The sequence below is a fragment of the Balearica regulorum genome, chromosome Z (assembly GCF_011004875.1).
Source record: "Balearica regulorum gibbericeps isolate bBalReg1 chromosome Z, bBalReg1.pri, whole genome shotgun sequence".
In the NCBI taxonomy this organism is placed as follows: Eukaryota; Metazoa; Chordata; class Aves; order Gruiformes; family Gruidae; genus Balearica; species Balearica regulorum.
The window spans coordinates 48,780,641-49,357,356 of NC_046220.1; the positions used below are offsets into that span (position 1 = coordinate 48,780,641).

A 576,716-nucleotide genomic window follows, 5' to 3' on the forward strand; every position below is an offset into this window, starting at 1 on the left:
ACCCAACCGGACAATAGGCCCGGGAATATTAATCTTATGAAGTAAGTTGTAAGGGACAAGTGTATCCACAGCAAGGATACTGCGCATGCCTGCAAGAAGAGGGTCATCCAGCGGACACGGGTGCAAGACCACTGACGACCACCAGAGACCCCTGAGGACCACCAACTCAAATCACTGAGCATGCGTGATGGGGGGGAGAATATGGAAATGGATTCCAAGAAATTATTATCATAGGACTGCCTTTTCTCGGAAAAATAATGAATATGTATATTTTGATTCTATATAACCTGTATGTTGGTGATCACCTGGCATGCACGTTTGGTGGAGCTATTTCCCCCGTGCATCCAGCGCTGCAATAAAGCATACCTAGGGTAACTCACGTCTGGTAGAATTTTTCTTTAACAGATGGCGACCCAGATGGGACCCTAGGACGCAAGAGGAAGGAGCACCAGTTAATTCTCTGGACAAACCCGTGACCAACGCTCGTTGCCGGCAAAAATAGGTGAGTTCACCTAAGAGACTTGGACACGGGTCTTTCCAGACAATACTGGGAGTACTCTTGTGTTTAAACTTGCTAAAAGATTTGGTAAGAGGAAAAGAAGTAAATGGGAAATACACCCAGCGTTGAAAGGGGGACGCCCCTTGCTGAGGTTTTGGAAAATTGGAATAAGGTTTATGGGGCACAGACTTTGCAAAAGAAAAGACTGATTGTGTTGTGTCAGGAGGAATGGCCATTCCTAACTCGATCTCGAGGGGGAGGACCTATGGATATTTGGCCTCCCAAAGGAACATTTAAGCCCCATAAGTTAAAGTTTTTAAGGACTATTTTAGAAGATACTGCAAGTCAAAATATTGATTATTGGTATATTTGGTATGATTGGTCTTGTCAAAGACGTAAGCCATCTAAACCACGGGTAAGCCCACTTCCCTCTGCCCCTGAGGCCGAGGAAACTGACCTTCCCCAAGCAGGGATGTTTCCCATGAAATTGGATTACATCCCAAATCCCAGAGCAGGACCAGGAGCTCCTCCTGAAGTTCCTGCAGTGACTGCTGTGATGCGCTACAAACCTTGGAAACAAGGTGATTTGATTATGTGGCAAAGCAAAATGCCAAGATTAAGAGATGATGTAGAAAAATGTGCGCAAATGCTATCTGGAATAGTCACTGATTATACACCTAATTGGAGTGACATGAAAACTTTGTTAAGAGAACTATTCCAGATGGATGAGCGAGATAAAATTTTTCAAAAGGACCGAGAAATTGCTCAGAGGGGTCAAGGATTAAATCCCTGGCCCACTGAGGACCCTAATTGGAATTTAGCCACAACCGATGGAATGCAAGCTTATCGGGCAGCCATTGGACAATTATTGGAGGCCATACGGCAATGTGGCGAAAGAGTTACAAATTGGACAAAGGTCCTTGAATGCAGACAAAAACCTGATGAACACCCCAGCGATTATTGGATAAGATTGAAAACTACCTTGTTGAAATACGGGGGAATGACTAGAGAAAATTTTCAAGAACCATTGGCTATTAGTGTATTTGTGGAGCAGTGTTCTCCTGATATAAATAAGTATTTTAAAAAGCACATGCCTGGGTGGCAAGGGGAAACCCTGACTAAAATACTGAGTATTGCTGCATTTGTTTTTGATGGTAGAGATGAAGAAAAACAAAAGAGAGAGAACGAGAGAAATAAACAGGAAAGAAAACGAGAGCGACAGGAAAAAGAGAGAGAAATTAGTTTGTTGGCTGCAGCAATTACACAGAATTATCAATCAAGAGGAAGGGGCAGAGGAATTTCAAGGGGAACGCCAAGAGGAAGGGGACGTGGGGGAAGGGCTCCCTTTCTTTCTTCTCTTAACCAATCTAATCCTAATACTTTAGAGTGTTTTTATTGTGGGAATATAGGACATATCCAGCGAGAGTGCCCACTCCGCCCAGTAAGTGCTGGACGAGGATCAAATCCACCGTATCCACCACGCCCTCACTCACAATAGAAAATTAATGAGCTGAATTCCATGCTTACCGAAGGACTGCGAAAATGTCAAATGAAGGAGTGAAGGTAAATGAGTATGGACAAATTACTGCAAAGGTAAACGGACTTTTTGTTGAATTTTTAGTAGACACAGGAGCAACTTTGTCCCTTTTGAATTACGCACTCCCACAAACATTGATTTCTAAAGAGAAGGTACTTATAAGAGGGGTTGTTGGACAAGAAATAAAATATATTTCAACCCCACTTCCAATTATCAATGCAGAGAAAATGGTATGGGGAAGATTTGTGATATCTCCAAATTCACCTGTGTCTTTGCTAGGACGTGATCTTTTGCAGGAATTTGGTACTCAAATACTCCTTGCTCCAGCTGGAATCAAGTTAATAATCATGGGAGCAGAAATTGTGCAAATTCCACAAGAAGAAGAATCGGCTTTTAAAATTCCAAAAGGACTTGAAGCAGTTCCCTGGGAACTATGGAGCAGCTCTGGTGATGATATAGGATTATTGTTATCTGCAGAACCGGTAATAATTAAAACAAAAGGAGGGTCAGCTCCATCAATTAAACAGTACCCAATTGCAGATGAGGCTATCCCAAGTATTCAAAAACAGATTGCAGTTTTCTTAGAAAAAGGAATACTCAAGGAATGCCAAAGTCCATATAATACTCCAATCTTGCCAGTAAGTAAACATCGATTAGATAAGGATGGGGATCCAGAATATAGATTTGTTCAAGATCTCCGTGCAGTAAATGAGCATGTAATTTCCCCACACCCTGTTGTCCCTGACCCAAATTTAATTCTTACCCAAATACTTGTATGGGCACAATATTTTACTGTTTTGGATTTAACAGGAGCATTTTTCAGTATACCTATTGCTGAAGAAAGTCAATTGATTTTTGCCTTCACTTGGCAAGGAAAACAGTTGACTCGGACACGCTTGCCACAAGGGTTTACTAGTTCACCAACCATCTTTTCTCAAATTCTCAGAAACGATCTAAGAGACTTAAAATTTTCTGGGGGTTCTGTTTTGATTCAATATGTTGATGATTTGTTATTAGCAAGCCATACGGCTGAAGATTGTGCGCGGGATACTGAATATTTGTGCATCCAACTTGCAAAAAAGGGTCACCGTGCATCTCTATCCAAACTGCAACTCTGTCAACAACAGGTAAAGTATCTGGGGTTTATTCTTAAACCAGGGAGGAGAGAAGTAGATCCAGAACGGGTAAGAGCTATACAAGAAATTCCCAGACCAGTAACAAAGAAACAATTAAGGGGATTTTTAGGACGAGTAGGATATTGTAGGCCATGGATTCCTGGATTCAGTGAAATAGCGAAACCTCTTAATGAGGCAACGAAAAATGAGGAAGTGGAACCAATAGCTTGGGGTCCTGAACGAGAAAAAGCCTTTCATGCATTAAAGGAAGCATTAATGCAAGCTCCAGCTTTGGGGCTTCCAGACTATTCTAAACCCTTTAAACTTTATTGCATAGAAAACAAAGGAACAGCAAATGGAGTTTTAGTTCAAACTTTAGGGCCACATGAAAGACCTATAGCCTATTATTCTTGCACATTAGATTCAGTAGCAAGAGGAACTCCGTTTTGCATAAGAGCTGTGGCTACTGCTGCTGAGTTAGTGGAAAAAAGCCGGAACATAGTCTTGGGACATCCCCTAGTAGTCTGTGTGCCACATGAAGTTGAAATATTATTGAAACAATATGCCGAGAAAGCACTTTCTCCACAAAGAGCACATAAATATGAACTAATACTTTTGCTTGCTGACAATTTAAGATTGGAAAGATGTAACACTTTGAATCCTGCCACCTTAATGCCACTGCCCACGGATGGAGAAAAGGATGAACATGATTGTGAACAGGTGATCAAAATGACGAGCAAACCACGAGACGACCTACGAGATCAGCCTTTGGATAACCCAGATATGAACTTGTTTACCGACGGCTCCTCCTATTATGAAGAAGGATGGAAATGTACTGGGTTTGCTGTTACCACGGAAACTAAGGTATTGTTAGCAGGACCTTTGCCTCCCACTCTAGGTGCTCAAGGCGCAGAGATCGTCGCCCTCACGAAAGCTGCACAATATGCGATCGGCATACGGGTTAATTTGTATACTGACTCTAAGTATGCGTTTGGAGTTTGTCATGCTACAGGTATGCTGTGGAAAGAAAGGGGATTTCTCACATCAGCAGGTAAAAGGATCACCCATGGACAACAGATTAAAGAACTTTTGGAGGCGATCCAATTACCATCTGAACTAACAGTAATATATATTAAAGCACACACCAACCAAGAGAATCAATTGGCAAAAGGGAACGAGCTCGCGGACCAGGCTGCAAAAGCGGCAGCCCGACAAGTCACCTTTGCAATGACACTGACCCATCAAGGAGAGCTCGACCGGGAATTGCCAGACACGCAAAAGCTGTATGAGGAACTTCCTGAGGAAGAAAGACAGCTCTGGGAGAAGCTGGGAGCTGAACAGCAGAATGGACAATGGACTCTAGGGGGGAAACCATTACTCCCAAAAAGGTATTTAATACCAATCGCGCGATGGCACCATGAGAAAACCCATGGTGGACCTGAGAATATAGCTTTGAGAGTACAGAGACTGTGGGCAGCACCAGGGATTTATGCTGCTATTAAGAGAGTTTGCAAAGGGTGTCGACTGTGCAAACAGTATGCCTCTTTGAAAATCAAGGCACCAGCAGGAAAGCGACCTCCAGCAACATATCCTTTTCAAAAACTACAAATTGACTACGCGGAGATGCCTAGGGCTATGGGATATGCTTATTTACTTGTGATCATTGATCAGCTTTCGGGCTGGGTGGAGGCTTTCCCAACTCGAAAGAATGACTCAAAAGCAGTGGTTAAAGCTCTGTTAAAAGAGATAATACCTAGATATGGAGTTCCTGAAATAATTGACTCGGACAGGGGAGCACATTTCTCTGCCGCAATTTTAGTGCAAATTTATCATTCATTAAATATCAAGATGCAATTGCACACACCTTATCATCCACAATCGTCAGGACAAGTAGAAAGGATGAATAGGACGATCAAAGACAAATTAGTTAAGACTTGTAAACAAACTGGCTTGAAGTGGCCAGAAGCATTAAATTTAGTACTTTGGGACATTAGAAATACACCAAGGCAACCAGTAGGTGTATCTCCAGCAGAAGTTTTATTTGGGAGAATTTTAGCAGTACCTGGAACTTATATTCCAGCAAAAACAAGGCTTTTGGATGGAGATGAACAGGTAACTCAATATTTATTGTATTTGCAAAATTCTTTTATGCAATTATGAAATCATGCTTATTGGTATCAAGGGATAACACCTGAAATTCAGGTAGATAATATTCAACCAGGGGATAAAGTCTAGATAAAGAATTTTAAACGGAGAAATAGATTTGAGCCCAAATGGGAAGGACCTTACATGGTGTTATTAACCTCCTTTTATGCTGTAAAGGTACAAGGAAAAGAGACGTGGATCCATCACTCACATGTGCTTAAAGATTCCGCGACAGAATGAAAATCAACGCACTGCTGTATTTGCTGATTTGTTTTCTCTTGAGTAAGACTGATACCTTGTGGACAAAGTTCATCCTGCGATACCGAGATGCAATTACAAAAGGAACCATAATACAATATAGTAATACTAGTCTCTGGGAGCAAACCTTTTGTAAAGTTTGGGGAACTAAGAATGCAAAAGGGGAAAATATTGTAGCGGGTAGAAATACTGAGATTGTATGGAATCCTTTTTTTAATCCTAATGTTTTTCTAGAATTTTGTGTTGGATTTGTGATGGGAGATCCTGAGAATGGAACGGAATCATCAAGAAGTTATACATGGAAAATGTATCCATATCACCCATATATATATGAGCCGCAAACAGGAACAGGAACCTGGTGTGTCAACCATCACTTATGGGTAATGACAGAGGGTAAAAACAATGATTGGTGTTGTATCAATTTGAATCTGACGAGTCCATCCTTTTTTGTAATGTATTACATTATCAAAGATGGGTTTAAGAATTTTCCAGTAGCACATGATTATGAATTTCCATGGGGTTTTCAAACTGGCGTTTTTAATACTGACAAAATAATGACCAAATCTAGATTAAGTAAACGAAGTTTAGTTGGAAATGAAGAAGAAACTTTTTGGTTAAATAACACTCACGTTTCCTTAATGAAGTCCTTTGCGAAGAATTTGAATTATACTGAATGTTGGCTTTGTGCATCTTTACCGAAATCTGTAGGTCGAGGGTTTGATTTAATTGGTATTCCAATTCCGAAGGATTCAGTTTGGGAAAAGTTTTGGAGAAATACCTCTATAACGACTAAATATGAGGAGCAAATATTAACCATCAGAATTCCTCCTTTAGACGAATATCATAACGTCCTCTGTGTAGAGAGATGTTACCCCCCAGAGAACTGGACTTGGCAGTTTTGTCTTAATCACACTTTTGTGGGAAATTGGACTAAATGCAACACAACTAATCATATTAAATCTCGCTTGAGCTGGGCTTGGAGGGCACCAAAGGCACTAGGACTATTTTGGTTATGTGGTGACAAAGCTTATAAAGTACTCCCACCACGCTGGGGAGGAATTTGCACTCTAGGACTGGTAACTGTGGATTTACAAATTCTCCCTAAAACTATAAATGTTCCAATCTGGCATCGCACCTTTTTAACTCGTGTTAAAAGGACCAATAACCCACTAATAGAAAAACCCTCAGGATTTCACTCTTTTCTCCGATGGTTCATACCATCTTTAGGGGTGAGTGAACTGGAAAAAGCGATTTTAAACATATCGGGGGAAATTGAAAAATTGGCAAATTATACTGCTCATGGGTTAACAACCTTGCAAATTGAAATTGCAGAACTCTCAAAAATTACCCTACAAAATCTTATGGCCTTAGATGTGATGTTAGTATCACAAGGTGGAGTTTGTACAATGCTAAATGTGAGGTGTTGCATGTCTGTAGATCATTCAGGGGAATTACTGACTGACGTACATAAAATCTGGGAGATTAGTTCTCAAATGCGACAAGTACAAAAAGATGATACATCTTGGGGTTTTACTGATACTGTGTTGTGGTTGACTTCCTGGGCTCCTGGTTTATCTGTGTGGCTCAAAAAGGCGCTTGCTGTAGCAGCCTTAGTGATCATAGGGATTGTATGTATAATAGTGATTTTTCAATGTTGCATAACCTGTTTTTCTAGTATAGTAGCAAAATTACAAGGAGCTTGGAGATATAAATAATTGCAGGGATGCAATGAAAACAAAAGGAGGGAATTGTAAAAATATAGAAGCTTAGCTATAAGAAAACTTATATTAACTAGAAAGCTGCTTAAGGCCTAGAACTATTTTAAAGCCTATAATCGTGGGAAAGGGGTTTGTAATCAAGGTAATAGCTAACTGACCATGGCAATGTACAATGCTGCTACGTTCTTTGTACAGTCCCTACCCAACCGGACAATAGGCCCGGGAATATTAATCTTATGAAGTAAGTTGTAAGGGACAAGTGTATCCACAGCAAGGATACTGCGCATGCCTGCAAGAAGAGGGTCATCCAGCGGACACGGGTGCAAGACCACTGACGACCACCAGAGACCCCTGAGGACCACCAACTCAAATCACTGAGCATGCGTGATGGGGGGGAGAATATGGAAATGGATTCCAAGAAATTATTATCATAGGACTGCCTTTTCTCGGAAAAATAATGAATATGTATATTTTGATTCTATATAACCTGTATGTTGGTGATCACCTGGCATGCACGTTTGGTGGAGCTATTTCCCCCGTGCATCCAGCGCTGCAATAAAGCATACCTAGGGTAACTCACGTCTGGTAGAATTTTTGTTTAACAATAAGAGTAATCAGTAGCGCACTCACCTATTCTTCATAGAAGCCATGTACTGACCCATTTCCAGTGGCTCATGCATCTGCTTGCAACAAGAAAGATATCGGCTCATGCCAGACTGAAGATGCGGGGCCTGACCCTGCAGCAATTTTGCATCTGGAACTGTTTTGCAGTTATTTTACACGAGCCTAAAAAAGATACTGACACTAAAGTACTGTGGCATGAACAACATTAACCTTAGGGATGAGGATCAAGATGAAAAACATGAAGAAATCATTGTTAAAATTGCTAACCCCTAACTCAGGCCCTTTTGAAATTCTGTGAAAGATCCGCGCTGGCAGTAGGATCCTGTGAAGTTCATTAAATGAACATTGTTGACATTTTTTTAAAAGATTTCTTAAGTGAGATTGCTAATATCAGAGAAAATATTTAATCTACACTAATTCATTGATTTGTTGTTAACTTAGAAACAAGAGATAAACATTTCCTATTGAGAGTTGCATATGACCTTGAACGATTAGAGAAAAATCACTGTGGAACTATCTGGATAATACCAGAAAATATCTTCTGATGCTTTTATTATAGGGATGGCAAAGTATGCAAACAAGCACCATCTTTTACTAGATCAAATGCTATGTAAAAGAACAGGCATTCCTCCATTCTTCCAGCTGCTTTCTGCTCTCCCCAACAAGGTATAAAAACCGAATTGTTTGCTTTACTAATGTATTCTGTGGTCTGATAAAGGCTATTTCTCCATATGGGCTTTATCTCAGTACGTAGACCATTATAGCTGCAAAAACAACTAGTTTCTTTCAGAAGTGTTAAGAATGTGAGTTGGTCTTCAAGGAACTAAAAGATACTTGCTATCATCTGCTTGATGTAGAAAAACTTCCCTCACAAAATGCAGTAAGAACACAAACCCCTACACGGTCTGGTAACAAACACACAGGACTGCTGGAAAGAGACAAGAGGATGACTAAGCTAGATAATATGGTTTGGTACAGAGAACTCAATTACCACAGATGTCAAAGCTTCAGCTGACATTTGCACAACCAACTTGAATTGTCTGGGCTTTTGCCCCCTATGTGGTGGAAAATAATTTCAGCTTAAAGAAAGAAAATAATACAAATCTTGGTGAGAAACTTGACAGCTTATTCCCTAAAGCATTGCAAGATGCCAGCTGCTTGCTTGAGTGAGTTTTAGAAATGTAAAAATGCATCACACAGTAACCAGTGGTAAGCTTCTTAATACTTGTATGCTTTACATATTTATGATTTTACTTGCAACTGTTGCATCTTTCAGTCCTGTCCTAGGGAAGGATCTAAAAGGAAACTTGTGTTCCCAGAGAAAATGTTTTTTTAAGAAACTTTTTCATCAGAATTATTTCTTATCTCTCATTTCCCTGGTAAGCCTGTTTTATTTTTTCAGATTAAGTAACAATAAAAGATGTCTAGATGAGACTCTTGACATCTTCCTGTATCATTAATAATACAGCATCACCAGCATTTAAATAACTAAGTAGGAACTTGGCCAGTCGCTTACATAAATTCCCTTCTCTTTCTTCATTGCTTTTTGAAGCACACCATCAGAAGTTCTATCAAACATATGTCAGGTGTGATAAATGATGTGCTTTATTTTCCCTTTACTGGCTCAGGGTAACATTTTACCTACAGGCCGTAATGGATCAGAATACTTGCTGTCACAGAAAATACTGTCTAGAATGGGTCCCTTAGTGAATGCCGTATTCTGTAATAATGTACCTTTCCGAGGACTCAGGTATTCACACAGCCAAAATAGCTCCGGGTCAGACTGATGCTTGTCATCTCAAGTGGTCCATATTAGCTACTCACATCAGTGCAGTTAACTGGAATTGCAGTTAACAGAAATTAAAATCTGAACAGTTGTTTTGAGTGAGTTGCAGCTACTCCAGTTTGGGGTTGTGAATCCATTATCCAACCAGCCTGTTGTAAAGTTTGAACCCAAGATACTAGCCCTGGTCCTTGTCCCATTTCTCCCTCTTTGTAGTGCCAGCATGTCCTACAGTTCTTGTCCTAAATTGTCAAGAAAGGGGAATCCCTCTCTGTTATTGCTTAGGTCTGGAAAAGCTGTAGATACGTACTTTGAAAATTTGCCAGAGCATCATGGTTTAACCCCAGCCAGCAGCTAAGCCCTGTACAGCCGGTCTCTCACTCCCCCCACAGCGGGATGGGGGAAGAGAGTTGGAATAGTAAAAGTCAGAAAACACATGGCTTGCGGTAAGGACAGTTTAATGGGTAAAGCAAAAGCTACGCACACAAGCAGAGCAAGACAAGGAATTCCTTCACCACTTCTCATCGGCAGGCAGATGTTCAGCCATCTCCAGGACAGCAGGGCTCCATCACATGTAATAGTTATGTGGGGAGACAAATGCCATTACTCCGAATGTTCGCCCCTGCCTTCTTCTTCCCCTGGCTTTACATGCTGAGCATGACATCATATGGTATAGAATATCCCGTTGGTCAGTTGGGGTCAGCTGTCCCAGCTGTGTCCGCTCCCAGCTCCTTATGCACCCCCAGCCTACTCGCTGGTGAGGTGGGGTGAGAAGCAGAAAAGGCCTTGGCTCTGTGTAAGCACTGCTCAGCAGTAATGAAAACATCCCTGTGTTACCAACACTGTTTCCAGCACAAATCCAAAACATAGCCTCATACTGGGTACTACGAAGAAAATGAACTCTATCCCAGCCAAAACCAGCCCATTCTCCACCCCTTGTTCCACATCATTTATGCCGTGCTCGGGTCTCACACTATCCAATACAACCTCGTTACCCACCACCACCCTTCCCATCCTTTCATATAATCCACAGATATCATTCCCTTAGTCTATGAACCACCCCTGTGAAATGTCTGTAAAATGTCCATAAATGTCCACAAAATGTCCATTGAGTTCATTTAGTCCATGACGTTGGGCTCCATCTGTTACGGCGGTCACTCAGGACAGGAGAGGTTGTGTGTTGTGTGGAGTTACTGCGCACCAAAGCCAGCTACGGTCGGGTCACTGCTGCACTTGCACTGCTTCTTGTAAGGCTTGTCCTCCATTGGTTCGGGTGGTTCCTGCTATAATAATTCCTATCAGATGCAACTCAAATCCTGGATTACAACAATATAAAGGTATTTCCATTACAGTCTCTACCCTGGTCCCTTTGGACCAGAGCATCAGGTTTAACATTGCAATGAACTCCTCCCCTTGCCCCTGCTCCACCTTGGACTTATCCACAGACTGCAATCTCTCAGGGCTGTACCTGCTCCCAGTGGAGCCTTATCTATGAACCAGAGACTCTCCAGTGGTATACCTGCTGTGGCATACACTTATCCACAGCCACAGTCGTTTTGAGGTGCACCTGTTCCAGCGTGGCCTTCTCCATGGACCACAATGCCTTCAGAGATACACATGCTCCAGTGTGGTCTTGCCCACAGCCACAGTCCCTTTAGAAGTAAACCTGCTCCAACATGGCCTTAGCCATGGCTGCCGTCCCTCCAGGGGTGCACCTGCTCTGTCATGGGTTTATCCATGGCCACACGCTTTGAGGTACTCCAGCATGACGTCATGCACAGCTCCTGATGCTTCAAGGTGTACCTTCTGCAGCGTGGACTTATCCTTGGGCTACAATCCCTTCAGAGGCATACCTGCTGTGGCACATACATAACCACAACCACAGAGGCTTCAAAATGTACCTGCTTTCACATGCGCTTATCCACAGCCACAGATGCTTCAGAGTGTCCTGCTCCAACGTGGACTCATGCCCAGGTCACCGTCCCTTCAGCTCGAGTGTACACAGTAGTTCCAGCCTGTCCAGTACAGCAGCACAGAAACAGCAGTGATGCCCTGGCCATGTGCCAGTCCCAGGCACATCACCATTGCTGTTATCAAAACGTTCCAGGCACAGCACAGTAAGGCAATAAGCACCACAGCAGTACAGTGAGCAGCAAAGGCAGAAAGCAGCCACTAACGAGCACTAGACTCTACAGTGAGGCAAGCCAGTCCCATGGCAAGCACAGGAGCCTGCTGACTGATAGCTAAACAGCAATAACAGCTATAAATTCAATCTAGCACATTTCAATCACAGCTGTCGTTATCTTGAACCCTTTGAGCCCCATATTGGGCACCAAAAAGGACTGTTGTGGTCTAGCCCCAGCCAGCAGCTGAGCCCCATGCAGCTGCTCGCTCACTCCCCCCATAGTGGGATGCGGGAGAGAATCGAAACAGTAGAAGTGAGAAAACTCATGGGTTGAGGTAAGGACAGTTTAAAGGGTAAAGCAAAAGCCACATGTGTGCTTCCCATGGGCAGGCAGGTGTTCCGCCACCTCCAGGACAGCAGGGCTCCATCACGTGCAATGGCTACTTGGGAAGACAAATGCCGTGACTCTAAACGTCCCCACCTTCCTTCTTCTTCCCCTAGTTTTATATGCTGAGCATGATGTAATATGGTATAGAGTATCCCTTTGGTCAGTTGGGGTCAGCTGTCCCAGCTGTGTCCGCTCCCAGCTCCTTATGCACCCCCAGCCTACTAGCTGGCAGGGTGGTGTGAGAAGCAGAAAAGGCCTTGGCTCTGTGTAAGCACTGCTCAGCAGTAACGAAAACATCCCTGTGTTATCAACACTGTTTCCAGCACAAATCCAAAACATAGCCTCATACTAGCTACTGTGAAGAAAATTAACTCTATCCCAGCCAAAACCACTACACAAAGAGGCGGACAGAAACTGTTGAACAGCACCACTACAGGAACTGGATTCTTACCATGCAGTTTAGGATTGCAATACACTTTCAATTTAAAAGTGTTTTGCTTTGTAGCTCAGGCTGCTGAAATTAAACTGCTGTCAGCACTTGTGGTGTGTGGAAAACGCCTGTGTATTACAACTGCTAGTTCTTGCAAGGTAGAAGCAAACAACATCTTTCTCTTGCCCTGCTTGGCCACTTTTTTAAGCAGTGAAAGGAGGTGGGTACTGTAGCTTGTAATTTCTGTCCTTTTCAGGCTCCAGCTCCCTGTAAATTTACCCAGCAAGACAGCTTTGCCTAAACAGATACCTGCAGAGATTCACCCATGAGCAATTACTCCCTGGTCCGATAGTAGTATCTGAGGTGAAGCTGCACAGCAGGAGCAGTCCTGTTACCACGTCACTGTCTCAGCTACTTCTCTTTATGATACCAGTCACATCCGAGATCCCCGAGTGCTCACAAGTAAGCAGAGAAGTCTGAACAGTGCACCAGGACCCAGCACTAGTACAGCCTTGCCGCACGGCGTGTGCGTGGAAGGGTGCGTGTGCTGGGAGAAGGACACCCTCCCTCTACTGGCCTGACGGGGAAAGTACCACGTCCTGGAAAAGGCACGTCGGGAAGACCGTACTCGACTCCAATGCAGCTTTGTTGTCTCAGCAGCAAAACATTTGGATTTAATTTACTCCGGCTGTACTGCGGCTGCAGTCGGCAGGGACTGAGGCGGGGAGTGAAGTAGTACTCTGTTCTTCTCCTTCAGGCGCCCGCACACGGCTGCACGACACCGCCGCCACGCCGCCTTCTGGGCCATCCGCTTGTGTCCGCCGCCCGCCCTGCCGGCGGCTACGGACGCCCGCTCTCGGGACACCTTACCGGACACACTTACACAAGCGCAGGGTGCAGGGCCCAGCGAGCGGCGGGGGCCGGTGCCCCACAGCCTGTCCGCACGTGTGGTGCCCCTCGGAAACACCTCGCCAGCTCCCTGACCCGCCAAGGCCCGGGAAGGACAGGACCCGCCTGAGCGCTCCGCCTCCGGCCGGAAAGGGGAAAGCACTCTGCCGCCCACCGGAGGGGGGAGGGCGGGGCTGCTCCGCGCCCTGCCTGCCCCCGGGAACGGCACTCTGGCCCCAATTTGACAGGCCTGCTGGGCGCCTAGCATAGGCTTCGCCAGCGGCCGCCCAGCTCCCTCGTACTGAGGACTGGCCGAGGCCAGCCCCGAGGCGGTCTGGTCCGGTCCGGCCCGGGCCGGTATTGCTCTCCCCAGCGCCGACAGAGGGCGGTAGCGGCCGCGCCGCCTCTTGTTCGCCGCCGCCGCGGCGGGCTGGCTCCTCCCCGGCCGCTTCGGTAGCGGGCAGCGGCTACATGTGGAGGCCGGGGGCGGCCGCTGCGGTGCGCGCCGCTCGGCGGGCGGTGGCAGCGGCGCGGCGGCAGAGCGGAGGTCCTGGGGGCGCCCCGCTGGCGGGGACAGCTGCCGCTGGCCGCGGCCGGACGGTGAGCGTGAGGCGGGCGGCGAGGCGCGGCCTGCGCCGCCGGAGGGAGGAGGCTGCGGGCGGGCGTTGGGAGGCGTGGAGGGAAGGGCGGCTGGCGGGGTTTCCTCAGCCGGCCGTGGGCCAGCTGGGGCCCTCGCCGGGCCTTCTCTGTCTGCGGGAGGGCTGCGCCGCTCCCCTGCCGCGCCAGCCCCGTGCGAGCGGCCCTGAGGCAGGCGGCCAGGCTGAGCGCGGTGCGAGGGCTGAGCGGTGCCTCGGTAGCAGCTGTCCGTGCCGGAGCGCGCCTCGGCCTGCTGCCTACACCGAACAGGAGCGCCAAAGCCTTGGGCCGGTGGGTCCGTGGTTCCCAGCCCGTGCAAGTATAGCTGTGCTGCGCTGTAGGAGAGGGACTTTGCTGTGCTCCAAAGCCGTTTACTTGTTTGCTGCGCTTCTCCAATCGCAGAAGATCCGTGCTGGCCACCCTTAGCACTGGTTTGTTATGTGGAGGATACGAACTGTATGTTAGCACCCTGTTGGCGGCCTCAAGTCACAGTTTGAGTATGAGCACACTGATGGAAGTTACAGCCTCAATCAGACCTGCACCTGAACATATTTATGGTCTTGTAGCTTTTGGTCCTAAGTGTGTATTAAAGAGATGCTAAAGGGTATAGTCAAAAACATGCAGGCATCAGTGTGTATTTCATCAACCTGTATCATTGTGATGATACAAGGAGTTTGCTGTTCTCTGTTGTTTATGTCCATGTCTTGGCTTTGGACTGTAATGCCTGAGGATAGATGTTAAACCATACAGAGAGAGAGATGGTTTTGTGTTTTGCTCTCCTGTATACTTGAAGGGCTGTCATAGTTCCTTTTTAAATGTCACTTGCTTTTCAACTCAGTTTTCAAAACCTTGTGCTAGTGCACAAAAAGCAATCAGGAATGCTGTCTTACTGTTCACATAGAAATATAGACCTTCATAGCCCAGGTTAAGAAGAAAATGGCACACATGCTATCTTTCTTTTCTTGGTGGATAGCATAAGTGCTTTTGCTAGTATGTTAGACTAGGGGATCAACTTTATTTTCATCCATGTTGATGTATTGCTTCCCCTCAAAAGGGTTGCCCATTTTGCTGCCTTGTCTTATATTGCCAGCAGGTTGATACAGCTTCTCTGTAATTTTTATTTGTTTTTTAAAGCTTTTTTTTTAAATATAAGAGAAATTAGAAAGGAAGTGGCTTGTCTTACAGAAGAGGTCTGGAATGTGAAGTTTGATGTTAGCTCTTTTGTAAGTAAGGAGAATTCAAGGTTTCTGTGTATTTCAGTTGAATATATTCATGGCTTCTAACAGAGGGATACAAGTTGTTGTTAGTGAAGCACCTGAATAGTGGATACTCATCTGAAGTTCAGTAATTCAGTGGTAGACCACAGTTCACTATTCTGTGAATAAAATCCTTTTTTTTTTCCTTAGTTTGTCTCAGAAGACAAGGATATTCTAGATTGCCTCAATTATCCAAGGACTAAAGCTGCATAATTCTTTCCATATTAGCTCTGTGATACAGTATATGAATATTTTACTTGTGGGAGTGGAAAGGTCTTCAAGGATCTATTGAATTTATGTGACAGATACATAATTTATAATTCTTCGTGTTTTAATTTTTAATTCAACCTTACTTATGCTTATTTTCAACAGCAATTACAATATGCTTCAGAGATGAAGAGCAAGACTGTTCAGTTCATGAATTTAAGAAATGCAGGAACTCTGAATGACACAAGGTAAACTTTGTTTTGAGATATTCATATGAAAATATTGTCTCTGCTTTTAAAATTTCTAGACATGGTAAGACTATCAAACTAGTGTAATGTTGATATGATGATGTAAAGGAAGAGTGCAGTTTTAGTAAAAAAGCATTTTGAGTGAATTTGGGAAGTCACTTAGGAAATAATTCATATACCTAAACATAGGTGTCTAGCACCATTTCACATATGTCAGGGTACATAAAATTTCTGCTTGCACTGAGAGGATGTGACGCAGTACCTGTCAGAGACTTCTCCCCTTCTGATGCAGCACTTGGAGGTCCAATGAAGGATTGTGCAGATGTCTAAAACAGCTCTTACGGTTAAGTACCTGAACTGCACCCTGAAACAGTACATGAATCCTGCCTAATCATAGCACTTTCCATTCTCCACACCCCTAGGTATTTCTGTGGTATCTCTCACGTAAATGGCATAGAGTGTATTTCAGTAACTGGCTAGCAAGAAACTTTAAAAAAAAAATTATGTTCTGTATCATCAACTGAAAGATACTGAGTCACCATAGTTCATAGTAATTGTATTGCCATACCCATTAGCAAAAGCAGAAATGATTTCACTGAATTGTCTGTAGCTAGAGATACCCACCTAAATGCTCAGTTAAAAGTTGACACTGATATGGATGGAAAAAGTTATGTGATTTAATTACATTTGGTTAATTAAATTGAACTAGACTTTGTTCCCACTAACTCTTTCTACTTATTTAAAGAGGATAACAGAAGCAGTCTCACAAGTGCTGTAAGCCTTACATAATGGCTACGAGGGTGCTTTGAGACTCTTTGAAGAAGGTAATTGTATCTATTAGTGCATAAGCACACTTTAAATAATGTCTAATTACCGGGCTACATTGGTAATTCCAGTTGAGAAGTCAAATGTGCATCTGAACAGGAGGTGCTTTTCTCTCTTCCTGGAGTTCAAAACTAAGTAATTTGTGTGCAAAGTCCTTTTGTGAAAATTCCTTATTTTGAAATCTAACTATTTACTCTTAGTATACAAGAGTCAGTATATCTAAGGAAAGAGCTACATAGTCCTCAGTTAAAAGATCTCTACTACCAAAATTTTAAAATTCCACCTCCATTTATAAGGTGGATTGTTACCTACATTACCTTAAGAAAAATGACTACTTGTTTTATATGATCATTACATGCTCACTGTTTCCTCCAAGGTCATGGCCTTGGTCTGTGTTTATTATAGGGGAAAATACTGTCTTCCATGTTTTTCCTCGTAATTATGGGCCTGTATGTCATTTGTAGCTCTTTAGATGAGACCACTTACGAAAAACTAGCTGAAGAAACGCTGGACTCCTTAGCAGATTTCTTTGAGGACCTGACAGATAAGCCTTTTACCCCAGAAGATTATGATGTCTCTTTAGGGGTATGTTTGAAACATTCTGTTACCACTGTAATTATTGTAGATTTTTTTTTTTTCTTTGGAGGAGAATTTTAAATAATTTAAGATACAATGAGTTTTTACAGCCTTTTTGTTAAAATATGCCTGTTTATACTGACTGGAGCAATTATTCTGGTAAAAAGTAACACATGCTGTTGTATGATTTGATGACTTAAAATGTTTACTGTATAGAGAAAGACATAATACAGAATAATAAATGAGCACAAGAGGAGACAGAAGCTGGTTTCTAATTTCACAGTGGTCTATAAGTTTTTCTAAACACACAGACCTCTGACATCAGTAGTCACTTCCCTTCCAGTGAATACTAGGACAGACCTACGTGGCATAGTACATGTACATCATATGTAACTGGTAGAGCAGTTTCTTTGATTGCCCTGAATACTGAGAAGCAGTATTTGTCTTGACCAGATAATGTTTGTCCTGGCTTTAGTGATGACAGCCTGTGGTGGAAAGAAGCAACAAGAGGATGCAATGTTTGGATAGGTGATTGCGAAAGTGAGACCAGAGCATACACTGGGAGAAGGGTACTGTCACGGGAGGCATTGGGTTGCTGCCAGCCTGATAATTGGAGCCTTTAATAGGTCAGCCACTCAACTTCTTGTATAGGGGTGACAGATTCAGATTAAAAATGTCCATTCTATTTGTATTGGAAATTTACTAGTTTTTGTCATGATTTGACCCAGCCCACAGCTAAAACAACCACACAGCCGTTTGCTCATACACACTCCTCCTGGCAGGATGCGGGACAGAATCAAAAAAGGAAAACAAAACAACAAACTCATGGGTTGAGGTAGAGACAGTTTGATAGGACAGAAAAGGAAGATTGTGATGATAATAATAAACAGCACAATTTCTCACCACCTGAAGTCAATGCTCAGCAAGACTCCAAGCTGCTCCACCTCCCGGCCCACCACCCAGCTATGTACAGAGCATGGCGTCATACAGTATGGAATATCCAGTTGGCCAGTTAGGGTCAGCTGCCTTGGCTGTGTCCCCTCCCAGCTTCTTGGGCAGTCCTCACCTTCTCATTGGCAGGGCAGTATGAGAAGTTGAAAAGTCTTTGACTGCTTGGCAACAACTAAAACATCAGTGTGTTATCAACATTATTCTCATCCTAAATCCAAAACACAGCACAGCACCAGCTGCTAGGAAGAAAATCAACTCTATCCGAGTCAAAACCAGCACAATTCTATATACAATTCCTGAAGTGATTTGTGTATTACAGCCCACTACATGACATAGAGGAGAGCACGGTTTCTCCCTATACTGCTGTCTACAACACAGGTCTTTCACTACTGTGTTTTCCTGAGGTCACATAACTGCTGCTCCCTCTTCATGTCTTACCAGAAGGAAGTTGCTTTCTACTAGCCCGTTCAGTTAAGGTTTTATGCTCATGGACATAGATGCTTTGGGTTGCACTGTGAAAACAACAACAAAAAAACCCCAAAACTACCACCTGTAGTTTTTGGACTCATTTCTCTATAACTTTGTCATCATAATGTTCATTTTTTATTCCTTATAGCTAGGATAGAAAATAACATCTTGTTAGTAGGATTCTGTTGTTGCCCTTAACAAATACTGTTTAAGGCTTTAATTATGTAGTTAATGTTATAGCTAATTGCTTTTCTGGTGAAAAGCAAAGAATTGTTTAACTATTATTATTGAATATGTTTTAGCATATCAGTGCCTATTAGGCTGATTTAAAGAGCTTAGGACAAAAATTAGCAAAAAAGATTATAATTTACTTCTTTAGTATTCTTATTATGTGCAGGTGATAAGTCATCTTATGTTGGAATTTTATCTCCAGCCACTGTAGAGTGGATTGTGTTTGACTCACTGTGAGGCTCAAAAGGAGTTATTTTTGCATCCATCTTAATTTTTTACCAGTACTCCTTCGTTACATAGACGGTATGGTGACATAATAATATGTTGTCATTTCTGTTAAGAGTGAAAGGTTAAATAGTCCCAAGTTTGCCAAAGTTAATTGCAAAGAAACAAGGCTAGTGCGATAGTAAGCCACAAGGTGGCGAACGTGATAAAGGTCTGTTACGCCTATGAATTGTTCAGAACTTGATTTCTTCATGTAATTTATATCTTCATGTCCAGGGAAAAAAAATCTCTTTCGAAGAATATTTTTGTTACCAGGAGCTAACAAACATTCATCCAGTAGTACAAAACACATACAGTAACATTCCTTAAAATACGGTAAAAATATCTTATATTTTAATTCCTTAAAAACTCAAGTTATATTTTCTAGTATTTCAAAAGTATTGCAAAATGTATGGCAAAATGTTTTAAACACAGCATTAGAAGTTTACTTTTAATTTGCAGTGCAGAGCAACAACACTCCAACAGCTGACACTATGTAAGCAATAGTACAAAATTTTTGTTAACTCTTCAGAAACCTATTTACTTATAGTGTCTCTGTAGCATACAACATAACATCATGCAGAACACGTAATATGGCACTAAAGACCACATAGAAGAATAGTGAAACCTTTATATTGCTATTCCGGCCTAATCCCCCAACCTGCTCTTACTCTGCTGTATCTCTACAGATCTAAGACCCCTGAGAGATAGAGATACAGAAAGTTTGAATTCTGACAACTAGAGAACTAGCTTGTTCTGGTTTGCACTAAACCAATATCCAATTAACATAGCTGGCAGGACAACCTGATGGCAATATTAACCAGAGGAGCCTTTTATTTTTATTTTATTGGTCACAGATATAAATCCCTTATCAAGCACAGAACCAGCATGGAAACTAAGGTTAAAAAAAATCAGACCTTGAGAGTACTATTTCAATGCTGTTGATCCTTGAGATAAGTCAGAAACCAGTAACATTGAGATACTTTGTAGGGGAAGGAAGCTCCAAGCTGCTGCCTGTGCTACAGAGTAAATTTGCAGGCAGTAGGTACTTGTAAATGAAAGGGTATTTTTTTTCCCCACAGTAAGTATTTATACATAGTAAATAGCCCTAGCAATGCTGGTAATTCTCGTAGTGTCTTCTGACTAAAGCAAGAAAAGTATGAGTCCCTTAAAGAACCTTTATTGTGCAATAGGACATGAAGTATTTGAGAGTGAGTGCTTTGGTGAGGCTTTGGGCAACGTGGTCTAGTTGAGGGTGTCCCTGCCCACAGCAGGGGGCTTGGAACTAGATGATCTTTAAGGTGTCTTCCAACCCAAACCATTCTATGATTCTATGAAACTGGATTAAATATGACCAACCTATTACCTGAATCATCAAACTGTATTCTGTAGAGATACCCTTTTTAATTAGCATAATTCATATTATCTGTAGGTTAACTCTAGTCCAAGTAGTGGTGATGTTTTACTCTTAAAGTTAGGACAGAAATATTTTTGTCACAGTTAGGTATGCTTTTTAAATGCACTTATGAAGACATCAGAGAAAAGTGAATCATGTTGTCAGTAAGAAATGTGAGTAAGAGAAAATAAATGCTCACTATGATAATGGTCTAAAGCTGGCATAACTAAAATAAACCAGACCTCATGAAGTTTAGATGTGGAACATTTTTGAGGTATGATTCAAGATACAGGCACTTTATCAGAATTATTGGAGAAAGAATCATGTTTATTCACTGGGAAACTGTTACAGTTACTTAAGAAAAGTTAGGTAAAATTGCATGGCTCAGGAATCTAGCAATGACAAATAAAGCTTCTTCACTTTGACCCACACCAGTTCTGCATTGTTCATGAATAGAAAAAGTTGTTATTGGATGATGTTTTAATCATTGCAAAATGAATTAGCCGTCATTTCAAGATGATAGGTCAAAGCTCGAGAGTATTATTTAAGTAGTGCCATTGTGAATGGTGCAAACACACTAAATCAAACTCTGACCAGAAGGTTTAAAGTCTAGATCAGACTCAAAGATATGCAGCTTGTCCTAGATATTACCACAAGTTTTTGATACCTAATGATCATTCTTCCAAGCTATTATTGTTTGGGAAATAGTTGGAAATGTTATACAGATATGTAAGTTTCTGTTTATCTACTGCAGATGATGTAATTCTTGTCAAGTAACAGGATGCAAATTTATAATTTCTCATTTTCTTTGTGTTTTAAGAGTGGAGTTCTAACAGTTAAATTAGGTGGAGACATGGGAACATATGTAATCAATAAGCAGACACCAAACCGGCAGATTTGGCTGTCCTCACCCACTAGGTAAGTTATGTGTAAGTTAGTTATGTAATGTCTGCAGTCTGGGTGGAAGTGTACTTCCCCTTTTTTTATAGCACGACACATATTACACATATTACATGGTCATGTAATATCCTTTTCCTAAGCAACTGTTTTACTTAGTATATTCTCAAAACATGATATGATAAGTGTTCTATAATAATTTGTTGTAGAAGTTTGAGGCACAGTGCAATATACTGACATACCTAAATTAATCCAGGAAATGTGTAATAGAGAATTTTCCTACACTGTTCTGGTCCAAAACCACTGTCTACAGGAATATAGCCTACCCATAGAAAAAATAAACAGGCATGATTAAAAAAAAACAACCACCATGATCTAAACCTCTCTTTGTATTTAAACAGGGTGGCTCCTTCCCCTTTAAGCTTGTGGGATTTCCTGCTTTGTATGTTTATGTGCTGTCCCACTGGTTGTTTTTGTCAAGCATCTGCACTTTACCCAGAGCCTTGGCTAGCTCTTCCTTCTGCCCTCTCTATTGCTGTGTTTTGATCCATTCCAGGTTTTCTGGTTGGTTTCAGCAGGGAGGGCAGCCAGATAAGTGGGAAACTATTGTAACTGTCTCCCCCCCAAAAAATTGTATTCTCTGCCACTGTCCTCAGGAAAGAACTGAGGGAGTTGGTCAGGGTTACTAGTGAAGGAACCAGATAGCTGGAAAGTATGAGCACTCCCAGTAACTATGCAGGCATACCTCTTGAATGTTGTTCAGAAAAAAAGTGTATTGATTGCAAAACCGGGAATGGTTTTGCAGTAGTAGAATTCTGTAGTAGGGTTTATGTCAGTAGGGGGAAGCAAAATTGAATTTAAGATTTTAAGACATAAAATTTACCGAAAGAAAATTCTAACTTTGCTTTAGTGTACTTCTGTACTGGCTGGTGCACAGAATACTAGGTTAGTACTTCTTTTCTACTAACTTCTCTCCTATCCCAGAATCCTTTTATTAATTAAATAATTCCCTGAACAGGTACATGACTTGCTAAGGCACAGGCTTAGTGAGCTAATCAACCTTTTTGTTTAGACAGATGCAGGCTGTGTGTCAGTATTTATTTATTCTATATGTTTTCAACAAGCATAATTTCCAAAATTTGATTCTGCTTAAGATGACTATAAATTTTTTGTGTGTGTCACTGACACAAAGGTTTCATCTATTTATGAGAACTAAAATTCAGAGAATCTGTTTGGAGCCAACTCTAGTTAAGCTAAGACATACATGCTCCAGAATATTGAATTTTTTTTTTTTTATTGTTCCGGTAGTGAATAAACACAAGGAATGAGATGAACTTGAAAATTATCTGATGGTATTTGTCATCACCTGTGACGAAAAATTATTCACCTACAAACACTATGTTTTGTGCTTCCTTTACTGGCATTATCGTAAACAGTGGTATTTCCTGAAATATGATGCTACTCCAGCGAATACCGTATGATCTGGAGTGTTATACTTAAGTGCAATATACTAGGAAGTGAAAGAAACAAATATTACTGCCAGGACTTACATTGAATGTTATACTTGAGAAATTCGTACAGTAAATGTAGAATCTTGAATCTTTAAGAACATAACGTGAGGGAGACAAATTCTTAAGATTCAAGACAGACATTTTCTGAATTTTTTTTACCTTCTTTTTGCTATCTTGCATCTGTACACTGAAGTGAACTTAAGCTTGTGTTTGTAAAGCTTTAATTAGCTGACAATTTTAAAAAAGAGGGTGAGGGTGTGGGTGCAACCTGCCAGCAGTGTGATTGCAGTAATTTCCTGTAGCTCCTTTGACTGAAAAGAGTTTTCCACCTTACACAGCATCTTTTAATAATACCTTAATATGATATTTTAATTCTTCTCTTTTACTGTTTAAAAATGTATGCAGATTCCCTATGAGAAATATACTTAGTCTATATTTAACTTTGTAGGCATTGTATAGAATTCACAAGATCCTTGCTTAAATTATTAACTTAAATGAAAAAAAAATGACATTTGTACAGCATTTTGGAGATTGAGAACTATGGAGGTGTTTCATATGCTAACTGTGTCACTGATATTTACTATGTAACATTTAAAACCAGTTCAAATAACTTACACATCTCTTTTGTTTGTCCTTGTTGATTAAATGGCTTGTCCTAGCCTGATTTTCATGAATGGCTTCATCCCATTCTGTCATTGTCTAGGTGCAGGACAATGTAAACATAAGCTTGTGCTGCAAAGACAAAGAAGTGACTCCGGTAAAGTAACAGGAGCACTTAATCTCAATTCAAAATAGTTACCAGTTCACGTACAGGAAGTGAGATTTCAGTAGAAGTGACTTTGATTTGTGATTGCATTTGTGACTGCTCATAGTTTGGTTAGTGGTTGGAAAGTTCTTCACCTGAATATTGCGAGTAATTCAGGATATTCAAGGTTCAGATTAGTGTTTATGTTTGTAGAGAACCTGCATATTGTTCTTGTGTATATACAGGACAGTCTGTTTTCTAGCAGACTTTGTACATGGATTGTCTGAGTTCCAAGGCATTTTGTCCTACGAGTTCAAGGATAAGACTGATGGTTTGTGTGCCAAACAACTGTTGCATTCCTTTCTTTTTTCTTAGTTTCTCTAGCTAATGTTAGCAGTAGCAAGGTGCCTTTCAGTCATTCTCCTGTTTCAGATGTGGAGAATTGGGTGGATAGAAAGGTCTGTGATGGAACCAAAGTGTTCAAGTTTCTGTATTGATACTTAATGTAGGTCTGAAAAATCAAGGCAAGAATCATATGATAGCACAGAGGAAAACAGCATTTTGAATATAAATCTCCCACATGCCAATATATTTGGTTTCCCCAGCTAAGTTCTGTTGCATCTAAAAAGAGAGAATGGTGATCTGTGTTCTACTGTGCTTAGAATATCAGCACATGACTGCTGGAAGAACTAATCAAAAGCATTAATTCAGTGTTACACAAATATCCCTTGTAATATTTGTGTGCAAGAAAATTACATGGGTGACCAAAGAAGGGGGTAAGGGAAAAAACTGGGGAAATCAGTGCCAAAAGCAAGAAGGGAAGGAGCTTGTGTCTGCTGGAAGTGATTGATATGTCTTGCCATCTTTCAGATCTATCTCTTGGAAGGCTCAGCAGTTCCTGGCAGATCTGGCCTTTTCTGCTCCACTTCCCCTGACTACCCACCAGTCCTTCTCCACACTGTCTGTTCCTTTTCCTGAGCACTCTTTGGGGTACATTATAAATACAGGCTTCCAGCAGCTCGCCATGAATAATCTGTACTTACAGAGTGTGTGTTTTGTTTTCTAGTGGGCCCAAGCGCTATGACTGGACTGGACGGAATTGGGTATATTCTCATGACAGAGTATCCCTTCATGAACTACTAGCAAAAGAATTTTCAACAGCGTTAAAAACTAAATTGGATTTGTCCTGCTTAATATATTCTGGAAAAGAAGATACTTGATGATATTCTACCTCATGGAAGTTTAAGGACTTTAACCACAAGCCAAGCCCTTCCTTGGTTTCTGAAGTACCTGAGCTTAATTCTGTTGTTTTTCTTGGCATCACTGTGTTGTGCAACAAAAAAGAAAATAATATATTTTTCTCTAGCGCTCTGTCTTTGGGTTTCTGTGTCACTGCTTGAATCTGAGTCCACGTAGTACAGGTGGTTGAGGTTACCCTTCCTGTCACTGCACTTCTTTCTTACTGCAGAAGTAAGTCATGAATTCTTACTGTCTGTAGTCTTGGCTGGATCTAAGGGCTGACCCACCTGGTGACTTCTAACCAGCACACAGATGCTGAACTTCTTTAGGTGAGACATTCACCCAAAACAAGAAATGCCTGTGAATTGCATTGACATAAGATGTGGTACAGTGAATGCATTGTATTAAAATTTGTGGCTATTGTAAGTGAGTAATGCATCACAGTCAAATTAAACAGGTCAGGTAGAAACTTTTCATTTTGTGTAGTGCATGTAATAGCAGTTTTAGTATTGCAGCACTTGCTCTTTTCTCCAAATACTAAATTCTAGTTTCACATTAGTATTTTTTTTTGAGCTAAACTTTAAATTATTAGAGGTCTGTGTAGCTGTAAGCATCTTATGGAACTGGAAAAGCTGGTATGTCATGTTAAAGCTACGCAGCAGTATCTCTGCAAACACTTCATTCTGTCACTGTGGATTTCTCTTTCTGTTCACTTCTGTTCTTCAAAGAGTAAAAATACATAATTTATTGAGGGTGGTTTTTTTAGTTGAGCAAAATTAAGATCTTCTCATTGTAGCAAAATGTTGCACAAATTTTGCTCTGCTGCATTTCTTAAGTGTGCTTAGATTATCTTTTTTCACCATGATACAACAAGGCTCCCCTTAGTATCACGCTGATGCAGAAACTTTAGCCTTCTTCCTGCTTAGAATTGAGTATGGTACTTAGGCTGATGAAGCTGTCTTTTTCAGGCTGTTAAAAAATGAGAATGCAATAAATTATATATTTGGGATTTTAAACCAGAAAGCTTTAGAAGAAATTGTGAACTGCAAGAAGAACACTTAAACACTTGCAGTGTTGTATTATTACCGCCAGTGGCTTTTAATTGCCTATAAAATAGAAGCACAAAGTTGTTGACTAATTCTTGAGGAAACAGTTAAACCATGCTCTTATAAATTTTTTATCAATGTATGAAAAGATACTCAGTGCAAACTGTTTTTCTTCTTGGTTCCTTTGATGCTTGTGGTTAGTTTGGCATGATTCTCTAGCCAGCTAGAATTATTACAGATGTGATTAATTTTGTCTTTGAAAAACAATAGCTACACAGTATTGTTGCCCAGTATTTGCATTTAAAGTATAACTGTTGTTACCTGCTATTTCCCACCATTAAATAGAGAGTAACATTTCACTGGAAGCAGATCTTTGTTAATTGTGCACATTTTTTGCATGATTTTCAATCAAAATAAAAAATATGACAATTATCTGAAATGTCAGCTTTACTGGATGAGGTAAATGCGATGACTACTAACTCATGTGAGTACAAGAGTAAAAGATTTTTTTTTAACGAAGGAAAGCTAAAAATAGAACATTTCTTTACTGTTTTGAATTTAGAACACTGAAAATAATTTACAGCATATGGAAAATGATAGTATTTAGCGCAATCTCCTAATAGTTCAAATAGCTATTTAAACACATTTGTACAGCTGTTAATGACTTGATATTTGAATCAAGGATATTTCCTCCTGGTTCTTCTGTTGCCTATCATGTATAGTTTGTGTAATTATTTTTCTGATTGACTTTCCCCAAAATTATTTTCTTAAGTAATTTGCATACAATATATTCACTTCATCCATAATGCTACTACTATTTATGCAAACAATTTCCTGGTTTTAGGTACCTGAGTAACAAATGGATTTAATGTACCTGGTGAAGATAAAGAGCATCAGCAAGTTCGAATGAGTTTTATCTCTGTGTACAAAATGAATCATAGGACATGACTAATTTTTTCTGCTCTAATACTTGCATGAAATTGTAGTAAAGGCAAGGGCTCTGTCGGCCATCATGGTCGTTTAGTGGAGGCACAGGACGAGCTCTGAGCCTCATGTCAGACTTTGCTTATTGCCCCAAGACAAATAACTCTTCCATAATATTTTTTTACTTCTGTAACTTATTTGAATAAGCACCTGACATCATGTAAATAGTTTCTTGCTTCACCTCTCCCAAAAGAAATAGCCAAAAGAAAATCCTTTGATACATACTGCGAACAGTTAGTATCAATACAAACCATCACATTACTGACAGCATTTTTCCTGCAAGACAGTTGCTCCATCTGAAGATGAGCAACTTTCACTGAAAGTTTTTTCACTGAAGTGAAGAAAGAGTACTTTTGAAAGAGGAGTATTGGCATTTGTAGCTGTACTGGATGCTGACTCGGCAGAGAAAGTGGGGGGTGTTGAGTTTTTTTAGGTGTCTCAGAGTTTTCACCAATAGCTAATTGCTCTGATGTTTATATTTTTCTGCTTCGGGCCTACAGTCCGAAAGCCCTAGCGTGTCTAACATGGCTTAAGTTGTTTCCTGTGTGCCAGCGAGTTCTTCTGAAGTCTTGATTGATTCAGGTAGTCAAACTTACAGCAACTACTTGCAGTCTGTATTGGTCACAAACCGCTGCATTTGTTTGACATGAGTTCCGTGCATAAATGCTTGTCTGGTGTTTGTCGGTTCACTTTCCTTTCCACTTGGGATAATTCTTAAGAAACATTATCATTAATTCTTCCCTACAAGACTGTTCCATGTGATAAAATCATCCTGTCTTGTTTCCTTAAAATTCCCAAAGTCTTTTAGCTGCTTCAGTAAATGGGGTAAAGACCTGTCCTGAAGAGGTGGTAGCCGAATAAGGGAAAAGGTATTCACAGGGAGTTTCGTGTTCAATTACTTTTAGCTTCTGGTTAATGGTTGAACTCCATGATTGTGCTAACCAGCTCAGGAATGTGTGGGAGTCCGGGGAAGGAAGGCAGAGGCTTGCCAAAATACCTGGAAGAGCATTCAAAATAGAAAAGGAAGCATGGGAGGGGCAGAGGCAAAGGCTATCAGGAAGAGATTAACTTTTGCCCAACGGCTGATGTCGTTGGCAGTGCAAGGAAAGGCTAGAGACAAGCTGCATCATGTTGTGGCCCCTTAGGGGATGATATTTTAAATTTACTGCACACCACTATTTAGAATTGTAACCAATGAAACATGTTGCAGTCCACTTTACTACTGAGATTTAAAAAACCAAAACAAAAATCCTGTTTAAAGATAAGAAGTTCAGAGTTACAACTCCCTCTGTCCCAAATTGTCTTTTATGTAAATTGTACTGCCGGCAGCCGTAGAACAAAGACAAGATTCATGACCTCTACCAAAGGAGATAGCCAGCGGAGGCTGTTTCTCTAGGCATAGAACAAACAGCTATGAACAATAAGAAAGTTTTTGAAACAATTATTAATTACAAGCTTTTTTTGGAGTTCAGGTTAAGGAAAGCCAAGTTTAGATAAGGAAACAATAGATGTTTAAAAGAAGCCCTATAATGTTGTTGCTGCCCTCTCCAATTTGCTGAATTGTTTAAAAACTGTTTGTGTCATGGTAATTATGCTAAATGATCAGTATTACAATGAGTAATTTTGTAAGCATTGTTAGTTTCCAGATCTAGGCTCTTCTGCTAGCCATCAATGTTCTCCACTGTTCTACTGAAAAAAAAGTAGGAATACATTAAATATGTCAATAGTATTACTTCTCTTTACAGCATTTTAGAACCATTAACCAAGCACCTTAAGGACACTGTTACCAAAGTAGCTTCAGAAAACAGAAAAAGTTTAGAGAACTACCAGATTAAGTTTTTAAACATTCGTTAAGGAAACAGACACCCAGCACAGTGTAAACCAAATAATCTGACACATACCTGGAAGTAAGACTAAATTTCCACTGCTCATGCCTTGATTCTGCCTGAACAAAATACTGTATTATGTACTGATCACTGGGCCTATGTATAGCTGACAGAAAACATCAAGTTCCTGAATTAGTCTTTCCCCCCCCCCTCTGTTTTGCTGTTTGGGGCTTTTAAACTGCAATGGTCACTTGAAGACTACTGTATGCACATGTGTGTTAATTATTAACCATAGCTACAAGCAGGCTTTTTGAGTACAACGTCTGAATGCAGTTTCGTATTTGCTGTCAATAAAACAGGCTTTTCTGGTGCCTCCTTCCAAAGTCCAGCAGCTTCATGAAGAACACTGTTTGCCTTCTTTATCTTCATTTCTGTATGAGGCATACTGCACAAACATCATCTGCACCTAATGAGGAAGAAACCAGTGTGAATTAGGAATGCTGTGGGAATCTAGAATATTTAGCATCTGTTGAAAAATCATCTGCCCTTTCTCACCAGCAACTAACAGCAAACCAGAAAACTTTTAAGTAGATTTTGTTTCACACGCCTGATACAGGGTGAGTATACTGTTTCGGAGGGGCTTGCATGGGAAGAGAGCAGATAAGGAATCCTTGGTGACATTTAGTGCTTTACAATGCAGAAGAAATACGACTCCAAAGAATCCTGTCAGAGCTGTTTGGCCTTGCCTTTCTCATTTCAGCTGCGGGACATCAGTGATGTTGGAAAGCTGATACCCGTGGAATGCCAGCCTGAAGTGCAGTTCCCTTCTGCTAAGTTGAGGTTTCGGGAACAGTATTGGTACGACTTGCAGAGTAATGCTACACATTCTGCCGTGGAAATGGAGCTGCTCTGCCTTCTGTTAATCTTGGGTGTTTCAGCTATGAGTGATGATGTGAACACCCAGCTCCTCAGAGCTGCCAGAGCACACCAGAAGAGGAGGGAACTTGGCCTTGGCTCTTCTGTGATAAAAGGCAGGAAAGAAGCAGATTCAGAAGTACGCGTGGAACACTGCACAGCGGTTTTAAAAGCTGTTTCAGAGGTCTTCTAGTTACAAAAGTTTAGAGGGGCGATGATTCCAAGTTCCTAACAAAACGTTGATGTAAACGGGAAGACCACACAAGCGCAGGGCTGGGTGACTGTGCACCCCGAGAGCAGCAGCGGCGAAAGGGCTTCGCCAGCCCCGCCCCGGCCTTGCAGCAGCTGGCACCGGCCGCCGGAGCCGCTGCGGCCGCCAGCAGGTCGGCTCTCCACGCCGGCTCCGCTGCCGCCGCGGGGGCGCTTCGGGCAATGCCAGGCGGCCAAGGTAGGCCGGGGTGCAGAGTCGGGGCCCTTCTCCCGGGAGACAGAACGAGTCGAGGAAAGCTGGGGGGCGAGGTGGCCGGGGCAGCCCCGCCACGGTGACTCAGCGGCGCGGAGTACCGGCCTGCAACCGGTATTTCCTGTTCCCCCGCCCAGCGCCGCGTGTGTGAGAGAGTGTGTGTGATGGTGGGCCGAGGGGGAGCTGGGCGAAGCTACCCCTGAACTGCGGGTGTGGGGGAGCGGCAGCGGCTGCAGGTGGAGTCGCGCCTGCGGAGGGGGTCTGCTGCCCGCCGCCCTGCCCCGTCCGGCCGCCGCCCCTCCTCTTCCCTCCCCTCCGCCGCCTCCCCACCTGGGGGCGAGGCCGGCACCTGCGGCGGGAGCCCGCCCCGGCGCGGCCGCACCGCCCCCGCCCGCAGGAAATCGCCCGACTCGGCGGGAGCGGCCGCAGCGGACCCGGCCTCGGCGCTGCAGACTGCTCTGAAGTGGCGGGGCAGGGCTGGGGGCAGGGTAGGGCGCGCAGTCCCCGCAGTCCCCGCGCCGGGCCACCTCCTGGGACCTCTGGTCCCGCTGCCGGACGCCGCCGCACCGGGGCTGCCTCCGCGAGCAGGCGAGTATCCCCGCGGGGGGCGGGCTGGGCTGGGCTGCCCCCAGCTTCGTGCCTCCCCGCCGCTCCCCTCTCTTCGGGCAGGTGCGGCGCTCCGCCGCCCCTCGTCGTCTCCCGTCCGGCGCCGCCGCTGCCTCAGCTTCCCGCTCCAGGCGTCGTGCTGCGGAGAAGAGCTGCGCGACTTGTCCCTCTCCCTCCTTTGTGTGCTTTGGCTTTCACATACCCACCCCCCTTCACTCCTCGGGCGCACTTTCCCTTCTTTGTCCGGGGGAGCCGAGGCAGTGGCTGCGCTTCCGCCGTGCTCCCCGGCCCGGCCCCGCTCCCGCCGCCGCCACCGCGCACCTGGGGCGCGCGAGCTGCCGTGCTCGGGTCGAGGATCGGCTTTTCCCTAAAGGGATTAAGCGGCTCTCGGTGACTTTTTCCGTGCTAAGTACTTTCCGTGAGAGTGCGATACTACGTGGGAAGTGGGCGAGATGTCACCGCTGAATCAGGGTTTTTGTTTGCCGTGTTTTTTTCTCCTTAGGGGGGGCGGGTCCCCCGACAGGCGCACACCCCCGGCGGCGGGGGCTTGGGCTGCCTTTGTTACACACAGAATTCCTGAAATCTTTATGTTGGCACATACCGAGTGGATTCCAGCCGTGCCTTGCGCTTTCCTAACTGGGTCAGGGGAAGTTTCAAGTTAACAGGGAACTGTAAAGCAAAGGAACAGGCAGTTCCAGGAGCCAAATCCTTGATTGCCCTGTTGAAGTGCCATGGCAGTCGGCCTCGATTGCGGTGCTGCAGCTCAGGTACATTACACTTACATCGAGGAGTGTCAAGGCTGATCTACCAGAGGCATGCGCTTGCTTTATGAGACAACTCTGCCCTTACATTCCCCCTACTTGAAACCTGTTCCCTCTGCGTATTTTTTCAGGATGAGAAAGTACGTGCTGTCTGAACACACTTGTGTAAGGGTCATGTACTCATCTCTCAGGTTGCTTATCTGAAAACTTCCATACCTCCAATGTTGCTTTCTAATAGTTACTCACTTGAAACAGATGGAATTTCTGAATAATCTGCTCCCTAGCTTCGATTTATAAACTGGTATCAAATCCAACAGCTAGGACAGTATTTGAAAACTCTCAGCCCTACAGCTGTGCTCCAGCTGAGGCCACCAGCTTTGAGGTTTTAACTTTTGGGTGTAATTATCAAGTTGGGATGGTTCAAAGCAAATTACTTACCTTTTTTTTTGCTCACCGAAATTGTATTTTAAAGGTTTAGGACTGTGATTCAGCTGTAGGTCAGAGAAAAGAAAAGAAAAACAAACGTGTGCTATGACTGATGAAATTGCTTCTTTTATTTCTGAAGCATTCATAGTGTTAAGGATCCATCTGTAAACTCTTGCAAGCAATGACCCTTGTCAGGATCCATGAGGTCCACATGGCAAGGATCAGGTACTGGAAAGCATGGAAGTTTGCTTGTGTAAATTGATATTCATTGATAGATCATCAGGCTGCTTGAAGAGACTTTGAAATGCTTTGTAGTAGTAAGCCTGTGTGCACGCCATTTAGACATGGTAAGATTTATACTTAGTATAACCTGATGCTTATGAGGGCTTTCAGCAGGCATGTGAGGAAGCTTTCTGCATGTATTTGATTTTTTTAGATGAGTTTACAGTTATAATTGCTTCCAGACTGTTATATGCAAACATCTTCTTATGCCCTAAATATTATGTTCAGGCAGCGGTAGTGACTCCTCTTCCCTTTGTGAAAGAAAGTCACTACGGATTAATTGTATTCTGCAACTATGTAACTTGCATAACTGCTACTGTGCTCAGTGCTGCTATACTGGGCTTTTGGGAGAATAAAGATGAGTATAGGGAATTATGCAGTGGGGTTAAGATGATCCCAATACTTTGCATGAACTATAATCTCAACAGAGCTCTTCAGAATGAAGCATCAAAGTAATTAAGTGTCTGATACTTTTTTGATTGCTTAATCCCCCCTTTCCTGGTTCAGTGTCTTCTAAGGACAACTAGGAAATCTTTCTTAGTGATTAAAATAGTGTTTAGGCCCTGACATGGTTCAAAAAATGTGATGTGTTGTACCTTTATAAAACCTAGATGCTTAAAAGCATCAGAAAGTTCTTGGATCATAGTAATTCTCAACTGGGGAATGGCCTAATATTCTAGGACTACTTCAAAGCTGCATTTAACTTAGAGCAAATTTAGATGATTGCATATGTGTGTGTGTTTTAACAATTACCAACATTGTCTGTCTCCAGAACTTCCTTGTAGGGTAAAGGAAATCTCTTGTTACAAGACTGTTCTCTTTTAATTGCTGATATAACAGTATTTACGTTCTCAAGGACGGTGTAACTTTTGTCATGCTTGGCTGCATTAGTTTCATACTATTGTAGTAATCATGGAACCAGTCATTCTAATAATGGGAAAGAAAGCATTGACATGGTGTAATAGCTATAGTTTCTTGAGGTTAGAGACTTTCAAATCTGGTTTATTTTCAAACAGGTATGAAAATCTTCATTGCTGGGAAAAAATGAATTTATTAAATCTGACAATTGATCCTTGACATCAGCTGCATAAAGTCTGTGAAATTGCAGTGAATTTCTGTTACTTTCAGAAGATTTCTCAAAACTGAGATAATCTATTTGTAAAACAAACATTTGTGGCAATAAGGATATAGGGCATAATTTTTAGGCCTGTTTTCTAATATATGGATCTTGCCATAGTGAAGCATGTTTGCAAATGGCGAGATGCCTACAAAGGTTGCAGCACTGAAGTGGGTGTGACTGGTTTTGCATGGCCATGCTGACATATGCACACCAGTGCATGTCATCTTTCACAGTTAAAGGTTTGGTTTCGGTTCTATGACCAAGTACTCTTAAGTTGTTTGAAAACCCCGGAGAAGTACTCAGGTTTAATTCCTACACAGATTTCTCTCCCAGATGCTTTCGTCAAAATAGAGCTGTTCAACAACTGGGTGCTTTTCTTAACTATCTGAACCTATCCGTTCCTCAGAAAGAGCAGCATTGTGTTAGATCCCTGTCTGCTCCCTTGTAAAGTGTGCTTGCTTCTTGTCCCCAGAGTCTTTGGAGCCTTCTCTTGTCCTTTAATGGTCTTTTACGAGTACTGGGGTTATGCTAGTCCCACTTCAGAAAGTAACTTTTTTTTTCTTTTTCCTTTTCCGAATAGGTCAATTGTGATTTAGAACTTGCTGCAGTTTGTTTGTTTTTTTAGTAAACAAAACCTCCATTTAACAGTAGAGGGCTGAGGTTATTTTTTACTTAAATATTACATAATCAACACAGGTACTGACTGCAATAATAGGAATTAAACAGCTTCATGCAGCAGCAAAAACCATTTCAGGTCATTCTGCAACTTAAATTGTTAATGTTTGGGTTGTTTTTTAGTTTTGTTGTTCTTGCTTTTTGTTTTCTTTTAAATCAGATAATTGCTTTTTGAAAGTGCAGGTTGCTAGGGAATATTGTAGATTTCTGTTTCAAATGAGAATGCAGACTGTGGCAACTCCTTTCTGTCCATCTCTCCAGTGTTAGATGACCCTTGCAGTTGTGAACGTATTTAGGATGTTTATGATCCAAGGTTAGTAATGACGGTGAACTGTAGTAGCTCTGGTCTGATATCTTGTACAGCATCTCCCCTGGTGTGTATTCATCAGCTGCAGGCTTTGTTTTAGGAAACATGAGCTACCCAAGTCCTCCTGAATTTAGGTCAGCATTACCATTGTATATCTGAGTGTTGGAAGCGCAGATTGCCATTGTTCCTAATCTAAGAAGAAAATGAAGCTCATTAGTGATATGTTTTCACATGTATAACGTGAAAATGACAGACAATTTACCATGTGATGCAATAGAATGGCCAATAAGAAGGTGCAAGGAAAAATATTTCCCTTTTTGTTCTGATTTTTCCCAGTGTCTGGTTGCTTAAAAATAAATGTCTTTTTATTTCTTAAAGGTACATAGATTATCTTGGGTGTGGTCTAGATACATGTGAAATGTCAGATTTAGGATATCTAGTTAGGTGGGGTATGTTTTTATTAAGCTAAGCATGAGTTCAAATATTTTGGATCACTTTGGATTTTTCCTCAGATTGGATCAACAATACATTTCCACTAATTCTTTAACATCAGTCTGCATTGTATTGATAAAGTGGGCCTGAACTTAACAATGTTCAGCTTCATCTAAACCAAGGTTTCACATATTCGTTCAAGCTATTTGTTATTTACTTTGCATTGTTAGTTGTCTTTTTTTTTTTTAAGAGACATTAGAGAACACCCATAAATCTCTCCTGCACATCACTGCTAACAGCAAGGCTGTCTGTAGTCTGACTTGCTCTCTCTATTCTAACATCTGCTTCATCATCTAGCTCTGCTTAATAGCCAGCAGATTTGACTGCTGGTGTCTCTAGCCTCCTTAGCACAACTTTGTATAAGCTGATTCTGAGAATCTCCAGGAACATATGGACTGAGCAAGGGACAATCTCTAAGGAGGGGCCAAAAGCAACTGCAGTCCCTGAAGCTGTGTGAAAGAAGTTTCCAGGACCCCCTTGAAACCATTCCTGTCCCCATGCCTCCAGTCTGATCTTTGATGCTCCTTTGCCTCAAAACTGTTTCAACAAGCTTTACATATGATGATTGTTTTTCAAGCTATTTCTTAGCTATATGGCCCAAACAAAACACAGGTACGTTCTTGAAGTTAACAATTGTCACAGTTATTCTCATCACCTGAGAAAAAGCATGTAGGAAGAGACCTTTGTTTCTTTGCTGTCTCCATGAAAGGAGTCTTTGGTCTGTAGGTGTTAAAGAGATTTTTGTTGAGAGAGAAGAAAGAAAAGGATTTTGTATCTTGCCAAAGATAGAAAGTAATTTGTGGGTATGTTGAGCAATGCTTGTCTCCTTTGTAGTTGGGTCTGAAGTGACTGAAGATGTGATCATGCTTCTGTCATCAGTTTACATGAAGTATGTTCTACATCTAATTAAGGGAGTATGACTCTGTTTTCATCTGTCAAGGATTACAGCAAAATGAAGCTTTTGCTTTGATCTCATAAATGTTTCTGTCATTCTTTCCCCATTCCCAGGAATATGACTTACTTTCCAAACAGTGCAACGGCAACTGAGTCTACGAATTTTGCAGTGTGAATAAACATAAACCAACTTCAGAACTGCTTTTGCAAAAATCATCTGTGGAATTTCAGCCAGATTGAAATCACTGCCCCAAGACTGAAATGTTGGGCTTTTTTTCTGTTTCAGCTAACGAAGCACAGAAAAGAGTAGGGAGCTTTGGGACAGATAATGAAAAGCTGACAGTTTTCATGGAGTCCTCTTTTCCTGTAGCTTGATAAGGCTATGACAAGTGCTCCAATGCTGCCACAATGCACTGTATCAGTTTGATAGAAATCTGTGTTACTGGATTTTAATTTTTTTGTGAACTGATTAGTAATTAATGTGAGTGATCTGTAGGGACAAGGTTAGCATAGAATGCACATACAGGGAATAAGCAAAGAACCTTTTTAGCTGAACTGTTAGACAGTTTCTTACTGTTACCTTTTTTGGATTTGGCTGAGGAACATGCGTTCCTGAAATTGACACAAATATTTTTCTTAACAGCTTAATTCTTAGATTTATGTTTGTTCACTTGTGTGTTCCCAGTTAGGAAAATTGCACTGTGTTCTTTCCAATAAAACTTTGTGTTCGTTCTTCCGAAAAAATACAAAGCCAGAAGAAGGGGAGTGGATAATAAGTCCCTAACAGGAAACAATGGATGAAGGTATATTTTAGACCTTTTATTTTGCTCTGCAAAATCTATCCTTCACTAACAATGGATGTACTAGCAGCTTTGAATTTTTGTTTTCAAATAAAGTTGAAGGAAGTTGATAAAGTGTGAGTCAGTCTTACTCCCTCTAGATACCCAGAGATTTCATGAACTGTTTCGCCAAAACTAATTACTTGGGAGTAACTAGTGCTTATTGTGTGAGCTTGGCTTCTCTGTGTACAAGGTTAGTTGTGGCTTTGCCCAAAGAGACAAAAGATGGACCAAAGCTGCCCTAAATGCTTTTCAGACTTTGCATAGGACTCTGGCTTCGAAAAGTACTTTGGGGAAGTTTTTGTGAGAACTGTTTCTTAGACCTATAAGGGGAAAATTTAGGGTAAAAAAAAAAAAAAAAAAGGCGGGAGGAGGGGGAGGGGAAGAGGGGAACATGAGGACAGGATGAATAACCAAAATTTCATAGGAGAAATTGTGGTAATACTGATGTTACTAACAAAACTGACTTTGAGGGAAGACTGGATTTTATCAAAATGTTTCTGCATTTAAGTAAAATTGAATATTGTCATGGACTACTATAGTCAGAAGGTCCTTAAAAACTGGAATAGTCAAAAAACCTGTCCACTTCTTGTCTTTTCCTAGTAGGTACTGCCTTACAAGAGAGTTGTCAAAGCTATCAGAAGTCAGGATGCATGCAGGCTTAATGACATTAGCTGTGCCTGCAGACTTCTAGTAGTACTTTGCTTTCCTAAGCTTCTTAATACTTTGTATACAGGTGTTTGAAGTTGTGGTTAAATTCCTTTTTTTTTTTTTTTTTTTTGGACCTGGAGAAGTAATTACTTGCTTAATTTAATTTCTGGTTTTTTAATATGTTAATTGTCTTAACACATCACAAATTTTCAGACTGCATATTCCTTACACATCAGCATGCAACTAGGTAGATTAAAACTAAATTTTCCCTCAGATAGCTGTTTGTAGTGGTACTCCCTGAATCTAAAAGATGCTCAATTTTATTTTGCTCTTCTAAGATGAATCCCATGGATTACTATTTAGTAATAACTTGAGATAGTTCTAGGTGTGCATGTGTTTAACATAACCTACAAATGTGACTGAATATTAAACACCAAATACAGGTAACACAGGACTGGAAGTAATGTAACCTGGCAATAGTTATACAAATCTTCTTGTTAAGAGCTGAATATTTGACAGTGTAAGTAATGAAAACTGCTAGTTTTCATCTTAGCAGTTTCTAAATAAGTAGCATGCAATATGAAATCACCCCAACAGAAGTATAGACATGCCTAATAATACTAGGGAATAACTAAAATGCTCCGTTTACAGAGGGAGTGTTGTGGCTGAAGTCTTTGGTCCTCCTTTCCCATCTCTTCTTTTTACATTTTTATCTATATTACTGCATAAGTACATAGTGTTTCTATAATTATATATAAAGCATTCGTATCTTACAACCTTAGTATCTATGTAGCATTACAACAACATTACCTTAGCTAGTCTTTTTGCAATCAAGAGCATCTCTCTTAATACTGCAATTTGACAGTGCTGCAGCATTTCCAAAATGTCACTGTGACTTCAACATGTACCTTTGTCTCCACCTTTGTAGTTAGTACATGAGGTCTTTGGCACACACAGTTACTTACCTCATGGCTCCAGCAATTTTGACATAAAAAGTGGCTTCTGGCACAATGTGAGGCACATTTGAATGACTAATAGGTGTCATAATGGGAGTCTCTAGCTTTCTTAATTCCATACAAGCCACATAAGGAAATGTTTCTCCCTGCCTTTTCTGAACAGATCAGATAAATCCCTTGTAACGCTTCCAATGTACAGAGCTTTCTGGTGCTGAGGAGAAAAGTTCATGCAAAATCTATTTTTGTCTGTCATAGTGTGTAAAACAGTCTCAAGTTTTCTGTGCAGATCTCTTATTCGCTGGATTGATTTGACAGAGAAGTTACCTAGTGCTCCATTAGTACTTGAAAGATTATAGACAGCAGAGATTTAGCAAAGGATTAGTCAATTGGAGAGTGTGCATTATGCGGCTAGGCTTAGAACCATGATTGTCTCTTCAATCATTTTCATTAGTGTCTTATTCAAAGATCGAATTATGTAACAATGACGTTTCCGGGGAATCTGGTAGGAGTTTTTCTTTGGTTTCTCCCTCCTGCTAACTCGCCAAGCCTGGGAGAGGGGAAAAGCATTATTTTTATGCTTCAAACTCACAGCATGTTTTAAAAACCAGCAGCTCGGATAAGTGATGAGACATGACTTCAGCTGCAGCATCTGCATTTGGATGATAACTTAGCGTGGTGGAACTCTTGAGAGAGGCAGGATGCGGTACAAGAAATATGTAACTCTTTTAGAAGCAGCGATAGGTATTACTCCCCTTAACAAGAGGGAGCTGCTTCCTGAGGGTAGACATGCAAATCTGTGGCAACATCCAGGGTAAGTGCTAAAAAACTATCAGTGAGTAACTATGGGAAAACCTGGTCTCACTTTGAATCATGGAATACTAAAACTTGTTATCAGAAAAGAGGAGAGTAATTCATAAAACAGGTAATTTTTTTTTTTTTTGGTACAATCCAAATGGTATATCTTCTGCAGTTGTGGTTAAACTTTGTGGTTTCATTAGAGATTCCTGCGTACTTCTTGTCCTTGGCTAGTAGGATAAGTAGAAGGTGTTATTTCTAAATCAGGAGTTTGCTGGAGAACGGAAAGGATAAACAGGTGTATACTCATCAGAATGAAAATGAAATGGTTGTTTTGTGTTTATTGCTCACTACTAACCTGATGTGTATGCATGTGTTCCCCCTCCCTCGCATTTAAAAATACACATATTTTAATTTTATCCATGCGAGAACTATCAGCTTCTAGAAGTGGAAAAGAAAAACACTTTTCTCTGTGTATGCAACTTTCCTTCTCTGCTAGGAAGCAAGAGTTCATCTTCTTTAGGAATAATATTTTCCCTAAAGGAAAATTTTAGGTTTTGAAAGAGAAGCCAATTAAGGCTATTATAGTTCAAAATGTGAAACACTGAGCATTCTGGTCTTGTTAAAAACAATTCAGAGTGCTTTCTTGTACCACACAACTTGAGTATCAGGCTTCGGAAAATTCTTTCTGTTCACAACTGTTTCCCTCAAAAACTTATGGTGTGTGTGTGAAAGGGGATTGTCATTCTTTCCCACCTGCCCCTAAGGAGTAGCATTGATGGATGGGTGTATTCACAGCTCTTCTAGTCTGTTATATTTTTGGTAGGCATTAGAATGCTGTCACCTTGTTTCAGGCATTGCAGAGGAATGCAAAATGTGAGCGGCTTTTGTTCAAGAGTAATTAAGATGTTTCTACTGGTTTGGAATACTTTTGTGTAAGCAACACTTCAGAGAAAAGCTTGGAGTAAAACTGTGGCTGTTTCTCTATAACTGAACTCAGATTTATCCTGTAACTTTTCCAAAGGAACAGGTCATCTAATGGTGATAGCAACAGTAAAGGCAACTGAAATACAGTGCACCGTATTTTTTTTTTTTAAATTGTATCACCAAATCCACAAAAACTAGTCTAGAAAATACGGTGATGCCAACAGTTTCCAGCCTTTTATCAACACAAGTACTCTTCAAGCTGCTCCTAAATTTCTGGTACCATGTCAATGAGTGCCTGTAGGGCTTTTTGTTAAAAATCTGCCCAACAAAAGGGGTTCTCAGTACAATGTATTTGGACACAGGACAGTGGAGTGTCCTAGACAGATGCTTACATGATTGTTTCATGTAAGTTATCTACATGTTAATCTCTCTGAATTTTGCAGCCAGTCCTTACATGTTGATAAAACCCTAAGTGATTGCTCTTGACACCTTGAGGAACTGTGTTGGAAAGTAATGGTACATTCTTGCATAATTCCTCTTTGTTTTCAAGTAGGTTTGTTTGGCCAAAGTCACAGCTTGAAACAAGCCATCTAAAAATGAAACTTGCTAACTGTAGTATGCATTATTTTTTGTTTTGTAGCTGGGACTGCTTGGCTTTTATCTACTACTGAGTGTTAGTCAGTATCAAAGTGCAAAAGACACTACCCCATTAATATTTGTTTTTATTTCCAGCATTCTTAATCGGGCATCTCCCTTATTTCAGGGAGAGGTTTAATGTGATTGTTGCACACACTTGGAATTCCAAACTGGTTAAAATGTATTTGGATTATGTTTGGATTTGCCATTCCAACAGTTTCACAAAAGCAGAAATGCTGTTGTTATTGGACTGTAATAGGGATCCCTTTTGTTTTCATTAAAACTTTCAGGGAACTAAAGGTTGGTAACCAGCAATTGTGGCAAACTGAGTTGAAGAAAAAACCGTGTTCTTTTTGTAGCTGCAGACTTCTTACTCTATACAACTGGAATAAGCAAATTAATAACTCACTGTTGCTCAGCCTGGAACAAAAAAGCTTATGTTTGTTCACACATAGCTCTTGCTGTTCTTTGGTGATCATGGAAGCTCCTATTAAGCATCTTTTTGTTCTGTTACTTGCAAAATCATGTCTTGATTTAAAACAGTAGTTTATTACTTTTAGAAAGATGCTTTTTTTCTGGAAAAATCATCAGAGAGGGGCAAGAACCTTCTAGTTCACCATGCGATGTCTGGCAGATGCTGGCACTTTTGATGTTTTTAAGAAGTTAATCTGAGACCAAATATATTTTTAAAATATCTTTAGAAGTTTTAAGCTTGATTTTTTTGAATCTGGGACATCATTATGATTGTGCTCAGGAAAAAGTGGGTGCCACACATGAGACACATCAATAAAATGTGGCGTAGACTTGTAGATAATTGGGGAAGTACTGCAGAATTCTTTCAGTATCTTTTTCTTATGGCTCTCCTGCTATCTAGAAATTACTAAGGGAGTATTAACCAGAATAAAAAAATACATAGGAAAGAAAACAAAACAAGCAAACAAAAAATGCCAAACAAACCCAAACCTGTTACAAGTATGGATAAGATACTCTTCCAGGGAAGCATGGCTATATCCTTCTTTGAAGATGGAACACTTTGGAAATATGCTCTTTGAGAGGAATTAAGATGATCACGATGCGTGTGGGTTTTCTTCTAAAAACAAAACCCAACCAACAAACACTAACTGGCTTCTGTTTCTATTTCCGTCAGAAGTTCCTGCTTAATCTTAGTTAAACCATTCATTTTCTTTTTTCCTACACAGGGTAATCAAGGGCCTAGGACAAAGGGTGTGGGAGAGGAGGAGCCCTTCGACAAGGAACATACTGCTTGTGTAGAAGAGGGGTACCTGAGGCCTGTTGAGCAGGGGAAGGAGTAGAAAATCACATTGGGAATTGTTTCTTTTCTGTCATTTGGCAACTGGCATTAAGTTACCAATTGAAAACACTGAAGTGCATGTATCTCATTGTTTACTGAGGTTATGCTTAAGATACAATGCTCTTACTAGCTTAACTTTGTACAATCCTATGCAAGCTAAGCTATCGGACTAAGATTAAATTAAAACAGAAAGCCCAAACACCTTGTGGAGATGAACAGTGCAACAAAGGGAATATAAGCACGCTTCCTGTCTATACCCTATTTAGTTTGCAAAAATGCATTGTTGCTTTGTGTGCAGGCTTGAGTGGATGTCTGATGGGGGGACAGTGCTTGAACTGAAGTTTGCAATAGTGCTGCTAGTGTAAATATTGCCAAGTATCTCCTTTATTCAAGCACTGTTTCCACTTGATTGCCAGGGAAGCTAAAGCATGCCAAACTAACCAGAGAAATATATTTTATATCCTCTTTATCTCTAGGAGTTCAGTGTCCCAGGCTTCACAGTCACTCTTTTGTGATTATACATGACTTAAATGAAACTTTGTTTTTCAGGGAGCAAACTACTGCACTGCCATCTCCTTGTGAGTGGGACTGGGAGCACAGCTGTACATCAAGCCCAAAGCGTCTCACAGCAAGTAAACAGAGACACTCAAAAATCGTCATTCCTCACAAGGTACTAGTCAAACTGCATGTTTGAACTGGCCATCAGTTTAAAATGATGGATACTTGTCATGTGCTAGCTATAATGTTCATTCTTTTAGCTATGATTTTAAAAGGTTTTAAAAATTGTACTTAATAGAGTACTAAGTTGTATTCAGAACTAGTTTGGATTCCTGAAGCAACTTAGAATGAGCACACGCACATTTGCTGAAAGCTTGATGAAGTGCAACAGGCCTCCAAAAGAGGAAAGACTTCTGCAATGAACTCAATATTCTGCTAAAGTTATGCAAATAATAATGCACAAGCCTGTACTAGTTCATCTCTTAGCTAAACATTGGTAAAGAATGGATTTAATCTATGGTGATGTCTTCAGCAAATATAAATATTTAGCATGGATTTGGGGATAAATAAATTACTTTAAGCATGGAGGGTAATATTAATGGGAATTGCTTAGTGACTCAGTAGAGTCCTGGGAAACAGAATAGCCACACACAGGGAGAGCTGTTTTGCTGCATATTTTCTTATAGTACATCATTAAGGTAAATATAATCCTTCTGGCATCTTAACCTTGCTTTTGAAACCTTTTCTCAAGTGCTTCCACAGAGAATATAAAATGCGTCATTAGTTTTATGTGTTGATCAAACATGCTTGGCTTGTTTTTTGTAAGTCATTAACAGATGACAATTTTAAGGGAGCAAAAGGTTTTTATGCTGGTGTGTTGCAAAATTGTAATTAACTCATCTTTCATTCTTGAGAGATGAATAGCTATTGCTGCTTTAGTAATTTACTTGGAAATGTGGATATCAGTTGTCCTGTCCTTATAATTTGTGATATACTGAACCAAAACTACTCATCTGTTAGCTTAATGTTCTGGGAGTGAGAGCAGAGGGTGCTAGTTAATAAGACTCTAAAGACATGAAAGAAAAGTAAAGAAAAAAAAAGTTGTCATTATATAAAACAACAAATAAGCAAGCCCTGTTCACTTAGGGCACTGTATGATAGAAAATACGATACAAGAGTATCAGTGAAGTGTAGCTAGAGAGGAATGTCCCAGTTGAGGTTTCCAGCAGACTCTAGCATTTTCCTTAAACTAAAAACTTTCAAGGAGATGGTATAGTATGCAAACTTTACACCAGGGAACGGGGATACTTGCAAGCCCAACTCTTAGTGAAAGAAACTCGGGAACTAGTGTCCACTAGAGAAATGTGTCTTGGAAGCTGCATCCAGCCACCTTGCCTGTGGGCTCCCAGTAGCTGTGGAACTGGCAAGTGAATGATTAGGGTGGCTGTGTCTGTCTGCTTTCTTCCTGGTAATGGTTCTCACTATTCTCCCTTGAACTCTCACCAGCTCATTTCAATCCTGAAAAACAGCACCCAAAAGTGAGCATAGTACCCCAGCTGGGGCCTTGCTGTTTCTTAATGGGGCTGCAGAACTGCTTTGTTTCTTAATGAGCTCGTCAGCAGGAGGTTTGCCAGTATAAATAGGATGGGGAGAGGCAGAGCTTTGAAGCATAGTTTTGTGCTTTAAAGGACTAACTTGGCTGAAGAACTGCTGTCTGGAGCTTTGTTTTTTAAATTAACCTCTGTACTAGAAAAAAATTAACAAAGTTTTGTGTGTGATACATCTTGTGCGTTCTGCATATTCTTTTGCGTGTTCTTAATAAGTATAATGATCTCCATGAGAATGGGATCTTTGTTTTCTTCACTGTCTTGTCTTAATTAATTTGAGCTGTAACAGTTGATTACCATGGTAAAGTTTTTGATGTCGTAGGGCTTGAATTCTAGAGAAGCAAGACAGATAAATTGCTAAAAGCAGAAAATTGTTTCACAGCCTTGCAAGGAGTAGTCAAGAAGCATGGAGAAGAGAGGAAGGAAATGAGAAGTAAGCAAAATGAATGTTCAAACAGAACGTGCTCAGTGTGGTGCCTTCTGTTTAAAATGAACAAATTAGGGTTGGGGAAGAGATTTCCTTTCAAGTGTTGATACACACTTTTGTATGGTGTTCGAGGAGAAAAACAGTATACACTTGTGTGGTTTGGATCTGTTTAAACTACTTTGTTATTTCATTCTTTAGAATAACAGTACTAGCTTTTGTAGCTTCTTAAGTTAATAGAGGTCCAAGTGCGTATGCCAAAGAAAGTTGCTTCAATTTGCATAGTCTGTGGAGGAAGAGGGGGGTGTGTTCAGGTGAAGTCACCGTTAAGTCCGTTTCACTCCAACAATAGGTCACACTGTTTAATTTGCTTGCCTTACTGGTGTAATTTTTCAAGACACTGCAGTGTAGTTTTGAAACATTGCATAGATGAAAATTAAGAAATACAGTCTATTTATTCTAAACACATTCTCCCCACTATCATTTTTTTACTGATGATTATCAAACACTTCTGCATATTCTCATGCTGATATTTATCTATCCTGTGAAACATGCTATACATCTGTATTTTCTAATTCACATATCCTTTGCAAAGACATAGTAACAAACAAAACAAGCAGTCTTCTGGGTTTTAGCAGCATAAGCCTGTGATGTGTGAGATCTAGTAGAACTGATGACTAATATTTCGAAACTGTTGAGAAAAATATACCATATTAGTGTATTTCATACTGTTAGTATCTCTAGCGCTGTTCCTAGTTGTTCTGCGTATAACAGTGTTTGTCATAGTAATTTTTTCAGTATTATTTTCTGTGAACTTGAAATTGAGTCTAGAACAATGGGCTTAGAGCAGTGCTGCTTCTTGCTCTAAATCATTATCTATGTGTCTTAAACTTTGTTGATTTCAAGTGTCTAGGTAAATCTGTATGTCTAGGTTTAAAAGAAAAAATCCTTACCATGACAACGTCAAAATAGGTGGCCATGTGAACTACAGAGGATTTTGTACTGTTGATTACCCCAGAGAAAGTATGTATGAAGTGCAGGATACTGTTTATGTTGGGCTCTGTGTTTCTTCCAGGGGCATCTGTGCTTTCTAAAATAACAGCCTTAGAATTGCTGCTTTGAAACCTGGAAAGTGTGTATAGCTGTGCATCCTTAGACTAGACCAGAGATAGCCAACCGGACTCTGCAAGCTGCATGCCAAAAATCGCTATGCTGCATAATCACAAGCTGTACTTTGGAAGCGGAGACAAGGGGCAGGACAACGAATGTGTCATTCCGCTTTAAGCGGGCACTTGTGTCATGTAGTCGCTCAGGAATGATAGGCTAATTCAGGTGGAAGAGAACCTCAGGTTTCTAGCCCAACCTCTTGCCTAAAACAGGGTCAGCTGTGAGATCAGAACAGGTTGCTTGGGGCTTTACCCAGTTGGGGTTTGAAAACCTCTAAGGACAGAAATGGTGCAAGCTCTCTGTGCCCTGGGCCCATCGCTTGGTTGCCCTCATGGGAAAAAAAATTTCTCCTTCTATCTATTTGAACTTTTGCCCATTGTTTCCTATCATCCCACCACACACCACTGTTAAGAACATCACTGCATCTTCTCAATCTCTTCCATCAGCACCAATGGGCTGCTGTTAGGTGTCCCGAAGCCATCCTTCCTCCAGGTTGAACAAGCCCAGCTGCTACAGCCTCCTTCTGTAGGGCCAGTGCTTCAGCCCCCACCATCTTGGTTGCCCTCCATCAGATTCACTTCTACACATGGTAACAACTGCTGAGATAGTATTCGTGGCTTCTCTTCTCCATCACCCCCAAGACAGAGGTTAAGATTAATGTGCCATGCATGTGACTTAACCCCAGTGTAGAGCTGCATGTTTGAACCATACGTAGCTCCTGAGCAGCTCCAGAGTCAGAGGTCAGCTACCTACACATCCTCTAATCCTGAAGGTTGAATCTGTTAGGGCCTAGTTTACTATATAAAGAAGCAGACATAATTGGATTTATGAATCATTTAAGTAGGACTGGGCTGACTGATTTGTGTGATTTTGCAGGCTGATGACAAACAGCAGTCTAAAGAGATTGCCTGGAAGGGAAGAGGGAAAGGCTGTTTGGCAACATGGTATTTTTAGAAACTTCTGCAGTGCCTTTCATCAGAGGATTGTGAACACTTGCTTAAAAACAAAAACAAAATTGACATCTCTGTTCAGACAGTTCAACAACTGGACTAGCAGCCTATACTTCCAGTATCTCTTGCTGAAATTGGTTCCCAGTTCTTTAAGGAGGTTGCCTGTTTGCCATGCTTTTTAGCAGCACTACTAAGTGTTGAACTTTGACATTTAAAAAAAAAAAAACCAAGAACTGATTGTCAGATGGGCCAGTTAAAAGGCTTGATGATGGGGAGGAGATGGACAAAGCCTGAATCACAACCTGCTAACCAATCTTGGTTGCTGCAGGCAAGTTGCTTGTTTTAAATTTGCATCCCGTAGTGTTAAATGGGTGTTCCTTCTGCTGATGCTGGAAGCAGCACAACTGCTTCATTCACAGTAGCATTAGATAATTTATGGAATATGTCCTAGGTTTTGCATGACTCAAGCTAGAGCAAGTGATCTCTCTAAATTAGGGCTACCCAGACCACAGATTCAGTCTGATTGTAGGCAAACAACGTCTGCCTTGATTACTTAAACTGAAAATCTCAATGGGAAATGTGGTCACTGGAAGTTATTTGCATGTTTCTTATAGAGTTAATACCAATTAATGTTTCCATGGAAATTAATTTTAAAATCTCTACACACCTATATAACATTTCATGAAATCCCTTGCACATGATACTGCTTTGAACAGTTATTGTACATGCAGAATAGCTGGTCCTAAACACTGCAGATGACAAAGCTGCACGTTTGTAGCCCAATTTGTGTAATTTTGACATGGCGTTGGTACCTAGCCTTTATTCTTCATGATGTAGTATCCCTTCCAGGACTGACTAGAAACATACCTGCACCTCTCGTTTCAAAAGGAGACAATGAGTGAGAAATGCATGCAGCCATGCCTCCAAACACTCTGAAGTGCTCAGAGACCTGCATAGACAGACCATTTTGCTGAGTCTCCTGCTCCTCTTCTGCTTGTGCTGCTGTCCCAGGTCAGTTTTGGCTAGTTTGTAGGCATTCTGTGTAGTCACTTGTGATCCACAATGCAGAGACTTGTGGCATTTAAGAGAAGTTATATCCAATTACACACTTTAAGATGTGCTTCTTTGAACTGCAGTGTAGGGGTTTGATTTTGTTTTCCTTTGGCTTTCAAGGGAAGAGAATGGGGATGCTATCCCCTCATGGAATAGCTGTTAGGTGAATTGCGTGCTTTAAGTACCTTTTCTCCCTGCCACAGGTGGCAGGAACTTGTGATGCCAAAGGAGTTCCTGCAGCTCTTCTCATTGGTTACACTGCTTTCTTGTATTCTTCCATTTTTTTGTTTAGGTGGTTGTCCTGATCCGATATCGGGGAGGGTTCAATACGATCCCAAAAGCAAGATTAAGACACAAACGAGGTCAGATGTCGTACAACCTTTTAGCTTTATTTTTTTATGAACAGGGGGATAAGGACTGTATATGAAGAGACAACCGGGAGAGCAGGGAAGGGCAAAGAGACAGAGAGAGAGATAGGGAGGTAGAGAAATAGAGAGATAGTGAGATAGTGAGATAGAGAGGTAGAGAGATAGAGAAGGCAAGGGACCAAGTCGGGGATGAGTCTAATTACCACCACTCCGAGTCCAGTGATGTTCTGTTAGCTCCCTCTATGCTGTCCAAGCGTTGCAGGTTTTGTCGAAGCAAGTCCCAGAAGATGCACGAGGAGAAGAGGAAGAAGGAGAAAAGCCCCGCCACTTACTGGAGCACGTGCGCCCCTTTATATAGGGTCCCACACTCATGCGCAGATCGCAGCTGCGTACACGCCGTTCGTGCAGCATGTGCGGTACATGCTGCCTCCTCAGGAAGCCTTTTCGCGCCCTGGCTCTCGCACATGCGCATGGTGGCAGCGCTCGTCCGCAGACCGCGGGGGGGGGGGGCAGTGCCCTCCGAGGCTGGATGTCAACGCGGGGAAATGGTAGTGCAATGGCAATGTCGAGACAAACTACATACAGTAGCAGTCTGCTACAGTGGTATCATCTTCCCCTTGTAAGGCCTCCCTGTGTATCCACTTTGGAAGGATAGCTTGGTTAAAGGGCAGAACAGAAAGTACTTAGGAAGGTCTGAAAGTCTGTTCTCTGTGGTTGAATTGCTGGATAAGTAACTTGAAAATTTTGATTACGTTGATAGTTACATCAGTCTGTGCCATCAGTATGGGCATCTGGGCACTTGGCCAAGCTCTAGTGTGAGCATGAGCACTAGAGGTCACTTACTGCTCGCATTTGCAAGCTCGTATGGGATGATTTATCTGCTTATTGTGGCAGAGTAGCTGTTTGCTTTGAGAGAAGAAATAAAGCAGAAAAAGGTATGTGTCCTCTTTTACAAGTAAGAAATTTTATGAGCAAACATGGGAAATGTTTTGATATGCCCAAATGGATTGTTTTCCATCTGTTATTGCAGGAAACTGAATGGAGACAAACTGATAGGCCCTTTCCAGGTGATGACTCCTGGTAAGGAATTGAAAACCAGCCTATTTTGCTTGCATAACCGTGGTCAGTTCCTGCACCTGTGTTGCCCGCACCTCAGGCTGGCTAAATGTGTTTGCCTTGGTTGCTGTTCTATAGCTCAGGGAAGTACAGCCTGATAATTGTTAGCCATAACACCACGTGGCCTTGGTAAAATCACAGAATGTACTGGAAAGATGCTCTAGGCCAAGCCACAACTTTTGTCTGGAACAAGAAGTAATCCTCCTTGGTCTTGGATGGGATAGGCAGATCCTTACATTGCTCTGAGTGGCAATCCCCGTGCTTCTCAACAGGCTGTGTCTAGTGAGAGAATCACGTGCTAGCTCTTTGTTTCCTGCCAAAGCCTGTGGAGGAAGGCGGCTGCAGGAGACTGGTGCTCTACATTATGGTGCCATGAACATGATACGTGTGATAAGAGACTGCAGTTACAGGGATCTAGTGGATCTCCCTTCCTTGACCCACCTTATGTCTGACAACTGCTCTCTTTGAAAAAGTATATTACCATCTGGCTGAAAACAAAAATTCATCTTGCAGCTAAATCTACATAGTCATATGCAGCAAAATCCTACCATATCCTATCAAAGTGAAAACCAGCTCATGTTATTTTCATCATGTCTTGTCATTTCAAGGAGGTATATATTGGACAGTGGCTTTCTCTGCTGATGCTGTGGTGTAATAGCCTATGCTGATGTTGCAGCCAGTGCTAGCTCTTTGGAAAGTTACCTCCAGATCGCAGAGCTGTGCAGAAGCACTCAGCAGTGTGGAGCGTGGCAGCTGTTTTGCCTTGCTTTGCTGTGTATCATGGAGAAATTCTTGGTACCAGATGCTATTACAGAACCCCATGTATGTGACGAGCCTGGCCCCCTGTGCTTCATTTTTCTAGGTGATCTTGACTTTGGTCGTATACTGGACTGCTAGTGTTGCAACAAAAGTTGAATGGTATCACTCACTTGGAAAACTGAGCGGAAGGACCAGATGAAAGAAGAGCAAAGTTCATGCTTTGGCATTTTTCTGCTTTTTTCCCTCCAAATTTGAGGGTAGGCCATATAAAGTAACATGCTGTTTGCATTCTTTTTCTAAAGCTTTGGCTTAAGAAAGCTCTTCCCTTACAGTTTGTCCTCATTCTTAATTTCTTCCTTCTAAGAGTTGATTCACATATTGACTCATCCACCCAAAATAATATAACTCCAGGAAGACAGTAGCACTGGGAAAGAAATCTTTATTTCTGAATACAAGTGTGGTTGAACTTCTGCCAGTCTTTTCCTCTGTAGTGCTTTTAGTGACTGGTCATTTCTGCAAGCTCTTGAGAATAATGTTACCTCAAGAGCATGTTTTCTTAAAATATGTAAATACATTCTGAAAACCAAGCAGTTCAGCTTCTGAATTAATAGCAGCAGTGTTGACTTTGAGACTGATGTTGAAGGGACGTTAGGTGATGGAAACCCAACCAAGGCTGCAGACTTGGGGAAGCCATCAAGTGTGTGTGGGGGGGCTTTCAAATCAGTGTCCTCCTATAAACACACAAACAGAAAAGGTAGAAAGGACTGTTGCGATTCTGTCGGACACTATCCACAGCCTTATTTTGTCAGAAAGCCTCACATCAGAAACACTGCCTGGGCTTGGACCATGGGCCCCATCTCTCCCTTTTACCCTGTGACAGGCGTCGGCTACTGGCTGCTGCCAAGGGCAAGAATACAAGAAATATTTTTGTAAATGGAGAATAACAATTCTTTTCTTCCCAGGGAGAATGAAAATGTTTCTTTGCCTCCCCGGGGCGTTTGCAGGCTTGATTGGCTGGCAGCGGAGGGCGGCCGGGCCCCGGCAGTACAAAGTCGCTCTGTGGCGGGCTCCTCAGTGCTAGCTTTGTCCCGGTCAGGCTACGGCCGCCCCCGCCGCTCGGGCCTCCGGCGCAGCCCCTTGCCCGCGCCGCTCCCGCCAGCCGAAGCCTGACCGGTTTCCTCCGGCCCGAGGCGGACAGCGAGGCCGAGGCGGGGGTGAAGCATGCCCGAGTCTGGCGGATTTGACCGCTAACGCCCAGGGCCACGGGCGGCAGCAGCCGGCGGCGCAGCAGGGCCGGCGATGTTACTATGGGAGCAGCGCAGGGCTCCGCTGGGAGCGAACCACGGGAGCCCGCAGGGGGGGCGGAGCAGGTCGGTAGCCTCCCCGTCGCCCACCGCGCTCTTCCTCCTGCCGGGTTCGTCCGCTGGCAACCCCCGCCCTGGCCGTGGTAGTGGCTCCGCGGGTGGGCTGGCTCACGCCGCGGGGTGAGCGGTGTGTGCGTGCGTATAACACTTACCGGTGTTAACGGGTATTTCAAACCCGCTTAATGTACCTGTGGTCGCGGTGACGCTGCCTCCGAGCCAGGCCGGGAGTCCTTGCCCTTCAGGCAGAGAAGCCGCTTGTATGAGTGGGAGGACCTGGTTAGTGCGAGCTTCGGGTTTGCTCTGTTCTTCCCCAGAGCCCCCGGCTGGCCAGTGACACTGCTGGAGCCGAAGGACGCTGGAAATCCCGTCGGTTTTTTCAGTTAAATCGGAGCAGGGAGCTTCAGGTTGGCGGGCAGGAGCAGAGGCGCGTTCAGCTCTCGGATGCGTGAACTTGCCTCTGTGTCACGCTAGCCTGTTTCTTACATCTTGAATGCTGGAAGACAAAACATAATTTTATATTTTAAATGCTGGTTGTGCTCAGGATGCAGGTCTGTTTCAACTGAAAATACTCCTGTTTCTGTTGAGAAACGAACTCCCAAGTTTGAAAAAGAAAATCCTCTTCTCCCTCTCCATGGCCTCTGCTTGCCCTTTTTTTTTTTTTTTTTTTTTTAGGACTCTTCAGTTTTTGTGGGAAAACGTGTTTTCCTTCACCTATTGCTGAACTGCAGTAATTAATACAGCTATGAAGCACCTAGGAGTAGCAAGCAGCATCTGTCAGGACTGGAGACATCGTGTGCATGCCAGTGTGCAGGAAACTTAATTTATCTGTAGCCATCTCCCCCACCCCTGCTAAAATGTGGATGGAAGCCATAATCAGAACTTACTTATGCCTCATAGTTTTTGTGGCTTGTAGATTAATTAGTGCTGTAACTATCCTTTTTGTGTACAGACTCTGTGTGTGTTGGCCTATATCCCGTATTGCACATGTTACGGGCATTTACTGGCCATAAGTGAGCTACGTACCAGCTGATGCTTTCTTTTATGCAGTTATTTCCAGTGTGGTGTGGTTTTGGGTTGGTTGGGTTGGGTTTTTGCTCTTTGTTTGTTATGGGGTTGTGCAGGTGATCTGGGTACCTATCCCACTCTTACTCCACCCTTCTTGTTCTGTTATCTTCATCATCTCCTATACTTGTCTGTCTCATCTCTTCTGAATTCATCTGGTAAGGTCTGTGACACAGACCCCACTGTATTTGACGCATCTGTTGCTGCAGTACATTTAGTGAAGTGTAATGATTTGCTGATTGTTCTGGTGAGAGAAACATAAATATCCATGACAATGTGTTGGTGACTTGCCTTGCAGGGGTCCCTTGGGGATGAGGTTTAAATGGGTTGACCTGAGATGGCTGGAAGGCCTGACTCTGCATGCGTGAGCTATAGTAGTTACAGAGCTTGTATTTACAGATGTGCGCTTTAGATGTATGCTTACATGACTACTGCTTAAATTCTTCATTTAGACAAAATCATAGTGAGTATGGAATGGTTCCTGATGTAAGAGACCTTGCAGTATATTTCAGCAAATAGTGTACTGGTAGACCTGCTGTCAGTCTCCTCCCATTTGTCTCAAATAGCAACATTTTTTAGACCTGCTTTTATCAATATTGGCAGAATCCTTGCCCTTTTGAAGTTAATGACAACACTTCCATTGACTTAATAAAAAGTGTGCACTGTCAGGTCTCTACTGAGTGTACGGGGTTTCTTCAAACTGTATTAGGGTCTGCCTTTTGTGTAAAGAAATAGGAATTAAATGGTTTGGATGCAGCTTCTTTTTGTTTCACAGCTGTGAGTTCATCCAGTATGGAAGTAGGTTGTGTTGGCTATGAAGTCAGTGGCAGCTTCTCTGCCAGCAAAAAGGGAGTTTTGGCTGATTTTTTGATTCAGTTGCCAAGGTAAGCAGCTCTGGTGCTGGCAGGATCCATGGCGGAGCATTCTGGCAAGATGCACAGGGGGTTTCCTGAACCGGGGGAACCTCTGGAGGAGCCGAGAGAGCTGCCAGGACCCCGCTGCTCACACCACAGCGGCTGACGGGACCTGGGCAGGGCCAGCAGCAACGGTGGCCAAGCTGCCCACAGATATAGAAGAAGCCCTTAGGGAGCACGAGCAAGCAGGAGCGCCGCCAACAGGGTGGGCAAATAGGGCGTGGCATGGCAGTTTGTGCGGGAAGGGCGCTGTAGCTCTGCCGGCTCGACAAGGGAGCAATGGTATCCATGCGGCAGAAAGCCATGGCCTCTCTAAACTCTGTCCCCACCTCCACTGGCACAGCTTCCCAGACAGAGCTCCAGTGGGAAGATGCTGCCACCCAGGTGTCAGGCTGCAGGCTGTGCCCTACTCTTATGGCAGTACAGGACAGCAGTAGTGAGCGTGCCTGGGGGAATCTCCGCTCCACTTAATGGTAGAGCTCTGCAAGGAGAAGGCCTATCAGGGACTGCGTGAGAGAGAGACTGCTGGAGTCAGACCCTACCTTCCCTGGGATAGGCACAACAGGCAGACAGGACACATGGTACGGAGGATTTCCTGTCCTCTTTCCGCCTGGCTGAGCACAGTGACTTAAGGGATAGGGGACAATAGCGACAAGTTCATGCCTGGCACAGCAGACGCATCTGCCCCATGACTACTCCACCTTCCCAGGTGCCCTTGCATAACAGGTACGAGGCTCTGCAAGTGGAAACGAACCATAACAATGACAGTGGTTCATCTAGCTTGGAGATGTCGCCAAGGTCTAGTCTACGCCCTGCATCAAAACTGCTTCTATAAAGAAAAAAAGACAAGTCATTGTCGTAGGAGTCTCCCTTTTGAAAGGAACAGAAGACCCAATATGCAGACTAGACCCATTTCTTAGAGAAGTCTGCTGCCTCCCTGGGGCCTGGGTTAAAGATCTGAAGAGAAAGCTTCCCAAACTAGTACAGCCTTCAGGTTACTATCCATTATTGATTTTTCAGGTAGGCAGCGGGGTTTTTGATCATAGATCAGTCTACACAACACCAGGCAAGCTGGCGACAGGAGTACACCTGTCTGTGGTGGGTTGACCCTGGCTGAGGGCCAGGTGCCCACCAGAGCTGCTCTATCACTGTCCTCTTTCATTAGACAGGGGAGAAAAGGTACAATGAAAAAAAAAAAAAACAACTTACGGGTCGAGATAAGGACAGGGAGAGATCATTCTCTAATTATCATCACAAGCAAAACAGACCGAACTTAGAGAGGGAATTCATCTTATTTATTACTAAGCAAAACAGAGGAGAGGAATGAGAAATAAAACCAAATCTTAAAAACACCTCCCCCCACCCCTCCCATCTTCCCGGCCTCAACTTCACTCCCGGCTTCAACCTCCGCCCCCCCCAGCGGCACAGGGGGACGGGGAGTGGGGGTTACGGTCAGTTCATCACGCAGTGTTTCTGCTGCTTCTTCATCCTCAGGGGGAGGACTCATCGTTCCCCTGCTCCAGCGTGGGGTCCCTCTCACGGGAGACAGTCCTTCATGACCTTCTCCAACGTGAGTCTCCTCCACGGGGTGCAGACCTTCAGGAGCAAACTGCTCCAGCGTGGGTCCCCCACGGGGTCACAAGTCCTGTCAGCAAACCTGCTCTGGCGTGGGCTCCTCTCTCCACGGATCCACAGGTCCTGCCAGGAGCTTGCTCCAGTGCGGGCTTCCCACAGGGCCACAGCCTCCTTCAGGTGTCTCTACCTGCTCTGGCGTGGGGTCCTCCACGGGCTGCAGGTGGAATCTCTACACCCCCTCATCCTCCCTCCATGGGCTGCAGGGGGACAGCCTGCTTCACCATGGTCTTCACCACGGGCTGTAGGAGAATCTTGCTCCGGCGCCTGGAGCACCTCCTCCCCCTCCTTCTTCACTGACCTTGGTGTCTGCAGATGTTCTTACATCTTCTCACTCCTCTCTCTGGCTGCAAAAGCGCTCTCTAACTGTTTTTGTCTTTCTTAAATATATTATCACAGAGGCGCTGATTGGCTTGGCCTTGGCTAGCAGCGGGTCTGTCTTGGAGCCGGCTGGCATTGGCTCTATCAGACACAGGGGTAGCTTCTAGCAGCTTCTCACAGAAGCCACCCCTGTAGCCCCCCTGCTACCAAAACCTTGCCACGCAAAACCAACACATTCCACCCCTCGCCTCTGTGAATCACATATTTAAGAATTATCATTAAAATATACATTCAACACAAAACTTCACAAACACTAATCACATCAACAAAGAAAAAGAAAAAAGAATTCCCCACACCAAAATCAAAACAACACTATCACAACACCAAACAAGAGTGGACAATCTACACACAAAATCTACCTCTAGTCCCTTCGCCACTATATCACTCTCAAGTTACGTTCAATGTTTTGCCCGTTACTTCTTCCAATTACTATCCTTATTTCGATTTTTCTCGTGCCCCATGTTGGGCGCCAAAAAGGACTGTGATGGGTTGACCCTGGCTGGGGGCCAGGTGCCCACCAGAGCCGCTCTATCACTCGCCTCCTCAGCAAGGCAGGGAGGGGATAAAGGAAGGTAGAGAAAAACAACCCCAACCTCATGGGTCGAGATAAAGGCAGTTTAATGTAGCTAAAGCAAAAAGCCGCGCATGGAAGCAAAGCAAAAAGCAAAGATTATTCTGTACTTCCCATCAGCAGGCGATGTCCGGCCACTTCCTGGAAGTAGGGCTTCAGTATGTGTGCCCCTTACTCCAGAAGACAAACATTGTAAAAAAAAAAACAACGAATGCCCCCGCCCTGTTCCTCCCCCTATTCTCAGTTTCTTACTGCTGAGCATGACATCATATGGTATGGAATATCCCTTTGGTCAGTTTGGGTCAGCTGTCCTAGCTGTGTCCCCTCCCAAGATCTTGCCCACCCCCAGCCTGCTGCTGGGGAAAAAGAAATGTTGGAAAGACAGCCTTGATGTGTGCTGGCACTGCTCAGTAGTAGCCAAAACACTGGTGTGTTATCAACAGTTTGCTAGCTACCAATACACAGCACAGCACCATAAGGGCTGCTGTGGGGAGAATTAACTCCATCTCAGCCAGACCCAATACACTGTCTCAAAGAGGGAGAAGGATCTTTGCACAGGACTTAACAGGGCTCACTGAAAGAGCTTTAAACTAAATGGTGGAAGGTCTCACCAAACCACTTTCCATCATTTATCAGCAGTCCTGGCTAACTGGGGAGGTCCTAGTTGACTGGAGGTTAGCCAATGTGACGCCCATCTACAAGAAGGGCTAGAAGGAGGATCTGGGGAACTACAGGCCTGTCAGTCTGACCTCAGTGCTGGGTAATGTCATGGATCAGATAATTTTGAGTGCCATCACACGGCACATACAAGACAGCCAGGTGATCAAGCCCAGTCAGCACGGGTTTATGAAGGGCAGGTCCTGCTTGACTAATGATCTCCTTCTATGACAAGATGACCCGCTTAGTGGATGAGGGAAAGGCTGTAGATGTGGTCTATCTGGACTTTAATAAAGCCTTTGACACAGTTTGCTACAGCATTCTCCTAGAGAAACTGGCTGCTTATGGCTTGGACAGGCGTACTCTTTGATGGGTAAAAAACTGGCTGGATGGTTGGGCCCAAAGAGTTGTGGTGAATGGAGTTACATCCAGTTGGCGGCCGGTCAGAAGTGGTGTTCCCCAGGGCTCAGTCAGTACTGGGGCCAGTTCTGTTTAATATCTTTATCAATGATCTGAATGAGGGAATCGAGTGCACCCTCAGTAGGTTTGCAGACAACACCAAGTTGGGTGAGAGTGTTGATCTGCTTGAGGGCAGGAAGGCTCTGCAGAGGGATCTGGACAGGCTGGATTGATGGGCCAAAGCCAATTGTGTGCAGTTCAACAACGCTCAGTGCCAAGTCCTGCACTTGGGTCACAACAACCCCATGCAACACTACAGGCTTGGGGAAGAGTGGCTGCCTGGTGGAAAAGGACCTGGGGGTGCTGGTTGACAGTTGGCTGAACATGAGCCAGCAGCGTGCCCAGGTGGCCAAGAAGGCCAATAGCAGAAGTAGTATCAGAAATAGTGTGGCCAGCAGGAGTAGGGAAGCGATTGTCCCCCTGTACTCAGCACTGGTGAGGCCGCACCTTGAATTCTGTGTTCAGTTTTTGGCCCCTCATGACAAGACAGACATTGAGGTGCTGGAGCATGTCCAAAGAAGAGCAACGAGGCTGGTGAAGGGTCTAGAGCACAAGTCGTATGAGGAGGGAACTGGGGTTGTTTAGCCTGGAGAAGAGGAGGTTATTGCTCGCTACAACTACCTGACAGGAGGTTGTAGCTAGGTGGGTGTTGGTCATCTTCTCCCAAGTGAAAAGTGATAGGATGAGAGGAAACGTCCTCAAGTTGAGCCAGGGGAGGTTTAGATTGGATATTCGGGAAAATTTCTTCCAGGAAAGAGCTGTCCATCATTGGAACAGGCTGCCCAGGGAAGTGGTTGAGTTACCATCCCTGGAGGCATTTAAAAGACATGTAGAGGTGGCAGTTAGGGGCATGGTTTAGTGGTGGACTTGGCAGTGTTAGGTTAATGGTTGGACTTGATGATCTTAAAGGTCTTTTCCAACCTAAACGATTCTATGATCTTTTCTCCTGCCTATTTTTTGAGACTGTGAGAAAGCTCATGTTTCTTGCACTTACTGAACTTGAGTAGGGAGAAATTGTCAGTGTGGCTCCTGCAATGGTTATATTCCTTATATTACTATTATTATTAAGGCCACAATTCTGTTTCTTTTGTAAATAAAACAGTTTGTTCATTATTTTGTAGAAAAAGACAGAAAAATAATCTGGAGACATACTACAGCTATGATTTCTAGTTTCCTCTTTATTTTTCTTAATGAAGCTATACAAAGAATATAAAATTGAGAACTGTACAAGGAATTCTATTTTTTACACCTTGTGATTTTTTTAAGGCACATGAGCGTTCAACTGACATTGGAAACATTTTTGGAGTCTTTTGTGTAATTAGTGGAAATTTCCAGTGTTTTCTTAGGAAGCTTACGTCACTGATGCTGTAGGAATCTTGTTCAAATGACCTGAACTGTATATGATTTATGAGCCAGATAGTATATTGTAATTCATGACTGTGTTAAAATTGCAAATGAACTTAAAATCATTTTGTATTTCAAGATCATATTTGAAATGTATTTCTTACCATCAAAATTAAGAACTTGCCTAGATTTTTGTGGATCCGTGCTGATAAGAGAGACATGTACTGCAAATTCCAGCCTTAAGGCAGAATTATGTTCCTGAATGCATTTTAGCTGGAATGTACAGTGGAAGCGAATATATACATGCAATTATTCTTGATGCTATGTAAGAATAAAGCAACATCTAACTTACTAAACAGCAGGTGAGATGCCTTCATGAACCCTCCAGGCATGTCTATCCAGTAACTTAAAAACACAGACGAAAATGCTCCTCTAAGGCCTATAGTGATAGCAGTTAACTAAGCAGGCACGTGATTGTCAGCAGCTTTCTGGGTATTTGTGCCTTGTGTTGTGCCCTATTAAATAATCAGAGAGCAATATCTTTTTACATATTCTGCTACTTGAGTCTCTAGATCTGATTAACAATACTGCATTAGTGTTTCACAACTGAATTTTGGATAAATGATTCTTGTTAAAAAAACCACAATATCGAAAAAGAAAAAATGTTGCAAAAAACCAGTTGTGATCTAACAGCTTCCTTATACAGTTACAAGATATTATACACCTATCCATTATTTATTTATCTGTTACTTAATAATGTATGTACTCAGCCTGCCATATCTTTCCCTTGCACATGTATGCCTATTCTGTGATGGGAAAGCATTTCGTTCGCTCACCTCTTACGATTCTTAGTCAGTAAGAGCTTTTCAGAGAGAATGTAGGATGTTCAGCTAGATTGTCATTCCAGGCTCCACAAACAAAGCTGTGAGAGGCAAATTATTGGCCTTTGACTGAATTGAGGAGCTTGCTGCCAGGGTCAGTGCTTGGCACTAATTGCTCTTCTTTCTGTGTTCCAGCACTGCAAAAATCTGCTGGATAATGTGGGTTTCTTCCAGTGGCCAGGGCTGAGGATTCTTCAATCAGTGTTTCAGAAGCTTTTTGAAGAGTTACAGAACAGGATGAGAAAGAATTTACATTTTTGATTACTTTGTTTTCCTAAGTAGTTTTTATTCCAGAGATAGAAAGTCAATAGTTTTGGTTATTCTATTCATAGAGTTGATAGTTTTTTTTTAAAAAAAACAATTGAAGTGACAGTAGCATAGCATGTGTGTGTGCTCCTTAGATGAGGCCATCAGAAGTCCTGATTCTGTGTAGAATTGTACTTGCATTGTTTTGTCTGTGGACTACATAATGATTACAGTTTGACTGCAAATTTTTATTTTCCAAGACTTAAAGTTTCCTGAAAGTCTTGAAGTTTAGTGTCAAAGTAGGGATGTTGTTCCTGACGCAGTAATTTGGCAGAAACTCCCTTTCAGTTGCTCACAGTTGACAAATACTTGTATGTGCATTACCTTGTATGTGTATGATGTGATAAAGTACATCAGGTTGCAAAAATCCTGGGGTCAGACTTCTAAAGACATAGTGTTGATTATAGATGGATGCCTGCTGGCATTTCCTATAGCTGCTGTGCACTCAGTTCCACTTTGGCAATTGTGCTTCCCTAGCTATATCTGCACTAATAGTTTAAGGATGGGTTAAGATGAGGGAAGAAGGTGGGGAGATCTTCAGTCATGCTTCAGACACATTTGTCAAGCTATTGCTAAAATGTGAAAAGCCCCTTACCAGAGTACTGTTGGTACATCAGTCTTTGCTGTCCCTTTGGTCTATGTGAAATACTTAATCTAGTCTGACATACGGGGATCCCTTGAGTATCTTTTGTAGTTTTCTCTTTGACTTTTTGTTTGACAGGTTGGTTTTTTTTTTTACCTGCCACCTTATTTTAAACATTGCTATGGTGTTAAACTACAGATTTTCATTCATTAAATTTCATCCATTAACTTCTCTGTAATAATCTGACTTAATTTGCCATTCTTTTCCAAGCTTTCTTTTCCTGTTTTACCTTGTAGAAGCCAGTAGATATGTTCCTAATGTCTTCTGCAGCAATAAGGGTGGACTAAAACTCTTGGATCACAATGATTTGAAAAGAGATAAAATTTTTCTCACCTTTCTGTAAGGCTTGTTTGTCTATAGGGCAGGTACGTAACTTCTTTCTCTTTCTGATGGGGAAAAAAGTAGAGCACTTTGTCACGGTTTGCTTCTGCTTTGTGTGTCAGAAGGTCCTTGAAGTGTATAATGCTCTTTTATGTGGCTCAGACCACAAGAAGAAAACTTTGTGTTCCGAATCTCAGTTGAGAGTGAACTTGCAGTTGCAACCAAAATGAGGTTAATGGAAGCATTTTTAAACCTTAATCATTCCGAGATGTTTAATTTCCTTTTAGACACATATGCAAAAGGGTTCTCTTGTTTTTCTTTCCCAGTTCTTTTCAAAGCCTCGTGTGGTTTATGAAAGTGACTGATAGTCCTTTCCTTGCAAAAGGAGGAATAAAATTAGTTCTGTCACTCCCTGATCTTCTTCTGGTCAGTTTATTCTTTGCGTACTTCAGTTTGCAGTTCAGCGGAAATGGTACTGTTTCATATGGATGTGTCAGTTTGGTTTCATTTAATGGTTGGAGCAAAGCCTGAAGTTCCTTACATTGACATTACATGCATGTGAACTGTTGACTTGGTAGGCAGATTGCATCAAGGGTTCTAATTTCAAATTGTTCTGCAGACATCCTTTCAAGTGCAGCAAGAATGGCTGCAGATAAACTTGGATTAGTGCTTTGGGAATGAGTCAGCCGATTGAAAGTTACTGTCTTAATACTAAAGAAAAGGGAAGCTGAAAAGGAGGCTGACAGTGCACAAGAAGCTGTGAAGGAACATGGCCAGGACAGCTGACCCAAACTGGCCAAAGGGATATTCCATACCATATGAAGTCATGCTTCGTATACAATTTGGGAGAAGCTGACTAGCAGCTTCGGGAAGTAGCTGGGCATCAGTCAGCGGTTGGTGGGCAATTGTCACATCACTTGTTTTGTATATTTTTTTAATCGTCATCAATCATCCTCATCCTTTTCTGTCCTATTAAACTGTCTTTATCTCAGCCCACAAGTTTAACTCCCCCCCCCCCCCCCCCCCGATTCTCTCCCCCATTCCACTGAGGGGGGGTGGCGGGAGCAGTGAGTAAACAGCTGTGGCTGTTTTAGCTGCCTGCTGGGTTAAACCACAACAACATCCAACCTTGCAAAAGGATTGAGGAGAAGGAATGTAAAATACTTTAATTTTACTGCTCTCATCTGCTCTTCTGTTGTCTTCTTTCCTCAAAGTGTTTTATTAGTGTCATCAGGCACGTGGTGAGTTTCAGTGTAACAACTTTATAGTGGATAATAGGTTGCTGATGATGCTCTCCCAGAAAAATTCAGAGCTGTGGGGAGCATATACAGTTAGTTTTGTTGCTTGAAAAAGCAATTATAGTCCTTTGGAGGCCCTGAGGAGGAAACTTTGCTATGAACAAAGGGATTTTGAGTGTGTTCTACAGAAGCAGGTGCAGCTGGCTTAATCCACTATTTCATTGTAATTGAGATGTTGGGAGGGGCTTGGTGATTTTTTTTTAATTTGTTTGCTTGTTTCCTCTTCTTCCAAATGTACTGGAAGGAGTATCAGTATAAGACTTACAGACCTAAACCCTTCAAATGCAATCCTAAGATTTACATTTACATCCATGCATTCCACTGTGTGGATGACAGAGAAATTACTGAACTCCCTTTTGCAACAGATTTTGCTTTTGTTTTAGACAAGACATGTTAAATTTTAGGGGTGAACTTCAGCAATGCTTTGCAGGCTGTTGAGACATCTTGAAAGAGGGAGAGGTTAGTTGCTTAAAACCTTGAATGAGTATGGTAGAAGAAGGAAAGGAGTGTGGAGAGGTATGACTAGCATGAGTAGAAAACAGCTAAGAGTTGGGTAATAAATCAAGCTGTTTTGGCATGTATCTGAACGATGCTGAACATATGACTTCAAGCTCAAAATGGCTTAATTTGATAGACATTTGATATCTTTTGAATTGTCAATTTTTAAACTTGTTTTTTAACAGAAATTTGAATTAGGTTCTTACTTTTATGGATGTTTAAATGCATTTAAAGTTTTTATTTATCTACCTTGTGTGTCAGTGACCTTCTGTTTGACGTTTGTTTTGTGAGGTTTGTGATATCGCATTGATAGTTGTATGAAATGCATTGTATTGTGTGAATTTTGTGGAGTTTTAGTCTTGGATGTGGTCAAATGTACAATTACAATTTATGCATTATACAGAACCATATTCACATTTATTTCCATCAGCCAAGAAAAGAAAGCTAATGTGACAGTAAGTAATCTGACTGCCACAGGAATGCTCAAACAAAAATAACATGCTTCCAAGAACACAGCATATCGTTCTTCATAGAGTTAGAATGAAGGATATTAGAAACCTTAATCGGGAAAGAAAATCTGGTTTAGTTTGGAACTAAGCACGGAAACTAACAATTGTACCATTGTTTGAATTGTCTTGCGTTATGACTGGATGATTAAATATAAATGCTGGCCTGATTGGATTGTATTCCAGCAATGAATTGGCCTTTTAAAAAGCAGTTACAGGAAGCAGTAGACAGGTACCTAGCTTGTTTTTCTCAGATTCGGGAGCTATAGTTGTTGAATAACGAAGTTTATGTAATCAGAGTCCGTAAGGACCACAGAATAGCAGAAATGCAATTTCTCACTAGTAGTCACTTAATCTTCTGCTGCTTGTTTTGCTATTTGAATTAAGGGTGCAGGAAGCTGAAGCATTCAAAAACAGTAGCAGTAGAAGGTGTATTCAACTGAAGTTGAATAAAATTGTAATCAGTGCTTTGGACCATGTAATGCACATGGTGATTTGGGTTTTATTTTCAATTTTTTATTTTAAGATGCTACAAAAGAAAGCTATGCTTTGGCTGCAGACAATAACTGATTCTGAAATGAAACACTTAAGCAATGGTGGCTGCACTTAACATTTTTCAAAGTAAACTTAAGGGATTTTTAAATTAGTTTATCTAGCATAATGAAATTGATTATGCACATCTAGTGAGTTAAATTTACCTCCCCATCAAGTCCTGATACTGCAAGTACATGAGAACAAACTTTTTTTTTCACAATGCCAAGCAAAAAGTGGTCATCTTGAACTTACTTTATGAATAAACTGCTTGAGCACTTTGATTTTCAGACTTCATTTGCATGGGCATCTTAAGTAGCAGAAGGTACAGAAACAGTGAGACTGGAATGAAATATGTTGGTTTTTACAGTTAAAGTGAATGAGGGTGGTTAAGTCAGAGTGAGCCTTTAAAGCTGGTGTTGGTTAGGTGAACTGAAAGTTTAGTGTCCTTTCAGTAGTGTTACCTTCTTGTAGTGTATACAAAAAAACTTATCAGCACCTTAGTCTGTGTGCCAAGATGAAAATCTAGGAAAACTACTTTGAAAATGAAACAGCAAATAAACTCTCTTCACTTTCCAGTGTGTGTATACATAATGCTATATACACAAGTGTCATTGATGTGTTCAGCTGATCAGCCTTTTACCTAGATTAATTTTGATCTTCAACAGAAATTGCCTGGCTTCCAGGTTTTTATCTCCTGAAGCCTTGCTGTGTGAAAAAGAGGTGGCGGGAAAATCTACTTCATTGCAAGATTGGGCACCTGTAGTTCCCCAAGAGGTGAGGTTTGTTCTTTTCTTTGGAACCCTTTCAACAACGATGGGAGAGTAAATTAGCAGTTTCAAGGCTTCTCTGCTGGACATGTGCTGCACGTCCCAGAAAACCTGGAGAAAAACAGATTTCCTCTGTGAAGCAATGTGTGAAAAGGAAGAAAATTTTGATGAACAAAATGTTAGTTCCCAGAGTGTTATTTCTCAAGAGGTAGAAGTTGTTTTCTAAAAATGAAAATAATTTAAATCTTTGCTGCTTTTTTTTTTTGGGGGGGGGGAGGGAGGAGAGAGAACAGGATCTGTTTTCTTCTCAAAAATGGCAATTTGGTATTTCAATTGAAGCTGTTCTCTCACAAATTTTGAACAATTGGTTGCTTCCTGCTGGGGGAAGGACTGGAACAATTGCAACAGCATTTCACCAGGGTAATGATGGAACTGTTGTTGGGCAAAAGATAGCGAAGGGAACTTGCTCCTCAAAGAGAACTAAGCTTTATTTTAATAAGTTTTAGGTTTTCAGTAGGTAAGACCTGTGTATCTTGCAGCTGTGTTTTGAATACAATGAGTTTCTTTTTTTCTCCCCATCTTGAATAGGCTTTTGTTTAGTTTGTAATGGGATATTGTACTGGTTTTTGACGATGCATATGTATGCATCTAAGCTCAGTAGAATTCAGTGGTTACAAGTGTAAACTACTCCACTCATGTCTTCTACCCCATCCCAGAAAAGTTTAGAAGTTTTGCATGTACATTTTTAATTTGTATAGCATGGGAAGGTTGTAAATTTATGTTGAGTTTCATGTTCTGAATTTATTACACTCTGCTGGTTAAATACTGCTTTTTTGCCCTTCTCACTGTTCTTCTCTCCCCGCACTTGATAATGATAAATGAGGACCTGCTTCTACAGCATAACATCAAAGTAGTTCAGGTAGCTGTTTTTGCACTTACCTCCTTCCAATAGTTAGAGAGGGAACAGGCAGTTGTTAAGAAGGTAGGTGTTCAATAAGCATCATACTTTTAAAGAGGCACTACACAATCCTAAGTAATTTCTGGGTACTGAACTGAAGTGATTAACTATTGTTCTTACTGGCAGAGATCACAGGTACTGTGAAATACAGGTGAATGAATTTTAGAAAATTCCAGTGTGTGTGTGTGTGTCACGTGACTTTTTCTGGTGTAATGAGAAATTATGCCTCCCTGTCAGCAAAATCAGGATCTCATGGTACTTCTTGAAAGTGTAAACTTTTTATGCTCAGGTTAAAAGTAACCTGGAAGTAAAAGCTTCAGTCCAAAAGTGTAACTATAATTCTCCTTTTTATTGTTAGTGCTAAAATGTAGCATTTCTAACTTTTGGTGCAACTGCCATGCAGTATTGGTTCAAAATCTTGTTTAGAATTTTTCAGCTACCCATTTCCGTGGTGTCTTAGTGTGACTGATGCATAATATGCATAGTTTTTCTTTGGAGTACCAGATGTTTCTCTCTTTTCAGAACATAAAACTGCTTGGGGAATATGTTTATTCCCTTTGTATAAACAGTGCAATTAATTCTTTAAATAATTGTGGTGGAAAGGCACTTAAACTTCATAAAGCTGGAATTTAAAAACAAACAAAAAACAACCAACCGTCTGATGATAGGATTTGTACTTGAGATTAAAGAAACAAAACAAAAAACACCTAACACCATGTTTTAACATCACATTCCCTGTCATTTTTAGTCCAAAAAGAAAGTTTTGAAATAGGATTTTGGCGTAACAAGATGTTAGGCCTTTCTCAGAATTTTTTAACTTACACAAATTATATTTATGAAAATCACTCAAATGCCATCCTGCTTGTGAAATAAATAAAGATATTGCATAATATTGAGTTCTTCAGAGCAATAATACCATGCTGTGTGCCAAAGCAGTACCCTGAAGTTGTATTTCTAAAACTCAAAAGAAATGCCATATGTAACATCTTTTCATGGGGCAGGGAGATGGTGTGTGCCTCAATTGCAGCATCACTGCACCACCTAGTGTCTCTCTGGGTTAGTTGTGAGTTGTACATCTTGAATCTTGTCTCTGAGTTTTGCTGGCTTGCATGGATTATCTGCATTGTATAAAAATAATTTGTCAAAAACTTGGCTGGTTCATTCTGGAATATGAGGTTTCCTACCTATTTTGCTGGTCTGCTCTAAACTTCTGAGTGCCCTGCAAATTCAGTAGGAGATGGAAATACAGCTCCTGGTGCTTGTATGCCTTTTTAATATAGAGCATGAGGGGGAAAAAGAAGCAGGCTTTCTTTCTATTCATCTGTGCTACAGTGGCAGATATATTTAGTGTGTGTGTGTATATATATGTATATAAAAATATCTTTTTATTATTATATCTTAATTATATGTCAGATTATAGCCTAGTGTTACATTAATACCTGTAAAGCCTTCATAAAGGTTTCTTCTAGAATATGGGCAGACAAAATAGCCATTAACAGGCTGTATATCAGGATATGCTAGGGTAAAGTATATGCATAAGGATAGTAATCTGTTATTTTATCAAAGATGGCTTAAAAAGCAGGAGAGAATATATTTTCTCATTGTCTTAAGTACCCTCAAAGCCATTCAGGAACTTTAATTTTCCTGTCTTTGCCATTAAAAGGTTTTTTCTGTGTTGCTGTTATTTCCGTGCTCCTGGCTGGATGGCTGAGCCTGAAGAGTTGTGAGTGGAGTTACGTCCAGTTGGCAGCCGGTCAGAAGTGGTGTTCCCCAGGGCTCAGTCAGTACTGGGGCCAGTTCTGTTTAATATCTTTATCAATGATCTGAATGAGGGAATTGAGTGCACCCTCAGTAGGTTTGCAGACAACACCAAGTTGGGTGAGAGTGTTGATCTGCTTGAGGGCAGGAAGGCTCTGCAGAGGGATCTGGACAGGCTGGATTGATGGGCCAAAGCCAATTGTGTGCGGTTCAACAACGCTCAGTGCCAAGTCCTGCACTTGGGTCACAACAACCCCATGCAACACTACAGGCTTGGGGAAGAGTGGCTGCCTGGTGGAAAAGGACCTGGGGGTGCTGGTTGACAGTTGGCTGAACATGAGCCAGCAGCGTGCCCAGGTGGCCAAGAAGGCCAATAGCAGAAGTAGTATCAGAAATAGTGTGGCCAGCAGGAGTAGGGAAGCGATTGTCCCCCTGTACTCAGCACTGGTGAGGCCGCACCTTGAATTCTGTGTTCAGTTTTTGGCCCCTCATGACAAGACAGACATTGAGGTGCTGGAGCATGTCCAAAGAAGAGCAACGAGGCTGGTGAAGGGTCTAGAGCACAAGTCGTATGAGGAGGGAACTGGGGTTGTTTAGCCTGGAGAAGAGGAGGTTATTGCTCGCTACAACTACCTGACAGGAGGTTGTAGCTAGGTGGGTGTTGGTCATCTTCTCCCAAGTGAAAAGTGATAGGATGAGAGGAAACGTCCTCAAGTTGAGCCAGGGGAGGTTGTGGTGGGTTGACCCTGGCTGAGGGCCAGGTGCCCACCAGAGCCGCTCTATCACTGTCCTCTTTCATTAGACAGGGGAGAAAAGGTACAATGGAAAAAAAACTTACGGGTCGAGATAAGGACAGGGAGAGATCATTCTCTAATTATCATCACGAGCAAAACAGACCGAACTTAGAGAGGGAATTCATCTTATTTATTACTAAGCAAAACAGAGTAGAGGAATGAGAAATAAAACCAAATCTTAAAAACACCTCCCCCCACCCCTCCCATCTTCCCGGCCTCAACTTCACTCCCGGCTTCAACCTCCGCCCCCCCCAGCGGCACAGGGGGACGGGGAGTGGGGGTTACGGTCAGTTCCTCACGCGGTGTTTCTGCCGCTTCTTCCTCCTCAGGGGGAGGACTCATTGTTCCCCCGCTCCAGCGTGGGGTCCCTCTCACGGGAGACAGTCCTTCACGGCCTTCTCCAACGTGAGTCTCCTCCACGGGGTGCAGACCTTCAGGAGCAAACTGCTCCAGCGTGGGTCCCCCACGGGGTCACAAGTCCTGTCAGCAAACCTGCTCTGGCGTGGGCTCCTCTCTCCACGGATCCACAGGTCCTGCCAGGAGCTTGCTCCAGTGCGGGCTTCCCACAGGGCCACAGCCTCCTTCAGGTGCCTCTACCTGCTCTGGCGTGGGGTCTTCCACGGGCTGCAGTGGAATCGCTACACCCCCTCATCCTCCCTCCATGGGCTGCAGGGGGACAGCCTGCTTCACCATGGTCTTCACCACGGGCTTCAGGGGAATCTTGCTCTGGCGCCTGGAGCACCTCCTCCCCCTCCTTCTTCACTGACCTTGGTGTCTGCAGATGTTCTTACATCTTCTCACTCCTCTCTCTGGCTGCAAAAGCACTCTCTAACTGTTTTTTCTTTTTCTTAAATATATTATCACAGAGGCACTGATTGGCTTGGCCTTGGCCAGTGGCGGGTCTGTCTTGGAGCCGGCTGGCATTGGCTCTGTCAGACACAGGGGAAGCTTCTAGCAGCTTCTCACAGAAGCCACCCCTGTAGCCCCCCCGCTACCAAAACCTTGCCACGCAAAACCAACACAGAGGTTTAGATTGGATATTCGGGAAAATTTCTTCCAGGAAAGAGCTGTCCATCATTGGAACAGGCTGCCCAGGGAAGTGGTTGAGTTACCATCCCTGGAGGCATTTAAAAGACATGTAGAGGTGGCAGTTAGGGGCATGGTTTAGTGGTGGACTTGGCAGTGTTAGGTTAATGGTTGGACTTGATGATCTTAAAGGTCTTTTCCAACCTAAACGATTCTATGATTTAATCTGTCCCTTTAATAAATCCAGCTTTGCTACCCTGGTGCATCCTTGAAGGTGAAGCTTCATCTGATAGCTGAGCTCATCTTAGGTGCTGAGTTCTAACATTCCTTCTGCTTCATCTCCTGGTATTCGGCTGTTGTTGGCAAGCCAGTTCAGCTAACAGAAATTGCAGGAGTAATCCAGTTGGAAAAGATTAGCTGCTTTGGGGGGGTTTAGGAAGCTGTTTTGGCTTACTTTGAAGAGCCAAACAGCAGAATTCATGGAGTGAGTCAAAAGGCTGCATGTAAATGAGCAGGATGAGTATGGAAACTGTTATAGTCCAAAGGAAGTTGTTGTTTAGTTCACACGTTGTGCAACTGTACCCATCCTATGAGGTAAATGTTAGGGAAGAGAAGTCTGCATTGCCAAAGATGGAAAGGGGTGTTGGTCTTCTGTCACCTTTCCAAAGGTGCTTTATTCTAGAGGTGAGGAAACCTTAATGAGCCTGAGAAGAAGAAAGCATCTAGAAAGCAAGCAAGCAAAGAAAATCAAGCCCACCTTGCATTTTTATTAGCTATTTCTAAGGTAAATTGTGTCTGGAACTCAAAATGTTTTAAGAAAATCCTGATTCTCCTGTGTCTTTGTCCTGCTGTCTGAAAGTCTTCAACATAATTGGGAAAAGTTTGGCTTTAAATACATAGGAAACACAGTTTACCTAAGCAGTGTCTTACTGGCATGGACAGATAAAAATTTCCCTGGAAAACAGTTGAATTTTTTATTTCTCCCCAAAAGAGCCTAGTGCATGCATTACTTAGATACTTATACATACAGCCTCCTCAGTTTTATTTAGGTGTTTCTTTAATACAGAGTTAAAACAAATAAAACTATTCAGATATTACGTGCTTTACTCGATAATCTGGCAAAGGGATGCCTAATGCCACATTCTTTGCTGGCTTCTTTTCAGTGTCCAGGTTACTTGTTATTCCCTTTATTTTTTGGAATTGCAGAATAATTAAAATTTTCAAAATTCAAATCCCATGCCTCTATTTTGATATACTTTTTCCTGTGCTCTGGCAAATTTCTGCAAAAATTCTTCCGACTGGGAATGCTCTTCCATCACTGTGAACCATTCAAAGAATGCTAGTGCAGGGACTGCTATTACGGGCAGATTGTGTGATATCCTTCATTATCTTTAAGCATTGTCTGTCATTGGCATGCGGTGAGCTGGATTAAATTATATATTTTGAATTAAAAAGCACAAAACTTGTCACAGCTACAGATCAGAGATCTTCTGTACGTATGCAACTTTTTTCCCATCTCCTTTGACTTACTTTTTTAAACAATTTTTGTGCACCAGAAAATCTGGGGCGTTACACTGTGAATGTTAGTAATAGGGCTACAATGCAAATGAGACCTAGACATGTCTTTTGATTGATATTCTCAGTAGTCTAGTGAACAGCATTGTTGCCCTTCGTCTGTTCAGTTCTGCATAGGACTGGATTCTAGTTCAGTCTGCAGTCTGAAAGGTGTTTGGAGTGTCATAGTGCAACAAGAGGTAGAAATGAATGCAAGTTCTGCCACCCTGGAATTTTTCCCCATTAGGTGGCTAAAACTCCCACAATGGCAGAATGTTGCCCCCTGTTTTCCTATTACAGGGGCTGTTTTGGTGTGAGACTTTTGTTTGACAGAAATGGAGGAAATCTGTGTGTTTGCTTCCTTGCACAACACATTTCAGAGGATAGGCTACTTGACTTGAAATCACGAAGCCTGAATTATACTCTTGGCTCTGCACCTGACAGCTTTGGTACTGGGTATTTTTTAAGTAGTAGTTTTGCTGACTGGAGGCAAAATTCGAATAGTACTGAGCATAGTGTATAATAATGACTGTGGGAGACATTGTCATGCTGGATTCAAACTGTTCCTGAAAGAAGTAAACAAAAAAACCCCCAAAAAACTTATTGTCTAGTAAACAGTTCTCATTTGATGGTTTTAAATGTTTTCATGCAACTTAAGTAGTAAAGATTGGTCTTTGAATGCCTGAAATAGGCATGGTGTACTTACATAGTACTTGCCAGTGCTGTTGTAGATAGAATTTACAAATCATAGCAAGTGAATAGTGTGACTTTTAAGTGAAATATGATTAAGAAAAGTTTTGACTTCTTTTGCATTAAAAGCAGGTTTTTTTGTGTTTCTGTGTAATGATATTCAACTTATCAAATATATAAATAACAAATGACTAAAAACATTATGCTCAGTTTATGTTTTCTTTAAATAGGTCTTTTTAGACAATGCTTATCTTGAGATTACTGCTTCTAAGTGCATTTTGGAAAAAATGTTTCTCGTACAAAGTCTGATAATACATGATGAATGTGCTTGTTACAAGCAAAATACTTTTATGTTAGCAAGGTATTTGTTCTTGTCAAGTAATTTGGGATAAAGCAAAGGCTGTATCTAACTGATAATTCTCCATTGGAGGAAAGAGGAAGAAAGGATTGTCTGCACAGCTCATTTCTATAGTAACTTTCTTCCTTCAGAAGTTGTCATTCTAGTGCAGAGGTACACTTAGTTGTACAGTATGTGACTTTTTCTTAAACTTCCTGCATCCTGATAATAGAACCATCTTGATTTTACTTGGATGTGAAAGAAGAACTGATTATCTCTTAACATGGATCTGTCCCTTACGTGTGTGTCTTCTTCATGACCATAGGAGGGGAAAAAAAGGGGGGGTTCTGTCTTGTTAAAGAGCAGTTACATGTTATTCCTAGTGGATATCTTTTACAAACCATTTTGTATCAGTTCTCTTGCTTTAATGTGAGCCATTCATCCTTCTGGGAACCTGTTTCTTCAGGACGATCTGTTGCTCTTCTGGGGGTGGTTGTACAGGTGCAGGAGCTTACACAAAAGTAGGAAATGCTTCTCTGAATTAGAGCATTTATTGGTAGAAAACAAGAAAACCTCTTTTTTGTGAGATGTTGGCTCTATTGTAAAAGATCCATGGATAAATAGTTTTTCTTATCCTCCTAGATACTAATCAAAGATCTGCCTTACCGTATGCAGACACTTCATGAAAACACTTCAGTCGGAGCCTTCTTACTTAAAAGTGGCTTTAGCATTCTTCCTTACTGCAGGAGAAAGGCCTGATAAAGGTCTTGTTCCTCTCCAGTCACTTTTTACTACGTTAATTAAGAATACTTGGCAGACTCTGGATATGCAGCTTATGTTACATGATCGTCATTTCATAGTCACCTTTAATAGCCTATCAGGCCACAGCCTGCAGCTGAAAAAGGGTATGTGTGGACCTTCACACACTGATGTGCAGAGTGCTTCTCATTCCACTCAGCCTCCCCTGTCTATTGAGGGGATCTCTTGAGGATCCTCCAGAAATTGAAGTGGATCAGCATCTTTGAATGCCTATAAATCTAGGGTCATCCAATTTTATCTGTCATAATTGCCTTTAGGCAGGCAGGTGACATATGAGAGCAGTTTCTGAATCCTCTGATAATGTATCTGGTCTTTGAGACCAGGTATGCTGCTGACATCTTGATGCAGTTCTGGAGTCCCTTCACTTGGCTGTTCATATCAGTGACTAGAAGAGCCTCTGTCCCTGTCCTTTACAGGTGGCTGACTTTCAGTTAAACTTGAAGTTCTTGATCATCTTCAGTACGGGAGCCTGTCTTTAGGGAAAACCTGGGTTCAGTTTTCAAGGGTTTTATGCTTAAGTCCATGGAAGCAGATGAAAAGGGTGGCAGGGGGTGGGGAAAGACTTCTTTTTTTGTGTCACTTCCATAACAGAGCCAACAAGACCATTTCAGGTTTCGCTTCTGCTTACTTACACAGCCTTGTCTAGATTGCATGCGAGGAAACACCCTTTTTCTTCGCTGGCTAAGACAGGAAGAGATCAAAAGGTGACAGTACTAGGTATAAGACCGCTAGTAAGCTTTTCTGCTGGGGAGACCATGCCAAGGTAAGGAAGGTCCTTCTTCACCTGGGTGAATAGAGAGATGCTGCCTTCTGCTGTAAGGCTTTGTTGTGACATTCTGAGGTTGCACTGTTGAGTGTTCTGGGAACTCTGCTTTTCTTTTCACAGTCCCAGTTTATAGAACCAGATTATTATGCTTTGCTTTCAATTTATTTTTCCCCACATGAATCACAAACATTTTATTGTCTGGATAGACTCCCACAAAGGACCAAGGTGTGCATCTCTTGTTGGAGTTGAGCTTGCTTTCAAAAAGAGTTTCAGTTTTACATGTCTATGGATAACAGGTGTCAAATAAGTGTGAAATGTTAAAGGTTGTAGTCTGTGATCCTTGTGCTGGGGGTGAAGTTAGGTTTTAGTTTCCTTTACCCTTTGTAAAGAGGCATGCAGGTAAGGTCAAAAGACAGTATCTGGGACAATACTTGTCTGTTAGTTTAAAAAAAAGAAAAATACTTTCTTTCCATCTCATTTTAAAAAAATGAATACAGAAATTCCTATTCTGGAGAAATTGTTTTCCTCCAAAAATTAAATATCTAATTGCAAAAGCCTTCATCTTTCTATTAACTCATCAGTCTCTTCACAGCTCCTGTTCTGACTATGCAAGAAAATTTGCAGTAACATTCCTAGACTTCCTAATTTTTTTTTAAATTATTTTTTTTTAATTTCTTTTCGGGTCCCTTTTAAATTTTGATGCAGTGAATCCATCCATCTTTCTCCTTTTCCATTAGAAAAAAGGCAGTCCAAAATTAAGGAAGAAGAGTCTTTGCTGTTATAACCACTACCATTCATGGACGATGTTGTGCCATTTTTGTTCTCCGTGACATCATAGTCTTTTGGTGACACTCTTCGATTTGGAGTGCTGCTGAAGCTTTGTAAGGGTAAGGAGGAGGAGTGCAGGACAGCTTAGACAGGGCAAGAGAGGTCTGAAGTACGTCCTTACATTTGTTTCTGCTTCCTGCTAGTTTTGTAAACATAAATAAATAAATTTAAAATGCAGCTTTGGAAGCTGTGAATGTGAGCCTGTTCAGAGGAATGAGTTTTTTCTTTAGAAATGTTGATGGAGATTCTAAGCTATTTTGACCAAACTCTAATGACAGTCTTAAACCACTTACATCCACAGGTGTGCTCTGAAGTGGGAAGCTCCAGTCAGAGGCTGGTGTCAGTGCATTTCTCCTGGATACCCTCAGTGCAGGCTAAAGGGTGTTCACCCTCCACGGCTCAGCACTGAAGGTGCAAGCCTGTGTTCATCCTAGTTTTGCTGGCCAGTGCAGGGATGGGGTCACAGTTGAAACACAAGATGTTGAATTCAGTTTTGATTTACAATGGAAAAAAACTAAAGAACAAAACCAAAAAACACTCCACATTTTCCACTGCTGTCTGAATTCTTACTCTTAAGCACTAATGAAGAACTAATGTTCTACTAATGAAAAATACAATCTGCGGATGGACATCTCAGCATTGTGTAGTGAATTTGGCATGCGTTCCTATTTGTTCACTGCCTGTGAAACTTACTTAAAGTCTAGGGTAAAAGTTCACTTAAGGCTTAAATTTCACAGCATTCATGTGGCATAGATGGAACTGATAGCTTGACCTGTTTTCCAATTAAGTCATCTGTTTGGCTGTATGATTAGCTTATCATGCTTACAAATATCTTACTAAATATTTGAGGACAGAGGGAGTATCTCATTTGCAGCTATTATAATTTTGTTTCTGTTTCCTTTTTTGCTTGCTAGAGCCAAGTCCGCAGCTCTGCAAGTGTTTACGTGTAATTTTACATGTGCAGTTGAAGGGATTACTCTTATGTATACACTTATTTGTGCATAAAGACTTTCTAGATTCAGCAGTTAAATTGTTAAGATGTGATAGAGGCTGCTAAACCGTAGTGTCATTCACGTTAGTGGAGTCAAGCGGTAATTTTTACTATAAAATAGTCAGAATATTAATTTTCAAATAATCTGCACTGTGCTTCCTAAGCCTTTTTTCTTTGAAGTTTTAAGTAGGTTCCTGGTGGGATGAACCCATATGTGCATGGAAGAAGAATAACTTGCTATATAATGATCTGTTTCTGACGCTTAATTTTTTTTAAAAAAATGTAAGATTATAGTACTGCTTTTTCCTGGGGTCTCTTAAAGTGAAAGTTAGTTAAACTCCTGGTAGATTTCCCTACTGTGGTTTTGATGTGTTTCTGTGTGAAACTGACGGCAGGATTTGTTCGAGTATGTAGGCCACTATTGTATTAGAATTACATAACTGTTGAGTGGTGGAAACAGATGAAAAGACGGGGCTATACGGCGTCCCCTCACAGATTATATCCTGCAACAATGAAGACAGCTCAAGCTCTGCAGAGAATGTGGTCACATGCAGTCAAAAAGTTGGGGATTTTGAAAGGGCACGTGAGTTGCTTTTTGTTGCATCTTACTCCAAGTCTTTTCTACCTGCACTCCCCCCCCCCCCCATATATCCCTTCCTTCTCCAACCCATTTTCATAGCCAGATAACTGTTGTGGCAGATCTTCTGGTTTTGTTCTTCTTTTAATGTGAATGAAGTTGTGTTCAGGATCTCTCAGTAGCAAGTAATTACATAAATCTCTGATGACTGTCAGTGAGAGTTGCAACAGCTGCCTGTTTGTAGCACACAGACGATTTTAGCACTTTGACTAGTTTCCTGCCAAAGATTCTGTTAAGCAGTCTATTCTGGGTATGTAGAAAGCACCTGTCATTTTGGTATATGAGCATTAGGCAGATTTAAGCAAATCCTGACTACGGTGTTCTAATTAGAAATGGACTGCCTGTAGCGGCTGATGAATTTAGACTAGCTAATTACAGTAATTTGCATTTACTGCAGGTAACCTGCTATCTGTGTGAAACCTGGGTAGACTTGCAAAACAGTTGCTATTAGTAACTGGAGGTGGGATCCTTAACCATTTTGCCAGCCTTTCTCTCTCCAGTGTTGTGGTGTGCAATCTTGCAGTGAAGTTGCAATCCCGTAAGGGATGCACAGGCTGCTCAGGATCCCTTTGTGTTTATTTACAGATGAACTATGAAGAAATTGGCAAGGTGATGGAGGCTTTTTGTAACCCATCACTTGATGCGTTCAGAGAAGAGTCATATCACTAGACGTGGAATACGGGAATTTTACAATTGTGGTAGAGACTTCACTCTTAGTTTTGATCAAGTCTTCAACTGATGATTTATGACATTTGTAGTTTCTCCCTCCCTCTCAATCTTATCTTCTCCGTTAATCTGCCAGTATGGGTTAGTATCATGGCAATGGCAAGCACCAATATGTTTCATAATGTTAAAGAGATTATTGCTTAGAGATTTGAGGGAGTACAGATGTGTTCTGTGCCTTATGGGCTTCCAAGGTGACCATTCAGTTCTCTGAACTGTTACAGAGCCTGCATAGCTTTATCGGTATGGCACAACTAGTCCTGTTGTCTTGGTAATTATGTTGCACAAAATCAGCTTTGCCAGTACATAGTGTACTTTCCTTTGCTAATATACCATACAGCAAATGGGAGACGGTTTCCTAAGGAGCAGTTTCTAAAAATGTATTAATTTAACAAATACTTATGAAGTTAAAAGTGAATTATTTAATTAGGTTTTGTTTAATGTTCAGCAACAGTTTCAAGCCAAAAAATTTACACAGAAAGTACCTGAAACAGTCACTGATACTATAAGGAACTTTTCTTAGGCACAGGTGAGATGATACTATAGGCTCAAAATCTTGCAATCATAGTTAGTGTCTGTAGGCAGTAGTTTCTCTTCCATTCTTATTACTTATTTTTGTGACCATGTACCATGAGACTTATTTGTCAGAGCAAAATAAATTTATCTCTGTTGTTTACAGTGCTTTGATTTACTACACAATGCATCTCTCCAATTGTGCACAAGGTTTTACTTAAACCACTGCTCATGGGAGGCATAGTTTTCTGGAAGGAAATTCCTGTAAGCTTACCTGTTTCATACCCATAAATCCTTTCCCAATATCTTTACCGTGCTTTCCTCAGTCCTTTTTCTGCGGTGTTGTACTGAATAAACAGTCATTTCTCAGGCCCTCCTTTAGCAGGTAGTGTATTGAAAGACCTGGTGTGAGAGCTTCTGGAAGCATAAGGCAACTCTGCTACTCGTTGTCCCCACAGGTAGCAATCTCATCGATTGCATCCTGCCTGCCTTGGTATTTTGCACGTGCAGAGCTGGACTCAGTATTCTAGGCTGGGAGGTAGTGTTGGTAAGAACTGCATGCAGTGCAAACTGAAGTGATGTTCTTACACGTCTAAGTTGTTGAGGCTTTTATACAGTGAGAAGGATGGCTTCTACAAAATTTGAACCCACCTGCTTGTTCTTCAAATTTTACCCATCATTTGATACTGTTTTTCATTTCTAAAACTTTCTTCAGTGAACTCAACTGGAATTTAAATGACACTGAGGTCCTTCTATAGCACAGACTGGTTTTCTGCAGAGCTTAAAAATATCATATAGAAAAGCAGGACAGTGATGCTGTAGCCAGTAGTAGGTAAACTGTGTACATACTTTTATACATGCCAGACAAGCAACCCTAGTCACTTCTATTTACTGTAGCACCACAGCAGCTCAGAAAAAGTGCTTAGTTGAGGAGAAATTTTTTACTTATGGAAGGTTCTCTGTGTAAGGTAATATATGTAGTGAGACAGTTTGGTGTCAGCTAGTTGAAAGGTTACACATATCAGCTGGTTAAATGGGAATATCAGATAAAATAATTTCACCGTGTGCTTCAGCAGAATAATTCACTGACCCAAGACATATATGTTTTAATACTAACAGTTATAAATGCCATTTATTCTTGCCTGATCTAGATGAGCAGAAATCTAGGAATACTTACTTGTATTATTTTTAATATAAGCCATCCTCTCCTCCAACTATTTTAAATGAACTTTTTAATTAGACCCAAAAGATTCTGGAAACTGAGAGCATTGTTCCTTTTCTGGGAGAACAGTGGAAATTTAACACTGTTCAGTGTTGTAAAATTCCTGGTAAGAATGCTGAATGTTTTGCGTATTCTCTCAGGAACTCTGAGTAGGACTTAAATTTTAAGTTTGTCTTTCAATACAGTGAATGTGCAATGGAAAATATAAACCAAGTTCCTTTTTAGGGTGCTCTGAATCCGGTGGAAGGGTACATAGAATCATAGAATGGTTTGGGTTGGAAGGGACCTCAAAGATCATCTAGTTCCAACCCCCCTGCTACAGGCAGGGACACCCTCCACTAGACCAGGTTGCCCAAAGCCCCATCCAACCTGGTCTTAAACACTTGCAGGGATGGGGCCTCCACAGCCTCCCTGGGCAACCTGTTCCAGTGCCTCACTACTCTTAACAGTAAAGAATTTCTTTCTAACATCTAATCTAAATCGACTCTCCTTCAGCTTAAACCCATTACCCCTTGTCCTGTCACTACACTCCCTGATAAACAGTCCCTCACCAGCTTCCCTGTAGGCCCCTTTAGGTACTGGTAAGCCACAATTAGATCTCCCTGGAGCCTTCTCTTCTCCAGGCTGAACAGCCCCAACTCTGGGGTTTCTTTGCATTCCAGCAGCAGCATCCATAGCTTGTTAAACAGTTGTGTACTTCCAGAAGACTTTCACTCTGGAAATAGAGGGGATGCTTTAAAGTACAGGCATACCCTTCCAGTGTGACTTCTCTGTGACACTTCTCTGTGTATTGTTTTGGAGTTTAGTTGCCTGTAATCTCTTTAATGCCTTTAAAAAGACCATTAAGTCAAAACTGAGCTTCTGTCTGAACTTCAGTTTTCTGAGCAAACTCTTAGCTTCCCAAGAAAGAAGACCACTTTTAGCAGTAAAAACAAATGAACCTATGGCTTGAGTACATGTGTGCATGTACTCATGCAATGCCTGGATTTTTCTTCTGCAATGGATGCTTTGCATTTTGAAATATTTGCAGTGCCTCAAATATTGTGGCTCATTTTCCCCCTCATTTTACAGGGCAGGCACTGAAGGGGCTGTCTGTGTCCTATATGATGCATCACAGCTGGGTGATTATTCTGTATTATATTTTAAGCTGTGATGTTGGAAAGATTTCAGGTTATATTATGTAAGAAAAACTGATCAGTTCAGGATCAGTTTTAACTGGAAATGGGAAAAAATGTTTCTGAGAAGTGTCACAGAAATAGATATATCAGTGCTATAGAGTGATACACTGTGTTTTCCTGTAAAATTTAATTTTTTGAGGGGAACCTAAATACTCAATTACGTAATTCATAGTGGACAAAACATTTTGTTAAATCCACATGACCAAAAAGCAAAAGATCTGAAGGGTAGTTTGTTTGGAAAACCTCCGTTTCAACTGCTAATTGTATTGCATACTGGAATGGAGAGTTCTTCCTTAAGTATTTTGAGTGTTACTTGAATTGGAGCTATATAATGCTAGTGTGATCTGAATTAAATGCTTTTGCTGAATGAGACTTTTCCAGAAAATCCAAATGAGCTGTTAAATCAGTGAAATGTGAAGGGATTCTATCACCCTGGACCTATTAATATTTTTTGTCTTTTTAAAGAAAAATCATCATTAATTGAAATACATACATTCATACTAACTCTACCAAATCATTAGAATACACGCCTTATTTTTATTCCTGTGTTTTAATGGGGTATTTTATATTTTAATTTAGATAGTTGTATGCTTTGTGTTTTACTAATTGGTTTCTGTGTGCAACAGGCCCCAGGCATGGAAGAGCTGATATGGGAACAGTACACTGTGACCTTACAAAAGGTGAGTGAGTGCCTGTTATATTTTTAGTTTTCAAATATTCAAGCACTGGTTTAGTCTGAATATGTTTTACAATAGAAGTTATTAGCATATCTGAGTCTAGAATAGGATTAATTTGTTGTCCAAAGCAGATATGTTTTTCATTTTAAAGCTTAATTGCTAGTTACTGATACAATAATGTGACTCTCTGACGTTAAGAGTAAATTAAATTAACAATTTAAGTGCTATGTTTGCTACTGCTTGGTCTTTGCAATGACAGTGTAATATACCACATGCCAGCCACATAGCTAAATTCATCATTGAATAACCTTAAAAACAAAGCAGATGGTTCTATGAAGCGGTTGTGCCCAAACTTTATAGTAATCACTGAACATGATTACACTGATTTTTTTTGTTTGTTTGTTTATACTTTAATACCTACCAGTGTAGAATCTAGTGGAAAACTACTGTCATCAAAATTTCTAAAATATACAGACTATAGGTGTCACTTCTAACAATTCAACTAAGAAAAGTGGAAGTATCTCATTATGTAGAGTCCTTTTGAGTTAAAGAGAGTAGACCTCTTGTTTCTGAGTTCTTTAACGGCTAGGCTGCCACACCATGGTACAGGATGTGTGTTTTGGTGGTGGTGGTTTTCCCAGCTGTTCTGATGATCTGGGTTCAGTGAGCAGCATGTACTGTGCTGATTACAGGCTTTTTTATATGTTCTGCAATGAACTCAACTTGGTGACCCAAGGTAAACCAGCGATCTTTCCTACACAGCCTGTTTTATGTGCTGAGTTGTTGAGAAAGGATTGTTTTTCAGGTTACAGAAGTAGACAGGAGAGACATTGCAGAAGCAGACCTTGGTTCCTGTAATTGCCAGCTTTTCAGATCTTGAATATTGTGTAAATGAGCATTACTTCTTTGCTCAGAGACAGGCTTATACTACTCATGTGGCAAACGGCTGTTGGACTTGCTGCATCAGCCACTACCAATGACTTTTATCATTATTTTGAATTCTGTATTGTTTTGGCTTGAAGAATCAAACTGTTTCCCGTAAAACTAAGGTGCAGCGAGTGAAGTGCTATTTAAAAAAAAAATATTGCTTTTTTCCTCCTCAAAGAAATAACCGCTTAACATTGATGTTAGTGGAACAGGACCTGGCACGTGATGAACTCTCACATGCTGAGTGTGAGTTGAGGAGAAAAGCTCCACTTTAATTTGGTGTATTACTTTGCCACTATGTTAAAATATTTTGTTTAAATGTAGCATAATTTGTATTTTATAGTGATAGGAGTTGTAAGTTAAATAGCTGATAAAATTAAACCTGTGTGTTTAACAAAATGTATGGGTTTGTGTACACCTTCTTGTCTGCAGTTCAGTTACGCTAAGAGTTCTCAGGTTTGGTGTTATAGACCTGCTTCCTTCGCACCCTATTAAGTGTTTCCCTGATTTTATGAATGCTATCTTAGGGCTTTTATGGATCTGATATTTCTATGACAACAGGTTTGACATAAATTACATATTTAAAATAGTTGATTGTGAGAGAGAATACTTATAGGGAATTCACAATGTCACTGTTTACTTTTTGTAATCAGCCATGATCTTGTTTAGTTTGATTAAGGAGAAGTAGTTATTAGAAACTAGATAGCAATCATAATGAAGATGAGATCCTGGAAAAGCTGTTCCAGTTTCCCAAGCATCACTAACAAAATAGATTTATCTAATAATAAATTTGGTATTAATAACCAGGTGGATGATGGAGCAAAATGCAGGCTAAGTTAGTGAGTCCTTTGCTTAATTACTAACCATCACATGGCTGTAGACTGAGGTATTGGAACATGGGAACATGTCTTGTTACAGAGATTTGTAAACACATTCCTTTTTAAATCTAGAGGTGCTGTGTATTTCTGCAACTCTGCATGCAACCATCATACTTTAAATAAATCGAGGCAGAGTGCCATCACAAGAACATTTGTGTTACTCCTCTTTCTCCCTATCAAAATTCCTATGGATGGAATTTACTTTTGTTGTATTTGTCTTTGCTGTAAAGGATTCAAAACGAGGATTTGGGATTGCAGTTTCCGGCGGCAGAGATAACCCTCATTTTGAAAATGGCGAAACATCAATAGTCATTTCAGATGTTCTCCCAGGTGGTCCAGCAGATGGATTACTTCAGTAAGCAATTTCTTATTTCTCTGTCTGGCATATTTTGAGGGGCATGGTTGTAGAATACATAAAACCTTCAGACAGGCGTGGTTCAAATCCTGGTGATTTAATCCACTCAAGATTTGATGCCCTCTTGAAAACCTAGATGCCTGTTTTAAATTTGAAAAAAAAACCAAACCCACAAAACAAAACCTCCACTGGAGGTGTTTTTATTTTCTGTCTTGTAAGGAATTATATTTCAGTGGTGTTGAAAAGCTTTTATAGTTAAGTATGTTTCTGATAAGATTATCTTTCTTTTAAAGAAACTGTAGAAATACTTAGTATCTTAAAACATTCTCCCAGTTCTTCCTCTAGGAAACACAGTGATCAATCATTAGTATTCAAGAGAATGGCTTAAGTCAGCCCAAAAAGGGTCTTCACTCCTAAGATGTCAGGAGCAATAATGGAGGAAGGAAAAGAAACAAAAGTATTTGCTAAATATTTATATTTGAAAGAAAAAAATATGGAAATAACATGTTGCTGTAGTCCTCCTGGTAACATCATCCTTGGTGAGGCAGTATCTATCATGGACAAGCAATTTTAAATCTGTAGGCTGAGAAAAACAGATTCTAGCCCACTGCTGATCAGTTTTTCATCCTTTGACCTGGAATACCTGATGAGGACTAGACAATTTGGAAGAGTGCCGAAGTTGTGCAGTAATAGTAATTCAAAAGAGTGATTCGGGCTTTTTTGCCAAACATTTATTTTTGGTGAGGTAATTAAAAGGCTAACATGGGAGTAGTTATTGCAGGACTGGATAAAAGGATTATTGTGAAGCAGATAACAAATCATTCTCAACAGAAATGTACAAAGCCTTCATTTTATAGCGGTGATCCCTGCACACCACCAATATCCATCTATCCTGTTCCATAATCACCTGTAATTTGGGAATAGAATCACATCAATGAATTATATAAAATCCTAGGTAAATTGATGATGACAAGGCAATACCAAGCAATTTGGGCACATTCAGACAAAACATATTCTGAGGAAAACTGAATGCAAAGGCGTTTCTCCAACAAACCAAGGAATATAAGCCTAAGCTTCAGAGTGTGTGGGGAATTATAATTCTGCAGTCCTTTTTAGGGTAGAGTGAGCATTAATAGATGGGAGCTCTTGATGTAGTGTTACAACAATAAGTTTAATACTGTCTTTGGATGTATGGACTGTGAAGAGAGCTATTTTAACTCACATAAAGCCCAGATGAAACCAATACTGGAGTATAGCATGCTGTTCTGGCATATTCATTCAGTAGAAGGAATTGGAAGGGTATGAAAAGAGGCACAAAAATTATTCAGAAGTTACCAAAAGTACCTTACAAAAAGAGGCTTAAAGTATGTAATCTTCTTATTTAACAAGAAGATTGTGATGTGACTTTATTATAGTGAAGAGAAAATAATGGGTACTAAAGATTTCTTTTATCTAGCAGAAGATGGCACTGTAACCAGTAATTGATTGAGCTAATGCCTGACTGTAAGGTTAGTAACCAAGTAGTCACCAGAATAAACTGATACGAGGAGTGGTAGATTTTTTATTTATTTGTTTGTTGTTTTTTTTTTTTTATCTGCACTTTTTGCGCTGAAATACCTTTCTGGAAGATATGGGTTTTAATTAATAATGTGTTATGGGGCTGTCTCCTCGAAGTGACTGAGTTAAGTCTTAATGGTCTCTTTGACATGCAGGAAGTTTGAATAGACAAGTTAGTAATCTCTTTTGGCCTATGTTTTAGGGCAGGGAGGACTTTTTGTGTATTATAATTTGGTTGGGTTTTTCCTCCAAAATCATCCTTCTTCAGAGTAGATGGGACCGGAATACCAGTCTGTCAGAAAAGCATACTGGAGTGGTACTTGTGAAGATTTGTCTGAATACTGCTATAGCTGTAGCAATTTGAAGCTCTCTTGAAAGTCTTATGTTGGTATGAAAAAAATCTAGCACTAGATATGAAAGACTAGGAGTTCTGAAAGAACTAAAAAAAAAAAAAAGGACGATAAAAGCTTTAATGTTCATCACAAATACTCTTTGAAAAACAAAAATCTTCTTTGACATTATGGCAAGGTACTTAAACTGAACATAGTACATGTAAAAGATACACACTGCTACCCAAAGTCTAATTTTTAATCATACTGAAACCTGCTTCTAGTATTTTGGTATTGTAATGTTTGTATAATAAACACAGTTTTTAAGCAAAACTCCCTGTTAAAGTGAATGAAATCCATAGGTTTCCCATGGCGGGGGGGGGGGACGACGGACGACGGAAATTGTTCCTGTGTTTTTTCATGAAGACTCCCCTTAAATCTTTTTTTTTTTTTTTCTTCTTTTTCTTTCTTCTCCCCCTCCTCCCTCTTCTAGAGAAAATGACCGGGTGGTCATAGTTAATGGGACCCCAATGGAAAACGTTCCACATTCTTTTGCAGTCCAACAGCTTAGGAAAAGTGGAAAAGTGGCCACCATTGTAAGTAAATTACAAATGTATTCCCTCTACAGTGGTATGTACCTGTGCAACCAGTAAAGATTTTGGTTTTCTTTTATGAACTGTACTATAAATGCATAAAGTAAGCCTTTGCGCAATAAAATCTACAAAGTAAATAAAACAAAGCAAAGACATAGTTTTTACAGGTGAAACAAAAATTAAGCAAAGTGTCACAAAGTTATCCCATTGAAAAACTGGGAATCAAATGGATGTCCTCAATCTTTAATTTTACTGAATAATGAGTGGTAGTTTGAAAAAATGAAAGTTATGTGAGGCAGATGATGTCCTGCACACACAAACCTTGTCCAAGATTTTGCTGTCCAGATTCACCTTCATTAGTTGAAAGAGGCATCTACAGCTCTTCTGGAGGCTTGTTACATTTTTAGAAGTCATCTAGAAAAAGAAAAAAATTATTCATTACTCAGTGTTGCAAAGGTAAAAGGATGTCCTTGCTGATCTGATTTTTTTTTTTTTTTAAAATTCTCCTACTGTTCTTTGTCCTCCCAAATAGTAAGTATTTCTTCTGGACATCTAAATAATTTACTGTTTGTTCTATAAACAAAACATTGTGGGGGGGATGTGTTTGGTTTTGGGGTTTTTTTGTGGTTTTTCCCCCCAATGTCTATTTGAAGTGTGGAGAATATTAATCTGTTGAATTTCATGTTCTGACCATTGGAGGGTTTTTCCTTTGTTTCATATTGCACTGAACAGGTAGTGAAAAGACCAAGGAAAGTGCAGGCTGCTGCGTTGAAGAGAAGTCCCTCAACTGACTATGAGGACAGAGCTTTAGATGTAATGGATGACCATGCAGAATTTGATGGCAAAAGTGCTCGAAGTGGCTACAGTGATAGAAGCTGGCATAGTGGTAACGGAGGGCGCAGCCAAAGCTGGGGACACAGCCTGGATCAGAGCTATAGAGATGAACGAGACAGAGGGCGTAACCGAAGCAGAGACCACGACAGGGAATGCAGCTACAGCCGTGATCGAAGTCGTGGTAGGAGCGTTGACAGGAGCTTGGATCGAGACTATAGAAGAGATCGGAGCAGGGGAAGGAGCATTGACAGGGATGGTAGCTATGAACAGGACTACAGAGGAGACTACAGCCCACCCAGTTATAGTCACGGGTCTCAACCTGATCCTAGATACGGGAGGGAAGCAGGGAGTCGAAGTCGGGACAGACTTCATTCCCGAAGTCCTTCACCTGAAATACACCATCAGCATGAGTACCTAGGACCACAGGATCAGAATGGACCCATCGGTGTTCTCTTAACAAAAGGCAGACATAATGAAGGTAGGTATAGTAGGGGAGGAGAGGAATTGACTTCTAATGCAGCATGTTATTTTGGTGGGGGAGGGAGAGGAGCTGAATATTCTCTACTTTTACAGGTTAAATGTTGAGTTTTCTAACTGATTAAGTTCTTCTTTCATTCTTCCTGGCTGGTTTGGGGTGCTTTTCCCTCCAGCACCTTGAACTTTGAATAAAGAACTCTTCACCCACATCGTTTCAGTCTTTTCAAGCCACTGTGTCCTTTGGTTTTCCATTTTCTCTGCCCTATTTTTCTGGTTCTGGTGGGAAACACGGATTTAATCATGATTAGCATTACACTTGGCACATCTACAAAAGGGTCAGCTACAAAGGTTGAAGAGTAGACTCTGCTTTTAATAGTGTACTTACTTCTTCCCTCCACTATAAGTAAGTTAGTTCCAAGTATTGTTTGGTTCTGAGTACTTCAGAAAGTAGTTAAAGAATACTGAGGTAGCAACAGCTGAAACAGCTTTTCTTTGCTGAGTATCGGAGTGTGTAAATGAAAGCCAAAATCTTTCATGTGCTGTGAAATAGACTCCTGTGCTATAAAGCATATCTGAGATTAGGTTGTGCATTCTTTTCTGTTTTTTTTTTTTTTGGTTGGGTTTTTTGTTTTGGTTTGGGGTTTTTTTTGGGGGGAGGGGGTGGTGGTTTGTTTGGTGGGGTTTTGTGAGTGATTTTGTTTTTTTTTTCTAATCTGCCCTGTTGTGATTTGTGAGAACTTTCTGCTCATCTAAGCTTTGTGTGCAGGAGCTAACCTCTTTTTTCATTGACTTTGGCCAGGACCTCTTTCCCTCCTTCCTCTTCTTCCCTTGCCTATAATGTTTTCACTTGTAAAGATAATGCAGACAGGTATACAAATAAGGAGAAATTTAAGGTGTCTTTGCTAAGTTTTATATGTAGCTAGTAATTCCATAATAATTTCTGCCACACATATGGATACTCTGCAAACTCACTCAAATGTGGTGATTTTTTAAAGCAGATAACTGTTTCCTTCCTTTACTGTTGTTCTAGGATGTGCACGTTTTAAGAGTGTTGCCTTTCTTTTTAAGTAGCAAATATACTGATCCAAGTAACTTGGATCAAAGGGAAAAAAGGGGGGTGAGGGGAGGGAAGAAAAAAATCCTTTGTCTGAAAGAACTGAGACACTGGGATACAGATAGGAGAGGGTAAACATGCAGCAACTAGTGAAAAAAACAGCTCTTCTATTAGCGCTTTTTGACTCTTTTCCCTCTCTATGCCATGCAAAATATGATACAGAGAGAGAATCTAGTCCAGCGTGTCAGTAAGTACCTCCAGAATGACAGCATTGTTTTGCTGTTGAAGGTGCAGACTAATCATCCATCTGTGATTGGTTTTGGATTGTTGTTTGTTCTTATTGTGGTGACTGCACAGATATAGGAGTTAGCCTAGGGTTAAGTGGGTTTACTAGGTGCACATATTTTTTTCTTTTGTCGTTGTAATGGGGTGCGATGCATGTGCACTGTATAGTTTTTAAAAAAATGCATCCTTGCTCATCTTCTAAGCTACAGTGGATTATTTCCCCGATTTCAGAATATGGCCTCCGGCTTGGAAGTCAGATCTTCATAAAAGAAATGACCCGTACTGGCCTAGCAACCAAAGATGGCAACCTTCACGAAGGGGATATCATTCTCAAGGTCTGTTCTGGTTATATCGCTAGCAGTTTAGCAGGCACTTGTTATAGTGGTTACTCTGGAATAAGTCATTTTGTAGTCAAGTTCACTATTAAACTTGAGCACAATATAGACATGTTTGCTTACTTGTAGTGTTATTGTTGCCTTTTTAAATCCAGATCAATGGTACTGTGACAGAGAACATGTCTTTAGCTGATGCCCGAAAATTGATTGAGAAGTCACGGGGGAAGCTCCAGCTGGTTGTCCTCAGGGACAGAAAACAGACACTGCTCAACATTCCTTCACTGAACGACAGTGACTCTGAAATGGATGGTGAGGTTTAATGTGGATAAAAAGATCTGGACTCTGTGCAGGGACAGAATGGAACTTAGTGTTTTGCTGTGGTAGAGTGGTACTAGGTTCTTTTAAAAATAAATATAAAAAACAAAACCAAAAATAACCTAACACAAACAAACCTAAATAATATGCAAAGAAGCATCAAGCCCACTTCCTTTAGGTGAAAGACGAATTTTGTAGTAATCATATAATTACATTTTGGGCAGAGGCAGAGATAGAAGTAGCAACGTTTGTCTGGCATGATCAATCTTACTTCTCAGAACAAGCAAGTCAAGTCAGTTGCTTTAATAAAAGACTTCAGTTTCAAAAACAAGTGGATTGGACTGGTCTCTCCTCCTGACAGCATTAACATTCATGACAGCATTCAGCGGGAAGGAAAAAATGTCAGGGCAACAGGAAATTAAGTTCCCCTGGGCAACTGGTTTCTATTTCCAGTATCTATTCTGCACAAATGATCTCTCACAGTGTATGAGATATATCTCTCAACATAATCTTACTTTGGAAAGGGCTCAGGATGTTACAGGGGGGGGCAGGATGTTACATTATTTAGTGGAAGGTATTTCCTTCTCTGATGTCAGAATACTGGGTGCAATTTTTGTAAGTTTTACTGTGAAGATATGGTTCAAGTCTGAGGGCTACTCTATTTCTTTTGTCACTGAAAAGCAGTGATGTGAGGACAATGTGAAGGTGGTCTTCTGTTTGACCTCAAATAAAAGGCTGCTAACACTAGTTAATAAGTCTATGGTATGCTCAAAGTAGTTGTGTGATGCGAGTGTGGTTCCTAAAGGTTGTGTGAAACCTTCCTGAAATATTTTTGGAGGGTGGGGGGTGGAAGCACTAAAAAGTATACAGCACTTTTTGAATCCAAGTCAATCCAACTTGGAACAGGATTAGGCTTAAGGGTTCAGCATATTTTATCTGTGAAAGCTTTGTAAATAAATATGGTGATCAGATGTGCAGATAATTTAAATGTTGGATTTCTTGATTTGCTGCTCTCTTTGCAGACATTTCTGAAATAGAGTCAAACAGATCATTCTCCCCTCAAGATGACAGATTACATCATTCTGATCTAGATTCACATTCATCCAATGAAAAGCTGAAAGAGAAACCAAAGTAAGAAATGGTCTTTTCTAGTCTATTTTTCTAATGCTTGTCAAAGAAATACTTAAAATACGTGGTATTCTTATCTGATTTCACCACACTTTTTTTTCTTTTTCTTTCTTTCAGTGCAAAAGATGATCCATCTAGTAGGATGTCCAGGATGGGAGCAACACCTACACCATTCAAATCAAGTGGTGACATTGCTACTCCTGCTGTTACAGTTGTAGACACAAACAAAGAAGTGAATTACCAAGATGACTCAGCAGGTCAGAGTTTTGAAGTTTTTGGGGTTTTTTTCTCCCTGGCCACAGAATGTCTACTCTCCCAGTCATGTTGACCTATCTAATATACTCTTCATGTCAACCCCATCCTGACACACATCCTGAGATCTGTCTTTGCTTTGTGGTGCAGAGAGAGAAGGAACACCTGAGATTATTTGAAGTTGCTCATTAGAATTACCACCTCAAAAAACAAATACTCTCCTAGAGCATCTACTGTAGCCTGTTGCCCTAAGCAGCCAAATGAAGCTGTTCCTGAAGTATGATCTGGCGTGCCTGCAAGAATTGTGTATCCCTCCCTCAACCTTTTTGGTTTTTTTTCAAGAATTACCAAAAAAAGGGGCAGGGGGGGAAGCACATCAATTCTAGTCAGAGAGATGCTTGACATTTAAATCTGTATTAATCTTTGGCATGGAGGGGTTTCATTGCTATCTTATAGCTAAAAATTGCCTCCATTTATAACTTCTTTAATATCTTAGTAACTTTTATTGGCTTTTTTACATATAGTGTCTCAACCAAAAGCGGTTACAAGAACGATTCTTAAACCCAGCCCTGAAGATGAAGCAATATATGGGTAAGGCGGCACTTGCTGGGTTCTTTTGCACTCAGTGTTCTTCCAGTGACCTTTACCTGGTTCTTGGTTGCATGGGTTTTGAGGTTTTCGCCCATTTGGAGTGATACTCCCTTTGTAGCTTAATGCCAAGAAGAGATGACGTGGCTTCTAATTGACTGTATTTGAGTTAAACGTAGTTTTAGAAGCATCTGCCTGGAAGCTATAGACTTGCCTTCTACCTGGAATACCTCCTGTGCTTCTGGGCTTGCATAGGAACATATACAACGGTATATTTTTATACTTTTATTCTGCTCTATTTGGCACTTTGAGATAGAATTTGGAGTACTATGCCCATTTTGGGGCTCCCCAGGACAAGACAGACATTGTCACACTGGAGCCATTCTAGGGACTCAGTGGCTGCAGCATACGACATATGAGAAAAGACCAAGAAAACTGGGTTTGTTAAGCGTGGTGAGGACTGAAGGGACATCTTACTGCTGTCTGCAACAACCTAATGGGTAGTAGGCGTAGAAAAAATAGAGCCACACTCTTCTCAGAGGGGTACAGTGGTAGGACAAAGAGCAAGGGACACAAGCTGGAACACAGGAAATTCTGACTTTCATATAAAGAAGAAAATTTTTTATTATGAGGGTGGTTAATCACTGGAACAGCTTTCCCGTGTAGGTTGTGGTATCTCCACCACCAGAGATACTCAAAAACATAACTAGTGAAGGTCCTGAACAACTTGCTTTGAGCAGAGGACCATTCTAACCTGTGCAATTCTATAGAAATGTATTTTGCACCTCTTCTGTTATTTTATATATACACAAAAGACAAACCCTCCCCTTCCCCGCAACATTAAGATACAAAGAGAATGTCCTCTATTTAATTTGTTGCAAGACAAGGCCAAACATACCTGTGTTTCTGTACAAGCTGGAGACTTCTGTGCAGCAATTTGTGTCTTTTCTTCAAACCCAAGCCTGTGCAGTTCACATTGCAGTTCTAGTCTCAGCTTAGAAATTAACACAATATTGCTTCCAAAGTTTTATTGTTGTGGGAGTTTTTTTGATGATTTTTATAAGTGGCCAAATGGAACCTGGTAATGTTGATTGTTTAACAATTAAGATACTAAAAGTTGCAAACTTTATTAATAGGAAATCAACTTGCATGTTTTCTTTTGAGATTTCCAAATACAGAATTTGAAGGGAGAGGAGCACTGAGATTGTAGGGAGAAGCCTAAAGATAAGGTTTTGAAGATACTTTGTAGCTCAAGTATTTCTCAAATGGATTCTCTTCTCAGTTCTTTTCTGGGTTTGACCCTGTATATGTTGTCATTGATGTGAAATTAATCAAGTGATTATTTTGGTGAAGGGGAATTTATAATACAGGCTTAGGGTATTACTGAGAAAGGCTAACAGATAAGTACTGTCCTCTGTGTTGGAAGGTCACTCAGGCATAGAGCTTTTCTGACAGTAAAAAAGCTGAACCTAGACCAATAGCCTCTCCCACTGCAATATAAAAGGACTGATTGTTAACTTACCAGTAGATTATACTTGGAAATATTTCTTATTACAAAAAACTTGAAGACTTCTGTCTAACAAATATGTTACACTGCAAAGAAAATAGGTATCAATTTAATTAATATGACAGTTCTTAAGCATATAGAGGAAAAAACAATGAGTATGATTACTTGTAACTCAGGCTGTTTTCACAAAAAACCTAGCTGCTCACCTGAGAGAGGATCTACTAGGTAGAGAACTATTTTGAGACTTCAAGACATAGAGTTGTTTTCCTGCTCTGTCAAGTCTGTGTATGCCACTTAGTCACTCTTCCTAGTTCAGTTTCCATTCTGAAAAACACAAGCTCTTTGCTTTCTTCCCTCACTCAAGAGTTACCTGGGCAAATATAGCCTATAGAAAGGGGCTAAGAATATTATTAATACGATTTTGTTGAAAGGGTTGCAAATTTTTTCTCCTCACAACCTAGCCTTACTTCCTTTTTCTGCCTGTAAATGTTGTAGTCCTAATACGAAAATGGTGAGATTCAAGAAAGGGGACAGCGTGGGTCTACGGCTGGCTGGTGGAAATGATGTAGGCATTTTTATTGCTGGAATTCAAGAAGGCACCTCAGCTGATCAGGAGGGACTGCAGGAAGGCGATCAGATTCTTAAGGTATGAGTGTAACTATGTGTCCCAGAAATTGAAATCACTTTTTTATTTTTTTGATTGCTTCTTAGTAGGAAGAAATTATGATCTTAGGAATCATAGGATCTTGAGTTATTGGTTTGGAAGTGTGTATGTGTGGTGGAGGCATCTTACTGAAATGAGGTTTTGAAGGAGAATTGTATATCGAGCTTTAGGTTTTTTTAAGATTCTGTGTAAGGGGTAGGTAGGAGAAATATTAATCAAGAAAAATACCCCAAGATAGGAAAGTAAATTTTCTGTACAATGCTTATTCTTAGTCTTGGAGGGGGAAAAAAATTGGAAAAAATTTTTTTTTTCCTTTCATCTTTCTCTAATTTCCTTGGGTAACAGTGAGTGATGTTTCCAGTTTCTGAATTATATAATCTATGCCATTTTGCCCTCTTATATTCTTTTTTTTCCTGAAAGTTCAGATAGGAGGCTAATGTAATTTTCTCTTCTGCCTCTTCTCTCTTGTGATAGCCTTGATTTTCAAGGTCTTTTGGAGCCTGTTAAAGTAGAAGAAACAATCTAACTGTGTACATCCAGGAGCTTGTTATTTCAGAAAGATTACTGTTAATGCTTAAATAAAATATTCCTTACGGCAACAGACAGCCAAGTTGACTTTAAAAAAAAAGTTTAATAAGGGAAGAGAATATTGAACAAAAAAAATCTCTGGTTATTCCTTTTATTGTTGATTTTTCAAGTGTTGGGGTTTTGGGGGGTTTTTTTTTGTTTTGGTTTGGTTTTTTTTGGTACATAGGTAAACACTCAAGACTTCAGAGGCATTGTTCGGGAAGATGCTGTTTTGTATCTCTTAGAAATTCCCAAAGGTGAAACAGTGACAATTCTGGCTCAAAGCAAATATGAAGGTAGGTTCTTTGAACAAAGTGTGTGTATATCCATGAAGTTTTTAAGCTCTGTTTTGTCAGTAAAACCACAAATACTCTCTCTTGTGCTTATTCTTCACAGCATTTTAGTTACCCTCCTTTCCAGAAATTTAGAAGATTATACTATTACATACCAAAAGAGTCATACAGATGTGCATTTGTGATGTGTTTTTTGGAGCACTTCTCCATCTCTTTCATTACTAGCAAATAGCATCTCTTTTTAAACCTGAAGCGTGGTAATGGAACACTGCTTGTTCCTGGCCCAAAGTCTACTGTTAGCATTCCTTTTCTGGTGTGCCTTGGCATTCATAAGGCGTTCAGTCAGATAGCAGCAAATGGACAGTTTTATTGATGAACAGTTGAGGAGCAAACAAAGCCTCTTGCTTTCCTGTTGGAGACACAGCCTGCTGTAATATTGAAGTACCATAGCTGCCTTTAGCTTTGGGAAGGTGCAAGTAGTTCCTTCCCTCAGAGCTTTAAGGGGACTGCATGTGTAGAAGTACAGAACACTCTTGACAGTGTGTGTGTAGGGCAATGGATGTGAAAGCTGTTTTTTTGCATCATTTTCAGTGGAAGGAAAGAATTTCAAAACTATTCTCTAGAATGACAGCTTAATCTTTCTTTCAAGTGTAAAAGAATATAAACTAAAGGGGAGTTCCTGTTTTAGTCTACAGAGACATCATGGCCTGTGGCAGAGGAGATTCATTCTTCATCAGGAGCCACTTTGAGTGTGAAAAAGAGTCACCACAGAGCTTAGCATTCACCAGAGGGGAGATATTTAGAGTAGTTGATACACTGTATGATGGCAAACTGGGAAGCTGGCTGGCCGTGAGAATTGGAAATGAACTGGAAAAGGGCCTCATTCCAAATAAGAGCAGGTAAGGTGGCATCCTGTCTTCCTACCTGTTATTAGAAACAAGATTTTTTTTCTAAATGATTTTTGCTTCCCGTGTGATACCTTTCTTCATTCTACAAACACACCCCCCCCAATGAATAAATTGTTTTGTCTTTACTTTCACAACAACCATGACTGTAAAACTGTAGATTTTAGAACCACAGCATTATGGATGGTGTTACTTACATACTAGATCAGGTATTTGCAACACAGACCTAGAACTCCTGTCTCAGCAATCAGCGAAGCTTTGACCACTAGCTGCTTCAGTTCCTCTTCTAGAAAATGGGTGGAGGGTCCTATTTTTGCTTGTTTTTTAGCCTTATAAGGCCTAGTGGAGAAGAGAGTAGAGACAGTAACTTCTTAGGCCTTCAGTTCTGAGTTGCACTCTCACCACCTCTTTGCAGTTGCAGTCTTTTATTTATGCTTGTGTAAGTTATCAGTTTAAGACCTGAGGACTCATTCCTGCCCAGCAATCTTGTAGCTGTGGTGAGTTGGAGCATCATTCTGACACTGTGTTTGCTCCAAAACAAAAGAACCTGGACTTGTCTATTCTTTCCTCCACGAATGGCTGTCTAACTGGCAAATTACCTGTTGCAAATTCAAAATCCATTGTTCTTCAGTGAAAGCCCCTTTGCCCTCTTTGACTAGTTTTGTACAAATGAACTATGTGCTTTTTTGTCAGAGCTGAGCAGATGGCCAGTGTTCAAAATGCCCAAAAAGATGGCTCAAGTGATAGGGCAGACTTCTGGAGAACACGTGGCCAGCGATCTGGAGTAAAGAAGAATCTGAGGAAGAGTCGTGAAGATCTGACAGCTATTGTATCTGTGAGCACAAAATTCCCAGCTTATGAGCGAGTTCAGTTGCGTGAGGGTAAGTGAGACTGCTGTGAGCCAGCTGCCCATTTATTGCTGACTGGTTTACCATCCTAATGTTTGGTCAACTAAGTAAGGACTTTGACCAACTTGGGTTCAATGCTAAATTTGAGCAACAGGAAGTGATGATATTTTTCTCAGAGTGCAAATTTCTGGTTGCTATTAGCTACTCAGAGAAAAAAAGCTTTTTATGTTTTTAAACTGCTCTCCTTTGCCTCCAAATTACACATGCCAATTTCAAGGTTTAAAGTGAAAAAAGGAAGAAACAAACAGGGCTTTCTTGTTTCCTCAGCTTCCCCATGGCTAGCTCTAAAAGTACAATCCATATGCCCGAGATCAATCACAATCTTTAGGTTGCTTTTAAATACCACTTTAACATTAGTTTGAGAGCAAGTAAAACCCAAGTATTTTCAACAGATTGCCCAAATGTAATCAAGGTTGATGTGGTCCATCTCCGTGGCTCTAAACTAGTTATATTACTAGTGATGATGAGCAAGTCAAGGTAATTTTCTGGGTATTCACACATGACAGTATTGTGGAACAAAACAAATAGTAAAAAGTACTTTAAAGGAGCTCCCAGATGTCAAGATGAAGACTGAGCAATAGAATGGCATTCCCCCATTAACTCATGAGGACTGTGTTTGCACTTGTTTTGACATAAGCATAATAGAATTCTGCATTTCTTTGCTTCTTCAAGCTGCCCTGCAGCTGGTTTAGCATTTGTATCTTTATTCACACAAAACTCATTGAATCAAGGTCCATGCTATTTTGCTGGATGGAAAGATTACTGAAGATCTGCTGTACGTTTACAGAATGTAGAATACTCTTAATACATCTTCATTAGAAGGAATAGGGAAGTTGTTAAATTTAAACAATCTCTTTTGCTGTCTCAGCTGATAAAATAGATTTCTGTATGAGTTACGCTGTTGCACAAATTTTTGAGAAATAAAATTTTTAAAATATATATTTTAATATCTTCAATTTATTCATAACATGGCATAGTAATTGAGGATCTTGTCTATGTCACTTCAGTTACATATAAACCAAATAAGCCTTTATCAGACTTACCTTTTTTCCAAATATTTTTCTTTCAGCTGGTTTTAAGAGACCTGTGGTGATATTTGGCCCGATTGCAGATGTCGCTATGGAGAAGTTGTCAAATGATTTGCCTCACCTGTATCAGACAGCAAGTAAGTTATCCTCCTAACTTCTTTATCATCCTTAACTGGGAGAGTGGATAACTTAATAATCACAGCTGCCCAGCCACTCCAGATAAGCTAAAATGTTGTCTTTGCAGAGACAGAACCTAGAGATGCAGGTTCAGAGAAGTCAACTGGAGTAGTGCGCTTGAACACTGTGAGGCAAATCATTGAGCAGGTAGAGTATCTCTCTCAGAATTGCTTACACTCAAAGGTATGTTGTTTGATTTGTTTGCTTCTAAAACTTGCAGAGTCCTCAAATCTTCACTGCATCTATTTCTGCAATAAGTAAACTTGGTCTAATGATGGGCCTGTTTTGAAGTTGTTCAACAACAATTTTTATGATTTTGATAGCTGTCCTCCAAGTGGAAGGGTGGACATGATATTAGAAATTAAATTCTCCTTCCTTAATCCATTCCAAATTTGAACAGAGGGGCATCTGTGTTTTACTGTGTGCTTGCTGAATTTGCTGTGGAGGCTTTACTGTCATGCAGTGCTCTGTGTGCTCTTACTGTATCAGAAACTTAATGTTTTAGATTGCTTCAGAGTTACCACTATTGAACTAAACAAGAAGTGACTATGATAGCTAAGTGGCATCTACTGAGACTGCATTGATTCTTTCTATAATATGTTTAGAGATCAAGTAAATAGGTGGTAATGAAGAAGCCTAAAAAACTTAGGTAAAAAGAATGTACTCAGCAGCTTATTGCCCTGAGCCTGATAAAAATGATCCCAGATAGGTTAGAATGTCACAGACAAGTCTGTTCAGAGCTTAGGCCCCACTGAAGCACATGTTTGAAAATCCCATTCATCTTTGCACTAAGAGTAGCTAAGAAGGAATATATTAAGTGAAAAAAGTGAGATTTGTCTCAGCTAGTGAGTGTAGATAAAAGCTCACAGATAGCACCCAGAATAGTTGTGGTATTGGAAGCTGTGGTAGGGGTGGGTAGAGGAAAAAAGCTAGTTAACTTTCACTAGCTATTTAAAAAAAAAGGGGGGGGGGGGGGAGGAATAAGTGCATTTTACTTAATGTGTGAGTTAGTTAACAAAAGAATGTGGACATTCAGGCAAAAGCTGTTCAGAAAAATGGAGCTGAAAGAAAAAGGCTGCCTGCTGTGGCTTCTGAATGTGCTATAACTGTGGGGGAAAAAATCCAACAAGTTCTGGTCTTATTTGGAGAAACACATCCTGGTTTTCCTAGGATACCACGTTCCAACCACCTCCTCTTGTTCTCCACAAGCAGCACACTGACTGGGCTTTCTTGTTAACAGGATAAACATGCTCTGTTGGATGTGACTCCTAAAGCAGTGGACCTGCTAAATTATACCCAGTGGTTTCCAATTGTGGTCTTCTTTAACCCAGACAGTAAGCAGGGTGTGAAAACCATGAGACAAAGGCTATGTTCCACATCTAACAAGAGCTCGAGAAAACTTTATGAGCAAGCAAACAAACTGAAGAAAACTTGTTCCCACCTCTTTACAGGTAAGAGAGAATGTGTGTCTAACCTGCTTACCAAAAGAGTAGTGGATGTGAGCGTGTGAGCCTTGAAACATCCACTTACTACTCTGCATATTAACTCATGCAGGCTGGAACTAAAAGGGTGTGAAGGTGTGGTCATAAGCAATCCCTTCCTTGACATTTTTCAAAGTTCCTTATTCTGCCAAATTCTAATACAGAAGAAATTGTGAATTGATGTACTGTCATTAAAAGATAAGTGATTTAATAAGCTTAGGGAATGAACAAACAACAAAATAAAACACCATGCTTCTGTCAATGATCTAAATGAAATGGCAGTTTAACATTCTCACGTAACTAAAACAAAAAGTGTTAAACAGCAAAGACTGGATAAAGGATCACATTGCATTTGCTGTGTATCTATACTTTTTCTTTCAATTTTTTCAGCCACCATCAATTTGAATTCAGCCAACGATAGCTGGTATGGTAGTCTGAAAGACACAATTCAGCAGCAGCAAGGAGAAGCAGTATGGGTATCAGAAGGAAAGGTAAGCAGTCAGTCCATACTGTACTAAGCTATACGAATGTCTCAAGATATCTCTTGCCAGTAAAAATTGTTCAAAATTTTGTCAATGCTGCATAGGTGAGAGAACTAGTTAGTTGATGGATGTCTTGGTAACAAAAAATTACTTACTATTGTTCTTTCTGTTATACTTTGGAGCTTTCATCACTAATGTTGTGGCTAGAGGAGAATGGTGAGGAGGGATAAACTTTTACAAGACTTTCCTTTATGACTCTGCATTAGAGTTTCTTTCAGTTCTGCAAAGTCATTCTTAAGGAACTGTTTGGCATGATGTTGAGACCTAACTAGACTCTTCTTATATATTTAATTTTTGTTCCTTAATTCTTACTGATGTTTATCTAGATGGACGGCATGGAAGATGATGCAGATGATCGTATGTCTTACCTTACTGCAATGGGTGCTGACTATTTGAGTTGTGACAGTCGGCTGATCAGTGACCTAGAGGATACAGATGGAGAAGGAGGTGCCTACACTGACAATGAACTTGATGAGCCCTCAGACGAACCAAAGATTTCATCTGTTAGCCGCTCCTCTGAACCTGTGCATCATGAGGAGGTGAGATGATTGGATTTTCAGTAACACTGTACTTTGGACTTCCTGAAAGCCTGTAGGTATGGCTTAAAAATGAGAGTTTTTTAAACTGCAGCTTTGTCTTACTTCTGATAGTGTTTTAGAGCTACATTGTGTAGAGCAAAAATAATAATAGCTCTGCTTTTTTTGCCTAACTGTAGGTTTCCTGATGGTGTCTCATCACATTGAACTTTGCAATTTATATCTGCAGTGATGGTGGACAGGTTGCTGACAGTCATTTGACACCTGGTTACTGTTCCCAAAATAGTAAACTTGAGAGAGAAAAAATTATTGTATTACTGGATACTGCAGTGATTTTCTCTTGTTTTCTTCATAGAGTTTAAAAAAATTTAGTCCAGAACCAAGGGCTCATTTGAGAAAAGCTGGTAGCAGGGAGATTCTCAGAGAACCAAGTCCACCTCCAGCATTCAAGCCTGAACCACCCAAGGTAAACTTGTAGAAACAAATCAGAATACAAAGTTCCTCTTTCTGGAGAACTCTCCAGGGTGGCACATTAGGAAGAGCCATAGGAATGCTCAGAGACTAGAAAACATTCTACGTGAGAGAAGGAATGACTGAAGGTGTTGCAGGGTCAAGCAGAGAGAAACTTAAAAGGATAACAGTTCTCTTCAAATATGTGTGATCTCTATATGGAATAAGAAAGTAGACTCCTTTTTGTGTCTGCTAACAAATTGAAAGGCACTTTTTAATGTAGGCTAATCATCAGGAAAAGCGTATCTGATGGCTGTTATTGCAAAGCACAAAACCAGAATCTACCACCTCTGAAATCAGTCTCCATCACTAGAAATTGATGTTAACTGTTTATTCAAACCTTGCTCAAGAATGATGCAGGGGAAAAAAATACGATATTTGGTGTCCAAATATCGTATTTTAGCAATTCCTGATTTCCTCTTACCCCAAAGTCCTTTCTTTATGAGGATGGGTGCCCTCACATACTGCACGTATTCAAAATATATTCAGGTGTGCCTTGACAATGGAGATGGGGCAGAGTAGGACATGTAACAAAAATAAAGATGGAATAGAAAATAGACTTGACTCCTGTGCACTTCTAAACTCCTGGTAGCAATATTCTACATCAGATAGTGCTGACAAATCATTTGGGGGGGTCAGTTTTCTCTGTGCCATCCCCTAACACTCATTGTAGTTCTGGTAATCCTTAACAAATGGGACAAACAAGTCTAAATGTGCTAGTCTTCTATAGGTTGATGTGTAGTGTATGATTGTATGGCCAGAATGTTGCAGCAGCTCAAACACCTTTCACGTGTTACTTCGGATGAAGACTGACACTGTTAAATACATAGGCAAAATGATTAATTTCAGATTAAAGCCTTCATTTGAAATGAAAATCATGAAGTTGCTGATGTAAGCTTTGTTTGCATGTTTTATATTGATAGGGAAAGTTACAAAACAAAGAGGAACTATATGACTTCCCCAAGAACTATGACTCCAAATCAAGTAACATTGCTGTCAGCAGTGAGACTTCAACTGTATCAGCTAAAGCACCACCACCACCTGTTTCTGTGAAACCTGCCTTTGGGCGTCCCATCCTGAGAAACTCTCAGCCAGCAGTCCCACCTGCAGATGAGGAAGAGGAGACAAAGTTGGAAGAGGAAGGAAGCGAACAAGAAAATACTCCAAAATCTGTACTGAGGAAAGTAAAAATATTTGAAGAGATGGATCATAAGGCAAGGATACAAAGAATGCAAGAGCTACAGGAGGCCCAGAATGCCAGGGTATGAAGAGATGTAATTTCCCCCTGCTGTGCTTTCCAGCATATAGAACAGCCTGCATCCTGAAAATGAAAATCATGTCCTTGCATTGTATTGCTTCTGGAGGGAGAAGTTTGGGAAACCACACATACAGACATACCATTGTGTGGATTTGGATGTAAAAGGAGGACATATTTTAAGGCTTCATACTCTATAGAAAGTTGACTTCTAATAATCCTGTCGCTTTTGGCAAGCCATTGTTTTCACATGCACTTTGAATTGCTACTCTAGCAAAAGATTATATAATTGTAGGAATATGAACAAGTTCAGTTATCAATTTGTACTTTAATTATTTCAGATGCAGCTGTGACCTGCTAGATCTACAGTCTAGGATCCCTAATGTATAGACTTAAAAAAAACAGTTATTTTCTCCTACTTTCTTTTAAAGCTTGAAATAGCCCAGAAGCACCCAGATATTTATGCTGTCCCTGTCAAAACACAGAAGTCAGAACAGAACTGGCCCCAGCCTATGAGGTAAGGTGTATCCAGTTTAAAGCATTCTGTCTTGATTGTTTACTTCACCAGCAGCAGGGAAACTGATCTTGCCAGTTTTTATTCATACAAATAATCCTGCCTTGGTATATCACTTTGTTGTTGTGCCTCAAAGATTACTGTAAAGGTGGGGGGAAATTTCAGCGAACTCTTCTTGGTTTTCAGGATATTTTTTTCTTTTACTTCATTCATAGTATTTGAGTTACCTAGGAAGAAACACTATGTTCTTTTGCTGAAATATTTGCAGAGCCATTTTTTTGGCCCAGTCATTATTACTCAGAAGCTTTTCTGCATTCTCTGATGTCCATTCTTCCTGTGCTAGGTACTTGATGACTGTTAGTCTATCCTAACAAATAATTGCTGTTTTAATTACTTAATAACACTTAATTACTTAAATGTTTATTCCGTTACAGATGTATTGTGTGGGTATGGAAACTGAGGATGAAACTTGTGTAAGGTTACCCATCAAGTTTCATGATGAAAGTAATAGTCTTTCGTTAAAATTCAGTGAGTTCTGCACTGATTGACCATTGTGTCATCGTACCCTACACACTGCACGTTTTTACGACTTAAGCAGTCACCTATGCAAGAGCTAACACACTGTATGATGGATTTTGTTTTCTGCTCTGCAGGACTTCTAAGTTTTTCTTCCATCTTAGTAATAGCCAATAGAAATGGGACTTATTTTTCTAGTGAATCAATTCCTTTGATGTCATAGTATATAATCTAAAATGCAAAACTGGAAAACATGAAGTGTTTATTTTCAGGTTTTCTTGGGCTCAGAAGCATACTTTTTTTGTATAGCCTTGGAAGCTTTTTAGAAGTAGTGAAAAGTAATCTTCAATCACAAATGCAGAGTGTTTGCTTACACACACAAATCAGTGCTGTTGCCCTTTTACAGGAATGTTAGTGATTGGCCTAGAGGGAGTGTTTAAGCACTTGAGCAATATGGAAGGAGGATAACATCTGGTTTTTTTATACAGTGTGGGATTGCAAAAATCATGGCTTTTGAAACTGAAGAAATGCCCTTTCTTGGCAGACTTTATATATCTGCCTAGTGTCACAGTAAATGGGTAGCACCACAATGTATAAAAAGCAAATGTGTGTATTATTTCTGCCCACTTTTAAGGATAAGAGCTCTAGTGAGATACGTAAGTGAGGAGAGAAGGCTATCAATTTAAGAAATGTCACATAAGAAGCCTTCAGACTTTTAGACAGGAAAGTGGGGATGTAAAAGAAGCAGGAGGCATGGAAAGAATCTAGTGCAAAAATAATTGAGGAAAATGTCAGTTGGGGTAGCAGCAATGGCTGAAAACCTCTCTGCTCAGGGAGTAAAGTGCTGTAAAGCTCTTGATGTGTATGTGTGTGCAGAGGGGTTTAATAATTTTAAATTTGGCATTCTTTCAGGTAGGTTGAATAGATAAAATCTGAACATCAGCTTGATGGAAATAAGATGGCTCTCCAGATAGGCTTACCATGGCCTTGCAACTGTTCGTGGGCCAGAAGGGGTGTGCCTTTCTAGGTTGTACATGGCCATAAAGCCAATATTAAGTATAAATATTTTTCAGCTTTTCAGAATGGAAGTAAGTATTATCTCTCTCTTTCCCTGTCTCGCTGTGTTAGCTCCAGACCTCCAGAACCCCAGAAACCTCCTATTAGGCCATACCTAGACAACCGTGGCAGTTACGGCAGTGATGCAGAAGAGGAGGAGGAGTACCGTCGGCAGCTATCAGACCATTCCAAGAAGGGGTATTATGGACAGCCATCGAGATACAGAGACACAGAGTTGTAGGCTTGCTAGTATGTGCACGTATAATGCTCTTTTGAGGTTTCTTCCTTCACAGCCAAAGCGGAGCAGTAGTTAGTCCTGAAAAGCTATATTTTTACTGGGGGTGGTGTTAGAGGGTACGCTACTCAACCTAGACATATCTATACGCTGGAACTGGAAGAGTTCATTTTTGGGGATATTACTCTGTTAGCATCTAAGAAAAGAAATCACTATTGCCTGAATGATGTTGCCTGTTTTATAAGGACCAAATCCTGAAAGTTTATGTTAATTCTTGGTATTTTAATATTTTAACATAAAAGCCCTTTTTTCCCTTTTATTAATGCTGCCTTTTTGGACTGTTCTGCTGTGTTATGAAAGTATGATCCCAGAGATACACTTCTGAATGCAATAGAATTAAATTTGAAAGTGTATTTGAAGAACAGTAAGTGCCTTTAACAAGAAGCATCTTAAATGGTTTGTTTTGACATACGATACTTGGTGCAAAGCCATAACACACTAAAAGGGGATTGACTGTTTTACCTATCTTTTTCTTTTTATCGGTTTCATGGTAACAATTTACCTTGCATGTTATTTTTCTATGTTCATAGACGCATATGCAATATTTCATAAATACTGACTGTACATAATAAAGGTGCAATTGAATGGGTTGTTGGAAAAGACCAGGATGTGTTTAAACAGAGAAAGTGATACAGAAATTCAATCATGTACTAAAATTTACACAGACTGCAAATAGTAAAGGATATATTCTAGACAAACCTTGCGCATCTATCTTATTTTTCCTTTGAATGGTATTAGTCTTCTGGAGTCCCTGATATTCATGAGTATACTTACAGGAGTACACTGTTCAGTTCAGGGTCTCATCTCCTGCTATTGACGTAACTGGGAAACATCACTGTTGATATTGCTTCCCAGGATTCTGAACATTGTTTTAAAATTTGTAGTGATTTAACAGAAAACTGACGTGGAGCTATGGACTTCCTGCAAGAAACTTATCTTTTAGAGTATTAACTTCTGCCTCCCCGTTCCTGCTCTTTATCCTTAATTCTGCTATGTAGAATAAAAATTCTTGAAAGGGTCATAGATAAATCCATTTTTGCTCATGCAATAGAAAAGATAGTTTTCTAATGCTCTCTTAAAAAAAGTGGAATTTTCTTGTTGAAGCAAAGGAATAGATGTATCTCAGATGAGGAAATTTGTGCTGTTCACTGTAGGTTAGAATCATAGAATAGAATCTTTGAGGTTGGAAAAGACCTTTAAGATCAAGTCCAACCATTAACCTAGCACTGCCAAGTCCACCACTAAACCACGTCCCTGAGTACAGTATCTACATGTCTTTTAAATACCTCCAAGGATGGTAACTCTGCCACTTCCCTGGGCAGCCTGTTCCACTGCTTGACAACCCCTTCCTTGAAGGAATTTTTCTGAATATCCAATCTAAACCTCCCCTAGCACAACTTGAGGACATTTCCTCTTGTCCTGTTGTTACTTGAGAGAAGATGACCAACACTCACCTGACTACAACCTTCTTTCAGGTAGTTGTAGAGAGCGGTAAGGTCTCCCTTTAGCCTCCTTTTCTCCAGGCTAAACACCACCAGTTCTTACTTGGTGGGTAATTATTCCATGGTGGTTGGTTTGTGGGCTTTTTTCTCCTTGTTATGCAGTTGACGTGGTTTAGGCCCAGCCGGCAGCTGAGCGCCACGCGGCTGCTCACTCACTCCTTCCCCAGCATGATGGGGAGAAGTTAACAAAAGGCTCGGGTCGAGGTAAGGACAGGGAGAGCTAATTATCATCACGAGCAAAACAAACTGAACTTAGAAAAAGGGATTCATCTAATTTATTACTAAACAGAATAGAGCAATGAAAAAAAAAAATAACATCAAGCCTTAAAACACCTTCCCCCACCCCTCCCCCCTTCCCGGGCTCAACTTCACTCCCGGCTTCAACCTCCACCCCCCTCAGCGGCAGGGGGGGGGGGGGGGGGGGAATGGGGTTTGCGGTCAGTGCAGCCCACGTTGTTTCTGCCGCTTCGTTGTCCTCGGGGGGAGGACTCCTCTCATCGCTCCCCTGCTCCAAAATGGAGTCTCTCCCACGGGCTACAGTCCTTCCCAAACTGCTCCGGCGTGGTCTCTTCCATGGGGTGCTGACCTTTAGGAGAAAACTGTTCCAGCATGGGTCTCCCACGGGGTCACAAGTCCTGCCACCAAAACCTGCCCTGGCGTGGGCTCCCCTTTCCACGGGTCTGCCGGTCTGGCCAGGGACTTGCTTCAGCCCAGGCTTCCCACAGGCCACAGCCTCCTTCGGGTGCCTCCACCTGCTCCAGCGTAGGGTCCTCCACGGGCTGCAGGTGGAATCTCTACACCCCCTCATCCCTCCTCCACGGTCTGCAGGGGAACAGCCTGCTTCCCCATGGTTTTTACCACGGGCTGCAGGGGGATCTCTGCTCCCGTGTCGGGAGCGCCTCCTCCTCCTCCCCCCTCCTCCTGCACTGACCTTGATGTTACATCTCCACACTTCCCCCTCCAGCTGTAAAAAAACTTCCCCCCTTCTTAAATATGTTATCACAGAGGCGCTGATTGGCTTGGCCTTGGCCAGGGGCGGGCCCATCTTGGAGCTGGCTGGCATTGGCTCTACCAGACACTGTGGAAGCTTCTAGAAGCTCCTCACAGGAGCCACACCTATAGCCTATGCCCCCACCCACTACCAAAACCTTGCCACACAAACCCAACGCAGCAGTATGTGGACACCCTACCCTTTATCCCAGTCAGCAAATAGTATTTAAAAGTATACATTTGTTTATTTTCATAATTTCAGACAAAATCCTCAGTGTACTTGAATATCTCAGTTATCTCTGGAAATCTAGAGGGAAGCATCTGTTGAAATACAGTGCTTCCCCATCAAGCTGCTATGCCTTAATACCTGCTTGCCCTTGTGCAGCTCTACAAACATCAGGAAATACACTTTCAGAGCAACTCTGCAGCGTAGGTGACACACAAAACTTAAGTGTGGATGTGAATCATAGAATCATTAAGGTTGGAAAAGACCTCTAGGACCTCTAAGATGATCAAGTCCAACTGTCAACCCAACACCACTATGCCTACTAAAGCATGTTCCGAAGTGCCATGTCTACACCTTTTTTGAACACCTTCAGGGATGGTGACTCCACCACCTCTCTGGGCAGCCTGTTCCAATGCTTGACCACTCTTTTGGTGAAGAAATTTTTCCTAATATTCAATCTAAACCTCCCCAATGCAACGTGAAGCCATTTCCTCTTATCCTATTGCTTGTTACTTGGGAGCAGAGACCAACACCTACCTCACTACAACCCCCTTTGAGGTAGTTGTAGAGAGCAGTAAGGTCTTCCCTCAGCCTTCTCTTCTCCAGGCTAAACAATCCAAGTTCCCTCAGCTGCTCCTCATAAGACTTGTTCTCCAGACCCTTCAGCAGCTTTGTCGCCCTTCTCTGGACACAATCCAGCAGCTCAATGTCCTTCTTGTACTGAGGGGCCCAAAACTGAACCCAGTACTTGAGATGTGGCCTCACCAGTGCCCAGTACAGGGGCACGATCACATCCCTACTCCTGCTGGCCACGCTATTTCTGATACAAGCCAGGATGCTGGTGGCCTTCTTGGCCACCTGGGCACACTGCTGGCTCATGTTCAGCCAACTGTCAACCAGCACGCCCAGGTCCTTTTCCACTGGGCAGCTTTCCAGCCACTCTTCCCCAAGCCTGTAGTGTTGCATGGGGTTGTTGTGACCCAAGTGCAGGACCAGGCACTTGGCCTTGTTGAACCTCACTGAGTTGGCCTTGGCCCATTGATCCAGCCTGTCCAGATCCCTGAGTAGAGCCTTCCTGCCCTCAAGCAGATCAACATTCCCGCCCACCTTGGTGTCATCTGCAAACTTACTGAGGGTGCACTCAATCCCCTCATCCAGATCACTGATAAAGATATTAAAGAGAACTGACCCCAGTACTGACTGAGCCCTGGGGAACACTGCTTGTGACCGGCTGCCAACTGGATTTAACTCTATTCACTACAAGTCTTTGGGCCCAGCCATCCAGCTAGTTTTTTACCCAGTGAAGAGTATACCTGTTTGCTTTCTTTGGTGTAGGAGTGAGAGAAAATAATTTGGGATTGCATCTTTTTTCTTTGCATTCTTTCCCTACAGAGAAGGAGTGGTCCAGAGGGTTGGTAGTAGAGGGATGGGTTGACTCAAAGTTGATGAGGGAACAAATCAGAATCAAAGACTGAGCCATTTCTCCCAACCAGTTCCTGAGTCTGTAATCCAGTTTGTAAACAACTCTGGTACTGTGGTTTTATTTTGGTCAACCAAATTTTTAGGGGAGATGTTGATTCCCTCACTTTAGAAGACTTTTTAAGGTGTTGTTTAATGCAGAAAAATTACTACTCCTTCACAGTCTAAGGACTTTAAACAGAGAAATGTTCAACTTTCACTCTCTTTGCAGTATCAAGGTGTCTGAACTCTGGAAGAATGTTTCAGTATTCTTTAGGGTGCTAAAAGTCTATGCAATGTTGTTAATGTATCCTCCTTTTTTTCTGAATCCCAAGGGACACTTAAAGCTCAGCATCCATAGAGTAGACTTTGGTCTTGGAATGACCTGCTTTCTCTCTTCCCCCATATAATGCTGAACACAAAATAGGTCTTTTTTTATTGTGCTATTTTATTGGCTTTTGTACTAGTTACCAGTTAAAATTTCTGACTTGTGTTCAATAGAGTCAAACATTGTTTTATGAGCCTGCCCCATTCTTTGGCTGTTTGACATACGTAAGTTTACTGAGGCTATTAAAAACCAAAGAATGGAATTGCACTTCTTTAATCAGCACTGAATTTGCTTTGCTAGTTCCCCTTGAACATATTTGTAGGCATTAATTTTACCAGGGGATTTCAAACTTGTTTTAATTCCAGGATATGGAATTTAGTACAGAAGCATTATAATAAGATGCTGCCAATTTTGTCAGCCCAACTGTGCTCGGCTCGGGAAAAGTAGTAGCATTTTCACAATTATTGTCATTGATTTTATTATGGGACTTAGACTACAACAGTCTTGTAGTTAGGTACTTAAATTCTGTCTATCCTCACTATGCTTTGCTGTATCAAAATCTAGCCTAGAAAATCTAAGCCCTTTCAGAGTATACATACTTATTTTCAAGGACATTTTTCAAGGACAAAAGGGGTAAGAAAGGTCAGGTGATGAACGAGAACATGGTAAATCCTTCAAGATACAAAGCCAGCGACTTTAGAGAAACTTGACTTTGCTGGGCCATAATGCTTGACTCTATCCACCTTTCTACTAGTTAGGTTATCCGATTGCTGACATTCTTAAATGTTCCGTCTTTCTATGTGATTTAATGCTTGCATATTTGTGTCCTCTGTCATTGCTTACCCGCAACTACTGCCTGTAGAAGATTGTGTTAATTTCTGAGCATGACTACCATGGCTTACCATGAATAGTAGTCAGCAGCAGAAATATAAACTGTATGGATGCAGGGATTTTTCATCAAACAAGTTGCTGGATTGGTTTGGGGTTTTTTTTTGCTATGAGTCTTAACTACATGTACTTGTTCTAGGCATGTGTCAGCAGCATTTTATCTGTGGATTGATACTTCTTGTGGCTTCAAAAAATGATCACTTTTTAAAATATATATATATACAGTCTAATGCTGAGCTAAAAGACTGTATTCTAGCTGTGTGATCTCCACCAGATCCCAGTAAAGACCCCAAATCTTTCTGGAGCTCCTCAGCATACAACTCATTTACTTGGGCTAGCCAAACAGGTTAAGAAATCATAAACAATCTGAACTCACTATAGCAGTGTACTTCCAAAGGCCTCTGCTGTCTCAAAGACAGTAAAACATCCACCTACTTTTAAAGACAGTGGACAGTGGAATTTTATTTTATTAACTGCTCATACTATTTTGCAGATAAAATTAAGACACCTAAAACTTCCTTGGGCTTCTTGCATCACTTAAAAAGAGAGATGTGAGGTTTTAGTGTTAAAAAGAAAATAACATTTATCCGATGTGGCACTATTACAGGAAAACAAAAACTAAGTTTGCCCTATTTCAGTTTGACATGTTCGGTATAACTTGTCATTAAATAGCTGGTGCAACAATAGTCACCTGTAAACACTTAACTTCTGATTACCAGCCAAAGGTCAGAGGCTAGTCATGCAAACAGTATGCTTAGAAGGTCCAGATGCCAAGGTAAGACACATCACAGCAGGTAGTGTTTATTGATTTGTTAGGTACAGGGGTTTAGTACATACCATGTTCCCAAGCTCCACAAAGCTCTTCAAAATAAGGAAGGAGAAACCTTAGTAGGGAATAAATTCTGCTGTGTATGATTCTTACTTCTGATAAGAGCTTGCTCTTCCTGATAGAAAAACACATGGCACTTTATCCCTTCCAAAAGCTTTATAGTATCTTCAGATGTGTATTCTGATGAATTACATCTGATACGAATGTTAATTTCATAATGTCTAGACTGCATCTCAAGAACTTAAAACCAATCTTACTTTATTTTTCAGATGTGTACACTGCAGTAACTGAGGAAAACCATATGTACATTCATCTTAAGAATGTACTAGGCTTCTCTAGAAATTGCCTTGAAATCACTGTGGATGCTTATAAAAATTCAAGTTACGTGTATTGCAGTGAAATAGCTTGTTCAATGCAAAGAAGATTGCAAGAACATGGTCTGTGCTTTTTAAAGGCACACTCAAATAATGAAAATCCTAAAAAGTTATTATTTGAGATGGTTACAACTTTTAATTTAGTTGGTTATGGGAGCAGTTATCTTGTCCTTGGTTTCTTGATTCAAGATAGTGTCATCTGAAAATGAAGGACCCTTATGCTGTGTCTACAATAGCCAGTAATATGCTCCAACAGGAGCAGAAGCTATTACATGGAACTAAATAGTGAATGAAACAGCAGATTATGGGGACCTGATCATACTTGATGTATTTCAGCACCATTTTAACTACGGACTATCCTGAGTCTGGTCCCATGAACTGAGTGCCTGTTAGCAGTTGTAGCATTATCTTTGTATGATTTAGCTTCATCTGAAACTAAATGGAGTTCATACATTCTGAGATGCCTCTGTGACTCCAGTTGAGAAGAAGAATCTAGAAAGATGTTTCACTGGGGCACATCCATTTCTTTTGTTGCCATTGTTGGCACTCTGGAGATCTAGGAGAATCATTTGGTTAGTCAGTGAGCATCATGGTTTAACCCAGCAGGCAATTAAAACAACCACACAGCTGTTCACTCACTTCCCCCACCCCCCTAGTGGGATAGAGAAGAGAATCAAAAAGAGAAAAAAAAAAAAAAAGGTAAAAAGGTAAAACTTCTGGGTTGAGATAAAGATAGTTTAATAGGACAGAAGAAGAAGAAGAAGATTATGATAATAATAATATAATAATAATAAAACAAGTGATGCACAGCACAACTGCTCAGCAACAAAGCCAATACTCAGCTAGTTCTTGAGCAGAACTGCCTCCCAGCCCACCTCCCAGTTATATATGGAGCATGACATCATATAGTATGGAATATCTCTTTGGCCAATTTGGGTCAGCTGTCCTGACTGTGTCCCCTCCCAGCTTCTTGGGCGCCCCTCACCTTCTCATTGGCAGGGCAGTGTGAGAAGCTCAGAAGTCTTTGACTGCTTGGCAACAAGTAAAACCATCAGTGTGTTATCAACATTATTCTCATCCTAAATCCAAAACATGGCACTATACCAACTACTAGGAAGAAAATTAGTTCTATCTATCTCAGTCAAACCAGGACAGTGAGCTAGACTTCGAGGAGCCTGAATGCAGTTTCTTCAGACTAAGGGAACAGGTACGTATTCATAAAATGTGTCCCAGTGTATCTTGGGGTACAGAGCCTGTACGTATGGAGGACATAATTTTTGTAAATAGGAGTTTACATTCAGGACATCATTCACAATATGAATTTGAGAGAACTGCAGAACTTTTCATAGTGCTTACTGCTGCTATTGTGAAACAGCAAAAATGTGCATTAGTGCAATAGCAGAGACAGTGTTGTTTGTCAGAACCTCTAGGATATTTTTCACTTTTTACAAAGGCTGGATAGTTACTCTGAGAGTTTTAAGATGGTTCTAATGATAAGCAGCTTTAGCGATCACTTGCCTTTGTATGGTTTGGCTGCTAAGTTGTCCAAGCCTGACTGACATTCCAGACAACTTCCAACTTCAAGGTCTATGGTATTCAGAATTGCTCCTGCTTTTTCTACTGATCCCTATACAGTTCCAAGGTCCCTGATTTACTTCAAGGAAGTAGTGAGCTTGAATTTTTCCAAGCCAGTAAAACTGAATTTACCTACAGAGAGCACCATTGGTGTATTTTACAACCATGGTTATTTAATGGTTATGTTTGAGGGTAAGAATACAAATGCTTTGGGGGATTGTTTTCCCATTCCTGAAGGAGGGAGTTTACTAACTGTGGGATTTGCAGAAATCCAGGACAAGTATCCTCAGTTTCTGTACCCTAATCTCTGTCCTTTTCTTAATGTTGGAGCAGGGGTTTTACTAGATCAACAGAGGGACCACACATAAGATTCCAGGTAGCATAGGGTAAGGGGTTATATCCTGGTAGACAGCTAGGTTTCCAGTTATATTGTGCATAAATAAAAGTGAAAGCTATTTGGAGTCCCTCAATTACATTATGAATACATATCCCAATCGAAACAAATTTGGACTGGTTTCTTAAAAATGTTGTAAGGTTTCTCAATTTCTAAAATTATCATAGAATCATACAACGGTTTGGCTTGGAAAGAACCCTAAGGATCATCAAGTTCCAACACCCCTGCCATGGGCAGGGACATCCCCCACTAGACCAGGTTACCCAAAGCCCCATCCAACCTGGCCTTGGAACACTTCCAGGGAGGGGGCAGCCACAGCTTCTCTGGGCAACCTGTTCCAGTGCCTCACCACCCTCACTGTAAAGAATTTCTTCCTTGTCTCTGATCTAAGTCTACCCTCCTTCACCTTAAAGGCCATTACCCCTTGTCCTGTCACTACATGCCCTTGTCAACAATCCCTCTCCAGCTTTCATTTAATCAATTAGACTCAAATGGGTTCAAAATTAGGCAAAGATATACTACTAAAAAATGCTATTGTCAGATATCTGGTATAAGGATACTATGCTGCTGTTTTAACCACATAGAGGCTTCAGGCCCATCACTCCTGTAAGCCAGATGCCTAAGAGCACACTATGCTGATACTATCGTGCCTGACACAGTTTTTTCTGTCACATGAATTTTGGGTTACTGCTAGTTCAGAACCTGGGATGGTAATGAATGGGCTGCGCCAGGAAAACTGCAGGATCTCTCCCAATCTCCTGCCCACTTCTGACCCCAGCTGTGATGTTACAGCCATAATGTCACAACATGGTATACTATTTTTCAAGCTAAGATGCTGGATTTGGCACTGTCCCTGGGCATTCCATATGCACTGTTGCGGAAGCCCACATAGGACTGGCTCAGCTCTCCCCCTGCCACCATGCCCAACAGTGCGCCGGTGGCAGAGCGGACCCCTCAGGTTCATCCCAGTGCTGCCCTCGAGCCTCTCACAGGTGCCCCTGGCACGCCCCTGCTAGCATTTCTATGCTCTCCCTCTCCGCTGAGCTTTCCTGGGGACTGAAAAGCCAGTTGTCACACTGCCCTTGGCGCTGCAAGGAGTGGGGCCTCAGCTTGGGCCCCCTGCTCTTCTCATGGGGGCTTACAGTCTCCCAGCACCCACAGACCTTCTCTTTGTGCGGTTGTGAGAGAGATGCTGTCAATGGACACGGGGATCCCCTCCTTGCCCGTGTCCCCTCCAAGGGCACAGGGCTCGGCATGGGACTGGCAGGCAGCCTTAGAAATACCCTACAGCCACGGGGCCCTCCGAGCCTGGGGCCTCTGTCAGTCAGCTGCTCTCTTCTCCCTTCAGGGGTCACCATTGACCTGCAGAGATCACCCAGGAGCTATGTGTGGCCCTGCAGCATATTCTGGTTCCTTTGTGATCTCAACGCTCTGGATACTTTTGTGCAGGTATGGTAGCAAAAATCATTAGTGCTGGTTTTGTTCCCCTGGAAAGCTCGAGGGCAAGCCCTGCGTCGTCTGCCCTCAGGCCGGTGGTATTGCTGAAGCCCATGGCACTGGTCAGGTGCCAGACAGGCCTGCGGTCTCACACAGGGCTTGGCTCGCTAGAAACCAGCAGCTTCGCCCAGGAGCTGAGCTGAGCTGAGCTCTCCTCCGGGGGAACGCAGCGAATCCTCTTGCCCTGCCCGGGAAGACGTCTGGGCACTTCTGTCCATTTCCCAACATGCCACTCATTTTGAGCACAAATACAGCGTGCAGGCACTGTGCCGACAGTGCTGCTGGCTGCACTGGTGGCAGCACGGGCCACGTCACGTCCTTACCAACCGTTGCCGTTGCCCTCTGCTTTCAGCTGGACATCTCCCCGGGATACTGCTGGCCTTTCCGAGAGTCTTGGAGCCAGGTGGTCATTAGGTTGCCCGCACAAGTCCGACCAACCGCGATCACTCTGCAGCACCCGTTGAAGAAGTCCTCTGCGCTTGGGGACATGAGCAGCGCCCCCCGAGATTTCACCGTCTCGGTAAGTCTCTGCCAGGCACTTGGGGCTGGGACGTGGTGCTGCAGAAAAGCCGTAAGGGAGAAATGTGAGGGGAAGTGCAAGGTGGCGTCATCCCGCCTTAAGACTTGCCCAGTGCGTTTTGGCCCAACCGCTCAGCTGCACCGCATCCCGCGCCAGACTGCGCTGGGGCCGCGGGACAGGGGTCGGGTCACGGGCACGGATCCGGCATGCATGTTTTCTCATGGCTGAGTTGAGCCTGACCTGGTCCCCTGTGCTTTATCTCCAAGGGAGTGGATGAGGGAGGAGAAGAGGAAACTCTGCTCGGGACGTTCAGCTATGACATCGAGAAAGAGCCGACCCAGACCTTCCCTCTGCAGGTACGGGAAGCTTGTGTTGGCAAGAGGCCAGGGCAGAAACGCAGGTTTGCCAGCAAGTCAGTGGCAGGAGGAGCGTGGACGATCCCCACCCTGGCCGAGAGAGACGTGGCAGGGTTTGGAGGGCTGAGGCAGCACCCAGCGAGGGCAGCAAAAGTAGAGCGAGACCTAGGGTCCCCACAGCTTCCCGCCTACGCCTGCTGCTGCTTCTGGCAGAGCCAGCCAGAGCCTTGCCACCCCACGGGTGCAGCGCGCTGCCCTGAAACGCAAGTGTCAGGTGGCGACAGCCACCAGGCACCACCATGGGGATGCCCCGCAGCCAGCTGCAGGGTGGCCAGCATCCCCAGGCCTGGGCTCTGCTGGGGAGGCAGGTGGAGGAGCCGCTAGGTGCTGCCACACCCCATGCGTGGGAGCGCTCCTTGGCCACTCTGCCAGCACAGAGGCCACAGCGAAAGGAAGGGGTGGTGCGACAGGGACGGAGCCCCAGCTGGGCAGGCGGTGGCAGGGAGGACACCCAGCACCTTGCCCCAGCAGCAGGACTTTCCCCAGGCTCCATTTCCCCCCAGACCCAGCAAGGCTCAGGTTTCCACAGCGGCGCAGCCTACTCTCCGAGGCCGGGCCTTTGCTGTGCAGAGGCACAGGGACCCTGGGTGGGAGAAGGGAAGGAGAGAGAAGCTGTCCCCTCGGCCAGGGCGGGAGCTGCGCCTCCCGCAGCAAGGGTCAGGCTGTCAGAGGAAGACGCGGGGGGGCCTCCTGCCGCTCCTTACGCACCAGGAGCGACGTGTCTTTTTGCTGTGTTTTCTTTGCAGAAGAAGCTTCCCGGAGCCTTTCAGTTTATCAGGCTCGTCATACAGAGCAACTGGGGAAAGTCAGGCTACACCTGCATTTATCGAGTGCAGGTTCATGGGAAGATAACAGGAAGGAACGCCATGGGCCAGGCATGACGAGACTTCCTATCATAAAAATAAATAATGAAAAAAACCGCAACAAATCCCTGGGCAGAGGAATGTGGCTGTTAGTCTGGAGCAGAGCGACATCATTTCGCAGGCCCCCTCAAAGGCCACATTGGATCTAGACATAGCGGAGAACCTGGGTGGGCCTGAGAGGTGTGTGGAGGCCTGGGCAGGGGCGGTGTCCAACACATCGCCCAGGAGGAATCCCCCAGGGGGATCCTGGCTCAGCTTTCCCCGGCCACCGTGCCCACGGTGCCCCTCCAAGGCACAGACCTCTGGCCTGACAAGAACATGGCACCCCTGACGCTCCGGCCGAGCCGTGGGGCCTTGTAGAAAGGCACAGGTGCGTGGAGGCTTGTGCAATGCGTGACGGGCCGGGAGCAGCCATCACGAGAGTGCAGGTGCCTGGGAACGGGGCACCGGTGCCTCAAGGCAGCTGGAAGCAGACAGGGGAGCCAGGACAGGAGGGCTCTGGAGGTGTCAGGGGTCATCAGGGGGCTGGGGCAGTGGGAGTCTCAGCTTTGAGGAGCTGGGAAACCTCTGGGAGCCTCTGGGAACCTGTGGGATGAGGAGAAGGAAGTAAAGGCCAAGACAGCCATGGGGGTCTGGTTGCACCATGGGGGAACCTGACAGGCATGAGGGGTGTTGGGTGGTGCTGGTGGAATCACCCAAGGGGCGAAATACCTTGCCACAGGTGACACAGACCGTCCCGTGTCCGTCCCCCCCCCCCCAGATGGCCTGTGGACACAGGTATGTGTATGGAGAAAAAAATCCCAAGGCATGCAACAGCAGTCGCTCCACCACCTTCTGCAGGCAGGCTGATGCCCAGCCAGTCTCCAAGCAATGGCTGCTTTGCAAAGACCAGAGCCCCAGTCTTGATCGCTGAGCATGACGTTGAATGGCATGGAATAGACCTTTGGTCAATTTGGGTCAGCTGCCCTGGCTCCATCCCCTCCCAAGCTCTTGCCCACCCCCGGCCTCTTCCCTCGTGCGGCCAGAGGAAGAAACAGAGACAGCTTGATGCTCCGTGAGTGTAGTTTAGCAGCAGCTGAACGAGTGGTGTGTCATCCGCGCTCTTTTAGCTGGAGATGCAAAACACGGCACCGTAAGGCTGGGTCAGCATGGCTGGGAGAAAAACCTCTGCCCTACACAGAGACACCATTCCACCTCTGACAGCGCAAGGGAACGCTTACTTTCCCTTCTTCTCTGCAGAGGAGGAGATTCAAAGAGCAGAAGCACTGCCTGAAGCAGCTGTGGGATCAGGCGAGAGCAAAAAGCTCCATCCACCCTGCGTTCCCGATTCCTGCGGGCTCCGTAGGAGTGCTGAGCCCTGCCCAGGGGACACACAACATGTGGCACCCGGCGCAGAGCCCAACACGGCTCGGGAGCTCCCATGGGAGCGTAGGTGGCTGCGGATGGGTTGTGCCAGCAAAACTGCAAGGTCTCTCCCCACCTCCCGCTCCGTGAGACCCCCAACTGTGATGTCCCAATCATCACCTCAGACCATGCGGGCCCAGGGCTCTCTGAGGTCAGGGCTTTCCTCAGCAACGTGGTACTTTGGGACACGACTGCCGGGCAGGAAGCAGCTCGCGCTGTGTGCCTGTGACGGGAGCGCTTTGCACGGGAATCAGTTTGGAGCTTTTGCCCGAGTGGCCGTGCACTCGGCAGGCAAAACTCCTGACCGTGAAGGAGGGGCCGTAAGGTTGCCAGGGAGCTTGCTTTCTGCCCAATATGAGGCAGAGAAAGGCTCCCCGGAAAACACAAGGGGCACCGCGAGCCCCGTCAAGGACGAGAGCTGGCAGGAACATGGAGAATGGGTATGTGCGCACAGGGTTTGTTCCTTCTGGGGCCTCAGTTAAGCGGGGTAGCACAGGCAGGGTCTAACGCGGAGCTGGCGGGGGACACGTCGGGGCAGCTGACAAGGGCTATATGCCAAGCCGCAGGCATGGAGCTTGGGAAACTCGCTGAAAGCCCCTCTGACACCCCCCCCGGCCGCCCCCCGCCCCGGGGCCACCCCCTGCAGAGCTGCTGCTGGCCGGCTCAGGGTCATGGCTGGGGCATGCCAGGTATCCCTGCCGCCGTCCTGCACAAGCCGTCTCCGGGTGCCTGCCGCAGGCACTGCGCAGGTGTGTCTGGGCAGCCTCTAGCAGAGCCGCGGGAGAGCTCAGCCCTCTCCTCACCAGGTCTCAGCTGGGGAGAGCAGCCCCGGGGAGCTTTGGGGAGGGCTCTGGCCCTCCTGCTTCAGGGGCCTTCGGAAGAGGTGGGGGCTTCGGAGGAGGGCAGCCTGTGCCCTGTCCCCAAATGACACGGGGCCGCTGACGTGCCCACCCAAGGGCAGGCTGGTGCAGCAGGGCCCGGTGGGCAGAGGAGGACGGGGCGGAAGCAGCCGTGCCACCTCGCTGCCGCTTCCCTTTCCCGCCATGGCAGGTCCATCTCCCGGGAGCCTTCCCGAGGCCTGTCTTCTGGCCAGGGCCTCTGCGCTGGCACCTGCTGCCTGCCTCGGATCGCCTGGCACGGAGACCGTGCATAACAGGCCTCTGTCTTTTTCCTTCCCCAGGTTCACCCATTCGCAGGAGGTCCAGGGCATGACCCAGCAGGGGCCTGCATGCTGCGGGGCCTGCTCTCAAGAAAATGAGAGTAAGTTCAACACTGGTTTGCTCGGCAAAGTCCTCTGGGATGCACCCACAGAGCTCCTCTGCACCAGAGCTGGAGGAGATGGTGCTGGCACGACGCAGTGGAGAGGGGCCTGCAGGCTGCCCTGCTCTGGGCACAAGTCTGCCCAACAAGTTTTCGCCAGGAGCTTGACTCAAAAGGCGAGGGCAAACGCTCACAGGCTGCTAGCACCTGGCCACAGGGCAGACAGCTTTCTCAGGAAAGATGCCTGAGATCCTCCAGTGCCCTCCTGCCGCCCCCAGGTCCTAGTCCCCTGGGGCCTGGTGTTCAATGAGCTGGTGAGGGGTGAGGAGAAGAGGCTGCCTGCCACCCCGGCATGTTTGGGGCCGGGCCCGACAGCCCTGCTGAGCCAGCGTCATCCTGCTGCGCGGAAGGCCTGGGACCATCTCAGCTACGCGACTGCGACAGAGCTGGCTCCCATTTCCATGTCCTTGTGGGATCCTCTAGCAACCACGGGGTGCACCCATGTGGTGGGAGCCCGGAGGCCAAAGCCTTGCTCGTGCCGCCCTCCTTCCCTGGACGAGCCGTCAGTGCCCGCCCCTCAGTCCCTCACTCCCAGCTGCCCCCTCCCCAGGGCAAAACCCTGGCCCTGCTCTGGGGAGGGAGTGCGTGGGACCGGTGCCCACCTCCCCGTAGGGTCTGACATGCGTCCCAGCAGGTGTCCTCAAGAAGGGTCCTCAGGCTTTTCTCCTGTTTCGTTGGCAGACTTGGTCTTGATCGTTTCTGGCCGTCTGGCGCAGGCCCTGGTGTCCCTGCAGGGCTACCTGAGCACCTGCATCTGCACAGTGTGAGTACAGCACGTGTCTGATGTGGACACGGATCCGTGGGGGTGGTGGGAGGGGAGCAGTGAATGCCTGCTGCTCCGCCCAGTGCTGTGGAAACACCCCAACACAAGAGGGGTTTCATCTCAAGTGCAACCAGGCCTGCCGCCTTAGCGAAAGGGAAGAAGGCGAGCGCGCACAGCAGAGACTGCCAAAGAGCGGCTTTCCCTGGCTAGGTCTGCTCACTTCCTCGGATCATTGTAACTCCATGTCTGAAGGAGATCTTGGAGCACTTCCTTTGGCAAGCTTGGCCTGCACTGTTGAAGGATGCAGACAGAAACCGTGCTGCTTTTGAAAGGGGCTGGTCTGTCAGCTTTCCGTCAGCAGCTGACCTCCAGAATCAGTGCTGCTCAGCTTGCAAGTGAAAATGCCCCCATACAGGGCTCTGCCCCAGTCCCTGAGCACTGGTAACGCCAGGACTCCCTCTTTCTCAGGAAAGAGATCACCCAGAAGAGGAGCGGGCTCTCTCTCATCCTGTCCCTCATCTTCATGGCCGCTGTTGGTGAGTAATCGCCTGCTGCTCGCGGTAGCACAGACGTACGGGTTGCAAGTATCAGCGTGAGGGAGAGGTGCTGGAATGCCCGTGGGACTTTCCACCCTCCTGCTTCTGCAGCTCAGGGAGCTCCCTACATGCAGATCCCAGCCAGCCCAAGGGCCGCTGCAGACGCACCGGGCGTTAGGAAGCGCAGCCAGCAGGACCCTTTGAGACAGAGGTCCCTCCTCCTTTGCAGCTTTCCTTTGTGGACAGGCTGTGCAGAAGCTGCCACGGCGCAAGGGAATCCCTTGCTGCCTATGAGGGGAGGCTGAAAGTACAGCCTGCGTGTGAGAGAAGCAGATGGGCAGAGGCAGTGGGAGAGAACAGCCTGTGCGGCTGTGAAAGGGAGGTTGGAGGTGGTCTTTCTCTATCAGGGAAACGAGTGCCAGGTTGCAAGCTCACGCCGGGGACAGGCCCAGCTCCTGTGCTGCCGCTGTGCTGCGGCCGCTCCGGTAGCCCCCTGGTCGGAGGTGTGCTGGAGGAAGCGGAGACAGTGACAGCCAGGGCCAGAGCTGGGAATCGCTTGGGAACTGGAGCCCAGCTGAAGCGGGGCTCCGTGGCAGTGCCGTGCAGGGGGAGGGAGGGAGAGGTGGCTCTCTTGCAGGCCGTGGAGCCAGGTGTTGGTGCGCACCGCAGCAGGGAGCGAAGCTCTCAGCCAACCTCTTGCCACCCTGGTGTGGGAGGAGACAGCGTGACTACCGGGATCATTAGAAACAATAGTAAAATAACTGTCTGTTGGTGATGTGAATTACAGCTGGTGCCTACTGCGGGACTTCGCTGCCCATGTGGATGCTGTGGGCAAAGGAGGTGCCACAGGTCAGTGACTGTTGTGGGAGAGCAAAGTCCTGCAGAGGAGCACTGCTGACGGTGGTTGAGTAAATCACCAAATCCTCCGTCTCCAGGCCGTGACCCAAAGAAGCAGCAGCAGCTTCTGCGGTGCCTTTCTAGAGCTGCCGGCTCTGCTAAGCTCCAGCAGCTCTGGGACTCAAGCGTAGAGCCTTTCCCTTTCAGGTGCTGCAGGAGCAGCCTGTGGGCGAGCTGAAGTCTGTGTGGTAAGAGCCCTCTCCAGGCCCGCAGCTCATTCGCTGGGGTAGTGGGAGTCCTGCTTGTGCTGTTTGCACTCCCCTGTGTACTGCCCAGGGCTCGTGCCTTTCCCTCCCGCTTTGCCTTTTGCCTCAAGCTGGAGGTGAAGGGAAGCACTTGCAAAGCAGGGAAAGAAAAGCGGGGCTCGAGCACCTGTGTCTCTGCTCATCTCCAAGCCTGGAGGCTCTGGGAGGGGCTGGGCAGCTCTGACAAGATCCGCTTTCCCGGTGTCTGCAGGAACTCACTTGCTCTGCTGGGGCAACAAGTCCAGGAGGTGGCACAGCTGAGGAAGGAGGTTGCGCACATGGCTGAAGAGATGAGCCGTCTGAAGGAGGTGATCCTGTGCTTTGGGAAAGAGGGCAGGGCCCCACACAGGGTGCTTTCCTGGGGCTGCTGATGGGGTTTTCCTGCTCACTCTGCCCACCCATCCCTTACCGGGGCTTGCTGGCTGAGCTTCTCTGCTCTAAAGCCCCTTCCTCTGACCAAGCTAAACTGGGCCCCGGGCCACGCTGGCAGCGGAGGACTGGTGCCTCTGGTAGTTCTGGCCTGGCCCCAGAGAGCAGTGAAGCACGAGTGCCCTGCCAGAAGCATCCGGCCCTGGCGGAGCTGTGCCCATCTCCAGGCTGAGCTGGACAGCATGGAGGTGGAGATGAGGCTGTGGGCCCCAGACCCACGCCCACGCTATATGGTTGTAGACACAAATGCTCTTGCTGAGCCCTCGCCATTGCCATCAGGCAGCTTTGAGCACAGCAGCTGTTTGGACAAGGCTTGTCTTGCACTTTCTGACACGGGCTCCTTCCTTTGCTCTGTGCCAGGACTCCATGGTCACACTGAACGGCCCGCTGACGTGGTCGTCTCCCGTGTTCATTTCTGTCTTTCCCAGGAACTTCAGGACATGAGAATGGCAGTGTCCGCGATGCCTTTGGAAGAGAGCGTCCAGATGTCTGCCTGGACTCTGAAAAGTGCGGGTAGGGATGCGGGCAGGCAGGTCTGATTGATTGCGCTGGGCTCCTGCTTAGCACTCCCAAAAGGAGGCCGTGCTGCAGACTCTGCTCTCTGAGGTAGGGGGAGATGAGATGAAATCCCAGGGCCCAACAGTGCGCCGGTGGCAGAGCGGCCCCCTCAGGCTCCAAGGGCACGGGGCTCGGCGTGGGACTGGCAGGCAGCCTTAGAAATACCCTACAGCCACGGGGCCCTCTGAGCCCGGGGCCTCTGTCAGTCAGCTGCTCTCTTCTCCCTTCAGGGGTCACCATTGACCTGCAGAGATCACCCAGGAGCTATGTGTGGCCCTGCAGCGTATTCTGGTTCCTTTGTGATCTCAACGCTCTGGATACTTTTGTGCAGGTATGGTAGCAAAAATCATTAGTGCTGGTTTTGTTCCCCTGGAAAGCTCGAGGGCAAGCCCCGCGTCGTCTGCCCTCAGGCCGGTGGTATTGCTGAAGCCCATGGCACTGGTCAGGTGCCAGACAGGCCTGCGGTCTCACACAGGGCTTGGCTCGCTAGAAACCAGCAGCTTCGCCCAGGAGCTGAGCTGAGCTGAGCTCTCCTCCGGGGGAACGCAGCGAATCCTCTTGCCCTGCCCGGGAAGACGTCTGGGCACTTCTGTCCATTTCCCAACACGCCACTCATTTTGAGCACAAATACAGCGTGCAGGCACTGTGCCGACAGTGCTGCTGGCTGCACTGGTGGCAGCACGGGCCACGTCACGTCCTTACCAACCGTTGCCGTTGCCCTCTGCTTTCAGCTGGACATCTCCCCGGGATACTGCTGGCCTTTCCGAGAGTCTTGGAGCCAGGTGGTCATTAGGTTGCCCGCACAAGTCCGACCAACCGCGATCACTCTGCAGCACCCGTTGAAGAAGTCCTCTGCGCTTGGGGACATGAGCAGCGCCCCCCGAGATTTCACCGTCTCGGTAAGTCTCTGCCAGGCACTTGGGGCTGGGACGTGGTGCTGCAGAAAAGCCGTAAGGGAGAAATGTGAGGGGAAGTGCAAGGTGGCGTCATCCCGCCTTAAGACTTGCCCAGTGCGTTTTGGCCCAACCGCTCAGCTGCACCGCATCCCGCGCCAGACTGCGCTGGGGCCGCGGGACAGGGGTCGGGTCACGGGCACGGATCCGGCATGCATGTTTTCTCATGGCTGAGTTGAGCCTGACCTGGTCCCCTGTGCTTTATCTCCAAGGGAGTGGATGAGGGAGGAGAAGAGGAAACTCTGCTCGGGACGTTCAGCTATGACATCGAGAAAGAGCCGACCCAGACCTTCCCTCTGCAGGTACGGGAAGCTTGTGTTGGCAAGAGGCCAGGGCAGAAACGCAGGTTTGCCAGCAAGTCAGTGGCAGGAGGAGCGTGGACGATCCCCACCCTGGCCGAGAGAGACGTGGCAGGGTTTGGAGGGCTGAGGCAGCACCCAGCGAGGGCAGCAAAAGTAGAGCGAGACCTAGGGTCCCCACAGCTTCCCGCCTACGCCTGCTGCTGCTTCTGGCAGAGCCAGCCAGAGCCTTGCCACCCCACGGGTGCAGCGCGCTGCCCTGAAACGCAAGTGTCAGGTGGCGACAGCCACCAGGCACCACCATGGGGATGCCCCGCAGCCAGCTGCAGGGTGGCCAGCATCCCCAGGCCTGGGCTCTGCTGGGGAGGCAGGTGGAGGAGCCGCTAGGTGCTGCCACACCCCATGCGTGGGAGCGCTCCTTGGCCACTCTGCCAGCACAGAGGCCACAGCGAAAGGAAGGGGTGGTGGGACAGGGACGGAGCCCCAGCTGGGCAGGCGGTGGCAGGGAGGACACCCAGCACCTTGCCCCAGCAGCAGGACTTTCCCCAGGCTCCATTTCCCCCCAGACCCAGCAAGGCTCAGGTTTCCACAGCGGCGCAGCCTACTCTCCGAGGCCGGGCCTTTGCTGTGCAGAGGCACAGGGACCCTGGGTGGGAGAAGGGAAGGAGAGAGAAGCTGTCCCCTCGGCCAGGGCGGGAGCTGCGCCTCCCGCAGCAAGGGTCAGGCTGTCAGAGGAAGACGCGGGGGGGCCTCCTGCCGCTCCTTACGCACCAGGAGCGACGTGTCTTTTTGCTGTGTTTTCTTTGCAGAAGAAGCTTCCCGGAGCCTTTCAGTTTATCAGGCTCGTCATACAGAGCAACTGGGGAAAGTCAGGCTACACCTGCATTTATCGAGTGCAGGTTCATGGGAAGATAACAGGAAGGAACGCCATGGGCCAGGCATGACGAGACTTCCTATCATAAAAATAAATAATGAAAAAAACCGCAACAAATCCCTGGGCAGAGGAATGTGGCTGTTAGTCTGGAGCAGAGCGACATCATTTCGCAGGCCCCCTCAAAGGCCACATTGGATCTAGACATAGCGGAGAACCTGGGTGGGCCTGAGAGGTGTGTGGAGGCCTGGGCAGGGGCGGTGTCCAACACATCGCCCAGGAGGAATCCCCCAGGGGGATCCTGGCTCAGCTTTCCCCGGCCACCGTGCCCACGGTGCCCCTCCAAGGCACAGACCTCTGGCCTGACAAGAACATGGCACCCCTGACGCTCCGGCCGAGCCGTGGGGCCTTGTAGAAAGGCACAGGTGCGTGGAGGCTTGTGCAATGCGTGACGGGCCGGGAGCAGCCATCACGAGAGTGCAGGTGCCTGGGAACGGGGCACCGGTGCCTCAAGGCAGCTGGAAGCAGACAGGGGAGCCAGGACAGGAGGGCTCTGGAGGTGTCAGGGGTCATCAGGGGGCTGGGGCAGTGGGAGTCTCAGCTTTGAGGAGCTGGGAAACCTCTGGGAGCCTCTGGGAACCTGTGGGATGAGGAGAAGGAAGTAAAGGCCAAGACAGCCATGGGGGTCTGGTTGCACCATGGGGGAACCTGACAGGCATGAGGGGTGTTGGGTGGTGCTGGTGGAATCACCCAAGGGGCGAAATACCTTGCCACAGGTGACACAGACCGTCCCGTGTCCGTCCCCCCCCCCCCAGATGGCCTGTGGACACAGGTATGTGTATGGAGAAAAAAATCCCAAGGCATGCAACAGCAGTCGCTCCACCACCTTCTGCAGGCAGGCTGATGCCCAGCCAGTCTCCAAGCAATGGCTGCTTTGCAAAGACCAGAGCCCCAGTCTTGATCGCTGAGCATGACGTTGAATGGCATGGAATAGACCTTTGGTCAATTTGGGTCAGCTGCCCTGGCTCCATCCCCTCCCAAGCTCTTGCCCACCCCCGGCCTCTTCCCTCGTGCGGCCAGAGGAAGAAACAGAGACAGCTTGATGCTCCGTGAGTGTAGTTTAGCAGCAGCTGAACGAGTGGTGTGTCATCCGCGCTCTTTTAGCTGGAGATGCAAAACACGGCACCGTAAGGCTGGGTCAGCATGGCTGGGAGAAAAACCTCTGCCCTACACAGAGACACCATTCCACCTCTGACAGCGCAAGGGAACGCTTACTTTCCCTTCTTCTCTGCAGAGGAGGAGATTCAAAGAGCAGAAGCACTGCCTGAAGCAGCTGTGGGATCAGGCGAGAGCAAAAAGCTCCATCCACCCTGCGTTCCCGATTCCTGCGGGCTCCGTAGGAGTGCTGAGCCCTGCCCAGGGGACACACAACATGTGGCACCCGGCGCAGAGCCCAACACGGCTCGGGAGCTCCCATGGGAGCGTAGGTGGCTGCGGATGGGTTGTGCCAGCAAAACTGCAAGGTCTCTCCCCACCTCCCGCTCCGTGAGACCCCCAACTGTGATGTCACAATCATCACCTCAGACCATGCGGGCCCAGGGCTCTCTGAGGTCAGGGCTTTCCTCAGCAACGTGGTACTTTGGGACACGACTGCCGGGCAGGAAGCAGCTCGCGCTGTGTGCCTGTGACGGGAGCGCTTTGCACGGGAATCAGTTTGGAGCTTTTGCCCGAGTGGCCGTGCACTCGGCAGGCAAAACTCCTGACCGTGAAGGAGGGGCCGTAAGGTTGCCAGGGAGCTTGCTTTCTGCCCAATATGAGGCAGAGAAAGGCTCCCCGGAAAACACAAGGGGCACCGCGAGCCCCGTCAAGGACGAGAGCTGGCAGGAACATGGAGAATGGGTATGTGCGCACAGGGTTTGTTCCTTCTGGGGCCTCAGTTAAGCGGGGTAGCACAGGCAGGGTCTAACGCGGAGCTGGCGGGGGACACGTCGGGGCAGCTGACAAGGGCTATATGCCAAGCCGCAGGCATGGAGCTTGGGAAACTCGCTGAAAGCCCCTCTGACACCCCCCCCCGGCCGCCCCCCGCCCCGGGGCCACCCCCGGCGGAGCTGCTGCTGGCCGGCTCAGGGTCATGGCTGGGGCATGCCAGGTATCCCTGCCGCCGTCCTGCACAAGCCGTCTCCGGGTGCCTGCCGCAGGCACTGCGCAGGTGTGTCTGGGCAGCCTCTAGCAGAGCCGCGGGAGAGCTCAGCCCTCTCCTCACCAGGTCTCAGCTGGGGAGAGCAGCCCCGGGGAGCTTTGGGGAGGGCTCTGGCCCTCCTGCTTCAGGGGCCTTCGGAAGAGGTGGGCAGCCTGTGCCCTGTCCCCAAATGACACGGGGCCGCTGACGTGCCCACCCAAGGGCAGGCTGGTGCAGCAGGGCCCGGTGGGCAGAGGAGGACGGGGCGGAAGCAGCCGTGCCACCTCGCTGCCGCTTCCCTTTCCCGCCATGGCAGGTCCATCTCCCGGGAGCCTTCCCGAGGCCTGTCTTCTGGCCAGGGCCTCTGCGCTGGCACCTGCTGCCTGCCTCGGATCGCCTGGCACGGAGACCGTGCATAACAGGCCTCTGTCTTTTTCCTTCCCCAGGTTCACCCATTCGCAGGAGGTCCAGGGCATGACCCAGCAGGGGCCTGCATGCTGCGGGGCCTGCTCTCAAGAAAATGAGAGTAAGTTCAACACTGGTTTGCTCGGCAAAGTCCTCTGGGATGCACCCACAGAGCTCCTCTGCACCAGAGCTGGAGGAGATGGTGCTGGCACGACGCAGTGGAGAGGGGCCTGCAGGCTGCCCTGCTCTGGGCACAAGTCTGCCCAACAAGTTTTCGCCAGGAGCTTGACTCAAAAGGCGAGGGCAAACGCTCACAGGCTGCTAGCACCTGGCCACAGGGCAGACAGCTTTCTCAGGAAAGACGCCTGAGATCCTCCAGTGCCCTCCTGCCGCCCCCAGGTCCTAGTCCCCTGGGGCCTGGTGTTCAATGAGCTGGTGAGGGGTGAGGAGAAGAGGCTGCCTGCCACCCCGGCATGTTTGGGGCCGGGCCCGACAGCCCTGCTGAGCCAGCGTCATCCTGCTGCGCGGAAGGCCTGGGACCATCTCAGCTACGCGACTGCGACAGAGCTGGCTCCCATTTCCATGTCCTTGTGGGATCCTCTAGCAACCACGGGGTGCACCCATGTGGTGGGAGCCCGGAGGCCAAAGCCTTGCTCGTGCCGCCCTCCTTCCCTGGACGAGCCGTCAGTGCCCGCCCCTCAGTCCCTCACTCCCAGCTGCCCCCTCCCCAGGGCAAAACCCTGGCCCTGCTCTGGGGAGGGAGTGCGTGGGACCGGTGCCCACCTCCCCGTAGGGTCTGACATGCGTCCCAGCAGGTGTCCTCAAGAAGGGTCCTCAGGCTTTTCTCCTGTTTCGTTGGCAGACTTGGTCTTGATCGTTTCTGGCCGTCTGGCGCAGGCCCTGGTGTCCCTGCAGGGCTACCTGAGCACCTGCATCTGCACAGTGTGAGTACAGCACGTGTCTGATGTGGACACGGATCCGTGGGGGTGGTGGGAGGGGAGCAGTGAATGCCTGCTGCTCCGCCCAGTGCTGTGGAAACACCCCAACACAAGAGGGGTTTCATCTCAAGTGCAACCAGGCCTGCCGCCTTAGCGAAAGGGAAGAAGGCGAGCGCGCACAGCAGAGACTGCCAAAGAGCGGCTTTCCCTGGCTAGGTCTGCTCACTTCCTCGGATCATTGTAACTCCATGTCTGAAGGAGATCTTGGAGCACTTCCTTTGGCAAGCTTGGCCTGCACTGTTGAAGGATGCAGACAGAAACCGTGCTGCTTTTGAAAGGGGCTGGTCTGTCAGCTTTCCGTCAGCAGCTGACCTCCAGAATCAGTGCTGCTCAGCTTGCAAGTGAAAATGCCCCCATACAGGGCTCTGCCCCAGTCCCTGAGCACTGGTAACGCCAGGACTCCCTCTTTCTCAGGAAAGAGATCACCCAGAAGAGGAGCGGGCTCTCTCTCATCCTGTCCCTCATCTTCATGGCCGCTGTTGGTGAGTAATCGCCTGCTGCTCGCGGTAGCACAGACGTACGGGTTGCAAGTATCAGCGTGAGGGAGAGGTGCTGGAATGCCCGTGGGACTTTCCACCCTCCTGCTTCTGCAGCTCAGGGAGCTCCCTACATGCAGATCCCAGCCAGCCCAAGGGCCGCTGCAGACGCACCGGGCGTTAGGAAGCGCAGCCAGCAGGACCCTTTGAGACAGAGGTCCCTCCTCCTTTGCAGCTTTCCTTTGTGGACAGGCTGTGCAGAAGCTGCCACGGCGCAAGGGAATCCCTTGCTGCCTATGAGGGGAGGCTGAAAGTACAGCCTGCGTGTGAGAGAAGCAGATGGGCAGAGGCAGTGGGAGAGAACAGCCTGTGCGGCTGTGAAAGGGAGGTTGGAGGTGGTCTTTCTCTATCAGGGAAACGAGTGCCAGGTTGCAAGCTCACGCCGGGGACAGGCCCAGCTCCTGTGCTGCCGCTGTGCTGCGGCCGCTCCGGTAGCCCCCTGGTCGGAGGTGTGCTGGAGGAAGCGGAGACAGTGACAGCCAGGGCCAGAGCTGGGAATCGCTTGGGAACTGGAGCCCAGCTGAAGCGGGGCTCCGTGGCAGTGCCGTGCAGGGGGAGGGAGGGAGAGGTGGCTCTCTTGCAGGCCGTGGAGCCAGGTGTTGGTGCGCACCGCAGCAGGGAGCGAAGCTCTCAGCCAACCTCTTGCCACCCTGGTGTGGGAGGAGACAGCGTGACTACCGGGATCATTAGAAACAATAGTAAAATAACTGTCTGTTGGTGATGTGAATTACAGCTGGTGCCTACTGCGGGACTTCGCTGCCCATGTGGATGCTGTGGGCAAAGGAGGTGCCACAGGTCAGTGACTGTTGTGGGAGAGCAAAGTCCTGCAGAGGAGCACTGCTGACGGTGGTTGAGTAAATCACCAAATCCTCCGTCTCCAGGCCGTGACCCAAAGAAGCAGCAGCAGCTTCTGCGGTGCCTTTCTAGAGCTGCCGGCTCTGCTAAGCTCCAGCAGCTCTGGGACTCAAGCGTAGAGCCTTTCCCTTTCAGGTGCTGCAGGAGCAGCCTGTGGGCGAGCTGAAGTCTGTGTGGTAAGAGCCCTCTCCAGGCCCGCAGCTCATTCGCTGGGGTAGTGGGAGTCCTGCTTGTGCTGTTTGCACTCCCCTGTGTACTGCCCAGGGCTCGTGCCTTTCCCTCCCGCTTTGCCTTTTGCCTCAAGCTGGAGGTGAAGGGAAGCACTTGCAAAGCAGGGAAAGAAAAGCGGGGCTCGAGCACCTGTGTCTCTGCTCATCTCCAAGCCTGGAGGCTCTGGGAGGGGCTGGGCAGCTCTGACAAGATCCGCTTTCCCGGTGTCTGCAGGAACTCACTTGCTCTGCTGGGGCAACAAGTCCAGGAGGTGGCACAGCTGAGGAAGGAGGTTGCGCACATGGCTGAAGAGATGAGCCGTCTGAAGGAGGTGATCCTGTGCTTTGGGAAAGAGGGCAGGGCCCCACACAGGGTGCTTTCCTGGGGCTGCTGATGGGGTTTTCCTGCTCACTCTGCCCACCCATCCCTTACCGGGGCTTGCTGGCTGAGCTTCTCTGCTCTAAAGCCCCTTCCTCTGACCAAGCTAAACTGGGCCCCGGGCCACGCTGGCAGCGGAGGACTGGTGCCTCTGGTAGTTCTGGCCTGGCCCCAGAGAGCAGTGAAGCACGAGTGCCCTGCCAGAAGCATCCGGCCCTGGCGGAGCTGTGCCCATCTCCAGGCTGAGCTGGACAGCATGGAGGTGGAGATGAGGCTGTGGGCCCCAGACCCACGCCCACGCTATATGGTTGTAGACACAAATGCTCTTGCTGAGCCCTCGCCATTGCCATCAGGCAGCTTTGAGCACAGCAGCTGTTTGGACAAGGCTTGTCTTGCACTTTCTGACACGGGCTCCTCCCTTTGCTCTGTGCCAGGACTCCATGGTCACACTGAACGGCCCGCTGACGTGGTCGTCTCCCGTGTTCATTTCTGTCTTTCCCAGGAACTTCAGGACATGAGAATGGCAGTGTCCGCGATGCCTTTGGAAGAGAGCGTCCAGATGTCTGCCTGGACTCTGAAAAGTGCGGGTAGGGATGCGGGCAGGCAGGTCTGATTGATTGCGCTGGGCTCCTGCTTAGCACTCCCAAAAGGAGGCCGTGCTGCAGACTCTGCTCTCTGAGGTAGGGGGAGATGAGATGAAATCCCAGGGCCCAACAGTGCGCCGGTGGCAGAGCGGCCCCCTCAGGCTCCAAGGGCACGGGGCTCGGCGTGGGACTGGCAGGCAGCCTTAGAAATACCCTACAGCCACGGGGCCCTCTGAGCCCGGGGCCTCTGTCAGTCAGCTGCTCTCTTCTCCCTTCAGGGGTCACCATTGACCTGCAGAGATCACCCAGGAGCTATGTGTGGCCCTGCAGCGTATTCTGGTTCCTTTGTGATCTCAACGCTCTGGATACTTTTGTGCAGGTATGGTAGCAAAAATCATTAGTGCTGGTTTTGTTCCCCTGGAAAGCTCGAGGGCAAGCCCCGCGTCGTCTGCCCTCAGGCCGGTGGTATTGCTGAAGCCCATGGCACTGGTCAGGTGCCAGACAGGCCTGCGGTCTCACACAGGGCTTGGCTCGCTAGAAACCAGCAGCTTCGCCCAGGAGCTGAGCTGAGCTGAGCTCTCCTCCGGGGGAACGCAGCGAATCCTCTTGCCCTGCCCGGGAAGACGTCTGGGCACTTCTGTCCATTTCCCAACACGCCACTCATTTTGAGCACAAATACAGCGTGCAGGCACTGTGCCGACAGTGCTGCTGGCTGCACTGGTGGCAGCACGGGCCACGTCACGTCCTTACCAACCGTTGCCGTTGCCCTCTGCTTTCAGCTGGACATCTCCCCGGGATACTGCTGGCCTTTCCGAGAGTCTTGGAGCCAGGTGGTCATTAGGTTGCCCGCACAAGTCCGACCAACCGCGATCACTCTGCAGCACCCGTTGAAGAAGTCCTCTGCGCTTGGGGACATGAGCAGCGCCCCCCGAGATTTCACCGTCTCGGTAAGTCTCTGCCAGGCACTTGGGGCTGGGACGTGGTGCTGCAGAAAAGCCGTAAGGGAGAAATGTGAGGGGAAGTGCAAGGTGGCGTCATCCCGCCTTAAGACTTGCCCAGTGCGTTTTGGCCCAACCGCTCAGCTGCACCGCATCCCGCGCCAGACTGCGCTGGGGCCGCGGGACAGGGGTCGGGTCACGGGCACGGATCCGGCATGCATGTTTTCTCATGGCTGAGTTGAGCCTGACCTGGTCCCCTGTGCTTTATCTCCAAGGGAGTGGATGAGGGAGGAGAAGAGGAAACTCTGCTCGGGACGTTCAGCTATGACATCGAGAAAGAGCCGACCCAGACCTTCCCTCTGCAGGTACGGGAAGCTTGTGTTGGCAAGAGGCCAGGGCAGAAACGCAGGTTTGCCAGCAAGTCAGTGGCAGGAGGAGCGTGGACGATCCCCACCCTGGCCGAGAGAGACGTGGCAGGGTTTGGAGGGCTGAGGCAGCACCCAGCGAGGGCAGCAAAAGTAGAGCGAGACCTAGGGTCCCCACAGCTTCCCGCCTACGCCTGCTGCTGCTTCTGGCAGAGCCAGCCAGAGCCTTGCCACCCCACGGGTGCAGCGCGCTGCCCTGAAACGCAAGTGTCAGGTGGCGACAGCCACCAGGCACCACCATGGGGATGCCCCGCAGCCAGCTGCAGGGTGGCCAGCATCCCCAGGCCTGGGCTCTGCTGGGGAGGCAGGTGGAGGAGCCGCTAGGTGCTGCCACACCCCATGCGTGGGAGCGCTCCTTGGCCACTCTGCCAGCACAGAGGCCACAGCGAAAGGAAGGGGTGGTGGGACAGGGACGGAGCCCCAGCTGGGCAGGCGGTGGCAGGGAGGACACCCAGCACCTTGCCCCAGCAGCAGGACTTTCCCCAGGCTCCATTTCCCCCCAGACCCAGCAAGGCTCAGGTTTCCACAGCGGCGCAGCCTACTCTCCGAGGCCGGGCCTTTGCTGTGCAGAGGCACAGGGACCCTGGGTGGGAGAAGGGAAGGAGAGAGAAGCTGTCCCCTCGGCCAGGGCGGGAGCTGCGCCTCCCGCAGCAAGGGTCAGGCTGTCAGAGGAAGACGCGGGGGGGCCTCCTGCCGCTCCTTACGCACCAGGAGCGACGTGTCTTTTTGCTGTGTTTTCTTTGCAGAAGAAGCTTCCCGGAGCCTTTCAGTTTATCAGGCTCGTCATACAGAGCAACTGGGGAAAGTCAGGCTACACCTGCATTTATCGAGTGCAGGTTCATGGGAAGATAACAGGAAGGAACGCCATGGGCCAGGCATGACGAGACTTCCTATCATAAAAATAAATAATGAAAAAAACCGCAACAAATCCCTGGGCAGAGGAATGTGGCTGTTAGTCTGGAGCAGAGCGACATCATTTCGCAGGCCCCCTCAAAGGCCACATTGGATCTAGACATAGCGGAGAACCTGGGTGGGCCTGAGAGGTGTGTGGAGGCCTGGGCAGGGGCGGTGTCCAACACATCGCCCAGGAGGAATCCCCCAGGGGGATCCTGGCTCAGCTTTCCCCGGCCACCGTGCCCACGGTGCCCCTCCAAGGCACAGACCTCTGGCCTGACAAGAACATGGCACCCCTGACGCTCCGGCCGAGCCGTGGGGCCTTGTAGAAAGGCACAGGTGCGTGGAGGCTTGTGCAATGCGTGACGGGCCGGGAGCAGCCATCACGAGAGTGCAGGTGCCTGGGAACGGGGCACCGGTGCCTCAAGGCAGCTGGAAGCAGACAGGGGAGCCAGGACAGGAGGGCTCTGGAGGTGTCAGGGGTCATCAGGGGGCTGGGGCAGTGGGAGTCTCAGCTTTGAGGAGCTGGGAAACCTCTGGGAGCCTCTGGGAACCTGTGGGATGAGGAGAAGGAAGTAAAGGCCAAGACAGCCATGGGGGTCTGGTTGCACCATGGGGGAACCTGACAGGCATGAGGGGTGTTGGGTGGTGCTGGTGGAATCACCCAAGGGGCGAAATACCTTGCCACAGGTGACACAGACCGTCCCGTGTCCGTCCCCCCCCCCCCAGATGGCCTGTGGACACAGGTATGTGTATGGAGAAAAAAATCCCAAGGCATGCAACAGCAGTCGCTCCACCACCTTCTGCAGGCAGGCTGATGCCCAGCCAGTCTCCAAGCAATGGCTGCTTTGCAAAGACCAGAGCCCCAGTCTTGATCGCTGAGCATGACGTTGAATGGCATGGAATAGACCTTTGGTCAATTTGGGTCAGCTGCCCTGGCTCCATCCCCTCCCAAGCTCTTGCCCACCCCCGGCCTCTTCCCTCGTGCGGCCAGAGGAAGAAACAGAGACAGCTTGATGCTCCGTGAGTGTAGTTTAGCAGCAGCTGAACGAGTGGTGTGTCATCCGCGCTCTTTTAGCTGGAGATGCAAAACACGGCACCGTAAGGCTGGGTCAGCATGGCTGGGAGAAAAACCTCTGCCCTACACAGAGACACCATTCCACCTCTGACAGCGCAAGGGAACGCTTACTTTCCCTTCTTCTCTGCAGAGGAGGAGATTCAAAGAGCAGCAGCACTGCCTGAAGCAGCTGTGGGATCAGGCGAGAGCAAAAAGCTCCATCCACCCTGCGTTCCCGATTCCTGCGGGCTCCGTAGGAGTGCTGAGCCCTGCCCAGGGGACACACAACATGTGGCACCCGGCGCAGAGCCCAACACGGCTCGGGAGCTCCCATGGGAGCGTAGGTGGCTGCGGATGGGTTGTGCCAGCAAAACTGCAAGGTCTCTCCCCACCTCCCGCTCCGTGAGACCCCCAACTGTGATGTCACAATCATCACCTCAGACCATGCGGGCCCAGGGCTCTCTGAGGTCAGGGCTTTCCTCAGCAACGTGGTACTTTGGGACACGACTGCCGGGCAGGAAGCAGCTCGCGCTGTGTGCCTGTGACGGGAGCGCTTTGCACGGGAATCAGTTTGGAGCTTTTGCCCGAGTGGCCGTGCACTCGGCAGGCAAAACTCCTGACTGTGAAGGAGGGGCCGTAAGGTTGCCAGGGAGCTTGCTTTCTGCCCAATATGAGGCAGAGAAAGGCTCCCCGGAAAACACAAGGGGCACCGCGAGCCCCGTCAAGGACGAGAGCTGGCAGGAACATGGAGAATGGGTATGTGCGCACAGGGTTTGTTCCTTCTGGGGCCTCAGTTAAGCGGGGTAGCACAGGCAGGGTCTAACGCGGAGCTGGCGGGGGACACGTCGGGGCAGCTGACAAGGGCTATATGCCAAGCCGCAGGCATGGAGCTTGGGAAACTCGCTGAAAGCCCCTCTGACACCCCCCCCGGCCGCCCCCCGCCCCGGGGCCACCCCCTGCGGAGCTGCTGCTGGCCGGCTCAGGGTCATGGCTGGGGCATGCCAGGTATCCCTGCCGCCGTCCTGCACAAGCCGTCTCCGGGTGCCTGCCGCAGGCACTGCGCAGGTGTGTCTGGGCAGCCTCTAGCAGAGCCGCGGGAGAGCTCAGCCCTCTCCTCACCAGGTCTCAGCTGGGGAGAGCAGCCCCGGGGAGCTTTGGGGAGGGCTCTGGCCCTCCTGCTTCAGGGGCCTTCGGAAGAGGTGGGCAGCCTGTGCCCTGTCCCCAAATGACACGGGGCCGCTGACGTGCCCACCCAAGGGCAGGCTGGTGCAGCAGGGCCCGGTGGGCAGAGGAGGACGGGGCGGAAGCAGCCGTGCCACCTCGCTGCCGCTTCCCTTTCCCGCCATGGCAGGTCCATCTCCCGGGAGCCTTCCCGAGGCCTGTCTTCTGGCCAGGGCCTCTGCGCTGGCACCTGCTGCCTGCCTCGGATCGCCTGGCACGGAGACCGTGCATAACAGGCCTCTGTCTTTTTCCTTCCCCAGGTTCACCCATTCGCAGGAGGTCCAGGGCATGACCCAGCAGGGGCCTGCATGCTGCGGGGCCTGCTCTCAAGAAAATGAGAGTAAGTTCAACACTGGTTTGCTCGGCAAAGTCCTCTGGGATGCACCCACAGAGCTCCTCTGCACCAGAGCTGGAGGAGATGGTGCTGGCACGACGCAGTGGAGAGGGGCCTGCAGGCTGCCCTGCTCTGGGCACAAGTCTGCCCAACAAGTTTTCGCCAGGAGCTTGACTCAAAAGGCGAGGGCAAACGCTCACAGGCTGCTAGCACCTGGCCACAGGGCAGACAGCTTTCTCAGGAAAGATGCCTGAGATCCTCCAGTGCCCTCCTGCCTCCCCCAGGTCCTAGTCCCCTGGGGCCTGGTGTTCAATGAGCTGGCTATTTAAAATAATACAATAAATACTTATAACAGCTTTGTTTTAACACACTCGGGGCAGATCTGTTGTTCTCTCAACCCTTCGAGCCCCACGTTGGGTGCCAAAAAGGACTGTCGTGGTTTTACCCCAGCCGGTAGCTGAGCACCATGCAGCCGCTCGTTCACTCCCCCCCCCTGCCCCCAGTGGGATGGGGAGGAGAATGGGAAGGAAAAGACAAGACCTGGTGGGTTGGTGTAAGGACAGTTTACTAGGATAGCAAAGGGAGAGGGGAAGACAAAACAAAACAAAACAGTACTTAACCGAGTATACTAAACTGGTGATACAGAATGCAGTTTCTCACCCGAGGACCATACAACTCAGACTGCATGCTCAGACCTGTCCCGAAACCGGACTGTCCCCGAGCCACGCGTCCTGGAGCTGCTACTGCCCCTCCCCGGCTAGCCCCCTTTTATGCTGAGCATGATGTCACATGGTATGGAATACTCCCTTTGGCTAGTTTGGGTCACCTGTACTGTCTATGTCCCCTCCCAACTCCTTGTGCACCACCAGCCGTCCCGCTGGCAGGGCGGTGCGAGGAGCAGAAAAGGCCTTGGCCCCGCGTAAACACTGCTCAACAACAGGTCCATAGAACAAAAACATCTCTATATTATCAATGCTGTCTCCAGCACAAATCCAAAACGTATCCCCACACTAGCTACTATGAAGAAAAATCAATCCTCTCAGCTGAAACCAGGACAACCTGTTTGATTGTTTGCAAACAGTCACGTTCTATTTCCCCACTATCTTCTGAAAAGGTGGATAGAGATAATGGAGAATTAAGCATAGATGTTACCTTTAAGTTCACATCATCCTTCTCCAATAAGATGGCTTGATATTTCATCATTCTGCTCAGTGACAACCAGTGATTTCCTTTTGCTCCAGTACCACTGTCAGCATATGGGGCGCTTACACAGTCATGCATTGTCCCACAGTGAGCTTCCGGGTCTTTTGAATCAGTAATACCATTGCTGCTACAGCCCAGAGGCAGGACGGCCAGCCTTTACTCACGTTGTCCAGCTGTTTGGAAAAGTATCCCACTGGTCTCTTCCAGGATCCCAAACACTGGTTGAGGACTCCTGGAACCAGGTGAAACCTTTCGTGAATGAACAATTCAAAAGGTTTAGTAATACTTGTTGGTTTACTAGTTGAGCCTTCTTTTTAGACACTTGATATCCCGTTTGTCCCAAGAAATTTCAAGGCTTATAGTGATTTCCATACACTTACACTTATCAGGTGACTTGGCCGCAATTAACACAGCGTCCACATATTGCAGTAAAGTAGAATCTTCCATTCTTCTAACTCTTTGGCTAATTGATTCCCAAACAGAGTGGGGCTATTTTTAAACCCCTGGGGAAGACCTGTCCAAGTCAACTGAAAATTTTTTTTTCCACCCTGTCATGGGGCTTTTCCATTTGAAGGCAAACAGTTCCTGACTCCCCTCATCCAAGGGTATGCAAAAGAAAGCATCCTTTAAGTCCAGAACTGTAAACCATGTGTCCGTTTCTTTAATTGTCTACAATTTGATTGACAGCTCTCAGGTCTCGTACCAAATGGTAGTCATTTGAATGAGGTTTCTTTACCAGCAGGATTGGAGTGTTAAACACTGACTGGTATTCAACCAATAGCCCGAATGTTTTAAAATTATTTATTAACATCTCTAATCCTATTCTAGCCTCTAACTGTAAAAGGTATTGTTTCTGCCTTACCGATTTAGCTCCCGGCTTTAACCAAATCTTTAATAGTTCCATGACTCATGACCTTCCCAGAATTCCACTGGCCCATACCAATGGGACTACTGCGTTCTCTATTTCCTGCAGGATTTCTGGTTCCATTTGAACTGGGTCCTGTAATATATAAACTTGAGCATCTAAAGATTTAGATTCAGGTATTTTACACAGATCCTTCCTCTTTTGAAAGTTATTTGTGCTCTGACTTTGGTGAGGAGGTCTCATCCAGCAAGGAAACAGGGCACTCTGGCATATATAAAAACTGATGGGTTACTCACTGTTTCCCAATATTAAAACCTAGCTGTTGAAAGAATGGCCTCCTTTCCTTTTTCCCTGTAGCACCAAAACCCACCACATTCTCTTGACTTAGTTTCCCTTTACCAGTATTAATTACTGAGTAGGCCACTCCAGTATCTACCAGAAAGTCTATTTCCTCATTCCTCAACATTGTTGTGACCAGGGGTTCTGTTGGGGCTTCTTTCGAGACTTCGCCCAGTCCCCATCATTGATGAGTATCTTCGTCTAGGGTAAGAAGCCTCATGGCTATTTGAGCCTGTTCTGGCCTTAGTCCAGACTCTCCACCTCTCCCTTGGGGGCATTGCCTTTTCCAGTGTCCCTCCTGTCTGCAAAATGCTCACTAATTTGGACCCAACTGAGCAGACACTCCTCTTCCTATTCTCCCTCTACCTCTTCCCCTTTCTCCTTTACCTCTGGGAGCTCCTCTCCCAGGATTTGTCAATGCAACAGCTATTTTCCTTTCCCAATTCTCTTTAACCACTTCTTGGTTATTATACACTTTCTCAACCCTTTCCAACAACTTGTTCAAATTCCTCGAATCCTCTCCCTCTAGCTTTTGTAACTTTCTTTGAATATCTAGACATGCCTGTTCCACGAAAGATAAATGCTAACTGCAAGGCATCTCCCTCCTTTTCAGGATCTTCCCTATAAATACCTGCCAATTTTTTCCACAAGCATAAATCAGTCACTAAGAAAGGTACTTTAACGGTCACTGGTCCCTCTGCCCCTACTGCCTGTTGCAGCAGAGCTTGCACAACTCGACCTCCCAATCCTCCCCTTGTTCTCCCTGTAACAGCACTGAATTCCTCACTTCCAGCAAAAGATTCCCCTTCATCAGAAACATCCTCCTCCCCCCCTTTGATTCCTTCTATCCTTTCCCTGGGATGCAACCAACATTTCCACCTCCTCATCCAGTCCTCCATATTTGATGCACCATTTACTGATACTACACGCCCAACAACAACGCTTAAGAGAGTTTCTGATTATCTTTTTCCAAGGCCAGAACCAAAGGATGTCTCAGTATTGATTTACATTTCCTGCTCCATTCAGGATGATCTCGTAAAGCAAAGAATAAATCAACATAGGGAACTTCATCCCATTTCCCCTCCCTTCTGCAAAATAACATTAACTGAAGCATAGTATTACACATCAGACTGCCATCTCTAGGTCATTTTTCTCCACTTTCTAATTTATGCATCGACCACCAGTTTTGACAATATTCGAGAAGCTGCCTCTGAGTGAGAGGATCTCCCCTCACCTTCCTCCAATGTTTCAATATACATCCAAAAGGATATTTTTCAGAATCCCCCCTTCCACAGAGGGTTTATTACCCATTATAAAATAGTATGAAAAGCAACACAAAAACACAAAAGCAACGACTTAACACAAAATAACAAGATGAACACAAAATAACAAGATGAAAACACCAAAGCAACGACTTAACACTTTAACCCCTCAATAACAAGACATCGGGGACTCGAACCCCTCATACCAGTGGGACTCTCACCCACCGCTTCCAAACCTGGGTGTCCTACAGACTTTTGGCTGTTAGGATTGATTCCTTCCTTTATAGCCCAACCCTGCCAGGCTTTCGCTACACCTTACAGGCAGGCAACCTACCAAACCCTCCCCTTAGGTACCTTTGTAGCCCAACCCTGCGAGGCTTTCGCCACGCCTTATGGGCAGGCAACCTTTAATGTCCCTTACTTTAATGTTCCTTAAAGAAAAGAATTACTTTACTTTCCCAGGGGTCCTGCTCAGAGCTCTTCAGTCCGGGGATTGGAGGTTATCCCCGAGAATGGAGGTCCTACGATCCCATGGATCCATCAAGATTCAGAAGCAGTGTCCTATCTGGGTTGCCAGAAACTGTCACCAAATATGGGATAATAAACTCTCCAATACTCCGTTTCTAGTATTAGAGAGCAGGCATTCTTTATTATGGTGCCAGATGCACGGGAGAGAGCTCCGTCTATCATGTATTTACATAATGCTGGCATTGCAAAACTACACTACACATGCGCCGGGGTCTTGGGTGGTCGTCGGTGGTCATTTGGGGAGTTAGCCCCCCACTCCTTTTTCCTTTTCATGGTCTTGAGGACAGTTTCTTCTCCTTGGATGTTTCCCAACTCTGTTGTCTGCCCAAGCTGTTCTTCCTTATCAACCCTGTTTGGGCAATAGTGCCCGGATGTTTCTATTCTCAAGGTTAGGATATCTTCTCTGTACACATTAATTACTCATAAGCCTTGTTAAATTCAAAGCTAATCATTGTTTGGTAAAAGAATTTCTCAACACCCGGACCCAGCAAGGCTCAGGTTTCCACAGCGGCGCGGCCCACTATCCGAGGCCAGGCATTTGCTCTGCAGAGGCACAGGGACCCTGGGTGGGAGAAGGGAAGGAGAGAGAAGCTGTCCCCTCGGCCAGGGCGGGAGCTGCGCCTCCCACAGCAAGGGTCAGGCTGTCAGAGGAAGATGCGGGGGGCCTCCTGCCGCTCCTTACGCACCAGGAGCGACGTGTCTTTTTGCTGTGTTTTCTTTGCAGAAGAAGCTTCCCGGAGCCTTTCAGTTTATCAGGCTCGTCATACAGAGCAACTGGGGAAAGTCAGGCTACACCTGCATTTATCGAGTGCAGGTTCATGGGAAGATAACAGGAAGGAACTTCATCGGTCAGGCATGAGGAAACTTCCTACCGTAAAAATAAACAATGAAAAAAATGCAACAAATCCCTGGGCAAAGGAATGTGGCTGTTAGTCTGGAGCAGAGCGACGTCATTTCACAGGCCCCCTCAAAGGCCACATGGGATCTAGACATATTGGAGAACCTTGGCGGGCCTGAGTGGTGTGTGGAGACCTGGGTGGGAGGTTGTTGCCCAGGAGGAATTCCTTGCACAACCAGGGAGAAGCTCAACTCCTCTGATTGGTTCAGAGGTACAACAAGCTGCTTGGATTGGTTGTGTCTGGCGTGGTGGGCCGGTCTTGTCTGTTGCTGAGGCAACTGGATCCGGCTGTGACCACTTCAGGGCTGTGTCTGCCAGGCAGCCAGTCTGTGTGTGCTGGTGTGGCAGCCACATGTAGGATTGTGCCATGAGAAGCAGCCAGACCCCCAGGGGCATCCTGGCTCAGCTCCTGTTTCCCCTGGGGTATGCTGGAGCCTTGTGTTAAATGATGGGTGAGGAGAAGAGGCTGCCTGGTACCCCGTGTTAAGGCATGTTCAGCATGGTTGGGAAAAATTGCTTTGCATTACACAGAGACACCATTCTGCCTCTGACAGCAGAAGGGGCTGCTTAGTTTCCATTCAGGTCATTCAGTAAGAGTTCGAACAATATGTGTCTCTGTTATAGGTTGGGGGCAATAAAGAGCCAAGGTCTTTGCCAATTAAGTTAATTTGATTTATTAAAGCAAGCGACAGCAAGCAAAACAGTGCTGGGCGGCCGAGGAAGTCTCTGCTCCCACCAACGGCTCGCACCTTCCCTCCCAGACCCCAGAGTTCTTATAGTCTTCTTAGTTCCGGCTGGTTGCACTCTGCGTCTACGTGGCCTGTTGTTAGTATTGCCCTCCTGTTACTAGGTGGTTGTGATTTGCCCTCCGGTGGTCGGGGGGGGGGTGGGGTGGGGAAGGTGCTCCTCTTCCTAGCAACTGAGTCCTTGACCTAAAACTTCCATATTTGGTTATTACATTTGTTACATTTAAGGTAACTATACTGCTCAACAAAAGGCCTGCAAGCTAGGTATATTGCTGCAGTTTTGTTAGTTCTGCTTTATAAGTCCCCTTTATTTCTTCATTTTATGAACAAACCTATATATATGTTTATTACAACCCCCCCTTTTTCTTTTCCACATTTTGTTCATTAAAACGTAGTAGTTCTCGATGGCTTAAAGCGAGTGTTCCTCTTATCTCTGGGTCACTTGGGATTTGTTCAGATTTGGCTCTAACAAGCATGAGGTGGGCAGCCTCTAGTCTTCCCTTTACGATGTTTATTAATCTATTAAAAATACATGGTCCAAAGGTTAGTCCTAATATTAGAAATAATAAGGGTCCGGCAATTGTTGACAACAAGGTGGTAAGCCAGGGAGAGTTGTTAAACCAGGATTCATACCAAGGTTGTTGGGCCTCTCTTTCTCTTTTTCTTTGTTCTAATCCTTCTCTTAATTTAGTCATTGTGTCTCTAACAATTCCTGTGTGGTCAGCATAAACGCAGCATTCTTCCCTAAGTGCGGCACACAGTCCTTCTTGTTGCAAAAATATCAAGTCCAATCCCCTTCTGTTTTGTAACACTACCTCTGATAAGGACCTCACAGATTTTTCCAGAGCCGTGATAGACTGCTCAATCCGGGCTAGATCTTCATCTACGGCCACCCTTAATGAGCTAAATTCTTGATTTTGGTGTACCAGTGAGGCTACTCCAGTACCAACGCCTGTTCCCCCAATGATCATCAAGGTAGCTACTGTTAATGCTGTAAAAGGTTCCCTTTTTGCTAGGTGGTGCTCTGGAATAATCTGGGTCCTATAGACTTCTTCTTCGGAATGATAAAGGATTTTTGGAACTATTATCACTTGTACACAAAATTCAGAGGTCTCATTAAAGATGTCAATAAAAACACAGGGGATTAATCCGCTTTTGGAACATATCCATTTAGTATTGTTAGCGGGAATTAGCCACTTTGCAGGTTTCGTCTTGTTCTTTATCTGAACATAATTGTTACATAAATGTTGTTGGTGTGGGGGAACGGTTCCAATACATTTACCTTGTCCTGTAACCGATGTTAGGGTTATACCTGGGGTTTTAGATCCTTCCAGTTACATTCAGCTGGGTTACTTCCATTAACTCGTTTGGGGTTTTCTGATATCCCTACTGCTTCATAAAAAGGAGGTTTAATCGTAAAACAAAGCCAACAAGTGTTAGTCAGGTTAGGTTTGGTTACATTCAAAAGTTGATAAGTAGCCTTCATAAGCTTCCAAAGGGCATTTTGTGGAGGTTCAGGACTGGGGGGCATAAAAGTCTGGTTCCCAAAACCTAAAAAATCATTTTGAATCCCAAGAGTTACTTTTACTTCGGGTGTAACAGGAGTTACATTCACTTCAGGTATATCTTCCTCACTAGTTAAGACTTTGTTGGGGCCCACTGGCAGTGGATCATTCATAATCGATTGTTTTCTAATGAGTATTAGGCATCCGCTATCGGTTCCAGGTTGCCAATATCTTACCCCCCAGGTTCGTCCTATTAACCACCCAGGGTCTTGGGGTTCCAGAATTAAGACTCCTAGATATTTACAGTCTCCTCTTTTCCATACATTACCATATTGGGCATAACTGGGTGGGTTGCATCCATGTGGTTCCCAGGTAACCTTAAGATATTTATCTTTCTTTGGAGGTGTCCACCCCATCGCAATAGTTTCACACCCCCAATAAGCACAATAATAATCATAAGGGGAATTACAATATTCTCGCCCTGGATTTGAACTAGGGCACCAATAGGTAGCTTTAGAATTCCACCCGAAGCGGCGTAGGTTGTCTGGGCTACAGTCTTGACCCATTAGCTCACAATTAGTTATGTTAAAGAAAGGAGCTCCTGCAGTAACGTTGGTTTTAAGAATTTTAGAGTCTTCCCATTTACTTAAAGTCCAACTAAAAGGTTGATGTTCATATTCACAATTGGCAATAGAGCAAATGGTTAAAAGCACACAGCTAATAGTTTGCCAAAAAGGATAGGGTCCCCGCCAATTGGGTATCATGATGCTAATCCTTTGTATTTCCCAAGGGTGTCTGCCTTTTGTATCTTCTTGTGAGGATTTTCCGGATTTTACAGGGGAATTAGAATCCTTGGGGCAGTTCTTGCAGCATTGCTGCATTATCCCATTCGATTGGTTCCCGCCTCCACGATTTCTTACCTCTCTGCCTCGCCCGCCAACTCGGGTGCTTCGAGCCGCGGGGTGTACCATCTTCTCGGCAGCAGGGGTATTCTTCAGGAGGTCTGTCGATACGCCCCTTTTCTCGTTTGACATATGAGTTCCAGTTCCTATCTTTCACCAATGGTGAGTCACACCGGATTCCCTTCAGGGTTCTTCGGCAGCACCCTTTAATAATTTGGACTACCAGCAGAGCTGGTTCGTTTAGATGGTTACAGTAATTTTCAGGATTAATTCTTTTAATAAAGATTTCCCACCACTGATGGGATTCTTTTGACAATTCTCCAGTTTCTTCCCCAATTTTAGAGCTATTCTAGTACATTCCCTTTCAAAGTCATAACATGCATCACATATTCCTCTAGGAGGCCTCCCTCTATGGCAATGGGTCCACCACCATTCTTGGCAAACTTTACAAATAAAACATGCAAAAGAATAGCATTTACAATCTTGATTTCCACCCTGCTAATTTCCCATTATGGCTTTCTTGGATTACCTTCACAGAATTCATAGGTTCTCTACACGGGTTAAGGGTTGTTATTTCTTAAAGGTGACTTTTAAGTCTCCAGGTGTGCTGGTGATCTTCCAAGACCGGTTGTCTTGAGCTGGTATGGGTCCCTTTACGCGACTGGTATGAGTCCATCCGCGCTCAACAGTTCTTACAGCAGTGTCTGTGGTAAGCAAAACAAGGAAAGGTCCCTCCCATTTAGGTTTTAAAGAGGATTCTTTCCATGATTTTATCAAAACCAAGTCTCCAGGTTGGATATTATGGATGGGTGCCATCAGTGGGGATCGTTGGGTGATCAATCCCTTTTTCCGCAGCTCATTGCGTCTCTTCATCAGCCTGGTAATATATTCTGCAACATACTGGTTTTCTAATATAGGGTGATTAGTTGGTATTTCAATGTCATACGGCATCCCATATAACATTTCAAAAGGTGAGATTCCAGTATCACATCTGGGTTGAGTAGGGATGTTTAATAAGGCCAGGGGTAGACATTTGACCCATGATAATTTAGTTTCTAGCATTAATTTTGTCAATTGTTTCTTTATTTCCCCGTTCATCCTTTCAACCATTCCAGAGCTTTGGGGGTGATATGGGGTATGGTATTCCCACTTGGTTCCCATAGGGATTAGGGCTTCTTTGATAGCTTTAGAGGTAAAGTGTGGTCCCCTGTTGGAGTCAATTACCCCCACTATCCCATATCTAGGGATGATTTGTTCTAAAATGGCTTTTATCACCACTTGCGCAGTAGCCCTGGCAGTTGGGATGGCTTCTACATAGTGTGTGAGGTGGTCAACCATTACTAATAAATATCGATATCTTCCCTATCTACTTTAGGGAGTTCAGTAAAATCTGTTTGGACTTTTTGAAAGGGTCTAAGAGCTATTTCTCTTCCTCCAGGTACTTTTTCTCTTAATTGTTGATTGTTTACCTTTTGACAGTTCAGGCATGCACTCATTAGTTGCTTAGCCAAATTATAAATCCCCATGCATACATACTTGTTAGCAAAGTGGTCTACCATGGGTTGTACTCCCCAGTGAGAGTGGGTTTTATTATGTAATTCCTGCAATATTTTCCAGGCTAGCCCCTTTGGCAGGACTTCTCTGCCATCCGGTAAGAACCACTTATCTCCCTTTTGAGTTGCTCCTTCCTGTTTAAGTATTTCCTTTTCTTTATCTGTGAATGCCAATGGCATCCTTCCCGGGGGTTCAACTCCTTTGTTTACCACAGTGTCCCTTTGATAGAGAGTCAATAATGCTGCCCTTTTTGCCTCCTCGTCAGCTAGATTGTTTCCCCGTATTTGTGGTGTGGTTCCTCGCTGGTGCCCTTTAACGTATACTACTGCTATTTCTGTAGGTCCTCTTAAAGCTTCAAGAGTTTGTTTGATTAACTCCTCGTGGATCAATCCTTTTCCCTGTGAATTTATTAGTCCTCGTTCCTCCCAAATTTTTCCAAAGGTGTGTACCACCCCAAATGCGTATTTCGAATCAGTGTAAATAGTTCCCCGTTTTCCTTTAAGCAATTTCAAAGCTCTTAAAACAGCATATATTTCACATGCTTGAGCGGACCAAGATTTGTTCAGGGGCCCCGATTCAATGACCTCTAGAGTTTTCCCATCAACTAGAGCATATCCCGATTTTCGGGTTCCTTCTATTACTCGGGAGGACCCATCCACATATATCTTTTCACCTTCTTCCAATTCTTGGTCCTCTAAATCTTCTCTAATCTTAGTCTGCTGTTCTATGCACCGAATGCAATCATGTGTTAGGGTCTCTACCGGCTCTCCATACAAAAATTGGGCAGGGTTTTGGAGGGAAGTAGTTTCAATTTCCAGTTTTGGGGAATGTATTAAGATGCTTTCATATTTTAGTAATCGAGCATCTGTGATCCATTTCTCTGCCTTTTGTTGCAAGATTCCCCGAATGTTATGGGGGGTATATACTTTTAAATTCCCTCCAAAAGTGATTTTGCTTCCTCTACCAAGAGAGCGACAGCCACTATAGATTGTAAGCATGATGGCCATCCCCGACTAACGGGGTCTAATAATTTTGAAATATATCCCACAGGCTTTTTCTTCCCAGCCCATTCTTGGGTTAGTACCCCATAAGCTGTTCCCTCATGACTGTTCACGAACAGGTAAAAAGGTTTTCTTATATTGGGTAGACTTAACACAGGGGCATTTACTAGGTCTTCCTTTAAGTCTTCTAATCTTTTATCATCTTCCTCACTCCATTTGACTAATCCATCAGTCACCAACTTTTGATACAAGAATTTAACCTTATTGCTAAAATCCTCAATCCACTGCCGACAATACCCCAATAATCCCAAAATCTGCCTTATCTTTTGTTTCGGGGAGCTGTCAAGGATAAAATGCCATTCACTCTCTCTGGGTCCAATTTCTTACAACCCTTAGTGATCCAGTGTCCTAGGTATTTCACCTCCTCCTCAGTAAATTGCAGTTTAGATTTGGACACTTTCAGTCCCTGGAGACTGAGGAAATTCAGTAATTTAATACTCTCAGTTCTTACAGCTTCTTGATCAATTCCTGCTAATAACAGATCATCTACATATTGAATGAGGGTTACTCCTTCTCCCGGGTGGTAATTTCTTAATATTTGCTCCAAGGCTTGGCCAAATACATTAGGGGACTCCGTGAATCCTTGGGGAAGTACGGTCCATCTTAGCTGCTGTTTTCGATGGGTGTCTGGGTCTTCCCACTCAAAAGCAAAATAGTCCCGGCAATTTTCTTTTAATGGGCAGGCCCAAAAGGCGTCCTTTAAATCAATTACCGAGTACCATTGATATTCTGGGCTCAGTTGGCTCAACAATGTGTGTGGGTTGGCCACTACTGGGAACCGAGAGACGGTTCGCTTGTTGATTTCTCTTAAATTGTGTACCAACCTGAAGTTCCCATCTGGTTTTTTTACGGGTAAGATGGGAGTGTTGAATGGGGACATACAAGGTTCCAAGAGGCCTTTCCTTAGCAGTCTATCAATTTCAGGTTTTAGCCCCATCCTCCCCTCTTTTGATAGGGGATATTGTTTAATTCTTATGGGAATCTCAGGGTTTCTAATAGTTACCTCAAAGGGTTCAATGTTCAGCCTACCTACAGTATCAGGGGTATACCATACTTCAGGGTTTATTCTTTCCTCATCCTCTACTCGGAGAGGACACAACTTAACTCTTAATTTATTTTCTACCACTTCCAGATTAATCCCTAATTCAACCATTAAGTCTCGTCCTAGCAAGTTGTATTCCGCCTCAGAGACGAGTAATAAGGACCCCATTCCCATTTTGGAGTCCGTTTCAAACAATACATTTTTAATTACAGGTACTCCAAAGGGTTCTCCCTTGGCCCCAACTACCTGTACTTTTTCTCTTGAGATTGTGCACCCTTGGGGAAGGGCCTGGACGGTAGATCTTTCCGCCCCTGAGTCCACAAGGAACTCGATTTCTTGTTGCTGGGGACCTACTTTAAGCTTTACCAGGGGCTCTGTTTTTTCCTGTGTCCCCAGCAAATAGAGCCCCCAACCCCCCTAGTCTTCTTGGAATGCCTTCTCATCTGCTTTCCTCCTTCGACAATTCTTTTTCATGTGCCCTCTTTTCCCACAATAAAAGCACTCCACTCCCCCCTTCTCTGTCCTCCCTTCTCTGTCCCTTCTTGGTCTCTCTTCTTCAGAATCCCTTCCATTCCTCCTTGGGGGAGGTCTCCTTGAAGGAGGTCCCCCTTTTTGTCCCTCTCTAACTGCAGTTATCATCATTCTTACTTGCTTCTTATGAGATTCATCCTCCCTACGTACATACACCTTCTGGGCCTCCCTTAACAACTCATCCAAGCCTCTCCCTTGCCAATCCTCCAGCTTTTCTAACTTCTTTCGAATATCCATCCATGATTTGGCAACAAATTGGGTTTTTAAAAGCGCCTGCCCCACAGGTGAATCAGGATCTACTCCAGAGTAAAGTTGGAAGCTCTTTCTAAGGCGTTCTAGCCAATCTGTGGGGTCCTCATCCTTTCTTTGTTGTTCACAAAATGCTTTATTTATGTTCTGTCCTCTCGGGACAGATTCTCTGATCCCCTGGAGGATAATGGACCTTAAGTCCGCCATATGGTCTCGATGTTGGGGATTCTGATTGTCCCAATTGGGACGTTGCAGAGGCCATTTAACCTCTGCCATGGGACCTGCCTGATGTTCATTGTCGCAGATTCTCATACCAGCTGTTCTAATCATTCGCCTTTCTTCCGCCATAAACAAAATATTCAGGATGGATTGCATTTCATCCCACGTATAGATATTCGGTCCCAAAAATTGATCTACCCGTTCTGCCACACCCAAGGGGTCTTCTAAGAGATGTCCCATTTCTTTCTTAAATTCTCTGACATCCCCAGAATTTAAGGGGACTGCCATGAATCCTATGCCTGGGATTTGAAGTGGCTGTCCTGGCTGGTTAGCATTGGGATTAGGGAGCATTCCCATGCCTACTTCTCTAAGGGGAAAAAGGTTTGACTCCTCCTGCCTTCTTTTTGTCTGACTTCTGGTCGTTGGGCGGGCTGGTCCTGGAGTCTCAGAATCGGAGTCCGACTCCTCATAGTGGTCCCTTATAGGGGCCGTAGGATTAGGCGGTGGTAAAGGTGCTGGGGGTGGAGGAGGTGGGACATACGGCGGGGGTGTTCCTGATATCTCTTCTCCTGACCGGGTCTTTTTCTTTTTCTCTTTTGTATTAAGGGCGAATAACTTAACTCTGGTTTCGCCCACTATCCACAGTGCAGCATACTCACTTTCTTCCAAATTAAAAGGTTCTTTTGAGTTTACATAAATATTTAAGGCTTGACAGATCCAATCCTCAAAGGCCCCATACACAGGCCAATAGAGGTTGTCTCCTCTAATCTGCTTTCCACCCCATACTTCCATACAATAGTGAATCATTTTTACTTTGTCCTTTCCCTTCCTAGAGGGAAAATTATTCCAATAAGTTATCATTAGTCCTAACGGACTGTTGGGTGGAATCTGTGGGAGCTTTACCTGGGGCTCTCCCCCCATGGGATCACGGGGTTTGCTTTTCCTGTGTCCCATCTTCCAGAGTGCCTTCGTACACACACAGATGCGCTGCCCCCTGTTCCTGGCCCAGTCCCTTGCGGGATATGGGAACCGCAGTACTTAGGGGTCCACACTCACTTCGTCTGCAATTGGACGTCTCACACAGCACACTCCGGGAAACCCAACCCCAACCGAACGGTACTCCGGCCTATACTTACGCGTCCTGCGTCTTCGTTTGGGGCTTCGTGCACAAAGATTAAGGGGTTGCCGGCTTTCTTTTGCTTGCTGTCGAATTTAGGGTTCGTCGGTCGGGGTCCAAGTGAGTAGCTCGGAGCAGGGCCGCTTTGCAGCGGGGCGCCTCCCCACTACCGGGTTTCCCCACCAGATTTCCCGATCCGAGTCACGGCACCAAATTGTTATAGGTTGGGGGCAATAAAGAGCCAAGGTCTTTGCCAATTAAGTTAATTTGATTTATTAAAGCAAGCGACAGCAAGCAAAACAGCGCTGGGCGGCCGAGGAAGTCTCTGCTCCCACCAACGGCTCGCACCTTCCCTCCCAGACCCCAGAGTTCTTATAGTCTTCTTAGTTCCGGCTGGTTGCACTCTGCGTCTACGTGGCCTGTTGTTAGGTAGTCGTGATTTGCCCTCCTGTTACTAGGTGGTCGTAATTTGCCCTCCGGTGGTTGGGGGGGGGGGCGGGGAAGGTGCTCCTCTTCCTAGCAACTGAGTCCTTGACCTAAAACTTCCATATTTGGTTATTACATTTGTTACATTTAAGGTAACTATACTGCTCAACAAAAGGCCTGCAAGCTAGGTATATTGCTGCAGTTTTGTTAGTTCTGCTTTATAAGTCCCCTTTATTTCTTCGTTTTATGAACAAACCTATATATATGTTTATTACAGTCTCAGTATTAAGCATTGAGATAAAGCATCATTGACCACCCTCCAGCTGAACTGCTCCATTGATCACAACTTTCTGGGCCATTTTCTTCAGCCATTTTTGAATAGACTTTTCTGTTCACTTACCTAGCTCTGTGAGGATGTTATCGGAGACAATGTCAAAAGCCTTACTTAAGGTAAACAACATCAACTGTTGGACCCACTCTCCCCTTAGACATCAAGCAAGTGACCTGTACTGGGTATGCATGCAAGGTTTTGGTAGCGGGGGGGCTACACGGGTGGCTTCTGTTAGAAGCTGCTAGAAGCTTCTCCTATGTCTGACAGAGTCAATGCCGGCTGGCTCCAAGTCGGACCTGCTGTTGGCCAAGTTTGAGCCAATATCAGGGACAGTGGTAGCACCTCTGGATTAATATAGTTAAGAAGGGAAAAAAACCCAAGAAAGCATCAAATAGGATGTGCAGCCAGAGAAAGGAGTGAAAATATGTGAGGGGAACAACTCTGCAGACACCAAGGTCAGTGCAGAAGGATGGGCAGGAGGTGTTCCAGGCGCCAGAGCAGAGATTCCCCTGCAGCCCATGGAGAAAACCATGGTGAGACAGGCTGTCCCCCTCAGCCCATGGAGGTTGATGGTGGAGCAGATATCCACCTGCAGCCCATGGAGGACCTCACGCTGGAGCAGGTGGATACACCCGAAGCAGGCTGTGACCCCATCAGAAGCCTGCACTGGAGCAGGCTCCTGGCAGGACCTGCTGTGGCCCTGTGGAAGAGACCCGCTGCAACACTTCATGAACAACTGCAGCCTGTGGGAATGACTCATGTTGGAGAAGTTCATGGAGGACTGTCTCCCACTGGAGGGACCCCACGCTGGAGCAGGGGAAGAGTGTGAGGAGTCCTCCCCCTGAGGAGGAAGGAGCAGCAGAGACAATGTGTGATGAACTGACCGCAACCCCCATTTCCCGTCCCCCCTGTGCCACTGGAGAGGAGGAGGTGGAGAAATTGGGAGTGAAGTTAAGCCCAGGAAGAAGGGACAGTTGGGGGGAAAGTGTATTAAGATTTGGTTTTAGGTCCCAGGCACCAGTCAGCAGCATACCCATGTTTTTCCTAGCCTTTCTTTTGCTGTTTATACACTTTTAGAAACCTTTCATCCTGGTGGGATGGGGAGAAGAATTGGAAGAAAAAGGTAAAGCTCATGGGTTGGGATAAGGACAGTTTATTAGGACAGCAAAGGAAGAGAAAAATAACAACAGTACTCAGAATATACAAAATGGATGATACACAATGCAATTTGCTCACCCCATGACCTGACCAGACCACTGGACACTCAGCCCACCCCTAAGCCCTGGGTAGCCTCATTTATATGCTGAGCATGTCATATGGTATGGAATACCCCTTTGGATAGTTTGGGTCACCTGTCCTGGCTGTGTCTTCTCCCAGCTTCTTGTGAAAAGTAACTGTGCTAGCCCAAAACCACCCTGATTTCTGGCAAGCCCCAGGGAAACTCACTTCATGCTCTTCCCCAGCAGTCTCCTTAGGGAGGCATGATGAGATGAAGAGGGTGAAGAGAAGGCAGAGAAGAGCTGTGTTCTACCAGACTTACGCAAGTTTGCTTAGCATGTATCCCCGAAGCTTCTCTGGCAGGGTCAACGGAACCTGGATATCTGCAGCTGTTGGGAGGCCCAGGCACAGATAAGCACTGTTGGAAACACCACAGGTCTCTGGATTTTGTGGACAATCCAGCTCTTCCAGACCTGTCCTTGCCTGCTGTTCAGGAGGACTGAAGTGCTAACAGGGAGGGGGTGACAGATGTTTAACTGTTTGCCAAGTGAAAGCAGACACATAGCTTTTGGTGACCAAAAGGCATCACTTTGTCCAGAGGATGGAGGACACAGAAAAACTCCTCTTTTTTCCAAAGAAATAAACACTCCCACTAGATGAAAAGATTTGGTCACGTTATGCATTTTATATCCCGCTCTCATTGTTCCTGTTCTTTTTATTTAATACTGTCATAGGTGATAGGGGATTCATTTTTTTCCTCACACCAGCAGTACATCCAATCCAGGTTGCTTAAGCAACATCAGGGCATCGAAGGACTTTGCTCTTGTGAATAATTGTGCTCAGCTTAATTTATGACTTTTTAAAGCCTCCAAAATACCTATGTGCTGAACACAAAGGAAGCCTTAAAATAGTATCATAACTCTGCTCAGAGTGACTACCAGACTGGGAATGAAGCCAACCACGTAGCAATGGGTGCAACAAAACAAAAATACAGAGCCAGGTCTCAGAGTAAAAAAACAGTTTATCTATCTGACCATCAAGACATAATCACCTGCAGAGAACTGCCTTTGCAATGACATATCTTTGCACAGGAGGCTGGGTAGACAGCAAAATGATAGTTTAAGAATAGCTTTCATCAAATTAAAATCAAAGACGAGCCAGATTTCCCAAAGTACTGTGATAGTTCTAACCTCCTCTGTCATATGCTATGGAAAGCAAATGGCTGAATTTTAGAGTATTTTTTGTCTACTGTATTCATCCTCTTCCCATTTAACATCAGAATTCAGACCTGTGCTCTACTGGCATTGATATTAATTATTGCTCAGTTACTCACATGGGGGAAAAAAGAGTATTTTGTCCAAGTATCTAACCTGTTCCTGTGTGAGTATTTGTATTTGCATGGCACTTACTTACAGTCTCTAAGTGAGATCAAGTCTTCATTTAATTAGCAGTGTGTATGCATTCAATACACATAGGGGTGTGTGTGTATATATATACACATAGACATACACACATATTCTTATGATATGAGTCTAAATGGTCAAAAGAAATAAAGGTGAGGAGAAAGAAAATATTTTCCCTAAATGAAAATGGGTAGAGAAAGCTTAACTGAATTTTGGAAGTATACATAATGCCAAGAGACAGGATGGCAGTAGTATTCTGCAGGTCCCTGAACTACCATTGAGAGTGTTATTTTATTTCAACATGTACTTCCACAGCTGAAATATTAAGAAACTAAGGATATTTCTGTAACTTTTTCTTTTAAATTCTCATTATACTTCCTGTAGAATTTTTGAGGGAGAAGGAAAAGATAATATCTAAGTTATATATAACATTCTAATATCCAGCTGAAATAAAAAGAAAGTGGCAAAAAAAGACAATGAAGTCATAAAGCAGAAAATGAAAGTGGTAAGTGTCAAAATCATACACAAGGGGGAAAACCTTAAAAACCAAAAAATGATGAAAGAAAACTTCTCCTACAGAATAATTAAAGTTCAAGATTTTGAAGAAACAGGAGCCTACGAATGACCTTCAAAGCAGCCTGTCTCTCAGAATTTAAACACAGGAAAGGACGAACGTAAGAGCTTATCATTATCATGAATACTTTTGGCTTGATACAAATTGGCCTCATACTGTTGTGCACTACCACCATCTCCAGTCTTCAGTGTAATCACCTTCCTTTACAGCAAAGAAAAGTGATTGAGAACAGCCTGCAGCTTTTGGACAAAATGGGCGAAAAGTTTCCTCAACAATGTCTAAGAGAGAAAATCTCATTCAGATTTCCTGAGCAGGTTTTAAAGCCCAGACAGAAAGAGACTGTCAAAGTGGCCATTGAAGAGATCTTCCAACACATCTTCTATATCTTTAGCAAAAATCTGACTTTAGCTGCATGGAATGGGACAGCTTTAGAACAACTCCAAAATGTACTTTATCAGCAAATTGAGCAATTGGAGGCATGTGTAATCAAGAAGCAGATCCACTACTTTCGGAGTAAAGAAGTCAACAGGCTGAAACTGAAAAAGTACTTCCAAAAAATAGACTGTTTTCTTAAAGATAAACAACACAACCTGTGCTCCTGGGAGGTAAGCCGTGCAGAAATGAGAAGATGTCTTCAATTTATTGATAAAGTCATAAGGAAGCTTAACAACTAAGGTACAAGATTTTGACCTGAAATAACTTAGCGTTACAAATTTTTATGTTTATTATTTGTTCTGTGATCTATCTTGTGGAAGTGCTTCTAGTTCATTTTGATTGTATTTACATAATTATGTTGCTGAAATTTATTTTTGCAAATGTAATACATTATTCAATGTAAGTACATTTTTCCCTTGGTAAGCAAGGTGTCTACACTAGCTATAAATTAATCTATATGACTTTTCAGTGATGGTTACTCCATAGGAAGGGATTGTAATCTTATGACAAATAGTGTCATCCTATGGTGCTTTCTGCTGAGAAAATGTGCTGCTACTTTCCACTCTCTATTTCACCTACATATAGAGAATCATATATTTGTGAATGGACTAGACATCCCACACCTTACAGGAATTGCTAGATTTGTACTGATTGAAACTGCATCAAAAATAAAGTAGCATAGTTTTCGTTGAAGTGTTCCTGACTTAGGTTGAGACCATTCATTATTCTTTCAAAGTTTGTACAGTCTTTTCCAAGATTTTTTTTTTTTTTTTTTTTACATTTGAGTCATTCTAACATTTGCTTTGTCCAAAGAGATAAAGTAATTCTAGAAGGATTTGTCTACATAGGATATTGTTTGCAGTAGCTATGGCTTCTGCAATAACTTCTCAGTTGGACATTGTTACTTTAAATTGAAGTATCTTTGCCTCCTCTGTCTATCTGAGGGAAAGGATTTTTTTCTTCCTGCTGTGTTTCCACTTCACTTTAATTTTTTTCACAAGCTTATTTGAAATAACTTCTCTACATAAAAGTACCCTAAAGCCACATCTGGCTGTGGCACATCCTACTTGCTCATGGATGTATTCATCCTGGCTACTGCAATCTCAAACATCATCATTCAGTGCTGTGTTTTATTGCTGCATGAAATTTTCTGCCTCTTTGCCTTTGCTCACAAACTGATGCACAGAAACATATAGCCCTTGGTATTCCAATGAATTTCCCCTCCAAACCACATAGCCTTGAGTAATAATTGCAATATAATCAAATTCTTTAAAACAACTTGCAACAAACTGGGCAAAAATCCACTAATTTCTGTGAGGTCAAGCCCGGATTTTACCCTTGGGAAATTGTCCCTGGGTAACTCCATTTCAAATGGCTGTGTTTTCTGTAGTTATTTGCTGTATGTTAGTAAGGGGGAAAACAGAGTTATATCCAGGCTCTGTTACCTAATGAATATTGGTAAAAATCTGGTAAAACCCCCAACAACTTTTTTTTTTTTTTAAAAAGAAGCTATTTCCTGTGACCAAGGTTGATGTACTTTCAGCACAGGCTTCTGAGTTTGGGATAAAGAAGCAGAGGAGAGAGAGCATGGCTGTGACTCCCAAGAGAGAGTGATGTTAGTCCTAGAGGGCTGAAATTGCTAGAGGTTGGTTTAAGCATCAGGTGAGGAACTACTTTAAAGCTTTGTCCAGTCATTTGGGAGAGTATCATTCAACGGGATGATAATAAAAAGGTACATCTAAACAAAAAATTGACTGGTAATAACAATAGCAATGGTATACCAGATCTCAGGTACCATACCTATGACACAGGTCTCTTTTGCAGGTTGTACGTACTCTCCTCTCTACCACACACAGACGTGAGCTAAAGAAGTGACAAGAGACATGGGTATCAGTTCTGAAGCTGAAATACCAGAAATAAAACCAGCTAACAACTTCACCATGATCCAGAACAACAGAAAAGACCAAAGAAACACAGCAAGTTATCAGAGACATTTTTCTGCCTGGTGATACCCTGCCACAAATGTTACAATAAAATGTGTGGTTTTGGGATTTGTAACTAACAGCACTTGAAGTGGCCCCACTGCGAGACTGTTTCAAACCTTATTTCTGTGGCTTGCTTTTTGCACTTCTTCAAGCCTGTATAATATCAGGACATTCAGCCTACTTACCTTTTTGGTTCTGATATCCTAGGTGGCTTCTGCAATACAGTAAGCTGTTATTGAAATGGCCTCATTTTTTACTGAAACTTGGGAATAGCATGAAGTATTTTCAGCTACTCTATCATGAGGGACCCTGGTTTTTATTGCCTCACTTGCCTGCAGTGGGAATATGTTAATTCACGGCCCACTAATTGTTCAGAAACTTTCATACCATTAAGTAAGTTTTCATTTTAGTTCATAACTACCTTAAAAATCTCATCGACAAATAAAAATATGTTTTGACATATTTCAGTCAACAGGGTACTTTGCAGTGCAAGAAAAGAACCCAGGATGGGCACTAGAGGGCAAAGTGAGATTATAGACAAGTGTAACAATTGTAAGTGAATGTACACGTATTTTGGCAAGACAGTGTTTCAGCTCTTTATGAGCATGCTGCTTATCAATAAACTGCTGCTGGATTCACAGAAGGGAATTGAAAGAAAAGTTAACTATTCTTGATAGAAAGAAGAAGACTTCAGAGATGATGGACAGGAGCTCATAAACTAGCATTTGATTTCAATTACTTTGTGGCCAACTGTGAGCTAATAGAAATTATTTGTACTGAGACAATGTCTAGAAGACGCATTTAAAGATGAGGCCCCTGGAACAGACATAGTTGCTGAACAAATAAAAAGGAAGAAGAAAATAGCAAGCCAATGTATCTTTGTTTTATTCTTACATTTTAAAGAAAGGTAAAGGAGTTTTAAGGTAAAGGAAGAAAGATGAAGAGTTGGAGTATTGTCTTTCTTCTCTTTACCATTGTAACATTTTGGAGCATTCCATATTTTATCGCCATTGTGTTACCAATCAGCTGTATATTATACCCCTGGCTAAATGAAACCCTCTGGTATTTCTTCCAGTTACTATTTTTCTAGAAGTTAAACAAATATAGCAAAATACAGTTTTTAACACACATTATTTTCAAATTGAAATGAATAAAATCATGAATGTGAAATCTCAAACCTGGTCAAAAATTTAACATAGATGAAACAAAATTTTTCCAAGGATTTTGGCTTGTAGGCCAAACAGTTTAATAAATTTTCTCATAAGACTCATGAACCAGTGCTGTGCAGCACAGATCCCAGTCCCAGTTGTGACTGTTCTCATGGCTAGTCTGACAGCACCTCATTTACATGTGCTGTGCTGCACTTTTTAGGAAACTGCACCAGAAGTGATAGGGTTTCATCTATGCAGAGTCTGTTTTCTGGAGTAGATTTGTGGGACTGGGGTCAAACACCTTGTATCCCACATGCAACTTCAGAATAGCTACAGCAGAACTGAAGAATGCTTATTCTAGACTTAACTCTGGAAAAAATTATTCACAAGTCACAGTCAACTGCAGCTGTCCAAACCAATTGTTCCATGCATTTGGCCTGTTCTGTCAGCTCTGGCTTTACTTCATTTTTCACTTGCGGGGGGGGGGGGGGGAGCAAACCCAAAACAGATAAAAAACCCCAAAGCAAAACAGGACAAAAGCCTGTGGAAATAACTCTCCAAATAACTATCCAGGATTAGGCCTCATTGCCAGGAAGGACAGCTACGAACTCCTTCAGAGCATCCATATGGAATTTGCAGCAGTGGCTGTGATGGAGCAGGCAGACCGACACCAGGATTGAGGAGTGTGGGCTGGAGAGAGGATCAGGAACTGTTTGTGGGGAGACTGCACCCATGGACTGCTGCATCCTGCCGGTTCTCACCCCTTCCAACCCAGCCTGCCCCTTGTCAGGGGTAGCCCTAAACTGTTTTCTCCCTCCTAATTGTGGAGGAACACTGGGCCCTTCCAGGGAGCGACCAGAAGGGAGACCAAGAAATGAGGGTGAAAAGATACAGAATAAATCTTAAAGTGTCAGTCCTCAGAATTAATTTACTTTGCTTTAGAAATTTAATGCAAAGCAAAAAAAGGTGAACAAAGCACGTCAGACAGCATTAGATACTTTCCAATAAGATGACTGTGCTCTTTCATATCCAAAAATCTTTCTACTAATCCTCATATTAGCAAGGATAATTCATTTATATCAGTGCTTCCCACACTTCTACTGACATCAAGAAATTCTGGTAAGATGGAAGGGCTTCTTCAGTGCTGAAGAAGAAGCAAAGTCTGACAAGGAAAGCAAGGACAATCTTTCTTCTCAGCCTGCAGACACGCCAGTGCCACGGCCCATTCTTCAAACTGGAGGGCACCGCCAAGCCCACCTTGCTTCCAAACACTCTTCATCAGTTGTGTCCTGCATTAATTCCCTTTCTCTCTGCACAACATTAAAATTGAAATCCCCAGGTCACATGAACTGGCAACCCTCTGTTTTAATTTCCGGGGAGCTGAGGATGAAGTAACGGTAAGTGATGAGTATATGAGCACAGAGAAATTCATGTTCTGCCTCAGTTCTCTCCACAAGAAGCTGCAAGGTTGATTAATTTTCTAAGACCAATCTTCCTGACCCAAGTGCTTGCAATTAGGATCCTAACACCACGTTACCTTCAGCAATGAAGAATTCAATTTTCTAAGCAAATAATATAATCCGCTTTCGAAAGTGTGGAAGGAAACACATTTAACACTCTTCTCTACAAAATGATTGTTAAAACATGCTAATACATTTGCAAAGTCAAAATCCATGTTAAGGAGATTAAATACTGAGATTTCAAACAGTGTATCAGCCCCCTGCACACCAGTTACCACCGTGTCTCCTCACTGTAACTCTTATTGTTGGCTGTATTCCTCAAGTTTCTTATCTTGGTAGGCCAGAACCTACACAATTTCTTCTGGACTCAGCTGGAGTACTGTGTGTTACAGTTCATTTTCCCAGAAAGGAAATATCTTGACAGACATATTTATATAAACCAGAAAGCTTTTTTTCTTAAAAAAAAAAAAAAAAAAAAAAGCCTATTTGACTTCAAATGTTTTTAAAAATGCTCTCTCTTTAAGCAATTAATATACTTTCTCTTCAAATGTCTTTGGCTTTGAGGTGGACTCAGTTCTGGTCTTAGCTCACCTTGGCTGTATCAGACCTTTTCTTATGATTAAAATTTTATAATAGTCAGAAATAAGGTCCTGTTGCGTGTAGTAGAACTCATGCTGTTGTCCTTGGGACAAGCATTAAATCCTGTCACACCTATTCACATGTATTTAAAAAGGATTTGGGCTGAATGTGATTACTGCTCACTAGAAGTATTTAAAGATACTAAACCCTTCATTTTCTCCCTTTCATCTTTTCTGTTTTTTAAAAAGGAAAAATTGGGCACATCTCCCTTTCCTTCTGAGTTCCCCATAGCAGGGTAACGGTCACTATTTGTGCAAACCATTTATCTCCTAGAAAATGTCAGAACCTACTATCACAACTTCCATTATGAGTGACTTGGTAATGGCTAACACTTAAAAAAAAGGGAAATCTCCCAGCCCATCAAGCAGTAATTCCTCCTTATTATTGTGGTAGCATATTTGATGAGCCCATGGGTGTCATCCAGCAATGAAACTGAGTGCAGTGAACAGGGAGGCACAGAGAGTGTAGAAATATGACTCATTTCAGAACCGGGTATGCCTTTAACATCTAGTTAATCCTTTCACTGCCCGCCCCCCCCAGCGAAACCAGTGAATTTCCCAGTCTCTTGAAAAGAGGCTGGTTGGGAATGAGAAGGAAGGACAGGAACCACTACTAAAGGATAAAGAATTTATTTTTTTTAAATGTAAAATGAGTGATGCTATTTACAACACTCCCTATAAGAAAATTAAATTGTAAAAAAATGTTACCCTAAAAAAATAGATTATATTTTCCCTGAATATTCAGATTCAGATTCTTTAAGAATAGTAGAGGAAAAGGTCTCAGGTTGTGCCAGGGGAGGTTTAGATTGGATATTAGGAAAAATTTCTTCACCGAAAGGGTTGTCAACAGGCTGCCCAGGGCAGTGGTTGAGTCACCATCCCTGGGGGTATTGAAAAGATGTGTAGATGTGGTGCTTAGGGTCATGGTTTAGTGGTGGACTTGGCAGTGCTAGGTTTATGGTTGGACTCAATGATCTTAACGGTCTTTTCCAATCAAAATTATTCTATGATTCTATCATAGAAATAAGTTGCTTCCATGTAGAAATAGTTTTATGAAAAACAGGATTAAGGTGTATTACAGAAACAAATTGGTTTGCATTTTTACGCTATGCTGAGAGCACAGTCAGTAGTTTTCCATTGATTGCCTCTGCCTGGAGACTGGGGTAATATCATGTAGTCTGGGAGATCAATGCTTAAAAATAATGAATCCCAAAAATCAACATATTCCTGTGGAGCTGTAGGGCTGGCTGTGAGTATAAAGGTCAATCTAGAGGCCAATGACCTGCTCCCTCAAAGACTCCCAGGAAGAGACAAGTAAGCAGGGTAAGGCTGTCACATCTCCTCCAAGTGACATTTAGGGAGGTCTGGCCAGGAGCTGCCAAGAGGCTCTGCTCTAGCTTCTGTCATCCTTCCTCTTGTTCTGCTCCAGCTGCAGGCCAGTGGCAAGGAAATTCCACCAGTCTGCTTTTTCTGAAATACCCCTGCCTGCATTGGAGCCAAACTGTTCTGTAAGATGGTAAAGGCAAAAGATCACTCATAGATGGCCAATGCCAAACAGACTGGCTAGGATTTCTTTTTCCCTCCAAAAGCATTTCCAAACTTCATCCATTTTTCATGTGATGAAATTGTAAAGCTAAAACTCTGGCCAGCTCCGTATCTGTTTGGTGGACCCTTGTGGTACAACGCTTGCTCCCCCGGTACACCTTTCCTCATCCTAAAGCCGCCAGGAACTGTAGTGCAACTTTGTTAGACAACACCAGCAAGTCAGCTCTGGTTAGATGGGACCTGTTTGCAAGCCAAAGTCTCTGCTGAATTTACAAAATTGCCAGGGTGTGAGAGACACAAAGGTGGCACAGCTGCTGCTTCTGCTTTTGCCCGGTTTGAGAGGGTAGACCAAAACATTGACACTTTTCCCCGTTGCTTGCTTGCAGTGTGAAGATGACTTTGCTTCCTCTGCTGCTGCTGCTGCACAGCCTTCCTTCTCTCACTGGCAGTCTTGGTCACACGACATAAATACCAACCAGCACTGTGCAATGCTCTGCGTGCTACTGAGAAATAACAATGTCCAGTACTGCACCACATCACTGCACCACAGCCCCCGGACAGCCCAGGATTTACTCTTTTACTTTAAATGAAGTCAGTATTACTGGAGCATGTGCTTCCAATTAAGCATGTGTTTAAAAGCTGTGATTTATCAGTGCTTAAACTAGTCTAATACACTGGCTAAAACTTACACTTGAATTCAGGTAGCCAAAAAATTCAATCATGGGGTAAAGGAGACGTGAAGTTAATAGTTAGGAACATTGAAAATTAATATTAAGACTCATGGTTTCTTTTCTTAAAACATATCTGCATATTGCTTTTATAGCAAGGATTTGGAAACAAAAGCTATGCATAAAAGGAGCAGATGTTTTATCCTGGTGGTGTTTCCTGTTTGAAGAGATTGAGGTTCTTTCCATATCACATGAAACATTTCAGGGCTGCTGTTAACTTATGCATAAAGAACCTTCTTAAAATGGTTCCTGACACAAGCACTGTGCCCAGACAGATCATGTTTTTTCCCATCTCATGACGCAGGGAAACCAAACATGGTTACAATCTGTTTAGCTTTTGAGAGGAGACTCAGGCTTAACATGTGCTGAACAGTCATAAAGCTTGTTTTAAGAGATGCCAGCAGTTATATACAAGTAATTTTTTGATCCTGGTTAAGTAGTCTGTAGCCAGAAGTTTGTCAGCAAGAGAAGTAAATAGAGTGGAGAAGAAAGTTTGTTTTCCAAAAATAAAAGCTAGATTTTTTTCCAGGACTTATTCTAGTCTTCCCATATCCAGCTAACATATGTTCCAATAGTGTCATTTAGTATTTGCTTTCATCTGAATGTCTTTGCAGCTTACAAAACTGTTAAATGTTTTAAGCATAAAAGTGTTTCTCTGAATCCTGTGTGCCTGGAAGCTTTCCCACTTCCACCTAGTCTAATAAAGGCTGTTACGTCTTGTTACTGATCTTCCTTTCTCATACCCTTAGGCCATCACACTACAAAACCCACTCAAATTGCACAGATAGAGACCTTACATGCGTTTTCAACTGCAATCTGTATGCAGAAAAAACCTTGTATTTCCGAGAAATATTTTTGTGAAAAACAAATTCTAAGGGCTAAAATCAGGTCTAGTTGGCCAGATATTCTCCAACCCACTGGATAAATTGTATTCTACATCTCCCAAAGAAGAATTTGAATATCCATGTAATAGTGGATTTAGAAGCCCTGTACATTGGCTCCACCGCTGCAGTGCGTTGCCACTCAAATAGGTATATTTATAATAGCATTATAGTTCAGGTTAGAAGTACACCTTTGAAGCAAATTTTCTAGTCACTGCCTCTTGCAATGCCTCATTCGTCATCACAACACAGGCTTGGAGTGCACCAACATCATTCCTTTCGGAGGACAACATCACTCCTTTCACATGCCATCACACCAGGAGATTTTTTTTTTTTTTTCCAGCAAGCAAAGGGCATCCAGTCCACAGGGCCAAGCTGCTGTCAAAGGAAAGCCCTCACAATGCTCCGGTGGTGGGCACTGCCTCCTGAGCACCAGGTGCATTGCTCTAAATTGAGCAATTGACCTGCCTGGGTCAGGGTAGCACTCGCTGGTGCAGGAGACCCAGTATGGGGCAGAGCCCCACTGTGTAGGTGGCTGCAGGCTGCCACGACTGCCCCAGCTGCCCCTCCGCCTCCTGCCAGGCTGTACCATAGGGGTGGCCAGCACCACGGAAGGGAATTGGTGTCCGGCTTGCAAGTTCTTGCAGGTTCCTTTGTTACCTGCAGGAGCTTTAACTTGGCAGCTGCCCACAAGAGGGATTTTGCACATCACAAACTAGGTGAGCTTTTGTTGCTTTTACGTATTTGCCTGATGTTTGAAAAGAGCTGTTCTTCCTAGTGCTGGATCTTGTTACACTCGTGAGCTCAACTCCTGGCAGTATTAGTCACAGCACTTGTCCTCCCAGAGGCACGCAGTGCAGGAGCTGTTTTGCAAGAGCTATGGGCTGAGTCTTTCAATAGCCATTTGTTTAATTGTTTAACCCTTTATTTAACACTGATTTATTATTTCCTCCTGAGGAAAAAATATATTCTTTAGCCTGGAAAAGGATGGTGATTCTTGAGCAGTAAAAGTGAGCTGCCACACCAGCAGGAAAGCCAGGCATAACTGTATGAGCCTTCTCCTAATGTCCCAGGCAGGACATACCACCAGGAAAAACACAGTGTCCCACTGTGTTTGCCAGGAAATAATTTCTCACCTCTCGAGGACACCACAAGGAGTGGAGATGCTCTTGCCAGGAGCTCAGTACCACTCATACCAGGGATGAGACCCAGTAAGGCATATTTTAGTCTCCAGACTTTTTGAGCTTACACATAACAGCCTATGCTCATTATGTCCTCGGTGACTTCTTCAGTCACGACATCAAATTTCAAATCTCACTGTAGGATGGGATGCGTTTTCAACATGAGTGACTGCGGGAAAACTTACTTATTGGCAGAAGGGAGTTTATAAACATGTTTTGACATTCTTCTTCATCTGATTTATGCTGAGATATCCCAGACACTTAAGGGAGAAGTAAAACAGGATGCACACATACATTTCCCCTGCCAGCAGTGCCCATATTTCACAGCAGCATGAATAAATAGACATTCCTAGATAAGAAGTGGAAAATTTTTCCTCTGTCTGAAGTAATTTAAAGTGCTCCTTTTATGCTATGCTCCCAGACTTCCTTATCATTTGATACTGTTGTTAGCATTGTTGTAGTGCTGATGATTTAAACAGCAGAGAAAACCCATTTTTTAATTTTGCATTTCTTCTCTCCAGTAATCCTTCAAAATATTGCCCTGGGTTAAGAGACAAAGTTAGTGGGATTTACAGACTAGCTGACTGGTACAAGAGCAAGAAACCAATTTATGTGAGGTGATGTTAGGTTAGGCTAAGCTAGGCTAGGCTAGGCTGGGTGAGGAGCAGGGCAAATGGAGTGGAGATATTTGGGGTTAGAAACTCCTTTCTCAGGAAGTGTAGCGTTGTTCCTGCTTAGTGCTACATACCGTGACGTCGGGGGTGGGGGAAGAGGAAAGAGGAGGGGTGATCTCCTAACAAACAGCTGTTGCAGCTGTAGAGAGAAAAAAGGAGAAAGATCAGGAGCAGCAGCAGCAATCTGATCCCTGCAACAGGTAATGTCTCTTGAGTTCAAGTGACCTAGACTGCTCAAATGCGAAAAGGAAGGGGGGAAAAAAAAGGTGGGGTGGGATGTGCCTGTGAGAGAAAAGTACATTTTTTGTACCAGTTCTCTGCAGCTTTCTTTTTCCTGAGCTGTAGCTCTTGTAGCTAGTCACAAGGGTGGGAGGGGGAAGGGGTAGAAGTTCAGACCCATATGACTTAAAAGGAAAGCATGTCAGCAGAGGGGCTTTTCTAGTAGACCTTTCCTGAAAAAAAAAAAAAAAAGGAACTTTGCTCTCTGGTTTCAGCGCAAGGGTTGCTTCCTCATGTGCGGCCGGCCAGTATGGGTGCACGGGAAGGCAGCAGAATGCAACAGCTCTGAAGGCAAAGAAGTGCTCAGTTCATGCAGGCTTGGTTGGGACCCCCACCGAGAGGGACTTGAGTGTGACCTTCATCCTGGCACCCTTCCAGGAACAGCCAGCCGGCCAAGGGCTGCCCCGGGCTGGGTGCCACTGCTGTGCTGCCTGTCACCTAAGCTCAAGGGGCACATGGTCCTGGCTGCCCTTCAGACACTGAGGGCACCTACCTCCATGCTTACCTCAGGTGATAGCTACCACAGAGGTGCAGTGAAGACCTTTGTGCTAAAAATAATCAAATGCAACAATTATATGATTTTTCTGCCTGTGGAAATACATCAGGCTTTGCAAGCTAAAAATGTATCACTGGTAAATTCTCTGCTAGTGAATAAAAGGGAAAAAAGGATGTTTGGGACCATGCTGCTGTGTGCACTAGTTCTGAGCGGTCTTCGGTTTCAAGTAGTTTTCTAGGTTTTCAGCCCAGAGAGAAAGCAGATAAAGTTTTTCACTAAGCAAGGTTGATCCTAAATATGATAAATGCACCCCCAGCATATCAAAGTATTTGGTATAAAATCAGCCACACCAAGTAATGTGGAACTGCCAACTAACAACTAAATCAGACCGCCAGATCAGCCTTCTGAGGGTCTCTGCTGCAAGACTCATGTTTGTTTCTCTCTCCTGCCATCAATGCAGGCAGAGCACTGAAATGTGCAATTCTCCCCCAGTGCCTTCAAATGAAAGTAACTTTAAAATGTTAAAGCACCTCACACTACATGGAATAAATTCAGCAGCAAGTCCATTTTACATACCAGACACCAAGGAGGCTAAGTGAGGTTTCTAAGGTCAGCCAGAAAGTCTGGGGCAGGGGCAGGGACTGAACAGCTACCTGGTGGATTGCTAGTCTGTGTTTTGTCTGCAAGGGTGCTGCAGAAGCAGGCTCTGGGAGGAAATGTGGAATGATGCCTGCTGTGAACTGAGCGGAGCAGGAAATCTGATTAAAGCCCATCTCTTCTACCAGTGACCTTTCAAATAGAAGCAGCTGAATTTTGTGTTGTGACACAAAAGTGTCAGGACAGTAAAACAGGTTATCACAGAATCACAGAGCGGTAGGGGTTGGAAGGGACCTCTGGAGATGCTCTAGTCCAACCCCCCTGCTAGAGCAGGATCACCTAAAGCAGGTTGCACAGGATTGCATCCAGGCGGGTTTTGAGTATCTCCAGAGGAAGAGACTCCATAACCTCTCTGGGCAGCCTGTTCCAGTGCTCTGTCACCCTCAGAGTAAAGAAGTTTTTCATTAATATTATATATATTATTATTTCCTTATATGAGGTTTATCCTTCTGGCTCCTCTAGGTAGAGATCACCCTTTGGATGAGACAGACTTTAGACAACAGTTACATTTTAGTTTCCTTTGATTACACTGAAATCACCTTTTATTCTCTGCAGATTTCTTCACTTCTGTCAAAGGCTTCTGTTTGGTCTTAAATATCTTTTGTGTGGGGATAAACATAGTAGGACAAAACCCCATTTTGAGATCACGGCTGTTCCTTCAGGCAGTAGAGAGCATCATCAAGTGAGGGAGCTGTGCTGCTCGCAGCTTTGGGGATGGGATCGGTCCTCCAGGTAACACCAGCATGCTGCTCACCAGCACATCTCTACAGTTCATTTGGAATATTGGGCCCTCCATAAATGCCAACAGTATATATAACAGTGTATACATATCAGTAGTAGCCAGTACATTTTAAAGTTTGAGTTCTGACGTGCAATGGCTGCCGTATTGCCAAAACATTAGTGTGAAGCTGCATTTGCAAATGTCCTCTTGGTAGCCAAGATTAAGCAGCTTAAGAATTGTAAAGACAACAATTTTCTAGCCAGCCAATGGAGGAAGAGTTTGGAAAATAAGCCCAAATCTCTGAAATACAAGTTCTGAGGATCAGAGACAGATGTAGTGAACTAAACTTCAGAAGAAGAGAGAAACTATATGCTCAGCTTGCATCCTGTGCAAAGCCCACATGGCATTATCAGACCACAGAGATTGGTGGAGGTGCTGACTGGAAAGCCTCAAGATTTTTATAACTGTTCCTGTAACTTTCATACCCATTACAGTCATTCCTACCCATCCAGTAATAAGGCTGTTTCTTAAATCAGAACAATATTCTTATTTTTTTGCCTTTTTGTAATGTAGCGGTCCATCTATTTTCTTAGAACAAAAAGAGAATGAAGTGTCATTCAGTAATAAAGCAGATGAGATTTAGGGTCAATATTTATAGAGCTCACTGGACTTTAGTCCAATTCAGTTGTATCATACTTTTCCCAAAAGGAGTGTTTATGGAATACATTCCTTTGGGACCTCATATGTCTTATTTCCATATAATCGAAGGGCACTCATGTTTCTTGGGAGGTAAATTATGCCAACAAATCTTTCTGTGCTTATAGAAATGATCATATGAATAGTAGCCGCCCTGAATAATAGGAAGAGAGGAAGAAAGGTATTTTATATGACCTCCCTAGGATATACTTAGATAAAAAAATTAGAAGATCACTTTATCTAGATCAATTTATAGAAATGTGCATTGTTATGTATGGTCTCAATTCAATGCTGGGAATGAAGTATATGCATTCATCATATTTAGATATTTCTAAACACAGAAATTCACTGTGTTTGTTAATGTACAGATACAAATAAAGTTTGATGCCAGCGACATACCACATGAACACACTAGATCAAGGGGCAACTTAAAGAGATCTTACTACTTATTGGGGCAGGAAATTAATTGGTTAAACACAGGATATAAATTCCAGTACAAAATTAACAAATTCATTTCTGGAAAAGGTAGACAGTCCTTTTCATAGCTGAAGGACAGGCAAGCCCTTCTCTCTGGAATAAGTCAGAAGAAAATACATGTATGGGAAAGGGAAATTAAGTATCTCCAGAGCCTATGCAGTTTTGCAAAAAGTCAGATTACCTATGAAAATCAGGTTAGAATAGCTACAAAAGTTAGTCAGCTCCAACAGGAGAAGATTCACTTTATTAAATGCAGCTTGAAACACAGGCTGTGCAGAAAGACAAAGACCCTAATTTAATGTTTATCTAGAAAACTTATAGAGCAAGTTGGTTAAAAAAGAAAAAGACAGATATCCTTCAGACTGCATCAAATAAAAGATTGAAATGTGCCTTTCTTTTCCTTTTCTTCACTTACATTTTTATAAAAAACTTGCAACTATGCTGTCTGCTGGAGACAGGGCAAATTATTTGCATTGTACTTTAAGCTGTCTTGAGCACACGCTAGAGGCACGTCTTGTGGGAAGAACAGGATAAACCTCACCCAGGTGCAGAAATCCCGAGGCTGGTGTCTGCGGGAGTCCAAGGCCCTCAGTGGGGCTGCGGTGGGTGCGACCCCAGCAGTCCTTCGTGTCTGGTCGCACTGTCAAGGCAGAGCCAAGCCAAGGGGCTCAGGCTTGAATCCAGCTCTCAGTGGAGTGTCTTTGTTCAGTTACTTTTTCTTTGGAGGCACAAGTTTCACTGTGTGACCACAGATCACCCTGATCACTGGTAGAAACTCAGAAAAATTTTCTGGGCATATGTTAGGTATACCAACAAAGGGAGCCTTTGATCCATGAGGGAGAGTACTGCTCCGTGACCACTGACAGTCACAGGCAGTTTTCACTGATCTGTTTACATTTGAGCTGGTTTCCTTTGATTTCATAACATGTCCAAAGAGGCTGCAATTTCTACAGGTCAAAAAGCTTGAATGTTGCAGTGAGTCATACAGTTTGCTTTATCATTTTTGCCTCCACAGCTTTACAATGAACACCTACCTCTTTGTATATGACTTAATGCAATTCTGTGGACATTCCTGGATATTTACAAATATGATCATCAGGTTCATTTCATTTGGAAAAGGTAGGATTCCTTCTGTATTTTCGTTAAACATTTTAAGACACAGTGACACACAGAAGCATCAAGTTAAAGTTAGGATTCTGAATACATGTATGTCCAGTATCAGGGGCTGTAATTTCAGTTACAGAAAAGCATTGTTTCTTCCATTAAAAAGGATGAACAAATTACTGGTACCTAAGTTCTGCCTGTATCACATCAGGAATGAAGCTCTTGTTTTGCTAATGAGCTTTAATATTCAGCAGCATGCTGACATTTGACTTAGACATAGACCTAAATGTGACTAAGTCCAGTCATTATGATGAAGAGTAATCTTATTGAAGTCACTAGGAGGGAATATCTTTGTGGTATTGCACATGACTCTCTATCTCTAAAAACATTACAACATATTTCTTTTTCAGTTGCCTGAGGTTAAGACACAAAAATAGAAAACTAATGACTGGAAATTTAAAATTATTTATAATGGTGGACAGTTATACCTACTTAGTGGTCTGCTTGTTTTAGGAAGTGCCATGGGTACAGATACACACAGGAACTCAGCCTCTCCTCATGTTTAGACATTCCTCATATATTTCCTCGACATTTCCTCATACTTAGAAATAGCCCAGAGTGGTATCTCTAAACCGATACATGCTGCACAGTGTTTGCCAGTGCATCAAGTATAGGGGATCCCATTCTTTTCTCAGCTTCCAGCCTCTGTCTCAGAGCCACACACAGAGTGGACTGCCTCCTCCCTGCCCCCCAAGCTCTGCTTCTGCTACCCAGAAGTTCGATACTGTGTGAACTTTATTTCTTGTCATCTCCAGTGATCTCCAACAAACCCAGTGCGTGGTCCAGCCTTTGACTATATAACTACCCTCTAATTTCCCTCTTCACTTTGTAGATTCGTTGGCTGACACATTTTACTCCATAGGACTTGTAATGCGCCTTTGCCAGTTGATGTCTATACTGGAGATCCCACACATCCTCATTGGCATTGATAAAAGTCGTCTCTTCCCCAGGTTTTTGCAGGTAAAAGTCTATTTCTCAAGACCCTCCTTCCCTGACCTACACACTTCAGCCATGGCTGCCCCTGGGGACAAGCCCAGGCTGAACTACCATGAATGGTCCACCTGCACCCTTCCTCAGGGAGCTTGGTCTGCTAATGGTTTGCTAACTGCAGGAATTGAGCCCTCAGAACTGGGTTGGGAAAGAGCTCCTTGCTCTCTCAACTTTTTTCTTTTTGAGTGAAACTGAATAGTGACTGTGACTGCCTTGTGCCCAGCCCACAACACCAAGGACCTGGAAGATGTCCAGAGAAGTGGTCACCCACTGAAATGGGACAGGCCCTATTTCTGGGGCTCCGTAAGTGGCTGAGGATACTACCTCCCCAGCCAACTTGTTTACAGCCAGAAGACAACATTTCAGAGCCTAAGTTTCAGTAGCTAATTCTTTTTCATGCCACTTCCTCGCTGACAAGCGCACATGTATTTTGTAAACAAGCACAAGACAAGATTTTGTGGGGTAGGAAAGGGATAGCAGTGAGAAAACCACCAGCACATCAGGCCTTCTGAAACAGGGGTTGCTGGCGATCATGGAGTGTGGCAGGAAAAGAATTGATTAAGAAAAAGAAATTAAGAGACTGAGGAAGAATTAATGCTGCAGGAGAAAGAAAGGAGAATTGTCATTTTCTTGCTGTAAGGGTCTCTACCCTCTCAAACACAAACATGGGCAAACTGTGACAACATACAGAGGTTCTGACACTGTTAAGGGGTTTACAGGGCATATGTTCAGCTGTAGACAGAAAACCAGCCAAAAGATCACATGCTATAGCAGAAAACAAAATGATTCTCTGATGTTTTCCTTACCACATTCTTGCTTTCTGTTGCGAGTTAATCTCAGGTTTTGGTATTTTTCTTAATGCATTGGAAAAAGTAAAAATGTTGAGTTTACCTTCAAACCTTTCTAATCCTCAGTATTTGAATAATGGTGAAACTGCTATTGCTCTCAGCAGTCAGAAGGTAGAAGACTAAGAGTAGTTAGTTACGTTTTTAGTTTTCTGGATAGCCCATTTTTGTCAAATGACATAATTGCATGAGTGAAGATGTTCCTCTTTTTAAATCTTCATTAGAAATTGATTGACTAATACAGATCTCTGGTGTTTATGCTTCATACTAAGTATGGTAGCAAATTCGTCAAAATGCAATTAACTGTTTTTCCCTGCCTAAATCTACATGCTTTTACATCAATCTAGGGGGGAAAAAAAGTATCCTGTCCAATGTGTCCTATGCTCAAATCTCACGTCATCTCTTGGAGAGAAGAGCAGCCTGCTAATGCTAACAGTCATTAAAACAACGGTTTTCCTGGCAGAGTGTATGCATTCCCTAGCCCTGACACAGTCCATTCCTTTCCTACCCAGCCCTACAGAAGCAGAGATCAGGGAAGCCTGCACAAACACTGCTCTGTGTTGCCACAAGAGGCACTACATATTAAATGGATATTCTGAGCAAGAAAACTGTGACCCTTCTCCAGCATTGCCATTACTACAGTGCTTTCCAGGGCAGCATGGAGAAGGTGGGTCAGGGAACAATACGGCACTGTGACTCCAAACATTTGCCTCAGAACAAAGATAGCTTTGGATCCTTACCTGATTCTTTCTCCAAGTGTTCTCTCACTGGAAACACAACTCCCTTGCCTTGATGTTAGCAGTAGTCTCATGCTGTCCAAGCAAGGTGTCCAAGCTCTTTGGTGTAGACTCTGCATTCACTTGGGTTGCCCTGCTTTTGCTGTGAGAGTGCTGGTTAAATTTGTCTGCCAACAGGTCTCCCATGTGCCTTGCCACACTTTCCTCCCTGCTTCTTAGGAAAAAGTAATAAATACATATTTTCCACAATGAACTGGGGAAGGACACTAAGAGATGCTTACTGTACTGCAGCCTACTAGACTACTGCATATAGTCAGGGCAGTGGTAAAACTGCAAGAATTTGATAGTGGCTGCACTGTTCTGCATTCCCACCACTTGTTCTGACTGTAAGCTTAAAACATATCCCTAGATGCATCCCTCAGTCTATGCACATACATGAACACCCATAGCGTAGTTATATCAGGTGACCTACGATGAGAGAGAACGGCTCATCCTAGCTGTGAGAGGTGGCTATGGCAATGTCAGGGAAGCACATGGGTGTAGGCAATGCCACTTTGAAGAGAACAAGCTGTGAAAGCACCCCTGTGGTGGCTGGTTGTTTTGCAGGCATTATAGCACAGACAAGGTTTAAGCAGAGCTTGAAAGAAGGATTTCTGCCTAATATCCCATTTATTGTGGCTTAGTAGTTTTGTACAAGGAACACTTTGAGATACACATTACAGATGGTGGAAAAGCAAACTCAGTGGTGTCTTCTGGAAAAAAACATTCAGGATGGCCTCATTGAGGGACCAAGTCTCAGGCTACCAGGCACCTGAGAAGGGTTTGATAGGCCAAGGCAAAGTCATACCATGAAGGAAAGATGAGTCCTGTGTGATGGATGCTCTGGAAGAAGGGAAGACCAGGGATGGTCACAAGGTTGGTGCAAAGGGATGTGTCTCAGGGCATTTGCAGCTTGAATGATTAAGAGGAAGACAGGAGAACATGTCATATGTCACTGCAGTTGCCAAAACAGAGGATAATGAAATTTAATAGTCTGGTCAGGGAGTAAAGGCTGATGGGACTGCTAGTTTAGCAAGGGAGAGAGTAGGAAAGATACAAGAAAAGACTGGTGTTTTTGTGAACAAAACACCAGTTCTTCATCCTGTGCAAACAGGATTGGATTTACCAGACCAAAAGCAATGCACTGTGGCTTTGTGATAAAAACATTAACTTTAAACTTTATCTAAATATTTAGTAGCACTTTTTTTTAACAGTGACTAAACTGAAGAGATATGTAAGGGTTTCAGGTACCAAATACGGTAGTGCACAGTCACGGTTATTAAAAAATGGGAGTGAATGTGCTGCCTGCTCCTGCCCTAACCTCAGCTCGTCTCATTTGCTAAGTTTCACTTACTTGCTTCAAAGTCCCAGGCTGCCTTGCAGAAATTTATGCCATTCTACAGAACTTGCTGTATCCTGTGAGAGACCAGTGCTGGGAGAGGAAGGAAATTCCAGTTTGATTTTAACACAAAGAACAAGAAGGAATGAAAAGTGAAACAATTGTATTTATGCTTTGTGAGGTGTCAGCACATACTTCCGTTCTATGAACATGAAAACACAGGACTTCTAGTTTTGCCTTTTAAAAAAAAAAAAAAAGCAAAAGAGTAGCAACAGAGAATACTGTATTTTTCATTCATGCAAGGACAGATGATCCATAGAAGAAATGAGCTGTGGCTGGGCAGCGGCACGTGCTTTTTATATGTATGTGTATATATGTATGTGTGTATACACACATGTATACATAAGCATACACGTGTGCATATTTATATATATACATGATTCCATTGTATATATGCATACAGATGTGCGTGTAGGGGCACAATATCAATGGGCATTTACTAGAATCTTCTTCAAGTAGCACCCTGCTGTGTCACTTACCAAAAATGTCCCCATCCTCTGATGAACCCAATCTACCTTGGATTTGCATGGGTTACCTAAAGGTATGAGTGCTATGAAAGAAAAGAGCACAACATCTTGAAGGGGAGCAAAGGAAGGCAAGCATGCAGGCAACCTCCTGATTTACACAGAAAAGAGGTAGGATGTTGCTGCCAATCCTCAGGAGGACATCACAGCTGCCCTGAGCAGCCAGGCCCATGTCCTGCCCCACAGAGGTGCTCCAGAGCAAGGCCACAGGCGGTTTTCAGTTTCAGCCCCTGACAGCTGCTTTGCTTTGTGCATGCCATTGTCTGCTGGCTGAGACTGCAGTCTAACAGGAACAGAAGACCTACAGACGACCTGCTTTGTGTCAGGTCCAGCAAGCTCCCTGCTCTTGCAGGGCCTTTACCTACTTTACACAGTCTGATTACTGACTTCCATCATCTGCAACAAGCGAGGCTGAGTGCCTCCACTGCTCCCCTTCCCAAACATGAATCCTCTGACACAGGAAATTTGCTGAGCCCCAGCTAGGAGATGCTCACTGCCTCTTATGCATCTGCTTGTGCCCTGTGGAGAGAAGAAAATCCACAGCCTCTTCCACTCCCCGGCTATGAGGCTGAATTGTGAGTCTCCATGCCACTCTGCCGCACTGGCCAGTGCCAATCCTTTTGAAATTGGGAATGGCAGCTACCTGTCTACTGCTTGTCCTCTTATCTTACTGAAATGGGATCAGCTCCTGATCACTTGACCCATGCTGTTTTCTTTACCACCCAGCCACCTCTTGAAGAGCGAGTGGAAAACCTGCCAGCTCTCGCATCTAAAAACGCATCCACCTTTCATAACCATGACAAAGCTTTGGTCTCTAGGTGAGAATTCCCTGTGGTAATTCCCTGAAATATCTCTCATATTAACAATATTGCGGAACTCTCCACATCCCAGTCTGATTTTAGGGTTGGTAACAAAATGCTCGCACCACCAATGCTGCACTCCTGTACCAGAATTTAACTCAGGTTCTATTTTATTTATTTTCTCCAGCACACAATCCTGTTCTGTGGTCACAATGCTTTTACCTTTGTTTTGATTTCCCTCTTGTGATGGTTGTCCCACTATGCTTCTCCTATCGCTGTTTTATCTGGTTTCAAATCCTGCATCAATACTTCCAGTTCCCCCATTTTCTTGCCAGGTTCCTCAGCACCAGCATACAAACACAGTACTTATTACCTCTCACTGTTTCCTGGCCTGTCTACACAGAAGTCTGTCAACTTCTGACCTTCTTAGAAATCCTCAGTTAAGGACCAAGATGACAGGCAGCAAAACCGTTTTTATTTGTTCTGCCCCTCAGTGCTTTTTAAGATGAGGAACCAGATCCCTAGGGGATGGACAGGCTCTCTTTCTGTATGAAAAATTGCTTTCACGTAATTTTGCTGAATAGTGAAGTGATGGCTGCTTTATCTGAGAGATGCGGTTTGCAAAAGTCTGTAGCCAAAACGTTCCACTCAGGAACCATTAAGCATTATGTAGCAAAACCACAAATTTGCTGAGGCCAATTTCTTTGTCTAAAGTAGGAGTAAAGGGAGGGGGGAAATCAGTGAAGAAGAATGACTGCGCTTATAAAACCCACCTTGTTAATCCATTTTCATTTAATAGCTTTTCACTAATATTATTAAACCTAAGGTACCTTACAGAAGAGATGGCAGTGGGTATAAAACAACCCAGTGCAGCTATACTTATTCATACCAACTGAATACATGCATGTTTTCTCCTTCAACACTTTCAAATAGAGTGTAAATCAGAGTGAACCAGTACCGTTCTGGGAGAGTTTCACAAGCACCCATTAGCAGTACTGAATACTACAGTTATATTTATTTTATAGGGCAGTGCATGGATACTGATAGGAAACTTGTCCAAGAAAGCTGCAGAAAGACACACTTGGTTTTAATTTGAGCTTTACTATTGCCAAAGTTGTTTGTTTTTTTAAGCTGGAGACACTGCCTGTTTAATCCACTTTTGTAACTTTCATTTGTAAAGGCATACCTTGTGAGTCAGATACAGTTCAACCACTAGAAAAATGTTATGACATAAGTATTATGGTAATAGAACACATAAATGACAAGGTTAAATGCACTTCTCCTAGCCAAAAACAAGAAGAAAAGAAAAATAAGGAATTCAGCTTTTCCTCATTTCTGCAAATCTTACATGTGCCCTAGGGACAGAGATCTCCAGCTATGGACAGCAGAGCTGGGGCTGCGAGATTAGCACTGTCTGGCATCCAAGGGCCCTCCGTATCCCACGCCTCCCATGCAGCCTACAAGCAAGGAAGCTTACCGCCGCCGGCCCTCCAAGCACTGGGGCACAGTGGGAGAAGTCCTTGCTCCTCAGCCGGCTCATCCACAGGTTTCCTGGGCTACAAACCCAAGTCATCCCCACTGGCAAGCAAACCTCCACCCTTACTGTAGGAGATCTATGATGCTGCGGCCAACAATTTCCAGTTCCCTGAGCTGGAGGCCAATGGGGCTTTGAACAAAAGCAGGCCAAGAAGCTAAATGTTCACTGGAGCATTTGTGTAAAGCAAACTGGATTCACCTTTGGCCTCTTGTTTTGCCAAAATGGCACAGAAATTAGAGGTATAGAAGGTGCTACCTGAATTTACAATTCTTTTTTCTTTTCAGATCACCGAGAGAATAATTGTTTTATTTGTCGTGATCAACAGTCAGGAAGAAGTTCAAGGGAAATACATTGTGTGTGTTTTATTTTTCCTTTGGAATTTATTAGATGTGGTCAGGTAAGGAGTCAACAGTGAAACCACAAGGGGAACATGGGTCATTCTTGTGAGCAGAACCCTACCCCCACCATGCTACAGGCTCATTTCATTATTTTGAAATAGGTAGAAAAGCATATTATCCATTTCAAATAAAAGCTTGGACCGTGTAAGCTACTTCCACATTTTTACAAAAATCCGCATAGTTGAGAGGCAGAGTGATTTACAGAAGTAAATCGTTACATTAACATTTGTAGTTCAAAGGATTTGATGTTTTAAACACAAATTTAGAAGGAAATCACAACTACCTCCCAGGGAACAGCAATTTCTGAAACTGATTTACAATCCTCTTATTTTAATTTTTATTTCTTATTTAAAATCTCACTTCGATCCAAGATTGACAGCACAGTAAGGCAGCTCTGGCAGAACTTCTTACTAAGATGAAAAGTCTATTCTGGGTTAATTGCACTGTGTTTTCAAAAAGCCAAGAGCTCCTGCTGCAGAGACTGAGAATTTTCGTGTAGTAGGGCATATATCACACTGCAGGGGCAACACGCATGAGGCAAAATGGATAGGAGTACAATTCAGGATTTTTATCTCAAAAATTTTGTATAGTGGAAAGTTACCAGTACCTCCCTGTGGTAAAAGTATAATGGTGAAAATTCTACATTTCTGACTTTTGCATCGGTATCCGAAGTCAGTAAAATTTCTCAAATGTAACTTAAGCCTCTGTGAACCTCAGTTTGTAGACCTTCAGCAGGGAAGACACAGAATTAAGAAGCACTTAACAAGACATAGCCCTCACAGCAACATTTATGTGAGAGCAAAATTCTTTTATTTTTTTGCTTTCTGCTAAAATAGCTTTCTGCTATTTTAAATACATTGCTAGGGAATACGGATTTAGGCAGCAAAGGAAATGTATGTTATGAAAAAGATCTGAAAAAGGAAAGTGTCAGGATCGATAAGAAAGATTTTAAGTCGGCCTCAGAGTATTTGTACTACATGTGTTAATAAACTACTACTTGTAGTAGTTATTAGTTGTATTAATTAATTATTATTTACCTGGTTTAGTGGAGGGTGTCCCTGCCCATGGCAGGGAGGCTGGAGGACTTGATCTTTGAGGAATCTTCCAACCATTTTATGATTCTATTTGGACTACTGCTCCATCCTGTTTCCTTTTGAAGTTTGTAAAGCTAAAATAGTAGAACCTCATCTCAAATGAAGGTGTTTTGTGCAGCTGGAGAGAGGCCAAAAGTGTAAACAATATTGGCTGTAAAGTCCTGTCAGTGCATAACAGTCCCATCAATGCATCATTATTTTCTATCATTGCTAAAGAACACAGTCCAGCATCATAGCAGTAACAGCAGCCGTTAGGTAAGATACTGTCGTCTATAGCACCAAATGACCAATTCAAATAATAACACATAGTACAACTCATACGGATTCAGAATCCTTACCTGACTGATTTTACAGCATCTGTGCCATGTCCTAGCATCTCAAGAAAGTGGTCACATCTAAAGGTGTACAGGAATCTATCCCATCCCTTAGCCAACTAGTCTTGAAGTATTACAAGTTCTTCCACATAGTTCTTCAGGGACGTAAATATCCTGTGCGTTATGGCTAAAGATGTATTCAGAGCAAATTCTGCAAGGTTTTCACCACAGACAACCCCTCTGAAACAATGAACCATTTACTTTCAGACATCAATTAGAGCCGTTGCAGTATTGCTCTGAAATCTTCTCAGATAGGCAGCTCCAAGCTCTTCTGCAATTCCCTTGGATTTTTCAATAATGTATCTTTATTTTAAAGACAGGATAATTCCCTCTGAGCTCATCTGCTGTTCCTCTTGCTGCAGGTACACTTACAACATGTTAGCAAGGACAGGAATATACTACCTACCACTGACATGGCTCAACTTTTCACTGTGCATCCCGCTCTATCCCCTTTCAGTTCTGGCTAAAGGTAAGGAGATGGGAAAGATACCAACAACTTGCTTCCTTCATCTCCTTCAATAAAATATGATCAGTTCAATTGTCATTTGTGTTTAAGATATTTCTTTTTGTGTTGCCAAAGTAGTCATAAATGTTTATGTACTCATATTAACCGTATGTCACCTATATTTCTCTTTTCTGTATTTTTTTTCCTGAATAGGGGTTCTCTGGTGTTTGTGTGTCTGGTTTTTGTTTTGCTTTGTTTTTTAACAGTATGGTAAATGTTCATTTTTCTGGGTAAAGCAAAATATCCCCAGAAAAGACATGTGGATTCCCCAATTCCAGAGTGACCACATCAGACAGCAAGTCTCAAAGCCTCCTTCTCATCCACTGAGGCTGACCTTACAGGCTCAGGCCATACTTAGCAGCTTATCGTACTTACACCAGTAAATGCGCCCACTGAGGTCATATTGAAAGGAGTGCAACTACAGGAGCAACAGTACTTGTTACTGAATAAGAAATACTTGCTAATTCTAGTATGAAGAGCAATTAGCACCTCAGACCTACAAAACTGAACTCAAGGAGAAAACAACATGTGCATATGCATAAGAATGACATGGTGAATTCAGCATACAATATAGCTATCTGTGTCTTAAAGGTAACTCACTTTTACATGAAGTTTTTGATGATCTTCCACCTCCTTTTGACTAAAGATTTACCATGTTATTTTACAGCATTTGCAATTTGGGTATCACTGCCTTATTTTGAATCCTTTGGCACATACTCCATCAAGCTACCACTTCCAATCACCTTCTCAATCTACTTCCCCTATGTTCTGAAAATGTACCTGCTAGTGCTGTTTATAGGTAAGTATCTCATCTTCCAGAAAGCTGGGTCTCAACACAACTGGGATGCCTATGGCAACAAAAAATCAAATCAGCATAGCTGATTTCACAAACTCTAAATCTCTCTGCCATGTCTCCTGCAGACCACTGCAGAGTTCATCACCAGCTGTTCTGATTTCTGATGTCTTTCAAATACAAATAATTGAATTTGGAAGAGTTACTGTATGTGTGAGGCATAAAAATACAAAACACAAATATAAAAATTGCTTCAATGATCCTGGCCTTACAGCTACTTACCCGTTTGTTTTTTTTTTTTCTTTTAAAATAAATTTCCATTTGATCATACTCTCATTTTGTGCAAACCCCCTCACTCATTCCTCTTACCTGGTATGAGAAGTTACATCTAAATTAAGACTGTTACAGCTTGATTATCCAAAGAGATGAAAAAGAAGCCTACCCCAAAACCTGCATGTAAATAGACTCCTTCTCCTTCTCAACAAAATACTTCTGAAAAAATTAAACCGAATTTGGCTGTATTACAGTCAAGTCTGTTCTGTCATTGGCTTCAATACTAATTTGAAGGATCTCATCTTTGTGATGCAGTGTTCTGTTCCTAAGTTCATGGAAGTAACTGCAAGGTTGCCAGATAAAGGCTCATAGTGTGCCTTCTAAATGAAATGAAGACACTTTGGACTCCACTGCCTTGTTCTTACACCATTTTGTGTTTTGATTCAGGTATGTGCTTTATCATCCAGAACCTCCTCTCCGAAAGGAAGGCACACCTAGGGACAGGCAACATCAAAAAGAAAAGAAGCTAAGTTGATATTTTGTTTGGAAAAAATAAATATATTCCCAGTGGGCTGCTGCATATCATACGGTAAAAAGAAATTAGACAAAGATTTTCAATGCAAAACTCCTGTTTGCATTTACATTATCTGGCTATGTAGAATTTTCAGAAAAAGCAGGTCTCTCTCATGCACCTCAAAAATGGAGCAGCTCAAAGTACCTAGTTACTTTCGAAAGTTTTGACTTCAAATGGCAGGAGTTTTAAAAATGAATGCGTTTTTTCTAACATAGAGAACGCTGAAAAAAAATTGAAGAATGCCTCCACTCACAATCACACTAACAACCCTTATTTTGGTGTTACATCTTGCCTCATTAGTAACAGATATTCTGTAATGACCATACCATTTAATCTATAAGATTATTTTCTATTAGGCCAACATGTATGTGCCTCATATATATAAATGCTAAATTGGCTAGAACAGAATCTCTCCAGGAGCAGTAGCTGGAAACTTTGCACCCTATGAGAGTCACAGGCTGATTAGCCCCCGGCATTCACAAAGGATCCCTCACATTCTGGCCCAACCTTCACTTCTCCAAACAACATTCCAGAAAATGCAGCTAAACCACAAAGGCAAGTGATCAGGTGCTCATCTACTATATATTCAAGGGGATATTTAAGGGTCAGAAGTAAAAACTTATAATCATGTGTCTGGCAGACATGAAGAACCTCTTTCCCCACAATGATTTTATTCCATGCTGAACAGCAGACAGATATGCAAAAGAAGTGTGACTTAGGCGAAATACATGTTGTTCTTTAAGGGGAAGTGACTGACTGTCAAAAGCCATGTGCAAAATTCTAGCCATTCTACTCAAGTGCACTGTTCCTCATACTTCTGTAGAACTATCTGTGAGAATGCAACCAGAACATGGTCTCTTCAAAGGCTGGGAATGAAGAATACGGACAGCAACCTAGTGGAATGTACAGGCAAAAATGGACAAATAACTGATGAGAGGCTGGCAGGGGCTTTTCTGATGTTTCATCCATATTGATTATAACCTACATTTGAACTCAAGCAGGTGGGGGAGAAAAGGCTATTTTTTGAGCTTGACTGAAAACTGAGGGGAGGGAGGAAAGATAACACTGAATGGGAAAATGAACACTATCACAATATGAAGAGGCTTTTGCCTGTATAACTTTCTAAACCACGCAGCCTAAGAGGGTATATAAGAAAAGAGTGAAGCTGGCCTCGATGAACTCGGTTGTAAAGAAGGGTCACCTACTATCACTTTTATTTATTTAATATATGTGGTAGAAAATGCCTGCAGACTATTGTGATCAATGGAGTATTTGCAAATCATAAGCAACAAGGTCATGCATGCAATAGTATGGGGTCTACCCTGGATTTCTTTTTTGAAAGCACTGCAAATAAAGGTATGAATTTGGAACTTATTAAAGAAACCAAAGTACTTCCACATTGGACTCCTCTCTGACCCAAACCAACTCAAGTGTGGACAACGTGAAGAAATGTATAGATCAGCTGAGCAGGATGACAGCTTTGAAGAAGAGAGCCAGAATAAGAACAGTTCACATCAAACCAGTACATAGCACACTAAAGGTTAAAACATGGACATTTTTTTCCCTTGGAAATTCAATCTAACTGCCTGGAGTTAACGTACTCTGTAGGAGGAAACATGACATATGATATTGTATTTGGTCTATGTAGCAAAGCTTGGCAGTGGGGAACCTGCAGGGATGGCCTGTGTGAGAAGAAGCCGGGGCCTCCCCCCACGCCAGACACAGCTGGTTCCAGCCAGCTCTGAAACAGAGCCACGACGGGACAGTGCTGAGCCAAAGAGCAAAGCTGATGGTGCCTCTGTGAAAATGTATTTAAGAAAAGGTAAAAAATGCTATGCAACAGCTGTGAGAGGGAAGAAGAAGAAAGATGTGAGAGGAAACAACTCTACAGACACCAAGGTCAGTGAAGGAGGGGGAGGGGGTGCTCCAGGCACTGCAGCAGATTCCCCTATGGCCCATGGAGAAGACCGTGGTGGAGCAGGTTGTCCCTCTGCAGCTCATGGAGGACCAGGCCAGACAAGATATCCACACTGCAGCCTGTAGAAAACCCCACGCTGCAGCAGGTGGATGTGCCCTGAAGGGAGCTGCAGCCCATGGAGAGCCCACACAGGAGTAAGTTCCCGGCAGCAACTGTGGCCCATGAAGGACCCACACTGGAGCAACCTTTTCCAGCTGGACTGTACCTCAATGGAAAGGACCCGTGCTAGAGCAGTTCTTGAAGAGCTGCAGCCTCTGAGAAGGAACCATGTTAGAGCAGTACAAGAAGGACTGTATCCCATGGGAGGGCCCTCATGCTAGAGCAGGGGAATAGTGTGAAGAGGAACAAGCAGCAGAAATGAACGTTTATGAACTCCTATTCCCTACCCACCCTGCACCGCATGGGGATGAAGGAGGTAGAGTCAGGAATAAAGGAGTGAAGTTGAGCCTCAGAAGGGAGGGGTGGGGGGAAAGTGGTTTTGTCTTTGTTTCTTACCATCCTACTCTATTTTTAATTGGCAATAAATTACTCTTTGCCAAGTTGAATCTGTTTTTGTGACAGTAAATGATAAATGATTTCCCTGTCTTTATCCTGACGCACAAACTTTTCATCCTATTTTCTCCCAGTCCTGTTGAGGACGCAGAGTGACAGGAGTGGCTGAATGGGCATCTGGCAGCCGGCCAAGGTCAAACCTACCACAGATACTCATTCTAAGCCGTGTTTATTGTATTATGTTTAAAAAAATAATCAGGATGTGATACTTGCATTGATTCTTACAGCTGGCTAAAAGGCTGGAATAGGAGAAAGATTCTTTAAAATTCACTGTGGGGAAAACCCCCAAATCTAAATTGCAGGAGAAAGGCATGAAGTTAATGACAGAAGACTTCCCCGCCTCTTTCTGGTGCAGAGGTAACTTGAGGCAGGCAATCAGGGGATCCAGGGAATCAGCCTTCCATGTGTGACCACAGCAGGTCACTCTAACTTCAGCTCCAATGCCGTACTTTAGTTTCTGGAAAAGCTCAGGACTGGGCAGGCAAAAAGGTGCTTAAAAAGTTGCCTGCATCTTTCCACCTCTAGGAACTTAAATCTTTGTTCAAAAATTTCTATCAGTCTCGAGGTCCCAGCTCATCTGTATCTCCATTTACATTATCTGATACTGGAATAAAAATAATCAAAATTGCTCTTACATATCTACATAAACATAGGCAATATACTGTATAGATAAGAGTGAAGAAATATTATTAGGGAAGTGATATATAACTGAAAGTGGTTAAACAATCTCCTTAGGAACAGACTGGTATCTGACTACTACATTTGTCTGTCATTTAAAAAACCCACTAGTTTTTGTACAGTTTATGTATTGTGAGACTGAATTCATAAATATGTATATGAAACACATAGAGTGTAAAAAAGAAATTATACCTAAGTGCTAAAGACAGACAAATGCTAAAGATAGACAAGAAGATTTTACCCCTTCTGTTTGCCACAGAACAGCTATGCTGGAGTCACAAGAACTTGTCCTACCAATACCTTCACCACCAGCTTCCTTTGCTGTCTTCCCACACATCCAAAATACAGTAGCAACTAACTTGCACACCTCAGTCATTGAAAGTCATTGTCTCCAGAGCAACACACCATTTTGAAACAGATCACCTAGAAATAAAAATCATAGTAATTTCTCCAGCACTAGCACACAACAGGAGGAACAGTCTCTCCATCACAGGTTACGTGTATACTTGCAGGTACAGCAGCCCAATAGGAATGGAACTATAGAGTGAAAGGATTCACAGTGAGGACCCAATAGCCAACTTGTCTGCACTTGAGGGTTTTACTTCAAACCATCTCTAGTTTAGTCCTGTCGGCTGAACACACAGTGTTGTAGAGTACACTGGAGTATTTAGACCTACAACAATCATCCAGTCCAACTGCCTGACAAATTCAGGGATGACCAAAAGTTCTATTATTAATGGCACTGTTTGAATGCCACATAAACACTGACAGTCATGAGCATCAACCACCTCTCCAGGAAGTCTGTTCCATGGTTGGACCACCCTCAAAGAAATGCCTCCTAAGGTAAAGTCTGAACCTCCCCTAATGCAGCGTTGAGCTATTCCCGTGCATCCTGTTGCTGGAACCCAGGGAGAAGAGCTCAGCACCTCCCTTTCCACTTGCCCTCCTGAGGAAGCTGCAGAGAGCAATGAGGGCGCCCCTCACCCTTCTTTTCTCCAAACTAGACAAACCCAGAGTCCTGAGACGTTCCTCACAGGACGCACCTTCTGGCCCTTCCACCAGCTTTGTTGCCCTCCTCTGGACGCATTCAAGGGCCTTCACATCTTAAACTGTGGGGCTCAGAACTGCACACAGTACTCAAAGTAAAGCCACACCAACGCTGAATACAGTGGGATAATCCCCTCTTGTGACCAGCTGGTTATGCTGTGTTTGATGCACCCCAGGATGGGGTTTGCCGTCTTGGCTGCCAGGGCATACTGCTGACTCCTATTGTGCTCAATGCTGAGCAGCACCCCCAGACCCCTTCCTGCAGGGCTGCTCTCCAGCCACTCCTCTCCCAATTTAGACTTGTGACTGGCATTACTCCATCCTAGGTGCAGAACCTAGCGTTTGTGCTTGTTAAATTTAATGCCATTGATGTCTGCCCAATGCTGCAGTCTATCTAGATCCCTCTGCAAGGCCTCTTGTTTCTCCAAAGAGTCAACAGCACCTCCCAGTTTGGTATGATCAGCAATGCTGCTAATGGTGCATTCAACTCCTGCATCCAGATCATTGATAAAAATGTTGAACAGAACTGGCCCCAGAACTGAGCCCTGAGGAACACTGCTGGTGGTGGTGGCTGCCAGCCAGAGGTAGCCCATCCACTACAACTCTTTGAGCTCTGCCCTTCAGCCAGTTCTTCACCCAGCACACTGTGCACCTGCTCAATCTCACAGCTGGACAACTGGTCCAGAAGGATGCTGTGAGGGACAGCATCCAAAGGCGTACTAACATCCAGAAAAGCTGCATCCACCACCTTCCCTTCACCCACTAGGCGGGTGATCTTGTCGCGAAAGTGTTATCAGATTGGTCAAGACAGGATTTTCCCTTTGTAAACCCATGTTGACTGTGCCTGATGATTGCATTGTCCTTTAAATGCCTTTCAACAGCACCCAGTATTATCTTCTCCATAATTTTTCCTGGGCAATGAGGTTAGTCTAATAGGTCTGTAGTTCCCTGGGTCTTCCCTCACGCCCTTCTGGTAAATTAGAACAACGTTGGCTAGCTTCCAGTCAGCAGGGACCTCCTCAGACTTCCAAGACCTTTGGTAGATGATCGAGAAGGGTCCTGCTGTAACAGCCGCTACCTCCTCCAGTACTCCGGGATGAATCCCACCAGGGCCCATGGAGTTACAAAGATTCAACTGATGCAACTGGTCATTTAAAATTTCAGTGTTCACAAATGGAAAGTCACTGCTCCCACATGTCCTCCATGGTCCTCAGAGGACCAGGCAGCCCAAGGTCCATCACTATTAAAAACTGAGGCAAAAAAAAGTATTAAATACCCTGCCTCTTCTTCATCCCTATTTGTCAGGTGATTATCTTCATCAAGTATTGGTCCAGTATTTTCCTTAGATCTCCTCTTGCTCTTAACATACTCAAAATTTTAAGAATCTTTTGTTATCTAACCCAACATTGGCCAAGTTTCAACTCTAGTTGACCTTTGGCCTTTCATGTTTTCTCCCTACACATGTGAACGACAGTTCTATAATCTTCCTGCAATGCCTGACCTCCCTTCCAGAGATCATACAATTTCTTTTTCCACCTGATGTCCAAGAAAATTTCCGTGTTCAGCCAAGGTGGTCTTCTGCCCTGCTTGCTTGACTTTTGGCACAATGGGATTACCTACTCCCATGCTCTAAAATGTGGTTATTAAAAACTGACTAGCTCCCATGGTTACCTAAGCACTCAAAAGCAGATTCCCAGGGGACACTGCCAACTAGCTCCCTGAGCAGCTTCATGTTTGCACTTTTGTAATCCAGGGTAGCAACTCTGCTGACCTTTTTTCTCATTACACCAAAAAATTTAAACTTAAACATTTCATGATCACTGTGGCCAAAACAGTCACCTACCGTTACATCCCCCATGAGTCCTTCTCTATTCACCAACAAGTCTAGAAGGGCATTATTTCCTAGTTGGCTCACTGGGTACTTGTGACAAGAAATTATATTCAACATACCTCTGGAATTTCCAAACTTGTTTGTCACAGTGGTCTGGTATTCCCAGCTGCACTCTGGGAAGCTGGTATCTCCCATAAGGACAAGGGCTGCCAACCAGAGATTTTTCCTAATTGCCTAAAGAATAAATCATCAGTGCTATCATCCTAGCTGAATGAACAACAGTAGACACCTGCAACAACATCAGCTTTGTTTTCCATCCCCTTAATCCTCACCCAGAGGCTCTCAACCACATCATCCCTAACTGGAAGGGCTGTACAGTCAAACCTCTCCCTTACCTACAGTGCAACTCCTTCACCTTCCTATTGCTCTGCATCCCAGCAGTCCAGTTGTGGGACTCATTCCACTAAGTCTCACTAACACCAACAATATCGTAGCTCTGGGAACTGACTAACGCTTCCAGTTCATACTCTTTGTTTCTCATACTGCATGTGTTGGTGTACAAGCATTTCAGGTATCCAGTGCTCCCTGGAGTGGCGTTAACATTGCCACCCTCAGGCGGTGCTATGCCATCCCATGGCTTACCTCTTCTGCTGTATACCAATACAGTTTAATTCAGATGTTTATACACTGCTCCACTATGCAAACTAAAACACAGCATGTAGGCATTATCCAGATCCCCTTTACAAAAAGGCAAATTTTTCATCTGAATTAAAATGCTAATACACATGCAAACTCAGATAAGTAAAGGTGTAAGTTAGTTCGAAATGGTACGCTAGAGATGACAGCATTACAACATGTGACATATTTGATTTTGTTAAGACGTTACTTTGAAGTGCACACAAATGGAAATGTCCTGCACTGAGATACTGACTGGATGACAACTGCTTTCAGTGAGTCCTTCCGTACATTCACCTTTAGACTGTCTTCTCAGTATACAGCTGTACACAGAGAAGGAGATTACCATTAATATACACTATTTTTGAAATACAAACGAGTACTACCTTAATCCTCCACACACCTAATCACTTAAGAAATGTCTAATCTCTGTGGTAAGCTTACTGCCATCCCACAGTAACCTTGTTAGGTGAGAAAAGCCCATAAAGAACTCAGAGGAGAATTTCTTCTGCAGAGGAAATGTTATCAATCCTGAAATTAAGAGAATTCCTGTAATGGGATGTGGCTTCTAGATGTAGGGTGATAATATTTCATGCATGGTGGTCAAAATCAACAGTAGTCTCACTAGTACTGCTTTGGAAGACATTAGGGACCAGTTTCCAAGCAATTATATTCAGTTACTTTTTGTCTACTCTAGTGAGGAGGATTGCTAAATACAAAATGTCTTTCAAGGTCTGTCTTAGCAAAGACTGCAAAGTGGAGAAATTCTCTATTCCTTCAGAAAGAGAAGAGTATTAAATAAGGAAGATGGCAGGGGCTAATCTATTTAAAATGGCAAAGGTGGAAAAGAGTTGCAGTATTGTCCCTTTTGCCTAGATGCAAAGAAAAACTCTCTTTGTGGGCAAAGGAGGGTAAAGTAGCCAAAACCAGTTATAAGTGGAAAGAAAACTGCAACTGTCTTGGTGCTGGGGACATAACAGCCATTAGGATCATTGGCTTATTTCAATGATCTTGATAAAGCTGTTGCAAAATTGACAACCATACCACCCCTTTCAGAAATGCTGCTCACATTACATACCTTCAGTGTGTTGTCACTACTGCACAAGAGCATTGTGTTATTACTAAAAAAGGGTTATTGGTTAAAAAATAATGGTCATTCAGAAATCTGTTGCACTAAAACATATTTTAGTAAATAGGCTACATCCAAACAAATTTTACAAATTTTTTTCCCCCCTCACCCATTCCTACAAAGCTTCCATGAGTTAAAGGAATATTCCACTCCAGCTTTCGAGGCTCCCAGGTATCACTGAAATAACTCAATTGAAATAATTGAATGTGTATTTCTCATTCAGATTCAGTACAGCTCAAACCATGCTAAAAGAACACCTCCCTGTTAGTGAAAAACAAAATATTGTTTTTCATCTTTGTAAGTCTTTGGGAGGAGGTAAAAGGATAAAACAAATAATCCAAAACCTTCTGATAGGAAACCTCTTTGAAATTGGTCTTCTTGATGCCTGAATAGTGATATTATGCTTTCAAGTATGAACAATTTTCTTCAGTGGGTACGATATGGCACACAGCTACCACCCATAAGCTTTAGTCCACACTGCTTTCTTCTTGAACTCTGCAAGAGATCTCAAGGCCAGAAGTGTAACTGTGAAGACAAGGACAAATGACATTAATTTGTGCAGTCCAGACTGGAAAGGATGTGAGACTATTCCTAGTCATTTTACTAACACAGGTATAAATCCAGTTCTCCTTTTACTGACTCTTTTCATGACTTTTTCACTTCCTAGCTTGACAGTTTCTGATGCTACTTCTCCTGTTCATAAGACATGCTAGTCTCTACACCCCTCTGAAATGTGATATTGTACTAGGCCTTTCATCTGCTTTATGGCATGTGTCCTACTGAAATCGTATCACATTATCTGCTAATTAGACCATCACTTTGAAGTGGCATATAGATCAACCAACACTGCAGAAAGTTTGAAATCAATGAGCAGTCAGGCAAGAGGTGATATAGGAGGCACTGGAAAGGACAGAAGCACAAAGTACAATGTCTTCAGTCCTCTGTGCAATTCACTGATTGGAAATGCAATTCACTGATTCCTCAATTCAATTTGAAAGGATCATGCGTTTGGCCAAAATCCAGTAACCAAACCAGTCACATTCTGGTCATCCAGAAGGGACTTTGACATTCTAATACCTCAAAGCAAAAAAACAATGGAAAGCTCAAGGGAAATGACTTATCTCAATGAGGACATACTGAGAATATACTGTATATATTGGAATCCTCCTGATGTACAGAGGAGTTTCTCCAATAACCCTTAACATTTTTTCTGGTGGACATCAGCAGACACAACAGGGGAATTCTGAAATTTATCACAGAGTGACTAAAGATCGCAGACTCTCAAAACAAGACTAATTATTCTAGTAACGCAAGGAACTTATAACCAGATTTCAAAAAGCCATGTTCAGGTCCAACAAATCAAGTGATTCAAAGGAGGTGCCTTGTGTTAACAGAAAGAAGCACAAGCACACTCACTTCACTTGAGAGTGTTTGTGGTATCCTCTTAAAATTACTTGCATGGATTGTATTTACAATCCTACATCTGTGAGCAATAGGATGCATGCTAGGGCCACAGGCCATTACTGTAATTCAAAATATCATGTACTTCCCATCTTTTTTTTCATATTATCTTTTCAGCAACCCTCATTCCTCTATCCTTTCTTGTCAGACCACTCTACTAGGCTTTCACTGCCTGCCTCCTATCCCTTCCCCACATTTCAGTCCTCAGTTGTGCCTGAATAAATGGTAATGTGATTTCTATTCTAGTACCGGAGGGTTTCCAAATAGTACGTTGCATTTTATTTTTAAGGTGACTTCAAAAACAATTGACAGATCTATCACTGAAATACACTTGTAGGACCAGATGTACCTTTAGATCCTTAGATCCTCAGTGGTACATTGTAAGCATCAGCAGATGAGAGAGCAAATATAAGAAGGTGTTACAGACAGGAATGTTAACTTATCTGTGAAGGTTTCCTTAAAGACAAAATATAGCTCTCCTACATGTGCTAGCAGTAGAGGTTCATCTCACTTCTTTTAAAAACTGGATTTTGATCTGTACTGATAGTTATGGAAAAATAAGGACACAATTTAAAATATACTACCTTTCAGCAGGTCTGTGGAAGATTTTGATAATGCTTCCTTAGGACTTTCCATCATATTGATCAGCCAGTCAATAAACTAAAGATTGAAATATAAAGGAAAATCTGAATTAAAAGAGTGTCTGTATCAGAATACCACAAATTCTTTTCAGTTTGACAGGCAACATCTGATTGCTGCTAACCTCATAGTTATCTAATTAGAGGTAGTGGCCAATCAAGCTTCTGCCCAAACTATCCAAAAGCCCAAGAGTGCATCTCACTGTCAGTGCAGTTTCTCCCACAGCTGGATCTGAAACTCCCTTTGTTCCTTCTCACTACCTCCACAAGAATTCTTTTTAACGAAGAAGGCACAGTGAATAGTTTCCCTCCATCTTGCCTGTTCATGCCTTTTACCTATTACTATGATCCTTTCTTATCGGTCTCTTGTCCAAATGTTTTACTGGAAATCCTTCGGAACTCTTATTGCCTTTGTCCCTCTCCTGACCTTCCTCATTTTTCATTGTTTTTCTGGCAGCACAGGGTGCCTGGAGGACAATGTGGTATTTCAAACTTATCAAGATGATTTTCAGGGCATAGTCTCACATTCTTCCCTAAAGCCTGATTAGGTACTTGCATATTAACAGCCCACTCCTGCATTCCTCCCATATTCTGAGTTCTGACTTCAGTGGTAACTCTGAGCACAGGAGTATACAGGAGCCAGTCCTTAACAGATTCTGGTTTGCACAAAACAGCTAACTATTAATCTATAGGTTTATAACAATATTTCCATGTATCTCAACTACAAGCAGTCTACAGTAGGCTTGCCAAATTAGGCACAATTTTCCACACTTATTTTCAACTTACACTTGAAAATAAATAACACACACTACAAACTGCACAGAAGATCTCTGATTGCCCTAAATTTCCACTGTGGTGAAGTCTGACTGAGAGGATCTGTCTTTCAGTGTTTAAAAGACTGACTTGCTACCAGCAGCTGCCAACTCTCCCCTCCCAGCTGTACCCTCTTAAGAGTTTGACTCCCAACGTTGGAATTTTTTTTGTTCTTTGCAACTTTCACATTTTACTTGAGACATTACATTCAATCTTTTGAGACAAGTCATATCTGATTGCAAATAAAGAAAAACAAGATCACAAATCAGATGCAATAGATATAGAGGAAATAACTGCTTCACTTAAGACTTGAGCTGACTACTAAAAATGGGGTGCTTTCTGACTCTTGGAAAATGCTTACCACTACATGCAATTTTACCTTCTGTGTTTGTTCTTTCCAAGGCTCTTTAGCCAGCAAAAGGGAAATGCTGCTTGGAAGGAGAGTGAGAGTCTCTTGCACAGCAAGCTTGTCAGTGGGGTGCTTGCCAATGTGATCCTCAGATAATTCCGGTAATATTGTTTGGTGCTTCCATGGTGACCAGTTAGCACTGAGGCCAAGCAGTAATGGTGCATCATGGTCAGCCCAGGCCACTACAGAAGCTGCAAACAGCCACAGGAGAAAATCTATGCACTGAACAGGAAAAAGGCAAAAATGCACTTTATTAAATGAATAATACTGAAGGGAAAAAAGAAAAAAAAAAACCCAAACAAACCAAAAATCCAGATGGTGGCTTGCTCTTCAAAACATCTGAAAATTCAGCAAACATTCAAAGTTCAAGAACTAAAAAGTTCTTAGTATTCTCTTATGCTTTCAAGCAGCATAAGCCTTTTCTAAACTCCAAATCAAACTAAAATGTCTTCAGAAAGAAAAGCAAAACCACATTCTTCTAAAATAAGCCTTTAGATGAAGGCTGATCCACATTTCATTTAAAATGGGGAAATAACTTCTTTACAGCAAGCTGATTCTTGAGGGAAATCAGAGATGGTCACCCTTGTGGCACTCCATAGGCTGGGAAACACTGCAGCGATGTAATGAATGCCCTTCTGATCTACGCAGCAGCTTATTTTATGTCCTTAACCAAAGACTTAAACAGCTGAACAGATGTCACAATGTACAATATTATTTCCCTAAAACTGTACAAGCCCTCTTAGAAACAGCAATTGCACAGTTTTGACCTGCTTAGACAGTTGTACTGGTGAATTCAAATTTTTCCTTTAATTGTTCTAAATACAGTATATTTGAAGCAATGATTTCCTTTAGTTGCCTTTGGCTTCTATCAAAATTTAAATGTCATCATTATTTTATTAAAGTAAGAGTTTTAAATACACATAAATTCACAAAAATTGAGAAGAATTTCTTTATGGAGGTAAGATAACAATCTTCTAAAATACAAAATCATGGGGAATAATGGTTGTTGTTGAGGAAGAATGTGAAATACATCAAACCCTCCTTTTCTCCTGAAAGCTGCAATTATTTTCACAGCATGTACCTCTTTAAGATTGACGTTTTGTAAGGGTGTTGACTTGTATGCTAAATTTCTGATGTAGCCCATCAAGTCTAGCAGCCAGTCCATTCTTTTCAGCACTCCTAGAAAAAGAACAAGAACATTGAGTCCCATAAAATACTAGAATGCACCATTTTTCACTTAAAAGCAAGCATAGGGAATCACTATAGCAACGAAGCATTGACAATGAAGAACAACGACCGCGAATATCACCATCACATTTGATTCATGGTTGCCACTGACATAAGGCATACAAGCACTTAAACAGTACAAAAACTTTGCTTATAATGCAGGCAACAAACAGAAACAGGAATACAGAGTGTTATTTCACATAATGGCAGCCTGCAGGTCCCACTAACCCAGCCTGAATACATGACTGCTACAGAATCCTAAAGCCTCCCTGAAATTTTTGCGCCAGTATCATCTAAGTCTAGTGCTGATGTCACTGTGCATTCGGCAAGAACATGGGGAGTGCTGCGAAAATCCTCCTACAGTGCATACAGCATCAGTAAAATACAGTCAAGGCATGCAAATAGAATCAGCCCTCAACCCAAGGATGGAACATATTTCATTGATTCAAATTCTGCTGTCCAAAATCCGTTCTACCTCCTACAAACTAATAACCATCTTCACCTTCGAGATCATGTCATACATTACTATTTCCTTGTAGTCTTTACATGTGCCCTCTTTCATGTTGCCTCCTCTTTTACCCAGAGGAGCCTCACTTTACTCATTCAAAACTCTCTACTGTTTGAAGTTCTTCAACCACAGCTGGCAGTTAAGGTATCTAGCAACACAATGCTTTGAAGTTGTTCTGTGAACACAGGCAGACAAAGATCCTTCTGCCATGAAAATGGGAGACCTCACTCTTGCCTCCCCCTCTGTTCTTGTTTCTTCCTCCTTCATCTTCCTGTGTGATTCTGCTACTTCTCTTGCATCAGCTCCAGTGCTTTATCAGACACCCTTAGCTGAGCCAGCTCAACTCATTAACCCACCAGATAACTATCTGCTATGGTTATGAAGAGGCAGAGGGCAATTTGTTTCCTGTGTTAACTCAGTGCCAGTTCAGAAAAGCAAGCTAACTCCTTGGTTCAACCAGTCTCACGGGAACACACCTCTACCTACTCTGTCACACACCAGTAAGTCAGATATTCGATCTGAAGGTTAGCAGAGTTGCACTATTACTGGTCTCTGATGTGCTATGTACATTTCTAACACTACCTTACACTGAAAGTCTAAAAAGACTAGGACACACAGATCTAGACAAAACTCTGGTCTGCAAACCACCTGGCTGAGATAAATGACTTGTAGTTGATCCGCAGAAACATAAAGAATTGGAGAAATACATAAAAGCAGTATTTGATACAAGTATTTGAACAGCAGAACAATTCTTAAGACTGAGTAGATTCTAATATAGAGAAATTTGGAAACACTTGGGTTAAAGCATCTTAAAATTATTTTAAAGGAATCTACTCTGCTGTAATCTCTACTCCGCTCTTGTGAGACCCCACCTGGAGTACTGCATCCAGCTCTGGGGTCCCCATTACAAGAAAGACATTGAGCTGTTGGAGCGAGTCCAGAGGAGGGCCACGAAGCTGGTCAGAGGGCTGGAGCACCCCTCCTATGAGGACAAGCTGAGAGAATTGGGGCTGTTCAGCCTGCAGGAGAGAAGGCTATGGGACACCTTACAGCAGCCTTCCAGTACCTGAAGGGGGCCTACAGGAAAGCTGGAGAGGGGCTGTTTACAAGGCGTAGTGATAGGACAAGGGGTAATGGGTTTAAACTGAAAGACGGTAGATTTAGATTAGATGTGGGGAAGAAATTCTTCACTGCGAGGGTGGTGAAGCACTGGCACAGGTTGCCCAGAGAGGTTGTGGATGCCCTGGAAGTGTTCAAGGCCAGGTTGGATGGGGCTTTGGGCAACGTGGTCTAGTGAAGGGTGTCCCTGCCCATGGCAGGGGGGTTGGAACTAGATAACATTTAAGGTCGCTTCCAGCCCAAACCATTCTATGATGCTATGAATCAGTGTAGTTTCATTGACATCTGTTGATTTTGTTGTTGATTCTTCTTCAAGCCTGACCTTACCTGTGTTTTCATGGCTCACAATACGAGCATGATAGAAACTATGCAAAAACATCCATAAAATATTTTCTTTCTGGTGATATCCTGCCACAGTATCAATCACAGCATTCAAGTTCATCAGAGGCAGTCTCCCTTGAGAAATTAAATACACTTTCGTGAATGTGGCCTTCTCTATATTGTTCTGCAAATACAATTAAAAAACATGTTAAATTAAAACATACTTTTCTTGAGGGAACAGTAGATGCTGAATTCCTTTTTACAAAAAAGGGAAGAAATTCTTTGAATAGCCAGCAGGCTTATTTTTCTTCAAGACAAATTTTGAAACAGAAGACTGTACATATTTAATTTTACACACTTCTAAATAGTCTAAAAAACTGCAAATCAGTACAGTTTGACTGTTTTCATATTATTTTAAATTTTACATTGCCCTTTAAATTGAAATGAGCCAGCTTGACAGTTCTGGACACTCAAGTGTTCTTGCAAGACAGGTTCACTGCAGTGACAAAAAAGGTTTTCTTAAATGGCGTTTTCCAGTATAAAAATAAGAACTCAAAGATTTAAGCGAATGACAGTTCAACTTCCCTAATCTATTTAAATGCTTGATTCTTTAGTGAATCTGCCAGTAAACAGAACAACATGCTTTTATGTCATGGTTATTTATTACAATCTGAAATGATCAAGTCCTTCCAGACAGGTAATTTCCTTAGCATTTCAGCTGCTAAGTATTCCACTGCTAATTGATTCCACTGGTGAGCTAGGAGCTGAAAGCTCTTCTATTCCATTGTCATCCTTAGCCATCTTGTCCACTAGGAAACATTCTGAGTGTGAATGGAGATACAGCACATTAAGTCAAGAATGAAAGGTTGTTCAGTCAAAGTATTTCACGTTTTTAACAGAAGCAAGGATCCACCAGTTCAAGCACAGCTAGTCAGCGGGATGCATTTACCGTCCATTTCAAGAAGGTTAACTGAAGAGGACTATGTCTGCTGTTTGTATCTAACAACATTCTTGTTCTGCTAACAGAGCCCTGCCTGAACTTGACCAAGCTACTTAGACTCTCCAGCTCAAAGCTCCTAGGTGAAATCAGTGGTACTTCAGTTGCATTGAGAAAGTTTTGGATACAGGCTCTTATCACTTTTGCTTCTCACTGCTACCTGCAAATTAGAGCTGGAACACTCTTACTTGTGTGGCAGATAAAACAATCAATGGTCTCAATGAGCTAAAACACTCTGGTGACAAGAAAAATGGTAACATGTATTTGTTTCACACAATAAAAGATCAGAAATAAAACATCATTACCTTAGAGATCTGGACAATGTGATCAATCTCTGAATCAGCCATTTCTGAGATACATTTTACTACATTGATATACATCTCGAGTTCGCCTCTCTGGAAATAGAAAAGTAAATGCATGTTTAGAGGTATACTTCCAGGTGTCTTCACCATCCTGGTGAGTCCAGGAATTTTGTTAATGATCATGATGAATATTTAATCTAGTCTCTAGCCTCATTTTATTTATTCTATTTTAGAAATTCTGTATTTGCTGGGGACTTCAATGTACTTAATTATTAAAGAATAATGGTATCTGAAAACTTTCAAAGAGGGTTTTTTTTTTTTAATGGAAAAGTGCCTGTCCTTGGAGATATTTTCTGTAGCTAGATAGTTTCTTTAAATCACTGTGAGAGCTGAATCCTCTGTGGGGGGAAAAAAAACCCCACCTTCTGATTGTTCTCTGCTTCTGTTTCAATAACATTTATTTCAGTACTAATACTGTATTTTTCCATTACCAAATCATTTATGAGCGAAAAGTGTACATTAAATTGGTTTCACAATTTAGTCATACTCTAAAGAATATCTGAAAATAACTTAAATTGCAACAATACAGGCATGTTAACTACTATCACTAAAAATTTTACATCTACTTCACATTTCAAATCTGATGGGTCAGTGCAAAATGATGGGACTTACCATCAGTAAAAATACCCAGTTACAATGTTCACACACCTCATACTTATTCCTTACCTGAACCTCATTTGGAAGGAGCTCAAATATTTTCTCCACAGACTGGCAGAGAAAGCTCCAGCAGTACTGGGCAGGGTTTGGAAGTTTCATTGCCTGCATGAGCCCCTGTAAAACACACTGGCAGACATCTGGGTTTTTTGTGCGGTTCTTCACTTCAAATTGTTGTATCAGAAACACTTCTGTAAAAGACTGTAGTTTGTCTTCTGCAACGTGTTTCATCCACAGGGGCAGGGACATTAAAAGGTATTTCCGGGTTTTCATCTGAAAAGTAAAAACTTCTGCTTAGTTTCAGATTCTAGCTCTTCACTGACCTTCAACTATTGTTATCAAGGATGAAATTATAAAAAACTGGCTCAAACACCACATAAAAAAGCACTCAAAGTCATAAATACGTCTTAATTCTTCTTCCCTCTTTTGATGAATTGCTTGAATTAAAAAGAGTTCTAACATGTCAATATTACGTTTTCCTTAAAAATTGAGGAACTTTCTTTCTGTGAACCCTAGATATCATTGTACTGGCAGAACAACTGTGATTTCCCACATGGTGCCCACTGCATTCCTACATAAAGCATACAGACTCACTAGACAGCCAAGGACAGAAGTATGGTATTCCTAGCACCATTAGTATTACTAGCTAGTGAAGAAGAATTAATAATTACGTTCAAGGAACCCCAAGTTTACACAGTCTGTGGCTAAGCTCATTTTGTGATCTCAAATTCCCACTGCAGTGAGGAATTGGTGGACAGAAATAAAATCTCTTTTTTTTTCAGTACCTTACTAATTATGTATCTTAAAATTGCCAAGTGTTTATATATCTGTGAAGACTAATGAATTAAAAATTACAAGACAAAAATACCCCTTGAAGAAGTGGAAAAGATCACAGACATCCAGAATGGATTTTCTGAGAATTGTCATGAACCTGCTCCTCAACCTGTACAAACTGACAGAACTGCACAGTTAAGTGCACTGCAGGATTCAGGGAGTTCTACATACTGTATCATGGAGTCCATGTTGTACCTCTTTAAGAAGAGCTGGAGGATAAGCCCAAATTTGATTATACTATAGGTAAGTCTGTTGACTACAGAATTAAGGTAAAGTTTTCAAGAAGTAACATGGTTTACTAGATCAAGAGACATTGCTGGAAGAAGCAGCCAAGCTTTTGGACAGATAGGTGGGACTTTTTTCTAAGACTATCAGTTGGTATAATAAAAGATACTTTTTCTCCCTACATGCCATGCCTTCTGACATCTCTAGGTTATCAGAGCTATAGCACGAAATGAGAGAGAGGAAAAAGGTCTTAAGTAATTTAAGCAAAACCAATGTAGCAGATCTGAAGTCTGCCTTGAATTTTGAGTCCCCAGAATAGCCTTTCTCTCATGATAAATATTTGCTAAACAGCATTTCTGCAGAATTCTGAACCCAGTAATCCTTTTCTAGGAGAAACAGATGTCCCTCTCAGGAAGACATCCTAAACATCACTGAGGAATCTTATTGGAAAGAGGTGCTGACGTCCCACAAATTTTCTGACATACGTACACTGAGACTGTAGACAAGGGGAGGTGCCACCCACATCCCCAAAAGCATTGCTGCATTTTGAGATGACTGGGCTTGTGTCACAGCCAGTTGAAGGCAGAGATGTTTGACCTCATCACCTAAAGCAGAAGAAAACAAACAGAAGTTATGAAGAAATTATCTTTAAATTTGTTCTCAAGTCATAAAATAAAGGAGAGTTATTGTTCTATTAGAGCACTACATTAAAATTTGCTTTTCTAGACATGCTGCTTAAAGCTTTTAACACATACATGTTATAAGTATCCTTTTCCCAGTCATGCACTTTCAGCCAGAAATCTCAGGATTTGTTCAAGCTCATTTCAATTCATTCAAGAATAAAAATGTGGGAATGGTAAGAAAAGTAAGAATTAAAAAACTCCTTGCCAAATAAAGAGAAGATTTAATCTACATAAGGAGAAATGAGTCAATATTCCTTTCTGCTAAATGCATGAGTAATTATGTTCACATGTTTCTACTCTTCCATGTACCCCATGTTCAAATAGTATATCACAGAACAGAGGTTAGTCCCTGTTACTGCTGTGAGCGCTTGGTTGCAGCATTCCCCAGGTTAACATGTGGAAAGACCTTGCTGCCGACACGGCTTCACCAAGGGCAAATCGTGCCTGACAAACTTGGTGACCTTCTATGATGGGGTTACAGCGTTGGTGGATAAGGGAAGGGCAACTGATGTCATCTACCTGGACTTGTGCAAGGCATTTGACAGTGTCCCGCATGACATCCTTGTCTCTAAATTGGAGAGACATGGATTCAATGGATGGACCACTCGGTAGATAAGGAATTGGCTGGATGGTCACACTCAAAGAGTTGTGGTCAATGGCTCAATGTCCAAGTGGAGAACAGTGACGAGTGGTGTTCCTCAGGGGTCGGTACTGGCACCGGCACTGTTCAACATCTTTGTCGACGACATGGGCAGTGGGATCGAGTGCACCCTCAGCAAGGTTGCCGACAACAGCAAGCTGTGTGGTGCGGTCGACACGCTGGAGGGAAGGGATGCCATCCAGAGGGACCTTAACAGGATGGAGAGGTGGGCCCGTGCGAACCACATGAAGTTCAACAAGGCCAAGTGCAAGGTCCCGCACATGGGTCGGCGCAATCCCGAGCACAACTGTAGGCTGAGCGAGGACTGGATTGAAATCAGCCCTGAGGGGAAGGACTTGGGGGTATTCATTGATGAAGAGCTCAACATGAGCCGGCAGTGTGCGCTTGCAGCCCAGAAGGCCAACTGTGTCCTGGGCTGCATCAAAAGAAGTGTGACCAGCAGGTCGAGGGAGGTGATCCTGCCCCTCTACTCCGCTCTTCTGAGAGCTCACCTGGAGTACTGCATCCAGCTCTGGGGGCCCCAGTACAGGAGAGACATGGAGCTGTTGGAGCGAGTCCAGAGGAGGGCCACGAAGCTGATCAGAGGGCTGGAGCACCTCTCCTATGAGGACAGGCTGAGAGAGTTGGGATTGTTCAGCCGGGAGAAAAGAAGGCTCCAGGGAGATCTAATTGCAGCTTTCCAATACCTGAAGGGGGCCTACAGGAAAGCTGGTGAGGGGCTGTTTACAGGGCCATGTAGTGACAGGACAAGGGGTAATGAGTTTAAGCTGAAGGAGGATCGATTTAGATGTTAGAAAGAAATTCTTTACTGTGAGGGTGGTGAGGCACTGGCACAGGTTGCCCAGAGAGGGTGTGGATGCCCCATCCCTGGAAGTGTTTAAGACCAGGTTGGATGGGGCTTTGGGCAGCGTGGTCTAGTGGAGGGTGTCCCTGCCTGTAGCAGGGGGGTTGGAACTAGATGATCTTTGAGGTGCCTTCCAACCCAAACCATTCTATGATTCTATATAGAGGTTATAATGGTTATGGAAACCTTACTGGTTTCTCTTTCAAGTCCCCTTAATGACTGGCACAGCCTGTTTCTTAATAGAATATTTAGTCATAAATACGTTGAGGAGGTACTTTGAGCAATGGCATGGCTTCCATATAGTACATGACTGGTACGGAAACATCCAGACAAACAATTTAAGTATTATACTAGCATTTGACCCATTAGACAGAAGATACGTTACTGTTAAACGTTAGCATAAAACTTAAATATGTGCTTTGTAATTTAAAATGTTCTTTCAGTAATGAAGATCGCAATCTATATAGTATGACTTTTATAAAGTTCACTAACATTAGTGCATGAACAAAGCAAATATTTAAGAGTCTAGTATGAAGCTCTTTGAAATAAAATATCTTATATGAGAAGTTAAGTAAATTGCAGAACAGGGAGAGGGTGAAATGTAACAAGATACTTCGGTAACCCATTCAAAAATTCTCTCTCACTAGCTTGGACTGTGAAGACACAAGTTACTATTTGCCTATGACTGTTCACTGCAGAGCACTACTGAATAACAAATAATAAGGTACTATTTCAATCATGTCATATGGTTTCTGCTCAGCAACAACTGCAATAAACCTTGTAAGATGGGTAAGCAATCTGTTGCCTTCAAGATGTTTACAGATGAACAAATCTTCACAGCAGAATCTGTGAAACATTTAAGGTTCATAAAACCAGTCATGAATTCTCAGGCATGAATAACAGTGACCTAAAGAATCTGAGAGAATTGAGCATATAGTCTAATTTTCATTAAAATATTCATGATATAGCTGTTCCAGAAAAAGTGTGTTAGAGTGCTAGATTTCTAGGTGGACTATTAAGTAATAATACCTAAAATGTATAAAAATGTAGACTATGATGCTGTCTGAAGTCAATGAAAACATAGCCACAAAAAACGATGTACTGTTTCCTCTGGAATTCCCCTGATTTACAAAAGTAAGACTCCTAATTGAAAAACAGGAATAAAAAAATCCCCCATACATTTAACTAGTTTCAGCTATTCATAAGATTGCACACAAATTTGCATCAGCATGGACTGCAGAGCTCAGTATAGGAAATTCTTTCACTTATTCTGACAGAAGATGTTACAATCAATTGCAAGAATTCCAAGTAAAACAGAAATTACAGTTCAAGTATACACAAAAAATACTTAACATGTAGCCAAATCTTTCTGTATGTAGCAAGTAGTTGTTCCTCACAGGGCAGTTCAATGATTTCTAGTGCTTATATAAGCACTGTCTCAGTAAAATAAACACCAGAAAGAAATAAGAACAACCTTCCATGTTCTGGGCTCTACAGCACATCAATTTAAACACAACAGCACTTGCCCAACCCAGCTGTAAAAGAATCTGCAAGGCCAGTAGTAACAGTTACATAAATCAGGAGAAACAAAACTCAGTGGAATCAAACAAGGGAATACAGAACTTTGCATAGTAGTTTGTTGGGGTTTTTTAAAGGAAATGAGTCTGAAAGTCAGACACTTTTATCAACCAAAACAGGCACAGACAGATATCCTGAGTAGAAAAATATCATACAAGCTGTCCAACATAATACTTCAGGACCAAAGCTACTCTCCAGCGTGAAGAGAAAATGCTCTTAGAAGCACTGACAAAATCAGGATCATGATGTAAGAAAGGGATATGCTTTCCTCTGTCACCCAGTGTAATTTAGTAGAAAATGCGTTTCAAACTATTGATAGCTAAATGTGCTACAGAGCAGTTCAAACTTGTGATAAAGCTGCCTGCAGCCTCTGACACAGGCACTGAACCAGCATTTAGTGGATGCTGAAAATGAGATACAATTAGAGTTTCATGATGGGCTCTTCTTACTGTAAATAGTTCAAATGAAAAATTTGGTCCAATTTCACCAGTGTTTTAGGGAACTTCCAATACTGCTCCAAACTTCTCAGCTCTGATCTCCTCTAGTCTTGCGTTAAACTGTGTTAACGCAGTGATCACAAATACATGTTTGCAAACATTAAAAAGTTGGTCTTCAAAGCATAACAAACACTTCAATCCCTGGAATAACTTCAAGCCCCGAAGTATGCTTTAAAGTCTGTGAAAGCTGTGTTAGTAAAGAAGTTGTGTGACAAGTACAAAAATCTTAACAGAAAACTATTAATCTTACCAAAGTTTAGCCTCATCAAAGGAGAAAGAATGGATGCCCAGTTTACAGGTGGATACTGATGGCTTTCTCCAACTAATGCAATGGGTGCCAGTGCTACTTTCACCAGCTCAGTTGGGATGGATTCAGGGCCTACAACAGAAGATTCAGTCACAGTCTGAATTTTACACACACACATTTGGCTAGACAGCTCGGGAAAAAATGTGAACACTGCACAGAAGACGAATCTGTAGTGAAAAACTGAAAAGCATTACAAAATTACTATTATTTCTTTTTGATTCTGAGAATTAGTGATCCTTGTTTGTAATCCACAGTTGTATTTTTAACATTAATGTCCTATCAAAAAAGGCTTTTCATTACTGATAAACTTTCTGGTTCCTTCCTCTTGAACCAATTTATGAGTTAATTACAGATATTCCTCATCTCGTAGGGTAGGATTTTTGCATTTAGGAAGAGAATAGGAAAACAGTGAAGTTTTCTGACACTGCTCTCTTTCCCCATCCTGTAGGTGCAAGCCACAAAAATTGTCAGACAGGTGCTAACTTTTGTTACATTATATGTTACTTAAACACAGGGAGATAACTCAGTGAAAGTCCTCCTGAAGGCAAGGCATGGGCTATTTTTACCTCCACTGAAAGCAAAGCCTGCTTCACAGGACAGCAGTGAGCTCACTCAGCTCCACATAGGAATAATCTCCTCTGCTTCATCTCCCTTAAGACTGTACTCCAAGACATCTCTCTCTTCCTAGCACTCCTCATGCAAGAGCATAATTTCTTTAGGTTCCTCTGCATTTATCACACACAGAATCATAGAATGGTTTGGGCTGGAGGGGACCTCAAAGATCATCTAGTTTCAATTCCCCCTGCCATGGGCACAGACACCTTCCACTAGACCACGTTGCCCAAAGCCCCATCCAACCTGGCCTTGAACATGTTCAGGGATGGGGCATCCACAGCTTCTCTGGGCAACCTGTGCCAGTCCCTCACCACCCTCGCAGAGAAGAATTTCTTTCTAATATTTAATCTAAATCTACCTTCTTTCAGTTTAAACCCATTACCCCTTGTCCTACCACTACATGGCCCTGTAAACAGCCCCTCTCCAGCTTTCCTGTAGGCCCCCTTCAGGTACTGGAAGGCTGCTGTAAGGTGTCCCGTAGCCTTCTCTTCTGCAGGCTGAAAAATCCTAACTCTCTCAGACTGTCCTCATAGGAGAGGTGCTCCATCCCTCTGACCAGCTTCGTGGCCCTCCTCTGGACTCGCTCCAACTGCTCCATGTCTTTCTTGTAATGGGGACCCCAGAGCTGGATGCAGTACTCCAGGTGGGGTCTCACGAGAGTGGAGTAGAGGGACAGAATCATAGCAGTAATCCATTTGAATACTGTTACAGAGAATCTTCCTAGAATCACTGAAATAAGGGGCAACATAAAGTTTGCCTGATGATGGAGTATTCCTGTGGATACATGCTAATGCTCAAAATTATTTGACTTTCATTCCCACAGGGAAGATACATGATCTCACAGACAAAGAGGGAAGAGGAAAGGGAAAAGTATTTAAAAGTCGTAAAAATTCAGTGGAGAAAACTAAAGACCTAACCACACAATTCTACTTCATGTTTTCGAGTGTTATTAAATTTATTTTTTTTAGAAATTGAACATCCCACATTAGTGAAGTTTCAATTAGTATTAGAAAAGTCCTCTTAGGAAATTAAAGTGGGTTATTAGGGTAACCTTTTATAGTCATAACGAATTTCCCAAAGGGATACCGTAGTTTGATCCCTTCTTACCTTTCTTTCCACTTTCAATGGCAAAGTCAATAGCTGCCCTGATAAAGCTGTTTTCAGGCAAGTAACTAAAATCCGGAGGAACTGTGAAGACAAAAAAACATGTCAGCAGAAATTATAACTTACAGGTTCCATGTAAATTCAAAGGCCAAACTGAGCTATGTTTGAGCTAACTAATTATGTAGGTGACTCAAAGTATTTAGACCACAAGATTATTGATAGATGCACTGGCCTTTCCACTTTGAAGGCAAGCTAAACATTTGTGTTGGTGAAAGATGTCAGGTATGAAAAAACAAATTCATTGACCAACTGAAAAGCCATGGATAAGAATTTCCTTAAAATGTATCAGCCACTGCGAGGCAGGCTTTAAAAGGGAGAGCTTCAAAAGCTTACTAAGTTTAATACAACAGAGAAATTCCATATCTATCTAATCTGAGGCACATGTGCCAAGATTATACAAAAGTAGAAACTCCAAGAATCTTTTTTCTGTGATGAAGAAGTTTATCTGCACTTCATATTATTGGTTCCCAATTTTGTTCATACCGAAATGAACAGCTTCCACTTCATTAGTTCCCTCCAATTACTGGTATTTTATCAATGGTGTAATCCTACTTTTATTTTATCAATGAATATTGAAAAAACACCAGAACGTAATTATGCATTGTCAGAATATGAATATCTGTGGTAATTGCTATACTGAAAGGGCACAGAACACTAGGTTTTTTTACTTCAGCTAATGAGAGAAGATCTCTTCTGGAAAAATACTTTTGAAAAGTCTGCTTGCTCTTGTTATGATTCAGTTTTTAAGTGTTGACTTTTTTATACCATGGGAAGTGCTACAGCAGAGAGTAGATTCTCAGAGCATGGAGTGAATAATGTAGATGTCAAACGCATGTGCCATATGCAGTGTAAAACTTCTTTACAATTTATTCTATAAAAGAATAAAACCAGAAGCAATATACAAGTTTGACCAGAACAACTTAGAACCTTACTTTGATACTGCAAGTAAAAGTGGATGGGGGGATCCTCTTCAGCACACTGATTCCTGCTTCATGTTCCAACCTTTAGGTCTAGCACACACAGCACCGTGAGGTCTCTGATTCAAAGGCTGTCACATCATGTAATAGGGCTGCAATGTTTATCCTATTTTGTCTAATGTGTCCCTTGGTGCCGTTTTAGCTAGGTGCTACTTCTATGTGTTCTTTAAGCAGCAATAATAAAGCATCTTACCGGATGCCCTGTTCTGAGTAGAAGACAAACAGGACATATGAAGACGTCCCAAAAGTCCTGCTGCATTTGTCTGAAGGCCAACCTGCCCTGAAAAACTGATTATCTGTTGAGACACAATAAACTGCTAGTTAGACAAATTTCCCTACATTGCCTCATTCAAGCTGGACACAGACATTATGCAGTTTCTTTAAACAGATTTGGCCTGTCTGTGCAAGGTGTAACTGTACTCTAGCACTGCATTATCCAAAGCAGGAAACAGAGGCTACCTTCTTACCTGTGTAAGGGCTCTGATGACTTCATTCAGCTTACTTTGAAATTGGGAGGACTGGATGCTCTCAGATTTCAGCTGCCAAAGAAAAAATAAAAAACATGATGTGAATTTTATAAGGGGAAAAAAGGAATTAACAAAACAGAGGACAGGTGCTGAAAAGACAGATTACATCTGCACACATGCCTTTTTGTGGGGGAGTGGGTGAGAAAAGGAGAAAGCCTGCATGGCTTTCCTCTTCTCCAGTGGCACTGCACATCGACTATATGATGGGAAAATGGAACAGACCTCATTTTACACATTGTAACTCTATCCTACTTGGTTCATACCCAACATGACTCACAACTGCATAAATGGGATGCCCCGGTATATAACCACTGCTGTAAGGATGCGGAGGATGTTATTCCATCTTGCCTTCTAACCAAATTTCTAGAAGAGATAAAGGTACCATTTCCTTGCATGTTCTCACCTGTATCATGCCTCCTTCAGAGCCCACCAGTGCAACGAGCCCACTGACAGCAGCTAGACGCTGCATTGTTGGAGAGCCCTGGAAGTGTAATTCAGGATCAGTGAGTCAATGTGGTCACACAACGCTACTGTTTCTTCCAACTTAAAAACCATGACTGCTGTCACTTCTACACCTCTCATCCCACAACCTTTTCAGGTCAGCCTCCAACATCCTGGATAATTATTCATCCCCCTCTTGGTCAAAGACTTTATATGGACCTTTCCCCATTTGAAATCATCATGCATTTCTCCCTGACAAATCACTTTCTCCTAACACAGTTTATATTCCACAAAATATACCATTGCAATTCAACTCTGAAACACTGTTTCTTTATTGATGCTTACCTTCAGTGGCAATCTTAATGTGTAAGTTGAGAGTCTGATTTCAAACATGCAATTTTTGTTACAATGAAATAAATTAAAATTATCATAACAACTGAGGCACAATAATCACCATTCTGTTAGTCTAATTTTGATAAGTAGCACCTAATTTCACAAGGCATCTTCATTTAATAACCTACATTTTAGCCTTGGATATTGTTCCAAATTAGTAGAGATGTCCTAATTAAGATCTCATTATGATAAACATTTCCCATCAATCATATAAGCAGAAGAGAAATAGTTGGTTTTTTTCTTTAGCAAACAGTCCAAAGATGTATTTTTGCTTCCAAATATCAATCAAACAGCATGTTCAGATAGTCCTAACTTCTCCTAGCATGACAATTGCAGAAGCAAGGAAAATTATGCCCCTACTGTTCATTTAAAATTACACCTGCACCCCCACCCCCTCCTACAAAAAACAGGAATTAAGACTGCTTTACCTCTGCAAGCACAATTTTCATCCAGGCTGGCAGTAGTCTGTTACTCAGGTCTTCAGCTTTCCCATGACCACAAGCTGACAAGCCATGTACTATTGCACCTAGAGCTAAAGCAAAACTGTGGGTCTGTAAAGTGAAAAAGGCACATTAAAAACCAGATCTTTCAAAAGATTCTGTATTCTTTTTAATATTTATTATTGAAAGATTACTTAAGTATTTATTATTTCCCAATAATTAGAAGTAATGTCTTTGTCTAAAACACTGGATGCTTTCTTATTTCAAGTATTTTCTTATGTCAAGTGACATAGGATTTTCTAAGATTGAATACTAGCACATACACTGTTCTGCGATATTTTGCAGACTTTCTGATATGGAGATAAAAAACTGTAGCAAAGGTAGTTTGTTTTGACTTCCTATTTTCCAGATAACATTCTAAACAGTTGATTAGTGTAGTAGCAGGCTTTGATTTAAAATGGTTGCTTGGCAAGCATTTAACAAAAAAGAACAAGCACTGAAATATGGAGATTGTTTTTGGCATTTTTTGAGGGTAACCCTGGGACACTAGGGATGAAACAGACACCTGGAGGAAGCTGTGGCTATGATGCACTGTCTGGAGGCTAAGGGAAAGCAAAAATTCAGAAGAGCACAGTAGATGTATTTTCCTACCAAGAAAAAGAATCTGAAGAAACATGTTATAAAAGAGACAAAAATTGGCAGGACGCAAGGATTAAAGACATGAAGAACTCAAAAGTACCAACTTCCCTTCTAAATGCAATCAAACATATAAAATCTGTTTTTATTTCACTGTGTGGCAACTGCTATATGCTTGTAGACAATGCATCAATGGATCAGGTGGTAGTCTTGATAACTGCACGGTATGCACAACATGCTCAATGTTAATGCTGAAAGTAGATTAATATAATTGTCTTGTAGTTACAGTCTGGGTAAAGCAGTATTAAACAGGTAAGAGAAAACCAGAAGTGAAGTAAAGCCCAAACACTGCATTATGACCTGCTGATTATTTTCCACTAAGGTCCGTAGCTTGTTCATGGCCTCCTCAGCCTCAGCTGCTTCTATGATTCCAACACTGAAAGCAGAGACACAGGAACAGGCCACAGAATAGGCAAGTACCTAAAAAAAAAAAGTATTTAATTCTGTTAACCAGTGTCTGATCAAATTGATTGTAGCAATGTGCACATGGAGTAATGTGCCAGCATAATAAAAAAGCATTTTAGAATCACAGGATCATAGAATGGTTTGGGTTGGAAGGCACCTTTAAAGATCATCTAGTTCCAACCCCCCTACCATGGGCAGGGACACCCTCCACTAGACCAGGTTGCCCAAAGCCCCATCCAACCTGGCCTTGAACACTTCCAGGGAGGGGGCACCTGTAAGTTCTCTGGGCAATTTTCAATTTATACTTCCAGATGTTTATTCCCTCCCTGAAAGAATCTTCACTGATGCTAACGTTAAACAAATACAACTAATGCTGGGAAGTGCTTCTGGTTTTATGTAGGTAAAACTCCCCATCTTCCACACAAATGTAGTTACTCTTCTCAACACAAGTATCTGATCATTATTAACGTGAACATAACAGAGCATGCTGTGATCCCATCAGGGCTACAAGCAGGTCCGCAAGGCCGGAAGAGAAGCATGTACTAGAACTGTCTCCCACACACAGTGCATGACTGGCCTTGCGTCCTTGCAGAAGGATTCACAAGTGACACTGTTTTTCTGTTCTTTAGCCTTAGACATGGAGAATAAAGGAAGTTTGAACTTTCAACAAGGCAACTGTGCCAACTGTTTAACCTCCTTTGTACCAAAGATAAGCAATGGAACAACACACGACTATAATGGAAGTAGAGAGCACCTACCTACTGTGCAGGATTGGCCACAATTTTACTTGGAGCAAGTAATGCTCAGATTGTACCTCTTGCTGCAGCAGGCCAAAGTTACCTCTCAAGGACAGGATTATATCCCAGCCATTTACAGCTCTAAAAGAACCTCTGAGGCATCTCATAAATATAGTAGTATTCAGTAGTTTGCTGGCCAAATTTTACTCATATATAATTGTCTGTACAATTCCTTACAAAGATTTTAATTGAAAAGGGTAGATTTTGCTTCTCAGCCCAATCTATCTCATGATGTTAAACAGCTGCTGCCTTTCATCTCAGAAGTTGCTATATTGAACCTAGTTTAAGTTCAGTAAAGCACTTTGAGATCTCTGGGGAGAGATAAATGATTTCATAGCTCTGAGTTCATTTTAATGCATGAACCATAAACTGCAAAAGGCTAATCCCCAACACATATGTACTGCCAAAAAAATTAAACTCCATAAAAGATGACCTTTAATAAAGAGCTTTCAGAGCAGTACCAAGAGGGGAAAGAGAATAATACTACCAATCTCTGCTAATTCCCTTAGAAAAACCACAGGATTATGCAACTCAGCTGTTCAGCTGGTGCAGGCTTACATACATCAGGTACAGGGTTGCTTGTTTTTGTGCAAAACACCTGCTTATTCTGATTCTTGTTTTCCATTGTAAACTCCTCCAATTCCATGAGTTTTCCTTCTCAGGTTTTACCTCAATAAGATTATAGACTTAGTGCACGGACCACATCAAAACTTAAAAGACATGTTTTGGCAAAATAAATTGAAATGCATGCTCCAACTTAGCAGAGTTCAGTTTAAGTCTTCAAAACATAGTTATAAAGAGAACGCCAAATGGGGCCATAGCAGCATTCACAAGTGCAAGATTCACATTAGCTAGTTACAGCAGCTTTCAAAGAAGGAAACGGGAGGCATATTCAAGGAGGAAGCATTAGCATTAGGGTTCTCTCTGAAAGTAACTTGCTGTGTGCTTTCTAGTAGATCAGACGAACAGTAAAGAACTGTATATGAGAGACCCATATCCACAGCTAGTCAGGACCCAACTTTCAAAAATTTAATTTGAGGTTAAGGAATTAAAGAAGCACTTTAAAGAATGATGTCTGTTATCTTTTCAGGCAGTTTCTTAATGTTTGTGCAGCATTACAGATTATTCTATTATTATTATTATTGTTTTCTTTAGCAGATATAAAACCATATATTGTGAAATAAATGATAGAAACCAAGCATTCCAGTACTAAAGATACAAAGCTTCAGTAAAAAAGTGTACAGTTATTAAAGGGAGGCAACAAAGTAAAAGAAGATTTAGAATTTGCAATAAAATAGGTCATACCTCCTGGACCCATCTGCTTTGGTCCTCACTGCTGTCCAGGTATTTGCAGAGTTTTCGCAGTGAAGCAGAAACATGCACTCGTGATTCTGTTTGGCTACTGTGACTCATAAGTGAAAGAACAAGTCCTACTCCCAAAATACATCCAGTGCTTAAAGAGAAGACAAAAGAAAAAGGATTAAGTATGCTTTGGCAGCTCTGAACTCTCTTTTCACCCCAACATGGGTTGCTGAGCAAAAAGACCTCTTGGCCTGACCTAATAATTAGCCCTGTGGATAAATACTTAACACAGTCAATTTTACAAATGGTTTTTATTTCACACATAGATGATACTTTTTGGAAGACACAGGATGAAAGAAAAGTGTAAGAAGTAAATGTGCATTTAAATTAATAAATCCAACACATACAGCCTCATTATTCCTTACACCCCTGAAGAACCAATAGCCCCATCAACAAGCACATCAACTATTATGAAGGAAGTATGGATCCAAACTTCTACATCTGATTTATACTGATATCCCAAACTCTGAGACCCCAGTTAAACATACTAATTGCAGGTCCTGGCTGTATTAGGGTTTGTTGCTCTCAAATTCCTGCAAGACGTGTTCCAGTTTGCAAAAATAATTAAATTAGTGATTGAGCCAGAGGGCAGGTAAGATGGCTGCAGAGATTACAGTATTCACCTGCATTTCAGAATGTGAGTGTCAGGTATACATTCTAACCCATATGTATTAAAATATGCATATGCAACAGTGGACCAACTTCAACAGAGCAGACATATCCAGTACATATAACAGTTTGATGCTGAGGACACCTAAAATTGCAACAAGAACATAGCCTCAAAGTACATAATTTAATAGGGCAGCTGGCATGAACAACTTCACAGACTCTGCCTCTTTTTCGGATTTGACCAGAAATCACATTCTGGACCAGAGAACTCTTACTAAATTCAGCACCTGTGCTCCCGCAACAAGTTTCAGTTTCCCGAGGTTATCACTCACAATACTGCAGAGTTTTGTCAGAAAATTCCCAAACAGTTCTGGCTGCAGTCATGAGATACTAAAAGCACAGCAGGTACTCCCTGCTCTGAAGGTGGTCTCTCACTGGGACACATACACAGTAGCTTAAAGAAGCAGGTCTTACGTGAGGATGAAAATTTTTTTCCCCTTGCGCATCTCCCTGAGCATGCCAATGACAGACACTGCATGTAAGTGAGCAGTCAAATAAACGTGGCTAGGATCTTAGGTATTCTTCTAAGCTTCTGCTATCCAACTTAAAACCAGGAAGAGTTACTGCTTTTACTCAGCTAAGTAAAAAAGAAACTTCTGAGAATAACTTCAGTCATATTTATAAGGTAATTTTTTCAGTAACTGGGGGTGAAGATGATGAGCATGGCTAGAATACTTGGAGTGGTGTCCTGGCAGTGGTGTCTTCTTTTTCCAATGAAGAAAATGAAGCAACCCTTTGGAATCAATGTTTTTACGTGGCATATATGAATTCATGAACAGCCAACAAAATAAGTACATGGCTTATATGCAAGAGTTCTATACACAATTATATGCTATTGCTTGTTAACAAAAATAGAGAAAAAGAAGTCCCTAATTAGAACTACAATTTTTTAATGTTATCTCTTTGCAAAGACCCAAAACATAAGTGGTGACTAAAGTACGAGTAAAACCTCGTTCCCTCTGCCCCCTTTTTGTAACTAGCAATTGTGTTCACTTAGGTGCCTTGTCTGTGATCTACATAAAATTCATATTTAAGTGCACTTCATCCACATGGTATCTCAGATTTCCCAGCATGTTTTAAGTGTTTTACTGCCAATGCATAAGACATACTGCACTACTGTCATGACTCATTTTTGAATCTACTGTAATTTATCTCAGTAACGTAACTTGGCAGTGTACAGGGCAATACAGTTTATCACACACAGAATGAAAAACTTCATGAACAGATCATGAAACAAAATAAAAGGTTTGTATTTTAGGATGAAAGAAAACTGGTAATTTTTTACAGGCCAAATCCTGATAATACTGAGGTTAGTGGAGTTTGACAGGGTTCTTTAAAAATAATATAAAGTTTTTGATTGAAGATGCCTTAAAGTCAAATCAAACAGCTACTGACCTTGCAAAAAACTCCACAAAAAACCAAGTCATAGAATCATAGAATGGTTTGGGTTGGAAGGGACCTTAAAGATCACCTAGTTCCAACCCCCCTGCTACAGGCAGGGACACCCTCCACTAGACCACGTTGCCCAAAGCCCCATCCAACCTGGTCTTAAACACTTCCAGGGATGGGGCATCCACACCCTCTCTGGGCAACCTGTGCCAGTGCCTCACCACCCTCACAGTAAAGAATTTCTTTCTAACATCTAAATCGATCCTCCTTCAGCTTAAACTCATTACCCCTTGTCCTGTCACTACATGGCCCTGTAAACAGCCCCTCACCAGCTTTCCTGTAGGCCCCCTTCAGGTATTGGAAAGCTGCAATTAGATCTCCCTGGAGCCTTCTTTTCTCCCGGCTGAACAATCCCAACTCTCTCAGCCTGTCCTCATAGGAGAGGTGCTCCAGCCCTCTGATCAGCTTCGTGGCCCTCCTCTGGACTCGCTCCAACAGCTCCATGTCTCTCCTGTACTGGGGCCCCCAGAGCTGGATGCAGTACTCCAGGTGAGCTCTCAGAAGAGCGGAGTAGAGGGGCAGGATCACCTCCCTCGACCTGCTGGTCACACTTCTTTTGATGCAGCCCAGGACACAGTTGGCCTTCTGGGCTGCAAGCGCACACTGCCGGCTCATGTTGAGCTCTTCATCAATGAATACCCCCAAGTCCTTCCCCTCAGGGCTGATTTCAATCCAGTCCTCGCTCAGCCTACAGTTGTGCTCGGGATTGCGCCGACCCATGTGCGGGACCTTGCACTTGGCCTTGTTGAACTTCATGTGGTTCGCACGGGCCCACCTCTCCATCCTGTTAAGGTCCCTCTGGATGGCATCCCTTCCCTCCAGCGTGTCGACCGCACCACACAGCTTGCTGTTGTCGGCAACCTTGCTGAGGGTGCACTCGATCCCACTGCCCATGTCGTCGACAAAGATGTTGAACAGTGCCGGTGCCAGTACCGACCCCTGAGGAACACCACTCGTCACTGTTCTCCACTTGGACATTGAGCCATTGACCACAACTCTTTGAGTGCGACCATCCAGCCAATTCCTTATCTACCGAGTGGTCCATCCATTGAATCCATGTCTCTCCAATTTAGAGACAAGGATGTCATGCGGGACAGCGTCAAATGCCTTGCACTAGTCAGTTTAATGTTCCACACCGCAGCTTAAAGGAAGGCTACAGAGTATTTCAAGTTTCATAACAATTTGCTCCTTATCACTTCTTTACTCAACATGTATCAGTATTTATGATTTTCCCAATATTTATTCTTAGAGATGCAAGTTAGTTTTGCCATGCCGCAACTTTACACAGAAAGCCACATTTGCAAGGGTCTTGTAGACTTCATCCTCAATATGGGAAATATAACAATGCAAGCCAAAAAACTCTACTGCCCCTTGGTATTCTCAAAAACTTTTTACATGCAAACTTTTCAAAAGGTCAGAGTTATCCCAATCTGCAACATGTTTTCTTTGTCTGCAGGAAGGCGGGGGGGGGGGGGGAAGGGGCAAAGCAAAACCTTTCAATAGAGGGACCATATGTACAGCTGTTTGTTGCCCATATGCTGTACTGTTACAACTGAAACACTGATGGTTTTAAATTTATTTTTTCCCCAGTACACTGAAGTTGATCTGACAGAAATCTATAGAACATAATCTATATGAAAAGTTAACAGACATGAATGTACATGCTTGCTGAACCTATGCTCTATGTAAGTTAGGCTTGGGTGAAAAAAAATGAGCTGTTGTATAGCTTCTGTAACCAATAAGTCTGACAAAGCCTATTAGCATAAAGAACTGTCTGAATACACCTGTCATGCACATTTTCCATACATGTGTATATTGAAAAGTGGTAAATAAGGATATTTTAAAAATATACTTATTTCAGTTTCGGTCTAACATAAGGGCAGATTTAAGGTCCACTCACAGATCTCTTGATAACGTGTGAGTGCATGCCATTTAAAGTTAGGAGTAATTGCAAAGCTCCTAAGGCTCTGCAATCTATGAAACTCCGTTTCAGTTAAAAACTGAAGCAACATCATATTAACATCCTCAACCATCTGAAATGTTTTTCCTCCTTTAAAAGATTATAGTTTCACTTTTGGGTTTTTTTTTTTCCTGTGTGGTTTCAACAGATAAAAGAGTACTGATTTACGAGCATTATTCTCACAGTGACCTTTTCTGAGATGAAACTTTAAGTTCAGAGTATTTGATGCAACTTAAACAGATGTAGACATTCTTACGGAACGTAAGTGGACTGTCACCAAACTAAAGCACTGGCTCAGGGAAAGGTTCTTACTGCTTATTGAAAACAGCTCTGTTCTCTTCATTCCTCTTACCTCCTCTCCCAATTTTAAAATGAGAATTTTCCGAATTAAATGAAGAAAATGATATATAAAAACAATATTCCTATCAAGGCTGACATGATCAGTGAAATGTGGTCATGTGAGCTCCAGTTTGCACAGCACACAGATTAATAAACCACTTATCTAGACAAAAACAAAACAAAAACTTCAGCAAAAACCTCTCTTTCACAATAACTAAAGTCCTTCAGTGCATGAGATGTCTCACTTCACACCCTGCCGAAGCGTGTCACTGAGCAGAGGCATATTCTTCTAAAATAACCAGGAGCCATGCCACATCGCACAAGTTTACGGGTGGGGTGGAAGAGGAGGGGCAGGCTGCGGTGGAGGCCCCCGCATTCCGCTAGGGGGCAGCATGATGCCGGAGAGCTGCCGGCCTGCAGCGCTCCCGCGCCGCGCAGGGCCAGGGGCTGCTACCGGGAGCCCTCCCGGCCGCCGCTAACCTCAGGGCAGCCGCAGGAGAGGATATGATTACTGCTGGCATTCAGAAAAAAGGGAACTCCGCCCTCCCACATCTGTACCGCATAATACCTACTCTCAAAAAACTTGCAAAATTTCTTTTAACAGAAAAAGAGAATCGCCTGTTTGGCAGGGATGAAACACTGATGAAAAGGTCAGTGTTAATGCTTACGTCCCACAGTTGGCCATGCCCATCATACTGGATGAAAAGGCTGGAAAGGCCCTTGCTTTGGAATAGCAGTTTTAAAGTGGAGAAATGCCAAACTTGGACAAGTCTGCAACATTTACAGCTTTACATTACTACTTTGGTCACATTGTGCTCACAGTAAGCACCAAGGTACCATTAACCTTTAAAAGCTGTAGCAATTACGCCCAGCATAAGAAAGAAAAAAACCCACCCACCCTTCGATCTTCCCTCTCCTGCTTGCCATTGTTACATATTCTTCTGGCAACCTCTCACTGCCAGAGAAGTCTAGTTTGGCTTTTCTGTGACGCATTTATCTCCAGCGAATAGATTGCACAAACAAGCAGCAACAGGTATAACAAAGTGACACAACTGATGCAGCCCCCTGTGCACCATGGGTCTCACCCTGTGCCACTCAAGAGGCAATCCAAATCCTAATGAAGCTATATAGCCCAATGGTCTGCAACTGTGACCCCTCACAGCTTTTCAGAAGGTCCACTGGAGAAGGGGAGTTCAAACACCAATTATTGGTCTTTTTCCCTTGAACAGGGAAGACCTGGGCAGAATGATGTTCAAAATCATTCACATCTGAGGCACTACCCATCCACACTGAGGCACTCAAGATACTGCAGTTCCTTCCCTATATTAAAAGCAAAATGACTGGTGTGGAAGACATACTACTATGTTATGTTAGTTGTTTAATGGCAACTGACGTGTTTTATTGTTCAGTTATTCCAGGTTTGCCAATGCTAGTAATCGTGCTACACCTTTCAATAATTTCTTGCCCTTCTGGTGGGCTGCTCCTCTTTCTGGGACACCTGAGGCATAACTTCAGTTGGTTAAATTAAATATATTTGCTTTACCCTGCCTTCAACATGTCATCCACAGCTGTTGAATTAACAGCCTGGCTCTCCCAGATAAGTAAGCCACATGAGGCAGCTGCTCCCAGAGTTCACGCTGTGTTGTACACACATGCACATTCCAGTAAGAGGCTCCAACACAGAAGCAGCTGAACTTCATTGAACACCTTGGCAACCACCCAAGAGCACCAAGGAAGGACTTTCAGAAACATCTTTCATTAATGAACATGTGCAGCTAAGCAATCCTGTTCCTCGAATTGCTGGTATCTTCCCACTGCCTGTGAGTAAGACTGTGGGGTTCTCTATACGTGCCCAAGGTTTTTTTACTTGTGGGTTGGCAGGGATTAGCAGTGCTGGTCATTGCTTCCTTTCACCTCACAGTAAGGACTCTATAGAAAAAACTGTGTGTATCTGTCAGATATATGCACATATGCATACACTTATATATGTTCATATATAAAGTATTTTATATATATATTTATTTATGGACACACTCATTTAGAAGATGGTACACAGAGGAATAAACCAGCAGGAACATCTTAAAATTCAACAAGCTCCAACTCATAGTCCTGCACCTGGCAACAGACAGACTAGGACCAGAGGGTCTGGGCATCAGCTCCTATGGACAGCCTTGGGCATCGGTGGCAGCAAGCTGAGCTGGGGGCAGACATGCACCCAGACAGCGATGAGGGCCAGCAGTGCACCCACAGCATGAGCAGGATAGAGACATGACAGCCAGGGCAAGGATCACCCCTCCACTCTGCTCACTGACACGCCTGGAATACTGCTCTGAATGCAGGAAAGACACCAATAAAACAGGAACAAGTTAATGGGAGGCTACTGAGGCAAGGCTGGAGCCCTTGCCCTGAGAGAGAGGCTGTGAGACCATCGCCTCATGGTTGGTTCATCTGTGAGAAGGGATGGCTTTGAGGGCACCCAACAGCATCTCTCCATGACAGGAAAGGATTGAGGAGATGTAGCTGAGCTCTTGCATGGTGGGAGGCCAAGAGACAGTAGGCACAAACTGAAATATCAGACATTCACATGGAGATAAGGACAGCCCAAAGGTGGAGTTAGGAGCCAGAGAGACTGTGCAGTCTCCAGTTTTGAGGGTTTCAAATTCTGACTGTAAAGCCTCAGGCAATGTAGTCCAAGTCCGTGGCTGAGTCTGTTTTGGGGAGGGATGTGGATCTCCAAAGGTCTTGCCAGCCTGCATGAGTTGGTGATTCTATGGAAGTACAGAACACGCTGTGTCCTTATCCTATCTTTATACTCTTCTATGTAGAATTAAGCGATAAAAGCATGAATTAAAAAGGTGGAGCTCAAAATAAAACAACATATCATCAATAATGAAAGAAACTCACTTGTACTCCAGACTGGTGTCAAAGCAGCAGTCTTCCAGTGCATCCAGGGACTTCATTAGAACTAAGTTCATCTGTTGACTGGGTACATCACTACAAAACCAAAACAAGTATTAATCCCCTCTCACAGGATATTAAATCTCCTGCAAACACTAAGCATGCCAGTAAATACAGTTATTTTATTGCTGTAACAGGTTTTCATACTACTCTGTAAGCAATAACTATACGACTGGTCATTTGTGTCACATTCATATAAACATACTCATATAATAAAAACATATTCAGACCTTAACTGGCAATCACTATTGCTACAACACCCAGAAACCCAGCACCCAGGATTTTTAAAACATGCCTGACAGTAGGAAGGTACTGATAGAACATGATCTCAGCTACACCTGTAACTATTTATAAACTGAAAATTCATGACATTTTAAGATTTTAGCTCTGTAAATATCTCTCTCAATCTTTTTGCCTAATTTATTGATTAAAAAAAAAGGAAGCACTTACATCTCACTCCAAAGACATCATAGGGACTCCCCTCTTATAAAACCTGTACGCAGTTATCTTAATGAACAGGACAACCCTAATGCAACTAACTCTATGATTTGGTATTAGCTACAGCTACCTCCCTACAAGTTTTGCTGTTGTTGCAAGTCAATGCTTGGAAGAATGTGTGAGATTAAGCACCCAGGGCAGTGGAAGAGTAAAAACCTATCTAGTCCGTAAGAAAATTTTAGAAAAATTTATGAATTTCAACACCCCTCACCAAACGAACAAAAAACCTCCAAACCTCCAAAATAAAGATTCATATATTCCAAAACACCAAGCTGATCTAATTTAATCCTCTTTAAAAGCCTTTTAATGCTTGTGTGCAGCTCAGTTGTTACCACTGACTAAATATCCAGAGACAGTCCATCCCCCAAATTATGTGGCTGAGTCAGAGCCAGCAAGGCATCAAGACACCAAAGCATGAAGATTAGAACCCAGCACTGCTGCACAGTGTTTTAACAAAGGCAGGTGCATCAGAAACATTAGCTTCACTGAGCAAATTAACAACTGACAGCCAAATCTGTTTGATACCTGTGCCTGTGCACCAATTAAACATTTATTATGAGCATATAGGCAGACAGAATCCCTAGCAGTCAAGAAGCTTAAGGAGTATAAAGCCCGACCTACTTAATTTCACTAGAATCACTGGAAATTTGCAACTGAAGCCAACCCTTCTGTAAAGGAGGCATTTTCTACCAACTTCAGAGCGTCTCTCTTCTGCCAACATAGCCGTAACAGCACACCTTAAAGACAGCCCGTTACGCTACTTCTGTTGTAGCTCTATCCCCATATGTGTAACTCACATGGTATAAGTGAACACCATCCAGCGTCCACAGCACCACTTAGAAAGGAACCAATGGGAACTGTGAAATATTTTACAGTGAAGTCTCCTAGGGCAGCTAGGTCCCCTTTAAAAGCATCTGTGTGGCTCTCCTAGCTGACTGCTTTGCACATGTACCTTAGGATATTATGAAAATTAATCATTCACCCTGAAGGAATGTGGCAAAATATACAGGATAGCACTAGCGGGGTGGGTGGTGAAAACTGGTAACAAAAGACACTTTTTAAGAAATGTTGCAAAGCCCCTCAAGAGTCATTTGCCTATAACTTGTAAATACTTTAATTCCTCAGAACTTAAGGCCACATGCAGGAAAAAGAAGAAAGTTATTTGCACACCTACATTACATATGGTAACCCTTACCTAACTTTTTCTTCATGCAAACGTGAGATAAACATCCCCAAACCAAGGCCCATGTGGATTTGAACAGCTTGAGACTCATCAGCATTTGGTTTCCCAGGTAACCTGTCAGTCAGCATAATCAGGACCTCCTCAACCTTCTCCTTGCATGACAAAATGAAAACCGGCACCAGGAGAGACAATGCAGTGGCCGCGCAGGAACGAGCTATAATACTAGCAGTATTTTCACCCGAATAGGATTTCTAGAAAAATATTAAAAAGAATTATTTTTTTCTTTTACTCTTGGGGGAAGGAAATAAAATTCCTTTCCAGGTAGTAACACTCAGCACTTTAGGAAATTAAAAGAAATACCTATACAGCAGCAAATAGCAGCCACAGATGTACTGCAATCTGACAATAAACAGTTTTCATGGAATTGCCTATGGTAACTTTCCCATTTGCTTCACCTTGTAAACAGCTTAAAATTAGGGTAATTCAGAATATAATTTCAAAGTTTAAATAAAGATTGTTAAGTATGAAATTGTAAACAAAGGGTAACACAAGATGCAACCAGAATTCAACAGTTAGTTTGCACATAAATACATTGATCTATTTCAGTTTTCATCTTCCTTGTTAAAATATCCAGCAGCATGATCAGAAGGGCAAACAGAAACCAGTCATGACGTACTTCTGTCATTATAACACGTCGAGAATTTAGTGAGTTGGCAAAAGCACTGCCTTAAAAGCATCACACCTAGGATGACAAAACATCACGAAATCTTGAAAGATAACCAGTAGAGATATTTTCTAGAAGAAAGATCCCTTACAAAGGTTTTTCATTCCTTTCCATTTTGAAAGGTAAAAGCCATACAGCCACCTCTACTTCTAAAGCAATGGACTGGTTGTAAGCAATAGCCTAATGTGTATTTATCAACTTTCACGTGCAACTCTGTAAAGGAAAAGAAAAAAAACCCCACAAGGATAAAAGGCACTCTGCAAGACAGTGATTTCTATTGTGTGCCTCTGAATTTTACAAGCGTAAGACTTTTTAAAAAGTTGGGTTTTTTCCCTAAACAGAGTGGATTTTAGAAATGAAACTCTGTCACATTTTTTCATCTCAAACCCACCTTTTTTTAAACAGCATTATTTTCAAAGGCAGGAGTCACAAAACAATTTGGCAAGAACTGCTAGTGCCAACCAAGTAGTTGAATCTCCTCACGTCCAACTAGTCTAGCATTCATTCAGCACCACATTTGATTTGGTGATCTGTGTCCCCTGCGAGTGGTGACAGGGGGCACATGTCAGAGCTGACTTGGGTCCATCGGTATTCTTCAGCTTTTTGATGCTAACATCTCATCTACCAAACTAAACACAGTTCATGAACGCAGTTAATTAAGTTCTGGTTAGAAAACATTATGATATATTAGCAGTCTGGCATTTGGTCTTATAGGACCCAAGTTCGCTTCTGCATCTGCGGCACAAAATCTCCAACCTGGTCGTTTGTACCACAGATAGTCAAGAGTTAGCAATACCTATTCCTTAAGGTCTATACTAAGCTTTCAGTCTATCTCCAGGTGCTACTTAAGAACTGCTTGATATTTATATGGCTTAATAATTTCAGGTTGGTTATCACACTGCAAGCACATATGATACAACTTCTACTGGCCTACTTCAGGGGTTCAAGAGGTACTGTAAAATAAGAATCACTGGCTCCGTAACTGTTAAGATTTTGAGAAAGTATGCTTTTCAGAGTTCTAAGGAATGGTGTCAGAATCATTCAAAAGTTTGATAGTGTGGCCTGAGAAGAGTCTGTTCATGTTAGAACAGACATACATACACACCAAATATTCCAGGTTTTGAAGGTTTTTTTTAGTTTTTAAAATTTCCTCCATTCACGTATCCTCACATGTGGTTTTTACTATTTTGGTAATAAACAAAAACTCCAGGCAAACCCAAATATAAGCAGAAAACACAATGAAAGAAAAAGAATGAGATTCTCCTGTATTACAACTACTACAGGGCAAACAGAACCAGGAAACTCCACATTAAGAGCTCCAGGTATGAAATACAGATATATTCTCTTGCCTTTAACACCACAACATGTACCTGGTAGAACCATGGGAAAACTTGACCTTTAGGGCGATAGCGGCTATTCACAATACTAAAGAGGGTCTCTGTGACCATAGATATCCAGTGTTTCATGGGAAGAAAATCAGGTTCAGTCTGCAAAAATCAAACCAAAATATTCATTGTTATTTTTTCTTAAATCAGGTCCTACCTGAACAGAAGCTCAGCAGCTGATGTTCTAGCTATGATCCATCAGGAATGAGATTATTTTGTCACTCTTATGTACAGTAAGTAGCACAACTTACTTGCCAATGCTGACAGTACTTTTGGTCAGGTACTATTCAGTGAAAGCAAAAATTATAGTTGTAAGAGAGCCTCACAACAACAGCAGGGGAAAAACCAAAACACATTCACAGCTCTGAACTCTTGCAGCTCAGTCTAAGTTACTGAATCCTTTCAGCCCAAGGCATAAATTAAATGCAGCCACAAAAAAGGAGTATGACTATTTGAGTAGTTACACTATTTTGACTTAGTTATAAAGTACAAAACCCTCCAAAGATATCTAGGCTAAGCATTTTAGTCTCTTGAATTATGTCAGGAATACCTAAATTCTACTGAGGTAGCTACCCCATAGAGGCAAACAAAAGGCATTTAAAAATTAGGACTCTGTCTCCCCACACATTTATTTACAGGTTTGGCCAAAAATAAAAGGTATTACAAAAATGTACCATACAAGGCTCCTCACACATAAAAAAAAACCCCCAGCAATCTCAACTTGCCCTGTGACAAAAAAAAAAATTCATGTCATAAATAATCCATGTCATGAATAAGATACAGTTCAACTGCTGCTACCTAGAAATGGGTACCTTGAACTCTGATCCACTCGGTTGCTAACAAGCTGTGAGTTTCCCATTACATATGTGGCTCAAAAACCTTTTAGCTCTAAGTAGAATTCAAATAAACATGGGGGCAAGGATGGCAAGCCAATGCATTTTTCTCAGATTTAACGAGCAGTATATTAGCTAGTCTTAACAGAAGGAACAAAATAGCAGTGAATGACTACCCAAACAGTTTGCAACAAATATCTCAGTCTATCCAATGCTGAGCAATTATGGATGAATGTAGCTTTTCAGCATGGAAATGGGTTACTGACATGTTTTCACACCTGTGGAAAAAAAACCTCAACTAGAAAAAATTCTTCCCTCCCTCACTATTTTACATTTCTACATAAGTTGTTAAGCTTCCTTCTGTGAGCAACTCTTTATACACTTGTGTTCTGTCACACTATGACGCTCTTCCACCATTAGCCAGGTCAAAAAAGTTTCATTCAAAATGGTCTTCAAAGAGAATAGGTAAAAAAACCTGAATGAGTACACCCCACCCCCCAAAAAAAGATTTTCAGGCCACTAGAAAACACAACAATAACAAAAATGAATAAAAGGGCTCTCAGAGCATTACCCTCCTTTCCTTGCAAGCCTTATGCACCCTAAGCTTTCTGGATCCATTAGCAAAAGTTGTCCATATCAGTGTATGGGTTTGACCCAGCCTACAACAGATACCCATTGATCTGAGCTTTTCTTTGGCTGATTTGTTGGTTTTAAGATCTTTCTTATCCCTGCACAGAAAACTTGGACTATCACAGTTGGTGAAACATTACAAGGCGCTGTGCTGATGCCAAAATAGGATGTGTGTAGAGTATGCCACCTTAAAACACTCTGTTGTACCTAAGAGATGAGAAAAGAGGCTGGCTGGGTTTCAGTGTTCACTAGACCTCTATCTCATCTGTCAGAACCAACAAATAAATGTGTTAGTGTTTCAATGCGTTAGTATTTCTTGTGAGAAGGCACATACATGCCCTGGCTACTTTTGTATAGATCACACAGCAGCCACCAGATGGCATTCACTGAGCAGGGTGAAATTTGAACTTCAAAATGTGAAGTACTTCACATCCATTCACCAGCCTCCCCAAACACCTGGTCATATTGCTTCATTATATCCCACTAAGAGTAGAGAATCTCTTTCCCAGACTGACTCACCTCAGGCATCCCTTCAGTGTCTGAGGAAAGGCTGCTTTCATACTTGGCTACAGCAACCGCAAGACCAGTTAAGGCAAAAATAGAGTTTCCTTTCACCACTGGGCTGTCTCTGGACAGGAAAAGGCAAACAGTTAAAAAGCGTCATAGAGATGCAGGCAACAAAACGTGTCTCAATGCAGGAGTTATGCTACAGGTGGTCCAGGAGGGAAGGCCTTTGCACCTAGCAACTTTATTGGGCTGTCTTCTAGCTCAGCAAAAGTCTATTGCATATCATCTCCACAAATCAGAGAAAGAATGGGGCACAGAAGTGTTTCAATCTTTTTTCATGTTTGTCTTTTATGTGAAGCCTAGCACACACAAAGTTGTATAAAAACAGAATCCTGAAGTTTTTAAGAAGAACTGCCACCCTGCAGAGCAAGTTGCACTCACAGAAATGCACCAGTTACTCTTAGTTAGCACCATCTCTACACAGGACAACACAAAAAGCTCTTAAAATAGAGAATGCTAGACAGGCAAGTGGCCACTTCGCTGCAACAGCATCTGTTCAGGAGATTTAGCAGAGCAGCCATCACTGAATTCTCAGCTTAAGAAAAAAAGTTTTGAATTACTTCCCTATGCTATGAAAACATTAACATCATGGGAAATTACAGGTTTCAAAGAGTACTAACTTCTATCACAGTGCAAACCTTTACTTTTAAGGAACTCATGGAAAAAAATCTGCCACCTACAAATAAGAGAGAGAATATAATTGTGTTCAGTTTCATGAAAAGGTAGATGTTGATATCCCAGTCATTCCCAGAGAAAAACATTGCAATTTAATTCTGCAGGAACTCTCTTAGTTGTTTTACAATAGCAGCTGAAGAATACAAGTGTAATAGACCACTTACAGTCTTACACTAGCCAGTACACAGTGTACCACACTTTTTGCAAAATTCTTCCATTTCTAAAAACTTCCTCAACTGTTGTTGTAAAAATACACCCACACTGCAAATTTAGGCATTTGTTCCAGAGCCAAAGATCTCATTTTCACAATTAAAATATTTTCTGGATTTCTGGTTTGCTTTTTAAAATAACACACATAGGTCTTAGTGGAATGTCAATGACCTCTCCTGTTTGGAATACTGAAACTATTTCCTTTCAGATAAGAGATACCTACAAATAATTACAACTAGGTGTTTAGTTAAGTTCTTTGAAATCTCCCCTTATCTTTTCCCTTAAATAATTTCCTAATCTATGTATAGAACCTTTGTTGTTATTGATCACCAACTTCTAAAAGGTTACATTTCATGATGTACCTCAGAGAGAAACTTTAAATACACACTCATGAAAGCTGAATGCTTTAGATTTATTGAAGGTAAAGATCATCATCCTAACAAGCCCCAGGAGTAAGAAGAGCAGTGTCTTACTCTTTATTGAACAGATGGGGAAAAAACCTGAGTATTTTCTTAAAAGAAAGTCATAAACACAAGAAGTTCTAGAGATGTGATCTATGCACAGGAAATCCTTCTGCTGTTACCTAAAGAAAATTCAGCACTCCCTCCCAAATTAGGAAATGCTTCTACCTCAACTAGTTTTGCTAATGAACTTCTAGAACTAAAATCATAATTTTAATTCTGAGACAGAGAATATGATATATTTGAAGTTTATTATTTTGTTCCTCCTTTATTTATCTCTTTCTACTACCTTACCTTAACACAGGTATTTATTGAGTAGCTAAAATATCAAACATCTTCAAATTTCATCCCTCTAACTGACTCCTTCACTGACGTGCAAGGAAATGGAGCAGCTGGGATTATTTGAAATAACTGAACGACGATAAGTTTAAAAAAGAAAAAGTTCAAACCTTTATGGAAAGTCTTAATTAAAATCTCCAAAACTCTCAACTCACAAAAGTATTTCAAATTAGCCTTTTACATATTTACAAGAATATCAACGTTGAAGTGGTCTGTAATTCTTTCAAGGATGACATCTTTATGATTTAAGATTTTCTAAGTACTTGTTCTTACACAGATTCACTATTTGTGATGCTTTTTCTTAACATTGTGCAAGTGGCCAATTTCAGGTTAACCAAGGGCAAAGCATAATAGGAAGCTACCTGCCAGCAGGGAGCAAAAGGAAGATGTCAAACCACTTTCGCAGCCTGTGAAGGAAGGTTAGAATACTTATTGCTGCCTGAAAGCTGTGTGCCAATTCTAACAGCAAATAAACAAGCCTGTCACAATCTGAAAACATCTAATTTCCTGTCTTTGGGGGCATCTGGGCACAAGAAAGACACCTTAACAGAAAGTGGGACAGTTTTGAAGAGCCCATACTCCACTAAAGACCACCCAACTTCTAGATAAATGAAGCTACTCGAGGCAAACAGTCTACTAGTTAAAAAAAGAACAGACTTATCGTGCATGTAACACTACTCAGGCTTTACTCAAAGCATTAGGCATCAGCTTTTCTAATAGACACAGCCAGTGATAAAAATCTCAAAGCCACCACTCAAAGGTGCAAAAAAGTTCCCTTCCTGAACAGCAGTCACGTAAAATCATGAAACTGGCAGATAACCAATTGCAAAAATTATCCTACATCTTCTGCCACAAATGAGAACTCATTCTCATCTGTAATAAATCAGCAGTTCTTACTTGGAAGCACCTTTGATGACATCAGTCAACATATCTCTGACCCTGCAACAGAAACAGAAAGAATTTATACCATATTCATTATATTAGTGTGAACTCAGCTAATTTCCTCTTATGCCTTACACATGATCATTCTAGGTTAACAATTATCTCATCTAGCTATCAGAATACTTAGCACAAATTAATCACAAGCATTAAAACTGTACAAAAACCTGACATTTCTTCACGCCTATGTGCACTACCAATGTTCTAAAAAAGGCTCTTATCTGACTTCATACCGTTTTTTGTAAAATGTGGGTTCATGCAATAGCCATAAATGTGTTCTTTGAGATGTTACACATAAGTTCCTAGATCACCGTGCTATGCCTTAGCATAGTAAAATGAGAATGTTCTACAATGGACAACCATAACAATTTACTATACTCCTGGAAACTACTATGGGCAGTTATGTAATCTGAATCCATTCAAATGAAAGCCATAGGAGTAGTTACAATTTCTTACATATTACTGTAGTTAATTTATAATAGGCTACTTGTCTTCATGTGTTTAATTTTGCATTCATATCAAGACAGAAATAGAGACGCTGTGAATCTTATATATTGCCAGGTTTGGATGAAGGAAGAGATTCTCTATATGACAACATAAAATAACCATCCTGGCCATGACTGTCATTGTACAGAAAAAGATAACACTCCAATCACAGTTCCACATGTGATTAGAAGACTAAAAATGCATGCCTCATAAAACAGGGCTATATGTTATAAAACTGAGTTATACTCAGGCTTTAAAAGAAACCTACTCAGGGTTTCCTTCATAACCACACTGGTTTTACACACCGTTTCAAACCCACCTACACTAGAAACACACCAACTTCGCAACAGAAACACTTACACCAATGCAAAATTCCACAGTACTTATACAGTAAAGCATTAACACTGAAGTTTATATCAAGCTGTCCACAATAAGGTTAGACCCTGTGTGCAACGCAAAAGCTTAATGGATACTGAAGTTAAAGCCCTGAAGCACCAAGCAATCAAGGGGAAATGGGAAAAGACATGAAAGCTAATACCAGGCTCCTAGTTCATTTACTGCTTTGATTTCTCCACTGTTAAAGGGAATTCTGTTCATTTTTGACATAGCTTACATTAGCACTATTTAGGAAATAAAAAGCAGAAATTGGTTCAGGAGAAATCTACAAAAGCAGCATTGCTATAGGCATTCTTCTCATCTGGAAAATGTTTTTTCTTTATACCCTATCAGGAAAGGGATTGGGCAGAGCAACAACAGAAAATTTTGCCACTGCTACATAAAGAATCTCTTCTACAATACCATCATTTTGGATCTTACTATGAAACCCTCTAATCTAGACTTAGCTGGAATAAAAAAACAGACCCAGATTTTGTATTTCTGTTGAGTTGGACTTAGTAAATACCTTTTAGACTGAAATGGGCAAAGGGCATTTTGGTTTTGTTTGTACATACGTTGTTCCCAATGCACTTAGGACAAGCACAGAAACAGATACTTATACTCTCCATGGATAAATAATTATTTCTTTCTGTGAGGCCCCCCACTTCCCATCTCATCCCCCTGGCCATGCACATACATGGCTAAATACCAACAGACTGAGACACACTCCTCAGCTGACTGAAACAAGTAGTTAAGGACGTGGATCAGGGTGTGCACCAGGTGCTTGGTTTAAACAACATTCTCAGGCTCAACATGGCCAACTTACCATATGAACTGAGATGTGTCTCAGTTCACTACAACATACATCGTACCATGGCTTACATTTATTTTATCAAGCCCCTTTGAGTGAGACAGCTCACTTAGTCTCCACAAGTAAGTTTTGCTCTTTGCATAATCCTTCTGCTTCAACATGACAGAAAACAAATTCAGTTTTCCATTCCTTCCAGTTGCTTACCCTACAAAGTTTCAGACACTGTAGAGGGGAAGGTACATGCGAACCTGTGCATATGGGAACCCTTACAGATAGTTACCCATTAGTCTGTTTCTCCACACACCTCCGCCGTGATCACTGTACCTGGTGGGGTTTTTATGGTTGGGGGGTTTTTTTGTTTGTTTTTTAATTAGTGCTCATACAGTCTTTAAACTTGCAAAACCAAGTCTTGCCCTCCTCTGCCCCCTTCCTTGCCATTAGAAGTGATCAGGAGCAGACAGGCACTTCCTTACCAGAGCCAGGCTGTAAATTGTTTGTACTGCACCTCTTCAGGATCCTCTTTTCCATGTTTTAACTGCATCTCCAGCTCTGCCTGCCTCCCCTGCAGAATTACAGAATAAGTCAGAGGTGGATCTTACATAGCCAATCATCACAAGATTTCTTCAGAGAACACTTAGGTAATGGATGTAGCCTTTTAGTTGAGGACTACTTCACAAGTGAACTTAACTACTTTTGATATGGCATCCCATTGTAATACAGAATATATTAAAAGAAATTTTTTTTTTAAATTCTGAGTGAGGAAAACAAACTGCAGATGGCACAAATGGCCACAGATACTGAGACATCTCTCCTAGACAAGTTCCTCTGGGAAGACGTACAACAAGCAGGGAATGAAATTTAGAAGCCTGCTTGCTAAAATGGATTCTAACAGCAAAACATCACTTTCTTGATCCACTACTTAAAGCAGAATTCCTCATTTTTTTCCTTTCTATGACCCCAACCTCCCTTTGACCTCCTATAACAGTTCTTTAAAGGAGATGATATGGATTCTGGCCTCTAACAATTGTTATCTAAACACAGTAAGCAGCTTTGCTTTATGTTCAATCTCCAGCCATGAGACAACTACATGCCAACTTAACTTAGGTTGTTGGTTACTGCTCCTTAGTAGGTTATTAAGCCTTATGTGAAAAATATAAGCACACAGGTTTTTCAGGTTTCGAACACTTGCAGTTTGAGTCTGCATTCTCTGAGAATACAAGAGAGTCAACCCCGTAAATCCAGATGTCACTCAAAAGGTGACTCACAGAGATTAAAGGAGCAGACACAACACACCAACTAAAGAGAAGGCTGCATAAAAACTATGCAAAAACCTACAGCAATTTTCCCCAACACAAAAAACATTGACTGAAGTTCTGTCCTAAATCAATACCTGTAGGATCATCATGATGAATTTTATTTCAGTCTCAAAAACATGCTGAATGCACACACTGGCAGAAGTGCTTCAGTCCATGAGTAGACATAATAAAAGATAAGAGGACGTTCAGGTGTCCAAAGGGAAAAAAATCCTCACATAAGTGTTCTGACAAACTGTACTCTGTGAATGTCTGACTCCAAACTGTGGAAATGATTACTCTACTAGCTGTTCAGAAATACTGAATTATTTACTATCCAGACTACACATACTGTAGACTCTCGGCCATCTCAGATGAAATGTATGACAAGCATAAGGAGTAAGTAAGGTCTCAGAAAAAAAAAAGTCTCCAGTGAGGGACTTCAGAAGCAACAAAAATAGGTTCGATTGCCCTGTAAAATGGCACAAATCCTGGAGAGGCTTTCAGAAACAAGTCTGGTAAACACCAAGCTGCTTGGGAAATCTTGCCTCAGAGGGGAAGCAGAATAGGAAAGTACTTAAATGCAAGCAACAATGGCCCCCTCTGTAGTTACAAGCTAAAACTGCAATTTGAATAGCAGCTACCTGCTTTGTAATGGGACTGGTTAGGTTTAGAATCTGATATTTTGCTGATGGCCAAGATAAAATTTGTTTTGAAAATGTTAGAGAAGCGTATGTTTTGCTGCACAGCAAAAGCTTCTAGAATTCGCTCAGCAACCTGAGCTGCTCATGCTGAAAGCAGCTGATGTGGCCTGGAAATATACAACAAATAAGCACTTCTAGTAGCACAAATAGAGCCTTCTAGAAGGCAGCTATTTGTTAAATTTTTTTTCGATCAGTTCCCTGTTGAAACACTGAATGACACTACATTGCTCTAGATATGAGGTCAGCTAACCTAATGAAAGAGAGGTTTAAAGATATTTCCTAATCATTAGATAGGGTAGAAAAATGAAAAGACAAGTCCCTCACAGTGTGACAGCATTACATTCTGGTTAACGGAAGTTCTAGTTAATTAATCATTCCTCAGTAGCTTCTGTCTCCTTTGTGATACTATCATTACAAAATTCCTACCCAAAATAATAGGCTAGACCTCTAGTTAAAATTTCATATTCTAAAAATTCTAAGAACTGACACATTCTGCAACTTGACACAGGAATAAGACTGCAAGAACTTGAACTGTAAGCAGAAGTTATACTTCTCCAAAGTATCCCAGACTGTGCTGCCATCAACTGAAGACTCGCTTTCATTTCCTTTTCACAAATTTTATTATTAAACACCTCAAGCGTTATTTTTAAATTATTGTAACTTGCATGGATACTCTTGCTGGTAAAAATTAATGCTCATTCAAGTGGCATCAGTTTTATGTGCACAATATTATGCACCTTGAAATTACCTGCAGGACTGCACTGTAGGTTCGACTCATAAATCCTAACCAGGACTGTGGCAGCAGTATGGAGCGGTGCCATTCAGAAGGCTGAATGTTAACCTGTGCAACACACCAGAAAGGGTAGAAATAGTTACATGAAGTCTAGTATATGCAGAATGTATGTTCTCCAACCTGTGATTTGCAGGCAATCATTTGCTCACATGCATAGGACGTTACATATGGCTGTAGGAAACTAAAATGATAATGTACTTTGTTCTCCTTTCCGGTTTTACCCATAACAAATTACTTTCAACTTCATTAGCCAGGCCAGACAAAACCAGTTGCTTCAGGTCGTTCTAAAGATAATTGGTCTCAGAGAGAGCAGTGGAATTGCATGTGGCAATAAGCACAACACTTAGTAGCACTAGTAGACAAAAATATATACATAACAAAATATGTTAGTCCAGTTTATGTTTGTCATAGTTTTTGTAAATCTTAGGTGCTTCTAAAAGCTTTAGACACTCAAAATAAATATAAGTAGATGACAATCTAAATACAGGGGAGATTATTCAAAAGGATTTAGTATCCATGACTGGGCTATATATAACTATGTTCAAGTACATAGTTCAAACTTCCTTTAAGGAAAGGAATTTTTTAAAAAAGAATCACAAAGTTTCTTGCTAGGAAGCACCAGTACATAATTAACAGGAGGAAAACACCACCTCAGAGAGTTTAAAGAAATACGCAACAGCTCTCCCTGCCTGCCTCCAAATCTCACACAGGTATGACAGCCTCAACTTCACAACAAAAGAAAAACTCAGTCAACTACACGATCTGATGCATGTGCACAGACTTTCCTCAGGAGCCCAAAGTTTCTCTCTTCAGCAAGTACTACAGCAAACTGACTCAGACTTTTTCAGAGCGTGTTGAAAACCAAAAATGAAGTCAAGTGATCTCAGTAACAACCAATTTTCTACCCCTTGGTAGCTTAATGAAGTAATTACAGGGGTAGGTTAAACAAATGGGTCACAAATTCAAGGCCACCAAAAAAGGCTTTCCAGACATCAGAGTCCTGCATGATATATGTACCTCTCCCCCTCCACAATTTGCATCTTATGCAATTTATAAATCACAATGTATTAATGAACAAAAAATATGTATCACAACTAATGAGAAGAGTCTCTATTTCCCTCTCTCCATGACTGCCTTAATTGCAGCAACATTTTATTAAAGAAAGATAGGAGTTCAAGTGTTTTAAATTACTGTGTTTTCAGACTCACAAACAACAGAAGCTCCTTAATTAAAATGGTGGGTGTGCATTGTTCTATCTCTTCACACTCCATGGTAGGCATACAGAATTGACGTTTCTTGCTACCATCCAATTATTTGCACTGTCTGCCTCTACCAAAAAGATGAAAAAAATGCCATCACAGCCATTTGGATTCCACTGGAAATAAGTTATTCAATCTCAGCACTTTCCAGGGTAATCAGTTTTTAATAAAGGGAAGGCAAACATATCAGGTTGACGTGAGACGGGATATATCTCAGTATCTGCTGTTTAAGGCCTACACTTTCTAAATTAAAAGAACATGTCAGACTCCTCCAGTTATGGAACAAGCCTGTGAGCTGTGATCAAATTGTGCAAAGCCCACCTAGAGTAACTACTTTTGCCAGGCTTAATCCCAGACGTTTATTCTTCTTTTTTATTTCCCCTATTTTATTTTATTACAGACTAGTCACTGTTGACATGTAAAACACTTTATGCCTCAAGGTATGCAAACCCCTCCTTCCTCCATCATGTGCTCCACTGGCCTCCTCTGTACAGAATGGTTAACCAAGACAAACAACTGAACTCCCCTTGTCTGTTAATTATCTTCCTAAACCTCCCTGGTTCATCTCCTCTTTTTTTATGCCACTCATGATCTACATAAAGCAGTCAATATTCTTTCTTTACATGGATCTTATAACAAAAAAGGACCATGCTAAAGCTTCATGCCCACTGTCAGAGGTAAACTTAAACCTATTTTAAGTAAGTACTAATACATCTATACGAATAAATACAATCTAAAAGACAATCAATCAAAAGAGATGATCTTCTCTCCCCCATAGCCAATACAAATGCACCGTGCAGAAAAAAGAAATCTCATCTTTAAATAACCCTGTAACACTAGCCCTTCCTTTTTAGCCAAAATTTTATTAACATACCCTGTGTCATGTCTGCTCATCAATTCCTCCAAGCAGTCAAGGCCACAGAACGGTTTGCCTCAGGTTCCTGAGGCATCTGCAGCAACTCCAGTCTTCCCCTTTGCCTCTACTCTGAAACTATTTTAGACTTGTGCATTTAGATTTGTCTGGTGTGGTGGTTTAGCCCCAGATGGCAGCTAAGCAGCACGCAGCTGCTTGCTCACCCCTCCCCCCTAAGGGAATGGGAAGGAGAATGGAAAAAAAACTTGTGGGTTGAGGTAAAGGCAGTTTAGGATAACAAAGGAAGAGAATAATAACAGTAATAACAACAACAATAATAAAACAAGTTATGCACCAATGCAATTGCTCACCACATGTGGAAGGAAAATAAAACAACTCCGAGCTCAAGATCGGTGCATCCCAAAGAACAGGAAATCAAGCAAAGGAGGCAGGAGACCTGCATGGATGACCAAGAAGCTTCTGGAAAAACTCAAAGGGAAGAAGGAGGTTTACAGAATGTGGAAAAAGGGAGTGGACACTTGGGAGGAATATAGGGATGTTGTCAGAGAATGTAGGGATGCAACAAGGAAGGCTAAGGCCCATTTGGAATTAAAACTGGCAAGGGATGTCAAGGACAACAAGAAGGGCTTTTTCAAACACATCAGCAGCAAAAGGAAGACTAGGAAAAATACAAATGCTGATGAGGAGGGTGCCATGCTGACAGAGGATACAGAGGAGGTGGAGTTACCGAATGCCTTCTTTGCTAAAGTCTTTACTGCTAAGGCTGGCCCTCCAGGAAACCCAGACCCTGGAGGCAGGAAAGTCTAGAGAAAGGAAGACCTTCCCTTAGTCAAGGAGGATCGGTTAGAGAACATCTAGGCAATCTCGACATCCAGAAATCCATGCACCCTGATGGGATGCACCCAAGAGCGCTCAGGGAGCTGGCAGATGTTATTGCTAGGGTTCTCTCAGTCATCTTTGAAAGGTCATGGAGAACAGGAGAGGTGCCCGAGTACTGGAGGAAAGCCAGTGTCACTACGGTCTTCAAAAAGGGCAAGAAGGAGGACCTAGGAAACTACAGCCAGTCAGCCTCACCTCCATTCCCAGAGAGGTGATGGAGCAGCTTATTCTGGGGGTTACCAATAAGCATGTGGAGGAGAGGAAGGTTATTGGGAGTGGTTAACATGGATTCACCAAAGGGAAATCATGCCTGACCAATCTGATAGCCTTCTATGATGGCATGACTGGCTGAGGGGATGAAGAGAGAGCAGTGGATGTTGTCTACCTTGACTTCAGTAAGGCTTCTGACACCGTCTCTCATAACATCCTCATAAGCAAGATTAGGAAGCGTGGGTTGGATGATTAGTGAGGTGGGTAGAGAACTGGCTGAATGCAGAGCCCAGAGGGTTGTGATAAGTGGCCCAGAGTCTAGTTGGAGGTCTGTAGCTAGTGGTGTGCCCCAAGGGTCAGTGCTTGGTTCAGTCCTATTCAACATATTCATCAATGATCTGGATGAGGGGACAGAGTATACCCTCAGCAAATTTGCTGATGACAGAAAACTGGGAGGAGTGGCCGATACACTAGAAGGCTGCGCTGCCATTCAGTGAGATCCAGGCAGACTAGAGGACTGAGCAAAGACGAACCAAATGAAATTCAACAAGGGCAAGTGTAGGGTCCTGCACCTAGGGAGGAATTACCCCATGCACCAGTACAGGTTACAGGTTGACCTGCTGGGAAGTAGCTCTGCAGAGAAGAACCTGGGATTCCTGGTGGACAAGCAGCTCTCCATAAGCCAGCAATGCACCCCTGTGGCCAAGACGGCCACTGGGATCCTGGGGTGCATTAAGAAGAGTGTGGCCAGCAGGTCGAGGGAGGTTATCCTCCCCCTCTACTCTGCCCTGGTGAGGCCACATCTGGAGTCCTGTGTCCATTTCAAGAAAGACAAGGAACTACTGGACAGAGTCCAGTGGAGGGCTACGAGGATGATTAGGGGACTGGAGCATCTCTTGTATGAGGAGAGGCTGAGAGAGCTGGGTCTGCTTAGCCTGGAGAAGAGAAGACTGAGAGGGGATCTTATGAACATTTATAAATATCTAAAGAGTGGATGCCTAGAGGATGGGGCCAGAGTCTTCTCAATGGTGCCCAGTGACAGAACAAGGGGCAACAGGAACAAACAGGAAGTTCTGTCTCAATATAAGGAAAAACTTCTTTACTGTGAGGGTGACCGAGCACTAGAACAGGCTGCCCAAAGATGTTGTGGAGTGTCCTTCTCTGGAGATATTCAAAACCCACCTGGATGCAATCCTGTGCAATCTGCCCTGGGTGATCCTGCTTTAGCAGGGGGGTTGGACTAGGTGATTTCCAGAGGTCCCTTCCAACTCCTTCTGCTCTAAATAAAAAAACCAAAACAAACTAAAACAACCCAATGCCCAGTCTGTTTCCAAGCAGCGATCCCACCTCCTGCGTAGCTTCCCCAGTTCTATACAGAGCCTGACACAATACAGTAGGGAATGTCCCTTTGGCCAGTCTGGGTCAGCTGTCCTGTGCTCTCCCAGCTTCCTGTCCACCTGGCGGGTCATGAGAAATTGAGAAGTCCTTGACGTAGTGTAGACAAAACAACTACCTAGCAAGAACTACAACATCAGTGTGTTATCAAGGTTATTCTCATACTAAATCCAAAACACAGCACAATACCAGCTACTAGATAGAAAATGAACTCTATCTCAGCTGAAACCAGGACATCTGGTCTCATGGTGATTTTCAAAGTTCACCATGTAATCCACACTTGTGCACCAGAGCAAAAGCAGGCCTTCAAAATACTTCAGGTGCTTATGCAGACAATCTAAAGCTTTAGGTATAGTGTTACATTTAAAGCAACTAGACAGCACAATCTAATCAGGAATATATTATTAGCACCTTGCATGTCTTATCTAAAATTTGCAGATGTGCTTGATGACCAGCAGAACTGCTGAACACCTTTTGATTAACTTTCTTCCTGGCAGTAAACATTTTGCAGATACGTGGAATGAGAGAAAGACAAGAAGGTATAGAACAGCTTCAAGTAACACTAAAGTAAAACTCATCTACGACTGAAAATGATGACATAGTGCTGACCATTATTACATAACCAGTGCTGACACCCACTATTTCAGCACAAGAAACCAGCAGTCTTCTCCTCTATCACTGGATACACAATGATAACAACTACTACATTAAGTGCTGGTTAACTAATACTAGCAAGCATAGACAATGCTGACAATAAGCAAAGTTCAGATTCTTCTGAATGCACAATTTATGTGTAAGAAGATATTGGGGGGGGGCGGGGGGAGGCACAGGGAAGGAGGCTCATGGGACTTCTGAAGCAACAGCGAGTGGCTGTGAAACACTGATCCCACTGGTCCTGGGATGTTCTTAGGAGGCAGCCAGACCAGGCTGCCAGGTAGTTTTCAAGCAAGAGCTGCAGCCTGACATCTGAAACAATGAGAAACAGCATGAGCTAGGAGCTAGTAATCTGAGTCTGTTGATTGATGCTTAAGAAGGACATGTCTCCTTAAACAGTCACACAAGCAGAGACCGTGTTGGTCAAAGCCCAAGACAGAGAATTCTGTCAAACCACAGGATATATTACTCCTGTACCTCAACACCTCTGAATACACATAGCACAAGTTATGCACGCTTCTGCAAGACTGGAAAGTAATTTCAAATGACATCAGAAGCCCATTTCCCCTCTCCAGTGCATTCCCAATAGAAGTCAAACACCATGGCAAGATCTGGATGAGTTTTCTTTCAGCACTGGTGCCTTTGTGTTGCCACACATCTTTGTATATTTATTGCTGACTCGTTTTACACTGATACATATAGAGCCAGCAGAGGGCACACAAAACAAATTTAGGGAACAGTGAAATTAACTATCACTTCCCTGGGTATCTAATTGAGATAATACTGTTTAAAGAACCTAGAAACTGCAATATCATTAATATTTATGGCCCATCTTAAACTCTGCTGTAAAGCAGGGAGATTGGGTATCTCAATAAGTTTTTCTATTAAGTGCAACAGGTTTCCACTTTGATAGCCCTGCCAACTCATAAATTCATAAATTCATAAATTCAGCTCATCACTAACAAATATATGTCTCTGAAAGCATATTTTAGACAATACTCCTATGCCAGTGAAATGTTTAGGCATGTATTTAAATGCTTTTCTCACATATCTAAACTACAGCCTCAGTGATTTCATAAATAAGGCTAGGACACATACGCATATTGATGAAATAGTGAAGCAGCATCTCTTTTCATCTCAAATTTTGCTTAGAGGCTCTTTTTAACAAACTTGCATGCAGCCCTTTGTGAGGAAAAAAAAAAAAGTCTTTCTCCAAGGCACATTAGACTGAGGAGGAAAAAAGCAAAAATCTGTCAACAAATTTACTTCCTGAAAACTGATGCCTCACTGGGGCAGAGACATTCAGTAAATACAATAGTGGAAACTAGCACAAAGTACTCCATAATCTGAATTACAACCATTGGAATACCTAGGTACAGAAGAATCACTACAGTAAATTTTGTTCAGAAAATCTAATTATCATCTCAAGGTCCTTCAGGTTCAAGGTTTGAATAAGCACTTGAATCTCTTGATTATATCAAAATCAAACCAGGAAGGCAATGTACAGAAGGAGCTTTCCACTTTAGTGCTCAGAGATGCACGTCATCACAGCACATCTAATGAATGCGCTTAAAATAGAAGCAAATAATGCTTCTTCCACGAGTATACAGAGTGCCTAACGTGATTATTATTTGTAGGGCAGTATATTAAACTTACCACTGGCACCCAAGTTTGCAATTATGCCTGTAAATATTGCTAATTATTAGAGCAAAATAACTGCTATTTCCAACACAAAGAAAGCACTTGAATATTGAGAAACATGCAAAGGCAAGACCATCCTCCTTTATTTTAAAAACACCACACCAGTTCAAACTGTCAACACTACCATTACCTGCCAAAAGCAGGCTGCCTATGTGCTTTTTGCATGTACCATGAACTGTTCCCTTCACCTCCACTAAAGAAAGAAAAGATGGGTAGCTAGCTGAAAGCCTAATAACTTTAACCCAACCACACATTTACAGATACATCAAAACATATGGTACATGATGTGAGCATATGTGACTTCATTTTCCTTCACTTTCACAGAGATAAGTGAAGCTAGTAAGAGATTAGTGCCATAAACTCCTAGGAAGAATTATTCCAAAACCTGAAACAGTCACAGGTAATTATTAGCTAATCTAGCCCAGGTGTCCATGATAAACCTTACGGACTTTGTATGGTATGATCCAGGCAGCCATACAGAAAACAAAAAAACCCCACGGTCTATGTGATTTTTGATCACTGTGAGTAAAGTAACTTACATGTCCTCTCAAAGAGAGGTTAACAAGCTCTGTTTAATAATCAATCAAACAGCACATCCCCATTTCTGGGAGAAGGATGATCATCCTCTTTCAAGTCACCAGTGACCAGGTAAAGAGCATTTCAAACGCATCACTGTTTACTGAACATATGTTCTGTCTCCCGTGAGATATCAGTTCAAATAACATTAAAAACCGTGTCTGCACGGTTTGTCTCCAGTCATTGGTATGTATTCACTAACTCCATCCAGTTCACCCCATTCAATAAAAAACCCCATGCTTTCTCAAGCAATCCATTTTAAGGTTGTGTTTCTGTAATGCAAAAGGTAGCTTGTTAGCACAAGAAAGGTCAATTTTTGATGTGCTGCTGGATGTTAGAATCACTGCTAGTACATACAAATAAATAATTTAATATTTTTTTACCAGAGATTGTATTTGGTGCTCTGGTAGGGCAACAGGTGACTTAGTAGTTTAGAATTGATGATCATACTACTGTAATTCAGCTTACACAACACTTTATTTCATGCCTTTTATTATAATATAATTCAATATGTTTTTCTCCAGAACCTCTGATGCTGAACTCAGGTCCCACTGAATGAACTAACTACCTAGAAGGCAGAGCTTTTCTTTCTGGATGCTATGCAAGCCCACACTTTGTTCGTAACTTGTTACTCTAAATCTGCTCCTCTGCCATATTTTGCAGTATCCTTCTGGACTTCCCCTGGTGCTCTCCACTGGAGCATCCAAGCAGTTAGAAAACATTCATTTATTTACTTGCACACTCCTGTGATGATGCGGGGTATTATCTCCAGTTTCTTCTTTCATTCTTTAGCAGTAAAGTGGTCAAGATGGAAAATTTCTATTAAATTTACATACATGACTAGATACTTTGAGATCTGTGTTTAAGGGTGGTTTTTGTTTTTTAGTTTTACTAGTTTGAGAGAAGAACTTACCATCTGAATTACTTCACAACCTTGTTGACACTGCCTTCATAACAAAGCACTAGGGAGGGATTTCCACACTCCACTCCAACTGGTGCAAACTGGCTTCTTGTCCTTGTACCCCTTGGCCTAACTTCTACTGGGACCCAACTGGTGTGTCTGTGGCCACAAGACATGATTATTCCTTTTTGTGGCTTTTAAGTTCAGAAGGACCAAAGTAATAAGATGTTGTATCATAGGTATAAATTTTAGGTGTGAGCATGTGGAAGTGTTTGAGAGACAGGTACTGAGCCGGAAGACTGCACTAGATAGAAGCAGCCAATTTCAGCATGGTACACATTCACATTGCTTGTCTGGAAACTTCAGGCAAACTATGATGCAGACAGGATTGCTAGAGAGGGAGCTATTTTGTTTGCTCCAAAGAGACTGAGAGAGTGAACCAGTATGAATGCAGTGTGAACAAGTAGGACCCCAAGAGCTAAACCAGGAGGGAAGCCATGTGGATGCATCACAGGATCAGAATGTAGCCCCCATGTGTTTTCCACTGCAGACACCTGTGTTCTGCATCAGCCTCTCATTTTGTAAACAGAAAACTCTTCAAACTCTGTGCACACAATGTTCCCACTCAAACTCTGTGCTATACTTATTTCATAATACAAAGTGTTCAGTGTCAGTGATTTTGTTAGCATCATAAAGGAATTTTGCAGTGGGTAGGTTCCAGGTCTGTGAGGTGAAGAGTTACAAACCAAAATCAGGACCCAGACATGCTCCCACCTGCAACCCATATCTCATTCATTCTACCTCTTCCAACTTCTGCAACAAGTACAAACAGTCTTCTGCGACTGTTAGATAAAACACTTCATTTTATTACACAGTTATGGTTCACTGTCAACACAGGACCCATCCTGTGCTCTGAAGAAAAGGCTCCTCTGGACAAAACAGCATACAATCAAATTATCTTTCATAGCACCAAACTGCCTGTACCTAGGACAGGGAAAAGAGGATTAATGGGACCATTTAAGCTTTTCTATCCTTGAAAAGTAGAACAGGAATTGGTACTGCTGTGGGATGGAAAAAAAAAATCATATATTATTTTCATTCCTGGACATACTACCTAAGACTCAATCTAAATTTTATGGAAGGTTTTAATCATCATCACCTATGCTCTCTTGCTCATATCACACTGACTTAATTCATACATTCTTTTTTTATGTCCTCTGAGTAGAAACTTCACTCTCAGATGCATGTAATTAACCTCTGCAGCAATACAAAATGATCACATTAATAGAATTATTTTATGAACTTTTAAAAAGAGATTAATACACTTCTACTTGTGTTAGTAACTGCTCTCACTGGCATAAGAATTGGGGAAAGAACACTTACTTCCCTAGCTCCTGTTTTAACTACTTATTTCACTTTGCTGCTCTCCAAAATTTCCAAGGATTAACTTTCATACCAACCATAAAAGTACCATAATTCTGTACCCTCTGAAAGATTTCATTACAAGCACTCCACCTTCTGTAATGAAGTGTAATAACTGTAATAAGTGTGGGCTTATTTCGTGCCCTTTTTCCAAACCCACACCAAAGATAAGTGCATGGTTTCAGTGCTGTAAGCGTAATAGGTCAAGGAGCTGAAACATTTGCAAGAGAGAATAACATAGCAAGTCTTAGCAAGGTGCAGATGTCATTTCCCCACAAAGTGCCATCATTGTTCAGACCTGCTATTCACCTACAACCAGTTAGACGTGACATGTCTGCTAGGCAGAAAAAGGCAAAGGTCAGCTTCTGTTTGTTCTCATTTTTCAGAAAAGGTACTTCAGCAGTCAAGACTTAAAGTATTTACATGTTCAAGTTAGTTGTCCCTTCAAGCAACTTTTATTAATTATGATACATTCACACATGCCATTGCTAGCTGCTACTAATTCCTAATTAGCATAAACGAGGTGGTAAGGCAAGGAAGGAATCATACTACTACTGAAAAGGGAAGACAAGCCAGCAACTTACCTCATGAATGAGAGCTACCAACATTTGCTGGAAATTGCGCCCCCTGCTGGCCAGGAATCGTTTAATAGGCTTGCCATCTTTGCCCATATGGACCGGAAGGTCGTAACACAACAACATGCCAGCTTAAAGAGGGAAGGAAGGGGAAAAGAAAGGTCAATACCAACACTCATGCTAATAGTGCAGAAGTCTTGCATAAGTCAGTGGAGAACCCAAAGCAAAGTTAACTTAATAAAGCCAGTACTGAAAAGCACATGTAAGCATATGCAAGTGGCATAAGACATTGTTTCTTAAACTGATTCACTCTCAGATTCATAGAAATCTTTGGGTCAAAGCATGTATACTTGCCTAACTTCAAGAAAGTGACAGTTTACCTGCAAGGCCTGGTGTCATGCCTGGTTGTTTGTTCCTCTCATACATTTTCAGCAAGAAGTTTGGAACACCTGCCATGGTCTTTCCCTGATCTGAGCGTGTGGTCCCTCCTCTCAAGGCAGAATGATACACACCACGGGGCATGTTGGTCATCTCCTGTTTCACAAGTGATCCTGCAAACTCTTGGAATGCTGGATGAAGTGCAAGAAAATGAGGAGACAGCAAAGGGAACATCAGAGCCTGATGACTAGGGGACCAAACAAACCCTGGAAAACCCAAAATGACACTTGTGCTTCAGGGAAGATACGCTTAGAAAACCTAGTGATGATACCCTCAGATGAAAGCTCAAGGTCAAAGAACTGAGAACTCTTGCAGGTCTCTCCGATACCATACCTGCTGCCACTACAACTTCAAGAGGCTCAGAGCTAAGTCACACCAGATATATGGGTTGGGAAGAAAAATAACCTTAACCTTGAGCTGTTGGATTGCATTCTTTGATTGCTACACCAGTAACACTGGCACACGCTGACAGGAGGACAATGTGAAATAAAACTGATGTTTATGAACCCTGTGAAAAATATTGCCTTTAAAAACAGGTTGTTCTTAAAAGAGATTTAAGAGAAGCACAATACAAAGAGGCTAGATGTAGAGAGTTTATGCAAATGTGATACAGAAAGACAGAAGTATTACCTTGATTTCTGTTACCACAGCAGTGCAAATTGTTCATTAAGTTCTGTGCTTTCAAGCTATGTGTTTTATAGTCTAACCAGGTTTAAATTATACAGAATGAATATAAAGTCATTATAAAACCATAAAATGGATCCTATAATGGTATGGGTTGGAAGGGACCTAATATCTAATCTAAATCTACTGTCCTTCAGCTTAAAGCCATCACCCCTTGTCCTATCACTACATGACCTTATAAAAAGTTTGTTCCCATCTTTCTTGTAGGCCCCCTTCAGGTACTGGAAGGCTGCTTTACGGTCTCCTTAGAGCCTTCTCTTCTCCAGGTTGAATAATCCCAACTCTCTCAGCCTGTCCCTATAGGAGAGGTGCTCCAGCCCTCTGATCAGCTTCGTGGCCCTCCTCTGGATTTGCTCCAACAAGTCACCCAGTACTGGGGGGCCCAGAGCTGGATGCAGTACTCCAGGTGGGGTCTCACCAAAGCAAAGGGAGAGGATCACCTCCCTCAACCTGCTGGTCATGCTGTTTTCGATAAAGCTCAGGAAACAGTTGGCTTTCGGGCCAGTAAGCATATATTGCTGGCTCATGTTGAGCTTCTCATCCACCAACACTCCCAAGACCTTCTCCTCAGGGCTGCTCTCAATCCATTCTCTGTCCATCCTCTGTCCTGTAGCTGTACTCGGGATTGCCCTGACCCACATGTAGGACCTTGCACTTGGCCGTGTTGAACTTCATGTGGTTCACATGGGCCCACCTCTCCAGCCTGTCAAGATCGCCCTGGATGGCATCCCTTCCCTCCAGCGTGTCAACGGCACCACACAGCTTGGTATTGTCGGCAAACTTGCTAAGGGTGCACTCAATCCCACTGTCCACGTCGCTGATGAATATGTTAAACAGTGCCAAGCCCAATTCTGACCCCTGAGGAACAACACTTGTCACTGTTCTCCACTGGGACATCGAGCCATTGACTGCAACTCTTTAAGTGCAACCACCCAACCAATTCCTTAAACACCGAGTGCTCCATCCATTGAATCCATGCCTCTACAGTTTAGAGACAAGGATATCATGCAGGACGGTATTAAATGCTTTGCACGAGTCCAGGTAGATGGCATCAGTTGCGCTTCCCTTATTCACCAATGCTGTAAGCCCATTGTAGAAGGCCACCAAATTGGTCAGGCACAATTTGCAGTTAGTGAAGCCATGTTGGCTGTCACCAATCACCTTATTTTCCATGTGACTGAGCACACTTTCCAGCAGGATCTTGCCATGCACAGAGGTGAGACTGACTGGTCATCTTTTTTTTCCTTTTTAAAAATGGGGGTTGTTTCCCCTTTTCCAGTCAGTGGGAACTTCACCAGACTACCACGACTTCTCAAATATGGTGGAGAGTGGCTTAGCAACTTCATCCACCAGCTCCCTCAGGACCCGCAGATGCATCTCGTCAGGTCCCATGGACTTGTGCACCTTCAGGTTCCTTAGATGGTCTTGAACCTGATCTTCTCCTATAGTGGGTGCTGCTTCATTCTCCTAGTACCCTGCCTATGCCTTCTATGACTTGGCTGGTGTGACTAGAGCACTTGTTGGTGAAGACTGAGGCAAAGAAGTCGTTGAGTACCTCAGACTTCTCCATATCCTGGGTAACTGGGTCTCCCATTTCCTTCTGGAGAAGGCTCACATTTTCCCTAATCTTCCTTTTATCACTGATGTACCTATAGAAGCTTTTCTTGTTGCCCTTGATATCCCTTGCCAGATATAATTCTCTCAGGGGTTTAGCTTTCCTAACCTGATCCCTGGCTGCTTGGACAATTTCTCTGTATTCCTCCCAGGCTACCTGCCCTTGCTTCCATTTTTTGTAGCCTTCCTTTTGAATTTGTCCATGCAGGCCTCTGGGCACTTCTGTCTGTCTTCCTCTTTTTTGGGTTGAATTACTCCTGAGCTTGGAGGAGGTGATCCTTGAATAATAACCAGCTTTCTTGTGCCCCTCTTCCCTCCCAGACTTTGTGTCATGGTGCCCTTACCAAGTAGGTCCCTAAAGAGGCCAAAGTCTGCTCCCTTGAAGTTCAGGGTAGTGAGCTTGCTCTCTGCCCTCCTTGCTACCCTGAGGATGACACCTCTCCTGCATGACACCTCTCCTTGTTGGCTCCTCTTATCACTTGGAGAAGGAAGTTATCATCAATGCATTCCAGGAACCTGGATTGCTTATGCCCTCCTGCGTTGTCCCTCCAACAGATATCAGGGTGGTTTAAGTGCCCCATGAGGACTGGGGCTTGTGAATGTGAGGTTGCTCCTATCTGTATATAGAGCGCCTCATCTGCTTGGTCTTCCTGGTCAGGTGGCCTGTATCAGATCACCACTATAGTGTCACCTGTCCCTGCCCTCCCTTTAATCCTGACCCATAAGCTCTTAGTGGGGTCATCCATCCCCAGGCACAGCTTTAGCTGGTTACTAACATAGAGGGTGACACCCCCTCCTCGTCTCCCCTGTCTGTCCTTCCTAAAGAGCCTAATACTTCCATTCCAACACTCCAGGCATGGGAGTCATCCCACCATGTCTCCCTGATGCCAGTAAGATCACAGCCCTGCAGGCATGCACACATCTAACTCCTGTTGTTTATTCCCCATGCTATGTGCACTTGCATAAAGGCATTTGAGCGCTCCATGAAGCTGACTTACTGGCTGGAGTGGCTGGAATTCCTTTGTATTGTTCATTTGTGAAGTCAATCTGAAAAAGCTTTTACAGGCACACATTAGAGAAAAGGGTTGTGTTTCTGTATGTACATGTATGTACATATATATCACTGCATGGTGTTTGTTACCACATCACATCTGACAGTCAACATTGTACCAGCACGTTGCAAACCTGATCTGTTTAGAAGTCTGTTAGTGCTTGCTGTAAGAGAGTTTTAAGGGGATTTATAACAACTGTTTCACACTACACTTGAAATTGACATACAAGTTCTCAAACCACACACAGTCCTGCTTTGACTAAAGGACAAAGGAGACAAAAGGGCACTCACTCATCGTTTCTAGGCAAGAAATACCGATGACAGCTTAGAATGAAATAGTTTTATAATGTAACTTCCTCACATCTACTATTTTCAGCAAATTCTATAATATTAAGCAATGCACTTTTCCAATTCAACTTCATAGTACAGTAGCAGTCTAATCTGCTAATATCTGCTACTAAAATCTGATAGGTTTTTGTAGCATGGCAAGAAGGGTACCTGCATCTGTAAAATTTTTTTTCTGCACCTGTAATGCCAAGATTATTCAAACAAAACCCTAAGAAAGTAGTTAGGAATTTTCACTTCAGTGATTCAGACAGAAACTATAAAATCTTTGTCCTCAGCAATTCTCAACATTATATACTCTTCAACAAAACTAAATCTACCTACCTGCTCTAGACTTTTACAAGAGCTTTATTGTTTAACAGGGCTACAGCAACAGAGAAGAAATTCTCTGAAAGAGGACAGCTCGTTCTTTGGTGGTAACCATCATTATTGACAAGACACCCTAGCATAGGTAATACTGCTGTCATATTGCTGCACTTGCTGGTTATGTCAAAGGACTTAATACTTACAAGCCACTCAAAAGCAATTCTTCAGGCAAGAGATACCACCTAAGGACCTAGACTGCCAGACATAACTCGAAAATCTGGATAAATTTAATGAGACACCTAGATGTGCAGCAAATGTTAGAGTATCATAATTTAAAGCTTGCGATCAGTCTGAAAGAAAAAAAAAAGAGGTAACTAACATTACAGGAACAAAATTGTTATCATATTCCTGCAGAGATATAAATAATACAAACAGAATCAATAACAATAACAATAATAATAATGCTGTTGTCTGAAGTTTACAGTTTGTTATACGGGCTTATTTTTATTCTCTGACTACCAGGTTTCAGACAAGTCTCAGACATACAGAATGAAAAACTATTAAAATAAAAAATAACGAGGCTGTCATACCCTTTTTGATATCCTGTGGACTCTAATGCTCTTGTAATGGCAGGATTCCAGCAGATGATATGGCACAGATTCAGCTCCAATACAATAGAGAACTTGTGGTTCTTGGCTTATCTCGGACATTGTTTCACGAATGTAGTTTCATCCCCTTTCAGTGGAGCAATTAACTCACAACAACTACCCTTGCTGGTTACTAAAGCTTTTAGAATCATAGAATCATTTAGGCTGCAAAAGACCTTTAAGATCATCTGACCAGAAACCTCGCACTGCCAAGTCCACCATTAAACCGTGCCCCTAAGCACCACATCTACATGTCCTTTAAATCCCTCCAGGGATGGTCACTCAACTACTTCCCTGGGCAGCCTGTACCAGTGATTGACAACCCTTTCGGTGAATAAATTTTTCCTAATATCCAATCTAAACCTCCCCTAGCACAACTTGAGGGTGTTTCTTCTCATCCTATCACTTGTTACTTGGGACAAGAGACTAATACCGACCTGGCTACAACCTCCTGTCAGGTAGTTGTAGAGAGCGAGAAGGTCTCCCTTCAGTCTCCTTTTCTCCAGGCTAAACAACCCCAGTTCCCTCGGCCACTCCTCATAGGTCTTGTGCTCTAGACCCTTCACCAGCTTCGCTGACCTTCTTTGGACACGCTCCAGCACCTCAATGTCTGCCTTGTACTGAGGGGCCCAAAACTGAACCCAGTAGTCAAGGTATGGCCTCACCAGTGCCGAGTACAGGGGCATGATCACATCCCTAGTCCTGCTGGCCACGCCATTTCTGATACAAGCCAGGATGCTGTTGGCCTTCGTGGCCACCTGGGCACACTGCTGGCTCACGTTCAGCTGGCTGTCAACCAACACCCCCAGGTCCTTTTCCACCAGGCAGCTTTCCAGCCACTCTTCCCCAAGCCTGTAGTGTTGCGTGGGGTTGTTGTGACCCAAGTGCAGGACCTGGCACTTGGCCTTGTTAAACCTCACTGGTTTATCGATGGGCCTTGGCCCATCAATCCAGCCTGTCCAGATCCCTGAGTAGAGCCTTCCTGCCCTCAAGGAGATCAACACTCCCACCCAACTTGGTGTTGTCTGAGAACTTACTGAGGGCGCACTCGATCCCCTTGTCTGGATCATTGATAAAGATATTAAAAAAGACTGGCCCCAAAACTGAGCCCCGGGCAACACTGCTTGTGACTGGCCACCAATTGGATGTAATTCCAACTCAGCTGTTCTGTATTCTGTATTAGCTAACAGTGTTAAAAGATGAAGACTCCTCTGGGGGAAAATCTATTCAGTGAATGTTTGGGTTGGAAAAGTTATTTGCATGTGTTTCTGTATCAGTCTGTGGTCATTGCATCTTTTTATTCAACCTGTTCTGTCTGAAGTGCATTTTATTTTCTCATCTTCCTGATAAATTGCTTATCTGAGCATCTATTACGCAGCTCGAGTTTTCTGCTCAGATACATCACTCTCTCTCGTTGAAGTCTGTTATGTCAGTCTTCCCCACAAAGGTTCCAGAACCTGATAATTAGTGCATATAGACTCTTTCTCTAGGGGAGGTTGCACATACTCCAGACTCCAATGTATAGAGTATTTAATGAATGGATCTTTCTAGGAGCCTCCACTGGGGGAAAATACTACAAAATACTACTACTGTCTCAGGGAAATCTTTACAGATTGCAATCACACATCATGATCCCAGGCATTCTATAAACAGTGAAATAACAATGCCTGTGTCCAGGCACTAACGTCACAATCTTGTAACTGGAAGTACAGGATAGCATTAATGAGAGTAATCAAGTGAACATTAAAAATCCCAAACAGACCATCTGTTGAAGCATACTTCAGTATCAGTATGCATCACTAAAACTGAGCATTAAGCACAGCACTAATATCTTGATTGACTGATTAGATTTTGTATACAGCATTTTTTAAATACTATTACTACTCTCTTTTATAAAACACTATGATTTTGAGTTTCAGGGTTTTTTTCATTCTGTGTTGGGCAAAAATACAGAGCTGCCTTTAAAACTGCTTAGTCCTCCCCACTGAAGACGCACTGTGATAAAACAATGGGCACCTGAAGTAAATAATAAGCAACTATAGGAGAAAGAAGGATTTTTAAAATATGTTATAAGCATTTTTTCCACCATCAGCACCTCTGACCTGCTGTCTTCCTAAAAATGGGTTGAGGGTTTTGTTTTCCTCTGAACTTTTACTTCACAGCTTTTCCTGTAACAGGTAAGATATTTTCCCAAGGGAAGAAAAGGGTAATAAAATAAAAAAAAAAAAAAAAAAAAAAGGCTGCACTTTATTATAATGGAGTGTCACATTAAAGTCACATGTCTGTACAGTCACTGTGATTATAAATGTGCAAAGCAATCTCAGACACTGAATATATTATACCTCCTAAAACAGAAGCTGGCGTTAGAGTCAACAGCTTGATATATGAAGAACCCGGAACAACAAGATCCAGCTCCTTCTCCTCTTCTTCATTTTCTTTCATGTCTGCCTCCTCCAGTGGGTCAATCTCTGGTCGTGCCTGAAAGATTTAAAAAAAAAAAAAAAAAGGAAATGTCAACACAAAAATTCCAAATCCTCATTACCTTTCATGATTCCAAGTGTCAAAAACCCCAACTAAACAGGAAAAGTTCTCCATTTCATTAATTTCACTCCATTTCATTAATTTGAAGCTGAAAGAATAACAGCTTTTCTTCTACCCGAATGAAAAGCAAGACTGGTTAATAAAAAATCACGTGGGTATGTAAATTCATATCTGTAATAGTAAAATTCATCTTGACACTTATGGACTGAACTATTATCACTAAAACTTCATTTTCATGTGATTCTACTTCAATCACAGAGTAAAACAATGTTTTATATTGGCACTTTAATATATAGAGAGCATTTGTGTGTCCAAAGAGCAATGAAGCTGGTGAAGGGTCTAGAGCACAAGACCTATGAGGAGTGGCCGAGGGAACTGGGGTTGTTTAGCCTGGAGAAAAGGAGACTGAAGGGAGACCTTCTCGCTCTCTACAACTACCTGACAGGAGGTTGTAGCCAGGTCGGTATTAGTCTCTTGTCCCAAGTAACAAGTGATAGGATGAGAAGAAACACCCTCAAGTTGTGCTAGGGGAGGTTTAGATTGGATATTAGGAAAAATTTATTCACCGAAAGGGTTGTCAATCACTGGTACAGGCTGCCCAGGGAAGTAGTTGAGTGACCATCCCTGGAGGGATTTAAAGGACATGTAGATGTGGTGCTTAGGGGCACGGTTTAATGGTGGACTTGGCAGTGCGAGGTTTCTGGTCAGATGATCTTAAAGGTCTTTTGCAGCCTAAATGATTCTATGATTCCTGCTAGAAGTTATTTTTCCATCCTCATTTTCAGAATCTGAAAAACTGCAACATATTTGCAACACTTTCAATGAAAACGTATTTACTAATTTTCTAACGGCTGTAAAGTAACAGCATCAGTAATACAGAGCTACATACTACCGTGCAAGAGACTTAGTATTGCAGCAATGTTTAGAGAATTCCCTTATTCTATCTTATGCTCTTCTATGCAAAACACATTTTTCGTTTGTAAGTTTCCTGCTTCTCATCGATTTATATAAATCAAGTATGGTTTTTTTATTTTAAAGATACTTATTCTGACCTTTTCACAATAGCCAGTTACAACACGTAAATTGTAATAATGCAGGAAATAAAAACTTACAGCAGTATTTACTATGCCATAAAGTACCAATGGACTACTGATTATTGTCTAGTCTGTCTTACAAAGTTAATGTAAAAAAAATAAAAAAATCACATATGACCTTGTATTTTCATAAAGTTCAGAACAGAAACACAGGAAAAGTTTTCAGCTTAATTTCAAAAAAAGCACCTACTTTTCAAACTGACTTGTCAATTTCAGGGAAAAAAACACTAAGCATGAGTGTGACTGCAATGTATGAAGCACTAATCACAAGAGCTGCTTAGTGTCAAGACTCAACTGTAAGCATTAACAAAAGAGTATAAAATGCAAGTCAGGAGTGCAAAAAATAACCAGCTGATTTAACTAATGAAAGAAGAAAAACCACCTTTTGACTGCTTAGATCTTACACAGCCTCCATGTGTGCCTTTCCCCTCCCATCAGTCTTATTTATGCTAACAATACATATCATCCCATTTCAGCAGCAGCTTATATTCCTTCTAAGAGGCTCTGATGGTTGTCTGGTAGAGATGGCACAAGGTCTTACTTCCCTTCCAGGAAGATACAACCCATGTCAGGTGGAAGTGTCAGATATCCTTACTGTTAAGTGTACAACATTGCTACCTGTTCAGGAAGATGAAGAATTGTATGTTCTTCAGAGCCAAATGATGACAGTGATGTATAGGCTGAAATGGCTACAATGGCATCCTAGAAAATTGACAGGAAGAAAAAGAAAAATCATAAGCACAGCACATGGTACTGCTACCTACTGGAAACTCCATATGCAAAGAGCCTATCTACTAACCACTGAATGCTGAAAAAGACTTAAAAATAACAATGTTTTCCTAAGGTGCACTCTTAATTGCTTACTTTATATATACAAATGCAAACTACCAAGACCAATTGTGTAGGCTTGATAGTACACATTCTGATTGCTACACTCCATTATTACTGTGAGGGTAGTTTATGTAGAAATATCTGAGTTATATTTAAACTAAAATACTTTGATTCCACCAGACCCATGGTGGTGATTGTCCAACATTCCCACTGTGTTACAATACCCCACCAAAGAACTGAGTTGTCACAGCTGCAGCTTTGTCAAGAATGCTTCACCACGTCAAGGCTAAAGTCTACCAGAGGAGTCAAACTACATTGTGTCACAATGTCACAATTCTCCTTGGGAAGGAGGCAGACCTTAGGACCATCACTTACTTTTCATGTGCATTACATTGCTTCAAAAACAGTGTTAAATGGTCAATGACAAGAATAAAACTCTATTAGAAAATGAGATTGCTGACACTGATAACCTTTTCTCGACAAAAAGGTATAAAACTTAATACCCAGTTGCTGACAACAGGAATGAACATTTTCAGTTGTGTCACCTACCTTGTTTTGTGTGTTGTTCCAAAGGAAGCTGAGAGCTTGAGCTTTGAATTTCTATAAAAGCAAACAAAACATGCATTCAGATTTTCTTTAACCAGATAAGCAGTTGAAATAAAGGCAGCTACCTGAAACAAACTGCTGCCACATCAACATGCACTAAACTAGGAAAGTGGAAAGGGCGCGGGTCTGTACTGTAGATGCATTCACATGTCCTCATATTATGGGTGAGTGAAATCAACTTTGGACTGGAATTTCTCACCTATCTCCTAGGATGCACTAAGGCAAGCTAAAATTGTGAAATTATAGAAATGTGCATTATGATTAAGTTGAATTAGACAATGGGTGCAATTTAAAGATATTAAAAAACAAGCAGGCACATTTAAAACTCAGATACAAAGACACACTAAAAGAAGATACTCACCTTAGTCCATGAGTACATACCTCATATTCGTTTGTATTCACTGTTAACGAGGGAACCAGGGCAAACAATTCATTCAGTGTTTTTAAAATGAGGGGTCTTGTATCACAGCTCAGCTTGGGTGACAGAGCCTTCCATGTAGAACGGATGCAAACAACCTGGGGGGAAAGTGAGAGGCACCATTACTAACAGCAATCGCAACTTGGCTTAAACGACATTTGTTTCCAGCACTTGCATTCTTTCTTCCTACTTGGGAACAGGAATTAATTAATGTAGGGTTCACAAAAAGAAAAAAAAAAAAAAAAGCAAAAAGCAAGCATGTTAAAAATTCACTTAACAGTCCCACAATATATTAACTGACATCATACAGCGATACTGGACAACACTTCACCAAACAAAGCAGCTACCAGAAGGAATAAATAGGACAGTATAACAATACACGTAAAGCTCTAGATATATCTTCACATATCGCTACTGCTCTACTTCACTTGTTCAAAGTAACTTAAAAGCAAGCTGTCTTTGGGAGCTGAATGGGATGAAAGCACAGGAAGCTACAGAGGAAGCTGTGTTCCCTGGGAGCCCTCCAAAACAAAATGCCCTTAATCTTTAAACACAACCAAATCCAAACAAATTTGGGAACAGAAAATAATGTAAAACTGCACAAATACAGAAATCACTGGGAAAATGTCAGACTGAAATAAACCCTAATACCATGGCTTCATTAGCCCTATGCTAAGCAGGTGAGTTCTTACAATTTACAGTGAGAGAAATCACTTCAATGAACCAGAAACATAAAAAAATAATTCTGTTGGGAAACCACAGATGATAGTAACATCATGCTTCCAACTGTTAATTTACAAAAACTGTGAAACTGGTTTTAAAATCATAGATTTTATTTGTATTCTCTTAATAATGAGTTTGGAGTCTTGTCATTTGCTTTCCAAGTCCTTAGAACACAGTAACTTCATCCTTTTAAATCTCCCTTTGCAGTTATGCTAGAAACCAGAAAGTTACTGTGCATTAAATAGAAGTTGAAATCACTTTAGACATACTTCTGCAATCCCAGCTATTAGGTCCTCAAGAAAAAAAAAACCCCAACACAAACCAAATCAACCAAACAAAAAACCCCCCACCCCCCCTCCGACAAAAAAACCCAACTACAACAAAATATTGGCAATAGCAGGTAAAAACAGGAGTATCTATCTGCAGGCTTCCATACTACAAAGAATCCAGTATCAACTAGAAAAATCATGCTTTTTCTGTTTGTTTTGGTTTGGTTTTGTGTGTTCTTTTGTTGGAGTTGGGGTTTTTTGGTTGGGGTTTTTTTCCTCAACTAAGGAGGCCAATATTTGGTTACAGGACAAACATACCATGAAAAGCAAAGTAACTTGTTATTACAGATAATAAAATCAAACACGCAGAGCACCTTGTAGGGTATGGTTCTAAAGTTGGTATTTTTTCACAGATTAGAAATCACTGGGAAAAAACACCAACAAAAAGTTAACATTCTGCATAGAAAGAAGTCTAACTTGCTCTTTAATACCTCTAGAGGGTAGGGAAAACAAAATAATTAAGTTTCAAAATTTAATAGTACTAGACAGATGTACCCTGGTGGTTAGGTGGCAAAAAGACTGTCAGAAGGGAATTCTCATGCCAATCCAATATACACTGGGAAGTGTTACAGTATCAGTCAGCTCAACAGATCTGAGGTGTTTTTCTTATTATATAGACCAGTAGTCAAAGTCCATATGACACTATCAGGTGTTAAGGGGAAAAAGAAAGAGAAAAAAAACCAAAACCCAAGTTCTATACTTGTTTCTCAGCTGAATGGTTTCCTGAGCACCAAACAGTAAACCCTTTACCCACTCACATTTAGTATTTGATAAGCAACAGCAAATCTCTTGGCTTTTTTGCCCTACCCAACTTTGACTTCTGGGGTTCACACACATTACACTGAATAAAAACAAGAACCAAGTACATTATAAAACATATTTACAGCAACCTCTGTGTTATAGTGTTGTTTCAGAGAAAACATGAAAATATTGGTGCTATTTATCAAGGCAGGAGCTAGTTCAGTCTCATGGCAGCTGTCTGGAATAGGATTTTAGAGATGCGCTTCACTTTTCAGATCTCAATTCAAAAAGGCATTCCACTTTTAGCCTAGCTTTAAATATACGAACACTCCCACTGAATACAAGATCACTTTTTGTGTGTAAGTTCACGATTATTCTTAAGCACTTTAACAAACTATCCTTAATTCAAAGTCATGACTCTCTGAAATTGTTCAGCAACTTGTCATCAAGTCACTTGAGATATTGTGCCTGGAAATTCAGTGTCACACATAATTAGTAAAGAATTTTACAGTATATAGAGAAAAGAGCAATCTTTTGGGTCATATGAAAGGATGAGGAAGCAGACATTGGAGTATTATTTCAATGAAGCTTTGGAAGAAAGTGAAGGCTTTGATTTCTCCTGGCTGTAAAAAGGAATACTCACAGGAGAGCGTAGAGAATAATTGTTACAAAAGCATTCACTTCTTCAGACAGAAGGTCCTCCTGAAGCAAAGGGATTACTGCTGTGGAGCAGTACCAGAGGTGAAACGTGAGCTTTTATTTTTCACTTTTTTCTAGTGTTGCAAGTCAGCACAGCACAGCATGAGTATGATAAGTACAGAGGGATTTTTGGATGGCTGGAAGCAATAATGTCCAAATGGAAAAACTGGCACTGTTCCACTCAACCCAGAAGTTCCTGATATTCAGCTTTATCTCCAAGAAAATGTGATTCACCCCTCAGAGGACAACAACTGCTTTGTTCAGAGCAGTCACACCAAAAAAGGTCTCTCCATAAATTTCAATACTTTCGCTTATGGACGGTAAAAAAGTCCTTTCTGTCTACTGCTTGCTGTTCACTACAGTATTTTATGAAGAGTAACAGTAGCATACAGGAAGATTTCAAGTGTAGCTGTGGTGTCCTCTATAGGTCCTTCTTTAAGTCTGAAAGTGATTTGCATAATTTTATACACACTGGAAATTCTTCACACTGTTTCTCAAATTAATCCAGAACCTTTTAGAACTCTATAATAACTTCACCAGCCAAAGCAAACAGCCTTTCTTATCTTCCAAACTGATGAAAAATGTTCCAGAAATAAGCATCACTCTGGTCCTTTTGGAAAGAGAGGGGAATCCAATCAAACACTCTTCCTCAATTTCAAATTCATTCACAGCTAATACTCTCCATTATCCTCATTTCGTTTCTCCTTCAGTAGGAGAGGAACAACTTACAATGCAAAATCAGCTCATACTACCAGTTTAACTTCACAATTACTTCACTATTAACTTACTGATTCCTCTTTGCCATAAAAGCTAAAGTAACAGGCAGCTACTAGATTGATGATGCAAAAGATCTGTTCATCATGCAAGTCATCTTTTTCGTATGCTCATATGTTTGCATTCAGCTTCTAGAGCTTGGATTGAACCCTAAGATCTCCAGTGAAAAGACCAGCTTTTGTTCTGCAGGTAGGGCAAAATGATTTCAAAAGCTGATTTCACCAGCTGCTGCAGAGATTCTTTCCTGAGAAAAACAGGGATACTGCATGTGCCTGTTCCCTACCAACTCCTATTGGTCTAAAGCTAATCAATCTCTTTTTTTCTTTTTTAACCCTTCAACTATGCTCTTTATTAGGTATATCAAAGCAATGTCAAGATTTACCTCTAGGACTACGGCACATTTCAGATGAAAAAGGAGATGTCTAACTATCAATAAGCCTGTGTTTCAGACCATCCACATGCTCAGGAGGACATCGCTGTATCAGGTCACATTAAGAATATTTGGGGTTAGGTGTTTAAAATATTTCTAAGGATTAGAAATCATGATGCTGCCATCAGTGATGTCTTCTGTATTCATCCTACCTTCTATAAAGCTGAAAGACTGTTAGCCCATAATGACTACCTACCTATTCACCACAACTTAATTGACTTTGTACAGTGAAGAAAATAATGACTACAAGTTTACACTATTACTCTAACTACAGCACAGCAGTGAGCCCTAATTGGTCCTACTTAGCCCCTCCTGGACAAAAATAAGCCCCACCTGGCTTATTTTCACCTTTAAAGATCTGCATGACAGCTCAACATGCAGTCAGTACAATGTTTTGCATTTCTAGGCACTGAAAAGCATCAATGGTACAGTTCTAGCTGAAGAATTATACAAAAATCACAAGAAGCAGCAGTCAAGTTCCACAGGAAAACTTGACTAGATAGTATTATTGGTACTAAAACTTTCCCCTTTTTCCTTGTGAGATTTTTCTAGTTGCCCACACTCTCTCCCAGTAAGGAGCAATGTATTCTAATAAAAACAAAAAAATTTCCCTGCAGCATTTGGTCAAACCTCACATTGCTCCCTGTGGAGAATTTAACTTTTCAGATTTTGCCAGATTATAAAATAATTCTGTCTGGAAGTTACCAGTTGCTACCATTTGTCTTTCAGTCTCAGGCTCCACTGCAACAAAACAAGTGCAAAACAGGAACAGCCACAAAGAAAAAACAAGAAAACTAACAAACACCAACACCCCCACCCTGAAAACCACAACAACAAACCAAAGAAAAATACCAAACCCATAACAATGGAGGCTTAGAACCAAAGTCTGGACAAAAAAGAAAAAACAGCTATGGCAGAGCATATATATATACTCATCCTTTTAAAGGGGAAAACATACCAGAACTGCAAATCAAAACTCTTTAAACAATCTGAACAAGTGCCATGAAAATTTCTTCCAGGTCTAAATTAAAGCAAAGCAACAGAAGACTCAGTCAATGAAAAATACAAATCCATCCATGTAATGAAATAAAATGAAGGGATGCTTATTGTCCTGGTTCTGGCAAGGCTAGAGTTAATTTCCCAAGGAGCCAGGACAGGTGAGCCAAGCTGGCCGGGGGCTATTCCATACCATGTGATGTCATGCTCACCATAAAAGGGGGCTAGTCGGGCAGGGGCGGGCTCTGGGACAGGCTGAGTGTCAGGTCGGTGGTGGGATCGGTAAATCGTTCTCTGTTATCACCCATTGTTACTATCTGTTATCAGCACTGCTGCTGATTGTTTCCCTCTCCCTTGCTGTCCCAGTAACCTGCCCTTATCCCAACCCTCGAGGCTTTGCCCTTGTTTTTCCGTTCTCCTCCCCATCCCGCCGGGGGAGGGGTGAGCGAGTGGCCGCGTGGGGCTCAGCTGCCGGCTGGGGCTGAACCACGTCACTTATGAACTATTTATTTATGCTATTTCATAAACGCATTAAGAAAGATAGTTTTAGTGTTATTCTGCACTGAAAAAAACAGCATACTTGGTATCACTGAATTCAGGTAATTGCTGAATTAAGCAGTCACTTCAGTGACTGCAAACCACATTTTAGAGTGCAATTTAAAAAACTGAAGATGCCTTTTGAGTTGAATCCATTTCAGAAATAGCAAACCTATGAGTACCCTTCTATGGTAACTACCACTGATGGCTAGAAACACCTAATCTGGTAACATTCCAAGTGAAAATAATGCCTCTCCCATCCTTCAAAACACACTGTTTGCAAGAATAAGAAAATACCTCTTTCCAGTATTCAGAAAGACATATCTATCTATTAGCACTGCAAGTTCTTACTAAACTGAACTATTTAGAAATTTAAACTTTGTAATGAGCTAGTTGTCTGGAAACAGAAAATACACCTTACATTAATATACAGAAAAACAAATAAAGTTGTAGTCATTTTATATTGCCATTTAGGAAGACTACAAAATTATTAGCTAGCCAAGACTTTTCCTTTCATTCTTTCCTATAGTATCACACACATTCCCCAATTTCAGCTAATAGGTGAAAAAAAGGCCATTAAAAATAAGCGGCAATCTAACAGATGTTTCAGATTTAGCAGATATCCATACCATATCTAAGCAATGCCAAATTGCACTCTGTGATAATTGTTTGGAACAACTAGACTTACTAGCATTTTCAGTGTTAAACCCCACCACAGATGGAACTAAGTGAAATCTGCAAGAATTGCACTAAGTGAAATCTGCAGGAACATACACCAAATGTCTTTTATCAGCTACACTGAAACAACATACTGGTTTTGGACCACCTATATTTGGTATGCCAAAAACTTTGGCCCTCTAGTTAAGTTACACATAAACAATAGCAGTGTTACAAGAAACATACGGTATCTTATACAGTATTCCACTGATGATTGTTTTGCACACATATTCAAGTACATGTAAGCATCATATGCACTTACTGCACTATTACTGCCATACAGGATCTAGTACTTAGCAGACTGTACTAAATACAGTAACTCAGTAGTTCTGTCAACACCAAAATACTTTCACTTTAAACTCAATTTTAATAATTTTTTCCTTTCACAAAGGATTTACTTTTTTTTACTGTGTGTATAAAACATAGATACTAATGGCAGAGATTATATTAACATGCTACTGATTTGAAATCTATTCACATATGTCTATCTTGGGAAGTGGAAGTCCAGCAGAAATTCCATTTTTCTACTGGCCAAAAGAAACAGCCATGTTCCCAAATGCTAAACATTTGATTGAGGAATACAGACATCATATACTTGCAGAAAGATGCATTCTTCAGTACAGCAATATATATATGTCAGCATATGCAATTTTTGACCGTTCTGTTTTGGTAATGAATGACTTGCCAGTCTCCCGCATGCTCCACATGCACCGAAATGTCTTACTAGACTGCAATTGCTAACATGCTGTCTCAGTCAGGATCACAGCATACCAAACATAACACACAGTCCCAAAATACACCAAATCTAACAAGTTGTATTACTTGAGAGATTAACTCCTTAGGGAAAAAAAAAGCTGGATCATACTTAAAAAAAAAAGTTAAATGACATTCACAGTTTTTTGTGAGTCTTTTCAGCATTTCACAATCAAATGTTTCCATTTCCTCCCTCACCACTGCTGCTGTATTGTTCTGGAAGGCAAAAGGTAAAAACCCACTACTTTATTTGCTTTCCTGGTATTTGTATTTGGGGGGGTTTGGTTTTAAATAAAAGGAGTTTTAAACAAAAGAAAGTACTTTAGCTATCAAAAAATTTTGCCAGTGAAGTTTCAGACTTGATCCTTCATCATAAAACTGCCACTATCTGAAGCCCTAAAGTGTGTGTGTGTGTGTTTGTGAAATAATAAAAAAAAAAATCTTCACTTTGGATGAGGTCTTGAGGTGCTGGCCAGGCACTGAGACAAATATCCCAGATGCATTATATCAGTTAGTTTTCCGAAGTCCAAAGGTGTGCAAGCTCTCACCTTACACAGATTATAAACTCAAAGAACTGAAGGCTCAAGCCCTGCAGAACATTGAGATGCTGGCAGGACTGAACAGCATAAAAGGTCTTAACTGTATGAGAGAAGGAGGATGCTCTTGTCTAAGGCATTCTCCTGTCCTCTCAGTACGTGGCACTCTGGACCTCTACTGAACACAGAAACCATCTTCACCACAGTCCCATTAAACAGCTATGCATGAAGCTAAACAACAGTGAAGAAGCAGTGGAATTCTCCAAAGCCAGTGTTTTCTCAGATTAGAAAGGCACATATTATTCCGGTAGCTAGTTAAAAAGCTCTGTATTGAGGAACTGCTCACATTTCTAGGATCCATGACCACACTGGGAACACAGTGTTCTGAATTCAATCCCCACTTCACATTCAATTCAATACAGTGACAAAAATAAGCATCAGCCTATATCAAGCCCTTTATTCAATAAACCCACTAAACTACAAAGACATTATCAAAGTTTGAGTAATGGTATTTTCAGTTCAGTGGTGTTCAATTAGATAATCACAATTTAGAGCCATTGAGCAAGGTTCCTCTGGCATTTCTGACAAAACTAAAACTATCCTACTGTACATTTCCAATCTTTTAAGAGCATCTTGACAACATCCATGATGTTTCTGCTCTTGCAAAGAACACTTGCAACACAGTTCCCAGTATAAACCAGATGGTCCTTTAAGATGTCACTTTGACAGCTGCCAGATGACAGATGAAAACTTAATTCAATAATCCAACATTCAAGTGTCAGATCTAAGAAAGTCCCAACCAAATTCTGGTTCTCTGGAGTTAAGGTGGGAATGTTTGAAAAACTGCATTGCTGCATCCAGAAATGATAAAATACTGGCAATTTTGAAACTGTAGCTCTTTAAGAATGCAAAAAGGGAAAGTTTTCTAAATATCAAAGAATAACTTTAAAATAGATCAGGTGTACGTTCGTGTGTTTCACATCTCACTGGATGCCTTTAAAACAAACACACATCCTTCACATAGATTCACACATCCTTCAGTTCGCACTTGGTGAATTGATCTGAAGAAGGAACATGATTTAACGTGGCCAAACATCATCTGGTACACCATAAATACAGAAGCTGGAGCATATCAAAACTGAGCATAGCTGTGCATTCTGGCCTGTCATTAATGGACTTCATCCTCAGTTGCTGTAACACTAGATTTCCTTAAAAAATATTTTTTAACTCTTAAAAAGTTAAGACTGTAGAATTCTTTCGGCTCTTTTCTAGAATCATAACATAACGGTAGTCCTACAGAAAACCTCCTACCAAATGAAGTACTGTGAAGAAACCACTGGAGCCAGGAGGATGGGAACAGTGGGGAAAATAGGAGAGAGGTACTTTACACACTAAGTTTTTAAAAATAAACAAATGAAAAGGTTATAAAAGCAGTAATAACCTTGACATGATGTCTTTCTGGAGGAATAGATGACTGTGATAAATATCTTGTGATGAACTTTCTCTGCTAGTCATGAATTCCCAAGGAAAAGCCCGGTGATTCCAGAGTTACTGCTGAGCTGGACAACGCTGTTGTCTGAAAATGCAATACGCCCTAGAAAACTGGCAAGATAAGGGAACTTCATGACACTGATATGGCAATTACTATCTGCAGAAAAAGAATCAGTGCTAATCAGAAAATGTATGTTCACAGATCTAGACACACTAGTGTCACACTTTGGTAAAAATTCTTTTTAAGTCTGTTTTCATCTTGATGTTACCTGTTTGATGGTGGGTTTTTTTTTCATTTTGGGTTTGTTCAAATTGACAGATCACTGTCATCTTGAGACATTAAAACCCACACAATTAACAAGCTCTCAGTGCTTCTGGTACAGTGCATTTTATTTTAAATTTGCATTTTCTTGTTATTTTTAAAATTTCTTTTAAAACAGCAAGCAAACTGCTGGACAAAGCACTGACTGGACACATATTTGCTAGAGAGGAAAAACTAAAAGCTATGATTTACTTATGTCAAGGAGAGAAAAAGCAGTCTTGCTTCAGGTGACCTACTGCCCTAAGAGGGTGGGGAATCATGGGAAAAAATAGGGAACAACAACATTTAAATTAAATTTCATGTCTGATCTGGGGCAGGGGAGCAAGTCAGAGAAGCACATAATTTTACGCACTATTTCCTCTGAGACAAATATCCATTCATAGCAAATCCAGCAAGGCTGGTGCAGCAGGTCTAATCACAGAATCCTTGATTCAGAGAATAAGGTCACCTAGCCCAACCTACCCCACAAAGGAGGGACAACTGGATTAGGCTACGCAGGGACTATTTCCCTTGCTGCGTGTGGAGAACTGATGGCGTTAACAGTTGTAAAATAATAGGTATAAAAATTACTTGTAACATTTCTTAGCTCTTTATAGTTCTTTGGGTTCAGCCTTTCATATCTGCAGGTATCACAACCTCTGCCAATGAAAACGAGGTACAAGATTCCTCTCCTTTTGGGTGGATCATGGACCACAGCACTTGTGTCACAACAGCTCTCAAGCCTTTTGGTCGTGGTTGGCATAGCTGTTCCCTGTGATAACAGTGCTGCAGCCATCATCTTACAGTCCATGTGCCTTCTATCCTAAAACAACACATCAAATGAGAAATGAGTTTTTCTTCTTGATTTTTTTTTTAAATCAAGACATATTTATACTGCTCAAAATTGATGGTGTAAATGTTTCTCCCCAATTCCTTAAAAAAGTGTGAACATGTCTGAGTCAGTCAGACCAGCATATGGTGGAGTGAGTACGTGGCTCAGCCTAACATAATAAAAACTAGACAGATAACAAAAGAATTTCGAAGAGAGTAATGGGCTTGAGCTGGCTTCAATCTACATATTCCTTCCTGGTGACTGGGGATGCTCATCATTGCAGTGGTGAGCATATTATAGAGTCTGGTAAAGGGAATCACATTGGTATTGTGATTGAACTGTATATTGCAATTGCTATATTTTGCTAAATGTAATTTACATTTGTATTGTGATTTCAGTATATTTTGTATCACTCTACTGAATGAGAAATCCTGTGTAACAACAACTATGTCAAAAAGTAAATCTGATATTACACATTACATTCTTCATGCATGGAATATCTAAAAGAACCTGGTCAGAGAGTATTGGACTCTGATGCACACTGTGATAATGAAAAATGACTCTTGCTGCCCTGTGACATTTGTGGATGAATATGATCTAGGAATAAATTAGAGTAAATAAAACCATCTTCTTTTCAAAACACATTTTGCCCAATAGTCTAAAACTTGCTGACTTGACAACATGATGGTGCCGCAGAGACAGAAGCGCTACTATTAATCCTGAGGATTAACAGCCAGATCACTCCTCAATGCCATTTCCACAATAAAAAGTTTGGCTATGACTGTCCTGTCTATAGAGTATGTCCACATTCAAATGCAAAATGCTTACATTGAAATTTCAGCTACAAAAAGGGAATTCTTTTTGTGGACTACACGAGCAGTTTTCCAGTTTCTGCTAACAGATTATAAATACCTGGAGCACAAGTTTCCTTAATTGTGTCTGCAATGAATGCAACACGAAGTTGAAGACCAAACGGGAGAAGGAGCATGCAAGTTAAAAGCCACTGTTAGTGTTTTAAATTACAAAGTTTAAGACAACATTTATTAAAATTACAAGTCATGTTGTGTGTTCTGAAGAAAATAAGATTTTCCTAAGCTTAGAAAAAGTAGTAACTTCCCTACCTAAAATACACTGATGAATTTAGCCTTCCTGAAGCTATTCAGTGTTCCTCAAGCTATCACTATATACCATTTCTTATAAAAAGTGCAAGAGTACTAGCTATCTTATTAGCAAAACTGGAAGACGAGGTTAGAATTCTGTTCCAGCCTTGAGAAAAAAAAAGCAAATGAAGTATCAAAATACATAAAATGGCAAAGCCTGGGAAAGCAAAAATAGGGAGAGGAAGAGAAGAAAACAACATGGAAACACCAGGTAGACTACACTAGTATACCACACATCCTTATCAAGTGACAGAAAATGACGTTGCCACTGTAGTGAATGTTTCCAAGATGAAAAGAGGCTGGGTGCACAGGTAGCTGCAGAAGGATGAACTGTTTGTGACTATATAATGCATTCATAAAAAGAAAAATTAAGTTTACATTGCCACAAGATCTTTCACATTTCCAGCTTTCAAAAACCAGCAATTGCACCAGTGATAAAGATACACCAAAATGGATTTCCGTAGCTGACTTGAAAGTGAAGCTGGTAACACGATTTTCATTCAGTGAGGGCATAGATCACACCATTCAGATCAGGGCAGGGGGGGAAGCAGCAGCACTTTAGGAGCAGAAGCAGGTACTCGGGAAATTAAGTAAAATGACAAATATTCTGATGGTGGGTTTTCACCAGACTAGTCAGACTGAATGCAGGCCTATAATGCTCCTAGTCAATTTATTTAACTCATTCAGTATGTGGAAAAAACCTTAGCCATACAGAGTTCACCCTGGCAGCCTGGCAGCTCCCTTCAACAGCAGATCTGCACAGGTAAGGAATTGCACCCACACTACTGGCTAAAGAGTTCAAAGAGACATTATAATGTTAACTATGTACAAGGCGAAGGATATAAAATAGAGGAAAAAAAGAGAATGAGGAGTAAATCAGACCTGAGAAAGTGAAACTGGCAGAAACTTGAGCCCAAGAAGAATGTAATGATCCTGTGATAATATCTCAACGCAAACCCACCATTTTAAGAGTACAGTTTTTACTGTTTAAACAACATCCATCTGTGTAACTCCTATGAAATGTTAAAAATCAGTCAACATAATTTGTTCTCACACAGCTTTTCAGTTCATTATATTACTCTGCTATCCTGGTTTCTTTCTAATCAATAAAACAAATAAATGTGGAATGAAGAAATAAACAGCAAGAAACCACTTCCACAAAAAGCTTGGAAAGGAGTTTTAAATACTATGCTTAGCATCTTCATTCTTGAATGTTTCTTGGCTTGCATATAGTACTTGAGACATGAAATCAATTAGATGCCAGGATAGAGGGCCTCATAGGAAGTACTCTGGCTTCTGTTGAAATTGCTGGGAAAAAACTCCAAAATATTTGCCCAGAAATAGGAAGTGTGGCCTGGCAATAACTATTTTACATTGTTGACATGCAAGTCACTGTGCACTATTCATTAAAGGCCTTTTGTTATACTCTCCTACAAAAAAAAAAACCCACCCCAAAAACTTTTAAGTCCCTCAAAACCTAACCTAATACTCTTAAATGCTATTGACATAGTACGTATTTTGTGTGAAGACATTACATTTACACAAAACAATTACTGCAGTCAACAAAATGGAAAACTCTTCTTCCACAACATTCAACCAAAAAAAAAAAAACAACGATGTTGCAGCACGTTTTATTATAGCATTACTTTTACAAAGGAGCCTGAGACTCTCGGAATTCAGCTTTGACAAAACCATGTGGTGTAGAGGGTTCCATCATCAACTATGTCAACACTATACATATGAAAACATGGTTTGTTATAGTAGTGCAGAAGTTGACTGAAAATAAGGTGCTCACTAAAGTCCTGCACCGAAGCAGCTGCACATGGAAAAGCTCGAAGATATTAAATCCCTTTCCTGTGATTATCTATTGAGACAGTGGCAGAGAGAGAAAGCACCAAAACAAACCCTTCTGACCAACCTCTATGATTATGCCCTTTAAGATTTCTGCACTGCAAACTGAAGTCTAAATACTAAACAAAGGACAGACTGCGTTACTTAACCCAAACAGTTACTTGGTTTACCAAACCACAAGAGAATTCTCCATTAAAGTTTCCGTATACCTGAGGGCAGTTCTGGCCTCCCAGAACGTTACACTGGCATGAAATGCAGGAAACAAAGCAAGCTGATGAGGACTTGTAAGAATTAGTACAGGAAAAATTGGTACCTGTCTACAAAGTTATTATTTCCTTCCTTTCTTCCATCCAAAGTACCCGGAGTTGTCTCAGCGTTACACTTCTCAACAGCAGTACAGTACGTTGTTCTCAAATGACGTTTTTATCGCAGGATGCGAGATTTGTCATAGGCCTTCTTTGTAGGAAACAAAGTCTATCTATAATCCAGTCTGGGAGAACACTGCTTAAATAGCAAATGAGGCCAGCACTCAAAGAACCCTATGTGACCTTAAGAAGAGCCAAACTCCATACCAAAAGCAAATACTGAGTAAGTTGGTTCTTAGTGGCCATTGTCTGAAGCTTTTTAACTACACTGAATATCATGTCTGTGGACTGCTAACCGTTTATTATGTTGTTCTTGAACTGCTGACATGATCTCAGACTTATAATGTGGCAATGGCTGGAGACTTTTGTTGGACTGGCCTCACTACAGTAAACACTGCACTAAAAGTGAAAAAGTGGATAAACTTAAAATTGCTGTTTGTCAGAGAATGGATAATCAAATATTCCTGTAGGCTATCATTAGTCCACTAACTCAGATGGCCTGCATAGCTCACAGTTCATCTATACTGTGAGTCACACTATGTCTGTGCCTGCATCAGCATTTCTGGGATGTCACTGTGGAAATAAAGAGCCTTGGCTCCTAACTCAGGGATAGGATCACAGGACAATTTGGGCTGGAAGGTACCTCAGGATATTTCTAGTCCAACCTCCTGCTCAAGCAGGGTCACTATGAGATCACTCACTGCTCAGGTTTTTACCCAAAAGGAACAAGAAAACCTCCAAGGATGGAGAAAGCACAACTTCTCTGGACAGCATGTTCCAATGCTTACTTGTCCTCTTCATCAGTAAGTAATGAATACACTAGAGTAAATCAGAAGCCACCTCATTACAAGTGATTTCACTTCCTATCAGGTACACTAGGTGAATGATACCCAGCAGGGCAGGCCAGTAAAAAGTTATCAAAAATGAGATTATTTATATACTTTTCAGCCAGTGAGAAGTATGTGCCAAACAGCTGTTTTTTTCAAATCTCAAGTAAAAATACATGAAAGGATGTCTTTGAAACAAACTGTGAAGCTGACCTAAAATTCCAACCCACATGTGAAGGGCTGATCTGCTGCAGTAGAAGTTCACAGTACATTTTCCCAGGAACAATTAACTGATGTTGGAAGAGAGGAATTAAATTTGTCAGAAGAAAAAAAAAATCTGCAACAATCCAGTGTACTGTAAAAAAAAAAGCCAACTAGGAAAAAAGTCCATGATCCACAAGCAAAACAAAACACAGGGACAAGCCAGTTTAATCTTACCTCAGCCTCACAAAGTGCCTTAAGACCCTGTAACGCTAGGGCAGCAGGCGAAGCTTGATCAGGTTTTGTGCATTCATTTAGTATCTGGGAAATTGCAGCCAACATGTCCGCTCCATGCTGGTATGGTCTAAAGGAAGAAACATGAAGATACAAGGAAATATTCATGCATATACAAAAGTTCTATTCTATACATATAAAATTCATTAAGTATTGGTTTTGTTTAGGTGACAACTAAAACATACTAAAACTGGAAAAAAAAAGATACAAGGGAGGATATGATAGAGAGTTCTAAAGGCTGAGTGACATAGAGAGTTAAATCAGCAGGCATCAAATTCCAAATAAAAGATCACCAAGTGGTTAAGCTCTGGAAGTTTTTTGTCCAACGCTGTTGTGTATGCTAAAAGATTACATCATTCAAGAAGTGACTGAGAAGGAAAATCCATGTGTGCAATTAAAGACACTCTTCTTTGCTGCTGCTTTGTTGTAGTCTTCTGTAAGTACTCACTACAGTGTTTTGGGGGAGATTTTGGAAGCAAAAGACTTTTGACCCTCCTACATCAGATAAGAACATTTTTCCACATTTTTTGCTGCTGCAATATCATTTGTCTTTCCTTCAATGACTGCATGGGCTGCTTGTTGCTTTCCAGTCTTTTAGTATTCATTCAGTTTTACTGGGCAGTGATGGGGGAGGTGTCAACTTGCTGACTCAGCAGTTCATCATACTGTTTCTGTAAGAACTTGGGGTAAATAAGCACCAGGCTAGGTGATTCATATGCATGAAACACTCAGACTTCCTCTATTTGCTCTCACTTTCCTCCAAATAATTTCTAACTGCGTGAAGATCGTACATACACCTCAACTCTAACTACACCACTTACCTGGCAAAAAGAATATTATTGCTGCATTGAGATTTACCTCTTGCTTTTCAGTTTGTTTTTTTTTTTTAAATATTTCTTGAAGAATCCTTTTTGGCAAAATTAAAGAAGGTTGAAGAGGTAAAGGAAAGGGTATATTCTTTTTTTTTTAGTTAATCTTCCCAGCTGTTAAGTAACTCACCTTCCAGAAAGAAAGTGAAAAGTAGAACCCAAAAGATAGGTGGCAAAGACAAAAGATGGTACTGTGCACATAAAAACAGAAATAAATTGATAACGTGTTTAAAAATAATTGTTACAGGAACTGTAAATTATTATCAAGTACTGATATTCATGGATTGTTAGAGCTGGAAAGGATCAATATATCATCCAGTTAGACACGTATTCTGTGGTCAATATTATATCTGAATAAAGATCAGGAATTTACATGTGACAAAACACACTTTTCAGAAAGGCACTCAATCGTTCTTTGAATACATCAAAAGACACACAGATCATTAGTTGTTTCTTCTAATGTTTCATCACTCTTTTTTATAATTTGGAGGTGGCATGTTTTATGTTTCTACTCTGGATCAGTACAGGATGCATGTTTTGTTTCAGGATGAAGACAGTTTAGTTTTCACATTATTTATATGTGCTTTCTATTAGTTATAATATAAAACCTAAAATTTACTAGCTACTGAGACTACCAATGTCAGTATCTCATACAACTAGGAAAAGATCACCCACAATTAATGTAAGAGTACGTAAAAATAATTATGCATCTTTTCTGAGAAAAAAAGAAATGTTCCCCTTACAAAGACATAAGATGGATAACGCTTGCACTTACCTCTGCCTACATATATCTCTTATACAAGCAGCTTTAGCAATCATGTTTTCCCATTGAGCATCTTTGTCAACAGACAAAGAGGGCATATCGGACATTGCCAAGAACTTCTGCAATTCTGGGTAAATTCGATCCTAGAAAAGATTTAATTTAAAAACTATCATCACACCTTCAAAAGTTAGTGACAAGATTTTCAATTGCTACCACTTTTCCATGACTTCTAAATACCACTTTTATTGCATACCATACTTCTCTTTCTTTCATTACTGGAATCTAATGCTGCATTGATATCTAACTGGCTTGTGCAGACCAAATCTGTATTGTTACTTTATAAACAGAGAAGCAAATAATTGACATGTAACTAAGGTCTTGTTCTTACTGCACATTATGAAAAGCACAAAGCAGTCCTTCAAACATTTTCCCTAATTTCAGTCTGAGACCTGATGAAAAGTAGGTTTCATGAAAGACACACATATTGACATTTTTCACTAAAACAGAATCAATATAAGTACCACTTCCACCATTTATTTTATACTGCCGATACTGAGCTACTGGTGTAAGCAATGTTCCAAAATCAATTTCCTTCCTTGGTTAGATGTAATGAAGTTTTTCAACTACACTTATCCTAGTGACACTACAGGAATTTTCTAACCTGTCTTTCCCATAAGGATGTCATCAGCCGCAAAGTAATTGCTCTAAGCTTTGGTGTGCTCCCCAGCATGTGTATGGCGCGTAGAATCTGAGCTACACAAACCTGAAAGAATTTTTTTGAACAAATGTCACTTATTTTTTATGTCAAAGAACAAAGACAAATCTACAAATCATTATTTTACACCCAAGCACAACAAAGAGATAACTGTCCAACTGTGATGTCAGAAAGAAACTGGAAGTAATTTTCTGAAAAACTTTAGTTTATAACGAGTCCAAGAGCATCTTTTTATTTTGTATATATAATGATGATACAGTGCAGACAATAAAGCATAATGTACATGTCAATCCTTAAAATAAATGTCATATCCCACCCAAAATATTAGAATGTTAAGCTGAAGCTTACAAATCAGTTGTTTTAAGCAATCTATGCATTGCTCAGTCTAAACAGTTTTTTATAAATAAATGAGCTCTTATTGATACAGTTTTTGTTTTACTAAAAATTTTTCATTCTGACCTTGTGTACACCCAGTGTAGGCAACGTATACAATATATCCCTGTAAAGTGCAGGCTCCAAAGGTCTTCCCAATTTAAATATCAGAACTGGAATCAGATTTGGGACCTAATATAAAACAAAAGCAGGAAATAAACTTGGAACTAGGTTGCCAACACAGTATCTTATATAAAACAGTGAACTTCTCAGAACATAGTTAGAAATTGCTAACTTTTTCCATTATTTTTTCTGTTAATAGGAGAGAGGAAAATTCTAAAGTTTGTAATTTCATAAGACTTACAACTTATTTCTTTTTAAGTTATCATCTTAAAAGCACCTTGTTATGTGTGTTCAGCTGTAACCACTGCAATAATCTAATTTCCACAATAAATTAATTTTTACTTGAAATTCCATTCCAGGAACACTGAAAGGAACGTGTAATTGAAAATGGTACATTAACATACATACCAAATCAATGAAGAAACTATTGCAATTCAGTTCTGTCATATCATATCCCACAAATCTCTCATTGAATATTGCATAATTTTCTGCATTCTTTAATATATGGTACAAAACTTCCACAGACCTGCCCCTGAATTGACAACGAAGGAAAGGAGACTTATTTACCTCAATTCCCCTTTTATTTAGATCATCGGTGGTTTATAAGCACAGTGGTTCAAAAAACTATAAATTGGAAATTCTGTTACAACATTCTCTCAATATGCATTTCATATGAGATGATAAATCTTTTCACTGTACACAGGTCCATTTCATTCCACAGAAACTACAGAGCAAGAATAACGAATAAAAATCCAAGAACTCAGGGATTTTGCATAGTTATCTCTGTAATTATCGGTTTCAAATTACAGACCCCCAAAATTACTGTTTGTTCTAAAAGACATCACTACTTTTACAGCTGAGCAATCCAAATTCATGCTTCTACAAGCTTAAAACCTTTGTTCTGGAATCTATATTTAATACCTAAGGAGTTAACTACTATACATTCTTTTTTCTGGTTTTCCAAATACTTAAATAGAATAAATCCCTTTACAACCCAAAATTTCCCCACATTTTTGACTGACTAGTCTCCCTCCCTCTCTCTGTTTCCCAAGGTTGTTGAGGTAGTCATCATCACAGCAGCTGCCTAGACAAGAGTACTGTAAATCTTTCAAAGCAAAATCAATAAAAGTGGCTGAGAATTTAAGGTAGTATTCATTCCAGCAGATTTTCACACCCAGGAGCACTTTCCATACAAGTTTAACAGTGCCTTGCTTTTCCACCTGTTTATTCCAAACTGAAAGCATCTCCTTAGGTAGCACCCTCGCTTGCCTTTCTTTCACACCTTTGGATTGAAGACAAGTAGGGCAGTTTTCCAGCTTTTGTTGTTTACTGGCTTTGGCTGGGATAGAGTTAATCTTCTTTTCATATTTGCTTGTATGGGGCTGTGTTTTGGATTTGTGAACAAAACAGCATTGATAACACAGGGAAGTTTTAGCTATTGCTCAGTAGTATTCACACAGCATCAAGGCCTGCTCTGCTTCTCACAACACCCCACCAGTGAGTAGACTGGGAGTGTAGAAGAGGTTGGGAGGGGACACAGCCAGGGTAGCTAACCCCAACTGACCAAAGGCATATTTCATACCATATGACATCACACTCAGCAATAAAACTGGGAGAAGAAGGAGGAAGAGAGGACGTTCAGCGTTATGGCATTTGTTTTCCCAAGTATTCGTTATGTGCGATGGAGCCCTGCTTTTCTGCAGATGGCTAAACATCTCCCTGTTGATGGGAAGTGGTGAATGAATTCCTTGTCTTGCTTTGCTTGTGTGTGTGGCTTTTGCTTTACCTATTAAACTGTCAACCCATGAGTTTTCTCACTTTCACCCTTCCAATTCTCTCCCCATTCCCACCGGGAGGGGGAATTGAGCAAGTGGCTGCACGGGGCTCTGTTGCCCTCTAGGGTTAAACCGCAACATGTACAAATGATTTTTTTTTAAGTTACCTTTTACATAAAAACTGAATGGCAGATGAGCAAAATAGAAATAAGGTATCAGAGATACAGATGGGACAGGATCTTCATATGAAGCACAAATATTTCAAAGAGAACGTTCAATTCTCCAATTATACACACATAATGACTAGTTTTCTAAATAAAAGCTGTAGGACCAAGACTTCTTCCATTAGATGAATTAAAATATTTTATACACAGAAAATGTAAATTGCGAATGGGTTAATTAAACATCCTGCCTTACACATATCACAAGACTGTTAGATTTATGCAAGCAGAAGACTGGAAATCTGTATAGATGATTTAATAGGAATCTAGGCTGCAACTGTAGGTTTCAAAAGCCAGTATGTTATAAAATACATCAATCCATTTTCAGGATTTCAGAGATAATTAAGTGGAGATTATTTGTTTACCTAACTGTGTATATCTTATAGCATAAATCAGCATACAAGGTGGTGGTGAGAATAGCTCATCCGAATGTGCAAAGCTGTAAGTGACAAATTTAGCTTTTTATCTCCTTGTCTCAGCAGCCCAAACTGGCCCAAGGCAGTTGTAGACCGAGATAGTGTTGATGTATTTCTCAATATCTGAATTAACTGTATAAAGTCACACTAACTTTCCAACAATTCAAGGTAGGTTATGAGATGGATACCACTCCTCCTGTTTAAGTGGCCATAAACCTGACTTTCACCAGAAGAGTGGTGGTTCTTTGCACGTTGCTCTGAATTTATCATTCTGCTTTTCTTTCATCATAAACTTAACTCATCCAGAAGAAACAGTCCTGTAGAAGAATAAAACACAGTGAGAAGTAAGATACTTCTGAGAGTAACAGACTCCCTGAGAAGCAATGTGCCTCACGGTACTTAGATTCTCTCAGATTTTCTCTCGTATGACAAGACAAGAACGAACCTTTTAAACCCCAAACTCCTTTCAGACCTATCACATGGCTTTACCCAACAGAAGTCAAAGGAGTGAGCCCACATACAACCCACCTCAGAGCACCACCTTGGAACAGGGCTTTAAAGTAACTTGTGGAAGGGTGCTCCTCAGTAATTCTCTGAACTACCTTTTCTTCTCTGTTCAACGTTATTTATTTATTTATATTTGTTTCCTCCTCCCCACCTGACTTATCACAGTTCAACTGCTATTTCAGACACACACAGCAATTGGGATCTTTCTCTCCTATTCGACTCTCTGGGGGCTTCCCTGAATTCATTGCATCAGGTGCCTTAATAAGCACATTTCTGCTAGCTGAAATGCTTGGTCACACTTTCAAGACTATCATAATAATATTTTATAAATCCTGCATCATAAGGAGCATTCCTTGTTATCACAATATTCTTTAAAGTACAAAAGTAGGTGGGGGAAGCAAGTCATTCCAAACTCAAGAGCACATGGCAGAGTTTGATTAACATCAATTCTGGTCCTAGTCAAAATTCATTAATAAGACATCTGTATTAATATTGAAAAACAGAAAAATGAAACCTTCACTCACAATATGAGATTTAATTTGCTGCTCTACCTTTCCTTCCCACTCCCCAACTGTAATGATTTGTTTAGACTAACCTATTCACAATGATGTTGTATTCCCCACTTTACCAATGCCAAAGGGACAACAGCACTGCCTAAGAGAAAATTATGTTCATTAGTACACAGGAAGAAAAAGAAAATTAACTTCCTCATTAAATTAAATAGAACCCAAAAGAAGATTTGATTACAAAAGGCTCAACATCCTGAAAGCAAGAACTTATTTTGGTTAAATCAATACAGGAAGAAAAAAAATATTCCCTTGAAGCTAGGAGACTTGATGGATGGAAGCAGTTTTATTTCTGGACACCTGTTGTTCCTTGAGTTTTAAGAAAAAAAAAAATCACCTGATTCACTATTACCTAAATCTTTGAATGATACAAGGTAAATCACAGGGCAATTAGCAAGCAATGACCATTCCATACTTCGGGGGGGGCGGGGGGGCAATCATTAACACTAACACAGCAACCTGCATCACCATTTTAAGTCCCAAAAATATCAGGGAGGTTATGTATGCTCCTCCACTGAGATACATAAGTTTTCCAAACAACTGTTAACACAATGTGTGAACAGGGTAGAAATGTCTTCTAATAATATTATCCAGAAAGTTCTGTATGCAGAGAACGTTGGAAGGGTCTCAACTCTGAGGATAAGAGGGTTTTGTTAATTCTTTAAACGATACCCATCCCCAACAAATGCTGTCATTGTTTTACCTTGTGGTGGACAAAAAGGCTACATAAAACATCAGTAGAGATGTCAGATATATCATTACAATGCTCACACTTCTTACCTAAGTTCCTTCCTTCCAATCTCTCCCCATAGTGCCTCTTCCTTTTGCCAAAGGCAGAGCCTTATGCTACTGCATTTGGTCTTGAGCTAGTACTCTATTCAATAGGCTACTTCCTGCATTTTTCTCAGTAGTAGCTACATTGGACTATGCATATGACAATCAGACTAAATGACATTCAAAACAAATTGTAATAAATTATAATAAAAATGAATTATAAAATGAAATTATAATAAAAATAAATTATATTAATAATCCTTCGTTATAACAGCATTCAAACCCTTTAAGGTCAATCTGCTCTGGCCTAGCCTTCATCAGCTGTGATAAGAAGTTCATTCCAAGTTCTGTGTCCACATTGATTTTCTAGTTACAAAGTTTATTCTACACTAAACAGGTATCAAATGAAAAGTTCTACAAGGACTTTTACACCAACATCTAGTAAACGGATACTAAGTTTGAGTTACAAAATTGTCAGGAAAAGACTAAGAACATGCTACTATAAAGCCAGTTACATATTTCCTTAAAGGTATTGCTTTTTAAAGTGTACTTGTTTTGAACTGTATATTCAAGTTACAAGATTAGGGGAAAAAAACCAAAGTGTTCTAATACAGCAAAGCTGCTCCTCTCTCCATCTCCCTCATGTAATGGATAAACAATGTTGGGACTAATTCCAGTACTAAATTTATGCTATATCTTCATTAAGGGCTTAACAGCTCCAAAAAAGCTGACAGGGCGATTCATTAGCTCCCAGTACATAGGACACAGCTCCGGAGAGGGAGGCATGCTGCCTGGCAACACTGCCTTCTGCATGCCCCACACTCCTGGAGGATCCAGTAGTTAGGTCTGTCACTAAGGTTTCAAGATTATGGCTTTTGTTTTTAAAATTAATTTGCATCTCAAAAATGATGCTGAGGTGTGGCAGTAACTCGCCTTTTAAACTGAGGTTAAACATGCAAGACAAAATACTTTTATTGAATAAATAGTTCTGACAACTGTTCTCACTCTCTGCAGTTTGGTGCTCTGCTGTTTTTCTAAGCTATACAACAGTTATTCCTCTTCAAAAGCACAAGCTAAAGGAGGATAACAGGGGAAGAAGATAATCCTCCTCTTCTGTTCCTTCACATTTCCTTACATTTTACTGAAGGAAAATTGTCATCATGCAGCCCTTGTGTCAGAATAAAGAATAAGAGATAGCCAGAAAACAGTAAGCCAAGTAATGTTCAAAAGGAAAAACTCATTTCAAAAAAATATAATCCAAATGCATATTAACATATGCTGTCTCCATTTTAAATTCTAAACATAGGATATTGCTTTACCTTATTCCCACCACAATTTATTTGCTTGCATGCCTGTCCTGGAGGGTTCTTTTGGGTCAATTTTAACACAGAGATCATTCCAGGCCTCCCACAAAAAGTCAACCAAAAGGCAGGAAATAAATGCTACTGCAAAGTTCCAGGTTTTATTTCTGGGAAACACTGGGCTGAATTTTGGAAAAGAGGTTCTATCAATCTAGTTCTCCAGAAGGCAAGGCAGTGAAAAAGCCTTCAGCACTCTGACCTTTCTTGCTCCAGTGAGCAAAAGCACTGAACAGTTCACACAAATGAAGGAACCAGTTTTTCAGATAAGTACATAAATGAAGATGTTTCTAACAGCTATAAACTAAACCGCTCTCAAAAATCATAAGCACATTTTAGAGAGCAAAAGCTAGGTTTTCAAGTTTCACGCACTCCCGCCAATCCAAACCAACAAGCTTCAACCGTGAAGAATCGGTTCACAAGCTCTGTCCACAAGACTATAATATGATTGTTTCCCTGCAGCTACTCTCTAAAGTTCACGTAACCAAAAGTAGAACAATACCATCAGGCATCACCTGAGCGAGCCAAATCCAGTTCAACATATCCTTAAGCATGTTTTCTACCCAAATAAAAATGTTACCTTTTTTGTTTTCTCAAAATGCACTCCCAGCCCCCAAAGAACACAAAATAATATATCTTCAGATGGATTTCCCAGAAGAGTGTCATTTACCACTAAAATATCTCATTCCAGCAGCTGAAAGACCATAAAAGAACGGATGTCCTCTAGAGCCTCATAATCCTCTAATAATGGTAACAGATCTTGTGCTACTACTCACCAGTGACCTCTCAGTCAGACGATTTAATTTCTCCCCCTTGCAGCACAGCTGGTTTCACATAGAGTGTAATAACAGTTTTTGCACAACAAGAAAATTCATCCGATTAGAAGGACTGTATTAAGTCTTTCATGAACAGCATGTGTCAGTGCAGCCTCTGCAATGATTTGATTTAATAGAGCCTAAAAGGCCATGTACTACCCTTCATTCGTCAGCCTTTTAAAAAGATTTCTCAATTTTCTTCCACAGTGTTTCAGACCATTACTGCAAAATGCCTCAGCTAAACCCAGATCTAATATAATCACTAATCTTGCACCATAAAAAGCCTTTTACTCAGCAGGGAAGAAGGAGGTACTTACACAGAAGTCTTCTGTAGGCTCTCTTCATGTAAACGGCAAGAAAAGACAAAAATAAAGTATAACCAGAACAATGTCTGTAAAATCAATTATGTTAATTATTTTTAAACCTAGAAAGGTTTTTTAAATACTCCATTAATTTACTGCAGAGACAACAGACTCCTTATAAAAACAACATTCAGCGTAGAAATGGGAGATCCTGTTTTGTGAACTTGCCTTGTGGAGTTGTAATAAACATGAAAGCAATGAGGATTGCATTCTTGATGTGCATTCTCGCCTTCTGACCCTATTTTGTTTTGAAACACAATTCTTCAGATTTTGCATGGCAATCACCCATGGCTTTTCAATTCAATATCCACAGCTACAACCATTAAATATCTGAACTACAAAGTAACAGAATTTCACTAGCAGCAGAATTACTGATTATCTTGATCACAGTATTTGGTTCACATGGCAAGGTTTTGGTGGCAGGGGGGCTGCAGGGATGCCTTCTGTGAGAAGCTGCTAGAAGCTTCCCCTGTGTCCAACAGAGCCAAGGCCACCAAGATGGACCTGCCGCTGGCCAAGGCCGAGCGCATCAGTGACGGTGGTAGTGCATCTGGGATAACACATTTATGGAGGGAGGAAAAAACCCATGCAACCGCAAATGCAGCCAGAGAGAGGAGTGAGAACATGTGAGAGGAACAACTCTGCAGACACCCAGGTCAGTGAAGGAGGGGAAGGACATGCTCCAGGTGCCAGAGCCGAGATATTCCCCTGCAGCCTGTGCAGAAGACCACGGTGAGGCAGGCTGTCCCCCTGCAACCCATGGAGGTTCATGGTGGAGCAGAGATTCCACTTGCAGCCCATGGAGGACCATGGGTGCCTCCACCATGCTGGAGCAGGTGGAGGCACCCAAAGGAGGCTGTGACCTCGTGGAAAGAGAAGCCTGCGCTGGAGTGGGTTTGCTGGCAGGACTTGTGACCCTGTGGGGGACCCACGCTGGAGCAGTCTGTTCCTGAAGGACTGCACCCCATGGAAGGGACTCATGCTGGAGCAGGTTTGTGAAGAACTGCAGCCCGTGGGAAGGACTCACTTTGGAGAAGTTTGTGGAGGACGATTTCCTGTGGGAGGGACCCCATGCTGGAGCAGGGGAACAGTGTGAGGAGTCCTCCCCCTGAGGAGGAAGGAGCAGCAGAGACAATGTGTGATGAACTGACCACAACCCCCATTCCCTGTTCTCCTGTGCCACTGGGAGGGGAGGAGGTAGGGAAAATCAGGAGTAAAGTTGAGCCTAGGAAGAAGGGAGGGGTGGGGGGGGAAGGTTTTTTTAAGATTTGGGTTTATTTCACATTATCCTACTGTGATTTTATTGGTAATAAATCAAATTAATTTTCCCTAAGTTGAGTCTGTTTTGCCCATGACGGTAATTGGTGAGTGTCCTGGTTCTGGCTAGGATAGAGTTAATTTTCACAAGGAGCCAGGACAGGTGAGCCAAGCTGGCCGGGGGCTATTCTGTACCATGTGACATCATGCACATGATAAAAGGGGGCTAGTCGAGGAGGGGCGGCTCCAGGACAGTCTGAGTGTGAGCTGAGCACTGATCGGTAAACTGCTTTCTGTTATCACCCATTGTGAACATTCCGTTACCAGTACTGTTGTTGTGGTTTTCCTCTTCCTTTGCTGTCCCAGTAAACTGTCCTTATCCCAATCAATGAGGCTTTGCCTTTGTTTTTCCCATTCTCCTCCCCATCCCCCGGGGACTGGGGGGGGGGCGGTGAACGAGCAGCGTGTGGTGCTCAGCTGCTGGTGCTCAGCTGCCGTCTGGGGCTAAACCACGTCAATGCGTGATCTCTCTTATCTCGACCTTATCTTGACCCAGGAGCCTTTCGAGTCTTTCTTCGTATTTTCTCTCCCCTGCCCAGTTGAGGAGGGGCGTGATAGAGCGGCTTTGGGGGGGACCAAATCACTAAGACAAAAAAAGCACCAGAAAATTCATACAGAATCACAGAATACCAGGTTGGAAGGGTTGTCTTTACTCTGTGAAAATTGTTTTTATGCTGTGACCCTCACCATGACACCTCAGCACTTCCATATTTTCTGTTGTAGAGTACAGGTAGTCCAGAGTTTGGCTGCAAAGTTGACACTTTTTCATTTTGTCCTGTGGACATTTTATTTACCTTCCGCAATGCTAAGCTCTGAGGTCTGCTAGCCCAAGTTTACTTTGATTTGAATATGAATTGAAGACATGGAATTTGGAATGCACCTGTATTTACTTGGTTAGACTTTCTTTCCATTACAAACACCTGGATTTAAAATAAGTGTCGAAGTGCTGCTAACACCAAAGGAACAGGTTGAAGTTAATATAGGTGACTGTTTAAAAATAAGTTTGGGATTAACAGCCATATTTTGTTTGTTGTGATAAGCTTTCCACTTTCTTAACGTCAAGGACATTCTGATCACTGTTTTACCACTTACTTTCCTAATCTTTTTTAAAACACCATTTATTTATGTGGAACTGAATAAAACACAGAACCAAATAAAGCAATTCCTGAAGTGTAACTTTGCCATCAATATGTTAGCAATTGTTGCCATCACACTGCCCACTGAGTTTATTAAAGTAATTGGTTATCTGCCCTATCCATGAGCTTCAGTGCTTTCTCCCCCTGTATTAACTACTTTAATTGCAAGAGAAAGACAAGTCCTAGGTAATCTTCTTGCCTCAGAGACAGCATTGCACCTACAAGAAACAACATGGTAACTTCTGGTAAGTGCTGTGGCACACTATAATAATCTCTGTGGAGACATTAACAGACTCAGAAACAAAATAACTTGTCAGAGTCAAGATAGATGACAGGTGATCCCAAGCTCAAGGCCCAGTTTTAAAGCACTAAGATCTTCCAGAATAAAAAACGTAATTTAGAAGACAGCAATGCATTAGATATTGCTAACTGGAGAATATTCAGGTGCTCTTAGCTGCATTTAACTAAGGACTGAAAAGGGAAATATCACCCCAGTTAAGCGCAGTATTCTTCTCATGTCAAATTTCCAAATATTACCCAGCAGAACACCTTCTCTGTTACTAATTACACTGATTGCTTTATATGATACTACTAAAAAGGCACCCAAATACTTTACATATTCTGCAGAAAAGTATTTTAAAGCCCACAGTAATGTAAAAGACTAAAAGCTCACCATTTGCAGTCCCTGTTAGCAAATGAAATGTGAGCCAGTTAGACAATAACAACAAATAATGGTTTAAGTTCTACATTTTAAACATTTTCTAACTCACATGGACTTCTGCTGATCATTAGGGAAACAGAAAAAGATGCAGTTTGAACTTCACCTTCTCAATGCATTTGGGCATAAGCCATTTTTCCCAATGCCAAGAAGGACTTTTTCATCAGCCTGAAGGGCTTCTTAATTCTGAAGTAGCCAGACCACCGTAGTTAGCTCAAGAGGCTGTGTCCAATCTTATCTACTGTGTTGGTGAACAAAAGCTTTGGCTTAAAATAAGCAGAACAAACAAAGCAGGTAAACCCACCCATGTCATGCTAAACATCAATCACTTTGGGTTACAGTCCTTTCCTTGTATCTGTCTAAAGCTTTTATAGCTCTGCTGACTTGCATTTAAATGTCTCTAAAAGTGTTCATTTAAAGTCAGTGGAGCTGTTCCAAGTTACTCCAATAAATCATTCTCTACAGTCAGAGCTCAGATCACTCTGCTCAGGTGCCATATTACTTCAATAAATTTTTTTCAGCATAATATTGCTTTTTTTAATGACTATCAAATTGAATTTTGAACAACTATATCAAATAAGTAATAAACAAAGCATTATGCCTCTCGTCTTTCCATAATACGCCACTGACTCATCATACAACTCAAAGAGCTGTTTGCAGCAAACAGAGACAGTCTACAGACAAAACCAGGAAACCTACAATAAAAAGTCTGAAGTTACCTTTGTGGTTTTTTACACAGCTAGTTAGCTACAAGAAGAAAACTGCCTTACTTGCACCAGTTTGGATCAGAACTGAAGAAAACTTTCCCAGGATAGGGCAGATGTATGTCTACTGCAGGTGTCACAACATGTAGCCATAACTTACCTACCCTTTTCCTACAGGCTAAGTAATTTACAAAGCCTGGGGCCTGTATCCCTGGTTACAGACTACTTAGTGGACCTGCCAAACTACTCATAGTTGGGGTATACTACTCATACTAGTTTTGAATGCTGACATACAGAAAGAGATTTTCAAGAAGAATCTAAGGAAAGAGATGTACAGGTGGTTCCACATCAGCTCAGCTTTGCTTTTATACACAAGTGCAATTCACTTTGCTTTCTCCTGCCCTTTGAACACCATTAGGTGCTTCCCATTTAAAGTGTGAAAATGAAGTTTTAATAACAATCTTGCAAAAAAAAAAAAAAACTAGTTCAACTAAGCTGCTATAAGCTACCTTAAGCTTTTGTCTTCCCTCTAAAACCTGTCTCTTGAAGTTACAAGAGAAAATACATCTGGAATACTGATTTCTGACTGCTGGGTTCGGATTACATTGTCATGGTCAGATCATAATTCTTTCCCTTGTCATCCATCAGCTCCACACCCTTCCTCTCAACCGGAGCTTTAAATGGCATGTAAGAAATAAAAAGTGTTATTTTCCAGTAATACTATTCCTAACAGGTCTGCTTATTAAAGGACTCCTTTTTATTTGCTGGAGATAAGACACTGAGGTTGCTTACTTTTATACTACTAGCTTTCCAACTCAAATAATATGGTCAGTATTTCATGCACCTAAGGCTTTGTACCTAGCACAGTACATAAACTTTTTAGCATGGGCTAAAATAGCATATGGTAAGGCCACTTCTATACTAGATTTGGTAAAAAAAAAATCTTAACTGGCAATGTATGTCATAAAATGCCCCTCCCCCAACCCCATTATAGTGTATATAACCCAAAACCTGAGACCTCTGATGACAACAAACTTATGAATGAAACACTTCATAACAGAAACCTTAGCATTATTCGTAATGCAGAAAACCTTTTTCTAGCTGTGAATTGGATGACCAAGGGAAACCTGTATGCTGAATTCAGAAGGCTAACCTGCACTTTTAGAAACAATATTCACATCTATGGTTTCCTTTACCTTTCAACAAAGAAAGCATGGGGTGTTGTTTTTTGTTTATATATTTTAACTTAAAAAGCACAAAGCAGCCACTTTTTAAGAAAGGCTTAAAAACGCTCAAGGCTTCCACTTTTCATAAAACAGTTAAATAACAACTCAGTGAATGCATTCTACACGATGCTTATACCAAAAATATTAGAGCATGCCATTGTACCTGGTGATCGGCAGCAATACTACCACCATTTGGTAAATGGCTTTCCTAGCATAGGTTTTTTTTGAGTTTTACTATGTCAGGAAAAGTACACCTAGAAGTCCATAGTGGAATATATTTATTTCTCCCTGCCACAGACCACCAGAGCCTTTGTGATCTACTGTTTTTCACCATAAGGTTTTAAACAACGCACAGCATTGGCATCAAGTTAAATGGAGTGACAAGAAGCAGGTGACAAATAAAAGGAAGTGAAAGACTGGATGAAGCAGCAAAAGCAGCTTCAAGTGCCCTCCTGCCACAGCTATCTGAGAAAGAATCTTTTGCTCCGAGTATTGTGAAGTTCTGAATCGCTAGCACATTTTGTTATGCTTTTTTTCTGCTTTTTAATTCTCAGCTATTTTGTGTCATTTAACAATGCTCTAGAATTGGTACAAGGCTATAACAGAATGGAAGAATTTTAAACCTGTATTTTAAGAGGAACAATTCATCCATGTGCAAGAAAATAACAACCAACCATTAAGTGGACAAAGTAATGATGGGGAAAGATATCCTGAAAAGAACAAAAAGCACTTCATTTTGCATATTTCCACCAGATGCCTAGATCTGAGTAATCACCTCTAACTTCTAGCAGTCCAGTATTTCCACTGACGTCAGACCTGTAACATCCCAGGGCAGCTGTTCTACACACGATTCAGCAAGGAATATATCAGGGACACTGAATAAATATTTCAAAAAGAACTATCTGGGAACTAATTCCTGTTCTTATTCTGAACTGTAAATAAGTTGTGTAACCTTACAGGTTCTTCCTAAAGCAAATAACAACATTGCAGTTCAGGCTTTGTATAAACACTGTCATCTTGAATGTGCAACCACTTGTGTATTCACTAAAATGAAATACCATACTAACTAACATTATCATAACGATAGCAGCATGCACAGGACAAAACAGGAACTTCAAAATACAATAAAATGAGCAAAGCACAACACTTGCCTATTTAATTCACATACAGACAGGGATGTACTATAACAGCAAAGTGTGAAGTACGCTACAGATAGTGCTGCAGGCAGCTCAAGTTGGCTGTACCCTTCAGTTTAGTTTGCAATTTTCTCTTCACTGCTCTGTCTCTTGCCAGTATGCTGCATCCATATTTAGTCCACTCTGCTGTGACCCCACCTGGAGTACAGCATCTAGCTCTGGGGTCCTCAGCACAGGAAAGACATGGACGTGGTTCAGAGAAGGGCCATGAAGATGATCAGGAGGCTGGAGCACCTCCCTTGTGAAGACAGGCTGAACCAGTTAGGGTTGTTCAGCCTGGAAAAGAGAAGGCTCTGGGGAAGCCTTGTAACAGCCTTCTAGTACCTAAAGGGGGCTTATAAGAAAGATGGGAATAAATTTTTTAGCAGAGACTGTTGTGATAGGACAAGGGGTAATGGTTTTAAACTAAAAGAGGGTAGATTCAGACCAGATATAAGGAAGAAATTCTCTGCCGTGTGGGTGGTGAGGCACTGGAACAGGTTGCCCAGAGGGGTGGTAGATGCCCCTCCCTGGAAACATTCAAGGTCAGGATGGACGGGGCTCTGAAGAACCTGATCTAGGTGAAAATGTCCCTGCTCATGGCAGGGGGGTTTGACTACGTGATCTTTAAAGGTCTGTCCAGCTGAAACTATTCTATGATTCTTCCAGACAAGAAAAAAAAATAATTACAAAATTAAAAAAATCAATGCTATGCTACACATGCCACAATGAAAAATCCTTTTAAGACCTCTTTTTTTGTTCCTCCCTCAGAAGTATTGTGGAAACCCAGCTACAGTTAGTTTGGCTAAGATGTAAATAATATATTTCATTCTTTTTTTCAGAGCAGTGATCCTACAGTTCACAAAAGTTAACAGATTCTACATGTTCTTCCAGGCCCACATAACACCCACAGTCCTTATCAGTAGCTCTACAGCAAATGCCTGCAACTTTCTCAAGACTGAAAACTGGACTTTTTAATCTGTTACTGTGTGTCTGAACAGGAGTCAGAATTACTTTTACCACATACCATCCAAAAAACAAACCCTTCTCTTTAATATAGAGGTTAACAAATTTCAAGTTTCTAAAGACAGAAAACAGAACACCTAGAACTATCGTCATTTAAGCCTAGAAATATAAAATAACTAATCCCCACAAAACCTAATTATAACACAAAAGTGTAACTGAATACAATGCTAGAAAGATAATAAAGGAAAGTTAAATGCAAAAAAATCAGTCAAAATGGGAAAAAAATTAAAGAAATCACACACTCCCAAATCTGCATCAATTTGAGTGCATTATGAAACATACCTATACAAGAAAACAACGAAACAAAGGCCAGTCTAAAAAAGATTTGAGAAGAGGCATAAAAGGTTAACAGCAGGCAACCAGCAACAGATGAAGCTGTCACCTGGTTTAAAAACTTCTCTGGCTTAAGAAATAGAGTTATCTCCAAAAGCACTGTGTAACAGGCCTGGTTTAGCACAGCATTTCAGTATGTGTTCAACAGCAAGCATATCCTGGACCGCTTCCCTGGATCAGAACTACAGTGCTCAGCACTGTTAGTCACCAAAAGCACATCCCGTAAGCTGTATCTTTTTCCCAACTCACGTGCTGCAGAGTACAACAACTGTACGAGAAAGAAAGCAATTAAAAAAAAACCTGAAGCAAATAAAATTTATCTCTATGGCACATCCGAAATTTGAAGCAACACTTCTCCCTTCCCTACATTTTCTTAATTTATTGTACAAATAAGAGGATTGTTTCTGTATAACGCTTCCTGCATTACCTATTACTGTTTCTAGATATCCCCATTTATCTTTCCAGGTTATGTAGATAAATATAATCATATTGCATAATTCTGGCTTGAATTCACTACTGAAAGACTATGCACATACTTTTAAGAAGCAAGAATACAGATATCACAAGGGACTTGGCAATCTTCCAGTAACCACAAAAGGACAGAGACTAATTTGAGGTCACCAAAAACCAGAAACAGTTTAGTAGTCTCTTTTCAACTTCCTCATGTTTTAATTAGGTAATACCAACAAATAAGCCAGTCCTTTTTTCCTTAGCCTAAACAACTAAAAATATTCCAAAATGGAGACATAATACATATTTTGCTATAAGTGACACACAAAAGGCAAGTTCCAGCCAGCTTGGGGTATATGTGTGTGCATGCATTTGTGTGTGTCTAAGGGCGAGACCACAATGGGTGGACTGCATACTTGGGGGCCAGGGGAGTCCCAGATAGCAGGGGAGGAGGTATGTGTGTGTCTGTCTGCCTCTGCAGGATGGGGGGCAGTCTGCACCACCAACTGCAGTGGCACTGCAGCCTCAGGGGCTTGTATGTCCAGATGCCAGCAAGTGGTGAGACTGGGATCCAGGGGCCACCTACTGTGCATACTGACCATCTATGCCCCATTGCTGGAGGGATCCATACTGTACATATCATACATGCCCATACACTATACATATATTCCCACTAGTAGACCTCCATCCTGCTCAGCCAGAAAGCAGAGCAGGATGGGGCCTCTGGTCCCATTTTGTGTTCTTGTGAGTGCTCTGTGTTACATACATACAAGCACAGGTATGTGTGTGTGCTGCATGTGCATGTACCTACTGGGAACACAGGCACAGTGTTGCCACTTGTCGGATCTGGGGTCACAAAGCTGTGGCAGCCTTGCCTCTCTCAGGTTGCAGGATCCAGTCCAATTCCTGTAACAAAATCCACTAACAGTATGCTTTACCTGAGAACAATCAGCCTTGGCTATTTCCTTAGTAGCCTGGAGTACATCACGAAGACTGTCTCCCTTTTCTTGGATCAGTAGGTAAGCCAGCAGCAGAAACACATGGGCAGGGACTTGAGTTGTAACAGGTAGCAGTGATTTCACTGAAGATAACCAGTTAGCAACTGCAGTCTTCTCTCTCATGAGCTCTATGATCTTCCAGGTTGTATACAATGAGCTGTAAGAGCTGTTTATTGGGAAAAGGAGCTTGTGGGACACCTGAGAAGAAGTGAAACAAACAAAATTGTCAAATAAGGTACCATGAAAGAACAAAGAAAAAACATAACTAATCCAAAACTTTTTTTTTTCTTTAGGGTCCAAATACAATAAATGTAAACAGTAAATTGCAATAAATTTCTTTACAGTCTTTTATATGAATTCTTGCACTAAGGATGTTTGAATGCATTGCTAAGTCCCTATTCAGGAGTTCCTCCTCTACCTGTCATCCATCATTCCTGTTCCTGCTGGTAACTGCAGTGCTGCTTCCTTACTAAAATGGGCACAATAAAACTGGTAGTATATTAAAAGCTTCCATTCCTGACAATGACAGGTGCATCCCAAAAGTGTAAGTATTATCTACCTTATTTTAAGGAATTCTTTTAACTCTTAATAGTACTTAATATAACACCACAGTTTAAGTTAATCCAACTTTACATTTTTTGTTTACCTGTTTCACTTCTCAGAACAAAATGTTCTATAGATGCAGTCATAGAAGATAACACGTAGAAGCAGGGAAGTAGCAAAATACAAATGAAGAACCTTTCTTACTCAGGTTTTTATATATGTAAAAGTATGTATATTTTAAAGCTCCTGCAAATTAAGGCAGAAGTTCAAAGTTTTTCATTAAAACAAAAAACCTTAATCAAAGACAAACCATCTCTTTCCCACTAAATCTTTGTTTCCTTAGAAAACACTATGTTTTCAGAAATGTCTTTCCATTATCAAGACAGCAGTTGGCAGGCAGTGATTAGATGAAGAACATGTATAAAAAATCAAGTCAAGAAAGTATTTGAAAAGAGGTCTCCAAATGAACATTAAAAATGGGATTCAGACTCCAACAGGGCAGGCCCATTCACCTTTAAATTACCAGGGAAAAAGAGATTTTGAGTGGCAAAAACTGTTCTCCATAAAACTGCAGAATCTCATTTTAATCACACTGTTGAATGCAATGCAAATTTATTTTGGCTAATGGAAGGTAGCATGCCCCCGTACTTTAGATGGCCTCTTTAAAATAACATTAAAATTAGCATATGCTATTACTTATGCATTACAATTACTGTATATGAAAAATTCAGCAATCTATAATGCCATCTTTCTGGCTGGCAAGATCACTTGGAGCCAAAAACCTCTTTTGGATACAGCTGGGAAACTGCAGTTTATTGATAAAGATATTTAAACTTTATCCAATGGCATACAGTAGGCTAAGAAGAGCTTCGGGATCTGTAAGTTGTACTGTTTAGTTGCATGCCCCTGCAAGATCGTAGGACTTGAAATCAAGATCAGGCTATTACAGTCTTTTTTTCACTCACTCCCTTCTCCCTTTATTTCACCTGCATGAAAAAAAGCTATCACCATATTTTTACTTTAGTGCTGCACCTCATTCAAGCGGGTTAGGGAGAAAACTTCAGCCTGCCAACACTGAAAGACCTATATAACATCCCTCAATGGCAAAGCAGAAGTGCAGGTTAGCCACATCCTAACATTTTTCAAATTCTTGGGACTAGAACAATTTCCCATTACCGTCACTGCAAAAAAAGAAGACATTGAAGAAAATACAGCTTTTGGGGGTGGTTAAAAGCAAAAAAGAAGCATACTGGCTATGCAAAGGCAGCCACATATCCATGGAGGACTACAAGAATCTTGCTAGGGAATGCAGAGATGCAGACAGGAAGGTTAAGGCTCTGCTAGAACTGAAATTGGACAGAGATGTCAAAAAGAAGAAAGGGTTCTTCAGACGCATGAGCAGAAGCACAGGGAAGACACATGCCCATTACCAAACAGGCCAGGGAAGCAAGTTACTAATAATGCTGACAAGGCAGAGGTTCTCAATACCTTCTTTCCTCTGTCTTTAGCAGTGTAGTTGGATCCCAGATCCCAGACTCAAGCACCTATGACAACGCATGTGTTGACCCACCAGTAGTGGCTCTCTGCAAGGGCTCAACACACATAAATTGATGGACCTGGAGGGAATCCACCCCAGGGTGTTAAAAGAACTGGCTGTCATTGTTGTAAGGCCACTGTCTATAATCTTTGAAAAGTCGTGGAGATCAGGGGGCATCCCTGATGACTGGATGGAGGCAAATCTCATACCCATCTACAAGAATGGCCCAAAAAAGGACCCAGGAAACTACAGGCCCATTAGCTTAGCTTCAGTCCCTGGGAAAGTGGTAGAACACCTCCTCCTAGAAACTATTACAAACCAAATGAAGCAGGTGATTTGGAAAACCCAGCACAAATTTACCAAAGGCAACTCATCCTAGACTAACCTAATCACCTTCTACAACAACATCTGTTGAGATGGAGAGATCAGTGGATGTTGCTTGCCTGGGCTTCAGCAAAGTGTTCAACACTTTCCCACAACCTTCTCCTGGACAAACTGGCAAGACACAGATTGTCAGGGGTCGGTACTGGGACCGGCACTGTTCAACATCTTTGTCAGCAACATGGACAATGGGATCAAGTGCACCCTCAGCAAGTACGCCAACGACACCAACCTGTGGGGTATGGCCAACATGCTGGAGGGAAGGCATGCCATCCAGAGGGACCTTGACAGGCTTGAGGGTGAGCCCATCCAAACCACATGAAGTTCATCAAGGCCAAGTGCAAGGTCCTGCACGTGGGTCAGCGCAATCCCAAGCACAGCTATACGCTGGGCAAGGGATGGATTGAAAGCAGCCCTGAGGAGAAGGACTTGGGGGTATTCATTGATGAGAAGCTCAACATGAACCAACAATGTGTGCTTGCAGCCCAGAAAGTCAAACATATCTTGGGCTGCATCAAAAGCAGTGTGACCAGCAGGTCGAGGGAGGTGATCCTGCCCCTCTACTCCACTCTTGTGAGACCCCACCTGGAGTACTGCATCCAGCTCTGGGGTCCCCAGTACAAGAGAGACATGGAGCTGTTGGAGCGAGTCCAGAGGAGGACCACGAAGCTGATCAGAGGGCTGGAGCACCTCTCCTGTGAGGACAGGCTGAGAGAGTTGAGGTTGTTCAGCCTGGAGAACAGAAGGCTCCAGGGAGACCTAATTGCAGCCTTCCAGTATTTAAAAGGGGGCTTATAAGAAAGACGGGGACAAACTTTTTAGCAGGGTCTGCTGAGATAGGACAAGGCATAATGATTGTAAACTAAAAGAGGGTAGGTTCAGACTAGATGTAAGGAAGAAATTCTTCACTATGAGAGTGGTGAAACACTGGACAAGGTTGCCCAGAGGAGCTGTGGATGCCCCTTCCCTGGGGCCAACTTCAAGGCCAGGTTGGATGGGGCTTTGGGCAACCTGGTCTAGTGGAGGGTGTCCCTGCTTGTAGCAGGGGGGTTGGAACTAGATGATCTTTGAGGTCCCTTCCAACCCAAACCATTCTATGATTCTATGATAAATAAATAAAAACAAAAAACCAATGGCACAGGTAAAAAGATCCAGGATAATGAGCTGAAATTTGCTAAGTGACGTTTATGTGTTCTGTAATTCTCTTCAGCCAAAGGAGACAGAACAATAGCTAACAGTCACATATGATTGTAAGGAAAAGGATATGGATGAGTAGAATAAGCAAGTCTGAAAGAGACTAAGTATACATAACCTTGTTTTCTACTAAGTCCTGTTATTTGATTAATAATGCACATTAATTCTTTAATCTATACAGTACATAAAAGTAAAAAAATCCCACCTCCTAAGTTAAACAGTATCTAGCATACAAACACACTTTACCAGTACTCTAGTTTTATGGACTATACATATTTTTGAGTGTTTCCATACAACATATTATACAATGCTTGAGTCTTTCCCAAGCAGCTAGGTGAAATGCAGCAAAATTGTTAAATGCATACCCTACCTGCCCCAAAAGAAGGAAAAAAACTTGTAACTTTACCAATTCCTTTTTAGCCTTCACACCTTCCTCCTGTAACATTGCCAAAAGATTTGCAGCCAGCTGCTGCCTGGTAGGTCCACAATCATCCTCTGATAGGCAGTCCCCAACTGTTGTAGAAGACAAGATCTGTAGCACAGGCATCACCAAAGTAAGGGCTATAGTTGAGGTGTTCTGGGTTTCTGAACAGGAAAGGAGCTTGTAGGCTATTTAAGACAAGGTGGGGAAAAACAAAGATCAGGTAGGGAAAAAAGGAACTAACGTGATTTGTACTTTTAGGCACGACACAAATATTTCTAGGAAACACACTGGTCAAGGAAAGTAACAGTCCCCAGAATTACAGTATGTGCATACTGGAGTTAGAGTGCAAAAGATTTTTTTGTAAAACTCCAATTCTATTTAGAGATCCATATGTTTCTGTTATTTATAGCAAAGTACCTGATGGCAGCAAGAAATACAATAATGGAATGTAGCACAGTCCCGCATTTTTACTGGAGTAACTCCACTAATCAAAACTGCTAAGTCAAAAGCTCAGACAAACATTGCCACGACTGTCAAGCCTGCTTTCTAAAGATCTGTCAAAAGAAACCATTCAGGATGCATGAACCTCAGCTGAGAATATCCTGCTGTTGACTCAAAAATGAAACAGATAAGCTCCAAGATCACAGGGAGCTTAGAATACAGTAACATCCACAGAAAAAGTCAGTGTACCAGGAAAAATCTATATTGCCATTAGATCAAACGTTACTTTTTAAATTCAGGAAAAATTCTGCGTATAAAAAAAGTAATTCACCACCCAATTGAACTTTAGGGGAATGCAGTGCTTATTTTCATAAACATGAAGAAACAAAGACACAGTCTTAAGAGTGTGGATTCCTCTTTCACAAAAGCTTTACCTAGACTCAAGACAGGCTTTTGCTGACTTTCTGGTGTTTGCAGCAGTAGAAGCGCTAGCCCAATTATACACTGTGGCACTGGAAATACCTACAAGGGAAGAAGAAAGAGGTTCAATTCTTCTTTTGTTTTTCAGTGGCAGTACACAGTACAAACAGGCAACAACCAAAACCCTATAAGGAGTTTCTTCATGAATCATAGTGAGTGCACACATAGTGACACAGCACACGCAATGAAGAACATGAATAGTGTAAAAATACTACTTTAAGTGAGTAACAACAAGATTTTAATTTGTTACTTCGTTCAAACCTTTTTAGCTCAGTTTAAACCAACTCCCATACTAAAAAGTTAACTTATATCTACAGAACCAGCTAAGTTTTAGCCTTCTGAAGGTCTTCAACTAAGAAAAAAAAAATTACGATGCTTTTGAAACAACACTGGTCACTTGCAGATGAGTGTCATGTATCAATGTCTATAAATATTGCCTTAAAAATGACATTCTTTAAATTTAATAAAACTATTTTATTTTTTCCCCATGAACTCTTACCTCTTTTAAGAGCTCAAAGTTGTCCTCTATTAAGGAGATCAGAGATGAGCATTCTCCTGTTATGTTTAAACACACTTCACAGAAGCATAATAGTTGCAGACAAAACTGAGATAACTGAACTTTCCAAAACACAGGATAGCGCAGTAGGCTGAGGATTAGCTCTTGCAGAAAAAACAAGGTTTCTGTAACTTGCTGTATATCTTTAAGCTGTAGAGAGGTAGTTAAAAAACAAAACCAAAACACATTCTGGTTTAGTTCCCCTTTCCTATCTATGCAGAATCCCCCAAGTTTAGAATTAGTTCTGTTAGCTCTGCAATTGCAAATATTGCAAATATTACAAAGACTTTGAAGAAACACATTTATAAACTAAACCCAGCAATCTCTTATCCAACTTCCCTGAAAAAAAACAATAGATGAATTGCTATTTAATGTTTTGAAGTAAAAATAGAAATATGTGAAAGAATAAAAAGATTTCTTGGTAGCTGATGAGAAAAATCCCTTTTTCCTCAAAAGCAATAGCAAATTAATTCAGTTGTTGGGGTTCACTCAGCAACATAAACCAAACTGTATGTGGATTTCATAGAGGAGGTAAATTTTCTTGTAACAGATATATCCTGCTCTTGGACATTTCCTCCATAATGCAATCAAGATTTTAACATATGTCTCAAAAGGAAAAGGCAATGGTGTTATCTGCTTCTAGAGCACCATGTATTCTACCTACTACACAAATGAAAAACTGAAGTGCAATACCAAAAGCAGTATCTCCATACCTGGAAGCCAAGTAAAGAGGTTCCAAGAAGCAGGTTACCTCAAAATCCTAATATGTTAGATGAGAACATTTCTGCTCTTGAATATTCTAGTTCCAGACAAACCCAGCTGCTCCAGTCCTAACTCTGGAGCCAGCTGGGTGGCCAGACAAGTTGTGGATGGCCCCTCCCTGGAAGTGTTCAAGGCCAGGTTGGATGGGGCTTTGGGCAACCTGGTCTAGTCGAGGGTGTCCCTGCCCATGCCGGGGGGGGGTTGGAACTGTATGAACTTTAAGGTCCCTTCCAACCCAAACCATTATATGATTAAGGATAACATGCTGATTTTTAGTCCTTTGGAACAAATTCCATGAATAATCTGCTCATACCAGAAGCCTCATGTCCATGAATTTTTCAGCAGAAAAGTCTGCAGGTGACAAGCTGTACTTTTGACAGCTTGGTTGACATTGTCAGACAAAATGACTAGGAAGCATTTCAGCATTTACACAATACAGAGGATTAAATAATGTTAAGCATAAAGGCATGATAAGAACCACCTGAGGTTCAGAGAAAAGAGAAGGAATGACAGGTTATAAAACAGTCCATCAAATAGGCTTCTTGAAGGAAGTATTTCCCTCTCCATTGTGAAAGTAATATCTCAGGCAAGACAAAAACATTCAAGTATTCATATGAGTTTAAAAAAATGCAACAGATTTCCAATTTTTTAAAAAAAGTGCCAATACGCATGGAGGAAAGAAAGGTTCATAACTAATTTTATAAGTCTTTTTCAGTGCCATTTTTATGGCTAAATGTCACCAAGTCAGAGACTTGGTTATTCATTCAGGACACAATGTTGTACTGAAGTTCAGGTAGAATAAAGACAAAATGTCCCTGTGACTAGAAAAAAAAATAAACCAGCATATACCTGTCATCACAAAAAGTAGACCCGAACCAAGTTAAATGTGTATAATACAAGTTATTATACAAGCAGAGCTACTAACTTTAACCAACACCCTAGACCCCTAACCAAAAACGACTGAAAGATTAAATCCCTAGCTCCTAGCAAGTACTACTGTGCAACTCAAAAATATATCAAAAAACTTCAGCATATTCCAGAAGGATTAAGTTTTGTCTTCATATTCACTAATCCCTCCATCACAAAAGAAAGGAATATCTAGGAGTACTTAAATCATGTGTCTCATATAGTTTGTTTCATTTTAATGTTGTCCATGTTAAGTTAAAAATTGCATGTTTTTGACAAGTATCTTCCAATTTAACAACATTCTGTCTGTCATGGGTATCTCTACAAGTTTCCCATATGATTACTGAGGCAACTAGTGGCAAATAGCTACGGTAAATGTGTGTTTCAATTTACATCTCACCAGGTGTATCAGACTTGAACAATTAGAAAGTTTTACCTTCTACCAGAAAGAGCCAGTTTGTTAGATTTCCATACTACCAGCACATCAGGTCTATAGGTAATGGAAGAGAATGCTATATTTGTACACTTGAAAGGCAACAATAACAACGCTATCATTGCTTTGATAGCATTTATTTTTTAAAAGGTGGGGTCAGGCAACAACTGTACCTGAAGGTGTGGAATGAAATCACATAGAAGTTGAAGAATCTGGCATTCCAGCATGGAGGGTGCTTCTTTGTGCTTTAGACCATGAGGCTGAAGTAAGATCTTCAGTAAACCCATTCGCAGTTCAGCATATTCCCTTAACTGAGATGGTTCGCAATACAGGTATCTTAGAAATGGTGCCATTATGCCAACACATGAACTCTGTGCCCTGCAGTTCAAGAAGTAAGTTTGTCAAGATTGTTTTCTACTGAAAACTTAACAATTGTCAAGGAAAACCCAAGCAATGCGACATTCCCTACAACAATTTACAGGATGCAATTAACAGAAAGGTGTTATTGAAGGTATTACTAAATCTCACAAAACCCCTTTGACTTATTAGCACAAAGTACTGTGATGTATGTAGCAACCATACAATGAAGTGCAACTGTGAAAAGACTCAGTATTTAAGCATGAATACTACTCAATATATACTTGCTGATTATGACACTCAATTTTATTCTTTTCTTTTTCCTCATCCATTACAAGTAAGTGACTTACCTTGCTGAATGTCATGAGAGACTAGTTTGCCATTCTGAAGTAGCATTTGCACAAGACTATTCAGAAATATCTTTTTAAAACACAAAAACCCTAAATTCAATTAGAAAGAGCCATCCATTCCTTGTGAGTTTTTGTCCAACAGACTTAAACAATTATATAAAAGAGGAACTGCTTTAACCAAGATGGATTCCCAGGAAAAAATTAATACAGAACAATTATTTTGGCTTGACTATGTTAGGAATAACAGCTGCTCTTGACCTTACTAAAACAATTGAATAAAGCTAATGATCAATACATTAACAAATATACAGGGAATCAAAATTAAAAGTCAGTTTTAAACAAGACTCAGCCCTGATGCACAGCTTTACAAAGAACTCAGTGATACATCTACATCAACACATGTGGTGCTTGTTGACATTGCACTCAGGGACATGGGTTAGTGGTGGACCTGGCAGTGTTAACAGTTGGACTCCATGCTCTTAAGGGTCTTCTTCAACCTCAGTGATTCTATGATTCTATATTCTTAGTCTAGAACTTTATTTCACAGAAACCTTTGCACAAAAAGCAGCAAAGGAAATTTAAGATATTTTCCTTTTCAGCAAGAACAACTCCTGTTTTAATTCAAAACAAGCCACCAGCAAAAATCCACAGTTCATTCCATCATTCAGACATCTGACAGGACTCTTCATGAGTCCCAGGTTTAGCAGCTGAGTGAACAAGTCTGTAAACAGTATTTTAAAAATACTCTGATCAATTAAATTGAACAAAACACATTCTTGCTTGAGAGTCTTACTGTTGATAATATAATAATTCCAAAGGTGCTATCAATTTTGCACCAATTTTTCCACATCCATAAAAATTATATCAACATAAAAGAGTTAAGAAAAAACTATTAAAAAATCAATTTTGATGTATTATTCTAGTATTTTATTAATATTCTACTTTTAACCTTTAAATGGTATCATTAAATTTTATAATTATCTTCTGAAAAAAGACAGAATTCTTACTGCTCACTAAAGCTGCCCTCAAGAAAAAAGTTGTACTGATAGGATTCAGTTATCCACATCTGCTATTTTTTAATTATTCATTCATTTACCTCTCTGGACATTGATGGAAAAATACTGTTATCTGCTGCAGTAGAACTGGCCAGCAATCAGGTCTGTTTTCAAGGACACTGATTAATGGATGAGGAGTGTTCCTGAAACACAAAGAAAATACATTTCAATCTATAATGCAGAAAGCAAGTGTGCAAAATCACTATTTTCAACTGTAGAAACAGCCAATTTAACACCCTGGTATCACCAACTCCCTTTACCAGCTTTGCCAAGGCTGCTACAATGTCAAAAGAGCACATTTTTGAGGAACTTCAGGAAACAAGATGAAAACAAAATCTAAGAAAGGAAAAACAAATATGAGAATCTGAACATTAAACTTCCTGGAGAGGTGGGAAATTGGAAAGAACTGGTGATGTGAAGGTAGGTTCATCACTACCTCCATCACCTCCTCCTGGCGTTTACCCACTGTCTCCACTGTGACTGGTCCCCTTATTACCACCTGCCTAAGTGTCCTTACTTCCACCAGTTTCCTTTCCTGCTTCAGCCAACAACTAGCAGAGTAGAGTGGATTGTCCTCTAGAATACCAACAGCTTAACAGCAGAAACCAGATACTTCCCTGCTCTCAGAGCAGAAACAACTTTCCTAATAGCAAGAGAGAAAAGTTGGGAGAGAAGAGTCTTGCTGATTCCCACAGATCTGCTAGACACAGGTTGAGAAAGCAGGGCTATATGAACAAATGGAAAGGCAAAAAATGCACACACACCACACAGGGCTGGCAGCCACAGAGAGGGGCAGCATAAATCTAGGAACTGCAGATGCTGCAGCCCACCACCTTCCGTTTGGTTAACCATCCTTCCTGTTCACATGTCCAATAAATCTGTGCTGCACACCAGAGAGACTTTCAGTCAGTTTTACCTACACAGCACTAGATGATCTGAGACCCGCCAATCGAAGTGGTACATCTCAAGAGAGACTGCCTTAGTTTCAGACACTTACCATGCCTTTTAAATAAAATAATGAGAAAGAATTTTAAAAAAAAGTATATATATAGAAAGAGACAAGGACAACACACACACCCACAACACACACACACACTTTTCTAACATAACATTAAGGCTCCCTGCATATGTTTACAGGCCAACTGACTTTCACGCATCTGAGCTGTCTCGCTTATAAGACAGCAAATATGGAAGACTGCAGTGAAGAAACTGTTAATTTTCTTGATATACTGTTAATTTTACTACAGCGAGTGACATAGTCAAATAAGCCTTCTAGAAAGGATTTATAATGGTATTTGGTTTGTTTGTTATTGTTGTTTTAAAAACCTGTGGAGAGCAGAAAGCCCAAGATCTGAAGCAGTCCGATTACAGAAGACAACATTCATCAAGACATACTTGTATTCAATAGCATAGCGCTACGACACAGGCTTCAACTTGAGCCGCACCGAACAAACCCAACTCTAGGTGAAGGGAATGAGATCTGCAAGAATCCTATAAAAGAAATTTAAAATATGTATCCATTTTTTTCCATTACATAGCAAATCTGAATTGCATATGGTGACATATTATGACTTTCCTTCAGCAAGCTAAAGAGGTAATACTTAGCTGCTCTAAAAAGGAATGTTTAGAGTGTGGTATGCCTAGTAAGATACTATTTCTGAAAACGATATCATCTAGCAAACACATCGTTATGCTAAAAGAGGTGCTCCTTATTATGGCATTTTTACATTCTCAGTGTTAACATTGTTTGAACTGATAGAATCATAGAATGGTCTGGGTTGGAAGGGACCTCAAAGATCATCTAGTTCCAACCCCCCCAGCTGTGGGCAGGGACACCCTCCACTAGACCACGTTGCCCAAAGCCCCATCCAACCTGGCCTTGAACACTTCCAGGGATGGGGCATCCACAACCTCTCTGGGCAACCTGTTCCAGTGCCTCACCACTCTAACAGTAAAGAATTTCTTTCTAACATCTACTCTAAATTGACCCTCCTTCAGCTTAAACTCATTACCCCTGGTCCTGTCACTACACTCCCTGATAAACAGTCCCTCACCATCTTTCCTGTAGGCCCCCTTCAGATACTGGTAAGCCGCAATTAGATCTCCCTGGACCCTTCTCTTCTCCAGGCTGAACAATCCCAACTCTCTCAGCCTGTCCTCATAGGAGAGGCGCTCCACTCTCCAGTCAGCTTCGTGGCCCTCCTCTGGACTCGAGGGCACAACTGTTGCACAATTCTGGGCAACTGACTAGTTTTGAGGATAATCACAGAGTTATAAACATCACCATTAGCTGAATGAAAGGCCCAACTAGTTATGAAAGCTGGTGACAGTTTCTTGTTTTCTTTGCAGCATGGTCAGAATAGAGCTAACAACCAAGGAAACTGCAAGTATCTACTTCAATAGAAGACAACACTCAAATACAGTATGACCCACTGAACTCTGCAGCTGTGTAGCTCAGGTAACAGCACATAACTGCAGTGTTCGTACATGCTACAAAACAATCTTAATAAGAATTCTGAGATACCTGAAGAGAAAATAAGTTTTGGTCAACTGCTTCTCTTCAAAAGCTTCAAACTACATTGGATCTTAAGGTGGGAGTATGCAAGAAATTTGCTCTGACTGACAAAGCACTTCTTGCCATGGAAGGATATTCAAAAAGAAGTGTTGCCTTTACACATGAAGAAAACGTTTTTATTTATTGAGAGTTAACTGCAGTTCTCAGAACATCAGCCTACAGGTAGTTGTTCTAAATCAAGAGAATATTTAGAATATAACTTGTCAGCAAGAAGGTTAATCAGATTCAGGTAACTTCTGTTTAAATATGAGAACAACTGTGCCTTTAAGAAAACAGCAGAAATCCACAGCAGTGCAATAAAGTCAGATAAAAAAACTGTTGGCTAAGTAAACATTCTTAATAAAGTGTCCTAAATAGTGGAAATAATTATAAAATCAATAATAAAGCTGAAAAACTACAAATAATGTCTGAGCAAAAAAATCAAGAAAAATCACCACCCATATGGGCTAATGGAACTGACAGCAATTACAAGGCTATTGTACTCAAAGACAGAAGGAAATTTAGCAATGGAACCTGACATCTTATGTCTGGCACCTCTTTAATGAAGCTTAAAAGAGAGAAAATTTAACATATTGTATTTAAATCTTCATAAAAAATAATTTGTGGCTTTCAGCTTACTCTGCTAAAAAGATGCAAGTTAAATTTGGATGTGATCTTGTGCTAAGATAATAAATTCACACCCAGAAAGAATAATTACAAATAAAGCAGCTGGAGAAGCAATTCAGGAGCAGATATATAACTTTCTTTCTGGATAAACTGAATAGCTTTTAAGATAGTGCTGTGTTAGCATTTAGAAAAATCACATGAACTAAAAGCAAAAATGTAACGAACTGCACTTCCAAACCCCTCAGCAGCATGAAAGTGTCCACAGTTTTGGACACTTACTGATCCATATTCTAACAAATAGAACATTAGATGAGATTCTATTTGGAATTGCCAAAAATCACTCTAGAAAGCAGGTCAAATACCATTGCCTAATGGGTATGGGGGGGAAGGCGCAGTGGGGCACAGGCAGCAGTAGATTTCAGTCCAAGCACTGAAGTCTTTTGCAGGCTATGACTAGGTTAATTCCAGAGTTACACGTGCCATTTTAGTTCAGTGTTGCATTCAGCATAGAGAAAATATACGTCAGCTCTCTGCGCAACATGCTGCTGTGCTCACAGTGAAAGATTTTTGCTTATATCCAGTCAGAAACTCCTAGTTTTAAACTTACGGTCACCGCCCATTGTTCTTCCACCAAGAACTAGCCTTGCAGTCTTGACAACCTTTCTTCTTCTTCTACGAAAGGTCTTGGAAGTCTGAGAAGGTCCCTGCTGACTGGAAGCTAGCCAACGTTGTTCTAATTTACCAGAAGGGCGTGAGGGAAGACCCAGGGAACTACAGACCTATTAGACTAACCTCATTGCCCAGGAAAAATTACGGAGAAGATAATACTGGGTGCTGTTGAAAGGCATTTAAAGGACAATGCAATCATCAGGCACAGTCAACATGGGTTTACAAAGGGAAAATCCTGTCTTCACCAATCTGATAACACTTTCACGACAAGATCACCCGCCTAGTGGGTGAAGGGAAGGTGGTGGATGCAGCTTTTCTGGATGTTAGTACGCCTTTGGATGCTGTCCCTCACAGCATCCTTCTGGACCAGTTGTCCAGCTGTGAGATTGAGCAGGTGCACAGTGTGCTGGGTGAAGAACTGGCTGAAGGGCAGAGCTCAAAGAGTTGTAGTGGATGGGCTACCTCTGGCTGGCAGCCACCACCACCAGCAGTGTTCCTCAGGGCTCAGTTCTGGGGCCAGTTCTGTTCAACATTTTTATCAATGATCTGGATGCAGGAGTTGAATGCACCATTAGCAGCATTGCTGATCATACCAAACTGGGAGGTGCTGTTGACTCTTTGGAGAAACAAGAGGCCTTGCAGAGGGATCTAGATAGACTGCAGCATTGGGCAGACATCAATGGCATTAAATTTAACAAGCACAAACGCTAGGTTCTGCACCTAGGATGGAGTAATGCCAGTCACAAGTCTAAATTGGGAGAGGAGTGGCTGGAGAGCAGCCCTGCAGGAAGGGGTCTGGGGGTGCTGCTCAGCATTGAGCACAATAGGAGTCAGCAGTATGCCCCGGCAGCCAAGAGGGCAAACCCCATCCTGGGGTGCATCAAACACAGCATAACCAGCCGGTCACAAGAGGGGATTATCCCACTGTATTCAGCGTTGGTGTGGCTTTACTTTGAGTACTGTGTGCAGTTCTGAGCCCCACAGTTTAAGATGTGAAGGCCCTTGAATGCGTCCAGAGGAGGGCAACAAAGCTGGTGGAAGGGCCAGAAGGTGCGTCCTGTGAGGAACGTCTCAGGACTCTGGGTTTGTCTAGTTTGGAGAAAAGAAGGGTGAGGGGCGCCCTCATTGCTCTCTGCAGCTTCCTCAGGAGGGCAAGTGGAAAGGGAGGTGCTGAGCTCTTCTCCCTGGGATCCAGCAACAGGATGTACGGGAATAGCTCAAAGCTGCATTAGAGGAGGATCAGACCGGATGTTAGGAACCATTTCTTTGCTGAGAGGGTGGTCAAACCATGGAACAGGCTTCCTGGAGAGGTGGTTGATGCCCCATGACTGTCAGTGTTTATGTGGCATTTGGACAATGCTCTCAGGGGTAGACCTGGTCATCCCTGAATTTGTCAGGCAGTTGGACTGGATGAAGAGCAGATGAAGTCCTCTATACGCAGATAGGAGCAGCCTCACACTCACAAGCCCTGGTCCTTATGGGGGACTTCAACCACCCTGACATCTGCTGGAGGGACAACGCAGCAGAGCACAAGCAATCCAGGAAGTTCCTGGAATGTGTCGATGACAACTTTCTCCTCCAAGCGACAGAGGAGCCCACAAGGAGAGGTGCCATGCTGGACCTTATTCTCACCAATAAGGAGGGCCTGGTAGGGGACATCAAGCTCAAGGGCAGCCTTGGCTGCAGTGACCACGAAATGGTGGAATTCAGGATCCTCAGGGCAGCGAGGAGGGCACACAGCAAGCTCACTACCTTGGAGTTCAGGAGAGCAGACTTTGGCCTCTTCAGGAACCTGCTTGGTAGAATAACACAGGACAAAGCCCTGGAAGGAAGAGGGGCCCAAGACAGCTGGCTAATATTCAAGCATCACCTCCTCCAAGCTCAGGAGCGGTGCATCCCAACAAAGAGGAAGTCAAGCAAAAACACCAAGAGGCCCCCATGCATGAACAAGGAGCTCCTGGGCAAAGTCAAACAAAAAAAGGAAGCCTACAGGGTGTGGAAGCAAGGGCAGATAGCCTAGGAAGAATACAGAGAAACTGTCCGAGCAGCCAGGGAGCAGGTTAGGAAAGCCAAAGCCCTGACAGCAATTAGTCTGGCCAGGGATGTCAAGGACAACAAGAAAAGCTTCTATAGGTATGTTAGTGATAAAAGGAGGGCGAGGGAAAATGTGGGTCCCCTCTGGAATGAAACGGGTGACCTGGTTACCCAGGATATGGAGAAGGCTGAGGTACTCAATGACTTCTTTGCCTCAGTCTTCACTGGCAAATGCTTGAGCCACACTGCCCAGGACACAGAAGGCAGGGACTGGGAGAATGCAGAACTGCCCACTGCAGGAGAAGATCAGGTTCAAGAATATCTATGGAACCTGAAGGTGCACAAGTCCATGGGACCTGATGAGTTGCATCTGTGGGTCTTGAGGGAACTGGCGGATGAAGTGGCCAGGCCACTTTACTCTCCATCACATTTGAGAAATCCTTGCAGTTTGGCAAAGTTCCCACCGACTGGAAGAGGGGAAACATAACCCCCATTTTTATGAAGGGAAAAAAGGAAGACCCAGGGAACTTCAGGCTGGTCAGTCTCACCTCCGTGCCTGGCAAGATCATGGAGCAGACCCTCCTGGAGACTATGCTGAGGCACATGGAAAACAACGAGGTGATTGATGACAGCCAATACGGCTTCACTAAGGGCAAATTGTGCCTGACAAACTTGGTGGCCTTCTATGATGGGGTTACAGTGTTGGCGGACAAGGGAAGGGCAACTGACATCATCTACCTGGACTTGTGCAAGGCATCTGCACTGTCCCGCATGACATCCTTGTCTCTAAGTTGGAGAGACACGGATTCGATGGATGGACCATTTGGTGGATAAGGAATTGGCTGGATGGTCACACTCAAAGAGTTGTGGTCAATGGCTCAATGTCCAAGTGGAGAATGGTGACGAGTGGCATTCCTCGGGGCTGGTACTGGGATCAGCACTGTTCAACATCTTTGTCAGCAACATGGACAATGGGATCAAGTGCACCCTCAGCAAGTACGCCAACGACACCAAGCTGTGTGGTGTGGTTGACATCCTGAAGGGAAGGGATGCCATCCAGAAGGACCTTAACAGGCTGGAGAGGTGGGCCCGTGCCAACCGCATGAAGTTCAACAAGGCCAAGTGCAATGTCCTGCACGTGGGTCAGCGCAATCCCAAGCACGACTATAGGCTGGACAGAGAATGGATTGAAAGCAGCCCTGAGGAGAAGGACTTGGGGGTATTGATTGATGAGAAGCTCAACATGAGCCGGCAGTGTGCGCTTGCAGCCCAGAAAACCAACCATGTCCTGGGCTGCACCAAAAGCTGCATGACCAGCAGGTTGAGGCAGGTGATCCTGCCCCTCTACTCCGCTCTTGTGAGACCCCACCTGGAGCACTGCATCCAGCTCTGGGGGCCCCAGTACAGGAGAGACATGGAGCTGTTGGAGCGAGCCCAGAGGAGGGCCACGAAGCTGATCAGAGGGCTGGAGCACCTCTCTTATGAGGACAGGCTGAGAGAGTTGGGGTTGTTCAGCCTGGAGAAAAGAAGGCTCCAGGGAGACCTTATAGCAGCCTTCCAGTACCTGAAGGGGCCTACAGGAAAGATGGTGAGGGGCTGTTTACAGGGCCATGTAGTGACAGGACCAGGGGTAATGAGTTTAAGCTGAAGGAGGGTCAATTTAGATTGGATGTTAGGAAGAAATTCTTCACTGTGAGGGTGGTGAGGCACTGGAACAGGTTGCCCAGAGAGGTTGTGGAGGCCCCATCCCTGGAAGTGTTCAAGACCAGGTTGGATGAGGCTTTGGGCACCATGGTGTAGTGGAGGGTGTCCCTGCCCACAGCTGGGGGGTTGGAACTAGATGATCTTTAAGGTCCCTTCCAAACCAAACCATTCCATGATTCTATGATTGTTGTAGGTCTCTTCCAAGTGAAATATTCTATTTATATATTCTTAAGTCCTTGGGAAGGCTGCTGTTAGGTCCCCTCCAAGTGGTCTCTTCTCCAGGCTAAACATGCCTAATTCCCTCAGCAAACAGCACGTGCTCTAGCCCTACAACCATCCTAGGGGCTGTCCACTAAACTTGCTCCAGTTTATCACTTTTCTTGTACTGGGGGGCCCAAAACTGGACACAGTACTCCAGATCTGTCTGGTAAGCCCCAAGGAAAAAGCATAATCATATCCCTCAATCTACAGGCTATGCTCCTATTCTGGTGCCCATCTTTCAAGTCAGTTATTAGAAGTCTGGAGAAGTTTAATTATTCTCATGGCTGTCTCATGAAGGCCTGGAAAAACACATCTCAGTGTAAGCACAAGTTAATAAGGATTAGATTAAGGGACAGTGTCATTGCAGCCTAAGTACCTTCACTGAGAACCGAAATTTCACACAGCAGGAAACCTCAAGCTAGCATACCAGAATCAGAGATTGGTAATTGAAACTGGTAAATTCAGACTAAAGAAGAATCAGTCATTGGAACAATTCATCAACCTCAGAAGATAGATTTTTTTTTTTAATTTTATTTTTTTTTTACATTGGGTTCTCCCTCTGCTCCTCAAACAATTCTTCTTCCAAAGAACTGTGTTTCTGTTCAGGCAAATAAATAATTTGAAGACACAGGGACCTTCAGAAATCTGGCTGCTGTGGCTGATGTGATGGGACTCCTTGAAGCATGTTCAGAAAAACATGCCAGGTCTGGCCTTCGTATTTTGAGCTAGAAACCTGGCACTTGCCACATTCATTTCTCTAAAATTTGTTAACGTACATACACGGTCTTCATATGTCTGCTTTCCTTGATTCTGTGAACATTTTACTAAAGTTACAGAGTATTTTACAATCTGTGCACAAAGACTAGAAAGGCTAAGGTTATTGCCTCATTGCAACTTTCCAAGATGACAGCATGCAAGAGGCAAAAAACTTGTTGCCTGTTTAGCACTTGAGTCCTGCAAGATCATAGACAGAATTATTTATCAGGCAGCAAGCTAGAAATACCGTCCACATACCATGCCGGATCCTTGAAAGTGCATACCCCTTTACAGACATACAGAGTTATAGGAACTTGCTTACTTCAATACCTTTGTCATTTTTAAAGAATTAATTACCTTTCCTAATGAGAAGAATGTCTCCAGTCATCTAAGTGCTGGTAAGACACTGAAGTCAGAGGAACCTTCAGAAGTCAGCACATACGACACATCAAGTCTAAAATTAAAATGGCTTACTCTCCAGAAAAATAAAGCAAGCCTTTTATAATAGATTTTGTGAGTTCTGAATGTAACTGCAGTGAACTGGATGATGAAAGAAATTGGCTAAGATCCACAGTGAACAGTGATTAATTATGAAACACCAAAATGGGCAGCCCGAGAAAGTTCCATCTGATAATGCTATTAGCAGTAGGAAAAATGAGGTGTGTAGTGTTGACAATAAATTGCATCTAACTTAAGAATTGCTAGCACAGCACTGTAAACCACACATCTTTAAATGACATTACAGTGCTACTACCTTCAATTATTGCCAGTGGGTTCAGGATACAGCAAAATGCACAACCAGACACAGCAGCTATCCATCCGTAAATACATGTGTGTCTAGGGAAACAAAGATAAATCTTATGTGAGGGGCAACAATACAGAAAAAAAAATTTAGGTCATCTCAACCTTTTTGTTACATCTCTGAACAGAAGAGAGCTCCAATCTGATTTAGAGCACAAATTCAGTGATAGATTGCTTTTTTGTCTGCAGTCAATATAGTTTTCTGTGTATGCAGCTGTGACCCTGGCCCTTTCAGAAAGATTGAGTAGCACTGTACTCCATTGAATATACATTTTAAAGAATTTTTCTACCTGTTCTGAATTTAATTTCAGAAAGTTGGCAGCTCTCCAGAATTTTAAGATAATAAAACCAAAATATGGTAAATCATTAATAATAATGTAAAATACAAGTTCATTGAAAAAAAAAGTTAATAGCTTTCAGCAAAAATTTATAGCCAAAGTTTTTTACATGCATAGAATCATAGAATGGTTTGGGTTGGAAGGGACCTTAAAGATCATCTAGTTCCAACCCCCCTGCTGTGGGCAGGGACACCCTCCACATGTCACAACCCATCTGCACTGATGAGCGCTCCTCAAAACCCCCTCTTCCCTGCCCTCCCACTCAATTCAGCTTGAGCTTAGGTTACTGAATGGCTATATTAATATGCATAGAAAACAGAAAACTTTATGCCAGATGAGAGATAATAAATCCATTGGGAATGCTCAGTTCTGCTCCACCATGAGACCAACTTGCAGAGTACTTCTGTCTCTGCTACAGCTGGTCCTAACTTCCTAACAAAAAGTGGAGATTATCCCATATGTGAATTTAAACATCACACAACTTTTTTCACACATCCTTAAAGATCTCCAGCACATTTGTTTTGGTATTTATCCAACATAGGAATACTAGTTATTAAAAAAACCCAACAAACCATTGGTACTTGCACAGCTTATGGAAACAATTAGGTATCCCAAATTTAGTGATATATGAGGTGGTTTTCCACCAACTTACTAAGGCAAGAGGAACATTTCACACTTTCTGTAGGAACAGAGATAACCCCTTCTCTGTTTTCCAAGATTAATTTGCTTACAGAAAGTGGAGAATCCCAGCATTAAAACTACAGAGGCTTTCCCAGGTGAAACCATAAACTTATGTGGTAGGATGACCTTGGCTGGCCAACAGGTGGGAAGAAAATGAGATGAAAAACTCGTGGGTTGAGAAAAAGGCAGTTCAGTAAAGAAAAGCAAAGGCCATATGTGAAAGCAAAGGAAAACAAAAAGATTTGTTCTCTGCTTTCCATAAGCAGGCGATGTCCAGACACTTCCTGGGAAGCAGGACTTCAGCACATGTAGCAGCTGCCTCAGAAGACAAACGTCTTGATAATGAATGCTCCCTCCCCTGCTCCTTTCTCTTAGCGTTTATTGGTAAGCCTGATGCCATAGGATATAAAATATCCCTTTGATCAGTTTGGGTCCACTGTCCTCTCCCCCCTCAAAGTCTTGCCCAGCTCCACCTTACTGGCCTTGGAAGAGGTGGGAGCAGGCTGGAGAGACAGCACTGCTCAGTAGTAGCCAAAACATGGGTGTGTTATCAATACCCTTCTAGCTGCAAGTAGAAAGCACAGCACTATGATGGCTGTTATGGGGAAAGCTGACTCCATCCCAGACAGACCCAATACAACATAACCAGACAAAACCCCCAAAACTGCAACACATTATTTTCTCCCATTTCTTTTCAGGAACTGTTCATGATACTATATCATCACAAGAAGCAGTATTATAAAAGTACTTCTATTGTCCAGAATTAACATTGGTCTAAACCAAATTTATTTATTACTGGCTTTAAAATATCCCAAGAGAGATGACAATAGCAAACAACTTGAGAACATGCTGGTGCTTTTTGTTTCTTCATTGATGATTTCCATATGAAATACTTTTGCATAGCTGACAGCATAATATATGAACACTGTAATAGGAGGTTACTGTTGGTGAGTTATTGTATATATTCTTCCACTTCCTTCAGAAATCAAGTTTTAATGGCACTTAATAGAACTCAACTACAAAAAATATTACCTAACAAGTCACTGAATAAAGACAGGCCCTTCTGTACACTAGAAACCAAAAGTCAGATCTGAAAATCACAGGGCCTTGACCTACTAGATATTCAAAACTAAATCAAACAATCTGACATCTGTCTTCATTAAAGTTAATTGGAAGCAAAAGGAAAAACAAAAAAACATACTGGCTAAGTGTAAGTCTGCTGCTTATTTTCAGTTCTCTATTACTGTAAATTACTTTAAACCCTTCTGAATGATCAAATTTCACCCTCCTTGTGTGCTACCAGCAATTTTTCTTTTGGTAGGTGGGGGAAAAATAAGTAATAATCTGTCTTCACCTTACTGGGGAGACACTGTTTCTTTATTCCAGACACATCCTATTATCCTTTTTTTCACACGGAGCCTGGATTAAGCTCCTTTAACTAAGCCTCTTCTACCAGGAGACTTTAAGTTTATTTACTACTAAAGAGAAAGTTTCCAAAAGAGTTCCATCTTTCTACCCTGCATTACCTGCCTTTTCAATTAAAGCTGTTCTGTAAGGGTGCGGGTTTTGTAGAAAGACCTGATAGAGCTAGAAAAACAAAGTCACACAGGATTTCAGGAATGCAAGCGCATCCAACACTCCAAATCTGTTTCACTTTTCTTCACTATTTCATTTTGCTTAAGTAAAGACACGATTCCTGTCTTTCAAATAGTGCCTTTTATATCCTTAAAGCATTACAGCTACAGCCTGATACAATGATACCTCTTAACTGCATAAAAAGCAACTTGAAAAATGTTCATGACATCTACCAAACTGGGACCTTCTCCAGGAAAGACACAATAGCGGCTGACTGATTGTTTCTCAAGAGCTGGATTAAGTCGCTAGATGTCGCCTTAGGAAGGCTGCCATTGCATGACAAGCAGCTTTATATGAATACTCTGTATGCATCTTTAAATCATTTATGTTTACATGGCAACCACTTTAACAGTAAAAGTACTCAGGAACCTTACTTTGATAACAGGAATAAAGCAAGTGAGAAGGAAGTGGTCCACAGTCCTAAAAAGAAAACACTTATTAAAAGGACTATTAGCAATCATCCAGCTACTGCATTTGAACAAGTACCAGTATCTATTTGTTCTTTCTTGCATTCTGCCTGCATGTTTCCATCGCCCCTTTTGAGCTTATGGTGGCAATCTTACATACTATACTTATATACTACGTACCCTGTACTATACAACTTCTTAAAACTTTCGATCAAAAAAAAAATCACAGAATCAGAGAATCATTTAGGTTGGAAGGGACCTCCTCAGCTAGTGAAGGCTGCCCAGGATCACATGCAGTCAGGTTTTTATATCTCCAAGGATGGAGATGCCACAACCTCTCTGGGCAACCTGTGCCAGTGCTTGATTATCTGCATAGTTTAAAAAACAAAACAAAACAAAAAACAGACTGAAAGCCAGCATCAACACTTAATCTGTGCTTTTCTAGAAATCAGACAAAAAGTTATGACGGTATCTAAATAAAAATGATGTGGAACTAACCTGATTCCATACAGATTCCGAACAGCCTCATCTCCATCTTTTCCCAGTTCAATAGCTTGAATTTGCAGTAATTTCAAAATAGTTTTTACTAAGCCATGCACATTCCTGTTGACAAAAGGAAATGCATTACTGTCTCATACAGTTAGTTACAGTATTTGATTGTTCCACAAGAAGAGGAACCCAGGAACAAAACTGATACTCAGGAAGCCTTGAGTTCTGCTGAAGGACCTCCTCACAAGTGCCCACACAATTTTGGGCAAGTTGTACACCCATGTGTCTTTGTTTTCCTTTTCACATAATGAGCAAAACAGCAGAGAGAATAATTAATGCATCAATTAAAATTTTTGATAGTTTGCTTCTACCGTATCTTTCAAGTACATTTGCTGTCCCCAGCTTAATTGAAACTGGTGTTTTTAATATGTTAAAAATGGAAAATTAGCTCTTCTCTGAATGCAAGTATAGAGGTAAACATCCAGCATGGCACACAAACTTCAACCATGCCACTGTCTAGCAAAAGAAAGCAAGAGAAATCACATTGTCAGGAAAGACACTTGACACATCTATATTGTGCTGTCTTTTGATCTCAGGAGCCAAGGACTACATAAAATAAATACCTACCTATTTTATCTCTCCCCTCCTATGTTGTTTAATTTACCATTCAAGAAAATTCAAGAAACAATAGTATTTCTGGAATTTTGGTAGGATTTCCCTTATTCTCCTGGAGACACAAATGAAATTAATGAAGTCCACCACAAGGGGGAAAAACCCTCTGTGACCATGCAGTAAAGTGCTCAAGAATTCCAGAACTTATTACTGCTTCACTGAGATTACAATGAAAGCTTTCAAAATTTTGCTCTCCTCTTCATAATTAAGTGCTTTCCACACCTTTCCAACCTGTCCACACCTTTCCAACCAGATCTGCCAGATTCAACCCACTCTCCTTCTAAAGAAAATAGCCTGGATTCTATAGTGAAACAAGGTGAAAATGTAGAAGCAACAGAAAAAGTCACAGTTGATTCTTTGACTTTTCATCTAGAACATGCTATAAAACTGCATCATCATTCCCTAAAAATCTATCAAATAGTTTACTATTCACATTAATAAACCATAATTACTCCTCACTTTATTCCCATAATGAGCAGGAAGAACTAACCCAATATACAATTATAAAAGATCATCATCACCTGACAAAAAGTTACTTCTATCACACAGGGCAAGCTAAGGGAGAAAAAAGAGAACTGGGTGCTGGGGGTGTGTGTGGGGGGGTGTGTGTGTTTTTCTTTTGTTATTGTTCCCTCTTCTTTCCTTCCCAGAAGGAAAAAATCTGAGAAATCTATTTTATCTGTAATTCCACTTCTCCATCAGCAAATGGAAAACTGCAGGAACTCCTCACATGGAGAGCTGGAAATAAGGAATTATGCAGAATTTATGTAACCCTCTCATAGGACAAATCATCATCCTCATTTAACACATGAAGAAACTGAGATACACTAATATTAACTGTTTGGCAAAGAATGCAGTATGCTCCACAAATCTTCCTAAATTACCAATGGATACATGTACTTTTAGACTTTTAAGCTGTATCAAAAAGTCTGAACAAATTTAAGCAATTTCTATCAAAGAACAGGGAGATTTTACATGAACACAGTTAAAAGACAGGAATTTACACACAGGAGCACAACAATGTGTAGTAACAACATGTAATCACAAAGAAATATAATGACTTTATATTTACAAACACTTTACTGAAGATTCAAAAATTGCAAAGGCAAAGGATTATATGATTATAAAATGATAACCTAAAAAATGCTCACCTCATTTATAAAAGAAAATGGGAACAGACAGACAAATACCACTTTGAACTGCTAGACCTTTACTATACTTATCACCACCCGCAGAGAGACTCTTTTCTGTAACCTGGTATGACACACCAGGGAACATCTAGAGATTCCCACAGTGGATCCCCTCACCACTAGAATAGTTTTCTATTCCAGATACAAACAAAGTAAGATAATCTCTCTTCTCTGCCTTTCATACTTTTGCCAACAGCGCTGGAAAACACTGACCCAGATCAAAACTGACAGAATATGCTTCTGTGTTCTTTCTTTCTTCCAAAACCGGAACAGTTGTAAGATGCACCTGTAATCTTTAAAATGACTGGCTGTCATGATACCTGACTCTCAAACATTGAAATGTGACTGTACAAGAAAACGTGAGGTTTGACAGAACTCTGCTGCAAAGCAATCATCAGGAAGGCATGTAGCAGGCTTCCAAATCCCAATACAGTCAATGTAGCACACAGAAGAGGAAGGACAGCCTTTTGAAAGGGTACATGGGACAGAGGAAGAACAACAGCCTTTTAGATACTCCATGGCTAGAGTCAGTTAAATGGGAATTTGCCAGCATATTCCCCAGCTTCAACTGGGTAACTATGCAGGGAGGGGAAAAACAAACCGTAAAACACTCAGTAAGAAAGAGGTGTCCCCGTTGTGAAACTCCCATATTGCTGATCCTAATTCCCAGGCAGGAGGTGGGGGTAGAATGGCTGCTTTAGGCTTCGCACTCAGCTTAAACTCTTGGGGCATCAGAGGAAACTAAACACTGGGTCTAAGAGACAGTTACGGTACAATGATGCACCACAGCGGTAAGAATAGATTCCCATTTGTATAATGAGCAGATCGTGTGAACCATATAACAAGTCAATTCAAACACTGGATGTTCACCTCTGACAAAGCTGTATGTCTTTCCTAGCGTGCAGAATTTGATGCACCTGACAAAAAAAATCCTAAGCCCCTGCTAAATTCATCCTAACAGAAGGAAGAAAAGCAAGAATGCAACATAAGTAGTCTTTGCCAATAAAACATTCACCTAACTCCACTCAGCACTAGAAAGGTGCTCAGCAGTTGCAAGTGCCTTCCTGCTGGCTGCCACTGGTTACTAACTTCATATTTACTTTATTTTAGAGACACTGTGCACACAGCAGTGCAAAGACACAGAGCAAACCTAGATGAAAATTTGGCAGGGAACAGGATGACAAACAGCAGGCTACAATTCTAAGAGTCAAGGAAAAAAGTATCAGCACTGAAATGAACGAATCTGAAATTGTCGGTTTAATCAGCTCCTGAGGCTACAGACATTTTAAACCCACAGACTTCTGTGGTTAGGCTATATAAACCCTGCTTTGCAATCCACAGTGGATGTGGTTTGAATAGTGGCAGCTTGGGGAGGGTGTGGGGGTGGAAAGAAGCCAAAAATACATAAAAGGTTCCTGGGTAATTTGCCAGCTCTTACTACAGCAATCAGTTATATGCATTGGTTTCACACATGAAAAAAATCTAAGAATTGTGTAGAAATGGGGCAGATCCAAGCCTTTTCAATACATAACTCTGATTTTGCTTTTAAGGTTAACTCAATCCTAAATACCGTATTTTAGACTTTTTATGTTCTGAAGTACTAAATTGTATGAACACTTAATTTCCTTATAAACTGCTGATATTGTAACAAACCTTTAACTGAATAGGAATTTCACATTTCTTAGTTTGCAAGCCACAGCTGATGAAACTTTCCCTCCACCTCACCCCATAAGACTTAGGTTCTCATAGTCTAAGCACAGGTACTTTCACTTCTTTGTTAACAATGCAGATTTTTCCCTTAACCACAAACTGAACTAGTAGAATTTTGTCATTTGGAGGACAGTGGTTTGCAGACATTATTCATATTATAAAAATATATTTACAAAACCTTTCCTAGGGATCCATAATCACCTATTGTAAACTCAGCATAGAATCAGCATCATCACAGCAAGGTCCTAGCTGTAAACAAGCAAGTCACAAGGAGAGAAACAATCTTTCCTAAAATACCTGATTTCTTAAGCATTTCTCTAGTTCGCTCAAACCTAAACTCACCTTTGGCTCAGACTCACCATGAAAAACCTCAGCCTGAAACGGATTATGTGAAGGTTAGAAGGGATGAAAAACATATCTTGAATAGCTACCTTGCTGAGGGAATTAGGTTGAGAGCTCCATGAAGAACATAGTCAAGCTCAGCATGTTTCTCTGCAACAAGTGCCACCAACCCCTCAGAGCAGGCTGTTCGCAAGGCCACATTCTCACTGCAGCACTTCTCCCAAAGCAAGTTCAGAGCAGGAGTCTGAAATCAAAAGCATGAGACACAAGTAATGAGAAGGCTGACACTGATTTCATTCATCTTAAACACACTTTTAAATAAAAACCTGCTCAACAGCTTCTCCTGAAGTCTTAGAGAGCACAAGAGAGAAAGCTGGGGTACAGATTCTACACCTAAAAGCTAGCCTTTTCCAGGACAGCTCCCACTTTCCTGCCCCCTACTGCCTAGGCCCTCAGTAGGGACAGGAGTCTCTGCGAAAAGGGTAAGGCAGACAGATTTTTCAACTGTGCCTATGCAGGTAGGCTAGCATCAATTTCACTTCCCTTAAAAACATCAAGATGTAATTGGAGACAACTCAGGAACTGCTATGTCAAGCTATGTCTACAGCAAGGTGTAGTGCAGACAGCTAGAGACAGGCATACAAAGGGCCATCTTTATTCACCATGTAAGTCCTCGGTTCTCTCCATTTGCTAGTAAGCACAAAGATTTGCCAGTATGCATCAAAACTGCCGCTTGTTTTCATGCTAAATTTGCATTCACAGGTTAGTTTGCTGACTTTGTAGCTTCCAAATGGAGAAACAAGGAATGTTTTTAAACAACTGAACACTGCAACATGCTTGTGAATAAAAAGGGAGCCTGTAATGTCTAAGTAGCATAATCTTTTGCTCCTAAGCATTTTAGCAGGTGTAGCTGTATTTCAGTTTAATACCTTCATGGGGCAGCAAATGGGAAGAGTCAGTTTGTAACTCAAAACTGAATGTCATCTGGGTACGTGATTATGATCAGGACTATTGGAGGAGCTTCTGTTAGAGAAACTACACACCTCCAATATTCCCTTATATCAAAACTCAGCACTTTTCAGGTTTGGGTTTGCTAGTTTGGGATAGGTTGGTTTGGGTTTTTTTAAGACTTCAGATTGGAAGGGAAAATTCCATAAATCATTTTCTGCTCAAGTCAGCTTTTGGAGAGGAAAAACAGAAGAGCAAATCCTAATGAACACTGTGGCCCTTGCAAATGCCAGCATTTCATACGCCTCTCAGTTAACAGGACAGATCTGCATTTAAGCAAGCTTGACAACTAAAAGGCAAAGTATGCCTTTGCACCATGTTCTCTCAAAGAAATGTGAGATCTACTTAGCTAATATGAAATATAACGCCAATACAGGTATGTGAAATACCATACTTTTACATTTTTTTTATAGTGATGTACAAGACTTTCCTACTCAAGTGCCAATGTCTCACCATATGGCACTTCACTTGCAGTAAGGTAAACAAACTCATATAAAAGTCTCTTAAAGTGAGCATAGCTAGATGTCGGTATTCTGCAGAATTACAACTTCTGTCATTAAGACTTCTAATGGAAGTAAAACTGCTCTTCTGATCCCAGAGACTTACTGTTTCTACCTGTATGCCCAGACACATATTGCCAACGACCTTACTTAACTTATAGGATTTATTAAAATTACACAATGGGGAATGTGAAACAATAGAAAAATGTAAGCACATATGGATGGGAAAGGAGACAAATGTGAAAGAATGCCACAAACCTGGTCAGACGCCTGTCTGATCTTCCCTGAAGAAACATTTTCTTTCAGTACTGCTGCAATCAGATGACCCACCGCCTAAATGAGAAAAATAAATAAAAACCACACACAGATCAAGCGTTATTTTTCAGTTCTCCATTAGGAAGAATTTACACTGCTGTTGCATGCAATCATTTTATCATAATTTGAAATACCAAACTTACTAGTATGGAAGCTAAGCTATGTTTTAGGATCAGAAATCTCCATGATGTTGGCATACTACTTTTTACTGTTATCCTGAGGCAGAATAAAACCAAACTTCCACAGGGCTCCATATAGATCCAAGGGTCTCTCTATACAGAGCCTCTTGTAAGATTAGAATCAGGAATTGTAGATATTTTAATGCATCAACTGTAACAGAAATTTACAGATCCACTGCTGTACAGATCTCAGTGTACTTAACAGCACTGGTAATTATTAAATCCTTTACCATATAAGGCAGTGGAAGCAAGAGAGGAAGTGCAACACAGCAAATCTAAGCAACTTGCCCAAATTTTTGCATCACAAGTTTTGCTAAACTCTGATGACATACATGCTATCATACCTTAAGCACTTTACATATCCCTTCGCATACCCACTGCCACAAATGTTTCATTTACTTCACACAAGGTATTTGAATTAACAGTATTCCTCATAAAACTTTTCTGTGGTAGAGATCGTGAACAAGATTTAAATTTTCAACATTGTCCAAAAAAATGCTTCAGTTGTAAACCATTAAGTCTTTAGAACCAAAGAACAGCATATGTTTGTTCATTTGAAGTTTAAGATTAAGGATCGCATTCTATTTTGATAGACGGAATGTCTGATTTCCTCAAATTGCCTTTAAAAAATCTAAATGTGGACTGAGATACTGAAATTCTCTCAAAGGCTTCAGGGTATTGAGGGCTTTTGTTCTCCGACTCATCTCTAATGCCTTACTCTGTCTTGTTTCATAATCATTGACGTGAATTGTGAGAGACAGAAAGACATCTTTTCATAGGAAGAGCACAAAAGTGTTTCAGATAATCAATGTACCCAGAACAGCAACTGCATCTACTCTTCTATGCATAGACTGCATTCACATCAACTTATTCCATCAAACAAATGGCTACATATTTAATCCTGAATTTAAAAGAGGAAGAAAACACGGAAGTTAGCAATGATCCTGTAGCTGAAGAGATACATTTTTAATACTGAAATGAGAGATGGTCAAAGCAAGAAAGGTATATTTTTTTGAACAGAGCCTATTAATTTCTTCCTTCCTGTCCATTAAAAATACTATGATAAACACTTTATGCACATGAGAAAGTTTCAGGTGAACGTGATCAGGAGCCAATGATCTGAAAATGAAGGTGTTTGGTCTGCTGATGACAATGGAGCTGTATACACTAATTCTTTCATGATCGGCTGTTGTGGGTTTCTGGTGAATGCACATTCCAAATTACAGTCTGATAGTAAGCCCTCTCTGCCATGTAACCCGGAAGAAGAATGATTTCAAATGGGGCCCTGAGCAACGACAAGCTTTCGAACAAATTAAACAAGAAATAGTTCATGCGGTGGCCCTTGGGCCAGTCCGGGCAGGACCAGATGTAAAAAATGTGCCGTACACCGCAGCCGGGGCCTACCTGGAGTCTCTGGCAGAAATCACCAGGGGAGACTCGAGGTCGACCCCTGGGGTTTTGGAGTCGGGGATACAGAGGATCCAAGGCCCGCTACACTCCAATGGAAAAGGAGATATTGGCAGCCTATGAAGAGGTTCGAGCTGCTTCAGAGGTGATTGGCACTGAAGCACAGCTCCTCTTGGCACCTCAACTGCCAGTGCTGGGTTGGATGTTCAAAGAGAGGGCTCCTTCTACACATCATGCAACCGATGCTACGTGGAGTAAGTGGGTTGCACTGATTACACAGCAGGCTCTAATAGGAAGCCCCAGTTGTCCAGGAATTCTGGAAGTGATCACAGACTGGCCAGAAGGGAAAGATTTCAGAATGTCACCAGAGGAGGAGGTGACACGTGCTGAAGAAGCCCCACCGTATAATAAACTAACAGAAGATGAGAAACCATATGCCCTCTTCACTGATGGGTCCTGTTGCATCGTGGGAAAGCATCGGAGGTGGAAGGCCGCTGTATGGAGTCCTACACGGCGAGTTGCAGAAGCTGCAGAAGGAGAAGATGAATCGAGCCAGTTTGCAGAGGTGAAAGCCATCCAGCTGGCTTTAGATATTGCTGAAAGAGAAAAGTGGCCAACGCTGTACCTCTGTACTGACTCATGGATGGTGGCCAATGCCCTGTGGGGGTGGTTACAGCAACTGGCAACGCAGAGGCAAACCCATCTGGGCTGCCCCATTGTGGCAAGATATTGCTGCCCGGCTAGAGAAGCTGGTTGTAAAGGTACGTCATGTAGATGCCCACGTACCCAAGAGTCGGGCCACTGAGGAACATCAGGACAACCAGCAGGTGGATCAGGCTGCCAAGATTGAAGTGGCTCAGGTGGATTTGGACTGGCAGCATAAGGGTGAATTATTTATAGCTTGGTGGGCCCATGACACCTCAGGTCATCAAGGAAGAGATGCGACATATAGATGGGCCCATGATCGAGGGGTGGACTTGACCATGGATGCGATCTCACAGGTCATCCATCAATGTGAAACATGCGCTGTAATCAAGCAAGCCAAGCTGGTAAAGCCTCTGTGGTATGGAGGACGGTGGCTGAAATATAAATATGGGGAAGCATGGCAAATTGACTACATCATGCTCCCACAAACCCGCCAAGGCAAGCATTATGTTCTTACAATGGTGGAAGTAACCACTGGATGGCTGGAAACATATCCTGTGCCCCATGCCACTGCCTGGAACACTATTCTGGGTCTTGAAAAGCAAGTCCTGTGGCGACATGGCACCCCAGAGAGAATTGAGTCAGACAACGGGACTCATTTTTGGAACAACCTCATAGACACCTGGGCCAAAGAGCATGGCATTGAGTGGGTCTATCACATCCCCTATCATGCACCAGCCTCTGGGAAAGTTGAAAGGTGCAATGGACTGCTAAAAACTACCCTGAGGGCAATGGGTGGTGGGACCCTCAAACACTGGGATACGCATTTAGCAAAGGCCACCTGGTTAGTTAACACTAGGGGATCTGCCAATCGAGCTGACCCTACCCAGTCAAAATTCCCACGCCCAGTAGAAGGGGATAAAGTTCCTGTAGCGCGCATGAAGAATAAGTTGGGTAAAATAGTTTGGGTTATCCCTGCTCTAGGCAAAGGCAAGCCCATCTGTGGGATTGCTTTTGCTCAGGGACCAGGGTGCACTTGGTGGGTGATGAGAAAGGATGGGGAAGTCTGGTGTGTACCCCAAGGGGATCTGATTTTGGGTGAAAACAGCCAACAAATTAAATTGTACGATGTTAATAGCTATACACTGTATTAATGGTATAGCCATAAGAATCACCCAAAACTAATGAAGGATGGACTTTGAAACTGAACAAAGTGCCACGATGATGGAACTAGAACTGACTTCAACTGGTGCCCAGAAACTTCGTCGAAAATCACATCTTTGACATCCAGATTGTGAGCATGGACCATACCAGATACACCGACTGTGAAAACTCCGGATGCAGCGTGCAACAATCCAGCAGCACGCACCATTGCTCCTGCTCTGAGAGACTGTAATGGTAGATGGAACCCAAAGCCATGGACTAAATGAACTCGACGGACATTTTAGAGCGATGGCCCATAGAGTAACGGAATGAGATCTGTGAAATAATCTGGGCATGATGTAGATGGTATGGAATAAGGGGTGGATAATGTCCTGGTTCTGGCAAGGATAGAGTTAATTTCACAAGGAGCCAGGACAGGTGACCCAAGCTGGCCGGGGGCTATTCCATACCATGTGATGCCATGCTCACCATAAAAGGGGGCTAGTCGGGCAGGGGCGGGTTCTTCGTGGTTCCGGGATGGGTTGAGCATCCGGTCTGAGCGTCCAGTGGGATCGGTAAATTGCTCTCTTTTATCACCCATTGTGAATATCTCTTATCAGTACTGTTGTTGATTGTTTCCCTCTCCCTTGCTGTCCCAGTAAACTGCCCTTATCCCAACCCTCGAGGCTTTGCCGTTGTTTTTTTCCCATTCTCCTCCCCATCCCGCTGGGGGGAGGGGTGAGCAAGTGGCACAAGGTGCTCAGCTGCCGGCTGGGCCTAAACCATGTCACAGACAGGACTGCAGTAGTTCATCAGCTCTCATCACACAGGAAGAAAACACACCAGTCCTAAAGACAGTTATACAAAGTATTCTCAAGTATTTGGACCCCACACATGACATCTGGTAGCTGCTGGCTTCTCTCGAGATCACAGGGTCACAAAAAAAACATTTGGCCCCACTTAAACCTTCCAATCCTGCAAAGTTTCAGATTTTCCTGCAGAGACTTTACAGTGATGAGCAATTATGTCAAATGTTTGGATTACACAGAGAGGGCAATTAGCATTTGTTTGCAACTTAAGAATACTCTACTTCTACGGTTTTCTGCCTTTGGAGAAAAAAAGGAAGCAAACAATGTCCTCCTTATCACCTTTTTACAGTCAGACAGCAGTTGGAACAAAGGTTTCCACAGACAATTCAATTTGTTTAGTGTTTTTTAAAAAATTACCTGTGACTGAATAACTGCATTAGGAAATTCAAACCGCTTCTTGATGTCATCCAACATTTTGGCTCTGTCATATGACTAACTCTCACTCTGCAAGAGATTAAAAAAATATACTTAGGAGTAGGAAAGAAAGCCTGCTCTTTACCAGAAAAAAATACAGAAGATTTATGTTGTACCTAACAGCAGATGTAATCATTAAAGCATTTTCTTCCCCCTCTGAAGTCTACCATATTGCCTTGCTTTATGGGCTTAAACCCAAGAAATGTTGAATACTCATTGGTCTTGTACAAAGAATGGGTGATCGACACTTCTTAAAACTGAAACAAACATACAGTTCCATATGGCACAGCATATACATACCTGTTGAGCATTTATCCTTGAGAGTATTTTTAAGTATATCTCATTGACTTGAAAATGGGACAGCTCAAGGGAAGTGTTCACAGTTTCTAAAACATAATTTAAAAGGCAAAATGCTCCAAAATTTTTTCAATTATGTAATGAAAAAACAGATGTAAAACAAACAAAAAACCCACCTGAGACTGTAAATGGTAATTGTAGACAAGGGCTGGAACACTTGACAAAAAAACCTTCTCTCCAAGTTAGAATATGCAGGCACCCACAAGCACACAGGAACCTAAACTGGAGAGAAATCAGTACTCAACTTACTGTGTTGCATACCAGTGAAACTGATGGCCAACAGCAAATATTCAAACATTTTAGTTCACTGTAAACACACCTCCAGTCACTTGGGACGGCTTCCTTAAAAAAATAAAAGTCCTAACACTTGCTGAAAACCTAAGTGTAATCCTCTGCAGTAAGCACTGAGAAAACATACACATGTGCAGTACTCCAATTACAAGATTTACTATTGCTGTGATGCATTGAGAAACTTGCCACTTATTTTCAAAAAGATGGAAACCCTGGAAACATGCAAATGCAGCACATGCCACAATAAATTCCATTCACCACAGGACAACTCAAAATTAACAGTTACCACCTCAACAAATGTAAATTCCTGCCAGTTAAACAGCAAAATATTCCCATATACTTGTGAATTACATTTTTGAAAGTTCAGGAGAAGAGGGAAAAAGTTAACTGCACTCCAAATTATGTCAGTATAGGTTTATGTTGTTTTAGAATAGATTTAGTTGCATTTTGAGACAATAGGTGTCCATATAATAAATGAATATACATTAAACTAGATTTGGCATCTTGCTTTTTTAAAAAAAAGAAATATGATCACTAGAGCAAACAATTGCAGACATACCTAGATCTGTTGAGCATGTCTCATAACTCCAGTGGATATAGATGCATTTAGCCTATTTGTATTCACCAACTGGTCAATGTCCCCCCCCGTACTGGGGGATCCAAAACTGGCCATGTCCATACGAGGTCTAACAAGTGCTGAGCAGAGGGGGATAAATCCCACCCTAACCTGGCTCCCCAGGCTGTGCCCTCCTCACACTGCCTGGGGCACTGTGGGCCAGGGCCCATAGCCATCTCTGCAGAACTGCTCTCCAGCCAGCCCATCCCCATCCTGTACTGTAAGAGCTGGGGCAAGACAGGGCATTTGTCACTGCTGAAATTCCTGATGTTCCCATCAGCCTGTTCCTCTAGTGTGTCTACAGGGCAGCCCTGTCAGCGGGAAAACAGCCTGCCTTTGACATAAGAACACTGCAGAAGACAGTGTCGAAAGCCTTGCTCAAGTGAAGGTAAATGACATCTACCACTCTCCCCTTGTCTACAAATCCAGTTATTTTATCCTTCAGAAAAGGCAATCAGGGAGAGTCTGGCATAATTTTTCCTTGGTAAATCCATACCCACATTTACTCTTTCAAATAAGAATCAGTGAATCAATTAGGTTGGAACAAAAATCTCCAGAGGTCATGTAGCCAAATCTTCTCATCAAAACTGGTCTGATTAGATCAGCTTGCTCTATGCCAAGGATGGAGTCTCCCTCGGCAAGCTGTTCTGATATTCAGCAACCCTCACGGTAAAAAAACCCTTTTTCCTAATACACCTAATAGAAGTTTTGATTTGTATATAATATGATTTGTATTTGTGTATATAGGCAGCTTGTGCCTGTTGTCCTATTGCTGTGCACCTCTGAGAACAATCTGGTTCCATCTTTTCTGCATCCTCCCAACAGGCAGTTGCACATGGCAATACCATCTCTCCTTTGCCTTCCCTTCTCCAAGGTGAATAGGCACAGCTCTCTCAGCCTGCCCTTGTACACTTTGTGCGCCAGACCCCTGATCATCTTGGTGATCCCTACTGGACTTGCTCCAGTGTCCTTCTTGTACTGAGGAGCCCAAATTCTGGGTGTAGTGTCTGGAGTGCTACCTCACAAAGGCGAACAATCATGGCCACAGATTGCACATTCTTACTGATACAGCCCAAGATGCAGCTGGCCCTCCTTCCTTGCTGCCACACTGTACTGCTGAGTCATGTTCAACTTGGTGTCTACTAGGACCCCACCCAGGGCATTTTTTGTAGAACTGCTTCCTCGATAGCCAGCCCCTGCCTGTATCAGTGCATGGGATTATTTCATTCCAGATTAAAGACCTTGCATCGCTCCATATTGAATTGCAAGAGGTACCTGTCAGTCCATTTCTCCAGACTGTCCAGATCCACCCGGACACCACGCTACTTACCAGTGCTTTGAATGGTTTCTGCAATTTGGCATCGGCCACAAATTTGCTGACTACACTCCATATCATCATCCAAGTCACTAAAGAAGGCACTATGCAGTGCTGAGCCCACTACTGATGCATGTGGGACAGCATTACGTGCCAGTCTGACTGATCTTGCACCACTGATAACCACTTTTGAGCCCAACCATCCAGCCAGTTTTCCACTATTACTGTCCACTTACCAAGGCCATACTTCACAATTTTATGACAGGGAGACAATGGAAGACTGTATCAAAGGTCTTGGTAAAGTATACAACATCCACTGCCTTCCTCTTGTTCACAGCACAGGTAATCTCCTTATAGAAAGCAATGAGGTTGGTCAGGCAGGCATGATGTGCCCTTGCTAAATCCATGCTGACTGCTCCTAGTCACACCCTGTTGTTCTTGCATTTAAAAATGGATTCTACAAGGATATGATCACCAACCTTACCAGGGACTGAAGGGATACTGACTGGCCTGTAGTCAACTGGATCCTCCTTCTCATGCCCAAAAATGTGATCCAAGAGGATACACTCCATGATCTTCCCACAGACTGAAATGAAGTTGACATGTTTGCTGTACTGCACACTGACCTTTTTGCCTTTTTTGAAAATGGGTCAGTATTTGCCTTTCTGCAGTCATCGCAGATCTCCACAACCTTTTGAAGACTGACAGAGAGCAACCTCACACAGGGATCAGCCAGCGCTCTCAGCACCATGAAAATGTCCTACTTTGTTCAACATTTTACTATTAATGTAACAGTGGAAGCTCCTCCTGTTGCCATTGACAGCCCTTGCAAGCTTCAATTCGCACTGAGCTTTGGCTTTTCTAACACCACCTCTGTATGCCCAAGCAATGTTTCTAAACTGCACCTCTGTAGACCACTCCTGCCTCTGCCTCCTGTATGCTGCCAATTTTGCACTGGAGCACCCTGTTTAGTCTCCCAATGCATCTACTTGATTTCTTGAGTATTGGGATGGCCTTTTCTTGCATCTAATGCTGTGCTTATAGCTCTGCCAGCTTTCCTGAGCTCTTTCAGCCTTCAAAACTACCTCTCAGGGTCACAGAATCGTAGAATCTTTAAGGTTGGAAAAGACCTCTAAGATCACCAAGTCCAACCATTGACCCTGCACCATCATGCCTACTAAACCATGTTCTGAAGTGCCACGTCTACACATTTTTTGAACACCTCCAGGGATGGTGACTCCACCACCTCTCTGGGCAGCCTGTTCCAATGCCTGACCACTCTTTCAGTGAAGAAATTTTTCCTAATACCCAATCTAAACCTCCCCTGGTGCAACTTGAGGCCGTTTCCTCTTGTCCTTTCGCTAGTTACTTGGGAGAAGAGACCAACACGCCCCTGGCTACAACCGCCTGTCAGGTAGTTGTAGAAACCAATAAGGTCTCCCCTCAGCCCTCTCTTCTCCAGGCTAAACAATCCCAGTTCCCTCAGCTGCTCCTCATAGGACTTGTGCTCTAGACCCTTCACCAGCTTCGCCGACCTTCTTTGGATGCACTCTAGCAGCTCGATGTCTTTCTTGTACTGAGGGGCCCAAAACTGAACACAGAATTCGAGGTGTGGCCTCATCAGAGCCGAGTACAGGGGCATGATCACATCCCTAGTCCTGCTGGCCACGCCATTTCTGATACAAGCCAGGATGCTGTTGGCCTTCGTGGCCACCTGGGCACACTGCTGGCTCATATTCAGCCAGCTGTCAACCAACACCCCCAGGTCCTTTTCCACCAGGCAGCTTTCCAGCCACTCTTCCCCAAGCCTGTAGTGTTGCGTGGGGTTGTTGTGACCCAAGTGCAGGACCCGGCACTTGGCCTTGCTAAACCTCACTGAGCTGGCCTTGGCCCATTGATCCAGCCTGTCCAGATCCCTGAGTAGAGCCTTCCTGCCCTCAAGCAGATCAACACTCCCACCCAACTTGGTGTCATCTGCAGACTTACTGAGGGCGCACTCAATCCCCTTGTCTGGATCATTGATAAAGATATTAAACAGAACTGGCCCCAAGACTGAGCCCTGGGGAATGCCACTTGTGACCAGCCGCCAAGTGGATTTAACTCCATTCACGACAAGTCTCTGGGCTCAGCCTTCCAGCCAGTTTTTTACCCAGCAAAGAGCACACCTGTCTAAGCCGTCCTGCCAAAGTGTCCCCTGAATAAGTCAAAATCTGCTCTCCTGAAGTTGAGGGTCCATACTCTGCTGTTGGCCTCCCTCATCCCCCTCTTTCTCAGCTCCAGACATTTACAACCAAAGGCACCAAAAGAAAATAAAATCTCACTGTAGAAGGAGACAGAAAGCTGCATCCTCAGCTGATGCGATACTTGTATAGTTTCTGATCTGAACTTTAGAACTGGGAACCAGATGAATCAAAAATAAAGATGCCACCCTGCATATTGCTGAAAAGCTTAGATGGCAATGCAATTGCAAAACATTGCAAAAAATATAGGAATCCACGGCATCCAACTCTAACGGCATTTTTTGAACAGCATGTTAAAAAGACATAGTATCAGCAACCTGACAAGCTAGCACCATCACCCTTAACTACAAAAAGAACTTCAAGCATCACAATGACATCATCATTCTACAAAGCACTTCTGTCCATACTAAAGGAGTCTGCTGAGCAGGCATGGATTTACCTACACACTTAATAATAAGCAAGAAGGGTTCTCTTTTATTAGAAATTACATAGAAGAATTAGGAGCTATAAAATATATGTAGGCTAAAACACTTAATGATCAAGTATTATGAAGAGAAAAAAAGAGAACAAAGCTAACTTCTAAGAAATTGTTTTTCCCATACGGATTTTGCACAGGTATAAAGAACAGAAAATTTTTTTATTTCAAATACATACTTAATAGAATAACTCTTGTAGCTAGGCTCTTGAATGCTGTTATTTCACATTAGTAAAATACAAACATTAAATGCTATTTTATAGTTCCCCTAATCTATGCATATGGTTTCATAATTATTCACCAGTGCAAAAATAAGTCTTTCTCCTCACTATGCATTATTGGGAACAGTTACTTTCTCTCTGCTGACTTTGCACCCCCAAAGAAACAGATCAGGGAAGATGATTACTGGCAGTGTTGTCAGAATACTATTAACATTTCACCCTTCTGAGAAGAGGTAAAAAATTCACAAATGTTTAGCAAATTTAAAAATCACCAAAAGAAAAATTTTAAGAAAGTAGTACCCAGTCAAAGGGTAATGGCTACTGTTCTTTGAAAGCTTTGAAGAAATAAGCATTCATGTAACATTCATGTTGGCATCTGGAGGTCAACTGAACTTAGAAGTTCAAGACTTCTGTCAGAAAATGGTGAGGAATTGCTAAATGCAGCCTTGAGCTGGGTAGCCTCCCCTTGATGCTATTTATTCATTTATATCCCAATTCTCAAAACATCATTTCCAGTCTTCCCAATAGCAAATAACCTCCATGGAAACATCATACAATTATTAGTGTGCTCAGAGTGATGATAAAATGAGACAGAGCATGAACATGTTTAGGAGAAGCACAGCTGCTGCTGGTAGTAACTAGTAACTGCAGAGCCAGAAGATAGTCAAAATCATTGCAGAAAATTCCAAGTATGATTCATAAAATGGAACCTCAGCACTACCTAAATCTGGAGCTAGTAAAGAAAAAAACAACCAAACAATAAAACAAACCCTTTTCTTAACCTACTGTCTTGCTTTTTGGCACTGAAGATGTCGAAGCTATCAAGATTAGGTCAAGATTTAGACACTATGAAATGAAAGAAATAAAACAAAAGGTGAGGTTCCTCCCCGTCCCCTTCTTCAGTTTAGGTACCTACTTTAATTTGGAGATCATGTTAATTTAAGAAAAAAAAAATCTTAACAACAGCTTTGTCACCTTGAGAAACCATGGTTACTACCCACTCTTGCCAGTATGCCAAGCCCCTTTTATAAATGGGTATAAGCATCACCATTTTTTGCAGTCCTTTTCTTCCCAGGAATTGCACAATTTCCACACAACAATCCCAAGAACTGGAAAAGCATCAGCACAATAGCACTTCCTATTTTTCATTGTCTTTTACCACAAAAAAAAGAAGGGCCAGGCCTATGAGAACTGGTGAGGGTCTCCACAGCTGTGGTGGGTTGACCTTGGCTAGACACCAGGTGCCCACCAAAGCCTCTCTCTATCACTCCCCTCCTCACCTAAGCAGGGGAGAGAAAATACAACAAAAGGCTTGTGGGGAAATAAACTCAGATCTTAAAAACAACTTCCCCCCTTTCCCACGTCTTCCTGGGCTCAACTTCACTCCTGATTTTCTCTACCTCCTCCCCTCCCAGTGGCACAGGAGAACAGGGAATGGGGGTTATGGTCAGTTCATCACACATTGTCTCTGCTGCTCCTTCCTCCTCAGGGGGAGGACTCCTCACACTGTTCCCCTGCTCCAGCATGGGGTCCCTCCCACAGGAAATCGTCCTCCACAAACTTCTCCAAAGTGAGTCCTTCCCACGGGCTGCAGTTCTTCACAAACCTGCTCCAGCATGAGTCCCTTCCATGGGGTGCAGTCCTTCAGGAACAGACTGCTCCAGCGTGGGTCCCCCACAGGGTCACAAGTCCTGCCAGCAAACCCACTCCAGCGCAGGCTTCTCTTTCCATGAGGTCACAGCCTCCTTTGGGTGCCTCCACCTGCTCCAGCATGGTGGAGGCACCCATGGTCCTCCATGGGCTGCAAGTGGAATCTCTGCTCCACCACGAACCTCCATGGGCTGCAGGGGGACAGCCTGCCTCACCGTGGTCTTCTGCACAGGCTGCAGGGGAATATCTCGGCTCTGGCACCCTGGAGCATGTCCTTCCCCTCCTTCACTGACCGCGGTGTCTGCAGAGTTGTTCCTCTCACATATTCTCACTCTTCTCTCTGGCTCCTGTTGCACAGTAGGGTTTTTTTCCCCCCTCTTATGTTATCCCAGAGGTGTTACTACCATCACTGATGGGCTCGGCTTTGGCCAACAGCAGGTTTGTCTTGGAGCCAGATGACATTGGCTCTGTTGGACACAGGGGAAGTTTCTAGCAGCTTCTTGCAGAAGCAAGCCCTGTAGCCCCCTCCACTAACAAAACGTAAACCCAAGACAGCATCCTAATGATAAGAAAGACAAACATTGCTAACGGAACTGAACCAGAAAGGTGGTGTCATGGCATTGCACCTTCAGACCTGGTCCATGCCAGTTTACCAGAAGTAGCTACAATAAAGTAAGCTACGGTAAATTACACAAAGTGATCGCTGGGAGCACCGAGATCACATTTCCTATGTTTGTTGCCTTTTGCTCATTGTTAAGAACTCTTGATTCAAAACAGTGTTCCTATCGAAACAGCAGAGTGAGAATACATGCAAACACTCCCACTGCTTATGTGTCACGTGCACAGCACTCCACAAATCCTCAAAATAACCAGGTTTAAATGAAAAAAAAAAAAAAAAGAAAGAAAAACTGAGAACTGAGTAAAGGCAGCAGTCGCTGTTACTTCGCTCCTGGCCTGACGCCATTCCGGTGCCCTCTGCCGCGGTTACATACCCCGCAGGCCGCCCGTTCCGCTGCGCGTACGGTGCGTCCCGGCCCAGCACGGCCAGATTCCGGCAACCCCCCTAAGAGCGTCCCCGGGGGAGGTGCGGCCCCCCCACCGCCCAGCGGCGGCTCGGTCCCCGCGCCTGCCCAGCACGGCGGTACCCCAGCGCCCGCCCCGCGGCCCTGCACTCTCCGCCTCGGCGCTAGCGGCGTCCCCGGCGCCAGGCCTGCCCACGCGGCCAGCACAGCCGCCTACCCGCCGCGCCGCTCTGCGCCCCTCACCTCACCTCGCCGAGCGACCGGCCGGGTCCAGCGGCGCGTCCCACCCGCGCCCCAGTGGAAAACGTACGCTGCCGCCAGCCTCAGCCTCGGCCACCCCCGGCGGCGAACGCGCCTGCGCGCCGAATGGCGCATGCGCACCGACTGCGGGCGGCTATGGCGGGTCTGGGGGCTGGCGGACCTGCGGGTGGGCGGGCACCGCGACTGAGGGAAAGTCAGCCGGTAACTGCCTGGTTCTGCCTGTCGTGGTGTAAATCCGTCGGGTTTTTTAAACGGTGCCATTACGGCAAGACGGGTCTGAGCCATCAAGATGCTTTTCCGCGATGTGTCGGTGTACGCGCGCCGTGAGGGCTGCATGGCTCCTCGCTGCCCAGGCCCTCTGAGCCGAGCCGGGGCTGCCGGCCGTTCCTCGGCCGCGGGGTTTGGCCGGGTTTCATGTGCTTGTGCGCCCGGGCGCCTGGGGCCAGGCTTTTGTGCAGGCTGCCGGGCTTGAATTAGTCGTCTGGTGCTGGCAAGGCTCAGACTCTTCCTTACAGCCAGACTGAAATGCAGACCTAAATCCAAAGACTTAAACAGGAGCAATATAACTTGTGTTGGAAAGGGTAAGGTAATTCATTCAAGGAATTTGTTTGAAAAGGGCTAGGTTATTCTGTAATGTGGTGGGTACTGTGAGTTGGTTTGAACTGAAAGTGAAATGCTGACAAATGTGAAACGGAAGTAAATGTAGGCAGGTCCATCTAGTTGGGGTTTTTTTAAACTGTTTCTTAGTTTTAAAACACTAGGGAATTGCTTGGTTCTAGGTGCACAAACTAAAGGCATAGGCAGTGTATGGCATCCAACGGGTCCTGGACCTGCTTCCATTGAATTGATGGGAAAGCACACACTGACTCTTCAAGAGCCAGAAAAAGCACAAAAGTGACCTGGAGAACAGAACTCTGTTCTCAAGTTGCCTAGACACGTACATGCAAAGTGAAGATCAGTCAGATCCCTTAGATAATGTGGACAGCTTGTTTTCGCCACGTGACTTCTGCACAGTAACTTTTTGCGAATGGCACATACAAGTATTTGTGATGTGGCTTTCGGTGCAGTACAGTGAGCCCAGGATGGGCTCACAAGCGTGCTAGCTGCTGGAGCTGCAGTATCCCAAGATCAGCTAAAAGGACCTGGAGGACCTTTCACAGTCATGTATTTCAGTCTATCTCTAGGTGACTGTAAGGAATGGCATGAATCAAAATGCAGCATTCAGTCTCCTCTTCCCATTCCATTCTTTCTGCTTCGTCTAAGAGCATCTCGCTGTCGACAGGTTGGTTTGTTATTGGCATGCTATGTGATACTTTGGGTCTCATGTTCTCCATTTAGTTCTTGAGACACAGTAGGACATGCATATGCACTGCTGTGTGGTGTGGCTTGGGCCTGATTTATGCTGCTTGGTACCCTGTTCTGTCAGTAACCTAAGTGACAGCTAGACTTAAAACCTGTTGAATTCTTCTGTGGAATCACTGAATCTTAAATATGTTTAAAAATCTTTGATGGTGTTTTATAAATAAGTATAGATGATTATATATTTGAATAGTTAGGAAGTCTGTATAATTTATTATTAAGTCAGGTTACAGAAATAAAAACTGAGTGGACAGGGGAGAGCGTGTGCAGTAAACCAGGTAATAATTTTGGCCATTGCTAGTTTTACTTTGAAACAGGCAAAAAAGTACTTTTAGTGAACTTGATTGTCTTTAGGGTTTTGAGGTCTTCACATGCTGACCATATTAAGGGAGGACAGGGCATTTGTTGTGGGAATTTTGGTGTGGGTTTCCCCCATCACAATAAGTTTGACTCGGTGGAGGAGTTGCACAGCTGAGCATTTTCCCAGTCGCAGAGGGTGTGAGTGGGGTGCCTGCCTTCTGTACCATGGAGTGGGGGGTGAGATGTCAGAGAGAGGTGGTGTGGGGCTCTTTCTGGATATCAGTAAGAAATGCCAATGAACAAATGGCTTAATAAAATAGCTGATAGAACAGAAAGAGGAATGTAGATAGCAAATAAATCTTATGTCCCTTCAGATAGTGGGAATCCTGCATTCATGCAGCATTGGACGGACACTGGATGGATTTTCCCATGGCAGACTGCGCTGATCTCATATGTGAAGAGAGTTTCCTCCTTTTTTGGCTGTTCGAGCTGCTATACAATTTTCTTACAAGAAAACAACTCTATTCATAACGGATGTTTGCATGAGAACTTCATGCAGCACTTTAGATAAGGGCAACACCACGCAAGTAATGTAATTGCCAGTAGCGGTGGGAGCTGCCTGCACGCCTCTCAGTTCCAATGCACTGGCTGAGTTTGTTTTCTGCCAAGGGACTCGTGCAGCATAACACAGACCTTAAGTCCACGCTGGACACACAGCGCAGCCCAGCACAGTCCTGCAGCTGCTCAGGTTAGCTCTGATGTGGGTTTCTGACTCCTCAACGTACAATGGTCTCCTGGTCAGGATCAATTCATTCTGCTCCTTGATCTATGTACATGTTACCTTTCCCAAAGATACCGTAAATTACAAATTACATTAATAACATACAGGCTTCTCTGGCCCAAAGTGTAAGGCCCAATAGAGCAGGCGTGGCCTGTTCAAGATCACTGACTACTAGGATACCATGTCTTCTGCAAGCCTCCCAATACAGCTTGTCTGGTCACTGCCTCATATACTGCTCAGGCAGAGAATGAGTCAGTCCCAGCTGCCACCACATCGACTCTTGCAGTAGGTAGACATGGAGAGTGTGGATGCATTTGGTAAGCTTCTTTGTTGTTCTGTTTCCCTTTTTTCCCCCACCTTGATAGAGACTATTTTTGTTTATCGCCACATAGCCTTTTAGCCAACCAGCTTTTCTTTTTGAAGCTGCCTTGTTGCAGAGGTTGCCTATACAGGTGAAGTGTGTTGCAGTAACACGTTATATCAAGGAAACTTTTTTAGCCATGTGTCAGCTCCATGTTACTCCCAAGAGAGGAGACCCCTGGTCTCTGAGTATAGTCCTAAGTCTGCTATTGCCCAAATGAACATTAGCCAAAAATAGCTTTCAATTAGATGAAAATTACAATGAGATCTCTTGAGGGGAAAGGAGCATATAGCCTTTCGAAATAGTTTGATGCTGACAGTTCTGACCCTGTTTATACTGTGGGGCATTTTGCTTTGAGAAGCACCTCGCCATAGTAGTTTCATGCTTGGCATCAGATTATCAGGGATATCACATCCATTCTCTGGATTAATTGACTCTGGTGCCTAATTCCCAGCGCTGTTTCAAAACCCTGAGCTTCATGCAGGTCATCTAAGCACATTGATGCATGAGGGCATTGAGTGTACATAACCCAAACACTCTCACAAAGGACTTTTGATAGCTCCAGAGACTCGGTCTTGGCTTGAGACAAAAGGAATCCATCTCAACTGTATGGAACCATTTAGTGTCCTATGGTCATGGTCTCAGTCTGGTTTAATACTGCTTTTTCCTATGCCCACATCTCAGAAGCAGGAAGAAAGCAGATCTCTCTTAATGGACATGCTTAAATTCACAGTTTCTTTTGACTGCCTTACAACTTACAAGTCTTCTGGAGCCTGGCTGTGAAACTGAGATATATTTTCTGTAGTTCCCTGAAATAGTGTCCCCAGCTTACAAGGTCTTCCATTAAAGTAAAAGAAATACTTGGTAGTTATGAAGGCAGCATCAGTGCCAAAGTCATAATTGGGTTTGATTCAAAGCAGTTAATACCAGTTGCAGATTATGCTGCAAAATCTGCTTTCACTAGTCAAATTTGAAAGAAATTTGACACCTCTGGGAGGTGTCTCCAACATAATTTCCTTCTGGTCTTAATGTGGCCTCTCTGTTATACAGAAAACAATAAAAATAGAATTTGTTTAGCTTGGATTAGGCTGCCAAGTAGGCTTACCACCCTCCAGTTCCTGCAACAAGAGTTTTTGCAAAGGTCAGTAAATCCATGAAAACTGCCCTGTTAACTGGCCTATGAATTCTTTTCTAGGAGAGAAACTAGACAGCAGTCCTTGGCTCAAGTTAATACTTTTTCTAGGACATTCTGAGTTGTTTTATCAGGGGACAGTCATCCCATGAGGGGTGATAACGCTGGTAATGCTCCCCAGGAACTGCCAGAAGGTTCTCTTGGCAGCTTTGGTAATGTACCCTGAGGTCTCCCAGTGAAGGTTGTTATCCAAATGAAAATCAGATGGTAACAGCACTGATACTGGCCTAATCTGCATATCTCATTTCTTATGTGGAGTTTTATCCAAGCCAGAAAGCAATTCTATGTTTAAAAATGAAGGAAAGGAATAAGGAAAGTCACACTTGAGAATATATTGCAGAAATCAATAGCAGCAAAGCTTGCCTCTATTAAAATTTATTTATTTTCAATCTCCTAAGCTTGATAATAAAATACAGGTTTAGCAAATGGGCCTCGTCAGCTGTGTCTTTAGCCTTTATTACTAAAATTAAGGCTTATTTAAAACACATTAAACTTTTAGATGCAGCCGCTTTTACTGCAAGCAGTAGTTGGCTATGAAAGGCCATCACTCACATACACACAGAGCTTCCGTGAACTTCAACAAAAGTTCAATGCAAGGGTAGAATTGAGCAGAGTCCCTGATTTGTATCCTCAAAGCCTGTTGAGATTAATGGAATTGAAATTGCTTAACACTTGGCAGGGAGTGCTCTGCAGCTCACAAGATTAGGCTTGAAATGCCCTACTGAACCTTATCCTGCAGCAGTTCATAGATAAAAACTCCCTTTGTACTAGTGCAAGCAAGGCTGCCCCAGTAGCTAGGCTGCCTGTAACAGTACAGCACTTACTCTGCTGAAGAGTGGTATCGAACGTTTGAGACACATCCCTGGCAAAGACTAATTTCTGTCACTGTTGGAGCATTTCTGTTTCCCATTGGTTGTAGTGAGTGGCAGAGAGCACCAAGACACTGAGATATTAAACCCTAAATATGTCAATTTTGTCTCAAAAAAAGAAATAAAACCCAAATTGCCTTTTCTTGTTTGTTATTTTACCTGATTTAGAGCTCTCTTGGCTTAACCTATGTGAATTAAAGTACACACACTTGTGATTTTTATTTTTAGTTTAGATATGCCTATAAAGTGAATGCCAAATGACATTATTTCATCCCTTCCTTTTGGTTAGTTGCTCCAACAAAACCTTATAAGCCCTCAAGGTAGTTACGCGTAAGAGCATATTTCATGGTCTTGTGGGCAGAGAAGTGGTATTTCTTAGTTTACAATTCCCCTTTCATACTCACTGGGTTTGTTTTTTTCCATCCATCCTGTCATTGTTTGGTCTTACTTGGGAGCTGACTGAAAATGACCATCTACACCTGAGCTACTAATACGGAGTTTTTTCTAGGATTTACTATTTTAAAGTTCCATTTGTTGTAACTGAAATGAAATAACTGGTTGTACTACAAGTGAAGGCTCCTTAGGAACATTAGCACATTTTATGTTGGGCTTGCTACGTTTCCAGACATATGATGCCTCCTACATCCCTGAATGAAGTGCTCTTTTACTTCTGGTTTTGTTAAGGGTTGCTGTAAGGTGCTGCTGCATTGACGAAGGGCTTGACTGGTCAGGCAGAGCTAGAGCCAGTAGCGTACTTCCTGCTGGTGGACTTCAGACCATTAATGAAGCGAGTCAGGGGCAAAATTCAGATCAAGTACATTTCTTTGTAGATTTCAGTAGAAGTAATTAAGTAGCTGTGTTGTATGTTACCATAATTATTATTTTACACTAAGGAAATAGTGCTAAATGTTTGGCTGAGGGTTCCTCCAATGTATATTCAGACTGAATGACAAGACAGAGAAACTAGCCTTTCAATGCAGACACTTTGCATGTGGTGTAAAATGGCTTTGGATTTGTCAGCTTTGTTATATTTGACACTTTGGCTCATGGACACAAGTGGCTGGATGGGAAGTGGTGGGAGGCAGCAGCTTGTTTATCTTGTGTTTTCCAGCCTTCTCCAGTTGTGGGGTGTCTTGTGGCTGGGCCATGTGCTCACCCATCCTGTCCTGCAACGACAGCCTATCTCCCTTTAGTAGATGCTGAGATGTTCTGCAAAACATAGTTCTGTGTCACTCACTGCATGCAGACCCTCACCTTTCGTGTTGCAATTAGGGTCTCCCACACCTGCGGCTCCTTTAGTTAACAACAGGAGAAAGAAGTTTCTATTTTGCCCAGACTGATCTAAATAAAAAAAAAACCAAACCAAAACCCACAAAAAACAACAGACAAAGCTCAAACCATTTTGCAATGACTGTATGTAAATTGAAAAGAATATTCAGATATCTAGTGTTACATAGTACCTATTTGCTAGATGACCAGCAGTGTATCTGTGACTAAGTTTACAGTAAGAAAGAAAAAAATCAAAACCCCTTGGAATCTGACCCTGAGGTCCTGACTACTGTTACCTGGATGGAGCTGAGGGTATTTTGCAGTTCAGAGAGAACAGCTAAATCAGTTGAAAGAAGGCTCAACGTACAACCAGGGAGCAGCTAGCGCAGAGTCCCACAGCACCTGGACAAGAAGAGCTGAAGAAGCTGGTGAGGTGGCCAGGGTCAGCAGTCCCTGTGGTTTTAGTGTGCTTGGGTATTAAGTCATTTATCTAAGCAGTCCCCTGGTGTTTATACCTTTGCTGATTTGTTACTCTGATTTTGGTTTCAAGCACATAAAAATGAAAATTGCAAGCAGATTTGGATTGTTGGGGCATGATTGTAGCTAAAATAAAGAGATCCCAGGAAGCTTTTAATATTGTGCAAGTTCACTGTAAATATTTCCTTTCTGCATTTTGAGATCCATTATTCTTGAAAAACTCTCATTTGCTTCCAGCTTTCATGTCTGTAAAGCTCTCATCGGCTTCAGAAGCCCACAGTGAAGCATTTGGTCCCAAAGCAATGTACTTGTCACCTTGTAGGCCACACTTTAAATATCCTAATACTGAATTGTTTTTTGAACCAAACTTGCACAGGTCATCTTGCTATTACTTTCAATAAATGTCTTTAAGTAGTTGTTCAAACTTGCTGATTAATAATTGCATAAAGCTGTCAAACTGATCTTCATCTGCTGCAAAAAAGGTACTACTGAAGTCTGTGGAAAATCTGTATTTTTTTCTGTAATCTTAGAAATGCATTTGTGTGTTGTGTCGTGAGAACTACTGTCTATGATCTGACAGAAAAGAGCTGGAACTCTTCCCATGTATTATTTTCTGTTCATATTGGGTCCCTCCAATATGTGGGATCAAAAGCAGAGTTATGGTTCATAGCTAGGATGGGGAAGTAATATTTAATGCTAAATTTCAGAGCAATGTTCAGATACTAATTCCAGTATTTTCATCCTATTTCACAGGTAGAAAACTCAAAGAAAGGAAAGAAAAAGATTTGCCCATTGCTTCACAATGAAACTACAGCAAGATAAAGTGAAGGTCAGAATTTTGGGTTAGTTCCACATATGCTTGATCCTGCCTGTGTGCAGGGGGTTATAGTAGATGATCTGAGGCTCTTTCTATCCCTTCATTTCTATGATTCTATGATTAGCAGCATTTTCCTTTTGGAATATTTGGATATGAGGAGGGTACGGAAATGTGTGTATTTTTCACCAGGACATCATGTGTATACTCAACATAATTTTCTCTGAAACTCACATTCAAAATCAAAAAATTGTCTTTGCTCCAATCCGTACTTTTGCACTTACTGTGTGACTAAGATGGAGTAGGCAGACTTGCAACTATACTGAGAGTTCCTAGTACAATTTCAGGAAAGGAGAGCACTGACTGGGTGATTCCCACTGACAACAAGAATTTTTAAGGTTGAATGGATATTCTTTCATATTTTTCTGAACTATGGAAATAATTTCCAACTCTGCTTGCTATTGTCTAGACTGTATTCCATTAGCATGGTTTAGTTGTGTGTTGGATTTGTGTGGCAAGGTTTTGGTAGCGGGGGGGGCTACAGGGGTGGCTTCTGTGAGAAGCTGCTAGAAGCTTCCCCTGTGTCTGATAGAGCCAATGCCAGCCGGCTCCAAGACAGACCCGCCGCTGGCCAAGGCCAAGCCAATCAGTGCCTCTGTGATAACATATTTAAGAAAGAGAAAAACAGCGCTTTTGCAGCCAAAGAGAGGAGTGAGAAGATGTAAGAAACTCTGCAGACACCAAGGTCAGTGCAGAAGGAGGGGCAGGAGGTGCTCCAGGCATCAGAGCAGAGATCCCCCTGCAGCCCGTGGTGAAGACCATGGTGAAGCAGACTGTCCCCCTGCAGCCCATGGAGGAAGGATGAGGAGGTGTAGAGATCCCACCTGCAGCCCATGGAGGACCCCACGCCGGAGCAGGTGGAGGCACCTGAAGGAGGCTGTGGCCCCGTGGGAAGCCCGCGCTGGAGCAAGCTCCTGGCAGGACCTGTGGACCTGTGGAGAGAGGAGCCCACGCCAGAGCAGGTTTGCTGGCAGGACTTGTGACCCTGTGGGGGACCCATGCTGGAGCAGTTTGCTCCTGAAGGTCTGCACTCCGTGGGAGGGAGTTCGTGAAGGAACCCACCACATGAACATCCTGTGCCTATATTAATGTGCCAGAAACTGATTATCCATTGCATTGCACTGCCAGGCTCAAAGGTTTGTGATCTGCAGCATGATGCCTAGTTGGCAATCAGTCACCAGTGGTGTACACCAGGGGCTGACACTAGGATCAGTACTAACATCTTCAACAGTGATTCAGATAACCTCAGTTACAGTCTCAAGGAGGATTTCTTGGATTAGATTTTAAGAAATAACATTTAATGTCTTTCTAGAGAGCAAGAATTCTACTTAGAAGTAAGAATAGATGTTTCATATGTGTACTTACTCCAACATAAAGTTATAATCTCACTGGTGTTTTCATAACCCTGGGATGATCAATGTAACAAGATAACATGTCTTCCAGATCAATTAATAATTATGAAAAGTCTTTCTTTGAATATCAGAAGCCAAGCGGGAAATTAAAACTCAGTAAGTGACTTTCAAAAACATATTACATCTTTAAACTGTCAAGTGTTTTGAATATATTTTTGCAAGTCCTTGAGGCCACATCCCTGTCTACTTTTATATTTCCATCTGTTTATGAAGCCCTCTAATGCTGTTATTTTGAAATTATATTTCATATTACGGCAACACCTTAATCAGTAATGATCTTCTAGATTCTGCATTCAAAATAAAAGATTGCCAGCTGCAGCAAAGAAAGCCATGAGACTGGGGTACGAGTGACTTCAAAACAATGAACTGCATTCTACTTTCACTTACTTACACAGTACAGCACAACAAAACCAGAGGAGGATTCAAGGAATGCAGTTAAGGATGTGATTTAGATTGTTTTATGCCTCAGCTCCTCCTTCAAAACATAGAAGTGCCTATTTTAAAAAAATATTTTTTTTCTACTTTAGCACATTTCAGGCTCCGTGAGATTAAAATTACCGTTCTCATGATCCACTTGCCTAAATGCCTGGTAGTCACCTGGGAACCTTCAGTTCTTGGACAGCTCATCTCAGAGTAATATGCCTTTACAATTCCACCAATTGCAACTGAACAGGTATGTCAGAGAGGAGGACTGTATTGTGTCTGCTAGTGTAGGCATTTCAATTATCAAAGTCATGCTCTGTGATTTTTTTCCAAGAGAGCAGAATCTAGTCAGTTTCTGTGGCCAAGAGTGGGGTGGTATTTAAGTATTAGGGAAAAAAAGCTTAGTTTACTAAATATGTAAAGAATGGCCTTTGTTCCTGTGTGCTGTTAGGTGGATTAGTTTTATAGGTAGCTTCCGACTTGGCATAAAGGACAATACTCAGAATTCCTATGCTGTTTTTCCATCTTATGTTTTCTTACTGCCAGTTACATTCTTCACAGTTCTTTTAGAGCTGTGTTTCCAATGGCTTATGTTTTCTGGGCTCACTGAAGTTAAATTTCCTTTGGTTCCGTTTGAGACTGCATTCTGGAATCCTCGAGATTTTGATATCATTATTAACTCAATCACTTGTATTGAAATGATTTCCGGTGTTTGCAGTAAGATCAATTTTAGCAGCTTAAACACTTCTTCGACCCAAACTTTCCATCTTCTTTTGGACCTACAAAGTGTCTGTGAAGCTTACTCCCACTGAAGACAGGCTTTTAGAACAAGATTTTGACCCCTCTTGAAGACCTAGGCTCTGAAAGCAAATTATTTATGATCCAAGTACTCCCCCAGAAGAGTTGCAGTCCTCCTGTAATCCATTTTTGTAGGAAGTGGTACCACTTTTTACCCTAGTCTTTCAAGGATTTCCTTGAGATGGGGATGCAAGTGCAGAACGCTGATGAATGATGTGCTGGGAAACTATTGCTCTATATATTTGTGTGTGTATGTATAGATACATGTATAGTATATCTGTCTTACGCACATATGTCTTTGTATATATTTGCAATTTGAAGCAGATAGATCAGGTTGATAGTTTTGGTCAGTTTAAAATATGCTGTATGGGGAACAGATAAATGGGGAACGGGTGAAAAAGAGGCAGTGAAGTATTGAAAGGTGGAAATTGCAGTAGATCAGGACACTGATTTTGCATTTGTTATCTTTTGGAGAGTTAGGGAGTTTTATTTGAAATTGTAAATATATGGAAAAGTATCTCGAATTAAAGTCATATGGTGATGGAAAGTATTCTGATTGGAAATTCATTGTGCATTGAGGGGTGCTTTACCATTAGGAGTATAAACAGACTGCAACTGCTCTACTATTAAAATCTTTGAATTCAGTGGACCACACAGAGCTTATATGGAAGGGCTTCTGAAATCTGTATGGCAAGTCAGACAGGCAGCAGCTCCACTCGTCCCCCTCCAGCAGCTGGCAAAGCATTTCCACTTACCTTAATTCTCCTTTGCTCCCCTCTGTGCCTTCATAAAAATTACCTCCACGTTCCTTGTAATGCTGTGATTACTAGCTGATTCCCAAAAATCCATATGTTGAGCAGTCTTGCTTTACAGCTTCTCATGTGTAAAAGTAGCTATTTCTCATTCATATGATTTCTGTTTAGATTTCTGAAATATGCCTATCTAGCCTCTGAGGCCAGAATTCTGCGAAAACATATGTAATGCATTCCTCAAACTTTGCAATGTTCTCATTTGTCAAAGCATTTCTTATTAAGTGTTGAGCTAGCTGTGAATTTCAGTCCCTCTGGTCTCCCATACTACCTTTGTTTACACATTTTTTTCTACTTCTTCATTTTTTTCAGAGCCAAGCTTTGTCCTCACTGGATTTAACTTCGTGCCTTATTTTGTTGTCCTTGGTCAAGTCATCTGTTTCAATTCCCCGTCCATAAAGTCAGGCTAAAACTACTTTCTGAGTCCCAGTGATGATATAATCATGAATTCATTAAAGATGAGGACAACTAAGACCCTATGGTTGTATAAGTATCAGTGATAAAGAATTCTGCTTTTTCCCTTGAGTTCTTACCAAGGTAGTGCCAGGCCATTCCAGCTTCTCACTCACTTGCTAGTGATACTGGGAATAAGGAAGGTCTGACTGGTTCATGGTTTGCACAGCAGAAAGTGTGAAGGTAGTGTACTCGGCCTCTCTGACACCTGTAACCAAGCTGTAGCATAAGACAAGTGGCTTATGTCCAAGACACACTGGTCATCTGATGCATAAATTCCTGTCTGGGATAATGGTCAACTTACCTAACTGATACAGTGACCAGCACAAGAACCCCATGCAGAGTGAGGACAATCACATAATTGCTTTACACTCTGGTTGATTTCCAGCTGGGAGATCTCCCCATCAGGCCAAGAACAGAGAACACTGATTTCAGTGAAGTTACTCCTTAATAGCTCTCTTGCATGTGTGATCAGACTGTACTGGCTATGGTTGCAGAAATCCAGAACAGGTTCTCGGAAATTGTTCATTACACAGGCCTAAACTGAGTACAGAATTTGACTGTGTTTCTTTGTCTAACAGGAGTATTTCCTCTAGGGGCTACACCATTGTGAGGGAATAAAAAACTAAATACTTCCTTGTAGGTCTCACAACAAGACTTTCCACTCTGAACAGATTTCCTTATGCATCCCTAGAGGTCTTTAAACAATCTTTTTTTTCCTACCTTCTATACTGTAGTATTGTGCATAGCCAAGACTCCCTTTTTGCTTTTACCTTTTGTCATTACTACCTCCCTCTAAGGAGGCTGGTGGTGAGTTACAAACTATTTTATATTGTTTTTTAAAACATGCAGCCATTGCTCTTAAAGATCTTTTCCATTGACTAGGAGTTTAATGTTATCAGCTAAAGTGTTTATTTTCTATTTGATTTGTGATTAGAAATGGACAAGCCAATAAAACCTCAAAACATGCGTGCACTTGGCCTAGGCTGCTTGGCATTTGTTCAGGCTATGTAGCTAACTCAAAAAAAAGCCAATCCAGAGAGAGAGAATTTTGCCATTAGTTCCTGGCAGCCAGAGTGCTATTACAGGGGAGCTTATACATACTCCTTCTTGTATGCGTAAGATCAGCTGCAGGCTCTTTTTTAGGTTTTGGCTCTCGTTCAGACCAGCATCTTAACAGGAATGGACTATGATTTTATATGTATTGTCTACATAAGGAAATCAAAAGATCTCAAATACAGAGAAATTCAGATTGATGATACATTTAAAAGGCACATTGGTTTCCTTTATGGCCAATAATATTAACTGTTTCAGTTAGTTGCTTTTTTGAAACATTTAAAAACAAGGTCCATTAAAAGTCAGTCCATGTATTTGGGTGACAAAATTTGAACTTCAAAAAGTAAATGTAAAACAGCTGTGTTTGAAACACTGAAGACAATTCAGTGTGTCCAAGTGACTTGGGAAGCTGTCTACATTTTTTCTGACATAAGACATTTCTGCCTTGTGTAAGGAAATAATACAGCAAGGCAGCAATTCCTTTCAGCTGTGTCTGGAATCATCAACAGTATAGCTATGAAATAGGGCTCTTGTTAGGCCAGGTGCAATGCTGCACTAACACAGCTACGCTGCTTCCAGAATTACCTGTAATTGAGCAGAAATGGTGACCCATGTTCCATCTAAGTGTGGGATCTGTGCATCACACTTCATAGCGTGATGTAGGTATGTCTGAAGGTGTCTGAACATGGAGACTGGTGCCTACTGGGAAGCCTACAGCTACATCAGTTATTTCAGCAGACATAAAATGTGCAAGCATTTTTAGCATTGCAGTAGCTGATTACATGAACCTTTATGTAGTTAAATACCTTTAAGAACATGACCCAAATGTCTCTCATTTTCCAGCAGCTGTATAATTACTCTGTGGTAAACCCTTTTTAGCGGTACTGGATAGTACTACCAGAAAATTGCCTTCACCTTTGTAACTCTGTAGTTTTTTGAGTCAGGGTCTTTGCACTTTCATATGTCCATAATTGCATCCATCTGGTGTAATGAGATCAAAGAATGTTTATTTTAACTGTTAATCCAAAATGAGGAAAATAGTTGCACAAGTTTGTCACGTAACCAGCTCAAGATCACTCTTTGATTCTTCTCCTGTCAATCGAAGATTTGGAGTTTGTGAAATTGATAGATATTTTAAGTGGCTGTAATTGCATCGCAACTTCATCTTGAATACTAATGCTATTCTTAATTTCTTTTTTTGGTTTAAAAATCAACATTATTTCACAACTGACATACATTAAACTACTCCATTTTCTCTTCCAAGTTTGAGCCTGATCTGCCATTGTTCCTAAGTAATTACTCAACTGAGTGGTCACAGTTAAGTAGTTAAAGACTATCAGAGTGAATAAAGTTACACTGATGTACAATAAAGGAAAACAGCTTGTATTAATTCAGACCTGTTTTAAGTCAAGAGGGAAATATTTTTGTCCAAATATGTCAGAAATAAAAATCAGCGTAGAAGGACTCCAGAGGATCATCCAGCTCCATTTCTCCCAGCAGAATCCCGAGTTAGGGAGATGAATACAGAGTGAGTCTGTGCCAGAAAACTCACCCATTTAAGGGATTCTGGAAAATGGAATTGTCTCAGAATTGTCTCACTGTTACATGTTAAGAATAAATGAATTTTCTGACTGTCTGACAACTTTGTTCTCAACCATAACACAAACTAGAACTATCAAAGAAAAAACATCTCCCTTCAGTGGAAGACTACTTGTCCTCTTCTTTCCTGTTTCTTCTGTGGATGAAAATTAAAAATACAGCAACCTTAATCATACAGCATAGCGGAGAGTCCTTCCTGGACATCTCTCTTGCTAAACCAGTTCGGATCTTAACAGCTGTGTTACAGCTACTATTAAAAGCCTAATAGCTACTCTGTTCGCCTACACTGTTACCAGAACTTCTCTCACTTTGTTTTGAAATGGCCTATCAAAGCCGTTTTACTCATCTACACTCTAATTCTGGTAAAACAAAAATGCCAAAGAGACCATAAAGTAACAGGACAACCGTTAAGTTGATTATAGTTTTGTGGCCTTCAGGAAAAATCCCCAAAGGTTCAAAAGGGACTTTGGTTTCTGGACTTCAGCATAAAAACTAGCAGGAACTCATACTTGGTGGAGACACAAGACAGTTCTTCTTTCACTTGTCCGATTCATTCTCTTTTGCAGTAAGTACATCTGATGCTGCCAGGCCTAAAAGAGCCCTTCCTTTCTCAGAAATTAGTATATCAGGAGGAAAGAAGGAAATGAAATCTATAACCTTCTGAGACAAGCAGGGCAAACAAATAAATCTATGTACAAGTATATCCTGTGTAAAAATGTGTCATCGTGGCTTTAAACTAGCAGGGTATTTGTCATCTTTGCAGACCTTTAAAATGGGAAATGCTTCTTTTTCCATTGCTGCCATGGATCCTCACAAGTGAACGTGTATTCAGGATACTGTGACTTCTCTCTAGCTATAGCTGTGGATCATTTGTGGAGTCATACAAAGGGAGAAATAAATTTAAACAGCCAGAAAGGTTATAAATATTTTAAGTAATAATGATTTCCCAAACAAACTTGCGAAGACTAATTCAAATCTTTGCAGAAGAACAAAAGCTGGAGGAGAGCGGACAAGAAGTAGAAACACTCCAACTTAGAGTGATGCTTTTATTTTTGTATTTGACTACTTTGATTGTCTGCCTTGTTCCTACTGAGCCAAACAAAACTATGAGGTGACTCATACATAGAAATTGTCCACACTATTTTTTTTTCCGATTCAAATGGAGTTAAAAAAAGTGTCGCATCCTTATGTGGGACCCTTGCAACAGAACATAATTTATTACACAGAAAAATAGTGTGCACGACTTCTGCCACAGAATAAGAAGCAAATATATTCATCATGATGTCAAACTTATGTAAATAAGGAAAACATAATCAGGCAGTCAAGATCTTTGCAGAGTTGTCCAGAAACATAGAGAGATACTAAAAAAGGATTTACATTCTAGCTAGCAAGATGTATTGAAGACAGGAGTTCATATATAATAGCATTTTGAACCACAGTGATTCCAATATACATTTCCTTGAGAAACTAATGTCTGTACCTGAATATTTCAGGGCAGCATTCTGTAGTCCTCAAGTCTTAAAGTTGTGGGTACACAGAGGAAAAAAAAAGACTCTTAGGGCTGATATTGCAGTCACTGAGTATGGAAATAATTCCATAGATCTGTTTCAGTAATGAATATGCATCACAGAGCATTTTTCTGGTTTCTGTATAACTGCTGTCAGTAAGATAATATGTTTAATGCATTGAAAATATCTATGAAACTACATATGTATCAGCTCAAATACCCACTGAGAAGATAATTTTAACTGCCTATGTTTAAAAATCATATCATCTTAATGGATTAAATTAAGGTTTGCCTATTACTAATTTAAGTACGTTTGTCCAATTTTTTAAAGGCAATAATATGAAAGTAGAAATATGCATAGTAATCATCATAAATCACACTGTATCTGCCACGCTAAGAATGGAGTGGTAGCACATTTTGATAGCAGAGAAGCACATCTTCCATGTCTTCACTGTGAATTCTATGCTCAGATTGGCAGTGTAACATGAAGTTGGAATGTACATGATGGGGCAGAAGAAAAGAAAGAGGAGTGGTTTGGTAGTGATTTAAATACTCTTGGCCAGTTACTACTGTAAAATCATCAGTACTTCAAATTTATTGTTGGAGTAAGAATCAAACAGTACTTTCAGGAGTTGCGTTACTTGATAATGAAAGGTCACATACAGTTTGAAATTAAATAATGAAAGGCAAAATACTTTTAGTGTATATATTGGGAACATGTTACACACTCAACTCTGCAGTAACGTGGAAGAGTACATTATGATTAAGCACCAAAAATTACTGTCTTCTGAATGGAAAAAGCCCTCACTGACACAAAAATGTTTAAAAGTCTGATTTCCAATCAAATGGTTCTAGACAGCTAAATGCTCTTGATGATCTATTCTCAGTCCTTACAAGTCCCTTAAGTGACTGGACACTTGCGAAGAGCAGCTCAGCCACAGCAAAAACATAACCTTTCTAGGAGAGATGCTGGGGATCCTCAGCCTGCAGATTGCTCTGCTCAGATGGGCCCTGACACCTGGAAGCCCACTGCATTAAGGGCGGTAGCGGTCCAGCCTTGCTGTCCTTGCTCATGTGCATAATCCTTACTCTAGTAAATGGCATTGGTATCTTTTTTTTGTCTGGCATGTACGAAATTTTAAAGTTGCTGGAATCAGCTTTGATGGGTTTATAAACTCAGCGGGAGGTCTTACACACGCTGACTTGCTGGCTAGCTCAATGCAAGATTAGTAGAAGATACATGAACTACTAGATCTGCACATTGCAGTTTAAAACGTGGAAATGCAGGTAGTTGAGGGGTTAATGTTAAGTTTCAAGTCACATTGTAACTTGTGGAATTTTTACAAATTGTATTCATCCTTTTGAGTTGTTGGTACTGATTTTATTAATTTGGACTTATGACATCCATAAGAGAAATAAGATATAGCTCAGTAGTTTTGAAGTAATTATTAAGTTATGCTAGAATTCCGATAACGTGCGTTTCTCATTCCGAAGTGAAAAGAGAGAAGATGCGGGTGCTAGATAGATAGAGACGAGCCTTCTGGAGAGGTCAAATGAGGACATTAGCGCAAGGACTCCGTGCGCCATCTCTTGGTGAAATCCGGAACGCCCGGGGGGGTGTTTGGTTTGTGTGTACGCGTGCTTCTCCTGGAAAAGATTGCTGTATCCGTTGTCGAATCATTGGGTTGTAACTGTCATCAGAAAAATTATCAAAAATATAGTTATCGAACAGACAAAAATAGTTTTCAGTGTGGCAAAAGTTACTATAGACAATTTTTGGACAATTTTACGGCTGTCTGAAAATACTCATCTGATGAGCATCAGTACCGCGATTTAGATACTTGCAGTAAATCACTTCCAGCTCCTCACTGGCATATTCCTGTGGCATGAATTATCATGAATGAATTGTTGAAGTAGTAACTGTTGTTTTAAAAGAATATCAGCACGTTAATGGTAGAAATCGCAGTTCGTGCTACAAATATGCGTGAAGTAATCGCGAGTGCCATTTTCTGCCACCTGTCCTACCTGTGTGATGAGGGCATTCCCTTCGTGCCTTCCTCCCTTTGTTTTTGCAAGAGGATTTATCGGGGGGCTTTGCAGAAACGTTTGTTTGTGACGGGACACGAGACGGAGGCTGAGGTTCGGGGAGGAAGGTCCTTCTTTTAGTGTGCCTTTGCCACGGGGAGTCCTTTCGCTTAATTTTGGCCGGACATCCCGGACGGGCTGAGGCCGGCAGGTCCCAGCAGGGGAAGCCGACGGGCGGGCGGTCTCAGCGCGTTGCCGTTCCCCAGGTGTGAGGAGTTACTCGCTCCCGCCGCTGGTAACCGCGGATCCACACGACTGAGCTCCACGCTGTCGCTGACAGCTGGGCATCCCGCCCGCCGGATCGCCCACGGGCGAGCGGCTTTGCGAGAGGAGCAGGTCACGGCGCCGCGGCCCTTGGCGTGGGGAGAGGGAGAGGACAGGGAGGGCGGCAGCCTCCGCCGCCGCGCGCCGTTTGCTCGCGCTCTGCTCGCGGGCTGAGGAGACGACCGCTATCCCGTTTCTCTTTTGTTCATAGCTGTTCCCGCTCGGTTTCTCTTCCCGCTTCGGTGCGGCGGAGGCGCTTGGGGTGTAGCGCTGCCAGGGGTAGGGTCGCTGCCCGCCCAGCGCAGGGTACCCTCCTTCCCCGAGCCGTATTACCTTAAGGGCCGGCGGGGCGGGGCCAGGCGGAGGGGCTCGCGGCCGCGCCGCCGCGCGTCATTGGCTGACCGCGCCGCCCCGGTGCCCGCCCCTCTCGGAACACTGTTATGTCTGTGTCTCGGTGTCAGTCCGGCGAGCGGTGCGCATGCGCGGCGGGCGCTCATCCAGCCGGCGGGGCCGGGGCGACCGCTGGGGTCGGGGCTGCCGCGGAGTCGGTGTGGTGCGAGGGAGGGGAGGAGGCGGCGGCGGACAGCAGGAGCAGCGAGGCAGAGGATGCCCGCCGCCCTCCCGCCGCTCCTCTGCGCGCTCGCCGTCGCCTCCGCGTTTTCATGAATTAGCGCAGCGGGTTGGGGGCAGGGGACAGGAGCGAGCGCCCCAGCGGAACCGGCGCCCCAGGCATGGCCAGCTCGGTGAGTATCGCGGACCCGTCGCCTCCGCCCCGCGTTGCCCGGTGCTGCCGGGTGTTCGCCGCCGGGAAGGGGTTTGCGTGACGGGGAATTTCTCTTTGCCTGCAGCTTTCCCTGCCTCCCGCTGCCTTCCCGCCGCTCCCGGCAGCGGCACGGAGGACGCACGCACCCGGAGCGAGGCGGCGGGTGTCGCCTCAGCCATGTTCCTGCCGCCGCACCGGGGGCACCGAGCGCGGAGGCGCCGGGAGGGAGGACAGTGCGTCCCTAACAGCGGTCCCCGGCTGCCCGCGCCCGCAGGACGGCACCGCGGGCCGGTGGCCGGTCCTCCCCGCGTCCTCCCGGTGGCGGCGAGAGCTACGCCCTCGCCTGTATGGCTGGGGGTTTTTTTTGCACGGTTGCGGCGGTGCCTTTTTATTTTTCTTCTTGCCGGATTTCTGGTACCGTTTTGTCCGCCTGTCCCCCCTCCGCCTGCCACGGGGCCGGTTTCCTCTCGGCCTCCCGCCCAGCCCTTCTTCCTCGGGCGCTCACCGGACGCTCCCTGCCTTTTCCCCCCGCAGTGCGCCGTCCAGGTGAAGCTGGAGCTGGGGCACCGAGCCCAGGTCAGGAAGAAACCCACCGTGGAGGGCTTCACCCACGACTGGATGGTGTTTGTCAGAGGGCCCGAGCACAGCAACATTCAGCACTTTGTGGAGAAAGTCGTCTTTCACCTGCACGAGAGCTTCCCCCGGCCGAAAAGAGGTAGGTAGGGCCCGCCGCGGGCCGCCCCGACGGGAACTGCGTCCAGCCCCCGCCGCCGGCGTTCTCCCTGCCGCGGGGCGGCCGGTAGCGGCCTCTCCCCCTGGATGAGCGCTTCCCAACCGGTTCCGAGCGGGCGCAGCTGACGGGTCTGCGCCGATCTCCGCGGAGAACAAAAGCGGCCGTCAGTGCGGTGGTGGGCTGCCGGTGGCCGTTCTCCCGGCCCGCTTGGGGCTGCCGGGGGGGGAGCCCCTTTGTGCTCCTTCCCCTCTCCCGCACTTGCTGCCGCGGCATCTCCACCTCCACTCGCGGCTGCCCGCGGTCAGAGCGCCTGGGCCGGCCGAGAGTGTGGGTCCCCGGGCGCCTGCTGGCCTCTCGCTTGGCGGCGGCGCGGGGCTTTCTTCTGTCTCGGGGTAGGTCTGCACCAGAGGCTTTTGCCCACGTGTTGCTTATTTCTGGCTGGTCTTATTTTCTCCCGATGTACTAAATGTCTGACTGGGACAGGGATGCCTGGAAACCTGTTCCTGCTCCGATTTTGGTACTTGCATTTGAACTCCCTGAACACTTTGCTTTCTGCTTAGTTTTCTAGTTCATTGTCAGGGCTTCAGTCTTTCCTGAGTACATGAAAACTTCTCAAAAGGTGTGTATGCGTGGCGCGTATGTACCCATACAAGTCGAGGTGGGAGAGGAATACGAAGCCTTTTGTTTTTTACAACTCCTCAGCCCGTACTGTCCTGATTATTGTAGTTGGATTAGTAAAGGTAACAGTACAAATAAAAGAAGTGAGCAGGTTTATTTATCTATGCAGACACAATGGTTAGTATTTATCTTTTGTTTGATCTGCAATCTTTATTGGCATCTAGAACTCCTGCAGTTCCTTAGAACAATATCATCATAAATCCTGTCTGCTTAGAGCTAGGTGGGTAGAAATTGAATGTTCATGGAGCAAAACCCAGAAAACTTTCAGTGTTGAGGTAAAAAAGTTGGGGGCTTTTTTGTGGTAAGGTAAAAACATATCTTGATTTAGTGCTTCTCAGTTTGAAGATACCAAGCTGTGACTTTTTTTACATCAATTACTGTGTTTCATGCAGGATATTTTCCTTCCCTTAAGCAATGGAGTGTAAGAATTGCAGTATTTCAACTGCTGAGATTATCTCCTAAAGTATAAGCTATTAATTCCCTTTAACTATCATAGTTGGTAAACTTTTAAATCTACTGTAAACCAGCGCAGTAGTGCACAAACAGTTTTCAGTGGATTATGTGTAATACTGCAGTACTTCTGATGAATTGCCCAGTCAATTCTGCACTGTGGAGTGTTTCTCCTGTTTTCTTCTACTTGTACAGAAAAACATAACTTTACATTGATCTCAATAGTTTGGCAGAGAAAAGGTCTGAGTAGCCTAAATAGGCAAGATAGCATTATCTGTATTTAGTGAATTACTTGTATTAAAATCAGTGGTAGAAAGTACACTGAGCACTTTCAAGCTTTGTCTGCACAGGGAGTGTTTGTGTTACGCTCTGCTTTTGTTATCCATGCTTTATCTCTTTATTTACTTCTTGTTGTCTGGTCCCGCGGAACATGACTGCAGCCCAGACTAGGGAGTCGGTTGCTAGGTGTGATGTGGAGCTTGCTAATAAGAATATATTCTAGGACTTGTGCAAGTGAAAGATGTATAGTTTGCCGCTGGGAGTGCTTTGTGTCTACAGCTGCTGAGTTTAGTTATGCAGTCATTTAAGCTATTGTTTTAAAGTGTTTGTTTTGGGGTTTTATTTCTATGCATAATTTTCATGATGTGGCAACTGCTGGGAAAGATGCCAGCTTATATAGCCCGGGAGGGGACTTGTGATACTGTGATTGCACATGACTTGGACTGTAGGAGAACACTGCAGCCGCTCCCATCCAGTGTAAGCTCAGATGGCAAGCACTCCGTTCATTTCTGGGCTTTGCTTAGCCTCCGAAAACTAAAGTGATGAGCGAAAAAGAGGTGCTGAAGAAATTTCAGGCCCCTGAAATCACAGTAGGAAAGATGAGCATTTTACTGCTGAGGATGATCCATGTGTGAATTACCTAGCACGTTTTCTGCTGTTCAAAAGTATTTAAAAGAGTGGTGCTGATGTGTGCCTTGTAAATGGGAGCGTTTTGTTTGTCTTTCTAATTTACAAATACAGTTAACACTTTTGACAAAAAGAATCTAGGCTTTCTTGACTCTGCAAATCAATGCTGTTAGTTTGATTTGACCTCAGATGCATTCAGGGTGGTATCTTAAATGTTGCATGTTTAATAGGAATGATATGCTTGCTTGTAGTGTTAGTCAAACTACCTGTTTTCCATCACTTCCTCTGAAGTTGTATACTCTATTTTCGTATAAGACAACTTACCACTGGGAGATATGTGGGAAGATCTCAAACTAATCCAGATCCATGCGTTGTGCAAGATGAAGTAGGTGTACAGTATTAATCAAAAGCAAGTACTAGTATACTGACAAGACCTAATAACACTTAGCTCTCTGGTAAGTGATCTTTTTCTCTCTGGATTAATATTGTGAATGGCTGCTTTAACATGTATGCTTGCTAGGAAAAGTTTTAATCGTTAAGTCTATCTGTAGAGCTCACAGTTAAATTTGAAAATAAATGAATAGGCTATCATAGGTGATATTAGCTCATAATATGTTTTTGTTGCTAGATCACTTCTTATTAGGGGCATATTCATTCCAAACATCAAGGGGGACAAGGGAGATGAATTCTTTTCAGCACATTTGCTTTGCATGTTTATGAGAATAGCTGGGTAAACTGTTAGTTTGCGAGCTACAACTCTGGCTTTGCTTATCTCTTCTGGCAATACTACGGATTTTGGAAATACTAGAGGTCGGTGGTGAGTTTGCAAAGGTGTGTCCAAGTGTTTGTTCTACTAATAGCTGCTGCAGAGCAAGCAGGGTCCTGTACCCCGAAGTTGCATCAGTTTTAAGGTGGAAACATAGCCAGGGACAATGTACAGTTGTCAGAGCACAGAGCAGGTTGATTTGTGTGTATAGATAGGATGGGAAGGTGATGGTGCCTAACAGGGAATGGAGCATAGGTAAGTTAGTGACGTAATAAAATAGTCTCCTTCATCGTTCACTGTCTCACCTTAAAAAAAAAAAAAAAAAAATGGAGCTTGGCAATGTTTTTGCTGTTTTCTGTTTACCTTATGGTGACTGAGTTCTTCAGTTTATCCTTGCAAGGTGGAGCACACACGGGCATTTGCAGTGACTGGTTCCCTGTACTTCCTCCCATTTAATGGTCTGCTCCTGCCATATCACTGCTTCGATGACTAGTTTCATGGGGGGTGGCTACAGGACTACTTGTCAGTAGTTGTAAAGGAAGTAGACTCATGCACAGACCCAGTTTTGAGTACAGTTTGCAAGACAAAAGCTCTCTAGAATCATCATGCAATCACAAAAACAGTTTTCAAATCTTGTGTATTTTGTGATGCTGATGTAAATTAAGAGAAGACATGGAGAATTTCTAAGATTCTAGCTTTATTTCAAAGCATGTGTTGCTTACCTTTCATTATTCAGTGAAGAAAACAGTGCTGTTTGTAGAAGTGTAGTATTTTAAAGCATGTCTGTTGAACAACATTTGTCACCACATTACAGTTAGTTTTGATCTGCTGCGATACTGCCTCCAAAAGAGGAGTTATTACTCTTGCCTGATAATGCGTCTCATTATTTCTTTGGATGCTAAGCTGTGTAGAAATATTTTCTTCCTCTTACTACCTAATGAATGTTGGCGCTCCACAACAGCGGTCTAGCTTACTATTTGTCTTACAGTATTTTAGTGGATAAAGAAAAACATTTCTTCTTTCAATGACTCATAAGTACATGTCAAAAACTGCCTTCAAACTAGTGTGGCCTGAGTGGTTCCGATTAATCAGTGGTGTGTTTTGACAAACTATATTTTTCTTATAAAAAAAGGGGTGGGCTAATATTTCTGTGCTAATAACTTAGTCAATATGGAAATGGTAGTTTGGATGCTGAACGTTGTAACTTAAAAAGTGGGAGGTGTTGCTTTCCTCCGCAGAGCTGAGGGGAACAATGCTTACTTGTAGTTCAAGAAGTTTTCCAGTGATACAGCAAAGTGATGAAGTAGAGCTGCTTGTTGTTCTGCTATAGGATGAATCAAAGTAACATTCTAGAAAGTCCCTATTTCCAGTATCGGTTGTTTTCGTTAAGGTTGTCCATAGTGCCAAATGAGACTTTAGTGAACCATAACGTTTTGAAATAGACTTAGCTACTGTAAAAGCTGCTGCTGATTTCTTCCTACTAAAAACATCCTTTCTGTTCTCATGTGAAAAGTTTTCTGCTTTTGTTCCTGCAATTCAACTATGCAATTTTTGGTAGTTTTCCTTAAAAAGTGACAAAATCTCCTCTTCTGAATCCATTGTGTTGGAGGAGTCCAGTAAGGTGGAGGAAAATGTAAAAGACGCAGTTCTCTATTATCGCTGGCATTAATTTTTATTGTTTGTTTTTTATGATAACTTTGTCCCAGAGGCCATGGTATTTTGAACCATGGCAAGGTAAGAGTCTTTCAGCACAGGAAGCATGGAATGAAGGACAGCAGCGGTGTGGGCTGTGCCCTTCCTGGTGGCAGGGGCTGCCCTACGAGCCCGTATAAACCTGAAAGCTGACTTCAGTTCTGACATGTTGCAGTGCGTGGTGACACATGTGGTGTGAGCGGCATCTGGTTCTGTCTCTTCCACCCTTGGTGCACAGCAGTGTAGCTGCGGAGTAGAAACTATATGAAGAGCGTTGTTCAGCTTGCTTGTTGTAAGTGGTTTTTTTTTTTTTTCTTGGGAAAACATATCTGTAGATAAACCTGATATATAATACGTAGAATTTTGTTTACAAAGAGGAAACGTCTTTTAGATTAAAAAAAAAATCGTATAGCTTTTTTATGCCCGATACACTACCTTAAAATGAAAAAGTGCCAATCAGATTCTGCTTCTGTGAATTTGGATTCGTAGTTCAGTTTTTGTACAAAGCTGCTCAACTTGTGATGGACAGATTAGTGCAGTTTCAGGATGTAGATAGGCTCCTCCATTGAGATGTTCTGGTCTACTGCTATAAAGGAATGTTTTTAAATTTAGACAAACTTTTTTACAGTGACAGCTTAATCCTCTTGTGAAAGCACATCTCATACTATATTTTAAATCAGTCTCTAATGATCTGTATTTTGTCTGTAAAAATGCTTCATGAAGCTCCCTAAAAATATTTATTGATAATATGCTGGCTAAGAAAATCAATGAAATGTCTTAGAATGAACTTTGATTAGGAAAAATGGTGCAGTTCTCCCCTGGTTACTTTGTGATTATTTTTTTAATTTATTTTTTAATCTTTTTCTTTAAAATTTGCTTTTCAAATATTTTACTATGTTAGGCACATTAGTGGAAGGGAAAGAAGACCCTTAATCTTAATCAAGATTGCATATTGTCTTGTAAAATTTTTGGAGAAAATGACCACACAATATTATCTCACTCACCATTCTTGCTTAATCTTTTTTCTTCTTTTGTTGATTTTTTTAAATACTTAGTGGGGGGAAAAAAATTACTCTCTCTCCACGCCATTTAAAGTCAATGAGAGACTAAACTCTCTATTAATATTTAGTAAATTTAATGGTTTGACAATGGGGACTCATGGATTATTACTATATTAATTGAGTTTTCCTTTTTTGTGCCAACTAGTGCAGGCAGATGGTCAAGATCGATAAACAGACATTCAATTTTCTGCTGGATATGTTAGTAAGATATTTAGCTATACTTGTAAGAACTTAAATTAATTGTAGGACTGTTTTGGTATTTTCCCCTCTTAAATTTTGCCTATACCTAACACTACAGGTGTGATGGGCACATGGAATTTTTTTTTCCATCAGTCTTGCAGTTAGAGGTTTGATACTGCACCTTTTAGGGCAGATGTTGCTGTTATAATTGCAAAATGGTTGTGTTGCTGTGTGTGGATTTGCCCATCAGTGGATTTCAGCTATGGCCAAATGAAACTTCTGATGTCTAGTGAAGACTTTTGTTTAACACAGACCTCTTGAGACTTAATGTTACTATTACATTAATAAGAGTTTGAATAGCTTTGAGAGTATGTGTGTGTTTTCAAATGCATTTTCTATTTCAGCCCAATGCAACTCAGTTTTCCTCTTCAGAGGGAGTGATAAGAGTTTGAATATAGGGAAGCTATCAAGTAACATCTTTACGTGAGTGCCATCCATAAATAATTGGTGGCTTTGATGGTAAGATGCCACCTGTATAGGAAAATCTGTTTCTAATAATTTCCCCTCCCTGATATGTGTCTAAAAACTACCACATTCAAGGCCAATGCTTAGGCTTTATTTAGAAGTATACAGTGTAATAAGGTCTTGATTCGTAGATTGAGCAGTATACATCTTTTCTAGGAGCGTACAAATCAGATGATCCTTTCCATAAGTGATTTGCTGTCTGTGAAGACTTGCATTGCATTTAACCAAAATGATGTTAAATGCAGACTGAAGTGTGACAACAGGCTCTACACTTGCTCAAGATACGTAGTGACTGTACAGTCTGTAGTACCTCAGTGTGACAAGACGTGAATAATAAGGCTGCTGCATCCTCCAGTGTCACAAACTTCCACTTTTTAAAGTTTGCTTGCACATTTTTTTTAATTTGGTTTAGTTGTGTGTTTTGTGTTCAATGCGTGCTTTTTCATTCTCCTGCATGGGATGTCTGCTTTTGGCTAGATTTCCTCCTCCTGCCAATGTGTTTCTTCAAGGGCCAATGCTGATTTCTGTCAGAACTGCTAGTCAGTTCTGACTCTTATTTCTTAACTCTCAAAAGATGAACCTAGGTTATTTATTTCACATTATTAAATTTGAATAGCATTTAATAGCTTTTAGCTTTAATAAGTTACAGTTACATCTTTCTAAAGCTACAATATTAATACTCTGTGATTGTAAATCTTCCGGATTTTAGATTGTAGGAAATGTAGTTTCATGGTTATCACACACAAGACCTTTGGATAGCTGTAGGATAATACTCGAAGTACGGAAAACCAGGTTGTTGTATGTAAGATCAGCTCTATTAGTTCTTCAGTGAGATGAGGGGAAGATACCTCAAAATGTTTAAATTGGTAGACAGTTAAATTTGTTAGCATTTTTTTGAGGAAATTAAAACAGATGGGTTGTTTGATTGCTTTTTTTGTTACTCTAACTTATATGCAGTTTTTATCCTTAGAAAAATAGATATATAAGAAATCTTTCTAACCTGCAATATTTAATAGGTGATTTAATCTCAACTGCAGGTATAATTATGTCTGTTAAGATTTTTCAGTGCTGTATTAGCTGAAAAATCTTGGAAATTTGATTTGTGTTGTTTTTTGTGGTACTGTTCAAGGTACGAAGGCTGTTCTTGTAACAATGCTGTGCAGTATTGTGTTGGGTTTTGGTTTTTTTGTTATTGTTGGGTTTTGGGTAGGTTTTTTTAAATTCATATTTTGGGGAGAAATGTTGGAGCGGGTTATTCTGTCCCTTGTTCTGGTAGAATTTGTGGAAACAACTGGATAGTTGCAACCTGTAAAGCCTGTTGATAATGCTTGTGGTAGGTGGGGAGAGCACAGATTAATTTATAAAGTTTGATCCAGAATTAATTCTGTAGGCTGTTGTGGTTTGACTACATTCTTTCTTTTGTGAGATTCTTGTGATGAACACCTGCCCATTTTAAACCAGCAGTATTTAGTTCATGTGCAATCATTCTGTTTCTTCCTTTCTGTTAGTAATTGATAGGCGTATATGAAAACAAAGGAACAGTCAAATTCTAGTAATTCTGTATGTTTACTTGAAAATTATAGTTTGTCATCTTGTCACAAAACACTTAGCTTCTAATTGAAAATGTTGTTTGCTTTTCATATGCCTGTTGTCTTTTTGCTGTGCTTTCTAGTACATAAAGGGGAAGAAGAACAGATTGGTATTTAAAATACTTGTATGTTTACTTAAATCTCTGTGTGGGAATTTAATTTAAATTTAAATGTATTACACTGCCTACTATTGAAGAAAACAGCTAAGTGCTGATTTTGTGCAATGTAGAAAATTTAAAAAACGGTACACTGCTGGGTAAAATGTGTTGTTCAGTACCTGTTAAAATCATTAACTTCTTTCTGGGATGCCATTTATTTAAATAGTGTATGAGACTCTGTTACTACCAGGCAGAGTCAGCCGTCAGAGAGTTTCTCTCACCAATATTGTTGTGATAGTGCTCCTAGGTAGAGGCTCAATGCTTAGCTCGCTCTGTTGCTTGCCAGCTATGGGCTGTATCATGCTGTTAATCCTGCACCGAGCACCTGCACTGACTCTGGCTCTCTCGTGGAGTTCAGGTTTGTTTCTTTTTGCTCCCCAAATGAGCACAGCAGTGCTGGACGAGTTTGATTTTTAAAAGCTGTAGCACACTATGGTGACAGAGGTCTCAACAGCTGTGACATGTAAATGATAGATCAAATCTAAGTTCTTTCAAATACAGTTCAGACCTATTCTCAGCACTTGATGCGAATGAATTGCCTTTGGAAGGCTTCAGTAACTTGTCCATAACTTTACATGAAAAAACATAGATCTGTACACTAGGATGTGTGCGTGTTTCAGACAGAATCTTGCTCACAAGGATAAATAGGTAGGTGTTTGTGTCTTCAGATGGTTTTGATGGCACGGATTATAGTACAAACTGCATTACTATACTAAAAAAAAAAAAGCAGAGCTGAACAAGAAATGTGAAGTGGATTGATTTTACTGATTGCTGTTAGGATAGCAAGTGGTCTGTAGTAAGTCTAAACTTATTATTCGTGCGTGCTGTTCTAAAGCTTGTAGAAAAACTCCACCCAACTCAATGAGACACTAATAATTTTCCTCACTCTAGATAGAGGTAATGTGAACATAACGTATATCTTGAAACAACTGTGTTTACAGACAAGATGTTCTGCTTTTGTAGGCTTGTAAGGGAAATTGAGGACTTTCTTTGTATACTTATAGGGAGACAGTATTTTACCTTTCACTTACTATCTTTAAAGGGCAAATGATCCAGAAAAGAATAATGCGGAGATTCAGTTCAGACAGAACTACTTGATACTGTGGGCCAGGGGCCAGCAACTGTGTTTTCCATGGGGGTGGGGGGGGGAGGGGTGCGGGGAGGGCAGGTCCAAAAATATTTGCTGTTACACAGAGCGGCCTTTCTGGAAGTGAAAGGCAGAAGTTTTCGTGAGGAATTCTGATACATAGTAAATGGATAAATAGCTTTTTAATTCCTCTTGCGATCCAGTACAAGGTTCTATAATTAACGAAAAAAACATTTGCACATTTCATCTCACATAATATAAATTCCAAGTGAATTTTTTATTGAAGCATTTGGTAAAGCCATTTACAGAACAGCTATAAGTCATCACAGCAGTAACATCCTGCTTTACTGAAAAGCAGGAGAGAGGTAGGTTGAACTTGAAGTCTTGGGCACTCGCTTAATAAAAAGGCAAATAGAACACATAAATGTATTCTCTATTATGTGGTATTAGCCTCTTCTGTCTCTACTGTGTAAGTATGGGGAGGTAGCAGCCTTTCAACCGGTCTGTGTGTTGTGGTTTAACCCCAGCCAGCATCTAAGCTCTGCGCAGCTGCTCGATCACTCCCCCCACAGCAGGATGGTGGAGAGAATCAGAAAAGTGAGAACTCATGGATTGAGATAAAGACAGTTTGATAGGATAACAAAGGAGGAGAATAATAACAGTAATAAAAATAATACAAGTGATGCACAAATGCAATTGCTTACTGCATGCAAAAGGAAAAATAAAACAACCCGATGCCCAGTCTGTTTCCGAGCAGCAATCCCACCTCCCAGCTAGCTTTCCCACTTCTATATGGAGCCTGAGGTTATATGGTGGGGAATGTCCCTTTGGCCAGTCTGGGTCAGCTGTCCTGGCTGTGCTCTCCCAGCTTCTTGTGCACCTGGCAGGGCGTAGGAAGCTGAAAAGTCCTTGGCTTAGTGTAGACACTACAACTACCTAACAACAACTGAAAACATCAGTGTGTTACCAATATTATTCTCATACTAAAGCCAAAACACAGCTCTATACTGCCTACTAGAAAAAATTAACTCTATCTCAGCTGAAACCAGGACAGTCTGTAATTACTTGGCATCCATTCTTAGAAGGACATTGGCTTTTATTATTCTTTAGTGCTATCCTTTTTATAATACTTCCCGAGATTATTTTTTTAAAATAAAAGAAACTACTCACAGCTGACTGTTATAAATGCTGCAAGGTATTTGTCTGTAAATTACTGTGAAGCAACTCCATCCAAGTTCTTTAGGTGGCTTTGGCAATCTTGTGCAAATAAACCAAGACCAGCCCTTGAACCTAAATTAAATAAGGTAGCCCAGCAACAGTAAAACACTTCAGTTTGCTTCCGCAGGTGCTGCTGTGCTGTCCTAGCACCACTCTTCCAGTGGGTGGCTGGATGCACTGCAAGTTCCCCTGTCCATCTTTAATGCAGTAGAGATGATAATGAAAAAGGCTCCCCTGTATATCAGTGCCATGAAGTAGAACCCGCTTCACTGCTGCGGTGAGTTGGAGATAACTCCAGGGAACTGGCAGTGACCTGTGGTCTTCTGGACCTGGGCAGGTGGTTCTGTGTGAATCCAGTTACAGCACTTCTGTAGCTCAAACTTAATAGGAGCAATGATCAAATGATTTTAATGGGAGATTAAGCTTCAGAAACCCACTGCAAACAGCACCACAGATGTGCATGTGTGCACACACACACTTTTTACAAATATTGACTGTTTCATATACATGGAACAGTGTTTTTGTGTGGATTCTGTAGCTGTCCAGTGTTTTAAGTTGAGATGATATGTTGTACCTACTGTGTTTAAATAGCCTGTGCTTTAGAAAACTGGAAGTATCTGTTGGATGTTGCACTTAATCAAAGGCTGTTCTTAAAATGGTAGTCATAAAGCCTGAATCACATACTAAAAAAAAAAACTTATTGTTAAATGTTGAGTCATCATACACTGGAAAGTTTATTTTTCACCTACAAAATTATTTCCAAACAAACTAAATGTCTCCATTGAGTGTATATGAGAATAAAATTATTTGACAAAAATAAGGTTGTCAAACTGTGAATGATTTTTGTTTTCAGTACCCTTTGTATTGTCTAGAGACTAAATAGAAACAAACTGGTTTCTATGGAGGAGATTTACGTTAGGTTACATCATTGATTCTTGGTTTTTTTATATAAGAAAGACAATGTTAAACAACCACTGCAGATTTTGCACATTTCGTAGCCAAAGTTTTGTTGTATTCGTCCACTAATATCAGTCTGCAGGGATATTTCCTTACAGTTCTGTCTTAATGCCTGAACTGCTATTTTACAGGAGTTGAAATACTAATAAACTACTTATAGATTGGCATTTTAAGTGTACAGTCAAAATTATCCGTCTGTGTTTCAAGTGGAGCATTGAAATGGTTTTGGTTTCTTTTTTGGTGTTTGATTAGCTAAAATCTGGGGAGTTGTCAATGTATGTGTCTAGACAATGGACAGTCTTACATTTTGGTTTTAGTTTCTTTGTGGTCTGTCTACATGATAGTAACTTATGGATTAAAATCTGAACTAACCTCTTTTTAGATGCATTTTTAATGGTGCATTTGATGTGTAAATATTAAGTGAAGCTATATAGCTAGCATGTAGTCTGTAAATATGTTTATATGTATTCTAATTTTAGAGGGATAACAACTTTATTTAAGTGATTTTGGAATCTAATGCAGTGATTAGCTCAGTGTGTTTGCCTAGATTAAGTGACCAAATACTCAAAACTCTAAAAATTTCTGGCATATTCTTTGTTTGAAAATAAAACCATTCAATAAAAGAAAACTGGCATCTTGTATGAAAAACACTGAAGCAAATTAAGGGTTGTGAAGACTGGTATGCAGTTAGGCACTCAACATAAGGCTTCTTCCTCCTTTTCTTCCTGCTCTCCCTAGAGCGTTGTTTTCTTTCATACACTTTATGCAGCCTGTTGTACCGTACGTTAATGTTATATAAGTTGTCTCTATAATAGTTTTCACACAGCCACTTTGGGGGCCCAATGGTTTAACTGCAAATTAGGAACACAGTAAGTACAAAGTGCCTTCCAGCTATGGCCAGGTATGGCATTAAAAGGGTTTTTGCAACTTTTCCTTGCCAAAGCTAAGAATAGTGGACTTCATAAATTTTTTAGAAAATTCTAAATGATCATGAGAAGTGTGTTTCTTCAAAAGTGCCATAGAAGAAGGTGGGAGGCATGAATTAAAGTTTACTTTTTCTTTTTTTATTTTCACTTTATTAACTGAATATTTTCCTTTCTAGAGATTACCAGGTTGATGCCTATTTTTAAAAGGAAGGATTTAAAACAAAATTATGGATTTTTTTTTTTTTAGGATTATGATAATTTTATGCAGCACCTTTAGAGCCTGTGAATTCATTCTCTGAGGAGGAAAAAATGTGACATGTAGGCATGTGCTTCCCTTATACAAATCATAACTCTATTCTAATTTAATATTGACTCTGTGTATGTATACTTGTGTATGCCTCCTCACAGCAGGAATTACTAGCAATTTTTTTTAGCCTGCCACCAAAAAACAGCAGGCGCTTAAAATTAGCGAAGAGTTTAAAGGTGTTTTAAACTTTTTGTGTGCCTTTCAACCAATGAGCCAATTATCATATTACTCTGATAATGTGTTCCTTGGCCAACATGAGAGAAGCAAAGAAATATAGCCATCAGTCTTCCATTTGTTCAGTTTTATATCTCTTAAATGCCAGGTCATTTAGGAGGCAAAACCACTGCTGCTGTTATTTAAGAGGGGTTATAGTGTTGTCCCCTTGCCTTTCCCAGTGATGTTTCATGGGTATTAGAAACCATGTTGGTACAGCAAGAACTAGCTCCCCCTGTTTGCAGGAGGGGAGGACCCTTTCAAACTATAAAAGATAACACAAAGATAAAGTATAGCTATATAAATCCTCAGGTACCTGTGATAGTTGACTTTCAATGTATTTGTAACTTATTACTGGCAATTTATTACTTTCCTTTTAAGGGAAACACAATACTTTGCTTGCTGCGTATGCTTAGGCAGTTTCACCGTTTCCCTTTGCTATTTATGATTATTTCCCACCCCTTTCTTTGCCATCCACACAAGAAGGGGTGAGAGCTGAATGCTTAAGCAGGAAAATATGCTTCCCAACTTGCATTAAGTACTGGGGAATCACAGGTAGGTGTAGTATGCTCCCTGCCCTGCTTTCTCAAGTTGTCTGTATCTCTGCCTTCTGTGAGGCAGTGTTGATTTACACTGTTGCTCTATCTTCTCTGTGTTCTAAGTCCCTTTCCCTTCAAATATAATCATCACAGTGGTAAGATTTTAGTGTGTTTGTGTTTGAATGCGTGGGAATTGAAATGCCTTATTTCTCCTCTGTGTCTTCTGGAAATTAGATTTTTAGTGTTGTCCTAAGATGACAGTCAAGCTGGGATATCAAAGGGCTACAGGAATTCAGCCATAATTGGTTTATGGCTTGCCAGAAATCAGACCTATTTGTATAGGTAGCATAAAAAACAGCTGTGATTTGACAATTTGGTGCCATTTATATCCACCATAAAAATAATAATAATAAAAAAAGTTAAAGGGTTATTTTGGAAGCAGGAACTAAGCTGTAAATGCAAATTGCTTTTCTGTCTTCTCAAAGGAACAAAAGGAAACAGGATTTAGGAAGTTTTATATTGAAGTGAACAAGGACCCTGTCTACTTTAAATATATTTAATACTGTACTTGTACTGTGAAGTGGCATATTTGTTCCTTTAATACAAGATCACATAATCCAAAATGTACAGATTAAAAAAGGACTTATTACTAATAAGTCAGAAGGAAAATTCATGCAAACTTATGCAGCAGCATGAGTAAGTAGTCCAAGTGTCCTCAGTTCTGGAAAACTGGAAATAATTCATTTTTCTGTTGGTAGTATAAGTGTGATGCCCTTGCTGTCTTCTGGAAGTCTTATTCCACATTACTTGTCCAGGTACCATTCATGACTGAAGAGTTAAGTGAAACTCTAGTAGGATACTTTCTAAGTTGCTTGGAGAAACCATCTTGGAAGTGTGTTGGCAATCTTACTTGAAAACCAGGGATTAGGAAACACTTGATCCCCACAAGGGAGTTTTTGGGTGTTCTACTGCTTTACAATATGTTGATAAGGATCTGGTGACAGCAGCTTACTTGCATTTGCCTTGCTTTTCACTTGGCTGTACAGAGTACTCTGAATAGTTGAGTATGTTTGTGGGGTCATCACAGTGCCCTGTGGGGAGCAATGTAGGGAAGAAATGTTCTCTGAGATACCATTCAATGGCTTGTGGCAATAGCAAGTGCTGGAAGACAATTTTGCTTAGATAAAATCAGCATTTAGAGATGTTACTTGGCATTGGCATAAATATCAGGTAGGAGAACCTATCACCATGTCTCCTTACACGTGTAAAGAGATTGTGGAACTGCAGGTCAGTTGGGAAAGTAACAAAACCAGTTGCTAACTGGTGTAAATTCCAGTACTTTACAACTACAGGGGCATCAAGGCATTACTTTTGCTCAAAATGAGGACTGTTGAGGTGGTTAGGATTTAGCTGGCAATAGTCTCTACTCTGTAAATAAAGCAGCTCTCCAATGTAAAAATGGAAATTTGAGGCTCAGAAAAATGAGTGACCCAGTACACCATGCTGAGCATAGCAGAGGCTAGCAATTCTGTTCCAGCATGCTTCCTTTTGTTGATCTAATTGAGCCTGCTGATATCCAAGCTATTTTTATAGATCAGGCACACCTGACTTTTTTGTCCATGATCTCTTTCTGGTTCTTGAAAGTACTGATCTCTGTTGGAACATTAATATTGTCTAACAAGCACTGAAACTTCTGCTCACTGTTGGACTTCACTTAATGTAAGAACAAGGTTTGGCACCTCTGTTACTATGCAAATATCGCAGAATTCCTGTTAACTCTTACTCTGAGAAGGAAGGAGACTTTAATCTGAAGAATTAATGCCATTTTTCCTGCTACCTGTGGCACTCCTGTCACTGAAAAGACTGGTTTCTTAATTAACATCTCATCTTTGTCTTTTGGTATCTGGAGATGATTGAACATTTTAATAAGCTGTGGGATTAGTCTTAAATTCATTACTTCTGGATCTGTTATTTAAAGCTGTTTGCTCTCAGTGGCCTTTAGATTGCCTAGTTATGCCCTTAGTTGCTGTCTGTCTTTCACATTCATCTGTTAAAGATGGAATCAACACTTTAAGATTTGTGGTTGAGTTTGTCGTATAGATTGTGGGTTTTTTCAATAACTAAATCTTGTTTTGAAGACATAGTTATTTCTTCTCAGCTTATGATGTTTGTTTGAATGTTGCTTCCTGACTTGACTTGTCTTCCTATCATCAGTACTTTGACCTGGCTGGTAAATATCTTCTCTCTTATAAAGCAGTGCTTGAGTTTCAATTCTTGGGCTTCTGACTGAGCTAACAATGTCCCTTCTGGGATGCGATTATTCAAAAGTAGCTGGTGAGGATTTGGATTCTATGGCATTGTACGGCATTGAATGCTTATCCCGTTTCCCTTTTGAAAAACTTTACCGGAAGTGGAAACCATGTAGCTGATCAAAGATGAAGGCCAGATAGATGGTGACTTCTGTGCAGTGAGATGTGAGCAATCGCAAAGCTTATTATATAGCTTGAATTGTAATGTGATTGCTATTCAAACTGTGTCTTCAGAAGGTTAGCGCTTCAAGTAACTTGGGTGCAACTGGGCAATGTGGTTGATTGAGTATATTGTGTAGCTTAAGTTGTTTTTGTTTCTCGTCTCACTTACATTCTAAATTTATAACAGGTTTTTCAGTTGTGGAGCAATGAAAGAATGGAGACTTTGGATCTGTCTCAGGAAGCTTTCAAACTTGTGGCACACTAAAGTCATGTGGCATCTGAAGGGGGGCTCTCCAGCTCTCAGTTCTAACAGCACGGCTATAGCCATTTGACTTTCAACAAGTTCCTAGTAATAAATATGTTTGAGATCTTATTTGGGTCATGTCCTGAAATAGAATTAAATTAAACGATGATATAGTTTGTTGTGATTTTTGGGCATCTCTGACCAGTAGCAAATCCACTGGAGAAGAGGAGGTGCATCTGCTGCGTATCTTCTGCTCTATGTGCTCGTGTGGTCTCGTGGTTGCAGTTTTCCCCTCTTTCCTCTTTGTGTAGAGTGGCCAAGGAACTGTACACAGCATGTGGTAGGTGAAGTGCCTTTGTGAATTTTCCATTCTGTACTGTCCCCATTCTCAGCTTCTAAACCAGCAATAATGTGGCATTTCTGTTTATCTTGGTCTCTGTGCACTAGTTGAGGCACCCAGAGGAGTTTATTTTCCATTCGCTAGTACATGTTATCCTGCAGTTGCACATGCAGCGTAGTTCTTGGGGAAGAATCTGAAGTGCATCCATTCTTATTGTGACCTCCTAGAGTGCCTGAGAAGCTTTAAATGTTAATGGATCCTTATAGGTCTTGTTTATACCACATCTTTTAACGTGCTGCTGCTATGTCATTATTTCCTGTGTAAAGTTTATAGCAAAAAGGAACATGATCCCTTTTAAACATGTATAAAACAAGATCTTTAGCTGCAGAAAGTGGATTTGCAGCTTGTGAATTTACCTGCCAAGCTGAACTCCTGTATGGCTAATCTTACTGTGCTTTAATTAAGACTGAAGCTAAGCTCTTCTGGAGTTGTTCAGCACCTCATTTAAATAGTTTGTTCTTTCTCCAGGACTGCTGTCCCAGTTGCTAGATAACTGTATTCACCAGACCTCTAAGAATAAAAAGTTAGATCATACACTCTTGTAAGTTGTTGTCTGTAGTTACATGGTATGCCTAATCTGGGTGCAGCCTGCTGCCAAAATGTATGGCTCATCTCTCCTCCTGTCTGCACACTACCGCAGTTTTCCATGTGTCATTGGTGTGAGCTGGGACAGCACCCTGATTCAACAGAAAACAACTTCCAAGTCTCTCCTACCACTTCTGACTCTGAACTCCGAGAAGTTCATTTTCTGTTGGATCCCTGGGCTGAACGATTTTCTCCAGAGCTCCAGGGTCATCCAGTGCAAGCAGGAAAGGTGGAAATGCATGGCTAAGAGTGGAAAGAAAAGCAAGACTTTCTCTTTCAATGGCAGCTTGTAGTCACATAAGATGAGATACTCTGTTAAAACACATACTTGGGCTTCTTGAATAGGTAAGTATTGCTTTGACACTACTGCTGATGTATTGTGATCTTGGCTCTGAAAGCCGTGCCTTTGTACAAGAATCTTTAACTTGCTGTAGAACTGTACTTAGTGAATTTCACTTATTTGTAAGTGCTGCAGATTTTTGTAGCATGTTTGGGAGGTACAGAGCACTGCAGTATTAATTTTTGAGATCCGGAGGACATTGCAGAGCTTGGGGAAAAGTTTGCATTCTATCTGACAAAAGGTTATCTACCAACTAGGAATCATACAGGTGTGTAATATAAAAAGGATAATGGAATGCTTTGCTTTTCACTTAAGAAGAAAAATGTAGTATTTAAAAAAGCTTTTTTCTTTGTTTTTTTTTTTTTTCCGGTGATACATCTTGTTTTCCTTGAAGTTGTCTATGATATTCTGTTTACTCAGTGGGTAAGGAAGGCTGGTAAAGGGAGCTGTCTGTCCTGTATTTCTAGGGTTTGTACAATTCTGAAGAGCAGAGCAGTGATTTCCCTCTTTTTTTGAATGTTCACAGGGTTACCAGTATGCAAGGCATGTGGTAGTACTCCAAGGAACTTCACTGCCCAACTAAGCAAAGGCTTTAAAGAGAAACTGTCTGCAGTAGCCATGCCAAAGCTGGACTTCATGTATCTGTGATATCCATGCAACTCTATTCCTGCTTTTATGTTTTAAGTGCATCCTTGAATTTTTGCTTTTGTTTTTGTTGGTTTGGTTTTGTATGAGACCACTTAAACTGTCTAACTGGTTACTTGACTGGTAATCTTAAACCCCCCCAAATAAATTAATCAGACTACTTCTTGGGTTTGGTATTTGCAGGGGAAGAGGGGAAATGGCCTTACAGTGTTTTTTCTTCTACAGTATTTGACCAAAATGAGCAAGCATTTTTATCCTCTGTCTCCAGAGGCAAAACTCTCTGATGCCAGAGGTGAAGATTACTGCAGTGGTACTTGAAGATATGCTGCTTACTTTGATGTGCTGTTTTAAGAGCCTTCACTTGGCACAGTGGTAACAGTGTTCGTCAACTGAATGGCTTACTAGTGATGGAGAGTACACTGCAGTCTGTCAGCGCTGTGGGAGCTAACTCTGCCTGCCTGACTCAGAGATTTCTCTCTATACAGGCTCATAACTCAGTAGGCTTTTACCACATTTTGGTTAAAGGTGGACATGTAATTAAAATGTGACAGCACTATTGATTTGGTATGTCTGTGATAGATTTAACTGGATGCAAACTTTAAATACTGGTCTCTAAGGATAAACAGAAGAGGCCAGCACTGACTCAGTCTGCTTCTCATGGTTTTGCTGGTTGTATACCAATACTATTTACCACTTCAACACTCTACAGAGGAACTGATCCATACTGAAGCTGAAACAACTGTTCATTTTTCCTACAGAAATTCATAACTTGGAAACAGTCCTGACTTTATAAAAGCAGTGTAAACTTGTTTATTTCTAATAGTGAGTATTTTTATTGATAACTTATCACTTCTTAACTCATACAGTCAGCCTGAGTTTGGTGGAAGTCTAAAGTTGAGAGGTTCTTAGTTGCTGTCAAGTCTTTAAAAAAAAAAAAAAGTAAGTAATTGCTTGCTTTCATCTACTGCAGAATAGTATCTTCCAGATCCAAGAAAGTAAAAACAAATTTTTGATCCTGAATCTGCAGAACATAAAGGTGTAGTGCTTCCAGTGCTGCTCTTGGCACTTGTTACAACATGTCAGAGACATCTAATGGACCCTTCCACAGCTTTGTAGCCAAGCAGCAGCATTGTTGGGAATCATGGGGTATTTTTCAGGTTGCTGGCAATGACAGGACTTAGATGGGCTAGAGTACTGCAAACACTGTTGCTTCATACAAACCTGAAGACTCCTGCCAATTTTTTGGCAAAAACAAAATACTCCTGTCAAATTGCAGAGCAGCAACTGGTTACTAGATTTGCTTTGGTGTCTACAAGTCCAGAGGCCTCTTTCATGTTTCTTACTGCCTCAGAATGCATGACTTGATGCTCATATAATTATTTTTTTTTAAAAAAAAGATGTGGCCTTCTCTTAGTTGCTGTGATCTTTTAGATTACAAATTTTGCCGCCTCATTAGCAACAGAATAAAAATATTGACTTCTGTTGCTGAGGATAGGCTCAAGTACTGAGACTGTTTTCTGTTTAGTAAGGACAACTGTTAACTTCAGTAAGTATTTTAACAGGTAGGATAGTGTGCTGCTTTCTCCTTTTGTTTGCTCCCAGGCTATCAGTGTTCAAAAGACAAGGCGTGACAGAATTGAGCAATGGAGATTTCTGGTGACTTCAGGATAGGGTTAATGTGAAAATATGGAATGCAGAGGTGTCTCATTTAAGCAAGGTGAGGGAGGAAAAAAGTTTTTAAATCACATATCTAAAAATTTCTCTGTAAGAATGGTCTATTTGCTTACCTGGCATCCATAGTGATATGAAAGGGGATTAATACAAAACTTTTTTGACAATTTTTTAAAAGACCTATTTAAAGTGGTTTTATTCAGGGAACAATTGCACTCAGTGGTATTGTGCTGCATGCAATTCCTCTCATGTTACAGCAAAGTGGTTTGAAGTTTTAATCTTCCATCATACCAGCCCTTAGAATCCCCCTGTCCATAAGGCAGGTGGATTTTTTTTTTACCAAAAAGCTTAAAACTGTATCTCACCTTCTCTGGCAGAATTGTAGTTATTCCTTTTCAGCATAGGATATAGTTGGAAACAAATTGCTCAGACTATTCAGAAATTAAATTCGTGAAGTGTCAGTACAACTGAAGCCCCTTACCAAGCTCTTTAATGGGTTGAGAAGGAATGGCCTTGGAATTGGCAGGAGCGCAAACAAAAAGAGTTAGGGAGGGTCTTAGTTGTCCAAAATATGGATAGGCTGCAGTGGTTAGCTCATGTTCATCTTCCAGTTTTAAAATTTTAAATGCTTTTTGCAGACATTTTCTGGCTTTTAGAATTAGCTTAGATAAGGTGAGGGATGTGATGGGCATTTTTATGAAAGCATATATAGTAAATGCTTGGGTCTTCAGTATTTCTCCCTTCATTCTTTGGAGGGAAGGTATACTTGGGGCATTTGTCAAGAGCCAAACGTCAGGGGAAGTGTGTGTGGGAAAAGTGGTGAGCATAGACTTACCAGTAGAGCAGGGTGACCAGGAGCTTTAGGGTTAGCATTTTTCCGTGTTCAATGTTAAGCAAAGCAGTCTTACTCAATTAATTGTTTAAGGATGGGTGGGTATCCTTTGACTTACATGTCTGCAGATGCAGTTCTGTATTAACTCTTCTGTGAGAAGTAGAAACTATCGTGGCTGTCTACAAGTGTTGCCGTGATTGTGAAATTGATTCTTCTGTAACATTCTGGTTTGTAGGGGAGAGAGAAATTTCTGCAAAATTTTAGAAATTTGAAACCTTGAAGAGGAAGAGATTGTAAAAGGCAATGAGTGAAAAACTAGAATGGAGATTTCCTTGATTAGATCCAACCAGTTTTTACTTACTCCATACCTTTACCTGCTGTAAAAAAACTTGACAGTCAAGGTAGGGAAACCATTACGCAGCAAAATCAAGTGGTGCAAATTCTTAAGCAGGTTTGAGGTAAATGTCATGAGGAAATCATCTTGCAAAACATTTATTTGAACAAGATTTTGTTTGTCACTTTCTATGTTGTGAGTAATTCAAGCAGATTCTTCTTTTACCTGCTGTGCTCTAGATGGGCATTGTAATTTAAGTTTTAACTTTTTTTTCATGCTAAAATGCTTCTTACTTGGTATGTTATTTTGGGGGTTTTTATCTGCTTTGAAAAAAGGTCAAAGCTGTTAACATGTATGTGTGATGTCAGTGACAACACTGTATCGTACATAAAATTGGCAAGCAAGTTGTTCATACTGTGTATGTGACTAATCCTGCTTTCTGATACTTAAGCTTCTATAAAATGGGAGTCTGAATTGCCTTTACTGAGGTTATGAGCTGTTGCAGACAGTAGTTTAGGTTCAATGAGAATTGTACTTTAACACCTGGACATTATCTTGAAGAATTAGCAGCCCCCTGCTCCTTGCTGGAGGAGGAGGTCTTGGTGGCTGATGGTGTCAGCATTAGCTTATGTATTTAAAACATAGTTGTTGACGTACAAATGTATGTATTGTAACTTAAAAACATCCAGCACTCAATGTATTTTAAATTTAATTACAGAAAATGTAGTAAAGGTAGGGGAAAGTAACGCATGGTTAACACAGAGAAATACCTAGGAATAGCTTCTTATTTTAATGGTATGATCAGCACTGAGTTTTGATGAGTCTTCCAATTTTGTTACCTTAGGTAACAAACAGGTTCAAGGAAGATGGAATCAGGCTTCCCTCAGTCGTGCCCATTGATGGAACAAGAGGCAGCGGACACACGTTGAAATACGGGAAATTCCATCTGAACAGACAAAACCTTTTTTCTTTCTGAATTGTGCAGGTGGTCAAATGCCAGACTAGGTTGTTCAGAGAGGTTATGGAGTCTCCATCCTTTGAGATTCTCAAAGCTCAGCTGCCTAAGTCCTTGAGAAAAGGGATACTGAAGCTGACCAGAATTCAGGATGAAGGAGGGAATGCAGAGGTACCCTCCAACCTTGACTGCTCTGATTCTGTGAAGCTGGAGAAGATATAGATGGAGGCCTGGCGTTCATGTAACAATGATGCATGCAATCCAAAGCTGTCTTCCTGATTTGTACCCTGTCAGAAACTGTACTGTGAAACTGATGGCTGTGAATGTAGCAAGCTTGCTCATTTTCAGAAAGCGATGAAAGAAGTTGGTATCAGGAAAGGTGACCAAGGGGTTATAGCATAGCAGTTACTGATTAAATGCTCAAATTTTTCCCTGTTTAAATTTAATTGTAATTTTCAGTGACACTTGATTTCAAATTGAGACAACGTATGTGTGAAGCTTCCTTGTTCTTACAGTTTTTTCCTGACATCTGTTTTTGACTACAGCCAGAAAAGGGACAATGAGTTGTGTGGCCATTTGACTTCACCAGCTTTCAGATTTTTGTATGGGGTGTTCCACTGCATCAACAGAGATCACAAAAGAAACCTCATTTTTCCTTTGTGATTTTTGCAGATTTACGTAGGCTATTTTGGCTTGCAAGCCACACAGTGCTTATGGGTTATGGCTCTGAATCTTAAGTATTGGCATTTCCTGTTACAGCTTACAAAAAGAGACTCCCACTTGCCACAGGAAAATTTGGGGTCTGTAAAAGGAACAGAGGATAAATCTGTTGCTAGAGAACTAAAAGCTTTTGGGGAGGTTTTATAAAGAAAAGAAAGATAGGAAGAAGTTAAAACATGGAGAAACGGGAATGTGCTGAGACTTCACATCTATAAGATAGGAATTAAGAGGCACTGCTGTTGCAGGAAATGAATGCTTGGGAAATAGATGCAAATGTGACAGCATCTTAGTCATAGTCAAGACAAATTTCCATTTTTCTCTTTTCTTTTTTTTTTCCTTCCTTGTAAGTCAGTTGATTTCAGCCCTGGAATGTTTCAATCCCATACTTGATTCTGAAATTCACTTTCTAGGGAATGAAAGTATTTCCTGTCTGAAAAAGAGTTTTCCAGCTATTTCAAAAAAATTAGAATTATACAAGAAAAGAGGATAAGAAGGGTTTGGATTTATTTATGTTTTTAATTCCTGCTTGTCATGTTTAAGCGATTGACTGTATATGAAAGCTGCCCTTGAGATTTGCAGAGATTGAAAGATTGATCCCTGAAGAAGGCAAATGATGCTGAATGTTGAGAGTCCCTTTACGTTAAAGAAAGATCAAAGAATTGGAGGGGATAACATGGAGTTGTATAGGAATACAAATTTATGCTTGTAAGGTACAATTCCATGTATTCGGGAGTGAAAATAAGTCCACCCCAAATTTTTTATTTTGTTTGTCTGTGTTAGGTTAACACCAGAATACCTGCAATAAATTAAGATTTGTCTGTTTGAGAGTCTTTTGTCTCTTGTTGCTTCTCACCTGGCTCAGTCATTTTCTTGTTGAAATGAGCTTTTGGCCAAATTGGGGGGAGGAAAGGTGGGAGCGGAGTGCAAGTGAATTTTAAGGGAGTGCCTCAATGCTGTTCATGTAAACATAGAAACTTTAAATAGATTTTTGAATTTTCAGAAGGTTAAATCTCACTTGGTGTGAGAAATCCTTTTTCTGTATTCTGAGAATGAAATTAAACTTATGCAGGACAGACTATGAAACCAAAAAGACAAATGGTGTAAAACTTGCATGAATATAGTATTGGAAAATTTGATTTTAATGTACAAGGCAAAAATTGTTGAATGATTCTATGTGCATAAAGAAATCAAATGTTTATTCTCAGAGTTTTTAGTAAAAAGCGCATGTGTGGCAGCCTTTATAGAGGAGTATATTATGTGAAAATTTTTAGGCTCTCTTGTATCACTTATTGTTTTTCCTAGACAGTTGGGAACTACAGCATTTTGGTTCCGAGTCTTCCAGATGTTTTTTAATGGTAATGCTGTACAGTGAAATACAGTGCGGATGTTGTTTTCTTTCAGATTTATAGGATTTTTAGGTTTTGTATTAGATTGTTCAAATTTAACTTTTTATGAAAGATTTACAAATTTCTAACCAGTCCATTGAGGATTAGCCTGACTGGTTTGGGTGTTTATGAAAGTCCCCTTTCTTTCTTTCTTTTGATGTGACTATCATTTGCAGCTGTGTCCATATATATTATTTAAAAAAACTATAAAATTGGCCTGGTTTCCCCCCCCGTTGGAAACTGGCAAGACATACGTGCTTAAAACATACAGGCACATGATGAAACTTGGCTTTGTTTCAGGCAGACGTGCTTAGTAAGGGGCTGATGTTTTTGCTGGATTTTCTTTCTAGTTGCTTCTGAAATATGAGGTGTCCTTGTTCCTTGACTTCCCGTGTTAACATTTTTGCAGGTTAATTTAGCTTAAAATGCACAAAAGAGTAAAAGATGGTGTGAAGAGGCTGTCTTTTCCCTCACCCCTTTTTATACTGCTTTGCTTCATCCCTCAGTAATCCATCTGGGGACATAGTTATGAAACTGAACTGAGGCAGTTGAATCCTGCTCCCATTGAAATCAGAAATAATTTCCACAGTCAGCTATGGAGTTGGAGTTTGGCCTTGTAAAATAGAAGATCCTCATGCTGGAGAGAAATCTTAGTAGAATAGATATGGCCATAGTAATTGTGAAAGTTGAAATTAACTTCTGCAAAAATGTTTTGTGGTACAGTTGGTATTGAAAAGGTGTGAAGAAACCCTTTCCAATGGCATCCTTTGAAGTGGTAGTGTGAATATGTAAGAAATCCTAGAGACTTAAGGATATGCTATTGTTACCATCCACTACTCAGGAAATTACCGCAAGAAAAGTGGGAGTGTGTAACAGTGTTTACATTCATGTGTTCAAACTCATCAATCAAGACAAACAATGGTTCTTTTCAAAACTCTGTGTTACTGTGTAGCCTGTGTGTTGGGGAAAATACTTAGACTTTTTCTGGAAGTCAGAGAGCTTTTATGGGTATGGCTTGTCTTCAGCTGGGACAGGCAGATGGAAGAAAGTGTGGGCAACTTCAGTCTCCAAGTTGTGACTTGATTTGGTAGCTAAGTTGAGAGGAGCAAGTAAAATTTGGGTGTAGATAGGACATAACATGGAAGGAGCCTGCCAAGCAGTGTCATCTTCCCTCTTCATGACTGTTTTTGTGTGCTGCAGATGTGTGCTAGGGTCTGCTGCTATTATGTGTACTAGAGCGGCTCTTTGGTTTCCTAAAGATGGTCATGGTTAGAAAAGATGTGTAAGCCTAGCGGGGATTCTTAGCCTGGGCAGAAATTATATTCAAGACTGATTAAGCTCATACATATATATACGCATACACACACACACACTTCAGCATTATATATGTAAAAGGAAGAAAATGGCAGTGGTCCATTTTGCACTTACCACTGAGTAGTACATTTACTAGTACAGTCATAGCTCAAGGCTTAAAGATCAGATAATCTTCACTTTTCTGGTTTGTTCTATATCCTGGAATTTATTTAATCATAAAGCAAATCTATTCTTTTTATATTTGGTAGGGAAAATATATTTGGGGCATTTAGAGAATTACCGGGTTTTATGAGTCAGTACCATAGTTTTATATTAACTTCTGGATGCTGTTGCTGAGGTTGAGCAAACTGGGAGGAATCTGGAATGCACAAAGTTTTTTCTTTTGGAAAGCTAGAAGGGTAAAACAGCAGAGGCTAGGAACACATTGTCTACAATGGGGTAGAACATCTTTTCTGTGAAGAACGTTCTGCAATACTTACTATTTGGTACTGATGTTACAGTCATCATCTTCACTATGTAATCACAGTCAAGTATAAAAATCTGTAATCCTTGCTGGCAGCTATTCTTTACCTCTGCAGACTGGAGGTGTAAACAGGGCCCTAGCTGGAGGAGACGTAAAACCACCAGCAGGCTTTTTGCCCCGGGCAGAAGCTTGGAGATAGCAGTAAGTATTCAAGACAGGGAACTATAGACTTAGGGAATCCATCCAGAGGACACCTGAGTTCAGATATGAGTTCATTAACAGGCCTGCTGCATGCAAGCATGCTTTGTAGTCTGTATGGATCCTGCTTTGAGCTTCCAGAGGTGTTCAAAATGTAGTAGCAATATTTTAGTGTTACTCTCCTAGACTACATTAATTAAGTAGTAAAGCAGTATGGAATTTTAGTGAAACAGAAGCAGAAATGCAGGATAGTTGCTGTGTGATCAGCAGGTTATTGATGTCAGGATTTGAAAAGACCAGGTTCTTGGCAGTTCCGGTGTTCACTTTGTGTGGAGAAAGCCTGAGTGAATATGAACTGGTTAGAACTATAACAGAGGCAAGGCATGTAAGTGCTTGGTAGTAACTGGAATAAATCTACTGCATAGACTTAGGAGTTGATCATGGATTATGAAAGGGAAGAAAGAAATCCCAAGGAAACACAAAGATTAGCAAATGGGATTTGAACAGAGCCTGTTAATGACACAGTGGATTTGCACTCTGAAATCCCAGCTGTACTTAGACTTTCTGGTGTATGCAGTAACATAGAGTGAGCTGATAAAAGCTGGACAGCTGTTTAGAAGTGAGACCAAGATGTCCCCACTCATTCCTGAAACACGTCAACTTGCTGTCAGCAGTTTTCGGTCCAGACTGGCTTGTTATTGTTCCACCTTCATTGCAGGACTGCCAGTCTTGCTGTGTGGCTTCTGTGCTGTAAATGGGTATCCTGGGCTGCATCAAAAGCAGCATGACCAGCAGGACTAGGGAGGTGATTCTCCCCCTCTCCCTGTTCCTGTGAGCCCCCACCTGGAGTACTGCGTCCAGCTCTCAGGTCCTCAGCACAGGAAAGACATGGACCTATTGGAGTGGGTCCAGAGGAGGGCCACGAAGCTGATCAGATGGCTGGAGCACCTCTCCTATGAGGACAGGCTGAAAGAGTTGAGGTTCTTCAACCTGGAGAAGAGAAGGCTGCTGGGAGACCTTATAGCAGCCTTCCAGTACCTAAAGGGGGCCTACAAGAAAGATGGAGAGGGACTGTTTGCAAGGGTATTTAGTGATAGGATGAGGGGTAATGGCCTTAAGCTGAAGGAAGGTAGGTTTATATTAGATGTTAGTAAGAAATTCTTTACTGTGAGGGTGGTGAGGCACTGGAACAGGTTGCCCAGAGAAGTTGTGGATGCCCGATCCCTGGCAGTGTTCAAGGCCAGGTTGGATGGGGCTTTGGGTAACCCAGTCTAGTTGAAGATGCCCCTCCTCATTGCAGAGGACTTGGACTTCCCAAACGTCCCTTCCAACCCAAACTGTGATTCTATGATCTTTTAGCCTAGCTAAGAACTTAGGTTCATAAACATTTTCTCTGGTGACCTGAAACATTTCATTCAAGTTTTGGGTGAAAGAGAGTTGATCTATTATCTTGGAGGATAAAGGGAGAGAGTTGTTGTTTGTGCTATTCTCTCCTGATAGCATGGGAAAGTCAGACCACTGCTCTTACAAGTAACCTTTACACAGGTAAGTTTAAAAGTTAAACTCTCAAGTCTCTTTCATGTTGGTTTTGGCAATAGGCAAATGGGAATAGAGTAAGTTCTCTTCCTTCTGCCCCCCTCCCCCCTCTCAAGAAAACCCCCAAGAAAAAACAACAACAACTTAGGGGCAGGGCTTGAAATGGAAGCCTTTGTTCATGCTTGTTAATGTTTTAAACAAAGGTACCCATTCAGACTGAATTAAAAAAAGGTTAAGGAAGGGCTGACACTTGCCTATGTGTGTAATTTTATCTATTGAAGCATTGCCCTCCAAGACCAGGGAGGAGTTTATCACTTTCAGTTCTGAATTGACTTTCTCTGCTTTCTGACTAGAGTATATAGCTATTCATGAAAATTGCAAAACGATGTCTAGAACTTTCTGACTGATTTAATCCAGCAGCTTTGCCTGTCATATAGTAATCACGCCTTGTAGTACTGTAAATTGATTTTAGGTTTGGCCTGCCCACAAATGCTCATATGCACAAATCCATAGCCAGCAGCACTAAAGCTAATACCTAGGTAAGCTCTGCCATGCACAACCAACCATTGTATGTCCTCATAATTAGACAAGGTTATCAGACAAATATGGGGCACTTCAGAAAAGCACCCATGTACCACAAAAATCGTTCACCAGACCAATCATATCATCTCCTTTGCAGTATCTAACAGAGCAATCTCTGTTTTTGTGTTCCCTTCACCATTCATGTGTCTGGAGTGAATTGCATGTGGGCTGCTTTGTGTTTTTCCTCTGCCTTCACAACCGTTTTCACTTGTGTAGCAAGGAGGACCCACATGCTTGTGCTGTGTGATTAATAAAACACCAGAATGCAGCTCCTTAGATTTATGTGGGATTGCTTGTGCAGAGCATCCTCTTCTCTAAATGAGCACATGGAGGGCTCCTTTGGCACACTTACAGCTTTACCAGGCAGCTCTCATCCAGCCTTTTGTATTCAGTGTGTTTAGCACGGTGATTACAGCTGCTCTGCTGGCAGATGATTACTGCTGGCTGTTGCTGGCTCTTAGGAGGGAAGAAGGGGAGGGGAGGAGTAGTGAGGTCTTGGCATATACCTTTCCTTTCCTGATCTTCGTGGTTCTGAGTATTTCTGACTGTAGCGTTCTGGAGAGACAGTCTCAGTGAGGTTTGCTTGTAAGTTTAGGAACAAGAATCTTTTTCTGGACTCACTTATTTCCCTAAGCACAGTAAGAGATAGTTAAAGCATCAGTAGCTATTTCAGTTTTCAGCTCAGATTGTGGGGTTCAGCCACAATAATATTGAGCTGATGAATTTTAACTGAGGAATCAAAGCATTTTGCAGAGAAGAGATATGTATCTCTATTTACAGATATGGAGAGCTTGAGACGTGGTGGCAAATTGTCGTGAGAGGCTGGTGGCAGAACCAGGAAGAGAGTCCAGCTCTGCTGCGTGCTGAGTCCAGGGTTCCCTCCCACCAGACTAGATGGGACAGAAAGTCTCTAGCCCATTCCCCACTTCAGTTCCATGCTGTGATAGGGTAATAAAACTAGTGATTGTGCTTTGAAATTGTTCAAGGGAAGAGATTGAACTGTTACAAGAGCACGCATGAAAATTTGTAGTCACAGGAGTTGCAAATCTTACTAGTTTCCTGGAGAGAATCATATGCTTCCTTTGTGCATGAAACTGAGCCCAGAGCCCTTCATGGACTACCCACAGGTAATCCCTTACATTCCTTTTCCCCTCTCTTTAGACTGCTTTGACTACACAATTACTGAGTCATATTTGGAAAGGCCCTGCCCACTGTTTACCCCCAGTTCTCCTAAGCACAGTAGGGCTCTTCGGCACAACAGTGTGTCTGTGTGTGCTTGCACATCCACACAAAGGAGGGAGTGTGGAACTAGCACATGACCTATTTCTCTCCCATCATCTCCTGACAGAAATTTCCCTCCTACTGTTGTTGTCCCCTTCTGTCTTTTGATTCTTCTTCCATAAGAAAGTTATTTAACTTCTTTTTTTCAACAGTTCAGTAGATATTTAAGGTCAACATACTACTTTTGGCACACCAGCAGGCTTGGTGGGCTGCTGTGTCAGCTGAGGTCGACGCTGCGATGTTCTTGTGCAGTGAGACTGGCAAGGACCATCTCACCAAGGGCTAAAAGCATCCACACAGTCCTTATTTGTGTCTCAGCTGATTTATATGGTACCCTAGTCATATTTGTAGCCCCTCAGGTGGCATTAATTCCTCTTCATTGTTCTTCCCACTCCCAACAGTGCTCTTCACAGTTGAGCCTCAGCAAAATTTACTCTCTCAGGGCATTGAAGACTACCGTGTCTCATTGTAGGTCAGGTTCAGTGACTACAATATTTCCCTTTGAGCTGCCAGTCCCGTAAAAAATTGGTAATCTGTTGTTTAGTAGGCCTGTACTACAGACTGACTGATGTGTGCAGTTTCTGCTTGGTCTGTAGTACTTTTTTTCAGTCCCAAAGAGACACAATGTACTGAGGTCACTTGCCCAACTCAGGTTGGTAAAGTGATGCTAATAGTCATCTTCATACATTCAAACAAATCTGTAAACAGCTTCAGGGATTGTATGCATTTTCTGATCACCTTGGTGGTGATCAGTGATCACTTTTTTCATACAATGCAAGGAGTAGTAGACAGGGAGATTTTTCAAGTGCTCTTAATTGTTCTTTGAACAGTGACTGCTTATGAACCTTGACTGTACCAGATCTGGCACTTTCCTTAGCATGGTCTGATAATTCTAAACTGCTGCAGGAAGTTACTCCTCTAACGTAGATTTCTCATGTTTTTATAGAAGCATAGCAAGTTGCTAATGACCAACAGCTACTGTGTCTTTTCAGAATGCCTTCTTTTACGATAACCTGACTGAAGCTGTTGTTCTATAATAAATCTTCAGTATGCAGAAGGTATTTGTGACCTGACTATTAAATGCCTATGGGCTAATTGTAGAGTTCCTATCCAAGGAATCCCTTGATTTTAGTGGGTACTAAGAAAGTATTAAAGCTGCAGGACTAAGGTAATAGTTGCTATCAGGCAGTTTGTTTTATATTTTGGAACCACTGAAATGCGGTTTCTAAAGACACATTCTTCCTCTGCTATATATTCCCTTCCAAAACCTTAATTAGAAGCCTGCACCACGTGTCTTGGAAGAGGCACTTGTTAACTTCATATACTGTGAATAGTCTTTGCCGTTTCAGCAGTGCTACATGCAGTTAAAGCCCTCCCCTTGAAAATTTAAAAGCGCAACCACTAGTTTTATTACCTTGCAGCAGCATGTGACTGAAGTGGAGAAAGAGCCTTGGTCTGTATTTGTTAATGAGCCTTGCATGCTGTGGGATGGAGAGGCAGACTTTGCATTTCATGCTGCTTTGGAAACTTTCTTGATGTACTTGTAGAGGGATTGGGCACAGTGTCTTGGTGGGAATCCTAGACTCACTGAAAGAAATGAGAAAAGATAAATTCTTTTTAGTTTATAGGTGGTCAGCTGCTTACTGGCTGCCTAGACCATGGGGTTTTCTCAGCTGTAATGTTAATGTCTGTAAGGTTAATGCTGTAATGTTAATGTCACAGAATGTCTGTAATGTTCAGCTGTAATGTTAATGTCATAGAAGTGGAGTCAGTGATAGGATGCTTTCCTTATAGTAGGGAAAGATGAGAGCCTGACCCAAGCAATCTCCATCACTAAAAAAATGCCTGTGGTAAGAATTCTGCTGTGATCATTCTCAAGAATCCACAGGGCTGCTCAAGAAGCCAAATGCAAGCAAGTTGCACCAAATACCATTTATTCCTCCCCATTGTCCCTTGTTTTTACAATTGCAAAAATTTTGTCTTAAATAATTGCAGCTAAGATGTTTCTGGGAGTTGTGATATCTTAAGATGGAGTACCTTTGCAGACACTGGCATAGAAGTAAAGTTTGTGCAGTAAAACAAGGAAAATTAAAAATAGAATCACTTTCAGTTAATACATTGAACATCACAAACCTTACTTATGTCACGTGCAAAAGGAAGTGAATGACAGTTATGCCAGGATTGTCCATCCTGTTCATGAGCAGTGCCAAAAATTAGTATTTTCTTCAGGTTGTCCATCTGTATTTAGTTTAGAGGTTACTGTTTGGTTGCTTTTTTTCTTATGTTCCGACTCTGGCAAAAGTTTAGCTGATCAGAACCAATAGGTTTTTGTTTTATTGGGTTTCGGTTTTCAGCTTTTTGGTGGTAGGCCTTCCAGTGTAGGTTGAGATACTCTAATTTTTTTTTCCTGTGAATGCTTCCCTTTGAAGTTGTTACTTAGCTCACTGCTGGGCTGATCGATGCAAGCCTGAACAGCAAACACGGTTGACATGAGCTTTGCTGCAGCTTAGTTTCAGCAGGGATCTTCAGTAAGACCGTGAGTGACACAACTGGTTACAACTGGCAGGCTGGCCATGCACCACCCATGAGAATCTCCCTGTTGTTACAGGGAACAGAGGCCCACTGTGCAGTCCTGGCCAAGGAGGCTTTCAAAGGCGAGCCAAAAGCTGTACTGTACAGGAAATTCCGCAGGGAAGCAGGGTTGAGCTGATTGCGGTCATTAATGCCCCTGTAATGAGGGGCCTGTAAGGAATGCTACTGAGCAGCTGTGATGTCCCTTGTCCGGTGCCAATTAAATAACATGAATGTGAAATTTCAAGCAGTTAGTACTTGGACATAAGCAGAGGGGATGGGAGGTTTCTGATGAGGCAGCAATTAATTGCAATGTCTGAGAGAATGTGGGGTTGTTGAAGTATTTCTGTGTGTAAATGTGTTGCCTTTAACAGAAACGTGGAGAATTTCATGTGTATTAAATAATTCTGCTGGACATCTGTGTTCCAGTGACAGATATTGTAGTGCCAGATACCTGTGTGGCAATTCAGCTTCACTGGTATTATCGTACCGCTCTTTGGGTGTTGCTTTGGAAATAGTGTATAGTTCATTCCCTAGTGCATTACCAGTACCTTTGTTTAATTTCAAATTATAAGATCAAAATAATAGCTGTTATAAATGCCAAATTTTGGATTGCAGGAGTGTGTGTGGATTGTTTTTGTTTTGGAAGATTCCCTTTAGTACTTGCTGACATGTCCACAAACTCTAGTGATTATTAAATGACTGTGGTAGGGAAAATAAAACTTCCAGTGGACATACAACTCAAGCACCATAATTTCAGAAAATAAATGGTGCTGACTCACACCCCCACCCATCCAGCACCTCCCATCCATAAGTTTTGAACTAAACCTTTTAAATTATTACCATATTTACTTCTCAAAACAAATGTCTATAAGAATTAAATGTTAGATTAATAATAAAGACAACTTGACCTTAAACTGCTTACAAATCAATTGCAATTCTTAGTTAAACTCTTTCCTTTCTCTCTTTTGCTTTGGGATTAAAATAATGGCATGCAGGTAAGATCTGTCCACATTCAGAACAAAAGCTTAGTGGTTGTTTTACCTAATTCACTTTTCTGAATGTTACTTTGCTGGTATGGCACGGCTTTTTCATATTTGAATATAATAGGAGTGTTGCAAAAGGTGATGATGCTAGGCAGAAGTGCTGTTAACAGGGTCATGAAATACTGCTCTCTGAGTTAGCATAGTTGAAGGTGGAATTTGATAGTTGTGGAAGTGCGTGGTGTATTTAAAGAACCATCTTCAACGTCAAATGAACCTCTAGGTTCCATTTCAGCAGCAGTGTGTGGAGGAATGCAGTGTCTCACTGCTGCTCTGGTGTGACCCGTTTCTTCCCGAAACAGTCTGCTTTGCCCTTGAGTGTAGGGGTGGAAAGGGGAATTGCAGACAGGCTTGCCACCTAATAAGAATTGGAATGAAATAGTAACCATGTCTCTTCCTCACAGGCTTTTTAGCTCTTAGAGAATGACTTCTCATTTTGTAGTCTGTTCACAAGGTGGGGGTTGTACCTAAACGGCTAACTTGTTTTTAAAATCTGCTTGCTAAGATTAGAGTATGTGTGTATCAGATCATTGTGAATTGACTTGCAGATGATGTTGCACTGTAGATTAAAACAAACTTTTTACCTCAGAAATTTAGTGGTGTGCTGGTGTGCATTGGGGGAGGGCTGTTTCTGGTTTTGTTTGTCTGGTTTTTGGTCAGTCAAAGGGTAGTTGAGATAGATGCTGTCCCAAGTCATTGGTAGAGAGGTGAAGGTACCTTGAAATTGACATTAGCAGTGGGTCAAACTTTGAGAAAACCTTTTCTGTTTAAAAAAACCCCAAACCACAAACAAACAAAACCAAACAACCAAAACCAAAAAACAACCAGCAAAAGCAAAAACACCAAACACCACAACCTCTTTAAAAGCTGTGGATTTTTTTATTAGAGAATTTGTCTACCTTTAGTCTTCTGAGAGAATTGGGTATAATAAAATTTAAAATTGATGTTTGGTGGTTTTCAAAACAAATTTTTTTAAGCTTTTTATTTTCTTTTCTCTCTCTGTTACTCAGTGCATCAGCATGAATGCGTTTTGGGGAACAAAGAGAACCCTTGTTTTTCAGGCCTTGTTGTCCCCAAACCAGAATGATTTTGAAGGGAAGAAAGGAGTGGCCTGGCTGAGTTTTAAAGGGTGGAGTGGAGGGTTGGAACAGGACAGAAATGTCACATAAAGACATCAAAATGTACTTTAGAAATGGTTTCTAAACTGATATGTCCAAAGTAATACTTTGTCATGTTTGAACAGTTCAGCTACAAATACCACCTATATATAAATCTACTAGAAAAATGATGGTCTCTAAAGTGTCCATAGTGTTGAGCTCACTTCAGACTTGTGCGCTCAGTGCTAGAATCTCTCTTTGTGCTTGGAGAGACAAACTGTGGTGTCTAACAGGAGCAAGAAGATGATCCACTGTGTTAGTAACCCTCAGTTCATACTAAGGGTTTTGTGCATGTACCCTTCACTTGGCCTAAAAATTGCAGTCACAGCAGTGTTATTGGCATTCCCAATCATGGCTGCTTTATTTCTCTGAAGTACACAGTTAAGAGCTCTGATTAGTCTATAAACTGCCTTTTAAGACTACAGGTAAACTGAGAGGGGTTTTTTTGTAACAGTTCTGGTCTGATCAAAGAATCATAGAATGGTTTGGGTTGGAAGGGTCCTTAAAGATCAGCTAGTTCCAACCCCCCTGCTGCGGGCAGGGACACCCTCCACTAGATCATGGTGCCCAAAGCCTCATCCAGCCTGGCCTTGAACGCTTACAGGGAGGGGGCCTCCACAACCTCTCTGGGCAACCTGTTCCAGTGCCTCACCATCCTCACAGTAAAGAATTTCTTTCTAACATCTAATCTAAATCGACCCTCCTTCAGCTTAAACCCATTACCCCTTGTCCTGTCCCTACACTCCCTGATAAACAGTCCCTCACCATCTTTCCTGTAGGCCCCTTCAGGTACTGGAAGGCCGCAACTAGATCTCCCTGGAGCCTTCTTTTCTCCAAGCTGAACAACCCCAACTCTGTCAGCCTGTCCTCACAGGAGAGGTGCTCCAGCCCTCTGATCAGCTTCGTGGCCCTCCTCTGGACTCGCTCCAAAGAAAGAATAAAGAATGAATTGTTCTTTGCTGGAGGAAGATACAGGTGCATGATCTTCTCTGTCATTGAGTTGCAAGATGTGTCAGCACTGAGAGGTTTGTGACATCATAGGTAGGTCAGCTGCCCATTACAGAGGTTGTGTGTGCACATTTCCATAAGCCGTGTGTTGAAGATGACCATTGTGAATTTGAATTCAAGGTCTGAATTACAGTAGATACTGTCATTTGCGATGTAAAGAATGTATTTTTTTTCTGCAAAAGAAGTAATCATTCAAAAAGTATTTGAGCTCAAACCTGGTGAAAAATATGGGAAGGCTAGTGTCCTGGGGAAAGATCAGTTTTGCTAAAGCCCTAATGTGTTAATATGGTATTTTTTCTGTAGTCTTGTAATTTAGGCTTCCTTGATGTTCTTTATGTTCTGGAGTTTTGAGAGAATGGTTTTATCAGGTGCCAGGATAACTTCAAAGTCTCGTTGAGACATTCCTTGTCATTTTGTTGCTCTTTCTCTCCCCCCTTCATACTGAGTGAAAACAGGCTGCTTGGCCTCTGCTGTTAGAGTTGGGGGGAAAAAAGGAATGAGCTTCAGGTACGACCTCTGCTTTTGATGTGACTTACGAGGATGGACAGTATTCTAAACTTGCCCATTTTCTGGCTCTGTCAGCTGACTCTTGCCACAAACATTTTATGTGCTTTGACCATCATGGCTCCAACTTGCTACGCATCTGCAGTGAGATTGTTTAAATGAAGCTTTGCATAGAACCTTTTCCTTTGTGTCTTGTAAGTGGACACTGCTTCTCTTAAATGTGATGCTTCTAGTCATTTAAGAGGTTCACTAGAACATAATGGTGGCCTGAATGTCTGTGGTTTCCTAGTTTTCATCTTCCAATAGCCTTTTTCCTTGAAACTGAGTTCTATGCAAGACAGTGATTCAACAAAGTAGTGAAATGTAAGGAGGCTGAAGAAAATGGAACCAATGCCATGAATTAAGTGAGGTGTATGTTATACTTGTGGAATCTGAACAAGAGATGTTAGTGCCTCTCATAATTCTTCCCTTTAAAGTGAGGGATTTGGAGTAGGGTGTGTTACGCAGTGGACTGACCAATTTTTCCTATACTGCTGACAGTTTAACTAGTCTTTTTGTGGTGCTCCCTTTCTTGTTTAGTTCTATGTTTAGAATATATTTTCAAATATTACTTGAAAAATAGCAAACTTATTTCACAGCTATGAGGTCACAATCATGTAGTTTGAACTTCTGAAGCTGTAGATATGACGTAGCTTTTTCAGATGTTTCTTACGCTCATCCTGGAGAAAGCGCTAGGCAGTATTTTGTACCAGACAGTACATAAACTACATTAAGCAGACATAGCATCAAATGTATAACACACACACACTTACTATACTAATTCTTTATATAAGCTACACTCAGAAGAGTCCTAGCTGCTACTTCATTTTAGGAAGCTATGTTTAGATCTGCAAAAAGCAAGCCAAGCCTAATTCTTAACAGAATAGCTTTCAAATACACACTTTAAGAATCACAAAACATCATCATAGGCATTCAGTCTTCCCCCTAGATCCTGCTTTTTTCCTGTCAGAGTTCTTTGGATGTTTTTTCATGGTATTGCTAGCTCTCTTTCAGCAACATACCATACCTCAGAGGTGGATGAAGTTCATGGGGTGAGGGGCAGGTGCTTTGAATGCACACCCAGACCTTGGCAGATACATAGATGCTCTCCCTCATAGAAGAGGAAAAAAACTGCTCAGTCCTCCTTTTGTGAGAGCCAGCAGGACAGGATGGGAAGCATAGGCATGCCCACAAGCACATGATGGGGCAAGGGGAGAGTGGTGTTTGAACACACTGTATTTCTGCCATTTGATCCAGTTAACTTGAATTTCCTGTCTGTAAAATAAAAATGAGATAGTCTGATGAAAACTGCTGTAAGGTCTTTTCTTCTTGGGGAGAGGATGTAGGCACATCAGTCTGAACGTTTAGATTGTCATGTGGGGTTTTCTCACAGATTAAAAGAACCCACACAAAAATAGGAGAAATTACTTGGAGACATGGCAGTATGAATTATCTTGACCCATAAAATATGGGAGTTTTCATTAGAATTAATCCAAACCTTCAAAATTTGCCTTTACAATTGCTACTAATTGTAATGTTGATTAGGAAAGTGGTATCCTGGTTAAACTTCTCTGATCCTTAGTTTTATAAAATTTCATGGTCATAATGTAGAAAGGTTTATTGGAGATACAAAACAATGATGTACAGTATAATCTGAAAAGAGGATCAATCATGATAGCAAAACTGGTCTTCATTAGTATGGAGATTGAAAACACTTAAATGGTAAGCTCTTTTTGCCTGTAGGTAACATATATATGCAGAGTTTGGAAGGTTCTTCTTTCCAGCTGTGTCTTTTGCTTGATTGACCAGTTTCTTGTTAAGCAGGTCAGATGTATAATAAATACAATTAATAGGTGCAGAATGAAAAACTAAAAGCTGCTGGGATGTCACTGATGAAAAAAAGTAATAGCTTAAAGAAAAGAGTTGATTGGCCAGTCTGCTGAGCTCTGAAGACTTGCTAGACAGTGGTGTCTCTATTGACTCAAAAATATCATGCGAAATAAGTTTCATCTCCCAGCAACAGTAGAATGGGTAGGAAGTATAGCAGAGAGCAAACATAAATCAAATTGGTAAAACCCTGGTAAACTGAAATGAAATTAAAATCCTTAGAAATCAAGATGAACATCAGACAGAGCAGACTTTTTGAAACAATAAATCCTAGCAGTTCTATGTTAGATCACTCCAGGAAAGTAAACAAGAATGGACGGTGTACTGAGTTGAAAATTCAGTAGTACTATTACTTTAGCTAAAAAGAGGAGGATTTACAATTTCACTTGGAGGTAAGGGACTTTGCACAGCAGGTAGACATTCCCGCTATCTTTCATAGATGTGTGTCTGTATTTAACAGCAACAGAGTAGAGACTTTCTCTCCTTTCCAGAGGTAATTGTTATAACTTTTCAAATTCACACTTTAAATGTAGCTTCTGTTCTCTTTCTGTTCCTTTATGTGTGAGCAATGCAGAGAACACATCATCTTTGAGACAGGTGCCATGAAAGTGCTATGGAAAGAAAAATTGGGGAAGTGCCTTGAGTAACTGAAGAGTAAAATCTTTGTTAAATAGGAGAAGGAAGTAATAAGAACAGGAGTAGAAATGAGATTCATTGAGAAGTGGAGGTAATCTGAAATCGAGGAAAGCAACTGCCACTGTAAAGCATCATGACTTGGCTGGTGTTGGACTGGGAGGAGAGATGGTGTGAGAGGCTTGTAAGTAACGAACTCGAAGGCCAAATGGCTTGCTGTATGAAATCTGGTGCATGGAAAGGGGGAGTCAGTTTCTATAGTGAATTGGCTGTATGTTGTGGGTTTCCTCATTTGAGTCGGAGGTAGCAACAGAGACATGAGTTATCAGACCATAACTAGCTTTCCATCTCTTGCACAGGTCTGGTTAGAGACATTTTCTCATGCTTTGTGCCATCAAAATACAATGCTAGCACTTTTTCCTGCGTAGTTTTTCTAAGTGGCTGTGAACAAATGTTTTCCAGTAGCAGTTTTGGAAGATAGTAGGTATACTACAATAACAAAGGCCTACAAGGCTGTAATAAAGGCAATTAAGGGATTTAAAATAACAATTTGACATGGTGAAAAGCCTTATTCTTGCTTTAAGAGGACTGAAAATCCTCAAAAAATGTACTTAAAACTGATTTACAGAGAGAGAGAAGAGAGAATTACGTGTTTGTAGTGACCTTGGGACTGAACACTTGCTTGTTATTTCTCTGATCTGCAAACCATTCCTGTCAAATCCTTAAAGCATGTGTAGTAACTATACAGTTACATTTGATGGCTAGAATGAAAAACAGAACTTTAGCTCTTACTTTAAGGTTCTCTGCACTTTTTTTTACTACAAAAATTGTGATTGTCATTTGTTTGCCAAAGTTGTTCTCCTCTTCAGTGATAAATGTGCTTTTAAGCATCTGAAAATATGTATAGAAGTGAGAGAATAGCCAGACATATACCATGTTCTGCCTTTCTGTTGGTATCCTTACAGAGGTTTTTCTTTTTTTTTAGTTTGTTTTAAGCCAAAGTAATTTTTATGTCTGTGCTAGTAAGTTTTTCATGAACTGTGTACCCTATAAAGGAAATAGGAGAGGTGGGAGAATGATAGTGGGCATGTAGTGAGGAAAGGTATTTTTCATTGGATTTGTTTACCAGTTTATGTAGACTCCAATAGTATTAAAACCTGGAAGAAACCATCACTGCAGAAGCATATGCTTAGTCATTTCAACACCTAGTGTTTAGGATGCGTGCTCAGCTGAAGAGGGAATAGAGTTCTTGAGACTTTATCTCTGTTGCTTATTCATAATGTTCTTAATTTTCATATTCTTTCTGCCTTCTATTCATGCATATATATTAAGTGCTGTTTTGTAGTTTTAGGAAAGGTGCTAATAGACCAAACTTTCTCCTTCCCTTCCACTTGTTCCCTGCCTTCTATTTGCAGTTTTGACCAGTCACAGCTTGAAATGAAACTTTCCTACAGGCCAAGATCTCAGTCTTGTTTGTAAACCTCTTTTCCTTTTCACTTCACTGGTGTTTGAGTGCTTGGGTTAACCTTGAACTTTTCAGCCAGAGAGAGCTGGTGTTTAAGGATGCTGAGAATCCCTTTGCTTGCTCACCATCTCAAGAACTGTTGGTAGCTTATGTTCATGTCATTGCTAGAAGCAGCCATGTACAGTTAGTAGAAAATACCTAGTCATGAAAGGAGTGAGCAAGTATCTGTGTTCTGGTGTGGACAGTGAAGAGAAAAGAAACAGCCTATTTAAGATTAAACTTAATAAATTTGTGAGGGAGTTGATTGTGTTACATGTTTCCCAACAACCTCTGCTCAATAGGCTAAACTGTCTGTTATGTTCCCAAATTCAAGTTTTGCAGTGTCTTGTGATGTCATCACATCAATGACTTGGAGAAAATTATTGAAAAATTTACCTTTTATTCAGAACTGAGGATCAGGTAGAAATGTTTAATCACTTTTTACTAGATGCTATAGATTGAGCAATGTTTGTAGTAGAATATGAAAGCAGTTTCTATTTGTCTTCTGTCAAAAACAAAGGTGGATTATAGAAGGCCCAGTGTTCCTGGTTTACCTTTTGATCTTGAACTAGGGGGTGCCGATACCTTTTGCTGGAAAATGTCTATCATTAGGACATTTTGTTTATTGCACATGAGAGTAGGGTAGGTAGTTACAATTGTAAAAGCATATAAAAATAGCCAGTTCTAAAAAAAAAAATAAATAAAAAAATTAGTTTTACCTTGCTCTGTAGTTAACTTCTGTTTTCTGCTTAATAAAGTAATACGGAATATCTCGCAGGATGCTGTGAACTAGCACGTATTGTGAAGTCACTTAAAATTCTTGTCAGTAAGGAGAATTTGGAAACGAAGCATTGTGCCAGAAAGATGTAGAAACAATAGAGAGAGCTTGGAATGAATGCTAAGTTGCAAGGGGGGAGACCAACTAAATCATCCTCACCAATTACTATGGTGTTCTGGATGCATACACCCATATGATATTCTGCTATGACTGTCTGCCAGATATAACCTTATTTGTGTGTCCAGTTCTCCTTAAGGCTGACCCACTGATTGCAGTGAGTGTGGGAGGTATGAGGGGAGGGAGAGAGTGTGTGTGTGCTGTCTTGCCCGCAGTGTAAAAACACCCAGCAGATCTGTGTTAAGTTTTTATAGTACTGTCATTTAATTCTGTTTTACAGTGACTGTGAGACATTACTAATGCAGTGCTAAGACTGCACAGTTACATTTACCAGCTTCTTGTGGTTGTAACTGAGAGCCGAGAGAAGCATTAACTCAACCCTGTATAACTTTTCTGGCATAAAATAGATTATATAACAAATAGTAAAAATTTAACTAGAAAAAAAAACCAATAGAAAATGTAACACAGATACAAGACCACAGATTAATGTCTCCTTCCTCCTGCCTATGCACACACTCTCTGAATTGTTAATTGAACTTTCAGTTTGCTCATTTATACATAGATATTTCTTTTTCTGATCCTCTTTTAAGTTAGAGAAACAAAGCAATTTGTTTGAACTGAGCTAGTTATGGAGCTTGCAGGGGATAACCTCCTGTGCTCTTCTAATTAACTGTGAGGTTCTCTTGTATCTCTAAAAGATCACAGAATCATAGAGTGGTTTGGGTTGGAAGGGACCTCAAAGACCATCTAGTTTCGACCCCCCTGCCATGGGCAGGGTCACCCTCCACTAGACCACGTTGCCCAAAGCCCCATCCAGCCTGTTTAGTCTTAAACACTTCCAGGGAGTGGGCGTCCACAGCTTCTCTGAGCAACCTGGTCCAATGCCTCACCACCCTCACAGTAAAGAATTTCTTCCTAATGGCTTTAAGCTGAAAGAGGGTAGATTTAGATTAGATGTTAGAAAGAAATTCTTTTCTGTGAAAGTGGTGAGGCACTGGACCAGGTTGCCCAAAGAGGTTGTCCCTTCCAACCCAAACCACTCTATGATTCTGTGATGATATTTAATCTAAATCGACTCTCCTTCAGTTTAAACCCATTACCCCTTGTCCTGTCACTACACTCCCTGATAAACAGTCCCTCACCATCTTTCCTGTAGGCCCCTATTAGGTGTTGGAAGGCTGCAGTTAGATCTCGCCGGAGCATTCTCTTCTCAAGGCAGAACAACCCCAACTCTCTCAGCATAGGAGAGGTGCTGCAGCCCTCTGATCATCTCTGTGGCCCTCTTCTGGACTTGTTCCAACAGCTCCATGTCTTTCTTGTACTGGGGCCCCAGAGCTGGACGCAGTACTCCAGGTGGGGTCTCACAAGGGTGGAGTAGAGGGGCAGGATCACCTCCCTCAACCTGCTGGTCACACTGCTTTTGATGCAGCCCAGGATACGGTTGGCCTTCTGGGCTGCAAGCGCACACTGCCGGCTCATGTTGAGCTTTTCATCCACCAACACCTCCCCAAGTCCTCCTCCTCAGGGCTGCTTTCCATCCATTCCTCACCCAGCCTGTAGTTGTGCTTGGGACTGGGCCAGCCCACGTGCAGGACCTTACACTTGGACTTTGTCCTGCTTTTGGCAGGGATAGAGTTAATTTTCTTTCTGACAGCTGGTGTAGTGCTGTGTTTTGGATTTAGGATGAGAACAATGTTGATAACACACTGATGTTTTTAGTTGTTGCTCAGCAGTCAAGGACTTTTCAGCTTCTGATACTGCCTTGCTAACAAGAAGGCCGGGGACACCCAAGAAGCTGGGAGGGGACACAGCCAGGGCAGCTGACCCAAACTAGCCCAAGGGATATTCCATACCATATGAGGTCATGTCATATTTTTCTAACTAGGCAGCTGGGGGGCCCTGCGTGGCAGCTGGGGACCTTGTGCAGCAGCTGGGGGCCTTGTGCAGCATTGACTTCAAGGTGATGGTGTTTTATCTTCTGAAGTAACCATTATGTGTGATGGAGCCCTGCTTTCCTGGAGATGGCTGAACAGCTGCGTGCCGGTGGGAAGTGGGGAATGAATTCCTTGCTTTGCTTGTGTATGTGGGCTGTGGGAGGCTGGGCAGTTGGGGGTCTTGTGTAGCATTGACTTCAGGTGATAAGAAATTGTGCTGTTCATCACTTGGCTTATATATTATTTTCCTTTTTTGTGTTTGTCCTACTAAACAGTTTTTATCTCAGCCCACTAGTTTCTTACTTTCACTCTTCCAATTCTCTTTCCCATCCCACTTTGGAGCAGTGAGGGAACATCTGCATGGTGCTTAGTTGCCAGCCAGGGCTAAACTGTGATGCCTTTTTGAACTTCATGAGGTTTGCAGGACCCCACCTCTACATCCTGTCAAGGTGCCTCTGGATGGCATCCCTTCCCTCCAGCATGTCGACTACACCACGCAGCTTGGTGTCGTTGGAAAACTTGCTGAGGGTCCACTTGATCCCACTGTCCATGTCGTCGACAAAGATGTTGAACAGTGCCGGTCCCAGTACCAGCCCCAGAGGAACACCACTCATCACCGTTCTCCACTTGGACATTGAGCCATTGACCGCAACTCTTTGAGTGCAACCATCCAGCCAATTCGTTATCCACCAAGTAGTCCATCCATCGAATCCATGTCTCTCCAATTTAGAGACAAGGATGTTGTGCAAGATAGTGTCATATGCTTTGCACAAGTCCAGGTAGATGACATCCGTGCCTCTTTCCTTATCCACTAACACTGTAACCCCATCATACAAGGCCATTAAATTTGTTAGGCAAGATGAGATTTTCTTCTTTGTTCGGAGACCTTGTGGATAGAAACTGTAGTGCTAATTGAGATAGTTTGGACCAAATGCCCTGGTAAAGGAACAGTGCTGCACTGAGCACCAGTGTTTTATGGAAAGGTATGACATGAGCTAAATTCTGCATGAAGGTGAATGAGACTCTGTGTGTCAGCCTTATGCAGTCTTCCCTAGAAATGGAAAATGCATTGCTTTGGATGTGCATAAAGATGGTTGTCGTTAGCACCTCTATGTAGGAGTCAAGGACTACCTTGTATGGCAAGAGTGACCTTTAGAATGTAGAAGACAAATTGGAAAGCCATAGCTGAAAGCTTTTGGGTAGGCAAACCCAGATCTTGTATTACTGAGATACCCTCAAGCTGTTGTGAATTTTTGTCTTCTCCTTGCTTTTAGATATGGAAGTAAGATTAGCACAATCATGAAATGTATGTATGGCAGAGAGAAGCTACTCTTTCACAGCCATGAAGATGCAAACACTTTCCTTCTCTGTGCAGACAGTAGCACGTGCAGGTATGACTGCAAAAAAAAAGAGAAAATACTGCAAAAAAAATATCTGAACATCAGTTTTACTTTGAAGCTTGCAATGAGATAGTGAAAGTTAGTGGTATTTGTGAAAGTGATTGAGGGAAGGAAGGGTCAGGGATGCTTTAACAGAATTATGTTTTTACAAGTGAGACAGCAGTGAATTTGCAGCAATAATATTTATGGCACATAAAGACTTGCCAATTTCCAACAGTAAAACTGAAGAATCAGAATTATGTAGGCAAAGATGTAGGATGGAAAGTGGAGAGGAAACTACTTCCTTTTTTTTTTTTTTTTACCAACCTCTTACTGCAAGCTGGAACTGAGGGGAAGTAAACATCATATACTTTGACCTTACTGTGTTTTGCTGCACCTTGTGTGATCCCTCTAGCAATGCTGATGTCTTAATTGGAAAATGGATAATTTCTGAAATTGTTATAATCACCTAAACTGTGAATGCAGTAATAATCCTAGCTGTTAGATAAGACAATAAAGTGTGTGGCCCTCTCCTAAAGGAGGTACTTTTCAGTTTGTGACTGTGATTTGCTTTTAGGATCATTGCTCAGTTGGGCTATTTTCAGCACCTTGTAATACAGGCTATTAAAAGCAGTTACACTGACCCACTTACTGTCTGTCACGTTGGATGCAGTATGTGGATATTGATGGCAAAATGTAAATCTTATCACTTGTTTGATCTGCCCTTGTGACAGATGATTGCTTTATTGATATGCATTAACCCCCTCAAAGTATAAAACACTGAAAATAATACTTCTGCAAATAGCACAGGTTTGAAAGAAAAGGCTTCTTCAGTATGAGTGACTACTCTCTTTATAAAGTAAGCAAGACTAATAGAAAATTAACTGATACTTCACCTTTCACTTAGTCATATTAACTTTCTGCTTGCAGATCCTGATTACAGATTGTTTCCCAATACATGTTTACTTCCACATCTCTTACCGTCTGTTAGTAAGAACCAACATAAAGTTGAGTTGGGATGACTTTATCCTGTGCAAATGCAACTCACTCCAGCAAAAAGAACTATGCAAAATCCTGTTTCTCCCTAAAAAAACCTTGAGCTCCCATCAATGGCAGCCAATCAATACTGTAGGATACTGTGGAGTTGAAACAATTGCAGCAAGCTTTTGCTTCTGCACTGAGCTGAATTCCAGCTTTTTAATGAAGTGTTTCATAGGAAAGGGCATAACTGCAATGTCTATTGCCATTGCTTAGGATTATGGCTTCCCCTTTAAGACTCGTATCAAAAGCTTGAAAGTTTCTTTACTTTTAGGAAAACATTCTTATATGGTAAAGTATATTTGACCAAATAACTTTTTAGGAAAACTTGGAAATAATTTTTACTTAGAAACAAAAATCACTATTTGATACATTGCTGAAACAAGCCAGGTAGGAAATCCATTAGTAATGTCTACTGTCACATTTTGGAGAAAGCTAAATGCTCCCTACTGTTATAACTGTAATATCTCTAAGTATGACCTCATTCTATTGCTGCTAATTGGTGATAATTGCAGGCCTTGTGCTGTGATTTAAGCACATGTTGGATTTGCAATGGTCTGTCTCTTAAAGTTAATACTTCATTGTCTTTCATTTGTTGTTTTAGTAATGAGACAAATTGTGTGCTCTTCAGAGAACTCATACTGTAGACATTTTGAGACTATTTTTAAAGTGTTCCCTCTTAACTTAAAGAAAAACACCAGCCCTTATCTTACTGGGCATATAGGTTTGTCATCTGTTACTTGAGAAAATTGTCTCATGTAAATCTGTTACATCCAAAATTATTACCACTTGTCAGTAATGCTTAATAATGCTACAACTGACAAAATGTATGCTTGTGGTCGTGTGATACATACCCAAGTGTTAGCTCAGAATTTTAAGTTCACTTTAAAAGGAGTGGTAGAAAATGTCAGGTAATTGCTGCCATGAAGGCATCTTATGTTCAGAGCAGCTTAGGGGCAAATGTATCTGAGAGATCTGTTTGGTTTTGTTGATCTACTTTGTGTCTTTTGGGAATGTTGAATGTGAGGCTAGGTTCAGGTTCAACTGTGTAAGGTCTAGCAAAATGGAAGCTTTTTGTGCATAGAGCCATGTCTTCGTGGTTGTCAGCAGCCCTTGCATCTGTTCTTGGCTCTGCTGCTGATTTGGTGGATGACTCAAGGTGTTTCACCACCCTGAATCCTCTTTGAGTTAGTGCCAATAATGCTACTTTCCTTGGTAGAATGCTTTGCGGTAAGCTGAGTTATTACTGTATTTGTCTTGAGAAGTGGTTTAAAATTGGGTCTCATTTCCTGTTCAGCTGAATACAAATGTGATGAGATTCTACATTAATATCATCCTTATGGTGGAACTCTACTCCTGTATACTTTTCTTAAAATTTGTGCTCCTGTATACTTTATTTTAAATTGGAGGACCTTTTATCCTTTTAAAACAAACAACATACCTCTCCAGTGATCTGCAAGCCACTTTTTTTTTTTAAGGTAAGTTGAAGGACTGTGGGTACTAACATGTGCCCAGCATGCAATAAACAAAATAGGCTTTTACAAAATAGTCGCTAATTATCAAACAGTAATTAAATTAAAATTTGATAATTCAAGTAAAAGAAAATAGTAAGGCTGGACTATGCTTGCCTAAGTGTATTAAAAGATGCTAATGGCCTGTTCATTTGTACTGAACAGATGAAAATTAGGTTAAATCTAATGTTTCTTTGCAGCTCTTGGCTCTTCCTCAGTTTTAGTTCACTTGTAAGGGTGGAATGTCATGTGACTGCAAACTTTTTTTATGTGTTTTGCAGTTTTATGGAGCACTTCCTGGTGTCTCTTAGACTACAGGTTCAACGACAATATGAAATTTCACTGAGTTGTTTCTCATTATTAAGTTGATTTTTCCACCATCTTTCTGTACTTTTCTTCCCAACATTAAGATGCTCAGTACGTGCACCAGTTGCAGGTTGTATTGGTTTTTAGAAGTGGTTGTATTGTTTTTATAAGTAGTGTTGGTAAAGGGAGACTTGTGCTGTTTAACTCAGGCCGTTAATTTTGGTAACTTGACTGTAGTATGAAGTAGGCAGAGAGAATTACACTTCTTCAGCAAACAGTTCAGAAAAACAAAATTACTCAGGTTTTTTTCAGAGATGCCTACAATAGATATCTGCAGCTACAGTATTTCAAAGCAAGTGAGGATCCTTAGTGCAAAGGACTTAGTTTGAATATGTAAGATACAAGTTCTGTATCTATTGAGAAACGTGGGGGGGGGGCTACACTGTACTTGGGATCATATAAAACAGGACAGTGATGACTTTGAACTCAGTGGGATATCTACAGATAAGGAGAAATGTTGATGATGCATACTGTATAGAAGAGGAATAGTATGAAGAGCAGCAAATACTGTCGTGGAAAGTCCTCAAGCTGCACAGAGAACTGCTTATAGTTTGCTCATGATCCAAAACCACAAAAATAAGCGTCTGAGGTACTGCATTATTCTTCAAGTGTCTAGGGTACTGTAGCCTTAGGATACTGTATTAGGGAAAACAAAACACATGGAATTCAGTAGAGCAGCATATTTTCACTAGGGGAGGAGATATTTCAATAAAATTTCCCAAAAGGAGTTTGTTATTCTCTTCTAAATAAAAGCTTCCTATTTCAAGCTTCTATTACTTGATTTGGAAAGAAGCTTGCTTTCTACTGTTAGTCATGTTACTGATTAGAGGATGAACAAATAAACTTTTTAAAAGGTCAGAATGACTGCGGTCTGGGACAATACACTGAATAAGGTGCATAACCTCTTTCATGTAACATATTGTGGTGGGTTGACCCTGGCGGAGGGCCAGGTGTCCACCAGAGCCACTCCATCACTCCCCTCTTTCATTAGACAGGGGAGAAAAAGTACAATGAGAAAAAAACCCAAAAACTTACGGGTCGAGATAAGGACAGGGAGAGATCATTCTCTAATTATCATCACAAGCAAAACAGACCGAACTTAGAGAGGGAATTCATCTTATTTATTACTAAGCAAAACAGAGCAGAGGAATGAGAAATAAAACCAAATCTTAAAAACACCTCCCCCCACCCCTCCCATCTTCCCGGGCTCAACTTCCCTCCCGGCTTCAACCTCCGCCCCCCCCCGCAGCGGCACAGGGGGACGGGGAGTGGGGGTTACAGTCAGTTCCTCACGCGGTGTTTCTGCTGCTTCTTCATCCTCAGGGGGAGGACTCATCGTTCCCCTGCTCCAGCGTGGGGTCCCTCTCACAGGAGACAGTCCTTCACGACCTTCTCCAGCGTGGTCTCCTCCACGGGGTGCAGACCTTCAGGAGCAAACTGCTCCAGCGTGGGTCCCCCATGGGGTCACAAGTCCTGTCAGCAAACCTGCCCTGGCGTGGGCTCCTGTCTCCACGGATCCACAGGTCCTGCCAGGAGCTTGCTCCAGCGCGGGCTTCCCACGGGGTCTCAGCCTCCTTCAGGTGTCTCCACCTGCTCCGGCGTGGGGTCCTCCACAGGCTGCAGGTGGAATCTCTACACCCCCTCATCCTCCCTCCATGGGCTGCAGGGGGACAGCCTGCTTCACCATGGTCTTCACCATGGGCTGCAGGGGAATCTTGCTCCGGCGCCTGGAGCACCTCCTCCCCCTCCTTCTGCACTGACCTTGGTGTCTGCAGATGTTCTTACATCTTCTCACTCCTCTCTCTGGCTGCAAAAGCGCTCTCTAACTGTTTTTGTCTTTCTTAAATATGTTATCACAGAGGCGCTGATTGGCTTGGCCTTGGCCAGCGGCAGGTCCGTCTTGGAGCTGGCTGGCATTGGCTGTATCAGACACAGGGGAAGCTTCTAGCAGCTTCTCACAGAAGCAACCCCTGTAGCCCCCCCGCTACCAAAACCTTGCCACGCAAAACCAACACACATATCTTAATATCGCTTTTGTTTCTGCAGCTACTCATACAAAGTAGTAGTAGAAGACACTTGCCAGTGACTGAAATTTTCACCTGGAGGATATTTGAGTAGCAAAACCAATCAGTGCCCACATGCCTTTCTATAGAGACGTTTTTCTAGCTCTGGCCTAACTTTGAGGTCCAAGGGGTTAAATGTATTCTTAATTTACTGCAACAGCTGACTCAGCCAAGGAAAAATGTGTAGGTGCCAAGGAAACTCTCATAAGTTGAATAAGCTACTAGCCTCTGGGAATTTCATCCTGATACACATGGTACGTATTAGGGGCTCTTGTGGGAAAATTCTATTTTATAGAATGTGAAGGAAAAAACCAGCATAATTCACAAGATGATCAGAATACAAATGCTTTGTTGAAGGACTTTTTACTGTAAGCAAAGAGCAGACAAGCAGGGGATCAAATTCACTGGGAACAGATGAATTAAAATTTAGGTTATACTATAAACAATGCATAAGCAAATCTTAACCAGCATGGCTGACTAAAAGAAACATGTAAGCCTTAGTGCTTTCCTTAAGGATCAAGGCTTTTTTCTCATTTTTACATATCCCTATGAAAGCCAGTCATTTTCAGCCAAAATTGACAGAAGAGATGGGAGTCTTGAGGGTGTTAAGTTTTTCCATATTTCCTGAAAATTGGTAGCTTGTGGAGGGGAGGACAGACCCAAATTAGTGTCATCAGTGAAAGATAGGCAACACAGAGATTGATACTGGCCTTTTCCGCTGGTTCTTTTCCTGATCCATCAGAACTTGCTAACTCCTGCTCAGAAATGGGAGAGACTGACTTGTTATCCTGCCAGGCAAGAAGCTGGAAGACATCCTAGGAGAGGAGCCTTGGGAACAGGTTAAGATGCCCAAAGTACATAGGGCACACACTCATACAAAATCTGGATGAAGTAACTCTGCTGCTATGAGAACTGCTTGTTGCAGTTAGTCAAAGCAGAGACCTTCCTTTTCCTTCATGTAGGCATTTAAGATTTAATGACTTTGATTATTTTTTCTATTGTCCTCCTGTTGTGTAGCCACAATCTGACAATGTGATGGAAGAAACAGTTATTACAGATCTGTTACCTTGTGTGAAACTTTTGATGCTAAGACTCTGTGGCTTTTTCCTGTAACTTCCAAAAAATCATGCTGTATTCTCTTAATGTTAATTTTCTCAGCATGGGCCTCAGCAGATCTAGAGAAGGATGAACAGACTATGCTTTCTCTGTAATCCTTTTCCCAACTTCCTCAGAGGCAGAAGGGTATATTTTGAATCCTGTTCTTCTGAATTTCTGCTCTCGGGGTGGTGGGAGGGAATGGGGAACAAAAGTATGAGCACAGTTTGTCTATCTGTCTTTGCTTTCTCATGAAGCCAGTTTAACTGCTGCTGGGAGTAAGAGGATAAATGAACCCCTTTTATAGAGAATGTCAGCTTGAACACAAGTTGCATGTTCAAAATATGTCAATGTTGTTCACTTCCTTCTGGATGCTACTAAATCAAGAGCTTCTCTAAGGGTGAGAATGATCACAGTCAAAGAAAGAGGATGAGTGTTGGGAGGTACAAAGAATTGTTGGTAACTCCATATCCACATGTTTCTCACAAGTAAAAAAACTATACAGAAGAATTATAGCCAAAAAGCTCTGGATTAATTGAATTTGATAACGGATTCCCAGTCATAACCCTTAATCTGAATTATTTCCCAGTAGTTTGGGGGCCAAACTATAGCTGGCTCCACCATTTTTCTTTCATAGTATTCTCATTTTAAAGAGTGGTGAAAAAGATCCTTCTTTGTGCCTGCTGGGAGCAGACAACGTGAAATGGATGACCTGTCTTTCTTTGAAGCATTAAAGTAAAAAATAAAGAGTTTGTTTAGAAATCTGTAATAAGCAACTCCTCTCTCCTTCACTTATTAAATTAAAATGTTTCCAGGGGAGGAAGTGGGATATTAGCAAAGCTTTTACACTATGTTCCCAAAGAACAGTGGTTTTAGTCACTACCTCTGTTCTAGGAGACGCAACCAGAATTGAGTTTATTCTGTGCCCCCTGAACTCCCAGCCGCAAACCGAGGGACCAAAAATGTTGAAAATAATGTATGTATAAAACAATTATTTCAAGGATTTGGGAGACCCTGGAAGAAGATAGGAGAGACAAACCAAAGGGTGTTTAGCCTCAGATTGGGGACCTTAATGCAGGTTTAGTGTCCTGGAAGAGCTGGATGGATTGACTTGGAGTCCAGACATCACATTTCCTACACAATTGTGTATGCTTTCAAAGGATAAAAAGCATTGATAGCTGTGAAGTGTTTGGTGTGGAATGATGAAGGTTATCTGAACACCTAGAAGGGTCAAAGCTGTATTTTTTGCAAGAAAGAGCAGTGGTTGGAAGCAAAAGTATGGAATCTTGTACATCCTGCAGTGTGCGCTTGCAGCCTAGAAGGCCAGCTGTATCCTGGGCTGCATCAAAAGAGGTGTGACCAGCAGGTCCAGGGAGGTGATCCTGCCCCTCTACTCTGCTCTTGTGAGACCCCACCTGGAGTACTGCTTCCAGCTCTGGGGTCTGCAGTACAAGTCATGGAGCTGTTGGAGTGAGTCCAGAGGACAGCAACGAAGATGATCAGAGGGCTAGAACATCTCTCATATGCAGACAGGCTGAGAGAGTTGGCATTGTTCAGCCTGGAGCACAGAAAGCTGCTGGGAGACCTTACAGCAGCCTTCCAGTACTTAAAAGGGGGCTTATAAGAAAGATGGAGATGAACTTTGTAGCAGGGTCTGTTGAGATAGGACAAGGGGTAGTGATTATAAACCAAAAGAGGGTAGGTTCAGACTAGATATAAGGAAGAAATTCTTCACTATGAGAGTGGTGAAACACTGGACCAGGTTGCCCAGAGAAGCTGTGGATGCCCCCTCCCTGGAAGTGTTCGAGGCCAGGTTGTATGGGGCTTTGGGCAACCTGGTCTAGTGGAGGGTGTCCCTGCCCATGGTAGGGGGTTGGAACTAGATGGTCTTTGAAATCCCTTCCAACCCAAACCATTTTGTGATCCTTGTGTACTTTTCTGGGAGGAGAGTTGGTTGAGAAATGAGAAAAGACAAGAGCAGAAAGCGTTCATTACAGGTCAATATACAAATGTAATGTTTTTTCTGTAGCTCCAATGAATTAACTGTGTCGAATCCAAACCCCAAAGTCTCTGCCAAATGCTTAAGTCACTGGCAGACAAGTCTTGGGGGTTTCGGGGAAAACTCTGTACTGTAAAAGCAGTCAGTAAGGATACAAAAGTGAAAAATTGCATAATTCAATAGTTATGATATTTATATTAACATAACAAAGGAGATTTTTATGATTGATTAACTTAAGCATGTGTATTTTCTACAAGTAAGGAATAATCTTGAACATAAACACTTCACAAACTGGTTTTTGTAGGTTCACGGGCACAGTGAAGATGTTAAATACAGAAACCGTGTCACAGGTGTAAGCAGGTTGCTAATGAAATAGCAAATGTTACTATGGAGAGAGCCATTATTAGTAGAAGAAATAACTTTAAATGGATGTGAAGCTTAAGAGGGAGGAAAAAAAAAAAAAGTGAAAATAGCAAAATAAAGTTCACCTTGGAGTAACATGAGCTAATACCTAAACTCACAGTGGCAAGACTTAATTGTAGGGAAAATGCCTAGAAAATAGATCCAGTAAGGAATGGGGCATGCTGAGAAGTAGTATTTGCTGTAGTGAACAGCAAATATATTGGTTTGTGTTAGACATATGTAAAAGCAGAAACAGCTTCTGCAGTATCTTTAGGAAAAGAACCTGTAGAATACAGTAAGAAGAAAAGTCACTCCAGCCTTGATGCAAGGGGATGTGGACAGCTCTTCCTGCTTCAGGGCTCTGCTGCATGAGACCATGGGAGGAAACTTGTAGAAGAGCAAGGAATTGTCTCATGTAGAAGGACCACAGCTTTAAAAGTTTGCTCTGAGACCATTATTAAAATGAAACAGTTTGCCTTGCAGAATCTGATGCTTTTAGAAGGACTCATCTAGTGAGACCTGCTTTTATTACTCTACGTTAGAGATTACCTGAACATATTCAGAGTTTTCTGTTGTTGTTACTTATGCTTTACTTTGTAGCCAGAGATTTATTGCTCAAAAAGGTTAAAGTTACTAGTCTTTTTGAAAACAAAAGATGCAGCTTTATGGTACATGTTGTTTTCCAGTGTGAAAAGTGAGGCTAGGTAATAACCATCTCTTTGATAGCCCCATACAAGCTACTATGATGAAATTTAACTCTATTCCAGCCATGAACCAGTACTGCCGAAAAATCTGTCCCAGCCAAAACCAGCCTCTGTTGCGTAGAGGCTTTAAGGTTGTCTTGTGGAGGAGAACACTTCTACTGCCCCTGTATGTTCAAATCTGTAAGTCCATTCTGGGATGTCCTAAGTCTGAAGCACGGTGTGCTAGGCAACTAGCTTTGTGGGACTGCTGCTACAAAGTATCTTACAAAGATGGAACTAAAATTACAAAGGTGCTGAAGTTGATAATATGCTGCTTCTGAAAGTGGCATAATTCCAGTGGCATTAATTATCTCTGTCATCTTCTTGTACTTCTATATATGTTTCCTGTAGCTACTGTATGCATTTGTGGGGGCTTTACTATGCCTCTGAAAGCAATTACAGGTTTGAAATACTCAAGCACTCCGTGTTCATGCACAGATACGGTAAATAGAGTTTAATAGATTAGGTGGTTTGAAGGATTGATAGTTGCAATGCATAATGTACCAGCACTTACTGCTCAGTGTCCTCTTAAGGTAACTGCTCTATTCTGAAGTCACAGCAATTGGTACTTATTATTGGGAAGTGTTGTGGGAATCTTTTGGTGAGAGAGATTTCAGGCTAAAAATTGAGACAAATTATTCTCATCTGTTGCTTAGAGGCTTCAGCTAGGGCATTGTGAAAGGGGATACATATTTGGGATGGTCTTAAATGGGTAGTTTCTGCATGTATGTTGAAGCTGTGTCAATGGCATTTATAAGCACACAATCAGGCTTCCTAATTATGTTATCTGAATAAAGTGTGTCACAGATGTAACTCTTCTCAGTGGTGTTGGAATTCTCACTTTCTAACACTGCTTTGAGGTTTCTCAGCTTTTCTTGATTTTCTATTCTGTTTTTCAAGGTTTGGGGAGGAGAACATAAAACCTCATGAGTATTACAGCAGTTCAGTTATCCAAAGTAATTATGTTACACTGCAGAAGAGCAGATATATAATTAACTGAAATAGTCAGTTGTCCAGTTTACCAGATTCATACTGAGATTGCTTTGACTTCTTATGTTCATAACTAGGTTATAGTACTAAGTGATAGGTACTTAAAATGGAATTACAGTTTAAATGGTGTCATTTTAGAATTCATATTATATGTTTCTCTCTACATTTATTTCCATTTATTACCTTTATTAAGTGTAGGAAGTTATGTTCAGTCACCTGGCTGGCTTCATTATGCTCAGTTGGAGCTTAAGCTAATTTTCTTTTATCAAAATGTTTTCTTCCTAGTAGATTACCTGCCTTTCATCCAGTCATTAATGAATGTTGTGAATAGCAGTCCTATATTGAAAAGTATCTCATTAAGAACCATGAAAGTTGGACAAAATCTGTCTAATAAATAAATAAAATAGAGGATGCTGTCTGCTTTGAGTTCTGTACTAATTCAGTTTCATGGATTTTTTTTTTTCCCCTGTAGTAGATTATATTTATCTACGTGCTACTTCTCCAGCTTACCCTGATATTTTTCTTGATTCTGAAGTCTTCAAGTAAGAGTTGGTTGTGCCATCATAACTCTGCATTTGAGTTTTAGACTTGTTTTTAGACTGACTTTGCCTTGTATGTTCCGTATTACTGGGCAGTTCTCTTCCTGTACGAACCTCATTTCTCTACCTGTAAAGTGGACATCCCTGCTATCCTTCACTTTTGTCTCTGGTGTCTTAAATATTTAAGCTTACTTTGTCTGTGAGAAAGCTGAGGAGTGGTAGATGCTTGTGATTGTTCTTGAAAGAAAAAATTAATTAGGACACGCTTTGCTCAGAGTGTTATTTTCAGTCTTTCTGTCTTTACTTTTGCTCTTAGCTAAAGTAAAGTGTTTCCCGCAAGGAAAAGATGCTGTTAATTTCTCCTTTCCCCAGTGTCCACCCTGGAGCAGAAGTTGATTTGATCTTTTGTGCTATCCTAAGAAGAACATAAACAGTTGGGGAGAATTAAGAATGTTCAGTTTTTTCTCTTACGTGGACCAAATACAGCTTAATTGGTTTTTATCATGCTGTCATTTGTGTACATAAGTAAATACTCTTCATAGAGTAACTTCACGACAATTTGGAGGGTAGCAGGAGTTCTAAAAAAAGGTTTTTTGCTATGTATGTTTTCAACATCTATCCTTTCATTGCTTCTCTTAGTCCTCCTTTTAATTATGTTAACTAGATTTTGCTTGGAGGACTCTTAAAAGTGAATAATTATTGAATAGCTGGGATCTGAGTGTGTGTCTGATACTTCAAAACCTGCAGAAAGCTTATTTATCTGTTTGTACAGGTGACAACTGTGTGACTGATTTGTTCTGTCTCCTTCAGCATTTCCTGCAATCTCAGTCTGTGCAAATGGCACGGCATATTGACATGCAGTATCCTGGCAGAGAGCCACAGAAGCATTTTTAGTTTCTGAAGCATGTAGCTGAAGTTCTGCTACTGACAGGAATTGGCTCCTGAAGGTGGAGTTCGAAGTTGGGTGCTGGAATAAAAGCCTTCTCCTTGCCCTGCTCTGCCTCATGGTTCTCTGAACCTTTCAGCTGTGAGGCTCATACTGGCATGTGTTACTGGCTTCACTTCAGGTTTTTGTACTTCTGAACATCAAGAGTCTTCACAGCTTCAATTTTATTATTGTTAGTGTTTTCTTTGTAGTATATTGGATTATGCATGTGGGGAGGCTTCTTTAATGCTCACTCAGCATGAGGCTGCAGATGGGCACGTTTCTGACACTGTGACCTTGTTACTGAAGAAAAAAGGGGTTTTTTTGCTGTTGTGGTCGTTTCAGATGACAGAGTAATTGGAAGTAGCCCTTAATATGGTTTGTGGCAGACTAGCAATGGGGAGTGCTTCTGGCAAGTGTGGAGCAAGGAGGTGATCTTGGGTGGAGGCCAGGCGGAGGCCGCGTACTTCTACTTTTTTCTATTTTTAAAACACCTGATTGGTGGAAAGACTAGTCCTTCCAAAAACATACAGAAAAATGAGTGAGGAAGCTTGCTTATAGTTTTGCTCTGGTTTGGCTACACTTCTGTAAGTGCTTCCGTTTCTCTTTTTGTTTCTTAATTTAACAGTGGATTGCATGCATGCTGTACAAAGGTATTCTTTCTTCAAACATATGAAGATCAGACTGGGAACAAAATCTAACATGTATCTATTCAGACAATTTCCTGAGGCAATTGCTAGTTTAAAAAAACAAAATGAAAACAACCAACAAATCCAAAATAAGAAAGGTAAGGAACCCCCGGAATTAAACATGCCAGATTTTGAAAACCCTACTTGTGCAGTTCATTATTGTCAATCAAATCTACTATGGGAAATAATATTTTGGATATATTATGTCCAAGTGAAGAAATCTGCTTTGATATAGAAAAGTTGTTAGCATGACTCCCTCGAAAGCACCTAATATGCTAGTCTGAAATGCTGATATCCATTTTTGACTAATTTAATGTCCATGTCCTGATTTCAGCTGAGATAGAGTTAATTTTTCTTTCTAGTAGCCATTATAGTGCTGTGTTTTGGATTTAGTGTGAAAATACTATTGATAACACACTGATGCTTTTAGTTGTTGCTAGATAGCAGTTGTGTCTACACTACGTCAGGGACCTTTCAGCTTCTCACACCCTGCCAGGTGCACAAGAAGCTGGGAGAGCACAGCCAGGACAGCTGAGCCAGACTGGTCAAAGGGATATTCTCTGCAGTATAGCATCATGTTGCCTATATATATAACTGGGGAGGCTGGCTGGGAGCAGCAGATTTGCTTCTTGGAAACAGACTGGGTGTCAGATTGTTTTATTTTCCTTTTGTGTGGTGAGCAATTATATTTGTGCATCAGTTGTATTATTGTTGTTGTTATTCTCTTCCTTTGTTATCCTATTAAATTGTCTTTATCTCAACCCACAATTTTTTTCCATTTTCCTCACCATCCCCTTGTTGGGGAAGGAGTGAGTGAGCAGTTGCGTGATGCTCTAAACCACAACAGTCCTCTAGGCAATGTGTACTCTAATTCTGGAAAGACTTATAAATTAGTATTAACTGGGGAATATTTTGTTAGATTGAAGCAAATTATTGTCAGGCATACACAATTTTGCAGGTCCGAATTGCTTAACTTCACCCAAAGCAAATCATTACATTCCCTTCATCAAAACTGAAGAAAAGTGTAGTTTTCTGTTCCTCTGCAGTCTTTTTGAGTCATGACCGCTAATGAAACCACGGTGGTATAAGATTACTTGTTTCCTTCATGTCTGGCTAGCGTCATGCACTTTAATTTTTGTTCAAGATGTTTATACTAAAAAATTGTGCCTAACAAATTTGGTGGCTTTCTATGATGGGGTTACAGCATTGGTGGACAAGGGAAGAGTGACAGAAGTTCCTCAGGGGTTGGTATTGGGACTAGCAGAGTTTAACATCTTTCTTTGTGACATGGATAGTGGGATCGAGTGCATCCTCAGCAAGTTTGCCGATAACACCAAGCTGTGTGGTGTGGTCAACACGCTGGAGGGAAGGGATGCCATCCAGAGGGACCTTAACACGTTGGAGAGGTGGGCCCGTGTGAACCACATGAAGTTCAACAAGGCCAAGTGCAAGGTCCTGCACGTGGGTCGGCGCAATCCCAAGCACAACTACAGGGCACGTGAGGAATGGATCGAGAGCAGCCCCGAGGAGAAGGACTTGGGGGGTATTGATTGATGAGAAGCTCAACATGAGCCGGCAGCATGCACTTGCGACCCAGAAGGCCGACTGTATCCTGGGCTGCATCAAAAGCAGTGTGACCAGCAGTTCGAGGGAGGTGATCCTGCCCCTCTGCTCCACTCTTGTGAGACCCCACCTGGAGTACTGCATCCAGCTCTGGGGTCCCCAGTACAGGAAAGACATGGAGCTGTTGGAGCGAGTCCAGAGGAGGGCCACAAAGCTGATCAGAGGGCTGGAGCACCTCTTCTATGAGGACAGGCTGAGAGAGTTGGGGTTGTTCAGCCTGGAGCACAGAAGGCTGCTGGGAGACCTTACAGCAGCCTTCCAGTACCTGAAGGGACCTACAGGAAAGATGGAGATGGACTGTTTATCAGGGAGTGTAGTGATAGGACAAGGGGTAATGGGCTTAAACTAAAAGGGGGTCGATTTAGATTAGATGTTAGAAAGAAATTCTTTACTGTGAGGGTGGTGAGGTTGCCCAGAGAAGCTGTGGCTGCCCCCTCCCTGGAAGTGTTCAAGGCCAGGTTGGATGGGGCTTTGGGCAACCTGGTCTAGTGGAGGGTGTCCCTGCCCATGGCAGGGGGGTTGGAACTAGATGATCTTTGAGGTCCCTTCCAACCCAAACCAGTCTATGATTCTATTTATGTTTCCTGGTTTTCAGGCTGTTATTTAATAAAATACATGGAGAAAACATGTGCCAGAGGGGAGAAATACGTTGCTATGAGTGAAGGAAAAGATGAGAGTTGAAGTGATCGAGAGTTCAGATTCAGAAGGTCGTGATGAATTACAAAAGTTGTTGCAAAGTCTTTTTCCTAAGCTGTTCACTGTGTTCACATTTTCTTTGACTGGTTAGGCTTTGTCTGAATGTGTAATTATATTGTTGAGTAGGTCTGAAGTCTAATTGGGTTGATATAAGTGAGAACGAACAGTTCAGTACAAATTGGTATCTCATTAATTCAGTGTTTCCTTACGTTAATTTCAGTTTAAATCTGGCACAGAATAACCTGTGTTGAAATCAAGAAGAATTTTCATGTTCTGCTCAGCCCTGGGTTATTTAAACCTCAGAATCACAACTTAGGTGATTTAGTGCAACTGTAATAAAGTAAGCAAAGCCAGACTTGTTTTGAAGGAACAAAATCTGATCTAGAAAATCAGTCAAGGGTAATTCTGTCATTTTAGCATGTAATGTCCAGTTAACCACCTCTTGGCCGTTATTTCAAATTGATGCATCATTTAATGATGAATTAAAGAGCTGTTGAAGAAATATAAGGAGGGATGAGTTTTCTTCTGGAAATATTTAAATAGCTGCCATATAGACAATGTCCTAGTCAAAGTCCAAAGACGTGGAGTTTTCTCTTCAAAAATACCATCAAACATCAGAGATACTCAGCAGTTCTTTGAGACTAGTCGAGTGTGGCTGAATTCTTGTTTGACTAACCTGAAGGTGGAATGACAGCCAAAATTCAAATTATTTGTATTGGGAAGATTGACAGAGTAAAATAAGATCATTCAGTGGTGAAAATTACAAAATAACAAACCTCCAATACCTTGGTAATGTATGAGGAGAAGAGATAAAAACCATGTTTCAAGGAATGAGGTATAAAAAAAATCAGAGACTATGGATTTTTTTACAAGTGCATTGAATGACACCTCTTAAACTTTCAAGGATTAACTCTAATGTTTTATTGATACAGGTCATTTGTCTGTACAAGGCTTTAAACATACTAGCATACTATACAGTCATGCAAAATCTGTTATGCAGCTTAAGTATCCTTTAGTTTTCAGCTTTGCAAATACGTTTTTCCACAGGATAACTTTGTAATGACATTTTTGTCACTTTGAAACACTTTTCTGTTTCATTGGCATGTTCTTTGAAGTTCTTTTAAAATAGTTTTGTAGAAGCAGAACACATTATAGATTAGGAGTATGGCATAATTCTTCACAAAACCAAACTTGCCATTGCAGTGATTCTAAAAATATTTTTCATGTGATAATGCTGTCTAAACACTGAAGCAAAAGTTTGCAATATTTGGTAGCAAAAATGAGTGTTAGCACTTTATGTATGTTAGGATCTATTAGGAAGCACTTCACTTTTTCCAGATCTACAGGACAGAAACAGTTAAAAGCTCCAGAAATGTTCCTCCAGAATTATCAACAAAATTATTTCCTTATTACCCAACGCTTGCAACTCATCAGTGGAATTATAAAGATGTCACTGACAGGAAAACTAGAAACAGTGCTGTATGTTTCTTCTCTGAGAAGCAACTACAGAAAAAATGGTTTTATTCTATAACATATAAACAAATAAAACATTGTTCATGTTTATGTCAATAGCTTTCTTGGTATTGTTTTTTTACGTGTTGTTGGTTTTTTTTCTTTACAGAAATAGACTGGTTTGCAAATTGAACTTTGTCCATTTTTTCCTGACATTTTTAAAGGGGCAGAGTTGAAAGATTGCAAAACAAATGGTTTTCATGCATATATATATATATATATATATATATGCTTTCTTAGATAAAACCCTAGCCACAGTCTATCAACTGTCTATTTGGACAGTGTGATCATGTTGGTTTTGTTATTGTTTTAGGCATTACCAGCAGATTAGTAGTGCAAATGCAGTCTCATGAATAACATTTTTCAAGGTGAAGATTTCTTAAAACTGTACTTGTTCAGTTCATGCTGGAATTGGCCTAGAACAAACCCAATTATTCAGGATTAGGCCACGTGTCACTTCAAAAATTTTCTGCTTTTAAGGCCCAATCTGTATTTCTTCTCCTTCCCTTTGCCATTCTATATACAGAGGAGAGTTTGTCAGCTACATAGTATATAGTGCTGCAGAGTTTGAGAAGAAATGTATCTGCAGCTGGTTTTCAGCAATTAGTATCTTGTACCTCTCTTAGGCAGAGGAGTAAAGCTGTGGTCAGAAACAGCATTGCAATTTTATTTCTGTTTGAAGAAAATCCTAATTTTCTATGCCCCTTTTTAATAATTCACTCATCATTAGCCTCACTTGTCTACCTCTTCTCCTTTTCTCTTACCTCAAAATGGCAAACAGCTGAATAGTGTAATTGTGATCATTACCTGCGTGCCAACATACACAAAATCTGCATTACCTACATGCAAACACAGGTCTCAATTCATTTACATCATATTTATTATAAAGTGTTCTCACACAAACTTCAGATCTCTGTACTTCGGGATGTTTTTGTCTGTAGAGCTTTGTATTGGTCTGTTACACAACTAATGCTAAGTGAAAGCTAGAAAAAGGAGGCACATTCATGTCAACACACTGTATAATTAATTGTTCCAGCCTTAATGGTACCCATCAATAGTTTTACGATCATACCATATCATATCAATGTTTTGCTTAAAATAGGATAGTATACTTTATTTTCCCACTTGCTGATGAGTGGTATTAATAAAAATATGTTTGAAGAGGTATTTTTCTTCCCTTAATCCCACTCTCCAATTGCTAAAATAACGATGAAATATAGACTAGCATTCATGATCTTATATGCGGCTGCCCTGAACAGCATCAGGTAGACCATAGAAACAAAATCAATTACGTTTTCCAGTATATTTAATAGGAGGAAAGAAACATTGCAATTAATATTGAAATACTTTCATAAGAAGCACTTTTCTGCTGACCTAAGTTAAAATATACTGCAGTCTGTCTGCAGGCTTCAAAGGGCAATAAAGATGTATAATAGGTATTGTTCCTCCAAGTGCAAAATGGTATTGCAACAGATAATAATGAGGATGTGCTCACTCCATTGAATTACTGTCTTGCTCTTAGATACAAGCTAATATTATTTCAAATACAAATTCTGTGTTCATTGTGAACAGTAACTGAATTATGCTACTTCCATGGAGATGTGCCCTGATCTTCTGTCTTGGTTTCTTAGTTTTAAATACTTCACTTAATCCTCAGTGAAGAAAAGTTGTCTGTTACTTGGCTTTTGCTGGAGAGTGATGCAGTCCAGGAGCTGTTCTAGCCATTCAGAAATCCACTCGCTTTTGTTACTGGAACTACTTATGGGTTTCTTTTTAATTGTCATCTAAAAAGTCAGCTAGATTTATGATGACTAGTCATGATGATGAATGGTGAGTGCAGTAGCAGATTTCGTTCTTTGCTACTGAATTTTCACAGAAGTTCTACCAGACCGCATTACAGTCACGGATTCTCAGCTCTTGTCTCTTAATACAATGAAAAGATCCGTACCAACTTTGAGCATTAGGCAGCAACCAGTTTTTCTGGTTTTAAGCATTCCCGGATGGGGAGACTTACCTTCTCGAGGCTGATAGAAACACAGATTTTACGTGACACTGTTCTTTACAAGAGAAATATTCTGATATTTTTCTAAGTTACCGTATTGTGCTCCATAGAATGAACAGCCTTACAAATAAAAGAAATTACATTTACCTGATCATTAATGAAGTAAATTAACCACAAAGAACTGAGAAGTGTGATGGAAAAATTCTTAACCTTGGCTTGCAGTTCAGCAGAAAAAGTTTGACACAAGTGTGGCATCACTGGAATACAGAGTAATTTCGATAGCTCTGAAAATATTTGTTCCCATTTTGTTCTTTAAACAGTATAATGAAGTTGAAATAGAGAACTGGATAGATATTTATTTGACTTTCTCAAGTGTGTGTCTAGGAGTTAAGAAAAAATATTCTCTATACAAAGTCTTTTTATTGAGCAGGGGGAAGTATATAGTTAATAACTGCGATAGAAATTACTTCAAATCCTCTGATTGTGGGACCTGTTTTCCTCAGTAAAAGAGAAAATCCCAAGGGCTCTATTTTCTGTACAGATGTGAAGATGCATTAATGTGCAATTACTGAGAGTTTTTATTACTCTTAAAATAGTAATGGTATCTATTGGAAAAATTGATGTTTTAACTTCGATCTACTGTCTTTTCCACCAAAAATAATTATCTGATTTATTATGTTATTATCCAGACAGACTTAGCCGCAGTTCTGTTACTAAGGATCTTTCCTGTTCAAGGGATTTTCTTTAGCTTCAGTGGCACACTTTTCTAAGGAAAACTTCTAGACCAGGTACTTTCTGGAAGTCATTTAACTCCGATCCATTGATAGCTGAGATATATATTATTTTATGGTTTTTAACAGTCTTTTTTGAGAACCACTTCCTATTGAAAAAAAAAAAAAGGTAAAATGTAGTGTAGGAAAAACTTGTTTAAAAATACTGTTGGTTTTTTTTTTCGTCTCTCATTCTCATTGTCTGTGGAGGAAAGCTGAGGGAGCAGACAGAAGGGGTAGGAGGCATGACTGTGAATGGTGCTACACATCTCCAGTAATGTCCATATGTCTCATTAAGGGTTATTTCTTGTGTGTGGAGTGCAGAATATAGGTAAATAGCTTTCTGTGTCTTTGAGTCAAGAGGATGGGCTTCTGCACCATCTGTAATGTGTACTGAAGTTAGAAAGCTTGCAGGTACCAGAGGATCTTTTGATGTCTGTCTGTGGTGGGGCAGTCAAGAGAAGTGCTCCTCCTGCTGGAAGTCCTGGAAGGGGTGCGAAAACACAGTGTAGTACATTATTTCAAGGTCTGGCATTGGTTACCAGCCAGTACAGCTCCAGAATCTGGCATGTGAGATAGAGCTTTTAAGTCCTTTCCCTCTCTTTGCCCATTTCAGCAAAGCTGAAAAATACTTGAAAAATAAATTGTGTGAATTTCAACAGTATAACTTTATACATGAAGGAACTTTCAAGTTAAGGTAGCCCTTGCCTGTCTTCGAGCCATACAGATTACTTTCTCCTTTACAGTTAATGAGTGAAGATGCATTCTTTCCCCTGTGCAGCATGTATACATTAAATGGGCTTGCACAGCATTATGAAATAGTGAGGACATCTTAGGTCCCCCTTCTAAACGCAAACATGTCAAAACACTTGATGATTGTACTTTTAAAGGCCAGGGGATATTTTATATGTGCTGTAGAAAAAAATCAAAATTAGGAATTCCTGGATTCATGTTTTCAATTGTTTCTAGGACATGTGGACAGATAGTGTATGTGCACTGAGAATTAGTATAAGAAACCATTAAACTATGGAAAAAGACCTTTAAGGTTATTTAAATTATTGGCAGCATTGTAAATGTGAAACTGCAAGTAGCTTCACCTGAGTCAGAGGATGTAGGAAGCTCACTGCTGTATTTCAGAAACTCAAAATTATGTCTTCAAGGCTTGATGCTGTCTTCATGTGCTAAGGCAAGAGTTAGGAGGGCATATGTGGCCTTTTAACTGTGTTACACAAACAAGCAACCACCTCCAAAAAAAAAACGCCAACCAAACCCACAAACTAACAAACAAAAACACCCCTTATCTTTGTTAGTCTGTCTTTGGAGTAATAAGAAATCTGTGACTGAGTGGGTGTTTACCACTTTCTTTGCTGGTGTTTTAGCAATGTTTAAAGGCCAGTGCTGATTTCAGTACTCCAGTAAGACTTGTGTTGTGGTTTAACCCCGTCTGGTAACTGAGCACCACACAGCCGCATGCTCACTCCTCCCCCTGCAAGTGAGAATGGACAAAAACTTGTGGGTTGAGATAAAGACATAGAATAACAAAGGAGGAGAATAATAGTGATACAAGTGATGCACAAATGCAATTGCTCACCACATATGAAAGGAAAAGAAAACAACCCAGTGCCCAGGCTGTTACCAAGCAGCGAACCCACCTCCCGGCTAGCTTCCCCAGTTCTATAGGGAGCCTGAGGTTATATGGTGGGGAATGTCCCTTTGGCCAGTCTGGCTCAGCTGTCCTGGCTGTGCTCTCCCAGCTTCTTGTGCACCTGGCAGGGCGTGAGAAGCTGAAAAGTCCTTGCCTTAGTGTAAGCAATACAACTACCTAGCAACAACTAAAACCATCAGTGTGGTGTTAACTTTATTCTCATACTAAATCCAAACCACAGCACTATACCAGCTACTAAAAAGAAAAATTAACTCTATCTCAGCTGAAACCAGGACAGCCTGGTTTTGGAAACCCTTGTTGGGCGTGATAGAGGGCTTTCCCCCTTCCCTGCTGTCTTGTGTATGATTTTGATCTCAGATGATGAAGAAGCTATCTAGTGATCAGGGAGTAGATACTACATACAGAAAAATGTCACTCTAAAAGTTAGTTAGGGTTCACTTTATTTAAGGAGCTATAAGCTCTATCTTGCTATCCTATCCAGTTGGTAGAAGTGGTGAGATTCTGGGTATTCAGTAAGTGGGGCAGGGAACTAAGCATTGCATTTACAGTCATGCTGAAAACTCAGTCTTAGTTCTCTCTTAGTGCCCTCTGTGCTTTAACTTCAGGGTTGTGTCTGTCTTGTGAAATACTTGCCAGCACAAGTTGTTAAGCAAATGGGAACTCCTTATTCCTAGTGTGGGAGCTACCATTTAACCCAAACTCAGTTTTGTAATTTTTGCTACCTTTTGTTTGAACCTGCCTAGCAATTTGTTGGTATTAATGGCTGAGGTGTGCCTGAAAGTAGGGCATAATGGACCCATTCTCTTCCTACATCTTTTTTGTGTAGAGTCCAAGTACTGTAACCCACCAGCTGGGAAGGTGAGCTACTGAGTAGCAAAGAGCTTGTATAGAAATCACAGCTAAATATTTAAAGCTGACTTCTTACTGCAGGAGGGATTTGGTACCACAGTCTGCCTTCCTCTGAAAGTGAATACCACCCCTTTATTGTGAGGCTTCTTTTAATGAAGACGGTGGTGAATAGAGGGAAGAGTTGGTCCAAGGGTGACCAACAGGAGCAAATTATAAGCAAGAATCTGTGAAATACCAGTACAAAAAAGTTATGATTAAACCAGTTCTCTTTCAGAAGGCTTTGCTTCCTTCAAGCACCCACTTGGTGTATCCTGCAGGGTGCACAACATACACGTGAATTGTTACAGTCATTATTCTACATGGTCCTGATGTTGTGTCAGCATCTGCCTAAAAGGAACTTCTGCCTTTCTTTACTTATTCTGACTGCATTTTTAATAAAGGAAAAATCTATTCACAATGAAGTGTTTAACAGTGTTGGAGTGGCAAATGAATCCTATGCTAACGATTTTAAAAAGGATAGCTCTTACTAGAATTTTGTTATTTTTATCTCCAAAGGCCTCAGTGTGGTCACTGATACTAAAATGCATCATCATGGCTTGATTTGCATCTGTTCCTTAGGTGTCAGTTAATGTCTGATGCAACACATGGGAATGCATGCATGAACAACAGAACAAAAGAAAAAGGAGTGCTTCACTTGTGGCATAAAGAAGCAAAACATTTGAGATAAATCATTTAAGCCATTTGTGTGAGCTGTAGAGAAGGCATATTCCCTGACAAATAGAGGACAGATATAATCTACAACTCATAAATTCCTGTCTTGGCTTGATGTTGGGTAACTCATATGCTGACATTATGAAAAGAATTTAGTTGTAGAGTGCATTAAATAAGAATTGAGCATTCACATCTCTTTCTTATGTGTAGCATGAGTATAATAGACAATTTTATCAAAACAGATACTGAGATCTTGCAGAAGAGAAATCCTTGTTAATAAAATTGTGTATTAGTACTGATAATGTTGTTACTGAGCTTTCATTAAAAGATGCACATTGATATCTTGCAGTTGGTCTCTGGAAGGCACATTTTGTTTGAAGTGTTTCAATAATTTTTATCAGCCATAAATTATTGCACTTGTATGTATGGGAAGGCTGGTCAAAATGAATGGATCAGCATAGCCAATATGCTTCTGACTATTCCTGCTGTTTGTGAAGTGTTTGTAATACAGCCAGGATTGCAGCTGAGTGTGTAAATTGTCTTCTGTCAAGGGAAGTTAAGTGACAATATACTGTAGGTGAGCACCTGAGGTATGTACAGAACTGGAAGTCAGTACCTCTGCAGTTGCACACGTGTACACTTCCTCGGCATTATGGAAAAATGGCATTCCACCTGTGAGAACTACTTCTTGTCCTAGAACCTGAGCCTTTTTGTTCTAGTTTCTACACCTTCCCCTCTTCCCTCTATCCTTGAACAGCTTGTGTAGTCTTTTAGTTTCACATAAGTTCAAGCTCCTATGCAGTATTTGAACAGCTTTTGGTATAGTTGGAGCCCTGTTTGATGTATGTTTCCTTTTGTGGCCTCAAACATACTAATGTTACTACTTGTTGCAGCAATGTTCATCTCAAAGTACAATTAAATGTGATGAACGGAAGGGGTGAACTTCAGCTGCATAATTGCGTTGCAAAATTGCACCTAAAATTGCTTTACGGGGCTGGTCTGTCTGTGTTTAGCAAATGCATTTACAAATACCTAAGATTAAAGTTCTCATTTATGGAAGAAATGATCCTGCATTCTGACAAAGGCACCATAACAATATAGTATCATGAACTCCTTATCTTGCCTTACACAGGCAACAAAAAATGAGCTCCTTCCGTGGCCAGTGGGGCCTAAAGAAATCTGCATAGTTTTGCTTTTCCCTTTACTTCTCTTGGCCCTACAGATGTCATGAAAAGAGACACTGAGTTATAACTGGTTTGTAATTCTGCATACTGCTGGCTGCTTCTCCTTGCATCTCAGTGAAGATGTTCTCTGAAGCTGCCTTCTCAGTACAGGCACTTATTTCACTGGATCTGTCAGAATCTGTTGGGCCTTAATTGTCATAGAGACTGTCCTGAAGTTGGACCTAGTCAGAAGATAATAGGAGAGAGGGAGGAAACGCATTGTGATCATACAAGCTGTTTCCATAGGGAAAAAAACCTGACCAAAATAATTAAGTCTTAGTGATAACATTGTGCAAGAGGCTTTATTTATCTGGTGCTTGAAATGCATTTGTAGGTGCTGCTTCACAGGAGAGGAGCAGTCATTGGGGAAGAATGCCCCATCCCTCTGGATGTGGAGGAAATTGTTTGTCTGTAGAAGGGTAGTGTTTTCTGCTTATCTGCCTGGTCTAGTGTAGCTGCTTTTTTTAATGAGCTTCGAGAAGCATGTTAGGGTTTCCAGGTGCTTCCTTCTTCAAAATCACTCCTTTCTAGTTTCTGTTGTTGGGTTTGCTCTGTTGGTCTATACTTGCAATTTGCTTTTGTTTCTCTCTTCCTTCTCCACTACAGGTTGTGGTTTTTCCCTCTCATATTTTTGGGGAGGGGTTTTTTGGTGGTGTGTGGGGTTTTTTTTTTCTTTCTCTCTCTCTCCCTTTTCTGTTGTTTACCTAACTCTTGCTATCTCTCTCTTCTCCACTCAGCAAACCTTGCTAGGATGGTTGCCTGTTGGCTCAGCTAAACCACACTTGTCATTGCAGCCCTGGTTGCTACTTGAAACAGTTCAATGGAACAAAAAGAGCATATGCCAGCGGGTGCTGGTTCAGAGTGCACAAAGGTGCTGTTTCTGCCAGTACATATAGTAGTGGCTTCCACAAGAAAGGCGAGGAAAATGTAATAACGTCCATTTTAAATGTGGTTTACAGGTACGCAAGAGCATGGAGCTTTGCTTTGTCAGTTGCTTCTTTTTTTTTTAGGAAGGTTTCATTCATGAGATTGTAGCATTTTCCTTCTATTAGAAGCCCATCTTTCAGTTTGGGAAGGCACCCAAAGTCGTTTCCTTGTGATTAAGTGTTTTGTAACCCATCACCCAAGTTCAACAAAGCCTGCAAGTGTAACAGACTTTGTTTTCAGAACTGTAATGTGAAACTTTGACAAGGTACTATTCAGCATAGCTAACAGCTGTGTAAACCTGAAAGAAGAGAGATTTGAGGGGGAGAATGAAAAATATTTATGCTGACACTGTTTTCTGCACCAATTAAGCGCTCCGGAAGAAGTTGATGTGCTGTTTATTTAAAAGAAAAAAAAGGTAATTTGTGACTTGTCACATAATGGAGCCTGAAATCTCTGCAACAGTTAATATATTACAGTTTCTAAAGTTTCCGTGTTTCTATCTGGATACATATCTGCTGTATAATCTTTCCCTGTTTTTATATGAGTGGATTTCAGTCTTCTGAACCCTGCATAGCCATTCAAATAATACTGGGAAGGCTTTTTCCTCAAGTTATCTTCTGAAGGCAGATGAGGACCAGGAAGGCTCCTTTATCTTTGACTGAAAAAGTTGTCAGTATGTATTACTGTAACCTGTCACTGTGCTTAACTAGGACTATTGTATTTACATTTTGCAAATGCTGGTAAGCCCTCTCAAGGGAAGACATGTCAATGTAAGGTGAAATACTACTTCTGGGAGGTTCTAACACAAAATGCTCAATTTCCAACTTAAAAGCTTTGTATGTCTGAAACCAACTCTCAGATTTGACCTATCATCTTAACACTTTGCTTCAAAAATCTTTCAAATCCCACTTTATAAACTATAGGTCCTCTTTTTTCCTGCCAAGAAAAACAAACTAAATTCTGTAGCTGCCAGAGGACAGTGTTGCTTAAGAGTCTGGAAAAGAGATTATTCTTGCTCCATTTTTGTCATCTTTTTCCCTTTCATTTGATTGTGTGAAGTGAACTGGGTAGTGATAGCCAGCTCCAGTAGGTGAGCAAGGACTTGGAATCTTCCTCATCCTTGAAGTCCTCGCATGGGTTTGGTGCTAACAGAGCAGGAGGAGAATGGCAAGGGAGTAGGAGAAAAGTCTGCTGTGTTCATTTACTTGGGGATTAACCAAGCTTGCATGTCCGTAGAAAGCTGACATGCTGATCACACTATTGAGAATGTAGCAGCCGTTATATTCCTGGATGTATGTGACAGACCACGTAATAAAGAGTGGTAAGTGGTCATCTGTGGTGCTTTGCGAAAAAGAATATTTTTGGTATTCAGGCCCTGCACAACACACTTTTTGTAAAGTATAGTTTTAAGTTGCACTCAGTACCATGCAGTGAGCAGCTGCCAGGCAATTCTGAAAAGAGCATGCATCTTAGCAAACGATGATCCATCTGGGAGTCTGAGTTTTCTTTTGGTCAGCAAGATTGACAGAGCTTGATTAAATGTTTCTGAAGAAGTCAACCCTTTGTGTATGAATTGCATCATTCTACCAGTCCGCAGTAGAGAAACTGTTACGGTCCTATGATCTCATTGAGATGGTAGTGCATATGACATGAGTTGTCATGCATATCAATGCAGCGTTTGGAAGCATCTGAGTTGATGCTGCAGAAGACGTGTGGTTTCTCAAGCTCAGCCTACCTTTGTGCTTGTGTGTTATGTGGGTATGAATTCTGCGATGAGGTTGTCACACAGCCAAACCGGAGAAGGAAGAGGTGGCTTTGTTGTCCAAAAGCGGGATCGTTTACCCAGTGTGCAGTACGCCACTCTACACACAGAGCAGAGGTGTTTTATTTATTTCATATCTGTGCAGAGATAGGTGCCAGGTGGTAATTCCACAAAGCTAGCACACTACACACAGAATCTACCACATATTTATCTTGTTACAGGATTTGAAAAACCTGCCTAAATTTATGCTAATTGATTATTAATTACTGCATCATCTACTATTGCTCAAGCATATATAAATTAGCACACATGCTCCTTAAGGGTATGTGTGGGGATAATTTGCATAGTACTTTAATTGGGTGGGTGTTCATGAATGCCCCCAGCCACCTTTCTCTTGTTGACTTCAGGCCTCTCTGGCCGTCACCCAGCTCTCGGCACCTTCTGGGGCAGGACGTTTCCTTTTTATCCATTTTTCAGCTCTCCTTCAAGGATAGTAGTTAGCAAAGCATGCTTTTTATCAGTCTTTCAGCTCTTCTTCAAAGGTATAGTTGTTAGCAAAGCAAGATAGTGTATTTAACCCTAAATTAAACACTGCCTAAGCACTAGCCTTAACACATTTTTGTCCCTGTAAAGTGGAAGATTGTACTTTATAGATATCAGCTTCTGTTCCAAGTTCTCTTTGTCACTGTCTGGAGTTGGCAAGCTAGTGCCACATTCTTCAGAAAGCTCATGTTCAATACTATGGCGATTTCATGTAACTAAAAGTCCTTGCATTACATTAAAAACTTGAAGGAAAAGATTGTATATTTGAGCTAATAATGCTCATTGTCATGTTAAAGAAGTATGAATCCCATAGGGTAAACCTGGATGCTGTTTTAACAGAATACAGCAGTTAACCTTCCTGGGGTTCTCCACTGTGTACTGGAGTGTTGTGTTGTGTCCCCTCTCCCCCCAGTACTACAGATTTCAATTTTATTAATTAACATTAGTCCTAATTAAGTTAAGCTATTTATTTTAAATTTATTAGAATCAGGATTTTATTAGTGTTAGGTTATGAATACATGAATTGCAATTCTTCTGCCCTCTACATGTTTTAATTTTCTCAGGGTGGAATCCTATGTATTTTCTGTTCCCAGAACAAGCCTTGGCTGCAGTGCCGATGTAGCCGTTGTGGGGACTCAGTGGGTCCACCTGGTGTTGAAGTCCCTGGTAGTTCTGCTTTAGCAGTGTGAAAGGATCGAAAAAGAAAAAAAAAAAAAAAAAGAAAAAAAAATTTGCTATCCCTAAACTGTAGGTTGTATACAAGCAGGAACGATTTACTTGCAAAATTCATGTTGAGTTGTGCGCAGATACGTTCTGCTCTGTGTGTGCAGGTTTCTGATGGTGTTGCCATAGAACTATTGTCACCGATTATTTGCTCATGTGTTTTGCTTGTGCATTTAAAACATCTTTTTTTATGTGTTAAATAGAGATTTTTTTCTTTATTTCAGTGTGCAAGGATCCACCTTACAAAGTTGAAGAATCCGGGTATGCTGGTTTCATTTTACCAATTGAGGTTTACTTCAAAAACAAGGTATGGAATCACATACTTTTCACTTAAAAAAAAAGAAAAATCATGTGGAAGTCAGGGTTTTTTAAAAATTTACAGCTTAACTCACAAACTCAGTTAAAAATTAGGTTTAAAGCTATGTTTGTCAGTGCTGTTCCTCAATTCAAAGTCACTGTAACTTTTAGAAATGCATAATTGTATTTAGTAGGTAAGTCTGTGAAATTAGGATTACCAGATAAAATAAAGAAGTTGAATGTAATTGTTCAGAAGAATTACTAGCCCTATTCAGAAGTGGACAGATTTTAAATAATGCTTAAAGAAGTTCAAGAGTCACTTAAACATCTTGATTATGTTGATTTCCTAATGAATACATTGTTCCATTTTAATATTACCTATCTTTTTAATTTGTTCAGATTTTGATCTTTCAAAACAGTTTTTTTTTTTCTTCTTAATCCTGTATCCTCAATCTGAAAAAAACATTCTTTTAGACTGCATGTGAATTTTGAAACAACTCAACATTAACATGGGGCACAGTTTAAAAACAAACCCAGTGCCATTCTACAAAGGTTGCATTATTGTGGTATTTCAAATTCTGAGTCTAAATGCTGTACTTACTGTGGGTCTCTTAGATAGCAAATATAGAGCTTTCCTTTAATGTACATAACAGGGTCTATATAACTTATTCAGATCAAAAGAATTGGATTTGGGTGGAATTAAAGAGCAAAAAGCTTGCATGGTTTGATGTACAGTACCTTTAAAACTGCAATATTTTAGTTCCTTTTCTGTCATGTGCCTCGGTGGAGCTATTACTGTACTTCGCATGCACTTCTAAGATACCTCTGTGTTTATTGTATATTACCCAGATATAGTTTGACATAATTGTTTTAATCAAGTCAGCGTTACATCTTTAATGTGAATGGTTAGTGAAAAGCTAAAACTGAAAGAAAATAGAAATGCATATTAAAAGACTTCTGCTGGAACCCTGGTCACTTAAAATTTGTTTTAGAGTACAACTTTCTTAGCTGTGTATGCCTTGAAATAGATATTCCAGTGTTCTTTTGTCTGTCTTAGAAAGTTCTGGCAAGGTGTGAGGTGTGGTTAATTCTGCTCAGGCACTTTCTAAGTTGTAGGTTTTGAACAGGTAATTCTGAAATGTTCCCTGTATCAATCTGAAGAGCAGGGCTTAGTCTACTCTGTTTGCTGTTGGAAGAGAAAACAGAACTGCCTCAGTGAATTGTCTGGCTTTTTGCTATGCTTTTTAGCTCTGTTTTCATTAGGGAAGCAGTTTTGATTCATTCAGGAAATCTAATGAAAAGCAGCCCATTCTCTATAACTCCTCTGTTAAGAGCTCACCCCAAAACTGGGGAGACAAAGTCAGAAGACAGACAGTGAGTTGATCATTGAAGCATCTCTACAGAAAGCTTCCTGCCCGACATTTCTTTTTTTGTTTTCCACTCAGACTTTTGGCTGCCTTTGCTGACTGTGGAGACCTGCAAGTCTCAGGAGTTCTCCAGCAAGAGTTGTGGCTTAGACTGAGATCAAGAGGGCAGCAATGATTACAACTCACCTCACCCTCAAGCAGCATGTGGAATTAGGAAGTTTGTAAACATCCCTCACCCCTATTTTGGTGTCATGGAATACGACAAGCAGCAGTTGGACTGTGAGTCAGCTAGCTCTTCACACAGCTGCATCAGCATGCCCTTCCCTGGGGTTGGTACAATACAAAGGAAAAGTGGCACAAAAATTGAGCTGGCATTCGTGAGGCAAATTGCTGCTTTCTCCTGGCTCAGCTACTCTTCCTCCCCTAAGCCACTTCACAGGTATTCCAGTACAGAAAAAGAGGAGATAGACAGAAGGAGGAAGAGGAGACAAACCATCATCACTTATTCAAGGTAGACAACTTTTCCATTTCTGGTTCAGAAAGTACCCTAATGAATAGAGAAGGCAGAGGTACAGGAAGCCACCTGGACCATGGAGACTTAAAGGATATCTGTTTCCAGGACTAAGCAGAAATTGATAGAAAATCTAATAGGCATTTCAGCCTAACAGAAAATATTCCAAAGAATATTTTCTTTAAAGATTTAGGGAAATGACAAACAATGTGCCCCCCCGCCCCCCAATTCAGTAGCAGCAGGCTATAGTTCTTAGCCATTGAGACAAAGCCCTTGAAAAAATGCTTTTAGATCAGAAGACTCCTACTCTGGAAAGTGCAGTCCATTTAGGACAAGGCTCATAAACTGCAGTATATTCTGCCTTCACTGTCACACTGTTTTAAAATAATGATAGGCGGTACTGGGAGTCCTTGGTGTATTACAGAGCTGCTGGTACCAACTGTTTGCTTGTAGCAACATCACAGTTTTCTAAGCAGACTGGGGAGTAAATCACTTCCATTTTTTTCTACAAGAAATCATGTGTTAATCTTTCTAACAATAAGAAATATCATCATCCACGGTTGCCTTTGAAAATCGTCCGTCAAGAAAATAGTTCATCTAAGCGAACTACTCTCTTCTGTCTTCAGAAAGAGACTAGTGCAAGCCTTTTATTTCAGGTCGCCTTCTGTTGTCTCTGCTCCACGTCTAGAGATGGGATGACAAGAATGTCCCCTTGGTTGTGTTTGAAACAGATTTAACTTTTAGAATAACTGACATTTCTACACTTTCTGTTCTTCACATCCTTGGAATCCCGAATCAAAACTAAACATTTTTTAATGTGAATTTTTTAAACATCTATCACTGAACAGAGCATACATTTTGTTTACATGCAGCGTTGGATATGTGCTAAGATTTTGCTGTGTTTCATCCTCCTCTTCCCTCATGATTCCCTTTTTACTAAAGCTTTTCATTAATTTGACCTTTTACTTGTGTTCTGCTTTGACTGACATTGGTTTGGTGGCTTCTGTTGCACATCAGGACCTTTGGAGGAAGGGCTACTTGATATTGCCTTAAAAGAGCACTTAACTTACAGCTTTTAGAAGGGACACAACACATACTTAGTATCTTTTCTCTGGTATTACAAACTGAAGTCTATTCAATGCCACTAGTGTCCTTTTTCAGCTGAGGCTTTCTCAGGACAGTAGAGCACTGATGATTTCTTCCAAGATAAATTCGCCTTTCGTGTTCTTTCTCTCTCCATATTGGTACAGGGAACATTCAGTTTCATTTTTTTTCAGTGCAGTGAGAGAAAATTTTAGTGGCTTGGAAGCTGTGGTGAAACACTTGAATTCTAGCTGGCCACACTCGTTCAAGGCAATAAAGTTTCATTAATAAATGAGCAGACCCCATACATAGGAGATCAAATATAGTTGGCTGCAGCAGATTCATTCTTACCCCTTTCTACAACTCGTGAAGAAAACAATAGTGTTTGGCTTTGGAGGAATTTGCATTCAAAACTTACTGCAGTGTCTTCAGTACTATCTAGGGCTCAGCAGTGTGATTGTGTTGGTGACTGAGTTACCTTGTGTCAGCTGAATCACGATGCTTGCCTATGGGTATGTCTGTAGCCTGTGTCTAACATGACGTAACAATTTCAATTAAGCATCGTCAAGACAACTTGGAAGTTTGTGAAGTTCATGCATTTTACCATGTGTTATCATGGGCTGATAGGCGCTTCTCTAATTTATTGTAGCTCAGCTGACACTTGGTAAAAATCCCATCATGTGTCATAGAACACAGAGAATGGTTAAAAATGACATAATTTTCATTTTAATTGACAGTCTTTATGTAGGCCTTGTTTTCAACTTAGTTGGTTTTGGTGCTAGATGTTTCTGTCTGGTTATTTTCAACCCTCAGGAAGAACCTAAGAAAGTTCGATTTGACTATGACTTATTCCTGCACCTTGAAGGCCACCCACCTGTAAATCACCTCCGCTGTGAAAAGCTCACATTCAACAACCCGACAGAGGAGTTCAGAAGGAAGCTGCTAAAGGCAGGAGGGGTGAGTCCTGCACCCATGTCAAAAGCCATCACAATAAAGATGTTGCTACTTATTGCAGATGCATGATTAGCATAATAAAGATTGACCTGACAGTGAAATAAAATGAAGTGGTTTTGTGATTAACTTCAGATAAGAGCTCAGTGCTTCTTGTCTTTAAGTAGAATGGGTGAGCAAATGAGCATATTCCTACCTTAAATACACGATTAGATATCTGTCTTCACAAATAAGCGTTTCATGTTTACTTCTGCAAAAGCGGAACTTAGACCTTACACATGAAGCATTGCTTGCTTGACTTTCCAGAGATGAAATACAGGAGGGCTGCTGTGATGGGAGGAAGTAATACGAAGATAAAGTGTCTCCCATTTAAAGATAAATGGTTCTGTGTTAAGCAGAATCAATTCAGTAGTTGTAAGGTAGAGCAAGTTAGAAGCTGTAAGTATAAATAAACCTACTTAAATTTATACAATATGTTACACAGTCTGGACCAGAAAATTTGCCAAGACTTCTTTACATGTTGGTAGAGTTAATTGATATGAAAAAGCCCAAAGGAAGTTTGCCCTTTTGGAGAGAGGAGAGGGCCAAACCTTTCAGTTTACACTTTGTCCATAACTGGAAACTGTTCTGCTGTGTTTCACGCAATGGTGGCATCGTTCAGGCTGGCAGGGTCCACCAGAGGCTCAGCCATGGGGTCAGACTGGGCTGCTCAGGACTTCACCCAGTTGGAGTGTGAAATGCCCAAGGCCAGAGAGTGCCCACTCTCCCCAGGCCCTGGCTCCACTGCTGGGCTGTCCTCCTGGGGAAAAGGCTTCTCCTTATCTCCAGCCTGAGCCTCCCATGTGTCAGCTTGTGCTGCTGCCTCTCGCCCTCCTGCCACACACCACTGTGGAGAGCCTGACTGTGTCTTCTCCATCCCTTCCCGTAGTGCCAGGGATGCTGTTGGGTGCCCCCAAAAGCGTCCCTTCTACTGGCTGAACCAGCCCTGGTCCTACAGCCTCGCCTTGCAGAGCAAGGGCTCCAGCCCCCTGTCTCAGTGGCCTCCCTTCATGTCCCACCATTTTGTTGGTGGTGTTTCTGTGTTGGGGACCCAAGCTGGAGGCAGTGCCCAGGTGTGGTCTGACAAGCACCAAGCAGAGGGTACAGTCCCTACCTGCTACTGGCTCTCAGGGCTGTGACCTGCTCGTGATACTCTAGGCACTGCTGGCCCTTGCTGTTGCCTAGGCACATGAGTGGCCATGGCTCAGCTCGCTGCCCTCCCATGCCCAGGGCCAACCCCCCAGAGCTGTTTCCCAGCCCTAGCCTCACGGCTCCAGGGCGCTGCCTTGCTGGGACAGGGCTTGGCATTTGGCATTTGTCCTGACTGTATTTCACGAGGCTGCTTCCTCCAGACTGTCTGCGTCCCTCCTGGTGGCAGCCTTGCTCTTGAGTGTCAGCTGCCCCCTTCCCCAGTTGGTTGTCATCTGCAGCCCTCATGAATAAAAAGTGTGTTCTGTCTTCTCCTCCATGTCACTGGCAAGCCTTCATATTGTCAGTTTACTAATGTAAAAGCTTATCTGTTATATTTTTGAACAGTCGTAACAAAAATGGGCAGCCCTATTTGGCGCAATTAGACAGTAGTAGGTTCTGGGCTGGAGATAAGATGGAGCTAGTGTGAGAATATTCAGTCTGCTGAAGAGGATCTTTGAAAGCAAAGGAAAAATAGGTAGTGGGTATAGTCTGAAAGACCTTGTTAGCCTCCTGGAGAAAAGAACTGTTACAAATTTAGTTGTATTGAAATAGAAGCATGAGCTGTGTCTTGTGTTTGAATTTATTAGGTGCAAGAGGGTATCTCCATGTCTGGACAATGTATTGGCTCTTTAGTATGTTTGCAAATAAAACATCAAGACTGTATTCTGGAAAACTGCATGAGCCACTGTTTTAATATTAGTCGTACAGGTCAGTTTTCAATGGACAGGTTCTACCCACAAGTGTAATAAATTCAAATGATGCCAGCAGGGGGGGGTGGGGTGGTTAAAAGGGTAAAAATAGGAAGCATCCCTTTTATTGCTTATTTTTTGTGCCTTTGAATTTTAGGTTTCTTGAATTAACAAAAGCAAAAATGTTGCCTAATAGTAAATGATGAAACGTGGGGTGTTATCAAATTCTTTCCCTGAAAATATCAGTCTGGTCAATCTTAAAATGCTTTACATCATTGCCTTTTGTCTTCTGGATGCTACATACTGCTTCTCTTTTCCCCCTGCCTCTTTTTTTTTTTTTTTTTTTTTTGCTTTTTTCTTCTCCTTCATTTTCCCAATTTCCTTCCAAGAAATAGGTCCCTTTTTTGGAAGCTGTCGGTGTTTCTTGCTTCCCTTTATAGGCTTTCTGGCCTAGGAGTTTCTGATCAACTTGGTAGAGATGATGTAATAGCATTCTGTCTGTCTTGTTATTAAAAGTCTCCATGAAGGGAGACTTACATCTCCCAGCATTGAAAGTCCTGTTACACATTTATGAAATGCTGTACACAGGCTTTTCTTTGACTGTTGAAGAAGCCCTGGAAAGTTGGTTCTCGCTTCCAAGTGTAAGTAGAATAGACAACTGAATGAATTCACGAAACATTAACTCACTTGTAACTTCCATGCTTTAGCCCGAGAAAAGCATTTGCAGGATAATAAAGTATGAGATAAGACTTATAAATAAGTCAAAACAATTAATACTTCTAGTTTGTAGCTGTCTTTAAGAAAAAGTAGGAGTAACAAGTCACTGAATTTCCTTGACGGGCAACAAGTCAGGCAAAATGAAGTTCATGTCCTTCAAAATGAATGAGATGCCATATTAATATAAAACGCTGAGTGGCAGCTTTAAGAAAAGCACTCTAAGATGGTGGACTTCCGCTCTACATGCTTTTAAGTAATGGTGTAAACCACTTGATTTCTATGCACCTTGAAAGCCAGATCTGTCATTAGTTTTTCTCCAAGCAAAAGTCATGGGACGTGTCATTCCAGTGTCATAAAATACTAAACATGATTCTTTATTTCTCATTTGTATAAACATATGTATGTTACAAATAATATGTCCTTCTGAAGGGAAGAGTGCAGGCTCACCTGGTACCTGCTTGCTGCCATATTCAGTATAGACTTGCCTGTGTGTTTGTCTCTTCTGCAGGTTCCTTGAATTATCTCTTGGATGCTCACAACTCCCCTTTTCCCTCACACATATGTTTTGTGGCATCCCAAATGTGAACTAGTCAGGGAGAGTTGCTATAGCCAATTTCTTTTGTCTTTAAGGCTAACAACCCTTTTTTTGTTGTTTTAAAATGAAGTGCTAGCAGTCTGCCAGTGCATGCTCATAGTTAACCTTCCCCATATGCATCCCATCCTTCATGTATCCAAAGGTCTGACTGGTTATCTGGCAGTTCACTGCAAGAAAAGAGTAACATTAGATATCCCAAGTAATTGAACAAGTGAGAACACAACTGTAGCACAGCTTTGCAGTGCTGCTGTGGCAACTTTAGTTAAGGCAAACAGAATGTTTAGGGTAGTGCCAGTCATGTAGATTAATTCTGTGGAATAGTTCTATCTTAGCATTTTATCAGATGTCACCAGAATTGAAGTATAAATGTGCAATCATTCACCACTAATAGGAGATCACCAACTTGACGATTTCTCTTGCAATCTAAGAATTACTTTTTCAGCCCTTACAAGAAGAAGGATTTGATTTTGCTGTAGAGATTGTATTTCTGTAGTCAGGGAGGTGAATACGAACCTTTGGTTCAATCTTACAAAGCCCTTATGCAATTTGCAAAATTCTTTCTCAAAGTTTTCCACCTTCAGAAACATATTTTCTATGCTAAACTTCCTCCCACCCCCTGAAAAGATTTAGTTACACTCAAGTCCATCTCTACCGTTTACCTACTTTCAGTTGACCTTGTTCTCATAAGTGTTAGAAGAAATGTTTACAGGGGAGGTAAAATATTTTCAAGAGTATGCTAGGTAAATTCAATCAAACCATTCAGCGTAATTGCTTGTGTTCCATCTTTGTAAATATATTCTAAATGACATTTCTTTTCGAAACGTTTGCTGTGGAAATGATGCCACTGAGAATTTTTTGCACTGTTTACTTGGTGTAGTACCTAATGCTGTAATGCTAACATGTATACAGATACGACTTGTGAATTAGCAGCATATACCACAATCCAACCTATTGCTTGAAATCCCCAAAGACACCCTGTATACAAATGATGACTTTTAGTTAATCCATTTCTTCCCAAGCTACTGGTAATGACAGAACTACATACATGTCGTCTCCTACAGAGCTCATCCTCTAGACACAGCACAAAATTATGCATGAGTAGGTACAGTAGGACTGAAGTTTTTATCAAGTAAACACCAGTAAGCATTGATCCTTAGGCAGCCATTGCTTCCCAGATTTGTCAGTTACCTTTTCTGATTAGTTTCAGCCTCTAAACATGAAAGACCCTGAAGGAAAAGAGGCAGCACTGTGATTCCTGTGTTATGTATATGGGAAGAGGGATGACTAGGAATTTAGAGTCATTAAAAAATAATCTTCAAATTTGGAGTAGATTTTGAATGTTGAATCCCACTAAAACTATTTATAAACAGGGTCTATTTTGTGTTGTCAGTAGTGCTGGTTCTGTTGCTTTTTTGGCTTATGTGTTTTTCAATTTCAATAAAAAATTTAAAATTGCACTTAATCTACTTATTGAGCCAGTAGAAATAAATTCATTTTGAAGATGCTGAATGACAGCTACCTACCAGTTAAATTGAATTTTGCCTCTGGAAACATAGACTTGCTCAGGCATCGCTTGTTTGAATATCATATTATGAATAACTTAATTTTGATTCCTGCAGGAAAAAGTAATGAAAACGTTTTCAGTCCATGTTAAGACTGCAATTTAATACAGCCCTGTCTCCTATAGCTGCAAATATATAAATAAAAATGTTTGTACTATGTAATACTCCCACCTTTTTGGAAGGGTACTCAAAATTAGTTGTTTAATCTAGGAGTACACAGACAACATTTAATAGTTGAATTTTCTTTCATAAAAGCAAAAGCCTTATAGATGCCCCTTAGAAAGCAGTTACCACTGTGGACAAAAATAGTAAAATTCATAACAGTATTATAAATGCACATGGCTATTAATGATATAGTTTGAAGTTTCAGATTTAGAGGATGCAAGGAATATAGGTCACTTTTAGAGTAGTAATGATTCTTTTTAACAACAGAGGTGTCCTTTTTGTCTGTTTTCTGTAAAATTAATTTGGAAACACAAGCAGCTCTGCTTCTGTAGCAAGGCAATTCTTTTCTTGAAGACAGCTGATCTGTTAATGAGTCAAGAGAGAGAAAGAATAATTCTGAGAGGGGTGCAATTTTTAGAAAACAGTATCCAGGTAAAAATGCAGGTTTTGCCAAGAAACACTGCATTCTGTTGTTTGAAATTTTTTGCAAATCTTTATGTTTTTACTGTTTTAACAGTTGAGAAGTGTCTTTTCAGTCACTTGAGATGCCTGCATAATGCCTGTTCTAAAACCTATGTTACTAATCCGTGTAACGAAGAAGAAATCATGAGGATTTCTCTCTTTTCTCTATCCTCCCTCTTTCCTTGCAATTCCTGTGTCAGTTGGAATAGTTGGCTTCTAGCCAGAGCCAACCTTAGGTATAATGCTGCTCTAGGGAAGGGATTATCTTTAATCTTGTACTTTTCATAATTAAGTAATTGAATTTTCTTAAACTATATATTACTTTACTTTCAAGCAAATAACTTAAAAGAATTTTGAAAGATTTTTCTATTCCCTTGTGAGTTTTTTTGGTTTAAATAGGAATAATAGTTGTTCAAGACAGCTGGATTTTTATTGTTACCCTTAGTGCTTTCAGAGGTGAATTAACTTGTTCTTAAATGGAAAACAACGTGGGGTGCAGCAGCCCAGGACCACACAAAGAAGTCCTTTTGTCCGCTGCTGATGCACAACGAGTACAATTCACCTGCAGGGCTGCAGAAGCCTCACAGTAATGGTTCATTTTTCCTGGAATTCTAACAGATAGCTCATAGCTTTTAATGAAAGTACTATTTGAATTTTGCTGCAGCACACTGTGGGGAAGCTCACCAACCTGTTCTGAGGCCGCTTGTATGAAGATATTCTTAGATTACCAGCTGAGTAAAAGAAACTACAACAGGTAGCTTGGTGTGTATCTGTTTGAGGCAAGATTATTCCAGCTTTGCTGATGGCCTCCTTTCATTCAGGAAAATGAAAAAGTAGGAGACAGACAACAGCTTTTTGGTAGTGGTTCTTTCTCCTGCAGAAGCTCTAATGTGCCTTAATAAGGAGACTGTGTTGATCTGGAGCAGCTGTGACAGCTCATGCAGTTTCTAACTGTGTAAGTATCTATGTGGAGTGGTGGACTTACGACACCTACACATCACAGGTGGTATGATGTGCATTTGTAGAAATTGGCAATAAGAGAAGACTAGCTTCCATGGAACATTTTCAGGCTGTTTCTCAGGCTTTCTGTACTGGTATCTGAAAAGCAAAGTTGTTTGTTGTTGGATACCTGGGTACTCCAAGCTGCCAAACGTGTTGGTGGATAAGTGTTGGTTTTGACAGGTCAACTTTTTGTAAGGAGATTTCTGAATCATTGGTTAGTAGGTTTATGTACAGGTATTACAATTTCATAGTTTTTTCCCAAATTGCTGGAAAATGGATAGTGGAAGAGGATTCCCAATTATATTAAGATAATTGGTGGTGCACAGTTGTTCCTTGATCCTTTCCTTTTTCAGTAGTGCATGGAACTACATAAATTAAATACATGGCAATTTTTCATTCCACAGCACTCAGTTGTCTTGAGTAGCGAATTAGAATGCCCTTAGAAGGTGCCTGCAGCTCAGGTATTATGGGGACTGGTCACTTCAGGTTGATTAAGTAGGTAGGATCATTTCTACCCAATAATCTGAATACCAGAGGATTTGCTTTACCTACTGTCTTTTTGGGAAAAATAAGTTTTCCTTTGCCCTTGCCCAGGAAGCTTTATTTAAAGCAACTGGTAGGCAAAGGTTTTAAATACAAACTCAACAGCTGCATGCTAGTGAAGTGGGTGTTTGGTGAACCAGAGGCACTACCAGCAGACCAATTTGAATGCTTGTATGCATAATGATTTATTGGCAGATATGACAAAAGGAAAAAAAAACCTTTCTCTAGAAGTGGACTGGCAAGAAAAGTGTTGGAGAGGTGGGGTGAAGCTGTCTTATACATGAAACAATGAAAATAAAAGATCGCTTATGTATACTTGTTCTTTTGATCTGTGGTAGGAGTTGTTTACCATAGTAGATAATACCAGCGTGATATTCATGTGATATTTGTATACTCCAATATGATTTAGACTTGCATTGTTTTTATAAATGTTTCTTAGATACATTATTAGGATGAGATCTTGTTAAACCTTATTTTGATCTTATCACGGTGGAAGGTGTCCCTGCCCATGGCAAGGGGGTTGGAACTAGATGATCTTTAAGGTCCCTTCCAACCCAAACGATTCTATGATCTCTTCCCTATGATGAGCTAAAACTTTTATGGAATGGCTTATTAGTGGTGGTGCAGGAGACCTCCTAGTTACAGTGTAAACCAGAAGAAAGCAAAATTAAGAAAGGTAATTTTGTCTTCTCCAGGTTTAATGCTGTGTGTTAAGTAGCTGCCCACACCGATGCTACAGTTTTCCTTTCACAGAGAAAGCGCAGTGTAGAGTGGGACAATTACCTTCCTTGACATGTTTCTTAGTACAACCTATTCTGTAATTCCCATATCATTTGTACCTTGGTATTAAACTGTGAAACTGTTTTCTCTTGGCGATGTTTCTAATGCTTATCCAGAACCAGGTACTTCAATCCACCCAAACGTTTTTCAAAACCCTTTAGAATTTGTGAACAAGCATGTGTAACATCCTACTTTTACATGGCCTGTTACTGTCACTGTCGACCACATGAAAGACAGGCTGTGAGATTAGCTAGACCTCTGCTCTGCATAAATATAATCAAGCTAAATCTTTGAGGAAACAGCAAAAGTGTTTATGTCATGCTTTACATACTGGTGAATTCAGAGTGTGATTATATGGCTGTTTAAACTGACTTGTTTAAAGCCCAGCTGTTGTCTCACCTTGCTTCATTAACACCAGCACTGGTATCCTATTCAACCAGCTTGTCTGATCCTCCTGAGCTGCTGACTTGTGGAAGGGGCTGAGGAGAGGAATTAATAATCTTCCTGGTTTTTGTCACTGAAGTAGTTCATCGTGGGAGCAGACAAGTACCAGCCACACGTGGTCTTGTGTGCCTGGCTTAAGCATGGGCTGCGGCCATGTCCTCAACCTATTGGGGTGTGCTCTTCTTTGCAACAGTAAGCTAGCAGGAAACTTACAGTGCAGAAAGGAGGAAACATGTAAAAAAAAAAGTACATATAACACGGCTGTGCTGGAGGACTCTTGCTGTGCTTTTGATGAGCTTGCATTGTTGCTGCAGAATTAGTGGCTTGCTGTGGTAAGTTCATTCCCACCTTTTTCTTTTGTGTAGCCTTACCTTAATATAGCCATATACATACACATATGTAAGCAATATATGCTGCCAATGTGATAGTGGCAATGTAAGAGTAGGGACTTGCTCTGAAAGCTAGTTGAAGTACATTTGCCAGGCTGCACGTCTGTGTTTGGCTAATGGGAGGACAAAGGACAGCTACCCACTGCAGAAATTGCTGTAATACTGTCAGCTGAGCTCTTTCAGTAGTAATACTTAAACTGGATGTATAGCTGTCTCTTTCCTAAATTTAGCCGAAAGGGCAATGCATCTCAGTTCCAAAAAGTGTTTGTAATGTAGGGGCATTTTACATAATCTTGGTGAAGAAAACAAAGATTTTGGAAGAGTTCCTGGAGAGTTACTTAATGTTGATATTAACTTTATTCTTTAAGAGTGAGGAGAAGGCAAGTGATTATTTTTTTTTTTTCTCATATATGGGACTTTAATGAGGACCATATCCTTTTTCTGATAGAGATCAGTTTGGAAGGCAGAGGTGTGGTTTTTGTTATAGGGGCCAAAAAGTTAAGTTTACATGAGATTTTCTTGGTCTTTTGTCGTCTTTACAGATGGCAAGGTCTATAGTCTGAGTTGAAGTTCTATCTTACGGCATACGTTGTTAATCACATTAAAATTTTGAATCTACCACTTTACATTTTTCATAGGATCTGTAATGAAATAACAGGCTGCAGGATTCAATACACTGAAATTTTTAGAGCTCACAATTTGGAATGTGGAGGTTTTGTCTTCTAAAAACTGTATGAAATTTATTTTCTCTGTGTGAAACAGGATTTGCCAAATCTGCCACACCTTGCATGGTACTAATGCTGTTCATCCCAGCCCTGTAGATCTTCCTATAGACAGTCATCCTGTTTCTAAACAGTCAGTCTATACTGTGACTGTTAATGGTCCAAATACTTGCCCAGAAACTGAGATATCTCAGAAGTCCATACACTTTTTAAAAACATCAACTTTCTAAGAATGTCTGTGTATAATGATGAATATATAAATATTTCTAAATTGGAATGTTTCTGAATTTTAAGCAGAAAATTTATGCAGTGGTTGAACCTCAGTTTATTTTAGTGAGTCAGACTTTTGTCCTCCATGGAGAAAATGACAGCTTCCAACCCTACAAGAAAGAATACTTGGCAGATTTTTTTATTTCTTTGCTTTTAATTTCAAGGTAGGGCAAACCCTGATCCTCCAGACTGTATTTTCCACATGGATATGCATCTTTCTGTCGTATGAGTGTATGAACACAACTACTTTGTGTTAATAAAATACCTGCTTAAACTCTACAATTAATGGATAACCTTATGTCTACTTTCTCTGAAATGTGGTTTGATATTAATGTAATTGGTATTTTCTGTGAAGTTTGTGGGTTTAAAACATTGCACTGAGTTTAATTTAAAGGAGAATGATCTTATTTAACCACCCATTTGACTTAGTCTGTGAGAGGAAATAATGAGATACATAGGCACTTTCTCTATCTGTTGCACAGGTTTATGGTATGCACATGTGGCTACAGATTTTCCTTGTCTTTATTGCTGATTGTTCCATGTTAGCTTGTGCATTCTCTTGCATTCAGCTGGGCTGAATTCAATCAAAAACCTTGGCAAGTTGAGGTTAAAAAGTATTTGTCACACTAAATGAAATCGCTTACTGTGATTAACAATAGCCTATTGCTATTGACATTACCATGATTACAAGAAGGATGCCTTTATCTAGTTGACTTTTGAGAGTTCTGGCTCCTGGCAGGCTCTATTTTAGGTGTCTGAGAGATGGAAATGAGGAATTGAGGAGAAAATACGTTACATGCCTTGTGTGGAATCTTACTTTACAAAATGTTTGAATGCATAAGTAACTTTTAAAGATTTAATTTTTTTAATACATGAACCTGTGGTAAAGGAAGGAGAACAACTTGATTGCCTTCTTCCTCCACCTTTGGATTCTAGCAGCAGTGCTGAAAGGTACTCAACTTACGGGCTGATAAGAGTAATCTTTATTACCTAGGTATGTCGCTTAATATTCTCCAGGCTGCTACATGATCTTTTGAACAAAGTTGTCTGCAACAAGATTCATTTGGAGTGGTGTTTAAATAAATTTTTTTAGAAAATTTTGAAATCCTGTCTTGAAGAAGCTGTAGGCAGTAAATACCATCTTGATTTGGAGGTAAGATGTGGGGTATACATATCTACATCCTAGATGTCCCAATTTTGCACTTCCCATTCCTTCTTTAACATAATATGCATGAGGCATGTGATGGGTCAGTATCTCCCATCCCCAGTAACAGAGAGTGTTTTGATCATGTGAAGAGGCGGGGCATCTGCAAAACCAAGTGTGACTTCATGCATGGGAACCTGAATGCTTGCAGGTGCAGAGCTCTGCAACTTCTCTCCAGCTTTGCAGTGCTTGTCAGGCAGCAGGTAAGCTGTCTCTGGCATTTAGGGTTTTGAAACAATAGATAAATCAATAGCTGTGCTAGGAAGCAGTAAAATCCAGGCACAGCAGCACTGGAGCAGAAGACAGGAGCTAGCTGAGTTTCGTTCAGATGGGAGGCATGAATCTCACATGTCTGGTAACTGCTTTGTGACAGCTGATTTATCTGTGGTCTCTGGAAATGATCTGTTAGTACATATGAGTCTTTAAAATCCAGAAAGGGAGCTAGACCCTTGTTATAGCAAAAAAGCCGCTTGCTCACCAGCCATGCAGTTTCTTGTACTCTAGATAAAGCAGAAGCTTAAAGTTAGAAGTTGAAGTTATGAGCTGTGCTGCTTTCACATTAAAACCTCAGGCTGTTTTTACAGTGTATCTTTGTGGTGGTTAACCTTGGCTAAGGGCTGAACTCACTCTGCCTCCTCAACAGCGCAGGGGGAGAAGATAGAATGAGAAAGCACGTGGGTCAAGGGAGATTGCTTACCAGTTAATGTCATGTGCAAAACAGACTTCACTTGGGGAAAATTGATTTAATTTGTTGCCAATTCAAACAGATTTGAGTAATGACAAATAAACAAAAAACGCACTATCACCCCCTGACACCACCTTTCCATGCTCAGCTTCTTTCCTTCATTCTGACTTGTCTATCTCCTCCACCTCCCTGACCAGTGCAGGGAGATGGAGAATGGGGTTTGCAGTCAATCCATAACAGCTCCTTTGTACCACTCCTCCCTCCTCACACTTCCCCCTTCTCTAGCACAGGGCCTCTTGGTGGGCTGCAGTCCTTCAAGAACTGCTGCAGCATGGTGCCTCCATGGGCTGCAGGGAAATAACCATTTCCAGTGCCTGTAGCACCTCTTCCCCTCCTTCTTTGACCATGGTGTTCACACTGCAATTTCTCAGAAATTTCTTTTTCCTTACCTCCTCTGCCTGTGCAGTGTTTTGCCCTTTCTTAAATCTGTTTTCCATGTGGTGCCACCATCTCGCCTGAGGGCCTCAGCCATGTCCTGGGGTGGGTCCCTTGGAGCTGGCTGGATCCAGCTGTGTCTGGAATGGGGGAGTCCCTGGCCTCTCCTCACAGAGGCCACCCCTACCACCCAAACCTTGCCACCTATACCCATTACAGTCTTCCTTCGCATTGCTCTAGTTGAAAGTGAAGACTGCTGCACATACATATTTATGGGATCTCAGCAGCCTGCAGAGCTTTTTACTGCAGGTGGGATGAACTTTCAAATGTACTAGACATTGCTTAGGACAACAAAAAGAGTGCTAAGGATGCGGATGCCATGGCATGTGAGCAGCCATAATAGAACAAGTTATGCCATTTTCTGAGGGACTTGCGTTGTATTTGCATGGAAGCTGAAAAATGTGATTTGCTCGTTAAATAGAGGATGGCAGTGTGGTTTCTTTAACCCATCCCCTGTTGAGAAGAAACATGGATACTGTTTGTTGGAGAAGTTTTATTCTATCAGTGTGATATGCTAGTTCCTTAGCCAGGTGAGACTCTCTGTCTTTGTTGGTAATGTTTGACTGACATGCTTTCCCTCTTAAAACAGATGATGGTAATGTCAGATGGCACATCGTTCTCTTCAGGACAGAGCCTTCATCTCCCCAGCCTTCCCAGTAATGCCCTGTCTTTTTCTGAAGTGAAGAAGAAACCATCTCATGGGCCAAAGGTGAGACTTATTTTGCTAGAAGATGTTTGAGCCAGTGGCGCTTTCCCTGTGAATCAACTCGAGAAAAAAATATTTCTAGGTATTTTTGCAACCTCATGACATAATCCAGTGATAATAGGTCTTGACATTTCTTTGTTGTGCTTTTACTGTTCCCCACTTGAAAATAATGCAGAACAAGGATGGTTGTGAGACCAGGTGCCAATGAAGGTACTGCTTCTCTGGTTTTTGTACATGCACAATTGTTTTCCTCCTTTTCCAGAAATAATTCTTAATGGTCTGTTGTAGTATTAGGGGATTCTGGTGATGGAAGTGTGATCTACAGAAATGTAAAGAATATGAGAAAATACTATAATTGTTTCATTTATTAAGTATTTTTGAATACTTATTAAGATAATTGGGTAGAGTGAAATTTGAAGTTGTGTTCTTTAGGATTTTTAATTTTGTTTAAATTTCAGGGATTAATTCTTTACTAGGTGTTTCAAAGACAGCAATGTGTCATCAGTCTGTAGGACATCAAATTGAATCCCCAATCTAGAACATGGTAAAAAGGTATAGATAGTCCAGTGAACCTTTTAAGTAATACAAATGGATCTTTCTGAAACAGCACATAATTTCTTCAGTTTGACAAAGTGAATTAATGATGTGGGATAATAAAGAGTATCTTGTCATTTATTCAAATAAGAAATGTAACACAATGACTTGCTTTGTAAATGAATTAACATGTATGTATTTTCTCCATTCTGTTAAATTGTTTGGGTTTTTATTTTCTTTCTTAGCGTCTTGTCAGTTTGAAATATGTTACTTAATCTTGTAGTGCACACACTGCAGGGGGCAATACCCATTTTTATCAATAACTTTCATGTTCTGTAGCTGTGCTAAATCTTGTGTCTTGTAAGAACTGTCAGGTAGTGAACTATAGGTATGCCTGAGTATGTCCATTGATAAAAATGTATCACAACAATATGGTTATATAGGGGGAGGGGGGGAAATTCTTTGTCATGTTCCTGTCTGGTTTGCATTGTACCTGAGATCTCACAATCTCTGATGCAGCTCTTCCTGTGACATTTAAAGGGTATATGGATGTATGATTATTTTTATTTTCTTAGTGAGGAGCTGAGGTAGATTAAATCTGAGGATTAGACTGAAGGCACTTTGGCATGCTAAAATGACTGCATAATGCCTAAAAAGAAGGCACCTGGCTACACCAAACTGATGCAAGGTGCTGAAGATAACTATCTGATTGCTTAGGCTAGGACGCATCTTCATCTACTCAGATACTGAAGATGAGTTACTTCGACACTTTACAATGCGTAATAGGGTTCTTGTGAGGCTGGGTAGCTCTCTAGAGTTGCGGTTCCAATCACTTCTTTGGAATCAGCTGTAACATTGATTCACCTGAGTCTTGCATAGCATGCCAAAGCAGGCATACTGAGGCTTGGCCTAAATAGGCAACCCAAACATGGGCAGAAGGATTTCAGGGAGGTACAGACATGACACCAAGTCCTACACAAATGTTCCATCTATTTACTGCACACTATGGTAAGTCTTGAATCTTCAGTGTAAATACAAGCCAATGCTAACTTGGGATGTCATTTTCTGAACCATATTCGGACAGTGAACTTCAGTCTGGTGTAGAAACCTGACAAGGTGGAGTGTGGTTGGGGTGAAGCAGGGTGAATGGAATATTGCATGTTTGCTGCACTCGTCCTTATAAATGAATGTTTGAAATCTTTCAGTTTTGCTAAAGCAACCCAACCACCTGCAATGAGTTTGACCCACAGCAGGAAGTTACAGGAGTTGATAGGAGGTTAGATGTGCATCACATCTCAGGATTGTATTCAAATTGTTACCCAAGAATGTTTTTTGACTATTTGGTTTCAAAATAGGGATGTTCAGCAGCAATGGTGTCTATTTGAAATAATTTGTTTTTCAACCTTATGTGCTGTTCACTGGAGTTTTTAGTAGTGGGAAGAGATGTTACATCAATACGCTGTTTCTTGCCAGTTGGTTTGAATATTCTGTTTTTCCTCTCCCCCAGCAATCTTTGTCTCCTCCTGTCCAACTTAAAACACACACTAATGAGCAGCTGTTCCTGTATCTTATAAAGAGAGAGTTGTAAATATTTGCCTTACTGAGGATCATCAGCTATTTTTGAGAAATGGAAATGTGAAGTAACCTTGGGTTTAGTACAACAAAAAAGTTTGAGTTTTTTATTATAGATCCTGGGAGCTGAGAACCCTTGGATTTTTGTCTTTAGGGTTTTTGTTTTGGTCGGGAGGCAGGAGAGTTCCAGCCGATGTGGAAATAGATTTTTGTTTTGTAATTTGGAATAACCCCAATGATAGAAAAACTTCAATGTCCAAATTTCATTTAGATATGCCTATAAATTAGGAGCTGTAGACAGGTCTTGGTACTTCTTGGGTGTAAGTTGTCTGTACCTGTGTATGTACTGTGAGTACATACACACCAGGTGTCTATACTGGGTGATTTGGGGATTTTTCTGCTGCAGCAGTAGCCCTTTTATGTCTTTGCCTTGGTTTTGGTTTATTTTGTGACTGTAAATACTGAAGTAAACTTTGAGGTCAGTTTTAAATTCTTAAGTATGGAAAACCAGAACCTAAGAACATTTGCTTACCCATTTGCCGTTACAAAGCACGACATAGACTTTCTGGTTAGAGGAGAACTGCAGTTGTCAAGACAGTAAAACCAGTGCAATGAAGTGGTATTGTTGGTTTAGCATTCACTTATAAAATAAATATAATGCAGTATGAAATAAGAGAGAACTGTCAGTTTGCTTTCTGTCACGTCCTCTTCTGAAATCTGTATTAAAAAATATGGATGTTTTATTTCTGAAGTTCCATGATTTTTTGTTTAGTTTAATGGAGACAGTATTAGTGAGCCCCAGCATTGTAATTCTAAAACAAAGCTTTAGTCTTGGTTATACAGAAGACAGGCAGAAATGCATGAAACCTTACTTTCTGCATTTTTTCAGAATATAAAAATAGCTGCAGGCTAGCTACAGATACTTGTGTTGCTTTTATATCAGTTGTGTTACTGTGCCTGTTTGTATCATATAAATGCTACATGCACAGAATACAGCAAAACAGCTTTATTAGTTTTGTTGGGATGATTATGTCTTTTGGAATGAGCTGTAGTGTCAGCTGCAGTGAAATGAGGTTTACCTTATAAACCAAAAAAACAAAAGCTCTTATTCCCGTGTGTGACCAGAAAAAGAAAAGAAAAAAAAAAAAAAAGATGTTTTTTGCTCCCTCTTTTGCCTTTCTCTGTCAAACTGGTACGCCTTGTAATTTTCCTTCTGCTTCTAATTCTCCTGATGTCATTGGTCATAATAGTTTGGTGGGCTGGACAAGCTGAAGTGTGGAAAGCTTTGTAAATGTGTGATACAGTAATAATCTGTAAGAAGAACTAGCAGCAGGTAAATTCAACTCCAGCATGCAGGTAGCAAGTGGAAGAATACCACAGGCTGTGGAGGCTTTCAAAATGTTGCAAGGTGTGTTTTTTTTCCTGAAATCAGTTAGTGTTCTTATTCAATAATAAACACATTTGTATTCAACAGAAATGTGAACTACCTTCAGCACGTAATGACTTTTAGATATCTTCCTACTCTTTTCCTCTTAAGAGATGGAGGCTTATTTGAGACTAATTCCAGTCCATTGGCTTAAGCTGGACACATTATTTCAATAGGCATAACATTTGAAGAAATGCTTTTTTATTGCTGTGTTGGGTTTGCGCAAACCCAACACAATTACAAATTAAAATAATGCATGCTTTTTTGATTGCTAATCCTAAACTTCTAGACCAAACCCAGTGTACAGTAGACTGGCATGGCCATGGTAATGTGTTCAGTTTAATGACTTAATAAAATGTAATGAACCACCTCACTCTCCCTGCAATTGCTTCATTTGCTAATTGGGTTCATAAAGTCTGTCAGGAACTGGAGAAGCTTGAAATGATTTCCAGAGGATACTGCTTATTCAAAGTCATGTTCAACCAAATTGGGAATTAAATTTTGTGCTGTGAAGTCAAAATCCAACCACACAAGATATACAGAGAGTTCACCACCATTTTTTGCCTTGCAGATTAAAACATTTCTGTAACTACAAGCATGTTAAGTGTGTTACCTGTTGAGCAGCTGTCATTGTCCATTTGGATCTCTCAAATTTACAGGACAACATACTCTGTAATTTAAACTTTATTAAATAAGCTTATTGAGAAATAGAACAAACAAACACGACAAACAGGGCTCAGTCCCCTTTGCCCAGACTAGTCTATCACGTTAATTCACTTATTCACCACTCAGGTTATACAGTTTCATAATTTATAACCTGTAACTCTTAATCCATGCACTTAGGAGGAAAAAAAAAAAAATTACCAGGCCAACGGTGAGAGTGCTCATCCTTCCTCCGCTGTCATGATGCAGGCATTGCCTGTATCACACTGGGAAACAGGAATGCCTCAGCAGACCTGATGATGATGTATCCATTTCAAAAGCTTTTTTTTTTTTCATAAGCTCATGTTTTATACTTCCAGCTTAGAGGTTTGGTTTATATAATTCTGTAAATTAGCAGACACTGATGAAACTATCAGACAAAGATGATGGCTGCAGGAGACAGCAATTTTCAGGTGACCATGGCTGCATAATGGCCCTTTAGCTCTTTCTGGCCACCTGTCCTGCCTATGTGATGCTCTCACTGCTCCCAGCATACATCAGGCCTTAGCATGAGCTGCATTACCCAAAGTCTGAGTAGGAGTTGGGTGCAGCAGTCACGGTAGCACAGTTTTTCTCTGTTGGTAAAACCTTAGATTTTAAAAATAAATATTTTTAAAAGCATGATAAAAGATCCGTTAGTACTGCTCTATGAAAGGGATTATATATCTTGAAGTACTATATGTACATGGTGTTATTTGGCTTAAGAAATGAAAGCATTGCAGGTATTTTAACATGCATGTAATCCCCTGTTTTTTTCTTTTGATGTTTGTTATGCAATGTTTCAAAGTCTAACATTCACTTGGCTTGCTTCAATATTTGATGAATACACAAATGTAAGCTACGGTGTGTAAATATCTTAACTGTCAAAAGCCCATGATTTCCATTTTATATATGAACTTGAGAAAAGACTGTTTTATTTGTCCCTCTTAGCAGAAAAACATCATTCATTCTTATTCCTTGAAACACGTCTTAAGATGAGAAGGAAAAGAAACATTTAAACACCCTGTTAGATTTTGATAAATGAGAAAATGGATTGAAAGTACATTCTGATTTTCAGGAAGATCTATGCTGTACATGAAGTGAATATTTAGCCACATTTCATCCCCTCCAGCTTTCCACGTTCAGCATTAGGTTTGATATAATTTTACCAGTGAATATATTTGCATTTTTTTCTGTCTTACAAATTTTATGTTCCTCTTGCTGTTTCGTCTTAGTCATTGCAGGGTCATTGCAGAAACTTAGGAAATAAGAAAAGAATTTTTTTTACTTAGAGAATGATATAAAAGCAATGGGTTGGCTGTCTTAATGAAAGAGTAGCTCTCAGTGACCGTGGCAGGCCTATGTATATATATTTATATATGGCTATATCATAAGTACATCATATACTTGTACTGCGATTTCTATCAAAGCATCAGCTTCCATGTTGTGTAGAAAGAGGAAAGAAATCTGGTTTTAAAATTGAAAAGGCAAGAAAGATCTCAGGTTCCTATGGATTTTAATACCGTGGACCTATTTCACAGTTCTCATCTGTTGAAAAATCACTAAAATGAGTCTCTTCTTTTGCAGCAATTTAAAAGAAACATAAGGTCTCCATCCAGTTTATTAATGGCACGTTTTTTATTCCTCCCCAGGACAACACTTACAGCTCTGGTGTGATAGAACAAGATGTGAAGATAAAAGCATTAATATTTCAGAAGCCAACCTTTGGGGCTGGTCTTGCATCAAACAAAATATGACACTTTAAAAATAAAAAAAAAACCCACACCAAAAAAGGAGTTTTGACTAAAGTAAAACACCTCAAGGAATGATTAGTACTTTTTTTTTTTGTTTGGTAATGACTGGCTTATGTTCATAATTACTGGCGTGGGAAATGAGGAAGTGCCTTACTTTAAGCTATTCAAATGTCATCATAAGATTGTTCATTGTTGATACTGTTGCCCATTGTTAATGCTGATGCATATATATTATATGGGTATATAGTTAGATTTCCATATCTGACTCAAAAATGCATTTGCAGTACTGATGCAAGAAACATCTGAACAACAGGCACAATTGAATAATTTGTGCAGTGCTGTGTGAAAATTCAGTGTTTCACTAATTAGTTAAGAAAATGAGAAGGGAAAAACCAGCCCAAAGTAATTACGTTTAATTATTTCCACCTATTGCTGCAGAGGAGAAGGGAGAGCCTGCTCTGTTTGCACATATGTGTAAACCATTTGGGTCCTACAGCATTAAATACTGGTCTATCACATCCTGATTGGACAAGTCATAAACAGTTATCTGCCAACAAGGATTACAGAAGTGGATGTATTGTCAGTCTTAATTTCTCCTCTTGTTGGCACAACTGTCATTAAACAGGCTAATTCTGTTGTATTGGGCGTGTTTTTTTCAGAGGAGTTCTACTGACTTTATTTTTAAAAATAGTCAGCCTCTGCAGAGGTTGAGTCTGGCCACATCGTGCTTTGATCCTTCAGTTTCCAGCACACTGCTGCTCTGCCTTCTGCGTTGTGGTAAAATGGTGGTTAAGTAAGGGGGAAGAAAAGCTAAATATGTTTTCCCCTCTGCAGTTCTGTAAACCTGTGACAATGTTAGACAGCCAGACAAACCACATCTACATCTATACTAAAAGGTTGTTGTGCTTTAACCCCAGAGGGCAGCTGGGTCCCACGCAGCCACTCACTCACCACCCCCCTCAATGGAATGGAGGAGAGAATCAGAAGGGTGAAAGTGAGAAAACTCATGGGTTGAAATAAAGACAGTTTAATAGATAAAGCAAAAGCCGCACACACAAGCAAAGCAAAGCAAGACAAGGAATTCATTCCCCACATCCCATGGGCAGGCAGGTGTTCAGCCATCTCCAGGAAAGCAGGGCTCCATCACATGTAATGGTTACTTGCGAAGACAAATGCCCTAAATCCAAATGTCCTCTCCTCCTTCCCCCAGCTCTATATGCTGAGCATGACGTCATACGGTATGGAATATCCCTTTGGTCCGTTGGGGTCAGCTGTCCCAGCTGTGTCCCCTCCCAGCTTTTTGTGCACCCCCAGCCTACTCACTGGTGGGGTGGAGTAAAAGGCAGAAAAGGCCTTGGGTCTGTAAAAGCACTGCTTAGCAATAACTAAAACATCACTGTATTTCCAGCACAAATCCAAAACATAGCCCCATACAAGCTAATATGAAGGGAATTGACTCTGTCCCAGCCAAAACCAGTAGAAGAGTCAAAAAAAGAAAAGCACATTCTTAGCGCTGTAGAATGCTAAGTGTGGGTTGCTGGAAGAGAAAATAGACCTAGGGATTTGTACGTGAATTTCATACAGATGAAAGCATATCTAATCTTATACACAAGAGAATTTCGGGCACCACTTTGGTCTGCAGCTTGCAAAGGACTTGGATTGATAACCAACCAAATTATTGAAAGTGAAACCCAGAAGTGCAGTTGTAATTTTTATAATGACTAGCACCATTTTTAGTAGTTCCCCTTTTCCAATAAGCTTTCCTTGCATAGAAACTATGCTGGAAGAACACTTTATTGTAAGTATTGTTCATCATCTTCTCTTTCAACCTAAGAATTTCATTAAAACTGTGATTTTAGAACTGTGTATTGGGACACCCCTAACTAAACATATATGAGTGAGGAATGATACTGATCTACTCTTTCTCCTTTTGCCTGAGTCATCACCCTTTCAGAAACCCTTCTCACAACTGTTGAATTTAAAAAAAATGCAACAAAATACTCAACAGAGACAGCAGTAATATGTACAAAGAAGAAAGCTTTTTTAGTAAAGCTAGCTTTCCATAAAAAGACATTGACTGCTGAGATCTTGTGTGAAATCAAGTCTTCCATAGCCAGGCTGGACCCAGAATTGTTATTGTGTATGAGGCAAAAGGGTCTGGCAAAAGCTGGAGAGTTCCACAGTGGAGAAGTCACACTATGCCTGATATGTCATCAGGAGCACATGTTTTGCTCTGATTCTGAAATAACCCTGTTGACAGTATACGGTTCATATCCAGATCTTTCTTTATGATGTGTTTTGGTTTTTAATTTTTTTTCCTGATAGCTAATGGTCATGGCTTACATATCCTAAACTGTCTTTATGTCAATCTTACGATGTTTCTTTAAAAACATATCTAATTCTTAAGATCAAAACTAATTTGTCTTGCAGATATTGGCAAGAAGTAGTAACCACTTTGTTAAAAACGTAAGTTGACCAAATTGATAGAGTTTGTATCTGTTCTTATATAGGTATTTGCAGTTTCTGGTTTTCAACCTACAGTTCCAAGTTTTTAATATGAATCCCATGTCTATATTGTGTCTGTCTTTTGGGGCTTTAAGGGTTCTTTTCCTCTCTTTTTTTCTCTCATTTTCCTCTCTTTTTTCCTCTCTCTCCTATCTCTCTTCTCCTCTTTTCTCTTTGTATTTTGCAAGTAAAAATTTGCATCTCCTTTTTGCAGGAACCAACTAGGATTCTGAATACAAATAGCAGCAGCAGTAGTAACAGTTTTTCAAAGACCCACAAGTTAACAAAGGAGCACAAGGAAAAAACTTCTAAAGACTCAAAAGAACATAAAAGTGCCTTCAAAGAACCTTCCAGGGAACACAACAAATCTTCCAAAGAACCCTCTAAGAAACCCAAAGAAAACAAACCACTGAAAGATGAAAAAATAGTTCCTAAGATGGCCTTCAAGGAACCCAAGCCCATATTCAAGGAGCCAAAATCTGAAAACAGCCCCATCCTTACCATAACAGGTGGGCAGCAGCAAGAAAAGAAGACCCCCACAAAAAGGCCCTCTGTTCTGGACTCTGACGAACATTCTGCAAAAAAAAGAAAAAAAAGTGGCTCGGATTCATTATTTAAAAGTTTTTCTAGTGCCCCACCACTGATTCTTACTTGTTCAGCTGACAAAAACCAGACAAAGGAAAGATCTCAACTCAGTGTGGGGAGAGTCAAAATTGAAAATGACGCACTGGAAAAGAAGACGCCAACTTTGCCACCATTTGATGATATCATAGATCCCAATGATTCTGACATGGAGGAAAACATGTCCTCCAAATCTGAAGTAAGTGGTGTTTGGTTTTGCTTCATATGTGTGGAGTATTCCCAGTCTGTGGGATTGTGCACCGTATTTGTATTTTTCCATTGTTTTCTCCTGTCTAATGGCAGATTGTTCAAACCGAAGGGTGTTGACTGCCGGCTGTTACAACTTATGCATGTTTTAGTTGAATTATATTGCTTATTCAAGTCTACTCAATTTATAAATCTGTCATCATTATGACAAATGAGCATATGGGAGATGGCTATAAATAATATTGTTCTTTTTATGTTGTTCTTTTGAATTTCATGCTTCTTGTGAGAGAAAAGGAAATTGATTTAAATGCTTGTATTTCACACCCTAAGTCTTTATGTTCAGGTATTACAGAATTCAGTACGTTCAGGAAAAGATTACAGTAAATCACAGTGTTATTTGTTGTTTGTCTGCTAAAAAGGGCAGTTCTGTGAATGATACCAGTTTCATGGAGGAGGAGGAGTTCCTACATTCCTTGCTTTGATGAGGAGAATCTATCCAAAATAGCAGGCTTACCCAAGAATACATGTTATGGAAACTTGCTTTCCTGAAAATATTTGTCTACCATGCCTGTTCATCTTTTTCAGGCATCATTTGCTCTTGATGATTAGGATTTTAATCATTCTCCTACCAGACTTTGGGGTTCAGAAAATCTTTTACAGAGAGAAGTAGAGAAGGAAAAAAGGGGTAGGAAGAGAAGGCTTGCTTGGTACCAGTACTGGTGCTTATGGCAAGAGGTAGTGTGCCTGGTAGAGAGGAAGTCTTCCCAGCCATGCCTGTTAAATTCTCCCATTTCTCTGTTTTCTGTTGTGTGCCTCTGTTATTGCCAACAGATTCATAGCCCTGCTTGCCCTCTCTGGAACAGACAATAAATACCCTGCTGTGAGGAGGTGTCAACGTTAGGTTTTTACTTCATAGAAACTTGCCACGAGGGAGAAAGTAATTTATTTCTGAAGTGACCTTTTAATGACTGGTCCCTTAGGGCATGCAAAGGCTGTAAAATTTAGAAGGTATGTGATAGGCCAGGCTCCACTTTACAGCATGGAACTGGTGATATTGTGGTTGGGGTGGCATTCTTGTTCTGGCTTAGAACTTAGAATTTATCTTTAAACCTGAAAATATTCACACTTGTCAGACTTGGTGTGAATTACTTTTTAGTGTATTCAAAAGAAGCTGTATCTTTTCTTTTAATTTACGTCAGTACGCTTAAGACTCACTACCTACCCTCAGTATGGCTGGCTAATTATCATAGATTTTGCTTTCAGATTTCCTATTCATTCAAATAGGTGCCGTGTAGTGGCGCACGCACTTTTACTGGCAGCAGCGGTTCTCCATTTTTCTTCAAAGACAAAAGAATTGAGAGGAGCAACTGCAATGTAGCTGAAATTTTACAAATGCAGGCACTACAGAGGTGTGTGCTGCGTAGCAACTTGTGAAGGATATGGGCAGTGTTAAAACTGATCCTTTTTTACTGTTGACATGTGTTTCCCTCTTTGTCTTGCAGCCTCTCTCCTTAGTTCTGTGGTAAAGCAAGAAAGCCGATTCAGGGTTTTCTAGCTCTGCGAGACACTGTTACTAAGAGGGTCAACTACTGGAGTCCACTCAAAGAGAAGGACATCCTGGTGGTCTGGGCTCTGGTGTATTTTTAACACTTTGACATCCTGGATTATCGAACAGATAGGTCTTCAGTGGGAGGGCCAGTGTGGTCCACACCCAAATGAGTAAAGAGGATGTCTGCCAGTTTAGGACTGTATGCATTAATAAATCAGGCTGAGTATGGCTCCCGTCAGTGACTGGATACTATTTAGAAATTCAATAATATACTTATTTTTAGAAAAGGTATCTAGAAAACCCAGAATAATTCCCTAAGGTGCCTGTGGATTCACACCATTGTTAGTGCTGTGGGAGAAAGCTGGGCAGCCTGGTTAATGGGTGTCTACAGAATTTGTCTGCAAAAAAAGTCATTCCTTCTACGCTTCATTAGTTTTAACCAGGGAGCCTAACAAAAGGTGACCAAGCAGTGTAAAAGAGGTAATTCTGTATGTTGGGAAAAATAGTTTGAACTTTTTGTACGTGTTGGTGGCTAAGTGTTGCAAGAAAAGGAGTAGATTTTACAGCTAGATCCATAAAGGGTGCGTCCTATAAATATAGTCATATAAAGAAAAAAAAAGTGAAAAGTTGCAATGTAACATAGAGAGTAATGGAAGTGAAAATATGATAATGCTTTTGCTATACAGGAACAATTATTTGAAATTTGTTAATGCTTCATGATACTAACCAATATAGTTGCCTGCAGCTAGGAAGACACTTCTTCAGTGGCATGTTCTGGCATAATAATATGCTATAAAATTCAGTCAAATGTTTTCTTACTCTGGTACAGGTGGGTATCATAGCAATGATGAAAAAAGAATGTATCATTATTTAGGAGTATATTGAGTAGTAAAGTGTTCAGGATTTATTCCTAAAGTGGCTTTAAAAAACCAAAAACCACAAAACCCAACTCAGCAAATTTGGGCTAGGTATAACAAATCAGATTACAAATCAATACCTAGAAGAAAATTGTTGGGATACCACAAAAATATTAACTTTGAGTCAAGTACATTTTTTCTAGTTTAAGTTACATTTATGACACAGTGCAAACCTCATACTGTATGAATTGTAATAAAATTATGAATTTCTTGAGGACAATATTCACTCCATGGACTGAGATATTTTCATTCTCAAACATGTATGTCACAAAATAGTGACTGTTCACTTTCTTGATATTAGCTCATATGCGTAAGTATACTTATCAAAGACAATAAATTTGTAATAAAAGGTGTAATGTAACAGAGCTGTCTGTAACTGCTCTGTAGATAAGGTTGTATTACTTCACCTAGAATTATTTTAGTTGTGCTTTTATATTTTCAGAGAGTTCATTTTGTCAGTAAGTGTCACAAAACCAAGTAGATTTTATGTACATTTCTTTTAAAAAAAAAAAAGTCAGGAGGAGGGTAGAGATCTTTATTTCAGAGATTTTGGAAGACTCTTCCCTTGGCAAATGTTCATTGCTTCTGAATTTTGCCTATTAAATTTTTTTTTTTTTAATGTGTGAGAAGCAAGTTAAGAAGTGGGACATCAGCAAAGAGTACTGGCATTATCTTTGGAAATTTGTCCAGCAAGCCACATAGTAAAAGTTCAGATGAACTCCTACTGCTTTTATCAAACGTATTCACCAGCAGGTACAACCTCCTGCAAAAGTAAATTTCTTCCTATTGCTGATCACACCAAAGACTGTTTTCAGAGCTGGGAGTAGTCTATGATCAGTTCTCAATTGCGAAGGCTGGGTTTGGGTTTTTAAATTAAGGATGACATTCAGAGAAGTCCTCATGGTAGAGGAAGCTGACAAGCATCTTTACCAGAGGTGCTGTTTCACTGGGTAAGTGCTACAGGAAGGCAATACTGCTGCTCCCCTGATTTCTTCAGGTACAGCCTCTGTTCAGTGAATCAAGGTGGGGTGTATCCTTTCAATTAATTTCTTTTCAGACAGAAAAGCAGGGTGTGCTCAACCCTTCTCAGTATCACCACCATGCTCTACCTGGTTCTGGGCATATTGGCCTTCACGTTCACAAAGTGGAGGACATAGAGGTTTAGCACCCTCCGAGAGAGGTGGGTTCTTTTTCACCTGGTAGAGCCTGTCTGCCAATGGCTAATCCACCCTCCAAGCTGTCCCGTCAAATTAACGTTTAAGAGTGCAGCCAGGTTAGCATATTGTTGCCTCGGGGCCATTTCCGAAAGTCAGACACCGTCCTCTGATGCCCTGCAGTCAATCCCTGTTCTGACCTCCAAATATCTTTATAAAATTACAGTGGGCAATAAAGGAAATCACATCCTTGCTTAGTGATAAACCTTCTGCCCTTGTTTAATGGCCTTTCTGTGCATGACTTAAAGAATAAGACCATGTATGATCATTTCTCTGTGGTCTATTTGGCATACACTGTAGTGTGGTGCACTGCTGTACTTACTGTGTTTTTCTGTTGACTTTGAGCTGTTGGCAAGTGAAATGTGTGTCTCCATTTCGCTTGCTGCTGTGTTGAGTTTGGCTTTTCAAATACATCTGTGATTGGACTTCAGCATTAGTGATGGACTTGGTGTTCAAAACAGCGTGGGTCTTTTTAGAGTCATATGAGCTAGCAAAGCTATTTGGGAAGCGACGTGCGGTATACTCAGAGATTACACACAAAGGCAAAGGATTTGTTTTACTGGCTTTGGTATGAAGCATATAGGGTATGGAGTGAAAGCATGTCAGATTTATGGTTTTATTGAGGTGTAGGAATATTAGCAAAGTCCACCTGAAAACACCAAAGATTTTGCTTTTAAATTCAATGGCGGGATGTTTTAGTTAAAGAAAACACCGTTTGCTTCCTGTGTGGGACAGTGCAGCAACATGACCAAAAAAAAAAAAAAGGACTTGACCTTCTTGATTTTGCTGCCTATCTGATCATGAAATATGATGAAGTACTTATAACATTTGTGTGAGCTGCAGCCTGACATGTCCGATGGGGAAATAGGGCAATACAGAGTTTTGGATCTGAATGAGGTGTTTTCTATGGCTGGAGCTGCCCCTTCTGAGCTGCGAAGCCATTGCAGAAGGGATGTTCTGATACTTCTTGTTTATTACCAGTTTTGCTGGGCTGGGTTGGGAGGAAAAAGTGGTGCATAGCACTAAGTGAAGCTGCTGCAGCTGAAAGGAGCAAAGGAGATCAGGCAGATCATACGTGCGTGTTTAGGTGTTAAAAAATGTCCTCAGTGTATCTCCACTTGCAGTGATCTGAATAAAAACTTAAAATCTGTCATGCATGAAAGTGGTTTGCTGGTGGATTTTTTAGAGAATACATGTGGTTCAGTTGGATGAATTTCTGCTCCTGCTGTGATTATTTTGCATGTGATGTGTATTGTTTTTTCCCTTCCTGCCTGTGTATGTCCCTGCAGTTGTGGCATTGCCATTAGTAATAGCGGCAGCCTTTTGGCATGCTGAAGCCTATGGAAATACAAACTGAGCAGAAATGTATGCTAGCAAATTGTGACAGCTCAGGGGTAAGGAGTTTCAGTTATTAAAAACAGAGTACTTTAGCGGGTCTTTTGCTTTTGGGAAAAAAATGCCAAGTCCTTCTTAGGAAGTCCATTACGGAACAATGAAAATACAGTGATTACATAGACTATGGGTTTCTACTTAATTAACTGCTTGTATATCTTAAAGCAGTCTTAAAGTTACGGCATAAATACCCGTTTAAAGTAATCCATAAAATGCCACTTTTGATCTGGCACATGATCTATTAATTTGACTGTTACAAAAGTGGAAGAATATTTTGAAAACCCCCATGGTCTTGTAAAAACTCCAGGCCCTTGTTAGCTGAACAATGCTGATTTCTGCCAGAGCTGGGAGCCAAAGTAACATCTCTTTCAAATAATGTATGAAGTTAGAAATAACAGCAGTGAAATAGAGCTCTATGTGGAATTTTCATGTACTTACCCAGGGGAAAAAAAGGAAGCTAGGTTTTAATTTTTTTGTGAAACAGTGCCTCTGTTAAGATCTTTAATGACAGAGAAGAGAATTGGTGCTGATGATGTCCTTCATCGCGGGCTGGACACCCTGGGTTTGCAACATGTTGTAGTCTTAGAATCTTTACATTTTGCTTGATATTTTACAGCATTGTTTCTACATTTGGTTTACTTTTAGTCCAGGTGTGAATGCTGCTCTTAAACACCTGCCAGCTACTCTTGTGGGATTGTTTGCCCTTAGTACTCCTGCATCAAGGAAGTAATTCAGGAATCTCAAATAGGTGGGTGTTAGCTGGTCATGTACAGTCTGAGGTGTTTCCTTCCAGATACCTGCTCAGAGAGAAATAGTGGGCTAAGATGATCAGTCCTCCTCAGAGAAATGGTAGTAGGCACAAGTACACTCTGTGGCCATCAGCATCTGCTGTGGTATGGCACCATTCAGCTGCTATACTAAACCTATTTTTATTAGCTGTTTCTATGAAGGGAAAAATGCTTTGACTTCGCTCACAAAAGCTTAGGTGCGTATTAAGCTGCTCTGTGTGTGGTGAGATGAACCATTGTTGGAGAGGAAGCAGGAAGATTGACAGGTAGTGTTTCCGTTGTGGCAGCAAGCTCAGATGTTAAACTGAGATACTTTTGTTACCGCGATGTGTTAGGAAATCATTGGCTTACAGAAACGTTAAGGATATAGAAAGGAAAAGGTGGAGAGAAACTATGTAGATATGGTTACATGTCCAGGTTGCAAATTTAATCTTGTAAAAGTCAGGAACTTTTGCATTCTTGAGGCAAAGCATTGGGTATTGAGTTGTTTTTTTCTTTCAGTTTTAGTCAATGTCATATTCTGACCACATAAATAACATCATACATTATTAGGCCACTAGTTCAGGCTTCATTATTTTACTTTATTCACAAGTGTTGGCTACATCCATTTCAGTGGAGACTAGTCATGTAGATTAACTCATTTACATACACGTATTTTTGGATCAGGGCCTTATTTTCTGTATTTCAACCCTAGAAAATTCTGTTCACCTGCTGTCCTGCAGAAAGTGAGGAATTTAAGTGGGTATGTGCAGTGCCAATATTTTCATTATATTCTTTCTTTTGTGGCAAAAAAAGGCTTTGTGCCTTGTCCAATAAAGTCATGATAGTTTCATGAGGCTGAGAAATTCTGATTGCAGTCAGAATGCTAAAGATAGGATATTTTATTTTAATCGTGATCAGATGAGATCTTACTACGGATTTCATTGCTTTATCTACTTATATTATGTTGTGATCTAGAGAAATGGCTCCATATAATTAAAATCCAACACCTGTTAGTTATCAGCTGAAATAGTTTTAACTATGTCTCCAATAGTTATATCTATCCAAGGGTTTTATGCCCTTTTATTTTTTATGTGGAACCATTAAATTTACAGTTGTTTTCTTTGGCAAAAATGGATTGTTTTACTCATGTACTTTTGAAGGTTTGCTGCCAAACTCCCCATGAAATTCATTAGATATTTTTTATAACGCTTCCTATTCAGAAACTTGTAATCTAGTGATGACTGATGTGAATTCTCCAGGACATGCCATAAATGCACAATTTAATTTATCATTTCAAAGACTGAGCAATCCCCCAGAGTTTAAATTTTATCAGAGTAGGATAAAGGCTGCGTGAACTCACTGCTGCTGTGAGTGTATCGTGTGTCACGCCTGTGTAGAATTAACAACAATTAATTAATTCACGACTGCTGAGGAGGGACTGCTGCTGAGCTCTCCATGCTGTGGAGCCCTGGGGTTGTGCTGCCTGCTGGCACTTGATGCTGCACTGCGGGGAGGGTGCTGGGGAGTCCTTTTGGCATGGGCAAGGGATGCTCCTGAACATCATGTGCCTGCCCCAAACTCGAGGGTGAAAGTACCTGTGCATCACTGTTCTAATATTGACACGTGCTGTGTGCCTGTAACCCTGGTACAGGGAATAAACGAAAGCAGATGTAATCCAGCAGTGCTCGTTCTCTGTGTGGTTGCCTGTTCCCTCACAACAACAGTGTCCACTCCTTCACTGCAAAATCAAGGCATGCCAGGCAGCAGTTGCGGTTTAGGGAAAGCCTCATGCCTGCAACTAATTCTAACAATAATTTGAGTGTTTGCTGAAGGTGGTCCTACACCACCACACCGGCAATAGAAAAACTGTCATTCACTTTAAGAAATGTTGGTGTGAATTTGGTTTAACTCACTCTGTCATCATTCAGTAGTGCTGCCTTACCCAGCTTAGTCAATACCTTAGAACAGCTGATGTTTTTGTTAGAAAAAAGATGTTGCAAAATTTATTTTCTTAACGCTTTTTCCTACAGACAAACAAAAAACTTTGAGTAAAACATTCAGCTGTGTTGATAGTAATTCCTATAAAACCTAACATTTTCTATTAAAAGCCTCTAAGCAGGCTTTCATCTTCCCTTAAAAATAGAAATTCTTATCTGCCCAACTGAAGTGTGTGGTTTTGTGCTTCCTCTGTCCTTAAGTACATTAGTGGGGTTTCTAATGCTCCTCTCCGAGCAGCAATCTCATGACATGCATTCCCATTTGGGGCTGAAAAACAGCAGGTGCATATAGCTTTGGTGATCAGACTTCTTTGTCATAAGACTGTGAGGCTATGAAGGGAACAAGAAATTTGCTAATTAATGCTGACTTTATGCCATTAAAAATGATAGTCCCAGCACATACATGTAGCACAGCAAGACAGGGCGGCCTGATTCTAGGACAGGTATGTAGGGTGTTTCAAATTATCTTGAGACATGTTACCTATTCTTGTCATGGATGTCTGAGCCTCCATAAAGGAATTACTTACTATGTACTAACCATGCTGCAAACCACCTGGTGAAAGTAAAGGAAATTACGTTCTGTGTTGTAGGAATTAATGTTTCAGACAGCAGAGTTAGACGATAAGGATAAACGGAACTATTTGTACTTGTCTGAATCTGTTTAAAATATGCACAAAACTTGTATTATCACCTCAGAGTGACGTAAGAGGAGAATGTTTAGAGGTAACTGATAACATACACCCCATTACCAGGAGAGCTGTGTTTTGTAGCTCAGGTTAACAGGCGGCTCTGCTGATGCCTGAGCACCCCAAGGAAAGATTACTCATGTATCTGGGGATAATGGGTACCAGCAGCAGCAGTAGCTCAATCAGTGGCCTCAACATTGATTACCCCAATCAGAAAATCATGGCAAAGTTTATGGCCTTTAACATCATCGTTGGTGAGCAGTTGTGATTAAGGACAGAAGTAAATCAAATAACTTCACTGCTTTGTATGAGGTCATTTAATACCTAAATAGTGGGAGGAGATTACATATGAGTCCAACCTATGTGTTTTTAGTGATTCAAATTATCAACTGCAAAAAGTATTATGGTTTAAACCATTACAAGAAAAGAGTAGGTATAGGCTGTGATAATTTTAATTTCTTTCATTGTATGAATAATCTTTTTCCATTGCTTGTGCTGCTTTAATGCAGTTTAGTTAATACACTGTAACTTTTCTATGGGTGAAAAGGCCATGGTTTCAAGACAGTGCTTATTGCATTGCATCTTCCACAAAGAGAGTAAAATATCATGAGTGGGCAGGAATATCAAACAAAGAGCCATGGTCTGAATATTCAGGACAACGGTGGTTCAGTTGCAAAGTTTCTCAGATTCAAGGCAGGCAAAGGCAGGCTCAAGGCAAAAGGAAAAAGCCACTTTTGGTGTCCTTGGTGACCTAAATTTGCTTTTGATGGAGGACCATTAGGAGTAGGTCCTTTTTGATCCTTTGAAAACTCAAGATTGATCAGGGTTGTAGTATATGAGATCTTTATTTAGCCAATATTTTTAATAGTAACAATAGTATAATAATAATAATCCAGTTTTTTTAATAACTTCATTTACCTGCATCAATTACAAATATGTTACACTACATTATGACAGTTTGAGTGAAATGTAGTTTAAACATAAAGTATATAAAATTCTTTCTACAAATATAAAGCTGAGATCACACTAGTAAAACCCTATTTTAAGTCTCCAAAGCAGGGACAAGGAGCTTTATATAAGTATTGTGTTTTGTAGTAATCAGTAAAAGTACATGTGTAGGCAAAGTTACAGCACACAGATGTGTGAGCTGTAAATGGTAAAATACCAGTAAGATGACAGCAATCTTTTCTGTGGTTTTTTCCTCAGAGAATCAGCATTGTATGGTTCTGTGTGTATATAATATGCATGATCTTTTGTGAAAACTACAAGGCAAATACATGACAATATTAGCATAGAACAAGTGCTTAGGAACGATACCGACAGATGCCTCAGAAATATCTATAGATAAAAATGTGTGTACAGCATACTGTTGCCAGCCATGACATGTGAAAATCATTGACTGATCTACAGTATCACAAGATTGGCTAAAAATTATGAAACTTTGAAAAATAGTTTGAGGGGCTTTGTGTTGGTTTAGGCACTCGCAGAGTACAACATAGCTTTTTGTATTTCTCTCTGTGCAGCTTTTCACAGAAATGAAAGCTGAGATTTTCACATAATCATTTAAATCCCAGGAGTTAAGTTTGAGAAAAAAGTAAATACAGTGAAGCTTGCTGTAAAACTGACAAGGCCAACAAAGATGGCATGGAAGAGCTGCACTAGATCTCTCTATAGTCCATGGTGAAATTTTGGACAAATGTTTGGTTTTTTTTCTGGGACATGGGTTCAGGAACCAGCAGTCTGCAGTTGCAAAGATGGTGCATAGGGACTTTGTGGCAGCACTTCAGAAAAAAAGATGTCATTTTTCATATGTTTAGGTCTGTATTTACTTGAAGTTTATGACATTGACAAGATTTCTGCATAGTAAAGGTTTAGTGTAGGGTCATGCTGGGAGCACTGTACAGAGTTTGAGCTACATAGTAAGAAAGAGGATCTGTGGTGAATTTGCAAAGTCCATGAGTACCTTCTTAGACGACCAGGTCTCTAATGGTGTGGAAACGTACTGTAGTGCAGAATAACATCCATAAAAGAAGTTTTACATGTAGTGAGATCATTCTCCAGCTGCTTCTTTGTTAATACGAGTGCATGAATTTCTAGCATCAGGACGTCAGATCTGGGAGAATTACCTTATCACTGCACCAAAATTGACAGCAAACTGTTCAGTTTCCCAAACAGTGAAGTGGGACTGCATCAACATCTGCCCTTGCACCATTGCTATTATTCCCATATCAGCCAAAAATGTAGATTAATTGAATGAAACTCCCATATTAGCTTTAATGTCTAGGCTGAGTTTTCTAGTTTGTATCTAGTACTAAAATCAAGGGTTAGACTTTCTAAAACACTTTCTCTCCTTTGATGGCTTATGAGAGCTTTATGTGTAGAATGTGTGAAGGTTCTGAAAGGGAAAGTTTAAAAATTGTAAAGTCAAACTGCCAGAAAATCAATATCTGAGTATTGCTTGCCAGCTTAATTTGACCTTCCCACACTTACCAGAGTAAAGACAGTCACCATTCTCTCATCACAGGGCTTTCATGCCACTGATCTTACAGGATAAGCAATATTCTTCAAAAAAATGTTTTATTTAGGATATCTTCATCTTCCATCAGTGAGCCCCATTTTTCTGGTTTTTTTTTTTTTTTCCCCCCCAGGTAATTCAGACTTGGAATAGAATCATAGAATGGTTTGGGCTGGAAGGGACCTCAAAGATCATCTAGTTCCAACCTCCACTGTCATGGGCAGGGACATCCTCCATTAGACCACATTGCCCAAAGCCCCATCCAACCTGGCCTTGAATGGTTCCAGGGAGGGGGCATCCACAGCTTCTCTGGGCAACCTGTGCCAGTGTCTCACCACCCTCACAGTGAAGAATTTCTTTCTAACATCTAATCTAAATCGACCCTCCTTCAGCTTAAACCCATTAGCCCTTGTCCTATCACTACACTCCCTGATAAACAGTCCCTCACCAGCTTTCCTGTGTAGGCCCCTTCAGGTACTGGAAGGCCACAATTAGATCTCCCCGGAGCCACCTTTTCTCCAGGCTGAACCATCCCAACTCTCTCAGCCTGTCCTCTTAGCAGAGGTGCTCCATCCCTCTGATCAGCTTTGTGGCCCTCCTCTGGACTCTCTCCAACAGCTCCATGTCTTTCCTGTACTGGGGCCCCCAGAGCTGGATGCAGTACTCCAGGTGGGGTCTCACAAGAGCGGAGTAGAGGGGCAGGATCACCTCCCCCAAACTGCTGGTCATGCTGTTTTTGATGCAGCCCAGGACACGATTGGCCTTCTGGGCTGCAGGCGCACGCTGCTGACTCGTGTTGAGCTTTTCATCAATCAATACCCCCAAGTCCTTCTCCTCAGGGCTGCTTTCAATCCATTCCTTGCCCAGCCTGTAGGTGTGCTTGGGATTGCGCCGACCCACGTGCAGGACCTTGCACTTGACCTTGTTGAACTTCATGCGGTTTGCACTGGCCCACCTTTCCAGCCTGTCAGGATCCCTCTGGATGGCATCCCTTCCCTTCAGGATGTCGACCACACCACACAGCTTGGTGTTGTTGGCAAACGTGCTGAGGGTGCACTTGATCCCACTGTCCATGTCGCCGACAAAGATGTTGAACAGTGCTGATCCCGGTACCGACCCCTGAGGAACGCCAGTGGTGGTCTTTGAGTGTGACCATCCAGCCAATTCCTTATCCATCAAGCGGTCCATCCGTGAATCCATGTCTCTCCAATTTAGAGACAAAGATGTCATGTGGGACAGTGTCAAATGCTTTGCACAAGTCCAGGTAGATGATGTCTAGAACATAGAGCTGTTAACTTCCCATGTTGTGCTGCTCATACTTTATTAATTCTGCACAAATGTTGATGTCTTTTCACACATTTCTGGGGAAATGTGGTCCAGATAACACAGTTTTTAGTGCCAATCTTGAAAACCCTAAGACTTCGCATAACCTTGTATTTGCCATCACTGCCTGCATTTTCAGAACAGAGTTTTCTTCCTTCTTGGTTGGGGTTATCTGACAAGAATTTCCATCAGTTTGCACTCTGCCTCTTTCAGTTTGTTAAGGACCATGTTCATACTCACATGATCATAGACATTTTTAGTTTATTTTACCTTTAGTTTACTCATTATCTTGTAGGCATGAAATCCATGGAAAGTATAGTATTCAGCTGCTCTAGATGAGAACCATAACCTTCTCTCCGATTTACTGTGTGTCTTAATGCACTTACCAGTAAGATTTCTTCAGGAAAAATATCCCTACAGGCAATGCCTTCACTAATGCGTCATCTTTCAACTGTATTGTGCAGTGTACCACAAAATAATTTTCTTATCCACGTGTTAGCTCAGTCTCCTGTGCATGAGTTTTCTCTAAGTCTTACACTAGCTTGAGTATTTCTGAGTTTTTATGTTATCAATGTCTCAAGTTTATTTTTTATTTATAAAGCTAAGACAAAATGTGTACATAAATATAGAAGGAAAATTATTTTCTCTCAAAAGTAGATACATATTTCAGTAGAAGGATCTCTAAAGAAACGCAAATCCTGCTTCATCCAGTGCAGTTGCTCAGGTGAAACAGTTGCAATGTTTGGCTTAAGTTCTTTCCTGGATAGTAATTGTTAAATGAAGGATTTATGACCTCTGATGGTCACCCGGTCCAGCTCCCGTGCTCAACCAGGGCCCCTTAGAGCTGGTTGCCTAGGACCGTGTCTAGATGATTTTTAATACCTCTAAGGAGGAAGACTCCACAAACTCCTTGGGCAACCTGTGCCCGTGCTTGGTCACCCTCACAGTACAAAAGTGTCTCCTGATGTTCAGAGAAAACCGTCTGTGTTTCATTTGGTGCCCATTGCCTCTTGGCCTGTCACTGGGCACCAGTGAAAAGAGCCTGGCTCCTCCCCCTCTGCACCCTCCCTTCAGATATCTATTTTTATACATCCATGAGGACCCCCAGGTCCTTTTCTGCCAAGCTTCTTCCAGCTGGGTGGCACCCGGAATATGTTGGTGCATGGGGCTGTTCTTCCCCAGGTACAGGACTTAAAACTTCTTGTGAACTTCATGAGGTTCCTGTTGGCCCATTTCGCCAGCCTGTCAAGGTTTCTCTCGGTGGCAGAACTTGGTGGATAGACTTTTCGGTGTGTATGGCACAGGGAAACATAAATCTTTAGAGTATTGTGCATAAAAATAGGAAATATGTAGACTGGCTGATATGAAATGGGTTATTACTGCACCACTTAAATTTTATTTGAGGAAACAATATGTAAGCTTCCTTTAAAAACAGTTCGGGGAAGGCAAGAGAAGCCATTGTCACCCACATACAGATGGTTTTGATTTTTTAATGTAAATGAGGAGCTTGAAATGATGGGGTTTACTTTTAGAAGAAGTTACATGAATCCAGACAACCATGAAATATTACAGAAACAGCTGTATTATACCCCATATCATAAACAGGTGAGTTTGCCTGAAAATTGCTTGCAGCTCAAGAGTAAGTTGTACTACTTGTAAAAACAGACAAGTTTGGAAATTACAGAAGCCAAGTGATTTAGAGCTGGTGAAAAATGTACCTTTTCAGGGAAAACTTGATTCAAAGAAAAGTCCTTTTTCTTGCTGAAGAGTTTCAAAGCACAGAATCCCTCAACCAGGCCTAATAAAGAAGCCAGTGTCTCCTGTGCATCAGTCTGAGAGCACTAACACAAAATAGACTGTCTAAGAATGCAATAAATCATACCGGGTTAGTGCGCTAATGAACAGTTTGGGCCCAAACTCTCATTAGCTTGTCTGCAGGAAGAGAAAACTAGTAAAACACGAAGAGGACATATAAGAGAAGCTCTTTGCTGGTACTGTATTAATCTTTTATTGTTGAAGGACACCCTTTAGCTAATTTCAGACCCATTAAAAAAAAATTAAATCTGTTTGGTGATTAGTAACCAGTGGAAAAGAGCAGAAAGCCCAAGTGAATAAAGCCATAAATACCTAAGTTCTTGAGGTAACAGCCTGTAAAACTGTCAAAAAGCATTGCTTAAGCGACAAAAGATAGCCTCTGGTAACTAGAAGCATCAGTGCTGTCGGCACTAATCCATATTCATATATGTAAGGCATATTTTTAGTTTCTTCTAAAAAGGCAAGTCTTTTCTGTTAATAGTGTTCATTCTTATGTTAAAAGCAGCTGTTTCCTCTGGGTGTGCTCTCACACCAGATTTCTCAAAGTCAAAAAAGCTAGGTTTAATTTCCTATACTTAACAATGTTAACATTTATTCTAATCTGTATTTCTTGGAATAAATTTTCAGACAGGGCCATTTAAGGAAATAATGTAAATTGTTTCAAGAGGCATTAAGAACCCTTTTTAAAAGAGTATGGATGATCATTTGTGTTTCACTGGGACTTATATGGTTTGGCTTCTCAAAGTGATCTTGTTAAAGCAGAGCGAAATTTTTACCAGGAAGGTATTATAACAACTTTGTATGTATTTATATCCTTTCCTTCTTGTGACCCTAGCTCAATTAGTTAACTCTGGGAGAAAATTTTGACACAGAGGAATTTCACTGGTGTTTGCATGCCTTATAATGTGAACAAGACCAGGCCTTTTCCCTTTTTTTCATTTCCAGTAAACTCGTTCAAAAAGAAAGCAGAGACATTTTAATAGCGACAGATATCTCCACACCTGTGTGAATTTTTTTTCCCGTACAATTTTAGCACTTCTTCAAGTATTTTAACCTGGATATGATAGTCTTTTAGTGTTTGTTACTTTTTTAAAGGAATGGATTTTATGTAAGTTAAAGTTCATGTTGACATTAATAAAGAAAAAATACAGTAAATGGAAATCTGCAGAAACCCAGAAACCAGTTGTCAGCTAGTAATTTTGCTGCAAAAATCAGAAAGTGACAGATAAACCAGATGTTTAAGAGTAACCTGAAGCTGGAAGACTGAAATTAGTTTCCAGAATGGTGATGTCTTTAAAGTTTGCATTGACTCTTGTTATTCATCAGTACAGTCTGTTTCATGTTATCATAATTATTTTACTGCTAAAACTCTTGCATGGTTTTGCAGAAGTTCAGGCAGTAAAAAAAAAGTTTTTTTCCAGAATTACTTGATTTTTGGAGCAGTGTCAAGTGATGCTGCGATGTCTTCCAAAAATGTCTGATGCTGACCATGTAAGAATCTCTATCAGTACTTAGAAATGGATTGTGTTGTTGGTTGGGTTTTGTTTCACAGTGTTGATTCACCTGTATACAAGCTGTCTATACCCATACAGTCAGGTCCAGAGTTTATAGTTTGACTGTGTGCCTGTGAGAACTGGAGCTGGTGTTGATTTGAGGAGAGCAGATGTTAATGGTGTTTTTCTCAAGCATTCTGTTGCCCAAATAGGCATCTCTCATTGTGAGAAAAGGCAGTAAAAGGCTGTAAATCTGCCTGCTCATTATGAAAGGCAACAATAGATTGATTTATGGAGAAAAAGCAACTGTTAGGCTTAGGTAGCCTGTGTGCGTGAAAATTGAGTTTTACAGTGACTGGATATTACTGCTGTTATTTTTGAGAAAAATTTAGTTTTGACTTAATCATGAGGGATATTTTGCGGACAAGGAGAGTCTCAAAACTTTCGTTGGCCTGGATAACACAGTTGTATAAAATCTAAAGTGTAAGCAGGTTTTCTTTTCAATAGTAGATTTTTAGATCTTTAGTTCTTCACCTGATTCTCACTATTCCTTCTGTATGGATACTTCTTTCTTTTTTTATGTTCTCTGTTAGCATCTCCTGTGCACACATACCAGATTTGTTCTTTGTCTCACGTACGCAGGTGAGTCCACAAGAACATATCAACACCCACTCATTTCAAGCCACTGAGCCTAAGAAGCATCAAAAAAGTATAAGGAGACATGCAACATAGCAGCAGGAAGCAAGACATCTCAGCTCAACCTTCATAAACCATAACCACTACGTGAAAAAATATACAGAATTTTTAGTTGAAGTAATAGGCCTTTCTCAGTAATTTTATAGAATTTTAGAGAGAAATTGATACATTTTAAACAATAGTGGGAAAACAATGTATAGAACTGTATTTCTTAAATAATGTAAACTGATTTTAATAACTCTGTTTTAAAAATCTAGTTCTCTTTCGTAATCTGTGGATTCAAGATAATTTCCCTGTGTAACACCGCAATCTTTCTAGTTCAATCACTATTACAATCTGTAAGGTCTTAATACATACAGAAAGTGTTGGGATGAGAAGAAATCCATTAAAAGCAGAAATGTTTATGTTGATTCCTCATCTTAAGACTTATTTTCTGAGGAAGAAGAGAAAAAACTGCCTGAGGTTTTCTGGCACTTAGTGCTCAGGTGGTCTTCTGGTTTTTGATTCTACTACATTATTACTGATTTGGAAAATGTTGCAACTACAGTATGATAAGGACACAGGACCCTTAGGTGTATTATAAACTCATTTAGGCTCTCATGTTGTATAGCCTTTCAAAGAAGGTGTTGGGAACTTCTTGTTAGGATATCGGCTTTAGTAAAGAACTAGACATGTGGCTTTAGTAAAGAGCTAGCCATGATGTAGTAGTGTGTCCATATGTTGAGTGCATAGCGATTTCCACAATATTTGCCTCACTGACACCTGAAATAAAGATCTTTGAGTATTAGTTTCTTCCAAAGTTATTTTTTCTTAACAGCATGCCTTAGACAGTAACAAACAGTAAGAGTTTTAGGCAAAAATGTTTCTTACAATGTTATTTATTTTCCTTTTTTTTTTTTCCTTTTAAGTCTGAACAGCCCAGTCCTACCAGTTCCAGCTCCAGTTCCAGTTCCAGTTTTACACCATCTCAAAACACCAGACAACAAGGTACCAACAAAGGAAAAGAAATTGAAAGGAATGTGTGAAATGAAGGGGCCAATAAAAACAGAACTGGTGGCATCTCATTACCACTTTTCTGCTGCCTTTCACAGCCTGAACTGACTGCAGTTTAGCTTTTTCCTTGTGTTGTTGTCAGATGTGGCTGTAAGGGCAAAATAAAAGTGGAGAAAATGTGTATCTGAGAAAAGGGTGTGAAGGGTATTTGTTTTGAAGCACTAAATACATGCCAGTCACTGAACAGATGCTAAACTCAAAAGAGCTGCTGTTTTGGAGGTGGTCCTTTTGCAGGGTTAGGTAGCATGGCACCTGGCTCCACCTGAAGCCCTGCTCAGGAAAGTGTGGCTTCCCCTAGGAAGCCCAAGGATGTGTGTATGTGGAGCCTCTCAAACAGCTGTGATCTTCCCATACTATTGGGAAGTTTTAAAAGCATACAGTATTTACTTGAGACACATGTCATGGCAAGATGATGGCTAGATTTTAAGTTGACTTTAAGTTTGCATTTTGGTTTCCTGGCTAATAATTGCAGTTTACTTGGAACTCAGCAAAGAAATGTGTTTTTCTTCCCAGAGAACTTGCCAAGGCAGGTTTTCTGTAAATAAGTTGAGATTCATTCTACATGATCTATTAAACTTAGTTCCTGCTTGGCCTTTTTCCCTGGGTTTATCAGATTGTACAACTGATACATTCTTAATCAACTTTTGTTTTGTTCTTTGGATCAGGAGCATTAAAAAAGCAGCTTTTGACTAATTAAAATTGCATTTGTTTTATCCATTTATATTCCTCAACATTAAGGTTATGAAAATATATTAGTGCCTCAGGCAGACAGTTTGTTTTTAAGTGGATCTACACATGATGCATATCTGTCCTATTGCCTTTTTGTAGGTGACTGGTACTGATTTTCTAATGTGTTCTGGCAGCATTATTCCAGGTGAAGTAAAGCAAGAGCTGAAGAGAACTGTGGTTAATGACTGGCTTTAGGCATTTAATTTTTACCTAAGGTTAAACGGAACCCCTTCTTGCTGAAACTCCATTTTTGCTCTCATGTAAACCTCATTAGTGGCGTGAACTGTCCATTACAAGCCAAAAGATTTGGATACCCATTCGTGTATCTGTTATCTTATGTTGGGCAAAAACCTGTTGTCTTAGTATTTTCTTCTGAGCAGACTGGATCCATCCATCTCTTTTGGTTCATATATAAGACACAGACTGTCTGAGTTTTTTGTGCCCTCTCAAGAATAGATGGGAGATTTTTCCTCTGATGTGAGCAGCTCTGAAACGCGAGTGGTATATATGTCTCTTCTTTCTTGCCATAGTAAATAGTGGTTACTGCTTCTTTCTGGGAGTTCCAGTTAACTCAATGTCTTCATTGCCCATGCATTTGTATATCAAAGGGATGAAGCACCATGCATACTGTGGCACGTTCACACTGTATGTTGTGCTCTGGTCAGAACCCATGCTTTTTTCCCTAACTAGAGGTTACTTGCCAGGGCCATTGGTCTTATTTTACCTTTCCTCCCACTGACCTTTTCGTCTGCTCTTTCATCAAGAGTGTGATGATGCTTTCCTGTCATCAGTGCTTTACCAACTCCTTTCTATCATTTTCTTCCTCCTGCAAGTTGTGGAGAGGAGATGAATGTGTTCTCAGAAGCTCACTTTGACCTATGAAGTGGAGTGAGATTCATCTGCTCTCAGTGCAGATGAAGATGACTGACTTGTCTTCAGTAGGACTTTGATGGTGGTTGTTAGTGTCTTTGCTTAGTAAGATGTAAGGAAACTAGCCTTTCTAGGCTAAGCCTAGCCTGTGGAAATACCCTTGTGTTCTACCTTTTCATCTCTCTTGAAACATGGAATCCTTCTTCGTATATTTATCATTTAATTCTCTTTTCTAACCCTTTACCTCAGTTCATTTAGCTCTCTGTGCCATGTCTCTCATTCACCCATCTCAGCAGTCAAGGGCCAATAGGAACAATTTATGAAAGATCAAAATGGGCAAATTCTTCCTTCATCCCTGTGCTGATGCTGCTGAGAATGCCCTCTCTCCTCCCTTTGAAAGGGAGTGTGTTTATTACTTCTCCTGATAAAAGCCTAGGAAGGACTCCTTTCCCTCCTTCAACGGTGAGATGATTAGATATTCAGTCACACTACAAGTTACCATATGCAAGCATCTGAGCGTCTGCCCAAGAACCAAACAGGAACAGAAAATGGAGCACAGATCAGCTGCTTCTGCAGATCAGCAGTCATCACGTGGACAAGAAGCACTTCAGTATAACTCCCCTTTCCTTGTCACCTGAACAAGTGTCTGGTCCACCAGGAATTTGCCCATCAGCACCATCTGGGCTTCTTCCCAGCCAATCTTAAGGTGTAAAAAACAGAGAAAAGAAACCATTGATCTGAACCTGCCCACACTACGCCAATTTATGAAAGTTCTAATGGTAAATTATTCTCAGCATTGGCTTCGAAGTCACTTACACGAAACTAGTCAAAAATGCCTGTGACCTGAGCCTTGCTGGGTCTGGAATAATTCATAAAACCATTCCTCCCATGAAGGCAATGCTCTTCCTGTTAGGAGTATGACCATGACAGGCAGAGGTCTGTCTTCTCTTCTGGCAGTGACCAGGGATGACACTCCTTGACTCTGTTTCCCCATCAGCAAACAGAGTTGCAAGGTTCATCTCCCTTTGAAGAACACTCTCACTGTGTTCACATTACTACTTTGTGTTTCCTGAGCTGAAGGAATTACAGAACCCTAATAGGAATGGCTGTTCCTGCAGCCATCACCATTTCGTTTACTTGCTGCTTTGTGTTTCGGATGCGCTGTTCTTCAGAGTTAAATGCCCTGTGGCATCAGTCTTGCTTCCTTCCCCCTTCTAACCTGCTTTTGCCCATTCTTACTTCAAGCAGCTGTAGTTTTACATTTCCCAGATATTTTAAACATATTTCTCTTTCTGTTACTGTCTTTTACAGCAAAATAAATCGAGTAAAATCAAACCAAAATCCCAAACTTAATGAAGTTTTATGAGCAAGTCAAGCTTTGTACCTTCTGTTAATTCAGGAAAAGAGATAGCATGGTGTTGCATGGGATTGATGCACTGTTTACGTATGAGCATTGGCAAAGTGCTTACTTGACCTGAAATTGACCCTGAAATAAAGGGAACAGCTAAAGCTAAATATATGAAAAACAGGAAGACAAAGACTGCCTTGGCCAGTACGAGTTAGTCAGAGTGATTTGTTACACTCTGCTTCTCGATACATGGATTAACCTAACAAATGTACTATTACCGATAGTAATACTGATTGTCCCTGTAGATCTTTACTCTCATATAATACCCTTTGAGAAAGCGAAAAACCGCTAAATGAAATGAAAAAGAATCTTGCTGCTAATAATCATACAGCATAGTCAATTTCTCCTGGCATGACCATATTTTACTTATTTCAGCTATGGTCCACGGGGCCAATTGTGCAAACACTTGAACATATTAGTCACTTCACTGCCATGAGTAAGTCTGTTGAAGCTGAGTTGCTCGTGTGAGCAAATGATTCATGGATAAGTCCCTGCAGCATAAGCCCCCAGCGCATTACTTCATCTGTTTAATGTTTAAGACTCTCCCCTCCCAACACTGCAGGGAGGGTAGTTTTCTATCATCTACAAAGCTGGGTGCATTGCCTGGAACACTACGAAGTGAACTTCATTTGTGTATTTTATTGTCTCTGTTGTTTAAGGCCCATTGAGGTCTATAATGAAAGATCTGCATTCAGATGATAATGAAGATGAATCAGATGAAGCAGATGAGAATGACAATGATTCTGAGTTGGAACGACCTGTAAATACACTAGGAGGAAGCAGAAGTCGTAGGTGAGTGTCTTATGACTGCAAATAGCCTAGTGGCCAAGACGTTGTGATTGTTAGTAATGGGGTGAGGCCTAAAGTTCTCAAAGAGCGCTGAGTAGTAAATGAGCAGAGAATTCAGACTCTCTTTTTAAAGCATATGCATGTAAAAGTGACTCATTTAAAAACTATCAGAATTAGCCATTCCCAATACAAACTATCTCTGTACTAATCCATATGGTTGTGATGAGCTTTATTCATTTGACTTTTCTTGATTTCATGCCATTGTGACTTCAAGGGAGTAGTCATAATTACTCTCTGGCATAAATGAGATAAAACTAAGTCCTTCAGTTGCCGTATGAGCTATTCTGTACATACTCTCTCATTTTCAAGGTCTCTGCTTACCGGTTTTAGATTAGGTTGTTAAATTGGATCAGAATCAACAAAATTTTAATTCCAAGTAATTTCTGCACTGCATGTAGTAGGTAATGTGTAAAAGTGCAGACAGAAGGTAAAGCAAGCATCTGTCACAGAAATTACCTTTTTTTAAAATGCTTCTGCATCCTAGCTCAACCTTAAGAGGGCATTCCAAAGATCTATTCTTTGAGCAGCTTGAAGCTCCATCTGAATGTTGTTGAAAGTTATGGAAAACCTGAAACAGTCTGTCTTGAACCTTTTCACAGTGGGTTGTTCATCTGATCCACAGGGTTTTGCTGTGAGTGCACAGCACCTGAGTGCCAGTGTCAGCTACTGCTTAAATGGGAAGGTAATAGGAAAACATCATGCATGTCAGCTGCTTCCCTGATGCACTTTAGCAGCTGGAATAAAGGAGGAAAAAGCCCAAGATGAGTAGCAGTTTGAGAATTTGTTTGTGTCAGTGATTCTATAAAGGATTGTCTCAAGCTCAGCTTGTCTCTAAGTGTGGAGATTTTGTTTTTAACAAAACCTTAAGGCTAATGTTTCTCTACCTTCTTTTTATACTGAATAACAATTTTTTTCTCCCAACAAGTAAATATTCCCTGTTGTTCCTCAGTAAATGAAAGGTGAGACTGACTAGGAGCTGAGCTTTCTCATTTGGCCTCTCCTGAGATACTAAGTTTTTAAATTTTAGTCAGGAAAAAGTGTTATTTATGATAACTTTTCAGTGAAGCACTTGTCCAAGTAGGAAATACAGCTATTTAGAAAGCTTTTAGAAGAGCAGAAAAGTAACTCCACAAAACATTTTCCTCCTTCCCTGTGGCTGTGAACTGAGATACAGACTCACTCCAGGAACGTTGGGAACAGCAGTTTAATGTTCTAAATATTTAACCATTTTGTAACGTTAGCTGCTGTTAACCGGACATGTCCTCTCAGCCAAGTGCAGGCAAACAGCCTCGTTCTCCATGCTATGCAGAGCTTTTTCCAGAGTGTGGCCCTGCTTGGATGCCTCTCTTCCATGACTAATGATGACTTGCTTAGCGAGAGGTCATTCTTAGTGTCCAACCTCAAAGTGCAAGCTCAGTTCACCCCTGTTAACAGCTCTTTGTCTGGAGTTGTAACCTCTTGGCTCTGTTTTTCCATAGGGTTAGTCTGAGTGATGGCAGTAACAGTGACAGCAGTTCAGCCTCCTCACCACTACATCATGAACCAGTACCACCATTACTGAAAACCACCAACAACCAGGTAAAGTCGGGATTCGCAAACTCAGCCCTGGGGAGCTGATTCGACATTTTGATTACGTCAGTGTCGTTACGTTGTCTGTAAACTGACTTAAGAACTTTTTTTCTCAGGAGAAGGAGAAGTATTCGGTTTAGCAAATACTGTAGCCCAAAGTAATGTTTTCATCAGTATTGTAAGAAATGTGTCCTTTCTGTATGAATCAGCTTTGTAAGGTAAACAATGCAAACTGGCTTTACAGCATCAGTTGATGCAGATTTGGGTTTGTATTAGCAGTAGACACAGTGGGCATCAAGAGGCTTATTCTCAGCAGTGTCTTTATTCATGTCTTCCCCTCTCCTCCCACCAGTGTTTATCTAGAAGATACAATATCTTTTACTTCACTAGAAGACACAAGTTTTTCCTTCACTATCAGAGTACTCATTCCATATCTGTAAGAGCTAACATTGTTATTGTTTTTGAGCCAGGAAAGTAGGGTAGTTCTGTATTTCGGAGAAAAGAAATTAAATAATCTAGAGCTACAAAACACATCAGGGACAAATAAGAATTAGAGTTTGGGAGTTACCTCACCCCCAGTCACCAATAAAACAAGGCTCTAAAATATAAAAATTACACATAAAAGCTGATATTCTTTAAAAAAAATCTTAATTATAAATTACATCATTTGTCATTTATTTTAGAGAGCCATAATTCACTCCTAGTGTCAGTTGGATCATACACAAAGCAGTCATGAAATTTAGTGAGTGGCAATAAATGGCTGCTTAAAGTATTGATATAGTTAGAATAGTGTCTACATGTATTAACAGAAGGTTGTTGTTTAGATGGTCAGTTTTATGGATGAGTCTTTCCTATATCTCTTAGGTTAACTGCTTCGGTTGTCTGGCAGAAATTATTTACTTGTCATTGTTTCTCTAATAAAGTTTCCAATACAAGCTTACTGATAGTGCAAAACCAAAATATTATTATTCATGTCAATTAAGTTCAAATACACTGTGAGGAAAAAATCATGGGGAGTAGTTTGTGCACAGTGAGAGGAAGGAGATTCCATGTCCAGAAAGCATTCTTATTATCCACCAGAAACTCTGTAGGCTTTTCTGAGTTGATCTGTACAAAAGTTACAAGTTTTTAAGAGAGTGTTTTGGGGAAGAGGCAAACTATAAAGATGAAGAATATTGCATTTACTGGAGACATAAGCACAATAAAAATAAAACTCCTATTTATGGCTTGTTGTTTAATGAAGACTAACTTCTGCAGAGGCAACATAATTTTTAAGTAATTGTAAGTCTCAGTATCAGCAGCCCACTCAGTCACATCTTTCACATTCCTTTCCTCTTCAGTGATCTAACAGAAGGTCTACCTGCACATTTAGAGACTCCAAACTATAGCAGTGTACTAGCTAAAACTGAATGTCACAATTCTTTCTTCCATTTTTATAATTGAGCTGAATTTTATAATCGAGCTGAAAATCAGAAATTTAGGCAAGCGTTATGAGAATTCAAATTGTATGGACCGCAGCCACATTTGAAATCTCTGCTTGGTAGCATAGTGCTGCTTGTCAGCATGATGCATTTGACTGATGAAATCAGACTTATGTTGACTATGTGCATGCATAGAACTAAAGAGCTAAGACAGAGTTAATATTTCTGTAAGCTCCCTCAGATGTGATTAGTGCTGTGTGTCATCTTAACAAGAGTGCTTAAGATGTTAGATTTCAACTGCATTAAGAGCACATTAAGAGCAATGTAAGGAAGCCGCTTTTTCAAATGTACTGTGTCCTTGCTAAGGTTTCATTTGAAACCAAGAATTTTCTTCCTTTAAAAACAAGAAAAGCATGCATAAGGTACTGGATCCATGTGAAGAGGTCTGCTTTTTTTTCTTTTTTTTCCAAAACAAGACTATTTCTTCCACTGGCCTACAGAGCAGTAACCCCAAGGGGTGTTGAATCAAAGAACTGGGATTTGTTTTGCTTTTTGGCCATGCATCACTCTTGGCTAAATAAATCCTTAGGTAAGTTTAACTCAGGTCCACAGTCACTTTCTATATATAGCGAAATAGGTATCTGCCTCCTGTGTTCTTACAGAAACATAGAATCATAGAATGGTTTGGGCTGGAAGGGACCTCAAAGATCATCTAGTTCCAACCCCGCTGCTGCAGGGGCAGGGACACCCTCCATTAGACCACGTTCCCCATCCAACCTGGCCTTGAATGCTTCAAGGGATGGGGCATCCACAGCTTCTCTGGGCAACCTGTGCCAGTGCCTCACCACCCTCACAGTGAAGAATTTCTTCCTAACATCTAATCTAAATCTACCCTCCTTCAACTTAAACCCATTAGCCCTTGTCCTATCACTACACTCCCTGATAAACAGTCCCTCACCAGCTTTCCTGTAGGCCCTTTCAGGTACTGGAAGGCCACAATTAGATCTCCCCGGAGCCACCTTTTCTCCAGGCTGAACAATCCCAACTCTCTCAGCCTGTCCTCTTAGCAGAGGTGCTCCATCCCTCTGATCAGCTTTGTGGCCCTCCTCTGGACTCTCTCCAACAGCTCCATGTCTTTCCTGTACTGGGGCCCCCAGAGCTGGATGCAGTACTCCAGGTGGGGTCTCACAAGAGCGGAGTAGAGGGGCAGGATCACCTCCCCCAAACTGCTGGTCATGCTGTTTTTGATGCAGCCCAGGACACGATTGGCCTTCTGGGCTGCAGGCGCACGCTGCTGACTCGTGTTGAGCTTTTCATCAATCAATACCCCCAAGTCCTTCTCCTCAGGGCTGCTTTCAATCCAGTCCTTGCCCAGCCTGTAGGTGTGCTTGGGATTGCGCCGACCCACGTGCAGGACCTTGCACTTGACCTTGTTGAACTTCATGCGGTTTGCACTGGCCCACCTCTCCAGCCTGTCAGGATCCCTCTGGATGGCATCCCTTCCCTTCAGGATGTCGACCACACCACACAGCTTGGTGTTGTTGGCAAACGTGCTGAGGGTGCACTTGATCCCACTGTCCATGTCGCCGACAAAGATGTTGAACAGTGCTGGTCCCAGTACCGACCCCTGAGGGATGCCACTCATCGCTGTTCTCCACATGATCCTGTTACCCTGGGGAGCATATGTGCAATTTTAGTTATTTATACTAAGGGAAGTAGAAATGAGAGGGACCTTCCAGAAAGCTGTCGGTGAGGGTTCTTGCTAGTCTAGAAGACTTGCTTTTACAAGACTTATGTCCTTGTTTTATTTGCTGAGTTTTGTCCTGTGTTGTGACTGTCTAGTGTGATTTTGGACATGATCATGCTAGTGATGCTAGTCTTACTTACAGTGAAATGTGAAGCAAAATGTCCCATCATCTGTCATCATTTATTTTCCTTTGATGTTTTTCAGAACTGATCATATTCCAGTTTAGGAATAACATGGGGATATTTTTTTTTAACTTTACTTTTAGCTTAAAAAAATGTGTATTGTGTGTGAAAAAATTGGAAGAACAATCAACAGTTCTGTTTCCCCAAAATATTCCTCACTTTAGTCCTAAAATTTTCATATTAAGCATGGCGTTCTGCTGCTTGTTGACATGCTGTTCTTGACGGTGGTTCAGCACTGGATGAAGCATTCTTGGTTTGTATATGTGGCAGTAAATGGCTTTGTATGGCACTGAAGAAAGGGTACCATGTAAGTCCAAGAGAAATTACTGTCAAACACTTCTTTAAACACTTTTTATTTTCCCCAGTTACAACTCATGCAGTCATTTCAAAGACTATGTTTCAAAATATCCATTGTAGAAGAAAAGAGATGGGGGGGAGGGCAAAGGAAAAATATACTGATCATGTGACATTTCAAAGGCATTGGAGAGTACCTCAGCATCACTTCGTATCTGCAAAATCAGACCTCTTAGCCTACCAGCAAGCAAAAGATACAAAAAAAGTGTTTAGGAGCCTTTAAATGGCATGAAATTAATTCTTTTAAGGATTAATAATATCAATATTACCTCATTCTAGCAACTAGAATTTTCTGCTGTAAGCTGCTATTTTTATGAAAAATATGAATAAATTGTATGAATTAAAGAATGGAAAGCTCAGTTTTGAGTTTTGATTACATTTCTCCAGATGTTATATTCTTTGTGTTATTAACTGACAGCAGAATTTTTCATATGCAATTGTATCCAATTATGCATTTAATTTTTACAGGATTTTCTTTCTTTTCCAGATTTTAGAAGTGAAAAGTCCAATAAAGCAAAACAAATCTGATAAACAAATAAAGAATGGGGATTGTGATAAGGTAAATGAGAATGAAGTAACAGTAAACTAGTCCTGAATGGGATATTAATTATTAATGTATTTACTAAACACCAACCTTTGTTACAGAATTAAAATCTTAGGAATTAGTTCATCTTTGCTTTGGGTTCCTTTAGATGCAGATTGTTCTTCCCCCCCCTGCCCCCTGTAATTCTTTATTATTCTGTCCTCTTTTGAAAGTGGTTTTCTTCTCTTCAATCCATGTGGTGATTTGGCAAATGTCACCATTTGGGAATCTTGACATCTATTTTTTATTTTATCTACTCTACACCATGACTTTGCATTGTGCTTCATAGACGAAGTGATAAGTTTTGAAGAGGAGAATTGACAGCTGTATTCCTAACTAATAAATCAATCAATTAAAAAAAAATATATATATTTTCCAGAATCCTTTCTGAGGGTTGTCATTAGGAAGTGGGAATGTGATTTAGCATGTTAACTAGAATGATATGAAGCAACAGTTACCATTTAACACTGAGAAAGACAGTTTTGTTTAAAATCATGTCAGCTGTCCATGGGTAAGAGCTCTTAAGTCCTTGTGTGGGTGAACATAGCACAATTTCCTAGTGTGGACAAGTTCCTCTGAAGGTTCATATTTCAAAGGCATTAGTGTCAACTTTATGATAATGTGAGGCAGGAGACCAAAGTTTCAGTATATGTTGCTAGGTTTTCAGTGGCCTGATCCATATGCTTTTTGGATTCTTAAGCTGGATGCCATATCTGTCTGCTTAAAAGAAAAAAGGTTTCTGATGGCTCAGGCTGAGGGAGAAACTTGATAACTGGGTGGAGAAGTGGGACATGTTTGACATCCCAGGAAGCAGGACAATGGAATTTACCATTGTATTAATCTTGCTTGATCTTTCTCCCCTTATATCTCCTTGTTGATACAGAAGATTAATTCTGTAGCTTTAGAGAAAAAGAGGGATTTGATTGTGAGCCTTTGGGTTTGGGTCTTAATGGAAAGATGGGAGATATTTTTTAAAGATGCTGTTTTGGCATCCCCAGTCTGTTTGACACTTTTTGCCACCATTGAGAAATAGATTATTTTCTATAGCAAAGGACCACCTGATAAGATTTTCATCAGCCCAGAGTATCTAGGAAAACCCATAAAAATTTATATTTGGGTTGTATTAAGCTAGAAAAAGCCAGACTACTAAATAAGAAGATTTAGCTCAAAGAAGATTTCAAATAAAATTTAAATTTGTGTTGTTTTTGAAGACATGTGAAGTTATTGAAAGATATAGCTATGACTTAATTAACAAGTTGTTTATGGGGGGGATTTGTTTCCAGGCCTATCTCGATGAACTAGTAGAGCTCCACAGAAGATTAATGACATTGAGAGAGAGACATGTACTGCAGCAGGTGAGGAGCACTCTCATGCAATATCACAGTGTGCTCATTGAAATTGTGAAGTCACATCTATTTTCTCTCCCCTTCATCTAGAACTCTAGAATCACGTTTAATAGCCTCCAAGCCTGTATAATCCATATACAGCCCATTACCACTTTCAGTGCAGGTTAGGGAATTTTTTACACATACTTTAAATTGTGTTGCCACACTAAATAACAAATTTAAAAAAATGCATATCTGAGCTAAATTTTTCACCAATTCATTGTTATGTTTCTCAACATACTGTATCAATAATTATGGGAGGATGGGAGAATGGATACAGCTGTGCACCATGACTTGATAAAAATCTTGTTGATTTTTCCTGAAAATGACCGGTGTTTTCTCAGAAACAAAGATGTTTTCTATGGCAAACAGAAAACAGAATTCAAAGCAAAACTCACTTTGGGCAAAACCACAATATATTCATTGAGTCTTCTGAAGTCATAGAAGGAGTAAAATATGGAAGAGCCAAGTTACTTACTGGTTGTTAGTTAGCCAGTCTGTACTAGCAAACGGTCTGTGCTGTTATAAAAGAAATAATGTAGTTTAGTTTCAAAGCCTTTAATCCCTTAATTTTCTGCAATTCATTAGTTCATATGATTTTATCAGTTTACAGATGTTCACAATATTAAATGGATAACTTGCAGAGAATCAGTGCTTCTCTGCATTACAAGTAAACTGTCATCCCATCTTAAATATCCTTACTGCTTTGCAGCTATGTATTTAATGTAAAATACTTACAGTGAAAACAAAAATAAAAAGATTACAGAGCTGAGAAAGTTAGGAATGAATGTGAAACTTCTAGAACAAGAAATACAATTATATACAGAATATAGGAAGTACAAAGGTCAGGAGAGCAAGAGGTAAAACTGCGGAAAGGGATCATAGAATCATAGAATCATTTTGGTTGGAAAAGACCTTTGAGATCATCAAGTCCAACTGTAAACCTAGCACTGCCAAGTCCACCACTAAACTGTGTCCCTAAGCACCACATCTACACGTCCTTTAAATACCTCCAGGTATGGTGACTCAACCATTTCCCTGGGCAGCCTGTGTCCAGTGATTGACAACCCTCTTGGTGAAGAAATTTTCCCTAATATTCAATCTAAACCTCCCCTGGCCCAACTTGAGGCCATTTCCTCTTGTCCTATCGCTTGTTACTTGGGAGAAGAGACCAACGCCCACCTGGCTACAACCTCCTGTCAGGTAGTTGTAGAGAGCAATGTCTCCCCTTACTCTCCCTTTCTCTTGACTAAACAACCCCAGTTCCCTCAGTTGCCCCTCATAGGACTTGAGCTCTAGATCCTTCACCAACTTCACTGCTCTCCTGTAGATGTGCTCCAGCAGCTCGACGTCCTTCTTGTAGTGAGGGGCCCAAAACTGAACACAGCACTCAAGGTGCAGCCTCACCAGAGCCGAGTACAGGGACACGATCACATCCCTAGTCCTGCTGGCCACGCCATTTCTGATACAAGCCAGGATGCTGTTGGCCTTCGTGGCCACCTGGGCACACTGCTGGCTCACGTTCAGCTGGCTGTCAACCAACACCCCCAGGTCCTTTTCCACCAGGCAGCTTTCCAGCCACTCTTCCCCAAGCCTGTAGTGTTGCGTGGGGTTGTTGTGACCCAAGTGCAGGACCTGGCACTGAGTTGGCCTTGGCCCATCAATCCAGCCTGTCCAGATCCCTGAGTAGAGCCTTCCTGCCCTCAAGCAGATCAACACTCCCACCCAACTTGGTGTCCTCTGCAAACTTACTGAAGGTACACTTGATTCTCTTGTCCAGATCATTGATAAAGGTATTAAAGAGAACTGGACCAATACTGAGCCCTGGTGGTTACTACGTGAGAAGAGGGACTGAGTGAAAAAATATGCAACAGAAAACTCTAACTAGCAGCAGGAGTTTTAAAGGCAATGGTGGTGGTGAAGTGGAATGGTGATGGAGTAGTGTGTTCCTGAATGGTGATTGTCATCTCTTTAGTTTATGTTAGGGCAGGTAATAATCTCTTGCACACATCAAAGTCTGCTACCCACAGAACCCACAGACTTTTAGGGAATTTTTAGAGAAGGGTCTTGCAAGAGAAGAATGAAAGCATTGATAATTCAAAAGTGCTGGCTTTTTCTTGTGGTTTAACCTGGCTGGCGGCTAAAATAACCACACAGCCATTTGCTCACTCCCCCTCCCTCCCCCCCCCGCCCCGAGAGAATAGAAGAGGAAAATAAAAACTTACGGGTTGAGATAAAGACAGTTTAATAGGACAGAAAAGGAAGATAATAATCATAAAAGACTATACAAAACAAACAATGCAGAGCACAATTTCTTACCACCTGAAGCTGATGCTCAGCTAAGTCTTGAGCCATGATCCAACCTCCCAGCTAGTTTCCCCAGTTATACACGGAGCATGATGTCATACGGTATAGAATATCCCTTTGGTCGGTTGGGGTCAGCTGTCCCGGCTGTGTCCCATCCTGACTCCTTGTGCACCCCCAGCCTGCTCACTGATGGGGCAGTGTGAGAAGTAGAAAAGGCCTTGGCTCTGTGTAAGCACTGCTCAGCAATAATGAAAACATCTCTGTATTATCAACACTGTTTTCAGCACAAATCCAAAACATAGCCCCATACTAACTAGTATTAACTCTGTCCCGGCCAAAACTAGCACACTTCTGAAATTTATGCTGAGGGATGTGAAAAGGAGAGAACAGGTTTTTGCAATCTTAGTTGTTACCAGGTCCATAGGCATGACAGCAAACAGTAATGCAGCCTAGTTGGAAATGAGAAGAATGTATCTGTTTGAGAATGTGGCTCTTTCCCAAGTGAGGCGTTTCTCATTGAGACACTTTGTTAAAGGAAGCTGAAATAAATCCACAAAAAGGGGGGAGGAGGCAGGAGAGATGTGATACTGAACTGCAAGTGCCTGGATGTGTAGCTTAATAATCCTGATGTTAAATGATACAGATAGCAAGCAGGTGAAAAAGAACATTTGACCAAGAAATTAGTCCTGTGAGAATCACCAGAGCAATTTTAATGTGAATATTGGACCATGGCTAGACAAAAATTGGTCTGAAATAACATTTTAAAGAGAAACCTCTCTCTCACCTCTTTCACTATAAAGAAAGGGTTTGGGATTTACAGTGGTGAGGTGCTTCTGGTTTGGTTTGTTGTTTTTTTTAACAGTGATTTCCAGTGAAATAGTAGGCATAACTGAGTGTGCAATCAGATGTTAATGCTACATGTCTGATGTATTCAAATTTGGCTGGCTAAAGCTGGGTTCCTAACTGCATTTTCAGCGCAGATGATCTTAGCATGATGTCATAAAAGACAACAAAATAACTGGTGAGACTTTGAGGCATCAGAAGTTGTATCTTCAGTTGGTGAAAAATCTCCTTATAGCCAGTGCACTAGACAGCACAGGCATAAGGAAGAAATTGAGAATATGCAGCACTGCTGAAAATTACATTGCTCATGTCCACAAGGTGCTTAATGTCATATGGCAACTATCTTCTGAGAATTTTCTGCAAGAGGCAGTTTGCAGGTCTGGAAACTATCAAATGGCCTAAACCCCTCCATAAATTGAAAAAATAACTGTGTCTTTAGTTGCACTTTGGCTTCCTTAAACACACACACTCATTTGCTTGTTTAAAGGCAGATAAATAGTAGTACTATGATGGATAATGATGAAACTGAGCTGGAGAAACGTTGTGTAAACAAAGATGTACATTACAGCAAAAAAAGCAAAGCTTACTATAGCTGGAAGCAATGGGATATTTTTGTTCTTTGCAGCCTTAGCTCTCAGAATAAAACATTTTAATGCTGTGTTTTTAATATTATAACTGTCAGACTTCCCATCAATTAATCTCAACCTTTTATTCTTTTTCAAGTATTTCTGAATAGCATCAGGATGCATATGCTAATACTATAAATCATGAATTCTGCATTGACTGGCACACAGGCAGGTGTTTTCCATTGAGCTGTCTGGGTTTATCTTGATAAATTTTGTACATCCATTAAAACTTTTGTGGTTCATTTCAGTCTGATTTACCAGGTGCCCTGACATAGTGGCTGTGTTTCTTGAGGGGTGGCTATATTTCTTTAGGGATGGATGATGGATATGTTTAAAATGTTTATATTTCCCTTGGCTTAAAAGCCCAAAGCAGAACCTGATCAATAAAAGTGCTTATCAATTTTTTAAAATATACAGTGCTGTTTAAAAATATATGTGTTAACACTTTCATGTAATCTTTGTTTCTAAAATCACTTATATTGCTGTGGAGGTTATGAGGGGTGGCATTCTTCCACCATAACACAATGAAGCTTTGGACAGAATTGTTCAGCATCACTGTATCTTCCTGGCCTCAGCTTCTGTAAACTTCTTGTGCAGCCATTTATTTACCACACAGTGGATATTCAGAGACCAAGCTTGAAATTTGATTCCTAACTTTACGAAAGGAGGCTGGATTGAATCCTTAGCTTCTCTCTTAGATGAGGCTCAAGAGAGTGCCAAAAATGAGAATGCCAGATAAAAAATACCAAAGTTTCCTTCTGGTAACAATCAGTTTTGTCCTATTTGATTTTTTTCTCCTTTATGTTAATTGCAGAACAATAGAAGATGGAGAAGTGTTACAAGAATCTGTGAATCAACAAGTGGACAAATGAAGTTGGCAATTTTAGGTTAAAAATTCCCATATGGAAAAAAAAATAAAGCCAAGAGTCAGATTTAAATGAAGTGTTAATAAGAGCAGGATTGTTCCTAAGTACTTTCAGAATTTTGGACAGCTGCAAACCACATTAAACTGATTTTACTTTTTTTTTCCCCCCCTCCAACCTAGAAAAGGGGAGGTGATTGGAAAGGGAGATTTTTACTGTAACAGGCATTTCCCTTATTATTTTATCTTGTTTCCATTGTGTTTAATCCACCTGGGCTGTATCATTCCATGCCTGATAATACATGTGAAGTTATTTCATTTATCATCAACATAGTCTTTTCTTCTGTGGCCTGAGGAGAAAAACCATCTGTTTATGTAATGAAATGGGGAGCAGAAAATTATCAAAGATTTAGTTTAAATGTGTTGCTCTTTTTTAAGTTGGTGTATTCCTACCGGATTTGTCATTTTAAGGTATGCTGTGTAAGCCATGTGTGAATACATCTTTATCTCCTCCAGCTGTGGAAAAGGAATTACAGTCAGACTAATAAAGCTCAAACAAGCAAGGAATATCTAGCAGCAGTATTTCAGTGGAAGTATAGGTGGAAGCCCCATAACTAACTGGGTTTCAAATTGAAGGGTGCAAACAGGACATTGAGCCTAGACTGAGTGCCACAGAGCAATTTTCTGTCAGCCCATGACACTACCCAAAGGCTCACTTCAGGACGGGGTGCCTGTCTGTGTGCTCACTTGCGATGTCTGTCTCTTGAAATGAAACGACGCATCAGAGATTCATAGCCATAGTGTTATGTATGTTAGCCCTATCTTACAAATAGTGCTTTGGCTTTCCAAGATGCTGAATGGGTTTTTTAGATAGGTGCACATCCTAGAACTTAACATATCTGGAGTTACTTGTAATAGCAATTCAGTGTTGAGCATGACCACTCTTTAAAAATGGAGACTGCAATTCAGAGACTAAAAATGTCTAAACTCTAGAAAGGCACAAGTTAGGTATGTACCGTTGATTTCACAGAATCATGGAATGGTTGAGGTTGGAAGGGACCTCTGGAGGTCATCTAGTCTGACCCCCCCCGGTGCTCTAGGAGGGACATGTAGAGCCAGTTGCCCAGGACCATGTCAGATGGCTCTTGAATGTCTCCAAGAATGGAGACCGCAGAACCTCCCTGGGCAACCTGTGGCAGTGCTCAGTCACCCTCACAGGAAAAAAGTGTTTCCTGATATTCAGAGAGAACCTCCTGTGTTTCAGTTGGTGCTCATTGTCTCTGATCCTGTCACTGGGCACTACTGAAAAGAGCCTGGCTCCGTCTTCTCTACACCCTCCCTCCAGGTATTTGTGCACATTGATAAGATCTGCCCTGAGCTATCTGTCCTCCAGGCTGAACAGTCCCAGCTCTCTCAGCCTTTCCTCATAGGAGAGATGTTTTAGTCCCTACTCTTCTGAAGAACTCCTAACAGCTCTTCTGTTTACTGTTTGAATGAAAGCTGTGATTATAAATAGTCACCAGAAGTGTCTTTTTTTTTTAAACATTGACTTAGAAAATATGCAGATTTTCTTTTAACATTTGAAAAATATATTCTCAATGGTAATGTTTGCTGGAACAGCAGATGGGTAGGCTGGCATTATGGTTGGTGATGATCTAAAAAAATATTGGAGGTACTGTAGTCTGGATCATAGTTTGTGTCAGAAAGGAAGTGAGTGATAAGGAATAATGGTTAATCCTGCAAGTATTGGGGCAATTGGGCTTGTTTTATGCCTTTCATATGATACTTAGTGGTATGTTAATACATTCAGTGGACATGTAAAAATGTTGAAATTTTCAACTGCATCTTTTCTTTCCTTTCAGATAGTAAATCTTATAGAAGAAACTGGACACTTTCATATCACAAATACAACCTTTGACTTTGATCTTTGCTCACTAGACAAAACCACAGTCCGTAAACTACAGAGTTATTTGGAAACATCTGGAACCTCCTGAGGATTCAGCATGTGGCTGCATCAAAAACTGTTCTTTAAATTAAACATTCAGAATGATGCAACCAAAATGGGGGAAAAAAACCAAAACAACCTTATTCAGCTTTATTTTTTCTTAAAGCCAATCATCATCTCTTGATAAGGGAGAGGAAAAGTGACAAGACTCAGAGAACCGCTCTTCTCAAGAAGAAAATGCTCTGGAAGAGTTTGCCTGGATAGCCTTGAAAAACAAACACATAAAAACAAACAAAAATACTTGGTCTTAATGAATGTGTATGTTATCATGTATCTATCTCTGTGGTATTCCGGTCCACAAGATGAATGCATGTTCAACACACTGCCTTATTACATAACTGATCTATTTATTATTGCATACATATATTCTAAAGTCAATGAGTCATTCAATGACACTACCATATGTTGCAAGTAGTGGAGTCCCACGTGTGCTCTTTTGATGCAGTACTATTGCAAAGCCTAGCAACGTTATTCATGTTAAAATGCCACTTCTTGCTATCTTTCTCTAGTCACTTAAAACACTACAGTTTTGTTTCCACTTCTGCAGTTCCAGGAAACAAGATACAAAGTTGGAGACCAAACAGTGGTCCTATATTTTGTTTCCCATCTGCCACAGTAGGTTGGACCACAGCAGGATGGACCACAGGTCCTTGGCTCTATCCATTTATTGATCTTGACCATGGTAGAAAATACACCAAATAGAATCATATGACTTCCTGTCTAGCCTTAGTGAATAAACCAGTAGGAGTTTTAACAAAAAATGTTATGTATACTGTCCTGAATCCAGCATCTTTTCAGTCTACATTCTTGTGTCTGTTTTAATGTTATAAAGTTAAATATATGTAAGAATGAAGGTGTTCTGCAGGATCATGGTAAAAGAAGAAATACTGATCCTGTCTTCTAAGAAAACGTTGTAGAAAATTCTTAATTTGGAGCTATTTATTACTATGAGTTTCAACACTCCTCTGCTGCCAGTGTGTGACTCACTTTTACCATAAAACTATTTGCATAACATTTTTGTTTGTTCATACAGTATATGGTCTGCTTAGCTTGTTTTGTGGTTTTGTTTCTGGTTTTGTTGGGTTTTTTACAACTACTAACTTAAAACCCTTTATTTGAAAATAAAAAAAATATGTTGCTATACAGTTACATGTTGAAATATACATGATATATTGTATATATGTGTGTGTGTCTATACACATAGACACACACACACCTGTGTGTATATATATACACACACACACACATATACGTATATACTTTTGATACTTTCCAGATTTTGGTATCTGTTTGAGAACCTGCTTGTGTTTCCAGAAGGATTTCTTGTCTATAAAAATAAGTATTCTTTCATACTATCCACCATTCTTTAAAATCAGGATCCTTGTTTATGCATGATCAAATGAGAGGATGTGTACTCACTTTCCACATCAAAGCTCTGTGGTCTCATATTGCTGATGGTTTCTTTATGAAATCAGCACCTTACTATTAGAAGTTCAAATCCCCCAATGAAAAGAGAAAAGAATTTAAAAAATACTTCTGGATGCAAAGGTTTATTCAGGTTTACCAGCCTTAAAAAATGTATCTTGTTTCTGGATGGGCCAGTATGTCATGTGTATGCTTATATAGCACATGTAGCCTGTAAGTGTAGAGCTAAACAGTAGTATCTGTATGACTTACTGTTTCACACGCACAGTTTGTGCAGCACTCTAAAACTAAATTCGTATTGGGGTTATTTCTTATTCAGATGGTAAATCTTAATACTATTTCTTTAAGTCCAAAGAAAAATTTACACTTTACTCTTTTTGAGAGGGCGCGATACGGATTGGGTTGGGAGATTTTTTTCTTATTTAAAGTGTTGTTTGACCACACTCTGCAGGAAGTCCTTCTCAGGCTTCCCAAGAATAAGTGTACTTTTTCAGTAATGTTATGACTCTTATTGATGATTGGCATGAAGCATACTTGAAGCATTCTGTTGTTCTGTTAAGTCTATGTCTTAATGTGCAATTGCAGGAGGGAGGGAGTTTAATTTTAAAGTTACTTTTGACATAAGGCAGGTGATGGTGGGGAGGGAGAAGGGGTGCATGTGAAGGGGATAAACTTCAATTTTTATTGATTATTTTATATGAAAATGTTTGGAAATCTAAAAGCAACCTTAAAAACGTTTGGTCTACTAGTGTGTGTTCAACTTCCTATATTTTAGTTATACTAGATACGTATGGAATTTTGTCCATTTTGACTTTTCTAACTAAGTTTTGTGGTAAAAACTCATTGAGTTTCAGGAGGGGAAGAATCCCATGATACTTTTAGTAATGCTGTTGCACTGTTTTGTTAGAAATGGTGAAATGAATAATTTTACCCTTAAAATACCACATAAGCTTTATTATACACTGAGAACAGGAGTGGAAGAAAACAGCAAATAGAAGAATAGGCATAAAAGGGAGATGACAGCAATTGCAGTATCAAGTTAGTGCTGAATTTCAAATTGTGGATTATCCTTAAAGTCTTAAATTTTCTAATTAATTGGGAGAGGGAAGAAAATAGACTGCAGTTGTGTGTGTGTGCGTGTTGACTTTTTCACAAAGTTGTGATAGAATAAGAGTTACTAAGTGTTGATCTAAATTAAATATAAATTAGCTATTTTCATCTAATTTTGTATGCAGAAACAAAATAAATCTTTGTTCACTTAAGTTCAGACATTCATATTTCTCGTAAAGAAAATATAATTATACCCTTCCAAGTCTTTAACGTATATGAGCATTGATCTTTGGCATGGGTTAAAGTGTTTTAGCAATAAATGTTTCGGAGTTTTAATTAACATCAAGCCATTTAAAACAAAGTTATATCTGATAATTTGTATTAATTCATTGAGGTGACCAGACAGAGGTTAGCAGTAAGTTGCAATATCTAAAAAAATTATTTTCAGCATAAGTGAGTCAGTGTTACTTGAACAGTAGTTGTATCCAATAGTAAGGATAGTTTCATCTCACCACTAACTTTTCACCTCAGAAAGTGGATGTCCAGTTGGGTAGACAAGTTTTAATATCTTTTTAGAAATTTGAATCCACTGAGAGACGTTACAAAAATTTCAGTATCATCTAGATTTGAAGGCTGTCTTAGCCCATGCTAAAGAGAAAAAGCGAGAAAGGAGGAAGAGGCATACACTGAAGTGAGGAGAGTCTTCCAATGTAAAACAAAGCCCACACTCAGTCTTCAGCCTTTGGATTGTAAGAAATGGTTGATCGTTTCTTTCTCTCTTCTTTTCATTGATTGGGTGTTTTTAGGTTAAGTCTATGCTTTCAATTTCAGAGGCAGAGTATACACAGTACAGTGTATTTGGAGAGCCCACTACTATTAAAGTTTCTTGTCATCTGTGGAAAGGAAATTATAAGTTCTTGGGTTTTGCCTGACCCATTGTCCTTCTTTCCCATTCTCACAGTGAAATAAAATATGTTCACAATCTGGTTTGGGTCCTTGGTCCTTACTTAGTAAGTATCATCTTGTTTTCTTACAAACTATACTAGTGTTTTGGGGTCTCTTGAATGACCCATTGATTTCAAGCCCCATTACTTAGTTTGCAATATTAATGGGAAAGCTGTCAAACAGTCTGAAGAGAAAACTGCCCTGTTCGGTTACTACCTGCATTATCTTACTCCAGGTACTCCACTGATGGTAGAATGTTTGATTTGCTTCATACCATCTTTATTCATACACATCGTATCCCATCTTTTACCACTTGCAGTTTAACAGCAAACAGTGTGTCTTTTAGCAAACTCTTTTTCAGTCTATAGAGGGACTTGTTATTTTTGTGTTTTCTCATTTGTCCATTGATTTGCACCATTTGCTGTAGTGGAATGCACTGAAATTGAGACTTATGGTGAAAATTTTGTCAGACTTTCAGCCATAGTTGGAACTAGCAGGAACTGCAAAAATAAGCAGTGAAAAATGCGTTCCAAAGTTTAACAAGTGCAAGGCATGTGTTTTTATGAGACTCAATAGTTTTCTTAATTGTTAAGCAGTATACAGTAAAATGAAGCAGATATTCTGTATACTGTACCGAGAAACTTTACTGTTGGGCATAAAAGGCTTACGAACAGATGATGGGGACTAAACCTCATATATCTGCAGTGCTTTTGTTTGTGCTTGGGAGTTAATCAGCACATTGACACAGGTAAACCAATGACATTTACAAGGCTGGCTCTGTGTTGGAGTGAGTAGATAAATTAACATCAAAGCACAATCACATAAGGGCCTTGCATTTGCTTGAGCATCAAGAAATGCCAATGTGACTAGACAGGAAAGAGAAGTATTACCACAGTGAGAACAATACCGGGGGGGGGCGCGAGGGGGTGAGGGAACACACTGGAAAGAAAAAAAAGGTAAAGAAGAGATTCCTTAGCAGCTGGATGTTGTTCCTTACATTAACATAGAGAATACAGTTTGCTGGTCAGCAGTTCTGACTGCTGTAAGATAGGGTAACAGCTTGCAGAGTGGCAGCTTCTTTGGTTCACTGCTGTAATAGTTGTGTTGCTGCCTTGATGAGAGAGAGATGCGTTGCAGCATTGTACAAAAATCTAAGCTGTCTTACGGTTTGAGATGCTAACGTCTGTTTAACATGTTTGAATATTGCATCTTATTTATATTTCATGTTTTACCTCAGCCAGATTGATCCTACTGCAAAGTGATAATCTTCCACTTTTCATTCTTCATTTACTTTTAATTTTTTCAGTCTGGAAATTTGAGCAAAGTCAAACATAGGTCGGTGAATACAGCAGAAGATGTATTTTCATCATCATTCAGTATAATTCTGACTAGAAGTAACCCTTTCCTGAATGTTGTATGAAAAGGGTCATCCATTTTCTTATGTTCTTCAGAGAACTGATCCTATAAAGCTGGAATTTCTGTTAGTAAACTTTACCCTTCTCATCACAGTGAGGAATAAATTACTACCTTTTACCATTGCCCACAGGGAGACAGAATTCAAGGTCTGGGTCCTGTTTAGGAAATAGTAGGTTTGTGAAGCGATCTTACATCTTTTTAGTAAGACCTGGAAATAAAACCTCTCTCTTGAGGGGAGGAAAAGCAGAGAAGGAAAAATCCACTAAAAATATTTTCACTCTGATGATGGTGGCTTTTTCCAACAGTTATATTCCTTTTTCAGATCCTTAAGCATGTAATGGCCAGTAGAGACACTACACAGAAACCATTACGGAATCAAAGGTATTGAAAAGATAAAACAAGCAAGTCATTTTAAAAGCCTGGCTGCGTAAGTAATAAGGTCTTAATGCTGATACTGCTTTCAGTGCAGGGCAGACATTCCTAGCACATGTGGTTTGTGTATCCACGTCTGAGTGGGTGGCCTAGAAAACAGTGCAAAATGCTGCAGGAGGGCTTAGTTTTTGAGCAGTGCAGAGGGGACGTTCAGGATAGGCTCAGCCAGCACCACCCAGGCTATCCAAGATAAAGCAGTTTTCTCTCAGCTTTCATGAGCAGATAAGTTTTCACTCTGCCTATTCATGTAACTATTTGAATTCTTTTTTTCAACTATATTAATCCTCACTCAGAAGTTTCATGCTTGCTAGGGACTTGGTTAGGTTTGGGGTGTGGTTATTCTGATGTGGTTGTTACTTTCTTTGGGCAGGGCCTGAGAAGATGGAAGTGGAACGTGATAGTGACTTCTTTTTTTATTGTTATTTTTATTTTCTACTTCTGTCCAACAAATATAAGCCTCTGAAATATTTTCCCTCAAAAATTCTTACGTGTTGGAAGAAGTTAATACTGCTTTCATTAGTGTGGCTTTTTGTTAGCACAGTGTATAATAAGAGGATGAATTAAGATGAAGTTCTGTGAAAGTGTACACATCTAAGAGTAGAATGTGGCTTGATGGAGCACTTGATGGTCTGTTGGACCACTGCAAGCAGGGCGGCCTAGCAGTGTTACTTTTATTATATAGAAATGTGTGAAAAAGACTACTTCAGCCTGTGTAGCAAGTGAAGTAAGTGATTAAGGTGCTCAATTAGTTTTAGATTCTCTCTTGCCTACACTCCCCTGGACACCTGCACACCACCTATGTAAAAAATTAATTGTTATGAGTGTCTGCTGGGATTTTTCTGTGCTGAACAGCCCTTCCTCTTTGCATTATCACAGATACCAGGAATGGAAGGCTAGAATAGGCACTTCCTACTGTCTTGAAACTATGGTACAAATTTTTCTCTATTAACAGTAAATGGAATTTTAAAGGACCCTTTTCAACAATTTAGATATACCACCTTACAGTCCAAATGCACTTGGTTGGCTGTGGATTTTTTACTAATGATAATGTTTCTTCGTATATAATTATTAATGCACATTCTATATCATAGAATCGTAGATTGGTTTGGATTGGAAGGGACCTCTAAAGATTACCTGCTCCAAACCCACTGCCACAGGCAGGGACACCTTTCACTAGATCCGGTTGCTCAAAGGCCCATCCAACTTGGCTTTGAACACTTCCAGGGATGGGGCATCCAGAGCTTTTCCAGGCAACCAGTTCCAGCATTTCACCACCCTCATTGTAAAAAAAATATTCTTCCTTATGTCCAATCTAAACCTACCCTGTTTCAGTTCAAAACCATTGCGCCTTGTCCTGTCACTACAGGCCCTAGTAAAAAGTCTCTTTGGTTTTCATGTAAGACCCTTTTATCTATTGAAAGACCACAATGAGGTCTCCATTGGAGCCTTCATTTCTCCAGGCTGAACAACCCCAACTGTCTCGGCCTTTCTTCACAGGAGAGGTGCTCCAGCCCTCTGATCATTTTCGTGGCCCTCCTCTGGACTCACGCCAACAGGTCCATGTCTTTCTTGTACTGGGGACCCCAGAGCTGGACACAGTACTCCAGGCGGGGTCTCACAAGAGCAAAGTAGAGGTGGAGAATCACCTCCCTCAACCTGCTGGACACACTTCTTTTTATGTAGCTCAGGATATATGGTTCACTTTCTGGGCTGCAAGTGCACATTGCCTGCTATGTCCAGCTTTTTTGTCTACCAGTAACCCCAAGTCCTACTCCACAGGCCTGCTCTCAATCAATTAAATTCCCAGTCTGTATTGATATTGGGGATTTCATGACCCATGTGCAGGACCTTGCACTTGGCCTTGTTGAATCTTATGAGGTTCACATGGATCCACTCCTCAAGCCTGTCAAGGTCCGTCTGGATGGCATCCTTTCCCTTAAGTGAATCTACTGCACCACACTGCTAGGTGTCATCTGCAAACTTGCTGAGGGTGCACTCAATCCCACTATGTCATTGATGTAGACATTGAATAGTATTTGTCCAGGTATGGACCCTTGAGGTACACCATTCATTACGGGTTTCCACTTGGACATTGAGCCCCTGACTATTTTTTAGATGTGGCCCTACAGCCAATTCTTTATCCATCTAACAGCCCATCTATCAAACCCATACTTCTCTAATGAAGCGGCAAGACTGTTGTGGGGGGCTGTATCAAACTACCAGAGGAAGAAGAATGTCCTTAAAGAGTTGCCATATCTGTTCAGCTTTTGCGTCCTTGAGGGCAGTTTCCCAGGAGGTCATAGAATCATGGAATGGTTTGGGTTGGAATGGACCTTAAACATCATCTAGTTCCAACCCCCGTGCCATAGGCAGGGACACCCTCCACTAGACCACGTTGCCCAAAGCCCCATCCAACCTGGCCTTGAACACTTCCAGGGACGGGGCATCCACAACTTCTCTGGGCAACCTGTTCCAGTGCCTCACCACCCTCATAGTGAAGAATTTCTTCCTAACATCTAATCTAAATCTACCCTCTTTCAGCTTAAACCGATTACCCCTTGTCCTATCACTACGTGCCCTTGTAAAGAGCCCCTCTCCAGCTTTCCTGTAGACCCCCTTTACGTACCGGAAGGCTGCTACAAGGTGTCCCCAGAGCCTTCTCTTCTCCAGGCTGCACAGCCCCAACTTTCTCAGCCTGTCCTCATAGGAGAGGTGCCTCTGATCATATTTATGCCCTTCCTCTGGACTCACTCCAACAGTTCACCTGTTGAGAATCACCTCCCTTGACCTGTTGGCCATGTTGTTTTTGATGCAGCCCAAGATATGGTTGGCTTTCTGGGCTGCAAGCACACACTGCCAACTCATGTTGAGCTTCTCATCCACCAACATCCCCAAGACCTTCTCCTCAGGGCTGCTCTCAATCCATTCTCTGCCCAGCCTGTGGCTGTACTTGGAATTGCCCTGACCCATGTGCACTTGGCCTTGCAGAACTTCATGAGGTTTGCACAGGCCGACCTCTAAAGCCTGTCAAGGTCCCTCTGGATGGCATCCCTTCCCTCCAGCATGTTGACCACACCACACAGCTTGGTGTCGTTGGCAACCTTGCTGAGGGTGCACTCGATCCCACTGTTCATGTCACCATCAAAGATGTTAAACAGTGCCTGTCCCAATATTGACCCCTGAGGAACGCCACACACCACTAGTCTCCACTTGGACATCAAGCCATTGACCACAACTCTTTGAGTGCGACTGCCCATACAATTCCTTATCCACTGAGCAGTCCATCTGTCGAGTCCATGTTTCTCCAATGTAGCAACAAGGATGTTGTGAGGGACAGTGTCAAATGCTGTACATAAGTCCAGGCAGATGGCATCAGTTGCAATTCCCTTATCCACCAATGCTGTGACCACTAAATTTGTGAGGCATGATTTATCCTTAGCGAAGCCATGTTGGCTGTCACCAATCACCTCCTTATTTTCCATGTGCTGGACCATAGTTTCCAGGAGGATCTGCTCCGTGATCTTGCCAGGCACAGAGGTGAGACTAACTGGCCCATAGTTCTGCAGGTCTTCCTTTTTTCACTTTTCAAAAATGGGGGTTCTGTTTCCCCTTTTCCAGTCAGTAGGAACTTCACCAGACCGCCACAACTTCTCATGTACGATGGATACTGGCTTAGCAACTTCATCTGCCAGTTCCCTCAAGACCTGCAGATGCATCTCATCAGGTCCCATGGACTTGTGCACCTTCAGGTTCCCTAGATGGTCTCGAACCTGATCTTCTCCTACAGTGGGTGGTTCTTCATCCTCTCAGTTCCTGCCTTTGCCTTCTGTAACTTGGACGGTGGTCCCACCCACTAACTTCTTAAACAACTGAAAGTTTCCTCTCCTACAATTTAGGGTCCTGAAGTCTACTCTTCACCCGGCCCATATACCTCAAGATTGTGAATTCCACCATAGCATGATCACTGGAGCCCAGGCTGTCACCAGTCTTGACATCTTTGATTAGTTCACCCATGTTGGTAAGCAACAGGTCTAGTAAAACTTCTCCTCTGGTTGGGCTGTTTATCACCTGGATTAAGAAATTATCTGCAATGCACTACAAGAGTCTCCTGGACACCTTACAGCTTGCTGTGCCACTTTCACAGCAGATGTTGAGGTGATTGGAGTCCCCCAGCAGGATCAGAGCCTGTGAGCATGATGCTTCCTGAAGTAAGAATGCTTTGTCAACAGGCTCCTCTTGGTTGGGGGGCCTGTAGGAAACACCAACCATGAAGTTTCCTTTGTTGGCTTGGCCCCTAATTTACCTATTTTAAGCTCTCAACCTGTTCATTGCTGTTTTTCAAAGACAGCCCTGTGCAGTCAAGCCATTTTCTTACATAAAGAGCAACCACTCCACACCTTCCTTCTTGCTTTGTCCCTTCTGAATAGTTTATAGCCATCAACTGCAGCCCTCATCGTGTGATTCATCCTACCATGTTTCAGTGATAATGATTAGATGGTAGTTTTCTAGCTGTGCAGAGGCTTCCAGCTCCTCCAGTTTGTGACCATGCTGTGTGCTTTGGTATAGAGGCATTTCAGTTGGGCAACTGACAGTGTCACCTTTTTAAATGAACACACCCTAATTCCTTTGAGGTATTTCACAGGTGTTTCCCTGTTGGTTCTTAATACATGAGCAGTCCCTGGCTCTTCTCTGTTGGTCAACACTCCATCCTCTTCTCCACTATATCATCCTCTGACTGAAGAAATTTGACAAAGGACTTTGTACCATTTCAATATTGTATCTTTCCTGGGATCTTGTGAAAATCATGCTCATCCTGTTTTTTCAGTCACCTTTACTGGGTGCCGGAATTCTCCTCAACTTGGAGAACCAACTTCATAGAGAGGTATCCTTGTTTTAAACAAATTACGGTATTTTTCTGGTGGGGAATTCTTATAGTCAGTCCATTTACAATGTTATAGCAGCAGAAAAATAGTTTAGTTTCTGGAGAAAAGAAAAGATGTTCTTCACTCTGTGACCTAGTCTCATGTTGATTTCTTCTGTACTTTGGAAAAGACACTGTGTATGCCAACATAATCTCACCTTGGCATGGGGTAAATGACTCTAACTTGGGTCATGAAACTCATAATGAGTTTCATGAATTTTGGTATCTCAGAATAATCTCTCTCTCTCTCTCCTACCTGGACCAAATGTCCTTGAAAAGGACATCTTTGCTGGTGGATGCAAAAAAAAACCAAAACAAACAAACCCCAAAAAACCCAAACAAACAAAACACCCCAACAAAACAAACCACAAAAACTAGCACACCAAAACAGAGACAAGAGTGCTAATGAACCTGCAGGGAAGTTCAGAAGAGCTTGTTTTACTGTGGTTGGTCAACAATACTTTTCATCTTTCTTGCTTTCAATTTCTATTAGGAAACTTCATCTTACAATGTGCGGAATTTTAGGTCAGTTTTATTGTAGTGCTTTGGGAAAAAGATGGCTTATTTGATTAATTTATGACTGATATAATCTGCTCATACTAGCCATAAGATTTCTAAAAGGAATTCATTGAAGTGTCTTACCAGCTACCAAATGCCTCTCATATTATTAGTGGCTAGACTCGTGATGTCCCTTAAGAGACTGTAGCTTTTGCTCTTGTTTGGTGAAAAACACCCTTCTGGTAGTCATCACCTAGAAGACAGAAGAGACCGGTGTTAAGGGAGTCTCCTATCCTTTTTTTTTTTTTTTGGTGAGAATCAGTTGTCCTTAGATCTCACACATACTTATATCTGATGAGAGCCTCCCATTTTTACACTGGTGGTGTTAGTGGCTTTTTTTTCAGAACTCCATTCCACTGCAGATGTAGTGAGACTGTTGGGTGTCACTGGCTGGCTGCCTTTTTTTTCAGCTTAGACAGGATCTAGCTTTTTCAGGTGTATAACTGCATTCCTTGTATTTCTTGGCAGAAATAACATACTGCTGCAGAAATTATCTCAGAGTGGCTACTTATTTCCTCCTAACAGTCAAGTCATGGTGTAGTCACCTATCTTCAATAACCTACCTGTGCTATTCAGAAACCCGCATTTTTTAAGATTTTGTTCGCAAAGAGTATGGCTGCCTTGCACCTTTCACTGCTGTGCTACACAATGTCAGAAAGTAGCTGACAGGCAAGCAAAATTGCTATTGTGAGTAATCTGCTGTCATGCATATGTATGCTTGTGCCGTCTGAATGGACCACGTACCTCAAAGAACTTCATTACTATGAGGCAAACAACTGTTTAGTTTCACGGCATATATACTGTGTCACCTTCAACAAGGCATTACGGCCACTTTGCTGCTTCAGTTCTTTTCCTGTAGTAAGACTAGCACAATTTTCACCTTCTTCTTCTTCCAGTGATGAGAAGGCTTAGATGTTTGCAAGGTATCACTTTATAGATCAATGGTATCTAGCAGAATGGAGGTCACAGAGTCACAGAATGATTGAGGTTGAAAGAGACCTCTGGAGGTCATCTGGTCCAACCTCCATGCTCTAGCAGGGACACCTAGAGCCTAGGACAGTTTCCAGGCAACTTTTTAATATCTTCAAGGACAGAAACCTCCCTGGGCAACTTGTGCCAGTGCTTGATCACCCTCACAAAGTGTTTCCTGATGTTCTGAACGAACATTCTATGTTTCCATTTGTGTCCACTACCTCTTGCCACTGGGCAACACTGGAATGACCCTGACTCTGTTGCTTTTACACCCTCCTTTCAGGTATTTGTACATGTGAGATCACCTTTAAGTGTTCTCTTGTCTAGGCTGAACAGTCCCAGCTCAGCAGCATGCTTCACTGGGTTCATGTGCCTCTGTCATTATTGTATGGTGATGCATTTTAAAATATCAATTGAAAGAGCTGATGATGCTATGAAAACAGATACATGTGGTTTGGAGTCTGCTTTATGAGATTTACATGGATGTCAGGGGTACTTATATGGATGTCAGGTTGCAGGATCAGATTCTTAATGGTGGAAGTGTGGGCAGCCCTCAGGATTTCTACCAAATTTCTAGTGTATGTAGAATAAGAAGAACCTAAGGTGAAAACCTATAATGCTACTGAAGCGCCATGGCTGACTGGACAGTGAGTCTCCCCAACACCATAATAAACTCCCAATGGTTATTTCTTAGAGGAGAGCAAATATAAAACCTGACTGTCCTACTACAGTGATTACTGTGAAAGCTTGAGCAAATAATGGTTTTGACATTTGTGTTATGGTAGCTTTGGAAAAAGAATTAATCTGTGATTTCTAAAAAGGAAATTTAGGAAATAGAAGGCAATGACTGCTCCTTCTAGATTTTATTAAGGACCTATCTTGGTTAATAGGATTGAAGTAGTGATGTAAGACTTGTTAACTTTCCTGGAAAGCTCCTGAATGCTTTTTGTTTCACCAAGGCCTGATGGTTTTAATTTCTTTCTAATCCAAGACTGTAATCTAAGTGGAGAAAAAGAGGAACAGCATGTAGGTTAGTAGGTTAGCAGAAAAACAAAATAATGGAATATTTCAAATAGGAAGGGACCTGGGGAGGTCTCCAGTCCCAGCCCCAGCCCAGCGCAGGCTCAGCTGGATGGCCCAGACCAGGCTGCTCAGGGCTTTACCCAGTCAGAATGTGAAAAGTCCCAAGGATGGAGACATCCCAACTTCCCTGCACCTTGACTCCACTGCTGGCCTGCCCTCTTAGGGAAAAGGCTTCTCCTTACCTCAAGCCTGATTCTCTCATGTTTCAGCTGTGCTGCAGCCTCTTACCCTCCCCCCATGCACTGCTGTGAAGCGCCTGACTGCATCTCCTCCATCCCTTCCTGTCAGTGCCTGGCATGCTTTTGGGTGCCCCCAAAACCATCCCTTCTCCCAGCTGAACCAGCCCTGGCCCAACAGGCTCTCCTCACAGGGCAAGGGCTCCAGCCCCACAATCTTGCTGGCCTCCCCTCAACACCCACCAGTCTGTCAATGTTTCTACTGCATTTGAGGCAGTATTCCTTATGTGGTCTGGGTACAGAGAAGAGGGGATGATCCCTCCTGTGGGTCTCAGGGCCACATACTGCTCATGCTGCCCAGGGTGCTGCTGGCCCTTGTTGCTGTCTGGCTACATGGCTGGGATCTGCTCAGCTTGCTGCCTGGCTGTTGCCCCAGAGCTGCTCCCTGGACCCAGCCTGCATCACTGCAGGGCTCTGCCTTCCCAGGGCAGAGATCAGCATTCATCCTGTTAAATTTCACAGGATAACTGTCATCCCCTTCCTCCCACCTGTCTAGGTCATGCAGCCCTGCTCTGAAGTATTTGACTACAGACCCCCCCAACTTGGTGTCGTATGCAAAGCTGAGGCAGGTGCCCTCCACCTCCTCCTTCAGCTCACTGATAAAGGTGTAAAACAGGCCAGATCCCAACAGAAGCTCTTGCGGAATGCCACCCATAACTGGATTCCAGGTAGAGCACAAACCATTAATCCTTTAAATCTGACAACCCAACCCATTTTACTCATGTAGCTGTCGCCCAACCCAGATCATAATGTCTGAACCTGAACATGAAAATACTAGGGGAGAATAGGTTGAAACTTTTGCTAAAGTTGAGATAAATGACATCCACTGTTCTCCTTTTTAGTCTTGGTAAATACATGCTGTCTGTTACTTGTGACCACCACCACCTTCATGTGCCTTGAAGAGATTTCCAAAAGGATTCACTACATGAATTTCCCAGGGGCTGAAAAGATGCTAACTGGCTTGTAGTTCAGCCGATCACACTTCTTGCTGTTTCTAAGGATAGGTACCACACTTGCCTTTAGTCATTAGAAGATGCATGACCTGCATGACCTGTCCAAGATGTTAGGCAGTAGCTGTGCTAAGGTGTCAGCCAGTTTGCTCAGCACCTTTGGATACATCCTTTCAGGTCCTGTGGACACACGAGAGTCAGGATTTCTCAAGAGCTATTACTCTCAATCCTCATTCACTCCCAGTAACTCCTTTCTTCCTTGAACCCTGTCCCTAAGCACAGAGGCCTGCAAGACACTTTCAGCAAAGGCCAAGGTGAAGAAGGCACTGAGCATCCCACAGCCTTATCTGTGTCCATGGTCACTAAATAGAATCTGGTTAATTAAGAGCAGGACAGTTAGACCATAAAGCTTGATCATATGTAATCTGAGCTGGGTGCAGTTTAGAATAGGAAAAGCATCCATCATCCAGGCTGGGGGATTTTTTTCTCTTGAATGGGGATGCCAGACAACCAGTTACAAGGATTTTCTGTCTCTTCCTATTGTAAGAGCAGCACAAAGTGTCTGGAAGAGAGCTGAGGATGCATCCTTTATCTGAAGATAAATAATCAGAGAAGTTCTTTGTAGAGTTTTTGTGTTGGGTTTTTTCCCACTCTCTGTCTTGGCAGATGCCAGAGAACTGGGCCACATATATCCTTCCCCCCCCCCCCCCCCCCCCCCCCCCCGAAACAACAGTGAGGAACACAGTGATGTATAAACTTAAATTAATGAATCAAATGTGAAGTTTGCTTAGCAATGACTGCTGTGTAACATAAAGGATCAGAGAGGACTGTGGTCTTCTTTGAGCTTCCCCAGAAAAATCAAGGATATATGAGAGGTAGTATGGAAAAATTCCTGGGCAATATTTTTCTTATGCTAGGAAGTTCTCTCAACAGACAGAATCTTTGCTTTAGTGACTTCTTTTTCCATAAAAGGTGAAACATAAAACCAGAGTCAAGCTATAGAAAGACTTGAAAAAATCTAGGATGGTGATATGATAAATAGAAAACTTACAAACCAAGGGAAATATCTGCTTGCCTCCAGGAGATCTGGTGAATGAATTTGCATGTCCAACATGTCATTAGTGATCATTTACTTTGAATTTCTCCTTGCAGTTGTTCCCAACTGTGTGTAGCTGAACTCCAGCCTCATGTCTGAATGACATTTGGTTTTAATTTGAGAATGCTACATGACAGAAAATTTTCCCTGGTTCCCTGTCACTAAAATCACTAACCTTCACTTCATTTTAAGTGTCCAGGTGGGGCTATTTAAGCTATACAGTTTTAGGTACTTTAATATCTAACTTTTATCCTCTGAATCAGACTCCACTTTTCCTTCACTACCTGCAGGGCACGGTTTTCTTTTTCCATTAACTGCAACTTAAGTTTCTAATTTAACTGTCTGTTCTGTGCTTAATCTAGATGTTTAAAGTACAGAGTATGGATATGCTCTCTCCTCCTTTTTTCTAGTTTGACATTTGTTTGTCTTACTGAAGTAGTTTGTCAGGAATCATAGAATATCTCAAGTTGGAAGTGACTCATTAGAATCATCAAGTCCAACTCCCTGCTCCTCACAAGACTACCTAACACTAAACCATGAGAACATTGTCCAGACACTCCTTGAACTCTGACAGGTTTGGTGCTGTGACCACTTCCTGGGGAGCCTGTTCCAGTGACCAACCACCTTCTCAGTGAAGAACCTTTTCCCAATGTCCAATCTGAACTTCCCCTGGCACAGCTTCATTCCATTTCCTTGTGTTCTATTGCTGGTCACCAGAGAGAGGATATCAGCATGGTCCAGAATGGTCCAGAAGGTCTGAAAAGATATGTCCAAATGTGACCTTTAAACATCAGTGGAAGCCAGAACAAATATAAACAATTGAGAGAGCATTTAGTAGTCACTGTATTTCAAAACTGACCAGTATTAAAAAATCTTGCCCTCAAGCAAGAACTCAACTGAAATGTGTTCTAAATTAAAGAGTTATAAATGTCTAATTTCCTCTAAATTGTGAGAAGACAATAGAAATGGGACCATTAGAAAACCGGTGAAACATTTAACACATGGTGTTCAAATATGAGGCTGATACAGAGTAGAATAAATGTGTATGATGATACCCATTTGCGGTGTTGGTGCAGTGTGAAGGGTACAGGTAAATACACGAAGAAGAAGGGGAAGATGCTTTAGCTGAAGGCATGAACAGTTGTAACAGCGAAGTTGGAAACTGATTAATAACACCTTCTTGAAGTTACTGGCTTTGTCTCCTGGAGGGAAGGGGGGCAGATGGGGTGCCCTCACCAAGGAGCTGTAACAAGAACAGGGAACACTACCTTCCCAACTGTCCTGCCTGCAGGCAAACAGGCTGAGAGAAAAGGTACTGTGTGTCTGCCAATATGAAGGAGGGAATGAGCTTTGGTGCTGCTAATTATTTTCAAGGGGAATACCAGAAGAAATCAGTAGGGAGGAGTGGAGACTGGGCTACAGAGAGAGGCAGGAATGCAGGGTGTTGACAGATGCATGACTGAGGTGAGGGAGGATGAGGCATTAACATTAGTCTTAGAATTTACTTTTATTAGAAGAAAAAAAATCAAAGGGCTGGTGTGGATGAAGGCATGGTAATTTACTAGTGAGAAGGAGAAAGAGGAAGATGTGAACTAAGAAAATGGGACTTTGTGAGCCTAATCTTCAGAGAGTATTTTTAAGTTGAAGAATATCAGGCATAGTTTTGTGGACACTTTCAAAATCCCAGTACAGGGGCTTTAAATGTGAAACTATCACAACATTTTCTGGTGTTCAAAAGCTGAAACACAGATGCGGCCTGTACCCTAGAAACTTGAGTCAATATAGAAAACTGACAGTATTTCTTCCCTTGGTGAATGATGGCTATATGGAATACATTTCTGAGAAAACCAAGTTAAGCAGTCATTTAATGAGATCAGGATAACTTGATTTGTTCCAGGGGAGGTGAAGATGCCAAAGTAGTAAGGTGAAAAAGTTCAAAAGTGAGCTTTTGATATATTTCAGAAGGTTTAATATCTTTTCCTGTCCCTAAATTTTAGTATGTACTTACCTCTGATTAACCTTTCACCCCTGTTGCGTGGCAGAACAATGATGTCTTTGTTAAACTCTCAGCAGAGCTACTGATTCATTGTGTCCTACTTAATGTCTATTGGTAATCCTTCAGTTTATCTGTGGTGGGTTTTTTCTTTTCTTTTTTCTTTCCCTTATCAAAACACCAGAAACAAAAAATAGCACACAGACCATTCTGCCTTGTATTTCAACCCCAAGTGCTGAAATGTGAGAAAGAAGTAATTTCTTTTTAACTGCTCTGTTATATTCTGTATTGAATATTAACTTTAAAAGCAGCAAACTCAGGGCTTGCACTCTGTTTTCTGAGATGAAAAAAAAGCACTAGGGGTTTTATGCCTCACTGTTCTGCCATCTCTGGAAGTGCACAGAAATAACAACCATTTGAAGATTTTTGCCAAAATAACATGGTAAAATTTTCCACAGTATATGAGTAATGCTAACATCACTTTTCAATCCCACAGTCACTCAGGCTTTTGATCTGTTTTGTTCTCCATGTGCATAAGTATTTTATGTATTTGTCATTGTAGTGGGTATCCTCCTATATTGCCCACATTGTGTACCATAGTATGGGGCCTATAGAATAACATCCATGCGCCTCCTGTTAAATGTAAGTTGCCTGAGTATATAACAATATTGGACCATGAGCTGTGTCCTCAAGCAACAAAGATACAGCAGTAGGTTTCTATATATTCGATATATAATCTTCACAACAGTCCCCAAAGAGGTTTGATAAACTGTGAAACTGAAGAGTAAATAAGTCAGCTGGAGTATGTCTATATTTATTCTTTGTATCACAGTGAGAGTATACAGAGAACTTATTCAATTTGTACTTTCTGTACAGCCTGCATACTGGATTTGCCATACTAGCCTGAAATGTAATGCACCTGAAAACATGTGTTTTGTCTGCTGCTTTTGCCTAAAGGCTTTTTATTAACTTTTCTTATCACACAAAGCCCAAACACTATCATTTGTTAGTGAGCAACTGAGGTTTTGGGGTTGTATTTTCTTACTGTTGCTGAAAGTATTAACTGTTGATTTCATACAAATAAATCTTTTAATGAAAAATTAATGGTCAATAATAGTTAAATTAATGGTCAGTAGTGTGGTATCTTTACAGCATCTGAAACTTTCATGAGAATTTGTTACGTCTCTAAATTTAAGTAACTAAACACATGAGTTTTTATGGATCTGCAGAGACCCACAGTAGCTGAAATAGGTTTTGCAGGCAAGATGTTTACTATGTACCCTACAGCCTTAACTGAAACAGCTATTAAATCACTTATTGTCACTCACTGTAAATCACTTTTATAATACTTTAGAGATCAAAGTATTACTTACACAGCACTGAGAGTAGGCACAGCACTCCACAGGTGTCTGAACATCATGGAGAATTTTACCACCTAAATAAGATATAATTTAGCTAGTAAAAACAAAAATAAAATTGAGAAGCCCAGGAGCAATTGCATTGAATACGTTGTAGGCAATGCGCCAGTTTCAAAAGCACTATTGTACCACGGAAGGTTAGCAACGCCAACCTATTCAATCTGTGCACAGTGCTTTTGGAAACAAACAGATCAAATGATTGAAACAGAATCAAATACTATTCTCTTTCAATTAGCTCATTGTTCGTTGGCTAGACAGCCTAGGTCTGATTCCAGACAGTACCATACCATCACAGACTTTGGACTGGAAGCGTGAATGCAGAAATGCATTCATTGAAAAGGTCTGCAAGGTAAATGTTTTCATGTCTGAGACAGATTGAAAGTTGAGGATAGTTAGTGACCTTATCATGAAGAAATTCAGTTCATCTTTCCTGACATCTTCTCTTGTCACCCATCTGGGAAGGATTATCTCACATGTGATCAAAATAATCCCCTTTCTTTTGTATGTGGACTGTAGCCTTTTCTTATGTCTCATAGCAAGTCCTCATCAAAGTAGGAGATCTGCCTGGGTTTTGAAGTGTGCAGGGTCCGTGATCAGTTATCTCATCATCCACTTACTACAAACTGGATGCTACAAACTTGTGCTATAGCAAAAAAACCCAACAAACCAACAAACCAAACTATCATGGGAAGGTTTGGAGATTTTTTTCCCCTTTCCCTTATGGTGCCATATGGGACCATAAAAAGACATAGATAATTTATGTAGTCAACAGGTTAATTTTTTTTTAAGGATTTTGAAACCATAGGACTGCAACTACTCTACCCTTGCTAACTGGTTGCCACCAAGTTACCAATCCTGCTGAGCTGACAGTATGTTCCCAGTTTACTGCAAGTTTGGTGAAGAGACACAAATTTATGTATAGCAGCACTGGGTGGGAAGGACTGTTGGAACATAATGCTGCCCTCACAGGGTACTTGTGAAGCTGGTTTTATTATTAATTTACAGTCAGCCAGTTCTTTCATTGTTTCTCAGTTAAAAAGAGTGAGTTCAGACGTATTAGGTGAGCTCAAAATAGCTACATAACTTCTCAAATATGCCACCAACTCTGCAATAGCTGTTGGGCTAGCTGTTTCGTCCCATGATGCCCAGACACTTAGTGCAACTGTGGAAGTCTTCTGAGCACTTACAGCTGCCTAGTGTGACTGCTGCATAAGATGCAGATAGTCTGAACTCCTAATTAGCAATGTAGGAATGTATAAGGCATGTGGTGCTGTAAAATATTGAGTACCTTTAAAGGTTCTATGTTGCCAAGCCCAAAAGAAAATTCCTACTGAAATTCCCTAGGGTATTGAAAGATGAGGATAAAGAAAAAAAGTAGAGAACTTCTGAAAGTTGGAACCTGGAACCTGTGTGTAAGCCTAAGCATTTGTTTATTTATTTATGGCACTGCTGAAATATGAATGTAAAAAATCTAATTATTTGAGGGATCATTTTGTGTGCCTCTCCTCTTCCCTTTCTTCCCCAAAAGCATGCACACTATGTTTTCTGAGATGTTTTGTGACTGAAAATGGGAAGCAATAAATACTTTTCAGAGTGTGTATTTCTGGGTCTGGAAGATATTTTGTGGATGCAGATTGTGGCAGGATGTGTACATCCCATTCCTCTTCTGTGAAAATCTATAGCACCATGATACATAGACACAATCCTTAAAGAAAACAAAGCTTTACAAACACAATTTGAAAACTACTAAATGTTAAGGGATTTTTCCATCTGCGTACTATCCAAAAGCTCACAGTACCTCTGGTGCCAATTAATCTAATTGGTTCGCTTATTTGGGCAATGTTTTCAAGTGCCACTAAACTCTCTCAGGCCTTGGCATGCAATTAAAGGAGATGGTTTCAGTAGTTGGTTTTGGTTTTTTTTTTTTAAAAAAGGAACAATTATATCATATTTAAGTGTCTTTGTGAGACCTCATGAATAAATGTGTATACTATTTATACAGATGCATGTGCAAACATGAGTCTGTTACTGATTTGGAATATTAAGTAGTTTCAAGACTTTTGTCTTTCATTACAATTTCTTTGAAACTTTAATCGTGTACTGGCTTTTTAAAAAGTTAAAAAAGTTCTTTCTTCTGGCATTTTTTTTCCTCCAGTCTTGATTCCTTCCTCTTCCCTTTCCTTTGCTTCTTGGCTTTACTGTTATGTCTTGTTCCTGGTTCAAAGACCAGGATGGAAGATGTTAAGGAGCAGAGTAATAGCGAGGTGGAACAGGATGTGTGGCTTTCTAGGTCAGCTTGGCATTTGCAATGCTCCTTCAGCAGCAGTGGGCTCAGGACAGAAAATGAACAGTAAGACTTTTATTTTTAGCTTACTGCTTTTTAAAATAGATGTTTAAGGAACGTACTTGCCTATAGGAGACTGAAAAGTTTTATGCAAAACAAATGCCACCCCCCTGTCTTGACACTGCTGATGGTACTTGAGAGCAGACCTGAAAGCTGTTCAGACTTTGAAGAGACTTCATCCTTGGATAGCTGTGGCCTCCAGCCTGCTTGCTCCACTGAGCAGAGGTGCTTCCCTGTGCCAGGGAACCTCCAGCCATGCATGACCCACCCCTGGCAGCAGGTGTCCAAAGAGCTGTTTGGAGAACTAGTGTCACCTTCCAGTCCTGTGCCCTGGTGTCCTAGGGTCTGCAGCACCAAACAGCCATCAGCTTGCTTTGCTGTGTCTGACATTGTAACCCTATCTGTAATTTGAGGAGTGTCCTCATGCTTCTCTCATTCTCCCTCCCTCCTCTCCTCACCACTTGCACCCCCCCAGGTTCTGTGCTCCCCGCCACGCCATCACATCTAATGCTGGGCTAAAATGAAAGAAGGTTTAGACACCAAGTTTTAAATTAGATGGGATGCAATGGTTTGGTAGGGGAAGAAAGGTCTCTCCTATGCTGCCGCTAGGTGAAGGTGTAGAAATTTACTAGTGGCTAATAATTGTGACCCCACTCTTTCAAAGAGCAATAAAATATAATTGCAGTAGGAAACTAGGCGGGTGGTCAGTTGAGTGAAGTTTGATTTTAAAAACAAATGATGCATAAATATGCAGGGCATAAAAGAAAGTTACCAGAGCTGATTACATTTTTTTTATTGTCCTCTAGCTTTGTTTTACTGGGCAATCTTACTATGGATACACTATCAACACTATGAGATATGGAGAATCAGGATGTTTGAAGTTAATGGGACAAAACACATTAATCTACTTATAGGCAGTTTGAACAGTGTGAGTAATCCTATGCCAGCAAGTGTCTTATGTTCCTGTGTTATTCCCTTCAGAGCAAGTGAGAGTTCACAGTCTTAGGTTTCCAAAAATGGAATTAGATACCTAGAAGCCTGCAGTTTGTTTATGTTTCTCTTCAAGCTAATGGAACGATGTGGTTGCATTCAATTAAACCTTTTCTTCCAGCCTTTGGAATCTTCGAAGCATCGTTGTGTTTTTTTGATCTCCATGTAACTGCATTTATTCTAATTAGATTCAGCCCTGCACTGAGACTCTGGCGTATAAATGCTAAAATAAGCAAAACAACCACTTGAATGTTGCCAGTTTCTGCTGCTCCCACGCAATCTCAAAAGCAAGAAAGTGCTACAGTCCTTTGTGTGTATATATATATGTGTGTGTGTGTGTGTGTGTGTAAACATCCATTATTTTTTGCTTGGTTACCACTAATTTTCACCACGACTTATTAAAAATAATATGAGGTGAAAGAGTCTCCCATTTCTTGCTTAGAGGGAACTAGGAGGTTTAATACGTGGTACCATGGGGAGTATATTTATTATACTACTGGTCATTTTAACTGCTTATGATACTGAAATCCCTGTCTGAGATGTTTATAGTTCAATGCCTTGTTTCTCACAGGAGCCACTGAAAAATCCTTCAGAGGAAGATAAAGCAAACCACTGCTGACAAATAAGGATTAACTAGTTTGTATGGGAAGTCTATTGGCTTGTGAACCCCAGACTTCAGGACATATTGTCTCTTTTTTTTTTTCACTCTCAAGCCTAGGTGGTTGTTCTCCTCAGCCATTAACAATGCACAGGAACAGCTTGTTGGCTAATTTGGGGAGTGGGAAATAAGACCAAAAGTAGGAAAAGAAGAAAAAGTGAGTCTGTCTTTGTTTTCCTGTTGTAGTTAGTGAACAAGATGGAATAAAATGAACGGGGAAAACTTTCCACCTAATTGGTTTCTGCTTCCCTTCATTGAAAGAGCTTTGTGAAGAGCAATGAAATACACAGAGCACTCTAATGAAAAGTGGCTGTCACAGACCACTCTCATGTCTAGGATCCAGTGGGCCCCCATGTCTGCTGAAGGACTGGATGATCAGTTTGGAAGGATCAGGCCCTCACTCCTGTAAAGCCACATGTCAAAGTTCCCTATTAGATGCACCTGCACTGGTTTGTTAGTTGTGTTCAGCATCTAGCTTCACATATATTATTTTTTCTGGTTTAAAAGACAAAAGAATCTCTTTTGCTATGGATCATAATACAAATAATTGATAAAACAGACATCTGCACAGTGAATAACATTGCTCAGATTTTAAATGTCCCTTGATTTATTCTCAGCTACCTCATATTTAATGGAAATGGAGGTTGCAGACATCTGGACAGTTTTTTTTCCCAAAGAAATGTAGACTTGATTTGTGTGGGGTTTTTTTGGGTTTGGGGGGTTTTTTGGTAGTAAAACTTCTTGAGGGCTATGTTCACCTTCTTTAATTTACGAATATTTTACATGTCTGGTTCAGGAGGTTGGGAGGACATGGGGATCCTCTAGATAAAATGTTAGCCAAAGTTTGACTTCTAAAGATTTTGTGTTTGGGGTTTTGTTTTGTTTGGGTTTTTTTTAAGAGGAGCCGTTGACACAAAGATATGGGAATTTTATGCATTGATTTTTAAATCCTATGTATGCAGAGGCAGTTCTTGTTTCAGAGTTAAAAGCAAATATTTCTAGTTTTAGTGGCTAAGAGCTAAAGAGATGCTTCACGGGTGGCTTAAGAGTCAGCAAAGTTAGCTATGAATACAGAGCTTGCAGGACATGACGGGAGAAGATATTTCAAGGGGAACTCAACTTTCTTTGTCAGTGGGACTTTACAGTACTAAATGAATATTAGGAGCACTTACGGATCTGGCCACCTGTAACTGGCAATGCAGAAGAGCGTTGGTCAATCATCCAAACAAGAGCTTAGCTGGAGGCTACAGCAGCTGATGCAATAGTGGATTTGTCCTGCAGAAAGTCTCTCTCATGTCTGATGTAAGCTATGAGTTGCAGTCCAAGTCTTTCCTGGGGCATTTCCCTCATTCCTTTGGGAGTGTTCCCCACACTGAACCAGCCCTTGCAGCCTCCCCACAGCCACAGGAAGAGGTGTTATCCTTTGGCAGCTCTTTGCTTTCCTGAGCAGGGTCCCAGAAATGCCACCTTTTCACAGATGATTCCTCTTCCTCCAGCAAGATCTCAGATGTTACTCATGCAGGAAGTGAGGCAGAGTATTTACACAGATGGCATGATCATTTGAGGCCTTTTTCCTTAGGCTTGATAAAAAGGCACAATATAGGCTTGCATCAGACACTGATAATGCACAGGTTTTTTAGCTAGTCTCTAGTTTGCTGTTTCATCAAATAACACATTTCATGTCAACTGACTTGTATGCTGTGGACATGCTGGTGAAACTTGTTTAAGTAAGTTCTATGTAATACTTTTAAAAATTATTATTTATGTAGTTTATCTTACTAGCACTTTTACTGTTTCAATACTATCACCAAGATTTACGGAAGGAGCATAAAAAAAAAGAAAGAAAAGTTGCTTCATGACATTTTTGCTCTAAGCGGAAGGTTACTGTAATCTGATGTATCATGTTTTATGTTCCTGTACTGCCAGAAAGGCTGTGATACTCAGTTAAGGCCACAGTGAAGTGATGCATCTTTCAGACACCAAGAGTACAAAAACTCAGGAGGAAAATGGTTAAATGGTACATCACTTCTATGGTTTGTCATACTATGTCATGACAGCATTGCATGTAGAAACAAGAGCTAACCATGTTAGGTGAGTGTTTTTGCATTGATACATATATAACCTAAGACTAACGAATTCATCCATAGTACTGTTTTATAGCCATATAACGAAATTTAGCTGAGACCATCATGGAGTCTATTATGCCTTGTGAAATCATTGCACACTGAGGAGCATGCGATAGTTAAACAATTGCTTGGCATTCATCACCCCCAGCCCACAATAAAAATTCAAAAGCCTGTGAGAAGCCCACCTAGAAACACCAAACAAAATGATCACCAAAGCAGTATGGAATTGTACAATTAATAAAACCCCTGTGAATCATTTTGGTAGTTCTACTGTAGCTGTTGGCCTCAAAGCATTTTGTCATAAGCTCAGTGACATTAATTGCAGCATTTTGATGGCTTTCCATCACTTTTGGATGGAGTACAAAGTACTGTGCAGCTCAAGGGATAGGTTTCATTACCTCAGTTTTAAACAGGTATGAACAACTGTGTCAGAGGTGTAATATTGCATTAGAGCTAGATCTTCCAATATTATTAATGAACTTAGAGAACATTTTACTTTGGTTGCTGTAGTAAATTTTCAGCATATCTGAAAATCAAACTTTACATAGCCAATGTGTCTGTAAAAATACCAGACTGAAGATCACGTAGACAGGTAGCAATGACAAAAAGGAGCAAAGCCAGTGCTTAAGCCTTGTGGAGTATCTGCACCAGATCAGACTATAAAGACTGTCTACTATAAGCAATTCTCTCAATACTTGGCTTATGAACTCATTGCCTTCTGATAAATCCATTCCCTGATAGACTTTCTCTATTTGCAAATAAAGAAACCATAAAAAATTATTGAAATGTGGGAACAGTCTGAATGGTTTATAATTTCATGCTAGGAAACAGAATATAATAAATCAAAGTTAGTAGGCAGTAGCCTGCTACTGTAAATGCTTTAAAGATAGTCTTGAAGTGTTTACCCTGACATTTAAGTCTTCGGGATTGTTATTCATTAAGCTACTACCTTATGGTAAGCATGAAGTATGAATTCAACAGGTCAAGTGGATGTTTTAATCAAACAGTAATCAAAATAGAATGGTTTGGGTTGGAAGGGATCTCAAAGATCATCTAGTTCCAACCCCCCTGCCATGGGCAGGGACACCCTCCACTAGACCAGGTTTCCCAAAGCCTCATCCAACCTGGTCTTAAACACTTCCAGGGATGGGGCATCCACAACCTCTCTCGGCAACCTGTTCCAGTACCTCACCACCCTCACAGTAAAGAAATTCTTTCTAACATCTAATCTAAATCTACCTTCTTTCAGTTTAAACCCATTACCCCTTGTCCTGTCCCTACACTCCCTGATAAACAGTACCTCACCAGCTTTCCTGTAGGCCCTCTTCAGGTACTGGTAAGCCGCAATTAGATCATCCCAGAGCCTTCTCTTCTCCAGGCTGAACAACCCCAACTCTCTCAGCCTGTCCTCATAGGAAAGATGCTCCATCCCTCTGATCAGCTTCGTGGCCCTCCTCTGGACTCATTCTAACAGCTGTCTTATGTTGGGACCCCCAGAGCTGGATGCAGTACTCCAGGTGGGGTCTCACAAAGGCGCAGTAGAGGGGCAGGATCACCTCCCTCAACCTGCTGGTCACGCTGGTTTTGCTGCAGCCCATCGCTAAGGGCATGTAGATCAAAATTTGGAAGTGAGAGATAGTATTCTTCCAACCTATTTCTACTTCTGTTATTATAAAACACATTCTTTAAATTTTGATTGCTTTTCTAAAGGAATAAATAAAAATGAACACTGTTTCTATTGTGTTCTTAAGTATCTTGCAGACATTGTACCTCAAGCTCTGGTTTCAAAAATACATCTTAAACCACACTTTTTCAGTCTTTGATCTGCAATGCAAAGATGATAACTATTTTATGATTATATGATTCTGTGATGCCCTGGTCTTAAAACATCTAAGGCTCATGCAACAAATAATTTTCTTTTATTTGAGGGTATTAATTAAAAGTGTTTGGACAGAGTCCTTTTGTAATTATTAAAGGTTTATGGTTTTTTGTATGTTCTCTATGTCTACTTTCCATATGACTTTCCAAATGATTGCTTGTGGCTCTACTATAGAAAAACACATTTCACAAGTTTAAAGTGATTCTTATTTCTTCAATATGGCAACATGACATGGTGTCTAGAAATGACTCTCAGTTTTTCAGTTAGTGCCCTCTCGTCAGTAGAGGTCTTGGATGCTAGCTGAATGGTTTGTTACTCCATTTCTAGAAGCAGAAGGAGTTATTAAATCACTGAGTTTGATCCCCTGGTGAACAGGGGATGAAAATTTTATCCAGTTAATCCTGAACTGAATATAACAGAGAACACAATACCACATCTGCTGGCAAAGCACAGAGCTATCTTTCAACTTCTTGATTTTTGTTGATTTGTTTAAGAGGGTGAAAATGAAAAGCAAGAATATGCAATGTGGTCTACAAAATACAGATAAGGCATGGTGAAATTATATGACGTTATGAATGCTTTCCTGCTTTATATAGAGTCTGTTTTAAAGATAAGCTTATTTATGAAACAAGTACAAGTGCTAAACAGGGATTTTCAGAAAGGGCTTTGATGATTTTTCAGTCCTTGCTAATTTAGCTCTTGGAGTTTTTTCTGAAATCTTACCTCTTTTAAACGTGACTTGTGACATTATATCACTGCCATTTGCTTCCAGTTTAGGTGCTGACTCTGTTGGCTGAAAGTGTTTCTATAAATGACTACACTGCATGTTATTTTCCTTTATGTGAGTGCAGTGCTTTCTTTGACACAGCTACAAGACAGCAGTAACCTGCAAAATACATTGTATTGCGTGAATTTCTGTACATGCATGTTTAAAAGGATTGGTAGTATGTGGTGCTGCTGCCATTGAGAGAATGCATCAGATACCATCCAATGACACGTGGAAAGCACCAGGTGTGAAGAGCCACCATATCTCTAGTTATCTCTGAACACCTTTTCCTACGAAAATCATCTGCAAACTTGTGCTTTTCCAGATGGCAATTCAGAATGGGTGTCTCTACACATACTGGGAAAGTCCATATTAAGTTCAGCATGCACCGTCTCCACTCTGCGCCATTTTTGACCCTGCCTGATGCTGGATACCCTCTCTTCCTGGCAGGAGGCCCTGCAAGACTTCCTTCAGTCATCTTCTGCTGCTCACTCAGCCCACACTCTATCCTGCAAATCAAAATCTTTACCTCTAATACCCTTAACAGTACAATCCAGCAATAAACTGAATATCCTCTTTTGCATGTGGAAAGTATAATCATCATGCAGCAATAACCCTTACAATGGGATGTGCCAAATAGCTATAGTTTAACTACAGGCCAAAAGCAAGTGCTGCTTTATTTACTTCTTGGTTTCTCATCAAATACAGTCTGTGTAAACATATTTTTCCAGTTGCTGAGATGTGCAGTGAAACCCAGTCTTGGACATCTGTTATAACTGAAGGCTGCGTTTGGATCTGTCTGTCAAGTACCAGTCTCAGATAATCTATGTTCTGCCTATACAATTTCCTATTGTACTTCAAGGGGAAATGATATGTTATGCTTTTCTGTGATGCTGTGCACTGTTCAGCTGCTGAAATCCTGTATCCTGGACTTGGTCATGTTCAAATGCTGGATGAAATTACTCAAAACTCATAAGCCAAAGCACACTAATGTGGCTGGTACCCAGACAATGGCAAACAAGTGCAATTCTTACTAGCATTTACTCAGACGTCTCCTGTGCCTTGGGAAAGGGGATAAATTGGTAAGACATTTTGAAACTACTAGACCAGACTGAATAAATTACCTGCCAACTGGCAACAGTGTAAGAGTTAGAGCAAGACAGAGGTAGAATTAGCATGACTTGGTCATGAGCTGCATCAAAACTTGTGAGGCTGCTTGCTACCACACCGAGTTCTGGTTTGGGTTATCTGGTTCTCATACTGGATATCCCAGTTCTGATTTTCCCGCAGCCTACAGCTTCCACGGGATGACTTCTGGGATTTCAGTGGAACTGCAGTGAAGAAAGTATTAGATTAAAAAACTACTGTATTGGCCTACTGTGTTCAAATTAGTATTTAATAACTAGCAATGTTTTTATAATATCTTTTGAATATAATTGCTGTTTTAAGAACCTGAGATTTTTTCAATGAAAAATTTTAATCTGGGGTAGTCTGTTAAAAGTAAAGAAATTACAGTTCAAAGCATATCAGTATTATCCTTTTTTAAAAAAAAAAGCAAGCATGATCTTTGTTTTCCAGTTACCTTATGAAAAACTGATTATGATTATTATTACTTCTTAAAACAAGATTAAAAATTCAAGAGATCAGACTTCAAGCTCATGATCTCTGTAACACTCCTCAGGACTCAGGCTGAAAGTCCTGACTCTTCACTTTTGTTTGATGAGCTTTTTCCTATAATACAAGTCTTTCTTAAAAAGTAGTCATATGATTAAAGATGACATCATTTTTCTGTAATGTACTTCCTGTAGCTCCCGTGATGCCAGGAGATGCAGAAATTCAGCAATTTATAAAAAGACATTGCATTAATTTTAGCTACCCAGCTATCAGCATTACACCTAGTAACACTCATGACCTATTGCATAATAAGCATGATGAACTGAATAACTGTTTTTAAAGAGCTGACAGCAGTCCATTGAAAACAGTCTGGGAACACTATTTGCTTTACTGAAATGAACTGATGAAAATCTAATCACTTCTGACTTCGGCAACAGTTTTCCTCTCCACACTGTGCCCTGGTTGTATTTCAAGTGGATGAAACATGCAAGCCAGTCAGTTCTTTGGGTCCATAAAAGTGAGAAGGGCTGTAAACTCAGCTCAGCTGTACAAGCAGACCTGCTGTCTGGCATCAATTCCATTTGGTGTAAGTAGGAAATCTGAAACAACTGCAGCCCTCATGGTAGAATATTCATGCAGAGGGGGCAGTTGAATGCCCAGATTCCTTATTTAAACTCAAAATATTTTGATAGTGTTAACCAGCAGTGTTTCACTTTTGAAAAAGGGATCCCTGATAACATGCTCATCTTTACACTGTAATCTAATAATTGTAATGAATTTTATACATCACATCTGTTAATTTAGCTGAAGAATTTTCTTCTGCTTTGTTGCCAGTGTTTTTGCAGTCCCAGCCTCCTGGTGTGGGGGGAGATGTCTTGACCTTGATATTGTGTTCTATCTCCTTAATCTATGGAAAAGCCTTGGTAATTCTTAGTAGAAAAGTTTATGACAGCCTTGAGAACCTAGGTCTTCATTTTGTTCATGGAATGGTAAGCTGCTCTTGCTTGTCCTGGCCTCTGGACTAGTGCTGAAGCACATACAAATTTGTGTAGACAATTTTACAAATGCAGGTGCCTTTTGGGCTAAATTTTGCTATGATCAGGATAAGCTGAAGTGTTAAATATGTTCTAAGCTCTCTCTTTGAAATAACTGACAAGAAGCTTTATTTAACTAACTGAAACAGCTGTGTGCCTCAGCAGCAGATGGGTATGCTTGGGATCCTACATAGCTGAAACCTCATTTAATGTACTTATCTTAAAAGCGGGCCCATCAAATTGTTGATACCAGTTTTAAATGCTTAAGTGCTGCATGTCAGAATTTGGTCTTATGCTGCATCACTCCCAAAAGTTACAAGGAAAAAAATAATCTCTGCCTTTTACTTCTGCATGGAGCTACCCTGAGCTGCAAATGCAACAGGGCTGGAAAGCCTAGGCTGCTTGTCGTAACCCAAGTTTCTGCTGTATCAGAGGATGAAACAGAATGTATTATATTACCTTTTTCTTCCCTGCAGAGGGCAGGGACAAACAGACAGATATTCCTTGAAAATACAGCCATAGCAATGGGGAATTTTGTTGTTGTTGTTGTTAGGCCAAAGCCAATACCAACTATGTAGAAAAAATAAATTAAAAAAATCCATGTAGAAACAGGGTACTGTTTCCTCTCTCAGGGTGAATTTAGAGCTTCTCTTGCAGGCATGACTGAAGTGCTTTCATTACCAATAGTTCAGTGCAGAATTAGTTCCTCTGAATTTTGACTGATTAAGCAAGAGAACACAAAGAAAGCAAGCAGACTAACTCACCTCACCTCAATTCTTTCATGTCTTCCATGAGATCCTACTGACATAGTCTAGCTTAAGAAGTCAGCCACAGCTGGAAATCCCTTTGCTCCAGTATCTTGATTTCTAGGTATTTTCCCAACTGGAAAAGGAAGTTGATTGTTTTTAATCCATTAGGGATAGTTTTCTTCAGCCACACGCTGAAGACAGACATGCTGAGAGAGATTTGTCTTGAGGAGCCATTAAACTGGCTACTTTTTTGAAATCATGTTGAAAAATATACTGGAAGAGATTAAAGACCTATTTTAGTGCTGGTGTATCTGAATGCACAGAAACAATCCTCTCAGCATAGTCTTTTCGTTTTGACTCAAAAGTAAAGCTGTATCATGCAAGTTCTATGTAGTGAGGAAAACACATGGGCGCTTTTCATGACCAAAGGGCAGAATCATCCCATGTCCCTGGCAGCTGGAGGTGGCAGTGCCACAGTTGTGTAGGTGAATCAGGGTCAGCAAGCCATAGCAGGTGACCACAGGGGCCTATGCATGATATGTGCATATCTGTCATAGAAATAATGTAATTGTACTAGCTATCAGAGGTTTAGCAATTTTCTTTTTGTTTCATCATTGACAAAAAACCTGCTTTTTTGTCCATTTCTAGTTATCTGGGGGGGAAAAAAACAACAAACAAACACCAAACCACAGATCAGAGCAGCTATTCCAACAACAACAAAAAAAGATTTTTGCTCTGTATGTTTTCTGTTACAAATTTTGAGAAAACTTACCACTGACTAACCACTGGAGGACCCAACATGTACAGAATGACAGAACAGTTGAGGTTGGAAGGGATCTCTTAAGATCATATAGACCACCTCACTCTGCTCAGACCAGATTCCTTGGGTCATTGTCCAGTCAGGTTTTGAGAATCTCCAAGGATGGGGACTTCACAACCTCACTGGGCAGCCTAGTCCAGTGCATGACCACCCTCACCACAACAAATTTTTTCCTGCAGTTTAGGTGGAATTTCCTTAAATTCAGTTTGTGCCCATTGCCCTTTTGCTGGGCATCACTGACAAGAGTCTGGCTCTGTCTTCTTTACACTCTTCCATCAGATGGATTCATACACTCGAATAAGGTCCCCTGAGACTGAACAGTCACAGCTCTGTCAGCCTCTCCTCATATGAGAGATGCTTTGGTCCCTTAGTCATCTTCATAGTCTTCACCGGACTTGCTCCATTATGTTCATATCTCTCTTGTACTCTGGAGCTCAGCACTGGACCCAGTATCCAGATGTGTCTCACCAGTGCTGAGCAGAGGGGAAAGATCACCTCCACCTGCTGGTACCTTCCTAATGCAGCATGGAAGGCAGTTGGCCTTCTTGCTGCAAGGGCACATTGCTGACTCATGGTCAGATGTTGTCCACAAGGACCCTCCAGGACCTTGTCTGCAGAGCTTCTTTCCAGCCAGTCTGCTGGACTTTCCAGCATGTGCTGCTGCATGGACTATTTCCTCTCCAGTTGCAGGGCTTGGCATTTCCTTGTGTCAAACTTGACAGGATTTCAGTCAGCCCATTTCTCCTGCCTGTTCAGGTCCCTCTGGATTGCTAAACCACCCAGTTAGTCCAGCAAATACTCCTGCCACTTTTGTGTCATCTGAAAACTTGCTGAAGATGCCCTCTGTCCCATTGTTCAGAACATTCATGAAGATATTAAATAGTATTGTCTCAGTATCCACCCCTGGGGCACACTGCTGGTGACTGGCCTGCAGGTGGACTTTGTGCCACTGACCACAACTGTTCCAGCCTGCAGTTTTCAGCACACCTCACTGTTCTTTTATCTGACCTGAACTTCAATAGCTTGTCTACGTAGTTGTTACAGGAGACTGTGTCAAATCATTATTAAAGTCAACAGTACACAAGGTGTACTGATGTCCCTCATCCACTGAGCCAGTCACCTGGCTATCAGATTGGTTAAGCTTGACTTCACATTCATAATATTTGTCCTTACTGGTTACAGAGGAACATCTTCAAATCTTTGGAGGACCTCTATCTTGAAGTTAGTTATTATCTGTGAGACTAGACTGGCAACCAACTCCCTTGTGTACAGAAAAAGGCATATTTAGAATTATTTTCTCCAGGTCATGTGAAAGGTCATTGGCAGAAAAGGAACCAGAATGCAGGTTTCATGACCAAGACTTATTCAGTGGCATCTTTACTGCTTCCTAAACCAAGAAATGAATGAGAGTCGCCACATTAAAGAAATAAAAAACAAGCAGCCCTGCAAACATTGATCTCAAGTTTTTTGCCTTTAAAATAGTTATAGAGACTTGATATTCCTCTCTTCTTTTTCATTGCCTCAAACAGAGAAAGTCATCATCCTTGCAAGCATCCTTTTGTTCTGTCTCTGTCTATCTGGTTTTTTACATACCACAAAGTATTGACATGAGGTTCTGTCATGGTTTAACCCCAGCCAGCAACCAGGCCCCACACAGCTGCTCACTTACTCCTCCCACAGCAGGATAGGGGAGAGACTTTGAAGAGTAAAAGTGAGAACTCATGAGCTGAGATAAAAACAATCAAATAGGTAAAGCAAAAGCCGCACACACAAGTAAAGCAAAACAAGGAATTCCTTTACAACTTCCCATGGGCAGGCAGGTATTCAGCCATCTCCAGGAAAACAGGGCTCCATCACAAGTGACAATTACTTGGGAAGACAAACACCATTACTCCTCTTCCTTCTTCTTCCCCCAGCTTCATATGCTGAGCATGACAGCATATTGTATGGAATATGCCTTTGGTCAGTTCAGTTAGCTGTCCTGGCTGTGTCTCCTCCCAACTCTTTGTGCACCCTCAGCCTACACGCTGGTTGGGCAGTGTGAGAAGAAGAAAAGGCCTTGACTCTGTGTAAGCACTGCTCAGCAATAACGCAAACATCTCTGTATTATCAACACTTTTTTCAGCACAAATCCAAAACATAGCCCTGTATCAGCTACTATGAAGAAAATTAACTCTATGCCAACCAAAACCAGCACAGGTACCAACTTGGTATCAGACCACTGAATGCTTGAGAGATGATAATTTTGAGCCTTTGGCAATATATGGCATCTTTTCCATTCATCTGCAGCCACTTCAGTTCTACCTCACAGCAGGCTAATGCAGTTGCATGTGGCAAAGGCAGAGAGCCTGCATTGCACCAGTCTCATGCACAGCATTGTAGCAATAACTGTGATGGCTGTGTGTCTCTTGTGGGCTGTATGCAATCTGATTGCTGCATTCTTACTGCTACAGCAATTCTAATGAGAGCTTTAAGATAGTGCTGAGGGGAAGAAAAGGCATGGGCTGTGGAGAAAAATTGCAGCAGTTCCACAGGAATGTGCTTCTCTCTAACTAGGAGAAGTGTCCTACGTTCATCTTTGTTCATTCCTCATTATTTCCTAGGGAGACAATACAAAATACTTATCCATCACACCTGGTTCCACATTAGAATCAGCAACTGAAGACTTGTACAGAGAGAAACAAAACATTAGCAAGATCCTTCAGAATAGGCCAGTAGGGCAGTTGAAAGGAAAAGCTTTGTTGGTGTTCTTGCTGACTAATGAGGCATTGTACCATTCATATATTCAGATTTGAAAGTAGTGGATGACTACACAAACGATGGAAGTAGGGAAATGCCATCTGTGCATTAATGCATATAATGGAAAAACATTGTAAAGTATGTAGGAGTCATGATTTTAAAAGGCGTTTTCCAAGATTTCTCAAACAGCAGTGTCTGAGATAATGTTACTGGGAAATCAGAGTCACGTCTTAGGTAACAAGGTTTACAAAACCTTTGTAACCAGTGTGGTTAACATTGATGTCTATAAATCTATTTATGATTTTAATGAGTCACTCAGCTCTGATAAGGCAATAGAGTTAGTTGGGGTCAGCTGAGCAGAATTTCTCTTACATGGTCTTTGCAATGACGCAGCTGAGAAGAGACGATTAGCTTGGTCCTTCTCTTTACAGAGCCTGAGGGAAATGAAAGGTCTACAAATCACCAATATAACATGTGTGCATGTTTAGAAACAGTGCTGTGATAAAACATAATCTTGGAAAATAATGACAAAAAAAAACAGGGGGAAAAAAAAGGTAGCATCAACATTTGAATTGTAGATGATGGAGACATTTTCAACTAAGAAATGGAGCAGAAATCTTAATAAAAGAAAAAAAAATGTTCATAGAAGAGGAAGAGATTCTTACCATCACAGAGAGCTGTTGAATATTTGAGTGGAAGCATATTTTTCCCTACATTTCATCTAGAAAATATAAGGTAGATTGATTGTGACTTCTCTCCACCTTTAACAGAGTAATACTTTGCAGTTGCTCTTCAGCAATAGTAACTATCAAAGCAGCATTTGTTTTTCAGCACAGCACAATGACTGCCGACATACTGCGGCTGCCAACAGAACAGGTAGCCAGCAGTTCCGCTCCTTCACAGGGAAATGCCAGGAGCTCTCAATATGAATCAAAAAGAAAAAAAGAAGACAACACTCCCAAATATGTAAGCCTTGTTACCCTCAGTGTGCAGTTAGCTTTGATTCTAGGGAGCCTGGGGGAAGCACCGGCAAATGCTGTGACTTGAGGCGTAGCTGGCTTGGAGCTGGTTCAGGCATTGTGGACTCCCTGCTATCTGGCAGGAAAATGGAATGTGTGTACCATTGTTTTCTGTTGTTGTAGGTGAGTATGTAAAAGCGATTGTCCCCACCTGTGGAAAACCACACTGAACAGCACCAGCAGACAGTGTCCTACCTCCCTGTGATGAGCAGTTCATCAACTGATGTCTGTGCAAGCTGAAAGCTGGCTTATCTGGTCTTTCTGATCCTGAAAGACAAAAGGGAGCTGATGATAACACTTCACATTTCCTCTCCAGCCTTTCCGTCACTTCCATCACACACACAGAGTGAATGTTGCCTATAAAGCTTACTACAAAGCCATGGAAAACCAGAAGTGGCATGCAGTGGCTTTGGCTGCAATGTGTCATTGCTGCAACTGTCTGACATGGTAAAGAAGTTGGGGCAGAGACCAGGAGGCCAGGACACCACAATAGTCCTGACATACAATTCATAGTAACAAACTCTGACATGGCAGAATCACAGTGACTTTAAAAAAATCACAGTATATCATAACATAAAATTAAGCCATCCACTTTTCAGCCCTATTAGTCCCACAAAATTTTCTTTAATAAGTTAAAATGCACAGTAGCTTTTGCTCCCTTTTTAGTAGCCAGAACAATATTTTGTTCTGGTGTGCATAATCACATTCCTGGAAAAAAAAAGAAAAAAAATAATCCATTATACAGCAGAGTTCTCTTTTCTTAACTGTTGGGATCTAAGACTTGAAATAAGTTTTTTTAAATGAGTTGATCATAAGGAAAAGAGTAAGTCTGTGCTGCATTCTTCATGTCAGTGTGCTCAGCACAGAAAGACGGGATGTTTTTAATATCTGTATCTTTTGTTGGTGTGTATCTGTATAGGAACTGAATGCCTGGTTTGAGTGGTGGTGGGAAGGGAGGCAAAGCTGTACTAGCACCTGGAAAGCCCTAGGAGAATAAGTACGTGACACAGGCATATCAGATGACTGATGTATATACAGCACGAAACTCCAGAGAGTGTCCCAGGGCACATGGACAATTTGCAGCTCATTTCCATATGAATTTTTAAAACTGTTGTACCTACCTATTATATGGGTACAGTCAGTTGTTACAGGCAAACACTTGGCATGCCTGACTACTGTGCCTACCTCTCATCCTCCTGTGGGCAGTGCAGTTCAAACCAAAGGATTTGTGTGTGCTCTCACTCAGGTACTCTGCACATGCAGTTTCACCCATCCACTAAAACTGGTGCTCATATAAACATCTGTGCTTGTATGAGCATCCGTGTTACTCTTGAACTGAAAAAGTAGTCCCACCAAAGCAGGAAAGGGATGGTAATGACTTTATGCAATGCTAATAGGATTACTAGTGGTTGAAATGGTGCCTTCCCACAGGGATACAAGAAACAATGCTGAATGGGGACCTATGGATATATCTAAGTTTCCTTTTTAGTTCTGACTGTAGCCACAGCTCAGTGGGCTGGTCATCACCATATTTATATGGTTCTAAAGGCAACAAATGTTTGTCTATTATGTTGTTTGATAACTGGAAATAAATAGCAGATGTATTGCACTGCAGTGAAGGTGAAAGCCATTGGCAACATTCAGCTGTGTGTCTCCAGAACATTTTGCCATCTTTCATTCTTCCTTCCTCAGGAGTGATTTCATGCTCAGTGAGCATAGCATGGGCATATGCCTGTGTACACATGATATTGCTTACCTAGATTTCCTAGACAGCTGCGTCTTGAACCTAGTGAGATGACTGAGTTTTAATCCTGAGACAAGCAGTTCATTTTACCCTGACTGTGAAAGGAAAGTTGCTGTCTTCTGTGCTGCCTTAAATCCTCATTAGCTTCCCAAGTGGAAAAAGGAATATATGTATGATTCCAAGCTGTTTAATTAACTACAGTTATTGCATCTAATGGCTCCAGTGGTCCTTTTAAGATAAAAATAGAAGTGAGGTCAGAAGAGTGTAACTGATGGTGTGTGGAAATAAACCAGTAAAGAAATGAGAAGAAAGGTGAACACTTCCTCATTCTGTGCTCTTCCTGGTCCGAGACTCAACTGTAGGTAGCTCCTGAAGCATCTGCCTGGCAGGTACACATGCCCTCCTTGTTGTCAAGCAATAACAAAATCTCAGAGTGATTCAAACATGCAGATGTTCACGTTGATGCTGTTTGGTTTTTTCTTCTTCACCAAACTGTTCAGTGTGACATCCTTATTACAGGGTGTGATGCTGTTCAACTGCCTTGGAAGGTAGTCTGGATTTCAGAGACCAGCATACCTGGAGTGAGGGCAGCTTATGCTCTAATACAGGTGCTGCCTCTTGGGCCATCTCTCACATCATTTGTACTGGTATTGCTGCCCTCCGCTCTCAATCACATTTTTACAATGTCTCCATGGCAACTACAGTAGCTATACATTTGGTAAAAAAATTATTCCTGTTAAACTTTTTTCAGTTGTGTTAGCGCTGAAGCAGGAAAAATCCAGGACAGTCAGCATCACATGGACAAGGAAGTGTCTGCAAACTGCAGCGAGTCTCATTCTGTGGATGGGAGAAACTCATGACTGGTAGAAGGGTCTTTTTCCTGTGAATTCGCTGTTCCTGCCTGGGCACCTAACTGTGACTGTGAAATGCAGCTGTTCTCCAAGTGCGTACACGGGAAATACCTAGTTTTACAATCTCTGTGAGCAGCATCCAAGGTATCAAGTGAGAAACTTGGACTTACATACTGTGTTTTGCAACATGTTTCAGAACAGACCAAAGCCTGCCCATTAAGCCTCTCTGGATTGATGAACCTTCTCTTTTATTCTTATTTTTGCTTTTTAAATTCTCCAGGACATAAGGGTAGAGAGGTCAAGTCATACCTTACCTGATGTGTTTGGGAGTTTTTTTTGTCTTTCTCTACTGAGAATTCTACGTTGTCCATGTTGTTAGGTTTCATCTCTACGAAGTACAGTCATAAATTTTGCATTCATTTCTCTTCCCTGTAGTAGCCAGTTTGAAATCTATTGGGCAATGTGGGGAACAAGACAGCACTCATTGATTTTGGTGAAGTCTTCAGCAAAAGTGGCATTTTAACTTTTGAAGTTTATGTCTCTCTCAGATGTTGGACTTGCAGTTTCATGTAACAATAACTGACTGACTGTAGGATGATTTTTAGTACCACAAAACATCCGAGGGATTGCTGTGGGCTGTAGGAGAGGCGCACGGAACCTGTGTGTTATTGTGGTGTGCTTTCCTTGGTGTGCTACCATTGTCTGGGTGCATATCCAGGATAGTTCAGGGCAGGACACTGGTTGCTGATTTGGGTCTGAGGAAGGCTGGTCCTCAACACCAGTTTTGCTATGGACTCAGTGTGACCAATTTCGTGCAACCGGTTGAATCTCTGCTTGGTATGGTGCTCTCTCTCCTGGTGAGGGATTGGAGAACAGCTGGGAGACTGTAAAGGATGAATTTTTTATAGTTTGACAGCTTTTACTAGCCTTATAATAATGTAGCTCAGTAAACAGAAGTGAACTGTAAAATATGACACTATCTTTAGAAACAATTGCTGATGGAAGCAGTAAAGAAACTTTGTTCGTAATAAGGAGACATGCCATAATTTACCTAAGATGACCTGAGATAGCTGTTGCTTTTATCAGATTTTTTATATCAGCAGGATATAAAGATAAAATTATTGCTTATTTATTGGAAAAGGCTTTTAATAAAGATGTGTAAGAGCTTGACAATGTTGTATTTAGAATATTTTCTAACACAGTGCTCTGTTCTTTGCTCTCTCTAATAAAAACCACAGACAGTACAAATACACTGTTCATGCATAACAACCATACCATTTTTCTTGAGGTCATACTATTAAAAAACAATAGATGCTGAACTAAATTCTGATAAACTAAATATTATGTGATTTTTAACCTGCTGACATGTCATTCACTGCACAAGGCATTAGAAATATTAAAAACCTGAATTTGAGAACTGTTTGACCAAGATCTGTTTGTGTGTGATTTTGCATACCTGTGCAATCACTTACTTGCATGGAGCATTTTACATATTGTGTGGGGGAGTGAATCACAATTAGTTCGGAAAAGCTCTGTCTGTGGATAATAGCTATATTCAGATACATGTTTTAACATGATAGTTTATAGTTGGCTTACTATCCTGAGGAACCGCCTCCCTAGAGCTGCGGGTTAAGGCGGCATCCCTCTGAGGTTTTTGAGTCTTAAAGGAAAAAAGCTAAAGAAGAAATCTGCAGCCTAGACTCACTGGATTAACTTAAGCCATCTTGCGTCACTGGCACGGCTGATGAAACAGAGTCTTTCACAGCTTGGGACACCAGCGGGACATCCTGTTTCAGTTTAGAACTCATGCCTGTGGCCCCCCACCTCCCCGCTAATAAAACAAAGGAACCCAAGGAATAATCTCTGGCCGAAGAGGCTGCCCAGGCACTGATTGTCACCCTGGCACTCAGCCAAGCCCAGCGTGCCACAGAAATGGGCCCAGGAGGGGAGCAACTGAAAAATAGTCAAAGAGCACCAAAAAGGGAAGTCATTAAACTACCAACAACAACAAAACTCTCATTTGTTCAGTTTTCCTTTCTTCTTGTTCTCCCCCCTCTTTCTCTTTTACTTTTTTTAAAGAATGAATTCAATACAAAACTTTCCTCCAGGCTGTAATGAAAGTCCAAATCCGCTTACTTCTATTGCCCCAGTGCTGCTGCTGTTGCTCTTTTGTTTTGGTTGCATTTTTTATGAACTTTTGCATAAGTTGACTTCCTTACTTAAAAAATAATAATAAATAATGACTAGACTGTGAGTCTCTTGCAGAATGAAAGGAAAGGTTTTGTAAGCAGCATGAGTCTTCTAAGTGCCTTTGTAATGATACCCTTACAGTTGCAGAATGGTTTATTTGTTCTCTTTTGGAATATAATGGGGAAAGGGGAGAATGACATTTTTTACCGTTCAAGGACTGGATTCCTGCTGGTGGAACTGATGACAGTATACAGAAGAGAGTGAAGTTAAGTTGATTTATTCTAGCTAGACTCTAGAGAGTCTGTTCTTGATTTTTTTTTTTTTTTTTTTTTTTTTTGGTTAATTCAGAGGAAAGTAAATACTTTGAAGAAAGTAATGCTGAGCTGTAAATAAGTAGTGTGTGTACACTGGGAAATTGAAAGGGATGCTATATTAATTAAGATTTCACCTTGTGAAATTAAGAAAGAGTTAGAAGATGTTAAAGCCTACACTCAATGGAGCTCTGTCTTTTCAGACAATAAAGAAAAAATTGACCAAAAAACCAGTGGTTTGTGTGATGTGTGACTCAAAACAACCCCCAAAACCAACAAGGTAAAAATAACAGCCAGTCTGCTTAGCAAAGTAAGTGACTTGCATTTTATATTGCAACAATAACCAGACCACACGATAGTAATGGCTCAACAGTGGGGTCCTAATAAGCAAAACTAATGAAGCAAGTAATGAATGTTTTGGCAGATAATGGAGAGAGATGTTAGATAATGTTCACTTTGCCTTTTCCTAAATACTGTTTATAATTAGCACCAGGATGCTTCCTTTGTAGCCATTTGGAGTGCAGCATTGGTATGGGTCCTTTGATACAACACTGCACTCTGGGTGGCTGTTCACTTGTCAGCACTTGACATTGTGGAAGAAAGATGCAACTTAGGGCATTTCCTAACATATGGCCCAAAAGGAAAAGCTTTTAGGGGAGGGGAAGAAACTGGGGGTGTGACTGATCAAAAGTATTGTAGTGGATCTAAAAATACAGGGAGAGTAGGCTTTCGCCTGGCTGGCACAGATACGTTGTTTGTGACAATCTGGTAAAGTCTTCTGAAGAGCCAAGGAACACCCATTTGGTGCAGCAAAACTTTGGGCTTTTTGAGAGTGGCTGTATTATGTATGCAGTATCTGAAGGGTGGGAAGAGGCGAGGAGGAGAGCAGGCGGGGGGCAGGCTTTCCTCATGAAGAGAAAACTATAGCTTCCAACTGCAGGTGTGTACCTGAAGGGCCTCCTATAAACACAGGTTTTTGTTATTTGTTCTTCACAGTAGATGAGATTTTATACAGAAAGCGGAACATTACAACCTAAATCTGAACTTGCCTTGGCAGAGAATCCTTGTTTTTAATGCATTTGCTCACTGGGTCCAAAAAACTTAAGTTTAAGCTAAGGGGCAATGCCAGATTGAGCCTTTTGAAAGACTAAAGTATATTTGATTGTAGTGCCCTTTTACTGAATTATTATCTTTGCACATACAGAGAAATTTATCAAATCTGCTTCAGATCAGCTCTTTGGGCTTCTTATTCTCTTCTTCCCACTCACAGCCCTTCATGTAGCAATTTAGTAATAAACACTCTCTTAATTCAATCTCTCAAAATACAGCTTATGCAAATTCATTAGCTGAATGTGTATGATATGCATGAAAACATATTTGGGTAAATGTATTATGGACACTGAGCTTGCCACTACACCCTTTATTTTCCCCTACCCACTCACATTTATCCACTTGCTGGTGTTCTATACACCTGTGGCTTTTTGGCAGCAACTGGGCTCACTATGTGAGTGACTGCAGCTGAGCCTTTAAAGAGCTCCCCTTGTTACCTTCATTGTGAGCTTTCAAACTGGTCTCCTGCTGCTTGTAGCCATTCTGTGTATTTTTAATTGTTTCTGGATGTTGTAACATGCTTAATCATCAAAATAAGGGAGAATTAAGGCCATTGCCATTTAAAAAGAATATACATGCTAGTTATGTGGACATCAGTTTGGGTAGGGAAGCAGAGCTGTGGTATTTCTTGCAGACTTTTCCAAAGTATTACAGTCCTACCAAACCTATTTACTTGAGCTGTAGCTGGAGAGCAGTGCTCCTGAAAGTCTGGTCCACTAGTGGCTTTTAAGGAGGCACCTAAATCTGCCAGAAGAGGTACAAGCACGGAGGTTGCAACTTGGCAACCAAAATACACGTTCAGGTTAAGTTTTGTACTTGGGTGCAGCATTCTTAATGCATATATCCCCAAAAGGACTTGCAGGCCTAGATTTCAGATCCTTGTACATAAATTTCTGGTTATAAAATCGGTGCTTTTACATGGATCACCTGGTAACACATACGCACTGCCTTGTCTCTCAAGTGGAATCCTTTTGTGTCCTCATCAGTTTTGTTTTTCACAACCCCTTTGGCAGAAAGCTCAGCCAGAGTCTGTTTAGCTGTTTCACAAAGAAAATGGTTCCTTTTGGAAAAAGCTGTGTTAGGTGGGCATGGGTTAACCTGTGGTCAGGGGAGGGGAGACACTCAGAGTCTGTAAGTGCTGGTGTTGCACCACACATAATTGTGCTCACATATGAATTGATATTTACAGAGGCTGTCACCTCAAAGTATGGTTCAGTTCCTTTGTGTTGCCTCAGCAGATCTGTCTCTCTGAGGATTGACAGCAGAGAGCTGACTGTAGGCATTTAGCTCTAGGTACAATGACATAAGGTGTTTCCTACAGCAGCTTTCTAAGCTTCAGTGCAGTGAATGTGAAAAGATGTAGCATGGAGTGTCTCCAAAATAGGTGGTACAGCATGTGTGCTTTAAGCTGTACAGGAAATGATGGTGTCTAATTACAGTCGAACACCATTGACTCTTGCATGTGTTGCTTTAGGTGGCTGGATGCAGCCTTCCTTGCAAAACCTCCATAGTTGCCATCAACATCTGTTCACACCAAACACTGGTGGCCACTCTTGTCTACTTTGACTTCTCCTGTCTTCAGGACTTCAGGACAAGGCTAGGTGCAGAGGCCGCTATAGATAAGCATAGCTTCAACTAAGCAAGCATATGGGGCTGCAGGTAGTCAAGCAAATGAAAGGACGCAATCCACAGTCTAGTCTGGAGTCAGCACGACATCTTTAGTCTCCTTGTAGAGCAACAAGCGAGAATGGACAGGAGACTGAGGAATGAGGCATGTTTTTCTGCCAGTTATCTTTAGGCTAAGATAGTGGACTTCTAATGCCTGCACTTTCTTCTGATCAGATCAGTACTCCCTACATGTGGCCTCCTTCTTTTCCTCACAACAATGAACAATGACATGCCTATCTGGTGGGCAACTTGCATGTGCAGATGAGAATCTCTAAGTCCAGTGTCCTTGATGCTGAAACAGATCAAGCAGTGTTAAGAGAACTGCAATTCCCTTTCTTCAAAAATGTCAACCAGGTTCATAATGAAAATTTCTGGAAGAAATGAGAGAAAGCTAAAGGGCTAAGGACATGTTTGGCTATTCCACAAGCTTCTACCCAAAAATCTGTCTTGGACTGGGAAAGTCTTCAACAGGAAAGTTTTTAAAAACCAAGGCACGTCCACAAAATATTTCCATTTCCAAGGCCTAATATTTTTCCATACAACCTTGTTTGGTTTGTTCTGTTTTGTTGTACTTTTCCAAAGCAATCTTTGTTAGCCCTTAACCATCAGAACAACCTGAAAACATCCCAATTCTAACATCAGCAGCCCAAATGCTCTTGTCAGGCAGTTTAGAAAGACTGAAGCAGGAGTTTAAACATTAGTTGGAGCAACATGAAATAACTGAAAGAGGCAGTGGTAGAGACAGAGGAAGGAGGGAGAAACAGCTGCCCAGCTTTTCCATCTGGTAGGAAACAGAAGACTGCTGAGTGTGTGTTTGCTCTTCCCCTTGCTGCAGCTGCTTTTTCCTTGGATTGCTGTGTTTCCTCACTCCCTAACCTTGCTCAGACTGACTTATTGTGAGTCAGAAGAATTGTCCCTCTGCCTCCACTGCTCTCCAGGGCCATCTGTTGACACTTTTTCAGGTCCTTTTTATTCCTCTCTTCTCATGCCCCCTTGAGCCAGCACTGAAAGGACCAATGAGAGGAGGGTCTCCCAGACAGGAGAAGAAGGGACAGGGGAAGGAAGACAGGTTGCCTTGGTTGTGGCATCTCTGTTGGCTCTTCAGAAGATGGAGATAATGTAAGACAATATGAATAAGGAAAATACATCTGAGACTCTGCTGTTGTGCTGTTAAAATATTTCCTTCCAGTGTACCTGCTTATGGATTTATTATTTTTTTAAAGGCATTTATCATATCTGTATTCAAAAGAAAATGTTAGGGTAGAAAGCTCAGCCTACGTTTCTGGAGGCAAACAGACCCAAAGATCCGGACTGCAGGTTTCCCAGAACACTTCAGGCTGTAATTTACACATCCCAGCAAAGTGCTACCTGAATGAATGACTACAAGGACTTTCAGGGGCAGTATCTCCACTAGCACTATATAAAAGCAAGGCTTGTGTCTTCCTAACATGTCTCAGCAACCCTAAGTCTCCTTTATGCGAGATTGACTGCTAGCATTCTGTCTGGGCAGTAAGAAGTGCCAATAATAGCCATCTTAAGCAAAAGTTCTCATCACTATGAGTTAGAGCTACTTCTTTTGTTTATTTGTTCGGATTTTTTAGGGGTTTTTTTTCTTTTTTTTTCTTTTTTTTTTTCTTCATGTCCTGTATGGGAAGAAAACCTGTGCTTTCTCTGCTGTTTTTGCCTGTTTGCTGGAAGTTCCCACCTTAGTGCTAAATTTTTATTGCTTCTGTTTGTTCTTCAAAGAAAAGCAACTTCTGGCATCATTATTTGTTGCAGATGCTTTTAACTGTCAACCTTTTCTAGTCAAAAGAGTTGTCTTACTCTTCTAAGCTGACAAAGCAATGCAGCATTGGGAAACCCTGCCCCAAAAGAAATTGTCAGATATAGTTCCTTTCTGGTTTTGTTCAGTGCTTTTGGTCTGCAGCTACCACTAGAGAAGAGTAGGCACAGATGAGTGAAAATGTTCTGTTAAAGGCCTCCTGCCAGGCCGATGGCAGAGCATCAACAGTACCACAAGAGCTTTCTGAGAACCAGACCAGCCCTGTTCCCAAGAGTTCATGCTGCTTCAAGGTATTTGACAACTGATCTCTTGTCTAAGGACCTCTAAAGTCAGGGCACGAGTAAAGTGAGACTGGATTTAACTCTAAAACTCATTATATGTTGCATGGAACAGTGACCTTCACTGGGGGATATCTGAGGAGATCAGAATAGCACACTAGTATATGACTTAAAGAACTGTTATGTGCTAGACTAGGGTGCCTAAGTACGTATTTCCCTATTGTCCGAGCAAATGACATCTTCATGTATGTGCCTAGATATTTCCAGAGGTCTTGCAAGGTCATGCCTCTGTACTTAAAAATCTGGTCTGACTCAGGTCTGCGACTGCCTTATACAGAGACCTGTTGTCTCATCCTGTAAGTCGTCATCCCTAAAGGATACAACCAGAAAGTTATGGATGGCTGAGTTGTACTTACTGCTCTCACATTGATGACAGTGCTATTATTTGGTTTAGATATGTTTTACCTACACAATATAATTACTATGACTTGTAATTATCTCTCTGTTGCTATGAATTATTATTAGTTATCAAGAGGACAAATTCCAGTATTCGCTGCAAAGAGCCATGACTAACCTGGTGGGAAGATCTGGGACTGACATAATCATCTGTAATTTCACTTCTTTATTTACAGAGTGGCCAAAGGGACACTGGGTCTCCTCACAATAGTAGGCTTTGTGTCACCAGATGGACTATAGAAAATGGGTACAAAGCATTTCCCTTTCTAAGAAAATGAACGAGCTATTACATTTATAATGCAACTTCTAATCCAGTTGTTTTTTTTTTTTAAAAGAGCATTTTACTGAGCAGCCTTATGCAGACAATGTGTGGCAGACAGCACCTTGGGCATCAGTCTGGGTCACCAGCATCTTAGGGGCATGCATGAAGCTTGCACACTAGGGCTGTAATGCTGTGGCCAGCAGGAAGGAGGAATGCCCAGGAAAGGGTGATTTCTGGGGTGAAAGATGCAGGAAACACTGCTTCCTCATGGCCTCTGAAGAGAGGGAGAAATGGTAGCATTTCCAAACATCTGGCCTGACAGTGGCCCAGGTTCATAGGCATCAAGAGGCATGGCACAGTCAGCTGCAGTAATTAATCCGAACTTCAGGAGAGGGCAGACTGAGGTGACCAAAACTGGTTGTGAAGGGTGCTTGGGAACCCCAGTAATGGTGAAACAAGCAGGCTGTCTTTGGGGAGGAGGCAAAAGGACTTCTACTGAGTCCTTGACTTTTGCAGAGAGACCACCAAGGGGGAAGCCAATTAGTGCTGTGAATGATTTACTGTGTGAACCCCTCACAGTTCCAGATAAATAGGGCTCAAGTTGGAATCTAGCAAATGGATAATGCATGTCCTCCTTGTGCCAGCTGAAATCTGGAGCAACTCAAACTTCACAGCAACTCTTTCTTCCTCACCCCTCTTCCTGAGTGTTGGCTAATGAGATGACAATCATGAGTTGCAATCTATTTCTTTTCTTACAGTTTTTCACCATACTTTGGCTAAAGAAGCATGTACTCCAGTTCTACATGGCATCATGTACCCATCAGGCAACTCTGGCCCAAATGTCACTTCACATCTGCTGGATTTTTTATTATGGTTAAATTTACCCATATTCCCTTTTGGCCTCAGATATTCAGGAGCAGAAAGGAGCTTTCTTCTCAGCAGTTTCTTATGCTGGAAAATATTTGGCACTGTTCAGGATACTTCTCGGCTCACCTCCATAACAAGCTCTTTGCTTCTAGAAGAGAAGAGGCATATGGGAACATTTGTCTAGTTCTAGTGTACACTGGCTTTGGACTGAAAGAACCCTTCCAAATCTCTTGAACAATTTGTCAGATAATCCATCACCTATTACAGTGAGCTACCTCTAGCGTTAGTCTTGCTATAGAGAAATAAAAGCTGAAGGAGACTAAATAAATGTTCTTCATAGTCTTTCACTACTTCATTGTCACCAGATGCCTGACAGTAACAGTGGTCTTTCAAAGAGCAGACATAGGTCAGGTATGCATTTGGCAGCTCTTTACAAACCAGCTGAACTGATTCCATGATGGAACTTCTTCCAGCTTTGACCTTTTGTATTTGGTTTTCTGCCCCAAGATCTGCAAGCAGTGAAGCTCTCCAGTCATTATAGGCATGCTTAAGACCTGCTCAGACGCTGATGCTTTTCACATTACAGGATACCTGTATGCTTCCCAATGCAGAAGAACAGTTGTCTGAAAGCTTGAATGTGAAGCACAACATCACTGTCAAATGCAGTCACTTGCAATTAGAAGCTGCAGACTGGCTGTATTTTACTAGCAACTGAGTAGCTGAAAAAAAATTTACTAACAAAACCATGTCTACCACATGACCAGGGAGTTGCGCATAGCATTGACAGTGACTGAGGCTGTACTTTGATGGTAGAGACAGGTGGTATTAACATAAAGATTTTCTCCCTCCTGCTAGTGACTGCCCCCTCAGTTCTTTCAGTGCAATGGGGCACCTGCCCTGGATTTGAAATTAAGAAATCTTTCAGTTAAGGTTTTATGTCAAGCCATCCCTTCCCTGATCTAGCTCACAGTACTGAGACTGGAGTTATCTGCAAATGCATCACTGAGAGGATGCTGGTACAGCAGGAGAAAGCACAAAGGAGAGGAGAAATCATGAGCACGACTGCATCACTGCTGCAAAGCTCACGCTACTGTAGTGGGCCTGTGGTATATCCCACTGTTCAGCACGGGCTTGCAAATAGCAGGAGCCAAAGTACAAATGAGTTGAGCAATACTACATCTCTGCTGATGAACCAGGTAAAGAAACTGCAAAGAAGTTCAGGTGTATTCCTTCAGTCTGCCTTCACTGAACGTGAACCCATCTTAGCTAGGCATGTGTTGCTGCAGTGTGCTAGCTTCAGAGATGCTACTAGGTATATAGAAGATATAATGAGAGGTTCTGAGTGTGCAACACGGCCCATAGTGCCTATTGACCCGGACAACAAATACTGTTTTAAAATATTTCTTCCTCTCAGTCAGGTTTGAAAAACTCTATCAACGGTAGCATCACAGGGGGGGTCATTACTGCTAACTATTTTCAGTGTTTTAATATCTGATAAACAAAAGGGTTCAACAATATTTTTTTTTGTGTGTCTTGTGATTCCTAGAACTGAAATGAATAAAGCCAGTTGCAGAAAAAAAATTGTTCTCACTTGAGCCCTTAGTGCTTTTAATGATGCTGGAATAAGGAAAATTAATTTTTAAAAAAATTGTAGAGCTAGGTGAAACAAATTTCTTCATGAGCAGTAATACTTGTCACTTAATTGCTGAATGAGTTCTGAAATACTATCAAGGACTTGAATAACACTTGCAACAATTTAGGGACTGTTCCTTCCCAGTTTAAACAAATTAAAAGCTAAATGCTTTTCTTTGACTGAGCAAAGTCTGGCCTGTAAAGCAAGCCACTACTTTTGTGAAATGAGAAGAACATGATCTTTAATACAAAAAAATATGTGGATTATATTTGGTTTTGTCTAGTTTAAGTTTGAGACTGATTACGTATTTGTTCTGACACTGCACTTAAAACACAGAGGCTGAAGTTTGTATGCTGGCCTAAGTAACAGTAGCAAGTCAGTCAGATGGTTTGCTGAGAAGTATATGAAAATTGTAATTGAGCTCTTGTTATTGTAATTACTCTTTCATAAGTAATAAATCGGCCATTCCCTCCAGTAATAGTACTAAAATTGACTGTATGGAGCTAGAAGGAAGCACGGTATTTCCAGCAAAGTATTACACCTGTAGTGCTTTTTAAGAGTTCTAGATTCATGGTTTAGTGAAATCACTCTCTGAGAAAAGCGAAGGGAGACTGGAGGAGTCTTCTGGCCTCTGGGCAGCTGGACTGCTACAGATACTCTGCAACATCCAGTTGAAGAAAAGATATACATAACCATTGCAAACACTATGTTCATCTTTTTCACAACATGACTTGAAGGAAGTCTCTCTGCCACTGTTTCTTTTCTTTAAAACACAGAAAACTGAGCCAAAATTAGGCCTGAAGCTAGACCTTAAACATTGGAGGCTGAGGCAAAGCGGAAGGAGGACTACCACTATCTCACCATCTTGACTTTGTGAACAAAGGCATAGCTGTCCTCCCCACCCAGGGGAAGCTGACCCTGTCAGCCACTATACCTCAGTCTGGAGTCCAACAGCTTAACTCCAAGAAGGTCTTCATGGGCATGGAGAGACACCTACCATTAGCTCCTGCCTTCGTCAGAAAGGCTGCACGACCCTGTCCCACCAGTGGGCGAGGCCAAGTTGCCTGCCCGCAAGTACCAGCAATGCTGAGCGCCAGGCCAGCAGGAAGCTGGCACTGCTCTTTCTGTGGCCATCCCATACACCACGGCTGAGCTCTGAGCACAGCGGCAGGTGTGTTCCTTCCTGAAAGATTTTCTGGGGAGAGGTGTCCACTGGGAGGCTGTGGTCTTGTAGAGGACTGCTGCCACAATTTGGCTCTAGTTTTGACAGTCAGGGTCTAGTTTTGACTGGGAAATGGCTATTCAAGGCTCAGATACAAAGAAGTTGCTCCACAGTTTGGACTCACCCTCTCAGACATGTTGTCCAGACCTGGGCAACAGGGAATGGACTGATTTTGAGAGCTTAAGTGACATGCATGGAAGGCTCCGTAAGGCTGGACATGAATTGTGGCTGTGTATGCAGTACAGACACAATGGGTGGTGCAGGCACGATGGGTCGTGCAGACTGAGGAGGCCCTGCTAGCAAATTGGACTGTTTCGATGTGAGGGTCTGAGCGTTGAATGTGAGCTGGTGGGGGAAGGCAAGAGGTTCAGCAAGAGCTGCAGGGAAGGTCTCTGCATGGCCATACTGCAGAGCAGAAACCTTACCACCATTTAAACCCTTGGGGGAATTTCCTTCATACTTATGGGGAAATGCAGCAACCAACTCTGTAATTGCCTAACATCTCTGTTGCCAGGGATGAACCATTAAATTCAACAAGAAGGGGTGGCATATTCTCAAGAGGAGTCTTGGGAAAGGTGCTTCTCGCTCAGAGAAGCTGTGAGGAGGCCATGTGAATCCTGAGCACTGAGCCAGCTGAGGGCAGAAGCTTTCATGGCAGTGTTATGTGAGAAATGATGAGCTCTGCAGAGTGCTGTGCTTTCCCATCAGCATCAATTCAATGTCATGATGATTCAGCTTAGTCAGGGCTCTCTGTATTTGGGAATGGTACAATGCCAGAAACAGTGCTGGTGCTAAACAAAACAAACCTAATAAAACACAGGCATTGTCTGACCAGATCAGACTTCAGGTCCATCTGTTCCAGACTCCTCTCTCTCACATTGATGAGACCGTTCAAAGACAGAAAATAACAGTAAGCAGATGTGGACTAAGCTGCTCTGTTCCTTCCCTGCCACTGTATTAGGTCTCATTTTGGCCCATAAAAAATATTAGCTTAAGCCCTAAAGTATGAGTTTTAATATGCCTTCCAAAATATTTTCCACTGATTATAACTCTGGCTGATGCGAGTATTTCTTTATAAAAGTCTACTCTTCTGTTTAAGGCTAAATTAGATTCTTCTAGGTGATTTCAAAACAGAGTTCACAGTAGTCATCCTAGAAGCAATTTAATTTTTTGTAACTTTCTGGCAAAATCCCATAGGTGACATTGACATAGGAGCAATAGCTAGTATTCATGAAAACCTTTCTACTGTCCCATCAAATTAATTTTGAATCCAAATTATGGACTGCAGATAATAGAAAATTGTAACAGCAAATCAGAGGGAACACAAAGCTCAATAACACTGCAGACAGACTTCCAGGTCACATTTTGTTTCTACTCTTAAGTCATAGCTTACATTTCCGGTTTTTTGCTTTTCCAAGTCCCTCAGTGTTCCAGGGTTCTCCCAGGCTTTTTTGTTCCCTGTTGGTGGATACCATAGCATGAAAAGTACAGAGTATTTTGAAAAGTACAGTACATTTAAGGAAAGCTTGATTTGCAGTTGTCTTTGTAGCTTCCCCTCTCCCTTTGCTCTGCCACCATGTTAGTGGTATGCTATTGTCAGGCTTTCTCCAAACATGTTCAGCTCTCCTGTATTTGTGTCTACAATAACCTGGTGAAGCTGACAAGTTGGGGGTGGGGTGGTGGTGTTTGTCTTTCTTTCTTTCTTTCTTTCTTTCTTCTTTCTTTCTTTCTTTCTTTCTTTCTTTCTTTCTTTCTTTCTTTCTTTCTTTCTTTCTTTCTTTCTTTCTTTCTTTCTTTCTTTCTTTCTCTTTCTTTTCCTTCCTTCCTTCCTTCCTTCCTTCCTTCCTTCCTTCCTTCCTTCCTTCCTTCCTTCCTTCCTTCCTTCCTTCCTTCCTTCCTTCCTTCCTTCCTTCTTCCTTTCCCCTTTCCTTTCCTTTCCTTTCCTTTCCTTTCCTTTCCTTTCCTTTCCTTTCCTTTCCTTTCCTTTCCTTTCCTTTCCTTTCCTTTCCTTTCCTTTCCTTTCCTTTCCTTTCCTTTCCTTTCCTTTCCTTTCCTTTCCTTTCCTTTCCTTTCCTTTCCTTTCCTTCCCTTCCCTTTCCTTTCCTTTCCCTTTCCTTTCCTTTCCTTTCCTCTCTTCCTTTCCTTTCCTTTCCTCTCTTCCTTTCCTCTCTTCCTCCCTCCCTTTCTTTCTTGCTTCTTTCCTTCCTTTTCTTCCTTTTTTTCCTTTTCTTTCTTTTCTTTTGTGCTTTTCTGTATTCCTTCTACCCCCAACCACACAACCTCACAAAATCTGTGTCTATCCCTACAGTAAATTAATTCTTCCTGCTGGTAAACTCACATACAGAATTCTGGGTGGCAGGTTCTGACCAGGGTTGCATACAAATTAGCTTGTGGAAAATAGCATCGAGTTAGGTAAAGAACAAAAGCAAACTGACTTCAAAGGGAATGAACCAAGTGGAATCTACAGTTACTATACACCAGGGGTTTAACAGAGCCCATGTTAACAAAAAACCAGAAACCACCTACAAAACAAGCAGTAATCGGACCCTCTCTTCTTTCTTTCTGTGATATGCAGGAATTGCTTTTAGAACAAATCATGATCAAACAGTAGGTCTTTGATATGCGTTTGGGTTGCAACCACTGCTAACAGCACTTTGTTCTTCCTGGTATTCCACAGCAATTCACTGTGACTCCCTGACTTACCATGTCTGGACCAGCTTACAGACAGAGAGAGGGAGAGTCTCAGCTGGCAAATCTGAATTGGCTGGCTATAAATGAAGTTTGGCTAGCTTCCCAAAAATTAGACGCCTGGACATGCTTCCTCTTGCTGATTTTTTGTTTTGTTTTGGTTTGTTTTTTTCCCCCTTTTTAGTCAGTCACTGATGTGTATATATCCAGCAAAGACACAGTGAACTCACAAACTGTCTACCATGTTCTCATGCTTGTTCTCCTTGTTTCTTTTTTTTCCTTTCCTTTGGGAGGGCGCAAAGGAGTTTCAAAACAGAGGGGAGGTTAACAAGACTTTTCTAAAGTCTGTATTTTCCCCTCTTTTGCTCATCAGATCAACAGATTACAATAAGGAGGGTCTTATTAAAACCATGTCTGCTCTGCTTTATGAGAAGCCATTTATTAAAATGCCATTTCACTTTAATTAGGCCTGTCCACTTGTGCGGGTTTTTTTTTAATAATTTATGAGATTCTTCCCTTTTGAAGGCAAAATTACTTTATAGACTGGGGTTCAGAGGCAGCCATTATTTGTGTGTGGGTCTTGCTGGCTGTCTTTAACTAGAGAGGCCATGCATAGTAAGTCTTAAACCTATGTCAGACAACAGGAACGCACCTACTCTTGCATACTGAAAGTTCTGGGAGGGAAGTAAGAGGAGGTGGAGGAAATGAAAGGGGATAGAAAGACAACTTATATCTGAAATATGGAAAGGAGTGAGTCTACGGTGTGTGCCTTAGCTCTGAAAAAGGCAACCATCCAGCAAGTTTGGATTTGAGCGCCTGAGCTATATCATAGTCACTTCATCTTATTTTACTTTTAAGCACTCTCCTGTGTGCAGGGTATGAAGCCAAATTGCTAATATGTTAGTCACAGCTTTTATAAGGTCATTTTAAGGGAACTCTTTTCTCTCCCACTTACTCTTTATTCCCTCCACAAAACCCATTAAAATAGTTGATTGTCCCTGATTTGTCAGGTGCAAAAGAAAGAAGTTGCATTGCTCCTGGAGATGAAAGTGGCTCAGTTGTTTGATGTGGGGCTCTGGGAGGGGTACCCACTGTCTGCATGAGGTGCAAATACAGAACACTGCTCCCAAGACAGGTTTAATATCCATTTTGTGCACTGCGTGCAGCAAATGACAGTTTTTTGGACTCCTGCGTGTAGCATGGTGATGTAAGAGAGCATATGTGCACTGCAAAAATCCTCTTATATAAGTATGTAACCACAGGAATATCAAATAATTCCCTCTTTGTCCATAGACTGTCTCTTTCAGCTATCCCAGATGAGTCTGCTAGACCTGGCTTTGGGATACTTGTTAAAGACTACAGGGTAAGTGGGGAGAAAAGATTAAAGGAAGAATACAATCTGTGTGAAACAGTGGCCCTGACTCTAAAGAAGCAGATGATCTAAGGGAAGGAAGAGCCTTCCCTTTAAACAAGAGACTCCGCATGCAATGCAAATGATCCCATATGCAGCTGCCACTGGCAGGCAGCCACCCGCCTACAGAAGAATAAAGTCAAAGCAACAATTCCCCTGAACCCTGAAGCTCAGTGACTTCAAACAAGAGAAAAAGAAAAAGTGACATTATTTTTTCCAGTGAACTCTTTCCATCTCTAAACTGTATTGATGACCTCATCAGCTACAGCTGTCAACTTGAAGCTTAGCTTCTTTCTGTCCAATGGACAACATCTGGTACTATCTGTGTATTTGTACCTAGGATGGGAAACATGTGGAGAATGCTGCCTCAAAAATATGTAATAAGGGCCTTAAAAATGAACATCAGCTTTTGCTCACATCAGCAAGCACATGCAAATCCATTATCTTACGGGGAACTACATACAGAGGGGGACATTGACATAGATAATTCAGGACCTATTGGCTCATTTGGCAAATTTTACTGAAAACTAGCTGTGACCATCTCAGCTTTAAGCACTTGTATGATCCCTACACAGCCACAGAGATATAGAGTCTCTCAATTAGCAAGGTAACCTTGCCATCTCTGCTGGACTCATCTATCTTCTAAAGAAGGCTGAGGCATCTTGGTAGTGCATCTAGGTATTTTCATGCTGCTGCTATCTTGTGCACCTCAGAAGTATGACCCTTGCCTGCCTTTGGAGGCAAATTTGCAAATCCAACAATGTGCTCCAGTTTGCCATGTCTCTTACTCCCTGTACAGGAAGATGCAGGTGCTTGGAATGAGCTGGGACCATAGTATCTCTGGTGCTGGGAACATGGTAGGCTTCAGGGTGCCTTCTCTCTATCATATACCAATCTATATTCAAATGTGTCATTAGTCTTTATGACTCCTCAACAAATCTCTTCAATATATAAAGACATCATTTGGTTTCCACTTAGTTCCATGTGGCTACCAAACTAGGAAAGCACTTTGATTGTTGTTTACAGAGTAGCACCTTAAACTGTCCATACATGCTAAGTACTTTGCAAATGCATGGGAAGAGTGATGCCTTCCCAGAAAACTTACGGTGCAAAGCCCTAATTCAGCAAAACACATGCTTTGCTATGCACTCACATACATGTGTGTCCGTGGTGGGGAGGAGGCCACTTGAGTGAGGATTAAAACCACAGTTTAAAGTAAATTGCAAGCTTCAGTGCTTTGCTGAATCAGAGCTTACTAGGAAACAAGGAAAAGGAACAAGACACGGAAAGTGAGAAGCTGTGTTGCAAATTTAAAAGCTGCTTGTGTGTTATTTCTTGCGAACATGCAACAAGAAAGCACAGTTCATGACAGCTACCTGCTAGGTGCTTAGTTTTTACAGTATATTGAAATGCATTTAGTGGCAGGATTTGAGGAACAGAGATTTGTGGAGATGTGGACAGTTCAGGAAACACTCTCCTTGTGGGAGCAGCTGACAAGCTTGCAGCTGAGACTGCTGCAAAGTGGAAGAGCAGAAATTGGCTGCTGAAAATACAGAAGTGCATGAAAAAGGCACACAGAGAGCTGTGGAAGAAGCTTAGGAATGAAAAACCTCCTGGTTTTGTCTCTCCATCTGTTTTGGGAAATGTGCTGCCATCTTCCAGAGAAGTTCAGCATTTGAAAGACTCCTTGCAAATAAGCTTTTAAACATTATCACATTAGTTAATGTATTTAGCTGTGAATACCACGCTATTTCCCTGCTCTTGTCCTTTCAAAGGTCTGGACTTCATGCATTTCAGATGAATGAAGAATTAGCACTAAAAATAAGTGAGATAAAAAAATAGTGAAAAGTGAAGGGAGGACACCTGATAACTTTGTGGCTCCTTAATCTCAAAAATCTGTCAGTATAAGTGGAGAAAGGGTCCTTCAATTTGTGAGGATGGGATCTTTTGTTTGGAATGCTGAAAGCAGAATGGCTGAAAATGGTCACATCAAGTTTTGCTCATGGAAGAAGCTCTTTTCTATCATTTGTCCTGTATTGTGGACCATCTCTTATGCCACTGAAAAAAGCAGAAACAAGAATAGATACAACCACAACCCCAAAATCTCTAATAGCTACCCCTACTTACAAAGAATGAAACTGAAATGTGAGCATGGATCATCGTGGAGCTTCTGGGTTGCATTTTTGCTGACCGTCCTGCATTTGGAGATCAATAGATTTCAGTGGCTATAGTTGAAGGGCTTTCTATTGTCTATGAGACTATTTCACTGCTCTCCACAAATAGATCAAATGCATTGAGGGTGGAGGGTGCAGGGAATTCATGAATGCAGCTGAAGGCAGAATTTGGCCCAAAAGTCAAAATTTAAGTCTGTCATCAGTTTCTCTTAATCTTGCCCATTTTTGGATATTACAACTACAAGAAGAAAAGTAAGTGGCTCATACAAAAAATTCAATGCCGAGACCACCATTATCTGTTTATGAACTATTTATAAATTATGTATCTGGTCTTAAATTTTGCAAGATGTTAGTCTAGATGACAAACAGCCATGCTTTAATGTTCCAGTTGAATTCGTCAGAGCAGAACTGACCCTAGAAGGGTCTAAATTATAGGAATTTCTGTAGAAATTTTTCCTATTTTGTCTTATATTTCTAGGATTCTCTAGACGTACTAGAAGCAGGGGTAAGGTCACAGTTGCTACTCACACTAATAAGCCACACGTTAAGTACACCTTCTGTGCCATAGATAAAATGCTCCACTGATCCTTTTTTTCAGCAATGTAAGAACTACTTAGTTATTCTTGCTGTTCTATGTAAATCCTGCCTAGCTAAATTAAATCTAAATAAGGTGTCTGTATATGTTTGCAGTGTCAGAAATTCATACATGAACACACATAATCACTGAGTATGACCTGCTTTTTTTTATACAAGTATAATTTCCATGCTTTTACTGTTATGTGTATGGTACACCTCGGGAAAGTGTGCAGCGATATTGTGAAATTTAGACTAATGATGCTTACCATTTGTTCTCACAGCTTTGCCAAAAAAACTCTCATAGCTTTGTCAAAGAGGAAATTTTAATTTTTCCATTAAATCTGGAGCCAAGAGCTCAGCTTAAGTCTTTTTTTCAGGCAAAAATTACTAGCTTCCACTAGAATCGTGTGGTTATCATAGAGATTTGTGTTTAAAACATACAAACAAACAGACGTGCTAATGTGAAGAATGATGGGAATTGCTTTTGTCCAAATCTTCATACTTGCCCACAGTGCCTCATTTGAAATGTCATTCTTACCCTGCTATCCCTTTCTACTCATAGCATTGCCACAAAGAACCTGCTTTCTGGTGTGTTTGTAGATTTCCAGCTACGATTTTAGGTTCACTATTGGAAACATATACCAAAGGAGCTGTGTTTTCTAGGAGGAACAGACGAGATTCAAAGACCATCTGCAGATGTGTGTTTTATCACAAATTGAGACAGCTGTGAGGAAGTTATGATCTGAGGTGAGAGGGGAAATGCGAAACCCTGATCTTTTTTTTTCCTTAGATGGGAAGGGACGTAGAGTTTGTTTTATCTTCTAAGAATGAACAGAAAGTTCAGATGTGAACAACAGTATTTCTTCCTTAGTGAATTTTTTACTGGAGTCTCTGGGAAATTTGGCTCTATGTTATCCCAGCCTGATAAAGAAAATATAGTGTTTATCAGCTGTCTGGGAAAGGTCCCTCAATGCCATCCCTGTCAAGAAGAAGGCCTTCTGCAAAGAGGAGCTAGAAATATGTGTATTTAACTGCATATTACCAGGTAGTGATATAACAGTCTAAGTTCAAGCACCAGGCTTTTGAGTTTCAAGAATGCTTTAGGAAGAAAAGGAACTATTCATTAAAATGTGAAAATAAATTTAATGACGCTGATTTGGTCAAAAGACTGAAGTACTACTCTTTCCACAAGGTGTTTCATGCCTCAGTACTGTATTGATATATATCATATCTTGACACAAAAGTTCTATAAATATTATTTTCGGTCATGAGAATTTATGAACCAAGTCCACAGCTTCAGGGCTGCCTTGTGCACTACATTGTGCTATAGTTTTCCTTAAAAAGTATTTTTGGTTCACAGCAAAACAAAGTGAGAATCTAGTAGGCAATGCAATGGAGTGTAATCTTATACAAATTCCCTGAATCACAAGAGAGCAAATAGCTTTTTCTTTCTGAAAATGTCTTTGAGTTCCCCCCCCGAATATTATTTATTGCCATATGTATTTGTTTTTATTGATTCTTCTATTTATCAGGAAACATAATTTCAGTTTTTCTTTATTCTTCCACAAGCTTATTGGTTGTTGTGTGCTACCAGTTAATTGTGTTTCTTCCTTCAGTAGAGATGCTCAGCAGATTGGGGAGACAGAGGAAGGTAGCACACTGCATTTGGACACTACAGTCTACCTCGCCCCTCTGGACCAGCAACATCAAGTACGTATGCTGCTGGAAGACCATTTGTATGGTCATCCTTCTGGAACAGTACAAGTATATTTCAACCCTTCTCTCTCTAGCTGTATGACCTAGGCCTAACAATTGTAGAACTTGCAAGGCACACAAGATCAGTCTGGGTACATATTTAAGTGCTGTAACCATGTTATAAAAACAAGGGTGAGTTAAACTATTTATGACTACCATGTAGTAAGCAAAGCTCCTTCTGCTTGTCTGTGTGTGACCTCTGAATGGTATCATCAGGATGATGAAAGTTGTTGGTCAGTGTCATGCACCAAAGGAGAAAGGAATGGATTTCCCATAAGTCTTTCTAGACTAAATGCCTACTATCCCTCACTGTGGCAGTCACTCTGTGATTCAAGAGAGGTTACTCTAGTTCCTCCTAGCCTTGCTTCTCCTTCACGTTATGTTCATGTGCGTGAGTGAGACTGGATCGGAGAAAGGTGGGGTCTGATTCTGATCTCCCCTAGTGTAAAGTGAAGTAATCACACTCAAAAAAATTTGAGTTAGAGCAGTGTAAGATGATGTGCCCACAATGATGACTAGTGACACATAAGTTAATTTCATTCCCTGCATGAGATCTGGTGCTGGATATACTGTGGTTTAGCACAGCTGTGAGCCATCAGAAGATCTCACGGGAAGTTGCGTGGCTGTGAAATGAATTAACCTGTATCAATGCTGCACAGTGGAGCCTGTGATTAAGCTGTAATTCCTCCCAGATAGTTTCATAGTTCTCCTTTTGCAACCATCACTAATTCTAAACCATAGCTCTTCTGACCATAACCCTCTCCAGACCCACAGAGACTCCACTGGATAGGAGTGCCCATTTTGATACTATTTTAAAGAACCTGACACTTTCTCCTTTTCCTGGTCAATCAATTCTTCCTGGGGCACAAACTTAGGGGAAGACTGAGTTTTAGGAGCACAGGACTTGCACTGAAATCTGAACAAGAGATTTTGGGAGTACATCGCTTGTATCAAAATCTGAATTCTGCAGCAGCTTTACTAGGGAAGATAAAAGAGGTTTTAGCTTTGGGCGCTAAGGAGACTATGTAATATTCAAACTCTTTAGGACTCTGGTCAAGCTCATTGTTAGCTACCCAAAGGAAGTACCATGCTATGCTAAATGTAAAGCCTTTAAAAGCTTTCCTTTTGATGAGATCTTTCAAGATGGATAACTCAAACAATCCCTAAGATTCATAATGTCAAATGAATTTCATGGTAGAGACAGATCTAACATTGCTTTTTAAGGCTTCCCTATAAACCAACTCTAATGAAAAGTTCCGAAGTTCTCATGGGAGGGCACTGACTTTTGTATTATTATCTGGGGTTTTTTTCATTGAAAGAACCATTTTTTCAAACATTTTTGCTCTGTGATTTCCACACACACACACCCCCCGCCCTGGATTGCTATGACTGATTAGCCTTGTTGCAAAGATCCAGAAGCTTGAAACTGTTGATTTACTTCATTAGAATAGATGACATCTTCATTGTTGGTATGGTAGTTTTGGCCTTCACAGAATAACCAGTGTCTGAGAGTACAAAGATTGTATTGAAAAACATAATCAAGTCCCAAATAACAATATATTTTGAAAAAGAAATTAACCTTAAAGTTCAGAATAAGTGAGCTATGCATTACAAAATCTTCCAGTTTAAGAACTTTAAGAATGAAATACTCAGGTTTTCCTGTCTCATCATATCTCTCAAGTATTCTTGAATCTTTAAAGGTTGATCAATAGGCATAATGTTTGTAATCCATACATTTTCTTTCCTACTCTCTCCAAGTCCTCCTTCTCATTTATTTAGGTAACTAAAGGTCAGAAATTTCAGATAAAGGCAAAAGGCATGAGCCTGATATGCCAGCTGGAGGTACTTGTCTTCTAAAAATATCCCCACAGGGTAATTACTGATAACTTGAAAAACATGGCTGAGCAGAACTTTTGTTCTTTCTAATGATTATGTTTTTTAAATTTTTGTCCAGCAAATCCATATGAAACTGTACATCACAATATCACCTCAGTGCTAGGCTGCTCAAAATTCTGAATGTATGGAAAATCAAAATAAAAATCAAAATTACTGCAGGTTCCAGTGATGACTCTGCATTTCCTTTTAAAAACTCTTGTGGCAAGAACCTCTATTTGCTGCTTTTAATGAAAAAATAGGTCTCTGAGACTTTTTCTACTTCTATGTCTGTGCAGTAGAAATTTTCCTGAGCACTCAAAGGTTTGGTTCATGTTCTGCAATATTCAGATGGAAAGGGTAAAACGTGTAAGGGTGTAGGAAGGCTGCAGTGCCAACAGCGTCAGTGTGCTAAGCCTATGTTCAGCTGAATCCTGGCGGGTTTGACAAATAGCTTGCGATGGGACATCTCTGCTCTGAGTAGATCTCTGCTGTGTGCAAGCACAGTTACATCACTGTTAGGATGGAAAGCTCCCTTTTATTTTTCATTAGGACATCAAATGCTCTTTAAGGTCTGATTATTTATGATGTCAATTGTCATCTAGGAGATCACTGAGTAGCTGCATACATTTGAACAGGTAACAATTTATGCTCTTTTTTTCTGTTGGTAAAGTAGGCATACAAAGCAGTCTTAAAGCAAGTGTTAGTACTTTCTGTAGCAGGTCTGAAGGCAGCAGTATGTTTTCTGAAGTGGTGAATTACCAGTATTTCCACAGCGTGGCTCACTCCAAATGATGCCTAAATTTGGACACCTGCTGCTAACAAGCTGCTGTTTTTTACTGCAATAATCCAGACTACAGGATTAAATCCAGTCTTAGAGACAAGTTGTTTGTCATATAATTCTCAAAAGAGAGGAACAGTTGCCTTGGTAAGCTAGGCATAGCCATTTTTCAGTGGTGTAAGTCTTGAGACCTATATGTTCTTAAAACTCTTTCTGATTTTACATTCAAGTATCGCTTAGCAAATCAACTGTTATTCATGCACAGTGAAAGAGATGGTTTATTGCTCGAACTTGTAGTGAGAGGTCTTCCTTGAATGCCAGGAGTCTTCAGACTTTCACAGGACTGGGAGCAGTTCAACTAACCCTCAGAAAGAAAGACAATCCTTCCCAGAGCAAGCCACACATATAAGTTTGCACTGGCAAATCTGTGAGACTAAGCACCAAAAAGTTGCATGCAGATTACAACTTGTGATTGTCTCTTTAAAGTCTTTCCAGATGTTGGGAGTCAAACAGTCACAAGTGATGCTGGGGGCCTTGCAATGAGCTCACTGGAAAGATAATGTGGTTAATTTATCTCTCCCCATCACCTTGAAAATCAAGCTGTTCAAAGTAAGGTGAAACCTTGCCCATTTTCACTAAATCACAGGATCCCAAGGACATAGGAACGGACAAATGAGGAAAGAGGAGAATTTATGTTGTACAAACAATAATTAGCTAGGCTAAGCAGAGAAGTTTCTCCACAGTAAATATTGCTTATGTCTCACCTCTGTGTTCACTGTTAACCAAGCTGTCCTCAATAATTTGCTGAATTTTTTGCCTGTGTATTTGCAATAAGAAAAGTATTTTCAATGATACGAACACATACATGGATTATTTAAAAGTATTTGACATATTTTCAAGTTTTCAGTGAAGTGGAAAATTTCAGCTGGATATAAAAAAGTTTTGACTATTTTAGAGTCCAAATGAAACATTTAGACAGTGGGCAGAAGAGAAGAAAAGCATTCTTATTCCTTTCTGGCAATTAGAAGCATAAGTCTGCAGATGTCTCAGTGCAACTGAGAAAATAGAGAGGAAAACAGAAAGAGCTTTGGTACTCTGGGATTGCAGGATGCAGCTCAGAGATCAGAGAAGTGTACAAAAACCCAGTCCATGAAAACACCTAATGATGATAGGAGCTGAAAAAATATAGTTACTTCTACAAAATTACTGAAAGCGTACAGGGGTACCTATATTTTATTACAATGTTATCCTGAAGTTTTACTCTGTAGTCCTATTCCAGATACTGTGCAGGCAGTATGATTCTTTTCTCTATCAAAAATAACCAGGAAAAAAACTACTTGCCTTTCCATGAGATGTAAAATTATACAGAGACAAAGATTTCCAGGTTGTCAGCTAAGTCAATTTTATCCTGTGAATGAAATTCCTATAAAGATAATAGTGTCATCTCACACCTTACCTCTTGCACACTGGGTCTGCCATATATAAATGCAGCAGGGAGCATGTGTTGGGGATCTCTTTGTAGGGATTTAATATGTCAATGGTCACTGGTCTGGACCTCAAATTCAAAGCCAATTTTCTGCAGGGTGCTTTGAGTTGTTGCAGAACCTGTTTTCAGAAGGCATTTGGGCTAAATTCTCTGGCACCTTTACCTGTGTGAATAGAATGAGGATGATTATATAGCTTCAACTTTGTCAAGCAGTATCAATAACACTTACCTATTGCTTTCTTCAAATTGCTTTTCAGTCTCAAACAGAAGAATTTACTTCCTCAAAGAACAATTCATCTCTTGAAGACAGGATGCTTTTTAAGTGCCTGTGCTTGGACTTGCATAAGCACCAAAATTTGACTTCTGCTACCTGCCTGGGATCTTTATGTGGAGGCAGTAAGACCAGCTTCCTCAAACATTTCTATTGACATAACTCAAATGTGGTAACTGAAAGATCAGGTTGGTAGAAAACCAAAGGAAGGCAATGAAAGGGTGAGGGAGAAATCTTTTGTTAAATATTCCATGAAAAGAAATGAACCTGACTATAGGATTGGAGGAATTCTAATCCTATGCTTCATGCTTTTGATTGAATAGTTTAATCTGTTGAACTCCTTCTCTTCTTTGTATATACGTGAGAACCAAACACTATTATATCACAGAAAAACCAGTAAGAACTTCATGTCTTCAGTCAGTTTTCTAGAAAGTAGTTACAGCACAATCTTATATATCTCATATAGGAACTCTGGATAACTGGACATATTTTATGATTTGAACTGTGCCATACTACCTTTCCCTGTCTTACAAACTGATGTCATGCTATAGCTGGTGTCAGCATTGTGGGGACAGAGTCTTTTAACTCACTAATAACTTACTAATGATCTCTTATTTTCCAGAATTTTTATCTTTTGTACAATACAGCTTTTTCAGTCTACATAGAATTGTAGAACCATAGAATGGTTTGGGTTGGAAGAGACCTCAAAGATCATCTAGTTCCAACACCCCTGCTACAGACAGGGACACCCTCCACTAGACCACATTGCCCAAAGCCCCATCCAACCTGGCCTTGAACATTTCCAGGGATGGGGCGTCCACAACCTCTCTGGGCAACCTGTTCCAGTGCCTCACCACTCTAACAGGAAAGAATTTCTTCTTTATATCTAATCTAAACCTACACCTTCAGCTTAAACCCCTTGCAAACAGTCCCTCACCAGCTTTCCTGTAGGCCCTCTTCAGGTACTGGAAGACTGCTATAAGGTCTCCTGGCAGCTGTCCTCCAGGCTATACAACCCCAACTCTCTCAGCCTGTCCTCACAGGAAAAGTGCTCCAGCCCTCTGATCAGCTTTGCGGCCCTCCTCTGGGCTCGCTCCAACAACTCCATGTCTCTCCTGTACTGGGGCCCCCAGAGCTGGATGCAGTACTCCAGGTGGGGTCTCACAAGGACACAGTAGAGGGGCAGGATCCCCTCCCTCAACCTGCTGGTCACACCTCTTTTGATGCAGCCCAGGACATGGTTGGCTTTCTGGGCTGCAAGCGCACACTGCCGGCTCACGTTGAGCTTCTCATCAATCAATACCCCCAAGTCCTTCCCCTCAGGGCTGCTTTCAATCCAGTCCTCGCCAAGCCTATAGCTGTGCTTGGGATTGCACCGACCCACGTGCAGGACCTTGCACTTGGCCTTGTTGAACTTCATGCGGTTCGCACGGGCCCACCTCTCCATCCTGTCAAGGTCCCTCTGGATGGCATCCCTTCCCTGCAGTGTGTCAACCACACCACACAGCTTGGTGTCACCGGCAAACGTGCTGAGGGTGCACTCGATCCCACTGTCCATGTCGCCGACAAAGGTATCGACCCCTGAACATCACTCATCACTGTTCTCCACTTGGATACCGAGCTCTTGACCACAACTTGTTGAGTGTGACCGTCCAGCCAATTCCTTATCCATGAAGTGGTCCATATGTCAAATCTATGTCTCTCCAATTTAGAGACAAGGATGTCATGTGGGACAGCGTCAAATGCTTTGCACAAATCTAAGTAGATGGCATCAGCTGCACTTTCCTTATCCACCAATGTTGTAATCCCATCCTAGGAGGCCACCAAATTTGTCAGGCACGATTTGCCCTTAGTGAAGCCATGTTGGCTCTTTCCAATTACTTCCTTATTTTCCATGTGCCTGAGCACAGTTTCCAGGAGGATCTGCTCTATGATCTTGCTGGTGAGACTGACCAGTCTGCAGTTCCCCAGGTCTTCCTTTTTTCTCTTCTTAAAAATGGGGATTCTGTTTCCCCTTTTCCAGTGAGTGGGAACTTCACCAGACTGCCACAGCCTCTCAAATATGATGGATAGTGGCTTAGCAACTTCACCCGCCAGTTCCCTCAGGACCCACGGATGCATCTCATCAGGTCCCATGGACTTGTGCGCCTTCAGGTTCCTTAGATGGTCTCGAATCTGATCTTCTCCTACAGTGGGCAGTTCTGCATTCTCCCAGTCCCTGCCTTTACATTCTGTGACTTCAGTGGTACATCTTTCTTACTGTGTTATTTCAGTACTGAATAGTCCTTGTATTAACTAGTCTTACTTGGTGATGGCCCTGAAAAACAACAGAAACATAGAACAACATTCATGTGATGAAACTAATAGGAGACTAATAAGGAGTGAACATGATAGCATACTTTGTGCTTTTGTTCTTTTTTTTTGACAATGACAGCAATCTGAGTATCCTTTTTGTTTTCATGGCATAAACTGCCAAAAGGTGTTTTTGATGCAACTAATGCACTTGCTTTTAACATGTCCATTTGTACTCTGCTAACAGCAGAGATTGTGGGGAGTTCCTTTTTCTGCAAAATACAAATTAATAGTGTTTTCCTATTTGTTGTTTCTTTGTGTCAACTTTGTGGTGGTTTTATCAACGTATTTACTGACTATAACGATAAAAATGTTATTGAAGTATTTCCTGAAACATGCTGCTATGTCTTCAGCCTAATCAAAATTTAATTTTCCATATGAAAATGTTTGATAACATTGTTTAGAAGTGGAAAGTTTTCTATGTTCTGAAAGTGGAATCCAGAAAGTGGAAGGGAAATGTTTTTCTATCCCTTTAGATAATTTCTTATTCTCCAGATTTCTTTTTTGTCAGATTCTGTATGCAGTTGATGAATTTGCTGAAGTTTCTAACAATCACTAAGACTTTCATAGCCCTAGTGAGGGATGGGATGTATTCGTAAGATGCGTTAGGCTAGACAGAACAGCAGTGGACATTGTTGTTTTAATCCACGCTCATTTAAACCTGCTGAGTTCCAGTTTTTTAATAAATACCCTTCTTGAGCATAACTGCAAATTACAGAAGTCTGGATTTTTTCTGTTTCCCATATTTTGAGTTTATTGTAGTTGGCTAGTGAATGAAGGGTCTGTTCTTCATATTTTGGAGGTCCAGCAGAAATAGTCTTCTGTGACCCTTCTCTTGTTTTGTATGTCTTTTATAGAGAGATTTTAGGAACAGGGCTGTTATCTTTTTGTGTGTGTGCTGGAAAGCTGCCAAAGCAAATAGGTGCAGGTGCAGTGTGATTGCATCACCAGGCCTCAGATGTCTACGTACCTGATTTGAAGGTGGAGTTAAACAATTAAATCACCATGTTACCTTAACCGTGTCCAGACATATCAGCCCTTGCGGGGTCAAGGGAGGGAATAATCATTACAGAGAATGGTTCTGTCATGGCTTAACCCCACCTGGCAGCTGAGCCCCAAGCAGCTGCTTGCTTGTCCCCTGCAGTGGGATGGGGAGAGAATCAGAAGGGTAAAAGTGAGAAAACTCATGGGTTGAGATAAAGACAGTTTAATAGGCAAAGACAGTTTAATAGGTAGAGCTGCGTACACCAGCAAAGCAAAGCAAAACAAGGCATTTATTCATTAATTCCCATCAGTGGGCAGGTGTTCAGACATCTTCAGGAAAGCAAAAAAAAGCAACAGACCAAATTAAATGATTCCTGGTGCAAACACTAAAGTAGATTTCTCTCTTGTCTGCACCATTAGTTTCATTGGGGATTTGTAAGACACATCAGGTGAGTATTTCAGAGCAGCCATTCTCATAAGATGAAACCATAACAAATACTCAGAATTATTACATGTGGGGAATAAATGGCATTGCATTTCTCACAAACACCCACTAAAGCAACAATAATTTATTGTTCAGGCAGACATATTGAATCTTAGTAGAGGCAGCTAACTGCTTCTAACTTAGCTCTTCATTAGTGTGCTGTCTGTCATTATTATGAATTGGTATTTCTGGCTAATGTGTGATAAATTTTTTTTATAGGTGTGCACATATATACATGTGTTTGCTAGAGAGGTCCATAGTAATATTCCGTTACTAAAATGGAAAATGTTAGTAGTCTGATTTGAATGGCTCTGTACAGCCTGTGCTCTAATCAGCAAAAACCTTGCACACAAGGGCTTTCAGTCTAAATACCATAGCACTGTGAGTAAATCTACTATGTCCTTTCTGGGAAACCAGCATGACTGTGTGGCTGTCCGAAGTGCCCATACACCCGCAGCCTCGGGGACACACAGCTGGAATTTGAGGTCTGTCTGCATCTGCAGGTTAATGGTCTCACTGGGATCATGGAGATGTGGTGGGATAGTCCACATGACAGGAGCACTGCCATGGGTGAATACAGGCTTTTTAGAGGGGACAAGCCAGGAAGGGGAGGAGGAGGAGGAGTTTATGTGATCCCTTTCTGTGAGAGAGCAGTGGGAATGGATGGAGCTCTGCCTTGGATGGAAGGTGGGCCAGCTGAGAGCTTGTGGGTGAGGATTAGTGAGCATATCAACATATGAACTACATTATCGTGGGTGTCTCCTGCAGATCACCTGACTAGGAAGTGCAAGTAGATGAGCCCTTCTCAGACACCTGAAAGAAGCCCTACATTCTCAGGTCCTGGCCCTCACAGAGGACTTCAGCCACCCTGGCAACTGCTGGATGGACAACCCAACAGGACACAAGCAATAAGGGAAGGGCAGCAGACATCATCTACCTGGATTTGTGCAAGGCTTGTGACACTGTCCTGCATGACATCCTTGTCTCTAAATTGGAGAGACACAGATTCAATGGATGGACCACTCAGTGGATAAGGAATTGGCTGGATGGTCGCACTCAAAGAGTTGTGATCTACGGCTCAATGTCCAAGTGGAGAACGGTGACGAGTGGTGTTCCTCAGGGGTTGGTACTGGGACCGGCACTGTTCAACATCTTTGTCGACGACATGGACAATGGGATTGAGCGCACCCTCAGCAAGTTTGCTGACGACACCAAGCTGCGTGGTGTGGTTGACACACTGCAGGGAAGTGATGCCATCCAGAGGGACCTTGACAGGATGGAGAGGTGGGCCCATGCGAACCACATGAAGTTCAACAAGGCCAAGTGCAAGGTCTTGCACGTGGGTCGGCGCAATCCCAAGCACAGCTATAGGCTTGGCAAGGACTGGATTGAAATCAGCCCTGAGGAGAAGGACTTGGGGGTATTGATTGATGAGAAGCTCAACGTGAGCCAGCAGCGTGCACTTGCAGCCCAGAAAGCCAACCATGTCCTGGGCTGCATCAAAAGAGGTGTGACCAGCAGGTTGAGGGAGGTGATCCTGCCCCTCTACTGTGCCCTTGTGAGACCCCACCTGGAATACTGCTTCTAGCTCTGGGGGCCCCAATACGGGAGAGACGTGGAGCTGTTGGAGCAAGTCCAGAGGAGGGCCACGAAGCTGATCAGAGGGATAGAGCACCTCTCCTATGAGGACAGGCTGAGAGAATTGGGGTTGTTCAGCCTGGAGAAAAGGCGGCTCCGGGGAGTCCTAATTGCGGCCTTCTAGTACCTGAAGGGGCCTACAGGAAAGCTGGTGAGGGACTGTTTATCAGGGAGTGTAGGGACAGGACAAGGGGTAATGGGTTTAAGCTGAAGGAGGGTCGATTTAGATTAGATGTTAGAAAGAAATTCTTCACTGTGAGGGTGGTGAGATACTGGAACAGGTTGCCCAGAGAGGTTGTGGATGCCCCATCCCTGGAAGTGTTCAAGACCAGGTTGGATGGGGCTTTGGGCAATGTGGTCTAGTGGAGGGTGTCCCTGCCTGCAGCAGGGGTGTTGGAACTAGATGATCTTTAAGGTCTCTTCAAACCCAAACCATTCTATGATTCTATGAATTCAGGGAGTCTCTGGAGTGCATTGATGATAACTTCCTGACAGGTGATCAAGGAGTGATGAAGGAAGATCCTTTGCCTGGCAGCTGACCTTCTCCCTGTGTACCCTTCCACCTGAACAACACATTGTTTATCATTGCCATTCTGCCTGGTGTACTGGCTTTTGCTGGGGACGTCAGTGTCCAAAGATTAGATTTTACCTGAGAACACATTTCTCAATGCAGTGACTCTAAGTGCCACAGCTACAACATGCACAACATAACTTCCTTACAGTCTTTCCTTTGCACCTACCCATATTTTCTTCCTGTCCCACACTCTTTTAGCCAGAGCAGATGGTAGTTTGTGTCATCACTTATGGGGCCATCTTATGATATTGTCTTTCTAGGTAGCTGGAGTTCTGAACTGCCCATGACGTGTGCATATTTTCCAATTACCTGTGCGCTTAAATACACCTCTTTTTGGTTTCTATCTAGTACCATTTTCTACTGGACTTAGTAATAGCTCACAAGACTCTCCAATGGGAGTTTCTGCACAGAAAGTAGACTTCTGTCTTACGTTGTTTGTATAAACGAAGCTACAATTGATTATTCTCATTTCCTTTATAATGTTCTGCTGTGTATTTTAGGTAATGTATCTCTATTATATGAAACAGATACAATATATGCAGAAATACTGTACATTTTTCTTTATTAAAAATTCTAGATTTCCAGCTGAGCAGTGTATTTACACACTGTTCTTCAGTCAGTCTCTATTGCTTAGCTGAGTTTAAAGGCTGGGTGTGTATCATGTATTGTAAGCTGAATAATACGTCAGGTTTGCAAAATAGGGATTCTCCTCTGTGCCTGATTAAAATGAGGATACTGAATTAAAACGCTTGGTAAAGATATCACCTGGTTTTGCTAGTATGCTTCATATAATTCCTGTCGGGCCTGGTGACTGGAAGTAGAAACTACACTCTCTAAGGTCTCCAACCTGCCAACACGCACTGCCATTTGTGGCACCATATTATCTACGTTGTCCTTGGAGAAGTAATTCTGCCTATTGTATTTAAAAAAGAAAACAAAAAAACCTCCTTATCAAACCTGATCAAAATTGAAACTGAGGAAGGTTTTTTAAACACTGTGAGAGGAAAGATGTGCAGAGGAACAAGGTTTCAGGCTATGCTGTTACACTTAGTTTCATTACATTTGCGGCATGAGAGGATCTGTTTTGCCTGTACCTGCTCAAGTGAACAGATTGCTTTTTATGTTTTGTCTTGACACTTCATCATTTAGGATTTCTGTTCTGCATGATGTAAGACATAAAAATATTACTGAAAGTTTTAATTCCCTGGGGAGCTGGATGTATTCGTTCTATGAAGCTGTTTGGAAGAAGGACCTTTGGCAGCATGTCTGTTGTGCTCAGTGTTTGATGAAAGGTGTCTTTAGAAGACAAACAAAAATGCCTTTCATCCCCTCTGTTTGGGCTCCGTCCTGTGGTGACGTGGACTGATGCAGATGGCTGTACTGAAGCATCATCCAGGCTTGGAAAAGGCCCGTGGAGGGTCTGCATTATTCTAGCATATTTTATAGAAAGATGGATTCAGGTTGATTGTGCCATAAGTCAGCTCCACATGCAAAGCTTTGAGAAGCTGCTGGCTAGCTACCTGGAGGACTTTGCCCAGGGATCTCAGCTATTCAGAGGGACTTAATCATCTCCCTCATCTCCCTTCAGCACAGGCAAAAGTAGTAATGATGAAACCGGAGTACAGTAATAAAGAGGATTTCTTTCCTCAGCACTTTCCAAGTGCCTGCATATCACTTGGTAGATAATGGTGTGGGACTGGCTGTGATTTCCAAGCCTGTGTTCAGGCATCATTTCAAACTTGCTTCTCTTTTTGATACTGTAATTAGTTTTAGCCAATGTACGCTAGACTGGGGACAACAATAAAATCAATTGATGTAATATTTCTTAATTTATGCTTGTGACTGATCTCTTGCTTGGAGGAAAAGCACATTGGAGTTCCCAGGGTGGTCACACTTTCAGACTCCTGAATATGAGTCCTTGTCTCCCTCTGCTGAAGTTCTGCATGAGATCCTCAAACACATCCCCTGAGATGTGCAGCATGGTCCCCAGGAGCACAGCAAGCCTCAGGCATGTATGAGACTCCTCAGGGACTCCCAGTCTCCAGTGGGCAAAAGACCAAAACAGCAGCAGGCAAAATTGCCTCTTCCGGGCCTGGATTTTTATTGCCCTCTCTGAAGGGCTTTCCCTAAAAAACCCCCTCAGTCTGGATTCAGGAGAGTCTAATGGCAACAGTCAAGTCCCTGGAGTGGGAGTCCTGAGCCTGCTGTGGGAAGCCTATCGCAGGACGGAGCACCTGGGCGCTACCTGCTCCTGCTCACATGGACAGACAGCCAAGCAGGAAGTGGTCACTCCCCAGTAGCATGATGGGCCCCACTGAGCACGGTAGTGCAAGACATGGGACTGCCTGTCCTCTGCATGTCCCAGCCTCCTCTGAGGGGACCGAGCACAGGCAGCCAGTGTGCTTTGGTGGGCTCCCAGCTGGTGCCCTGGAGGTCTGGGCGGTGGGGAGCAGTATGCAGACACAGGGAGTAGTGATTTTCTTTAGAAGACCTCCAGGAGCCCATTTGTCACTTGCATGCCTGGGTAAAATGTTTTCTGTCACTGGGGTGGGGAAGGGTCTCACTGGTTTCAGAAACAGAAAATTTTCCATTCACTGAAACACTATACTTGTATTATTGCTTGGTTTTGCTTCATTTATTTGCTTTGGAACATTTTTCAGCTGGGACAGTTAATGAATATGAAAGAGATTGTATCTGTGTTGATTCAACTGGTCTCTTTTATAAAGTGCTCAAGTCAGCTTTAGTAGTTGAAAATGCAGCTGTTTCTCTTCAAATACAGATGGTATCATAGCTGATAAGTCAAATTAAGCCTGAACAAGCAACCCTAGACTACATCTCATCTAGTTTAAGAATAAATTTTAGAGATTTATAATACCACACTGGGTACTGTTCTGTATTATCTCGATGTGCAATGATTTACACATTTACCAACTACTTACCATTAATAACATAGACACAGAAAATCCCAGTCAGTGAAGTACAAAGCATGCTACTGAACTGAGTTCCCAGCAGTGCCATGGGGCGTCCACGTAGAAAGGAAAGCAACTCTGAATAAACTGGGTTTGCATGTCTATAACTCTGTGGACTGGCTGTGGTTGCTTTGGCATTTTTTCTTTTTAAAAAATTTTTTTAATATAATAGGTTTCTGGTATGGAGTCATTAGTTTGACAGAGGACAAGCACGGATAAACAGAATTTGCCTGTGTTTAATACGGGCAACTTCTCAGTTACTTCCATTCTGCTGTTCACATCAGGAACATTACTGTGTGAACTTACCTTCTTTTCTACTTTTGGTGGACTATTTTGTTCCTTATGAGCACAAGAAAACTGCGTGTTTGACACATCGATAAACTGAAATTTAGGGAGTCTTACGCTTTATTTGTGATAAATAGATGACTATACAAAGAGGCACATTTCTACTGGTACTATAGTTAAACTGCAAAACCATATGTTGCCTCAGGAAAGTCAAGGACTATCCACAAATCTAAACATGTCATTCTTTTTTTCCCTGCCACTTTTGGTATGTTTTGCTGTCTGCCACATGTCTGGCCCTCACCACTGGAGTGTTTGTGAACATCATACACCTTTTAACTGGTCTAGAGTTGCCAGCTTCACTCCCAGCCCATGCTTCTTCAAAAAGTCAGTTTCTGTCTCTTCTGTCTTAACAACCCCCCTTGAACAGTGGCATTAGGGAGAGGGAATGAATGCTCTCAAACAACATTTATTTCTATGTTTTCATGTTCATGAGAGGAAATATGTAGCTTGGAAAGGTCACAGAACACCTCAAAAAGGTGGTGGGGTTTGTGGTTTTTGTGCTGATAGCAGTCAGATTCTTTGGCTTCCAAAAAGCTGGCAGCATGCAGTACACCCACAGCCTTGGTTTGAGTTGGAGGCTCTTGGCTGTGCCGGGAAGGCAGAGGTAGTGACTGAGGTCAGGGCTCGGTGCCTGGAAGCCTGCCTTCACCTTGCAGCTCCGCCCCAAACCTCAGCTCTCCCCTTCCCCTCCATAAAACAATAATAACTACTCTCTGTCCATCAGCCTGTGTTTACCTGGGTTGTGGGTCCTTTGGGGACTCATTATGTGTGAGCAGCACCTATTTTGGTCAATTTAAGGCCAGCAACTAACATGAGCAGTGACAACCTTGAAGAAGCAGATCAAAGCCTGAATATGACAGAAATTGTACATGAATCCATTCACTGCCCCTGCTGTCACTGTAGCAGAAGCAGCTGCTTCTGTGCACTGCTGTAAGAAGGACTGGTTTACTGGGAGAGCTGCCTCAGGAGAACCATCAGACATGCACAAACTCTCCATCACAGGGGAAACCCATCTGGGAATTTTGGAGCTCCATTCTTTGCATGACAGAGTTTGGAGAAAGAAAATAACTGCTCTTCTCCTTGTTTTCTCCTTCCCTCCCACAAGTGAGCCTCAACAGTTTTTGAAACTCTTTAAAGAATTGTTACCCTTGAATGAGGGGAAGGGCTTTATTTATTATGGGTCACATTAATTGCATATTTTTATCTATTACCTGGTAGACTGGGTAGTTCTAACTTTTGAATTAGGGTTTTAGTACAAATGCACACTTTCATTTTCACAGTTAGCTTTCCAAATACACATTTCTACAACTAGAAAAATGTGCATCTATGACATAAATGTGTTCCCTATGATGCCATTATGCAGTTATTTACTGTAATCCTGTGAGACAAAATCCATCAAAGATTTTAAGGGTTCTAAACTCAATTCCACAGGGACACAAAATGAGAAGCCTACCCCTACCCCTCCACCAGCCCAACAGCTTACAAAACATAAGTGAGATGGCGAATGTCCACAGAGGACTATGTACCCCACAGTGGAGCAGAGCACAGCAAGAGCTCAAAGGGAGCTGGTGCAGCCATGCGTTGCAGATGTGCTTGCCTGGTTCCTAACAGCATGAAAACTGAATTACTGTGGGGTTTTTCGTGGACTTGTTAGGCCTACCACTGATTAGCTCAGGTGCAGCAGCACCTTGATAAGTTTATATGTTTTCTGTTTCTGGGGCTGGACAGTGTCTGTTCAACATCGCCTATTAGTAGTACGTGGAAAGTCATTGCTGAAGGCAGATACAAGCACAAGTAAGGATTTCTCTCTTTTTTTTTTTGTCTGAGAAAGGAGCCACAGTGAAGTAAAATCTGGTTATTATACCAGAGGCAGACAAGATACACTGAGCTGTTAAACCTGCATTTTATGAGGCTTTTTAGCATACAGTTCCCTCAGCAGGTTGCACAAATATCTGAGAACAGTTTTTCACCAGTGCTGTTCAGTACTTTTCAATCTATTGATTTGTATTAGTCTTGCATTGTCTCTTCTTCCCCCAGCACTATCTCTGCCAAAAGGTGCCATGACACTTGCTTTGTAGATTCCTCACTGACCCCAAGACAGCCCTTTGTTCAAACAGGTTTTCAGCAGCTGGCGAAGTCCCCTGAATATGGAAAGAGTTGCAGGACACAGTGTGTAAGCCCAGTCATTAGCTAGGGCACTTTTCTTTCTCTCCAGGAGTCTGTCTGTGCTGTAGTCTTTCCCCTTGAAAATTTATGGTAATGTTACTTAACCACAAATCTAGTGGCCTGGGAATACTTAATAAGAGAGGTGGAAGCTGAATAGCAGTAATGCAACTCTTGAGCATGATCAGTTGCTTCTCCTTTAACAAGGAGCCCAGAGAAACAAAATAATTAATACGCAGAGATAGGCCAATTTTATAAGGGACAGGTTCAACAAAGGCTGAACGCTAAAATAAATAGCCCTGTCTAGGTCTCTTCTGGAACGCAATTGACCCTGCCCTACACATTGTCATAAAGGGCTGGCTTTTTTCAGGTCCTGTCTTCCTCCCATCAGTATTTTAGCTGTGGACATAGCTCCAGAGAATGCTCTTGTTGCGATAATGTATTTCTAAACATAACAGTCTTTCACCCTGCAAACAACTGTAAAAACTAACAGCGTGCTGTTCAGAAACCAAACAACTGCATTAATTTACATAAAGGAACAAGGAATAAATGACACTCCAGGGGCATGCAAATACCTTATATGATGCAAGAGGGATTTCAACCCAGCATGGTGCAGACATGGCAATTGTACCTAGCTTGTCCCTTTGCATTTTAATTCTTCTCTTATTTCTTCATCAATTGTAACGAGGAAAATAAAATGAGAGAAGTTGGTGGCTTGATCTAGAGACAAAAGATTACTTGTCACACTAAGCTGCAAGTAATTGCCTATTAAATACAATCCATGTCTGGTCATGGTTATGAAACTGCTGTAGGTTTCTTTACAGCAGGTTCTTGACATTATGGCTTATGCTAACTTAACAGTCTGTGAAGATCCATAGTATCCATTCCTAAATGGTTCTAAACCATTCTAAGCCATTCCTCAATGGTTTGCTAAATCTGCTGAAATTCAATTTGAATTTCTTTCTGCTGTTGTTTAGTACAAGCCCACAACATTCCCCTTCTCATCCTATACTTTTAACAACACTTTAGAGAATATTTGATCATTACCTTGATGCTTTTATTTTATTATATACATATGATTTCAGAATAACTTTTCAAGTTGACCATCAACAGAAACAGGCCTGCAGTGTTCCTTTGTCCTAGAGCAGGCTTGGGGTGTTCATTACCACTGAACATTAACAAGCTTATTTATATGTTTTCTTTAAACTGTCAAGTCCTAGAGAAATAAATGAGTTGGGCTGTTCCTTTACAAGCTGCTGCTGTTCAGCATTGCATATCAGGCTTTTAGAGATCCTGTACTGCAACTCCTAGTATGTGTGCTCTTTGTTCTAGCCCCATGTTGAAAACCTGGTTAACTTGCAATGAAAGGTGCTCGAGTACCGTGTGGAGCAATTTATGTTAAAAAATATTAAGACATGAGTGATCACAATGGTTCTTTATCCTCTCACATCGACAATCCTGATCTTCCCATCATGTGTTCCTTCCTCTGTAAATCTACGCCCTCTGACAGTCCACATACCTCTCTGATTGCCAGGATGAGAGCAATGAAGAGAAAGACCTCCTGGCATGTGAGATCAAGTAGATATCAAGGTGATGAGGTGAATTTTCTTTTATTTTATATAGCAGGGAAGATGGAACAAACCCAGGTTTTTTTTCCAGACCTGGTGCCTGATTTTAAAAACAAATCCTCTTACTCAGATGAATGTTAATGCCACCAAGGTCTGTCTTTTTTTTCGTAGACCTAACAAGTATTTTCCTTTCTCTTTTTCATACTTGTTAGTTGTGGAAGGTGAATATTTTGATAAGAACAAACTCTTCTTTTTCCTTAGTAAACAGAAAGCTACAGAAAACCAATTTTTTTTCTTTTCTATAGAATTAGCTAAATATTCCCTAACGATCACACAAAGCCACATCAGAACAAACATAAGTGCACATGCTGAAAATCCTTTACAAACCTTTCTTCACTCAATTAAATTTGTAAACGTTATTTTCCATTAGTCATACTCAAGTTCTGAATTAAGCTTCTGAACACTGAAGAAGGAAGAAAATGCTCCTTTTTATAGCAGAATGCAAGGAAGTGAGGGAGGTGCGGAATAAGATGGGTAAACTATAGCAGGAATATGAAATTAGAGACCTGAGAAAAGAAGAAATCAAATGAAAAACAATCTGCTCTTAATTTGTGTCAATTGGCAAGTAACAACCATGAAAGCTATTTTGGGGATGGATATTCCCTCTATAACTTAAGTAACTGGAATCAATCCAGCACGCTTTTCCTTATCCTAAATTCTAAAAACATGTTGTACCTTGCAGGCAGAAGCACCAAGAAAGATTATTTTTCTCCCTTTGCTTTTTTCTCCTCCATTGAGGCCAAATTTAATTAGAAGAAGGACAACTTAAAAAAATGAAATCTGCCTTGTAGCTGTCCTGAGAAGCTACTTGCAAAGGGGAGAAAAATGTTGTTGTGGGAAACAGAACAATTTCAAAACATTGGGTCTGATTCTGCTGGTGTGGCATGAATAGATGAAATCAGTGTCCTGAATATAATCATGAGGGTGGGTAGCCATACTATTATGACTAATCTTTCATAAATAAATCCAATCTATTTCATAAATAAAGACAGACCTAGGCATTAGCCTAGATCAATCAAAGTCTATTCTCACCCACTGACTGAAACTGGAAAAATTTTATCCTTTAAATGCAAGGGAAAATTCTGTATTAGTCTTTCAACTTAATGAACCATTTCAACTGAAGTATCCAACAAATCCTTAGTATGAAAATGCTATTTCATATTATTAGGTAAATCTTTAAGTTCAGGTGTTAAATTGAAAGTAATCTTTAATGAAAATAGAGCTGGTTATTGTTTTGATGTGTATTTTGATACAGAAAAACACAGCTTTGCTTGATGTCGTTTCACTGAAAAGAAACAGTACAAGCAGCACCTTACATATGTACCTGCCACAATATTAAAATGTAAATAACATCAAATTTGAAATAAAATGAAAATGATAAATGTAACTGGATTACACTTCACCATTTTCTGGCTATCAAAACCAAGATCAAAGTGATATGAATATTTTATGGCACCCTTGAGTCCAGACAGTTTTAATACTGTCATTAAATTTCACAAACGTTACTTAACTAGCTAAAAATCCCTTTCACAAAATCTCACCTCTCAGTTTATTCCTTTGCTCAACTAGTGTAGTCAGCTCATTTTCACATATTGGCAAGCAATAATAATTTTTTTACTAATTTCACATTGCTGAAGGAGCATTATGCCACTTCATGTGTTAGTGACTGGCAACATCAGAACTTAAAACAGTTGTGCCATTAGCAAAATGTCATGCTAACTGCATGTTGTCCACAGCAAACTGTGCTTTGCTTAGTTGTAACAGCATCAGGCAGGGCTGCCTAGCCATCATAAAAGCCTGGTGGCTTGGGATCCCTTCTAGAGAGGCACACATTGATACAGAGTATTGCCTGTGTTTCATGGGCAGTAATGAACCATCCAACCTTAAAAAACGAACCCACAGGCCTGAAGAAGTAATGTCTGAGTAAAGGACAGTCAGCATCAAAACCTGGAACTGGTTCCTTAGCCACAGTACATCAACTGCAATTTGGAGTCACTGAGGCTCTCTTGATTGTGTCAAATGTGGGAAAAATATCTTAGTACTCATTCCTGTGCATTAGTGCCTCTCCTATACCACCTCTTGGAAATACTTCAGATTGTCTGTATTGACCTAACTCTCTGCAAAAATAGCAGAGTCTGTCTACCAAGAAGCAGGCATTTCAAAGGAGTAGGTGCTTGTATTAACAGTGTGGTTACAGTTTCTTGTGAGAGCGCAATTGCCTCTCTTTTATTACATGCAATTTGGGTGGGAGAAACCCCACTTCACTACTTGTGAGAAAGTGGAATGCAAGTTTTGGGGGAGAAAAAAGAGTGTAACACTTCTGCATTTCAGTAACTATGAAAAATGATACTTCTCTGCAGAAAGTCTTATATCGGAACTCATTTCATCTGATACATGAAAAATAGCATAATGCAATATTAATATTGTATTACAAAGCACAAACTGTAATACTTACTTGAGGGAAAAATGTAAATTTCTTTTTTTAGGAAAACTTACTCAGAAATTTACAAGAGAGCAGACCCCTTCTCCCTGCCAAATGCACATTTTTATCTTGTATACAGATGGTGACTATTTGTCTGACCAGCTAAGTTGGGGTCTATCAAACCTTTGTTGACATCAAAGAAGCTGAATCTATTACTTGTCAGCAGGCATGTGTGTCAGAGTTGTTAGGTCATCTCTTGTCTTACCCCATTCTCTTCAAACAGCAGCACTGGTGGTCTGCATCAGAACTGCTGGTCACTGCACAGAAGCAAATTCACAAGCTCCAGGCTTGCATTAATGTCAATATCTGCTCTGTGTTTAAAGGTTCGGAATAATTTTAATGCCATAAGCGCTGGGGACCTTAGCTGAAGGCAGTGCTTTTGCAACAACAGCTTAGTCACATGAGCTTTCTTAAAGTTGCAAGCAATCGTTTTAATGATTGTGGGTCAAGAAATACCTGGTCTTTTGTCCTGGGTAAAGGGCAATGGAGAGTATCTTCTGTAGCGCAGCTGATAACTCAGCGTTACAGACTTGATTATTAGAGTTAGTGAAATCTACTGTGTGCATCTGTTCATCTTCACCAACACATTTAGTTCTTTAGAAAGCCGTCGTTTCCTTTTCTGCTGCCTATTATCCAGCATGAACCCCTGTGAAGGTACACAGCATATGGTGGCACCAAGCCAGGCATCTTCCACTGTATGCACACATGCACGTGTCAGATATACTCACACAACACTCTTCTCTGGCAACCGCAGTCACAGTGTTTCCTTTGTGATTTTGACAAAATGGCTTGCAAAGTGAGAGCGATTTCCAACACAAATTTCAGAGGACAATTCACGTCACTCTGCACTTATAAATGAATTCCTTTGGCACATACAGCTTTGCTTTTTTTGCTTAGTGTTGCTCTGGGCTGTGGGTGGGATGAGGAAGAACCTGTGCCTTACAGTGACTGTTGCTTCATGGCTGAAATTAACAATAATGCTACTAGCAACATGATTTTTGCTATAGAAACGGTAGTCTACCTATTTTGCATAGCACTTTGAGAGCTGACAGTGGCTATCTGGAATTGCCCGTAAGAGAAAATCAGTGCAGAAAGATGGCCTACAGCTGTCCTCTCTACTGCTTCAACCCAGCCATTTCTTTCTAATCTAGGAAGTGTGTGATATGCTCTTTCACAGGCATAAACATGAGCCCATGTGAATTGGTGATAATCAGCAAGTGCCGCTGGGCCAGGGAAGACAAGCAAGGCTTAAAAATGAAGTCTCCAAATGCCCCTGATCTGTCAGGGCTGCTGCTGTCTTGTAACCAGAGCCTCTGATGCCCTTGAAGCCTTGAGCTGAGAATGAGGGAATCCCAACTCTGATATCCCTGTCTGAGCCCTGCTTGCTCAGTGTCCCTCTGGGTTTTCACATTCCCAAACCAGTAAAGACCAGTAAAGAACAGCAGTTGTTCTGTTATTTCAATCCAAAAGCCTAATCCGATCTCATGACACTTCTGTTGTTTTGTGCACTTTCTCGTGAGAGAAACTCACTTCAGCCTTGTTCAAACGTGGTTCCTAGTCTTTCCATGTGTCTTGTCCTTGTTTCCAACAAAGATCAAATTTTATTGGTTTGCCTACTTTTAAAACCTTGACTGTCTGCTGATCGTGAACTAAAAATCTCAACTTTATTCATTGCCAAGACTTGGCAAATCATTTTTCTCTTTTGCTTTGATATTTGTGGTTCTCTCTGCTTTTAGAGTCTTTTTATTTTTATGCTTTTAATCAGGTTTGTGTGATCAAAATGATGTTCTGCCTGCTGGCCAGGATTTTTTTCCTAGGTCTGGTCTTCCACAGAGCTGACAGGAGATAAAAAAGCTTAAATGATGTGTTGTTCGTGGAAATTAAAGAAAATAGCATCAGGTTTTCCTGCATACAAAAAGCAATCTTCTGGTTCCTCCCTCTGCCCTCCCACCCCCCGAATGATTGTTCAAAGGCTATTTCTTTGGTTTTCTTTAATCTAAAATAAGGTCCCGTGAACCAGTTTTGTGTCTTTTTTTTGTAGCTGACTGCATTAACATAATTTCACAAAATGGCAGCAGATTCTTTAGTACACAGAAACATAAAAACCACATGTGTTTCAAACAGGTAAATATTTTGGAAGACATGCCAAAATAAGAGGCAATTTAAAACACTCTCCCCTCTTTCTAATTAATTCAGATGTAAACCATTAGTGATTTTGTAAACCTGGGCCAAACTCCATAACCTTTTTTTAGTAAAAACAACTGTGATTTCAGTGGGACAAGTGATTGAGTTTGAACTTGTTGTGGTTTAACCCCAGCTGGTAACTGGGCACCACACAGCTGCTCAGTCTCTCATCTCCCCACAAGGAGCCTGAGCTTATATGGTGGGGAATGTCCCTTTGGCCAGTCTGGCTCAGCTGTCCTGGCTGTGCTCTCCCAGCTTCTTGTGCACCTGGCAGGGCGTAGGAAGCTGAAAAGTCCTTGACTTAGTGTAGACACTACAACTACCTAACAACAACTAAAAACATCAGTGTGTTATCAATATTATTCTCATACTAAATACAAACCACAGCACTATACCAGCTACTAGAAAGAAAATTAACTCTATCTCAGCTGAAACCAGGACAGAATTGCAAGATTTGGGGTGGAAGAGGACTTCCATAAGTTAGGAAGGATAGTTGTGGACTGTTCTCATGGTGGGCTGGCCAGAGAAAGCATCATGGATGGGACTGTTACAGTGAATTATACGTCTTTTCACAAACCCTCACTGGCTAGAATTATATGCAGGTAAGTTACAAGGCACAGAAAGAGTAGACATGGTTAGATATCTTACATCTGGTAGGCAATTAAAAGTAATGTAATTGAGTAAGCCTGAAGCTGTCAAAATTAGACTTACCTCTTAATGAGTTGACCGAATACATGGTTAAGATGGAAAACAGAAAACTACTTCTAGTAGTATCAGGGACTGAAGTGATGCCAATATTTCATCAGTATAGGCTCTAATGTGTGCTGCCAGGATTTAACATGTTTCCTGTGGACAAGTGCGGAATCTCTTAACTTGTTTGCCCTTTGAAACAAAGGTGGTCTTGTAGAGACAAGGCAGGAGGCTTTGCCACTTAGCAAACAAACTTCTAGGAAGGAAGTTTGATTAACGATGTTCATCCTTTGCTCTTGAAACCCAGTGGTGCCTAGACCTGCATGGCTTGAAATGGGTAAGAGAGAGTGACTATGGCCAGGGAGCAGAGAGAAGGGAGCTAGCACTGAGAATTTGGGACTTTTGTTGCAGTTTGGGAAGTTCTTCATTTAACAAATCCTCAGCTTGAATGTGAGTTTCTGTGTGTCACTGGGCCAGAGTCCATGCATTGAGTTGGCAATGGCAGATGCAGTGCTGTGGGTATGACCTCGGTGCTGGGATTGCCACAGCTATTGCCTCCTGTGGAGACCTTTCTGCCCACAGACGGCTGCTTCACCTCTCCACCTCTTACAGTCCAGGCTCAGCCATAAGGGCTGCTGTTTTGCAAGGACACTGCCCTTGCCCAGGCGTGGACAGGCAAGGATATCATAATACAGCCCCGTGCAGGACTGAGGTGTAGCCCTTAACTGAGAGTTCGCCTTCTGCACTCTGGGTGAAGTCCACCATGTTCATGTGAGACAGAAGAAAATCATTTGTTACTCTGGGTTAAGTAGCTGAAAAAGTTCCTGCTTATTCTTCTTAGGAAAATTCTTACTAGACTTTGCCTCAAGAGCCAGGCAGATGATGAGTTAAAGATATCTGTATCTATCTGGGACACTTTGTACTTCTCATCCTAAGAAGTCACTGTACTTTAAAATCAGACTGTCTCAGCAAGGAGTCTGTCATTAGATAGCCTGGTAAGGAAACATTCATGTTTCAAGTTTTCCATCTATTAGCACTGCTGAGGTCAAGTTCTACCTTTATGTCCTTGTACCCTCAAGAAATATATAAGGTGAAATCTTTCCTCACACTCATAGACGCATTTTGATGGTGCACAGCTTTGGTGCTGACCCTCTTGTTAGCAATAAATTCTCTTTTGGAGCATAAATAATACATTTCTTAAAGAATGATCTGAAACACTTTAACAGCAAGTGATAATTCTTATATTAGTTGGCAGCTTTTGAGAAAAATGATGTGTACTTGTAGCACCTTCATCAATTTTGGGTACAGTGGGACAATGTTTGTTCTTGTAATTGAAGCAATGTATTGTTTGGAGAGTTGGGTTCAAAAGGCTTTCTCTGTGACCTTGAGGAGCCATTTACCTTCTCTGTTCCTCTCTTCCGTTCTGTAAATGGGTTGCAGACTGTATTCTTGACAGTGTATTACTGTTTTTCTAAAAAGTTAATTTTTTTAAAGCACATACATTTACACCCATCATTTACAATCAAATGTTCAACAGAAAGAATTTTGAGGTGCTGGTCTTATTGGTTCTTTCTGACAAGAGAAAAAGAGACAGAGGGACCTGAATCAAGTACTTGATATTTTCTACCTGAAAATGCAGCTTTCTTTACCATTGTATTTCACAAAAGCATTTGAAAGGTTTTACTTTTGTGCCAATTAAGAAAAATAGCTTTTGAAACTTGGCAACTTACACGGAATAAAATTGTCATCCTCTAAACCATTCTTAATATGGTATTTTTCCCACTTACTCTGTGTTGATAATCTGGACTGGGAGTTCTTCTCCCTAAAACAGTCCCTGTCTTTTACCATAGTCCAGATACTGATAGGATGACCATTTCCACATCTCTTCCAGTAATCCAATTTCCTTCAACTTTCTCCATGCTTTTGGAGTTAGATTGTTTAACATGACTGAAAATGTTTGGAAATATACTTCTGCTGTGCATATGGAGCATGTCAGTCTGAGGATAGTATTGTAATAAAACTCATAAAATTTTAACAGTGTTTGAAGAGAATTTGATTCTAAACTTGATTGCTTTTCTTTGAAGCTGTAACTATATTTTTATACTGGTTTTAAAATTATTTTTATTTGTGTTCCAGCCTGAATTGTTATTTGCCAACACGTCTTCCTCTCTCTGTGTATGTTTACAACACAGACTGTCATTATGTTAGGTCATCTTTAATACTTCCTTTTAAACTCCAGGGAAAATGAGATAAAAATTAAAAACACATTTCTGAAAAAAAATAATCAAAACACAGTGACTATTTTGAGAGGAGTATTTCTAGAAATGCAACATCTGTAAAAAATGCAAAGGAAAAGGAAGCAATAGAAGCCACATATGGTTTATGTTTGGAATTTGAAGAAAAGATGTTGTTGTGAGATAGATAGTGCCCTTTCCTTCTGATTTGTTATTAGAATGCTGTAAGAGAAAAACTGCTAGGAGTTTTCAGCTAAGAGGCTCTGCAGGGTACACAGATATTCTTTGAAGTGGTACAGGTGGATGTCTACATGAGGATGCAGAAACAGTGTAAGTGAAATAGTTGCTTTCTCTTATAGCCTGTTCACTTAGCTGAAAAGGACTTTGAAATGCAGGAGAAGCTATAAGTTGCAAAACCTGATTTGGGTAGTAAGGGTTTTTTCCCTCAGAAGTTTCTTGGGGGGAAAAAAAAGAGTAATAGAATTTGTTCACCTTGACTATCCATATTGGAATGTATTTTCAGAACTACATGTTTCATTTTATTTTTAGAAACTGTTTTCCAAAGGTGACTACTGAAAAAATGTTTCTGAAATTTATCCATGTCTCTCTTCTGCAGATAAACAATGAAAGGGCACACAGAGAGAGAGTTGCTTTAGGAAGAGATCTGTGGTGTTCCTGTTTCTTTGATGACTGGCCATCCTGAAGGGTCCTGTCTGCCTGTGTTTCTGGAATATCCAGGTTCTGTGCATGCCATGGTGCTTTTAGATCACACAAAATCCTTTCGTGTTCTTCTTAATGGTAATGTTTTCAGCTCTCTGAATGACAATGCTTATACCACGTGCATGAAAACACTACTACCAGTTTATATTCAGGGGTGCCGAAAGACCTATAAAAATTTAAACTGCTTAAAAGCCAAGCCAGGGCTAAAAATGGACAAGCAGCTCCTCTGGATGATGGACTTATCCTGTGGTTGAAAGAGGGGATGCAAAAATTCAAGCAAGGCTTGAGATCCATGTACAAACATTCATAATTACAGCAAAATCTCTTGAAATATCAGGGTGGGCTCTCAACTGGTATAAAGCTTATGTGCTAGGTCACAATCTGGCCAACTGCATTTTTATGTTTGTGTGTGGTCAGGATGCGCTTTGAAATTATATATGCCACTAATTGACTGCAGTTGGAGGTGCTTTGCTCAGCACCTTTAAAAATCAGATAACTTTTTTTTATGCCTAAATATAACCTTGAATGGCTGAGACACCTGGGTTTTCACAAACTTTCCCAATTGTATAAAATCATAGAGCTCAGATCGTGTATATACTCCTGCCAATGAAGATGGTGCTTTATACAGCATAGCTCCTACCAGGAATCCTCACGGTCTGATTTTGTTGTACACACAATATGGGTGACAATATTAGTGATGCATTCCTGACCAAATTGTCCTATTAACACATAAGTGTTTTCTCTGTGATCAGTTTCAGTGGGAAAGTGATTGCATTTCCAGTCTCAATTTTTGGAGAAAAATTACTGTATAATGTTACTTGGTAGGAATCATACTTCAAATCTAGTTTATTGCACTGTTGATAGGTATTTGAATTATGGCGCTCTCCACTTGTGAAATTCTTGCACAGCGCAGTCTAGACATGTGAAATTCCTATCCTTGGTAATGTAGGCTTAGAAGAGCAGCTCTGCTGTTGGAGTGGAGCTTAAGGAAGTGTCAGGCTTTTCTGCCGAGGCCTTTTACTAATAACAGATTTTAATAATGTAATTAAATCCATTTGCGTAGAAATAGCAAGATGATTCTCATTTGCCAGTGAGGCAGCCTGCATTGGGAAGTGCTACCACTGAATTCACAGTTCCATATGAAGGGAGGGACCTTAAAAGTAATAACACAAAGATGAGCTACTGTTTGGAACAAAGACAGATCTGTTACCAGGGGTATTGGGAGAAAGAGGTTTGTTCCCCATGTGGCTCACCCAGTCTATGTTGCCTATGCACTGGAAGAAACGATGTTCAAAAAATTCCTGGCCGTACAGTGCAGAAGATGTGCTCAGAGAAGTGAGACTGGAAACTCCCCAAAGATGTTTGCTGGCTCTCAATGTGGGAGCCAGCTGGCAGCTATAAAATTTCAGTGCAAATGAATACTAAATAAATACAAACAAAATAAAAATAAACATAGATAAATAGGATAGTAAGTCCATGCTCTCTCTCAGTCTACTTGCATAGGCTGTTCGTGTTGCTGTGTAGTGAGCAACACATTTCAAACAGGGTGGGCAGGCTGAAAGTGTCCCAAGGAGCTTGCATTCAAAGGAGGCATGTGAAGACAGAGGTAGGGAAGGTGAATGCTAGCAGTTACAGGCAGCCACGGCACATGTTTGTAAGCTCAGCTGACTTCCAAGCTGTGTAGGCAGACGATTTTGGTGGCGAATCTTGGGGATGAGAGGGAAAGACCTACTTGGTCTCAGGTCTCTACCAGAGGCTGGGTTGAGATAGATGGGAAAATGGTTGTGTGAGAAGGTGACGGAGAAGCAGGCAGTGCTGAGCACCATGCCCCACACCAGTGACCGGTGCAAGCTTGGCCCAGCTGAATGTGGCTCTGAGGCTTACGCCTCCCTCTTGCCCTTCCCCACTCTTGGGGATGTAGGGGTGAAAAGAAGGACTGATGGCCAGAGCACTGCTTCTGGGCAGAAATCACTTTTCCTTCCCGTTCCCCCAAAAGATCATAACATCAGAGGTTCAGAGAAAACCTCCATTGAAAAAGTAGCAGACATAGCACGTGTCCTCCTTAACCAAAGGGAGCCATGTGGGTCAAGCTCTTACTTAAAGATCTCAGGCATCTGGGCATAAGTGCCAGCCTTGTGAGCCCTCAGCGTGCGCCCCCAGCATGTCCACTGGCAGTGTCCAGGGGATGCCAACAGCCACGGAAACCTGGTCTTATCTCTGGTTCACATTCACTGGCTGGTGAACGGAACAAAACCACACTCTAAAAATCCTCGGTGGTGCAATGGGGAGTTGTTATGGTTGAACCTGAGGTCCTCCAGCATGGGACTTGGGAATGCCATTTATACAAACAGATTTGGGAGCCAATACACCATGGGAGTTGCTTTTATATAATCCTGACAGTTTAATAAAGCTGAGGTTTTGCTTCCCATTGTAACACCATTTCTGCCAGAGGGGTGATTGGATGTGTTTGCTCATTATCAAGAAAATCAGACTGGAGATTCATTGTAACAGGGTTAACAGGTAACTGAAAAAGAAAGGAAATTACTTCTGCATCACAGCAAATACTTGAATGGTGTCACTCTCCTTAAGGAATACAACCTCCCATTACCATGTGTGAACAAAAACCTTCCCAATCAAAGGGGACATAATGATAGTCTGAGTTACTCAATGTTCAGTTCTCAATAGAGTCCAAATTACTGAGCACCAATTTATTTGATGCCTTAGTGCACAGCAAGATGCTCCTAAATGAGTAATTGCTAAAGGAACAATTACAAGAATCATCTTTTACAGAAGATTACTCTTCTTTCTTCACAAGTCTCTGCAAGTGTGAGTTTAATAATAATTTGAATGGGCACCATGCTATCATAAAGCCATCAATATACCCCCAAATTACACCTAGAATTATTCCTAGACATTGGGAGACTTGAATGAATTACAATTTTGCTGTTAATGCATCTATAATCCTACATTAGAGAAGGAATACTATCAAGAGCAGCCTAGAGCGAAGTCTTCTGGTAAGAAACAGTAAGTTTTCACCCTATTCTTTCTGCTGTCATTTCCCAGAATAGTCATGATTTATGGTCTATGTGTCCTGACTGAAATTTGTATCTTTAAGTAAATTGACAGTAACTATTTGGTGGCAGCCTCTAGCTTACTCTGTCTGTAGAGTCCTCTTTTGCTTATCAGTTATTAGCTACAGTTCCGAATGGTCATACTGTGTTTTCTGGGCCTGCCTAGGTCGTTGCTAAGGGTGCTACATGAAGGAATTGTACAGTGTTAATGGTGCCATTGGTTGAAAGCTGTGAAATCAGGAAGAAACTGGGGTTTAGGACATTTTTTCCCTGTACTCAAATCACTTAGCCAAAGTTTCACTAACAATAGCAAGACTGATCTGACTTCAGATTTTCCTTTAGACTCTACATACTAATGGTGAGTCCTACCATTTACGCTGCCAGAACAGACAAAAATGTGCAAGATGACCAGAGAGATAAAATTAAAAGAGATTTGACTGCTGATCCCAGCCTCCTTCTGCCACCAACACAACCCTTCTTCCTTTCTTTCTTCTTTCCTTCCCCATCTCTAGATATCAGGAACACTTGAGAAACAACAGAGTTCAAAGATTTGTATTCCAATTAGGAGCTGCACCCAGGGTCTTGGGAGGAAAGACTCTAAATCACCTGAACATCTAACAAATCCTTTGTCATGCCAGCAGTTAGTTCAAAGGCAAAGCCTTCCAGCTTGAGTAGCCATCCATTAAAGGGTTTGATGTTGTAGATGGATGAATATGTGAAAGGAAAATATCTCCAACACCCATCCCCTTTCTTGGGTTATACTTTCTGATGAAGAGTGAAGTGCAAGGCAACAGAAGGATATGCACTGAAACCTGAATTATGTTGTCAGTGGTGCTTTCAATGCTGACAGAAAGAAGCCTGCAGCCTCTCACCTGGAATGTGTTCCTGGCTCAGCACTCAGCTGCAGCTCCAGAGAAACCTCACTGAGAGAATGCATGGTGTAAATGCAAATGAAAACTGGCAGAGAGATGAGCAAGCCTAATGCATTCAGTTCTGGCCACTCTGACCTTCCTCCTTGCAACTACTGCGTGTGATTTTCTTTCCTGTCCAGGGCTTTCTCTATACAGGAATTTCCTGGCTGATGGTCCTTCCAAGCAGTTGTGTCCTTTACAACTGGTTTCACAGGCAACACTACCAAGAAAAACTGCAGAGCAATTGGTGCATTCTCAGCCCTTATGACAGATAGTTGTTCACTGAGTGAATTTGTGGTAGAGTCCCTCTGACACTAAACAACAGCCATTCACAGCTCACCCATAATGAACTAGTTAGTTGCTGTAATGCTGATTAGGATGCAACAGGAACAGCAGGCTTGAAAAAGCAACAGTGTATGGATTCATTCTTCTTCCTATGAGAGGTGGATGGAAAATTAGTAGTCTTGGGGGGGGAGCTTGGCTCAAGCTCTGTTTGTAAGATACACATCAAACATGTAGGAGCAGACCGCAGCTATGTATAACCACAGTCAGAAGGATAATGTCAGCCCTTACATGCCTAGCTTTGCTTGTTTTTCTATAAGCAGTGTGGATCGTACAGCACCAGAGACATCAGTGCAGGCTAGCAACATAAATAACTGCTCATAGTCTATAGCTGACTTGCAATGCCTTTGCTAAAGTTCATGGTGGTGTTCTTAGACCTCTTACCCGGATTAAAGTCAATCCATGTGTTTCTATTCCTGCTGCAATCATACCTTTGATTGCAAAGCAGCCTTAATGACATAACTCTAGGGACTTGGAGAGCCAGCCAGGTGAATATAGGTTTTGTTTTCAGCTCTGTCAAGGGTTTATGCTGTGACATGAGGCATAATACTGAATCTCTCTGTCTTTACTTCTGTGATTAGGGGAATACTAAAACTACTTTGCTGAATCTTTGGAGTGCTGTAAGGTAAATGCTTGTGAGACACTCAGAAAAAATTGAGGGTGCGTACAAATAAAATACAAATTATGTGCAAGTATATGGGAAATGAGGATTCCAAACAAACTTCCCTTTGAGAGTAAGTACCAAAGCAACAATTACACATTGATGTAGTCAGTCAAAGCACTATTGAAGGAAGTCGATAGCTGAATACAAGTGACACTGGTTATGATTGTGCATTCAGAATAATTTTCCTAACTAGAAGGATTATGTTTTATCAGACTTATCAAGATAGGTACCCTGAGCAACCTCTATGTGCCAAAGAACTTCTCTGTGGTTGATATTCTTCCTCAGCTATATTAGTCAGTCCAATAAAATATGCTACCTTTTGTCTGTAAATCATGCCTTGCCATGACAGAGTATGTTATTTCAGCAGAATGACAAAAGGGACTCCAGTGATCTTTATGGTATTAGAATGCTTAGAGAATCAACGGAATTTCATAAGTAAGTACATTGCCAGAAACTTTTTTACAAGACAAACTTTGGTGAGGAGGTGTTTTATTAGAATTAATAACATCTATGGGTATTAGACAAAAATATAGGCAGCTTTAGAGCCCCAATCCGAAGGAAGATTTTGAGGCCCACAAACTGGAGAAGGACTTTTTTTCAGTGATACCAGTTAGCCTGACAAAATACTTACCTAAACCCCTTGTTTTGTATGTTTTTTTAGATCATTAAGGCTACGTCACAACTATCACTGAAGTTTATTCTCATTACCAATTAAATCATAGGAATTGAGTCAGTGTTAATTGCCATGACTGTCTTGGTTTTGTATGCTGTAGTAAGCAATTGCAGAAAGTGCAACAGATAACCGTCTACTGTAAGGAGGCTTGTTAATAATGCTTTAGCATTCAATAGCATTTTGGGGCTTTCTTTAAGAAAATACTGAACTGGAATATCCCACCTGCCCTGACCTGGACTGCTGGATGGATTACTACTTAATGCTTGAGTCACTTGAAACATAATACAGCAGACTGATGAGGGAGGAGCAATCCTTCAGCAGGATGGATTCTTTCAGGACAAAGTAACTGGGGCAGAGTCTAAATGACTACACACTCTTTTGAACACAAGTCTGTCCTTTCAGGGTGGAAAGTGCCTCCCATTGCAGAGGCCAGCTTAAACAAAAGAAAGTGATTTATACATTCAGCCCAGCACCCAAGCTGACTTCAATTAAGTCCTTAACACCATATTGCTGAAAGTATTGCAAAGCTGGCAAGTCAAAGGTCACAAAAACCAAGCACAGGAGGTTGTAAACCAATTTCAGCTCAGGCAGGATCACCTCAAGTGCTGTCATTATCTGACACCAGAAGAAGATTCTTTTCTGAAAGTAGTAATAAGGTGTGCATTTTTATTTTTTTTTCCATTGAAAGAGTAGGGTAAAATGTAAAGTCTCCACAGCAAAGTTTGTAAAATATAATGATTACATTATATGCCTGTGTGTGTTTCTGTGATGCTTTATGGCACTTCTCCTTAATACTTTGCCTAAGTTAGCATTTCCACTTAGCTATTAATTTTATATTGCAGTTTTTAAGCAGCTGACACCAGTTCCCTGGAAAAAAGCAAGTTAGGTGTAGGAGTTGAACAGTCTGTCAGTCATGCCAGCCTGCCCATGGATGCAGATAAATAAAAATGTATATTGTATGGCAGGATGAAGTATGCTTTTTCATTTATATAAAGTAGAACCATAGAATCATAGAATGGTTTGGGTTGGAAGGGACCTCAAGATCATCTAGTTCCAACCCCCCTGCTACAGGCAGGGACACCCTCCACTAGACCACGTTGCCCAAAGCCTCATCCAACCTGATCTTAAACACTTCCAGGGATGGGGCATCCACAGCTTCTCTGGGCAACCTGTTCCAGTGCCTCACCACCCTCACAGTAAAGAATTTCTTTCTAACATCCAATCTAAATCTACTCTCTTTTAGTTTAACCCCATTAACCCTTGTCCTATCACTACATTCCCTGACAAAACAGTCCCTCACCAGCTTTCCTGTAGGCCCCTTTAGGTACTAGAAGGCCACAATTAGATCTCCCCAAAGCTGCCTTTTCTCCAGGCTGAACAATCCCAACTCTCTCAGCCTGTCCTCATAGGAGAGGTGCTCCATCCCTCTGATCAGCTTCGTGGCCCTCCTCTGGGCTCACTCCAACAGCTCCATGTCTCTCCTGTACTGGGGCCCCCAGAGCTGGAAGCAGTACTCCAGGTGGGGTCTCACAAGAGCAGAGTAGAGGGGCAGGATCACCTCCCTCGACCTGCTGGTCCTGCAGCTTTTGATGCAGCCCAGGACACGGTTGGCTTTCTGGGCTGCAAGCGCGCATTGCCAGCTCACGTTGAGCTTCTCATCAATGAATACCCCCAAGTCCTTCTCCTCAGGGCTGCTTTCAATCCATTCTCTGTCCAGCCTGTAGTTGTGCTTGGGATTGTGCCGACCCACGTGCAGGACCTTGCACTTGGCCTTGTTGAACTTCATGTGGTTCACACGGGCCCACCTCTCCAGCCTGTTAAGGTCCCTCTGGATGACATCCCTTCCTCCACTCAATCCCACTGTCCATGTTGCTGACAAAGATGTTAAACAGTGCCGGTCCCAGTACCAACTCCTGAGGAATGCCACTCGTCACTGTTCTCCACTTGGACATTGAGCTGGTAACCACAACTCTTTGAGTGTGACCATCCAGCCAATTCCTTATCCACTGAGTGGTCCATCCATCAAATCCATGTCTCTGCAATTTAGAGACAAGGATGTCATGCGGCACAGTGTCAAATGCCTTGCACAAATCCAGGTAGATGACGTCAGTTGCCCTGCCCTTATCCACCGACACTGCAACCCCATCATAGAAGGCCCTTTCCGAGGGTGGTGAAAAGCCTCTGGGTTTAGAGCCTTCTGAAGAGGTTCTTTCTATTAGCAACTGTGGAGCAGAGAAAGCACCCTTTAAAGGCACAGTCTGAGTGTTTTTCTAGAGCATTATCAAGAAGAATGTGATGTCTTCGTACAGCATTAGCATGCAAGTGCTTGTGAGGTACAGCATGTACGTACTGAAAAGTTGCTGTCATCTGATCTCCAAAACAGGTAATTACATTTGAGTAATGTCTTTGTCAGTCAAACCTATTTTATCTGGACATCGCTACTGTGCTGAATATTTCCACATTGCTGTCCCTGTGTCTATGAAATCTTGTAATGCTAGCTGCAGTGAATAAACAGAAAGGTTTGTATTATTTGGGCTCCACACAGAAATTTTCTCCTTCACTAAGACATGTAGCTCCTTTTTTAACTGTTCTATCCATCTGGAGCTTTTTTGCAATCATATTGGTCTCTTTCAGTATTGTTATGTGGAATGCTGGGCCAAAGTTAATTCAATTAGATAATTTTCAAAAATACTCAAAACTTCTTTTGTGAGATCACTTAGTTAGGGACTGATTGCCAAAAGAAAAGAAGCAAAATCATTCTACTATGTCTGGCATGTAAATATGATCTCTTTATTCATTATTTATTCTTTATTTGTACAGAATACTCAGATGAACCAAGACAAGGCAGCTCAAAATTGCATCAGTGTAACCTTATATTCCTCACGAGAAATAACAAAATTTGCATCTTATTTGTCCCTTTGTTGTCATATGGTGTGTTTGGATCCAAAACCCCTTCTGCTCTATTTCTCCAAGAAACTTGCTCATCAAAGAAGAAAATCACATGTCTACTCTGTAGATGCAGGCATAGAAGTGTTTATTGTACTTAAATTTCTGAAGTGATTCAGAAGGGAAAACTCTGTTCAAACCTAGTACATTGCTGCTCCTTGGAACCAGTTTAACTTAGAAATCCTTCAGTTTAGCAGTATCCACAGAGGTAAACTAGAATGAAATGCTAAGATTTCAGTGGCCTGAAACTCTGCCTCTTGGGGAATGTCATCAGCAATTGCCCCATTCACATAACAATCTTATCCCTTCCAGTGTTCTCTCTATGTACTTGCCAGGTATCTTAATATGCCTTTGTAGTCACATTACATACTGACATTACACACTTGTCACTATTTATCCTGTATTTGTTCAGGTCATATGTTCCTTAATGATTTTTTTTCATGTCATTCTTAAACTCACATCTGGACATTGTGAATTCTTAGTCTGATTGTTGTCGATGTCTTTTAACCCTGTTACCTAACATCTTAGTAGAATATTGTATTGCAAATGCTTATTTGCTTGGATAGATATAAAAAAGGCCACATGCATGCAAAAGTTGGAATGCCAAATTCTTCACCTGGCTAAGGAAAAACAGTATTTCTCCCTACAAACCCTTCCTCCCTTATGTTATGAGGCATCATGTGAGCACCCCTATTGACTTCAGAAGTACACCATTAGTAAATGTAAGCTACTCGCATGAATGATGTGGGCCTGGGTCTTCAATATGGGGATAGCCTTTGTAAATAATTTCTGCAAGTCTCCCAGTGCTATCTTGAATTCATTACAGTGATAATGTTTTGAAGAAAGTACAGTCTTTGTGCCCAGTGCTGCTCTTCTTTCTTAAAAATTCATTTGGTGGAATATCCTTTCTACAGCGTCAAATCTGAGTCTGAGGTGTGTAGAAAAATGTTTGTGCCCCTTCAGCTACTACGCCTCTAAGATATATATTTCTCCTCTGTCACATCCTGTATCACTCAGGTATAGGCTGGTATCCTGCATTTTAACACCTTATACTAACCAGAAATGTACTTCCCTGAAAATTAGGTTGTATTGTTATGCTTTGCGGGAATAAATTCAACAGGCTTTCTTGGGCTATAGTTAAGGTTTATTTCTGAATTGAATACAACCCTCCTTTTTCCTTTTGCTTTTTTTGTCCTGTGGTATGCATTTCTGTAAAGTGTGTGTGTGTGTGTTCTTGACAGAGCACAAAGACTTTTATGAATTTTATTTAACCTCCCTTGGTGGGGTTAGAATTTCTGGCACTCTCAAAAGTATTTGTTCAAAAGACAAGAGCTAACTGTTTTTGAAATATCACTAGAGGCAGCAATGATACCTCTTTCTCTGAGAAGAAAGAAAAATATACATAGGTTGACAGAATTCCTTTAAACAGTGCTTTTCTAAAGTATAGGATTGTAGAGTGAAGAATAGTCAGGGGGTCAAGTGTCACAGCAAGTGTCAGCTGTTTAGCAGTTGAATACTTCGGAAGAAATATGCATGCACTTTAAACAAACATCTTGATTTGCTTTTTTCCTCCTTTCATGTACTCTTTCCTTCTTGTCTTGCAAAACTCCTCATTCACTCCCTAGAAGAAGCCTTTCTTATAAAGATGCACTGGAAAGCAGGTAGTCTTTCTTAGAGCTGTCAGCACCTGCAGCTCCAAAACCAGAGTTGAGAGGTTCAATGGAAATAGCAATAGAAAATACTGGAACCCTAGAAGCAATTTAATCTTAAATTACCTTGTTTCTTTAAAACTTAGTTGGATAAAGTTGAAAACTTTTTTTTTCTCTCTTTTTTTTTTTTTTTTTTTACTCAGGACAACACAATATTTTCAACTGTGATTCATGCTTTATTCCTCACTGTACACAGGTTTATTTATTTCCCTTTTCTTCAAGGTCACATATGCCACGTTTCTTCCTCCCTTACCTTTACCTGCAGTTCCAGTCAGCTAGGAAGAGCAGCCTGAGAGACACTGCAGCTTCCCTTACCTGCTCACTTGCTAGTGCCATCAACCAGCATCTCAGAAGGCAAAGCAGTCATTGTCAAGACTACCTGTGCTAAGGCATTGTTTTTCCTTCTTCTCCTGGTCTCCTGGGGGTAACATGTTAATTTGCAGAAGGATTTCTGCCCTGTGTATATTTATCAACCAACTTACAGCAGGTAGTGGATATGAGCCGTCACACACGTGTTATATTTCTGTGATGTGACGGAGAAGGGGGCTGGATGTCACAGTGTGCAGGCTGGTCCCTGCTCCCTACTTCCACTATCCCTGTCTCTCCCTGGTATTGAGAAGGTGCTCCAAAATGTCATAAATGTCACACAGGTCAGGTGAGAGCAGAGTGCCGCACACAGGCAGAAATTTGTGTAAACTCATGCATTTAATTAGATTTATAGAAGAAGGAAAATGCAGCTCCTCGAGCTCTTGCTATGCTGTTTACCTTCCTGCACTGGGCCAGACACATTGTTGAAACAACAAAGAGGAACTCTTAAGTTTCAACATTTTGATAGAATTTGGTAGAACTCTATTGCAGGAAAGAAATAATGTACTATCATGCTTGGTTGTTAAGTCAAAAGAAAAAAATTAATTTTGATGGGCTTTAAAACTGTATTCCTATTCTACTTTGTGTCTCTTTTCCTTTCACTTTGGCTGCATGGATATGTGACAGATTATACACCATCATCTGGCTCCTGCAGGTCTGCTTTATGGCTTCTAGGACAGCAATTGATTGCTAACATTTCAGGTTGGAGGAAAACTAGGGGAAAGTTTGCAGGCTACTTTACAGCTTTAAGCAGAAATCGAGAATTCACTGACAACCTTCAAAACTGTCTCCAAATATGCACTGCATGTTTGCTATATGCCTGAGAGATGAAGGTAAATGGAAGAGGAGAGGATGAACATTTATTCATTCTTTGGAACTGTATCGTTCCTTTTTTTTGAAATCCAGCTTTTCATAATAATGATGAGTGAGGGGTGGACAGCATATAGAGCAACAGCTTTTATTTTTTTGCACGTCTGGACTCAGTGTCTGAAATACACAGAGATAGGGTCACAGAGCTTGGAAGAAGGCTATGACGTACAACTGTGCACATCATTTTTCAGTTCAATTGCTATGTTATTCTCAGCCAATGTTTGCTGGATGGAAAATGCCCACATCTGTGCATGCCAAACTAATTTCCAAGTGTAGTTGTTGAGGTTTGGACTCCATAGCCTAATATATCCTCAGAAACTACTTAAAACTGAGTACAGGTTTCAGGTGCAGTTATTTCCTAGAGTAGTTTAGCTTCAGTTCCTTCTGCACTAATATCTGTTCTTTACAGGTACAAAGCAAAGTAGATATGGTGCTCTCTTCTCTAACTCTTCATCTCTCTTCTTCTATGTAGGAGGGTGGGGGGGAAACATCTTTAGTAATCTCAAATGGATGTTCTTGTACATCTCATACTTGCACAACTCATACTTGCACCTTGCTCCAGAGATGTGATCAAGTTCTCTTTAAAATTAGCACTAATGTCTTTATCACTTGAGAACCAAGCAGGAGAAAGACAGCAAGAGTAGAAAGGACTAATTTTCTGGTGTTCAGCCACAGACAAGATGAGCGCAGGACGAACACTTTTTTTGGTTTTTAGCCGAGCAATCTATTGCTTTCATTTTCTAACTTGCAAAGTATAGGAGAACTTCTTGCAGAGATGCATATAAGCATATTTCAACCAGCCCAATCCACCATTTTTTATAAAACAACCACTCCATTAAAGGATTCTGAATATGAGGGGATTAAAAGAAAAAAAAGAGTTTTTTTTCAGGAAAGACAATGACTCAGCAATTTAATCACTCAAACTTGCCATTGTAGTTTGCACTCTTGCCTTCACTTATGGTGTTTGTGCATTGTGTACCTTGGAAGAAACTGAGCCTGTGTCTACTTGCAAAACGACTGTGAGGAGGCTGACCTTGGCTTAGGTTTGGGTGAGCTGCAGTCCTACAGCCAAGTGTAGGAAAGCCAGTTTCCACCTCTTGGAACTGCGTTGGCAAACCTCATTTTCTTCCTCCTCCAGTCTTGCCTGATCAGCAAACCATTTACCCTTTAAGCATTCCCCATTCTTCTGAAGAGCAATCCAGTAAATTCTGCTCTTCATTTTTGTTTCAGGTTGAGGTTTTTTGAGCTCATGCTTGGGGTGAAAATTTGCAATAACGTGGGTTGAGAAGTTGCAAAGGGAACTCTGTAAAGTTAAATAGCTATTTTACTCTCAGTTTTTCATTAAACAAACATTTCTGTCAATATTCAGCAACTAGATATCACTTCTACAGGTGTTAAAATAGGAAGAAAAATATTTCTGGTTTGCTTTACCTTCTCTCACACACAATTCTTCTAGATTTCAGTGGTTTTAATTGTTTATTTAAGATATAGATTTTTTCCTCCTGAAAGTGAAACTGGGTTTTATTTCCTACTGATCTTGGAAGAAAGAAGGAAGGATTGCTTACATGTTTGTTTGCTTCATTCAATACACAAATCAGCTTTCACTTCAGAGATGCAAGTTCACTGCAGTCAAAAAAGGTGTATGTCTCTTTCTACACTTGCTGTTTAAGTGGTGAGAAAATAATGGCAAATCTTCTCCCACAATAAGAAATGAAAAACAATCCATGTCCTTCACTTCTGCTGAGTGTCCAGCAGTTAATGCAATCCAAAGGCTACAATTACTCACAGAATTTTAATTCAGCCGCATTGTTCTCAAATCAAGTTTTTCTGTTTCTATTTACCTTCCTTTATGTAAAGCCAGATTTTCTATTGTGTTCTGCTAGTCAAGTGGTGCAAAGTGTCCGGAAAACAGCCGGTCATCATCTGGGGAGCTTTTATCATAATCCCACTACCTGTACTTGGCCTCAGTGCAGGAGCAAGTTGTGGTAGCATAGCCAGAGTCAGGAGCCTCCTCTTACCACACAGGGGCAATTACCAGTTGTGTGCCACCATGGGTAATGGAAAATGGTACACATGTGGCACAGGGGCTAGAATTTCCCAGCTGAAGCACAGTAAAATGTGGTAAAACTGTGTTTAACGAAGCATGTGCTTTGCAGGTAGAGAGATGGCTTTTAACATATGACAGAAAATCAGGTTGTGCAGGGAACTTTACAAGGAATGAGGAAATGTTTGCATTTTCCTAATCTTGTTCATTCCTTCTTTTAATTGATATCTGTGTAGGTTGGGTTAATATTCAGATATGTGAATCTTTCCCACGTAGCGGATGTTTTTAAAGAAAACCCTTGCTCCTTCAGAAGAGCCATAGTGGGATTCCTTGTTAATTTGCTGTTCCAACTTCCCTGGGGTCCCCAGCAACCCACAGAGGTAATCGGAAAAATAGAGCTTACAGCCCCAGTTTTCCTTCTTGCAGGGTGATTGAATTCAGTAATATCAGAAGTCCTGCCAATCTCTCCTCAGACGTAGCCCACCAGGTGGGCTGCTGAGAGCCTGGGAGCATAGAAAACTGTGCTCTTAAAAGAATACTGATTTCTAGCACCAGACAATGAACAAATATCTACAATGGAAATAGTGATAAGATTTTCATACAGATTCTTGTGTATTTCCACATATCTCTGGTATTGGCAGTGCTATCTTTTCCTGAGAGTGAAACACAATATGCTAACAGCTTTGTTCAGTCTTGAGACCATAGACTTTCTTTGTGTCTCTGGAACAGCTGTTTCAAAGTGTTTTAAACCACTGGACTGCTGCCAGACGTCAGTGTTTTTCTGGTTTCCAATGTACTTTGTTCAAATTTTTAATTGAAAACCATTTAATGCACTTCTGCAAACAGCTCACCATGACCTTAGACTGGGGTTTAAGCAGAAATGTTGAACAGGAAAGGATTGTACTCTGTGGATCTCTGCATTGAAATGCTTTTGGTAAATAAAATAAATACCACAGAAACAAATTATTTGCATCACTGTCCCCTTTGTCCATCCTTTGTAGAAGAGACAGACTGGATCACAGCTTGTTCTGTGTAACTGTGCTAGTGGCAGTTGATTAACTTAGTAAAATTAGTATGAATATTGCTTATTTACATGGGTGCAAAAATATCACTGATTAATACACTATGTGTTCCATGAGTTGCTGTCCCCAGGGCATCCAAGACAATGATAAAATTTGAATGCAATGATGTGTTTTAACAAACACATTTTTAATTAATTTGTCCAAGGAAGGTGAGTGTCTAGAATCTGGGTGACCACTGCAGGAAGGCAGTGTCTTTAGAGACTCTCTGCACTACTTCACGCTTTTTAAGAATATAGAAGAGTTCAGACTTGATGGTTGCTCTCCTCCTGCAGGTAGTTTAAATGAAGAGCTAAATATGAGTTTTTTTCTTTGCAGATGCCTGAAGTCATTAGTGAAGAGTGAAATATGAGAAGGTGTGTTGTTTCAACTGTTGCTGTTAACAGGTTCTGTGTTCCCAAGTCATTAGAAGTGAATCCTATTGGCACATGCCATGAATTGCTGAAAGAAAAGTGTCTACCTTATGTGTTGGAGTAGTCTGAGATGTATTTTAGATGGAAATGTTTAAAAACTGGCAGTAACAGCAAGCAGTGCTAATTGTACAGGGAGGTTTGCCAAGGTTGTAGGGAAACTCCCAGTGCATGTTACAGCAAATACCATCGAGGCAATTAATCAATGACTGGATCACAAGCACAGTTAGGGTAACATTGTGCTATGTTAGTAATGTCATTTGCTGGAACTAAAGCGGCCTGTCCATTTGCTGCTCATTGTTCTTGTGTAGAACACCTATGCTGGTTGTTGGAAACAGGAGGCAAACTGATTCCATAAAAAAAACGGAGAGCGTTCACCACTGGTATGTTCGTGTGTGATCCCTGCCATTTTTACATCACTTTTTCAGCTTCTGCCTCTGTGCTTTCTGCTCCCCTTCCACTGTCTCCAGTGACTTAGATAAATACATGTAACCTTTGTCCTCCATGCATCTTGGTATGACGTGCAAGTATGACATGTAACTGCTTTTCTGATAAAAAGAACAGAGTGTGAAAACTTTAGGGAGGCAAATGAAAAAACCTGAAACAATCTCCATCCTTGATGGCTCACTCAGAAGGTGTAAGTTCAGCTTTCTCATCCTTGCCAGGGATTGCAGCCCTGTGTACAACAAAGTTCCTGAATTCTTTGCCCAGCAGAGTATGGGCAAGTCACTTGATTTACCTTAGTCTGAATTTCTTTCTCTGTAAAACTAACTAATGCAGTGGATGGGCACCACAATGAATCCTTTCATCACTATGACTAAGGGACAGTAGCTTCACATAATGAATCATTCCTCTAGTGTTTACCTTAATCACTATGATAAATCAATGCAAATAGAAGCAGAAAAGCAATAAAAATTTTTAATAGTAATAATAAAAAAGAAAACCAAGCAGATGTGCAATATCAAATAACCTGTAGTGACCCTGTCACTTGAATTTATATTACCTTCAGGTCTTCTTCAATTTGTCATACTAGTTCTCTATTGATCTCTTCTTTATGCCTCATTTGAATCTAACTGTAAAACAAGCCTGTCTCTCTTGTTTATCCATGTACCATCATCTGTGGTGCTTCATGAAGAGTAGTGTTCTGCATTGTAGTTATATTATTTCCAGTTCCATATTACTTATCACCAGCTGATGTTGCTTTCATTGTACCCCTTCTGTTCCCATAGAGACATCCTCTAGAGAGGTAATAGAATTCCAAGAAAGGGAAAAGGAAAAAAAGAAAACCAGACAAAATTATACTTAATGCCTTTACCTGCTATCCAATGATGCTGTATTTGAATTTTTTTTCGTAGCACCATCAAAGTTATCATATTGATTGATTTCTGAGCCCCTAATCTCTGCCTTGCTTTGGTGTGCCTTCCTCCAGAGTTTGAGAATCAAGTACATTGTGGTGTTTGGACTTGCATCAATTATAAGGGCCAGGCAACTGCTGATACCCTGCTTTTTTGATCTAGGAATCTCCCAGCACTGCAGAAGTCATCCTCTGGCAGATTATGCTCCCTTTGCCATCTCTGTGATCACTGCGTTGCTTAAGGGGCACACTGCAGTCAAAGATAATCCAAAATTGGCTGTGGGTGAGGAGATGCACTAGGGCATGAGAAGCAAGGGGAGGTACAAAGGCTAGGAGGTACAAAAAGCCAGATTAGAGGAGATGTGAGGAATATGTCAAAATATTGGTCTAAGTTATATTTCTGTACTCACTAGTGTCCTGATCTTCTCCCCTTCCTGTGATTCTATGTATAGCTATGAACCTTGGTTCTAGTTACATGTTGACTCTGGCCCACGTTTTTTCCTCATGACAGTCTTGCTCATGCTTCTTAGAAACTGGTTAAGGCAACTAAAATGACGATATAATCATGTACAAACATTTCCCTTATAACAAAGGTGATCAAAGCCACCAGACTGCAGTGCAGCTTTGCTGCTGTCATAATCCAGGGCTGGTCTTCCACAGCCCATCTTCCCACAGCCCTTTGCGAAGACTTGTCCTTACCCAGTCTTTCATTAAGTGGATTACCCAAAAGCAGGGTGAGGCAAACAGGGTTGGGAGCACATATAACTTCAGGGCTGTTCTGTCCCCAGATCCGCACTGGTGGAGGCAGGGACCAGCTCTGATATTCCCATGCAGTGACTCCTCCAGTGCTGCAGCTGGCTCACATAGAACCAGTTCAAGGATGAAGATCCACCAGGCCTGTATTTGCAAGGGTTTCTCAGCACATGTCCTCTCTGACTGTTAATGTGAGACCAGATCCATTCCCACTTCAGCCAGCACAGGCACTGACTGTGATGGCATATGAGCAATCCCTTAACTATAGAGATTCTCTTTCTGTATGAATTTACCAGCCTAATGTTGATTATAGTTCATGCCTAAACAGTTCTCCTCCTGTGTGTGACAAAATACATCACCACAAAAGAGTGATCACCATCTATCAAAGAAAACTGAGGCACGGAGATATGTCGTGACACACCTCACTGTCAGTGAAGGTGACTAGATCTCCTGCATCATAAGCAGACTAAATACCTAGCTTCCTGGTACAGCTCTAGTCGCTTTGGACAGAGATAGTCACTCCACTATTGTGCTTCAGTGTAGCACATCTCAAAAACTGCAGGTCTGATCACAAGCCAGCTAGAAATTGATGGAAAACCCTCCCATTGATTTCCAGGGCTTTTGAACAAGTCATAGCAGGCAAGGGGTGAAAATGAACCTACTATACATGCAGCTCTAGCTTGTTTCATAAGGAAGGGCAGGGCTGTGTTGGAGACT

At 41.6% G+C, this 576,716-nt stretch overlaps 8 protein-coding genes and 1 long non-coding RNA gene across 20 annotated transcripts; 7 read left to right on the forward strand and 2 right to left on the reverse strand.

Annotated features, from left to right (window-relative positions):
* The first annotated feature begins 13,742 nt into the window (after positions 1 to 13,742).
* On the forward strand, positions 13,743 to 26,445 carry FXN (frataxin). The gene is made up of 5 exons (XM_075739250.1): positions 13,743 to 14,110; positions 15,775 to 15,857; positions 17,147 to 17,267; positions 21,389 to 21,486; positions 24,788 to 26,445. The coding sequence occupies exons 1-5, from the start codon at positions 13,982 to 13,984 to the stop codon at positions 24,939 to 24,941; spliced, it is 585 nt and encodes a 194-aa protein (XP_075595365.1). The 5' UTR covers positions 13,743 to 13,981; the 3' UTR covers positions 24,942 to 26,445.
* Positions 26,446 to 27,334: 889 nt separating this feature from the next.
* On the reverse strand, positions 27,335 to 31,201 carry LOC142599369 (uncharacterized). Its single transcript, XR_012832914.1, has 4 exons — positions 30,722 to 31,201; positions 29,372 to 29,835; positions 28,892 to 29,282; positions 27,335 to 28,679 (listed from the first exon to the last, which is right to left on the reverse strand). It is a non-coding gene; the product is annotated as an uncharacterized LOC142599369 (long non-coding RNA).
* TJP2 (tight junction protein 2) lies at positions 29,596 to 102,783 on the forward strand. Of its 7 annotated transcripts, XM_075739237.1 has the most exons (25): positions 29,596 to 29,650; positions 42,427 to 42,543; positions 75,697 to 75,809; positions 79,374 to 79,427; positions 81,460 to 81,584; positions 83,964 to 84,066; positions 84,796 to 85,375; positions 86,945 to 87,048; positions 87,204 to 87,357; positions 88,386 to 88,494; positions 88,609 to 88,748; positions 89,268 to 89,334; positions 91,334 to 91,484; positions 92,257 to 92,365; positions 93,051 to 93,261; positions 93,961 to 94,148; positions 95,245 to 95,340; positions 95,448 to 95,527; positions 96,621 to 96,831; positions 97,252 to 97,352; positions 97,730 to 97,942; positions 98,295 to 98,405; positions 99,373 to 99,711; positions 100,136 to 100,221; positions 101,863 to 102,783. In XM_075739237.1, exons 4-25 carry the CDS (start codon positions 79,383 to 79,385, stop codon positions 102,029 to 102,031), a joined length of 3,492 nt encoding a protein of 1,163 aa, XP_075595352.1. In that variant the 5' UTR covers positions 29,596 to 29,650; positions 42,427 to 42,543; positions 75,697 to 75,809; positions 79,374 to 79,382; the 3' UTR covers positions 102,032 to 102,783. The 7 variants fall into 7 exon arrangements, with proteins under 7 accessions (XP_075595352.1, XP_075595350.1, XP_075595353.1 ...); XM_075739235.1 differs by lacking the exons at positions 29,596 to 29,650; positions 75,697 to 75,809 and adding an exon at positions 29,834 to 30,179 and having other exon boundaries at positions 42,423 to 42,543; XM_075739240.1 differs by lacking the exons at positions 29,596 to 29,650; positions 75,697 to 75,809 and adding an exon at positions 30,357 to 30,786.
* A 9,094-nt stretch (positions 102,784 to 111,877) lies between these two features.
* LOC142599510 (uncharacterized) lies at positions 111,878 to 122,350 on the forward strand. Its single transcript, XM_075740484.1, has 14 exons — positions 111,878 to 112,098; positions 112,499 to 112,666; positions 112,933 to 113,022; positions 116,530 to 116,609; positions 117,351 to 117,432; positions 117,901 to 117,968; positions 118,756 to 118,817; positions 119,013 to 119,053; positions 119,322 to 119,418; positions 119,968 to 120,052; positions 120,328 to 120,428; positions 120,829 to 120,996; positions 121,263 to 121,352; positions 122,159 to 122,350. The coding sequence occupies exons 3-14, from the start codon at positions 112,940 to 112,942 to the stop codon at positions 122,291 to 122,293; spliced, it is 1,092 nt and encodes a 363-aa protein (XP_075596599.1). The 5' UTR covers positions 111,878 to 112,098; positions 112,499 to 112,666; positions 112,933 to 112,939; the 3' UTR covers positions 122,294 to 122,350.
* A 3,895-nt stretch (positions 122,351 to 126,245) lies between these two features.
* On the forward strand, positions 126,246 to 130,666 carry LOC142599564 (sperm-associated antigen 4 protein-like). Its single transcript, XM_075740800.1, has 9 exons — positions 126,246 to 126,284; positions 127,072 to 127,133; positions 127,329 to 127,369; positions 127,638 to 127,734; positions 128,284 to 128,368; positions 128,644 to 128,744; positions 129,145 to 129,312; positions 129,579 to 129,668; positions 130,475 to 130,666. Exons 1-9 carry the CDS (start codon positions 126,272 to 126,274, stop codon positions 130,607 to 130,609), a joined length of 792 nt encoding a protein of 263 aa, XP_075596915.1. The 5' UTR covers positions 126,246 to 126,271; the 3' UTR covers positions 130,610 to 130,666.
* Positions 130,667 to 151,245: 20,579 nt separating this feature from the next.
* LOC104638918 (interferon beta) lies at positions 151,246 to 154,056 on the forward strand. Its single transcript, XM_010306851.2, has 2 exons — positions 151,246 to 151,882; positions 153,467 to 154,056. Exon 1 carries the CDS (start codon positions 151,327 to 151,329, stop codon positions 151,879 to 151,881), a length of 555 nt encoding a protein of 184 aa, XP_010305153.1. The 5' UTR covers positions 151,246 to 151,326; the 3' UTR covers position 151,882; positions 153,467 to 154,056.
* Positions 154,057 to 161,965: 7,909 nt separating this feature from the next.
* Positions 161,966 to 178,264, forward strand: HACD4 (3-hydroxyacyl-CoA dehydratase 4). The gene is made up of 7 exons (XM_010306850.2): positions 161,966 to 162,085; positions 166,227 to 166,330; positions 167,208 to 167,335; positions 173,531 to 173,643; positions 175,475 to 175,581; positions 176,285 to 176,416; positions 177,131 to 178,264. Exons 2-7 carry the CDS (start codon positions 166,234 to 166,236, stop codon positions 177,211 to 177,213), a joined length of 660 nt encoding a protein of 219 aa, XP_010305152.1. The 5' UTR covers positions 161,966 to 162,085; positions 166,227 to 166,233; the 3' UTR covers positions 177,214 to 178,264.
* Positions 178,265 to 185,182: 6,918 nt separating this feature from the next.
* On the reverse strand, positions 185,183 to 322,997 carry FOCAD (focadhesin). 5 transcript variants are annotated; one of them, XM_075739229.1, is made up of 45 exons: positions 322,884 to 322,997; positions 314,918 to 315,027; positions 314,392 to 314,476; positions 309,735 to 309,809; positions 308,058 to 308,212; positions 304,064 to 304,168; positions 291,140 to 291,241; positions 289,510 to 289,714; positions 287,179 to 287,385; positions 286,634 to 286,721; positions 285,741 to 285,943; positions 281,620 to 281,877; positions 265,767 to 265,871; positions 265,254 to 265,355; positions 264,605 to 264,735; positions 262,904 to 263,030; positions 248,367 to 248,501; positions 247,929 to 247,979; positions 247,167 to 247,250; positions 245,256 to 245,391; positions 238,209 to 238,397; positions 237,838 to 237,959; positions 227,338 to 227,430; positions 225,067 to 225,155; positions 222,880 to 222,921; positions 220,250 to 220,358; positions 218,253 to 218,369; positions 216,171 to 216,409; positions 214,424 to 214,513; positions 207,046 to 207,193; positions 204,839 to 204,958; positions 203,831 to 203,953; positions 202,972 to 203,049; positions 202,509 to 202,580; positions 202,235 to 202,337; positions 201,008 to 201,088; positions 199,229 to 199,357; positions 195,205 to 195,320; positions 193,669 to 193,929; positions 192,946 to 193,035; positions 191,650 to 191,827; positions 189,550 to 189,647; positions 188,439 to 188,690; positions 187,193 to 187,268; positions 185,183 to 185,672 (listed from the first exon to the last, which is right to left on the reverse strand). In XM_075739229.1, exons 3-45 carry the CDS (start codon positions 314,446 to 314,448, stop codon positions 185,599 to 185,601), a joined length of 5,415 nt encoding a protein of 1,804 aa, XP_075595344.1. In that variant the 5' UTR covers positions 314,449 to 314,476; positions 314,918 to 315,027; positions 322,884 to 322,997; the 3' UTR covers positions 185,183 to 185,598. The 5 variants fall into 5 exon arrangements, with proteins under 5 accessions (XP_075595344.1, XP_075595345.1, XP_075595346.1 ...); XM_075739230.1 differs by having other exon boundaries at positions 314,918 to 315,022; positions 322,884 to 322,996; XM_075739231.1 differs by lacking the exon at positions 322,884 to 322,997 and adding an exon at positions 315,656 to 315,845.
* Positions 322,998 to 323,101: 104 nt separating this feature from the next.
* MLLT3 (MLLT3 super elongation complex subunit) lies at positions 323,102 to 478,120 on the forward strand. 2 transcript variants are annotated; one of them, XM_075739244.1, is made up of 13 exons: positions 323,102 to 323,477; positions 330,258 to 330,333; positions 342,082 to 342,262; positions 413,634 to 413,716; positions 417,481 to 417,624; positions 430,162 to 430,281; positions 438,965 to 439,570; positions 456,854 to 456,932; positions 460,665 to 460,797; positions 462,333 to 462,432; positions 466,615 to 466,686; positions 467,994 to 468,065; positions 474,596 to 478,120. In XM_075739244.1, the coding sequence occupies exons 2-13, from the start codon at positions 330,307 to 330,309 to the stop codon at positions 474,725 to 474,727; spliced, it is 1,749 nt and encodes a 582-aa protein (XP_075595359.1). In that variant the 5' UTR covers positions 323,102 to 323,477; positions 330,258 to 330,306; the 3' UTR covers positions 474,728 to 478,120. The 2 variants fall into 2 exon arrangements, with proteins under 2 accessions (XP_075595359.1, XP_075595360.1); XM_075739245.1 differs by lacking the exons at positions 323,102 to 323,477; positions 330,258 to 330,333 and adding an exon at positions 341,024 to 341,527.
* The last annotated feature ends 98,596 nt before the right edge of the window (positions 478,121 to 576,716 follow it).

What these genes read in the sequence shown, in the direction of transcription:
- FXN (XM_075739250.1), top strand. Translation starts at nt 13,982, where the DNA reads ATGTGGAGGCCGGGGGCGGCCGCTGCGGTGCGCGCCGCTCGGCGGGCG. An exon ending in CCGCTGGCCGCGGCCGGACG is followed by an intron (nt 14,111 to 15,774) that starts GTGAGCGTGAGG and finishes TATTTTCAACAG; the next exon opens with CAATTACAATATGCTTCAGA. An exon ending in TGGCTGTCCTCACCCACTAG is followed by an intron (nt 21,487 to 24,787) that starts GTAAGTTATGTG and finishes TTTGTTTTCTAG; the next exon opens with TGGGCCCAAGCGCTATGACT.
- TJP2 (XM_075739234.1), top strand. Translation starts at nt 51,123, where the DNA reads ATGGGAGCAGCGCAGGGCTCCGCTGGGAGCGAACCACGGGAGCCCGCA. An exon ending in CTCATTCCAAATAAGAGCAG is followed by an intron (nt 93,262 to 93,960) that starts GTAAGGTGGCAT and finishes CTTTTTTGTCAG; the next exon opens with AGCTGAGCAGATGGCCAGTG. An exon ending in GCGAGTTCAGTTGCGTGAGG is followed by an intron (nt 94,149 to 95,244) that starts GTAAGTGAGACT and finishes TTTTTCTTTCAG; the next exon opens with CTGGTTTTAAGAGACCTGTG.
- LOC142599510 (XM_075740484.1), top strand. Translation starts at nt 112,940, where the DNA reads ATGAGGGAGGAGAAGAGGAAACTCTGCTCGGGACGTTCAGCTATGACA. An exon ending in GGGCAAAGGAGGTGCCACAG is followed by an intron (nt 118,818 to 119,012) that starts GTCAGTGACTGT and finishes TTTCCCTTTCAG; the next exon opens with GTGCTGCAGGAGCAGCCTGT. An exon ending in CCCGAGATTTCACCGTCTCG is followed by an intron (nt 120,997 to 121,262) that starts GTAAGTCTCTGC and finishes TTTATCTCCAAG; the next exon opens with GGAGTGGATGAGGGAGGAGA.
- LOC142599564 (XM_075740800.1), top strand. An exon ending in GGGCAAAGGAGGTGCCACAG is followed by an intron (nt 127,134 to 127,328) that starts GTCAGTGACTGT and finishes TTTCCCTTTCAG; the next exon opens with GTGCTGCAGGAGCAGCCTGT. An exon ending in GGCGAGCTGAAGTCTGTGTG is followed by an intron (nt 127,370 to 127,637) that starts GTAAGAGCCCTC and finishes CGGTGTCTGCAG; the next exon opens with GAACTCACTTGCTCTGCTGG.
- LOC104638918 (XM_010306851.2), top strand. Translation starts at nt 151,327, where the DNA reads ATGAATACTTTTGGCTTGATACAAATTGGCCTCATACTGTTGTGCACT.
- HACD4 (XM_010306850.2), top strand. Translation starts at nt 166,234, where the DNA reads ATGAACACCTACCTCTTTGTATATGACTTAATGCAATTCTGTGGACAT. An exon ending in CCTTTCAGTTCTGGCTAAAG is followed by an intron (nt 175,582 to 176,284) that starts GTAAGGAGATGG and finishes GTTATTTTACAG; the next exon opens with CATTTGCAATTTGGGTATCA. An exon ending in CCTGCTAGTGCTGTTTATAG is followed by an intron (nt 176,417 to 177,130) that starts GTAAGTATCTCA and finishes GTTTTGATTCAG; the next exon opens with GTATGTGCTTTATCATCCAG.
- FOCAD (XM_075739229.1), bottom strand. Translation starts at nt 314,448, where the DNA reads ATGTTGGATGACATCAAGAAGCGGTTTGAATTTCCTAATGCAGTTATT. An exon ending in TTCCATCAATGTCCAGAGAG is followed by an intron (nt 289,715 to 291,139) that starts GTAAATGAATGA and finishes CTTGAACTGCAG; the next exon opens with GGCACAGAGTTCATGTGTTG. An exon ending in TGAATACAAACGAATATGAG is followed by an intron (nt 247,980 to 248,366) that starts GTATGTACTCAT and finishes TTGCTTTTATAG; the next exon opens with AAATTCAAAGCTCAAGCTCT.
- MLLT3 (XM_075739244.1), top strand. Translation starts at nt 330,307, where the DNA reads ATGAAACTACAGCAAGATAAAGTGAAG. An exon ending in TACAGCAAGATAAAGTGAAG is followed by an intron (nt 330,334 to 342,081) that starts GTCAGAATTTTG and finishes TTCCCCCCGCAG; the next exon opens with TGCGCCGTCCAGGTGAAGCT. An exon ending in AGAGACATGTACTGCAGCAG is followed by an intron (nt 468,066 to 474,595) that starts GTGAGGAGCACT and finishes CTTTCCTTTCAG; the next exon opens with ATAGTAAATCTTATAGAAGA.